Here is a 576,716-nt window from a genome sequence, read left to right as displayed (position 1 = left end):
ACTAGCATGGAAAGACTATTTGCCCGGTACTCCCAAGGACAGGCCCTGGATAACAAACTTTTGTCCCTACGACAGGGTAACCAGGACCTTCTATCCTACATCGCAACCTTTAATAGGTTAATAGTGGAAAACCGGATGGCCTGAGGTAAAACGAATCACGTTATTTTATGGAGGGCTTCGAGGAGAACTCAAGGATGTCTTGGCTCAAGTCTTGAACCCACCTCAGGACTGCGCTGAATATATAGACTTAGTGGTCCAGTTAGATCACAGACTTCAGAAAAGAAAGGCTGATCGAGCCAAGTTTCAGAATCGGGTGTTGGTCAAAACCCACTCTAACCCCAAAGCTTCAGAACCCATGCAAATCGGAGGGGTTAAAGGACGCTTAACCCAGAAGGAAAGAGAAAGGAGACGGCAAATGCAATTGTGTCTATATTGTGGAACTTGTGGGCATATTCTACAGGATTGCTCTGTAAAACCACCCAAGAAGGTGATAGGAGCTGCTGATAAAAGCCATATGGAGTCAGACTCGGGAAACGACCACGCCCGACAAGCGTAGAGGTCCGCTTGCCGAGCTTGAAGAAGGATACTCAGACCTTGCATTTCATCAGGATGAATCTACCTCTCTGCCGAAAAACCACCTCAGATGTCATCACCACAGTCGATAGAACTGAAATTGCCTCTGGGCCTGTAACTCATTCCACCGCAGAGATGACACTATTGGGTCAGGATGGGCATAGAGAGACTATTGTGTTTGATCTAATCAAAGCCCCACAGTTCCAAATAATACTGGGGATACCTTTTTTGGAAACACATAATCCTTGTATTGATTGGCGAGAGAAGAGAATAACCTTCCCGGATTGTGCACAAACTTGTTGTCAAAGAAAAATCAGAATGCAGGCCTGGCCACAGTAACCACAGCAGTCATGAAACTACCTCCAGAATACCAGGAATTCCACAATGTCTTCCAAAAGGAACAGGCAAACACCTTACCTCCTCACAGATCGTACGATTGTCAAATCGATCTCATACCCGGTGCACAAGCCCCTTGTAGCAGGATCTATGCCCTTACGGAACCTGAGAACCTTCACCTATGACAATACTTAGACCAGTACCTTGCCAATGGCTTTATTCACCCATCCAAGTCCCCGGCATCTTCAGCTTTGTTCTTCGTACCCAAAAAGGAAGGTGACCTCAGAACGTGCATAGACTACCGCGCATTGAACCAGATAACTGTTGAGAACCGACACCCGTTGCCTCTGATCCCTGAACTACTAGACCAAGTGAAGGACGCTTGTATATACACTAAATTAGATCTCCGGGGGCATACCATCTGGTACGTGTAAAAGAGGCCGACGAATGGAAGACTGCTTTCCGCACTAAGTATGTGTTATTCGAATACCAGGTGATGCCTTTCAGGTTGTGCAATGCACCAGCAGCCTTCCAATACTTCATGAACGATGTCCTTCATGAACTCATTGACGTTTGTGTTGTCGTGTATATCGATGATATTCTAGTATACTCCTCTTCAGTATCTGCCTATGTGAAGCACATCCGAGCAGTCCTTGAGAAATTGCGCCAGCACAAACTATATGCAAAACTAGAAAAATGCGTTTTTCATGCCACAGAAGTTGAATTCCTTGGGTTTATCCTGACCCCAAAGGGAGTCTGAATGGACTCACGAAAGGTGGACGCAATCCTCAAGTGGCCATCACCAAGTTCAGTTAAAGGAGTACAAAGCATGCTCGGCTTTGCCAATTTCTACCGCAGATTCATCCCAGATTTTTCACGTCATACATCTGTCATGATGCCCGCTCCCGGGGAGCTGGTTCAAGCCCTGCGTCCCCGAAAGCGGACATCCAGTCCCCAAGGAAAGACCCAGCAACCCCATATAGGGGCCCTTTGGACAGTGTCGTGGCGCCTATGGCGCCAGGCTCATAAAAGACATCAGTCCTGGCGCCCTAGGCGCCAGGCTCATTATGGGAGTGCTTGGGTGCACTTACATGATGCAGACCATGCTACAGGATCCCGGCCTCCTTGAGGCCTGAAAGGAACTACTTTACCTGTGGGACTAATTTACCATCCGGGCGTGGTCGGGGAAGGATACATACCTGATTGGAGGAAGGATACATACCTGGAACTTCTTCCAAGGCTATTTAAACCCCACCCGAACAGCCACACGTGCTTCGTGTTGTTCTGCATCTAGCAGCTGGACGCTCACCGTGTCTGCTCCTGCATCCTGACTTCTGCCACGCCTGCCAGCATCCTGGATCACCTGCAAAGGAAGAGAAGAAGAGAACAGAAGAAGGAAAAGTCCTTACCTGCTAAATTCCGCATCCCGGAGACATCTCTTTACAGGGAGCCTCCATGTTCAGCAGCGATCATCCGGATTCGCAGTCACGCCCCAGCGCCTAGGGAGAAAAAGGCAAGAACAAAAGGTGAGAGAGAGAAGGGAATAAGGAAAGCTAAATCTCCATGTTAAGACTTACCTGTTGATTCATTCCCTCTTCATTTCGGGCCCGCGCCGCATCATGGCATTTCCAGACCCCCACCCCTAAGGGGAAAAAGAGACATCAGCGTTAACGAGCAAATGAAAAGACATTACCAAAAAACGCTCATTAAAGACTTACCTGATTTCTACAAGGATTTCACCTCTCATCTCGGGTCGGTGCCTGTTCCCCGGCATTCCGTACCCCGGCCCCTATGGGGAAAAAGACACTAGCATTAGTACATTAATGCATGGACACAAGGGGAACCTCTTATCAAAAAACTTACCTGGAAGCCAAGCAAGTTTGGTTCTCACCAATCTGAAAATCCAGTGAAGTAACTGGATACCAACGCGCCCCTGCATCAGAAGCAGGATGGAGAGCTTGTCCTTTCAGACCCTAAGGTGAGACGCTACGGGGAATCACCGAAGGGTTTCGAGGAGGGTGAGAGGGGAAAGTGGGAGGTCGATTGCATTACCCCGCAGACAGTTAATCCCCTATTTTCGCCTACGGAAATACTTCTGCGAGCCAGACAAGCCACATTTGGGGGCCCGGTCCAGTCCGTCTTCCGAACCCTGCGCATCACCTTAGAAGAGGTCACAGCAGCACGAACCAGGCCTGCGCCTCCGTGGGAGTCAGGTGAGCATTACAGAACGCAAAGCCTTCCTACAAATTCCCACCCAGGCGCTATGGAAAGTTCTGAGACTGATCAGTTGGCCCAATTACTGGGGGTATTACGGGCCGAAGTACATGCCGCTCGTCAAGAGACTAATGCCCTCAGGAGGGAATTAATAATATCAAAGGAAAGAACTGATGACCTGGCCAGACAGCTTTTGCAAGGTCAAGCTGGGCAAACCCCTCTACTCGGTTCCGGAGGGAACCCCGCTCCTGTGGTTTCCAGTAACCCTGTGCAGATTAATCTACCCGGAAACATGCCGCTGGCCCCACCCGAACGCTTTGCTGGGGACCCCAAACGATTCGCTGTATTCATGAATCAGTGTCGTTTGCACTTCCTATGCAGACCTGGGGCCTTCCCTAATGATCAGACCAAGGTAGCCTTTGTATTGTCATATCTCAGCGGCTGCGCTGCCGATTGGTCAGTTCCACTGGTTACTCAAGATGACCCGATTCTCCGTGATTTTCAAGGGTTTCAAGCAAGCATGGAAAGGTTATTTGCTCGACACTCTCAGGGGCAGGCTCTGGATGACGAACTTCTATCCCTGCGACAGGGCAATCAGGACCTCCTATCCTATATTGCAACCTTTAATAGACTAATTGTGGAAACGGGATGGCTAGAGGATAAAAGAGTCACGTTGTTTTATCGAGGCCTACGCGGAGAACTTAAAGATGTCTTGGCCCAAGTTGTAAATCCGCCCCAATAATGCACAGAGTATATAGACTTAGTGGTCCAATTGGATCGCAGACTTCAAAACAGAAAAGAAGATCGGTCCAGGTTTGAGACCCGGGTGTTGGTCAAGACCCATGCTAATTCCAAGGGAGTTGATGTCTCTGAGCCTATGCAAATTGGAGGAGTTAAAGGTCCCTTAACTCAAAAGGAACGTGAAAGGAGGCGGCAGTTAAAATTATGTCTTTATTGTGGGAATTCTGGACACTTTCTACGAGATTGCCCGGCAAAACCGCCCCGAAAGGCGGTAGGAGCCGCTGATAAAAACCACGAAGACTCTGTTTCGGGAAACAACTCCGCCCGACAAGCGTAGGGGTCCGCTTGCCGAGCTCGAAAACTAACTCTCAGACCTCGCATTTCATTGTGCCAATGGTTCTCGTAGATCCAGAACAGCCTAAGCGGTTGCATGCAATAACGGCATACATCGATAGTGGGGCTATTGGAAACTATGTGGATCGTGAATTGGTCTCTAGGATTAACCTCCCTCTCCATCCTAAAACCAGCAAAGATGTAATCAAGGCTCCACAGTTTCAGGTTATTCTTGGAATCCCTTGGTTAGAGACACATAATCCTCGAATTGATTGGCGAGCTAAGAGAATAACCTTCCCGGATTGTACACAAACCTGCTACCCAGAAAACCTGAAGATTAATCTAGCATCTGTAACCTCTGCCTCCATGCAACTACCTCTGGAATACCAAGACTTTCAGGACGTCTTCCAAAAGGAACAGGCCAACACGTTACCTCCTCACAGATCATACAATTGCCAAATCGATCTGGTGCCCGGTGCACAACCCCCTTGTAGCAGGATTTATGCCCTTACCGAACCTGAGAACCTGCATTTGAGACAATATTTGGATCAATACCTAGCTAATGGTTTTATTCGCCCGTCAAAGTCCCCGGCATCCTCGGCTTTGTTCTCTGTGCCCAAAAAAGAAGGCGACCTTAGAACTTGTATCGATTACCGCGCATTGAACCAGATAATGGTTAAAAACCGTTATCCTCTGCCTTTGATCCCTGAACTCCTTGACCAGATGAAGGACGCTTGAATATACATCAAGTTAGATCTCCGGGGGGCTCATCATCTGGTACGAGTTAAAGAAGGCGACGAATGGAAAACTGCCTTCCATACTAAATACGGATTATTCGAGTACCAGGTGATGCCTTTCGGATTGTGTAACGTGCCGGCTGCCTTCCAATATTTCATGAATGATGTCCTTCGGGAACTCATCGATGTTTGTGTTGTCGTATATATCGATGACATTCTGGTGTACTCCTCTTCGGAATCTGATCACAGAAAACACGTCAGGGCAGTACTTGAAAAACTGCGCCAACACAAACTATTTGCTAAATTGGAGAAATGTGTTTTCCATACCACAGAAGTCGAGTTTCTAGGTTTCATCCTGACACCCAAAGGAGTCCGAATGGACTCAAGAAAAGTGGATGCCATCCTCAAATGGCCATCACCTAGCTCTGTTAAAGGGGTTCAAAGTATGCTCGGCTTTGCCAATGTCTATCGCAGGTTTATCCCGGAATTTTCACGCGTGGTACAACCCATTACTGCACTCTTGAGGAAAAATAAACGTTTTGAATGGTCTGAAGAAGCCGAGCAGGCCTTTCAGGATTTAAAAGCTAAGTTTACCTCCGCACCTATATTGAAACACCTGCGTCCAGATCTCCCTTATGTCATCGAGACTGACGCATCGAGCCTAGCCATGGGAGCTGTCCTGTCCCAAAGAGATCCCGAAACCAACCAACTGCATCCCGTAGCATTTTGGTCCAGAAAATTCTCGGCACCCGAGGTTAATTATGCAATCACTGACAATGAACTGTTAGCCATTAAGTCCGCTTTTAAAGCCTGGCGGCATTATCTGCTTGGCGCTCGACATACCATCACAGTGATCACTGATCACCGGAATTTACAGTATTTGAAAACCGCCAAGGCTCAGTCATCACGGCAGCTCCGATGGGCTTTGTTTTTCGCTGAATTTGATTTCATGATTACCTATCGACCTGGCTGCAAGAATGGCAAAGCAGACGCCTTATCCCGAATTGGAATGGGAGAATCTGATACAAACTCAGAACCGGTACCAATAATTCCCGAACAGAGGATTCTAGGCATGACTTCGTTACAGATGCTTGAAGACATTCAAGCCAGAGTGAAACAACTCCTGGACCCTACAACCTTACATGATTGGATACAAAAGGGATCAGACTTTACCATAGATAATGGTTTACCTTATTTCCAAGGACGCTTATTCCTGCCACATAAGGAATTACACGAACTAGTTATTTCCGGTTATCATGATACATTAATAGAGGACACCCCGGTTTTGCCAAGACAGAGGAAAAGGTGAAACGACAATTTTGGTGGCCCTCTTGGCGAAAAGATGTTAAATCTTTTGTGATGTCCTGCGGTGTTTGCGCCCAAAATAAAAGTCAAAAGAAAAGACCAGCCGGTCTCCTTCAACCTCTAGACATACCGCCAGCGCCCTGGCACACCCTATCAATGGATTTTATTACGGACCTGCCTCCTTGTTCGGGGTACAATACTATTCTGGTAATTGTGGATTTGTTTTCCAAAATGGCCCACTTTATTCCTTTGAAAGGTTTACCTTCAGCTTCTGTCCTAGCCAAAGAATTCCTCGAAAATATTGTTCGGCTACATGGATTCCCATCTATACTAATCTCTGACCGGGGAAGCCAATTCATTTCCCACTTCTGGCGCAAATGTTGTCAAATGGCGCAGATTGACGTAAGATTATCGACCAGTCACCACCCTCAGACCGATGGTCAGACCGAGAGGACAAATCAGACCCTTGCGCAGTACTTACGGTGTATGTTACAGCAATCTGAAAGCAACTGGAAAGACATTCTTTGGATAGCCGAATACGCATATAATAATTCGGTACACTCTGGAACTGGCCACAGTCCTTTTTATACTTTGTTTGGGCATCACCCTCGAACCTCAAACCTTGACTCACCTCAGAACCTCGGAATGCCTGCAGTAGAACATCTGCATTCTACAATTACCCAAGCCTTCAAAGAGGCAACTACGCATTTACAACAAGCCAAGAGAAAATACAAGGAGAATGCTGATCTACATCGGAGTGAAGCACCTCAGTATCAGATTGGGGATCAAGTGTGGTTAGCTACCAGACATTTACCACTCAAAGGGCCTCGAACTTTTAACCCAAAATATCTGGGACCTTATTCTATTACGGCAATAATTAACCCAGTGGCTGTTAAACTTGATTTACCAGCTAGTATGCAAATTCGCCCTGTTTTTCATGTGTCACTTCTGAAACCAGTGGTACCCGGAACCCGACTACTCAAACCTCCAGAACCTATTCTAATAGATGGGGAGCCCGAAGTCGAAGTGAAGAACATTTTAGACTCAAAAATGTTTAGGTCAAAACTATTCTACCTAATTGATTGGGAGGGGTACGGACCTCAGGAGAGGTCGTGGGAACCCCGCGACCATGTGCATGCACCTCGATTAGTCAGGAAATTCCAGCGACTCTTCCCAGACAAACCAAAACCCCCGGAGGGAACAACCTTGGGAGGGGCCTTGGGGGGGAGTGCTGTCATGATGCCCGCTCCCGGGGAGCCGGTTCAAGCCCTGCGTCCCCGAAAGCGGACATCCAGTCCCCAAGGAAAGACCCAGCAACCCCATATAGGGGCCCTTTGGACAGTGTCCTGGCGCCTATGGCGCCAGGCTCATAAAACACATCAGTCCTGGCGCCATAGGCGCCAGGCTCATTATGGGAGTGCTTGGGTGCCCTTACCTGATGCAGACCATGCTGCAGGATCCCGTCCTCCTTGAGGCCTGAAAGGAACTACTTTACCTGTGGGACTAATTTACCATCCGGGCATGGTCGGGGAAGGATACATACCTGATTGGAGGAAGGATACATACCTGGAACTTCTTCCAAGGCTATTTAAACCCCACCCGAACAGCCACACGTGCTTCGCGTTGTTCTGCATCTAGCAGCTGGACACTCACCGTGTCTGCTCCTGCATCCTGACTTCTGCCACGCCTGCCAGCATCCTGGATCACCTGCAAAGGAAGAGAAGAAGAGAACAGAAGAAGGAAAAGTCCTTAACTGCAAAATCCGCATCCCGGAGACATCTCGCCGACAATCCTGAAAAGGAAGACTTTTATTTAAAAGCTCATCGCGTCGATCGCTGCAGCGCCGCATTCCACTCACCTTTACAGGGCGCCTCCATGTTCAGCAGCGATCATCCAGATTCGCAGTCACGCCCCAGCGCCTAGGGAGAAAAAGGCAAGAACAAAAGGTGAGAGAGAGAAGGGAATAAGGAAAGCTAAATCTCCATGTTAAGACTTACCTGTTCATTCATTCCCTCTTCATTTCGGGTCCGCGCCGCATCATGGCATTTCCGGACCCTGGCCCCTAAGGGGAAAAAGAGACATCAGCGTTAACGAGCGAATGAAAAGACATTACCAAAAAACGCTCATTAAAGACTTACCTGATTTCTACAAGGATTTCACCTCTCATCTCGGGTCAGTGCCTGTTCCCTGGCATTCCGTACGCCGGCCCCTATGGGGAAAAAGACACTAGCATTAGTACATTAATGCATGGACACAAGGGGAACCTCTTATCAAAAAACTTACCTGGAAGCCAAGCAAGTTTGGTTCTCACCAATCCGAAAATCCAGTGAAGTAACTGGATACCAACGCGCCCCTGCATCAGAAGCAGGATGGAGAGCTTGTCCTTTCAGACCCTAAGGTGAGACGCTACGGGGAATCACAGAAGGGTTTCGAGGAGGGTGAGAGGGGAAAGTGGGGGCCGATTGCATTACCCCGCAGACAGTTAATCCCCTATTTTCGCCTACAGAAGGATACTTCTGCGAGCCAGACAAGCCAGATTTGGGGGCCCGGTCCAGTCCGTCTTCCGAACCCTGCGCATCACCTTAGAAGATGTCACAGCAGCGCGAACCAGGCCAGCGCCTCTGTGGGAGTCAGGTGAGCGTTACAGAACGCGAAGCCTTCCTACAAATTCCCACCCAGGCGCTATGGAAAGTTCTGAGACTGATCAGTTGGCCCAATAACTGGGGGAATTACGGGCCGAAGTACATGCCGCTCGTCAAGAGACTAATGCCCTCAGGAGGGAATTAATAATATCAAAGGAAAGAACTGATGACCTGGCCAAACAGCTTTTGCAAGGTCAAGCTGGGCAAACTCCTCTACCCGGTTCCAGAGGGAACCCCGCTCCTGTGGTTTCCAGTAACCCTGTGCAGATTAATCTACCCAGAAACATGCTGCTGACCCCACCCGAACGCTTTGCTGGGGACACCAAACGATTCGCCGTATTCATGAATCAGTGTCGTTTGCACTTTCTATGCAGACCTGGGGCCTTCCTTAATGATCAGACCAAGGTAGCCTTTGTATTGTCATATCTCAGCGGCTGCGCTGCCGATTGGTCAGTTCCACTGGTTACTCAAGATGACCCGATTCTCCGTGATTTTCAAGGGTTTCAAGCAAGCATGGAAAGGTTATTTGCTCGACACTCTCAGGGGCAGGCTCTGGATGACGAACTTCTATCCCTGCGACAGGGCAATCAGGACCTCCTATCCTATATTGCAACCTTTAATAGACTAATTGTGGAAACGGGATGGTCAGAGGATAAAAGAGTCATGTTGTTTTATCGAGGCCTACGCAGAGAACTTAAAGATGTCTTGGCCCAAGTTGTAAATCCGCCCCAATAATGCACAGAGTATATAGACTTAGTGGTCCAATTGGATCACAGACTTCAAAACAGAAAAGCAGATCGGTCCAGGTTTGAGACCCGGGTGTTGGTCAAGACCCATGCTAATCCCAAGGGAGTTGGTGTCTCTGAGCCTATGCAAATTGGAGGTGTTAAAGGACCCTTAACTCAAAAGGAACGTGAAAGGAGGCGGCAGTTAAAATTATGTCTTTATTGTGGGAATTCTGGACACTTTCTACGAGATTGCCCGGCAAAACCGCCCCGAAAGCGGTAGGAGCCGCTGATAAAAACCATGAAGACTCTGTTTCGGGAAACAACTCCGCCCGACAAGCGTAGGGGTCCGCTTGCCGAGCTCGAAAAAAAACTCGCAGACCTCGCATTTCATTGTGCCAATGGTTCTCGTAGATCCAGAACAGCCTAAGCGGTTGCATGCAATAACGGCATACATCGATAGTGGGGCTATTGGAAACTATGTGGATCGTGAATTGGTCTCTAGGATTAACCTCCCTCTCTGTCCTAAAACCAGCAAAGATGTCATCACCACAGTCGATGGAACTGAAATTGCCTCTGGACCGGTAACACATTCCACTACTGAGGTGACTCTTATTGGTCCCGACGACCATCGGGAGGGTGTTGTGTTTGATGTAATCAAGGCTCCACAGTTTCAGGTTATTCTTGGAATCCCTTGGTTAGAGACACATAATCCTCGAATTGATTGGCGAGCTAAGAGAATAACCTTCCCGGATTGTACACAAACCTGCTACCCAGAAAACCTGAAGATTAATCTAGCATCTGTAACCTCTGCCTCCATGCAACTACCTCTGGAATACCAAGACTTTCAGGACGTCTTCTCAAAGGAACAGGCCAACACGTTACCTCCTCACAGATCATACGATTGCCAAATCGATCTGGTGCCCGGTGCACAACCCCCTTGTAGCAGGATTTATGCCCTTACCGAACCTGAGACCGTGCATTTGAGACAATATTTGGATCAATACCTAGCTAATGGTTTTATTCGCCCGTCAAAGTCCCCGGCATCCTCGGCTTTGGTCTTCGTGCCCAAAAAAGAAGGCGACCTTAGAACTTGTATCAATTACCGCGCATTGAACCAGATAACGGTTAAAAACCGTTATCCTCTGCCTCTGATCCCTGAACTCCTTGACCAGGTGAAGGACGCTTGCATATACATCAAGTTAGATCTCCGGGGGGCTTATCATCTGGTACGAGTTAAAGAAGGCGACGAATGGAAAACTGCCTTCCGTACTAAATACGGATTAGTCGAGTACCAGGTGATGCCTTTCGGATTGTGTAACGCGCCGGCTGCCTTCCAATATTTCATGAATGATGTCCTTCGGGAACTCATCGATGTTTGTGTTGTCGTATATATCGATGACATTCTGGTGTACTCCTCTTCGGAATCTGATCACAGAAAACACGTCAGGGCAGTACTTGAAAAACTGCGCCAACACAAACTATTTGCTAAATTGGAGAAATGTGTTTTCCATACCACAGAAGTCGAGTTTCTAGGTTTCATCCTGACACCCAAAGGAGTCCGAATGGACTCAAGAAAAGTGGATGCCATCCTCAAATGGCCATCACCTAGCTCTGTTAAAGGGGTTCAAAGTATGCTCGGCTTTGCCAATTTCTATCGCAGGTTTATCCCGGAATTTTCACGCGTGGTACAGCCCATTACTGCACTCTTGAGGAAAATAAAACGTTTTGAATGGTCTGAAGAAGCCGAGCAGGCCTTTCAGGATTTAAAAGCTAAGTTTACCTCCGCGCCTATATTGAAACACCCGCGTCCAGATCTCCCTTATGTCATCGAGACTGACGCATCGAGCCTAGCCATGGGAGCTGTCCTGTCCCAAAGAGATCCCGAAACCAACCAACTGCATCCCGTAGCATTTTGGTCCAGAAAATTCTCGGCACCCGAGGTTAATTATGCAATCACTGACAATGAACTGTTAGCCATTAAGTCCGCTTTTAAAGCCTGGCGGCATTATCTGCTTGGCGCTCGACATACCATCACAGTGATCACTGATCACCGGAATTTACAGTATTTGAAAACCGCCAAGGCTCAGTCATCACGGCAGCTCCAATGGGCTTTGTTTTTCGCTGAATTTGATTTCATGATTACCTATCGACCTGGCTGCAAGAATGGCAAAGCAGACGCCTTATCCCGAATTGGAATGGGAGAATCTGATACAAACTCAGAACCGGTACCAATAATTCCCGAACAGAGGATTCTAGGCATGACTTCGTTACAGACGCTTGAAGACATTCAAGCCAGAGTGAAACAACTCCTGGACCCTACAACCTTACATGATTGGATACAAAAGGGATCAGACTTTACCATAGATAATGGTTTACCTTATTTCCAAGGACGCTTATTCCTGCCACATAAGGAATTACACGAACTAGTTATTTCCGGTTATCATGATACATTAATAGAGGACACCCCGGTTTTGCCAAGACAGAGGAAAAGGTGAAACGACAATTTTGGTGGCCCTCTTGGCGAAAAGATGATAAATCTTTTGTGATGTCCTGTGGTGTTTGCGCCCAAAATAAAAGTCAAAAGAAAAGACCAGCCGGTCTCCTTCAACCTCTAGACATACCGCCAGCACCCTGGCACACCCTATCAATGGATTTTATTACGGACCTGCCTCCTTGTTCGGGGTACAATACTATTCTGGTAATTGTGGATTTGTTTTCCAAAATGGCCCACTTTATTCCTTTGAAAGGTTTACCTTCAGCTTCTGTCCTAGCCAAAGAATTCCTCGAAAATATTGTTCGGCTACATGGATTCCCATCTATACTAATCTCTGACCGGGGAAGCCAATTCATTTCCCACTTCTGGCGCAAATGTTGTCAAATGGCGCAGATCGACGTAAGATTATCGACCAGTCACCACCCTCAGACTGATGGTCAGACCGAGAGGACAAATCAGACCCTTGAGCAGTACTTACGGTGTATGTTACAGCAATCTGAAAGCAACTGGAAAGACATTCTTTTGATAGCCGAATACGCATATAATAATTCGGTACACTCTGGAACTGGCCACAGTCCTTTTTATACTTTGTTTGGGCATCACCCTCGAACCTCAAACCTTGACTCACCTCAGAACCTCGGAATGCCTGCAGTAGAACATCTGCATTCTACAATTACCCAAGCCTTCAAAGAGGCAACTACGCATTTACAACAAGCCAAGAGAAAATACAAGGAGAATGCTGATCTACATCGGAGTGAAGCACCTCAGTATCAGATTGGGGATTAAGCGTGGTTAGCTACCAGACATTTACCACTCAAAGGGCCTCGAACCTTTAACCCAAAATATCTGGGACCTTATTCTATTACTGCAATAATTAACCCAGTGGCTGTTAAACTTGATTTACCAGCTAGTATGCAAATTCACCCTGTTTTTCATGTGTCACTTCTGAAACCAGTGGTACCCGGAACCCGACTACTCAAACCTCCAGAACCTATTCTAATAGATGGGGAGCCCGAAGTCGAAGTGAAGAACATTTTAGACTCAAAAATGTTTAGGTCAAAACTATTCTACCTAATTGATTGGGAGGGGTACGGACCTCAGGAGAGGTCGTGGGAACCCCGCGACCATGTGCATGCACCTCGATTAGTCAGGAAATTCCAGCGACTCTTCCCAGACAAACCAAAACCCCCGGAGGGAACAACCTTGGGAGGGGCCTTGGGGGGGAGTGCTGTCATGATGCCCGCTCCCGGGGAGCCGGTTCAAGCCCTGCGTCCCCGAAAGCGGACATCCAGTCACCAAGGAAAGACCCAGCAACCCCATATAAGGGCCCTTTGGACAGTGTCCTGGCGCCTATGGCGCCAGGCTCATAAAACACATCAGTCCTGGCGCCATAGGCGCCAGGCTCATTATGGGAGTGCTTGGGTGCCCTTACCTGATGCAGACCATGCTGCAGGATTCCGGCCTCCTTGAGGCCTGAAAGGAACTACTTTACCTGTGGGACTAATTTACCATCCGGTGTGGTCAGGGAAGGATACATACCTGATTGGAGGAAGGATACATACCTGGAGCTTCTTCCAAGGCTATATAAACCCCACCCGAACAGCCACACGTGCTTCACGTTGTTCTGCATCTAGCAGCTGGACGCTCACCCTGTCTGCTCCTGCATCCTGACTTCTGCCACGCCTGCCAGCATCCTGGATCACCTGCAAAGGAAGAGAAGAAGAGAACAGAAGAAGGAAAAGTCCTTACCTGCTAAATCCGCATCCCGGAGACATCTCGCCGACAATACCAAATAGGGGACCAAGTATGGTTAGCCACAAAACATATACCTCTAAAGGGAACACAGACCTTTAACCCCAGATATTTGGGACCTTATTCAATTAAGGCCATTATCAACCCGGGGGCTGTCAAGTTGGACTTACCTGCTAATATGCGAATTCATCCCGTCTTTCATGTGTCACTTTTGAAGCCAGTACAACCAGGGACAAGACTAACCAAGCCACCAGACCCCATCCTTGTAGATGGAGAACCCGAATTTGAAGTTAAGAACATCCTGGACTCCAAGCTGATAAAGTCAAACCTTTTTTATTTAATTGACTGGAAAGGTTACAGACCACAGGAAAGGTCATGGGAACCTAGTGACCATATTCATGCACCCCGTTTGGTGAAAAAATTCAACCGAAATTTCCCAGACAAACCGAAACCACAGGGAAGAATGACTTTAGGAGGGGCCTTGGGGGGGGAGTGCTGTCATGATGCCTACCCCCGGGGACCCAGACCAAGTTCAGCAACCCCGGAAGCAGGCATCAAGTTACCCAAATCAAGCCCAACAACCCCCGCTAGGGGCTATTTGGGTGCAGTCCTGGTGCCTATGGTGCCAGGTTCATATGGAGAGTCAGTCCTGGCGCCATAGGCGCCAGGCTCATAGATTAAAACTTACCTGATGCAGACCATGCTGCAAACTTACCTGATGCAGACCATGCTGCAAGAGCTCTAAGCCAAACAACTCTTGGAAGGGACTATTTTACCTAGGGACTATTTTTTTACTCGGGTGGGGCTGGGGAGGAATGCTTACCTGGGACTACTTTGGAGGCTATTTAAACCATGCCCGAAGAGCAGCACACGCTTCGCGTTATTCTGAATCCAGCAGCGTAACACTCACCGTGCCTGCAAGTCTGCATCCAGTCTTCTGCCACGCCTGCCTCGAGTTTGGAGCTCTTAGAAAAAGGGAGAAAGAAGGAGAAAAGGTTAGAACAAGAGCAATACCTTTGATCCTTACCTCAATTCCCGATCCATCGCGCCTTCGAGCTCGAAGAAAGAAGTTATTTTATGCACGTCGCCTCGCCTGCTGCAGCGCCGCGCTGAACTCACCGGCCTTCGCAGCATCTTCACATTTCAACGGATCCTCCTGCATGTTACCGCCGCACTCCGGCACCTAAGGAGAAGACAAGAACAGCAAGGTGAGGCAAGGGAATACACAGAGGAATACCCCCCATAGACTTACCTGCTTTTACCACCGGGGGTACTATTCTTCTTCACGGGTCAGTGCAGCTTCCACTGCATCCTAGCCGAACCCCGGCCCCTAAGGGGAAACAAAAGGACAGCAAGGTAAAACAAGGGACTAACAAGGGGAACCCTCCTCACCACAAAAGACTTACCTAATTTTACCGCCGGAGGCATTATTCCCCAAGACTTCATGCTTTCTCTCAGCGCCTGAATAAGGGAGAAAGCAACACTCTCCCCACAGCTGCTAGAAGCAGGTGAGTGAGCCCTGCTAGAGCCCCCTGGGCCCCAAAAATGGGCCAAAATGATCACCTTGGGCGCGCTCCGTCGAGCCAGCAGCCCCTTTGTCCCCCGGTTTCCCTTCCCTGTGTCCGCTTCCTCTTTCTCCCTCCTCCCGCCTCGCCCCCGCAACGTGATTGGTCCGTTGCTCCTCCACCACTGAAGGCCTACGGCCTGCGTTGCTCCGCGCCTCCACTCTCCCCACAGCTGTTGGAAGAAGGTGAGTGAGCCCTGCTAGAGCCCCCTGGGCCCCAAAAATGGGCCAAAATGATCACCTTGGGCACGCTCCGTCGAGCCAGCAGCCCCTTTGTCCCCCGGTTTCCCTTCCCTGTGTCCGCTTCCTCTTTCTCCCTCCTCCCGCCTCCCAGCCAGCCCCCGCAACGTGATTGGTCCGTTGCTCCTCCACCACTGAAGGCCTACGGCCTGCGCTGCTCCGCGCCTCCACTCTCCCCACAGCTGCTGGAAGCAGGTGAGTGAGCCCTGCTAGAGCACCCTGGGCCCCAAAAATGGGCCAAAATGATCACCCTGGGCGCGCTCCGTCGAGCCAGCAGCCCCTTTGTCCCCCGGTTTCCCTTCCCTGTGTCCGCTTCCTCTTTCTCCCTCCTCCCACCTCCCAGCCCGCCCCCGCAACGTGATTGGTCCGTTGCTCCTCCACCACTGAAGGCCTACGGCCTGCGCTGCTCCGCGCCTCCACTCTCCCCACAGCTGCTGGAAGCAGGTGAGTGAGCCCTGCTAGAGCCCCCTGGGCCCCAAAAATGGGCCAAAATGATCACCTTGGGCGCGCTCCGTTGAGCCAGCAGCCCCTTTGTCCCCCGGTTTCCCTTCCCTGTGTCCGCTTCCTCTTTCTCCCTCCTCCCGCCTCCCAGCCCGCCCCCGCAACGTGATTGGTCCGTTGCTCCTCCACCACTGAAGGCCTACGGCCTGCGCTGCTCCGCGCCTCCACTCTCCCCACAGCTGCTGGAAGCAGGTGAGTGAGCCCTGCTAGAGCCCCCTGGGCCCCAAAAATGGGCCAAAATGATCACCTTGGGCGTGCTCCGTCGAGCCAGCAGCCCCTTTGTCCCCTGGTTTCCCTTCCCTGTGTCCGCTTCCTCTTTCTCCCTCCTCCCGCCTCCCAGCCCGCCCCCGCAACGTGATTGGTCCGTTGCTCCTCCACCACTGAAGGCCTACGGCCTGCGCTGCTCCGCGCCTCCACTCTCCCCACAGCTGCTGGAAGCAGGTGAGTGAGCCCTGCTAGAGCCCCCTGGGCCCCAAAAATGGGCCAAAATGATCACCTTGGGCGCGCTCCGTCGAGCCAGCAGCCCCTTTGTCCCCCGGTTTCCCTTCCCTGTGTCCGCTTCCTCTTTCTCCCTCCTCCCGCCTCCCAGCCCGCCCCCGCAACGTGATTGGTCCGTTGCTCCTCCACCACTGAAGGCCTACGGCCTGCGCTGCTCCGCGCCTCCACTCTCCCCACAGCTGCTGGAAGCAGGTGAGTGAGCCCTGCTAGAGCCCCCTGGGCCCCAAAAATGGGCCAAAATGATCACCTTGGGCGCGCTCCGTCGAGCCAGCAGCCCCTTTGTCCCCCGGTTTCCCTTCCCTGTGTCCGCTTCCTCTTTCTCCCTCCTCCCGCCTCCCAGCCCGCCCCCGCAACGTGATTGGTCCGTTGCTCCTCCACCACTGAAGGCCTACGGCCTGCGCTGCTCCGCGCCTCCACTCTCCCCACAGCTGCTGGAAGCAGGTGAGTGACCCCTGCTAGAGCCCCCTGGGCCCCAAAAATGGGCCAAAATGATCATCTTGGGCGCGCTCCGTCGAGCCAGCAGCCCCTTTGTCCCCCGGGTTCCCTTCCCTGTGTCCGCTTCCTCTTTCTCCCTCCTCCCAGCCCGCCCCCGCAACGTGATTGGTCCGTTGCTCCTCCACCACTGAAGGCCTACGGCCTGCGCTGCTCCTCGCCTCCACTCTCCCCACAGCTGCTGGAAGCAGGTGAGTGAGCCCTGCTAGAGCCCCCTGGGCCCCAAAAATGGGCCAAAATGATCACCTTGGGCGCGCTCCGTCGAGCCAGCAGCCCCTTTGTCCCCCGGTTTCCCTTCCCTGTGTCCGCTTCCTCTTTCTCCCTCCTCCCGCCTCCCAGCCCGCCCCCGCAACGTGATTGGTCCGTTGCTCCTCCACCACTGAAGGCCTACGGCCTGCGCTGCTCCGCGCCTCCACTCTCCCCACAGCTGCTGGAAGCAGGTGAGTGAGCCCTGCTAGAGCCCCCTGGGCCGCAAAAATGGGCCAAAATGATCACCTTGGGCGCGCTCCGTCGAGCCAGCAGCCCCTTTGTCCCCCGGTTTCCCTTCCCGGTGTCCGCTTCCTCTTTCTCCCTCCTCCCGCCTCCCAGCCCGCCCCCGCAACGTGATTGGTCCGTTGCTCCTCCACCACTGAAGGCCTACGGCCTGCGCTGCTCCGCGCCTCCACTCTCCCCACAGCTGCTGGAAGCAGGTGAGTGAGCCCTGCTAGAGCCCCCTGGGCCCCAAAAATGGGCCAAAATGATCACCTTGGGCACGCTCCGTCGAGCCAGCAGCCCCTTTGTCCCCCAGTTTCCCTTCCCTGTGTCCGCTTCCTCTTTCTCCCTCCTCCCGCCTCTCAGCCCACCCCCTCTTCCCTATTGGTCCGACCACTGCCCATTACCGACCCTTCCGGGGCAGCCCTCTGCCCGGCAGCCCCCAGTGGCTAAGGGCCCCATGGCCAAGGGCGGCTCCAACAGAGGCGGCTCCAGGAAGTGTCAGCAGGTGTCCGCAGGGGAAGCCAATGAAGCCAGCAACTAACAGACACCACCAAAACCGTGAGTGTGGTATGGATAGGGGAGTAGAACAATCACTCCACTCCAGAATGCCCATGCCACTCTATCTTACCTCCAAATAACATAGATTGCCATAATGTTAGCATGTCCACTCCTAGACGGAATTGTGAAAGTTAGCATGTCCACTCCTAGACGGAATTGTGAAAGTTAGCATGCCCACACTTAGATAGAACTGTGAAAGTTAGCATGTCCACTCTAGAAATGTGAAAGTTAGCATGTCCACTCCTAGACGGAATTGTGAAAGTTAGCATGCCCACACTTAGATAGAACTGTGAAAGTTAGCATGCCCAAACTTAGATAGAACTATGAAAGTTAGCATGTCCACTCCTAGACGGAATTGTGAAAGTTAGCATGTCCACTCTTAGATAGAACTGTGAAAGTTAGCATGTCCACTCCTAGACGGAATTGTGAAAGTTAGCATGCCCACACTTAGATAGAACTGTGAAAGTTAGCATGCCCACTCTTAGACGGAATTGTGAAAATTAGCATGTCCACTCTAGAACTGTGAAAGTTAGCATGTCCACTCCTAGACGGAATTGTGAAAATTAGCATGTCCACTCCTAGATGGAATTATGAAAGTTAGCAAGTCCACTCCTAGACGGAATTGTGAAAATTAGCATATCCACTCTAGAACTGTGAAAGTTAGCATGTCCACTCCTAGACGGAATTGTGAAAGTTAGCATGTCCACTCTTAGATAGAACTGTGAAAGTTAGCATGTCCACTCTAGAACTGTGAAAGTTAGCATGTCCACTCCTAGACGGAATTGTGAAAGTTAGCATGTCCACTCCTAGATGGAATTATGAAAGTTAGCATGTCCAGTCCTAGACGGAATTGTGAAAGTTAGCATGTCCACTCTTAGATGGAATTGTGAAAGTTAGCATGTGAAAGTTGCATTTAGAAAGTGTGCCCTACAGCCTCTCCGTCAAGCTTAGAAATGTGCCCAATAGCCTCTCTGGTAAATTGAATTTAGATGTATGCCCAAGATCCTCTGTGAAAGATGCATTTAGAAGTGTGCCCAATAGCCACTCTGTGAAAATTGCATTTAGTAGTGTGCCCAATAGACACTCTGGAAAGCTGCATTTAGAAATGTACCCAATAGACACTCTGGAAAATTCCATTAGAAGTGTGCCCAATAACCTCGCTGTGAATTTAGTAGTGTCCCCAATAACCACTCTGTGAAAGTTGCTTTTAGAAGTGTGCCCAACAACCCCTCTGTGAAATTTAGAGGTGTACCCATTAGCCGCAATGAGAGTTACACTTAGAGGTGTGCCCAATAGCCTCTCTGATAAATTGAATTCAGAAATGTTCCTAATAGCCTCGCTGGAAAACTGAATTTGGAATTATTCCCAATAGCCTCGCTGGAAAATGGATTTTAATAGTGCGCCCAGTAGCCTCTCTGTGGAAATTTGAATTTAGATATGGGCCCAATATCCTCTGTGAAAGCTGCATTTAGAAGTGTGCCCATTAGCCACGCTGTGAAAGCTGCATTTAGAAGTGCTACCAATAGCATCTGTGAAAGTTGATTATAGAAGTGTATCCAATAGACACCCTGGAAAGTCGCAATTAGAAGTTTGCCCAATAGCCTCTCTGGAAAATTGAATTTAGAAATGTGCCCAGTAGATGCTCTGTGATAATTTGCATTTAGAAGTGTACCCAATAGCCTCCACGAGAGTTACACTTAGAAGTGTACCAAGTAGCCTCGCTGATAAACTGAATTTAGACATGTTCCCAATAGCCTCTGTATGGAAAATTGTACTTAGAAGTTCGCCCGGTAGCCTCTCTGGGAAAGTTGATTTTAGAAGTTTGCACATTGAAAGAGCATATAACCATTCTTACCACACCCCACGCTTACTCTCTCCTTTACATCACCACTCAACTAGAACACAGAGATACTATGACACCATTCGGTATAACTGTTCTCATACGAACATCCACTGCTTACTCCACATCATTCTATGTAATCACTGCTGGTCTCACAACCCCAGCCAGGCGTCTTCCTCAGGCCTAACACAGCCACATCCGTTCCGGATAAATCCTGCCAGAACGAACACATTCTCCTGATCTCTCAACCACCACAACTACCAATAAGAATCAGCTATTACATGTGTACCGCACGCTTCTCTGTGAAAAGTTGAATTTAGAAGTGTGCCCAATAGCCTCTCGGTAAAAAGTTGAATTTAGAAATGTGCCCAATAGCCTCTACATGTAACCCATCATATCTCACCAACACGCTTACTCTCTCCTTACATCACCACTCAACTAGAACACAGAGATACTATGACACCATTCGGTATAACTGTTCTCATATCAACATTCGCCGCTCACTCCACATCATTCTAAATAATCACTGCTGGTTACACACCCCCCAGCGAGGCGTTCTCCTCAGGCCTAACGCAGCCATATCCGATCTGGATAAATCCTGCCAGAACGAACACATACTCCTGACCTCTCAACCACCACACCTACCGCTAGAAAGCAGCTATTACACTGATACCGCACGAGCTGTACACATACCCGGTGCTCACACGCACCATTTGACTCTCTCTACTCTCTCTACCGATATGAACTTCGGTTCCCAAGGGCGTTCAACCTACCAGCGCCTTCAGACCATACCAATGGTATATAAGGCGCTATATAAATGCAAAATAACATAACATAACATATGGACATTATTTTATCGAACTGTGTTGGATAATACAAATCCTTACCAGAACATTACCGGTTCCCACGAGGAACTCTTCAGTAGGGTCAAGCTGCAACCTGCAAGGAATCCGACAAGAGTGAAAGTCAGGCATTTGAACTCTTATGAACTACATAATTACGGCATCTTGCCGGGAATATCGGAGTCGATATTGTCCTGGAACTCACCAATTCCATCGAGCCAGTGAAGCAACTGGTTACCTACGCGCCCCTGCGCTCAATGAATGCAGGATGGAGAGCTCATCTTTTCAAATCATCAGGTGGGACTATAAGAGGGAACATCCAAGGTGATCAGTGGGGAGAACAGCAGGGTGGGGGGATTTACGCTCAACTCCACCGGTGGTTAATTCCCTTTCTCCACTTGCAGAAGAATATTCCTACGGGCCAAGCAAACAAAGCTAGGTGGGCCAGTCCAGTCTGTCATCTCGGCCCAACGCGTCACATTGGTGGAGAACACAGCAGTCCAGTCCTGATCGACGCCTCTGTGGGAGCCAGGTGAGCGTAACAGAAGGGTCGGGGGGCTGGGTAAGGGCGGGGCTGGGCTTGTGAAGGGTAGGGGTTATGTTTATTGTTTGTAAAATTGGAAATGCCAATGAAAATAAATGTAAAAAAAAGAACAGGTTGCTGCTGCCTTTGATACCTGTTTTCTGGATCAGGCGAATACAGCTGTGATGTACACTAAGTTAGATCTGAGAGGTGCATATCATTTAATTCGAGTTAAGGAGGGAGACAAGTGGAAAACAGTGTTTTCAAACCATATTTGGCCTGTATGAATATCTTGTGATGCTTGTTGGTTTGTGTAATACACCCGCAGCCTTCCAACATTTCATGCAGGAAGTTCGGGAAAAGTATTTGGATCTTTTTGTTATTGTTTACATTGACGATATTCTCATCTATTCCGAGACAGTGGAAAAATATGTGCAGCATCTCAAGGCAGTGCCCAATTGTCTGCAGGACTACAGGTTGTTTGCTAAACTGGAGAAGTGTGTGTTCCACATGACGAGAGTGGAAATTATAGTGTTCATTTTGACCTCTTCAGTGTGGCAATGGATTACAATAAGGTGCAAGCTGTGACCAAATGGCCTTCCCCTAAATGCATAAAAGATGTGCAATCCTTTTGCGGTTTTGCAAACTTTTACAGATGATTCATTGACAACTTCTGTCAGATTATTACTCTGATCACTCGGTTGCCTCCAAAAGCCTCTCATTTCTTTTGGGATGCGGACGCCGAGAAAGCATTCAGGGATCTAAAAAGTGCATTTACTGCAGCTCCCATTTTACAACATCCGACTTGGAGAAGCTGTTTGAGCTGGAAACGGACGGACGCCTGCAACCTGGCGATTGGAGCAATTCTATCGCAAAAATATTCAGAGGGAATTTTGCATCCAGTGGCTTTCTTTTCACAGAAGCTTACCAGCTGTATGCAATACTATTTCATTTAACACAAAACAGACAGAACACATTTATTAAATTACAATTGCTAGAGCTAAAGTTACCTATGACTCACTAAATGTCCCTGTTCAAAGGAATCTAGCTATCCCTCATGTAAGTGTTTTCATCCCTAGTGAGCACTGACGTAACGCCTATCTAGGTTAGGGGATAGATAAAAGACTTACCCTACCCTCTCTCAATACTTTTGCTAATCTCTAAAAATGGATGCACACTTCTGGAAGTCAATTCTGTTTCTTTTATTCATATTGCTTCCTTCCCATGTGACTTATCAATTCCTGACGGTAATTTCTCTCTAAAAATTCAATCACTTTTGGCGATTGATGGGTTTTGGTGTCTGTTATTTACTTTTCATCTTACAGATACCAACCCTTCCTTTAAAATGATGTCATTTGGCCGAGATGATGCCTATGGAGTTGTCTAAAACGCCATAATCAAAGAACACAAGAGTAAAACACATCAAAATACATGAGAGAGTGAAAAAAAGGCTCACACTCTCTCCAGGTAAAAAATCAAGTCCTCAAAATCCAGCAAAGTTGCTGGGGGTCTCTAAGGTAAAGGGAATTAGAACATTTATGAGAATTCTCCCTAACACCCCAGCAACAAGATATGCTTATATTTGCAATAGTACAAAGACGAGAACGATGAAGTGTATCCTCTGCCAGATGACTATGAGAACATAGACCAAGCAATCCAAGAGTATATGTTTCATTCAAACTTCTGTCCTGCAATAGTGTCAACCTTTTTATTGTGGATCGTACATGCACCATCAAAGTCTATGGTAACTCAAGCGTTTCCAATGAGAGAAGGGCCTGGGTTTGACACTGATAATTCGACGCACCAGGTTCATGTCCTTTGGAACCGGATAGAATTACTGTTTTTTACTAAAGATTATCCAGATATTTGACAAAATCCAAAACAGTGGTATACCCAGACAGTGCGGGTACTTAAAACAGGTCTGCTTACATTGGGAGATATAGATCAGTTGTTTTCATGCATTCTGCCAGCAGATATATGGCGCCAATGCAGAATGCAAGACAATTTAGATCCTTGTCATAAAGTGGCAGGAGCTGACAGAGGCAGCGAATAAAAGGGGGAAGACTGGGGAACTGTCCAAAGAAATAATAGCTCTTCCAGCAATGCTAATAACACGTATCCAGCAAGTGGTTCCCCGCAAACACATGAATTGGGATAAATTGACTTCTTGCAGACATCAAGAAGGGGAGTCAGTTGAAAGATATTTTGCACGAAAGGAAGACATTTTATTTTTTTTCAAAGCTTCTTTTTATTGGTTTTATGTATACAAGCTTTCAACATGACATCATGTAGTAAGAGCGTTATTCACAGCTTGGCTAGCTGGTAACAAAGAATTAAATAACAGAAACAAGTAACAACCATAGTCCATGGCTCTGGGTTATGCTTTGCCCCATCGGATAGATCCTCATTGCCCCCGATTGCCTCTTGCTCGTCCCAGTACTTATTGGACATGGGGAGGGGGAGATGAGGTGTGATTGAAAATATGCCATTAGAGAGAGCCCAAGCAAGATGGCCAAGGGTTAATGGTGCTCCTGCCATCATTGGAATGGAGCTGCAGATGAAAAGCATCCAGATGACACAAAGCGCTACGTAAATGGGGAAATAAACTACCCGATGCAAGCTGGATCATAAGGGTGCAACAATCGCTGTAAATGGAGAAGTTCGGGACTGGCCGCCTACGGCAGTGACTCTGAGTGCGGGAGAGCAACCCGCCATAACTGTTGGCCATGAAAGGTGGGTGGAGTGATCAACACAACGCCAGTGGCACTGAATCCCTTAACCTCAAGACGACAGGAGTAGGAGTAGCGCCGGAACCCAGAGCAACACCAGTGAGAGGCAGGTGGGGGCCCCTGCCGACAAAAAGGAAAACAAGCACATTACAGCTAAAGGAGTGATGAACAAGGCGGCAACCCACTGGGGGCTGTGCCTCTTGGCCCCGCCGGGGGAGATGCCGACAGCACCCACAGTATACAGAAGGAACCCACCTCCTTCAACAACCCAGGTGGAGCAGTCCACTCTGCGGCCCGGAGCCAGCAATCTGAAACCCTGCAGTGAAGAGGGGGACCTGCCGCCGGACGGCCGCAGCCCCCATGGGACCTGCACCAATGCAAGGTGACAGTGCAGCAGTGAGAGACGGCTGGAGAGGGCGGGGATCGACAGCCCAAGTAAGTGTAGGGGTAGGGGAGTGACGGCGGACCTGGCGGGGGGCGCAATAACCCCTAAGCGCAGCCGGTGGGGAGCGGGAATATCCTGGCAAGTAAACACACTGCTGGCTCCAAAGAAGAAGCCAGCATCACGCCCCATCCCCCATAGAGCAAAGTCTGCAGACGGGGGTGAAGGACCCATAGCACCAAGGAGAGCTCGGAGCGGTCAAGCGCATCCCCCCGGAGCACCTGGTGCAATCAATGAATATAAAGCAGGGGCCCCATACCCTCACACCGACATATGGAAGGCAGGACATGAACCGTATCCCATGACACATGCAGGCAAGGCACGGCTGCCACAGAGTTCAAGTGGCATCTGTGGCCCACAGTAATCTCACCAACACAGCGGTGCAGACCGCCTGACAGGTAGTACAGGTCCATACCAAACGCAATTCACCAAGGACAGAGGGCCATAAGGGGAGATCCACCTCCGTCAGCGCACGCCACCCTTTGGGGGCCCTACACTCAACCATAGAGCCGCATCTCCATAGAGCAACACAGAGGCCCCACAGAAATGAACTGAACAACTGCTGGGAAGCACAGTGAGGTGCCCCAATGCCCAGAGAGGGGCTAAACCCCCCCGGCAAAAACTGAAATCAATTCCGAAAGACAGAGGGCCTCATTACACGGCGGTAAACCATGGTGCTATTAGCACCATGGTTGCCGCCGGTACCATACCGGTACCACCATGGAGGAAAGGGGAATTACCACCCCATTCCAAGGTTGGCGGGGCGGTAATTCCCCCTTTCTCCATGGCCCTTCCCCATTCCCATTTTTGCCCCATAGGGCATAATGGGAATGGGGAAGGAGCTAATTACGGTACCGCAAATTGCGGTACCGTAATTAGCACCAAGGTCCCTTTGCGGGTCCCAACTTTAACGGCTGGTCTACACCAGCCGTTAAGGTCGGGTCCTGCAAAGGGACCTTCGTAGTAAGGCGGCAAGGGTTAACGGTCATCGGTACCCTTACCGGTGACCGTTAACCCTTACCGCCTTCTGTGTAATGAGGCCCAGAGAGTTGCGTGTCACCCAGGAGGGAGCGCACCCTGCCGCACACAAGTCAAGACCTGACGCAGTCACCCCACAACAGCCGCTGCAGCATGTGCAGGCAGCTCCGCAAGAGGTGAAGCAAACAGGGCATATGGCCGCATCACAGAGCGTCAAGGGGACCCAGCACCCAGCAAGGCACTACACACTAGAAGAACAGCACAGAAGACCCACACCCCCGCCTGCCCTGCTCTAATGAAAACCGGGCTTGCCACCGTCCGACCTGCGGCAGATAGGAGGACAAAGGGCACTAACAACTAACCCATACGACTTAGGGGCATACCCAGACACTTCCGAACCCCCAAGAACCCCCAGCCGGAACAGTTGACACACCGAACGCAATTGTCCCAAAGCTAACAGAATCAACAACACTACCCACAGAAGTCTGAGCCACACAACGACACCTGGGCAATTGGCAGAATGTCTTTCAAACATATTGGCGAAGGAGCCGCACACCAAGGCAGACAAGACGCTCCAAAGGACACAGAGTGAGACCGAGTAGAAGGGCATGCGCCAAGGAAATCAGACCACAGATCAGGAGGACCCACCCCTTCCTGCACAACTCAGTCTGCCAAGAAGGTCCAACCGCAACAAAACAGAGATTGACGTCCAAGCACAACTCCTGGCCTTTTTGGACGAAATGTGAATAATAGGGCAGCAGTCCCAGGAGACGATTACCACTGTGCTGGACATTAAAAGAGATCTACAAGAAGTGCAGACCCGCATTGCCGCTCAATCAGAGAGAATTACGGGCAATGAGCTGAGAATTAGCACCATTGAGGACAACCAGACGACTATGTTGACAGACCTAGATGGGGTCATAAGGGAGGTGCAGCGCCTAGGGGAAAAACAATCAATGATCAAGAAAATTGCTCCCGACTCAATAACCTGCGGGTGGTCTGCCTCCCAGAGAATGCTGAGGGGTCAAATCTGGAAGCGTATATCTACAATTTCCTCTGCGACACCTTGAAGATAGAAAATGCGAGAGAGCTCACCATCCAGAGAGTGCACCGGGCGCCGATTCCAAAACCACTGCCAAATGAACGCCTGAGGATCATAACTATGCACCTCCTCACCTTCCAACACAAGATGATCTCACCCCCATGGATTCTCTCATCTTATTCTCTCTTTTTGTATTTGTCTGCGCCCTCACACCTATGGGTCTATGGTTGCGCTTTATAAATGTAATAAAGTAAAAGGTCATATTAAAAACCTATAGGGTGGTGAGCCCAATCCGAGTGGCAGAGGCAGACATTAAGATCTTTAATGACTACTCCTTGGAAGTCTCCAGGTGATGAAAGAACTTCAACCTGATATTCAAAGCACTAAAGGGAACGAATCCTCGCCACTATCTAAAATTTCCAGCAACCTGGTGCATACAGCTTGATAAACAGTGGCATGCATTTGAGGACCCGGGAGTGGCTTGGTGCTTCCTCCAGCAGCAGGACCTGGTCATCACTGACTTCGAAAAAACATCATCAGAGACCCACCGACTGGACTATTACCCCCCGACCAGCCTTGAGAAGCAACAATCGACTGGAAAATGGACCATCGGAGGCAGAAGGCCCAATGGCTGGGGGTCGACCCGCAGATAACATCGGCGGTATGGCGCCAAGCCACATTGTACTCACCAGCAGCACGCACTCCCCGTGCGTCAAAAGCCTGGAACGCTCAGACACCCTAGATCCATGCATCTATCGCAATAAACTTACCTCCATATGACAAGCGCATAGCGGAAGTCCAGACTTTAGTCAGCAGCTCCTAACCAATCGAGGTAGCCCTGCACCTCGAGGGGTGCATATGGCTGCGAAAGGCATCCTGTGTGGGGTACTGTGGGAGGGACTGGGGCCCAGTTCACACACAGACTCCCCTGGCCCCCCTGCGCAGGCACAGTTGCCAAGTGTTGAGGAATTGGTGGTCAAGTAGGCCAACCCAATGTTTCAATTATGTTTTCGTTATAAGGTTTAGTCAGGGCTCATGTTCGACCCCATTTGGGAAGTGTGCTCCACTACTAATAGTCCATACATAAGTGCCCAACCGAGTGCTCACAGCAGATACTGCAATGCTTCAACTCAAAAATAAAACACACATGGCCCATATTATTTTAGTGACACTTAACATACAGGGTTTGGGACACCCGATCAAGCGGAGGAGACTGCTTAACAAGATGTGAGACCTCCAAGGGGATATAATATTCCTCATCTGGTGGAGGAAGAATCCCGGAAACTACAACAGGGAAGGTTGAGAACCGCAATACATTCACTGCACCACAGTAAAAAAGGCGTCTCCATTCTCATTAGCAAGCGGGTCCCATTCCAGATCAAAAATACCTGCATAGACAAGGAGGGCAGGTATATACTGGCTCAGTGCCTTCTCCACCAACACCCCATCACTTTGCTCAATATGTATGCCCCCACTACTGACACTCCGTCATACTTCACCCGCACTTTTGCAGCATGCGCTAAACATGGGCAACATTACGTTAATAGTAGGAGACCTCAGTATAGCTCTCAACCCTCTCCTTGATCGTCAAGGCATAACAGTGGGAACCCCCTACACTGTAATGAAACAGACAGCCCTCCAAGCACTAATGGCAGACCTCTGACTAAAAGATATATGGCGATGCACGCACGGGCAGAACCAAAATGTAACTTTTTACTCACACCCGCACGATAACTACTCACGGCTTGATTATTGGATGACCCCTGCCAACACACTCCATCTAGTTATGGAGTGCACGATCTCCCATCCACCCTCTCTGACTATGCCCCGGTCCTACATCACCCTCCCAGACACTGTACGCAGCCCTCCCCCATGGAAACTGAACCTGCAAATCCTACCGTACCCGGAACTCATAGAACAACTAATAGATGATGCTGAAGGGTTCTGGGAACACAATCTAGTGCAAAACTACACAGCGTATGGGTGTTGGGACACTTTTAAGGCCTTCCTACGAGGCCAATGTATATCATGCTGGGCGGATAAACGCAAAGCGTGGGGTGCCGCTGAGACCCAACTAATGGCAGAACTCAAGAGTGTTGAAAAGTGCCACAAATAGACAAGGAATAAGCAGCTAATGCCAGAACTGGCCAAATTGAGGGACAAAATCAGACAAATAACCGCCGAAAGGGCCCAGAAATCATATACCAGCTGGTTGCAGGCATGCTATCTAGAGAGCGACAAGCCGATGCGGCTGATGACCTTTGCTCTGAAGCAGAGACAAGCAGCACAAGCCATCGCCTCAATCAGGGATAAGGCAGGCAACCTTCTGGTCGGTGACGACAGAATTAATGCTAGGTTCGCTGAATTCTATCAAGACCTATACACAGCATCAGATGCATGCACAGCCTTGGAAATTGAGGCCTTTCTAGACTCAATAGTGATTCCAACGATCCCACCAGACCACACGACAACACTTGAAGCCCCTATTACCGGAGCAGAAATCAGAAGAGCCATAGCAGCACTCATGGCAGGGAAAGCAACGGGCCCAAACGGTATCCCCATCAATCTATATAAAAGCTTGGGAGAAGAGTTGGTGCCCAGACTAGTGGAGGTATTTAATGAAGCAGTCTCCCGGGGCCGGCTCCCGCAGTCTATGCTTACTGCTAACAATTGTTTTTCACAAGGTTGGGAGGGATCCTGAACTCTGTGGCTCCTACAGGCCTATATCTTTAATAAATGCGGACGCCAAAATTCTGGCGAAGTGCCTGGCACAATGCATCGAAAACAGCCTCGCATTTGTTATACACAAAGATCAGATGGGGTTCATTTGCAACCGACACTCGAGCGATAACATTAGACGGCTACGGCATATGATCGCCGGAGATAGAGACCTGGAGGATATAATCTTGGCACTAGATGCAGAAAAAGCGTTCAACAAGGTGCAGTGGGAATTTATATTCCAGGTATTACCATGATACGGCTTACCTCCTCACCTTGTCCGAATGATCAAATTACTGTACACGGGCCCAACCGCCTCCGTAGTCACTAATGGCATCACATCCCCTGCTTTCGAACTACAGTCAGACACAGCGACAGGGGTGCCCACTGTCGCCCTTGCTATATGCCCTATCCATAGAGGCAATAGCGCTAAAACTCTGTGCGAATGGCAGCTGGGAGGGCATACGACAGGACGGGCAGGAACACTGTATCTCCCTCTATGCGGATGACACTCTGCTCTACATAAGCAATGGACGCATCTCTCTCCCACACATCCGAGCGATATTGCAGAAGATTGGCCAAATGGCCGGCTGCCTGATCAACTGGAGCAAATCGGAGGTCATGCCCCTGCGACAAGACATCCTCTAGGAACCTGGGGGATGGCCCCATTCGTTCTGCAATCACACCACATTAAATACCTGGGTATAAAGGTAAGCGCCTCACTAGACAACCTCTGGGACCTAAACTACCCGCAGACTATTAAAAACATCTGTCATAATCTGTGCAGATGGGACACTCTCGCCCTCTCCCTGACAGGGAGGATAAACGCATTGAAAATAAACTTGTTTCCCAAGCTTCGCTATGTTGCGATCATGATTCCAGTCAGCCCGGCACCCAAGTCAATGAAAGATCTTGATAAAGCAATCACTAAATTCATCTGGAAGGGGAGGAGGTTGCGGGTCTGCCTCCCTGTACTCCAGGTGGCCAAGTCAAATGGTGAGCTTGCAGCGCCATCCTTGAGAGCCTACTACCAGGCGGCGCAGATCTGTTGGATGAAGCGCTGGTTAGACGCTACTGATGACTCGAGCTGGAGGGCAATGGAAATAGCCCTACTGAAACCGCTAACCCCAATCGAAGTCATGGCCATACCCCCGAAGAGGCTCCCGACAAAAATCAAAAGGCATCTGATTATCGGGCCCACGATCGCTCAATGGCACAAACTGAGGGCCGCACAGGGGATACCAACCCAGAGCGCACCACTACAGTCCAGGATACGGGCAATCCTCTCTTACGGGGTACCACAAACAATACACCAGAAACAAGCAATAGGCAGACGTTAGGCTGATGGATATAAGTGAAGGGGGGACACTCTTGCGGTTCCAGGCTGCATGCAGGAAGTTGGAGCGGGAGCCGGGAGACTGGCTAACGTACCATACGATGCAAACCGCAATACATGTCCACACGACGCAAGAGTCCCGTCTCGTGGCCCCGGCCCCATACGAAAAAGAGATGGAACAGCACATGGAGTCCTTCCCACATCTCTGCACCTTCTACCAGATGGCGATCCCCAGCAACCTAGACAGGAACCATACACTGCCAATGGCCTGGTCCGAAGACCTAGGGGCCCTAATCGGCATACCAGACATACTAGACTATTACTCAGCTATACCGCTAACCTCAGTGAATCTCAAAAATAGAGAAATTCAATTCAAAATTCTGCAGTGATTATACCACAACCCTGCCAAGCTCCACAAGCTGGGGATTGCCCCAGCCAAAGAATGCTGGGGGGGCTGCGGCGAACTAGGCACACTAGGTCATATAATGTGGCACTGCCCTGATATCACATCCTACTGGAGGGAAGTTCATAAACAAGTCACAGACATTAAAGGAGCAGATGTCAACTCCACACCCGAGGATATGCTATTGGGAGCCGACTCAGAGGAATGGCACACAGACACCTTAATCGGCAAACTCATTAGTCTCATCCTTTTCACTGCAAGGAACCTCCTAATCATCCACTGGAAAGCTAATACCCCACCCTCGGCCAAAGAGAGGGCCACATTCCTATCAAAATGATGCTTATTAGAAGGAGCGGCATATATAAGGCAATCAGCAGGCAATTTGGCTAGAGCGATCAGGTTCAGGGAAATAATAGACCCATAAATATAGAGTGTTGAGGGGAATGGAGGGGATACACCCAGTCCTAAGGGATGCCCCATCATGACACCTGATGCAAGAATGGCCACACCAGTGAGCCACAGATCACAGCAGCATGCACCAATCAGAGTGACTGGCCACCAGGTAGCACATGCAAAGTTTAGGAGGGGGGGCTATTAAGTTGGGGTTAGGGGGGAGGGAATATTGGGAAAGGGGAAAGACGCTTTCAAAATGCAATTGGGCGAATATTGACTTGCCTGTACCAATTGAATATGATGAATGCAATGATTATATCTTATGTACTGTGTTAAAACGCCAATAAAAAGATGTTTAAAAAATATATATATCCCATTAAGGCTGCAGGAGAGTGGGTTGGTGTATAATTGTGAAAGAGGGAATATCATGTCTTGCCCTTGGGTATTCGCCTTTCAATCCCCTGTGACCCTCCACTCAGGTGATCCTCCCTTGCTTGTCCACCCCCAGGGTCGGGATCCAAAAGCGATGGCCTTTCCCTAGCCAACTGAATGGAAGATCCCAGGGAAGTAGGTGGGAGAATACCATCAGGGTTTTCACAGACCCTTCACCTATGCGATTTGGACTGAATTGCTTCACAGGGGAACCTTGAAAGGAAATCCATGTTTCCTTGTTCTCGGCCCTTCCGATGTTCCACTGAGAAGCAATGGGATTGCAAGTCAAAGAACCACTGCATAACCCTTGTGTTAGACTCTTTCCTTTGACTGATCCATATTAGGGGTGAGTGGTCGGTGATCAATCTAAACCTTCGGTCTAATAAGTAATATTTAGGATGTATAATGGCCCACTTGAACACTAAAGCTTCTAATTCGATCACTGAATAGTTCTTTTCCCTGGGAAACAGTTTTCGACTAACATATAGAATGGAATGTTCTAGCCCATCATGGTTCTGAGATAATACTGCACCTAAACCAGTCAAAGAAGCATCAGTCTGTAATATGAAGTCTTTAGAAAAGTCTGCTGCCTTCAGCATAGTGCTTTGACACAATGTTCGTTTGATGGCCTGATAGCATACTTTTTTTTTAACAATTTTTATTATTTTATTTTAACAACAATACAAACCAAACTTGCAGTACATTTTAACATCATTTAATTATTACTTCGTATCAATAGTATACACTGCTCCCCCCAGCCCCCTGTCCCGAGCCTATTCTTCCACACCTCCTGTTCCTGCGCCTTGCAACTGGGGTCGTTCATCTGAGTTCACTACTGAGTCTTGGTCACTCGACCAATCGTGCGCGGACCCAAATAGCATAGCCACTAAATGCTTCCAAGCTGTCAGTGTTTCTGCTTCCTCCTCCCCACCAGAGTTACTTGCTTCTTGCCATATTTCTGTAGATCTTTCCACCACACTTCTACTATCGGACCATGGCATGCCTTCTAGTTCATAGCAACCCTACGTTTCGCTAGTATATATGCCAGATCTTTGAGTTTGCTGACATGTTTCAGTTTACTTGGTCTGGGAAACCCTCCTATCAGGCATGCCCATGCCGATTCTACCATTAGCTTAACCCCTTTCGTGTTTAGCCTATCCGCTGACTCCCTCCAAAATCTTCCAATCACTGGGCACGCCCAAAACATGTGCACCATCCCAGCATTATCTTCATTACATTTAGGGCATGCTTGCCGTCCTGCATTCGCAAATTTGGCTATCCTTTGGGGCGTCAAATACGCCCTGTGGGTGATATACAGCTGTATCTGCTGCAACCTTGCATTTCTTGACACCTTCTTATGATATCTTTCGGCTCTCTCCCACATCCCGTCAGTCATAGGGGTACCCACCTCTTCCTCCCACTCGTGTCTTAATTGTACTAGTTCTTTCCCCACTTTGGACATAACCATCTTATATATTTTGGATATCTCATGTCCCCCCTCTGCTATGTCATATATCACATCAAGAGTGGCGTCCGGTTGACTTTCCAATATTACCTCTGGCCACGTTTCTTTAACCCACCTCACCACCATGTGGTACGCAATATATTGTCCCCTATGTAGCCCTGTTTCCTCCACCAATGTCTCAAATTCTATAATCCTCCCCTCTTGCCAAACATCACCCAGCGTTGCTATTCCAACTAGCTCCCAATGCTTTCTAATCGTCTTCATTAGTTGGCCGCCTTTTCCCGCAAGCGCCACAAGTGGCAGCTGCGGGGAACATGGGGAAGGATTCTCCATTACCCGACAGACCCTGTGCCATATGTCCCACCCCAGCAACATCATTTTCGGGCATTCTTTCACATTCGCTCTAGGCAGCCACATCATTTCTTGTAGGAAGAACGGTGCACATTCTGGTCTAAACGGCCTAGATTCCCAGTTTGAGTCTTCCGATAACCATTTCGCTACATATTGCAACTGACTCACCAAGTAATAAACCTCATAGTTTGGCAATTTTATCCCCCCTTTCTGATGCGTGTTTTGCAGCTTCCAGAGGGCGATTCTATTTCTCGTCCCACTCCATAGGAAATATTTGCAAATGCTATGTAATTGAACAAAGAATCGCTTTGGGATCAAATGTGGTATGTTACTAAAATAGTGCAATAATCTCGGCAGGACCACCATTTTCAACATTGCCCCTCTTCACATCATTGCCAAAGGAAGCTTTGCCCAGAACTTCATGTTACTTTCGATACTCCTAACCACCCTCTCAGTATTATGTATGTGCTCTGCCTCCACCGTGTGGTAGATATCTATCCCAAGGTACCTAAACGTGTCCACTTCCCATGGTATTTGTAATACAGGCAACTGTTCTTGTGGGATCCCTTTATATCTACCCAGCGGGAACATGCATGATTTTTTGGGATTTACTGCTATGCCAGAAAGTAACGCAAATTGTTCCATTACTTCTAGCACATATTGGTGGTTTTCCTCAGGGTATTGTAAGTACAACAATATGTCGTCTGCATACAGGGAGATTAAATGTGGTTCAGCTTTTATTGCGATACCTATCACATTATACTGTTGGCTTAGGTATATTGCTAGGGGCTCTAGTGCTAAAATATATAGCATTGGGGACCATGTGCATCCCTGCCTGGTGCCCCTACTGAGTTGCCATCTCTCTGATATTATCGCTCCCGTTTTCACCCTGGCTAGAGGCGCGCTATATAACAACTGAACCCATCTAAGGTACCTCAGCCCCATCCCATAGCTGGTCAGGGCAGCCATCAGCCAGGGCCATTTTACTGAATCGAAGGCTTTTATGGCGTCCAGTGATACGATTGCCATCTCTCCCTCTTCCTCAATCGCACACTCAATGACTCGATGAAGCCACCTGTGGTTATTCGTGATGTTTCTGCCCGGGAAATACCCGGTCTGGTGGGGATGTATGAGTTTGGTGATAACTCTTCTCATCCTGTTTGCTAAAACCGCTGTGAGTATTTTGCTATCCTGGTTTAACATTGACAATGGTCTATATGATCCACATTCCTTGGCAGGCTTATTGGGCTTCGGGAGTAGTATGATTATCGCCTCTCGTAGGGTCTCCGGGAGCCTACCCTTGTCATACACCTCATTTAGCATTTCCAGAAGCGCCACCCTATTTTTTGTAAAATTCACTCGGGAGCCCATCAGCTCCAGGGGTCTTGCTCGTGGGTAACTGCATCACTACTTCTTCCAATTCTTGTAGTGTGATCGGGGTATTTAGTTCTTCTCGTTCTTCCGTACTAATTTGTGGCAAGCCTATATCTTCTAGTGTTTCATTTATCTTCCTATGATCACTTCCTATTTTATCGCCATATAGGGTTGTATAATATTTTACAAACTCTTGATTAACCCCCTCTTGAGTGTCAGCCGTGCTCCCATCATCTCTCGTGATCGTCCTGATTGTGGGCCTAGGGGTTTCATTTTTGTAAAGCCATGCCAGAAGTCTTCCTGGTTTATCCCCTCCTGCATGCATTCTTTCTACATACTTCTTATAGTTCGATTACACAATCTATCCCAGCAGCCCACACATTTTTGCATTATCTGAGTATCTCGTCGTTCTCTTCATCGGTGGTGCCACCCTTTGCTAGCGCTTTCTCTAGTTCATCTTCAGCTTCTTGCAATTCTGTCACTATTCCTCCTTGTAACCCTTTAGACTTTGCTATAGCTATTCCCCTTATTACCACCTTAAAGGCTTCCCATAGCATCCCGGCTGACTCAACACTACCTGTATTAATCTCGAAATAGCTTACTATTTCATCTCTCAGACTTTCTCTAAATATAGTGTCCCTCAGCGCCTCAGCACGGAGTCGCCAAGTTGGTATCTTTGCTCTCGGGGGCTGATATTGCCATCCTAGTATTAGCGGCGAGTGGTCCGACAGGACCCTCGCTTTATATTCTGTAAGTGTGATCTCCGACATCAACTCCTGCGTGACAAATATATAGTCCAATCTAGTATGCAAATTCTGCGGGGCTGAAAAATGGGAGTATTGCCTTTCAGGCATATGCTGCACTCTCCATGCATCTTCGAACCCAAGGTCTGACATCATTGCCTGCAATGTTCTGGCTGCGGGGGTGGGTTTATTTATTTTATCATCTGATCTATCAATTCTTGGATTCAACATGCAATTGAAGTCTCCTCCCCAAATCACCGCCCCTCCCAGATACCTGCCCATTTTACTATACAGAGGGCCTCATCACGACTTGGGCGGTAATGGTAACGCTATTAGCGCGGGCGGTATTAGCCCTACCGCCAAACTCCCCGGCGCTAATAGCGCCGGATCACGAGTTTGGCGGTAATGTAAGTCCCCATACCCCACTGAGCCCATTCGGGAATGCCCCATTAATCTTCGCGCTAATACCGCCGGCGGATTTCCCGCCGGCGGTAATAGCGCACATTTTTGGCGGATTTCCCCCCAGCTCAGAGCTGGGGAAAAATCCGCCGAAGCCCTGATTCGGCGGACCCTTAAATCCGGCAGTAATAGCGCTACTGCCGGATTTAAGGGTTACCGCCAAAGTCGTGATGAGGCCCAGAGTCCTAAAATATGCTGCTGTGTCCTGTTTGGGGCATATGTATTAATAATACTTATTTCTCTGTTTTCTACCAGCCCTCTTATCATCACCATTCTCCCGTCCACTTCCTCCGTAGACTGTAAGAGCTGAAAAGGGACATGCGGCACCACCCATGTAATCACTCCTCTAGCATATGGCGAATATATAGCACCCACCACTGTTCCCCTCCTGTTTTTCTTTATTTTTTCTAGTTTTTCGCGCGTGAGTTGAGTCTCCTGTATTAATGCTATGTCTATCTTTTGCCTGCGCAGATACATCATAACCTTATTTCTCTTTAGGTAGCTATTGAGCCTTCTAACGTTCCACGTGATGATACTGAGATCCCCCATTATTTATCAATATGTTTCTCCCCACCACACCGGTGCGGTTTCTATCCAGGACATTTATTTCCAAGTGTAGATTCATATAGGCTCGGTCCCCAACTACATTTAACACACCCAACTCCCACCTCACCCTCCCCTCCACCCCTCCCCGAATCCCCTCCCCAGCTTGCCCCAACACATTATCTACCCCTCTACCACACCCCAACCCTCTCAACTGTTGCCCAGCTCCATCCCTGGATCTCAGGCCCCCCCGCATCTAGCCCCTAACCCGACAATTGCGTGCTCGGGGCTCAGCAGGGTGATTCTGCCCTACTGGCTTCTCTCCACACTCTATTCACCGGGGGTAGGCCATGTACCTCTTATGTCTCCTGCATTAACCTTCTCATTTGGGTGTTAATATCAATATTTAACTGTGTTTATATTCCAGTCCAAAATGTCCAACAATATTCATCCTATGCTACCAATGCCACTCTGCGAGGTTGCCCCCATTTTTTACCATCAAATGCCTCTCCCAAAGTACCCTTTTCTCGGTTACCCACAGCGTTGCTTCTTGTCACTTATCTTGTGCCTCTCGCCTCTGTTCCACATCATCATCCAGGCAACCCTGGGCGTCCAACCAATTTGTCGCTTCCTCCGGGGTGTCGAAAAAATGTGCTTTGCTCTTATGTATTATCTTGAGTCTTGCAGGATACAGGAGCATGTATTTAAGACCCGCTGTGCTTAGTCTCTTTTTCACCGCTACATATCCGTAGCGTTGTTTCTGCACTTGCATGGTGTAGTCAGGATATGCAGTTATGGTCGCCGCCGCTCTTTTAATCGTCCCTCCTTTCCTAAAGAAATCCAGGATCTTCTCCCGATTCCTATAGTTTATGATCTTTGCTATGATCGCTCAGGGCGGGGTCCCTGGCTGCGGCCTTCTCATCAGGGCTCTGTGCGCGCGTTCAATTGTGAACCCTTGGGAGAGCTTGCCTGCTCCAATATCTTGCATGATCATTCTTTCTACATAGTTCGTTGGGTCTTGGCCCTCCTCTCCTTCCGGCATGCCCACCACTCGTGTGTTGTTACGTCTCGCTCCCCCTTTGGTTTCCCCTGCTCGGTTTTCCAAGTTGGATACCTGCTGTTTCAATATATGGACCTCTTTAGCGTTACTGGGACCAGTTTCTGTGTTAGTTTTCACAGCACTTTCGAGGCAGGTCGTCCTTTCTGCGAGCGCTCTCATGTCTTGCCGTAATAAATTGACCTCAATTCCTACTGCGTCTATTTTGGCCTCCAGCGCAGCTTTCAGGTCTGCCATCGTTGACCCCCACGAGGTCTTCAATTCTGTAATGGCAGCTAAGATCACCTGGTCATCTCTCAGGGGTGTGACTTCTGCTCGCGAGCTAGTGGGGGTCTGCACTGGGGTGGTCGGGGTCCTAGAAAATATGTCTATAGTTGGCTGTTTAGCCTTCATTTTGGCCACTCTCACCAACATTATTCTGGTCTTGTAAAATTGACTGGGGGTCACAAGCAACTGGTCCTCGCCCGTGACACTGATTCAGTATTGCATTATGTGCTGTGCTGTCTAGATTCCAGCCTCTGCGCCTCTTATGTCCACCAGCACTTATGTGGCCATGGGGGTTATGTGACATGCGCACTTATTTAGTTCCAGCCACCTTCAGCATTCCCCTGCAACTGTGGCCGTGTCATTAATGTACATGCTGCGATCTGTGTGGTATTAAATCACAGGCATTATCTTTTGGCTGTCATCTTGTTTGAATTTCGGCGTCTTCTGCAGAGTCCAATACCTGCAGTCGCCGTTTCTTTCACTCGCAACTGCAGGTTTATTCTTTCAACGTGGGCACCAGCACTGCAGCGCACGCATGCTTGAATCCGCCGGGGTCAGCCGGGGCTCATGCGAAGCCTGACGTCGCTCACCAGTCCGTATTGCAGTGTACGGAGCGTGTCCCGTACTCTTTCGTTTACCCGTCTACTTATGAAGGGGTCCCCAGCCTGGCTTTATCAGCGTCGCATGCCTCATCCCTCTCACGCTGTACATTTCTTCTCATCTTGCACCGGCGCTTCGCGTGTAAGCGCTCACAATCACCAGCAGTCTGTTACAATATATCTTGATTAGTTTCCATGCCGCGCTCACCCACAAGCTCGCAGCCGGCCCCGGCGATGATACTTTGTTGCAGTCAGTCTGCTGTACGGGCGTCCCTGCTGATCCTCCAAGACTCATCATCTGGGAGCGCTGCCACAGCCGCTCATTTAATTTAAATAAGACCGCTTTTGTTGACGAACGGCGCAGCTCCACAATGTTTTCATATGACTGTTCAGGGACTCCCTTTGTTATCGCCTGGGTGCCATTTTGATTTGCTTTACATACGGTGTTCGCCAACTTCGTTAACTCACAACTTGACATTCCATTTACTGTTCTCGCCAGCTCTTCGATCTCTGCATACCTCTTGTATTCATGTGGTTCCAGCTTGAAACAGGCAGTATTTTGCAAGCACAAAGTGTGTTTTTTCCAGCGGATCAACGTCGGATCGGCAGGAAGGAGCTCACAGGGAACACGTCCTAGCCTGTGGCCATGTAGCCACGCCCCCGGCCTGATAGCATACTTCATCCTCTTCGTCCCATTTAAGTTTCTGGGGTTCTGCGTTTCATAATTTGTCGGTCAGTCTGGCAGTTTTACGGGAAATCTCTCCGATAATACCCAATTAACCCTAGGAAAGATCTTAAATCCTTTTAAATTTTGGGTGTAGGGGATTTTAAGACAGCTCAAACCTTTTCCTCTTGAGTTTGAACGCTGCCATTTATGACAAAAAACCCTAGTTATTTAAGGACAGGTTGGCCAAACTTGCATTTTCTGGGGTTGGCTGTTAATCCTGCTTTTCTTAAGGCTCTTACTACAGTGTATATATGGTACAAATAGTCTTCCCAGGTTGGACTGTGGATTACAATGTCGTCGATGTATACCCAGCAAAATTCTGAATAAGTTTGGAGAATCTTATTCATCAACCTTTGGACAGTTGCTGGGGCACCTTGTAACCTGAAGGTTAAGGCATTAAAATGATATAGAACTATCGGGGTGGCAAAGGCGGTCTTTTCTTTATTTGGTCTATGTAGTGGGGCATGCCAATAACACTTGGTTAAATGTAGGGTGGACAAATAGACGGCACTAACCAATTTATCGATAGGATTGTCAATGCGAGGCATTGGGTAGGCGTCAAAGGCTGAGATGTTATTCACCTTACGGAGGTCTGTACAGAACCTCAATTTTTTGTCGGACTGGTAGATGGTTCAATTGTGTTGGCCTGAGGCCTTTGCTCTACCTCTTTGATGACAATATTTCCACGGGCCTGAGTAATCGATATGGTTTAAGATGTACTACCTTGCCTGCAGGGGAGCGGATATGGTGGTATATTGCGTTCACCCAGCCAGGCTGTTCACAGAAAACATCTGGGAATTGTTCTAGCAACTAAAGGAGATCTTGTTGTTGAGTGTTAGTAATATCAAGGAAATTAGAGTGTTATTATTAATCTCTTCCGGTATCAAACAAGAAAACACTATGGCATTAGACTCAGAGATGTTCTCCTTCCAATCTTTCAACAAGTTAACATGGTAGATCTGTGTCTTCTGGCAATGGTCTGGTTGGGCGATCTTCTAATTACACGGTCCAGTCTTGTCTAATACCTCATATGGCCCATGCCATTTAGAAATGAGTTTGTTGTCTGAGGTAGTGAGAAGTACAAGGACCTTTTGCCCAATGGAGAATAACCTAAGGGAGATTATTTTGTTATAAAATGCCTTTTGTTGGCTTTGGGCTCTACCAAGGTGGTCTTGTACCAGGGATAGAACAGCTGTCATATGTTCTTTTAACCGAGAGGCAGTCTGAGATAGTGGTATTGGAACTTTTTCCCCTTTCCTCCTATGTTTCTCAAAGCTTGTCTAAAACATCTCTGGCTTCTCGCCTGAATAGTAATTTGAAGGGTGAGAAACCAGTGGAGACTTGAGGTGTTTTCCTTATGGCAAACAAGGCCCACAGAATCATCTGATTCCAGTTGATTCCATCCATGTCAACTAACTTCCTAAGAATGGTCTTGAGGGTCTTGTTAAACCGTTCAACTAATCCGTCAATTTGGGGATGGTAAATGGACATCCTCAAGGTGGTTATATGAAGTAGGTCTTTTACCTCCCCCATGAGATTACTCATAAAAGTGGTACCCTGGTCTGTTAGGACTTCTTTAGGGAAGCCCACCCGAGAGAAGAAAGGAAGTAAATGTTTAAGTATCTGCCGGGTGGTATTATTGCACAGGGGAAATGCCTCAGGGTATCGGGTGGCATAGTAGAGTATTACTAGCACATATTTGTTCCCTAACATAGATTTTTCAAGGGGTCCAATAATATCTAATGGTGTCACGACCCTTAACCCAGACCCCCACTGGCAAGCCCACTTACCAGGTAAGGTCAGGGTTCGGGGCTCCATTAAAGCCTTGGAGGCCTTGCATCCACTCCCAAGAATCTCTTGGAGTCAGTCCTGGCGCCTCTGGCGCCAGACTCATATTCCTTATGGAGAACATGTTTGAAGGGGGGACTACTTTTCATTAAGCCTGCAGTTAACATGGAGGCATTCGCATAGCTTGGTTCCTAAGAACTAAGCTATGCGGTATAGTGTTTTGGGTGTGGTGGCCTGGGACTATTTTACCTGGACTACTTTGTTGGGAGGCTATTTAAACCACACCCAAGCAACAGAGCACGCTTTGCGTTACTTTGCAGACTGCAACATGACGCTCACCGTGTCCTGTGATACCCGCGAGCCTCAGAGCGGCGAGCCTGCAGAGGAGACAAAAGGAACATCTTTAATAGAATCTTACCTGCAATCTCCATCCTGTCATCCGCTCTCCAGTGAACAGCTTCTTCTGGGCACCGCACACCTACCGGAACGAAGCGACCTGAAAAGGAAAAGGAGAAAAACAACATTAGAAAGGCATACTCCCGCATTGCTTAAGCCTCGAACATTATCGGAAGCTTACCTGGCTTTTCACCTCACGGCCGGCATCGCTCCGGAGTTCCACACCTGCTGGAGAAGAACCGCGACCTGTAAGGAAGAGAGGAAACACAGGTTAGCAAAGGCAAGACAAAGCAGCACAGCGCATAGCGCATTACTTACTGCATTACAGCGCACATCTTGCGCTATCATTTACCGGCGGTACTCAAACCAACCAGTACACCACGCCGAATCTCCTGCACGCCTAGGGAGAAAGAAAGGACATTATTAATCACAAAATAAAGGCAGGCAAGAACAATCAGCGCCATACAAAAACTGCTGCAATAAAACCTACCTTAAAGACACTTAAACGGGCACGCGCCAGTGAAGTAACTTGGTCGCCCACGCCCACTGAAGACTATGCACCCCTGCTAAGAAGGCAGGACGGAGAGCACGCCTAATACAGCAACAAGGTGAGGAGAGGGCTTAAGGGGCTGACGCCAAAGGGGTGTGGTGGGAGGATACTTACCTGAGTCGGCCAGTCATGAACCCAGCCCTCCTGTGTTTTAGGCTAGACCTCCTCCAAAGACACCATCTGGAAATCGGGAGAAGTTTCCAGCAACCAACCAGGGCTGAGTGGTGTCCCCGTGGATACCATATGAGTGTAACAGAACGCAAAGCCTACAATAATTAATCCACCTGGGCGCCATGGAGACATCAGAAATCGACCAATTGGCTGGCTCAATTATTAGGACAATTACACGCCGAAGTTCATTCTGCCAGACAAGAGACCAATGCTCTCCGGAGGGATTTAGTAGTAACCAAGGATCGCACTGAAGGGATCGGTAGGCAGTTCATACAATCACATGCAGGACAGGCTCCTTTGCCCGGAAACAACCCATCGGCACAAGCACCCACCTTATCATACGCACCAGTACAAATTACGCTACCCAGGGCAGTTCCCCTAGCATCAACGGAACGGTTCTCAGGCGACCCAAGGAAGTATGCTGCATTCATGAATCAGTGTCGTCTTCATTTTCTTTGTAGGCCTGGTGCATTCCTCTACGACCAAGCACGGGTAGCTTTTGTTTTGTCATACCTGAGCGGTAGCGCAGCGGACTGGTCGGTGCCGCTGGTAAGCCATGATGATCCATTGTTACATGACTTTGGGGGGTTCCAGAGGGAAATGGAGAAGCTTTTTGCTCGTCATACCCAAGAACAAGCAGTAGACAACAAACTCTTGTCACTCCGACAGGGGAATCAGGACTTATTAACGTACATTGCCACCTTCAATAGATTGGTTGCTGAAACTGGGTGGCCTGAAGACAAAAGAACAACGTTATTCCACCGAGGCCTAAGAGGCGAATTGAAGGACGTTCTAGCCCAGGTGGTTGACCCATCCAGAGACTGTACCAAATTCATTAACTTGGTTGTGCAACTAGATCACCGATTGCAGGATCAAAAGGCAGATCATCTAAGTCAGACACTAGGGCCGTGTATGCATCACGTGTGCCAGACAACACCCTAGAACCCATGCAAATCGAGCAATACGACCTCCGTTAACAAAAACAGAACGAGACAAAAGAAGGCAACAGCAACTATGTTTGTACTGCGGAAAACCAGGACACTTCCTTAAGGATTGCCCAGTGAATCCTCCAAGGAGAACAGTCGGGGCCACAGACAAGGACGAGATCAAGGAATCCGAAAACTACCAAGCTTGGTGAACGTAGAGGTTAGTTTGTCGAGTGATAAGAAAGAGCCATCGACCTCGCACTTTGCAATACCAGTGATCTTAATTAACCACCAACAACCATCTTGGATGCACGCCGTTGAGGCATACATAGACAGTGGGGCAGTTGGGAATTATATCAATCAAGAACTGGCAGCAGAGATGGGGCTTCCTTTATGTTCAAAGCCGTCCTGTGAAGCAGAAAACCTTTTGGACATCTTCGACTCCACTCTCTCCTTCTCTCCTCACATCACTGACCTTCCGAAGGAGGAACACTACCAGCAGCACCACCTCAAAGGTACTCTTCCTTTTCTCACTTTCCCCCAGCAGCTCAATGTCTCCAGAGCCCTGGTTCTCCGTAGGTTGGACTACTGTAACAGCCTCTTTCTCAATCTGCCTCCCTCTACTCTCTGCGCCCTCAGCAACTAACCCAGAACAGGACTGCAAGACCTATCCTCGGCCTCAAGCCCAGGGACTGTATCTCTCCAGCCCTGACATCTCCACTAGTTACCAGTGACTGCACAAAATGGAGAATGCACAGATTAAAAAGCACACCTAAATTTGAAATTCCAGTAAGCACTAAAATGCAGCACAAGATGGAGAATGCACAAAAAGCACACCTACATTCGAATTTAATGAGGTTAGCAGAGAGCAGAAACAGTAGATAGTTACTCAAGCAGGCATACAGAAAGCAGCAATTTAGGTGAGGCCTGGTGCAGAAATCACCACAGCTAGATTCGATTTACAGCTAACTAGTTCAAAAGGGAAACTTTTATTAAAGTACAGCAGCAGCAACAGATTGAAAATAGAAGCAGATTCATGTGGTCGTTAGGTTAGAAATGGAAACATTTGAAATACAATGATGTTAGGAGTCCAAGAATAAGTGATCATGGTGCATTTGGGGTGAAAAAGTTCGGGACACAGTAGTTGCATGAGCAAGCGGAGTGCAGGCAGGTTTGTCCAAGAACAGCGGTAAAATTAAAGTTTAATGTGGCCAATAATGGAGGTCGGTCACCTGAGTAGGCAAATACTGTGCAATGGGGGTGAGACCAGCATTGAGAGTGCATAGAAAAGGTAAAGGAAGCGGTGTGAATGATGAGGCTTTTGATAGCGTGCGGGCGTGTGTTGGTATGTCCGTTTGCATTTCCAGCACATCTCTCTCTTAATTTTATGGTGCAGACAGCTGTTCAAACATCTCTTCATCCACAGCTGCTTCATCAGCTTGTGCTTCTTCCTGACCTGACGATGAGCATCGATTGTACCAGCTGCTTTTACATATAACCTTTTCCCTTTTGGGTTGCACAGTGACCATTAAACTACTGTGACTGTCCATGAGTCCATTTCAAGAGGCATGTCCAGTTTCTGTATCACTTTTCTGTTTCTCAGCAGGTTTCAATAATAGAGGGGATTGCCCAAAAATCTAGGGTGCTATGGGCTAGATATCTGACACAAAACGAAATGGGACCCTTAGATGGAGGATGACAACATGTCCATTTATCTTTTTTTATAAATATTGACAAAGGATTGAATATGTTGGCTTCAAAATGTTTTAATATTTTTTTTACAAAGTATCACCGTCACGGTGTAAAATTATTTGAAACATAAAATACAATTTGCGCTTGTTTAAGATCCACAAAACCATTCATCCCTACATTCCATTAATTTCACTTTATCATACCATCAGTCACACAAATATTCAACAACCTAAACTCTTAGGTCACACTCTAACAATTTTATACATCAATACACAATTTAGATCCTCTTAATACAGTCTTAAGTTTGAATGACTGTCTGCGCCCTAATCAAGAAGTAAGTCGACACGTGTTTCAGGTTGTATCTTATACAGTCAGTCCACTATGTACGTCAACCATCTTCAGGACATAAACAGGAACAACAATAACGTCTCTTTAGATCTAGTAGGGTGGATCAGATTTCCTTAAAAAACAAGAATAAAAAGGTCTTTATTATATATCTCCTAAATTTCATCCTTCTAATTTATACAAGCACTATTACTGTGAAACAATATCTATATATAAAACACAACATCGTATCCACCTCCATCTTACAATAATGGTGTGGAAAACGACAAACATGGATTAATGCTGTCCGTACCTATGTAAGATTCCCCAAACAATGAAGACAAACCTACAAGGATGCCGTGCATGGTGCAATTTAGCACAGTTTTAACCTTAAAGTTTTTCTTAGTTTTAGATCTATTATAGTTGACCAGTAGATGCACTTACTTCGGAAGCTACAGCTGGAGCCTCACTCCGAGTCTCTCGGATCAGATCCTCAGCAGAGCCTTCTCCCTTTGTACACAATCTCCTTTGAAAAGACCATATGTGTCTATCTCTCTGGTTTATGGACCGTGCCTGTGGAAAAACACCAGTATCACTTTTTTAATATTTGGAAAAATAATAGGCCACATCAGGTGCCTCTCTTTTTTCCTTGCTCTCAACTTACTGCTCTGATCATCTTCGTGTAATTAAATGATGTCAACCTTAGACCTTCTTCTATTTTTGTTCACACGGGTCTCATTAAGTTAGGAACCAATCCTGGAGGTTTTCTCACTGGTAGAAGAGACAGGAAAAACATGTCATAAGTGTAAAAATACTTCTTATATCACTAAAGTGGGACAGTTCTGTATCTCACGTGGGTGCCACCACTCTATTTACATCATGTCTCATCTTTGTTTGCAGCACAGAATGTTGTCAACTCAGTTTTTCACATTTACCTCAACTCGCCGCTCTCAGCCCAGAGTTTATTTTCCTAATACTCTAAATACCATTTCTACTTCTAAATGGCTTCTCAACAATCCTTTGAAAAGGTCCTGTCCGCACAGCACAGATCCAAAGCCTCACAGCACATGCCGAAGATCAAGAATGGATTAGTGAAGAAGAAGGCATGTTCCTTAGAAAGTTGAAATCCAAGAGGGCAGCGTTCTATATCTTACCAAAGATCCATAAAAATAAAGAACACCCGCCGGAGCACCCTATTGTGGCGGCTATTGACTCTTTGCTAGCACCCCTTTCGGTTTACGTGGAATTTTTCTTAAAACCATATGTAGAACAAATGCCATCTTATGTGAAAGACTTGGGTGATATGATACGGATTATTGAACAGATAGACATCAGATCAGGTGACATTTTGGCAAACATGAATGTTGAATCCCTTTATACCTCAATCCCACAAATCGAAAGTCTGGCTGTCTTGGCAAAATTCTTAGACAGGCGGGCTGAACCTCATTCTCCACTTACAGGGTTCATTCTAGAGTGCGCGCAGCTCGCTATGACTGAAAACTTCTTTCTATATATACAAAATCTATACAAGCAAAAATGTTGGGTGAGCATGGGGGCGACCTTTGCCCCTGATGTCGCCAATTACTTTATGGCCGATTATGAAGAAAACTTTGTAACAGGATCGAATAGCCTCTTGAAACAACGAGGAGACCTGTGCCACAACCTGGTTGCATGGTACAGGTACATTGATGATATTTTCATCATATGGAGAGGAACTAGTGATTCTCTGTTAGTATTTAAAGATTGGTTGAATGCTTGTAATCATGAGATCAACTTTACATTGGAATGGAACAATATTGAAGTCAGTTTTTTGGACTTAATGATCAAAAAAGTTGAGAACACCTTGGTCACTACTCTCTACCGGAAGCCCACCGATAGAAATATTTTACTCCATTATTCAAGTTTTCATCTGACAGGGCTCCGGCAGAATCTCCCATATGGTCAGTTTTTACAGGTTCGCCGCAATTGTTCTGAGAAGAGAGAGTTTGATAAACATGCAGTATTATTAAAAGATAGACTGACCTCGAGGGGCTATCCCAGAAAACGTGTGAGAGATAATCTAAAGAGGGCATCCAATACCGATCGAGAAATTTGCCTGATCCCTCGGAATAAACAAACACACGATAGGTTAGTGTGTGTCACCACCTATAATTCGGTCAGCAATAATATAAAAATAATTATCAACCGTATTTGGGACCTAGTAAAACGACCAGATGTTTTAAGTAAAAAACCTATGTTTGCTTTTAAGAAAAGCAAAAACCTAAAACAACAATTGGTACATACCTATCAGGAAAAACAGATAGATCAAATAGTGTTTAATCAGTGGGGGTTACCCCCCATTGTACGCGATCACAAATGTGGTAGCTGTGTGTCCTGTCCTCTGACAGAGACCAGAACAGAATTCAACCACGGAAAAATCAAATGGCAACTAAAATATCATACGAATTGTAGAACAAAAATGCCATTTATATTATCATCTGTCTGTGTAATCTCCTGTATGTAGGAAAAACGACACGAAAAGTAAGGCCGCATATTGGGGAACACAGGAGCTAGATCCGCAACAAAGTAGTGGATAAACCATTAGTGGAACATTTCACACGCCTTTAACATCAAGATACTGATCTCAAATGGTTTGTTCTCCAAACCGTAAATCCATCAAGGAGGGGAGGAGATATGGCTAACATACTGCATAAGATGGAACGATGGATTTATTCTTTGGACAGTGTGAGGCAAGGTCTAAATTTATCAGTAGAATGGAATGCCCTGATTACCCATTAGGTCTTTGCCATGGGACAATATGGATTCTAGTCGTGACCAGGTACTTTATCTGAACACCTGAGGTTTAATAAAAATGTATTTCCTTCTGTGCTGTATGCCGTTGCAACTGACAGGAACACTTGAACATCTCCACAGTGGATAACATCTTTGGCCCAGATGGGGCCGAACCGGATCAGTAAGTAACTTGAAGGAATATGTAAAACATCTTTGTTCGTTAGCACCTCTTGAGCCCAGATGGGACTGAATAGGGCTAATAAGGCATTTCCACGGAAACATATGACACGAAGACTAAATAAGTCTGCATTTTGCAGTACTTATTAAAAATAACTTTTGTGGAGTCACGTGACTTGAGTGATTTTGACCTATGTTTTCATTTATTAATGGTCACTGACCCAATTTCTGGGCGAGACTTGAATAATAAAAATTATACAGCAAGAAATACAATAGCATACATGCACATAAATGTGTTTGTTGAAGCAGTACGGAATGCCGTTTAGCAATATACCGAGGCAGTCCTGTTTCTATGTCGCAGATTAGGGCGAGCAGGTCATGTGATAAATAGGCATGGTTCGCCATTGTTCCGTGTACCGGTTGCAAACAGATGAGGTGAATAGCTTTCACAGCGAGCAGGTAAGCAGAATTCTTCCGTCGCGCGGTGGTGTCATTGCGCTGACATGAAGGGCGAAATTGAGAAAGGATGAAAGGTGTGCTAAAACTGTTACAGAAATGCTATTTAGGGTATTAGGAAAATAAACTCTGGGGTGAGAGCGGCGAGTTGAGGTAAATGTGAAAAACTGAGTTGACAACATTCTGTGTTGCAAACAAAGATGAAACATGATGTAAATAGAGAGGTGGCACTCACGGGTGATACAGAACTGTCCCATTTTAGTGATATAAGAAGTATTTTTACACTTATGACACGTTTTTCCTGTCTCTTCTACCAGTGAGAAAACCTCCAGGATTGGTTCCTAACTTAATGAGACCCGTGTGAACAAAAATTGAAGAAGGTCTAAGCTTGACATCATTGAATTACACGAAGATGATCAGAGCAGTAAGTTGAAAGCAAGGAAAAAGAGAGGCACCTGATGTGGCCTATTATTTTTCCAAATATTAAAAAAGTGATACTGTTGTTTTTCCGCCGGCACGGTCCATAAACCGGAGAGGATATACACAAATGGTCTTTTCAAAGGAGATTGCGTACAAAGGGAGAAGGCTCGGCTGAGGATCTGATCTGAGAGACTCAGAGTGAGTCTCCACCTGTGGCTTCCGAAGTAAGTGCATCTACTGGTCAACTATAATAGATCTAAATCTAAGAACAACTTGAAGGTTAAAACTGTGCTAAATTGCACCATGTACGACATCCTTGTAGGTTTGTCTTCATTGTTTGGGGATTCTTACATAGGTACGGACAGGATTAATCAATTTTTGTCATTTTCCACACCACTATTGCAAGATGGAGGTGGATACGATGTTGTGTTTTATATATAGACATTGCTTCACAATAATAGTGCTTGTATAAATTAGGAGGATGACATTTAGGAGATATATAATAAAGGCCTTTTTATTCTTGTTTTTTTAGGCAATCTGATCCACCCTACTAGATCTAAAGGGACTTTATTGTTGTTCCTGTTTATGTCCTGAAGATGGTTGGTGTACATAGTGGACTGACTAAAGTCTATAAAATACAACCTGAAACACGTGTCGACCTACTGCTTGATTAGGGCGCAAGCGGTCATTCAAATTAAAGACTGTATTAAGAGGATCTAAATTGTGTATTGATGTATAAAATTGTTAGAGTGTGACCTAAAAGTTTAGCTTGTAGAATATTTGTGTGACTGATGGTATGATAAAGTGAAATGAATGGAATGTAGGGATTAATGGTTTTGTGGATCTTAAACAAGCGCAAATTGTGTTTTATGTTTCAAATAATTTTACACCGTGATTGTGATACTTTATGAAAAATATGAATACATTTTGAAGCGAACGTATTGAATCATTTGTCAATATTTATAAAAAAAGATAAATTAACATGTTGTCATCCTCCATCTAAGGGTCCCATTTCGTTTTGTGTCAGATATTTAGCCCAATCCCCTCTATTATTGAAACCTGCTGAGAAACAGAAAAGTGATACAGAAACTGGACCTGCCTCTTGAAATGGACTCATGGACAGTCACAGTAGTTTAATGGTCACTGTGCAACCCAAAAGGGAAAAGGTTATATGTAAAAGCAGCTGGTACAATCGATGCTCATCGTCAGGTCAGGAAGAAGCACAAGCTGATGAAGCAGCTGTGGATGAAGAGATGTTTGAACAGCTGTCTGCACCATAAAATGAAGAGAGAGATGTGCTGGAAATGCAAACGGACATACCAACATACACCTGCACGCTATCAAAAGCCTCATCGTTCACAGCACTTCCTTTACCTTTTCTATGCACTCTCAATGCTGGTGTCACCCCCATCGCACAGTCTTTGCCTACTCAGGAGACCGACCTCCATTATTGGCCATATTAAACTTTAATTTTGCCACTGTTCTTGGACCCTGGAAAAACCTGCCTGCACTCCGCTTGCTCATGCAACTACTGTGTCCCGGACATTTACACCCCAAATGCACCATGATCACTTATTCTTGGACTCCTAACATCATTGTATTTCAAATGTTTCCATTTCTAACCTAACGACCACATGAATCTGCTTCTATTTTCAATCTGTTGCTGCTGCTGCTGTACTTTAAAAGTTTCCCTTTTGAACTAGTCAGCTGTAAATCGAATCTAGCTGTGGTGATTTCTGCATCAGGCCTCATCTGAATTGCTGCTTTCTGTATGCCTGCTTGAGTAACTATCTACTGTTTCTGTTCTCTGCTAACCTCATTAAATTCGAATTTAGTTGTGCTTTTTGTGCATTCTCCATCTTGTGCTGCATTATAGTGCTTAATGGAATTTCAAATGTAGGTATGCTTTTTAATCTGTGCATTCTCCATTTTGTGCAGTCACTGCTAACCAGTGGAGATGTCAGGGCTGGAGAGATACAGTCCCTGGGCTTGAGGCCGAGGATAAGTCTTGCAGTCCTGTTCTGGATTAGTTGCAGAGGGCGGAGAGTAGAGGGAGGCAGATTGAGAAAGAGGCTGTTACAGTAGTCCAACCTAGGGAGAACCAGGGCTCTGGAGACATTGGCTTCTGGGGGAAAGTGAGAAAAGGAAGAGTACCTTTGAGGTGGTGCAGCTGTAATGGCGAAGGAGAGAGTGGAGTCGAAGATGACCCCAAGGTTTTTTGCTTCACAGGACGGTGAAGGAAGAGGGCCCATGGAAGGCGGCTAAAGTGAGAGAGGGAAAGCAGGAGCAGGGGTCCCAATGAAAAGGATCTCCATCTTACTGGCATTATGGCAGAGATCATTAGAAGTGCAACACTCATGAATCGCGGATAGACAATCAGGAATGTGCGACAGAGGGGAGGAGGCTGTAGGGAGTCTGAAAGAGAGCTGCGTGTCATCCGCATAACACTGAAAGTTGGAGCAAAAGGTAGAGATTAGGTGGGCCAAAGCGGCCTCATAGAGATTGAAGAGCCATAGTGAGAAGTTGGAGCCCTGGCGAACACCACATGTAGAGAGAGAGAGGTGGTGGAGAGAAAGGACCCAAGTTGGACCTGGGAGGGCCGGTCCAGGAGGAAAGAGTTTAGCCACTCCAGGGCCTGAACGGTGATGCCAGGTTCTCACAGAGTCGATTGATCAGGATGGTGTGATTGAGGAAAGGTCAAGGAGGATGAGGACATAAGGAATGCTGGAGTCAAGATTGGAGAGCAAATCTTCACGGCTGCTCAGGAGAGCAGTTCCTCTGTGTCATGATCTCTGCTTCCAAAAGGTCAGGGTTTTCCCAACTCCCTTGGAAGCAGATCCATAACCCAGGTTCCGAGTGCCAACCAGTCCCAATTGGGACCTTTTGGACCCAGTCCTGGCGCCAGTGGCACCAGGCTCATAAATATGCCCAGTCCCAGCGCTGGAAGCGCCGGGCTCATAATGCTTGGGTGGACTTACCTGCAGCAGACCATGCTGCTTACTTGCCTGCCAGTTGAGCCTCTGATCCTCTTCTGTTTGGAAATACTTTTCCTGTTGGGTGGGGCAGGAGCCACTCCCTAGATTCAGAACACTGGAACTCTTCTGGAAAGCAGGAACTCTTTTCTTACCTAGGCGTGGCTGTGGAAGGAGACACCTAAGCACTACAGGAGGCTATTTAAACCACACCCAATGGATGAATCTTGCTTTGCGTTATTCTGCATCCTCTGCAGCAGAACGCTCATCGTGTCTTCTGCATCTGATCCTGGGCCTAAGGAAAAAGGCTTACCATCCTGAATCCAGTCTTCAGCAACACCTATAAAGACAAGAAAGAACAGGTTAGCATTACGGTCTTCAGTGACAGCTCTTCACTTACCTGGTCCATCGGCTGTCACCAACGCCTCGCGCTGCATTCCGGCATCTAAAAGACAAAGGCTTACCTACTCTTCGTGCGCTCCGGAGGTCTTCACACTGCATTCCGGCATCTGAAAGACAAAAGCTTACCAACTCTTCGCACGCTCCGGAGGCCTTCGGCGCTGCATCCCGCATCTGAAAGACAAAACAAGGTGCGTTTAAAGACATTGGGGAACTTTAATACTCACGTGCCATTACTCCTTTCCACATCTAACCCAGTGGGTATTCCGGCACCCTGCAGCCGCTCCGAACTTGTACCTGCAAAATAAAAAGACAGTTAGAGCGCATCGTGAAGCAGGCAACAAGCGCTTACTTACGTGCTTCCAGGCGCTTCTATTCATCACACGGGCTCCATCTTCAACTCACTTCAGCCCGTCATCCGCCATCGCCGGAACCCTGCAAAACAAGAAACATCATTACTAAAGACTTTAAAGACATTAGAATTACTCGAAACTTACCGTTCGTGCAGTAAACGACGGAGAGCAGTCCTCTGAAGTCAAGAGGCCTGCTCCCCTTATCCAGTGAAGAAACTGGTTACAGCACCCTGCCCCGAGGCAGATGGAGAGCACGGCGTTCACTTACCTAAGGTGAGAGCGTTAACCTTTGGGGTTCTACAGGAGAAGAGAAAGGGAAGAAGAGAGAGACATTCAGTAACCCAGTTCCTTAATCCCATATTTTCTATCTGCAGACATCTTACCCTTCGAGTCAGACATACAGTGCACAGAGGTCCAGCCCAAAGAGCCAGCCGTGTGTTACACATCACCTTTGAAGATACGGTATACGCCCAGTCAAGACCGGCGCCTCTACGGGAATCAGGTGAGCGTTACAGAACGCAAAGCCTACCACAAAACTCCCGTCCAGGTGCTATGGAAACCTCGGATACCGACCAGCTAGCCCAGTTACTTGGGGAACTAAGGGCAGAAGTGCATGCAGCCCGTCAGGAAACAAACGCTCTAAGAAGGGAACTGATTATTTCCAAGGAGCGAACAGATGATCTCGCTAGACAATTGCTACAGTCACAAGCCGGACAGACCCCGTTACCCGCATCTGGGGGAAATCTTCCTTCTACATCCTCTATGAATCCAGTGCAGATCAACCTACCTGGGAATGTACCTCTGGCTCCGCCCGAACGATTTTCTGGTGACCCAAAGAGGTTTGCAGTATTTATCAATCAGTGCCGGTTGCATTTCTTATGCCGGCCAGCAGCCTTTCCAACTGATCAAACTAAAGTAGCTTTCATGCTTTCGTACCTTAGTGGCAATGTGGCAGACTGGTCGATCCCTCTAGTAAATCAAGATGATCTGGTCCTCCATGATTTTCAAGCTTTTCAGCTCAGTATGGAAAAACTGTTCGCAAGACATTCACAGGGGCAGGCCTTGGACAATGAGCTTCTTTCGTTGCGACAAGGTAATCAAGACCTTTTGGCTTATATTGCGCCTTTCAACAGACTGATAGTGGAAACTCAATGGCCTGAGGACAAAAGGATTACGCTGTTTTATAGAGGTCTACGTGGAGAGCTCAAAGATGTGTTAGCCAAGTCGTGAATCCCCCACAAGATTGTTCGGACTATATAGACTTAGTCGTTCAAATAGATCACAGACTGCAGAGCAGGAAGGCCGATCGTTCCAAGTTTGATGCTTGAGTATTTTCCAAACCGCCAACTCCTTCCAAAGGAGTAGACTCCGGGGAACCCATGCAAATAGGGGGTCTGAAAGGTCCTCTAACACAAAAGGAGCGGGAAAGGAGAAAACAGTTGCAATTATGCCTCTATTGCGGAAACTCAGGGCACTTTCTTCGAGACTGTCCGGTGAAACCTGCCAAGAAGGCAGTAGGAGCTGCAGCTACCAAAGTTACAAACTCTGAGCAGGGAAACGACCTCGCCCGACAAGAATAGAGGTCCTCTTGCCGAGCGTGAAAACCAGTTCCGTGACCTCGCATTTCGTGATACCTATGGTCCTCATTAGCCCTGATAATCCGGATCGATTACATGCAATTGAAGCTTACGTCGACAGCGGTGCCATCGGCACTTATGTGGATCATGAAATGCTTTTGAGGATGAATCTAACTCTTTGTCCCAAGGCTGTAAAGGACGTCATTACTACGGTGGATGGTACGGAGATAGCCTCCAGGCCAGTAACGCATACCACTCAAGAGGTGACGCTAGTAAGTCAAGATGGACACCATGAGAAGATCGTGTTCGATGTGATCAAGGCCCCTCACTTTCAGATTATTCTAGGAATACCTTGGTTAGAGAAACACAATCCTCTGATCGATTGGCGAGCAAGAACGGTCCAGTTTCCAGAATGTGTCTCTACTTGTCACCCTCCACCTGGTGTTGCACTGGCAGCAATTTCTTCAGAGACTCCCCAGTTACCTCCCGAATACCTAGAATACCAAGATGTTTTCCGGAAGGATCAGGCTAACTCTCTACCTCCTCATAGGTCTTATGACTGCCAGATAGACCTGATACCTGGATCTACTCCTCCTTGTAGTAGAATTTATGCCCTCACCGCGCCTGAGAACCTTCACCTTCGACAATACCTGGATCAATACCTGGCAATTGGGTTTATTCGTCCTTCCAAGTCCCCTGCTTCTTCAGCTTTGTTCTTCGTTCCAAAAAAGGAAGGAGACCTTAGAACTTGTATAGATTATCGCTCCCTGAACCAGATCACCGTTAAGAATAGATATCCGTTACCTTTGATCCCTGAACTCCTGGACCAAGTCAGAAAAGCATGCATATATACAAAGCTGGATCTTAGAGGAGCTTACCACTTGGTACGAGTAAAAGAGGGCGATGAATGGAAGACGGCCTTCCGCACCAAGTATGGGCTATTTGAATATCAGGTCATGCCCTTCGGACTTTGCAATGCCCCGGCCGCCTTTCAATATTTTATGAACGATGTCCTCAGAGAGCTCATAGATGTGTGTGTTGTTGTTTACATTGACGACATCCTCGTTTATTCTTCATCGGAATCTGGACATCGGAAACACGTGAAAATGGTCCTCGAAAGATTGCGTCAACACAAACTTTTCGCTAAGTTGGAAAAATGTGTTTTCAACATGACTGAAGTTGAATTCTTGGGATTCATATTATCACCTGGTGGAGTGCGTATGGATTCAAAGAAGGTCGATGCAGTTCTCAAATGGCCATCACCATCCTCCGTAAAAGGTGTGCAAAGCATGTTAGGCTTCGCTAACTTTTACCGCAGGTTTATCCCCGAATTCTGTCGAATAGTCCATCACTGCCTTGTTAAAGAAAAACAAACGTTTTGAATGGTCTACCGAGGCAGAACAAGCTTTCCAGGATTTGAAGACTAAATTTATCTCTGCACCAATCTTAAAACACCCTCGCCCCGAACTCCCCTACACCGTGGAAACTGATGCTTCAAGCCTTGCCATGGGGGCAGTTCTATCACAAAAGGACCCGGTAACCAATCAGTTGCATCCTGTGGCATTTTGGTCCCGCAAATTCTCGCCTCCTGAAATCAATTACACGATTACTGACAAGGAACTTCTGGCTATCAAGTCTGCCTTTAAGGCTTGGCGGCATTATCTGCTGGGGGCCCGACACACCGTTACTGTGATTACGGATCACCGAAACCTGCAATATTTGAAAACCGCAAAAGCCCAATCCTCTAGACAACTCCGTTGGGCATTATTCTTTGCCGAGTTTGACTTCATAATTACCTATCGACCTGGTACAAAGAACGGTAAAGCTGATGCCCTTTCTCGGATGGGAGTGGAAGAACACTTGATCAACCCTAAACCTGTACCAATCATTCCCGAACAAAGAATTCTGGGTGTAATCGCCACAGAATCCATAGATGAAGTTAAGGATAAAGCCAGGCAACTTGTAACTCCAGCAGACATACAGAATTGGCATCTGCAGGGAAAGGACTTTGCAGTAAAGGACAACTTATTGTATTTCCAAGAACGATTATACCTACCCAGCACAGATTTACAGAAAAAAGTAATCTCTTGTTATCACGATTCTTTAATGGGAGGACATCCCAGTATGGCCAAGACCTCAGAAAAGATCAAGCGCTACTTCTGGTGGCCGTCTTGGAAAAAAGATATCAGAGACTTTATAATGTCCTGTGGAGTATGCGCCCAAAACAAGAGTCAAAAGGAAAGACCAGCAGGCCTCTTACGCCCTATTGACATCCCACCTCGCCCTTGGCATACGCTTTCTATGGACTTCATCACCGATCTACCTCCATGCTCCGGATACAATACGATTCTAGTAATCGTGGACTTATTCTCCAAGATGGCGCATTTCATTCCGCTCAAAGGCTTGCCAACAGCAGCAACTCTGGGCTGAGAATTTCTCGAAAACATCGTCCGACTGCACGGTTTTCCTTCGGTTCTAATTTCAGATCGAGGTAGTCAATTTATTTCTCATTTTTGGCGAAGTTGCTGTCAGTCGGCTCAAATTGATGTGAGACTATCGACCAGTCACCACCCTCAGACCGACGGACAAACCGAGAGGACCAATCAAACTCTGGAACAGTATTTACGCTGCATGCTGCAACAAACTGAAAAAACTTGGAAAGACATCCTTTGGATAGCCGAATATGCCTACAATAACTCTGTCCATTCGGGAACTGGGAAAACCCCGTTTTTTCTTTTGTACGGCAGTCACCCTCGAACCTCGGAGTTGGATCCCCTCCAAGATCTTGAAACACCAGCAGTAGACTACCTGCATTCTGCAATCACCCAGGCCTTTAAGGAAGCTGTTTCTCACCTTCAAAGGGCTAAAGAACAATACAAGAAAGGAGCAGATCAACATCGGAAGGAAGCCCCTCAATATCAAGTAGGGGATCAAGTCTGGTTATAGACCAAATATCTACCTCTAAAAGGGCCACGCACATTCAACCCAAGATACCTTGGTCCCTATTCCATCACTACCATAGTAAACCCAGTAGCGGTCAAGTTGGACTTGCCCCCGCCCATGAAGATACATCCGGTCTTCCACGTCTCTCTATTAAAACCCGTGCAACCTCAAACCCGACTAACTAAATCTCCAAAACCTATCCTAGTTGATGGAGAACTCGAGTTTGAAGTCAAAAGCATTCTGGACTCCAAGATCTCCAAATCTAAACTATTTTACCTAATTGACTGGAAAGGCTACGGCCCCCAAGAGAGATCCTGGGAACCTGCTGAATATGTCCACGCTCCTCGCCTAATCAAAAGATTTCACCGAACATTTCCTGACAAGCCAAAACCCCCGGAGAAGCCCGGCTTGGGAGGGGCCTTGAGGGGGGGTACTGTCATGATCTCTGCTTCCAAAAGGTCAGGGTTTTCCCAACTCCCTTGGAAGCAGATCCATAACCCAGGTTCCGAGTGCCAACCAGTCCCAATTGGGACCTTTTGGACCCAGTCCTGGCGCCAGTGGCACCAGGCTCATAAATATGCCCAGTCCCAGCGCTGGAAGCGCCGGGCTCATAATGCTTGGGTGGACTTACCTGCAGCAGACCATGCTGCTTACTTGCCTGCCAGTTGAGCCTCTGATCCTCTTCTGTTTGGAACTACTTTTCCTGTTGGGTGGGGCAGGAGCCACTCCCTAGATTCAGAACACTGGAACTCTTCTGGAAAGCAGGAACTCTTTTCTTACCTAGGCGTGGCTGTGGAAGGAGACACCTAAGCACTACAGGAGGCTATTTAAACCACACCCAATGGATGAATCTTGCTTTGCGTTATTCTGCATCCTCTGCAGCAGAACGCTCATCGTGTCTTCTGCATCTGATCCTGGGCCTAAGGAAAAAGGCTTACCATCCTGAATCCAGTCTTCAGCAACACCTATAAAGACAAGAAAGAACAGGTTAGCATTACGGTCTTCAGTGACAGCTCTTCACTTACCTGGTCCATCGGCTGTCACCAACGCCTCGCGCTGCATTCCGGCATCTGAAAGACAAAGGCTTACCTACTCTTCGTGCGCTCCGGAGGTCTTCACACTGCATTCCGGCATCTGGAAGACAAAAGCTTACCAACTCTTCACACGCTCCGGAGGCCTTCGGCGCTGCATCCCGCATCTGAAAGACAAAACAAGGTGCGTTTAAAGACATTGGGGAACTTTAATACTCACGTGCCATTACTCCTTTCCACATCTAACCCAGTGGGTATTCCGGCACCCTGCAGCCGCTCCGAACTTGTACCTGCAAAATAAAAAGACAGTTAGAGCGCATCGTGAAGCAGGCAACAAGCGCTTACTTACATGCTTCCAGGCGCTTCTATTCATCACACGGGCTCCATCTTCAACTCACTTCAGCCCGTCATCCGCCATCGCCGGAACCCTGCAAAACAAGAAACATCATTACTAAAGACTTTAAAGACATTAGAATTACTCAAAACTTACCGTTCGTGCAGTAAACGACGGACAGCAGTCCTCTGAAGTCAAGAGGCCTGCTCCCCTTATCCAGTGAAGAAACTGGTTACAGCACCCTGCCCCGAGGCAGATGGAGAGCACGGCGCTCACTTACCTAAGGTGAGAGCGTTAACCTTTGGGGTTCTACAGGAGAAGAGAAAGGGAAGAAGAGAGAGACATTCAATAACCCAGTTCCTTAATCCCATATTTTCTATCTGCAGACATCTTACCCTTCGAGTCAGACATACAGTGCACAGAGGTCCAGCCCAAAGAGCCAGCCGTGTGTTACACATCACCTTTGAAGATACGGTATATGCCCAGTCAAGACCGGCGCCTCAACGGGAATCAGGTGAGCGTTACACTCTGCCTCTGGCTGCTCTGAAGCCAGACTGATGATCGTGGAGGGAACCAACAGTTTCAGTGTGAAGAGTAAACTGGGGGATGGCCAGTTTTTCCAGATGTTTGCCTAGGAAAGAAGTGATAGAGATTGGGCAATAGTTATCCGGACAGGTAGGATCAGCATAAATCTTTTTTAGGAGGGGGTGCACAAGGGAATGCTTGAGGAGAGAGGGGAAAGTTCCAGTGGCGAAGGAGTGATTGCAGAAATCAGTCAAGGCTGGAGCTGAAAGCACATCTGGGATTTTCTACTAATCATAAAGTGAATGCCAGTGAAAGTGTGATTGCAGCCTCGGCATGTAATGAAAAATACTTGTGGTACGGGGAGTTGTAAGGCACTGTCCATTTGGAGAGTGGGGTTGGATATAACTAAATTTGGCACATTAAGTCAACTCAAAATAGCTCTTAAAGCAAGAGATTGTCCGATGGGGAGAGAGGCAGATGTTTAAAATATACATAAGATGTCCACTTTCACCTTATATGCTGACTTACATACACATATACAACAGCATGGAGAAATCTGTGAAATAAGATCCCTAGAATGTAGGAGGCTGATGCTAATGATAAGTTTAAATTTACCCACCACTCAATAAATGAAGATGATGTGAAGGAGGTATCACAAAGTGTGCCCACAAAATGGGACTTCGATGGACATTTGGCTCATTTTCTGTTAATTTGTCATTGTTTTTCTGTTTTTCATAAGCGTGTACATGCATGGAAGCTATGTTTTATATAGTCAATTGTAATGGTAAGGTTTTTATATATATCTTGTATGAATATGTTAAAGCTGCTTTTTTATAGCAGGCTTGTTCTAATCTATGAAAATTGTATGAAATATGATACTTTTTAAACGTTGCCAACTGATAATGGAGAAATATGATTGAATAAACATTGATTGAGTAATACTGGTCATTACATGGCAGGTTTTACAGATCACTTCACTGCGACTTTGGAGGTTACCTCCTAAAATGTATTTTGGCATGCAATGGCATATAGTGCAGCATGTACCACCAGGGACCTGTAACATTGGTGAAAAAGTGGTTAGGAAAATATTTTTCTGAAGGATTTAGGCCTTCTTTTCTCTGCCCAAAAGGGTCTTCCACAAAATGTTGTGGTAATCATTGCTCAAAACTTTCAACATTTACAGACCACTGTGTGGTGGTGTACTAGGTATTTGGATTCATTCATTGGCTTGTTAATGTAAATGTATTATCACTAGCTTAATTGGATTTGAATATGGGACAAATTAATTTTGAAAAATGTGGCATGCATTTGCCTTATTTGCCCATTATCCATTTAGCAGATGGGCAGAGTATCAATTTATTTTTCCACTACGACACTATGTAACAATAAATATAGGTGACACTAAAAGTAATATTTCTGATAAATATAATTCATGTTGGCATCAAAACAAAAATCTCACTTGTACAAAAAAGCAGTGCATGCAAATTATTTAATAAAGTAAAGTTGGACATGCATGCCACCCATGTGTTCATTATGCGCTTACTAGCTGTACAAAGGAACATAATATGACAATGTTCTCCAGGACACAAACATGGGCATGTGGTTCAATTATTTTGCTCATTAATACATTTGTCAGCTGGGCAAAGTATGTGAACATGACAAAGTTTTAAAATTGACAATGCAATAATAAAAAAGGAAATTTTCTGAAAAATAATTTGCATGGTGGCAACAAACTCAAATCTTGCATTTACATAAATAAACCAACTGGAACTACAGCAGGCTCATTGGCCAACTTTCTTGCACAATCCATGACTATGTCCTGGCTATACTGCTACTGAGGTCTCATCCCATCAGCACTGCGTTCTAGGCCTGCCTACTATGGAGTAGAGCAACTGGCAAGCAACATTTTAGGGTGCCATGAGCAGCATGTTGCTCCCGAGTTACACGTTGGGGACCACTGGTCTACCACAATGGCACTATCATGGCTCAAGGTTTCAACCTACTCTTCTCCTTCGTGACTGGTGCCTGCCCTCTTTCATTAACTTCCTCCCTTCTCCTGCCTCTCCTTCCTCTCCTTTCACCTCTCCACCACCATCGATGGGAGTACCACATCCCTGTAACCCCTTGGAAAACCTTCAAAAGGAGGTAACCAGCTTCATTTAACTACTCTGAATGCTTGCTCTGCTGTTAAACACACCTCTGACATCTGTCTACTTCTTCAAGACTTTGACCTAGACATCCTCGTTCTTACCGAGACGTGGTTCAATGCCAGCTCCGTCACTGCTCTTGACACTCTCCTTCCTGAGGGCTACAATATCCTCTCCAATCCCAGACCCAATAGGCCTGGAGGTAGAGTGGCCCTGATCTTCCCTTAGTGGGTTCCTGCCTCTATCATACCTACTCAATCCTACTACTCTTTTCAGTGCCTTGTCTGAAGGATTGGGGTCTCTCCTACTCTCACTCTCACCCTTGCCACTATCTACAGACCCCCTGTCTCTATCTCTTACTTTCTGACTGGGCTGACCTCACACCCACCCTCTCAACCTCTTCTTCCAAACTCCTCCTCCTTGGTGACTTCAACATCCATCTTTATCTTGACTCCCTTGAATAATCCATCTCACAGTTCTGTGTCCTCTGTGGCTCCTTCTCTCTCTCTATTCTCCCTTCTGGCCCGACCCACTCTACCGGTCACAAGCTGGACGCCCTCATTTCTGGCGATATCCCCATCTCTAAATCGGTTACCACCCGCCCCTCTCCTGGTCTGACCACTCTCTCCTTTCCTCCTGCCTGGGGCAATTTGGCCCACTATCAGAGCCACCCCCAGCACTGCCAACCTCCTTTGCCGTCATCTGACCAATGAAGCAAGTGTCAGTCGCTGCTTTCGCCTTCATCCTCCTCCCACCCCCACTGCTGACTCGCCCTCTGACTCTGTCCTTGCTAACCCACGTCTCTCCATCTCTAACTCCTTTGACATCCTTGCCCCTGTCATGAGGATCCCCCTAAAACCTGCCTCCAAGAACAACAGCTGGTACGACTTCGAGCTAGCATCTGTGAAACGCAAGTGCAAAGTTGCTGAACGGAAGTGGCAGACCTTGGGTTTACCCTCTGACATACTGGCTTGCTGCCTGCTCCAAAGCCAATATCGCTTCTCTATCCACTCCAAGAAGCGGGCCCACATCCAAGCCTGCATCTCTGGAGCCACTAACAACAAGGCCGTACTTTTCAAAATCTGCAAGGAACTCGCCAATCCAGCTGCAGCCTCCACCTCTCTTCTTCCTTCCAGGCTCTCTGCACCGCTTTGGACTCCCACTTCACTTAAAAAACTCAGGACATCTTGTCCTCACTCTCCCCCACTCCTGCGCCTGCTCACCTGCCTCCCCTCCTTCCACCCCCTCACTCTCCTCTATCCTGTCCATAGCACCGGATGAGGTCTCTAAAGTGGCCCGCTCTATGAAGGTCTCCTCCAAACAGGTTCTCTCCTGCTCTTTCAGAACCATTAAGGACATCTCCTCTCTCGCCCCTGCTCTTGCTGATTTCTTTAACCACTCCTTCACCACTGGCTCTTTCCCGCTGACCCTCAAGCACTCCCTTGTGCACCCTCTATTAAGAAAGCAGTCTGCTGACCCCTCCTGCCCACCTAACTACTGCACTATTTCCACTACCCCCTTCCTGGGTACACTCTTGGGGAAGCTGATCCTACCCCAACTGACCACCACACTGATCTGGTTTGTTGCCTTCATGACCATCAATCTGGATTCCGAGCATCCAGGGGCACGTAAGCTGCATTCCTGAACACCCATGAAACCATGCGCGCAAATCTTGACTCCAACTCTCCCACTGTTCTTATTATCCTTGATCTCTCCTCTTCCTTCTACACGGTCAACCACTATATCCTCATAAAACGACTCTGTGACACCCTCAGCATCGCTGACCGGGCACTGGATTGGCTGACCTCCTACCTCATTAACCGGCCTTCCCAGCTGCAACTGGGCCCTTTCTCCTCCACCACCTCACTCTCTACCTGTGGCGTCCCCCAGGGCTTTATCCTTTTGCCATGACTAATATGTGGGAGTGGCGGGCCATTCGGGCCCCCCCTCACCCATTCACGTTAAAATACATCACTTGCTCGACCCACAATGGGGGACACTTCCTTCGCCCCTGTGTGTATAACCAGCCCACGTTCTGACAATGACATAGGTGGGGCTGTTGCAGAGACACTTGGCATCCATTTTTGGTCACCCTCGACTCCATCTTTGGATTAAGCCTCACTGCGATAATACAAAAACGCTTCTCTCCCCTCTGCAGCGCCACGCACAGCGCGCTCAAAGGCCCCCACCTTTTCTACCTGAGCCTGAAAGCTTTGCAGCTCCATTCTCACGCCTGAGCCGGAGGCAATTGCAACAATATAAATGTAACGCCCAGGGCTCCAGATAAGATTTTGAGGTGGGAGTATTTTACTCCCTGTTTTTAAACGTTGAGAGTAAATGTGATTTTGAGAGAGTCAAAATGACTTTTCTCCTTTGCAAGAGAGTAAAATGTATGCGACATCCAGCCAACGCATGCACAAACTGTATGGAAATCATTGCCGTATGACAGCTTTCTGCATTGTGACAGAATACACCTTTCATTATTTCTCTAAGGTCTGGTCACTTGATATCTCCTGTATATATTTAAATATTGAAGTCACAAAAACCTAGCCAATTACATAGTGAAGCAAACATGAATTGTATTGTGTGTTTTGAGGTTCGATAGCAGAATTGTCTTTTGATGTTTAATGAACGTCCTCATTTTCTGGAGCCATTACTACCTAATGGTATGCCAATGTTATGATACAACAGTGCAGAGAGGCAAGGACTCCATGCTAAATTCTATATCAAATCTAACGGTCAAAATTTGGTAGCCGAATTATTTACCCAATCCTGTGTCCATGTAGTCCCCTATAGCATGATGTCAGTTGTGATGATTTTTACCTTGTTAAGCTGCCACATTTGTAATGTTTGCCAGAGCGCTCTCGGGCAGCAGAGTTCTCTGGATGCCAATTTCATATAAACGACTAAACTCTTTTATTTTAAAATGTTTTTATTGGCATTTTGGAATTATCATTACATCTTCGTCAAACTCCCTCCCCCTCAGATTCCTTGTGCCATTTTACAACTTTAAAACATATTCAACTGGTTCTCAAAAAACAACAACAACAAACTTGAACAAAACAGTTTTTGAAAAAGCTTGAATTTTCTTCATGTTGGACGAGTGTGGCGATTACATTATCTTGGATCCCCTTGATGGCCTGTCCATGTCCTTTCGGTGGGGAGGCGGGTGGGGTAGAGCATCCGACCTATCAAGTGGCGTCTCCTACTTTACTGCAATGTGAGCTTCGCAGTCCGTGCAACCTTGCACCACTCGTCCCGCCTGTTGGTTCAGGGGGGCATGTCATCGGAGGGTAGGAACATATCTCTCACCACAGCCTTCCATGCATCAAAATTGGCATTAGTACCACCCTCGTCCCCGGCGATCCCCATCCCCCATGCTTCTGTTTCTGCGGAAGTCCATCGCTCCATTTCCCTCTTCCATCTCGTGTATTGTGGGCCTTTTTTTGACTTCCACGACATCGCTATCGCTCTCTTTGCCAGTATGCATGCCATGTCCATCACCCGTACGATTTGCTTTGATTTGCTCAACCTGGGATACATGCCCAGCAGGCATTCCTTCATCGTCCACTCATAACTACTTACTCCGCCCTTCTTGCATGTCTGTTTGATGTTGGCCCATAGGATGCCTACATTTGCACACCCCCAGAACATGTGTATCAGGCCTGCTTCATCATTAGAACACCATGGGCAGTGCGCCTCCGCAAGTCGTTTGAAGCTTGCCACCCTTTTCGGAGTCATATATGTTCTATATAGGACGTTTATTTGAATCAGCCTGAACCTGGCATTCCTGGACACTGCCTTTGGGTATTGCAGTGCCTTTCCCCAGTCATTGTCTGAGATCTCCCCTCCGGTGTCCAATTCCCATTTGGCCCTCAGTACGGCCCCGCGGGGGTTGGGCCTGTCGTTCAGCTGCGCGTATATTCTCGAGACTGGCCTCCACCCGTCACCAAGATTGTACATCTCTGTCACTAGTGGGGTCGGGGCTGGTTCCTCTGGCCAGTCAGGCCATCTCACCCTCGCCTCGTGCTTAATTTTCTGGTACCATAGAAATTGCCCCATAGCTAGGCCCTCTATCTCATGCAGTGATTCCAGCTCCCTGAACTCCCCATCCCCATACATGTCCCCCCAAGCGCATATACCTAGGCCCTCCCACTGTCTAAGCGTGTTGACATCAGCTGGTGTCATTCTCATGCCTGCCATTAATGGAACTTCCGGGGAATAGGGATTCCTCAGGTGTGTGATGGCCTTAACTCTCTCCCATACCCGTCTACCCAACACAGCCAGCATCGGGGCTCTGCCTGCCCGATCCCGAGGCGCCCAGATTATTTCCTTAAGGTACATAGGCTTGACGAGATCGCTCAGTAGGCCGGTTTCATTGGTGACCTCATCTGACAGCCATTTGGTAACGTGGCTGAGCTGGGCAGCCAGGTAGTACCTTTCGAAGTCCGGGAGCTGTATGCCCCCTGCGTCATGCGGAAGGGTAAGGATATTCAGTGCCAGCCTGTGACGTGCCTTCCCCCATATGAAGTCTTTGATCTGGGCCTCCAACTTTCGGAAAAAAGGTGGTCTGATGTAGTAACAAATGGTCTGGAAAAAGTATAGGTAACGAGGCAGTATAATCATCTTTACTATTGATGCCCTGCCCATCATTGAGAGTGGTAGCCTAGACCAGAATTTCATTGAGTTATGGAGCCCATGAGATACCGACAGAGTGTTTTGTTCGTGCGTGAGTTCAGGTGTGTGTTTGATCTTGACCCCCAAGTATTTAAACATTTCGGGCTGCCACTGCACCCCAACCTGCGGTAGGTCGTCTACTCCTACCCCCCTCAAGCCCGCCAGTGGAAACATGCATGACTTATGTATACTAAAGTGTATCCCTGAGTAGCGAGCAAAGTTACGTAGCACCTCCAAAATTGTGGGGGCATTGTATTCTGGGTCTGTCAGGTAAATCAAGACATTGTCTGCATATAATGAGATAACGTGGTGCTCCCTTCCCAACCGTATCCCAGCATCCCAGAATTGCTTCCTTATATAGATTGCGATTGGCTCCAGCCCCAAGATATAGAGCATGGGCGAAAGGGGGCAGCCCTGTCTAGTGCCTCTCTGTATGTTCCATTCCCTGGATACCCATTTGCCCGTCTTTACCCTGGCTGTTGGGTCATTGTAGAGTACCTTGACCCAGCGCACAAAACCTTCCCCGAATCCGAACTCCCTTAGCACCTCTACCAGCCACTCCCAGTAGATGGAGTCGAATGCCTTTATGGCATCTAAAGACAACACCGCCATGTGCTCCCGGCTTCCTTCTGTGTGCGCTATAATGTGCTGTAGTCTCCGCAGGTTGGCCGTTGTGTTGCGGCCAGGGACAAAACCATTCTGATCCTCGTGGACCAGATAACCTATCACCTTGGATAATTTCTTGGCCAGGATAGTGGTCAGTATCTTGCTATCGTAATTTAGCATTGCTATCGGCCGGTAAGAGTCGCATTCGTCAGTTGGTTTGTGGGGCTTGGGAATCGGGACTATTAGCGTCTCCCTCATGGTCTTGGGTAAGGTTCCCGTCTCGTAGGCTTCTTGGAATACCTCGTGTAGTAGAGGGGTCAGTGTCGTCTCGTATGCCTTGTAGAACTCCGGGGGGAGTCCGTCCGTTCCTGGGGTCTTGTATGTGGACAGGGATCTAATAGCGTCAGTGATGTCCTCAGGCGTAAGGGGCTCTTCTAATGAGTCCCGCTGTTGGTCAGTCAGCCTGGGGAGTCCTATCTCTTCCAGGGTGTCTTGTATGTCCGTCAGTGGTACTTGGGTGTCATGTGCGTAGAGTGTGGAGTAGAAGTCAGCAAAGGTGGTATTTATTGAGTGCTGGGTTGTTCTCATCACTCCCTCCTTGTCTCTTATCGCGGTCACTGGGTGTTTTGGTTGCTCGCGCCTGCACAGCCAGGCCATCAGCCTACCTGGTTTGTCCCCATTCATGTGTGCTCTAGTGGTGCGCGTTGCATGATCAAAGTTTGCCAGCCGCCCCCACACCTGGTGGCACCTCGTCCGAGCCTCCTGCAAAATCTCCTCCTCCCCTCTAGTTCCGGCATTATTAGCTTCTCCCAGCCTTATTTCCTCCTCCCTCTCCTCCAGTTCCCTCTTCAGCGTTTTCCTGACTCCCGCAGTCCCAGCAATAACTTCTCCCCTCGTTACCACTTTCAGGGCCTCCCATACTGTGCTCCAGCGGTCCACACTGCCATTGTTATTGGTAACGAACTCCTCTAGTTTTTCTCCCAGCTCCTCCTTAAATGTTGGGTCTTTCAGAGCCTCCGTGGGCATTCGCCATAGTGGGATAGGGGGTCTTGGGCCCTTCAGGGCCAAGTGCATAAGCAGGGGGGAGTGGTCCGAGATCGATCTTCCCATGTATTGTATCGATCCCACCTGAGCTAGGTGCGCTCTGTCTATAAACATATAGTCGATTCTCGTGTGGAGGTTGTGTGGGGAGGAGTAAAATGACTATCCCCTGTCTGAGGGATAGTGTTCCCTCCAGGCATCCGCAAGGTCTAACTGTTCCAACAAGTTGTTTAGCGCCCTCAGGTCCCACCCGTTCTTTCCAGTGGGGGTTCAGACCTATCTAGGTTCCCATCCCTCACACAGTTGAGATCTCCGCCCCATATGTAGAGGCAGTCTCTGTTTCTCGCCAGTTTCGCCTGCAGCCTAGCGAGGAAGGACGGAATACCATGGTTCGGGAAGTATGTGTTGACTAGGCAGATTTCCTGTTGCTCCAGCACACCCCACAGTATCAAATATCTCCCCTCCGTGTCAGCTTCAGTCCCCAACACCTGAAATGGCACCCCAGGGTTAATCCAAGTATACACTCCCCTAGCGAATTTGGAATACGGGGCCCCCTGTCCCTGACCTCCCCAGTGCTCCTGTAGCCTCGATTGGTCCTCCACCGTGAGGTGAGTCTCTTGGAGCATCGCAATGTCTACTTTCTTCCTGCGTAGGTAGGACCTAATCCTGTTCCGGCGTAAGTAGGACCCCAGCCCCCTCACATTCCAAGTTAAAATTCGAAGTTGCATTGCCATGCATAGGGCACCCCCCCCGGGGGGCTCAGTTTGGCTCTCGCCCTCTCACCTTTTCTCTTGCAACTCTGGTTCGTCGGCCACCATTCCTTGTTCCTCGTTCCGCATGAAGACTGTAGCATCAATTTTAAACTACTGCGGGAACCATCGCAGCTCAAACCGTTAACTTTGTGAACTAACAGTCCAACGGTCCAATGGGTCGGACTGTGTAACTGCAAACTGCCCCCAGCAGTTGCAATAAACGTGCAGCGCTCGGGGGCTCCCAAGCTTTCTGAGCCTCTCCAGGCTTTCCGGCGTGGGCGTTGTGCGGGACTAAGACCTGCACATGTCTCGTAGGGGTGGGCCATTAACATGTCCGCTTGTGGTTTCGGGTGCTCATGTCCGATACAGCTATCTTTATGTTGTAACCCCAGGTGCAAGCTAAAAGACTGCCTTGTGCTATAGTGTGGGGTCTGACGCCAGTATTAGTGAGTCCGGTTACTTGTTCATTTATTGCTCGTCTTCGGAGATTCCTCGTCGTCGTCCGCCAGGTTGTTGTGCCCGAGCCACATGTTTGCGGCCGCTGGGGATTCCAAAAAGACTGCTTTTCCTTTATAAAGGACCTTGAGGCGAGATGGGTAGAGCAACATGTATTTAAGATTAAGTGTCCGCAGCCTCGCCTTTACTGGAATAAAGGAGTTCCTGGCTCGTTGCACCGCAGGGGTGTAATCGGGATACATGACTATCGTGGAGCCTTGCTTTCTAATCACTCCACCTTCCCGGGAATACCTCAATATTATTTCCCTGTCCCGGAAGTTGAGGATCTTGGCTATAATCGGTCGCGGGTGCGAGCCTGGTGGCGGGTGCTTTTGAAGAGACCTGTGGGCCCGCTCCACCGAGAAACCTTGTGACAGTTTACCCGCACCAATTTCCTGCTGCAGCATCGTCTCTATGAAGTTCGTTGGGTCCGGGCCCTCCATATCTTCGGGGACACCTAGGATCCTGACATTGTTGCGCCGAGCACGCCCCTCTGCATCCTCGGAGCGCGCCTCCAGCCTCGCTACTTTCTGTTCTAGGTCGCGGACCTGCGCTTTCAGTTCTGTAGTGTTTTCTACATTTTCTTGTAGGGTAGCTTCGTTAGCGTTCACCCTCTCCGTCAGGTTGCGGGCGTCCTGGCGCATAAGCTGCATGTCTGATTTTACCTCGTCAATCCTATTTTCGATGGAGGTGTGGAGTTCTGCTATGGCCCGGAGGACCTGTGTGTTGTCGGGCACCGCTTCTGGATTCGAAGGTCCAGTGTCAGCGGTGGGGTCAGGTTGCGGCAGCTGCTTAGGCCTTACCGTCGTGTAAGAGTCCATCGTTACTGATTTGGGTTTGGCCTTGGGTGGCGACATCACTTTCCTTAGGGGGAGCGTGCGGCTTCCTCCGTCCTGCGGGCACCTGTATGGTTGCTTGTCGTGTGGTCTATCCGATTCAGCCCAGTTGTGGGCCTTGCAGTGAAGCGCCGCGACGGAGTGCCGTCTCCTATCCCCCGTCTCTCGTGTGCGGCCAGTGCTCGTGCCGCCGTGTTCCGAGCGCCCCTCTCGCTCCCAGAACCACGACCAGGGGGGGGCGACCGGGTCGGCGGGGGAGCACCGATTCAAGCGTGGGCAGGATCAAGGTCTTTGTCGATGAGCGGTAGGAGCAAGCGGAGACGGTTACCAAAGTCTCGCTGCATAGATAGCATGGCCGCGGTTCGCGCTGGAGTCCGCCATCTTGGGTGCGCCAGGGGCACTTCCCTACTTCCCCGGCCTCCGAGGTCGCGGTGTCCAATTTCCTCCGGGGTCAGATCGCAGCCGCAGGAGGGGGGTTCCCTTCGGGCAGGTGCCAGAGCACAATTGCTGCGTGGGCTGGGAGTCAGGTTCGGGCCGCTCGCCTGAAGGTGCGGGGAGCCCCAAAGGCCGCCGCCATCTTGGCGGGTAGAGTCGCCTCCTTGTTACGCTCGTGTCCGATGTTGCGGGCCCCGTTTTCCTTCGGAGGTCAGTTCGCATGTGTCGTAATAGGGCCCTCTCCCAGCGGATAGTGACTGTCTGGATGTTGTACGGTGTGGGAGCTAATTTCGCGTAGCTCACTTGAAAGCCCGGGCCGCCGTCCGGGACTCCGCCATCTTGGACGCGGAGGGGTGCCTCTTCTCTTGGCCCGTTTCTGGCACCACCAGCTCCGATTTCGATCGGGGGTTGAAGCGTTCCAGTGCCAGGGAGTTCCTCTTTCGGCAGGCGTTGTTTCCTCGACGATTGCTTAGCGTAAATAACTAAATTCAGGCGTCGCTAAGGATCGCGGACAGGAGCTTCGCTGAAATGCGACTTCACAGCATGCGTGCTGGCCACGCCACCTAAACAACTAAACTCTTGCAGCCTGTTCTCTTGGTCTCATTCCCCGCTGGGGTGTGCCTTATTTCTTTGTATTTTTGGACGTAGAAGTCGGGGAGTAGGCCTACATTTTTTGTGACCCCCGCAACGAGATTGGGACAGGTGCCCCGAGGCCCCCGTGCCATGCGGCGAGATCCAGGACGCCCCCATCAAAACCATCGCCTCCCCGGTTGAACAGTTTGTGCCCACTAAAGAGCTGGTCCAAGGGTTCCCATTTGCCAAATACCCAACTAAAAACTGCTCGCCAAGGCGGGCCGCGGCTTGGTTGGGGTGCGGACCAGATTGTGGATAAACCGTGAACAATGGCTCTCAGACCACCCAACAGAACACGTGAGTACTGGCTGCGAGACTTTTTAGGGAAGGAAAAGGGAAGAGGGGAACAAGATAATGGCTTGGGTAAAGATATAGCAGAGTGGGACAAAGTATAGGGTCTGTGTGAATGTTACTTTTTTTCTTATCTATCCTTTATATGGCCATTAGGTTTTTGTGGTAAAAAGAGGTAGAAGAGAAATAAGGAAGCCTAGCCCGAACGGAGTAGAAGGTGGCACCGCATAGCATTGTCTCGTCCAGTGGAGGGAATAAGTGAAGATAAATAAAGTGGAGAAATGTAGGAGTCTCATATATATATATTGAATAGACTCAGAGTAGTAATTTAGATTATTCTTTTTCCGTGTGAGCAGAATTCTTGGAAAAAAGGTAGCCCAAGGGGACTTAGAGGTAGGGGAGTGTGTGAGATAGCAAGAGCAAGGGGTGATGAGGTAAAACTAGCAAAAAGGGGGAAAACGAGAAGGTAGTTTATGTTACATGTTCTCTGTGTGTCTGTTACATTTTGGTCTGTCAGTAAGTGCCATTTTTATCTGTGGTTTGAGAAATATAACGGTTAGCAGGAGAAGGTGCTGACAAAACTGTGATTTTTTTACCAAAAGTGTTTTCGAATAATTGAAGGGCAATTAATGGTAACTATCGATGCAATTGAATTCCAGAGTAAGAGGTGTAAGTGAAAGGGGATTGGTTAAATTGTTTCCAGGGGGAGGTAAAGAAAGTTGTGAACGTACATTCATTTTGAAAAAAGGAAAAAAGAGGAGCTAAACACAAGCCAGAGCAATACACGCAGCACAGTGGGTAGTAACACACTGTTAGCACACATCTGTCAACATCTCCCTCTATATAGTGAGAAAATCCAAAAATATCATGATCAGTGGGTGACAGAGATAAAAGGAGACAGTGTACAGCCTATATGGCCAGAGGGGGGGTCATTTGATAAGAGGGTACTGGATCTGGTATCAACACACCTGCTGGCAAAATACTGAGGTAAGCACTTACAGAACAGAAGGGAGGTACTAGATCAGTGGCGGATGTTTGAGGAAGTAGCACCTAGTAGTGAGGTAAGTAAAAATGAAACTATAAAAAAGGAAGAAGTACAGGACGGGGGAGAAGGGTGTGCAGGGGGAGAATGTGCAGCACTGCCAAAAGAGAACGAGTGCACAAAAATGTACCCACTGATGACAAAGCCTGCGGTAGGGTATAGCGACCCCCTGTATGGTCCAGCGAGCACCACCTCCACATCCAGGTCAGCAACATCACCCACTGCCACGCCTCCCTATGAGACAGGAGGGCTGTATGGACCAACCAGTTCCCCTACAGTAGATATTGTACGATTAACAGGGAACTTAGATAGACAGCTTGCGCATGCACAGATGGAGATAACACGATTGAGAGTGTTGTGTGATCAGGGTCAAATGCTGCCGGTGGGAGGGGAAACACCACCATTGACAACGGGTGACCTTACACCTCCACCGAGGGTTGCCGGAGCAAGTGTTGCAGGGGCAAGTATTGCAGGGGGGTCTACACACTCCCTTCCACCGCCGCCGCCAATTCCAAGGGGACAAGAACAAGAGTGTCAGTCGGGAGAGTTCCTGTTTCATCTAAATGGCAAACCTGTTAGGATAATACGACCTGCAACCCTGGACAGCCAAAGAGGGGAGAGACAAGAGGAAAGGGAGTCAGAGGAGGAAGTGGAAGAAGTATGGAGTGACTTAGACGAATATGAGGAAGGAGCTGCAGCGGCAGGAATACAGCTGTCGTTCCACTTTGATTAGGTGGATGCTAGGTCACCACCCAGATGGCAAGGGAGGCTGAGAGAGTAGGAAACATGCTGGTAAGTAAAGCAAAGAAGGGAACGGTAAGTAAGAGAGGGGGAATACAAATGCCTCTGATACACAAGGGATCAGGGAGGCCCAACTACATACCATGAGCACAAATGGTTGGTGTCGGCTGTGGGGGATCAATCAGACACAGTGTGGGTAAAGGTGGGGTTTCCAGGACTGACGATGAATTGCGACCGCCATGACAGGTCAGCATTTAATAACGTCAGGGCCCCCAAGTATGGGATGCATTGCGAAGGACATTTCCAGACACTCCAGATTTGCACTTAGTGATGCAATGCACTATGAGAGAGGAGGAGGAGCCTACGCAATTCATCCTCCAGGTGCAAGACCTGTGGAGAAGTGAAACTGGTACACCATGGGACCAATCAACTGCCTTGTTCTTTTTTTAAAAACTTTTCTTTATTGGCATGATGAGAGAACAGACAATAAACACAGTGCACGAGATATGCACAGATGCAGTTACATGAATGGTTATATGGTATATGGGGAATACAAATGTAGGTAGACTTTCAGTTTTTACAGTTCAGTGAGTCACAGTAATGGTCTAGCTTACATCCTCAGGAGGGGGGGTGACAGTAGTTCTAGGTCCTCCTTGCTGTTCAGATAGCTACAAAATTCAGTCCATGCATTCTTGGGGCGAGAGGGCAGCGGGAGGGTATTGATGTAATCCTCCTCACACGTTTCAGTCCAGGTGAGGGCAGAGCCCTCAGCCACATCTCAAAAGAAGGGGGGGAGCGGCACTTCCAACATTGTAATATGCATTTTTTGGCCACCATGGTGGCCACATTCAAAAACCTGGACACTTTTCTCAATTCGGGCTTGTCCCACAGGCCGAACAGTACAGCTAATGGCTCAGGGGGGATATGGGAGGCTGTTATTTCAGAAAGAGTGGGGGTCATTACGAGGTTGGAGGTAAGGGATTACCGACACCGGTAAGGGTGCCGATGCCGGTAATCCCTTACCTCCGTATTCCGAGTTCCCTTTGCGGGTCCTTCCTTACCTCCTGCTTTTAGCAGGAGTTCAGTACGGGACCCGCAAAGGTACCTCGGAGGTAATTACGGTACCGTAATTTACGGTGCCGTAATTACCTCCTTCCCCATTCCTATTCAGCCCTATGGGGCAGAAATGGGAATGGGGAAGGGCAAAAGGTGAATGGGTAATTGCCGGTCCCTCCAACCCTGGAATGGACCGGTAATTACTCCATTCACCATGCCGGATTTGGGACGGTTTCGGAGGCAACCATGGAGCTAATTACTCCATGGTTAGCTCCAAACCCGGAATGAGGCCCAGTGTCTGTTATGGCTTTCCAGTACGGGCCTAGTGCGCCACAAGTCCAAAACATATGTATGTGATCCGCCTCTGTATATTTGCATCTGGGACAAGTGTGAGCCTGGCTGTTTGCGAATCTATCCAGTCTGTGCGGTGTGTAATATAATCGGTTCAGGAGCTTGTATTGTATACATCTATATCTGGCGTTTAAGGAAGTGGTGCGGGTGTGTATGCACATTTTCCTCCACATTACATCAGTGATGGGCAGGCCTAGCTCACCGCTCACATGTCGCATGCCGTCTGTGGCACATCCTTAGGGTTGGCAACTGCCTTGTTCTATTTCATAATAAAAAAGGGCTCCCAAAGGAGGTACAGAAGGCCTTGGATAAAATAGCTGGGATAGAAGCCAAATGCTGGCCAGAAATTGAAAGTATAATTGTACACCGTTGTAGGAGGATCAAAGAAAGGGAGAAGGAGATAGCGCAGCGAAGGCTGGCAGACAAAGCGAAGTTGGTGCAGAATAAATTAGTGAAGGTCGCAGCCATGAATGCTACAACATCAACAACCAGACAGGAGGAAGGAGAAGAAGGGGGGAAGCAGCTCAGTAAGGATGGCAGCAACATGGACGGGAAATGGGCAGGAGCAGTGAGACGGAGCGGAGCAGTACGGAGGGCCACAATGGCAGGGGAGGCCTACGAGAGGACGAGGTGGGTACAGAGGATCAAGAGGCGGATTTGGAGGAATGGGAAATAGAGGATTTGGAGGGCCTGGGCCAAGGGGAGGACCACAAGGATCCTGTTGGACTTGCTGAAGGTGGGAACATTACTCACTGGAATGCAGAATGAGACCTATGGGATATTACCAAGGGCAACCCCCCATGGGAAATGAGCAGCAATACGGTCACCCACACCCAGGCAGTCCCTATGGGTTACCTATGGGAGGGAATGGACAACAGGAACAATGCTATAACGAACCACAAATGCAGCAGAGACAGCCGCCACAACAACATGCACAGCAAAGAGGTATGCCGCAGCAAATGGCACGACAAAACACTATGGCAAACGCAAACACTAATATTTTTGCAACATCTGCAAATGGTGCACCGGCACCTTTCTGTGGTGTGGCAGTAGTGGGGGACAATGTATTCTCTGTTCCAGGAACAGAGACATATGCAGATTAGGACAGCCCACAGAAAGCACTTGCGTGTCACGTCCTATCCACCACCTTACGTGCAGAAGAGGAACCACTAGTGGGGTCGGAGATAGGCAACAAACAGTTCATCTTTATGGTGGACTCGGGAGCTGAAAAATTGTGCCTCATGGAAGGCCAGTTTCCGCTTTCGGGCAGACATTTGAAGACACACGGGTTCTCTGGGGCTATTTTAAAAGTTCCTTACACAAAAGATCTTGACATAACAGTGGGGGGAAAAACAGTGCGAGCACCCCTATTGTATCATGAAGACTCGCCAATCAATTTGTTATGAAGAGACCTTCTGAGCAAGTTGAACATGACCATATCCTTTACCGAGAGGGGAATAGTTTGCTCCACCCCAGGAGAGTGCCCCGTGCGGGCAATGTTGATGATTAGCACAATGACAAACGAAGTTGCATTGAGAGGGGTGTCCATTGATATGGACATGTTTATTTATGGCATCAGAGTACTGGCAAGGGTGGTGCCAGAGATAACAAGAAAGGAATGGAAGGTGCCTTCAAATTTTGTTTTCCGCCCAATTGTAAACACAGATGTTGTCCCAGGAACGATTTTATCTATTGATTTCGAAGGGGTACAAGTGTCAAGCAACCGTATTGCGGTGATAGGACTGGACACACATGGATGCGAATGGAGAACAGTGTTGTGCATAGAGCCAAACATAATGTTGCGCAATTTAACTGTTGAAGAGCTATTTACTGATAATGAGTGTGATGGGGAGATAATAATGGAAATTAGTGTGCCATGTGACATCATGATTCAACACAGAGAGGTACACAACCCCCCTCATGGCCAGTGTTAACATACCACCCACTATATTTGAAAAAGACATGGAGACGGTATTGTCAGAAATATGGACAACAGGCCCACATGACGTAGGGTTGTTGCAAGAGGTTACACCAATCAGGATCAAATTAAAGCCAGGTGCTTTACCACCTAGAGTAAAACAGTACCCGCTATCAAAGAAGGGATACGAGAAACAATAAATGCATTACTGGAACAAGGGATAATAGTGCCATCAAATTCACCATGTAACACAGCAATTTTCTCAATCAAAAAAGCGAAAGGAGGGGCTTGGAGGATGATCCAAGACGTACGCCCACTCAATGATGTAATACAGAAAGAGTTCCCATTAGTTCCCAATCCAGCATCAATATTGTGCAGCATACCAAAAGATGCTACGTGCTTTACAGTGGTGGACTTGAAAAACGCATTTTTCTCGGTACCACTTGACCCAAGCTCCCAATACCTGACAGCGTTTACACTGGGGGGAAACAGATACGAACATTGCAGATTACCTCAAGGGTATTGTGAGAGCCCCAGCATTTTTAACAGAATATTGCATGAAGATCTTGGCAATATTGATGTAGAACGCACAATAATACAATACGTAGACAATTTACTCGTCTGCAGTGACAGTGAGGAGAAGTGCAGGGCCGATTCAATTGCACTGCTAAATTTATTGTCCACAAAAGGATACAAGATGGACAAAGGGAAGCTGCAATATTGCTTAGCAGAGGTGCTTTACCTAGGACAGTTGATTTCAAAAGGCGGTAAGAGAATTTTACTAGACAGAGCAGCAGCAATAAGTCACATGATCATACCAAAAACAGTTAAAGACATGCAAAAATGTCTTGGCATATGCAACTATTGCCGGGCATGGATACTGGACTATGCAGCTTACACGCGCCCACTGTTACAGGCCCTAAAAGAAGCACAGAATAATAATGTCCCAATAAAATGGTAAAATTAAATGATGACACAATACCTTAAATTGCAGGACCTCATCACACACGCTCCAGTTTTAGCTAACCCAGACTATGTTCGGGAGTTTTATCTCTTTTCACACAGCAATGGCATCCTTATGACTGCAGTGCTGACTCAAAAAACATCATTAGGCCACAAGCCATTGGCCTATTACAGCAGCACACTCGACTCTGTAATGCAGGGTCGCCTTGCATGCGAACAAGCTCTTGCTGCAGCAGCCTTCGCAATAGAAAAGAGTGCCACGATTGTTATGGGATGCTCAGTAACTCTGTATGCAGAACACTCATTATTTGCAATCTTGGAGAGATCAAAATAAACATTGACAACTCAGAGAGGAACAGCGTATGAAATAATAATATCAAACCCTAATGTCCATGTCGTCAGGTGCAAATCAGCAAACCCAGCCACATTCATCACGGAACCCTGCACAGTGGAAGACATTAAAACACATGATTGCGCTACATACGAAGGTGAAGGGGATGACATTCCTAAAGCTAGAGAAAATGCACTACAGGAGGGAGAGATATATTTCGTTGATGGATCAGCATCGATAGACGGGAGAAAAACATGTAGGGGCAGCAGTTGTAAGAATGGAAGAGGAAGAATATGAAATAATTGTGCAGAAACGCCTACCCTCTTATTACTCAGCTCAGGCAGTGGAATTGACAGCACTAATTGAAGTGCTACGCACTGCTAAGGGATGTGCAGTAACAATATATTCTGACTCAGCATATGATACAACCATGGTTCACTCAGGGCTCTCACGATGGAGACATAGAGGGTTTCGCAGGGCGGATGGGTCACCAGTGCAGCATGCCACCCTGTTAAATGAATTGATTGACGCGTTAGCAGAACCGTAAGTAGTAGCTTTTGTAAAATTCCAGGCCCACACAGCAAATACAGACTTCATCTCATTGGGAAACGCAGCAGCAGACGCAGCAGCGAAAGATGCCGCATATTTCAATATGCTACCAACAACAGAATGCATTATAAAAACACCAACAACATAGATACAGGGAGAAGGATATAACAATACGCCAATTTCCCAAGGAATAGAACTTCAAAAGCATGCACCCAGTGAGGAAAAGGAGTTATGGGCTAAAAAAGGGTGCAAACAATCAGGGACTGATTTAATATGGAGGCAAGAGTTAACAGGGAAGGTAGTGATGCCAGTGGAACTACTAGAAATTGCATTTCAGTAGTTGCACTTCCCGACACATGTGACAAAACAACACATTGCTGCAGACATATAGGAACATTGGTTCATCCTGAACTTGCAGGAATTTACAATAGAATGCACTACATGTCAAACATACAGTTCAGGAATGACACTGAGAACATTAAGAGGAACACTGCCACGACCAATAGGACCATTTAGAGAGCTCCATATTGATTAGGCGGATATGGGAGAAAGGTGCAATGGAGCGAGGTGCTTAATTGTGATTGTGTGCCCATTTTCAAGGTGGGTTGAGGCTGGACCATGCCCCCACCCTGATGCCAAGTGAGGCGCAATGTTTTTGGTGCGGGAGGTCTTTTCAAGGTGGGGCATTTGTGATGTGACAAGATCAGACAATGGCACACACTTCGTGAATGACCTCTTCAAGGAAGTGACAAACGTTGCTGGGGGTCAAGCACAAACTGTGTCCCATTTATCATCCGATGGCTAACGGGATGTTGGAGAAGATCAACGGCCTACTGAAAAGCAAACTTTCCAAACTGTGCAATACATTAAAAAATAACTGGGTATATTGCTTTCCATTAGCACTGTTCCAACTCAGAACGCAACCAAGCAAGGACCACCATTTAAGCCCCCATAAAATAGTGACGGGAAGGCGCATTCATACACCACTATCTCTGATAAGAGGAGCCTTGGATGCTCACAGAGCTGCCACAGTGCTGGGGGATGAGTTCAAGGAATACCTCACTAATTTGACTTGCGCAGTGCGTAACATAGCAAGACAAATTGCACCACCATTCACAGAGAATGCTGCGACAGATACTGCCATGCCAGCACATGACAGCCCAAAGGTAACAGCCCAAAGGGCCAATTAATGCCAGGTGAAAATGTGTATGTTCAGAGTTTTGTACAGAGATGGAATTCTCCAAGGTTTCATGGCCCTTATGAAGTGATATACTGCACACCCGTGGCAGTGAAAGTGAAGGGATTGAAGTATTGGGTGCATTTCTCAGATGTGAGAAAGGCACGAGTGCAATCCCTCAAACTGACCAAGGTAACGGCAATGAAGTTGCAAGTGGGTAAAGAAAATATATGGTCAAGGTTTTAAAAGAGTAAATGGAAAAATACACAAAATGATTAAGAATTAAATAGAGCTACGTATTGATTGATTGGTATCTCCCACTGTCTCTTTCTCTCTCTCCCTCTTACTGTATTACTCTTTCTCTTGCTCTCTCTCCCTCTGCCTCTCTCCCTCTCTTACTGTCTTACTATTTCTCTTGTTCTCTCTCCCTCTACCTCTCGTCCTGTCTAAACGCAGTATGCCCACCTAAAAAATATTTTTTTTCCTCTGTGTTTAACTGTCTAAGTGAACACTAAATGGAAAAAATATTTTATGATGACAGAACAAGAATAAAAAGTTATGAGTAAAAGTGCTGTGTCTAAGAGACTAAGAGATGAAGATAAGAGAACGATGTGCACATACAGGAAAAAAAAATAGTAAAAAGAGTAACAGAGTAGGGGAGAATAATAACTGTAAAAATGAAAATGTTCGCCCCTTCAGGTGACACAAAGGCAGAGAGGACTGCACTCACTGAGGACAGCACAATTTTAGTTAATGATAGGGTAGTTGTTAGATATAATAAGTGGTATAGTTATGAGTGCGGAATAAAGTACTCTATTTTATTTTCTGTAATGTTATTTTTTATGGCGTGGTATTACACAGTGTCTTTTATTGTAGAGGACATAAAAGAAGGGGGGAGTTGGGTAAACCTGATACGAGAAGGCTCAACACTAATATGGGCCGGGGTAAAAACAATGTGGAAACACAGTCCCTCTGATAATACAAATCTCACCACACTGCATAAGAATCGTACAAATCCAATCCCTTTCCGCTGCCAATGACTGTAAATAAGACCAATCTGTATGATGGGGATTATTTTTGGGAAAATGAACCTGATCCTAATGTACAAACAACCGCAGAATCTACCTCACAACTTTAACATTGTTACTACTAATGAGCCAGAAAGTCCAGACCCACAGGCCTGGGAAGCTGCTAATGAACCCAGTAACACAGCATGGGCAGGGGTATTGCCCATACACTACCAAAAAGTAAAAATGACTAAGGAGGGAGGAAGGAGAAGACAGAAAGGGGGGGCGGGAGGGAAAAGATAAAATGTATACCATGGGCTGGGACTAGATGAAATAGAAGACCCCTGCCACCCTGACCAGTCTAATAAATGGTATTCAGACATGAGTACAACCGCAAAACAAGCAATTAACGAGAGCTGCTACGTTTGCTCTCTCATACCGCACGCATCAGGCACAACTAAAATACTTATACCTCAGGAAGTGCCCTTGCAAGACGCCCAATGTTAAATCCATCTCGTGTTATGTAGAATTCAGAGCACCTTCCAGGCACACACAGTTACAATAGAAGTGCTGCAGAATGAGAAAAAGTACACGAGCAAGTGACAAGGAGTGATCTGCATCAAAGAGACATTTATTGTCATAACAGGAACGAGATTCACAGAAAATAAGTGGCAGGATGAGACAATTGAGTGCAAAGCTGAAGGACTAAGAGGACTCACTGAAGAAAATGTCCAATGGGTCAAAGAAACGTGCACCTCTGTCTGGTCTCAACATATTGCAAAACTCACATGGGTTACTACTCTTGAAAAACCCATCAAAACACAAAAAGAGATTCCACATGAACTTTGCCTCCAGGGAGAAGGGAAAGTGCCAATGGGCACCAACAGACAATGCAACAAAACTATCATTATCCCAGACATGAAAAAAGGTACAGCTGCGCTCATGGACATGTATTGGGTGTGCGGTAAACACTTGCACTCTGGCAACTCTGCACTCCGCGCTTATGGTGATCCCAGAAAGCAACATCCAAGGGGGGAAAGGTTCGGCTGGAAAATCGGCAGCAGGAAAATCGGCTGGCATATCGGCAGCAGGGCAATCAGCTAGCACGTCGGCAGCGCCCCAACCAGCGCCTACAGAATCGTACCCATACGATATCATATCTGAAAATAACCTGAAAGACAGACTGTCCCGCAGAAAGGGGTCAAACTACATATCCACAGAATCCTCCAACCTTCTAGCTGAGATTCCTGCAAAATACAAGCTTTTCAACTCAGCAGAGACATTCTTTGCGTCCCTCCTAACGCCAGGGCTCCAGGCGCCGACCAACGCCAAATGGTTACAAATCGTCCGCTGGGAGCTGATCCAACTGGCTAACGACACTGAAGAGGGGTTCAATGTCATCAAGGTAGAACTCCGTGCCTTGCGGCTAATGACAAAGCAGAACCGGTACGTCCTGGACCTTCTCACAGTGATGGACGGCGGTGTTTGCTGAATAATCGGCAGGGCGTGCTGTACATTCGTACCTTCTGAGGACGGAGATAATGGGACCCTCTCCCACGTTATTTCAGCGGTACACAGCCTGGGGGAACAAATGCGGGAAGAAGGAGCAGTAGAACCAAGCAGCTGGTTTGGCAACATGTTCAGTTGGGCACCATCCTGGTTCAGCATCATGATGAAAATGTTTGTTCCAGTTATCGTCTTTATTTTACTATTTTTCTGTGTGTGCCAATTAGGGATCCGATGCTGGGCAAAATCTATGCCTAATTCAGCAATGATGATGGGCCGACAAGCAATGGTATCAACCATGATAGATGCCCAAATGCAAACTGGTGAGCCAAACCCCCCCCAAAATACTGCATGACGGCGTCTACCGTCAACATGGGGACAGGGAAGATAACCTGTATCATACTACAATCAAGGAGCCAAGAGAGCTGCAATGGTATAGGGAAGTGTGGGCGGACCTGGATGGGGATGGAGGAATTTATATGACCTGTACACCTGATGAATATGCCAGGACGGGGCATAGTTTGGGAAGTGTATGTAGAGCATGGATGCCAATAAAGGTTACACCTGCATGGGATGAGGCGCTGGCTGAAGAAGAATATTATTGCAATCAGAGTAAAAACAAAAAGTAATTTGTTACTTTAGATGTAATGAAAGGGGGGAATGTGTGGGAGTGGTGGGCCATTCGTGCCCCCCCTCACCCATTCAGGTTAAAGTACATCACTTGCTCGACCCACAATGGGGGACACTTCCTTCGCCCCTGTGTGTATAACCAGCCCACATGCTGACAACGACATAGGTGGGGCTGTTGCAGAGACGCTTGGCATCCATTTTTGGTCACCCGTGACTCCATCTTTGGACTAGGCCTCACTGCGATAATACAAAAAGGCTTCTCTCCCCTCTGCAGCGCCGCGCACAGCACGCTCAAAGACCCCCAACTTTTCTCCCTGAGCATGAAAGATTTACAGCTCCCTTCTCACGCCTGAGCTGGAGGCAATTGCAACAATATAAATGTAACGCCTCACCCTTCCTCTGAGATCACTGTCCTGTGCATGAACCAGCTCGAAACAGGCCTTGCAGCCCATCCATCTCCACAAACCTGCCTCTGCCCTCTTACCCCCGGTTTTGGAAATTTACTGCCAATATAACCCCACGGCCCCACTAGGTATTCTCTTGATGTACCAGACGTGTAACCTCGGTGTGATGCCCACCCGAGTGTGCCCCAACTAACAAAGGCCAACCTCTGCCACAGTATATTGCACCTTAGAACTAACAAATGTCAGCATGCCCCCCCCAGATCTTCTGATGAGCTCAGACCCGCTGCATGATCAATGGTCCCACATAGGCAAGAACCCCGATTCCTGACAAAACCCACAAGTCCCCAGTGAATAATGGTGTTATCATTAACCTAGAATTTATAGAGTATAATGATTTGCTCAAAGGAGCCTTAGTAACTGTTATTTAGTGCGTGCTCAAAACAATATGTTATGTTAGATTAGTTAGTGTCTGCTCTACTTCATCATGACCTGACCCTCACCCCGCCCGGACACAGGCACTGGACCTCGTGGCACACGCCCTCCTGCCAACTGAACAACCAATCCAGCGGGAGCAATGTCATCAAAGACATATGTAGCCGAATGTTTTACCCAATCCTGTGTCCATGTAGTCCCCTATAGCATGATGTCAGTTGTGACGATTTTTACCTTCTTAAACTGCCACATTTGTAATGTTTGCCAGAGCGCTCTCGGACAGCAGAGTTCTCTGGATGCCAATTTCCTATAAACGACTAAACTCTTGCAGGCTGTTCTCTTGGTCTCATTCCCCACTGGGGTATGCCTTATTTCTTTGTATTTTGGGACGTATATGTCGGGGAGTGGGCCTACACTCTTCAATATCTATCTTGCCCCTCTTGCTCACCTGATTTCCTCCTTCTCTCCTCATTTCCAGTGTTATGCCGATGACACATAGCGTGCCTTCAAACTCCCTTCTGCTACCTCTTCCTGCTCTCTGATCCCCGACTATCTGTCCGCCATTCAGCCATGATATGCAGCTTAAGATCTCTGTCTTAATGCCAGTAAGATGGAGATCCTTTTCATTGGGACCCCTGCGCCCTCTTTTCCTACTACACTCTGGACACCCTCTTTGGGCCTCCTACCTGCACCATCCTGTGAGGTAAAAAACCTTGGATCATCTTCGACTCCGCTCTCTCCTTCATCCCTCACATCATGGATCTTTTTTTTTTTAAACATCTTTATTTGTGGATTTTTGTGGGACATGGGTGACAGCACTAATGACACATGTAGACCTAAATGGATATTATCAATCATAGACAGCAAGACAGCATAACGAAAAAGCATGTATACACAGGATTATTGTACACTGGCTTAATATGTTAACTGGCGGCACATGAGTTAATTCCAAAGCCTAAAGAAGAGCTAGGTATTTATATAGCTTGGGCCTATGTGCACCATGATAGGCCTCTTGCGTGTAGTCTATAAAAGGCAGCCGGGTTGCCACGTAAGAGGAGTATCTCCCTTCCGCGGGAGCTGTAGTTTTAGCTGAGGCCAGCATCTCCCATAGCTTCCCCACCACATATCCAGCACTGGCCCATCTGCATTTTTCCAATTCCAAGCTAGGGTGATTTTAGCAGCTAGGAGAAGGTGATTGAGCAGCCTATCCTTACGACCCATCAAGGGATAAAGCCCATCCCCGCAATCAAAACAAAACAATCAGAGGGTCCAGAGGTATGTCAATAGCCAGCATAGTTTTAATGTGTGAAAGGATTGATTGTTTATTTTTATTTTTAATTGTATTTAGCCAAATTATTAGCTTTTTTACAAAAGTAAAACATATGCAATTAAAACATTAAAACAAAAAATCATTACATACCAATTACATTACAACTCCATATTTTCCATACTCCATATTCCATATTCATATAAATAAAGAAAGAAAGGAAGAGAAGCAGAAAAGGAAAATAAACAAGAGCCCCCCGATATACAACAGATGTGTATTGATATTGACCACACACATCCACTAAAGCATCGTAGCACATTTCACAAGGTTTAGCACCCCTGTGGTTCATTTATTATTATGACCACAGGAGACCTTTTCACCGAAAGCAGAGGACGAAAACCATTCTTGGCCATGAACAAAATGTGAAAGGAATCTAACTCTGAATTCTTTAAATGCTGAGCAATCAGTTACAATATACCTGAGAGTTTGAACCTTTCCTACACCACACTTTGGACACAGACCGTCCTCTAAACCAGAGTTATCTTTGGCAGCCTTCACCTTGCTAGTCTGAATGATGTTAAGGCGGAACCTCAGGAAGTTGGATTTATGCCTAGGATCTGGGAATTTGATCATATAGCCCGGAAGAGAACACCTGGATTTGTCAAGGAACGAGAATGGCTTAGCCAATTTCAAGTTTCAGACCTTACCAATTGTTTTAATCCAGTCTCGGTCCAAGAGTGCTCTTTTGACAAGGTTTCCCACCAAATCTTCAGGGGTTTTGTCCAGCTGCGTGAACAACAATTCATAGCCATCTCTTACATTTTCCTCAATTCAAGAGACTTTCCCTAGCTGATATGGGCTGCAAAGTATTCATAGAGTGAGCCTCTCTTGGGGGCCATGATAGAGCGAAAGAGAGAGAGTATCCTCTGCTCCAACAGGGCCATCAGAGATGACAGGCCTAGATCATATCTTATACTGGAACCCGGGAGAGACTGTGGTAAATTTAACACCCTCTTTCATATTCTCCCCTCCAGTCTCTCCCAGTTAACCTCCCATGCCTGTAAGTTCGAGTCCAGTCCATACAGCAATTTAGGGATCACGTTCCCACTATAGTATCGTATTAGGGGGACCAAAGAGAATTTGCAATATTTTGATAGAAGTATTTTCATCTGACAAGTCAGCTGGCCCGTCACTGATTCCAGGCGTGCCTTTACTTTCAAGAGGGGTTACCAAAGAGAATCAGACCCAGATATTTAATCTCCATCTTAACTGGAATGACAAGGAATGACAAGCCCATTTAAAGTCCATTTATACTTGGGGATTTTATTCCCAGCATTTGAAAAGCATATGTCACTCGTCTTTGAGGGATTCATTGTTTAATGCATAATCACTGCATAGCGCTCAAACCTCTCTATTAGAAGTTGCAGACCTATTGGGCTGTGATCTACAAGCACCCCGTCATTGGCGTATGCCAGCCAATTCAGAGGTTGGTTCCCAATCTTAGGGGCTGCAAGGGCACAAAGAATTAGCACTTTGCCCAGATCTGAGATATAAAGGTTAAATAGGCAGGGAGCCAAAATGCATTGCTGCCCAACTCCTCTGCTGGTAAAGATAAGACCGGAAAGATTACCATTGGTATCCAATCTCACCTGGATCTTTGTGGCAACATGAAGATGCCTAATAATAGCCAACACCCCTGGTGGAATGCCCCATGCATCCAATTTAGCCCACAACCTGTTTCTGTTAATTGCGTCAAAAGCCAGGGACAGGTCAATCCAAACTCCATAAAGGACCGGCCTGCCCCTGGACTAAGAGTTGCCTATCAGAGTGTGAACTAATACCCCATTTAATGAGGTAGACAGGCTTCGTCTGAACCCCATTTGTTGTTTCTTAAGTATTCTACATCCCTCCGCCCAAGCTTCAAATTACACCAAGATCAATGAAGCAAAACTTCTGATAGTTAACTGCTAGCGCCCGGTCGCCCCCCTTAAAAATTGGAATAACAATTGCTGAGCTCAAGAGGGGGGAATTTCCTCGTATTTCATGATGTTTTCAAAGAGGTTTTAGAGTATGACTACCCAGGCACGTTGGATTTCAAAATCGAATTAGAAAGGCCATTTGGCCCAGGGGCTCTCAAGGACGAAGCCCTCACTATCAAGTCTTGGATACATTCACTCAAGAAGGACAAATTCTACCTGGACGCTATTGGTCTTGACATATTTTCCTCGGGCAGAGAGCCATATACCTTCTCAAAATGAGAGCACCACACCTCCTCCGAAACCACGTTTCCCTGGAGACTCAATTGGGATTTCTCACCTTGATGCACAATCTCCCTGAAATTCCTCAAGTTATTTTCAGTCAGGGCGCTTAGCATGGACTCACCATCCCTCTGTAATCTCAAAGCCCGCTGGCCTTTAGACCAGTTTTTATAGTCATTCAGGAGAGATTTACATTTCAGAGCTATACCCTCCAGATTTCCTCAGCAATATTTTAATGCTTGAATTTCTCTTCTGAGTTATTTTTTTTCTGATGGGTCGTGTCATCAATATCATGCTGATGACAAACACCAGGCTTTATACTCATAAATTTGGGAGCGTCTAGCCCCCAAATGAGGGCGGTGTAATCAAACGGATTACTGGCCCTGAATAAATCAGCTGAGACTGTTTGATCCAGGTAAAGATTTAGGCTGAGGTTTAGGGACTCTCCACCTCTTTGGAATTTAACCGCCTTATTTCCGTTCTGATTAACTTCCAGGGGTATCTCATACCTTTCCCAGGCCAATCTAGTTCCCAGACTAAAGTTACCTGTCAGTATATTTTGATCACTTCTATCTGTCTCAACAATGTTTAATTCGTTGCAGCTATCCTACAGACACTTGGACAGGAACAGGTAGTCAATCATGAGCTATTACAACCATTAGGCCATGTTGTTCCTCTCCCCCGATACTTCCATTTACTATGTACAAATTCCAGCCAGACAAGAATTCCACCAATTTCTCACCATTCAACACCGAATACTTATTTACATTGCCATTCATCTTAACTGGGAGGCAAAATGAATTCAGCCCCCCCCCCGGTATTATTTCAGTGGGCTGGCCTTCCTTCGATGCCAGAGAAAGCAGAGATGATAGGTCATCAAAGAAATCAGACAGAGTTGGGACTACGGGGTTCCAGTAGACATTGATCACAATTACACAAAGCATCTGCCCGCTCACCCTGATTTGAGAGCGAACAGCGCAAATGCCCAGGTTTTTTACCTGAATTTCCTAAACACTCGTTAGTACTGAATTCCTAATGCCTATCAGCAAACCACCGGACGGGTGTCCACCGTTCTGATGGTTTGCTTTCTGTTCTACAATGGGGAAGCCATCAAGATTAATGGAATTCAGAAGCCAGGTCTCCTGAAACAATACCATGTCAAAACCTCCAAATATATATTGTAGCATAGTAGAATTCTTAAAGCTACTGGAACCCTGCGTATTCCAACTCAAAATCTTAGTTCGATTCTTAACTAAAGCCGCTGTCACGACCCGTGACCCAGAACCCCATTGGCATGGTCACATGCCAGGTAGGGTTAGGGCTCGGGGTTCATTTGGGGCCCCAAGGGCCTTGCATTTTCACCGGGGACTCTCCTGGAGTCAGTCCTGGCGCCTTTGGCGCCAGGCTTATATTTGGAATGGGACTTGAAGGGACTACTTTTTATGTGGAGGCCTGCAGCCAACATGGAGACACCCACACAGTCTAATCCCTAAGAACCAGACTGTGCGGTGCAGTGTTTTGGGGTGTGGTAGCCCGGTCTACTTTACCTGGACTACTTTACAGGATAGGCTATATAAACCACAGCCAAGCTAAAGAACGTGCTTTGCGTTTTTTTGCAGCCAGCAGCGTAACACTCACCGTGTTCAGAGACCAGCACCCGGCGCTCCTGGAATCGCGGACCTGCAGAGGAGACAAAAGAACATCATTAGCACTTCCAGATTACCTGCAGTCTTCCATCCTTCGATCCCAGCTGCTCGCGGTCTTCCATCCCGTTGGCAGAATCTTCAGGACATTGCGCTCGCACCGGAACGAAGCACCTGGAGAGGAGAGAGAAAGGGACAACGTTAAACAGGTTACTCACGGCAATCACAGCAGCAACCGAAATCTCCTCACCTGGCTGGGCATATCTTGGCCGGTTCCGCTCCGGAAATCACTGCACGCCCAGAAATGCCATCGTAAACTGAAAAGGAATAAAGAATACAGGTTAGCCCAAAAAGACATTAGCGCGCCGCACTTCGCGCTGAACCTACCTTTCTTCATACGCTCCGCGTCCATAAATCCCGGCAGGAGCCAAACCCAAGCAGCGCACCCAGCGAACCTCTGCATACCTAAGGGGGAAACAATCAGGGAAAGACATTAATAGCCTGAAAGAAAAGCAAAGGCCCTCAGAGACTGCTATAATCAAACTTACCTCTTTAAAGACACTTGAAGGGGTTGGTGCCAGTGAAGTTAACTTGGTCGCTTCAACCCGCAGGAACTACGCGCCCCTGCGCAGATAGCAGGACGGAGAGCACGCCGGACATAATAACAAGGTGAGGAGGGGGCCATCAGGTCTAGTCCAAGGGGCTGGTGGGAGGAAACGAAATCTGTGCCTTAGTCCAGTCCTCCTGTGTTTTCAGGCCCACCTGCCATAGAAGACATCATCCCGAATTGAGTACATCTGGGGGGAATCTGGCAACCAGGGCATACATGCGTCCCCGTGGATACCAGGTGAGCATAACAGCCGCTCCTCAGTCAGCCCAAACCGGTGAAACAATTTGGCGAGAATAGTTGGTAGAGCGGCCAATATATTGTCCTTTTTTAAGACAGGCTGACCACCTTCACCACCCCCCATCCCAGCCTTCTCCAGATTTGGTACTACAATGTTGGTCTTAATATTTAAGCGTAAAGAGTTTGTGACCACAAGTCCATGCTTCTCCCGATCAACCGCTGCTGCCCAAAGTGCTTAGACCCCCAATCACGATTTCAAACCCAGTTCCACCAAATCAGTTCTTGAATCAGAAGGAAAACATACATTGTCTGCTATCTACGTATGATCTTGACTAAGTGATGGGATTCTTTTGGTGATAGCAAATATGGAGCTCCTATTCAGAGCCTGCCTGGACTGTTTGGGTCCTTTACATTACAACCTAATTTTGGGAATCCCAAAGGGGAGAGATGCAGTTTCATTGGCTACCGAAGCAGGCCGATCACTCACAGAAGGCGCTTCTTCTGCAATTACTGATGGTAAGGCAGGATCATTTATTGTGACAGTACTTCTGCTGGAGCTCGTAAACGAAGAAAATTCTGATTGCTATATAGATGCTGCAGGTGGGATAGTACCAGGAATTAAAGGACCCCTGGTTGGGTTCCTACCCCTGCAGAAGAACAGTGCCAATTTGAGTGTCTTTTCCGGAATCTGAGAAGTAGACATATTCACAGATGGAACAGAAACAGGAAGATCATCTGTCTGTGCTGCAGAATCCACACGGATTACAACAGCCTGGGAATCTGGTGTATTAACTCCAGAATTAGGCCCCGGACCTTTCCTCAAATCTGACTTCCCTCTTCTTTTTTTTTGTCTTCAGTGAAGCGATTTGCCGGGGACAATTCAAAACATTGGTCACTTCAGCAGCCTTATCCACAACAACAAAAAGGAGACGATTCCCAGATTTTTTTTCCTTTTCTGATTCTTTGGTTTCTTCAGATTGAACCGGTTGCCTCCATTTTCCTTATTTACTTTCTGATTGGATTTTTCTTGTTGAATCTCGTCTAAGGCAGCTTCCTCATAGGGGGTTGTGTGATATATTTATTTATTTGTTCACATTTGTTAAGCGCATAGCAGCCCATAAGCATTGTGGCGCTGGTTACAGTGGTGTTTAAATCTTAGTTACAGTAGGTACGAAAAAACATACAGCAGGAAATGGCATTGGTTGCACAAAGTGAAGAAGGCATAGTAGTAAGCAAGTACAGACAGTTGTAAGCAAGTACAGGCAATGAACTATCACCTAATTGAAGAGTGTAGTTTTTAGATTTTTGCGGAAGGCATGGAGAAAGGTTTCAGATCTGAGGGCTGTGGGTAGCGTGTTCCATAGCTTGGGTGCCATATAGCTGAGGATTGATTCTCCTTAGGCGCGCTCTGTAACTTAGATCCTAATTCAACAGGATCTATTTCAGGGGGGAGTCTGAGCGAGCCTGATGAACTTGTTTATTTATTATGCGCTTATACACAATTCAGATCATGCTGGTCAACAGAGCAGGAAGTGCAAGGGGGGGTAAAAAGGGACGAAGTGCGCCCAGTCCCGTCAGGACATGGGCTAAGTGCAGAGAGATACCACTCACGTGGGTCGTAACCAAGTGCAGTAGTGCTGCTGCAAGTGCAAGGCTCAGGTGCAAGTACAGGAGACTGGTGAGAAAGGCTTGGGACCTGTAGGCTCTGGAGGTACCCAAGGCAGCAAGTAAGCGAGATTGAGCAGAAGTAGAGGATAGAGAGAGAGCGAGGAGCAAAAAGAGGTGGTTGGCAGGGAAGAGGGCGAGAGAAGGAGGAGGTGAAGAGGAAAGTCTTGAGGAGTTTCCGGAACTTAAGGAGATTTGCCTCAAGACAGAGAAAGGCAGGGAGGCTGTTTCAGAGGGAGGCACCTGCAGTGGATAAAAATCTCCCCTGAAGTCTCTGCTTGGCGAAGCGGATCACCCGCAGAGAGTTGGCTGAAGATGAGCATAGGGCTCGGGAAGGAGAGTATTTAGGAAGGGAGCGCTGTAGATAGAGTGAACCCAAGCCCCAGAAACCCTTGTAGCTAATGCAAAGGGTCTTGAACTTAATCCCTGCAGCCATGGGGATCCAGTGAAGGGATTTCACCGCCAGAGAGATGCAGACCCTGGGCTTGAGGCCAAGGATAAGTCTTGCAGTTCTGTACTGGATGAGTTGAAGAGGACAGAGGGTAGAAGAGGGCAGGTTCAGAAAGAGGCTGTTACAGTAGTTCAGCCTAGAGAGGACCAAGGCTCTGGAGACGTTGAGCCTCTAGGGGAAAGTGAGAAAAGGTAGAATACCTCTGAGAAGGTGCAGTTGGTAGTGGGACTTTTCAAAAATGCCAGTGATGTGGGAGGGGAAGGAGAGTGGACCCTTAGATTTTTTAACCTTGTTGGTAGGTGCAGTTACAGGGCCAAGGGAGGCCGGCCAGAGAGATAGCAGGAAGGCGCGTGCAGGGGTCCCAATGAGGACACAATCTCTGCCTTACTGGCATTGAGGCAGAGGTCGTTTGCAACTCACCACAACGGAATTGCAGACAGACAGTCGGGTATGAGTGAGGAGGAAGAAGAGGCTGAGGGTAGCCTGAAGGAGAGCTGCGTGTCATCCGCATAGTACTGGAAGTTGGAAGTTGAAAGTGGCTATCATACAGGCTCAGGGGGGTCATGCAGCCATTGAAAAACCAGCAGGATAGGTTAGATCCCTGGGGACACCTCACATAGAGAGAGTGATAGGGGAGAGAAAGGACCCAAGTTTCACCTGGGATGGGCGGTCAGAGACAAAAGAAGGTTAGCCACGGCAGGGTCTGATCAGTGATGCCCAGGGTATCATAGAGACGTACGAACAGGGTGTTGTGGATAACTTTATCGAAGGCGGAGCAGAAGGTCTAGTAGAATGAGGACAGAGGGAGAGTTAGAATCCAGTTTTGAGAGCAGATCTTCACGGGTTGTCAGAAGAGCAGTTACCGTGCCCCTGGATGCTCTAAAGCCAGACTGGTGGTTGTGGAAGCAACCAACAGATTCAGCGTGGAGGGTAAGCTGAGAAATAGCCAACTTATCCAGAAGTTTGCCAAGGAAAGGAGTGATAGAGATCAGGCGATAGTTTGCCGGAATAGAAGGGGCAGCAGAAGGTTTTTTGAGGAGAGGGTGCACAAGGGAGTGCTTAAGAGCAGTTGGGAAACCTCCAGTGCGAAGGAGAGGTTGCAGAGGTTGGCTAAGGCTGGGGAGAGAGAATCAATGTTGTCCTTGATGGTTTTGGAAGGACAGGGTTCCCCCTGTTTGGAGGAGGCTTTCATTGACCAGACCAATCTAGTGATCTCCTCAGGTGAGATAGGGGAGAGAGAAGAGAGAAGAAGGGGAGGGGTGAGGGTGGCCAAGGGCGGTACAAGAGATGTTGGTGTATGAGGTGGAAAGGAAGAGAGAGAGGATAGGATATCCTGTGTTTTTAAGGTGAAGTGTGCAGCCAGGTCCGAGCAAAGGGCCTGTGTGGGTGCAGTGGTGGAAGAGGCAGCGATAGGATTGGCTAGTTCCTTGCAGATTTTCAAAAGGTCAACCGTGTTATTGGATGCCACGGAAATGCAGGCTTGTATAAAGACTCTTTTCTTGGAGCGGATGCAGAGTCTGTATTGCCTTTTCAGGCGGCGGCAGGCCAGTTTGTCAGAGGGTGCGCAGAGGAATCCCATTTCCATTCGGCTGCCCTGCACTTGTGTTTTAGGGCAACCAGTTCGGAGTCGTACCAAGAGTTTCAATTTTTGGTTGGCTTCAGTCATACCCTCATGACAGCTGCAAGAATATCAAGAGTGTTGGAAACTGAGAGGTTAAAGCTAGAGAGGGCTGTGTCAGGATGGGAGTCCGCTGCAGGAGTAGAAGAAGCAGAGTAGATAGAGGCAAAGGCAGCTATTGACATTCTTTCATGGGATGGATGACCTTGTAAACGGGAGGCAGTGCCAGGCTCAGTAGATCCGCAATAGGACTCTGAATGCCCCTCTGGTCGAGCACTGGATTGAATTTGTGCACAAAGTGGAAGATCTGCACTGGAGTGTGATCTTGAGACTCAACCCTACAGGGGATAGCAATCGTGACAAGATCAAGTTACTCCAGAAGGAACAACATATGATTTTCCTAACTTGTAGTGCTGAGATTGGGCTTAATGACAAAATTGAGTTGGGTGCATGAATGCGTTATGTGATAGGTGCCTGTACTCGTCTGGCTCGATGAGTAGTGAGGTAGTGCATTCCCTCTTTACCCTGTAGTGTACTGGTGGCTATATTTGCACCGTGTTTTTCAGTGTGTCTCTGTTCATGCCTTTGTGGGGATTTTTGTGCAACACGATATGTGATAAGTCCCTTTGCCCGTTCAGCTTGACGTGCATTGAGGTTTTATACTTCACTTTCATTCTGCAAAGTACAGGTTGATTTATCCGGACCACGAATTTCAGTGGGTTTATGCTTATGCCCTCAGGGGAATTTTATGTAAGTATATCTCCATAGGCTCTGTGTCAGGAGTCTAACAGTTTTTCCTTTCGAGAGCTACTTGACTGGTTAAACAGAATTTAATATTAACTCATGTGTAATGATTGTGGTTGCTGCTGGTACTACATGTATCAACTAGACAGATGGGGCATACTATGTTTACTAGGTTACTAGGTATTATCGCTTGCGGTTATAGACAGTACGTGGGTGTTTTTTCTCCGTGCACAGGTTTCATTGTATGCATTGATGGCCCGTGACGGTGTTCATTACTTTCCCTGCATTTGCATGGGAAGGAACTCGACCAGCAAGTGATTGGTTGGCGGGTTCCGATGAGTTGTCGATATGAACGTATCAAATTCTTTTCCCGTTTAGTCTTTTTGACTTTGGGATGGTTGACGCATCGGATAAATAATGCAAAAAACTTTTTTGGGGCGCCGACTATGAGAGCATAGCCTGATTGAGCCCCTGGTCGAGAGTGCTGCGTGTGGACTCAAACTACCACAACCACTAGCGTTGCAGTACACATCTGCAACGCATCAGAACACCCCTTACACCGGCAGGCGGTTCCTGACACAGCTGCGATGCAGAGTTTTTACAACTTATATAAGCATCCCGACAGCAAGTGAAATGTAGGTCTCCTTGCTTGATTCCGGGATTTCCTCGTAGGTGCTGCCTGAGCGCCACCTATACAGAGGGGTTACTCTGAACCCCTGACTGAACATCTATTGGCTGTATATTAGGTGAGTGCTATCCCCCCCTTGACAAACGACATTGGATGGAATCCGGGTTCTGACCCTTTTTATATTCTGAATATCGATGGGTTGTTCCCCCTGCTTAATTGGGCATAGTGTATGCCAGTGTTAACGGCTCATGGTTACTTTACCAACAATTAATGAACACGTTAGCCGATTTTAAGCAATAATTAGTGTCCCTCTGGGGTACTGAGCCGTGGGAGACATTTTTCTTATATCTTAATGTCCCCTTATTTTGAACAGGTTCCTCGACCTAATGAGGTTTTGATCAGCCTCCTGATATGTTCGCCATTTGACGACGACGCGCTGCTACATGGTTGCTTCTTGAAGTTGCGGCTTGACTGTTTGCAGGCTGGATTTGGTTTATTCCACAGGTACCGTATTTTGGCTACACTTTATACTTTCAATACTATACGGCCGCGAGAGTCACCGGCACAATGCTGAATCACATCTGTTTCCATTTTCTAGTATAACTGTGAACCGTGCGGAACTGTTCGTGCTTTTAAAGATAGAAGCCGTCTCTTCATGTTTTATGCGTCTCAGCATATGCCTGATTAACCTAAATAAGGTATGGCTGTTCAACTTCATATGATCAGCTGTCTTACTTAGTGGGTACTTGTCGCAGTCTCTCGTAGATCAGACATCTTTGCTGAACTTGTTTGGTGTTCTGAATGCTGAGGGGCCGTTATGAACATGGGTAATATGCTTCAGTGCCTCATAGTTGCTGTTTAATAAACTGGCAATTGTTTTAGTGCGTAATCATCACCTCAGCTTTTTGTGATGAAGGGAGTGCTGTGGTAATTTGAGCCTTGCTACAGGTGTGACATTCGGATGGTGGTCGCTAGATGAGGCTCTCAGTAGTTGTACCATTTAGCCTACCTTTTGCTTCTTTTCTGTTCTCTTTTTTTTTATTTTTTATAATTCAGCATGTGTCTGAGCACTAGATTTCCATTGTGTGACGGGGATTTGGAGATACCCTATAAATTCAAATGTGTACTCCTCAGAATTGTAATTTAACATTCTGGTGGTATAGAGGTACTATTGATTAGCCTTCTTACCCACATCCCATTTTTTCATTGTTCACAGGTGTACAGCATCTACTTCCGGCAGGATTAGAGTTCAAGTTGATGGTGAAGGCAGCAATCCGGCTGCAGTTACCACCTTTATCTACTGTCTAACCACGACATCACATTGACAGTGTGCATCATTGGTTAGCCCTGCTAGTGACCAGGAAAATCTGCATTTTTTAAGACGGCTTTCTGGCCGTTTCTTTAGCCTTCAAAGTTGCACAAACAATTCTTTCTGTGAATTGTGGTTGTTTTTTGGATGCATGCCCCTGATGAATTTCCCTTTAATGTATGTGATGTGGTTGTACGAGGAATGAAACATGTTGGGTTGATTGGGTATGATGCAGTGTGAGTCTTTATGTATAATTGAGTTTCAAGTCTAATGTGGGTGAATTAATTTTAGCCTTTTGTGTGTTTTTGTGAATAGTGATTGTCCCTCTATTCCTAATGTGGAACCTGATTCAAGGTGGTTCCCTTCATGGTCACTGTTCCCGTGTATTTTTTTCTTGAGTGTTTTCTTGTGCAATTTTCATATTTCTATTGTATTGTGTTGTTAAATATTAATTGCCTTTTTGAAGGAGTTTTTTAACTATTGTTAATCAATTTAATAAAATATATATATTTTGATAAATCCTTTGTTCTGAATGTATATTGTGCAGTGCTAACATGGTTGGTTGTTTCCTTACTTCAAGGTGGTGATATACATTTTATCCCCCCTCTAAGTTTGGAAGTTTGATCCAGCGAGAGGTAGATGCTTCACCTTTGCCATTTCACTGTCCACCAAACCTTTTGTATGATATGTGAAGGGTTTCCTTAGTTAGGGGGCTAGTTTGGTGGAGCATTATAAATACTCCGTCCCCCACCTCTCCTTGTGTCAATTTGTCCAGGCTTACTGATGCCAGAGGAGAAGAGAGCTTCAAGTGAGAGGAGAGAGTGGTCATTCCAGGAGAGAGAGAGAGTGAGAGGGACGGATAGAGGAATGTTAGTTGAGATGAGAGCATCCAGGGTGTGGCTGTTCAATCTGCGCTCATTGTGGGATCTCTCCCAACTGACCCCATGTGAAGATGTGCGAAAGGTGGGAAGCAAGGTAATATCAATCTATGTCAGGGCCCCCCAGGTGTTCCTTACGCATCAGGACGTTTTGAGCTATCCTTGGACTACGGTGTTGCTAAATGGGAGGGGCAGGAGGTGGTAGAGAAGTCTAGGGACAATGGTCATCTTAACAGCTGTGACACACCCAAGCCACAAGGTAATTTGCTTGCCAGCGTTTCAGGTCTGATTCCACACCGCGAATAAAGAAGGAAGTTGGCCGAGTATATTGATTTGATGGAACTGGGTATATTCATCCCCAAATATTTAATGTGGTCTCGCTTCCACTTTCATCGGGCAGGAGTCCTCCCGTGTATCTATGTCCCTGGGTGCTAATGTGATCGCCAGGCCAAAGGATTTTCTGTAGTTGACTGCAAACCCAGAGGTCCTGTCAAAGCTTGCCAATTCAACCATCAGAGCCGGGATCGACTGCTGCACCTCCATCAAGGAGAGCAATACATCATCTGCGTATAAGGATATTTTGTGTTCCCGATCCTGATAAGGGATACCCCAAATATCCGGATGATCACGCACACAGGACGCCAGGGTCTTCATCGATAGGGCGAATAGGAGCGGGGATAGGGGACAGCCCGGTCTTGTTCCTCTGCAAACTTTTATTAGGGGGAGTGGCCCTGCCGTTAACTAGGATCCGGTTGTGCAGGGCCAAATATATGGACATTACCGACGGAATTTTGTACCCAGGCCCAACTCTTGGAGGTCAGCCTCAAGATAGGACCAATCCAGCCGGTCAAAAGCCTTATGGGCATCAGGAACTAGAATGCCAGCCTTAGTTTTCGCCCTGACTTCTACCTCAGCCAAGTTGAAGACCTTTCGGATGTTGTCTTGGGTGGATCTGCGAGCGATAAAACCGGTCTGGTCTGAATGGACCATAGTTGTCAACTCCATTATTAACCTTGTGCCAAGGACTGTACAATTTACCGTCCAAGTTGATGAGGTAGATTGGGCGATATGAATCAAGCAGACGGGAGTCTTTATGCCGTTTCAGGATCAATAAGGTGGGGTTTCCTGTTACGCTCACCTGGCTCCCACAGGGGTGTCGAGCGGAACTGGACAGCCACGGTCTCCACCTATGTGATGCGTAGTGCAGAGATGACTGACTGGACTGGCCCACCTAGCTTCGTCTGCTTGACCCGTAGAAGTAGTCTCCTAAAGACAGGGAAAGGGAAATAGCCACCCGTGGATTTGAGTATTAACACCTCACTGCGTCCCCACTCATCACTTCTGACATTCCCTTTCACAAAGCTCACTTATAGTTTTGTATGATGAGCTCTCCATCCTGCGAAGAATGCAGGGGCGCGTTGATGGCCAGTTACTTCACTGGCTTGAGGATATTGGAAGAGTTCTGGACAAATCTTGGCTCCAAACCTCCGGGCGAAAGGCCGCAAGTATATAGTTCTAATGAGTTCTAAATGTCCGATTAATCACTCTTGTCCAATTCCTTGTTTCTTTTGCAGCTTAGACCCAAAAGATGATTGTCTTGTGGCAGCTGAAAGCGTTCAGGTAAGAGTCTGTGTTTTGTAACACTGTCCGGTAAATGATGCCAAGGTTTAACTCTCTGCTTTCTCTTTTCTTGCAGGTGCAGCGTAGGAAGATTTGGCGTGCTGGTGGATAATACCTCCTGCGGTAAAATCAGGTAAGCATATGGTGGTTACGAGATTGTCCTTGTTTGTTCCCTTGGCTCACCTTGTTGTTTTGCCGCTGGAATGCGGCAACCAGATGATGGAGGCAGCACCGGATCGTAGAGATGCTGCGAGGAACGGTGAGTATGGCGCGGCACTGCTGCTGGCGATGCAACGCGTTTAAAATGAAGTCTGTTTCTGGTTCGAAGATGCGCTGAATCCAAAATCAGGTAAGAAATCCAGTAAAGTTCTTGTTCTAACCTTTCTTCTTCTTTCCCTTCTTTCTAGGCGCTCTGGAATCGAGGTGGGCGTGGCAGGATGCTGACTGCAGACACGGTGAGCGTTACGCTGCTGGATGCAGAATAACGCGAAGCATGTGCTGCTCTTCGGGCGTGGTTTAACTAGCCTTCAAAGTAGTCCCAGGTAAGTATTCCTCCACAGCCACACCCAAGTAACAAAATAGTCCCTAAGATAAAATAGTCCCTTCAAGCCTCACATGGGCTTGAATGCTTGGATCCCTTGCAGCATGGTCTGCATCAGGTAAGTTTTAACATATGAGCCTGGCGTCTATGGCACCAGGACTGATGTCCCATATGAGCCTGGCGCCATAGGCGCCAGGACTGTACCCAGATAGCCCCTAACAGGGGTTGCTGGGTTTGCTCCAGGTAACATGATGCCTGTTTCCGGGGTTGATGGACTTGGTCTGGATGCCCAGGGGTAGGCATCATGACATTTCAAGCATTGTGGGCATAAACGTACCGGCTTCAGGAAAAAAATTAAAAAGTCGGGTCAATTGAGGGGAAAGAATCTCACAGTAGGCCATGTAAAAATCATAGGTAAAGTTGTCTGGCCCTTTTCAGGGATTTGATGGCCGCCGAGACTTTCGCAATGGATATTGTCTGTTCTAATTGCGTGGCCATGATGGGAGCCAATGTGGGGAAGGTGACAAGCCCCAAATAGTTCCGCAGGACGTCCGTGCTCGGCGGGGAGGCTGATGTTGCCAGGGTATGGTAATTGTGCACCCAGTTTAGTTTGTCCTCTGTGATGAGGATCCCCGCTTCATCATCTAACAAGCCGTGGCCGTTGTTGTGGACCCTACGCTTATTCAGCTTGCAAACCAATATCTTGTTGGCTTTGCTTCCCCTGGTGTAGTAATATTGTTTGATCTTAAGAAGGGCCTGGGAAGTACATTCTGCTAAGTGGGCATTACATTTAGACCTGGCTACGTTTAAGAGGTGCCTATCACTAAAGGAGCCCGAGCGGTTATGTGTGGCCTCCTGTGTCTGGACCTCGTCTTCCAAGTCTCACCGCAAGCGGGTCCTGGCCTGCCTGTAAGAGGTAGTGGGACTTATGACCTTGCCTCTAACTGTCGCCTTCATGGCATCCCATACCGTGGCTAAGGACACGTCGTCCGTGAGATTGCGTTCATAGTAGGAAGTGATGTCCCGATCTCCTGGTGGACTATCGGATCCCTAAGAATCGGCCCATAGAACCTCCAGGGTCTGCGAGTTGGGGGAGACAGGCCCGTGACCGAAATAGAAGAAAATGAGAATGGTGCATGATCAGATACAGAGACCACGTGAATAGTACTCTCTGGGATAACAGGGGCCAAGGAGGTGGAGACCAATAGCATGTCAATACACGAGTAACCCAAATGAGCATGTGAGTAATGCGTATAATCTCTGGCAATCGCGTTCCTAGCCTCCAGATATCCACCAACGGCAGCTTGCGCATGAGAGCCAGCAGGTTTCTATAGTCCACCCTAGAGGCGTGGAGAGTCTTATCCAGGGGTCAAGTCCTAAACATTTAAGTGGGGGGGACTCATCAACAAACGAAATGGGATGTGACGTCACCAGAAATGAGCAAATCAAGGTGAAATATGCACATTTCATTAAATTGGCTTTGCATAACCACCCAAATTGCACAGGATAAATGGCATTTGCCTTTCATAAAATCAACACACACACAAAACTAAAAGAGGATATTTTCTTTTAATAGTGTTTTTGAAAACGTTAAAAGGTGTGCATGTTTTAAACTCCAAGAACATATACAAATATTTTGCCTGGAAATTATAGTAGCAAAATGGGACATTTCACCTTTAGTTGTTTGTTATTTTTCATCAAGTTATTTAGTGCAGTGGTGAAGTGTCCAGCCTGCAAGCCTGACAACTGTGGTTCAAGCTTAGAGGTCTGCTTTAAATCATAAATTCAAAGAAGACATTCAATGTTTCTCATTTTAGCTGGGGGGGACTGTGTCCACCGTCTGAAAGAAGTGGGTGGACTCCATCCACCCAGGTGTACCCTCGACTTGAGCCCAGATCTTATCAGTGTTGGAGTCCGGGCCACATTAAAATCCCCCCTATGACCAGTGTCCCTTCAGGGAAGACAAGCAGTTTTTTGAAGAGGCCCTGCAAGAACAGGTCTTGTCGATCATTCAGGGAGTATACAGCGATGAACGTGAAAGTGTTACTCAATAAGGTGCCCTTAACCCCCATGAATCTCCCATTAGGATCGCGCAGGGTCCCAGTTCATGTGAAGGGGTGGTTTTGTTGAAAAGTATGGCTTCCCCTCTCTGCTTCTTTCCGCTAGTCGCAAAGTGCCCAGGTGAAAAGCAGACATGTACGAGTCTCGAGTCGTCATCCTTCAAAAGGTGAGTCTTCTGTAGGAAGACCACCAAGGGAGATAGGTCACCCAGCTTTGCCATTACAGATCTGTGCTTGATAGGCGAGTTTAGGCCCTGTATGTTCCACGTGAGCATGGACAGCGTACAATCCTGTGAGTCCACAGCAGTGTCAGCCATCAGGCTCATTGGGAAAGCCCCATAACCATCTATCCTCAATGCCTGTGCCCCTAAAGGTTTTGCTGTGCGGTCTGCCCCTGTCCCAAATTTTGTCCCAACTCAAGTGCTCCCCCGCACCCCAATAAAAAACAAATCATCTCAACCAACATTACTAACTTCTGAATTTCGGCCGATAAGCGACCAAAGAACCAATATGGGGAGAGCCTGTAACAGGGGAAAGTCTGTCATCTAAATGTTAACTTTGAACAAGACTGCCTCCCCTAGCTTAGAGCAGTCATCCCAATTTCTAAGGGGGTGGCGGAATCACCCACAAACACAGACGTGGGTCAGCCAGCACAGCCCAGGGGCACCCCAGCCGCCCGCCTCCAGTCCAGGCATAGTCATCCGTGGACACTCGATTCCTTTTTCCTCCTTCGGCCTTTTCCCACCCTGGTCCAAGGGCCCACCCTGGGCCCGGCCCTGGATGACGGATCTGGTTGCACATCTGTCTGCAGGCCAGTCGCGTCCGGGGAGAGAAGATGTTCAGCCTCCTTCATTGATGAGACCGACCAGGAGCAGTTCTGATAGGTAAAGTGGAGAGCCGTGGGGAAATGGCGCACCCTTTTCTCACAGAGCCATTCTGTTAGTGGTCGGAGTGTCTTGCGCTTGAATACGGTAATGCCTGCTAGGTCTTGGTAAAGGGCCAGGGAGGTTCTACGAAAGAAGATCTCATCCACTTGCCTGACTTGGACGAGAATTCCCTCCTTCACCTTGTAAAAGTGGACTCTCGTGAGGACATCGGGTGCCTAGGACCTGGCGAAAGAAATTTGTAATGTAGGCCTCCAGGTCGCGGTCAGGTATTTCAGAGGGGACCCTCCTGATGCGAATGTTCGTACACCGAGAGAGATTCTCAGAGTCCTCATATTTGTTCCCCAAGAAGGCTACCTTGTCTTCTAGTGTTTCCATGCGTTGGGCCCATTCGCTGGTCTCATAGAACTGCTCGCATAGGGTGGTTTCAACTTCCTCCACTCTTCAATGAGTGTCCGTCAGGTACTTATCCATAGCCGAGACCTTTCCCGCCATCTCCGCCAGGATGCCCTGGATATGCTTCCGAATCTCAGTTAGCCTTTGCTGTAGGTCCGTCCTTTGTAGCCAGTTGCGGGTCATAAACACCTTCCCCCCACACCCCGTGGACCTGGCCCACTGTTGTGCTCTCCTTCTTACACCGGTCCTGAATCTGCAGCAGGGATGCAATGTCCTGGGATTTATGGGATTGTTCCGATTTAGCCATGGCACACGGACAGCTTCCAGGCTACAAGGAATGACACAGAGGGCCACCGGGTCGCCGGGTATGGGCCAGCCCGATGAAGCCAGGCGAGGACGACAAAGAAAGGAAGTTTAAATTCCACAATAATGGCCCATCTGATTGCTGGAGTTAAAGGAAAGGAACTAAGTACCATCTATATTGCCTCCATCGACATGTCATCTGCATTTGATACTGTTGTTCGTCATGTCTTATGGAACAAAATGCGTAAGTTTGGTATTCCTTAATATTTTATACATTGGATTACCAAATTTCATACCAACACATCATGTAAAATTCGTCTGACTGAGAAGGGATCTCTGACTGAATCTGTTCCTCTTTACCTTGGACTAAAGCAGGGCTGCAATTTTGCAGCTCTGCTTTTCAATCTGCATCTCTCGGACATAGACAATCTCTGGGAATCAGCTATTACGTATCCTGCAAGGCTATGCTCACTAAGAATACACTGGCTAGCTTTTGCAGACGATGACATTTTTTTTTACTTAACTCCAGCTGGTCTTCAATCTAAACTAGACATATTCTCGGAGTTCGCCTACAAACACAATCTTGTACCTAACTCCTCCAAGACCCACGTAATGATCTTCAAATCCAGCAATAAACTTAAGAAATTTAGCTGGAGTATTGGATTTATCCCTATTCATGAATTATAAGATACCGGGCCTCATCACGAGTCTGACGGTAACCGCGGCGGTAAAACCGCCTGGTTACCGCCGGACTCGTATTACCATTCCGCCTCCGTGATTCCCGGAATTACCGGGGCATTACAACCCCGGTTTTCCGGGAATCACGGAGGCGGAATGGTGTTAATCCCCATTCCCATCGAGTCTTATGGGACTCGATGGGAATGGGGATCATGGAAACACCGGCAACATCTCGTAATGCTGCCGGTGTTTCCTCGGCCGCCTGCAGGCGGGCGGTGTTAAACCCGCCAGGTCAGACCTGGCGGGAACATCACCTCCCGCCTGCAGGAGTCGGGATCAGGCGGTCCGGAAACAAAGGTGGCGGCAGGTTTACCGCCACCGTTATTTCCGGACCGCCTGAGTTATAATGAGGCCCACCATCTATTTGGGATACCACCTGAGTAACGTGACTACTATCAACTCATGGGTTGACTACTTAAATCATAAAGCCAGACCTCTTCTGAGTCAGATGAAATTAATTTTTTCTAAATTCTGCAAATTTTCAATTATACCGTTACTTGAATTTTTTACTTTAAAAGTAGAACCAATTCTCTTGTACGCATTGGATATTTGTCTTGGTAATCTGCATAAACACCTGGGCCCTCATTACGACTCCGGCGTTAACCAATGGGCGCTAATAGCGCCATGGTTAACGCTGGTAACTTACTGATTCCACCAATGCTAAATAGGGAATTACCACCCCATTCCAAGGTTGGTGGGGCGTTAATTCCCCATTTACCATTGGCACTTCGCCATTCCCATTTTTGCCCCATAGGGCTCAATGGGACTGGGAAAGGCGGTAATTACGGTACCGCAAATTGCGGTACCGTAATTACCTCGAAAGTCCCTTTGCGGGTCCCTACTTTAACGGCTGGTCGAGACCAGCCGTTAAGGTCGGGAGCCTCAAAGGGACCTTGTAATCAGGCGTTAAGGGTTTAACGGCACCAACACCTTTTACGGCGCCGTTAACCCCATAACGCCAGGGTCGTAATGAGGGCCCTGGACTCCTTACAGGGCAGCATGGTTAAAAAAGCTCTTCGTCTGTCGCCAGCAATTCCCAACTGTATTATTAGACACAAGCTGGGTCTTACTTCTCTATCAACTAAGTTAACATGGCGTGCTCTATCTAATTATTCTAAAATTCTTTTGGAATTATCTGTCCCGATAATTCACTCTATCAGTATTTTTTTGATTTCAAAAAGGGATGCTCTTCTAATTCCATTACCAATTATTATGCAACTATGGATAAAACTTTAATAAGTTTGAGTGTTGATAGTGATGACTTGTACAGGCGTCCGAACCATGTAAAACAAAAACTATTTGACAATGATTGGTGTAATACCATCGATGAAATAACTACATTGAGCTCATACATGGAATATTCTAAATTTCCTCATAAAACAGATGGTTGTAGAGACTATCTTAGGATGTTTCTTGTAACATAACTAGGATGTACTATATGCGCTTCAAATTAAACCAGTATCATACTCTTGAACAGACAAAACACTGAGGAATTAGAAATGAAAATCGGGGCATCTCTAATTGTCGGTTTTCCAAATGCACACAACAGAATGAAACCTTAAAACACCTGATTCTAGAATGTCCTCATTTTAGGGATGTAAGGACAAAGCTTTTTTAAAGATTTATTAATGTGAATTATGTTGATTGTATGATCTCACTTTGAAGTCGTTTTATGCAAGGAAATGGGAAAGCACTCATTTTTGCTTTAGTTGATTTTCTAAAAGTAATTGAAAAAGAGATTTTGTTACTTTAATGTCATATTCCTCTTTTCATTTTAAAAAATCTTTTTTAATTAATGTGTTTTTAAAGAATGTAATGTTTTGTAAAATTATTCGATTATGTAATGTTGTGAAAGTTTTGTAAAGGTTCTTTGAACCATATACAAATAAAAAATAAAAATAAAAAAACAAAGGAAGCTCCAGCCTGAGAGCCCCCAGCTGCTGAAATGGCAGCGCTACTTATGCAGACTCAGGAGGGTTTGAACTGGTACACAAGGGCAGCTCTAGGGCATGGACGGTTGGGGTCAGCCTTCACTCCCCCCCACGAAGGCAGAGGCAGGTATCAGGCTGCGGTCAGGGGCTGTCCAAGCGCTTCCCAGCAGGGTGTGTGGCACAAGACCGCTCCAGGAGTGGGGCCCCCACATTCGGCTGCAAGCCGCAGGGCCCAGGTGGATACTGGGGGGAGACCCCCTTGGCACACACACACACACACACTTCCTCCAGCAGTAAATGGGCTCAGCCCCAGCCAGGATCTACAGAAGCAGGATCAAGCAGGAGGTGCCCGCCACCACGGGGGGCCAGCTGATGATCAAGGCAACACAGATGTCTGGGGCCACAGGAGCCTGCAGCGGCCTTCTGGCACAAACCAGCAGTCACGCAATATATTGCCCACCAGGGGGAAGAAGGGGCACAGACCACAACCACTGTGTATCCCGGGCCCCGGCCTGCTAGTGGAGCCCCGTCGGCTCTGCCGTCCCTCACAAGGGGCAGCTGCAGGCTCCGGTAGGTTTGGAGTAATGGCACAAGCTGCAGCGGGGGTGCGCAGCAACTGCACCGCTCCATTGGGATGGACCAACAGCTGCCCCTCACATGCGGCAGATGGATTAGATGCAGGTCAGGCAGGAAGCCCCGCTGCGCAGACACGTTGGCTCAGCTCATCCACTGAATGCTTCCAGCCACAACTCAGTCCCCAGGCTCAGAAGGGGTTCACACATGTCTGCTGCATACCAGGAGTCAGTACTCGGTCGGCATTAGCTTCTCTGCAGGCTGTATCCCCCCGTTCATTGCAGGAGCACTCAGGTGGCCATGCTACTGCATCGTGTGCCAGGCCACACCCTCCACATCATGGATCTTACAAAGAAGTCTCACGTCCAGCTCCACCTCCTCAGAGGAATCCTTCCTTTCCTCATCTTCCCCCAGAATCTCAATGTCTCCAGAGCTCTGGTCCTCTCCAGGCTGGACTACTGCAACAGTCTCTTTCTCAAGCTCTCTCTATCCTTCTTACGCCCGCTCCAGCTAATCCAGAACAGGGCTCAAATTCTTATCCTTGCCCTCAAGCCCAGGGACGTATCTCTCCAGCCCAATAATCTCTCCACTGGCTCCCGGTGGCTGCAAGGATCAGATTTAAGACCCTCAGCATCATCCACAAGGCCTGCTGGGGTCTGGGACCATGCTATCTCCAACTCTCCCTCCCTAAATACTCCCCTGCTAGATCCCTAGGCTCCTCTAGTTCCAACTATTTTACTGGCAAGCGCTTCTCCAAGCAGAGTGGGGGGCAGGTCTCTCTCTTCGGCTGGTGCCTCCCTTTGGAACAGCCTCCCTGCCCATCTCAGACTTCAGTCTGGCCTCCTGAAGTTTCCGAAAACTGCCTTAAACTCTGCTGTTCTCTACCTCTTTGCCTTCCCTGTTAATCATCACTGCCACTGTGACTGGTGGCCTGATCCCCATGAATATCACAGGATAAAGTCCTTAATCGATACCAGCACCCTACCCGCCTCCCCACTGCACGGCCCTTGCGGGCCGGCTCTGAAGCCCATCCGAGCATCGCTTACACTAGCACTTAGCTTGAGGTTCCCCACCTTGGCCACCCTTAGCACTTCCCTCCCGGGTCCTCCACCAGCACTTGTCCACTCATCTGTTCCCCCCTCCACCCTTCCTATCTCCTGCACTTTCCCTCCCTGCACCTGCATGGCCGAATGCCACAAGGCCTAGTAGGACCATGACTGTAATCACTGTTTTGCCATTGTTATTACTTCCCCTGTTCTCTTCCCATTTAGCCATGTGGCGCTTTGAAACAAAATTCTGCTGTATAAAGTGCCTAACAAATGCTCAATAAAATAAAGTTAAAATACATAATAGAATAACAATGCTGCAATATTAAGTGTAAGTATTTTGGTTATGCTGGGTGAGGAATGTCGTAACAGAGCACCAGTCACGTGAAGTAATGTGACGAGGGAGGAAGTAACATGAGGGGAGAATAAAGAGCTGCTTCACATCCAAGGTGTGGCCAGTTATTAGGGTGGCTAACTTTCTGAGATCATTTTGCGGGACACTTGGCCCACATACGGCAGGGATGGCTTCACTTTTGACCCGCCCCCAATTGTTATTTAAACAATTGGTAAATGGGTTTTAACGCTTTAAAATCTGGCTTAATTGTAAGGCTAACTGTTCCTCCTCGGTAGGTAATGGTCATGTTTTTTAACTGCAAACATGGCCAACCCAACCCTAGGAACAAAGCATTAGCGTTGTAACGAAGCAGAGTGTCAGAGCGCTAGCAGCAAGACTGAAAGAGCAGTGGCACCAGCTCGTTGTGCAGGCCCACCAAGGACTCTGGGTCGAGACTGCTGAATGAACGGAGGAAGGACTTTTACCTGTCCAGCACTGGACTGAGTCCTCCGTATGGGGACAGCAGACATGCCAACTTTCTCTACAGGTGTGAGGGAGCTTTTGCTCCAGAAAGTGGAAGAAAGGATTTTCTTCATAAGATTGCATTGGGGTTTTAATTATTATAGGTCGGGAGTGAGTGCTAGAGTTTGTCTCCCTCTGCTGGTGACTCCCGCCAGTTGCAGGAGACTTGGCATGTCTAGGAAAGTCCTGCAGAATGGACAGTTCTTGGAGTGTGTCAACAACCAGAGGTCCTCAACGGGTGATCACAAACAAGGAACATTGCCAGGACTTTCAACCTTCCCTCCAGCCCTACATCATTCAGAATGCATTTCGGGCTCACTGATGTAAAACAGTCTTCTAGTCGAGATGGCCGTCTTCTCCAGTCACGCTGAGGGTATCTCCGGCCTCCCCCTTCATTGGAGGTCCCTTCACTTACCGGCCCTGGATCAATTGGCTTGTAGGGATGCCACTGGCCTTGTTCCTCCTTATTGTTTCCACCAACCACGCCTTCCTCCGTCACTCGGGCGGTGTGGCCTCCCTTACTCGTGGTGGTAAAGCGCTCGACCTCCCCATTTGCCCTTGGCCACAGCGGGGATACCTTGCGGTGCCTTACTTCACATTCCTGCAGAAACTCAGCAAAACTTTCCCCTTGAAAAGGAGGGCCATTGTCCAAACATATTTCTCTCGAGAACCCATGAGCAGCGAATACTTTTTCCCATCACAGGTAAGATGTGGTCAGAAGAAGTGGACTCCAACAACTCCACCTCTGGGTATCGGGACCACTGGTCGATGAGTACCAAGAAGTGGAAGTCCCTCACTGTGGATCCAAAATCTATATGTACTATGTCCCTGGGTTGGTCACTCATGGGCATGGCTTCTATTCTTGGTACCCCAGCGAACTTGGGGCATGGGCTGGTACATAACACATCCCTGTACATAGTCATCAACATAGCTCTCAATATTGGGAAACAACACTTTCAGTCTCAGTCTGGATTTCGTCTTGGCAGAGCCCTGGTATCTGTGGTGAGCCAATTCCACCACCTGGGGAATCAATGCCAGAGGAATTACCATTATCTCTCCTCTCAACAGCAGCCCTTCTCTCATGAACAACAGTTCATGTCGGACCTTCCAGAGTTGTTCGACCTCAATCTTAGCTTCCCGGATCATTTTGTTGAGCACCATTAGGACGTCCTTCCACTCACCGTTCAACATGGCCTCTTTGATCAGGCCGAAACACTTGTCTCTGTTGGAGGCATCGGTAATGTCTTGCACCGAAGAGATATCGGCGTGGCCGCATCCACCACCAGGATCACATGCTCTGTGTCAGGACCGCCCCCAGACCAAAAGGACTGGCGTCCTCCACAATTTCAGTGTTCAAACCTGGGACGAAGAAAGCCATTGCGCCCTCCTCTGTGTGGGCCCTCTTGATCCCTAAAAACGCTTCCTGCTCAAGCGGAGTCCACCTCCAGGACGACTCCTTTTTTGTGAGACTCCTCAGTGGTTCTGATAGGATTGCCAGATTTGAGATAAAACGTTCTCAGTAGGTCACCATGCCGAGAAAGCTGCGTACATCAGCTACGCTTTCCGGAGGGGTCACCTCCTGTATCTCTTGCACCTTCAAGGGATCCGGGGACATGCCCCCCTCTTGAAATACAAAACCAAAGAATTCAATGCACTTGCAGAGGAACTCGCATTTTTCTCAGTGGAGCGTGAGTCCTAGTACACTTATTCTCTCCAGAGTCCTCTTCAGCCGCACCATGTGCTATGCCTCTGACTCAGCGAACATCAGAATGTCATTGCTTATATTTAGCACCCCCTCCAGGTCAGTGAGCATCCCCGGATAATGTTTTGAAAGACCAAGGTGGCCGGCGACAGCCCAAAGCACAGCCATTTGTATCGATAAAAACCCTTGTGCGTTGTGAAAGTGGCTATGTATTGAAATTCGGGGTGGAGGACCGCTTGGTAGTAACCGGCCATCAGGTCTAACTTGGAGAACACTCTGGCCCCTTGTAGTTCTCTCACAGTGTCATCAGTTGTGGGGGTTAAATGGCGCTCTCGCTTAATGACCTGGTTTGGCAGCCGCATATCTACGCATATGCGCACCGAGTCCATTTGTTTCGGCTTTCTGGCCACTACAATGGGGGGACACCGAGGGGGTGGGACCCTTTACTTTTTCCATAATGTTAAGTCGTACCACGTTGTCCAGTTCTTTCTCAACTTGCACCCTGAGGTGGAACGAAATCCTGCAGTGCTTCAACGCCACAGGTCGGATAAACTGGTCTATGTGCTCACCAGCCAACTTTCCAACTCCATCGAAGACTCCTGTGAACCTCTTGAGCAGTGCATGGATGTCCTCAACATACACTCTGTATGCGAAATTAACAATCTCAAAAGATTCCGCCACAGCACAGCCGATTGTGTCACCACTAATGTCTGTGCTTTTATGACAGTCTCTGTAGCTCACTTTCGAGATGAACACCCCTTTCAGTGGGATTGCTTTGGTTGCCTCAAATGTGAAGATCTTGACGTTGGCAGACCCGGCAGTGACTCATGATGTCTTAGGGCCATCACATTGACTGATACCCCTGTGTCTATGAGAATGGTATGTCCGACCCACCCCCGCTTACGTTGCATTGTGGTTGCTGCCATTTCTTTATCTTCAGTGCACTCGCACTGGAAATAACAAATATTTCTCCGTCCTCTTCCTCCTCCTCAGCAATGTCCTTATCTGCACGAAACTCCTCTTGTTCTACTTGCGCCACACTCTAGGAATGCTTCTGAGCCCCAGAAATTCGGTTTCCTGGGACCTCTCGGTATCATGACAGGCGTCAGCGCCCTGCACATCCATGCAAAGTGGTCTGGTGTGCTGCACCTCCCGCAGGTCCTCCCCTTTGCTTGGCATTGCCCTGGATGCGGGGTTTCATACCCACATCTAGGGCATGGTGTTGGAGGCGCTGGCCCTCTCTCCTTCCTCGGAGGCCACCCTTTTTTGATGGGTCGCGCTGCTTGCGGGCGATCTATGATGCACACCTCATCGATCTTGAGTGTGCATATCGCTGCGCCCATCTTAGAGACCCTCAAATCAGCGAGTTCTTAAGAGCGTCCCATTTCAAGGATCCGGCCCAGAGTAAGTCCGAGCTCCCGCAGCACCTGCCATCTCATTTTACCCGACGTGGAAGTACCCTTTGGGTGCACTACAACAACCCTGACCTCCTGGCGATAGGATCCAAACCTTTGGTATAAGTCTGTACTACACAGGTTGGTAGCGTGTTGAGCAGCCAGGCTTAGCTCAAGAGGGGTCAATGTGAGCTGTAGGGGAGCCACAGAGATTCACAGTGACAAGTATTCAAATAAACTCTTACACACAAGGTTTCTTGATTACACAATTATTAATTAATTTAACAGTCAGTTAGAGTAAATCTTCTTCAGAAGGGGCAGTATAATAGTAACACACAAATACACTCCAAAATACACACTCTTAATATTACTAAATCAGTAAGTACCCTTTTGGGATGGCACACAGACTCTTCCTACACCCTCGGGTGACTTTAGTAACAAGGACACTGTGGACATTAATATACCACTGTTTGCATTTAGAAGCAGACTTAAGAGTTGGGGAAAGAAAAAGGTTAGTAGAACAGAACAAGAGGTCACACATATATTCTGAAGCAGGTAAGTACTTTTGGTAACCCCCAATGCAAAGTTAGTTAACCCCCTCCTAGAAGGAGAAAAATGCACAATGTCGGAGGGCAGAAGAGTCCTTCGGGGAGCCAGACTAGGCCAAAGTCAATTGGGCAAAAGTCTAAGTGAGCTGAAGCCCTTCTTGCTGGCAAGTACAAGTCTTGCACAATGTTTTAGAAGTCTTTGTAGAAAAGAAGACTTCAAAGCAGAGCCACAAGCTGTTTAGACTTGAGAAGTAAAGAAGCTATCAGCAACTCTAGAAAGCAACCACAACAGGTCTCATCAACAGAGAACAAGTGCAGTTACACAACAAGAGGTTAAGTTCTCTTAAAAACTGTACAGTACCTTTAGGCATAAGACAAAAAGGGCAGCAGATGACTTAGTTCCTGTGCAGCTCTGCAGATCCTGGTGCTCCTTGGCCTGAGTCGTGGGGATAAGAGGGAGGATGCCTTGGGGACTCCTGCACTGCAACGGGCGGTCACCGACCGCAACCGTCAATCTTCAAACAAGTGGCACTTCAGTGTTTCAGCTCCTCGCGTCTACCGTAAATAGCAACACTGCGGTTCCTGGCTGTTGAGATGGGCTTTCCTTGCATCTGGGGTCCAGCACTCTGTTGAGGTGGCTTAGGCTCGGTCAGTCCTGCTTCCTGGGAGTCTGGAGGATCTTCCTGGAGCTCTTGGCCAGCTTAAAAGCAACGCACACAATCTGGTGTTCCTCTCTCTGGCTCTTCGGTTCCAGTAGCAACTGCAGTGGAATTTCAACCAGCTGCGAGAGGATGTCCAGGTGGCTTACTTTGGAGTTGATTGGTGACACCAACTCAAGGGAAGAAATCGTCCTTGCAGGGGCATTTCTGTCGATACGAATTTGGAGTTTCAGCACAGCAGCAGGGCTTCACCGGGCAAACCAACAGTCCGGGAGTTGCAGCAGGCGTCTCCTTCAAGTTCTTCTTCGGGTTCCTTCATCCAGTGGCGGACTCTCCTTCCAAGCCAAAAAGCCTTGCCTTTTATGAAGGTTTCTCCCATTCATTCCACCATAGCTGTCTGTCACGCAGCAGGTTGGCTGTCCTTGCCGGACAGCTAGCCGGCCAATCACCTAAGAGTGCATTCCTGTCTCCTAGGAGACTAAGCACAGGGAGTTTTGGGCACCTCCCTCGCTTCCTGCCCCCGCCAGACACCCTAGAGCCAGAGGCGTGCTTCACTTGTGAATTCTGCCAGCGACAAAACGAACAAAGGGAACAAACCTAGTTTGGTGCGCAGAGTAAATCTCAAGAAGGACCTTTCCACAAAGAAATGGCGAAAAAAGAAGACTGGACCATTTTGACAAAAATGGCACCCTTTGGTGCTTTACTGCAGCTGCGAACGCAGCCAGTGGTAAATGCACACCACAGTAGTTAAAAGTAAACCACTGCCACCAGCCATTCATCGAGGAAAGGGTGATATAAAATTGTTAAATGAGAAGCTAGACAAAGGGGATACTAAGTAACCCCTCCAGCACCCTATTGTAAGATAGTGTGTGCTGGGTCTAGAAAGTTACAAGTGTAAGTAAAGTCAATTTCACTTCACTGCTCTTGGAAACGGTAGTTTATCCAAGAGAAGGTATTTAAACCTTTTGGAAATCTGGAAGACTTCCCTGTGTTACTGCACTGAAGGTGCCGTGTGACACCATGTAAAGGATTATGCCTATGGAGTTTGTCAGACTCCACAACCAAAAAGAAACACAGAGTCCAAAATCACATAAAAATACATGAGAGAGTGGGAAAAGGGTCTCCCTCTCTCCATCCAGGTCAAAAATTAAAGTCCTAGAGTCCAGTGAAAGAGCTGGGGGTCTCTAAGATAGAGAGGAATTAGCACATTTCTGAGAATTCTCCCTAACACTCGCCCTCCCACCCCCAGACTAAGGAACAGGAGGATTTAATCCACCCCTGGATGAATCTCCTTACTCCAGTCGGTCATACTTTCTGGAGAGACCATCAGCATGTTGGTGATTACACCCTGACCTGTGTTCTATGGTAAAAATCAAACCCCTGTAGGCTGATTGAACATATTAACAATTTAGGGTGTTCCCCCTTCCTCTGCATTAACCATCTCATGGGTTGGTGGTCTGTTTGAATCACAAAAGTAGATCCATACAAGTATGGTCTAAACTTCTTCAAAGACCACACAATGGCAAAACATTCACATTCTATGGTTGCCTGTCTTGTTTCAGGATCCTTCAGTGTTCTACTGATCAAGTAGATTGGGTGTTCCCTGCCTTTCTCATCCAGCTGACTCAGAACTGCACCTATACCTGTATTGGAAGCATCTGTTTGTACAACAAAGGATTAGTTGTAGTTAGGAGCTCTTAAGACTGGAGCTTGACAAAGGGCTTTCTTAAGTCCTTCAAATTCCTTAGTGCACTCCTTATTCCACTCAACCTTCTTGGGGAATTTGGGTGAGGAGATCACATTCAAGGGAGAAGCTATGGTCCCATAGTTCTCAATGATGTTCCTATAGTAACCTGTGAGACTGAGAAAGGCTCTCACTTGCGTTTAAGTAGTAGGGGTTGCCCAATCTTGTACAGCGTGTACCTTGCTAGGCAATGGCCTGATTTCACCTCCTCCTACCTCATGTCCAAGGTAGAGCACTTTACTCTGACCAATTTGACATTTACTTGCCTTTATGGTCAGTTTGGCCTGCTCAAAAGCCGGCAATGCATATCCTAAGTGGTCAATATGTACCTTCCAAATAGGGCTGAACAGTGCAATGTCATCCAAGTATGCCATGCAGAAGTCCTCCATCCCATTCAAAACATGATTCACCATCCTTTGGAATGTAGCAGGTGCATTCCTTAGTCCAAAAGGCACAACCATAAACTGCTAGAGGCCTCCTGGGGTTGAAAATGCAGTTTTCTCCTTGGCATGATCTGTCAGAGCTATTTGCCATTAGCCTGAGGTTAGGTCAAATGTACTGAGGAACTTGGCTGAACCAAGTTTGACCAACAGCTCATCTGTCCTAAGTAAAGGATGGGCATCAGTTGTGCTGACAGCATTAAGCGCTCTATAGTCCACACAGAATCTTAACTCCTTGGATCCTGCCTTTGGTACTAGCACAACCGGACTAGACCATGGACTGGTAGAGGGCTCTATTACCCTGAGATCAAGTATCATGTTGACCTCCTCCTTTATGTGGGTTCTCACATGGTCTGACATTCTGTAACCCCTGCTTGTGACAGGCAGACAGTCACCAGTGAGAATCCCATGCTGGCCCCAAGGGGTCAAGCCTGGTGATAGTGAAAACAGAGGGCCAACTGATTTAATAGAATGTTGCATTCCACCTGTTCCAGTGTCAGATCAGAAGAGAGATTTACTCCTTCTATCTTGCCATCTAAAGTTTGTCCACTGAGGTCAGGTAGAGGTTCACTCTCCTCCTCTTGAGCAGAGGCTAGAAGCAAAGCTCCCAGTTCTGGGCTAGAGGCATAGGCCTTTAGGTGGTTGGTGTTAAAGACCCTGGGGGCCTCCTTAGGATTGCCCAAGTCCACCAAATAATTGACCTCTCCAAGTTTTCCCACAACCTTAAAGGGTCCAATCCATTTGTCCTGTAAGGCCCTCTGCCTTGTAAGTACCGTAATTAGAACTGGCTGGTCTGAGTACACTCAACCATGTTGGCCTTCTGGTCATGCCAATGCTTCACTAGAGCCTGACCTGCTTTCAAGTTATCAGAAGCTTCTGTCATCATGTGTGTCATTCTCCTTTGGAGACCTAACACATAGTCAGTGACTCTCACTGGCTTGTGGGAAGGAGCACTCTCCAACCCCTCCTTGATTAGGGCCAATGGACCTCTAACCGGATGACTAGAGAGAAGCTCAGATGGGCTGAAGCCAACCCCTTCTTGGGGGGACTTCTCTATAAGCAAGGAGAAGGCATGGAGTAGAAGGTCCCACTTTCTTCTAAGGAGTTCTTCTAAAGCACCTATCATGCTCTTCATTGTTCTATTAAGCCACTCTACCAACCAATTGGTTTGGGGATGTAGGCTGTTGAGAACGTGTAGGTCACTCCACAGTTTTTCCACATGGCTTGCATGTAGTGGGACATAAGATTGGATCCCCCGTCTGAGACCAACCCTGGTAAAAAAATACCAAGGAGGGCCTTAGCCACTGCCTGAGCAGTAACAGTCCTCATAGGTATGGCTTCAGGATACTTGGTAGCATGGTCTACCAAAACCAATATAAATTGGTTGCCTGAAGATGTGGGAGGGTTTAAGGGACCAACAATGTTGATTCCTACCCTCTCAAAAGGGATTCCCACCGCTGGGAGAGGCACCAAAGGTGCCTCATTCTTGGCTCCACTCTTGCTAGAAGTCTGACAAGTGTGTCAGCTTCTACAGAACGTATCTACATCAGACCCGATCTTGGGCCAGTAGAAATAAAGAGAAATCCTTTCCTTGGTCGTCTTAAGGTTTAAGTGACCATCCAAAGGAATCTCATGGGTGTAAAGACTGGTGGGGGGTCTGCACTTCTGCTCTCTATATGGTAGAGGAGAGGCACAGAGAACCCCAGCCAAGATTCTCTAACACGGTAGCGATGGGCGAGCAATCAAGGCCTAGCTTCTCAGGAGGTGATGCAGGCTGGTTCTTAAGTACAGTGTATCCCCAAGCCCCCCACAAAGGAATGTCCACACACTGTATTACTGAAAACACAGTCTTTATATAATTAATATTCAAGGGTTATGTACACTTATCACAATAACGCACTTTGTGCTCAGGAAAATCAATAACGGTAAATATCTACAATTCTAAAGTGGTACCACTAATATTAGACCTCATTAAAGTGCATTCACAATACTGTAAAAAATGGCACACAGATCAATAAGAAGGAAACCAGCAATAGAGTGAGGAGAGATAAAAGATGGTTGAAACAATAGGCAGAATACTGGCCCTTGCTACTGGACACAGTTCTGTGTGGAGATCCCCCCACCTGGGCAACCTGTAAAATAAAGAGATATAACACAAGCCCAGTCCATATATTGTTCAATAGTCTTACTCTCTCCTACAATGTTTTTACCCCCCCAATGTACCTGGTGAAGTCGAGTTCTTCGAAGAGGCGTCGACAGATCCTTCTTGAATGACCCCCTTTAAAGCAGGAGTCACGGATCGTCGAGAGGCGTCGAAAAGCGTCGAGGAACTCGGTGTTCGGTGTCGGGGAATCGACGGCCCTTCTTGAATGCCTTCCCTTTCAAGCGGGAGACACGGGGCGTCGAACGTCCGACAACAAACAAGGTAGAACGGCGTCGATGAGGCGGCAGGCTTCGATCCGAGCGGTGCTCGTCGGCGTCGAGACGTCGGCGTCCTGCGAGGAAGAGGCGTGCGGGGCACCTCGGCGACACTAGTTCTGGACCGCAAAGATTGTGGATGACGGTGGCCCAGCAAGGGCGTCGAGTCGCTCGAGTCTTTGGGGTCGTGAGGTGGCGGGAAACCCACCGGCGGATTTTCCTCGGCGCGTTGGTCGTCCTCGACTTTCTCCGGCAGGACAAAAGCGGTCGACGGTGCGGACGAGGGAGTCCTTCGAGTCAAATGTTCTTAGGCAAGGAGCGGACGGCTCCGGTCGTCGGCGGCACGGCGTCAAGTGGTTCCCACGGCTGGGCAACACAACTTCGACGGGCCTCCAGCGGTTACACAGACCTGCGAACCCTGGTCGACGGCAATGGACTTCGACAGCGTCGATGTCCGGGTGCTTCACTTCGATCTCCTCGGCGGTCCCGTCTCGGGTCGGCAGCCTTTCGAGGGTCTGACTTCCAGGGCGCTTCGGCGAAGATTCAGCGGTGCTCGATGGTCCCTCGGAGCACGGGAAGAGGGCGCCTAGCCAGGTCCTCTCCCGGGTCAGTCCTCGACGATTTCGACAACCTTCAGTTTCTGTCGAAGCAAATGCCACAGCAAGTCTTCTTCTTCCAGCTGGACGTCGAGGATCAGCAAATCCAGTTACTCTTGAGTGGAGACTCAGCTTCTGAATGCTTCTGAACAATTTCCAGTGGTGAGAGGTCCCCAGATATACTATTCTGTCTCTCATCCACACTGCTGGCACACACACAGCAGCCAATCACACAGAAGGGCATTCATGCAGTCAGTCAGCCAATCAGGCACACAGTGCATTCAGGCCACACTCCTCCCTTTCAGACACTCACAACAAGGAATGTGGATTGGGACAAGTACCCAGCCATTCAACACTACACACTGCATTCAGGCCAGTTTCGGGCAGGGCTGTCTCAGTCTTTGTCTCACATGCCAGAAACCAGACAACCACAACAAGAAGTGTATATTGGTCACACACTCCATTCACCCAGGTCCCACCCACAGGAGGTACCCACAACATACAGTCAAAGGGAAGGCTCCAGTCAGTCTAGCTGGGCCTTCACAACAACACCATATATGGAACTTCCACCCAACAGCCAGTCAGGGGGAAGGGACAGAGTCAGGGCTTCCCAGGACTTTGGGAAAAACAAGACAACAGGCAATAGAAAGCAAGAGGCCACAGGGGCCATCTTGTTTTCTATCAGGAATCAACTGATCCCAATGGCAGGGCCTGGGTATCCCAAAATGGAGGACACCCAGAGCACCTGTCCAATTCAGCATGGAGCTGCCACCAGCCCATACCCTGCTCTGTGGGCCACCCACAGGTGCCCAAAAACATACACTAGGGGCACAGGGTTGTACCCCTACCCAGGGGTGCCATAAGGGTATCCCATGGGTCTGTTCACCAAACCAAAAGAGAGAGCTGCACTGCCAGGAGTCCCAAATGGACTCCTGGGCAGAAAACATAACAGAACACACGATAAAAGGCAGAAAAGGACAAGGATTCAGAGGCCCTGTCCCTCTGATGCATTTCCAGCATCACAGTCGCCCCCCCCAGACTGAGGTGGAGGGTGTCTAATCTCCCACGGGATAGACACCCTCATCCAGACGGTCAACATACCTTCTGGAAAGGCCATCCGCATTATCGTGACTCTTCCCTGGTCTGTGCTCTATGGTGAAGTCTAGCCCTTGCAGGCTAATGGACCACCTGAGCAATTTCGGATTCTCACCCTTCATCTGCATAAGCCACTTCAGGGGCTTATGATCTGTTTGGACCTTGAAGGTAGACCCCGTAAGGTAGGGCCTAAAACGCCTAAGGCTCCAAACTATGCTAAAACACTCCTTTTCAACAGTAGCCCACCTAAGTTCTCTACCCTTGAGTTGTCTACTGATGAATATGATAGGGTGTTCTCTCCCTTTGTCATCTAACTGGGACAAGACAGCTCCAATTCCGGTGTCGCAGGCATCCGTCTGGACGATAAAGGGTCGGCTGTAGTCAGGCGCACACAACACAGGTGCCCTACACAGACTTTCTTTCAAGCCATTGAAGGCCCTCTGACAGTCTTCGGTCCAATTAACCTTCCTAGGCTGTTTGGGCGAAGTTAGAGCTGTCAGGGGTGCAGCTATGGTTCCATAGTCTGCCATGAAATTGCGATAGTACCCAGTGAGGCCCAAAAAGGCTCTCACCTGGGTTTGAGTAGTGGGAGTCTCCCAGTTCTGTACGTCCTGTACTTTACTGGAGAGAGGTTGGATTTGACCCCCTCCTACCTCATGACCAAGATAGGTAACTTTCCCCTGAGCTATCTGGCACTTGGTGGCCTTGATAGTGAGGTTAGCCCTTTTCAAGGCCTGCAACACCTTATCCAGATGTGTCAAATGCTCTTCCCAGGTGGAACTGTAGACGGCAATGTCGTCTAAGTAAGCCACACAAAAGGCTTCCAGTCCACTGAGCGCATGGTTGACCAATCTCTGGAAGGTGGCAGGGGCATTCTTCAACCCAAAGGGCATGACCCTAAACTGGTAGAGTCCCTCAGGTGTGGAGAACGCCGTCTTTTCCTTGGCATGGTCCGTCAGAGCTATTTGCCAATAGCCTGAGGTAAGGTCAAAGGTGCTCACAAATTTGGCAGCACCTATGGTGTCCACGAGCTCATCAGCCCTGGGCAATGGGTGCGCGTCAGTTTTGGTGACGGCATTGACTCCTCGGTAGTCCACACAGAACCTCCAATCCTTGGTACCCGCCTGGGAACTTGCCTTGGGGACAAGGACCACTGGACTGGACCAGGGACTGGTTGAGGGTTCAATAACACCCAGATCCAACATCTTGGCGACCTCAGCCTGGATGTGGTTTTTGACGGTATCTGACATACGATAGCTCCTGGTCTTGACAGGCACACTGTCACCAGTGTCAATTTCGTGCTTACACCACGGTGTAAGGCCCGGTGTCAGTGAAAACAGAGAGGCATACTGCTGGAGCAAAGCCCTGCAGGCCCTCTGCTGCTCTGTTGTCAAATCGGGAGAGAGTTGTACTCCCTCCACTGAGCCATCCTGAGGGTTGCTATGCAGCAAATCAGGAAGGGGCTCACTCTCATCCTCTTCTTGCCCTGAAGCTAGCAAGAGACATGAGACCTCTGCTCGCCTGTGGAAAGGCTTGAGCCTGTTGACATGGAATACCTGGGCGGCTACCCCAGAGGCTCCCATGTCAACCAGATAATTGACTTCGCCCATCTTGGAGATGATCCTGAAGGGTCCAGTCCACTTGTCTGCCAAAGCTCTAGGCTTGGTAGGCTCCATCACAAGGATTTCCTGTCCCGGAGTCCAATCCACTTGCGAAGCTTTAAGGTCATGCCAGTACTTGTTCAATTCCTGGCTGGCCTTGAGATTTGCTGTTGCCTGACCCATCATTTGTGTCATCCTCCGCCTGAGGCCTAACACATAGTCCCCCACTTGCTTGGCGGGACCTGGAGGGGTGGCTTCCAAGCCTTCTCGGATCAAGGCGAGGGGCCCCCTCACGGGATGTCCAAAGAGTAACTCAAAGGGGCTGAAACCAACACCCTCTTGAGGTACCTCCCTGTAAGCAAACAGCAGGCATGGCAGGAGGAGATCCCATTTCCTCCTTAGGGGCTCTTCCAAAGCACCTAGCATGCCCTTGAGAGTTTTATTAAATCTCTCAACCAGACCATTGGTCTGGGGGTGGTAAGAGGTGGAGAACTTGTAGGTTACCCCGCACTCTTTCCACATGGTTTTCATGTAACTAGACATGAAGTTGGATCCTCTGTCAGAGACAACCTCCTTGGGGAATCCAACACGGGTGAAAATGCCCAGGAGAGCCCTGGCAACCACCTTGGCAGTAACAGTCCGAAGGGGTATTGCCTCAGGGTACCTGGTGGCATGATCTACCAAGACCAGGATGAACCGATGTCCACCTGAAGTGGGAGGGTCAAGGGGACCGACGATGTCGATGCCCACCCTCTCAAATGGTGTGCCAACCACTGGTAATGGCTGCAGTGGGGCAATGATCCTGCCTCCAGTCTTGCCAGACAACTGACAAGTGGGGCAGGTCCTGCAGTGAGACTCCACCTCTACCCCCATCCTTGGCCAGTAGAAATGGGCAGAGAGCCTCTGCTTAGTCTTCTTAGTCCCAAGATGACCAGCCAAGGGCACCTCATGCGCCAACTGCAGTAGGAAGGGCCTGTAAACCTGGGGTACCACCAACCTCTTGCGGGCACCAGGTTCAGGCTTAGTGGGCTCACTAACAAGGAGCTCACCCTCCCAATAAATCTTGAATGTCCTAGGCACTTCACCTTGTGCCTGGGACAGGGCCTGTTTCCTCAGACCCTCGAGAGAGTGGCACTCTCTCTGTCCTTTACAGAAGTCTGCCCGGGAGGGTCCCCCTTCAGCTAACAAGCATTGAAGGTCGGGGTGCTCCTCCGGGTTAAGAACCTCTCCCACAGGAGAGTCTTCTGCCTCTTCTCCCACAGGAGTTGAGTTTGGGTTTTCCACTGGACCCAGCCCGTCCGGAGCATGGATCCCAATGGGTGCTGTCGGAACAGCAGGAAGAGAAGGTGTTCCCTCCACAGAGGTGGCCTTCTTGGTCTTCCTTCTTCTTGCCTTAGGCCTCGCCTTTGGCTCGGGTACCTGACTCACAGCCAGACCCGGTGTCACCTGTGACCTAGTGACCGCAGGAGCAGTCAGGGGAAGACCATCCGAGATCAACCCCAACTCCACTAGATCATTACCTAACAGAATGTTAGCAGGGACATTGTCCTGAACCAGGACAGGAAGCTTTGCTGTCTTGTCTCCAATCATGAGTGTGACTAAGGCTACAGGTGATAATTTGGGAGGCCCACCAGCTAATCTGGTGGTTTGCAGAGGAGCACCTTCATAGTCCTCTGGCTTGAGCAGGGTCCTGTCCACCACTGTCATGCTTGCCCCAGTGTCTCTCAAACCAGTAGAAGGCTGGCCATTCAAGAGGACACTTCTCAAAAACCTACGGGTGTTCTGTGGGATAGTCGCCAGTACTTCTGCGTACTGGTCCCAGGCCCCAAGGGACACTAAGGAAATCCCTACCGGAGCACCAAAGGTGATTCCGGTAGAGGAGGGGAGGACAGTGGCCTCCACCTCAGACACGGGGTAAGGGTAGGTCAGGCTGACAGCCTGTACTCCAAGTGCCTTACCTTTACACTTGGGGTCACCCCTTTTGTGATCCAGAGCCCCACAATCCCAACAAGTGCCAGGAGTGCGGGGTACGGTACTGGAACCACTGGGAACCTGCTTTGCAGCAGGTGGACCACTACTCTTATTCCCACCCACAGAGGACTTATCCCCACTAGATTTTTGGGTCTTAGGAGAGGAAGGTTTTGGTTTACCCGACTGTGACTGCTTTTGGGACTCCTCAGCTTTCTGAGAGGCCCCCTTTTCTTTGTCCTTGTCCTTCCCACTGGAGTCCTTAGGGGACACCCGATGGGAGACCCACTTGTCAGCCAACCTAGCCAGCTTAAAGGGGTCCAAAATGTTCTGGTCAGCCACATACTGACGCAGCTCTGGTGAACAGGCTTCAGAAAAATGCTCAAAAAACAAGAGGTGGGACAACTCAACAAAAGTTTTCACCTTGTATCCATCAATCCACCCCATCATGTTCATGTGCGCAGTACTCACCCAGTCAACCCAAGACACATTCTCTCTTTTCTTAAATTCCCTGAACCTTTTAAGGTATTGGGTAGGTGTTTTGCCAAACTTGGCAATCAAAGCAGACTTCATACACTCGTACTGACCCCTTTCTTCCACACTCAGCTTCAGAATACAGTCATACCCGGTTTGAGGCACTCTGCTTAACAAACACTTAGCCCAATCTCTTTTATCTACATCATGAATTGCACAAGCCATTTCAAACGCTTCAATCCATTGGAGGATATCTGAACCCTCCACAAACACACCAACCAAATCTTTCATAAACTTGGTGGCTGGGGACCTGCCACTCTCAATTGGTCTAGCTGAAGTCTCCACTCGAGCTTTCTCTAACTGGATTCTCTGACATTCAGTGTCCTTTTCTTTGAGCGCAAGATCCCTATTCTTGAGTTCCACTTGCTGTGCCAGCTCCTCTTTCTTAAGCTCAGCTTCTATTTCCAACTTGCGATATTCAAAGGCTAACTTCATCCTTAATAACTCAAGTTCCATGGAATTGCTGGGGTTTGGAACAGAGGCAGCAGGAATGGTGGCATTCCCAGAAACAGATTCAGCGACAACCCCAGGGGCAGAGTCCTCACTGGTTGCATCCCCCCCTTCCTCAAGAGTTTCACCATCAGTCTGGTAATCCACCAGGGCAGCTATCAGCTCAGCCCTAGACTTATCCACAAAGTCTAACTCCCTGGCTTCACAAGCACTCTGGAGAGCCTCTAAGCTCATCCGAGTCAATTTACCATTTGCAATGGACTCCATTGCTTGTAATGCAGTTATTTGGAACACACCCGAACCTTAATCTAATAAAAGTGCGGATATTTTGTAAGTGGCACGGTTATACACTGAGTCTTAAAACCATAAGCATCCCACCGCTGGCCACCAGACTTTGTAAAGACTGGTGGGGGGTCTGCACTTCTGCTCTCTATATGGTAGAGGAGAGGCACAGAGAACCCCAGCCAAGATTCTCTAACACGGTAGCGATTGGCGAGCAATCAAGGCCTAGCTTCTCAGGAGGTGATGCAGGCTGGTTCTTAAGTACAGTGTATCCCCAAGCCCCCCACAAAGGAATGTCCACACACTGTATTACTGAAAACACAGTCTTTATATAATTAATATTCAAGGGTTATGTACACTTATCACAATAACGCACTTTGTGCTCAGGAAAATCAATAACGGTAAATATCTACAATTCTAAAGTGGTACCACTAATATTAGACCTCATTAAAGTGCATTCACAATACTGTAAAAAATGGCACACAGATCAATAAGAAGGAAACCAGCAATAGAGTGAGGAGAGATAAAAGATGGTTGAAACAATAGGCAGAATACTGGCCCTTGCTACTGGACACAGTTCTGTGTGGAGATCCCCCCCACCTGGGCAACCTGTAAAATAAAGAGATATAACACAAGCCCAGTCCATATATTGTTCAATAGTCTTACTCTCTCCTACAATGTTTTTACCCCCCCAATGTACCTGGTGGAGTCGAGTTCTTCGAAGAGGCGTCGACAGATCCTTCTTGAATGACCCCCTTTAAAGCAGGAGTCACGGATCGTCGAGAGGCGTCGAAAAGCGTCGAGGAACTCGGTGTTCGGTGTCGGGGAATCGACGGCCCTTCTTGAATGCCTTCCCTTTCAAGCGGGAGACACGGGGCGTCGAACGTCCGACAACAAACAAGGTAGAACGGCGTTGATGAGGCGGCAGGCTTCGATCCGAGCGGTGCTCGTCGGCGTCGAGACGTCGGCGTCCTGCGAGGAAGAGGCGTGCGGGGCACCTCGGCGACACTAGTTCTGGACCGCAAAGATTGTGGATGACGGTGGCCCAGCAAGGGCGTCGAGTCGCTTGAGTCTTTGGGGTCGTGAGGTGGCGGGAAACCCACCGGCGGATTCTCCTCGGCGCGTTGGTCGTCCTCGACTTTCTCCGGCAGGACAAAAGCGGTCGACGGTGCGGACGAGGGAGTCCTTCGAGTCAAATGTTCTTAGGCAAGGAGCGGACGGCTCCGGTCGTCGGCGGCACGGCGTCAAGTGGTTCCCACGGCTGGGCAACACAACTTCGACGGGCCTCCAGCGGTTACACAGACCTGCGAACCCTGGTCGACGGCAATGGACTTCGACAGCGTCGATGTCCGGGTGCTTCACTTCGATCTCCTCGGCGGTCCCGTCTCGGGTCGGCAGCCTTTCGAGGGTCTGACTTCCAGGGCGCTTCGGCGAAGATTCAGCGGTGCTCGATGGTCCCTCGGAGCACGGGAAGAGGGCGCCTAGCCAGGTCCTCTCTCGGGTCAGTCCTCGACGATTTCGACAACCTTCAGTTTCTGTCGAAGCAAATGCCACAGCAAGTCTTCTTCTTCCAGCTGGACGTCGAGGATCAGCAAATCCAGTTACTCTTGAGTGGAGACTCAGCTTCTGAATGCTTCTGAACAATTTCCAGTGGTGAGAGGTCCCCAGATATACTATTCTGTCTCTCATCCACACTGCTGGCACACACACAGCAGCCAATCACACAGAAGGGCATTTATGCAGTCAGTCAGCCAATCAGGCACACAGTGCATTCAGGCCACACTCCTCCCTTTCAGACACTCACAACAAGGAATGTGGATTGGGACAAGTACCCAGCCATTCAACACTACACACTGCATTCAGGCCAGTTTCGGGCAGAGCTGTCTCAGTCTTTGTCTCACATGCCAGAAACCAGACAACCACAACAAGAAGTGTATATTGGTCACACACTCCATTCACCCAGGTCCCACCCACAGGAGGTACCCACAACATACAGTCAAAGGGAAGGCTCCAGTCAGTCTAGCTGGGCCTTCACAACAACACCATATATGGAACTTCCACCCAACAGCCAGTCAGGGGGAAGGGACAGAGTCAGGGCTTCCCAGGACTTTGGGAAAAACAAGACAACAGGCAATAGAAAGCAAGAGGCCACAGGGGCCATCTTGTTTTCTATCAGGAATCAACTGATCCCAATGGCAGGGCCTGGGTATCCCAAAATGGAGGACACCCAGAGCACCTGTCCAATTCAGCATGGAGCTGCCACCAGCCCATACCCTGCTCTGTGGGCCACCCACAGGTGCCCAAAAACATACACTAGGGGCACAGGGTTGTACCCCTACCCAGGGGTGCCATAAGGGTATCCCATGGGTCTGTTCACCAAACCAAAAGAGAGAGCTGCACTGCCAGGAGTCCCAAATGGACTCCTGGGCAGAAAACATAACAGAACACACGATAAAAGGCAGAAAAGGACAAGGATTCAGAGGCCCTGTCCCTCTGATGCATTTCCAGCATCACAATGGGCTAACTGTAAAAACGGAGGTTGTACCTCCTTAAGCACTACAAGTCTTCTGTAGTCCCCTGGAGTAGACTCAATAGGTTCAATGTAGAGGAGGCTATCCTCCCATTACAACCTGTGCATCCCTGGCTCTTGCCCTTCCAGCTGGCAAGCTGCCTGTTGGTGAAGTCCTTCAATAGTAGGACACTCTCTTTGACCTCTGCTGAAGTCTGCCCTTCAGGGACCACCTTCTGCAAGCAAAGTCTGCAGCTCGAGATGGTCTTTAGGATCCAGACCTCCAACAGGGGGAAGGTCTTCTTCCAGCTCTGTGTCATCAGTAGCTGATTCATCATCTTCTGGTTGAACCACACACTCAACCTCAGCTGGTGGAGGAGTCACGGGTGCGACTGTGGACTGTCCTCGCGGGGATGTACTGGTTTAGTGCACAGGAGTGCTATTTTTCTTGTTTCACGAGACCTTGGATTTCTCCTTTGTCTCCTTTTTTCTGGAAGTAGAAGTTTGCTCTTCGAGTGGACTGGTTGTTGAAGGGTCCTCTGTAACAACCCACTAAGAGTCATTTAAAGTGAGCTCTCTGGCCTTCCTAGTCTGTTCCTGCTTACTTTAACTGGGAGGCCGGGGTGCTTGATACAACTCCAAGAGTTTTTAAGTAATTTCCCAGCAGGACTCTCCTTGGTACCTCACTTTGTACACTGACAGGTTTCTTACAGTCATATTGTTGCACTGGATGAGAGCTGGCAGTATAGGAACCTTCTGGATAGGGCCTCCAGCAAGCTTAGTGGGGCCTTTGGGTGCCTTAGCAACATCCCCAGGTTTGAAAAAGGTTTCGTCCACCACTGTAATGCTGGCCCCAGTGTGTCTAATGGCACGGATCTCCTGACCATTCAAAAGTTAACTGTCCTTGTAGTATTCTTTTATGTTATCTGGTATAGAGTTATACACATCTACATTCTGCTGTTCCCACAGACTTAGGGACACTACAGAAACACTGGCAGAGACTCTAGTGGGGTCTTCAGCCAATAGTTGAAAGTTTCCACTTGCAATATGAACGTCTCCCTGAGGGATGAAGGCTAAGGAGGCAGTCTGGACCCGTGAAGGTTTACCCTTACATCTGGGATCCCCTTTCACATGGTCAGTTGACCCACAAGCATAACATTTACCAAATGTTTTGACAAATGGGGGCTTCTGCTGACCTCCCTCTGGTTTGGCACCACAGGTTTCACTAGACTGACCTGGTTTCCCAAATGGCTTACCCTTCTTATGTTTGTGGTCCTCTTTTGGGTGGGAGGTTTTAGAATTCTCTTTGTCATCTTTCGTGTGCTGCTTCCCCTCATCCTTTTTATGAGTGGCCCTAGAATCCTTGTAAGTGGCCCTATTGGCAACCCACAAGTTAGCAGCTTTTGCTAGCTTCTTGGGATCAATTTCTTTTGAGTCAGCCAAGTGCTGTATCAGTTCAGGAGAGCAGGAATCAAAAATAAGACTCCAACAAAAATAGATTACTCATTCCTTCAAAGGAGTTCACTCTGTAACCATTAACCCAACTATCTACGTTTTTCAAACATTCACATGGGCAGGTAGCCCAATGGGTACCATCAGTCTTTTTGAGGGTCCTAAACCTCTGTAGGTACTGGGAAGGAGTTTTCCCAAATTTAGCTAACAAAGCTAGCTTTGCATTTTCATACTCCAATCTTTGAAATACCCCCACCTCCATTACATCATCAGTTGTAACCTGGGGGAGCCTAGACAAAAGCCAAGGAATCAATCGATTCCCTGTGAAGCCCTGAATCTCATAGTTATATTCAAAAGCACCCAACCAATCCAAAATATCAAGTTTCGCATCATAAATACTTACTGCTTCTTTAGGCATGTGAGGTCTCTTTGGACTGAAAGATCTTGAAGACTTTGGGATAGAAACATAAGAGACAATTTCTTCATTTCAAGAGCATGTTGCATTTCCATTTCCCTTAGTTTGATGTCCTGATGTTTGGTTTCAGCTTGGATTTGTAATCTTTTGAATTCTAACTCAAGTCTCATTTTCTCAAGAGACACACATTCTGGACTCAGTGATGGACCTTGTGGGGTCCCTGTGGATACAGGTTGAGGCAAAGGGCATGTTGAGGTAATGAGGTGCTCTCTTCCTGAGACTCCTCTGACTCTTCAACAATATTAGAGTTAGACTCTGAATTATCATCCTCATTATCATTTTCCACATTTCCTGGGTTAGGAGGTGTCACAGGCCTACTACCCAGACTTTGATGATTCAACAATCTTACAAATAGTTCATTTTTCTTTCCTTTAACGGGGAGATTCCTGACTTTACACATTTCTTTCAGTTGCTCTACTGTTAGAATGATCAGGGCTTCCTGACTGAGGTTATCCATATTTGGCATGTTACAGTTGCTTTTCTAGTGGAGCTTAGCCTTGTGAAGATTTTTAGTTGAACAAAAGCAAAGCAAATTCTTAGTGTAACAACTCTACAAGATATCCTCACCGCCTGCCACCAGTTCTAGGCAAGATTGTATGCAGTAACCTTTGGGTGCACTACAACAACCCTGACCTCCTGACAATAGAAACACAACCTTTGGTATACGTCTGTACTACACAGGTTGGTAGCGTATTGAGCAGCCAGGCTTATCTCAAGAAGGGACAATGTGAGCTGTAGGGGAGTTACACAGAGATTCACAGTGACAAGTATTCAAATAAACACTTAGACACAAGGTTTCTTGATTAAACAATTATTCATTTATTTAACAGTCAGTCAGAGTACGCCTTCTTCAGAAGGGGGCAATATAAAAGTAACACACAAATACACTCCAAAAGCCACACTCTTAATATTACGAAATCAGTAAGTACCCTTTTGGGATGGCACACAGACTCTTCCTACACCCTCAGGTGACTTTAGTAACGATGACACTGTGGACATTAATATACCACTGTTTGAATTTAGAAACAGACTTAAGAGTTGGGCAAAGAAAAAGGTTATTAGAACAGAACAAGAGATCACACAAATATTCTGAAGCAGATAAGTATGTTTGGTAACCCCAAATGCAAAGTTAGTTAACCCCTTCCTGGAACGTTAGAGGGCAGAAGAATCCTTCAGGGAGCCAGGCTAGGCCAAAGTCAATTGGGTAAAAGTCTAGGTCAGCTGAAGCACTACTTGCAGGTAAGTAAAAGTCTTGCACAATGTTTTAGATGTCTTTGTAGAAAAGAAGAATTCAAAGCAGGGACACAAGCTGTTTAGACTTGTGAAGTAAAGAAGCTATCAGCAACTCTACAGAGAAACCACAACAGGTCTCACCAACAGAGACAAAATGCAGTTATCCAACAAGAGGTACGTTCTCTTAGACTGTAGAGTACCTTTAGTTTGAAAAAAAAGGACAGCAGATGACTTCAATTCCTGTGCAGCTCTGCAGATCCTGGTGTTCCTGGGCCTCCGTCGTGGGGACAAGAGGGAGGACGTCTGGGGACTCCTGTACTGCAATGGGACGGTCACCAACCGCAACTGGCAATCTTCAAACAAGTGTCACTTCGGTGTTTCAGCTCCTAGCATCTATCGCAAATAGCAACACTGTGGATCCTGCCTGTCGAGACAGGCTTTCCTTGTATCTGGGGTCCAGCACTCGGTTTAGGTGGCTCAGGCTCGGTCAGCCCTGCTTCCAGGGAGTCCGGAGGATCTTCCTGGAGCTCTGGGCCAGCTTAAAACCAACGCACACAATCTGGTGTTCCTCTCCCTGGCTATTCGGTTCCAGCAGCAACTACAGTGGAATATCAACCAGCTCCGAGAAGATGTACAGGTGGCTTACTTTAGAGTTGATTTGTCCCACTAACTCAAGAGGAGAAGTTGTCTTTGAAGGGGCTTCTTTGTCGATACGAATTTGGAGTTTCAGTACAGCAGCAGGGCTTCACCGGGCAAACCAACGGTACAGGAGATGCAGCAGGCGTCTTCTTCAAGTTCTTCTTCAGATTCCTTCGTCCAGTGGTCGACTCTGCCTTCCAAGCCAAAAAGCCTTGCCTTTTATGCAGGTTTCTCCCATTCATTCCATTTTAGCTGTCAGTCACCCAGCAGGGTGGCTGTCCTTGCCAGACAGCCAGCCGGCCAATCACCTAAGAGTGCATTCTTGTCTCCTAGGAGACTAAGCACAGGGAGTTTCGGGCACCTCCCTCGCTTCCTGCCCCTAGTAAATCTCAAGAAGGGCCTTTACACAAAGAAATTGCGAAAAAAGAAGACTGGGCCATTTTGACATCACCCACCAGTGATAACAGCAGTTCAGAGTCAGATACTGCAGAAATAAGACCACAACAAGGCACAGACACCCAGGCAGCAAGCAGCTCAGGAACAGGTAGAAGACCACTACAACCTATGAATCAAACCATAGAAGGTTTTTTAGATCAAAGAGGAAAAGGACAAGAAGAGGGAAGAGGAAGAAGATATCAAGGAGTGCAGACCAGACAACAGACAAGTCGAAATTAGTAGTAAATTTGTCTAGAAGAACTTTATCTAGGCAAGAAGTCCAAACATTGGAAAAACGTTTGAAATTCATACCGACTCATAGCACAAATAAGTTCCAGACGAAAGTAGAAGTATATAAACTCATACGCAAGCTAAAGCTCAAAACATACTTCGCAGAAACAGCGAACGCGCCAGTGCCTGAGACTACAAGTCAATACTTAGAATTCAAACCTAAGAGTACATTTTGTGCCCCAATACATGTACCAGCAATAGATATCTTTGAAAAAATGGTGATGAAAGATCTATCGCAAGTTCAATTTAGAAAACCAAATAGGTATAACTTAAACAGAGGTGAACTCTCACAGATCAAAAATTTGTTCTCGGATGACTCTATTACTATCAGACCAGCTGATAAGGGCGGTGCTATTGTAATACAAGATACCGAAGATTACCAGAATGAATGCCTAAGACAACTAGCAGACACTAATACATATAAGGAATTACCACATAACCCTACTATGGAAATAAAAAATGAGTTATCAGTACTTTTAGATAATGCAGTGGAAAACCAGTGGATTACAGAGAAAACTAAGCCATATCTCTTTACAGCATACCCTAAGATGCCGCATCTATATATCCTTCCTAAAATTCACAAAAGGGTGGAAAAACCACCAGGAAGACCAATAGTGGCAGCAACAGAGAGTATTCTACAACCTCTGAGCACATATATAGATTATTTTTTGCAACCATTAGTACAGAGAACTCCGACTTTTGTCAAGGACACTACCCACTTTTTGCAAATACTTAATCAGATTGAACTGGATGAACAAGACATTCTGTTCACTATAGACGTGGTAAGTCTGTACACAAGCATACCACATGATCACGGCCAAGAGGCGGTTCAGACTCTCTTACTTCAAAGTGAAGAGATTGGAGCTAATAAGGAATTCCTAATGATTTTACTGGAGTTTATAGCCACACATTCATTCTTTGAGTATAACCAAAAGTACTACAAACAAATATCGGGGACAGCTATGGGGGCAACCATGGTGCCAGCCTATGCGAATTCTTTTATGTACATATTTGAAAGCAAGTACATCTTAGAAGACACCAGATGGAAACCAGACTTGAAAACTTGGGTCAGGTATATCGATGACATTTTTGGAGTATGGTCGGGAAAAAGGGAAGATCTGGACACTTTTCTGAGATACCTCAATGGCATTGATACACGTTTACAATTTACCCTAGAGGTCGGCGACCCTAATATACATTACTTAGATGTACAAACGGTAATCAATGGGAACAGGATCAACACAACACTATACACTAAACAAACAGATCGAAATAACCTTCATCGTATGAGTTTTCACCCACCCAATCTACTGCGGAATCTACCATTTGGACAAATGTTGAGAATAAAGCGGATCGTTAGTGACCCAGAAGACTGTGAGAGACAACTAGAACTACTTCACGAACGGCTGAAAGAAAGAGGTTATCCCGAGACAGATTTGCAAATAGCACGCAAAAAGACTAGAACACAGACGAGAGACCAACTTCTTACTAAAAGAACAGAACGAGAGAATCCTGAATTAGTGTTCATCAGTACATATGCCATACAAAGCAATAAAATCAAGGACATTATTCGAGATAGATGGAGCATACTTACAAGTGATGCATGAATTAAAGATCTCTTTCCACAACCGCCGATCTTTGCTTACAAAAGAAGCAAAAACCTACGCAATATGTTGGTGAATACGAGAAGCAAGGATTCAAATAGGAAACCAGACAAACATCCCGGTACCTACCCTTGCATGAGTTGCAGTAATTGCAATAACGTAATGAAGGGCAACACCATAATGCACCCAAAAACTGGAGCCAAAATCAAACTAAGGTACCATGCGACATGTTTGTCAGAAAATGTTGTTTATGCCATTAAGTGCCCATACGGGATATACCACGTGGGAGAAACAGCTCGAAAGATACGAGTCAGAATAAATGAACACAAGTCGTGTATTCGCAATCAAAACATGACCTCAGCAGTAGCAAGACATTTTATGACAAAGGGACATTCTATAGCACAACTAAGATTTGCAGTATTAGAGGTACAACCCACCAAAAAGGCTACTAAAGATATGAAGAAATGGAGGGCACAACAGGAAGCATTTTGGATTGATAAACTTGATGCTTTATCACCTGATGGAATTAATGAAGAGTTCGATCTGAGTTGTTTTTTATGATATACATGTTGGCTATGTTCATTGATGTTTTTGATGTTTTTATGATTTTTCTCTAATTGCAGCGTATGGAATGCAGAGTTACATTTTGTCACACTCTTTCTTTGCTACCTATATTTTTCATTTAGCAATCAGAGAAGTAATTCAGAAAACATTGAACATTTTGACCTTGTAATGGTCACTTCCAAGTAGTGTTTCCGCTTCATTTCTTACTATGACTAATGACATTACGAAAGCTTTCATTTCCCTTTTCTTTTTTCTTTTTTTCTTTTTTCTTTCTTTCTTCTTGTTACCACTACCTGATACATTTACATCACAACTAACACAATGTTTCGCTACATATTGAAACCAAAAGCGAAGCGTTATGGTAGATCGTAATAAGTCATAGGCTTATTGTGAGTCCTTAATATTAAGATACAATTACTGATCCTTTACGATCCTTCCTTACCACTTTCGAGCGCTTTGAGATTCATCCGACCCCCCCGTCCTGCAGTCGACATCATTTCAAGCATCTTTTTTCCGTGCGTTAATGGTAGATTCCATTTCGACCGACAAGCTCTCTCCGCAGTAAGCCTCGGGATTTGCCACACATTAGCATAATAACGATCTCTTTTTCATACTTTTTTAACAATATTTAGTGCAGTCAGCTAAAATGGAGGTCCTTGCACCACTGACGGTTTGAGGTTTCAAGTTGTTGCAGGACACATTTTTACAGGAGAATATTATACTTAATGAGAGAGTCATTATTTTCATTTCTTTTTTCCAATCGGTTTTCTGTAATCTTGATGGAAATTATCACTCCCTGAACATACATTATATGTTTCACTGGTATTCTAAAGAAGTCGGTTTCATTACAATATGGCCGCCACTTGTATTCACTATTCTCCTCCCGTTCCCACTTTGCGTAACTATAGCAACTTCAAACAACTAAGCTGCCTGCAGAGTAACACGCGTCCACGCGGTTCTCGCTCAGTCTTGTGATCGTTCCGAAGAGGAAAGGTAAGACTGAGCATTCGTGTCAAGCTCTTTTGTTCAGCCCGAATATTCTACAGGCTAACAGTTGCCATATACGTATATTTACAGAGCATTCTGATGAGTGCTACTTTTATGCACGTATACAAGACATCGCACAGGGAGATTCTCCAGTCAGTTCTTCTCATGCACCTTTTCAGTAAAAGGGAAACCAGGTCAGTTTTTCTTGCAATTCAGCTTGCAACGATCATGGGAACTTACCTTTTTAGAGTAATGATTCACTCCCGTTCACATTGCTTTTTTTCTTCTTTTTTCCCTATGGTGGTTCACAACTTGTAATTGCTGCGTTTTCCTGCATTCTATCCGTATGTATATATCTCTTGCCTTATTCACAATGTATGATTATATATGGCTGTTCTCTCTGCTCTGTGGCATACACTTATGTAATGGACAAATAATGGTGTAAACAATGCTGGAATCCATGTGACATACTAATATTATGCGTGAAATTGATATATACAATGCGGTTCAATACTGTTTGATTTCAATGCTGTTTTACATTGGTGATGTCATTATGCTGTAATCGTGTCATGATGACCCTCACTAGGCCCTGATGAAGGAAGTAGTATTCCGAAATGCATTGGCCACCCCTATAGGCACCTGCATGAACAGAGTTTATTTACCTCGCTATATTTTGAATTAAATCTAACTACATGAAAAATAATTGTAGTGTATATAATTCCTAAACTCTTGGGACATAAACCCATTACTAACTAAAGGAATCCACTATTTAGTGGGCATAGGAGTGCAGCCCACACCGCTGGCTTCACAGCCAAGGTCTTTGAACTCCATTTTGACAAAAATGGCACCCTTGGGTGCTTTACTGCAGCTGCAAACGCAGCCCGGGGTAAATGCACACCATGGTAGTTAAAAGTAAACCACTGTCACCAGCCATTCATCAAGGAAAGGGTAACATAAAATTGTTACATGAGAAGCTAGACAAAGATACTAGATAGGTTACTTAGATACTAAGTAACCCCTCCAGCAACCTATTGTAAGGTGCTGTGTGACACCATGTAATAGATAATGCCTATGGAGTTGGTCAGACTCTGCAACCAAAAAGAAACACAGAGTCCAAAATCACATTAAAATACTTGAGAGAGTGGGGGAAAAAAGGGTCTCACTCTCTCCAGGTCAAAAATTAAAGTCCTAGAGTCCAGCAAAAGAGCTGGGGGTCTCTAAGGTAGAGAGAAATTAGTACATTTCTGAGAATTCTCCCTAACAGATGTGCACCCTTGAATTAGCTGATTGCGGATCATACTTTCCTCATTGTCCCAGGTGCACGTAGATGCCAAATGTCTGAGGCGACCATAGAAGTTGTCTAGGAATTCATCATCTTTCTGGTTGCACATATTCCAAACCGTTCATAGTCGAGGTTGGCTAGCGGCATGAAATGTTCTGTTAAGCATGCTTTTGCCGCTCCATATGAGCCATCTACTGGCCTCAGGGTTTTGAAGATGTTATGTACCTCTGGGCCGGCCGCATATATGAGGGTTTACATCTTTGCTTCATCGTTGATCTCACTGGTAGCTCTGAAGGACATTTCTTGCCGCTCAATCCATAAATTCCACCTCGGTCCCAGGCTGGATGGGGCCCCTGATGTGTCCGATTTAGGCGGGAGTCTCCAGATTTTGAACTGAAAAATAATGTCAAAATAATTCTAGCCCCAGCGCATGCCTATGGGGAAATTAATATCGCCCGAATTCTCTCGTGAAATCTCCCTCCTAGGTGCCTCAGAATGTTGGCGTGTATGGGCATGGGCGCTAGGGACCCTTGTAGTCTGGGCCCATGTCCCCCTCCATCCGATCCTGCCGCTGCTAGTAGGTTTCCTGCCGCTGCTGCCTGAGCATCGCCTTGTTCATTCTCCATGTTTTACTTGTGTAACAGCAGCAGCTGCTTCCTAGCCAAGCGCACAGGCCCCCCCAGTTCGGTGAGGGCTGCAACACAGGTGTCACTGCTGTCCTTGTAGAAGTAGCCTTCCCCAGTGTCACAAAATGGCTGTCCCAGTGTCTTAGTGGAAAATGTCTATTACAGTTTCATCTAGTTGGTTCTCTGGCATTCACATAAACGAATACTCATGTGCACCTGCTGGGCGCTTCCAGACATTTCCCCAGGGGGTGCCAAACACTCTACACGAGAGCCGCAAACCCTGGGGCATGTGTGGATGAGTTGTGCCTTAACGCAATGCCACCGCTCGGCGAGCAAGAGTGCATTTCTCCCAAACATCTGCCTCACAACCTGCCGGGATGACCCCTCCTTGCCCCAAGTGCCAGGCTTCTCCTAGGCAAAACTCCTTGTTACCATTGTTAGCTGGCGCCGGCCTGGCCCTGTTAACACCCCCCCTACAGAGGGACACACACAATGTTTTTTTTAAAAATAATTTTATTAATTTATTCCAACAAACAATACAAACCAAACTTGCAGTGCATATAATAACATTTCAAATATACATTGCTTCATCATGTCAACTGCTTCTCCCCTTCCCTCCCCCCCTTTTGAGCCTACTCCCTTTCATGTTCTATTTCTGCACCTTGTAATAGGGATTCCTCTTCCATGGTTTCCGTCGAGTCTCGCATTAGCCCAAATAACTCTGCTATTAGTTGTTTCCAGGCTATGAGGGTCCCAGCCTCTTCCGCCCCCCAGACATTACTTGCTCTTGCCATACTGTAGTTTCTGCTTCAGCCCATTTCTGTAGATCTTTCCACCATACTTCTATTCGTGGTCTATGGCATGCCTCCCACTCCATAGCAATTCTCCTCTTTGCAAGTGCATACGCTAGGTCCTTTGGTTTACTCACATGCTTGAGTTTACGTGTTCGCGGAAACCCTCCTATCAAGCAAGCCCACACCGTGTGCACTACAATCTTGATGGGGACACACACAATGTTCACCATAGCTCTAAACTCACCTGCCTTGCAAGCAGCTGAATCATACATGCATTCACTTTTATGGGCTCTCAACCGACAAAAAGAAAATCAGGTGTTTTCACCCACATTGGCGACACAAAAGGTTGGGCGCTATGTGTTCACTGTTCAGCTTCCGGCGCGCACTGGCACGAACACGGGAAATGCCCCGTTTATTGATGAGCGGAGAAGTTACGTCACTCTGTCACATTACACCCTTACACTGCTTTTCCCCATAGTAAAACTCAGAATTAAAAAAATGAGCAGCCAGGGGGCGGGGCTCGATCGATGACATCTTGTGTTACTGTGTGCCTCACCAAAAGAAATCCGAGTGCGCTCTGGTCCTAAATCGGAACCGTTGTTTACCGAACGGAGCACTAACTGTGAACCGTGACAGCGGTGACAGCCTCTGGCTGTTGCTGCTGACCCATCACCACCAGAACGAAAATGCTAGGTTAAATCGCTCGGTGACAGAAGAGTCCTGCTGAGCCTGCTGAGTTTGTCCACGGTGTTTGCTGCGGGAAAGGAGGAGGACTCTCTACGTACTACTGGCTGGCCGCGGAGCAGAGTGCGAGCCGAGTGTGAGCAGTCCTGCACAGTCCTGCTGAGCCTGCTGAGTCTGTCCATGGTGTTTGCTGCGGGAAAGGAGGAGGAGTCTCTACGGCAAGAACTGACCAATTTTCCTCAGAGTCGCACTCATCGAGTCCATCGCCAGAAGAGGAAGCCAGCCGTTGCCCGAGGAGCTCGAGGCAGTGTGGGGGCACGGAGGGAGTGCTACTCGTAGCTCCCAAGTCCACGGGACTAAAAAACATGGAGAAGAAGCCAGCCTCACGAATAGGTAGACCGGCGTCCTCAAGTGCAATGTCAAGTACACCGGAAGAGTCGCAGAGAAGTCAAGCAGTCGAAAACGACAACGCGGGAGCAGTTCTAAGGCAGCTGGAGCATTCGCCAGAGCCTTCGCATCCATCGAGAGGAGGTGCAGAAGAAAGGCGAGTAAGTACTCAAGATAAAATACTGGTTTTACTGCCTAGTAACGGATTTCGATCAGACGTATCCCGCACCGTAGGACTTGGCCGACGTGGAGTTGGAAGGACAGAAAGAGCTCCAGGTGGAAGGGAGTGGAAGCGGCAAGGATTCGGTGCAGGAGGTGGGGCAACAACAGGGGTCGGTTACGGAGGGGAGGGCAAATGAGGTTGATACGCTGCACAATAAAGAAGCAGGTACCATGAACTCCAAGACAACAAAAGCTCAGATTCACGTGCCGCCGCGGTTAAACTTAGAACTTTCTGAACACGACATTATAGAAGACCCGGACGAAAACACAGAACAAGCCTCTGATTCAAACAAAACGATAGAAAAAAACTACAAGAGAAAAAGAAATCACAGTGAAACACAGCCAGAGGCGAATCGAGAGAGGAAGCAAGGGAAAGGAAAAAATAAACAATTTAAGCTAAGAACGGCAAAAAATATACAGAGAGAAAGACGACACTACTTGTGACGAAACCCCCAAAAATGGGAGTGCCTATAAAAACAACAGGGCGTCACAACCTAAAGAACTACTTCCAGCTAAGTTCTAAAAGTTCGAGTAGAAACAGAGTGGAACTCTCTGATGAGGAGATCTTGCAAGCACTTCAAGAATGCTGGCCACAAGTCAAATGTAGACGAACTGAGGATGTTCAAGTCTTCCCGCACAGGGACTCGATAGAAGGAGGAGAAGTACCCCTGGAGCCAGAGCGGACCACTAAGTCGGGAGAAGCCCCCCCGGCTCCAAATAATGGCGAAAGAGCCGCAGATTGGCAAAAAGCAGGCGAGTCCCAAGTTAATTAAAGAACCTACTGAAGAGCCGAAAGGGGCCACAGAAAGTGGGTCTAAAAGGAGAAGATCAAACATTTACAAGGCCATGCTGCAAGAAGAAATTCTGAGTATTTCCTCAGAAGATAATGAATCGAGTCGGGAAAGAAGCCCAAACACACATAGCTATCCTCAGCTCCAAAAGTCGAGCATGGATGAGGAAGTCGTAGTAGCTAAGGTGGTGAACGGCAATGAGAAACTGAGCTTAATCGAAATAACCAACGAGAGAACTTTGGGTCGGGGCACATTCGAAAGCGCCAGGAACAAGTTTCTGATGTCAACCCCGAGTGAGGCGCGCAATCGGAGAGCCTCACTGTATTGTCCGAGGGGGTACCCTGTCCATGGTCCCGCAAAAAAACTTAGGGCAGAAGGCGATTGGTGACCAGAAGCGTCCTTAGGTTTAACAGCATCGGAGACATCGGCTAAGAAAGCAGACATCTTTTCAATAATGTCATCGATCACTATAGCCCTATCGCCATTTATGAAACTCAATGAATCAATCAGTGAAAACCTCAAAGACCACACCTCAATACAGGCTATGATGAATAGGAAACTGATCTTCTTGGAGGCATTCATTATGGCAAAAGAGAAAAAAGTAACAAACTTAACATCAACTGAAAACTGTAGTACTCTAGACTTTGCTACAAAGTCAGCTGGGGCTGTTTCGACGGGAGGTAGCAAAGCCGTCAGTACCCAAACAGAAGTTACAATTGACCTGACAAAAGAATCAACGAAGGAGACAGCGAACGGAATACCACGAACAACACATCAAGTACAAACAACTTTAGACCAACTTTTCAAGCAACAGAGGATAAACAATACGGTCCACCAAGAGAGTGAAAAGGACAGGAATGACTTGAATAAGTACCCAGCTGAAGACACACCATTGGGAGGCAAAAACAAATGATCAACATTGACTATTGGCCTGAGAGACAAATGCAAGACCCAAAAACAAGACCCAAAAGAAGAGAGAACGCTGAAAAGACAACCAATAAACTGACAGACAGTGCATGAGACCAAGGCCCAGGAGGATCAACGCACGAACATTACTAAAGAAAGACCCATTATACCAAGTCGGGGTGGTTCACCTAAGACGATAGAGGACGTTCTGGAAGATGAAAACGATGAATCTGAGGCAACATCTTAGTGTGAACAACAGTCCGGCCTCAAGCGCACTGAATTCGATGCTTCCCAAAGAAAAAAGCTTATCGAGAGGAAACTGCCCAAGCAACAAAGTCGAAGACGAAAAGGACCAGGATTCTTTTACCCTCGATGATCGATGTAAGAAAGGGACAAAAAAGACAAAGCGAGATGAGGAGACCAAAACAACATCTAAGAAGGAAGAAAAAGGATACATAAGGAAGGAGCCATCAAGATTAACTTTTCGACCAGAGGAGAACTCAGGAACAAACAGAAAAGTGCATTTTGTTTCGAGAACAGAGCAATACCACAAGAAGATGAAAGTCGTCGACAAAAGGAAATGGATCTTAAAATTGGAAAAGATCCCTGGTATCGACGATGATGTAATTCTAAATTGTAGGGCAGTTTTGGAACTTCTGGGGTACGTCCCGCGCCTAAGGAGAATTAGGACAGAAGATTTTCTCATTGTAGACCCGAGTCATCGACATAACAAACCGATAGCGCACCTATACATTGCGTCTGAAGCAGTGTATGAGTTACTAAAAGAAGAAACAAGGGCCCTGTTGAAATTGGGATACGACATTACTGTGTCCACAAGAGCATCGGGCTACGAACGCAGTAAGAAAAAAAAAAGTTGGATCCTCACAACGCGGGGCAAACAAGAGAAGGATCTGAAACACCCCAAGAGTTCAGACTATCAAGGAAAAGAATCTAGGACGTTTCCTACGAGAAAGGAGGCTCAAAAAAGGGGTGGACACAGGTGGAGCAAGAAGATAAACTGCAGGGCCATAGAGAGATCTATAAAAAACACAGAAGATACAAGTAGACACAGATGGACCAGTAGGAGTTCGGTCAGAAATCAGTCTCCAACATTATACCAAGAAGGCCGAAATTCCATGAAAACAAAAGCCTCCATGAAAGACACAGAGGTAGAAAAATCAAGTGCGGCCACAGTTAAAATGACGAAGCAGGGTATTTGGTCCTGGTTACCTAAAGTCCTGTCGAGGGAGACAAAAAGATAGCAATCCCGGTCCTACGAGCCCACCCTTAAAACAAGTTTGACAACGGCAACAGTAAATTCTCATATTCGGGTGGGCTCTTGGAACACTAGGGGTCACTCTGACTTGACGAGAAAAGGGGTCATCGTGCTTGCGGACTACGACATCCTCTGCTTACAAGAAACTTGGCTCACAGAGGCCCCAATCTTGGAGGGATACGAAATAACCCTAGCGCCGGCAAAGAAAGGCAAATTGGGAAGACCGTCCTCTGGAATATTAACTGCGTGTCGCCAAGGAAGTGGCATTACTTTAGAAGTGACAATACTAAAGAACCCTTTGATCCTGATGATAAAAGTAACCTGGTCCTCTAAGAATGACCAAAAAGTAACTACTTTATCTGTCACCATCATCAACACCTATTGGAATCCGGCGGCGTTAAGCGACACAGAGTACTTGGACATGATAGAACAGGCAATTGACGTTGCTCGAACGGAGCACTTGACCCCTTACCTCTTGATTTGTGGTGACCTCAACGCCACCTGTCCAACGTCAAACAAACATCAGAACATGAATGGTCGCGCAGCGCAAAGAGGAAGAGAGTGGTTACAACTAATGTCCTCGTGGGATTTTCACAACCTAGACACAGCATATCCAGACTCAGAACGTGTCGCAACGTGGTCAAGAGACACAATCAGTGCCACGATAGATTACATTTTTGTGACTACAGCACTTGTATCTGTAACTACATCGTTCGAAGTCAAAAAGACGTCAGCAAGCGACCATAATCTGCTAACTACAACGTGGCAGACGAAACAGACCAAAACAACATATGCACAGTCACAGCTGAGTGTGAATAACCAAAGAACAAGATTGAAAATTTCGGCTGCAGCTATATGCGAGATCCAAGCAAAGTATCAATCACAGTCATATGGGGCAGCCACTGAACAAACGGATTATCTGCCCTTGTTAGAAATGTATAAACATCAGACTGGAACAAGAAGTACACAACGGAATACCAACCACGTTTATGATAAAAAATTTGGTGACAAGGAGAAAAGAAATGCATCGACTAAAACGACAAGCCAAGTTGAAGGGGACTCAAACAGCGTTTAAGAAGGCCATAGAAGCAAACCGTCAATACAAAGTGTGGTTAAAAAACCAACGACGTATACTCTACCAACAAGACGCTGAGAATATCTTAAAAGCAATGGCCCTTAACAACATTATAGAGTTTTGGCAGTTGCTAAACTCAGTGACCTCCATAGGTGAGCCAGCCTTCATATCAAACATCGGCGCATCTACGTGGTCAAACTTTTTCGAGACTTTATTCAAAGCATAAGTAACAACAATAAACGAGAGGACAAGGTTGGAACCCTCGAAGTGGGTTAACATCGGCAATATTGACGACATCACCGATGAAATAAAGAATTTGAAAAACTCACGGGCCCCAGGTCCGGATGGCATCACAAACATGGACCTCAAACTGTTCACAACAGAATGGGCAAAGCTCCTTAGCAAAATTTACCAGAGATGTGTAATGTGGAGATCTATTCCACCATCCTGGAAAACAGCAATTGTGGTCCCTATATACAAGAAGGGAAACAAAGAAGACCCGAAGAACTATAGGCTAATCGCCTTACTCGACTGCATCGGGAAGTTATTTGGGTCACTTTTACTGAAGAGATTGAACGACTGGGCTAAACAAGCAGCATGCAGGGACCACCGACAAACTGGCTTCAAAAAAGTCATGGGAACGTCAGTTAACACTTTGGCGTTAAGCGCCCTGAAAAGCAGAGTGTTAGAAGGTGGTCCTCGATTGTTCATTTGTTTCATCGATTTGACCCAGGCATTTGACAAGGTGGAACGCCCGATGTTGTGGTCAAAATTGGAGACCTGGGGTTGCCCGTCCTCGATTCTGGACCCGATTAAAGAGCTGTACACGGGAATCACGCACAATGAGAGTTAGGTTAAATCAGAAAGGTCTCCTCTCACCGGAAATACCAACAACAAGAGGAGTTAATCAGGGGTGTCCCCTGGCGCCGGCACTCTTCATTGCATTCATGGGTGACCTGCAAGAGTCAAGTCAAGGGGTACATTATTTTGCACCCAAACAGGGAAACTGCCATGTAAACAGAATGCTTTACGCGGACGACTTGATTCTCATGGACTACACTTCAGTGGGCCTGCAACGTCAACTAGCCAACTTGTCCGAATACACAAAAACCAATCACCTAGAAATCAACAAAGATAAGACAAAATTTCTCATCATGGAGAAAAATGCCAAACGCAGTGAATACATTTCTGTAAATCTCGAAAGTCAGCCGGTGGAAAAAGTTAAAGAATTCAAATACCTGGGGGTGATTTTAGACAGCTCAAGAACGGAATTGGCAATGCAGGACCACCTAAAAGCAACGACCAAAAAGTTAACAGCACAAGCAAAGGCCATCAACAAAAGTTTGGCAGTTTTTCGCTAATTCCAGTTCTGGATTTTTATAAACAAAAGGTGGTCCCCTCCCTTAAGTACGGAGCTGATGTATTAATAAATGTACAGTCAACTGTGTGGCCTAAACTGGAAGCGACTTTCTGGAGATCGACGTTAGGCCTCCCTAATTCTACTTCAGTAATGATAATAAGACAGGAACTAAGTTTATTGTCACTGGGAGGCTTAGTGAGAATTAACACTTTGATGTTATACAGCAAGTGCATAATGTCTGACGACTCAACAACACTGCACCTAATTCTCGAAGAATGCAGGAGTGGCAGAAATAAGACACTCTTGGCTTGGTTCAAACAAAACCAAGAGGTATTGGCCACCACGGAATGCGACGAAGAGACTTTAGTAAGAAATCCAACTAAAATTCAAACAAGATTAAAGGAGATTGATTGGATACAAACCCAAACAGCAGCAGCCCAAAACAAATTGACACGTCATCTGCCGTTGAACAACAGGAAGTATAACGAACTGCAACCTTACGTCAAAAAATTCCAATGTAGGCTGGCGCGCGATTTGTTAATGAAAGCAAGGTTGAATCTTCTACCAACTAACGAAATCTTGGCAATCAGAGGAGAGTCTTTGTCCAAGGACTGTCGCTTTTGCAAGGGGTCACCAGAAATAGAATCAATTCGACATCTACTCTTATCATGCCCTAGCACACGCCAAATAAGAACTGTGCACCTGAAGGGTTTATTTTCAAAGTTCGAACTCAGTGATCCAGACGCGTGTTTGGCTAAATTGATAGCAGGAGACAGAATCTCATGGCAACTAGCGGCCTTCAAGATTCTAGAATACTTGAACAAGACACTCTTACAACCGCTTCGGCTAACAGTCAGCCTGTGATCCCTTCTCCTTCTCTCATTTTTAGCATTATGAGAAGACTGGAGTAGGCAAATAGCGTGGTTTGGACAAGTACAAACAATGTACTTTTTCCTTCTTTTGTAAAAAATCTTTTAGATTAAATCAAATAAAAAAAATGAAAAAGATTGGAGCGCATAAGCACCTACAGATTGAAATGGGTCATGTTGGCAACTATGTATCCTACGTTCTTTTGGTGTCAGCCTTCACTTTTTTGCCTATTTTTTATTTGCTTCTGAATTTGATATTCAAGCTCCTTAAAGTTAGGCAAAGTACACGGAAACTCCTTTCTTTTGGCTGCATTTTCTTTAGTAGTCTCATGAGATCTAAATGTTCGTCTAGTTCCAATTTAGGGATAGACCCTTGTTGAATATTTATTGAATTTTATACTTGCAGCTAGCTGAAGATAGATAGCCCATTCCCCTTTTCTTGGGTTGGTCAGATACGGGAGCAGGAACAAACAACAAACTTTCTGTTCCATGGTAATCCTCCGTCAACATAAAACGTCGTTACCTGCGGCACCAGTAACCACCATGGAGGCAATTTGTTTGAGTGGTTTTCGTTACTTACTTACATATAAAACGACACTATTCTAACGTGGACGTCATTTGTGAACGCCCTGGCGCAAACAGCTACACTGCTGATGATACACCCGGTTTAGTCTATCTTCTATGTCCCTGGACAGGGGCTCCCTACGTTGGCCTCAGACAGTGAGTGGCTCGTACGTGAGTGCGTCAGTGCCTCGCGCACCGGCATCTTGCGGAAATCTATTCCAAGCACCAGCCAATCACGCCCCACAGTCAGATTGTAATGGGCGTGGTCTACAGCCGGCCCCCTCCGCCCCCCCACAGAGTGAGGCTTCCCCCTTCTGTGCCGGCATTCCGCCCAGGCAACCAGGGAGAACAGTAAATCCAACGCCCGCCGCGCGCTGCAGAGATCCCTGGCCTGAAGCCCGTCGGCCTTCCCGACCTTGACATCCATCAGCTTACGCAGCTTTACCCGGAGTCACCAGCGCACCATGGCAGATAACGAGAAACTGGACAACCAGCGGCTCAAGAATTTCAAGAACAAAGGCCGCGACCTAGAGGTATTGAACTACCCGGTAGTGAGGTGGGGGGGAAATGACGCCCTTCTGTTCCCCGCTCGTAGCCTTCTGATCGTGTTCTGGGCTGTAAACATGTGTGCGGATTCTGTCAAAGGCCTACTTGGGCCTCTCGGGCCTGTGAGGGTGGAGTTGGGTGCGGCGGCAGCAAAATTAAGTGGTTTGGGGAATGGGTGTGTATCGTTGAATAGGAGGGGGTTAATAAGAAGGAGGTTAAGAGTCGGGCGATTGACTATTAGCACGGGTTAGTTTTGTTGGCGGCAGTGGATGGGTAGAGAAGTAGTGTTTTGTAGATTTGCGGAAATGGCACTGGCTGTTGGATTGTTGGGAATTGTCAATGATTTGGGGCAGGATGCTAGAAGAGGGTGGCAGGGTATTTTACAGGGTGTAATGTAAAATGGGTGGTCAACAGACCTCTGTTTAGCAGATTTAAGTATTTGGGGGTGAGGGGGTAAAGAAGGCTGATAACCACGAGGAAAGGGGCAATTAAGGTGTGGGGTGAGAGTTTGCCCTGTATGTTAATTGTTAAAGGCTGTTTGGCAGGGCACTGGTAGAGAAGATTGATGGTGAGTGTTTCAACTTGGAGGAGGGCGGTAGTAGTTTGTGTGGGATACTGATCGATGTGCTTTAGCTCTGTGTTTACTGTGTAGATACCACTCTATCCGCCCCAAGTCCCTTGTATCGCCCCTGGCCGGGGGCGAAGAGAAGCGTCTGCTCAGTTTGGGGCAGCAATACCCAGACACGCCCGTCGTGGCACGTGACTTCGCTAGACACTACCCTGTGCAAAGTGACACTTCACCCCAATGCCATCTGTAATAGTCATGATGCATTGTTTCTTAAACGCGCGAACCATATTCGTTAACGAAGACCTAACAGAGTTGGAGATATTAAAACACTGTACACTTAGTTATTCAAATGGTGTTTCTTTGCGAGTTTTTGCTTTGAGCGTTTATATTTTTGCATTCTATTCTCATTGTCCGCTGCCACACCCATTGTCTTAAAATGTTTGAACGATCTTTTTTCCAATGCACTGGTACTTGCTCTTCATCAGCCCACGTTACTTATACCGAGACTTCGACTTTAAGATAGGCGTTGGTTTTGTGTTCTGTCCCGCTTGTTTACCGATTGAACGATCTGAAGCACTGGGAGAAAGGTTTTCTGTCCGTTGTCATCGGATTTGTTTTTATTGCGTTTCTCAATGGAGGAAGGGGTCCTATGTTTAATATCTCACCTCCTTCATTACGTAGTTTCAGAACTACCTCGATTAAGCAATTGAATAATTGTGACTGCCAAGACTGTGCTGAGTGGGCACTATATAAAGGTAAGTTGTTGGTAACAAAAAAGCTCCTTTTGGGGGGCATCCACCATAGTACCGATATTCAAAAAGGTCTGTATGGAGGACCCCAAAAGTTACCGCCCTATTGCCTTTTTTGGATGTAGCAGGGGAAAATCTTTGCGCCCGTGGTCCTTCGATTCTTGATGGACTGGATTGTGGTAGCAAAACACAGTGACATCTTCTGGACAGTGTTTGTCAAGTGACTGGGGACAAGCGTCAACATTTTCTTCCTTAACATACTCGGGCAAAGTACTGCTAAAGAAGTGAGAAATATACTTGGCTTTTGTGGACCTGGCACAAGGGTTCAACAGTGACTGACTCATATTATGGGCAAAATGTCCAAGTGGCACTGCCCTAAAGAAATTCAAGGCTATCTATCTATACATATATATATGAACATCCTTGCGAGAAAGATTAAACTCTGCAGGAGCCCTTTCAGGCTAGGTATTCACATTTAAGGGTTTAAAACAGGGCTGCCCTTTTGCACCTGCATTGCTTGATCTCTTCATATCGGATGTGGTAGACGAGATGCCCTGAAACATGCAAGATGTTCCACCCTCGACTAGAAAGTATGGTTAGCTGGATGCTGTTTGCATACTATTTGGTCCTGCTGGACAAACTGGATGAGTATGCCTAGAATAACGGTTTGGCAATTAATGCACTAAAATCCTTATCCTTCGATCGAGTTGGAAGGGGCCCTTCGTGTGACTTGTCCATTTCATCAACACAAACTTGGCTGATGCTCAGAGAGAGCTCTTGGAATGAAAGCCAAAGACGTGGCCAGCCAAGCCGGAATACTTTTCAGGAAATTCTGCCGTTTTCCTGTACTGCCACTACTGCAGTTTTACAAATTAAGTGGTGGCTATATTGACATACAGATCTGAATCCTCCTCCCATATTCCATATGGCCTGTTCTGGGAGGATGTCCTTGTTGTGTCAACTCCAATCAAGGTAATACATCATGAACTTGGCTTGCTGTCTTTGGGATCCATGGTATGCTGTAAATCGTTAGCACTATATATGAAGTGGCTATTGGGTGATTCTCCATCAGTGTTCCACATTTTTGAAAAACTCGCTCATACTAGCTAGAGAGGAGATCTTAGCTGAGTGGAGGAAGTCCTGTAAAAGGATTGTTGGCTAAATCGTGCGTTACTGAGGCTGGCTTGATTACTAATCCAGACATGGCTAAGACAAAACTGGAAAGGAGGCTCTATTTGTACACGGGGCGAGCCAAAAAGTTAAAACTTTTCTATCATTTGCAGAAAGGAAGTTTGGTCGTATGGCCCACTTCCCAAATACCTAAATTCCCGAATTGTCATTATAGAAGTTGGATGATTTTATTAACTTCAAAACAGATATTAGCTAGTTGGATCAGGAACTGCGCTAAGGGACTGCGTATGTAGATATTGCAACAGAAGTAAACGTTATACCACATCCTGCTATTTTGAGCAGGCGTAATGAAATAAATGGACATTTTTTTTTTTAAAGAAAGGGAACAGAGTGGTCAAACGGAAGCCCTAAAATTGGAAAAGCGGTAACCTTGATGCTGAAGAGGTCAGTAGGCTATCAAAGTATGCAAAGACTCGAGCAGTAAACAAAAGTTGCTAGTGGCATGGTCTCTTGCCTCCTCCGTTATCTGCATACACGGAGCACCAGGCCAGCAGAAGGTGCGTGCAAGGCCTTTTTACGCATGGAAATCTTGTAAATACGACAGCTTTATTATTTTCCTGTGTACATTTACAAACAAGTTTAGAGCAGAGGGTAGTGCAAAGGTCAGGTTACTTGACGGAAACCAGAAGGCTTCTTTTGATTATCTACATGGATGTAATTGCAAGCCATGGATAAAAGCACCTGGAACAGAACCTATTTCTTGGAAGCCTTCCAAAAAAAGAAACTGCACAGTGTGATAAAAGCTATAGTTTATTTCCATTCAGCTTCGGCTGTGTTGCTGCTCATGGAGCAAACAGAAGCACTGTACATATTTATTTTCCTAGCATTTTAGGATTGTAAAATTAATAGGATGGAAAACTAAGTTGCAATTGAGAATTGATATTTAGCAACACATTAATGCATTCTTTTTTTTTTTCCAATGAAAGCAAACCAGTATTGCCCAATTGTATTTTCAGAGTTCCTGCGCCGTGTGCAAAATCATGCTGATGCAGATTGTTGTTTACACTTAAAATTTAAACATGTAAGCCCAAACTACAGGCATGTCTCCTGTAACTAAGCCTTGCTTATAACAGCGCCACAATGCCAGAGTGCTGCTTTGTGCGCTTCATAAATTAAACAAATTAAGAAAAGAAAATAGTGCATAGTCCTCATTTTACGCACTATCTAGTTTGTTTCCATTCAACTTTGCAATCAATGGGGTACATTACTATACATGTTCTGGAGGTCTTTGCTCAAGGGTGAGTGATTTTCATTACACCAGTGGTTGGTTTTCTAGCCTTTCAAATCTTCTAGACTACAATTAAAGCATCAAAAACATGACTGCAGGAAGTGCAAGCGCTTTTCCAAAACAAACAAATGAAAGTTACATTTGTAATTGAAATAGAAAAGCGGCAATTCCTGTCCCTGTGATAATCCAGATGGGTATTTAACTTCATGTGTCGCTTCATACATGGTTCGCCCAACGTGAAGGGGCTGTGATTATTATACCTAAGTCGATACTAAGTTAACTGACCTCTGAATGATGTTAGCCAATAAAATAGCTCAGCTGGTTGAGCACTCATTGATGCGATATGCATGTGATCTGTAGGTTGCAGGTTTGAATCCTGGCAAGGCCAACTCAGCCTTTCATTCTTTCAAGGTTGATAAAGGAGTACCGACTTTGGTTCAGTGATAATTGCAATAAATATCTTCTATGTACAGCGCTTTGCCAAAAGTGCTATATAATGACCACGAGATTAGATACAGAATTTAGCATGGAGTCCTTGCCTCTCTGCACTGTTGTATCATAACATTAGCATACCAGTAGGTAGTAAAAGCTCCAGGAAATGAGGGCTTTCATTAAACATTAAGACAATTCTGCTATGAAACCTCAAAACACACACTATAATTCATGCTTGCTTTACTATGTAATTGGCTAGGTTTTTGTGTTTTAAACATTTAAATATACACAGAAGAGATCAAATGGCCAGATCTTTGAGAAATAAGGAAAGGTGTATTGTGTCATAATGCAGAAAGCTGCCGCATAGTAAAGATTTCGATAGTTTTTGCACACGTTGGCTGGATGTCGTATACATTTTACTCTTGAAAAGGAGAAAAGTAATTTTTACACTCTTAAAATATCCTTTACACTCAAAGTTTAAAAATAGGGAGTAAATACTCCCACCTCGCGCATCTTTTGAGTCCCGTATATGTAGTTATCTATAGCAGGTAATTGTAGCCTCCTTGGATTGTGTGAACGTAGTAGATGGGGAGATCAGAAAAGAAAAATGACTTGTCACAAAACTATCAGTACTCAAAGCATAAAATAAGCGGTATCGCATTGCAATTTGCGATATAATAATGTTTTGCTGTTTACTTTAACAATCATGTTGCACCAACTGCGATATGAATTTCCACAGCAAAAAAAGAAAAGATGGTGCCTTTTTAAAGTTCTGCCTCTGCACAACAGGCGAGGCAGAAGCACCCGGGCTGCGCTAAAAACATTGTATCAATGTTATGGCAGCCCAGCCTGTAAACTGCGTCAATGTTGAGAGAGGAGGATCTCAGCCCCCCTCTCACACTCTGGCTTAACTTTCTTGAAGTAAGGAGGCCGAGGGAGTCAGTAGGGGAGGTTTGAGTGGGGGAGCCGGGCCTTTGTTTGGGTGCTGGGTGTAAGTGTCTGGTGATATTCCCCCCCCCCCCTATTCGGGTGGGAGAAATATTATTCTCGCCACTTCGAAAGGCCTTCTACGAGCAGCAGGCTGCGTTATTATGGCGGTTGCTGGGTGTGAACAAGTGGTCGAGAATAATATTTCTCCCACCCAAACAGGTGGGAGAAATATTATCATCAGACACTTACGCCCAGCACCCGCCGTAATAACGCAGCCTTCTGCTCGTAGAAGGCCTCTTCTACGAGCAGCAGGATGCGTTATTACGGCAGGTGCTTCAAAATAGCGACTTCAGAATTAATATTTGAAACATCTTAGATTTGATTAAAAGAATGAGCCCATCATCACCCTGCTACCTTCCACTGCTCCTGCACCGTTTGTGATAATGAAAAATGCTTTGTTTTGTGGCTGGCACATGGTCGCTGCAAGAAGGTCAAAAGAGACAGACCTACCACAAACACAATTTCAAAGGATCTCGTCCCATCTGACTTTCAACCAGGCCATGTGGTGTATGCCATAATCCTGTTCAGGCTTGGTGACTGTTTCAGGAGATTTACTCAGTGCCTACAGATATGTATCTCCTTTCTTTTGTGGTAGCAGTCTTGCACGTTATACCTTCTGGTCACCTGTTGAAGCACCACCATTGTGGCTTCAAGTTTGATGCACTACACACACATCTAACAACCTCATTGCAGCCTTCTTGATGCCTGGTATCGGGGCGAGCTGCAGCACAGGGTAGATATCCAGGCCCCCTCAAGGCCACACCTTCCTTAGCGAGAAGCTTTGCTAGTTGGGAGTATCACTGGGACCAGGTGGGAGAGGTGGCAGGTTGGGTTGCAGGCATAGGGGATTTTGCACTAAATGCGTGGCAGCAACTTATGAGTTAATTAGCACCTTGAGGGGCTGCACTACAAGAGGCCAGGCCAGGATTTATTTGCTTGCCTTGGTCAATGTGTTATGCACCACAGCCATGGTTCTTGTTCTCACTCTTGCATCCTAGCTCACACCTTAGCCCTCTCAACATGCACACTCACTACTCTCACTATGTATTCTTGCTAATTCTATATCTTGGGGTATAACTAATTCTGGTGACATTCAATATTGGTACAAAATTGCTAATCATATTAGTTCATTTGCTAATCAAAAACATTTTAATTAGCAAAATCTGCTAATTCATTTTTTTAAACTAATTTATGCCTCACATACGTCTTGTTGGCGTTACAATTTGTAAGATGTTTTGGTTACCAAGGAACTTGAAGACACAAATCAAACATGGTGCTCTGTTTTGTCTGCGAACACATGGAACAATTGCTGCAAGGATCATGGCCGGTGAGTGGTGGTAAACCCCACAATTGGGTGAGGTGCAGATTTCTTTCAGTTATTGAAGTACCTAATGGACCAATTGATATTTTAGTTGTTTGCTGTGGTTAACTGTAAACAATTGGCATGTTTAATTTAGAAGGACCCTTTTCTAAAATGTTGCAATGTTCAAGGATAATTCTTAGTTTCATAGGACATGTTGTATGTATTGACTAGGCGATCTTCATCCTCCCTACCGTTGTGAACATGCTCAAATGGCTTCCGTTTTGTTATTGGAAGCTTGTTTGATGCTCTGACGTACCAACGTTTTATGGTAATAATTATGTTGTCAATGTTTTAGCTAGGATCAAAGCTTGTTCAATATGTGGATGGGTAACTCTAGTAGTCGAGTAGGGAATTCCTTGCAGTGGACTTTACGTGAGGGGCTAGCTTTAGTGTTTGTCCTTCTGTGTAAATGTTATCTAAGAAGGTAACTGATCTTGGACTTATTGATACATTTCAATGCAGTAATCAGTGAATTGAAACTCAAACTAGTGCTGTAGTTTGTTTACCTTTACATGCTATGAACAAATCATTTAAGTTGTGGTAGATGTCTGACCGTTCAAATTCTTCCATGTAAAGGTTGGCTAAGCTAGGGGCTACAGTGGAGCCAATAGCTCTTCCCTTTACTTGTTTGTATAACTTATTAATCTGAAAGTCTTCTGTCAATGATATACCTCAATGCACCAAGTAATAAAGGCCCTTGTCTCTGTCTTTCTGCAAGTACCACTTCTTCATTTTGTGGTATAGATGTATACAGTGATTTTATGTCACAAGCAATTGGATGGGACTGTTCATCAAATTCTAAGCCCTCTATTGAATTGATGACATGGGTGGTGTCTTTGATGTATATCATTTGTGAAATATGTTGAATGAGGAATAAATCTGCAAAGCGTGAAAGGGGTTCTAATACGGACGCTGAAACAATGGGTCTCCCCCAGGGGGATTGATGGCGTTCTTGTGGATTTTGGGGACTGTATAAAATACAGCTATGCGTTATGGTTTTTGTGCAAGAAAAGCTGCACATTTTTGGAGTCTACCCTCATCGATTTCTGACTGTACTCTATTTCTGATCTCATTCAAGATCTCCATGGTTGTATCGTTGGAGATGCGGAGATAACTTAGTCTGTCACTAGGCTGTTTGAGACCTATGTATTTAGTGCAGTCTTCTAAGACACTTGCTCCCCTTTTTCCGCCTGATGGATAGTTCTTAGTTATCTTGCAAGTTAGTAATCACTCTCCATTTGTTAGAGGTCAAATAAAAGAAGATTCTTCGTAGGGTGTGGCCTTCACTAGAGATTCAGGGCTTCTGGCTACTGAGAGTACCTCAAAGGTAGAAGGAATTCGAAGATCTGCTTTTTTTTAATCCTCTTCTTAGTAGTTGGAAGTAAATCAATCTTTTAAATGGACTTGTCCCTGAGTTGTCTGAATTTGGTTCTGAAAGTGAAGGAACATAAGCGGGAGCGGAGACAAAGCCCAAACATTTTTTTTAAAACATGGTGTTATATTTCAGACTGCTCGTAGGATGAAAGATTTACAACCAATGATGCCTGCTGCTTGTCATTTTCAAGCTGGGCTCCTGACCCCGTCCTTTGCATAAAAAAAGGTCTGGACTGTTGAATGGATCTTAAATGGCTTCTGCCAAGCTTTCTCGCTCTTTCTGGCCTCTAGTGTTTTGCCTTTTGAGACTCCCCACGAGAGCTTCTGGGGTTTTGGTAATTCTCTTCATTACTAAGTTGTCTGTACTGTAAGATGTATTCCTGAGTCGTACTCATTTTTTTGTTTTTAAGTTATTTGCAGCAACAGTTTCATCATTGCAGTTCCACTGATCAACATTTCAACAAACCTTTGCTACAAGTGGTAAACATTTCTCATTTCGGAGTAGTCTTGTACTGTGTCGCAAAAGACTGTTTTCTGCTACCTAAACCATTTGACAATCATTACCAATCTCCAATCCCTTATCTTGTAGAGGGTCCAAGGGAGAAAAAAAGAGAAAGGAACGCAAGGAAAAAAAACACAAAACAATACCATGTAGCCAAAATAGTACATTCTGTGTGTATTCCATGCTCTGATAGCCCTTCAATGGAGAGGAATAAATAGTTTGTTTCTAGTCCCTGGTTAAGATGTGGACCAGGCTCATAAAGATACTCACTACAGTAGAGAAAAGGAAGACATCTCGTGGGGTTTGTTAGACTGCAGGGTTGTCAAAGGTATTCACAAATGTAATAAGTGGGGCCCAGTCTGCCAGATACTTTGCCATGTTCCCCGCATTGCTGCCTCAATTTTAGACATTGCCGCCACATACCAAACCTTGGCCCACTATTCCTTAATGTTTAGTACATCTTGTGATTTCCACTGTTGCGCTTTGATTAAAATGTGCTGCTATTAGAGAGGAGTAACGTACCTTTTGAGTTCTTGGCTGCTAGTTTATAGTGCTCTTCATTCCCTAAAAGTAAAACCAATGGATCAATTTCCAGTTCAAAATATCGTTAATCTGTACAATTACCTCCTGCCAAAACATTTGCACCTGAGGACATTCCCACCACATGTAGAAAAAGGAGCCCTGAGACGCGTTGCATCTCCAACAATTAGGGGCGATTGTTGGGGTAATTTTGTGTATGCGTTCAGGAGTACATCAGAACATTAGTTTAAAACTGTTTTCTCTAAGATGGACCGCATGAGATGTCTTGGCCCATGTCCATATGTTGAACCATGTGAGATCATCCAAGTGCCTACCTATATCCGTCTCCCAGCCAGTCATATGTGTGTGTAGGTTTAAATCGTTTTATTGAGTATCTTGTATAATGTTGGTATCTTGATTTGGGTGGATCCCCACTAAACAAGTCCGCAAATATGGTTGTCTCAACTTTCCCCTGATGCTGCTACCCTCGGTTGGACAGCCCAGTGGCGTAGTTGTATATATTCAAACCTCTCCCCTTCACCTACCGCGTAGGCTTGTCCTCAAATGTGAGAGGATTGTCTTTAAATAGCTGGCCTAACACTTGAAAGCCTCCCTCTTTCCAGTGTTCAAATCTACCCTTCTCCAGCCCAGGGGGAATTCTCTATTTCCCCATAGCCCTGTCCTGGGTGAGGGATATGTACTCCTTTTTTATATTTACGCGCTGATTTGTCCCAGTATTCTAATGTGGTCCTGCTACGAGCCTGCAAAATTTAGGAGAGACCAGCATACCTCATGCAGTGGTGCCCCTATAGTTGTTTGTTCGATAGTGATTCATCCCTTGGCTTCTAGCCCACTCATTAAAGCAGCAGAGCATTTCCAAACCCAGACCCAGGAAACGCAATTTGATAAAAGTTTTGTTGCGGACATATTCAGGGATAAATTACCCAATTTATACCCCGCCTCCAATCAATACAAAGGAGAATTCAGCCCTCACTAGAAACCCCAAGTCATACGCGTGCTGTGAACCCACGTATGCTTGCTCTGCGCCCTCAGACCCACTTCACATAAGAGGTCAACTGAAACCAGATCAGCTAGTAGTGACCCCTATACAAAAAGGGCAGGAACGCTGCTAGCTTCTTCTAAAGCACCCCCTGATAAGGAAAGTGGCCACCTCAGCGGCCTTTCAGACAAGGATTGCAAACGATACCACTTAATTGGCAAGCTACAACTGCCATAAGTGGAATGCCATGGCAACATTAATGGCCTTAGCCCCAGAACCCCTGAAATCTCAGCTGTCCCTCGCAGTAGCGGAAGGCAAGGTGGTGTCCAGCTGCATCTGAAACAGCTTGGATGCCGGCGATAACGCAGGCAGGATCATTGCTGAAGGGGCAATCTTTCAACGCCATGCATGGCTTTGCCAGTCAGGATTTAAACTTGAGATGCAGGCAACATTCCAGCCTGCCGATAGAACCCAATGTCCTGTTCGGGAAAGCCGTTGAGGATGCATTAAAATCTGCCAAAGAAGAGTATGACACTCTTAAATCATTAGGCCAGGTAACTAATAAGCCACCAGGCCAAAGAGGTGGAAGCAATTTTTGTTGCTTTCGAGGACACAACTTGCGAAAGGGTTCTGTTTATGGCCAAAATGAAGGCTCGTCCTGGAGAAACAATTGAGGAAAGCCTCACAGATTTCCAAAGGGGCCAGTGTAGATCTTGTGTACTGGGGAGGTCCTCCACTTCCAGAGGTGGAGCAACACAACCTAAACAATGACCACCCGCTTCAGGTCCCCTCCCATGCCTCTCCAGCAGGGCGTATAACACACTTCATCCAAGCATGGGAGGGAATCGCCTCGGACAAGTGGGTGCTATCAACTGTAGTGGGCGGCTATTGCATGGAGTGACTTCAGCGACCCTCAAACCATAAAGGAGGAACGCATCCTTCTAGAAGAGGTCACAACGCTGCTGCTCAAGGACTCCATCAAAATCAACCCAGCGAACCAGGTAAACGAGGGTATCTATTCAACATACTTCCTTGTGCCAAAAAACGATATAACAATGCGCCCAGTATTAGACCTACTCCCTGCAAACACCAATGTCAAGCCACAAAAATTCTGCATGACTACGCCACAAGAAGTAACCCCAATGCTAAAACAGGGGGGGGGGACTACATGGCAACGTTGGATATGAAAGACGCCCATTTTCATATTTCAATGTTCCAAGCGTACAGAAGATTCTTGCGTTTCAAGCTAGCATACCAGCACTACGAATTCAAGGTCCTACACTTTGGTATAGCATCTGCTCCAAGGGTATTCACCAAGGTACTGGGGTTTTGGCAGCGCACCTGCGCAGGGAGGCAATTCCACTGTACCCCTACCTGGATGACTGGCTGATTACAGGGGAGTCTCCCTAAATTTGCAGGCAAAATAACCTCTTCCAATTGGGCTTCTCGATAAACAAGAAAAAATCAAGCATTGTACCAACAAAGTTCATAGGAGCTTTCATAAACCTGGAAGAAGGGTTAGTGTTTCCATTAAAGGAAAGTGTCGAAACATGCTAGTGCAAATACCTCTGTGTCAAGCCGGTCACCAGATAAGCGTACGCAAAGCTATGCGTTTGCATGATGGCATCTTGCAGTTACCTGGTCCCACATGCACATCTGCGCCCCATGCAGGAGTGGTTGGCAGAACAGTGGTCCCGGGCAAGCCGTCAGTAGGATGGTCTAGTGGTCGTTTCGCCAACACTAGTACAAGACCTTTGCTGGTGGACAAAGGAGAATCTGTTGAAGGGGGGGGAAAAACCTTCCGCGATCCGATGGTGCAAGCGGTAGTCAGACGTATCACTCTACGGGTGGGGGGGGCACATCACCTTCATCTCACAGCACACGGTCTGTGGACTCGCATCATGGCACAGAACCACATCAACCTGCCAGAACCTCTGGCGGTATTCAAAACTCTGCAAGCATTCGAAGCACAGTTGACAAATCAGTTGTTACAGATCCTAACCGACAGCACCACTGCAATGTTCTACATCAACAAGCAGGGGGAGCACACATTCTCCAAATCTGTCCAAGCTTGCACAGAAAATATGGAAATGGACACTCAAACAGGGAATGTCCCTATCTTCCCAACACCCTAGCAGACTCGCTGAGCAGAGATCCCCCTACCAGAGAAACACGAATGGCGACTAGACCCACATCTTCTCAAAGTGGGGTTAGCCCACGCTAGACTTGTTCGCTACAAAAGAAAACGAGCAATGCCCAGACTCCAAGGGGAATGCCCTTTGGATGAGCTGGTAAGGGAAATTTGCTTACACCCTCCTGACCCCCCTCCCAACTCCTCCGCTGTACAAGATTCACAGGTAACGGATACCGCTCATCCTAGTTGCTCCCATGTGGGCGAGACAACCATGGTATCCACATCTGTGCAAACTGGCGATTTGCGATCCCATCAAACTCCCATGGCGGGACCAATTTGCTGACCCAACACAGGAAGAACAGTACACCCTAATCTTCACTTATTGAACTTGGCAGCATGGCTCCTGAGGTCATAGTTTGGACATCTAAATCTACCAGAGGGGTGTATGGATATCCTGAAGCAGGCACGTAAACCAAACACCAGACACTGTTATTTCGACAAGTGGAAGAGATTTGTAATTTGGTGCCAGTCTAAAGAAATAAATATTGTAGAATGTACTCCATCCCACATTATCCACTTGTTGGACTCTGGGTTAGTATTGAACTCCATCTCAGAGTAAAGTATTGTGGTGGAAAGTTCCCGTCATTAAAGCATTCATGGAAAGAGTGAAGAGACTCCACCCTCCAATTTCAAAACCGCCGCCAGGCTGGCATCTGAATGTAGTACTCGCAAAGCTCATGGTGGACCTCCCTTTGAGCCTATGCATAAGTGAAGTCTGAAACACCTTACCTCTAAAACTGCATTCTTAGTGGCTATCAAATCCATAAGAAGAGTTGGTGATTCTTTGTCATCGACAAGGACAAATTGTTTTTTACGAAAACACCCTAGGTTTTCACCTAAATTTCCAAATTTCACGTAAACCAATCCATTGAGCTACCGGCCTTCTTTCAGAACCCAACAAACTCAGCTGAGAAGAAACTCCATACACTAAATGTAAGGAGGGCTGTCCTTTACTATGTAAACAAGACCAGACTGCTCAGAAAAACAGACCACCTGTTTGTCTCCTAAGCACCAGGCAGAGAAGGAGACAGCATTTCCAAAAATGCCATCTCCAGATGGATAGTGGGATGCATTCAGCTCTGTTACTCTTTATCAAGCAAGGCACTGTCTTTCACTCCCAAGAGCTCACTCCACAAAGGGTACAGGAGGTACTTTGGCCTTTATCGCAAATGTCCCACTAGACACCATTTACAAAGCAGCTACATGGAGCTCAGTAAACACTTTCACTCAGCACTTCTGCATTGACACTTCTTCCAAAGCAGATACACAGGTGGGACAAGCAGTTCTAAAACCCATATTTGCAGCTGGATCTTCTCACAACCCACCACCTTCTCCTAACACTGTTCGCTAATCTATGCGCAGCATGTGATCTAAGCAGATTCCACAAGCCTCAAAAGGGATGCATTAATCACCGTAATCGTATTTCTGATGCTTGTAACTGCTTAGATTCACATGTGCCCACCCTTCCTCCTCTTGGAAAGAAGGTGCATGGATGTTTTATCTGAGCTTTATCTAATACAAATCTGCTTTAATACACCTGTACTCGCTCTACACTTCATGCTACCTCCTGTCGGAAACAAAACAATCTGAGGTACCTCTATGCGTGAAGGACCATGTGGACGTCGCACTAGGGATAGTATTACTGGCATGCCCTGTCGACGTCCCTTTTCAAGTTTCAAAAACTACTGTAATACTCCTCAGCTTCCACTAGATTACGGCCTATGATTACTTGCGTTTACGAAGGGGATGACCTACCATTTTAGGTTTTCCATAAAACCTGCTTTCTCTTTAAACCAGAGGCTTTTCTGCAAATGGAAGGCACTTTGGAAAAACAAGTTTCAGTTGATAACTCTCTGTCTAACCATCTAGTGACCAAGATATGTGCGTTTTAACTAGTGGGCCATAAAGGAACACGTCTGCACAAATTAAATCTGTGTAATTCCTGGAGCTTCCCAGTTTAGGCGAGCTCGAACTAGCGCGCTTACCTGTTGTCTGGGGTGAAGATTCTCTGGTTGGTTCAGCACAGGGATGTTTGGAGTCATGGCAGGGAAAAGGCACCTGCTTCTGAATCTGGCAATGCAGGCGTGGTCCATGTGAACATGACTTTATTTTTTTTAATATGTTTATTTTAAACCAAGGCATGGTAACCAGTTTACAGCAAATGCAACACATAGCATGACACTTCTTTCTCCCCCCTCAATGTCCCCCCTCCGAGTACCCCCTGCCCACAGTACCAGTGAGTTTCCCAAACGATTGTGCTTTGGACTGTCCACCTTGTTTTGTGTTTTTCCTTTCGGGTGGCGTTGTTGTCCCCCAGGACTCACCGGGCGTTAGTGGGCTTAAAGGTCAGAGCGGGGAATCTCTGGTCATATTCTAGCACGGGGCCCAAATGTTCTGAACGCGGTGGAGGATTCCGGCTTTTGCCGCTGTTAACCTTTTCAGCAATCAGGATATCCCATAGTTTTCCCCACCATTGGATCATCGAGGTGCCCTCCGGGGCCTTCCAGAAGCGGGCGGTCACTATTTTCCCCTGCCAGGAGGCATTGGGATAATAGTTTAGCTTTGTTTCCTGAGCGCAGGTATGTCCCTGGGATTGGGGTCCCCAGGAGAACGTGTCCAGGGTCGAGAGGGAGTGGGGTCCGGGTGATTTTGTTCGATGACCGCCAGGCATTGTTTCCAAAACTGTTGGGCCTTCGGGCATGCCCACCACATGTGGAAGGAGCCCGGTCGGCCACATCCCCTCCAACAAAGGGGGCAAAGGGAATGGTTCATGTGATTTGAGCCTGAGCGGGGTGTAGTACCAGCGCAGTAGAATATTATACGCGCATTCTCTATTGGTGACGCAGGTAGATGCTGGTGAGTGTGTGGCCAGATGTCCACCCAGACTTGGTCATCGAATGGGCCTTCCAAGTCCACCTCCCACTGAGCCATAGCCCGGGTCCTTGCGGTCAGGAAGTCCTCTGAAAAACGTCTGTATAGAGTAGATACTCCGCCTTGGGATGGGAGGTCCTTGAGGGTTAGTTCAAGGGCTGTGAGGGGGCACGTAGCTGCTTGGGGGGTCTGCGGATGTGAGCACCAATGGCGTAGCTGAAAGTATGTGAAGTTGGAACCGCTCCTTACATTGCTCAAATGTGCAGGGGAGGGCGTCCTCATATAGTTGGTCCAAGGTTTCGAGGCCTCCCTGGATCCAGTTCTGAAAGTTTCACGGGTGCGTCCCGTTGAGAAAGTTGGGTTGTGGAAAATTGGAGATAGGGGGCCCAGTCCCCTCAGGAACCCCTTACGTTTTAATGCCCAGTTCCAGGAGGCCAGGGTATGTTTGGTTGCCAGCAGAAGACCCTCCCTGTGTTCTCTAAGGGCTGGTGGAATGTGCGGAAGAAATCTGAGGGGGAGCGGGAGCCGTGCCTGCTCAAGTTCCATCCATCTTAGGCGGTCCGAGGCTATTTGCCAGGCGCGGACGTGAGCTAGTTGTGCTGCTGCCCTATAGGCCTGCAGGTCGGGGGCCCCCCGCCCTCCCCCAAGTCTTGCGTCCCCTGTTGGTGTCTTTCGAAGAGTTCTGGCTTTTTTGCCTTTCCAGATGAACCGGAGCATCTTCTTCTGCAGATCATTTAGGTCAGATGTTGGGATTGCTACCGGGAGGGATGAACAGGCATAGAGGAATCTTGGTAAGAGGTTCATTTTGCAGGCCGTTATACGACCCATTAGGGAGATATCCTGGGATGCCCAGCGTTTCAAGTCCGCCTCGAATTCTTTGAAGAGCTTGGGGAAGTTGGTTTGAAATGTATCCCTCGGGTTTGCCAGAATCTGGACCCCTAGGTGGGGGATGGGCTTTCTTTTCCATGTAATCGGGCACATTGGGATCAGGGCCTCCCGCTCCTCCGGGGAGAGACCTATGCCCAGGGCCACCGATTTGGAGATGTTAATGGTGAAGCCAGTGACCTTGCCATAGCTAGCTATTGCAGCTAGGGCATGTTTTATTGAGGTGCAAGGTTCCAAGGTCGTGGGCAGCACATCGTCTGCGTATAGGGCGAGTTTGTTTTTTTTTTTTTTTTTTTTTTTTTTTTTGGTGCTGTAACCGAATGGAGTGAGGGGCCCCTGATATGGGTGTTCGGTCTGATCCTTTGGGCAAATGGCTCCATAATGAGCGCGCACAGCAATGGGGATAGGGGGCAGCCTTGTCTGGTCCTGCAGGTCAGGGAGATTGTGGTAGAGAAGGAACCATTAATTCTGAGGAGGGTTTTTGGTGCTTTGTAGTTGGCCAGGACCATTGTCTGGAATGTTGGGCCAAATCCAAAGGCCTCCAGCGTAAGGTGCATGAAGGACCAGTCCACCTTGTCAAAGGCTTTGGTGGCGTCAACGGCCATCAGCACCAGCCCTTGGGAGTTGCGCGTGGCTCGGTCAACCAGGTTCAAGGTTCTGCGCACGTTATTGCCTGCAGATCTATTCAAGATAAAACATGTGGTCTGTGTGGATTAGCTCAGTTAGAATGCGGGGCAGACGGTTAGCCAGGATTTTGTAATATAGATTGGCGTCGATATTTAGGAGGGCTATTGGCCTATAAGAGGCCGGGTCTCTCGGGTCTTTCCCTGGCTTAGGTAGGATTGTGGTGGATTCTTGCAATGAAGGGGTGACCGTTCCCTTTTTTCTGAAGGATTTGAAGAGTGCTACCGAGGGGAAGTTCAGATTTTGTAAAATTTCATGGAGAAGCAATCGGGGGGACCTGGGGTTTGAGGGACTTAATAGCTTCATCAGCCTCCTCACCTGTAATTGCGGCCTCCAGGCTTTCTCTAGGTGAGTCGTGCAGGTGGAGGGCCGCCTTCCGTAGGTATTCCCTTTGTTTGCTCCGGTTCCGGGAGGGTGCCGCCATTACCTGGGACAGATGTTCTGCTGCCACACATAGTATTGCGGGTTCCCCATATTGTATTATCCCCTGTGAGTCTTGGAGGCCAATGATGGTACTGGAACGTTTTGCTTTGGCTGGTTTGGCTACCAGCAGCTTGTTAGCCTTGTTCTTGGAGTAGTCGAATTGTTTGGCTTTGGCCATTATCAGGTCCCAGCGCCGAATCTCCTGCAGGAGCAGACGAATAGCCCACATTCTCCAGCATGGGGTCTGGCATGGATTATGAATATCCATGGTCGTGAATATTCCCAGTCGTCAGGCTGGGAATCCTCGGCACAGAAAAAAATCAGTATCCGTTTTGTTTCTGATCTGTCTGTCCTAGTAGTAACCAATCACTGATCTCTGGGTCATACTGCCCACAGCCAACAACTGCCCCGCCTCCGGCAGCCATCCTCAGATTTTTACCACACGTTCAAGTGTTGGAGTCCTCGTGCTGTAGCTCTCGAGCTTTTGCTGCGTTTTCGCACTTTTTCAAAGAGAATTTCTCATTTTTCAGTTAAATTGAGCCTCAAGCTCCACCATCTTTACATCCGATCAACGGGGACCCGTTTCGGAAGTTTCTACGCCCCTCAAGGGTGACGATTTCATCGAACAACGCTTTTGGAGGATTCCAGAAGTTTGAGGCCTACCCCGGACATGGCCCAGGAGAAAGGGAGCTCGAAGCCCGGGAAGCTGTTCAGGGCCTGCACTGGATGCCAGCTGCAGAACGTGTTCAAGGAAGACGAGCATTCCTTATGCCTCTACTGTCTTCACGGACAAAACGCACATGGAGGAGGACTGTGCGTTTTGCGGGAACATGTCGGAGCGGACCATGAGGGACCACCATCTTCGTCTCGCCACTGGCTGGAGGGAAAGAGCCCGTCTGGTGAGAAGAAAAAGAAATCTGAGCGGTCTTCTAGGTCCTGTGAGGGCACCCCAGCGACGGGGGATCCAACAGAAAGCTAAGCAACAAGAGTCCGTGGGCACTGGGAGCGCCAAACGGTCGGGCTCCTCGGCTGCCAGGCAGGGCGCATCCTCCCCGGTGCCATCGACCACGTGCCAACACTCTGGCTTGGGTAAGAGGAAATCCGAGAACCCGGCCAAACTTCTGGAGAGGCCCTGGTCGATCTTAAAGATTTGGGCTGAGGGGGAGCGAGGCGGGGAGCCCTCCCCCAAGGTGAAGGCCACAAGCACGCAGTCGGTGAATAAGGCCTTGATTCACCCAGCCAAGGCCTCTATCGAGGAGGTCGCAGCAACCCTGGCGCAGCCTGCGGAAGTTACACCTCTGGTAGTGGCCTCGGGGACCAGAGTCTCCCTGCCACCTCGGAGGGAGGCATCTTTCAAGCCCATCGAAAGAACCCCCACGAAGCCCCCGGCGGAGAAAGAGGGGGGGCAGTGGCCGTCGTGGATTCAGACACAACCTCTGAGGAGGGACTTGTCGAAGCCCTTGAGAGCCATGACGCGGGCATGGAGGAGGACCAGCCCGTCGAGAGGCATCCCGACGAGGGGGGACGATGGAAGTGACGGCGGCGCCGACGGGCCCCCAGACCAACCGTCGCGCCCGTCGCAGCCAGTGCCGCAGGACAACTCGGCGGCTATTTTGATGGCAATTCAATCCTTATGCTCTGAAATAAGGACTAGATTGCCTTTACCCCAACGGATGAGCCGGAGCCAGGCCCGACGGAGGAGCCAGGGGCAGGGCAGTCGGGGAAGTCCACCACCCAAGAGGAGAAGAACACATCCTCCTGCACCCTTCCAGCCCTCGAGACCTGCTCAACCTCCTCACCGTCCGCGGGGATGACACGGGCATGGACGACGAGGGCCGCGATGGCAGGGTGGACCTCCCGTCGTCTCCACCCGCCCACCCCCCGTCCCCGGGCTTCCCCGCCCGATGAGATTGGATTCTTCCATGCAATGATCTCAGGGCATCCGAGCTTTTCCAGCTCTGCCCCGAAGAAAGGGAGGGGTTCCTTTACCAACATCGAGAGACCAAGAGGAAGACGGTCCTCGCGGTACCTCTACTGGATGACGTCTGGGACGAGGGGCTCTCCCTCAAGAACCCGTCCACGATGCCAGCAAAAAGGGACCGATAAGAAAAGAAGTACCGGGTCCCCGACGCGGCCCATCTATGCCTTAGAGCACAGCTGACCCCGGATTCAGTCGTCTCGGCAGCGGCCAGGAAGAAGGCTGGTGGGGTATCTGCATCAACTTCACTACCGGACGGCGAGGGAAAGAAGCTTGATGCGATGGGACGACGAGTCATCACGTTGGCGGCGGCGCAGATTAAGGCGGCCAACGCCCTGGCTTCCATTGTTTGAGTTCCTCCTCCAAAGCTAGGCAGACCTCGCGTCTGTTGCGATGAAAGGCCACCCCTTGTGAGATTAGTTCACCCCTGATCACCCCCTTTAAGGCGTCCCAGGTATTCGCGGGGGAGGTATCTTCCACCGGGTTCTCCTATCGCTTTTGCGATCGTGTCCCTGAGCGGAATTTTGTTTAGCGTTGGGTCATATAGTGCCCATCTGGGGAGGGGCGGAGGGGATGGGGGTGGAATTGGGCTTTGGAATGTGTGCTCGTATTTCCATGGTTACTAGGGCGGGTTCTGACAGAATCTGGGGGCCGATGGCTACCTCTATGGTGTGGGTGAGCACCTGAGCAGACTGTCAGGAGGAGGTCTATCCTCGAAGGTCCGATGGACATAGGAGTAGAAGGAGTATCTTTTTCAGAGGGGTTGAGGATCCGCTATGAGTCTACCACTTTGTGTTCTAAGCAGGCGTAGGAGGCTAAGTGCTTGAGTGAATTCTCTGGGGGTAGGGGGTGTGATCTGTCCCTCGTGGGGACAGGCACTCTGTTAAAGTCTCCCCCGATTTTATAGTTTTGCCTTCTATAAAGTGAGATGGTGGCACCCACCGCGTCGTAGAAGGCAGATTGTCCGGTGTTGGGGGCGTATATTGAGACAAAGGACTATCAATCTCCCAGCAATTGACCCTTGACAGCCATGAATAGGCCTTCTGGGCATGATTTGGTCTACAGGATTTGACGGTTCAGGCCCTTTCTGAAAAGAATTGCTGTGCCGCTTTTCTTGGAGTTCCCTGAAGCAAAGAATTGTAGTGGGAACCACCTAGAGCGGAGCCGTCCCCAATCTTCGGGAAGTAAATGGGTCTCCTGTATCAGAGCTACTGCTGCTTCCTCGTCCTGGAGCTTTTTCAGGATCGATTTCCGCTTAGCGGAAGATTTCAACCCATTAACATTCAGCGTAAGGAACTTTAGGCTCTGGTGTCCCTGTGCTTGCCTCGCCCCTGCTGTTATGTTTGGAGGTATTAGGGCCGGGGAGGTGTTGATTAGCCAGCTTCCCAGAGGAATGTTAGCCCTAAATCACCTTGCTTTTGGGGTTTTAACACGTGCCCCCAACGGGGGGGGTGTAACTTTAGTTGGAGGAGGGGCCAATTTTGTAAATGTGGCCATCCCCTTGGCCAACAGGGCCAATTGTGGAAATGCAAAAGTTAAGGAGTTCCAAGGACTCGGGAGATGGAATGTACCTTGGAAGTGGGCATTGGCCGTGGGCGGGGCACGCTGCGTCGAACGTGATCATCTGCAGCTGTGTCAAGGACGGCGAGACATCTCCGCAACGGTGTTTGAAGGACAGCCCGGGGGAGGGGGGCAAACCCACCAGCAGGGACTCTATTTGCGCTCTATTTTCTCCTGCTGTTTTGTGGGACTTTGGACCATGAGGAACGTCTAGGCTTTGGAAGAGCCTCTGATTCCCGGTCCACCGACTCCTCCGATCTTGAAGTGTCCTTCGCAGGTGCGGAGGGTCGCATGATCTTGCTGGCGTCTTCAAGGTGGCGGATTCTGCGTAGCGTGCCGTTGTATGAGAATTGTAGAGCGGTTGGGAACAGCCATCTGTACCGAATCTGCTGCTCCTGCAAGAAGGGCGCTAGAGGTCGGAGGGCCCTCCTCTTCTGGAGGGTGAGTAGAGAGAGGTCTTGGTATATTTGAAGAGGTGACCCCTGAAAAAAGTTCGTCTTGGGTACAGCTGATGGCTGAGATTGCCTCCTTTGTGGTAAAGAAGTGTGCCCTTATCACATCTGGGGGGAGGTCCGAGTGCGCCCAAGACGGGGCGCAATCTGTGGGTGCGGTCCAGAAGGAGTTGTGGTTTATCTAGGTGTGGAAGCAGAGCTTGGAAGAAGTCCCCCACGTATTTATCTAGGTCTTTGTCTGGCACAGAGCATGGAACCCCACGGATTTGGAGGTTGTTACGCCGGGCTCTGTTTTCCAAATCCTCTTGCTCGAACTCAAAGATTTTGTACTTGTCCTGTAGGGATCGTATAGAGCTTTGAATTTCCACTAGCGCGACTGCCTGGTCCTGAGGGCGGTCGTCGATCTCCCCCAGCCTTTGCTCCATCTCGTTCACCTTTTGATCCATATGTTCTAGCTTTGTGGTAAGCTCCGTCATGCAGGATCCGATTTTGGATTTAATGATGGCCAGGAAGGCCAGTATGTCCCCTTTAGTAGCTAGGGAGCCCCGGTCTTCTTGAGCTTTTGGTGGGGTGGCTTTCAGGGGGTCGGGCTTCTTCCCTTTGTACGTTGTCGAGAAAATTGCTATGATGTCTGAGTTCTTGCCCGCCTTCGATTGCTTCGTCGTCATTACAGATGTGGTTCCCTAGGTGGACTCGAGGACCCTCCTAAGCGTGGGTGGAGGGTGTTGAGGTGGGCAGCGTGGATCTGCCGCTGGTTTTTGGCAGTCTCACCGGTTCCGTGGATTGCAGCCCCCTGTCTTGGAACGCAGATCCCTGTTATGCTGTAACGATGAGAGAGGGAGCAAAGTGGGCCGGGGCGCCCCAGGAGGAATGGGCCGCAGAGTAAGAAGAGCTGGGGGGGCTACCAATGACCCTCGATGTTCAGCTTGGGTGACCGGGAAAGGCCGTCCGAGACTTGATCTGGGAAGGAGGCTATGGGCCCCTTGATCTTGCTAGCTTCGCTTTGTGCGTGGAGGATGTTGCACACCCCCCCCTCTCCCCCCTACCCCCCACGGCCAATCCATGCCGGGGCGAGGGAGTCCGTGCGCTGAGGGCCCCACCGTTACGTAGAGACAGCGGGGAGGCAGGGTGGGCCGGGGTGCCCCAGGAGGGGAAGAGCTACCAAAAGAGGGGCAGGGCCGCTTCTGATGGGTCTTAGCTCCCAGCGGGGGTGTCCAGGCAGGGCCAGCCAAGCCTGGTGCTTGATGGGGAGGGTACGGTTCCTGACGGAGTAGCCCCCCCGCCCCCGCAGAGTAAATTCTCTTTGCTAGCAGCGGAGCCAGTTGCAACCCCCTCTATTTTGCAGCAGAGGGGGTTCCGTGGTGGTATTAGGGGGCACACCTGCCACACTGAGGGGTCCCTCCTGAGAGATCCGGGTTGGCCGATTCGGGAGGTCCAGTTATTCAGGCGTGTAGCCTGCTGTAAAGGCACAGTGCCCGTCTCCGATATCTGCACTGCACGCAGCTCAGAACGAGCCTCCAGGCATCCGGGGGGCACCGAGGACAGAGGGATTCCTCCCCATGAGCGCTGTCACACGCCTGTACCAGCACACGCACCCAGGAGCCCACTCGGAGCGGGGGGTGGGGCCGCTGGCAGGCACCGGAACGAATGCGGGTACCACGTCGGGACCGGAGGGCCTCAGGAGGGTGCAGCGCTGTTAAGCCCGCATGTGGGGGGAGCCCCCCCAGGCCAGGTCCGTAGCTGTGTGGTCCGGTCTGCCCCAACGCTGGTCAGACCTTCGGCGAGGTATGCATCCCCCACATGCCAGGCTCTCAAGCTCCGGCCGCCATTTTGGATGCAGGCAGCTGAAGGGCTGCTGCTTTCGGGGCTCCGGGGGCTGGCTTTCGGGACTCGCACAGCTCCGGGGTTAAAGCCGTTGTGGGAAGCAGGGGTTCGGACACCCCCAGGTGGAATTTGGGGGTCTGTCTCGCCGTCAAAGCATCAGATATTAGCGCTGCAGTGGGCCCGTCGTGGCAGGCTCTTAAAGGAGCATCTGAATCGTCGGAGCTTCAGGCCACACCCCCAACATGACTTAAAAATCGGCCCTGGTGGAACTATCAAAAGTGTAATCTTTACTCAATGTTGATTATAATTTGTCCTGCCTTGGTTTAAAATAAACCTAGTTAAAAAAAAAAGAAAAAATCGGCCCTGGTGGACAGTACTACACAAGTTGATGGTGCTACTGAGCTGCCAGGCTCATCTCAAGAGGTCAAGAGGGATAAATGTGAGCTTAGAGCTGTAGCAATGAAATTTGCAGATTAAAGTAGCTAACTTACACTCAAGGTTTCAGTTATACATTTTATTTATCAGTTTTTAAGTAAGCATTCTTTAAAAAGGGCAATATATGTAACAATCAAATATACTTTTCCAGAATCAGCATAAGCTTAGTAGACCAGAAGTACACCAAAGTACTTGACTGTTACGCTGTTGGCGGGTCTCTGCTCGACGCTTCAAGTAACGCTGAGAAAGCTGATAACACGCTCCATGCGCAAGGTGAAGGGCGCATTGTGGTGAAACTCGCCATGGACTTGGGATGTTGAAATACGCCCTACCTTTCTGACGACATCCAGGCATGCCCCTATTCCCGGGATTCCATGTTACCAGTGTGCGCGCACCAGAAGTACACCGAAGTGTTTGGCTGTTTGGCTGTTTGGCTGTTTGGCTGTTTGGCTGTTTGGCTGTTTGGCTGTTTGGCTGTTTGGCTGTTTGGCTGTTTGGCTGTTTGGCTGTTTGGCTGTTTGGCTGTTTGGCTGTTTGGCTGTTTGGCTGTTTGGCTGTTTGGCTGTTTGGCTGTTTGGCTGTTTGGCTGTTGAGGATAGCTGGAGCCTGTAATTTTGGGGGAAAGAAAACTTATCTTACAAATCAGTATAGTAAGGAGGGGGTGAGTAATAAAGGGGCTGATCTGTGCTGGTATAGCCAAGGTAAATCTGGATAGAGGGATCATGAGGGAAAAACAAAATCCCTCAGATTCTAAAGGAGCCTGGAGCGGATTTCTTTACTACAGTTACTACCAGAAGAGCAAGCCCGGCGTGTGCCGTCTCTTCCTCTGCCTTGTGCAAGGGAGGAGGAACTTTTACGGTGCGCGCAGGACTGCTCTGCAGAATTAAATGAGGATGACGCATCGCAGTCATTATTTGTTGAAGATTCAACAGGTTTTTTGCTGAAAGCTGGAACTCAATCCCCAAACATATGGCATCGATGGTCCATTTATAGACCCCCTCCCCTCAATCTTTATATCTGAAAATGTTGACAAGGTCCCCATGATCGATCCAACGAATGACCTATAAAGTGAGGGAGGGGATGATCAAACAGGTGGGGGGGAATGAGCCGCAATGTTGGGACGTTTCAACCGGGCTATTCTGACAGAACTCCGCAAACAACTGAAGTTCTCTCATTATTAAGGTGTCCGCGGAACTACCCTCTAGATTATCTGAGGCCCTTAACTATACATTAAAGGGGGCAAAACTGGTCTTGCTGCCAGTGAGTGTGGAGGGGAATTCAGCAGCCGTGGGAGGAGCTGCTCAAGAAGTTTGGCCTACCAGTGATTCATTGTGAACAATTACAATCTTTGGAATATTGATTGAATGTCATCTTTAAGAATCCCATTAATGGTACCAGACCGGTGACCACAGTAGGCCTCCATAAGGTTGTGGAGACTGTTGTGAATACAACAGAGCACATCAGTGACACTGGGAGGAGGGCCACATCCCAAACCAGGTAAACAAATGGAGTCAAATTTGCTTCAAGAACTAGGTTACCACGGAACAGTTAAAGGACAAGGGGATCTGTAATACAAACCCTTTCGTTACTACAATGGTTGTAACCGATACAGTGACTGGAAATGAACCAGAGAGGTTGTTAGTCAAAAGAATCAACGAGATAAACGAGAGACCTGATGAAATTCCATCAGAGATTCAACCAAATGAAGGAACTGTTACAGAAGGCTCTGATTGAAAACCAGCAGGTCATGATGAATGATGTATCTAAGGATTCAAAGCGGCCTAATGCAAATATTCAATTAGTACATAATTCACAGGCTGAGGCAAATGGAAACGCACAAATCCTTTAAATACGATACGGGGAGGTAAAGTGGGAAGTTGAGATGATAAATATAAAAAATGAACTAAGAAATCCAGTCTATCCTGAAGTGCCAAGTCTGATGATATGTTCATTCTAGGAAGGGGAGAATTGGCCACTAAATAGACCTTATATACTTTCGATTCTTGCTTCAATACCTGAATTAAGGTTGATAGTTTCGGCTGATTTATTATTGGTGGATTTTATCCACCAACATAGTTACGATTTTGTGAGACTAGTAACTTCCCCGTTGGTTAGATAATTGCTTATTGAAGGAATCTGAGGCATTCCAAAGTAAAGGCTTCATCTGTTTCCATTTTTATTGCCAACCACTTCAGTTAAATTAAGTGATGTGTATGTTAATAATTACATAAAGGCATCAAGGGATGAAACGGCTATCCCACTGAATGAAGAAAAACAGGACTGGAGATGGTTGGCATTAACCCTACGTGATTCAATCAACAGGTTGAAGTTGGGGAATCCCCTCTAGTCCACAAATCTACTTGGAAGCTGTTGAGTTGGAACTCCAGGGGCTGTTAACATGTATTACATGAGGAGTCTCAATGGAGATGGAGTATTTTTTTGTCTTGAGTTTATTTTGCTCCAGGAAAAATCGGCCACAGACAAGTTGGGCTGGGAGGGATACTCGGTGGAGGAGATATGTGCCCAGAAAGGCCCTATGGGGCGTCCTAAAAGAGGCTTAACCCTTGCTTCTAAAGATAACTTTTTTTTTTTAAACCGGAGGGTGGAGCAATTCACAGTCCATGTTGGCAATAACCTTTAACGTGGGGACTAAAAACGGTAGTTACCCGTTATTAATTAACATATATTGGAATGCCAATGTGTTTACCAATCGACAGTTGGAGAATGAGTTGGCTGCATTAGGGGTAGAGATTGACCAGTGGCTTTATGACCATCTTGGGGAACGAATAATAATTCCTGGGGACCTGAATGCTGACTGCTCGGTGGATAGAGCAGGAGGCGATGAGTTATGACAACAGGGATAACGCTATCTCGAAGTGGCAACCCCAAGTTGAGAGGTATCGTTTGGCTGAATTTTGGTGAATTGATCCACAAGGAACATTACACCTGGAAAGCCAGGGGCTACACTTCAATAATTGATTACATTTTTATATCTGCTAAATGAGCTAATACTAGTTCCAAGTTCGTTGTCAAAGGTCCCGGTTAGTGACCCTTGTATGTTAATTTTGGACTTCGCCAATAAGGTTGAATATGCACAAATAAGTAGTTACAACAAAGGTGTACAGATAAGCTCCAAAGGGAACAAGATTAAATGGACATTTTAAGCAAACTGGAAGGTTCACAGCTGCGATGGTTCGGGAGTATGACATGTAGTAGAGTACACGCTTGAATACATATTCAGTACAAAATTCTTCTACAAACATTAGTATTGCTATTGGGGAGAGACAAATGGCAGACACTGGTATTGTAAATAAATTAAACACGAGAGGTGCATAATCGTAAAACGACTATGCAAAAAAGAGGTGCGCAGATTACTAAAACAGGGTAGCCATGATCCTGAAATTAAGAAAAAAGATGAAAAGAATTAAACAGTCCTATAAAAACTGGCTAATCACAGGAGCAGGACAGCCCAATTAGATTGGGAAGAGATGATATAAAGCAATGAGGAGTTTCAACTCATCGAAATTTTGGCAGCTAATTAATAATCAACTAACTCAGAAAGAAGTAGCATTGAATCCTATTTCAGCGGAAGCATAGTTGGGGCACTTTTCAAACTTGTAAAGAAGGTAACATTTATCGACGGGGGTGAAAATCCTAGTTGGTCCATTGATTTGCTCTGTAGAGAAGGTGAGGGGACTAATGATTAAAGCAATGAACTCTGGGGCACCTGGACCGAAACGTCATGAAATCGAATCCTCTCTACTGGGCTAGCATTTAACGATGTATTGTTAACAAAGATCATCCCCCCCCCCCCCCCCCAATCATAGTCTCAATTGTGTTACCAATTTTCAAAAAAAGCCTCCCATATGGTACCAACAGGTTATAGCTCCATTGCCGATCAAGATTCTGATTTTTGCATCAAAGGTATTAATAGATGTTCATGACTGGATCTTTCACATTCTAGATTGTAAACAAATGTTTTTTTTAAGAAAACGGTGGAACCGATTGCGGGGGATTGATGCTAAGATGTTTACAAAGTAAAGCTATGAATAAGGGTTCAAGGTCAACCTTTGTGGCATCAATGGACCTCAGTATGGCCTTCGACTTAGTTTTTTCCATAAGTGACCTTGGGATGCCGAGACATCTATTAGAAATGGAGATAGCACTTTATAAAGACACAGGACTAGTAATATGGCTACATTCTGAGGGGCATCTTTCACCAGTAGGTGCGACCATGAATGACCTCAGACAAGGGATTAGTATTTCCAAAATTGAGTGACATCCGTATATCATGGATAGCGTTTGCTGATTTTTTTTATTAGACAACAGAAGTGGGGCTACAAAGGCTTGTAAACGAATTTGAGAGATTTATTTCCGAATTGCATCTTATCGACACAACCAAAACCATAATTATATGCATGGGTAAATTCAGTAAGCGGCATGACGTTTATACCTGGCGGTGTGAAGGGAAACAAATCCACTGTTGACGTGATTTTAAGTATCTTGGTTATTGCTTCTCGGGAACGGGATCAATTACATTAATCAAAAATCAGCTGAAGGCAAAGATGGAAATCACTCTAAGATAAATGCGTCTGATTGAAAGAAAATTTGAAAAGTTCTCGATTTAAACCTTTAAGAATTTTATATTATAAAAGTAGTCCTGAGGATAATATATAGATTGGAGTTATTCGCAAGACTTCCTTTAAAGGTTTGGAGGGTATAATATGGAAGGACATTCTTTTCTTTCTTTCGAAGTGTATCCCAATCGAGTTAATGAGATATTAACTTGGTTTTCAATCATTAAGCTCTATGGTAATAGGGAAAAGACTGTTACTATGGATAAAATGTATGTTGCACAGGGAAACTGATTTATACGAGCATGCTGGTAATGATTTATCCTGCGCATTCATGAATATACTAAAAAAAAGAGGTGGATACCACATTAATGGATTTGGGGCTGGCACGCATTACATTGTTAAACCAAATGAGGTTAAACAAATCATTTGGGGGGGGGGGGGGGGGCGCGATTGGGCCAATACAACAAATGTGGTGGCAAATTCTAAATTGTATAGTCTGGCTTCCTCAGTGTGGACATTTATTCCAGAAATGGAATGTTACTTTATCAAATATCCAAAGATACAGAATTCATTTGTGTTTTAGAATGAATGATGATCACCAATCAAATTAGGAACAATAAAACTGAGGACTGGAAATGGTGTAGATTTTGTAAATGTGAGGGAGTTGAGTAAACAGTACAACACATTTTACTTCTCTACCCGGCCTTGTTAAGTCAAAGAATTGCTTATTTTGCACAATTTGTTTGTTCAACTGCTTGTGTCGATGGAGAAATAATTTGGAATAGACTATTGCACGAAGGTACTACAACTGATTATACGTGTGACTACTTCTTGAAAAACGTATGCGGTCTCTGCTAAAATGCACACTTGTTAATAATCTGGTCATGATGATAATTTACATTGTAGAAAGTTCAATATGTCTATGATGCAGAAGATTTTTTTCCAAAATGCATTCAAGGAAAATTAAAGTTTAGCCTATTGCAGAAGTATGAAATGTGATGATTTTTTTTTTTTAGGGAACAGGTAATGAGAAGACATGTATTATGTGGTTTTATGTAAACAGAATTGTGTGTCTTTTGTAAAGGTTTATGATAAACCAACACAAATTAAAAAAAAAAGTAGATCCTCTTTAGAGATGCGTTTTACTTCATTCACAAGGACAGTAGTGATGCACCTTGCAGATTCTGAGGTTACAGAAAGGTTAAGGGAAGGAAAAAGGTTAAACGGGTTCTCTGGGTATACTTGAATCTTCCAATGAAGTCTAGACAAAACCTTTCACAGCAATAACAATCTAAACACAAGTTATCACCTCTGAGGGACAGAAGATATCAGTCACTGGACTTGAAGAGTCTACAGGGAGCCAGTACAGCCAATGTCAATTGGAGCACAGTCTACGGAACTGAGGCACTTCGTAGTTAATAAAAGTTTTGCACGAAGTAGTTTTGTAGAAAATCACTGTAGGGACACAAGCTGATAAACTAAGGTAGAGCTGAAATAAACTCTACAAAAGTAGCTACTGCAAGGCTCAACTGTGAAGAGCAAAGCTAAAGACACTGAGGTAAGTACTCCACAGTACCTCTTGTTTGAAGAGTGGTCCTGCTAGAGGCTTCTGTCCCGTTGCAGCGATGCAGATCCTGGGTTCCTGACCTCAGTCGTAGGGACAAGAGGGAGGACATCTGGAGGAGTCCTGCTGCAGCAATTTGGAGGTCGGCGGCATCTACAGGCTCTTTACGGATCACCGGCACTTTATGATTTCAGCGCGCCGTAAACGGCACCACTGCAGATCTTGCATACCGTTTGGGCTTCCTTCTCTCCTTGAGCCCTTCACTCTGGTGAAAGGTGATGTTTTTCAGGTCAAATGTAGAACACCTCTGTTGGTGAATGGAGGAGGGGGGGATCAAAAGAGAACCCAGGCAGGATTCCAATGTGGTACCATTTTTACACAGGTGAAAGTTGTCATTGATGTAGCCACATGACTAACGGGCTACTCTTTCTGGGAGAACTTAAGGGGTACCTTTGGGCTGGCCATACTTTGCAAATTATAAGGACATTTAAGGCAAGGCAGATCACATAAAACAAGGCCACTTTCTCAGGCTTTGATTAGCCTGGCCGAGTGAAAAACAAGTCATAAAGTGAACAAAAAGTAGATGGGGCCTTCCAAATTACACATCCCACCTCTGCAGTTGCTAGGCAGAAGTGAGGCAGCTTTCTGTCTGATTGGAGAGCGTCCACCTGTTTGAATGTTGCAGGCACATTCTGTGGTAGGGCTGTGGTCTTTCCAGCATGAGGTAACAGACTCTGGAGCAGTATGTTGACTAGTGAAGCCAAGTTTCCTCAATAGGACAATCGGATTGGTGCCAGGGGACTGTTGTGACGAGCACAGACTCTGCCAACCAGCACAAAGCAGTGCCTTCTCGACTAGGAAGAGCTACCAGAGGGGGTTCCTTCACTTGGATTGGTCTAACCAAGCAGTCTGAAATCCGCCTCAGTGTCATTCCTTCCTTGCTCAGCGTGCAAGAGTAATATGCAGTATTTTGGTAATGTTCTCCTGGAGCTGGACTTCTTGTTGCATGGCTGCAACCTAGCTTTGTGGGTGCAAGTTTCCTGAGCAATTCCATAAACTGAATATTTATTTGACCTGGCTGCTTCTCTTTACCACAGAAGGCAGTTTGGGCATGTCCACCTGAAGCTATACTTGCCATTGCATAGGTAGTGAAGCCTGGCCATAACGGCCCTCTTCTGGGGGTCCCCCAACCACAAAGTACTGGCAATCTGTATATTTAAAAGAACATTTGTTTTTCAGTACGTACTCTGACCTTAATTCTGTGGCAACACTGAAGACTGTCTTTTAAGCCACTTTTCACGTCACTTCTATTATGTGCCTGAGCCGTAGATGCATTTACACTGCCTTAGCTGAGTGATTACAATTACCTACCTGGTCACTGAATAGGATGGGGCTGGTCTTAAGAATTGGCAGTGCCCTATAAAGGTAGGTGAAATGAAGTAACTTCTGTACTCTTCTGAACATTTCTGAAATAAGTTTTATCACAAGTTGCATCAAGCTGTTAAGTAGGGAACTCACTGGGTCCCATCACCCAGGCTGTCTTCCTTCGACTGACACTGGGCGGAACCTCAACATACACTCGCACACTAACATTCCATATTAGCACTCCAACATTTTCTCAGCTCATGTATACACTGACGAGCACTATACAACAGTAGGCTTGTAAGTTTTGTTACATCTTTTCCCCACTTTGGGTGCTGTTAATGTGTCCCTATTTAACTATGTGGTTAGAAAGAGGGATAACCTGTTTTGAGCTAGCAAACAGAATATACATGCTATTAGTTTATCAAATGCACACTTGAGTAAAGTATTTTGTACTTTTGTATAGCTTTACTTACTAGTTTGACTGATGGTACCTTCTCTGGAGTTTAATACTTGATGCATTGCTGCTTTACCATTGAAAGTTTGGTTAGACCAATTTTGGTTCACAAAGCTGGCTTCTCAGAACCCCCTTCCCAGGGTAGGTTCAGAAAAACACTGAAGATTCACCACCTCATAATCTGATATTCAGGGTGGACTCTAAATATAGTTGGTCTGCACATGGCTTTAGGAATGTGTGTAAGAAAATGGATATAGCTTGTCGGCATGCCACCCTCCGTTACCTACCCATCCCCTCATAAGTACGTCCTATATCCAGTACACATGTTCTTGTGTGTATGCTACTGTTCACAATCCGCTATTAAAATATTCATATGGCCTCAAATGTAGTTGTATGCTTTACTCATTGATGAATCTTTGAAGTGCGTTAAAAATCCAGTATTACGTGGAAGGCAGTAACTCGTTCAGGACTCAAAATAAGAATGAAAAAAGAACAAACTTAATGGCAGTTTCCTTATTCATTAATTCATAGGAAGCAGATTACCAACAGGTATGTTGTATTGGCTGTATTTCTGCAGTGAATAACAAATGTTTAGTTTAGGTTTTTCTTAAGTGGTGTAATTGTTTCTTTGGTATAGAGGGGCCACTTCAAATTTAGATTTCTGGGTTACGCTATAACTCCGACAGGGAGCCATGGCTTACATTAAGATAGGGATGCGGCGTGACTTGGATAGTGCACACCAAAGTTTTGGTTCACGAAGGTGATGCTTGGGGCGAGGTCACTTTGTGTGTTCCCTTCTTCAAAAACGCATTCCAGACTTTCTCAAGGAGTTACTATTGCTTAATGAAGAAAGCCCCTCTGCCAATAATGTGCATGCCCTGCCCAGAGGCTCCTACTATACTATTGTGCCTATTTTATTAAAACCTTAATTTGCAAAGAACTACTTTAACCACCCGAAGCGGTATGCCAGGTGGCTGCCGAAAAACTGCTTTGTTTGTGGTACCCGAGGGTAAGGAAGTAGTATTTTTGCTGACCCTAATACACAAACCAATAACGGCTAGATACCTGATATTTTATATTAATAATAAAGGGAAATGTACAAAAACGTCGAACTGAGACGGCCGAAAATGCCGACTTTTTTCTTTTTAACCCCTTCCTTGCACCATATATATGTGGGTGGGAGGGGTTAAGTGTATAATAATATCGGGCGGGGGGGGGGGGGGTTGCGGGGTCTCCCCTGCATATATGTGGTGTAAAGGGTTAAAGTCTGCATTTTCGGCCGTCGCAGTGATCACATAGATCCCAAATAAAGTTGTCTTAGGATGTTCACCTTCTGGATTTGTCATGTACACCAGGGGTCTCCACCCCTTGTCTCGCCAGATGGCTATGATTAAAACTTCAATTGGCTCTAGCCAGCTACTGATGAGGCATCATGAGATTCCTAGTCCAAACAAAGTGACTGCTGCAAGCCACAGCCGTACAAATAAAAGCAAAGTACTTTCAGGGCAAGTGATTTCCTCATTGTAACCTTTTGTCGATCGAAGACGTTGGCTGGGATCACAGACGCCTCTTAAAGGTTTCATGTACTGATGTATTTGGGCAAATCCTTTCTGACGGAGTGGACTTGTGCATGTGCTAGTAGTACTTCCGTAATACCTGACATAAGCCGCTGAAACCACAATGATAGTGATTTGTACTTTTTTACATTGGGCATACAGTGCCCAAGTCGTGTAAAATGGAAATCTGATCGCAACACCTGACGACAAATGATTTCTATAAAAGTCAGAACAATGTGCGCTTTAAAAAAAATGCATTTTGGTTGTGTTAAACTAAAATTGTAATCCACTTTCTCATTTCAGAGTATGAGAAGGCAACGGAATGAAGTAGTTGTGGAGCTGAGAAAGGTATGTTTGGTTGAATCATTGGAGTAGTAAACATGTAATGTAGTGGTTACTCATTAAACTTTAAACCGTTCATTCGGATTTTTTTTATGTCGTTCAAAAATGCAAGTGTATATATGTGTATGTGTATGTGTATATGTGTGTGTATGTATATATATGTATATATATATATATATCGCAGACTGGATCACATAGCTGTTCATTAAACCAGTTTTCCATGCCACAGCCCACATTGTCACATTGTGCCGTTATTTGGGGGGTGGGTGGGGGGCTGGAATCTGTTTGTTTCATTGATTGAGCTCGATGCTTTACTTGCCCTATGAAGGTGTTTCATAAGCGACTAAGCATGACCCACTTTTTTAAAATGAACTTCCCTGTATCAAACTATTTTAGCCACTTCACTGATGGGCTTTGGCGATAAAGCAGGCGCATTAATAGTTGTTGGACCTCCCTGCCCCCAAAAGGAAGCACTTTTCTTGTGTTTATTTATTTTTTGTCTGCCATTCTGTGGGAACTTTTTATATCTCCAATACTTTTTCCTTGGAGTCCTCTTTTTCTCCAAGTGTCAATGGCATCTGTAATTTACTTTTGCAGCACACAGCACCTTTTGTGCAGCGTTGCTGGGAGCCCTTTGGGCTTTCCTTTCTTGTGTGAACTCGTGTCCCAACGGTAGAGGGGTACGTTTTATCCTTTCTACATTTTAACTTGTATGATCAGCACACGCCACCTTTAGTGGAGTGCTGAGGGGTTACTATGTATCCTTTTTCTGACTGCTCCAGTAACGTTTCTGTTAGTGACAAGCACACCTGAATGGCTGGTGGCAGTGGATGTGTTCTGCCAGCTTTTTGTGTGATGTTGGTTGATGGAGGTCCCAGTGACAGAGGTTCACGTTGCATGCACCACATTGGTGTCTGGGGGGGGGGGACGGCGATGTTGATGCAAATTTGCGCTATAACATGTATTTAGAGAATGGGAGATGTTACTTTTAGTGTTACTTTGTGCTTAAGTTGATACATTTTAGATCTGCACGTATGTACAGCAAGATGAATGTCAAAACTGCCAATGAAATATTAACATGATATAGGTACGGTGTGCCATGTAAGCGCCTGGAAGTTGAGCAACGCGGAGCTCCACATGCAAGGAGATTTGCAATGAAGAAACGACTAAAGTGGATACAGTAGATTTAAACATGCATGCACTGACCTACATACATGGGAGGGGGTGGGGGGGGGTCTTAAGGGACATATGGTTGGGGCACCATTTACAAATCTGTATGGTGCATGATCTTTCATAGTTTGAGCAGGCCCTGCAACCAGGGTTTGCCCTGTGAACTCTGTGTGACTGGGAAAACTGGCCCTCAGGAGGGGAAAAGGGGGAGGGGGGGCGGCAAGTGAGGGGAGCCCCCAAAGCAGCCTTCCAAGGCTTATGGTTCAGCCAATGGACCTCTCCACGAATGACTATCAAGCGTCCGTCCGTACAGTCATCAATGCTGGCGGCGCTCGGCCTAGCACTCCATTGTTCCTGCCACAGCTGAGGGGCATAACCATGGACATCCTGTCAACTCACCACACCCTAGTGACGGAGATCCAGCAGAGGTTACCAGCAGCACCTGTTGTATCGCAGGCCCCTGACCAACCTCTGTAAGAGGAAGCGTCACCCAGTGCTGCCTGCCGCTTCAACCTCCTCCACCATGTCTAGACCGACTCCACCAGCGGACCCAGATATGGACATGGCCACGGGAACCAACGAGGACTTTGTCACGTCGGACAATGAATCACTACACCTGGACAGCCCTCAGTCTCCACCGAGGTGGGATCGTTCCACTCGATATCCAGGGCCTCCGAGCTGTTCCACCTGGAGCCTGTGGAAACCAGGAAGCAGGGGTTCCTATATCGGCGAAGAGTCCAAAAGGCAGACTATCAATGAGATACCATTCTGGGCGACATTTGGGAGGAAGGTCTAACCCTCAGAAGAACCCATGCACTGCTCCAACCAAACAAGGCAGGTTGAAGAAATACTGAGTGCTGGACTCTGCACCCTGGTGCTTGTCTCCGGTGTCAGCTGCCCGCGAGGAAACGTTCTGCAAACCTGGCTTCTGCACCATCAGCAGGAGTGGTTGAAGGCCACAAACATTCGCCAGGACGTTCATGCGAAGGTGCTGAAGATGCCATTCGATGGTGAAAATCTGCTCGGGAAGGCGGTCGACTAATCCCTTCGTCATAGACTGATCCGGAGCCGGCATTTTCCCTTGGCACTCTACAGCAGCATTGCTCTTTGTCTTTTCGATCAAGGGGGAACATTGAGCAGATCATCCAAAGGATATTCCGCACCCTACAGGCAACTTCCCTGATCCTCCACGCGGGATGCCTACAGAGGTCCCTCCCAGGCATGCGGTTGCAGAGGTCACCGTCGCCCACAGGGCAAACCTGAGTTCCAACACAGATGCCGTTGTATTCCGCTGGTTCCCCGTCAGGAGCAGCACACAGCCACATCCCCCTTCCCCCCCCCTGCAGCTCCTTGAAATGGGAATTGGAGCTAGTTCCCCAACGGCTCAGTCCATTCCAGATACTTACTGGTCAGACAGAAAATTGGGGGGGGGGGTTGGAGGCCCATCCTGGATCTGCGCCATCTAAACAAGTACCTTAAGTCGCAAAAAAATCAGGATGGTCCCGTTGCAGCACGCGTTCGGCCAACTGGAGGAAGAGAATTTCTTGACGTTGTTGGACCTAGAGGATGCGTGCTTCCGTGTGTCCATCCGCAGAAAACGTCAAAAGTTCCTACGGTTCGTGGTACAAGGCCAGCACTACCAGTTCAAGGCCCTACCATTTAGCTTGAAATGGGCCCCAAGAGTAACAAAATGCCTAGCCCTGGTGGCGGCCCATCTGTGCCTGCAGTGCATACACGTATACCTGTACTTTGTCAATTGGCTGATAAATGCCCGCTTCTGGGAGCTGACTGGCGAGTACACGTAGACCAGAGGTCTTCAAACTGTGGGGCGCTGCCGCATCCCAGGGGGGGCGCCAGAGCCCAGCATGAAATGTAAAACAAAATAAAAAAAATGTTTTTTTTTTTTGTTTTTTTTTTGGTTTTTTTTGATTGGAGGAAACGGGAAGGGGCAGCTCACATAGTCAGCATAAAACAGTCTTAGGCACCAATGAAAAAATGGCCAGCAGTTGCAAATGGATATTCAGTGTTTAGTCACAGACTGTTTGAATAGTACCCAAGGGGTTGTTTTTTGTTCGAATGTAAACAAATGGTGTTATTTAAAGAATACTTATTCTGCAACAATGGTCAAAACTACTAGCTGCATAGTGAAGTAACTCCTCAAACTGGGCCACATTGGCCAAAAAAGTGGCCCATTTTTATTGGCCTACACTAGCATTTTGCATTTTTGGTATAGGCCAGTCCAAGCCTGCCGGCTCATCCATAATGGGTGAGGGGGTATCCAACCACTGGCCAACTCGCCCATTATGGAGGAGCCAGCCCAGTGAAACACTGAGCACTCCCTCAGCTGCTTTTTCCAGCTGAGTGCTCCTGGGCTGGCTAAACTGTCAAAGGGAAACTCTGTTTGCCTTTGACAGTTCATTTTCCCCAGCCGCACATGATCACTGAGCCATGCAACGCTGGGGGTATTTTGCTTCACCAGCCTTGCATAGCTCATTGGAAATGGTGGCTGGGGCACTGCATGTATGTGCAAGGGCGTGCTCCTACGCCTCATCGCACATAAGGTCAGAGCAACCTGGAGCAGGGCATTCAACCACGCGAGGTATGTTTATGGCGATTTATTTTTTATTTAAATTTGTATGGATGTGTGTATGCTTGTGTTATGGGACTGGTGGGAGCAGGAAGGGCGTCAGCACTGGGATAGTGGCAGGAATAGGGTGGGGAGAGCCCAGGGTCTGTACTGGGAGTAGGGTGCGGTGATGGCACGCAAAAGTTCATAGCAATTTCTACTTACTGTCCATCTGGCACTTTTGGGGGGGGGGGGCGGCCTGCCCAAACTTTGCTTAGGGGGGGCCCAGGCCACAAACGTTTGAAGACCACTCACGTAGACTGTCTGGCTACTGATGGAGCTGCAGTTCTCCGTAAATTATCCGAAGTCCCGCTTTATGCCATCACAGAACGTGCTTTTCCTTGGCACCAGACTCCGCACAGTGTGACTTGCCTGGCTTGGCCCTCGGAGGAGAGGCTAGCAGCCACTCAAAGGAAGGTACAACGTCTGTCATTGGTGAAGGCCACGGTGCGAGCCATCGAGTCATTGCTGGAAATTTCGTCCTACATCTAACTCGTCTGTTGTTGGGGAGAATTCTCAAAATGTGCCAATGCCCTCTATCTTGGAGACTCCCAGCTCTTTTTGCCGGACTTCAGGACTTTTAATTTCTAACCTGGAGAGACCTTTTTCCCACTCGCATGTATTTTCTTCTGTGATTTATACTGTTTCTTTGGACTTTGGAGTCTGACAACTCCATAGACCTCATCTTTACATTGTGACACAAGGCACCTTCAGTGTAGCGGCACAGGGAAGTCTCTTACATTTCCCAAGGCTTAACTACTTTCTCTTGGTTTACCTATAGTTACCAAGAGCAGTGCAGTGAAGTGAAATTGACTTTACTTACATTTTGTAACTTTCTATACCCAGAATGCACTAACTTACAATAGGGTGCTGAAGGGGTTACTTAGTATCCCCTTTGTCTAGTTTCTCATGTAATATTTGTGTTACCCTTTCCACAATTAATGGCTGGTGGCAGTGGTTTACTTTTTACTACCATTGTGTGTTTTTACCGCGGGCTTCAATTGCAGCCTTGGTAAAGCACCCATAGGTGCCCATTTGGTCAAAATGAACCCAGTCGTCCTTTTCACCATTTCTTGCTGGAAAGGTCCTTCTTGAGATTTACTCTGCGCGCCAAGCCAGGTTTGGTCCCTTTGTTGGCTTTGTCTTTGGCGGGTTTCACGGCTGAAGCCCACCTCTGACGCCAGTGTGTCTGGCAGGGGCAGGAAGTGAGGGAGGTGCCCGAGACTCCCTGTGCTCCATCTCCTAAGTGACAGGAATGCACTCTTACGTGATTGGCCTGCTGGCTGTCCTTGGAGGCTTGGCTTGGAGGACAGCCACCCTGCTGTGTGATTGACAGCTAGACTGGAATGAATGGGAGAAACCTGCATAAAAGGTGAGGCTTTTGGCATGGAAGGCAGTCGACCACTGGAACGAAGGAATCTGAAGAACTTGGAAGAGACACCTGTTGCAACTCCTGGACCGTTGGTTTGCCCGGTGAAGCCCAGCTACTGTGCTGAAGCTCCAAATTTTTTTTTGAGTAGAGAAGCCTTGCAAGGACGACTTCTCCCCTTGAGTTGGTGGGACCAATCGACTCAAAAGTGAACTTGTTTGGACATCCTCTTGGAGCTGGCTGTACTTCTGCTGCTGCTGCTGCTGTTGGAACCGAAGTGCCAGGGAGAGGAACACCAAACCGAGTGAATCGCTTTTAAGACGGACCCGTGCTGAAAGAAGATCCCAGGACTCCCTTGAAGCAGGATTGACGAAGCCTGAGCCACCTCAACAAAGTTCTGCACCCCAGATGCAAGGAAAGTCCAGAGTGGTATCGGTGAGACCGCAGTGGTGCGATTTGCTATAGACATGAGGAGCTGTAACTGCAAAGTGCAGCTGAATTGAAGTTTGCCCATTGCTACCGCTGACCTTCAAGTTGTGCAGGAGTCCCCAGACGTCCTCCCTCTTGTCCCCACGACTGAGGCCCTTGGAACAGAAGGATCTGCAGAGCTACTCAGGAACAGAAGCCAGCTGCAACCATTTCTTCTAACCAAAGGTACTGTACAGTTTAAGAGGACTTGCCCCTGGTGGTGTAGCTCTTATTTGTCCTCAGTTGAGACTTGTCTTGGTTAACCTTGCAGAGCTGTGTGCAGCTTTACCCCTCCCAAGCCTACCAGCTTGTGGCCCTTCAAGTGTAATGTCTACAAAGTTTTCTAAAAATGTTTCTTACTTGCAAAGATATTCCGCTCACCTAGACTTTGTTCAACTAACATTGGCTGTCCTGGCTCCCTGAGAGACTCTTCTACCGCCGACTTTGTGCTTTTGCCTTTCCTCCAGGAGAGGGTTAATTTATTTTGCATCGGGGGAGGTTTAAAAGTACTTACCAGTTTATGTATGATTTGTTAACCTTTGTTTTAGTCTCTATCTAACCTATGCACCAAACTCTGTATTGCTCTAAATGTACCATAATCAATGTCCAGCGTCCTAGCTGTTTAAGTCACCTGAGGGTGTAGGAAGTGTCTGTGTGCCATCCCCAATAGGTATCATCTAATTAGAGAAACTAAGTGGTTTGAAGTGTATTGTTTTGCTCCTTTCTGAAGAAGGCTTATGACTGTTAAATTAATAATTGTTTAATCAAGAAACCTTGAGTGTAAGAGTTTATTTGAATAATTGTCATTCTCTGTGTAAAAGTACTGCTCACAATGACCCCTCTTGAGATGAGCCTGGCTGCTCGCCCACACCAACAACCTGTATAGTACAGACTTGTACCAAAGGTTGGGTTACCGATTGCCGGGAGAACAAGTCTCTGTAATCCCCCAAAGGGCACTGCATACAATATTGCCTAACATCCGTCTTTGCAGGTTTCAGATGCGACCCTCCCGCAACCCCGGCCCCCAACCTACAGAAATTCTTGGATGCACGTTGGATACAAATGTCTGAGTTTTGCGGACAAGATCCCTCAACGAGGAGGTCTGACGGGCGATGGAATGGTTGGGGGGGGGGGAGGAGGGGTACGCTCACACATCGCCCAGGGGGGGTGGGATTTCAAACCCTGCCATACCAGGAGAGGGTCACCACAGACGCACCACTGGAAGGTTGCGCGGGTGGTGAGAGGGAGGGCCAAAAGACCTCTACATCGAACACCTTCGTGTTAGGTCCACCGATCTATAAGAGTACCACTGCTCTTAACATGACAACAATTAATTAATTTCCCATGCCTCATCAAGGACGGAAACCTCAGACTTCCCTCCAGACTACCTACTTACAGCCAGCCCTCACTCAAAAATAATTACAATAAACTCGCTCAAACTACTCAGAAAAATGTTCCGATTAAGAACTCGGCTGTAAATAAAATCTGATAACCAAAACAAGATCCTCAAAAAGGGTAACCTCGGTGCCACTTTCTCCAACGGTTCTAAACCAATGATCAAGGGATCACTAATAAATACTCGGTCTATGATAGCCCACGCCACTGGTACAGCTGACATCATCCTAACTGAATTTTTTTACTTCTTAGCAGTAACAGAATCCTGGCTGCATGCTGTTGCTGGCACTTCTCTCCCACTCGCGGTACCAGACAGTTGCTCTATCGGTGGAGCAGACAAACAACTCCGGAGGAGGGGGTATTGCCATTATCTCTAAAACCAGTGTAGACCTGAGACTAGCCACTACATCAGCATTGTCCACTGCTCTCAGCCAAGTGGCCAATATCTCACATGTACTATCGCGATTCACATGATTTACAGACCCCCCCTCCCCCCGGGGCCATAGGCTCATTTTAGGGAGACATGACTGCTATCTGACTATTATTACCTCCTCGCAAATGGTAATACTAGGTTATTTCAACTTGGGTTTTAATGACCCCAAGGACCACCAAGCATTAGCACTACCTAACATCTTTACTGAACATGGATTCATGCAAAAAATGACCCAACCTATGCATGAGAAAGGGAGGACCCTTGACTGGGTTGCAGACCTAAACTGTAATATCTGTTACCGACCTCCTACCCCAAACATGGACTGATCACCACCTTTGCTTTGCCGTGCCTAACTAGAAACAAAACATTACTGCAGATGCGATCATGTCACATGTGATCCCTACCCTTAACTCTCTGCAGAACATCACCAACCCTAATGTACTTGTGAATATTTACAATTCCATAATGACTAAAGCAGTAGACCATCACCCCCCTGATAAATGCGCAACAGTAAAGAGCCCACTTGAACTCTTGGTTCACCCCTCAGTTAAAAGCCTTACGATCTGAAAAAAAAGAACTTTAAACTTAACACATTCCATCCTTGGAGAACAAAATCAACCTGGCCAACCTTACCACCAAATACAAAGCAGAGATCTGTACCAAACGTAGCACATATAATAACGGAATAAGCCAAGCTAATTCCAGTACTAAAGAGCTCTTCATCTTCAGAGCAATGAAGACACCTAACCGCCCAACCCCCTCCACCCGACTCGAGCCTAAAAGACGACTCCTACATCCCGTCCCCTTTCCTCCGTGCTTTTGGGACATTCCGTCCAGCGGGATGGGACCAGAGCACTTCTGTAAAAAAAAAAAAAAAGAAAATCAAATTGAAAAATGCGTCCTTCTCTTTTTACGCAGTGCACTGCATGTGGCCATAACCCCGCCCTCCTGAGGTCCGCCCTGCGCATCGCCCTTCAGTCCTTTTTCTTTGCATGGTCGGGGGTGGCCGCACTTGCATCACAAAGAAATTTTTCTTCTTTCCGTTGTCCTGCTCTCCTGCTCCGGATCTGCAGTCGTGTAGTCCTCAGTCCATGCCGGATCATTTGGGATTTGTATCTTTTTCCTCTTGCGAACTTCGTTTCGCTAGGGCGGATCTCCATTCTCTGTGTTTGGGACCGGATCACCGGTGGGTTCTTGTGTTTCTAATGCAACTCCCTTTCCGTCCGGGCACTTCAGCGTCGTCTTCGTCAGTGGGAGGAAGTCTTCCAGCATGTTACTCTACCACGTTTTAAACTCTTCATTGACGGAAAGAGACGCCTTACTTTTCAGGGCAGCCCGGCCAGGGGACACCTTCCTGGGCTTTTCCAGGACTGGGAGGGGCTTTAAGAGCTCTGCTGCCAGGGTTTCCCCTGAGGTGCCTCGCAGGCCTAATAGGTGTATCAGGGTTTTCTCAGAGGGTTCCCACGAGGGGCCTGCCGACGCCGGGTTATGATCTGAGGTTCACGTTCACCAATCAGGTGCTATTAGTCAGTACAGTCATGAGGCATTGGGTACCAGCGTTCGCGCTGAGGTTTCCTTGTTTGGAGCTTCCCATACAGACACCGGGGTGTGCCCTGAGGCCTCTGAAGCTTTTATGTACCGAACCACGGTTCAAGGCCCCTCTTGGGGAGCTGTTCAGACCGGACTCTGTTCTGAGGTTCCTCTTTGTGAGGCTAAGGTGTGTACCAACAGAACTGAGAGACCTGTCAAGGTCTTGTCTGTGAGGTGGATTCCTCAACATTCCCGTGCTCGCGGTGATACTGGTTCTGTTGAGGGGGCAAAAGGAGAGGTCTCTGACTAACTCCTCTGTTACAGGCTTTGCAGAGGTTCCGCTCTTGGAGGCTAATTCAAGGGGCAGGATGTCCAGTAAACATCTATGGCCCCATAGTACCGGCTCTGCCGAGGATCCTTGTGTCAAGGCTAAAGTTTCGATCAAGTCCCCTGACCAGTCTGGAGATGCCAGACTCAACACACATGTGACGCAGTTCTCCTCAGATGTTACCAAAATGGTGGGCCTTCCCACGTGGTCTCTGGCGGCCATTTTGGATTCTTCCCATACACCCACCCTATTATCGACGCTGGGTGCTAGGAACCTTCTTTTTGGTGAACAACCGTTTCCACTAGTCAGTGCAAACCCGTTCCTGCCATTCTTATGATTGGTGCGCTTGGATGCCACTACTGCATACAGTCTCGCTTCCTGGCAGGATCTTCGTCAGAGGATGGTTTTTTCGGGAAGTTTCAGAGACTTATGCAATCTGACCCCATGAGTGAGTCCTTTAAGGGCCTTTCTTGTAGTTCTGTCACGAGGGTTTCCAGGAGGTGCCCCAAGAGCCTAACGGGCATGCCGGAGATTCCGCCGATGGTTCCGACGGACCTGCCAGTACCGGACATTGTTCAGAGGTTCACAGTGCTAAAGTTGAGCCCAGTTCGGCTGGGTGCTGGGATACCAGGGTTCACCCTAGGGGCTCTGTTTCTGGAGCTTTCCCCGCTGTAACCAGGTTGAAACCTGAGGTTCCTCTTGTGGAGGCTGAAGTCTATATCGACAGATTTGAGAGACCTTCCCAGAGGGTCTTGTCGGTGAGGTATTGTCCTCAACTGTCCCACGCTTAGGGTCATGGTGGTACAGGTTCTGTTTGGTGAAACTTTGTGATGCTGCCACATGGGCTTCTATCCACTCCTTTGTTAAACATTACTCCCTAGATACAATCCATGGTCAAGATATGGCCTTTGGTAAGGTGGTTCTTTATTCTGCCATCTGATTGGGTACTCTAAATTCTTTTTCCCGCCTCCATTTTCTGGTACTGCTTTCGGAGTCTGTCAAAGATGTGGAATATGTTGGAGGACACAGTCCATTTGAAGAACAAGTTACTTATCAACTTGTAACGTTCTTTCGATTGGATGTTCCTCCAACGTATTCCACATTGTCCTCCCAGCCTGCCCCTCTGAAGAATTTCCTATGCGATTCCGCAAGGCTATGTGCAGCTATGCAGGCATTGAATATTTGCAGGTCACACGTTATGGAGGGGAAAAAAATAAACTGGCTACGGGTGCCGTGCGTCCTATTTATAACATCCGGTGACGTCCCCCTCGACGGAGGCCTTTGAGGGACATCAACCAGACACCATCGACGCAGGACGCCCTCTGCCGAAAGTTTCCAAAGTACACCACTGTGGACATTACATGTCAAAGATGTGGAATACGTGGGAGGAACATCCAATAGAAAGAAAGTTACCAGTTGGTAAGTAACTTGTTCTTCTCCAGCATGGATTCGCATGTAAAGCCTCCCTCTGGCCCTTCTGCTGCTCTTCTTGGTCAAACTGCCACTTTACGTTCTTACCAAATCTGAAGGTGGCTGCCAGAGGCTGGGCTTGGGGAGAGGACTGTTATTGGATGGGGCCAGTATGACCCAGAGGACAGTGATTGGTTTAGAGGAGAAATGCAGTTTTGTAAGTGAAAGTGAAACCGTTTTTCTTTATACTGAGGATTCCCAGCCTGAAGACGGAATATTCACAAGTATGTGAATCCATGCGAGACCCATGCTGGAGAACAATACTCTGCTCTTAAAAAAAAATAAAAAAATAAGATTCATCCTGCCGCAGCCCTTCCAGACCATAGTGACCCTTCTGACCTCCTACATAGATTTGTGGGGGTTTGGGGGGATGCTGGGGATGCTCTCCTGACAGGGCTTCCTGCTGTTCACTTGGCTCGCCTAAAAACAGTCCACAACGCTGCAGCACTTCTTATTACAGGAGCACGGAAATTCTACTGATTACCCACATCCGACCCGAATTACATGAGCCTCCACCCCAAGCGAGGATTCTGTTCAAGACTGGATGCATCTACAATGCAGCCACGAGTAGCACACCAGAATACCTGGCGACTAAGCTCCACATATCTGGTGGCACACACTCCTTGTGCAGCAAATTGACTGGTTTGAGTTGCAAATCATCCGCGAAGTGATGACCTGCAAATAATCCTTCTCTTGTTTTGCACCCACTCTCTGGAACTCTATCCTGGTGTTAGCTCGGAATGCCCCCACAATTCTCAATTTTGCAAATCTCTCAAAACATAGCTCTTTCAACACCCCTGACCAAGGAGGAATTCCAATGGACTTGCATACAGATGCAGACCTCACAGTACTGCGCAAATGTTAAGATGCCAGCCCAAATGCCGGCTAACCACACTCTGTACAGCGGTCTGCTGCTCTTGATCTAGGTGCACGCTTTAAACCAAAATATGCATGTAGATTAAATTACATAAAATCTGCAGTGTGCAGAAGATTGGTGACAAGGATGAATATGCTCCTTTAAATGATTGAGGAAAGTGCTACAAGTCTGCGCTTGACAAATGTATATAATATAAGCGCTCTGGAGTCTTATTTTTTTATTTTATATTTTTTTTACATTTTCTGACACGAATATTTAAACTCCCCCTCCCCCGCCCCCCCCCCCCCCCCATTTTAGGAATGTGAACATTAGGTTTTATCAGGATGTGCTAGTTTTAGATTGAATTGTAACAACATAAATGTTAGTCTATATACAAATTCATGACAGAGTCTCTCTTGAGACGGGCTCATCTATTGAGTCCAGTCCTTCACCTCACTATTTGCACAACTTATTTTTCAACATGTTTTTACCTATGAGCCTTGTTCAGTTTGAAAATGTTTGTATGTTTGCAGCGTCTTGTTTCCATCTGTGTTTACTGTTGGGGAGAATTTTAATTTTTGTGCTCCATTCCTCCCACCTTAGAGACTCTCAGCTCTTTAACTGGACATTAGGACTTATTACTTTTAAACCCGGGAGTGAGTTAGCCCTTTTTCTCACTCATGTGTTTTGACCAGATTTGGATTATGTTTCTTTTTGTTTTTGAAGTCTGCCATACTCCATAGGCATCTACTTTTTGTATGGTGCACACTGCACCTTCAGTGCAGTGTCGAAGAGAAATTCTTCAGATTTCTCATAAGGTTGAAATACCTTTTTCACTTTACTATTGAAATTGACTTTACATAAAATGGTGTGTGCTGGACCTACAAAGAGAAAAAGGGTAGAGTGCTGGGCGGGTTACTTAGCAGCCCCTGTTAGGACAGTTTTTCTGAAGTCCAACTAAGGGCTTAGTAAAACAGTTCAACTGAGGCAGTACAAGACTCCACTCTTGGTATAAGGCTGTACCACCGGAGTTCATGATAGCGTAGACCGAGCAGCCAGGCTTATCTGAGGAGGGAGAGAGGGCTGTAGAATCGGTACAAGTGAAATTGTAATACAAATGATCCAAAGAAACACGTAAACACTTTGTATTGTAAAACTAAAGGATTTATTTAAATACAGGTAGGCCCAGATAAATCTAGGGCTAAGTAAGCACTAAAACATTATATGAAATCACAGTATAAATACACAACAACATACTTGAAAGTACACAGACCCAAGTATAGACCTTATTTGAAATACCTAACGGTAGTTTTAGGGAAGTCCAAAACTTTTCATACACATTCAGTATAGGTCAAGCCTATTCTTGAGAAGTAAAAACCAATGTTTACTTTTTACAATTGCATTCAGTAATGCAAGGGCAGTAGACCCTTCCAGTTGTATAATTAGTCTCAGTACAAATCACTTAATCCGTCAACTGGACAATATACTTTTGGTGAATAGTGGAACACTTATTCCAGGTGCAGTAAAAACCTATAACTACTTTTGTGATAAGTTATTCTAGGTAAGTAAAACCTAAAGATGTAATATATAATTAAAGGGGCTTTTGAAATCGGGGAACCCACAGATTGAGGTAAGCAGTAACTCTTGTAATTTATTTTGAATGGCACACAGCTAGCACAAGGTAAGTAAAACCCACATACTTTATTAACCTCACAATGAAGGGGAAAGTAAAACCCAATGTCACACTTTACTAGGTAGGCAACAACCTAATGTAGACTTATTCTGGACAGGCTAGCAGCAAGTCGGGGGAAGCAAGACCCAGTTGGGGGACACTCCTACAATTCTCCTCAAAGGACTAATCTGGTGATACCCACACTTTACTTTTGGGAAGAGGCACAACCTAATCACAGGAGAGTAAAATACCTTCACATCTACTTTCTATCAGACTGGCAAAACAGTTGCTAAGGAAGAAAAGATGTGAACCATACTGTTAAGAATACTGCATCACACATCCAGGATCAGTAAGAATTTTTGTAACTGTTCACTCTTAGAATTAGTTACCAACCAACTCTTTACATACAAGTAAGTAACTTTTAAACATGTATTTTCTTTTCTAGGCAGAAGTCCCAATACCTTCAAAGTCTTTCCCTTATTCTTGGAGCTTGTGTTCAGTGGCAGGGGGGGGGGGGGTCACTAGGACTAGTGACCAACAGGCAGTGTCAGACTAGGTTCTTTAGTAGCAAAAGTCCTCAGCAAGACTGGGCAAACGGGTGAGTACTTTACTTCAGAGTTAGAAGAGGGTCCAGGGGCTTCGCAGAAGACGCCCTAGCAGGATACTTGCAGTGGGACTGGGTGCACTGGATGAGAGGCCTCCCCATCGCAGAAAACAACCCACAGCTACACAGAAATCCTAACAGGATCAAGGTAAGTACATACCAACGCCAACACAGTACCTCAGCAAAGAAGATTTTGCAGCAGGAGAACTTCAGGTTCTGCAGCCAAATACCCGGTCAGTGGATTCCTTGTCAAGGACCTCCTCTTTGTCGTACCCTCTCCAGACCTTTGGATTCTCCATATGGTCTCGGTGCTCTCCCCTTTCTCTTCCTTGCTCATTGGTGGAACCTGATGGGAAGTACTCTTGGCATATTTCCCATCCTATAGGGGCATCAATAATTTCTACCAGAATGGCACTCATGGTACAGGGCTCGGAGCCCAACTGCCTCTTTCTTTGTAGGCATCTTCAGTCATATCAGTTTCTCCCTTCTCCTTGATATGATATGGCATTTGTAACGCGCCTATACACAAGTGTTTCAAGGCGCAACGAGGCAGGGAGGGGGAACAAGGGGAAGACGGACAACGATCCTACTAGGCCAGGTGTCATTTACATCGCGCAGCGGGAAGGGGAAAAAGTGCAAGGGGAGAGAGGGGGGGGGGGGTGCAGTACAATGTAAGTAGAATAAAATAAATAAATAGGGCCAGCTGGTGGCAAGTGCAGGCAAGTGCTGGGAAGGGGGGGCTGTAGGGATACAGAGACAGTCCCGCAGTGCAGGGGTTGCCAGGGAGACACGGCAAGTGGAGAGTGGCTGGGCCCAGGACCGAGGTCGGTGAGAGTGGCCCAGTTGCAGTTTCAGTGCAGTTTCAGTGAAGAATTAAGCAGGGGAGAGTGGGAGCAGAAGCAAAGAGGAAGGTTTTGAGGTGCTTCCGGAACCAGAGATGGTTCTCCTCAAGTTTCAGGGAGGCAGGAAGGCTGTTCCAGAGGGAGGCCCCTGCTGCGGAGAGAGATCTACCCCCAGCTCGTTGCTTCGAGGAGCGGCTGACCCTGAGGGAGTTGGAGACGGATGAGCGAAGGGCTCGGGAAGGAAGATATTTAGGAAGAGAGAGTTGAAGGTATTTAGGCCCCAGGCCCCAGAAGGCCTTGTGGACAATGCAGAGGGTTTTGAACTTAATCCTCGCAGCCACTGGGAGCCAGTGTAGAGATTTCAGTCCTGGAGAGATACGGTCCCTGGGCTTGAGGCCAAGGACAAGTCTCGCAGTTCTGTTCTGGATGAGTTGCAGAGGGCGGAGAGTGGAGGCAGGCAGATTAAGATAGAGGCTGTTACAGTAGTCCAGCTTCGAGAGAACAAGGGCTCGGGAGACAGTGAGCTTCTGGGGGAAGGAGAGGAAGGGAAGAATACCTCTGAGGAGGTGCAGCTGGTAGTGTGACTTCTTAGAGACGTCCGATATATGAGGAGAGTGTGGAGTCGAATATGACCCCGAGGTTTTTTGCCTTGCAGGAAGAGGGCCAAGAGAGGCTGGCCAGAGAGCTGCAGGGAAGGAGGGAGTGGGTGAGCCGATGAGTAGAATCTCAGTCTTACTGGCATTAAGGCAGAGATCATTGGCGGCACACCATTCCTGGATAGCAGACAGTCGGAGATGAGGGAAGGAGAGGAGGAGGCCGAGGGTAGCCTGAAAATGAGCTGGGTATCGTCCACATAGCGCTGAAAGTTAGGGCAGAGAGCGGCGATGCGGTGGGCAAGGAGTGCCAGATACTGGTTGAACAGCCAGGGAGAGAGAGTAGATCCCTGGGGGACACCACAGGTGGAGAAAAAGATGTCAGAGGAAGGACCCCAGTTGGACCTGGGAGGATCGATTGAAAAGGAAAGAGGTCAGCCAAGCCAGAGCCTGACCAGTGATACCCAGGTTGACACGGAGATGGTTGAGCAGGATGGCATGGTTGACAGTGTCAAAGGCAGAAGAGGGATGGAGCAGAATGAGAACACACGGAGTGTTGGAGTCGAGGTTCAAGAGCAGGTCCTCACGGATGTTCAGGAGAGCAGTTTCCGTGCTTCTGGCAGCTCTGAAGCCAGATTGATGGTCATGAAGACTACCAACAGATTCAGCATGGAGGTTAAGCTGGGAGATGGCCAGTTTCTCCAGGAGCTTGCTCAGGAAGGGAGTGGTGGAGATTGGGCGATAGTTAGCCAGGCAGGAGGGGTCGGAAGAGTGTTTTCTAAGAAGATGGTGCACAAGGGAGTGCTTTGGGGGGGATGGGAAGACTCCAGAGGCGAAGGAGTGGTTGCAAAAGTCAGCCAGGGCAGGAGCCAGGGAGTCGATGTGGTCCTTGATAGTTTTGGAGGAACAGGGGTGAACCTGTTTAGACGAGACTTTCATAGATCAGACTTGTCTGGAAACCTCGTCAGCAGAAAAAAGGGGAAAGGCAGAGAAGGAGGAAGGAGGGGTGGCTGCAGAAGGGCCAGAGGAAGAGCCGGGAAGAGAGGGAGGTGATAGAGTGGGGACAGGATGTCCTGAGTTTTAGAGATGAAGTGAGAGGCCAGTGCAGTGCAGAGGGCCTGGGAGGGGACCGGAGAGGTAGAGACTGCAGCAGGGTTGGCAAGCTCCTTGCAGATTTTAAAGAGTTCGGCCGAGTTGTTAGATGCCGCAGAGATGCGGGCTTGGATAAGGGCTCTCTTCTTGGTGAGAACGGAGAGACTATTGCCTTTGGAGCAGGCGGCAGGCCTGCTTGTCAGTTGATGAACATGAAGTACGCCACTTCCTCTCTGCCACCCTGCACTTGCGTTTTAGGGTGACGAGACCCGGGTCATAACAGGAGTTAGATTTGGCTTTGGGCTTCAGGCGGATTCTCATGACTGGGGCAAGGATATCAAGAGTATCAGATATAGCAGAGTGGAGCATGGAGAGGGCTGTCAGGGTGGGAGTCAGCCGAGGGGGGAGGGGCGGGGGGGGCAAGAAGGTGGCAGCGGAAGCCTCAACTGACACGCGCTTCATGGGTCGGATGACTGAGAAGGTGGGTGGCAGTGATGAGGGTGGCTTTGCCTGTGGGGTAGGGAGGGTGAGGTGGGAGGATAGGAGAAAGTGGTCGCTCCAGGAGAGAGGAAGGTCAGAAGAGATCAGAGCATCAAGAGTGTGCCCTGCAGAATGAGTAGGCCCAGACGGGAGAATAGAGAGTGACAGAGAGTCACAGAGGTCACGAAAGAGTCCAGAGGGGGGGGGGGGAGCAGGCATCCAGGTGGATGTTGAAGTCACCAAGAAAGAGGAGTTGAGTGGTTGAGGACAGGAGTGAGGAGGAGAGGTCAGCCCACTCAGAGAGGAAGGCAGAAATTTGACCAGGTGGCCGATAGATAGTAGCCACGGTAAGGGAATGGTTAGGAGAGAGAGAGAGAGCGAGTCGGCAGACAAGACATTCAAAAGAAGAGTAGGTCTGCGTAGGAGTGACAGTGGCAGGCATCCACTCTGGGAAGATGAGGGCTACACCCAGCCCCCCTGCACAATTGGGCCTGGGCACGGGGACGATCTTGTAACCGTCAGGTAGGAGTGTGTCAAAGCTGGTGACGGAGCTGGCCGAGAACCATGGCTCAGTGAGACCGAGGACGTCAAGGTCCAGTGCCTCAAGAAGGCGACAGATATCAGAGGAATGTTTGATGGCAGAGCGAGAGTTAAGAGTGGCAATGTGGAGAAGGTTTCCATCCTTGAAGGACTTCCGGGGAGGGTTACAGATCAGAGGTACGCCCTGCGGAGGTGTAGAAGGAGGTGAAGGAGCACGAGAGGGGGCAGGGAGGGAGGGTAGAGGCAAGGTAGCTGAGGACAGAGGAGGGGGGACCGCAGGAGAGGAAAGGAAGTTGATGAGGCGTGGGAAGCGTCTATCAAAGAGGTGAAGGTTGGCCTGAGGGCCTTGGACTAAGACTGTCCCATTAGCGTAGACATTAATGATGGCCTTAGAGGAGTGGAAGGGGGCCAAGAGGACATCCCAACGGGTGCCACCATTAATGGGAGAAGAGGAGAAAGGAGAGAGCACAGACCATATGAAGGGTCCATAGGTCAGGCGAAGGCACGAAAAAGTCGTTGTCAGTGAGAGTTTCCTTGGAGCAGGCACTAGTGTAGGTGTCAGCGATAGGGAGGCCTGGGTTGGAGTCCCATCCCATTCGCCCCTTTGCCACCACTGATAACTAAAACAAATTCTTGTACCGCTCCTCAAAAGACCTTCAAAGGGGGAAAGCAGCTCCCCTCAACTCTCACTCTGCCACTACATCTGCCACCTCCTTGAAGACCTCCCTGCTCTCATGGAGACTTAGTTCACGGCCAGCTCTTCACTTTTTTTTTTTAAACTGCATTTGAGTTTTGACGTCTTTCCAAAATTGTTGAGTGCCGGGCTGTCCCGATTTATTTGACACACTCCTCCCGGGGGGGCTATAAGATACACTCCAAGCCCAGGCCTAACTGGTCTGTGGGCCTGAGGGGCCCTGATCTTCCCTAAATGGGTCCCATCATACCCACTCAGTCCTACTCTTCCTTCGAATCCCTCGTTGTTATGCAGAATTTGTATGCAGTACCCTTTGGGGCTACTACGCACAACTGACTAAAGGTGTCAGCAAAACCAACCTTTGGTGTAAGTCTTTACTACAGTTTTTAGTAGTGGAGCTGAGCAGTCAGGCTTATCTCAAGAGGGAATGTGAGCTGTAATGATGTTACACGGAGGTCTACAATCACCAGTATTCAAATAAACTCTTGCACTCAAGGTTTCTTGGTAAAACACATTTATTTCAGTCAGTTATAAAACATTCACTTGAAGGAGGCAATCTATATCGCACACAAATATACTTCAATACTTTGTTCTGAGGCATGTAAACTACTTTGAAGGAGGAGCAAAATCTCATTCAGAGAATTTGAAGTAGGAGCTAAAGGGCATAGGTTAAAGAGGCTTGCAAGTATTCTAAGACAACTGTTCTGCAGATTTCGCTGTTCCTCGGTCTTTCATGGGGACAAGAGGGAGGGCGATGGGGGACTCCGGCACTGCACGTGGACTGGTCCAAAAGCTGGCAAATGGCACTTCGATTCCGGTAGCTGTAGACGAGCACACAAACTGGTATCCCTCTCCCTGGTTATTCGGTTTCCTGCAGCACTCTGAGAATACAACCAGCTCAGAGAATGGTATCAAGGTGGCTTACAAGTTGATTGGTCCCACCAACTCAAAGGGAGAAGTCGCCCTTGCAGGGCTTCTCTATCGAGATGAACATGGCGATTCGGACCTGCAGCAGGGTTTCACCGGGCAAACCAACGGTCTCATCCAAACAGGTGCTCCCTTGCTCCTCCAGCGCTCTCAAGGACAACATTGCAGAATCAGCCATGGTTTGAGCAAGGGAGGCAGGCAATTGCTTATTTGCCACTGGCTCCTTTCCACTACTCCTCAAGCACTCCCTTGTGCACCCTCCTCAAAAAGCCTTCTGCCTACTGCTCCCAGCTAACTACCGCCATATAAAAATAAAATGGAAAAATATATCTATCTCCATTACCCCCCTTTCCTGGGCAAACTGGGAAGCTGGCAATCTCCCAGCTTATCCACCACACTGAATCTGTTGGTTGTCTCTGGCCAGTGTCTGGCTTCAGAGCAGCCAGAGGCACGGAAACTGCACTCCTGAACCTGTGAAGACCTGCGCTCAAATGTCGATTTCAACTCTCCTTCCGTTCTCATCCTTCTTGACCTCTCCTCTGTCTTTGCTATGGTTAATCATCCCCTTATAAATTGGCTCTGATATGTTGGGTAAGTATGCAGTACCTTGTGGGGGACTGCACCAGCCTTGTCCTCTTGGCAATAGTGAACCCAATCTTTTGGTATAAGCATGTACTACACAAGTTGGTAGCGTAACTGAGCAGCCAGGCTTATCGCAAAAGGGGTTCATGTGAGCTGTAAGGTTGTAGCAGAGTTTCACAGTGGTAGTTATTCAAATAAACTCTTAGACTCAAGATTTCTTAATTAAACAATAATTCATTTATTATACAGTCAGTTATACAAGCCGCCTTCAGAAGGGAGCAAAACATGTAACACTTAAAATATACTTCAAAACACTGTTTCTCTAAATCGGAGGATAACCATTGGGGTGGCACACAGACACTTCCTACACCCCCAGGTGACTAGCTAGGACACTGGACATTGATTGATCACTTTTAGAACAATACTGAGTTTGGTGTAAAAGAATAGGTTTGGGAATGAAACAGTTTAACAATTCATTCATGAACTGGTAAGTACTTTTATAAACCTCCCAATGCAAAGCAAATGAACCCTTTACTGGGGGAAGGACAAAGGCACAAAGTTGGAGGTAAGAAGTCTTTCAGGGAGTCCAGACACTCAATGTTAGTTGAACAAAGACTAGAGGAGCTGGAGATCTTCTTGCAGTTAAGTAAAAGTATTGCACAATGTTTTTAGAATAGTTTGTAGACATAAAAGATCCCTGAAGGGCTGCAAGCTGTTTAGGCTTGTGTGGGGCAAAGCTGCAAGCAACTCTGCGAAAGGGCAACCAAGACATGTCTAGACTGAGGGCTGGTACGGCTACACGACCAGAGGTAAGCAAACTCTTAAGTCACAGTTTGAAGAACTTGGTTCCAGCTGCCTTCTGTTCCAGTTGTAGGTCTGCAGATCCAGTGTTCCTGGACTTCAGTCGTGGGGACAAGAGGGAGGGACTACTGGGGATGACTCCACTTTGAATTGAAGGTCAGCGGCAGCAATGGGCAAACTTCAGATCAGCAGCACTTCGTGGTTTCAGCTCCTCACGTCTCTCGGAATAGCACCACCGCGGTTCTCTGCTGTCGAGTTGGACTTTCCTCGAATCTGGAGTCAAGCACTCTGAGGTGGCTCAGGCGTGGCCGGTCCCACTTCCTGGGAGTCTGGACCATCTTCCTGGAGCTCGTGTCCAACTTAAAAACTAGACACTCTATTCTGGTATTCCTCTCCCTGGCACTCTGTTCCGGCAGCAGCAATGGAAGTACAGCCAGCTCCGAGAGGATGTCCAGACGAGTTCCTTTGGGGTTGATTGGTCCCACCAACCCAAGGGGAGAAATTGTTCTTGCAGGGCTTCTCTAGTCGAGGCGATTCTGCTGCTTTAGCACAGCAGGGGGGTCTTCACTGGGCAAACTAACGGTCCAGGAGTTGCAGCAGGCGTCTCTTCCAAGTTCTTCTTTGGATTCCTATGTTCCAGTGATCAACTCTGCCTTCCAAGCAATAGAACTCACCTTATGATGCAGGTTGCAGCCTGGCTGTCACTCACACGGCAGGGTGACTGTCCTCCAAGGACAGCCAGTCTGCCAATCACCTAAGAGTGCATTCCTTTCACCTAGGAGATTAAGCACAGGAGGTTTCGGGCACCTCCCTCACTTCCTGCCCCTGCCATACACTCTGGAGCCAGAGGCAGGCTTTAGCAGCGAAACCTGCCAAAGACCAAACAAAAGGGACCAAACCTGGTTTGGCGTGCAGAATAAATCTCAAGGACCTTTCCAACAAGAAATGGCGAAAAAAGACCAGGGCCAGCTTGACAAGTGGGCACCCAAGGGTGTTTTACTGAGGCTGCAATTGCAGCACGCTTTAAAAACACACAGTGGTAGTAAAGTAGACCACTGCCACTAGCCATTAATTGTAGAAAGGGTAACATTAAAATGTTACATGAAAAACTGGACCAAGTGGATACTAAGTAACCGCTCCAGCACCCTATTGTAAAATGGTGTGTGCTGGGTCTAGAAAGTTACAAATGTAAGTAAAGTCAATTTCGCTTCAGTGCTCTTGGAAACGGTAGTTTTACCAAGAGAAGGTATTTAAACCTTTGGGAAATCTGGAAAACTTCCCTGTGCCACTGCACTAAAGGTGCTGTGACACACAATGTAAAAAGATGATGCCTATGGAGTTTGTCAGACTCCAAAACTAAAAGAAACTGTGTTCAGATCAAAGGAAAATACATGAGTGGGGAAAAAGGTCTCGCTCTTACCAGGATAAAAATGAAGTCCAGCAAAAGTGCTGGGGGTCTCTAAGGTAGAAGAGAATTGGCACATTTCTGAGAATTCTCAACAGTATTTTTGGCATCACTGATCTGCCACTGGACTGGTTGACCGCCTTCCTCTGACTGACCATCCCATGTTCAGCTAGGTCCTTTTCTGTTCTCCATCACTCTCCACCTGCAGTGTCCCTTAGGGCTCTATCCTCTTGCTGTGGTTCTTCAACATCTACATCTAATTTGATCTTCTCTCCTCACTGCCAGTGTTATGCGGGCGACATGCAGCTCTCCTTCAAGCTTCCCTCCACTGCCTCCTCTTCTCCCTGACTGTCTGACTGCTATTCAGGCATGGTGCACTGTGAACTATCTGTCTTAATGCCAGTATAAGAACCTTCTCATTGGAACCCCAGCTCCTGCATTCCCTCCTAATCTCTGGCTGGCCTCTCACCCACTTTTGTGGCAAAAAACCTAGGTGTCTTCAACTCTTCTCTCCCCTTCTCTCCTCACATCATGGACCTTGCCAAGAAGGGCCACTTTCAGCTGCACCTCCTGAGGCATTCACTTTCCTCACCTTCTGCCAGAAACTCATATCTCCAGAGGTCTGGCCTTCTCTAGGCTGGACTACTGCAACAGCCTCTTCCTCATTCTGCCCAATTCCTCCCTTTACACCCTTCAACCAATCCGGAATTGCACTGCAAGATTTATCCTTTGCCTCAAGCCCAGGGACCGCATCTCTCCAGCCCTCGCATCTTGCCAAATATCTCTCTGCTAGATCCCTTTGTTCTTCTTGCTCCAATTCTCTGCAGATCAGACAGGGGAGGGGGGGCGGTAGATCTTTCCGCAGGTACTTGCCTCTGGAATGGCCTCCCTGCCCCTTTGACATGAGCCGGATCTCCTGAAATTCCATAAGCTTCTCAAAACTCTCCTTTTCTCTTCTTCCTTCCCCCTCCCCTGCTAATGTCCTCCTCTGCCGCTATTTACTGGGTACCAGGCCCTCCTCGCCCAGTCTACCCTAGCACTTGGTTTCATCTGACCCACCCTGCAACTTGCACTTGCCCTACTGGGATCCGTTCCCTTGCACCATCCTGGCTGAGCCTGCACCCCTATTGAGCCCTTACAGCCCTTCCTCGCATTTAGCGTGTGGACCTTCAATGCCCTGCACTCTGCATTTCCCCAGGCACTTTCCACCTGGCTTCCCATTAGCACTTGCCTAGCCCAGGGTCCTTCTTGCCCCCGCACCCCCACTCTCCCCGCCCGCCGCCCCAGCACTTTACTCTTCCACTCTGACCTGTACTTCCTTTCCCTCCTTAGCTTTAGCGCATTCCGCTCTGACAGGCACAACCCCCCACACCCTTGCACGAGCCGAAGGTCACAAGGCATAGTGGGACAATTTTGTTTTTCTCCATGTGTCGCCCCCTCCCTTCCTGTCATTGCACCTGATGCACCTTTTGTTGTATGGTGCATTATGAATATCCAATTAATTAATAAATAAATCAAGTTCCTATGTGTTTTTGGGCCACTAAGATATTTCGTTTTTTTCCAACTAGAACAAGAGAGATGAGCATCTTCTGAAAAGGCGAAATGTACCACATGAAGATGTGGGTGAAGATTCTGATATTGATGGTGATTTGAAAATGGTAATTTTTTTTAAAATTAACTAATGGAATTGAAAACAGATCCATGCACATACAACTAATTTTCATACTTGCATTTTTTTCCCTAGCAAAATTCATCTCTTGAAGCGATAGTGCAGGTAAAAAATAAGTCTTGCGTTTGTAATTGGATTGTCAAACTCCTCTCTCAACTGAATATTGAATCTGTGTTTTATCATTTTTTATTTTTTTAATGTAGAATGCTTCAAGTGATAATCAAGGTATCCAGCTAAGTGCTGTGCAGGCTGCCAGGTAAATGTTTTTGTGCAAAAACCCATGGTTTACAATGGTCTTTACTAAGCCTCTGCTTCGTTATAGTATGCTCTGTTTTTAAAGTTTATTTTGGAATATGAAGAGTTCCTTAAAGTAAATACTTGGAGTATGTGATTCTCATAGCTTATTTATCAAGATAGTCTAAAATATCATTGTTTATTTTTAGGGAAAAGTTTACTTTTTGCAACCCCATCTCAATTTTGGAATCCTGTCTCATTTTGTGGGCACTGGTCAGTGCCAATAGATTCCAGACCAGGCAGTTTGTCTCCTTGTTACGGCAGACTTCCACAGTGGTCCTGATGACTCATTTATATGCGACCTTGTTTTTGTAGTCTGAGATTTCTAACGATGTCTCACGCCCTCCTAAACTTTAAGATCATTGGGCCCAATAACTAACAAACCCCTTGTCCAAAGAGCAAGGGTCAATACCAGACACTCCTCTTGCGGGCAAGGTTATTCGTGATCTATGGGATATAATCAAGGGCAATCCTCTTCCTGGGGCACAACACTGGGTCTGACTACCAACCAACCTTTCAAAGAGGTTAGAAAAGAATAAGAAGCAAGGGTAGAGCTTCTGCCACCAGGGGATCCCCTGCCCCTAAACAATGATGGCCAGATACAGGTTCCCGCCATGCAACTCCAGTCAGGTCGCATTTGCCCGTTCACCCATGCATGGGAGTCGGATCACATCCGCAGAGGCAGGGGGTTATTGCATAGAATTTCTCCTCCCAAAAACCCCAAGCCACCCTCCAAAACACTGCAAGATATCACCACAAGAGAAGCTAATTCTTATAGAAGACGTCAATTCCCTGTTGCAGAACGGTGCTATCAAATTAGTCGGAGGAGACCAGTTATAAACAAGGGTGTCTATTCAACCATACCTCCTTGTGTCAAAGAAAGACTTGCCAATGTGCCATGTACTATGTATGCAACACGTCAAGCCTCAAGTTTCAGTTAAAATTTCAAGAAGTAATCACACTATTAAAACGAGGGATTTCATGACAACAGTGGATATGAAAGATGCATATTTTCATATTTCAATGTTGCCAGTGCACAGAAAACACCTGTGCTTCAAAATTGTAAACGAGCACTATCAATGCAAGATTTTATGTTTTCACTGTTTTGGAGTCTGACAAACTCCATAGGCATCTGCTTTTTGTATAGTGACACACAGCACCCTTAGTGCAATGTCACTAAGCAATCCCTTGGATTTCTCTAAAGGTTTAGATATATTTTCTTGGGTAAACTACTGTTCCAAAGAATAGTAAAGTGAAATGGATCTTGCTTACCTTTTTTACTTGGGTCCAGCACACCCCATTTTATGTGGAGTGCTGAGGTGTTACCCATTAGCCCCTTATCCTACTTTCTCATGTAAAGGTTTTTGTTACATTTACTACTTTAAATGGCTAGTGGCATTGGTTTACTTTTTTACTACCAGTGTGCATTTTCACTACAGGGTGGACCCTCGGCCGCAGTACAGCACCCATGGGTGACCGTTTCCTCAAAATAGCGCCTGTCTTTATTTTTTTCGCCATTTTCTGTTTTTAAGGTCTATCTTGGCTTTTTGTCTATAAGTTGAGACAGGTTTGAGTCCTTTGTGTATTTTGCCTTTGTCGGTCTACAGCCCTGAAGGCCGCCCCTGGCTCCAGTGTTTCTGGAAGGACAGGGATTGTGGGAGGGTCCTGAAACTCTCCTGTCCTTTGTCTCTAGGTGTGCCTGTACGAAGCCAGTCCTGATTGGCCAACTGCCTGTCCGGGAAGGACAGCCACCCTGCTGGGTGATTCTAGGGCTGTGAATGAGAAGGAGCTTAAAAGGCGAGGTGCTTGGGAGTACAGGCAGTCGACCACTGGAAAAAAAACAGCCAAAGAAGAAATGGTGAAGAGAAGCCTGCTGCAAGCTCTTGGACATCGAAGCGCCTGGTGAAGCCTTGCTGCTGTGCTGACCTCCTTTTTTCAAATTGAATTGTCCTTGGGACCAACTAGCCTCGAGACAAACTCCACTTTGCCGCAACCTCTGACTTGCTGTGCCTCTCCAGTGCTGCAGAAGCTAAATTCCAGGGGTTGAGTGCACATTATCGAGTGCACAAGGTTTCTTGTTTAAACAATTATTAATTTAAGTCAGTTTGAATAAGCCTTCTTCAGAAGGGGTAATATAATAGTAACACACATACACTACAAAATACACACTCTTAATATTTCTAAATCAGTAAGTACACTTTTGGTACACTTTGTAAGCACACACACTTACTACACCCTCGGGTGACTTAAGTAACTAGGACACTGTGGACATTAACATATCACTGTTGGCATTTAAAATCAGACTTAACCTTTTTCTTTGACAAATTCTTATTAGGACAACATGAGATCTCACAAATATTCTGAAAGCAGGTTAGCACTTTTGAAAACCCCCATTGCAAAGTTGGTTAACCCCTTCCTAGAAGGATGATCAAGCACAATGTCAGAGGGAAGAAGTCATTCAGGGAGCCAGGCTAGGCCAAAGTCAATTGGCCAAAGGTCTAGGTGAGCTGAAGCATTTCTCAGAGGTAGGTAAGTCTTGCACAATGTTTTAGAAGTCTTTGTAGAAAAGAAGTCAAAGTAGGGCCACAAGCTGTTTAGGCTTGTGAAGTAATGAAGCTGTTAGCAACTCTACAGAGCAACCAAGACAGGTCTCAGCGGAGAACAAGTGAGGTTACACGACAGGAGCAAGTTTTTAGGCTGGTACAGTAACTTTGGTTAGAAGAAAGGGGCTTTGGCTGGCTTCTGTTCCTGTGTAGCTCTGCAGATCCTGGGTTCCTTGGTCTCAGTCATGGTGTAAGAGGGAGGACATCTGGAGGACTCCTGCTCTGCAACGGGACGGTCGGCAACAGAATAGGACGAACTTCTATTCAGTGGCACTTCGCGGTTTCAGCTCCTCGCGTGTAAGCAAATGGCACCATCCGCTGACTCATGGCTGTTGAGATGGGCTTTCCTTGCATCTGGGGTCCAGTACTCTGAGGTGGCTCAGGCTCAGTCAGTCCTGCTTCCTGGGAGTCCGGAGGATCTTCCTGGAACTCTTGGCAAACTTAAAAGCAACCCACACGATCTGGTGTTCTCTCCCTGGCTATTCGGTTCCAGCAGCAACTGCAGTGGAATTTCAACCAGCTCTGAGAGGATGTCCAGGTGGGTTACTTTGGAGTTGATCGGTCCCACCAACTCCAGGGGAGAAGTTGTCCTTACAGGTCTTCTCTAGTCAAAACGAATTTGGAGTTTCAGCACAGCAGCAGGGCTTCACCGGGCAAACCAACGGTCCAGGAGTTGCAGCAGGCGTCTTAAAGTTCTTTCGATTCCTTCGTCCAGTGGTCGACTCTGCATTCCAAACCAAAAAGCCTCTCCTTTTTTATGCAGCTTTTTCTCATTCATTCCAGCTTAGCTGTCAGACACCCTGGAGCCAGAGGCGGGCTTCGCTCGTGAATCTGGCCAAAGGCAAAGCAAGCAAAAGGACCAAACCTGGTTTGGTGTGCAGAGTAAATCTCAAGAAGGACCTTTCCACAAAGAAATGGCGACAAAGTCCGGACAAAATGGGCACACAAGGATGCCTTACTGCAGCTGTGAAGGCAGCCCGCGGAAAAAACACCACAGTAGTTAAAAGTAAACCACTGCCACCAGCCATTCATCGAGGCAAGGGAAGCATAAAACTATTACATGAGAAGCTAGACGAAGGGGATACTAAGTAACCCCTTCAGCACACTTTTGTAAAATGGTGTGTGCTGGGTCTAGAAAGTTACAATGTAAGTAAAGTCAATTTCACTTCACTTCTCTTGGAAACAGTAGTTTAGCCTTTAAACCTTTATTTAAACCTTGGAAATCTGAAAGACTTCCCTGTTGCTGCACTGAAGGTGCTGTGACACAATGTAAAAGATGATGCAAATGGAGTTTGTCAGGCTCCACAACCAAAAGAAACACGAGTTCAAATCACATTAAAAACACATGAGTGGGGGGGGGGGGAGAAGGGTCTCACTCTCTACAGGTTAAAAATTAAGTCCTCAAAATCCAGCAAAATTGCTGGGAGTCTCTAAGGTAGAGGGGGATTTGGCACATTTCTGAGAATTCTCCCTAACAGGCCTGACGATTCTGCAGTTTTATAAAGTGCAATTAAGGGGTGAAGACCAAGGAGGACAGGCAGACCATCTTCAGGCAAGGTGCATTCGGATTGTGCAAGTGCACAGACTATTAGAGGGAGGTAAGGGCCAAGTGCACCCAGTCGGTGGAGACTGGGGTAAGTGCAGAGAGACCAACTCTCTTGGGTCATTTCTCAAGTGCATTGAGGGTGGGGCGAATTCAGAGCCCAGAGTCAAGTGTGAGAGGACTGGCAGGGGTGCCCGGGACCTGTGACTGAGGTACACCAGGCGGCCAGTCAACAAGCTGTAAGGAAAAGGAGAGAGAGGGGTAAAGAGCGGGGAGCTAGGTTAGCAGGGTGGAGGGAGGAGAAGAGGGAGGAGAAGAGGGGAAGTCTTGAGGAGGTTCCGCAACTTAAGATCAGGCTCAAGACAGAGGGTGGCAGGGAGGGCTATTCCAGAGGGAGGCACCTGCTGAGGATAAGTATTTTCCTCCAAATCTCTGCTTGGAGAACCAGCTCACTCACAGAAGGTTGGAGGTAGGTGAGCGGATGGTTTGTGAGGGACAGTATGTAGGTAGGCAACATTTCAGATGGGTAGGTCCCAGGCCCCAGAAAGCCTTGTGGACAATGCAGAGGGTCTTGATCGCTTCAGCCACGGGGAGCAAGTGAAGGGATTTCAGCGCCGGAGAGATGCGGTGCCTGGGCTTGAGTCCAAGGACAAGTCTTGTGGTTCTGTTCTGGATGAGTTTCAGAAGGCGCATGGCAGAAGCAGGCTGGTTGAGGAAGATGCTGTTGCAGTAATCTAGCCTAGAGAGCACCAGATCTCTGGACACAGTGAGCTTCTGGGGAAAAGTGAAAACAAGTAGAGTACCTCTGAGGAGGTGTAGGTGATAGTTCAACTTTTTAGGGATGTCTGAAATGTGAGAGGGGAGAGTGGAGTCGAAGATGACCCAAAGGTTTTCAGCCTCTCAGCTGGTTGCAGGCGCATGGCCGAGGGAGGCCGGCCAGAATGAAAGTGGGAAGGCAGGAGCAGAGGTTCCGATGCGAACAATCTGTCTTGCCTGCATTGAGGCAAAGGTAATTTGCAGCACGCCATAACTGAGTATTGGACAGACAATCCAATATGAGTGAGGCTGAGGGTACCCTGAAAGATAATATATAATGGTTGTGTTGAGCTATCCCTTGATAGTGCGCCGAAAAATAATGGAATGGCAAGTAGTGATGATTAATCAATTCCTTTTTATTTTTGTGATGTTAGAGCCTTTGTGGATGACACGTGTTTCGGCAGAGCTGCCTTTATCGAATCCAGGCTATATAGATACAGCTCGTACATACGGAGGACTTCTTTGTATCAGGAGGGATTTATCCCTGTGAACTTCAGCACCTTTATGCATTATGCAGTGACTTATGAGCTATCTATATAGCCTGGATTCGATAAAGGCAGCTCTGCCGAAACACGTGTCATCCACAAAGGCTCTAACATCACAAAAATAAAAAGGAATTGATTAATCACTACTTGCCATTCCATTATTTTTCGGCGCACTATCAAGGGATAGCTCAACACAACCATTATATATTGTCACAAACGGAGTGGAGGGACTCTAAGTCTCCGTAGTAGCTAAACCTGGTGCGACGCAAGATCTTTAACATCACCTTAACTCTCATGGACAAACCCTTTTAATTTAACGGGGTGCGTAGGTACTGCAGCAGGTGTCATCACAAACAGTCCCTCACCAAGAATGCAATACCCTGAAAGATAGTTGCGCGTCATCTGCGTAGCACTGAAAGTTGAAGGTGAAGGTGGCAATTCGGACGTGCAAAGGCAGCCAAATAGATGTTGAAGAACCAGGGGGGGATAGGTTAGATCCCTGGGGAACGCTGCAGGTTGAGCAAGTGATAGACAAGTGAAGACTCCAGAGTTCCACCTGGGATGGCCGGTTGGAGAGAAAGGAGGTTAACCATGCCAGAGCCTGACCTGTGATTCCCAGGGTGTCCCAGAGACGTGCCACCAGGATGTTGTGGTTAACTCTGTCTAAGGCAGAGGAGAGGTCGAGGAGAATGAGGACAGAGGGAGTGTTAGCTTCAAGGTTTGCGAGCAGGTCTTCACAGGTGTGCCCCTGGATGCTCTAAAGCCACACTGACTGTCTTGAAAGCACATAATAGATTCAGTGTGGAGGGTCAACTGGGAGATGGCCATCTTCTCTGGGAGTTTGCCCAGGAAAGGAGTGATGGAGATAGGGTGATAGTTTGCCAGAATCGAGGGGTCGGAGGCAGAGGGTTTCTTGGGAAGCAGGTGCACAAGGGAGTGCTTAAGGGCAGTTGGGAAAACTCCAATGGAAAAGGAGAGATTGCAGAGATCAAGCAAGGCTGGGGTGAGGGAGTCGATGTCCTTAATGGTTTTGGAGGGGCAGGGATCCACCAGTTTGGATGAAGCCTTCATAGACCAGACCTGTCTGTCATAGAATCCGGCAAAAATCTCCAGGAGCCTCCTAAGGATCCCCCAGCCCCTATACCCCTGAAGCAGGAAATCCTGATAAAGAAGACCCTCCCGAAGCAGGAAATCCTGACCCAGAGTCCCCTCACCAGAGTCCAGGACCTAGGGAGCAAGAAAGTCCAACCATGTCATTCCCCATCAGTGCTGTTTGAAAGGAATTGAAACCACGAAGAGCTGCAGAATTTAAGAAAATCCGTAGCTGACGAATTACTCTCCCAAGTGCTGCCACAGGAGTTTGCTAGGCTTCCCTTTTATCCCCACGACTGAGGCCCAGGAACAGGGGTCTGCTTAACTGTAGCAAGGTGGAATCGAGCTGGAACACTTTCTTCAAACCAAAGGTACTGTAGGGGCTTGGGGAACTTAACTTTATTGCCATAAGTCGTGCTTTCTCACTTGAGAAGTGCACTGATTTAACTTTTGGAGTTGATCTTGACTCCCCTTGCACAGGCTTAACTGCTTGTGGTCCTCCAATGATTGGTTTTCTTGAACTATCTAACTTTGTGAAAGACTTTATCCAAGAAGTGCATCTTCTTGGTCCAATTACCTTTGCTGTCCTGACTCCTTTAAAGGCACCTTTCGGAATCTATTGGCTTTGGCCTTGCTTGTCCCCTCAGGGGTTGTAATTTGTTGGACACTTTACTGCTGGGAAAGGCTTACCTATATTTCAATAGAGGATTCCAACTGTCTTCACATTATAAGAAAGTATGCTCTAACCTTTCTATTAGCCCTAACCCTTTTTTCCTGAAACCAAGAGTCTAAAAACATATATTGGTAAAATAGTATCCTTGTTATTGAAGTCACTTCAGGGAGTGGGAGAAATGTATTGGCATGACCAAAAGGTATTCACCAACTTTATTGACTTTGTAAAGTGATTGCAACGTTTGCTTGACTGTTACAATTACCTCTATTTTTAAGAATGCTCAACTAAGACTGATGTGTAAATAAATATATATTTATAACTGAAACCTTAGTTTAAGTGTTACTTGGCTACTTGTATTGACTGATTTCATCTGTACAGCTCACATTTACCCCTCTTGAGATGGGCTTGGATGTTCAGTCGCACTAACAACTTGTGTAGTACGGACCTATACCAAAAGGTGGGTTACCTAATACCAAGCAGATGAGTAGTAGTCTCACCCAGTGTGACTGCACCAATTCTTCCCTACGAGTTGATGTTCAGGGGGTTGCAAGTTCGACCTGATCTCCGGTTGGACTTTTGCAAGGACTCTGATTGAAGAATGCAGCAAAACTCGATGCAGGACCCCGCTCAGGACTGGACTTGGGTCATTAAAGCGATTTCGGACGGTGGTCACTACACCACGGCAACGCAAAGGGACTCTACTGTTGCAGTCAGACTTTCCCTCCTATCTCTGGTCGCCTTGGTGCTAAGATGCCGACATTTTGCAGAGGTTGGTCCCATAAGGCCAGCTGAGAATCCCCCAAGTTCCAGGTCGAAACCCAGAACTGTGACGCCAGTAGCATGGTAGCCGAAATTCAGAGCTGGTTAGCCACAGGATGATCCCGGGACACTTCTGAAGAGTCTTCGTGGCAGGGTACCGAGCAGACGTAGTGAATGGATGGTCCCTCCACTCAAAGGGTCGCAGCTCCTTCGCAGGACTGTTGAGATCTTCAGCAAAACAGTGCTTCTCCAGGACAGCAGCAGAAGTTGGTTGCCAAGCCTGCCTCCAGGTCTCCGGTTCTTCGCAAGTCTCTCAGCTGGATAGGATTCCTGGCTCATTCAGGTTTCTCCAGGATCTCTGAAGACTGGGTTCAGGGGCCCTTTTATCCTAAAAGCCAAGTGAGAGCAGACACTCCCAATAGTAGGACTAGTCCCCACACACACACACCCCCAGCAGTGGTCCAATCGGGACCACTGGCAGGTACATTCATGCATACCACTCAGACACACAAACTAATTTGGATTGAGACCAGACAGTCCCAGCCCACATCCTGCCAGCAAACGCCCACAGCCCTCAACGCTTCTGCTTTCCCGGGCACTGCAAGATTTTCCTGGCCTCTCAGGCCAGGAAGAAGGCTAAAGAACAAGATGACAAAAAATAAGTGAAAAATCTCTCATGTTCGACCAGTAGCCAGTTAGTAGCCAAACGCGCTAAGGCTAAAATGAAAAGTCCCAAACAGTGGGAACAAGTCACTGCTGCCACCAGCTTATCCTTTGGTTACACCTAGAGTAACCAAAAACCCCCAGTTTTAGTCTAGGGCAAAACAAAAATGCACCATATTGTACTGCATTGTAAGCTGCTTTGTACAATGATAAAGTTACCACAAGTGATATAAAAGTAACCAAAATTAGTAACACAGTAACACAACTAAGGGAAACAATGTTTCCCAGTACAGACAGCCTGAAGGACACGTCCTTCAGGCTGTAACATATGAGCAAAACATATAACATATGAGCAAAAGCCAGTGTAGTGAAGTTTAAGGCTACAGGTCCGATTAAAATAAATAAATAAAATAAAAGGAAAAAGTTTGGGGGTTCCATAAAGATCGAAGGAAAGGTGCAATAAAGATGCATCATTTCTAATCATCTCCTCTCCCAGTGAGACCCCCAGCACTTTTTATGAGACTTCTGGACATTTTCTCCTGAATTGGATAGCCGCCCACTCCTTTCTGTAAGCTGCAGGGAGTTTGCAGAGGAATGAATGGGAATTCTGCATAAAAGATGAGGTTTCGGAAGCAGAAGGTAAGTAGACCACTGGAACAGAAGATACAAAGCTGAAGATGACAGACACGATGCCGGCAGACCGTCCAATAACCGTGAAGCCACCACTGCTGTCCTCTCCCAGTTTTCTGATCGACCAAGGAGTTCTGAAGAGGACTGCTAAGCCAGCACATTTTGCTGGTCTTCTGGACCTTTTTCTGAAATCCTTAATGAGTGGAGCCCTTTTCCTCTTTCGAACTTATGGGCTCTGTCTTTTAGTAAGGCATCTGTATTTTTCTATTGCAGCACACTGTGGGCAGTATTGCTGGGGACCTTTTAGGGTCCTCCTTTGAGATTCTTTACTTTATCCTTTGTCCTTTTAGTGTAAGGACAGTTCTGTGCTTAGTATCTCTCTCAAAACCATGCAGTCTGAGATGGGCACACATCACCTTATGTGGAGTGCCAAAGGGATACCTAGTAACCCCATTCTGTGCTCCTGTGACTTTTTAGTCACATAGGCAATCTCCTAGTTATGGCTGGTGGTAGTGGATGTGTCCTACCCAACTTTTGTGTGATTTTTCTACCGCAGGCTATGTCCATAGCCTCAGTAGTGCACAATAGGGGCACCCAAGTACCAAGTACCTTTTTTCGCCATTACTAGCGTGGTGGTTCTTTGTTAGCCTTTCTTCTACCGTTCTGGGAGGGGGAGGCCGGTTTGGCAAGAACTCTTGGGTGTCCCTGCCTATGCTCCAGTGTTTGGGCAGGAAGGAAGTGGGGGGGGGGGGGGGGAGGTTTCCACCCCCCTGTCCTTTGTAGAACCAGCTCCCACTGCGGGTCTGGCTGTGCTGATTGGACAGCCAAACATCCCTTTCTATAAATTGCTGAGAGATTGCAGAGGGGTGTGCTGGAACTGTATAAAAGGTGAGGCACCTGGAGTAAAAAGCAAGTCGACCAGTGGAAGCTGAAGTAACCGAAGAATACAACCAGACATGCCTGCAGACCTTTTGCAACACTGTGAAACGACCACTGCTGTCCTGGCCCTCTATCGCACAGAAAACTTCCTCTGAAGAGGACTCCTCCTTCCCTTAGACTGGTGGGAACAACCAGTCCCAAGATTAACTTTGTTTTGAGCCATCTCCCGAGGTCCTGTGAGTTTCCAGAGATGCGGCACCCCAATGCCGGGAGACCTGCTGCCCATTTCGAGTCCATCGTGGAGAGGCCGAATCCGTCGAAATCTTAGAGATCTGATCCAACTCGCACAGGCAGGCAAATTGGGTCATTTGTTGGTGCTGCAGAAAAGGCTCAAACCAGTGTCACGAGAAGTTGCTGAAAGCTGTGCCAGACACCCCACCCCCCCCCCCGTCCAACTCTCGAAACTGCTGCTGAGTTATCCCGTTCATTGGCCTGCCTTTAGTCATTAGACTAAGGAATCAAAGGTTGGGTCCAGCGCTGCTGCATCAAGGAGAATCCAGCCACAAACTTTTCTTCTAAGATACTGTGGGGAGAAAGGTATTGCTTACCTCAAGCGTTGAGTGCACCCAGAGGTGTCCAGGGTACCGCCCCTCTTATCACTGACTCGAGCTGTTTGTGTCCCTTTAGCGAGTCCTTAACATGGTCTTCAACGTTTGTTTAGCCTTCTTGCATCTTCCTTTCTAGAGACTAGAAAGTATCCACCAGAACTTTTGACTTCTGCTGCTTTTCAAGACTTTAAGTCTCTAGGAACTGCCTTTTAGCTAGGGTTGTGTTTTGGACTTTAAAAGACTTGCTCTGCAGGGAAATGCCCCTAGAACCTCGGCTCGGATAACACTAACAGACTGTTTTCCTTCCCAAAAATCACTTCTGTGTATGCAGACTAAATAGAATGACCATATTTGTTAGGAAGAATTCTCATAAATGTGCTAATTCCCTTCACCTTAGGGACCCCCAGGAACTTTGCTGGATTTTGAGGACTTTATTTTTTTACCTGGAAAGAGTGTGGGCCTTTTTTCCCACTCGTGTGTTTTGATGTGTATTTTACTCTTGTGGTCTTTTGATTATGGAGTTTTAGATAATTCCATAGGCATCATCTTTTCATGTGTGTTACACAGCACATTCAGTGCAGTGACACAGGGATGTCTTTTTAGACTTTCCAAAGATTTAAATACCTTCTCTGGGATAAACTGTTTCCCAGAGAATGTAAGGTTAAATTGACTTAACTAGTCTTTATAAATTCCTAGACTCAGCACCCCCTATCTTCCTATAGAGTGCTGGAGAGGGATCTAGTATCTCTTGTCTAGAAACTCATGTAGCAGTCGTATGCTAGCCTTTCCTATCGAAATGGCTGGTGGCAGTGGTTTTACAACTACCATGATTTTTCCCGACTGCAAACACGGGAGCCATGTTTTTCAAGATGGCACCTTTAAGCTCCTTAGTTTAAACGGGTCCCGGTCTTCTTTCGACATTTCTTTTTGGAAAGGTCCTAGTGGTTCTCTCTATGCGCCAAACCAGGTTTGTTCCCTTCATTCATATGCTTTTGGCGGGCTTCAGTAGGCGACCCGAATGCACTCTGGCGTGATTGGCTGACTGTCTGGCAAGGACAGCCACCCTGCTGGGTGAGTGGCAGCTAGGCTGGAATGAAAGGGAGAAAACTGTTTAAAAGGCGAGTCTCGTGGACTGGAAAGCAGTCGACCACTGAAACGCAAGAACCGAAGACGAGCTCGAAGAGGACGGCTACTACAACTCCTGGACCGTTCGTTTGCCCAGTGAAGCCCTGCTGCAGGTCTGAATTGATAAGTGGAAGAGGTTCTCCGTCTGGTGCGGTGCACAAAAGATGGACCCTCTAAGGATCACGGCTCCTCAGCTGGTGCCGTATTTGCTGTCGCTGGCCAAAGCAGGACTGGTGCATGCTTCCATCAAGATTCATCTGCCGGCTAGCTCCCGCTACACCAGAACTCTGGGGCGGTCGTTGCTGTGGTTGCACCGCCTGGTGAAGGAGATTTTTCCATTCGTTCCCACCGGTGAAGGCTCCGGCCCCGGCGTGGGATCTCGATGTGGTGCTGACTAGGCTTATGGGTCCACTGTTGAGCCTATGCATTCAGCGCCACTGAAATTCTTATCGTAGAAGGCGGCGTTTCTTGGTGCCTCACCTCTGCACAATGAGTGGGAGAGATCCAGGCCCTTTCTTGTAAACCACCTTATTTGACATTCTACGAGACAAGGGTGGTGCTACGGATGCATCCCTCCTTCATGCCCAAGGGGCCGTTCGACTTTCATCTCAAGCCCTTGGTGTTACCGGTTTTCTTCCCGTCACCTTCGTTGCCGGCTGAGAGGGCTTTGCACTCGCTGGATCTGGCTAGAGCGCTGAAGTTCTACGTGGACCACACAGTTGTCGGAAGACGTCACAGCTGTTTGTGAACTTTGGACCTGTGAACCAAGCGAAGGCCCTCTCCAAGGCTTCCATTTCCAGGTGGCTCTCCGGCTGCATCACCCATTGTCACTGGTTGACCGACCGTTGCCTGACTCTCGGAGCCCAATTGACCAGAGTGATTGCTGCTTTCCTGTCTGCCCCTGCTGGACATCTGCAGGGCTGCTACGTGGAGGTCGACGCACACCTTCACAAAGTTCTACTCCGTCGACAGGGATTCCAGAGGAGTGCAGAGTTGGCCAAGCAGTGCTGCGCAACCTGTTTGCTTGAAGATGAGCCTGGTGAGTTAAGAGATGCTTAATGTTGAGATGTTGAAATGCTTAATGTTGAGCCTTGCCTCCTCCCGTGGTTGTGCATGTGTGTACTGCTATGTATTAAAGAGCATGTGAATCCAAGGCAGACCCCATGTTGGAGAAGGAAAGTTACTTACCTGTAACGGTTCTCCAGCATGGGTCTGGCATGGATTCACATGCGCACCCTCCCGCCGACCCCTCTGCGGCTCTTCTTTCGGTCCTACTGCCACTTTACATGCTACCAAATCTGAAGATGGCTGACCCAGAGACCAGTGATTGGTTGTTGGGAGAAAGACAGTTCAGAAGTGAAACTGATTTTTTTTTCTTTTTCATGGATTCCCAGCCTTACGTGTAATATTCATGAGCATGTGAAGCCATGCTGGAAAACAGTTACAGTTAAGTAAGTTGTTCCTTATTAATCCAATCATTGAAATTATAGTGATACTCTAGATTTAAGCCATTGAACACTGTTTTGCGCCATTTCAAAGAATTGTTTCCATAAACTATGTATTTCATTATTTACCAAATGTGAATGCACTGGATCTAAAGGTGATCCCACTGATCTATTTTATCATCCGCCTGGAACCGAAAACCTACAACAAAAGAGAACTTGCAGGATCCACCTTCTCTCACCAAGGCCCGAAAACCTGGAACAACCTTCTAACACAAGAAACCACCTACTATTCATGAAATTACTCAAAACCTGGCTCTTCACGTGGTTACTAGAAAGACCAGCCACAGGGGCACGCACACAACTGTAACAACTATGAACGTAGAGAGTGACCCAGATCCACACCAAGACACCAATGGGGAAAACCCCTCAGGAAAATATCCCACAACATACTAAACGACTAACCGGGAGACGGCTGCAATACAATCAAAGACCGTATACATAGCAAGACAAAGACGGACACTAGGTCGAATCATCAAGAGGACCATGACTTTAAACCATAGCTATTCCCAACAGACCTTAAGGACAAGAGACGGCGGGAAATGAAGCTCTACAACATGAGCCCCCTACCCAGTGGGTGAGAAACTGAATGTTTCACCATTACACACTGTCCACCTACCACACAGCGGGGAGCACAATGCCCCATCACACACAAACTACAACTAACGTCCCCAAGGATGTTCACCCAACAGAAACCAATGAACCAACGGAAAGACAGTCTTGACAAGAGGAAATGCACGACTGAATACACAGGCTCACCAAGACGGAAACACCAGAAACCACTCCCAACCCTGAACCATTCAAACCTCAACTGACCATGGTCACGCCAGATAACAAGAGAATAGATATTACCAACCCAGTCCCACACCGGAAGAAAGGTTCAGACACACCTATCTATCCAAACAATACTCACTATGATACAGCGGGGTCAGCACAGCACCAACCAAGCGATTCGGCCCATGAGGAACCAGCGTCAACCCAACCCACAGGGATACAACTCTTAAACTCTTAACGGAATCAAAGTACCTGAATCGGGACACAGACCCCCCACTAACCCAACCCTCAACCTTCTGCATACTTAAACCACACAAATCCACACAACCATCTCTCCCAGCAATATGCATGCACTTTACCACACTGCATCAACAACACATATAAGCGACGGACCTTTACTGTTGCCTTGCCTATTATATCTTCCAACAAGTACTTTAGCAGTGTTGCAGGTATAGACAGTCAAGTATAGACAGTCAAGACAATATCACTGTCTCAGCAACTTCCTCCCAAAATGCTCTTGCTGGGGGACAGTTCATATGGATAGTTTGCCATGGTGGAATTGCATTTGGGGCAACATGCTGGCAGAGCTGGATTAAATTTAGAAGCTCTGTGTGATGTAATATGTAAGTGATTATTAAATTGTATTAATCGGAAGTTGGCATTGATCGAGATGGCTTTAGTGTGCTGACAGGATTTGGAAAACTGAGCATCCTCTATGGTGATTCCCAGGTTTCGCTCCCATTTTAGTTTCATATAATTCCTAGAGGGGGTATATGACTGTGCTGCCCTGTAAAGGCTAGATATAGTGCCAATAAACCCGTCCTGTGACCTGTAGCCGTAATGAATTGGTGTGATTCTGGGGCATCTGGAAATGTAGGCCACAATTTCTTACATGCTGCTTTTAGCCGGTAATACTGTAGAGTAATGGTAAGACCGGCGCCCAGTCTATCATGTACCAACTGTAATGTAGCAAACTTTCCCCCAGGGTAAAGGTCTCCCAGCCTCATCTCTTTATCGGGGTCCCATCTTTTTTGAAATGCAGTGTCAAACGTGGGTTGTAACCCGGGATAGTGCCACAAGGAAAAACGGCCAAAAAGTGATCTCACAACCTACTCTAGTGAATAGGGACGACCAGGCTCGGACAGTAGAGGCCACCGGATCTATATCTGTAACATTCCCTTTGACAGTAGTGAACGGCATTGCCTGAATATTGGAAGGGGTCGCAGCAAACTTCTTGGCACGCACATGGGCATGCGGTTCGGCTTTGGAGGCCCAGTTGCGCGCAAAGTGTGCCTGAGCCGCATGATAATACAGCAGATAGTCAGGGCTGTCAATCTGCCAGTTTCGTATCTCGCACATCTTCGGCCAACTGAGCCTGACCGCCCCCCCCCCCAAAACACACACACAAGCTGCAGAAAGTTTCTGCAATTTTTGAAAAAATTACCTCCCTGACCAGACGGGGACACCACAAAACAAGTAAAGAAGTTTAGGGACCACCACCATTTTAAGACTGTAGAGTCGTAGAGCGACTCGGCCATATATAGATATTGGTGAAGCCCCTCAACTTTTTAGTTTATGTTCCAAGGTATGCAAATATGCTTCATGGTAATTTGTAGCAGTGTTTGTCTGTAGACATTATTATACCTAGATAGCGCGCAGTGGTGGGGGACCACTTAAACCCAGTTAATGCGGAGGACTGCTCGGTGGCTGGAGTCAGCGGAATAACCTCAGACTTTGCTTGGTTTATTTTATAGCCCGAGTATGTGGAAAAAGGGGAAATCGAATTCATAATAGGGGGTAGGTGTGTCTCAGGGTACTGCGCATAAATCATTGTATCGTCAGCGTATAAGGAGAGGGGCTGTGGGGAACCTCTAATACGGATACCCCTCCATGTGTGTTCATGTCTGATCTTGGCCGTCATATCTTCAATAGTGAGTGCAAAAATAAAAGGGGAGAGAGGACAACCTTGACGGGTGCCTCTTTCCAGTGTGAATGGGGATGATCTAGTATTGTTAGTTCTGACCCTTGCAGTCGGCTGCCTATACAGCACTCGAATATACCCCAAGAATGCTGGACCAAATCCCATTTTGGCAAGAATCAAAAACGTATAGTTCCACGAGACCGAGTCAAATGCCTTCTCGGCGTCAAGGGTGATGGCAGCAGCTTTGGCTTTAGGATCTAACTGTGATGTGATAGCAAAGAACCTCCGCAAATGAATCAATTTATTCATGTATGGGGTCAGGCGGTTGGCTATAGTTTTTGCGTAGATTTTCGTATCTGTATTAATATGGGATAACGGGTGATAGGATGAGGGATCTTGGGACTTGTGGGGTTTAAGTAACACAGAGATCACTGCTTCCCTCATTGTGGTTGGGAGCTTACCCCTCTCTAGTGTCTTCCCAGACTGCAAGTAACCTGGGGGCCAGTTCGCCCTTGAATGTCTTGTAGAAGTCGACTGGAATCCCATCCGATCCGGAGCTCTCCCAGCTCGCAATTCCGCAATAGCCTGTTTGATTTCCTCAATTGTTAGTGGAAGGTATAGCTTTAACCTGTCGTCTTCATCTAGACCCGGTAGTGGGATAGAATCAATACATCTCTTGAGGTCCCCCAACTCAGCTGAGTCTGCATTGGCGTACAGTGAGGTGTAAAACTGCTTGAACACTTTAATGGCTACAGGAGCTGTTTGAACTGAGCCATTAGAACCCACTATGCTGGTAATTTGTCTGGCCCCATCTGTTTTAATTAGATTTGCCATGAATCTGCTGGATGTATTCCCTTCTCCATATCTCCTTGCCCAGATAGGTTGTGAAATGAAAGGCAATTCTGTCAGCTAGTCCAATTTAGCTTGAATATTGAGGAGGCGGTCTCTCCCCAAATTAGCGGGCTGCAGGACCTCAAGATTGCAGAGTTCTCTCTCAACTTGGGTGAGTTACTTTCTAATATCCCTTAGGACACCATAGGATATCCCCATCATCTGGCCTCGCAGCCACACTTTGAACGCCTCCCTGACGGATTGCAAGGATCTTACTGACCCTTCGTTACGGAGGAAGAATTCTTCGATTTCAATTTGGAGAGGTTCCACCACTGAGTCATCTCAACATATTGGGGGGCATACGCCAGGTTATGATAGAGTGAGTCTCATTTCTTGGGATCAGACACAAGAGGACCGGAGAATGGTCTGACAATGTTCTGGGAAGGATTTCACACTGCTCCACTTCAGCAATCAACCCCGGTGAGCACAGCCAATAATCAATCCACGAACTAGAGCCATGAGCACCGGAGTAAAACGTAAACTCTCCCTCTAGTGGGTGCGCTTCACGCCAAGCGTCTACCAGCGGTAAAGTGGCCATCGCCTGCCTCGGAGTCGGTGCTGCTTTAGTTTGATACTTGTGTTGGTCCGCGGAGCGATCAAGGATTAGATTCAGGTCCCCTCCCCACAGCACGACAGTGGTACCCACAGGGGATGGGAGCTCCACTATCCGCAGATAAAATGCCGGAGTATCTACATTAGGGCCATAAGTATTGACGATAATAACCGCCTGATTATTCAGTTGCCCCCATAGAATCGCGTACCGCCCTTCATCTATGACAGACTTAGTCAACTGAACAATAGTGAGTACTCCCACGCCATCGTAGAGTAGTTTGTGGCCACTTTCAGAGGACCCCAGTTTCGTGCAAATGTGTCAATCTTTGTGACGTGAGTTTCTTGCAGGAGGAGAATGTCCACCTTATGTCGATTTGCATAAGCTAATACCTTTCTAGCCTTAATCTGGTGGGCTAGTCCCCTGATGTTCCAGGTGAGCGATTTAATTCCTTGTCCCCTTGTTGCCACCTGGGTCGGCGTCTGTGATCCTCAATGGATTAGGCTCACTTGGAGGTAGCCCTGTCTATTGATATTTCTAATGTGCATATTCATATTGCTGTGACAATGTTCTTGATGTGAACACCCCGCACAATGTCATATTCCGGATCAACCATTCTATGTCACTGTGCCACAAGTACCACATCTTGTGGGCAACAGGCCCAAAAGTTTCTCCCCCGCCCCCCACCCTCGCTATCCCCCCAACTGGAGAGTGTACGCCCCAAACTGAACTTCAACATTTGAAACAAGCAAATGGGTTAGCACTAGTTGGTGGGTTTATCTTCGTCACCCTACCGACCCGACCAGACTGATGGTCACCGCGCCATTATCGTCTGAACTTGGTGGCAAAATTTCCATTATTTGAGCTGGACTGTGCGTTCTTGTCTCTGTTTGCGGAATGTTGAGTTCTATATACTTCATATCATCTTCCGGTGATTCAAAGAATTGGGACTTTCCTTGATATTGAAAACGTAGTTTGGCAGGAAAGAGCATTGCATATGGGATGGAACAGGCTCTGGAACAGTGGCCGCTTGCACACTGTTAGAAAAATCTGGGTTTCTGATGCTTGTTAATCTGCTTAGAATCACATGCTTTGGATATGGTCAGACATCTAGTGGTAACCGCAGAGTATTGCATCTTGTCTTTCGGGGGACCGAAAGGGGACGTCGGCATAGGCGTGTCTGAAACACTATCCCTATCATGACGTGTGTAGTACCCAAAATCCCTCACGCGCCGAGGTCCCTCAGATTGTTTTTTTTCCGCCCAGATAACTGGTCGCCCTATAGCGAAGCTCTTCATGAGACATTGTTTATCTTACAGAATTGTCGGTTTTATTCCCCGTTCAGTCACTTCGCCCATCAAGAAGATCTTCGACTAAGACTACGGGGGAATCGTCTACAGCTGTGGGTTCCGGCGCTTAAGATCCGGTGTTCGGACGTCCACATGGTCGGGCCTTCTGGCCGGCCTACACAGTAGGGAGAGTGGGCTCAGGGTTTGCCATACTGTTATGTCTTTCCTCTTTTCCACTGCTTTCCTTTTTGGTCTGGTCACCCTTCCCTTCTGCTATAGAAAGGACTCCATTTAGATTCTGCCCTGTGTGTAGGGTCAGATATCCGTGGAAAGACTAGCACATGTCATGTAACGCTTGTCTCCCCCTAGAGCACGACGAAAAGCGGTGTTGGGCGTGTAAACACCTTAAACCCTTAAGGAGCGCCGGTTGAAGCGATGGGCCGCGTACGGAATTTCACGCGTGGAGCCTCCCTCCCCTGCCGCGACACCAGCCGAAAGTGACGGGAGTACATCGGATGACCAAACGACCAACGCGGACATTCTAGACCTTGAGGCAGACTATTCTAGGGCTACCACGCCTGTCCCTGACCCTTCCAGGCTCGACTGCGGTCTTGCTACAGGGACCACACCCGGTGACGGGGACGTACAATCGCACCGCACAAAGCACACAACCCAAGCGCCCTCCTCGACGACTTCGTCGAAGAAGGCGAAAGCGCCAACGGGTCCGCTGGAAACTTCGGCGGCGCCCACGGATCGGTCTGATCCAAAGCCTTCCCCGCATCCGCAGCAGCGCATGACGACTGGGCATAAGAAACATAACAAGGGCGCTACTCCCCAAACTACACGCTCCGAAGTTTCAGAACAAGAAACTTCGACGGTTTCCAAGGCCCGTACAGGCCCGAAAACTACGAGTAGGCCTCTACCCGAGAAGCCATCCGCTGGCCCTGGAGTCGCGGAAGACCTTTTCACTGCCGACACATCGGAGGTGTTGTCTCCCGAAGATTCTGTGACTATCCGTAAGAGCATCAATAGGATTGCTACGGCGGTGGGCCTAGTACCGGTTCCTCCCACAGTTATGGGCCAATCCGCCGAAAAGTTGTCCACTGATTGGGAAGACGATCCCGAAGACTCTTAGTAAGAAAGCCAGGTACACCTCTCAAGCACCCCGAGATCCTCAACGCCTTAGGACGGAGAACATGGTTCCTACTCAGCTAGGTCCATGTGGGTCATCCAAGTGGACCACGGAGCCATTCGAGGGGTGTATGGATCGGCTGGAGCAGTTTTTCAGGGCTTCTGATCAACCTCTGCCGAAAAAAGCTCGGGTAGACCCTAACCCTCATACGCAAGATGTCCAACACCTAGATGTCCAACACCAAGTTGACTATCGCGTATAGAGACATCTATACAGAAGAAGAAGAGTCTTCTTTTCTGGACAACAATGGGGAAGATCAGGGAGCGACGGACAACTGGGAGGACACCCAGCAGGACGATCACAACTTTGATATCGTTTGCCTTGACTCTCCCCCATCCACCTCGATTCGACAAGCTTCCCCGGTGGATGATCAAATGGCTTTCAACATGTTGAAAAAACCAGCGGAATTCTTTAAAATTGCCACGCTTGAAGCTTGCCCGAACACAATTTCGCGGAGGACATAATTAATGAAAAGCCTCCGGCAAGGCACTCTATCCCTTCCTTGAGCTTTGTAAAGAGATGGCTGGCCTCTTCCTTACTCGCACCCGCTCAGACAAGGGCTGTGAACCCAAGGGTCAAAACTTTTCCGACCCTCCCCCACCGACCCGCTGTATATCAAAGGACACGCAATCCCAGACTCGCTGGTGGTGACCAACACTCGCAAGAGAGCAGGGGGTTCCTCTAGCCACGGGAGAGTCACCCCCGGACAAGGAGTCCAAAAGGTTGTATGCCTTGGGCAAACGGGTTACGTCGGCGACGGCCTACACTGTCCGGATTACCAATAACACGACGTTACTAGTAAGCTACGTCGACGCCCAATGGAACCTACTACAGGAAGGCCTTCAAGAGGTTCCAGAACCAACCAGAGCCAAGCTTCTAGCCTTTGTCTCGGAGGGCAAACTTGCCAATCAGAATGTGGTAAAGAATACCCTGGACACCGCAGAGACAGCAGGTAGGTCTCTCGCACAGGCTACTCGCCTAAAGAGGCACGCGTGGCTGCACACGTCGGGCTTCAGGCCTGAGACCCAGGCATCCATTATCAACAAACCCATCGACGAGGCCAACCTCTTCGGGAAGGCGGTAGACGATGCGTTGGAGACAGCCAAGAAGGAGCACGAGACTATTAAGTTGCTGCACCAAATTTTCCAGAAACCCTCTTCAGAGGGGCATTCATTCTCTGCGGTCCTTTCGAGGACAAGCCTGTGCCACTCAAAACAATTTCGGTACGGGCAACTTCAACTCCAATCAAGTCAACTGGCTGCAAGCCCCATTTACTACCCCCAGAGGGGTCAGAAGCGCATAAAGAATAGAGGCAGAGGCTCCAATTCCAGAGGAGCGTCAACTTCGGGTCAGAAATGACCACCTAGTCTAGGTTCCCTCCCATGGCTCCCCGGTCGGGGAGCGATTAACATCTTTCCTCAAGGCATGGGAGGGGATAACTTCAGACCAGTGGGTCTTAAAGACGGTCGCCCACGGTTACTGCGTGGAATTCGCCCGACCTCCACAGTTCAGACCGCCGAAACATCGACGCCTTTCACTGGAACATCTGCAGATCCTGATCCAAGAGGTGGAAGCGCTGCTGGGAAAGGACGCCATAGAAGCCGTCCCGATTCTCAGGTAAATGAGGGGATCTATTCAGTGTACTTCCTTGTACCCAAAAAGGATCTCACCATGTGTCCTGTTCTAGACCTGCGCCCAGCGAACAAGTTCATAAAGCCCCAGAAGTTTTGCATGGTAACACAGCAAGAGGTGATCCCATTGCTAAAACAGGGGGACTTCATGACAACATTGGATATGAAAGATGCATACTTTCTTATTTCAATGCTGCCAGCGCAAAGAAAATTCCTAAGGTTCGTGATTCAATGACAAACACTACCAGTTCAAGGTACTCCCCTTCGGCATAGCCTCGGCGCCAAGGGTGTATACCAAGGTCCTGGCAGCGGCACACCTGCGCAGACTTTCAGTTCCAGTTTACCCTTACCTCGACGATGGGCTCACCACGGGGGACTTGTTCGTTTGTTTTTCGAACACCCAAAGAACAGTAGACCACCTGTTCAGCCTGGGATTTTCTATCAACGAAAAGAAATCCAGCTTAGTCCCCAGCCAAGTAAAACAGTTCCTGAGGATTCTAATTCATATGGAAGACTGTCTAGTCTTCCCTTCCAGCGAGAGGGTTCAGAACATGCTCTCTCAGGTTCCTCAGTATGTAGCCAGTCGGGAGGTGACGGTACGCAAAGCTATGCGTTTGCTAGGAATGATGGCGTCATGCATATATTTGGTTCCCCACGCGCGGCTGCGCATGCGTCCAATGCAAGAGTGGCTCAACAGCCAGTGGTGTCAGGCCAGCGGACAATGGGAAGATCTGTTGGTTGTCTCGCCAGCCCTCGTTCTCTCTCTGCAGTGGTGGTCGAGGGAGAACCTCTTGAAGGGGAAAACCTTCACCACTCCTGCAGACGCATCTCTCACGGGGTAGGGGGGGGAGAGGGCAGGCTCACTTGCTTCAACAGACAGCGCACGGAGTGTGGTCCCCTCAGGTAGCGTCCAACCATATAAACCTACTGGAGCTACTAGCAGTGTTCAAAGCATTGAAAGCCTTTCAGGTGCAACTGCAAGGGAAGACAGTGCTGGTCTTTAACCGCCAGCACAACAGCAATGTATTACCTGAAAAAACAGGGGGGCACTCGCTCTCCAGGGCTATCCAAACTGTCCCAGAACATTTGGATATGCGCTCTCAAACACAAGATGTTCCTGATATCCCAAAATGTTCCAGGGGAACTCAGACTTCTGGCAGACGTACTCCGCAGAGATTTTCCTCTGCCAGAAGAGTACGAATGGCAACTGCACGAAGACATTGTATCCAACGTCTTCGCAGAATAGGGGTTTCCAGAGATCGACCTGTTCGCTACTCGGGAGAATGCCCAATGCCAAGATTACGCCTCCAGGTACCCCCGGAACCGATCCAAGGGGAACGGTCTCTGGATAACTTGGTCGGGGAAATTTGTCTACGCCCCCCCTCCCCCCATCCCCCCGACTCCCCTTCTGAACAAGATAGTAGACAAGATGCACCAGGAACCAGTCACCATGATTCTGGTGGCCCCATGTGGGCTGGCCAACCTTGGTTCGCGCACCTGATGGAAATGTCCCTCTCCACACCAGTCAAGCTGCCCTCCTCGTACAATATGTTGTCTCAGGACAAGGGGGAGACTCTGCACCCATGCCCACAAACTCTGAACTTAGCAGCCTGGCTCCTGAGGTCTTAGTTTGGACATCTGCAACTCCCTCAAAGATGCATGGACATACTGAGGGAGGCAAGAAAGTCTAACGCACGTTATTGCTTTGCCAGCAAATGGAAGCATTTTGTCATCTGGTGCAGTTCCAAAGGCATCAATCCCACCGATATCTCGCCTTCACACATTGTGTTATATCTAACCCATTTGTTGGACTCTGGGTTAGTCTTCAATTCCTTAAAGGTTCACTGAGCAGCGTTGTCAGCCTACACCACGTCACAGCAGAAGGTGTTGTGGTGGAAAATACCTGTGATTAAAGCATTTATGGAAGGGGTTAAAATAATGTATCCCCCCATCACTCACCCAGCCCCTCGGTGGGACCTAAATGTGGTTTTAACTAGGCTCATGGGACCCCCTTTTGAGCCTATGCATAAAGCTAGTCTGAAAGACCGGACTTACAAGACAGCCTTTCTGGTAGCTATCACTTCTATCCGAAGAATTAGCGAACTACAGGCCCTCTCGGTTTAGGGCCCCTTTGTTACAGTCCACAAAGATAAGGTAGTTCTGCGCCCACATCCCAGATTTGCTCCGAAATTTATTTCGAAGTTCCATGTGAACCAGTCAATCGAAGAACCCACGTTCTTCCAGAGACCTACTAACATGGCCGAAAGAAGCCTTCACACACTAGATGTGCGCAGGGCAGTCATGTTCTACATGGATGAAACTAAATCACTGAGGAAAACTAAACAATTCTTTGTTTCAGTGGCAGCTGGTAGAGAAGGGGAACCTGTCTCTAAATCAGCAATATCAAGGTGGATTGTCAAATGCATCACACTGTTACACTCTTGCAAAGAGAGAACTGCCCTTCAAGCCTAGAGCACATTCTACTTGAGGCACTGGGGCATCATAGCATTCATTGCAAATGTTCCCCTAGAGTCCATTTGCAAAGCGGCAACCTGGAGTTCTGTACACACCTTTACAAAACACCATTGCCTAGACACTCATTCTAGGTCTGATTCTCAGGTGGGACAAGCAGTACTAAGACATCTTTTTTCTACTGTTCCGTCTCACAACCCACCTCCAACTCCGGGTACTGCTCGCTAGTCTATGCACAGCAAGTGATTCTAAGCAGATTAACAAGCATCAGAAGACATGCATTACTTACCGTAAAATCTGCTTAGATTCACATGCGTCCTCCCTGCCTCCCCGCTCGGGGTGGAAGGAACATAGACTTCTTACTACTTTCTCTCCATGTACTCACTTACTATAGCCTTGGGCTCCCTCATGGCAGAAAAAATTCAATCGGAGGGACCTTGGCGCGTGAGGGATTTTGGGTACTACACACGTCACGATAGGGATATTGTTTCAGACACGCCTATGCTGACGTCCCCTTTCTGTCCCCCGAAAGACAAGATGCAATACTCCGCGGTTACCACTGGATGTTGGACCATATGCACAGCATGTGAATCTAAGCAGATACAATCATCAGAAATGCTTTTACGGTAAGTAATGCATGTCATATATGTATCTTGCCTGAATCGTACAGCAGTGTGCCCCTCTCCCTGGAGAGGCAGAGGATCGAGTCCCTGTCGCGATAATTGAGGAACCAAGCAATAACTGTGCACGGTGGGGCCCGAGGCTTAGGAGGAGCAGTCAGAGATCGATGAGCCCTTTCAATTAAGAAGTGTTGCGAGAATTGGGCCACCGGAAAGACAGTGCGAATCACCTCCTCAAGGTACACTTCCATTGAGGTGCTAATCTGCTTCTCAGCCAGCCCGACAACCCTCACATTATTGCAGCGCGACCTCAATTCGAGGTCATCGCATTTCATTTGCACCCGAGAGAGGCTCTTCTTGAGGGAGTCAATCTCCTTGCTATGGTGTGCTGTCACATCTTCCAGCATACCAACTCGGGTTTCCGCCTCAGCCATTCGATCGCTCATTATATGTAGGTCTGCCTTGATTAACGTTCACATAAAAGGATTAGGCAGCACACAACTTTGTTAAGGCTACTAGCAGCTAACAGAGAACCCAAGACAGGGTCCAGTTAATAAAACCAAACCCAAAAAGTTTTTACTGTGCGGTGGACTCAAGTCTATTCGTTTAAAAAAAAATAAATAAATAAGGAATAAAACAAGGCTGTGGCTGAAGACCTAAGGATAGAGCGAAACAAAGGTACTAGCCCTGCCTACTGTGCACTCTCAACTAGGTTGCGTTGTTACAACGCCTGTCTAATAGTGACAGAATAAGAATGAAATTAGCAACTTCTATGGTGTGTAATACATTCAACCTTGTGAGTTGGTTGAATGTATTACACACCATAGAAGTTGCTAATTTCATTCTTATTCTGTCACTATTAGATAGGCGTAACACTGCAACCTAGTTGAGACTGCACAGTAGGCAGGGATAGTACCTTTGTTTCGCTCTTATTATTCCTTATTATTTTTTTACGAATAGACTTGAGTCCACCCCACTGTAAAAACTTTTTGGGTTTGGTTTTATTAACTGGACCCTGTCTTGGGTTCTCTGTTAGCTGCTAGTAGCCTTAACACAGTTGTGTGTTGCCTAGTCCTTTTGTGTGAACATTATCTACTAAGGTCAATACCCTGTCAATTTGTAGAATTTGCCCCATTGTTTGGTTACTGCCTTGATTAACGCCATTGTGGATCCCATATCATCCAACTTGGAGTTCACTGTTGCAAAGCCGGCTTGGAGGGCTGCCATATACAGGTCAGGCGAACCCTCCTCCGGGCCCGGGGGTACAGGTTGACTGTTTCCTCATTTCTGCCCTCTTGTGATGTGTTTGTGAAGGCATCCATTGGGCCTTTCCTGTTAGTTTTATTGCCTCTGGTCATGTCCTCCGCAATGGTATTGAGGTTAGGGTCAGGCTGCCAGCAACCCACTAACAAGTCTGTGACAGTGTAAAAGGAAGGCTGATGTTGCCAGGCGGTTATTCCAGGATACGAACACTGTCTGCGCTATCCAATTTCTGCGCTTCACTTTGCTCAGTGCGGCTGTCCGCAATGGTGACCACTGGTGGGCGATCCACCCACCTGATTAATGCCCAGTGTACTTTAATGTGAGTGCAGTTGGACCACCCCTCAAGTCCTTTCTATACAGAAATTCCACATACCTGGTCAGCAGCTTATGACAGGTGTCGGGGGGGGGGGGGGGGGGGGAAACAGACGGAGCACCCACCCACCCACCGCTCGCTCACAGCGCACACTGTGACCACCGGTGCGGGATATCCAACACAACTGCATTCAGATAACCAGAGGGCGGTTCGACCCTCAGGTGCAAGCCTCTCAACCCCCTGCACATCCAGGAGATGAGCTCCGAATTCACTTATAGAGGGATGCTCCAAGCCCGGGCTCTCTGATGTGTTCCACCATAACCAGCCAGCTTGTGGGGGATGGGGGCGGTGGGGTAGGGGATCGGGGCCACCCAGCGTGAGGCCCGCAGCAAGGTCACCGGTCCTCCTCCGCCCCGGGACCAGGCGAGGAGTGGGCAACCCACCGCAAAACCAAGCCGCAGGGCCTCAGCAGCGCCGCCGATATCTCCAGGAGGAGCCCGTCACACCACCATGGAGCCCCCGCTCCGTCCCACCTGCGGGCGCCGATGTGACGTCAGAGGCTGGCCGTCCCCCGCTCCCACCCGGCAGTCCTTCACTCGGGGGCGGGAGCCACCGATTGCCCCCGACATTCCAGTGGCGGGGGGTTGGCAATCTTAGACCAGGCCCAGGCTTCCCCCGTCCAACTGGCAACCCGCGGCCGATGACCGAGTCCACAGCAGGTTCCCCGTAGTACAAGATACGATAGTTTGAAGCCACGCAGCCAGGCCCCGGAGGGGAAAGAAACACAATATGGCCGCGGTTCAATCACAAGGAGCCCACAGCTTTTTTTTTTTTTGTTTTTCCGACGATGAATCTCCTCAGAAGTCAAGATCCAGGCAGCCCAAGATGGATCAACGGGGGCACCAGGAGGTTAGCCACACAGCCCGATCCAAATGTAGTGTTCGGTCAGCTAAATTCACAGGATTTCAGGACTGATCTTTCTGGTAACGGTGCAGCTTCTCAATCAGGCGGCCAGGTCAGTCGGCAGCCAACAGCGCCCCATATATCCATCCTTCCTGTTACCGGATCCGCCAGAGTGCCTGGGGACCAATTCAGTTGGCGGCGGTGCCCTATATAAGTACCTTTTACATAACATTTACCTAATGTGAATGCACTTGTTCTCAGGTGATCCCACTGATCTCTTTATTTATTTACCTAATGTAAATGCAGTGGATCTAAAGGCGATCCCACTGATCTATTTCATTTTTTACCAACTTGGAATGCACTTTGTTGGGGAGAATTCTCAGAAATGTGCTAATTCCCTTCACCTTTCTGGATTTTGAGGACTTTTTTTTTAACCTGGAAAGAGTGGGAACATTTTTCCCCCACTCTTTTTACATTTCTGTTCTCTGATTTTATCTTTTCATGTGTCTCAGCACCCTCAGTGCAGTGACACGGACGTCTTTTAGACTTCCCAATGATTTAAATGCCTTCTCTGGGATAAACTTTTTCCCAGAGTATGTAAAGTTTAAATTGACTTTACTAGTCTTTTCCAAATTAACAGACCCAGCACACCCCATCTTACAATGGAGTACTGGAGGGGTTACATGGCATCCTGTGTCTAAATTCTCATGTAGCAGTCAAATGCTACCCTTTCCTATTGAAAAGGCTGGTGGTAGTGGTATTACAAAGAACTACCATGATTTTTCCTGACCGCAAACACCGGTAGCTAAAAATCACGGGAGCCATGTTTTTCAAGATGGCGCCTTAAGCCCCTTTGTTTAAACGGGTCCTGGTCGTCTTTTTTTTCACCATTTCTTTTTGGAAAGGTCCTAGTGTGTCTCTGCGCGCCAAACCAGGTTTGGTCCCTTTGTTCGTGTTCTTTTCGGGCTTCAGGACTGAAGTCCGCCCTTGGCGTCTGAGTGTCTGGGATGGGCAGGAAGTGAGGGAGTTGCCCGAACTCCCTTTGCTTGGTCTCCAAGGAGACCCAAATGCACTCTGGCATGATTGGCTGACTGTCTGGCAAGGACAGCCACCCTGCTGGGTGAGTGACAGCTAGGCTGGAATGAAAGGGAGAAAACTGTTTCAAAGGCGAGTCTTTTGAACTGGAAGGCATAGTCGACCACTGGAACAAATGAACCGAAGACGTGCTGGTAGAGGACGGCTGCTGCAACCACTGGACCATTGGTTTGCCCGGTGAAGCCCTGCTGCAGGTCCGAGTTGCCAAACTCCATTCGACAGAGAAGCTCCTTCAAGGACGGCTTCTTCCTTTTTGAGTTGGTGAGACCAATCAACTCATAAGACACCTGGATACCATTCTCAGGGCTGGTTAGGTTTAACCAGGGAGAGGGACACCAGTTTGTGTTCTTGAAGCTACTGGAACTGAAGTGATTCCGTTTTGTTTGCTTTCTTCAACGATCCTGTGCAGTGCAGGAGTCCCCCACGTCCTCCCTCTTGTCCCCAGGACTGAGGCGCAGGAACGGCGAGATCTGCAGGAACTGCCAGGAACCACAAATTCAGCAACATTTGATTTCTTCATACAAAGGTACTGTGCCAACCCGATTGAGAGAACACCACTCACGGGGAACGTTTCCCAACTTGCAGGCCTAATCAGCTTGTGACCCCACAAATGATTCTTTTTTGCCTAAACTACTTCTGATAACTTTTGCAAAGACTTTACCGTTTGATACCAGAAGTGCTCTTTCTTATCCAGAACACTAGCCCATTGACTTTGGCCTGGCCTTTTGACTTGAATTGAACTATTCTGGTGAACTGATAACTATTTGCACTGCCTAGAAAGTATATATAAATCTTTGACTTACTTTTGTCCTTGTTGCTCATTGCGAAGTAACTTAACTGCCATTTGGCTCCTTTTTCAGAGGAGCTCAAACTGTCTCAAAACTTAGTTTTGTATTGGTCTATAATACGTTGTCTTCTTCTAGTGAAATGTTTTATAAATGATTGTGTAAATAAATTAATCGGTGTTTTACCAAGAAACCTTGAGTATAAATGTCTAATTGAACCACTGTGATTGAAAGTCCTTTGTGTAACTACTTGTTCTGTTCACATTCACTCTTGAGATAAGCCTGGCTGCTCAGTCCGCTACCAACAAATTGTGTGGTACAGACTTATACCAAAGGCTGGTCTTGTTTACACCTCTAGTCCCAATTGTGTTGTGGTCCCAGAGGGTACTGCATGCAATTGTGCCTAACACACTTGTTCGCAGTTGATCCCACTGATCTATTTCACGATTTACAAAATCTGAATGCACTGGATTTAAAGGCGATCCCACTGATCTTTCATTATTTACCAACTGTGAATGCACCTGTTCTCCGGTGATCCCACAGATCTATTTCATTATTTACCTAATGTGAATGTACTTGTTCTCGGATGCTCCCACAGGACCTGATTCAATATTACTGTATTTAAAGTGTAATTATTTTTCTGATGTTTGTTAATCTGCTTAGAATCACATGCTGTGCATAGTCCGACATCCGGAGTATTGCATTTTGTTTTTCGTAGTCGAAAAGGGGACGTCGACAAGGCGTCTGTCACACTATCTATAGTGACGTGTAGTGTACCCACAACCCCTCACGCCTCGAGGTCCCTCAGATTGTTTTTTCCGCCCAGTTATTGGTCGCATTTATGCAGAGCTCCTCGAGAGACATTGCAAAATCATTTCATCGACCCTTCGTCATTTATTATTATTAACTATAACATCTAGATCCCTCCCTCGACGTAGCTGCCAAGCTGTTCTCCGCCGAGCAAGATTTTCGACGGAGGAGATCCTTTGGCGCTGCCAAACACGTGGCCGGGCCTCGCCGGCCTAACACAGTAGGGAGAGTGGGGTTGTTGGTCATTTCTATAACACTCTGAGAATGCCTTTCTCTTTCCCCTCCCTCTCTTTCGAGGTCATAATCGCATTTCATGCCCTCAGCTATGGAGAGGACGCCCTTTAGGTTTTACCCGCCTTGCAAGGGCAAGTTTACCTGGAAGGACAAGCACAAACGGTGTAACCGTTGCTTGCCCCTCAATCACAAAGAGGGTGGCTGTGCGGCCTGTAAATTACTTAAACCCAAAACCTTAAAGGACCGCAGGGTCAAAAGGTGGGCAGCCTATGCGATGTCTAGGTCTGACTCCTTGCCAGCTGCCGCCGCCAAATGTGACGAGGACAGTGATTACACGGCCTCCGCAACAGAGGTTGTAGACCTCTCGAGCGCTCCCGCTCCTCGTCCGTCCCCGGCCCCGACAAGCCTGGCTCACGCCCCGCTTATGGGGATGAACACCACGGCGATAAGGACGAACACAGGAAAACACATAAGCAAATACCCCACGGCACGCATTCGTCGAAGACGAAGGCAGCCATAGCGTCAACGGAGGCGTCGGGCCCACCGGCGTCTTCCGCTGACCGGAAGGGTCTCAAGCCCTCCCCGCCACCGCTTCCGCGACCGGCGACTGGACTTTCTGTAAATAAGGGCGCTAACCCCAAATCCTCAGGCGCCTCGCAAGAGCGCGTACATTGCCGGTAAAGACTCTGCACCGCCTAGCACGACGACTGCGAGCGATCCCTCTCCGGAGAAGCTGATCGCCGAAAGCCTCGCGCGTATAAGACGGCCAGAGACGGACGACACGTCAAACCGCTCACAAGGCCAAAGAAACGCTGAGGACGCTGGAGGGTAGGCTGGGGCAGCTCCCACTGTCGACAGAAGACCCTAGCCAGCTAGAGGGTTTCTCAGAAGGCGAAGGGACTCTTATCTTCGACGCTATGGGACAGAACTAAGCAACTACAGGGAGAGGGAACTCCCTTTTCACTCCCAGACCGCTCTGACCTACCTTACTGGACTGCAGAGAGGTTCCAGTCATGTATGGACAAGCTAGACCGGTTCATGGCCATCCCAGAAAATAGGACACCCAAGAGGCCAAGGGAGGTACTCTAGGAGGGGCCATGGGCTAAATACTCCAAGCCCTTTAACCCCCTACAGGAAGACATGAACTCTTACGACCTCACTGAAGAAGACACTCACTTCCAGGAAGAGGATGAGTTTGTGAATAATGAAGACCAACAAGAGGGAGGTTTTCATGATGACACTAACATAGGTGAGGAGAGCTACGAGGAGGACCCAGGTGAAGGTGGCTTACAGCCCTGGCAGTCACCGTCAGGGTCTATAGACCCTGACATAGACATTTCTTCTCCTCAGACCACACCGGTCAGGAACCCATCTCCAGTAGACGATCAGCCCATCTTCAATGCGCTACTGAGGAAGGCAGCAGCGCATTTTGAAGTTGAAACTGGGGAGGTCACCCCAGATACTGATTTTGTCGAAAGAATTATTAAAGAAAAACCTCCCACTAGTCAAACTATTCCTATCCTCCTTTATCGAATCCAGGCTATATAGATAGCTCATAAGTCACTGCATAATGCATAAAGGTGCTGAAGTTCACAGGGATGAATCCCTCCTGATACAAAGAAGTCCTCCGTATGTACGAGTGACACTCGTACATACGGAGGACTTCTTTGTATCGGGAGGGATTCATCCCTGTGAACTTCAGCACCTTTATGCATTATGCAGTGACTTATGAGCTATCTATATAGCCTGGATTTGATAAAGGCAGCTCTGCCGAAACACGTGTCATCCACAAAGGCTCTAACATCACAAAAATAAATAGGAATTGATTAATCATCACTACTTGCCATTCCATTATTTTTCGGCGCACTATCAAGGGATAGCTCAACACAACCATTATATATTGTCACAAACGGAGTGGAGGGACTCTAAGTCTCCGTAGTAGCTAAACCTGGTGCGACGCAAGATCTTTAACATCACCTCAACTCTCATGGACAAACCCTTTTAATTTAACGGGGCGCGTAGGTACTGCAGCAGGTGTCATCACAAACAGTCCCTCACCAAGAATGCTATTCCTATCCTCGCCTCGGTTAAGAGACGATTCACCCCATCACTGTCCACCCCCGCGCTGGTAAGAGGGGTCAATCCAAGAATCGAGAAATTGTTCTCACCTTCTGTCAGACCCATTATATATCGGGGGTCACTCAGTCCCGGACTCCTTAGTGGTGACTAACACAAGGAAGAGGGCTGGGGGTTCCACTGTCAACCAGCGAGGCACCCCCAGATAAAGAAGAGAAAAGGCTTTATGCCTTGGGCAAAAGAATTTCCGCCTCGGCAGCGTTTTCAATTAGGATTGCCAATAATACATTGTTGGCAAGCTATGCTGATGCTCAATGGGGAAAGCTTAAGCAGGACATCGAAGAAGCCCCTGAACCTGTAAGAACTTGCTTATTGGCTACAGTTACAGAATGAGCTCTGGTCAACCAGAGCATCATTAAGAACACTCTTGATGCAGCAGAAACTGCTGGCCGTTCTTTGGTGCAGGGATTTCTGCTGAAGCGTCACGTCTGGCTTCGCAATTCTGGTTTCAAGGCAGAAACGCAGGCGTCCCTCATTAATAAGCCAATAGAAGAGTCAAATCTCTTTGGAAGGGCAGTGGACGATGCACTGGAAAATGCGACGAAAGAATTCGACACCATAAAGACCTTAGACCAAATCTCAAAGCCTTCAAACAGGCGGGGATTTGGGAACAAACACTTTTTTCGTGGCCAACGCCAGCAGCAGCAGCAACAGCATTACACTGCGGGCAGCTCGCCCTCTAATCAGGGTACCAGTAACCAGTATAACCAAAGAGGACACCGCCGTGGCAAGGGCAGAGGCCGGGGCTCCAGCCCCAGAGGCACCCCGGCAAGTAACACCAAATGACCCGAAGGTTCGGGTCCCCTCCCATGCGTCTCCGGTTGGGGGCCGGATAACATCGTTCCTTTCAGCATGGGAGGGAATAACATCAGACCGGTGGGTATTGTCTACCGTAGCCGACGGGTACTGTATAGAGTTCAATCGGTCCCCCACCTACAGACCTCCAAGGGGACGACGCCTCTCACCAGAACACCTCGTCATCCTCCTGCAAGAAGTAGAACAGCTGCTACAGAAAGGAGCAATAGAGGTTGTGCTTCTATCTCAGGTAATGGAAGGTATTTATTCAGTGTACTTCCTTGTACCCAAAAAGGACCTAACCATGCGCCCTGTACTAGATCTGCGCCTAGCGAACACATTTGTAAAACCACAAAAATTTTGTATGGTAACATTACAGGAAGTAATTCCCCTGCTATCTCAGGGGGACTACATGACAACACTAGACATGAAAGATGGAAAATTTCATATTTTGATGTTGCCAGCGCACAGACTACCTCAGGTTCACGATAGAGGGATAAACACTACCAGTTCAGAGTGCTACCCTTCGGCATAGCGTCTGCACCGAGGGTATTCACGAAGGTACTGGCAGTGGCAGCGGCCCACCTGCGCAGGTTGTCCATACCGGTATACCCTTACCCCGCCGATTGGCTCATAACAGGGGAGTCCTACAAGACATGCTTCTCAAACACCCAGAAGACAGTAGACCTTTTGTTCCAACTGGGCTTCTCCATCAACGAGAAGAAGTCCAGCTTAGACCCCAGCCAAATCAAACAATTCCTAGGGGCTCTAATTCGAACAAAGGACGGCCTTGTCTTCCCCTCCAACGAGAGGGTCCAAAATATGCTGTTTCAGATCCCTCAATATGTGGCCGGTCGAGATGTGACAGTAGGCAAAGCAATGCGCTTGCTAGGAATGATGGCGTCATGTATTTTATTTGGTACCTCACGCGCGCCTGTGCATGCGCCCAATGCAAGAGTGGCTCAACAGCCAGTGGTGTCAGGCCAGCGGACAATGGGACGATCTAGTGGTGGTCTTGCAGGCCTTGGTTCTCTCGCTACGGTGGTGGTCGAAGGAAAACTTGGTAATAGGGAAACCATTCGCCACCCCCGCAGTGGAAGCCACTCTAACCACAGACGCATCCCTCACAGGATGGGGGGCTCACCTATCCCATCAGACTGCTTGCGGAGTCTGGACTCAGAGCGTAGCTTCCAAGCACATAAACTTATTAGAGCTACTTGCAGTGTTCAAGGCACTAAAAGCCTTCCAGACACACCTACAAGGGAAGACAGTGTTGGTCCTCACGGACAGCACCACAGCCATGTACTACCTCAACAAGCAAGGGGGCACTCACTCTCCAGGACTGTCCAAGCTGTCCCAGAACATCTGGAAGTGGGCTCTCAGACACATGTTCCTATTGTCACAACATGTACCAGGGGAACTCAATCTGCTAGCAGACGAACTCAGCAGAGACTTCCCTCTGCCCTCAGAGTACGAATGTGGGTTACACGAAGACATCATCTTCAACCAATGGGGCTTCCCAGAAATTGACCTGTTCACAACTCTTCCCCCCCCCCCCCCCGACTCCTCTGCGGAACAAGATAGTGCACAAGATGCACCAGGAACCAGTCATCATGATACTGATAGCCCCGATGTGGGCCCGCCAACCATGGTTTGCGCACCTGATGGAGATGTCCCTGTCCCCACCAGTGAACTGCCCTGCCCGTACAACTTGCTGTCACTGGACAAGGGCAAGACACTACACCCATGCCCACAGAACATGAACTTAGCAGCCTGGCTCCTGAGGTTTTAGAATTTGGCCATTTACAACTCCCTCAGATGCATGGACAGTCTCAAAGAAGCTAGAAAACCCAACACTCGCCACTGCTATTCTAGCAAGTGGAAGAGATTTGTCATCTGGTGTAGAGGTAAGAGCATCAACCCAGTCCACTGCTCTCCCACACAAATTGTCCTTTACCTGACCCATTTACTGGACTCAGGTCTAGTGTTCAATTCTATTAAAGTCCATTTAGTGGCACATCTCAATTTAAGGTGTCATGGTGGAAAGTCCCAGTTATCAAAGCCTTCATGGAGGGGGTAAAGAGAATACACCCTCCGATAGCAAACCCAGCTCCTGGCTGGGACCTTAATGTGGTACTTACCAGGCTCGTGGGCTCACCCTTTGAACCCATGCACAAGGCAACTCTTAAGGACCTCCGCCTTAAGACTGCTTTCCTAATAGCTATCCCCTCCATTAGGAGAGTAAGTGAACTACATGCTCTTTCCATTCTAGACCCCTTCGTAACAGTTGACAAAGATAAGGTGGTTCTACGCACACCCAAGGTTTGCACCGAAATTCATATCGAAATTCCATGTCAACCAGTCAATAGAACTACCAACGTTCTTTCAAAACCCTTCCAATTTGGGAGAAAAGAGCCTGCATACACTAGATGTGCGCAGAGCTGTCATGTTTTATATGGAAAGAACTAGGCCTCTGTGAAAGACTAATCAGTTCTTTGTCTCGGTGGCAGCAGGAAGAGAAGGGGATGCAGTCTCAAAGTCCACTATATCTAGATGGATTGTTCAATGCATCACTCTCTCTTGCTAAGAGAGAACTACCCTTCAAGCCAAGAGCGCACTCTACTCTAGGCACTGGGACATCCATAGCATTCATTGCAAACGTTCCCCTTGAGTCCATTTGCAAAGAAGCAACCTGGAGTTCTGTACACACCTTTACAAAACACTACTGTCCAGATGCTCACTCTATATCTGATTCCCAGGTGGGACAAGCAGTATTAAGACATCTTTTCTCTACTGTTCCTTCTCACAACCCACCTCCAGCTCCGGGTACTGCTCGCTAGTCTATGCACAGCATTTGATTCTAAGCAGATTAACAAACATCAGAAGACAATGCATTACTCACCGTAAAAGCATTTCTGATGGTTGTATCTGCTTAGATTCACATGCGCCCACCCTTCCTACCCGCTCGGATGGAAGGAACATGGACCTCTTTCTACATCTCTCTTTTCTGTACTCGCTCACGTATAGAAGGCTCCCTCAGGGCAGAAAAAAAATAGAGGGACCTTGGCGCGTGAGGGGTTGTGGGTACACTGCACGTCACTATAGGGATAGTGTTAGACACGCCTTGTCGACGTCCCCTTTTCGACTACGAAAAACCAAATGCAATACTCCGCAGTGACCACTGGATGTCGGACTATGCACAGCATGTGAATCTAAGCAGATACCGTAAAAGCATTTCTGATGGTTGTAAGTAATGCATTGTCATACCGAAGGGGGAAGAAAGTAGGAAGTTTAAGTATTGCTGCTTTCAAGTTCTAGCAGAGAGTGCCTCTGCTAAGAGCGCAGTGATGTAATATAACTCGAGTGTAGTGAAGATTGGTTTGACGATTTCAGGTACATGAACACAAGCGGTTCACGCTTGTTATAAGAAATAAGGCTGTCTGTTTATTTAATCGGGGACACCAGTTTAGCTGTCAGACATCTGGGCTGATCAAATCCAGGCCCTCATGATGGTGCACCCCAACCCCCTTGGTTTGCAATGTTTTATGCACATGTGTGCAGTAAGGTGTTAGACTCCTATGCTCAGGTCTCCTACAGGTTGCTGCTCAATCATCCCTTTGACTAAAGACTAAAGGGGCGAAACGCCTTACACATAGAAAAGAGAAGTGTTTAAAAGTTACTTTCTTGTAAAAGAGTTGGTTGGTAACTGTGAGTGAAAAGTTGCAAAAATTCTTCCTGATCTTGGATGTGTAATGCGCTATTCTCAAAAGTATGATTAACCTCTTTCTTTCGTTAGAAACCGTTTTTTCTTTCTAAAAGAAAGATGTGAAGGTATATTACTCATTATTCATCTGCGATTAGGTTGTGCCTCTTCACAAAAGTAATGGGTTGGTTTCACCAGATATTCCTGTTAGGATAATTGTATGAGTGTCCCCCAACTTAGTCTTCCTTCCCCTGACTTGCTGCTAGCCTGACCAGAATAAGTCTGCATTAGGTTGTTGCTTACATAGAATAATTTAGTCATTCAATGAAGCGTAACATGGGGTTTTGCTTTCCCTGTGCTGTTGTAGACAGTCTTTCTTGCTAACTGTCCATCATAAGTCATACATAAGGTAATTGTGTAGCTGGGAAAGATCTAACGTGGACTCCATTGTGAGATTAAAATAAAGTATATGGGGTTTACTTGAGTTAGCTGTGTGCCATCCCAAAAATAAGTTCCAAGAGTTACTGCTTATCTCAATCTGTTTCACTAATCTCAAAAGCACCTTTAATTGAATAGTACATCCTTAGGTTTTTCTCACCTAGTATAACTGTGCTATCACAAAAGTAGTTATAGGTTTTTACTGTACCTGGAATAAGTGTTCCACTATTCAAAAAACGTATACTGTCCATTGACTGATTTTGTGATTTGTTACTGAGTCATTGTACAACTGGTAGGGTCGAGAGATATAAGGGCGACCCTCTTTTTTTTGTAAGGGGGCTTGACTCAAGAGGGTGGGAGATACTGTAAGTGAGAAAAAGAGTCAAAGCTACCCTAACCAAAGGCGTGACATAGGGTGAACAATGTTAAACAATGTTAAATGTATTGTCATTTAAAACAATACTTGAAATATATACTGTTTGTCACTCTGCCTACTAACTCACAAAAACGCAGATAAAAATATGCTCAATAATGCATATATTCAGCGCCACAGCGCAGCTTGTAAATTTGTTTTGTTCTGTTAATGTAAAATAAAAAAAAACCTTTTGTTGCCATTCCCGCATCCTTGGGGTTTTTTGTCTATTGAGCTAGCAGTTACCTAGCTCCTCTGCAAACCTGGTGACCCTATGTCACGCCTTTGGTTAGGGTAGCTTTGACTCTTTTTCTCACTTACAACTGGTAGGGTCTACTGCCATGGCATTACTGAATGTAATTGTGAAAGTAAGCATTGGTTTTTACTGCCAAGAACAGGCGTGACCTATACTGAATGTGTATGCAAAGGTTTTGACTTCCCTAGAACTACTGTTAGGTGTTCCAAATAAGGTTTATACTTTGGTCTGTGTACCTTCAAGTATAGTGTTGTGTTTTTATAATTGTGATTTCATATAATGTGATAGTACGTATTCACCCATAGATTTATCTGGGCCTACCTGTATTTAAATAAAACCTTTATTTTTACATACTTGGTGTTTCTTTGGACCATTTGTATTACAATTTCATGTGTACTGATTCTTCAGCCTTCTCTCCCTCCTAAAATGAGCCTGGCTGCTCTTTTTTCTTTGTCGGGTTAAAATGGTTTACAGCATAGGAAACCTTTAGCTCCAATATCCCCATAAAACAGTTAAAAAGAGAAACCTTCTTTTAAGTGTCAATCTTTTGTGAATCCTTCAGTCCCAAACTCTGTTGAACTTTGTCATTTATGTTAATTCGTAATTGTCTATTTCTCTGAAGATAGTCCACAAGAGCTTAATCAAGGCAAGAGGGAAGTGCGTTCCGCGAAACCTTCCACTAGTCATCCACTGATCTGGTGACATGTTTTGGTCGCCTCTCCTAGTAAGATGGCTCTCTCGTTTCTCAACGCCAGGCAGACAAGAGTTAAATGTTTTAATGTTTCTCTAGTGTCCTTAATCCGAAAGTCTGCTTGAGACATCCATTCCATGTCCTTGCCTCCTTTCTAATGGCTGCTCTGTCTAAGCTACCATGAACTCTGGTGGTATAGCCTTATACTAAGAGTGGAGTTTTATACTCTCTCTGTTGTATGATTTTACTAAGCCCTCAGATGGACTTCAGAAATACTGTCCTAACAGGGACCTGTATGCCAAAGGATAGTTTTATGAAGTCTTGCCTCAAGTGGACTTTAAGAAAACTCCACCAACAGGATCTGTACCATTCAACAGCCAGTAGTTGTCCAATTGGGTCACTTACTGCTGTCGCATCTGTGCAAGTGGCAGACTTTCTGGCACCAGTGATGAGGGCTTGGGACTAGACGTCCTACTCCCCTACCTGGGCCACACACAGGCTCACCCACAAAAGTAGCAGCTTTTCCAGGCAAGTGCATAACCTTATAAGGAGTTTCCTGACCTGAGAGGGCAAGAATAAGGCCAAACTACATTATGGCCGTAGATTGTTTGTTTTATTTCTATAGCGCACCTTAACCTGGAGGTATCTGGGCGCATTTGGCAGTTACAAGTGTTACAGGTATGCAAAGGTCATGGAATACAGAATTACAAAGTCATACAATCACAGTAATAATGTCAATTAATTACAATCAATGTACAGTCCTAGGATCAAAATTGAGGTCCAGGGATAAAATAGTATACAGTAGGAGAACTAGATGGTGGAGTGTTTTTTTTTTTTTTTTTTTTTAAATGTTAGTACTTTTCGGTTAGCCATTTGATCAAGCGGAAATCTTGTGGCACGACCATTTTAGGGCACTAGCCATGTTTAGTAGCCATACTGTTAACGTGAATGTTCACACAAAATACAAAAATTGAAAAAAAAGTTGCTGCCGCCAGCTTGCATTTAGGCACACATATAAAAGTTAACAAAATCCCATGTGTAAAAAGATTTGCGGATACAAACGTATCCACATTGCATTGTAATATGCTTTGTGCAATATAAGAATACAAGATTTCCAAAAGGGAAACAGTTTCCCAGTTTTGATAGTCCGAAGGACTGATCCGTTTCTCAATAAGAATGAGAAAAGGGAAGTGAAGCAGACTTCAAAAAGTCAGGGCAGTATCAGAAATGGAGCAAAAAGAATGGGGCTCCATAGAAAACTATAGAGGGAAAGCTTCAAAAAGAAAATATTTCCAAACATGTAACTTGGCATAGCTGCTTGCTAAATAGACGTTTGCTTGGACCTGTGCAAGTTTACTTTGTATTTTGTGATATGGGAAGGCAACAAAACAGACCATAATATGATGGGCCGCCTTTTTTTTTTTTTTTTTAATGTATGTACTTCATGCTTAAACAGAAAATGGGTTAATTTGTAAAGATTTAGAAGTGCTTCTATTGTTACTAACAATATGTTTTGTCAAACAGAAAGCTTTTGTCCAGTGATCGAAATCCTCCAATTGACGACTTGATCAAATCTGGTATACTGCCTATTCTAGTGCACTGTCTGGAAAGGGATGACAAGTAAGTCTTCTTATGATTTCCAGTTCACTCTTCATTGCTCAGTTGCATATACCCAGTTTTCCCTCCTTAACAGTCCCAACTTTTCCTATGGGTATTTTGTCTTGGGAAATCGGTTATTGTGATCACTCATGCAGCAGAAAGTGATTCCCAAACCTTATCCATTTAAAAGATAGCTACTCTAGTGACCTTAGTAGTTTAACAAGCTATGTTGTACTATGTTGTAGGGTTGTAAAGGTTTTTCCAGTAAAAACAAATTGTATCTTGATACTTGTGATAATGGAATTCCTGCAACTTAGCATGCTTACCCTCACTACTACTGTAGCTGCCCTCAAACCTGCTTTGGAAAGTCATATGTTAAGGCTACATGTCTATCGAACCTTGGCTACTGCAGGTCACGGTCATTGTGTACTGTGAGCAGTACCTTTTAGCCAAATGTTTTTAAATATGCTGTACCATACTCCAATAAAGATTTTTTTTTTTTTATATATTTTAGTCCTTCTTTGCAGTTTGAAGCTGCATGGGCCTTGACCAACATTGCATCTGGAACATCTGAACAAACGCAAGCTGTAGTTCAGTCTAGTGAGTATAGACGTTGTGTTATACTTTTTTTTTTTTCTGTTCAGGAATGGGTAGATTTGACACCCCACCATTGATTTTAATGGCATCCCTAGCATATATCGGTTTTGCAATCATAGCTGACTTGCAACTCGAGTGAAGCTAAAAAAAAGCTTTACTAATCTGCTTAACACATTTTGGGAGCACATGTCTGTCCCAGAGTCTGCCAGTGCAATGACTGTTTTGCTCGTTTTATTTATACATTTATAAAGCACTCAAACCCACAGTCATCAAGGCGTTAGTTGTCCTGTGTGACAGGGACCCTTTCTGTCTAGTAACAGTCATACTATTTTGATACCATTTACTTAAAATGTTCACTTGAATGTTTTTAGATATTTCATTTGGCCATATTGCTTTTTTGACATTCTTCCTGCTGTCTGAGGCCGAGAGCCTCCAAATCTGGGCATGCATGTTCATAGTTTCCTGCTCGGGACTTCAGGTCAGTCCTGTGTGATTGGAACTGTATGACTGGTGAAACTGGTGTTCTGGTTGGAAGGGGTCTCAATCCACATTTCTCCTAGTAAATGCCTCTTGCTGTGCAGATGAGGGGTGGTAGACTGTCCATGATTGGACTTCTGCTGCCATTTTGAAAAGTGATTAGGAGGCCACCCTAGTTACAGTGAACAAGGGAAATTCTGGTAGTTCAGCCAAATCTATCATGGACAGTGGTCCTGGCTTTGTCTCAGACCTCACCTGAGTGTGGTCCACAATGAGTCCACAAAGTGAAGCAGTCGAGGATTGCACTTGGACTGGTAATATAAAAATACTATATTATTGGCCAATGAGCACACTTTGAAGAGTAAAGCTCCAGGCAGTGATGGACTTCCACCTGAATTTTATAGGACACACGATAGTGGTGTACTCCCGGGGAGCATGCAGGAAACCCTAGTGGTCCTGATACTTAAACCTGGGAAACCTGCAGACAAATCCTAATCGTATCGGCCCCTAGCAGTGATAAATTATGACCTGAAAATATTGACAACGATATTGGCAGGGCGGCTCCGCAAAGTGATTGCGGGCCTGATACATAGCGATCAGACAGGTTTTATCCCAGGCCAAAGCACTGCCCTGAATTTGCATAGACAGCAGCACATTATTGCACAGACCTACGAATGCCCTGAAAGGTACGTGGTGGTATTGCTTGATGCGATTTAAAGCTTTTGATTCACTCTATTGGGAATGGCTATTTGTAACATTGCAGGGGTTTGGGTTCGGAGAGCAGTTTATTTGATGTGTGAGGATCCTATTCACACCACAGACTGCCAGGTTTAAATCTGGGAGGCGGTTGTCAGCGGCATGGGACATTCAGAGAGGAACGCAGCAGTGTTGCCCGCTGTCGCCCATGTTATGTTCTGGCGCCGCTCGCGGTCTACCTACGCCAGGATTTCTTGGAGGCGCAGAATTCAGGTTGGTGGCACTAGGCACTTGATCTGATTATAAGCGTACAATATTTTGCTGCATATAGGCGAACCGCAACACAACCTACCAATAGTCATGGAAGTATTGGATAATTTTGCTAAGGTGTCGGGATATCCTTTCAATAGAAAAGTCATGCATTTTTCCATTGGTGGGACTCCGCGAGGCCTTGCTGGATATGTTATAACATGCCATACATAGAAGGAATTGTGAGCATTAAACCGTGTTACATCTAGATAGGATTGTGAATGAATAAATGTCTGTCTGTGCCACACTTAGCTGGAATCACGATTGTCAGAACGTGTCGCACCTATATGGAATTATGAACATAAGCCTGCATCGCATCTAGATAGGATTGTAAATGCGCTAGCCGCGCATATCGATAGGTTCCTGTTAGGCAAAGTTTGTATGCAGTACCCTCTGGGAACACTACAAACAACTATGACTACAGGTATAGGCAACCCAACCTTTGGTATAAGCTTGTACTACACAGTTCTGGTAGCGTGTTGAGCAGCCAGGCTTATCTCAAGAGGGGAAATGTGAGCTGTAGTGGAGTTGCACAAAGATTCACAGTAACAGGTCTTCAAGTAAACTCTTACAAGCAAGGTTTCTTGCATAAGCAATCATTAATTTATCAGTCAGTTATAAAGCCTTCTTCAGAAGGGAGCAATAGAATAGTAACACACAAATACACTGTACACTCGGAGTTTCTGAATCAGAAAAGACCCTTTTGGGATCGCCCACAGACCCAACCTACGCCCACAGGTGACTACAGTGACAAGGATGCTGGGGACATTAATAACTTACTGTTGGCATTCAGAATACTCTTTAAAAGTTTGTAAAAGGCAAAGGCTATTAGAACACAAGAGACCACAAATATCAAGCAGTGCAGATGCTTTTAGAGTTCACTATGAGTCATTCAATTCAAAAGGCTAAGCCAAAGTCAAAGGGCAAAAGTCTTGGATACGATAAAGTGCTTCTGGTAAGTAATGGAAAAGTCTTTGCACAAGTTCTTAGGAGTCTTTGATGAAAATAATCAAATGTAGGGCCACACGCTGATTAGACTTGTGAGTTGTGGAAATTGCAAGCACTTCTACAGTAAGAGGTAAGTTCTGTTAGACTTGTTTGCAGTACATTGGTAAAGAAGAAAAGATGCAGCTGTTGACTTCTGTTCCTGTGCAGCTATGCAAATCTCATTGTTCCTGGGCCTCAAGTCGTGGGGACAAGAGGGAGGACGTCAGGGGACTCCTGCACTGTCCAAACAGGCAAACTTTACTTTTCACGTTTCAGCTCCTTGCGGTACAACAAAAGGCAATAAGCGCGGCTCCTGGCTGTCGCGGTGGAATTTCCTCATATCTGCGGTCCCGTACTCGACTAAGGTGGGGGGGTTGGGGTGGGGGGGGGGGGTTCAGGCTTGGTCAGTCCTACTTCGTGGGAGTCTGGAGGATCTTCCAAAAGCTTTAGGCCAGCTTACAAGCAAGACACAATCTGGTGTCCCTCTCCCTGCCTCCAAGGTTTCCTGCAGCATTTGTGAGGAAATTGAACCAGGTCCAAGATGGGTGTCCAGGTGGATTACTTGGGAATTGATTGGTCCCACCAACTCAAAGGGAGAAGTTGTCCTGGCAGTGCTTCTCTGTCCATGCGAACTTGGCGATTCAGACCTGCATCAGGGCTTCACCTAGCAAACCAATGGTCCAGGAGTTGCAGCAGCCGTCCTCTTCAAGCTCTTCTTCGGTTCCTTCGTCCAGTGGTCGACTCTGCCTTCCAAGCCAAAAGACTCACCTTTTATTGATTTCTGTCCCATTCATTCCAGCCTAGCTGCCACTCACCTAGCAGGGTGGCTGTCCTTGCCGGGCACAGAGTGCATTTGGGTCTCTTAGGAGAGTAAGGACAGGGAGTTTTGGGCACCTCCCTCACTTCCTGCCTACCCCAGACACTCTGGAGCCAGAGGCGGGTTTCACTCCTGACGCCCGCCAAAGGCAAATGAACAGAGAGACCAAACCTGGTTTGGTGGGCAGAGAAACTCTAGAAGGACCTTTCCACAAAGACATGGCGAAAAAAGAAAGACCGGGCACCATTTTAACAAGGGTGGCTGGATGACATTTTGAAAAAGATGGCTCCCGCGGTTAACTTCGCGGTAAATGCAAACCTTGGTAGTTCAAAACCAAACCACTGCCACCAGCCATTTCAATGAGGAAAGGGTAACATAAAAAATGTTACATGAGCGTTCGGCAGAATTGCATGCAGTACTCTGTGGGACCACTACACACAATTAGGACTACATGTGTTAGCCAAACCAACCTTTGGTATAAGTCAGTACCACACAGTTTTTGGTAGTGAGCTAAGCAGCCAGGCTTATCTCAAGAGTGAATGTGAGCAGTACAAGTTGTTACACAGAGGACTTTCAATCACAGTGGTTCAAGTAGACACTTATACTCAAGGTATCTTGGTAAAACGCATAATAATTTATTATATAATCATTTAGAAAACATTTCACTAGCAGAAGACAACTTAATATTCTATACCAATACACTTCAATACAAAACTCTTGAGACAGTTTGAGCTCCCCTGAAATAGGAGCCAAATGGCAGTTCAGTTACTTAGAAGTGAGCAAAAAGGCATAGGGTAAGTAGAATAGATCACATATACTTTTTAGACAGTGCAAATAGTTTCAGTTCACCAGAGGAGTTCAATTCAAGTCATTCGGCCAGGCCAAAGTCAATGGTCTAGTGTTCTGGATTGGAAAGGGCAGTTCTGGTATCAAACGGTAAAGTATTTGCAAAAGTTCTCAGAAGTAGTTTAGGCGAAAAAGGATCATATGTCGGGTCACAAGCTGATTAGGCTTGCAAGTTAGGAAAGTTTCACAAACTTTCACCATGAGAGTGGCTTTCTCTCAATCGGGTTGGCACAGTACCTTAGTATGAAGAACAAAATGCAGCTGACTACGTTGGTTCCTGGCAGGTCCTGCAGATCTCACTGTGCTGAGCCTCAGTCGTGGGGACAAGAGGGAGGACATCGGGACTCCTGCAGTGCACGGGATCGTTCAAAAGGCAAACAAGATGGAGTCACTTCAGTTCCAGGAGCTGCAGGTTAAAGCACACAACCTGGTATCCCCCTCTGTGGTTAATCCTAACCAACCGTGAGAATGGTATCCAGGTGGCTTACGAGTAGAACCAAAAGCAAACTGCAAAAATGGTTCTCTAAAGAACTAACCCAATTAAAAGGAGCCAAAAGAAAACTGGAAAACTCATGGAAAAAAAACCCACAGCAGAAAACAGGGAAAAATGGAAAATCACTGAAACATGCTACAAGAAAGAAATAATGGAGGCCAAAAAACAGTACTTAATCATGGCAGCAGAAAATGTGTCAAACTTTTTAACATCTTGAAGTCCCTAGACAAACCCCTTGCCATCTCGCCACCTTTCTCACCCTCACAACAGGAATGCGACAACACCCAGAAAGCTTTTTGAGAAGCTAGAAAAGGCTAGACACAAAATCCCAACTAAGCAAACCTAAAACAATAAAAATGCCGACAGAAGAGCCTCTTGAACATAGAAACTTTTAATTTCTCGTACATCACCACAGAAGAGATGAAAAAAACACTTGCCTCGATGAAACCAACATCCTGCACAGAAAACATTCTACCACCCAAAATAGTTCTGGAACATCAGATAATTTCGCCCCTACACTGGCAAAAATTGTTAACACCTCCTTTAGGGACCAGCTAGTCACTCAGTCCATAAAGTCACAGTAACTCCCCTAATAAAAAAAGGGCCTGGATCCAAGAGACCCAAGCAACCTTAGACCAATAACGAACTGCAACTTCCTGCTTAAAATCATGGACCTGGTAGCCACCGCCCAATTACAGGCACACACTGAGGCTCTGGCTCACTTCACCCACAAAAATCTGGGTTTAGACCATCACACAGCACAGAATCAGCTATGCTGGACTTGCAGACAAAGATGCTCAGCATCATGGACAGGGGAAAAACGGTACGTCTTATCCTGTTAGATCTCAGCGCAGCCTTTGACCTACTGGATCACAACCTGCTCGAAGTAGCACTAGGCAAAACTGCAAATTGCTCACAGGTGGCAAAGACATGGATAATGTCGTTCCTAAAGAACAGGACCTCTCGAGTCCATTGGGGAGCCAAATTCTCCATGGAAAGTGAGATTCTCTGCGGGGTCCCTCGGGCAGCCAGCATGTCATCGCTGCTTTTCAACCTCTACATTAGATTTCTATGCTACATTTTAGATCATGTAAGGTGCAGGGAAAGGTGACCAACCTGCCCCTGAAGGCCCAGGTGGTCTAGATGAAGTCATCCTCTACGCTCGAGCTGGTGGCAGCTGCCCTCTCGAAGGCAAAAGGTGGCTGACCCGATACAGGGGACCCAGGCAGTGCCCAGAGAGGCCCTACCCTCGAGGCGGGAGGCCTCGCCCAAGCCGGTGGACAAAAACGCCAGAGAAGAGGGTGCCTTCCCTAAGCTGGATACCGAACCCTCAGAATGCAAAAAAAAGGGGGGGGGGGAGGAGGTGGAGGCCTCGACCGTGCTCCCGGTCAGGTAGTTCTTTCTCGGATGCAGATGACCCGGTGTCTGTTCACAAGGTCCCGGTGGACGTGGGGAACGGCGGCGGAAATAGAGGGAGACGGCGGGAATGCCGCCAATGACATAGGTGCTGGGCCCAGCAAGCCTACCCACATCACCCCCCGACCCCCCCCCCCCTCCCCCATACACCTCCCAGGCAAGTGTCGCTGGACATCCTCTCAACTCTCCACACCCTGGTGTTGGAAATCCAGAAGAGGATGCAGACAGCACCTCCTGCATTGGTGGCACCGGGCCTGCCACCGGCAAAGAGAAAGCACCACCCTAAGCCGCCTCATAAACTGCCACACAGACCCCCACTGCCCCTAGGGAGACGGGGACGGGCACAATTAAATTGACTTTACTAGTCTTTTTAAATTCCTAGTCCCAGCACACCCTATCTTACAATGGAGTGCTGGGGGAGTGGGGGGGGGGGGGGTTACTTAGTATCCCTCTGTCTAGATACTCTTGTAGCAGTCAAATGCTACCCGTTCCTCTGAGAATGGCTGCTGGCAGTGGTTTTACAAAGAATACCATGATTTTTCCCGACCGCGAACAGGTGGTACAGCCTTATACTAAGAGTGGTGTTTTGAACTGCCTCAGAAGGGAGCAATAGAATAATAACACACAAATACACTTCAATACTGTACACTCTAGTTTCTGATTCAAAAAAGACCCTTTTCAGATCGCCCACAGACACAACCTACACCCACAAGTGACCTCAGTAACGAGGGTGCGGGGGACATTAATATCTTACTGTTGGCATTCAGAATACTCTTAAAAGTTAGTAAAAGGCAAAGGTTATTAGAACAAGAGACCACAAATATTCGGTTCCATGTAATGTCGCCACAAAAATCTCGCCATGCAAAAATATCACCGAAAAATTGTCGTTTTTTGTGGTGACATTATTGCATGGAACATGCGGGGGACACCCCTGCAACCCCTAAACTTTTAAAAAAAAATGTTTTCTTTCCGCCGATATTTACGGCGACCATATATATGGCGATATTATTACCTGATACCAAATATTCCTAAGCTGGTAAGTGTTTTTTGTAAAGAAGAAAAGATGCAGCTGATGACTTCTGTTCCTGTGCAGCTCTGCAGAGCTCACTGTTCCTGGGCCTCAGTCGTAGAGACAAGAGGGAGGAAGTCGGGGGACTCAATGCACTTGGACTCAATGCACTGGGACTGTCAACCTGCAACCGGCCTACTTCACTTTCATTGGCGGTTTTGCTATTCAGCAACCGCAAATAGCAACAACGTGGTTCCTGTCTGTCAAGGTGGACTATCCTTGATACTGGGGTCCCACACTGCGCTTGGGCGGGCTCAGACTTGACCAGTTGGTCCCACCAACTCAAGGGGAGAAGCCGTCCTTGCAGGGGCTTCCTTGTCGATGCAAACTTGGCATTTCGGCACTAAAGCAGACCTTCACTGGGCAAACCAACGGTCCAGGAGTTGCAGCAGGCGTCCTCTTCAAGCTCTTTTTCGGTTCCTTTGTCCAGTGGTCGACACTGCCTTCCAAGCCAAAAGACTATCCTTTTATTCAGTTCTCTGCCTTTCATTTCAGCCTAGCTGTCACTCACCCAGCAGGGTGGCTGTCCTTGCCGGACTGTCAGCCAATCACCACAGAGTGCTTTTGGGTCTCCTATGCGACTAAACCCCGGATAGTTTCGTCCACCTCCCTCACTTCCTGCCTCCCCCGGACACTCTGGAGCCAGAAGCGGTCTTCAGTCCTGAATCCCGCCAAATGTGTACAAACAAAGGGACCAAACCTGGTTTGGCGCGCAGACACAAACTCTAGAAGGACCTTTCCAAAAAGGACCGGGACCTGCTTGAAAAACATGGCTCCTCCGTTTTTAGCTACCGGTGTTCGCGGTTGGGAAAAATCATGGTAGTTCGTTGTAAAACCACTGCTACCAGCCATTTTGATATGAAAGGATAGCATTTGACTGCTACATGAGTTTCTAGACACAAGGGATACTAGGTAACCCCTCCAGCACTCCATAAGAAGATAGTGTGTGCTGGGTCTAGGAATTTAAAGACTAGCAGAAAAGTCAAATTAGCCTTATGTTCTCTGGGAAACAGTGGTTTATCCCAGAGAAGGTATTTAAACCTTTGGGATGTCTAAAAAGACATCACTGTGTCACTGCACTGAGGATGCTGTGTAACACACATGAAAAGATTATGCAAATGGAGTTATCTAAAACTCCACAATCGAAGAACACAAGAGTAACGTGCACATCAAATTACATAAGAGTGAGGAAAAAAGGCTCACTTTTTCCAGGTAAAAAAAATTAAGTCCTCAATCCAGCAAAGTTGCTGGGGGTCTCTAAGGTGACAGGAATTTGCACATTTATGAGAATTCTCCCTAACATCCTTTGTCTCCCTCCTTGCCTGAATGGGGACAAATCCCAGTGGGAGGCTGGCTGTCCTGATAGGACAACCAGACCGCCCCTTGTTGTAAAAATTATAAGTTACTCACTGTAGCGACTAACATACTCCTAGTCCATAGTCCCTTTCCTCAATACTGTATGGGTGTACCTCGCTAGGGACGGGAGACTGAACTTTTTTCACCAGAAAATCTCTTCTGCCGCTTTAAATTTAGAGGCGCGCAGCCCTGGGAGCATGAGCCCGCCTGACTCCACCCACCGGCGCCACTGCTCAATCCCCACTGGTGTGGCGACAAGATTACCATTGCCTTATCACACCAGTTTTATTTGGGGGGGGGGGATGGTGGGACGTATGGAGGAAAGCAGACTCTGAGTACATTTAGTCACTACGGTGAGCAACTTAATTACTCCTGCGTCCCGTCCCCTTTCCTCCATACTATATGTGCGATTACAACTGAATTAGTCCCAGGGTGGAGAGGCACCCCTCCTTAAAAAAACAAGTTCCTTAATACTGTCGGCTCAAATGCCACGTCTGACCTGGAGCGTGCATCCAAACAATGTGGGGCGTGAAGGGCAAGCCTTTGGTTAACTGCTGCGAGCATGGTTTCCGCATTACACTGACGAAGGTGCAATGAGTCATTGGAATGGACCTTCTTTCCATAAGCAGCCAACATATCTCCTCCTTGCCTAGCAGGGCCAAGGACAAGGTGGCAGTGGAATACTGCAGCTTCCGAGTATATAGAGGCTGTGGCAATCACAGGAGTGTGGTTGAGGGTGTGCCAACAGTCCATTTGCATGTACTTGGCGTTGAGGTGCCTGTTAGTGTGCTGCGCTGAATGAGGTTTAATCCATCCCTTTTTTGCCCTACGTGACAATGTCCTCCTGCATCGGAATCCCTGTTGTAGCCGCGGGGTGTAGAGCGAGGACCTCGGCCTGGACACCGGCCTCTGGTCGTTATACCTCAGGTTGTGGAAGCCCCAAGGACTCGGCCAGACCAGTGAGCCGTTCATGGATTGCCTTGGCCGAAGAGTCGGGGTGGTCCTCCTCAGTGTCCGTCAGAGTGTCCTGCTGGTTCGGAGCGGGCGGAGGAGTACTTGGTGCCGACGGCTGATGTGTGCTACCAGCAACCAATGTCTCCAACTGCATCTTTTCTTCCTACTAGGTTACTCTGCCAACCCGATTGAGAGAACTTGCCTCTCGTGGTGAAAGTTTGTGAAACTGTCCCAACTTGCAGGCCTAATCAGCTTGTGACCAACATGATTCCTTTTCGTACAAACTACTTCTGAAAACTTTGGCAAAGACTTTACCGTTTACTACAAGAACTGCTCTTTCCTATCCAAGACACTAGCCCATTGACTTTGGCCTAGGCCTATTGAACTAAACCGAGTCCTCTAGTGAACTGAAACTATTTGCACTGCCTAAGAAAGTATTTGTGATCTATTCTAATAACTTGTGCGTTTTTACTCCTATTTAAAGTGACTGAAATGCCATTTTTCTCATATTTCAGAGATCCTAATTTGCTCACTCCTTGGTTTGGTATTAATGTGTGTGTATAATAAGTTGCCTCCTTTTAGTGAATGTTTTCTAAATGACTATGTAATTAACAAGTGTTTTACCAATAAACCTTGAGTGCAAGTGTCTACTTGAACCACTGTGATTGTAAGATCTCTAACTGCTCACATTACCTCTTGAGAAAAGCATGGCTTCTCAGCTCGCTACCAAAAATTATTCCGAAGGTTGTTTTTTGCTTACACCTGTAGTCCTAATTGTATGTGGTGGTCCAAGAGGGTACTGCATGTAATTCTGCCTAACAAAGGGCTTTGGAGTTTTGGACTCCTCCCTCGCTTCCTGCCTTCAGACTGACTGGAGCCTGGGCGGGGGAGTCCAGGGGACTCCCGTGTACTCCCGCTGAAGATTAAAGTCACACAAAGGAATTTCCTGCCCTGGATGGTGGAGGGAGGGTCAGAGGGGGGGGGGGGGGAGGAAGGAAGGACCAGAATCACTAAAAGGGCAAAAAAAAAGACTGGGTCCATTTTTGGTAAAATGAACACCCTTGGGTGCCTTTACCGCAGATGTGCAAACAGCCCGCGGTAAAGGTGCACCAAATTAGTAATGGGCATCACTGCCACCAGCCATTAAAGGTAAGCAAAAGGTTCTGGGGTTGACCCGGATCAGGAAGATTTATCATTACTATGAAAATCTTATCTAACAGCTGTGGTATAAGATGGCACCTCTGCTGGAATTTGTACCTGACAAGCTGGTCGAGGCGCTTGAGATCCTCCAGGAGAGCGAGGTGGCATCAGACCATGCCATCACTGTGACCCTGGACATGGCGTTCCAACAGATGCGGGACTTGGTGTGCTTTGTTTTGGCTGGTTGAAGGCCACCAACTTCCGTCAGGAGGTCCAGACGGGGGTGCTGGACATGCCCTCCCATGACTTATGCACTGTTCCAGCCTATCCCATCCTTTCATGCCTCCAGTGGCAAATCGGGTAGTTCAATGAAGGGGTTCAGTGGAGGGTTCTCCTCGTACCGTTAACCCTCCGGGTCCAAGACCCAGGAGCCCTGCAGGGACCGCTCCAAGGTTTTCGGTGGTGGTGGTGGTCGTCGCTCCCAAGGAGACACTCGGGCCCGAAGAAAGATTGAACAGGCCAGGACGTCGGGCCCCCACCCATGCATCCCCTGGTGGGTGGCAGGCTGGCAGCCTTTGTCAGCGAGTGGGGAAAAGATCTCCACCGGCCGATGGATGCTGGATGCTTTCGCTCATGGACACACTAAAGTTTCAGCAGAAGTGTCCGCAGATACCACCGATGGCCCGGCAGGAGCAGCACATCCCTCGGCTCCTGCAGGAAGTACGGGCCATGCTAAAAAGGGGTTGCTAGAGCTGGTCCCAAAGCGACTCCGGGGTTCTGTAGTCTACTCCGGATACTTGATAAGAAGACTGGGGGCTAGAGGCCCATTCTAGACCTCCGGTGCTTCAACAAGTACCTCAAGTACCAAAAATTCAGGAAGGTCCTGTTGCAGCACATGCTCGACCAACTGGAGGAAGGAGGCTGCTTGTTACTGATTCTGGAGGACGCATACTTCTACGTCCCCGTTCATGAGAAGCATCGGAAGTTCCTGCACTTCGTGGTACAGGAAAGGCACTACTAGTTCAAGGCCCTTTGCTTCAGATTGAAGTCGGTGTTAGGCAACATTGTATGCAGTACCCTTTGGGCACACTGCAACAACCCTGACCTCCTGGCAATAGGAACCCAACCTTTGGTATAAGTCTGTACTACACATGTTGGTAGCATGATTGAGCAGCCAGGCTTATTTTAAGAGGGATCAATGTGAGCTGTAGGGGAGTTACACAGATTCAGTGAAAAGCATTAAAATAAACTTACACACAAGGTTTCTTGATTTACAAAAATATATATATATATATATATATATATATATATATATATATATATATATATATATATATATATATATATATATATATATATATATATATATATATATATATATATATATATATATAATTTCTGATGTTTGTTAATCTGCTTAGAATCACATGCTGTGCATAGGTCCGACATCCAGTGGTCACTGCGGAGTATTGCATTTTGTTTTTCGTAGTCGAAAAGGGACGTCAACAAGGCGTGTCTGAAATACTATCCCTAGAGTGACGTGCGTTGTACCCACAATCACTCACGCGCCAAGGTCCATCAGATTGTTTTTTTCCGCCCAGCTACTGGTCGCCTTTACGCGGAGCTCCTCGAGAGACATTGCAGATTTCATCTCCTCGACCTTTGGTCGTTTTCCTATTTAATATACAACACATCGATCCCTCTCTCGACGCAGTTGTGAAGCTGTCTCCGCCGAGCAAGATCTTCGACGGAGGGGACGAGCGGAGGAGATCCTTCGGCGTTGCCGAACACGTGGCCTGGCCTCGCAGGCCAAATACAGTAGGGAGAGTGGGGTCGTGGTACATCTCTGGTTCTTTTCTGAGAATGCCTTTCCTTTTCCCCTTCCTTTCCCTTGGGGTCGTTATCACGATTTATTGCCTCGGCTATGGAGAGGACACCCTTTAGGTTTTGCCAGCGTTGCAAGGGCAAGTTTACTTGGAAGGAAAAGCGTTCACGGTGTAACCGCTGCTTGCCCCTCGATCACAAAGAGGAGGGTTGCACGGCTTGTCGGCTTCTTAAGCCAAAGACTCTAAAAGACCGTAGGGTCAAGAGGTGGGCGGCCTACGCTATGTCAAAGGCCGATTCTTCACCAGCCGCTGCTACCACCGACAGCGACGAGGAACGTGATAACACGACCTCCGCTACGGAAGTCGTAGACCCCTCTAAAGAGCGCTTGCGCTCTTCGTCGTCTGTCCCTGGCCCCGACGGGCTCGGCTCACGCCCTGCTTATGGGGATGAACACCCCGACGACACTGACGCACACGATACCACACATAAGCACACAGCCCATGGCTCTTCTTCGTCGAAGACGAAGAAAGCATCAGTGCCCAAGGAGACGCAGGTTCCACCGGCGGCCTCCTCGGACCGTTCAGGTTCGAAGCCCCTCTCGCAACCGCGACCAGCGACTGGGCTTTCGGCAAATAAGGGCGCCGCCCCCAAACCATCGGCCGGCGCGCACCAGCAGAGAGTGCACGCCGCCGTAGAACGATCGACACCCGTAATGTCGAAACCACAGCCCTCCGCTGACAAACGAGTCACAGAGAGCTTGGCGAGGATCGTTGTAGCCGACGCCCAGAAGCGTACGCCGAAAGACACGTCGAGCGCTACGCAAAGGTCGAAAGACACGCCGAAAAAGCCCGAAGAAAGACAGGGACTACCCCCTTCAGTCGGGGGGGACCCCCAGCACACCGGAAGGCTTTTCGGAAGGCGACGGGACACTTTCCTCGACACTTTCCTCGACGTTATGGGAGAGGTTGAGCAGTTTTCAGCTAGATGACACTAATTTTCCCCCGCTAGACCGCTCAGGGGTACCCCATGAAACCATGGAAAGGCTCCATCTCTGCATGGAGAGGTTTATGAAGACCCAGAACCCTCCCAAGAGAACAAGAGAAGGGCCTCAGGAGGACCCCAGGGCCAAATATCCGAGACTATTCAATCCCCAGCAGGACACAGCCTCAGATTCCCATGTGTATGACCTCACTGGTGAGGAACAATACTTGGAGGAGGAGGATGAATTTGTGGACGATGAAGAGGGACAGAACCAGGAGGAAGGTCTGGAAGACAGCCCAGACATGGTAGGAGAAGGCTTCGGAGAAAATCCAGAAGGACCTTCTCATCCCTGGCAATCCATCAGTATATTCGGACACTGATGTCCTGAACCTAAATCCTCCTGACAATTCACCTGTTAGAAACACGTCTCCCATTGACGATCAGCCCACATTCAATGCCCTGTTGCGCAGAGCAGCAGCACATTTCGAACTGGACACTGGGGGAGATCTCTCCTGAAATGGACTTTGTGGAAAGAGTAATTAAGGAGAAACCCCCGGTCAGCCAGACCATTCCCCTCGCTTCAGTGAAGAGAAGAATCATCCCTTTGCTATCCACACCCGCACTAATCAGAGGAGTTAATCCAAGAATTGAAAAACTTTTCACTCCTTCACCCTCAGACCCACTGTACATCAGGGGACATTCCATTCCGGATTCCCTTGTAGTAACTAATACAAGGAAGAGGGCAGGGGTGCCGCTGTCCACCAGCGAGGCACCACCTGACAAGGAGGGCAAGAGGTTATATGCCCTTGCAAAGAGAGTCACATCCTCGGCTGCCTTTTCGGCAAGAATTGCGAACAACAATTCTTTGCTAGCTAGCTATGTGGACGCGCAGTGGGCCAAACTGCGCAAAGACGCAGAAGAAGCGCCGGAACCACTACGTACCCGCCTGCTATCAACTATTGGCGAAGGAACCCAGGTCAACCAGAGTATTGTAAAGAACTCTCTGGATGCTGCAGAGACAGCGGGACGTTCCCTGGTTCAGGGAATACTCCTAAAACGCCATGTATGGCTGCGCAACTCGGGGTTCAAACCGGAGACACAGGCGTCTTTAATAAATAAACCTGTTGAAGACTCAAACCTCTTCGGGAAAGTGGTGGATGAGGCTCTGGAGATGGCTAAAAAAGAGTTCGATACTATCAGAACTCTTGACCAGATCTCTAAGCCCACTACCAGACGTGGCTATGGCAACAAACGCTTTTTTCGTGGCCAACGCCAACAGCAGAATCAGCAGCAACAGTACACTGCCACCAATTACCAGACCAATAGTGGGCAGTACAGCCAAAGAGGCCAGCGCTGTGGCAAAGGGAGAGGTCGGGGGTCCACCCCCAGAGGCTCCCAAGCCCCCAACAACACCAAGTGACGCGAAGATTCGCGTCCCCTCCCATGCAACACCGGTCGGGGGCCGGATAACATCCTTTCTTCCAGCATGGGAGGGAATAACGTCAGACCGCTGGGTACTTTCCACCGTAGCCCACGGATACTGCATCGAATTCAACGGTTCCCCAACATACAGACCCCCGAGGGGACGACGCATGACACCAGAACACCTTGCCATCCTTCTCCAAGAAGTAGAACTGCTGGAAAAAGGAGCCATAGAGGTCGTGCCTCTATCTCAGGTAATGGAAGGTATTTATTCAGTGTACTTCCTTGTACCCAAAAAGGATCTAACCATGCGCCCTGTATTAGATCTGCGCCCAGCGAACAAGTTTATCAAACCCCAGAAGTTTCGTATGGTGACCTTACAGGAAGTGATCCCACTGCTATCACAGGGAGATTACATGACAACATTGGACATGAAAGATGCATACTTTCATATTTTAATGTTGCCAGCGCACAGAAGATACCTCAGGTTCATGATAGAGGGCAAACACTACCAGTTCAGAGTGCTACCCTTCGGCATAGCATCAGCACCAAGGGTATTCACGAAGGTACTGGCAGTGGCAGCGGCCCACCTGCGCAGGTTGTCCATCCCAGTTTACCCTTACCTCGACGACTGGCTCATAGCAGGGGACTCTTACGAAACATGCTTCTCCAATAGCCAAGACTGTAGACCTTTTGTTCCAGTTGGGCTTCTCCATCAACGAAAAGAAGTCCAGCCTAGACCCCAGCCAAATTAAACAATTCCTAGGGGCTCTAATTCAAACAAAGGACAGCCTCGTCTTCCCCTCCAACGAGAGGGTCCAAAACATGCTGTTTCAGATCCCTCAATATGTGACCGGTCGAGAGGTGACGGTACGCAAAGCAATGCGCTTGCTAGGCATGATGGCGTTGTGTATTTATTTGGTACCTCACGTGCGCCTGCGCCCTATGCAAGAGTGGCTCAACAGCCAGTGGTGTCAGGCCAGCGGACTACGGGACGATCTAGTGGTGGTCTCGCAGGCCTTGGTTCTCTCGCTACCGTGGTGGACAAAGGAAAACCTGGAAAGAGGGAAACCCTTTGCCACACCCGCGGCGGAAGCCACTCTAACCACAGACGCATCCCTCACAGGATGGGGGGCTCACCTATCCCATCAGACTGCTCACGGACTGTGGACTCCGAACGTAGCTTTCAAACACATAAATCTACTGGAGCTACTAGCTGTGTTCAAGGCGCTAAAAGCCTTCCAGGAACACCTACAAGGCAAGACTGTGTTGGTCCTTACAGACAGCACCACAGCCATGTACTACATCAACAAGCAGGGGGGCACCCACTCTCCAGGACTGTCCAAACTGGCCCAAAATATATGCAAGCGGGCTCTCAAACAAAACATGTTCCTACTGTCACAACATGTACCAGGGGAACTCATTTTGCTGGCAGACAAACTCAGCAGAGATTTCCACCTGCCCGAAGAGTACGAATGGCGACTGCACGAAGACATCGTCTTCGACGTCTTCACACAATGGGGATTCCCAGAAATAGACCTGTTCGCAACCCTGGAGAACTCACAATGCCAAAGTTACGCCTCCAGGTACCCCCAGAACCAATCCAAGGGGAACGGTCTGTCGATGCAATGGTCAGGGAAATTTGTTTACGCTTTTCCCCCCGACTCCCCTTCTCAACAAGGTGGTGCACAAGATGCACCAGGAACAAGTGACCATGATACTGGTGGCCCCAATGTGGGCCCGACAGCCATGGTTCGCTCACTTGATGGAGATGTCTCTATCTCCCCCAGTGAAACTCCCCTGCCCGTCCAACATGCTGTCACAAGACAAGGGCAGGACTCTGCATCCATGCCCCAGGAACATGAACTTAGCAGCTTGGCTCCTGAGATCATAGAATTCGGACATCTGCAGCTCCCGCAGAGATGCATAGACATCCTCTGGGAAGCCAGAAAACCTAACACTCGCCACTGCTATTCTAGCAAGTAGAAGAGATTTGTCATCTGGTGCAGAGGAAAAAGCATCAACCCGATTGACTGCTCTCCCACACATATTGTTCTAAACCTGACCCACTTATTGGATTCAGGTCTAGTGTTCAATTCCATTAAAGTCCACCTAGCGGCACTTTCTGCATACACCACTTCCCAACTCAGTGTCGTGGTGGAAGATCCCTGTTATAAAGGCCTTCATGGAGGGAGTAAAGAGAATACACCCCCCGATAGCTGACCCAGCTCCCGGATGGGACCTTAACGTGGTACTTACCAGACTCATGGGCTCACCATTCGAACCCATGCACAAAGCCTCTCTTAAACACCTCTCTCTTAAGACTGCTTTTCTAATAGCTATCACCTCCATCAGGAGAGTAGGTGAACTACAGGCTCTTTCTGTTCTAGACCCCTTCGTTACAGTTCACAGAGATAAGGTGGTTCTACGCACGCACCCAAGGTTTGCTCCGAAATTCATCTCGAAATTCCACGTAAACCAGTCTATAGAACTGCCAACGTTCTTTCAAAATCCTTCCAACTTGGGAGAAAAAAACTCTGCACACACTAGATGTGCGCAGAGCGGTTATGTTCTACATGGAAAGAACCAGACCACTGAGGAAGACTAATCAGTTCTTCGTCTCAGTGGCAGCAGGAAGAGAAGGGGATGCAGTTTCAAAGTCCACTATTTCTAGATGGATTGTTCAATGCATCACTCTCTGCTATACTCTTGCTAAGAGAGAACTGCCCTTTAAGCCAAAAGCACACTCTACTCGAGGCACGGGGGCGTCCATAGCATTCATTGCAAATGTTCCCCTTGAGTCCATCTGCAAAGCGGCTACCTGGAGTTCTGTGCACACCTTTACAAAACACTACTGTCTAGATGCACACTCGAGATCTGACTCCCAGGTGGGACAGGCAGTATTAAGACATCTTTTCTCTACTGTTCCTTCTCATAACCCACCGCCAACTCCGGATACTGCTCGCTAGTCTATGCACAGCATGTGATTCTAAGCAGATTAACAAACATCAGAAGACAATGCATTACTTACCGTAAAAGCATTTCTGATGGTTGTATCTGCTTAGATTCACATGCGCCCACCCTTCCTCTCCGCTCGGATGGAAGGAACATAGACTTCCTTTTATATCTCTTTTCTGTACTCACTCACGTCTAGAAGGCTCCCTCAGGGCAGAAAAATACAAACAGAGGGACTTCGACGCGTGAGGGATTGTGGGTACAACGCACGTCACTATAGGGATAGTATTTCAGACACGCCTTGTCTACGTCCCTTTTCGACTACGAAAAACAAAATGCAATACTCCGCAGTGACCACTGGATGTCGGACCTATGCACAGCATGTGAATCTAAGAAGATACAACCATCAGAAATGCTTTTCCGGTAAGTAATGCATTGTCATTATATATATATATATGGTTGTATCTTCTTAGATTCACATGCTGTGCATAGGCCGACATCTAGTGGAAGCTGCGGAGTATTACAGTTTGTTTTTTGAAAGAAAATGGTCGTCGACACAGGGCGTGCCAGTAATACTATCCCTAGTGACGTCCACTGTACCCATGATCCCTCACGCGTGTAGGACCCTCAGATTGTTTTTTCCGCCATACTGGTCGGAAGCATTTCGCTGAGTTCCCTGGCCTTAGCCATACTTTTGCAAAATATTGTTATATTTTCCCCATTCTCCACCCCAAAGTCGAGTCACCAAACTTCCACACTCTACGCCGGCCCGGAGAAGAAATAGACCGTTGAGAACTGCACAACGGATTTGGGCCTAGGAGGGCCTCTGGCCACGGCCCTGCAAGTAGGTAGAGTGGGGGGGTGGACATACTCTACACTCTTTTGGTATATAGGTACATTCTTATATATTCCTACACTTATCGGCCCGCTGCCACAAGGTTCGTATGGAGGGTCACCCTTTCCAATTCTGCCCCAAATGCAACGGCAAGTACCCTTGGGTTGACAGACGCACCACGTGCAATCTCTGCTTGCCGAGGGACCACCCCGAGGCGAACTGCAGAGCGTGTAGTAGGTTTAAACCGAAAACACTTAAGGACTCTTCGATCAAGCGTTGGGCCCACCACGCCAGGAGTCCGGAGGCCATTGCAGCGGAGGGCGCCTTCAGCGATGGCAGCAACGCCGTACTTTCAGACGGCGAGGGCAACGTGGTGTCAAGAGACAGCCGAGCGCAAGTCCCCGACCTCAGGTCCTCCGGCAGGGCGGCTATGGGGAAGACCCCCGGCGACACAAGCGCTACCCACAGCACTACCACAAAACACATGAAGTCCAACCGAGACTCAACGCGCACGTCGAGTTCTCTGAAAGGGGCACATAGAGAATGGTCCGAATCGGTGTCCTCTGGGCGTTCTTGATCTAGATCGCCGCATGACTCCAGGCAATCGTCCACTGTTGCCAAGTGTGCCTCGCTCCCCAAGGTAACGGAAGTTCGATCGTCGGAAGACGAAGCCGACTTCCATCCCCAGACCGCACTCCAGGAGTCTGCGCCCGCAGACCGCATAACGGCGGCTCCCGAGTCCCTGCCTCCACGTTCTAAAGATGGGGGCACTACCCCCGAACCTCGACGCCAGGCGTCGGAAGGCTTCGGAGGGGCGAAAAGGCAGGGAAAACACTCTTCCGCCCACGGGGAGGGGGGAAAAACAACAAAGGAAGCAGTCTCAGCCTCCTTACACACCTAAAAATTTCCACTCCACATAAACAGACAGACAAGTCCCAGTCTTCTGTTATCCCAAAGACCCCTGCTAAAACCTGTAAGTCTAGTCAGGATAAGGCGGAGAAAGTCCCAGAAAGGATCATTCCCAGTTCTAGAGAATGGTCTAGTGATGACCTAGACAGGGTTATGTCAAGGATGTCGTCATTGGCAGATTTTTACGCAAAAAACCCTGAACACTTTCTCTCCTATACTCCCGACGGGGTCAGCACCCTCAGGCTCTAAGGATCCAATACCTCCAAGTAAGAAGTCCCGGTTTGAAGCCCCAACACTGTCTTCGGACCCTTTCTATATACAGCCCTACTCTCAATATCAAGGGGATACATCCTTTTGTGAGGATCCAGATTTGGGCATGTTGGAAGAGCAAACTGGTACGGGCTACTATGGGGATGTAGAGGAAGACCCTGAGACCTACAGAGTAGATTCCCCGGTAGAGAAAGAACCCCCGATTACCGACTCCCCTGTCGACAATCAAACCTCTCCTGAATGAAGTTCTGTCCCGAGCGGCAGAACACTTCCACATTAACACCCAGGGTGCTCAGGAAGAGAGGGACTTTGCTGAGGAGTTAGTAGGAGAAAGGAGACCTGTTGTGCAGGCCGTCCCTATCTTTAAGTCTATTCAAAGAATAATAGACCCATCACTTGTAAATCCCAACCTCACCAGGGCAGTGAACCCAAGGATTGAGAAACTTTTCAGGGCAGCCCAATCGGACCCACTAATACATAAGGGGGAATCTGAAGCCGGACTCTCTGATAGTTACAAACACCCGTAAACAGGTGGGAACACCCTTGTCATCGTCCGAAGCTCCTCCCGACAAGGAGAGCAAGAAACTAGATGGGTTGGGCAGGAAGGTAACCTCCACTTCTGCCTAAACTGCCACCAGTGGGAAGAAATCGCGGCACTCATAGACTCTGCCCCAGAACCCTTAAAGAGCCAATTGGCACAAGTTTCTGCGGAGGGAAGAGCCGTGTCTGGTTGCATTTTAAAAGCAACCTTTGATGCCACGGATAACGCCGGCAGATTGATAGCAGAAGGGACTCTTATTAAGAGACACGCTTGGTTACGGCAGTCTGGATTCAAGGCTGAAACCCAAGCATCATTGTTAGATAAACCGGTGGAGCCGGATCTGTTTGGTAAGGCGGTCGAGGACGCGCTGAAAAAGGCCAAGGATGAGTATATGAGGCTCAAATCCCTAGGCCAACTAACCAATAAACCCCCTAATCAAAGAGGGAATGGCAATTTTCGTCGCCCACGTGGACAACATTCCCAGAGAGGATCCAACTATTCCCAGGGGCAGGGTACACCATGGAACAATAACAACCAGCAGTCTACCCAGGGTTATGGCAGGGGTAATAAAAGAGGACGTGGTAAGGGTAGAGGCAGCCCCAGAAGAGGCGGCGGCAGCACGCCTCCACCAAAACAGTGACGCTCCATTCAGGGTCCCTTCTCACGTAACCCCAGTAGGGGGACGCATTTCCAACTTCACCCAAGATTGGGAAGGGATCACATCAGACAGATGGGTGCTGTCCACAGTATCCGCAGGGTACTGCATAGAACTGTTAGAGCTTCCCCGAAACCATCCTCCACGACAAAAAATACATTTGGACCACCAGAAGATCCTCCTCGAGGAGATCATCAATCTGCTAGCAAAGGACGCGATGGAACTCGTCCCGGGACACCAGGTAAACAAGGGTATTTATTCAACTTACTTCCTTGTGCCAAAGAAAGATTTGACAATGCGCCCAGTATTGGACATACGGCCTGCAAACAAGTATGTCAAGCCCCAAAAATTTTGCATGACTACTCTCCAAGAGGTAATCCCCCCCCCCTCCTAAAAAAAAAAAAGGGGGATTACATGGCAACATTGGACATGAATGATGCCTATTTTCATATTTCCATGTTCCCAGCGCACAGAAAGTACTTGCACTTCAAGTTGGACAGTCGGCACTACCAGTTCAAGGTACTGCCCTTCGGCATAGCTTCAGCTCCAAGGTACTGGCGGTGGTGGCAGCACACCTACGCAGGGAGGCAATACCGGTGTACCCTTACCTGGACGACTGGCTCATCTATGGGGAGACCCCAGTAATTTGCAGAACAAACATTCAAAGGAAGATCAACCTCTTCGAATTGGGTTTCTCAATAACTGACAAGAAGTGAAATCTGGTGCCAAGCACCTCCAACCAATTCCTAGGAGCTATCCTAGACACTCAAGAGGGGTTGACCTTTCCATCCGAGGAAAGAATTCAGAATATACTACAACTTCTGCATTATCAGGCCGGTCGGCAGATAACGGTACGCAAAGCAATGCGTTTGCTGGGCATGATGGCGTCATATATTTACCTGGTCCCCCACGCGCGCCTGCGCATGCGTCCCATGCAGGAATGGTTGGCGAAACAGTGGTCTCAGGCAAGTGGCTAGTGGGATCATCTAGTGGTCGTTTCGCCAACACTTGTACAAAGCCTTCACTGGTGGACAAGAGAAACTGTCCAAGGGGAAATCCTTTTACGATCCCGAGATACAGGCGGTAGTCACAACCGATGCATGCCTGACAGGGTGGGGGAGCTCACTATCTCTACCACACAGCTCAGGGTCTCTGGACTCACTCAGTGGCCAGGAATCATATGAACCGACTAGAGCTTCTGGCGGTATTCAAAGCACTTCAAGCGTTCGAGCCCTACCTGCAGGATCTGTCAGTGCAGATCCAGATGGACGGCACTACAGCCATGTTTTACCTGAACAAGCAAGGGGGGACTCGTTCGACAAATCTGTCCAAGCTTTCCCAGAAAATTTGGATATGGGCACTCAGACGGAACATCTTCCTGTCATCTCAACATGTTCCAGGGGACCTCAATTCTCTGGCGGATGCTTTGAGCAGAGACTCCCTTCCAGAGGAACACTAATAGTGTCTACACGGAGAAATCGTAGAAGATCTCTTCTCTCAGTGTGGTTCCCCCACTATAGACCTATTCGCCACAAGTGAAAACAGACCATGCCCAGGATTTGCATCCAGGTTCCCCCAACCAGACTCCCAGGGGAACGCCCTGTGGATGAACTAGTCAGGGATGTTTGCGTACGCTTTTCCACCAACTCCCCTCATCAGGAAGGTGGTCAACAAGATGAACACAGAATTGATGACGCTCGTCCATTTCCTCCCATGTGTGCCAGACAACCGTGGTTCCCACACCTACGCAGACTAGCAGTGTGCGAACCCATCAGGCTCCCAGGCTGGTACAACTTACTGTCCCAGCACCAAGGGCACAAAGTGCATCCTCAACCCAACTCATTGAACCTGGCAGCATGGCTCCTGAGGTCATAGAGTTTGGACATCTCAATCTACCACAGAGCTGTATGGACATCCTAAAAGAATCTAGGAAGCCAAACACGAGGCACTGCTACTTTGACAAATGGAAAAGAATTGTTATCTGGTGCCGGTTGATTGCACTCCTTCAACTATTGTCACATACATGCTCCACCTGCTGGATGCAGGACTGGTCTTTAACTCACTAAAGGTACACCTGGCAGCTGTCAGCATTAGGGATGTAACGGTATAACGTTAAAGATACCGTGAACCACTTAATTGAACAATAATAACCGTCACATTGTTTATACCGTTAAGTGTGCTTTTCAATCTGATTTGGAAAGGCTGCAGTAAGCAAGTGCTGCGCAGTCTTGGTCTTGCACTGTTGGATGTGCTGTCTGCCAATGCCATTCCATAAGCCACACGTGCCTAACACAAAATCAATATGTTAGCAATAGGAAGAATAAATACAGTGCTATGAAGGAAAAGGGTTTACTTTGGGGTGGCGGCTTTGGGGTTTATATATTTGTAATGGATAATGTTCTCTAAACATATGGCAATGGGGGATTTCCGTGGTTCTTTCATTGAATTTACATATAAGTCACACTGCGAAATTCACTCATCTGTCGGTATTCCCTGCTGCCATACCAAAGGGTAACATGTCCGTGATTACTGAACGCCTTTTGGCCCGCAAGTAAACTAAAGGCTGTAACGTAAAGAGAGAGTCCGTGTGTGTATGTATGCGCAAAAGCGTATACTACCATCAGCCTCCATTGATCTGTGGCATGCAGGTTATCAAGATGGCAGCATGTTCATCTTCACCAGTAGCCAGTGGGGGGGGCAAAAAGCCTAAATGACCACTTAAGAAAAGCTATTCAGTTTGCTTTGCCAGTTGAAGCAGGCCCCCCGACCCACTCTCCACACGTGCGTTTGTGTTTGGTGGAAGCAAGGCATTTCAGTGGAAGGTATGTTGAAAAGCCCAATTCTGGCCCTGGGTGCCTGGTTTTGTTTGTGATGATAAATCTGTCAATTTATGACCTTTTAGAAAATATTTGTTAAGATTAGTTACCTCCACCTGCTATACCGCGATAACCACGATTTCTGATGTTTGTTAATCTGCTTAGAATCACCTGCTGTGCATAGGTCCGACATCCAGTGGTCACTGCGGAGTATTGCATTTTGTTTTTCGTAGTCGAAAAAGGAGACGTCGACAAGGCGTGTCTGTAACACTATCCCTATAGCGACGTGCGTTGTACCCACAATCCCTCACGCGTCGAGGTCCCTCAGATTGTTTTTTTCCGCCCAGCTTATGGTCGCCTTACGCGGAGCTCCTAGAGAGACATTGCAAATACTTACTACGGACCTCGGTCCTTAATTATACTTATTATATTGTTAAAGATCCCTCCCCTCGACGTTAGCTGTGAAGCTGTTTCTCCGCCGAGCAAGTTTTCGATGGAGGGGAAGAGACAGAGGAGATTAGGGAGAGTGGGGGTTCGAACTTTTATCTTCTCTTTGAGAATGTCTTTCTTTCTCCCCTATCGTTCCCTTGGGGTTGTTATCACCAGTTATTATTGCCTCAGCTATGGAGAGGACACCTTTTAAGTTTTGCCCACGCTGTAGGGGCAAATACACTTGGAAGGACAAACACAAGCTCTGTAATTGTTGCTTGCCCCTCGATCATAAGGAGGACAGCTGCGTGGCCTGTAAGCTCTTGAAACCAAGAACTCTTAAAGAACGAAAAGTTAAGAGGTGGGCGGACTACGCTATGTCGAAGTCAGTTTCCTCACCCGCCGCCGCTGTTACAGAAAGTGACGAGGTGGGTGATAACTCGACGTCCGTTACGGAAGTCATTAACCCCCATAAGGAGCGCTCATCTAAGGGCACTTCTGAACTACCGGAGGGCTTTTCAGAGGGCGACGGAAACCTTTCTTCGACGTTGTGGGAGCGTTCTAAGCGTTTTGAAGGTGAAGACACTGATTTTCCCCCCTCTAGACTATTCAGGGGTCCCCCATGAGACCCTTGAAAGACTCCATTCTTGTATGGAGAAAATGGAAAGGTTTTTGGGAAGCCAAAACCCACCCACACCCAAAAGACCAAGAGAATGGCCCCAGGATGACCCTAGGGTCAAGATTCCTAGGCTGTTTCCCCCTTCTACAGACGTATATGACCTCACTGAAGAGGAGCAATACCTCCAGGAAGATGAGTGTTTGGGTGGAGAGGAAGAACATGAGGAAGAGGGGTTTGAAGAAGATCCTTACACTAGTGCAGGAGCTTTTGAAGAAGATACAGCTACCTCGCAGCTCTGGCAATCCCCATCAGTGCAGCCTTGGCAATCCCCATCAGTGCACTCGGACCCTGATGTCTTTCACCCTTCTCCTCCCAAGGATTCACCTACTGGAAACACCTCTCCCATAGATGACCAACCTTCACTTAATGCACTATTGCGCAAGGCAGCAGCGCATTTTGAAATAGACACAGGGGAGACTCTTCCTGACATAGACTTTGTAGAGAAAGTTATTATTGAAAAAGCCCTTGTTAGTCAGTCTATTCCGCTCCTGGCTTCTATAAAGAGAAGAATAACTCCTTCCCTTTCCAATCCTGCCTTAGTCAGAGGGGTCAACCCTCGGATAGAAAAGCTCTTCAGCCCTTCGTCCTCTGACCCTTTGTACATCAGAGGACATTCTATTCCGGACTCCCTCGTAGTTACTAATACAAGAAAAAGAGCGGGGGTACCACTATCCACTAGTGAGGCACCACCTGACAAAGAGGGCAAGAAGCTCTATGCACTTGGGAAGAGAATCAAGACCTCTGCCGCCTTCTCAACTAGGATTGCAAATAACAATTCCCTACTAGCTAGCTACGCAGATGCACAGTGGAGCAAGCTGCACAGCGAAGCAGAGGACGCACCAGAACGCCTGCGTTCACGCCTGTTAGCTATAATCTCAGAGGGAACTCTTGTAAACCAGGGCATCGTAAAGAACTCCTTAGATGCCGCAGAGACGGCTGGCCGTTCCCTGGTTCAGGGAATACTTCTCAAACGCCATGTCTGGCTGCGCAATTCGGGATTTAAGCCGGAAACCCAGGCTTCCCTGATAAATAAGCCCATAGAACAAACACATCTGTTTGGGAAAGCAGTTGATGAGGCCCTAGAACATGCGAAGAAAGAGTTTGATACCATCAAGACTCTTGACCAAATTTCTAGGCCCCCTAGCAGACACAGCTATGGCAATAGACGCTCCTTTCGTGGCCAACGCCAGCAGCAAAACCAACAGCAATTTTACTCTGCTACCAACTGGCCCTCTAACCAGGGTAACAACACCCAGTTCAGTCAAAGAGGCCAACGCCGTGGCAAAGGAAGAGGTCGCGGCTCCAGCCCCAAAGGTTCCACGCCCAATACCAACAAATGACCCGAAGATTCGGGTCCCCTCCCATGCATCACCGGTCGGGGGCCGGCTAACATCGTTCCTTTCAGCATGGGAGGGAATATCGTCAGACCGCTGGGTATTATCCACCATAGCCCACGGATACTGCATCGAATTCAACGGTTCCCCGAAGTACAGACCCCCACGGAACCGACGCATGACACCGGAACACCTCACCATTCTTCTTCAAGAAGTAGAAGAGCTACTGAAAAAAGAGGCGATAGAGGCTGTCCCCCTATCTCAGGTAACAGAAGGTATTTATTCAGTGTACTTCCTTGTACCCAAAAAGGACTTAACCATGCGCCCTGTATTAGATCTGCGCCCAGCGAACAAGTTTGTCAAACCCCAAAAGTTTCGCATGGTGACCTTGCAGGAAGTAATCCCACTGTTATCACAAGGGGATTACATGACAACACTAGACATGAAAGATGCATACTTTCATATTTTAATGTTGCCAGCGCACAGAAAATACCTCAGGTTCAAGATAGAGAACAAACACTACCAGTTCAGAGTACTACCCTTCGGGGTAGCATCTGCACCAAGGGTATTCACGAAAGTACTGGCAGTGGCAGCGGCCCACCTGCGCAGGTTATCCATCCCGGTATACCCTTACCTCGACGACTGGCTCATAACAGGGGATTCTTACGAAACATGCTTCTCCAATACCCAAAAGACCGTAGACCTTTTGTCCCAACTGGGCTTCTCCATCAACGAAAAGAAGTCCAGCTTAGACCCCAGCCAAATCAAACAATTCCTAGGGGCTCTAATTCGAACAAAGGACGGCCTCGTCTTCCCCTCCAACGAGAGGGTCCAAAACATGCTGTTTCAGATCCCCCATTATGTGGCAGGTCGAGAGGTGACGGTACGCAAAGCAATGCGCTTGCTAGGGATGATGGCGTCATGTATTTATTTGGTACCTCGCGCGCCTGCGCATGCGCCCAATGCAAGAGTGGCTCTACAGCCAGTGGTGTCAGGCCAGTGGACAATGGGACGATCTAGTCGTGGTCTCGCAGGCCTTGGTTCTCTCACTACGGTGGTGGACAAAAGAAAACCTGTTATTAGGGAAAACTTTTGCCACACCCGCAGTGGAAGCCACTCTAACCACAGACGCATCCCTTACAGGATGGGGGGGGGGGCTCACCTATCCCATCAGATTGCTCACGGAGCGTGGACTCCGAGCTTAACATCCAAGCATATAAACTTGCTGGAACTACTAGCGGTGTTCAAAGCACTGAAAGCCTTTCAGGAACACCTACAAGGAAAGACAGTGATGGTCCTCACAGACAGCACCAAAGCCATGTACTACCTCAACAAGCAAGGAGGCACTCACTCTCCAGGACTGTCCAAGCTGTCCCAGAATATATGGAAGTGGACTCTCAAACACATGTTCCTACTATCACAACATGTACCAGGGGAACTCAATCTGCTAGCAGACAAACTCAGCAGAGTCTTCCCCCTGCCCGAAGAGTACGAATGGCAATTGCACGAAGACATCGTCTTAGACGTCTTCACGCAATGGGGGTTCCCGGAAATAGACCTGTTCGCAACTCTGGAGAACTCACAATGCCAAAGTTACGCCTCCAGGTACCCCCAGAACCAGTCCAAGGGGAACGGTCTGTCGATTCAATGGTCAGGGAAATTTGTTTACGCCTTTCCCCCCCGACTCCCCTTCTCAACAAAGTGATGCACAAGACGCACCAGGAGCAGGTTACCATGATACTAGTGGCCCCAATGTGGGCCCGGCAGCCATGGTTCGCTCACTTGATGGAGATGTCCCTATCCCACCCAGTGAAACTTCCCTGCCCGTACAACATGCTGTCACAGGACAAGGGCAGGACACTGCATCCATGCCCTCAGACCATGAACTTAGCAGCCTGGCTCCTGAGATCATAGAATTTGGACATTTACAACTCCCGCAGAGATGTATGGACATCCTCAGGGAAGCCAGAAAACTTAATCCTCGCCACTGCTATTCTAGCAAGTGGAAAAGATTTGTCATCTGGTGTAGAGGTAAGAGCATCAAACCGGTTTACTGCTCTCCCACTAACATTGTTCTGTACTTGACCCATTTACTGGATTCAGGTCTAGTGTTCAATTCCATTAAAGTCCACCTAGCGGCACTTTCTGCATACACCACTTCCCAACTCAGTGTCGTGGTGGAAGATACCAGTTATCAAGGCCTTCATGGAGGGGGTAAAGAGAATACACCCTCCGATAGCTAACCCAGCTCCCGGATGGGACTTAAATGTGGTACTTTCTAGACTCATGGGCCCTCCTTTCGAACCCATGCACAAGGCAACTCTTAAAGACCTCACTCTTAAGACTGCTTTCCTAATAGCCATCACCTCCATTAGGAGAGTAAGTGAACTACAGGCTCTTTCTGTACTAGACCCCTTTGTAACAGTTCACAAGGATAAGGTGGTTCTACGCACACACCCAAGGTTTGCACCAAAATTCATCACGAAATTTCATGTAAACCAGTCAATAGAACTACCAACGTTCTTTCAAAACCCTTCCAGCTTGGGAGAATAAAGTCTGCAAACACTAGATGTACGCAGAGCTGTCATGTTCTACATGGAAAGAACCAGACCACTGAGAAAGACTAATCAGTTCCTTGTCTCTGTGGCAGCAGGAAGAGAAGGAGATGCAGTTTCAAAGTCCACTATATCTAGATGGATTGTTCAATGCATCACTCTCTGTTACACTCTTGCTAAGCGAGAACTACCCTTCAAGCCAAGAGCACATTCCACTCGAGGCACTGGGGCTTCCATAGCGTTCATTGCAAATGTTCCCCTTGAGTCCATCTGCAAAGCGGCTACCTGGAGTTCTGTGCACACCTTTACAAAACACTGTCTAGATGCACACTCTAGATCTGACTCCCAGGTGGGACAGGCAGTATTAAGACATCTTTTCTCTACTGTTCCTTCTCATAACCCACCGCCAACTCCGGGTACTGCTCGCTAGTCTATGCACAGCATGTGATTCTAAGCAGATTAACAAACATCAGAAGACAATGCATTACTTACCGTAAAAGCATTTCTGATGGTTGTATCTGCTTAGATTCACATGCGCCCACCCTTCCTCCCCGCTCGGATGGAAGGAACATAGACATTCTTTTCTATATTTCTCTCTTTTCTGTACTCCCTCACGTCTAGAAGGCTCCCTCAGGGCAGAAAAATACAAACAGCGGGACCTCGACGCGTGAGGGATTGTGGGTACAACGTACGTCACTATAGGGATAGTGTTACAGACACGCCTTGTCGACGTCCCCCTTTTTCGACTACGAAAAACAAAATGCAATACTCCGCAGTGACCACTGGATGTCGGACCTATGCACAGCATGTGAATCTAAGCAGATACAACCATCAGAAATGCTTTTACGGTAAGTAATGCATTGTCTTACCGTCATTTGGCAATAGGGTTATCGTACCGTCATAAAACTAATACCGTGACACCCCTAGTCGGCATATACCACCTCCCCATAACAAGGTGTCGTGGTGGAAAGTACCAGTAGTTAAAGCCTTCATGGAAGGAGTAAAGAGACTTCACCCTCCTGTTTCAAACCCACCACCAGGATGGGACCTTAATGTGGTGCTATCTAAGCTCATGGGCCCCCCTTTCAAGCCCATGCATAAAAGCAGTCTCAAACACCTGACTTATAAAACGGCCTTCTTAGTAGCTATTACATCCATAAGAAGGGTCAGTGAAATTCAGGCTCTGTCAGTGCAAGATCCTTTCTTTACAGTTCATGAAGATAAACTGGTTTTATGCACACACCCTAGGTTCTCACCAGTTTATTTCTAAATTCCACATGAACCAGTCCATCGAGCTTCCGGCTTTCTTCCAAGACCCACAGAGCTCGGCTGAGGTGAAACTACACACCCTAGATGTGCGTAGGGCGGTCCTCCTATGTAAACAAGACCAGACTGCTAACGAAAACAGACCAACTGTTTGCAAGACCAGACCGCTAAGGAAAACAGACCAACTGTTTGTCTCCGTAGCTACAGGCAGAGAGGGGGATCGCATCTCTAAAGGTGCCATCTCGAAGTGGATTATTAACTGTGTCCAGTTGTTAGTCCCTTTCTGAAAAAACTCTGCCTTTCACGCCAAGAGCCCACTCTACAAGAGGCGTTAGGGCCACTCTGGCTTTCATTGCAAATGTCCCCCTTGACACCATTTGCAAAGATGCTACTTGGAGCTCCATTCACACTTTTACTCAGCACTACTGCATTGACACCCATTCCAAGACCGATACCCAAGTAGGACAAGCGGTTCTAAGACATTTATTTGCTCATGACCCTTCTCACATCCCACCTCCTTCAGGTACTGCTCGCTAATCTATGCACAGCATGTGATCTAAGCAGATTCCACAAGCCTCAGAAGGGATACATTACTCACCGTAATCGTATTTCTGATGCTTGTATCTGCTTAGATTCACACGCGACCAACTCTTCCTCCTCTCTGAGAGAAGGCGCATGGATGCTTGTAGTCTTGCCTTTCTTTCTATCTGCTTGGATTATCTGTACTCGCGCTTCTCCTCATGCTACCTCATGTCAGAAAAAATACAATCTGAGGGTCCTACACGCTTGAGGGATCATGGGTACAGTGGACGTCACACTAGGGATAGCATTACTGGCACGCCCTGTCTCGACACCCATTTTCGAGTTTCGAAAAACAAACTAATACTCCGCAGCTTCCACTAGATGTCGGCCTATGCACAGCATGTGAATCTAAGCAGATACACGCATCAGAAATAAGATTACGGTGAGTAATGTATCCTATATGTATGTTTCAGTAAGCCTTCAGAAGGGGCAGTATAATGGTAACGCACAAATACACTCCAGAATACAACCGCTTAATAGTTCTAAATGTTATGTTACTTGGCATTTATATAGCGCCTTATCTATCATTAATAGGATCTCAAAGCACTGGTAGGCTGAACGCCCTCGGGAACCGCAGTTAAAGTCAGTAGAGTGTCCTAAAGTGCGTGGGTGCACTGGATATATGCGGCTGGTGTGGAAGTTGCATGATAACCGCTTCTTAGCGGTAGATGTGGTGGTGAGGAAGTCGGTTGGATGTTTTCAGTCTGGAGGGAGGACACCCAGACTGAGTTCTGGCTGCATTAGGCCTGAGGAGATGCCTAAGCTAGCGGTATGTTCTCAGCTAGCTGTGTTTAATTAGGATGATGAGTTTGTGGGGTCATGTTAGTATGATATGGCATTTATAACGCGCCTATACACAAGTGTTTCAAGGTGCGACAAGGCAAGGGAGGGGAACAAGGGAGGACGTACAACGATCCTAATAGGCCAGGTGTCATTCAGATCGTGCAAGTGCATGGGAAGGGGGCCGGGACAAGAGCCGTACATTGGGGGGGGGGGGGGGGGGGGGAGATGACGGGTAGTAGCGGCCAACCAGTGGAAAGTGCATACATCAGGTGTTAAGGGCTGGTGGGTGGGTGGGAGGGGAACTGTAGGGATACAGAAACAGTACCCAAGTGCAGGGGTTGTCAGGTGGGCAGTGCAGGTGTGTGATGCTGGCAGGGGAGGGACCTGGGCCCAAGATCAAAGGGTGTCCAGGTGGTCAGTGCAGTTCCGTTACAGCCAGGGGGTCAGCAGAGGAGAGAAGGAGAAATGGCAGAAGCAAAGAGGTTTTTAGGTGCTTCCGGAAGCAGAGATGGTGCTCAAGTTTAAGGAAGGTAGGGAGGCTGTTCCAGAGGGAGGCACCAGCCGAAGAAAGATTTACCACCAACTCGTTGCTTGGAGAAGCGACTGACCCTGGGGGAGTTGGAGGCGGATGAGCAAAGAGCTTGAGGGAAGATATTTAGCAAGAGAGTTGAAGGTATTCGGGCCCCAGGCCCCAGAAGGCCTTGTGGACGATGCACAGGGTTTTGAACTCAATCCTCGCAGTCACTGGGAGCCAGTGCAGAGATTGCAGTTCTGGAGAGAAACGATCCCTGGGCTTGAGGCCAAGGACCAGTCTTGCAGTCCTGTTCTGGATAAGTTGCAGAGGGCAGAGAGTAGAAGCAGGCAGATTTAGAAAGAGGCTATGCTAAAGTCAAGCCCAGAAAGAACCAGAGCTCTGGAGACGGTGAGCATCTTGGGGAAGGAGAGGAAAGGAAGAATACCTCTGAGGAGGTGCAGTTGGTAGTGTCTTCTTAGACGTCCGATGTGAGGAGAGTAGTGTGTGGAGTCAAACATGACCCTGAGGATTTTAGCCTTGCAGGTGGGAGTAGGAAGAGGGCCAACAGAGGCCGGCCAGAGAGCTGCGGGGAAGGTGGGAGCGGGTGTGCCGATGAGCATCTGTCTTACTGGCATTAAGGCAGAGGTCATTGGCGGCACACCATTCCTGGATAGCAGACAGGCAGTCGGAGATGATGGAAGGAGAGGAGGCAGCCGAGGGTAGCCTGAAAGTGAGCTGGGTGTCATCCGCATAGCATTGTAAGTTTGGGCAGAGAACAGCGATGAGGTGGGCAAGGAGTGCCAGTTATTGGTTGAACAGCCAGGGAGAGAGGTTAGACCTCTGGGGGACACCACAGGTAGAGAAAAAGATAGCAGAGAGGAGGGAAGTATGAGAACAGCTATTCCGAATGTGTCATAGTATAGCTGTGTTTTAGTTGATTGATGGTGTATAGGAGAGAGTAAGCGTAGTAGTGTGATATGGTGGTTATCAGTAAAGCGCGTGCGACCAAGCACTCCATCTGTATCATCTATTCTATCAGTTTTATTTACTCTATCCGTTCCATTCATTCTATTTGTTCCATCCACTTCACCCGTTATCTATCCACTAGTCCCTTCCATCCATCCATCCATCCACCCACTCCATCCGTTCCATACTTCCCGTCCGTTCCATCCTGCTTTCGTCCGTTAGTTTTTTATTTACACTAACCATTTTAGTTTTTCTATTTGTTCGATCAGGTTCCTATGCTCGATTGTTATCTTTGTTCAACAACCTTGGTTTTCTGTTTATTATGGTTGTTTATTCCATTTGTCTTAAGCGTCGATCCTTTAAGGGAAGAGCCACGTTTTCAGTAATTTACGGAAAGACAGGAGGTCTTCGGTGTGTCGAATGTGTGGTGGAAGCGAGTGCCACAGAGTGGGGGCCAAGTCTGAGAATGATGATCCTCCTAACCTGACTGAGTTGGTGTTTGGTATCACTAGGTATATCAGTAAGTACCCTTTTGGGGATGGAACAGACACTTCCTACACTCTCAGTTGACTTTAGTAACTAGGACACTGTGGGCAATAATAAATCCCTGTTGGCATTTAGAATCCGTCTTGTCAAAGAACAAGGTTATTAGAACAGAACGAGATGTCACAAATGTATTGAAAGCAGGCAAGTACTTTTGTACACCCCCAATGCAAAGTTAATTAACCCCTTCCTGGGAGGAAGATGAAACGCAATGTCAGTTGGGCAAAAGTCTAGGTGAGATGAAGCACTGCTCCTAAGTAGGTAAAGGTCTTGCACAATATTTTTAGAAGTCTTTGTAGAAAGGAAGAAATCAAAGTAGGGTCACAAGCTGTTTAGGCTTGTTGAGTAGAGAAGCTGTTAGCAACTCCACCGAGCAGCCAAGACGTGTTTCAACCGAGAACAAGTAAGGTTACAACCAGAGGGAAGTTCTCTTAGACTGTACAGAACCTTTGGTTAGAAGAAAAGGGCTTTGGCTGGCTTCTGTTCCTGTACAGCTCTGCAGATCCTTTGTTCCTGGGCCTCAGTCATGGGGACAAAAGGCAGGGCGTCTGGAGGGCTCCTGCAACGGGACGATCGGCAACAGAAAAGGACCGACGTCTATTCAGTGGCACTTCACGGTTTCAGCTCCTCGCGTCTCAGCAAATAGCACTGCTGTGGACTCTTGGCTGTTGAGATGGGCTTTCCTTGCATCTGGGGTCCAGCACTCTGTTGAGGTGGGTCAGGCTCGGTCAGTCCTGCTTCCTGGGAGTCAGAGGATCTTTCTGGAGCTCTTGGCCAACTTAAAAGCAACACACACGATCTGGTGGTCCTCTCCCTGGCTCTTCGGTTCCAGCAGCAACTGCAGTTGAAGTTGCACCAGCTCCGAGAGGATGTCCAGGTGGCTTACTTTAAAGTTAATTGGTCCCACCAACTCAAGGGGAGAAGTCCTTACAGGGATTCTCTTGTCTAAATGAATTTGGAGTTTCAGCACAGCAACAGGGCTTCTACTGGCAAACCAACGGTCCAGTAGTTGCAGCAGGCGTCTTCAAGTTCTTCTTCGGATTCCTTCGTCCAGTGGTCGACTGTCTTCCAAGCCAATAAGCCTCTCCTTTTATGCAGGTTTCTCCCATTCGTTCCAGCCTAGCTGTCACAGAGCAGGGTGGCTGTCCTTGCTCGAGAGCCAGCCGGCCATTCACTTATGAGTGCATTCCTGTCTCCTGGAAACTAAACACAGGGTGTTTCAGGCACCTCCCTCGCTTCCTGCCCCTGCCAGACACCCTGGAGGCAGAGGCAGGCTTCACTCGTGAATCCCGCCAAAGGCAAAGCGAAGAAAGGGACCAAACCTGGTTTGGCGCACAGAGTAAATCTCAAAAAGTAACTTTCCACAAAGAAATGGTGAAAAAAGATCAGGGCCATTCTGATAAAAATGGCACGCTTGGGTGCTTTACTACAGCTGCGAACGCAGCCAGTGGTAAATGCACACCACAGTAGTTAAAAGTAAACCACTGCCACCAGCCATTCATCGAGGAAAGGGTAACATACAAATGTTACATGAGAAGCTGGACAAAGGGGATACCCAGTAACCCCTCCAGCACCCTATTTGTAAGGTAGTGTGTGCTGGCTCTAGAAAGTTACAATTGTAAGTAAAGTCAATTTCACCTCACTGCTCTTGGAAACCATAGTTTATCGATAGAAGATATTTAAACCTTGGGAGAAATCTGAAAGACTTCCCTGTGTCACTGCACTGAAGGTGCTGTGTGTGACAATGTAAAGGATGATGCCTATGGAGTTTGTCAAAGTCGAAAGAAACACAGAATTTTAAGTTCAAAGTTCAGCTAAAGAGCTGGGGGTCTCTAAGATGAAGAGAATTCTCACAAATGTGCTAATGCCTCGAACAGTCTGCACCCAGGGTGTTCACGAAGTGCCTGGTGCCAGTGGTGGCAAATATGCGTCTACAAGGGATACATGTGTACCCGTACCTTGACTGACTCATCCTTACAAAGTCCAGGGAAGTAGCCGTAGAACACAGAGGACCGTCGGGCTGCTGACGGATCTGGAGTTCTCCATCAACTATCCAAAATCCTGCTCGATACCATCACAGAATGCGCTATTCCTGGGGCCAGGCTCAACATGGTCGCCTGCCTGGCGGCCTCCTCGGAAGTGAGGCTAGCGGCCATGCTGGGCAAGGTGCAACGGCTGTTGGCACTGAAGACTGCCACGGTGCGGACCATCAAGCCGCTGCTCGGCATGTCGTTGTGCATTTACTTGATCCGACTGCAGGTTGCGGATGCGACCCCTTCAGTAATTCTTGGACGCTCAGTGGCTCATGGTGGGAGGTTTTGGGGGAGGGGGGCACATTTTCCTGCCCATGGGAAGGCCTGTTCTGTACACATCCCCCATTGCCTGTCCTGCTGTGAGTCATCAATGAACTCAAACAGTGCCAGTGCAGGATGATCCTCGTCGAACCAGCGTGTCTGAGGCAGATTTGGTACCCAGATCTTGAGTCTGTCAACATCGCCCCCTAGTCATGCTGCCAGTGGTTGTGGATCTGCTCGCCAGAGAATGTGGCGCAATACTACATCATGACCCAGGATTGCTGAACCTGAATGCCTGGCTCCTGCAGCCTTCCAGTTTGGAGAGTACTAGCTACCGGCGGACTTGCCAGAGACTCTTCAGTGCTACCGGCACAAGTGTAAACGTTTCGCAGTGTGGTGCCGGACGCAGATCAATCCCCCGAGGGTCTCGGCTCTGCAGATCCTTCCGTACTTGTCGTTAAGCCAAGGCGGGGCTGGCGCACGCCTCTATCAAAGTGCATCTGGTGGCTCTCTCCCGCTACACCAGGTCTCCAGGACAGTCTTCTCTTCGGTCCCACCGTCTAGTCAAGGAGTTCCTCAAAGGACTGTTGCAATCGTTTCTGCCGGTGAAGGCCCCTTCCCCAGCGTGGGAACTCACTGTGGTGTTGACGAGGCTCATGGGGGCTCCCTTCGAGCCTATGCATCAGGCCCCTCAAGTTCCTTTCATGGAAGACTGCTTTTCTCGTGGCCATCACCTCTGCCAGGTGGTAATGTGAGATCCAGACCTTTGCTGCAAACAGCCTTATCTGGTAAAGAAAGCTCTGCCTTAGGGAAACTCCACAGACGAGAAGAACCAGTTCATTCATAGCGACCCTACGGAATTTACCCTTGTTGTTCAGACCAAAGTCAATCTACACCATTCTCTTCATTGACCTGACTAAAACCTACACCTTTTGCTATTACATCCAACATTCGTCCTGAAGAACCGCAGCTACCGTGCGGCGGGGAAACACGTATTGATGAGGAACTGAATCTCTACACACCTCTAAGTTGAGGAACGTGCTCTCCATATTGAGGAACTGAATCTTTACATACCTCTAAGTTGAGGAACATGCTCTCTGCACTACTAGTTCTGAAGGATATATCTCAATTGAAAAATTACTTGCATTCGCAAACGGAGCCTCGCATCATCAACGGAAAAAACTTACCTATACAGATTAGGACCCTATAATTCAAAAGGAGTTCTCAAACCCTCAAGACCTAGTGAATTAACTACAGACTTTAACCTAACAAGAGGAATTGAATCTTTTTCATACTACCAGTCCTCAAGGACACATTTCAACTGAAATTCAATCTATAAGGATTAGACTAGTGAATTCAACTAAGGACAACTTACAAGGATCAAAATCTAGCAAGAACTAAAGACTCTTACATCCACAAGGATCATATCTTAGTGAAAATAACTAATGATTATATTTTGATTTACATGCTGTAAATTTTGATATTTTTCAAACCCCCCCCCTTTTTTTTTTTTTTTTAGAAAACCTTTTTCTTTTGAACCTATATATGCAAATTTTTGCTTAAACGTAAATTTCAAAATAAATTCAACCAGACTTTCGAAACACAATGTTTGTGTAATCATTTTTTTGGCGAAGCGCAACAGGAGGACTTATTTTCTTCAAACAGCCTTATCTGACTTTTCACGACACACGGGTGGTGCTGCGGACGCACCCCTCCATGCCAAACCAGCCTTTGGTGTTGCCTGTTTTTTCCAAAACCTTTGTAGCTGCCTAAAAGCACTTTGCACTCGCTGGATGTGTTTTGCGTGCCCTGCAGGTCTGTGGCACGCTAAAAGACATCTCAACTATTTGTGAACTTTGGTCCTGTGAACCATGGGAAGGCCTTGTCCGAGGCTTCCATCTCCAGGTGGCTCTCCGGCTGCATTACACACTGTCACGAATTGGCAAACTGACTGCTGCCCGGCAATCTGAGAACCCATTCCAACAGAGCGATCGCTGCAATGACGTTACTGTCTTGTGTGCCCCTGATGGACATTTGCAGGGCTGCTACATTGCGGTCCAAGCACACCTTCACAAGATTCTACTGCGTCGACAGGGATTCCAGAGAGTCCAGGGTCGGCCAAGCAGTGCTACGCTACCCATTAGTTTGAAGGTGAGCCTTGCCACCTCCCATGGTTGTGTAATGTTGTTTCTGATGTTTGTTAATCTGCTTAGAATCACATGCTGTGCATAGTCCGACATCCAGTGGTCCCTGCGGAGTACTGCATTTTGTTTTTCGTAGTCGAAAAGGGGATATCGACATAGGCGTGTCTGTAATACTATCCCTATAGAGGCGTGTAGTGTACCCAAAATCCCTCACGCGTCGAGGTCCCTCAGATTGTTTTTTCCGCCCAGAAACTGGTTGCCTTAATACAGAGCTCATAAGAGACATTGCAATACCATTATTCGACCCTTGGTTGTTTCTTGTTAGTTATCGCTAAATCCCAACCCCTCCGGCCCTCCTTCGACGGCCTAGCTGTTTCCCCCGCCGAGTCGAGATCTTCGGCGGTGGTTTCGACAGAGGCGACCCAATCGGCGCTGCCGATCACGTGGCCCGGCCTTGCCGGCCTTTACAGTAGGGAGAGTGGGGGTTGTGGGACACTTCTGTTTCCTTTCTAGAATGCCTTTCTCGCCCCCTTTCCTTCGGGGTCGTTATCACCTTTCCCTGTATCCTCAGCTATGGAGAGGACTCCCTTTAGATTTTGCCCGCGTTTCTACGTGAATTTGCTGTTGCAAGATGAGCATAAGCGGTGTAACCGCTGCTTACCCCTCGACCACAAAAAGGACGGCTGTGCGGCCTGTAAACTACTTCGCCCAAAGACTTTAAAGGACCACAGGTTCAAGAGGTGGGCAGCCTACGCTATGTCAAAGGCTGATTCCTCACCTCCTGCTGCCGAATGTGATGGGGGTGGGGGGCAGTGATAACGCTACCTACATATCGGAGGTGGTCGACCTCTTTAAGGAGCGTTTTGCTCCTCCGTGTCTGTCCCCGGCCCGACAGGTTCAGCAAACGCCCTACTTAAGGGGATGTACACTCCGGCGACACCGACGCACATGGATAACATAAAACTAAACACACAACCCACGGCCCTCCTTTGACTAAGTCGAAGAAAGCCCTAGTGCCAACGGAGACGCTGGATCGACCGACAGCCTCCCCCGACCGTAAGGGTCGCAAGCCCTCCCCGCAACCGCAGGTGCGGCTAGCGACTGGGCCGTCCACAAATAAGGGTGCGATCACCTACGCCAGACGCCACGCCTTGTAAGAGCAGCCGTCGACGAAAACATCCCACAAACGCTGAAGACCACGCAAGACGAGCCCTCGACAGAGTTTAGTTGTCGAGAGCTTGGCTTGAATGGTCTCATCTGACGCTCAGACAGAGATGGCGAGGGAGTTGCCGAGTCCCGCTCACAATGCCAGGGAGACGCTGAAACACACGGAAGGTACGCCAGAACCTCCACCACCGCCAAAAGAAAGACCTAGCCCACGAGACGGGTTCTCGGATGGCGAGGGGAGTATATCCTCCACGCTTTGGGAGAGATCTCGACGGCTACAGGCGGAAGAGCACCCCTTCCCGCCGCCAGACCCCTCGGGGTTACCCCAGTGGACTTTGGAAAGATTTCAATCTTGTATGGACAAACTGGATAGGTTCATGTCCACCCTTGAACACGTTATACCCAAAAGGCCAAGGGAGATAATTCATGAAGATCCCCGGGCCAAATATCCAAGACTCTTTGACCCACTTCAGGAGGATATTAATGCATATGACCTCACTGAAGAGGACACTCACTTTCAAGAGGATGAAGAATTCATAAATAATGAGGATCTACAAGACCCTGCAGCAGGTTTTGAAGAATTCCCAGACATGGGTGGTAAGGGCTTTGAAGAAGACCCGGACATAGAAGGCTCACAGCCTTGGCAGTCTCCAGGGGCATCAACAGACCCAGATGTCCTGGAGCTGTCCTCGCCTCAGACCACACCAGTCAGAAACCGTCACCTGTGGGTTGACCAGCCCACTTTCAATGCTCTGCTACGTAAGGCAGCAGCACGTTTTGAAATTGATACAGGGGAAGTTACTCCAGATATAGACTTTGTGGAGAAAATAATTAAGGAGAAACCTCCTAATCGGGCCATTCCCCTTCTTGTCTCAGTCAGAAGACGACTCGCACCATCTTTATCAATTTACTAGCGAAGCACCTCCAGACAAGTAGGGAAAGAAACTTTATGCCTTGGGGGAAAAAGAATTACTTCCTCAGCAGCTTTCGCCACCAGAATTGCCAATAACGATACCTTGCTGGCAAGCTACGCTGATGCCCAATGGGGAAAGTTAAGTGAAGGCCTCGAAGTCCCTGAGCCCTTACAAACCCGGTTATTAGCCACTGTAACAGAGGGTACTCTGGTAAACCAGTGCATCATTAAAAACACGCTAGATGCTGCAGAGACAAGCATCGTGTCTGGCTCAGGAACTCTGGTTTTAAGCCAGAAACCCAGGCGCCCCTGATCAAACAAGAGAGGACTCAAACCTGTTTGGTAAGGCGGTGGACGATGCTCTGGAGACAGCTAGAAAGGAATTTGATACCCTTAAGACCCTGGACCACATCACAAGACCGAACAAGCGAGGTTACGGCAACAGACGACTTTTTCGTGGCCAACGTCAAAACCAACAGCAACAAAAGTACTCCTCAGCAGGCAATTGGTCCTCCACCCAAGGAACCAATGCACAATATGCTCAGGACGACGTTGTGGAAAGGGAAGAGGTCGGGCCCCACTCCCAGAGGCTCCCCGGCAACCAACACCAAATGACCCAAAAGTTTGGGTTCCCTCCCATGCATCTCCGGTCGGGGGCCGGTTAACATCATATCTACCAGAATGGGAGGGAATAACCACAGACCGCTGGGTACTGTCAACCATAGCTCGCGGTTACTGCATCGAATTCAGCCGGTCCCCGACATTCAGACCCCCAAGGGGAAGACTCTTATCACTGGAGCACCTTGCCATCCTTCAAGAAGTCAGACTGCTACTGGAAAAAGGAGCAATAGAGGTTGTGCCTCTATCACAGGTAAAGGAGGATATTTATTCAGTGTACTTCCTTGTACCAAAAAAAAATAATAATAATTTAACCATGCGCCCTGTACTAGATCTTCCTTCGCCCAGCGAACAAATTTGTCAAACCTCAAAAATTTCGCATGGTGACTTTACAGGAAGTAATTACCCTGCTATCTCAGGGGGATTACATGGCAACACTGGACATGAAAGATGCATACTTCCATATTTCAATGTTGCCAGCGCACAGAAAATACCTCATTTATGATAGAGGACAAGCACTACCAGTTCAAAGTGCTACCCTTCGGCATAGCGTCAGCACTGAGGGTATTCACGAAAGTACTGGCAGTGGCAGCAGCCCACCTGCGCAGGTTGTCCATTCCAGTATACCCTTACCTCGACGATTGGCTCATAACAGGGGATTCTTACGAGACATGCTTTTCAAATACCCAAAAGACTGTAGACCTTTTGTTCCACCTGGGCTTCTCCATCAACGAGAAGAAGTCCAGCCTAGACCCCAGTCAAGTCAAGCAATTCCTAGGGGCTCTAATTCGAACAAAGGACGGCCTCGTCTTCCCCTGTGAGAGGGTCCAAAATATGCTGTTTCAGATCCCTCAATATGTAGCCGGTCGATGGGTGACGGTACGCAAGGCCATGCAGTTGCTAGGAATGATGGCGTCATGTATTTATTTGGTACCTCACGTGCGACTGCGTCCAATGCAAGAGTGGCTCAACAGCCAGTGGTGTCAGGCCAGCGGACAATGGGACCATTTAGTGGTGGTCTCGCAGGCCCTGGTTCTCTCGCTACGGTGGTGGTCGAAGGAAAACCTTGTAATAGGGAGACCATTCGCCACCCCCACAGTGGAAGCCACTCTAACCACAGACGCATCTCCCACAGGATGGGGTGCTCACCTTTCCCATCAGACTGCACAGTTTGGACCCAAAATGTGGCTTCCAAACACATAAACTTGCTGGAACTACTGGCAGTCTTCAAAGCACCAAAGGATTTCCAGACACACCTTCAAGGGAAGACAGTGCTGGTCCTAACAGACAGCACCACGGCCATGTACTACCTGAACAAGTAGGGGGGCACTCCCTCTCCAGGACTGTCCAAGCTGTCTCAGAACATATGGAAGTGAGCTCTCAAACACATGTTCCCATTATCCCAACATGTACCAGGGGAACTCGATCTTCTGGCAGACAAACTCAGCCGAGACTTCCCTCTGCCCGCAAAGTACGAATGGCGATTACAAGAAGACATTGTTTCCAACGTTTTCGCAACATGGGGCTTCCCAGAAATGGATCTGTTCGAAACACCCAATGCCAAGATTACGCCTCCAGGTACCCCAGAACCGCTCCAAGGCAAACAGTCTCTGGATTTCATGGTCAGGGAAATTTGTTTACGCCCTCCCCCCGGACTCCCCTTCTCAACGAGATAGTGCACAAGATGCACCAGGAACCAGTTACCATGATACTGGTGGCTCCCATGTGGGCCTGCCAACCCTGGTTCGCTCACCTGATGGCGATGTCTCTTTCCCCACCGGTGAAACTACCCTGCCCGTACAACATGCTGTCACAGGACAGGGGCAGAACGCTGCACCCATGCCCACAGACCCTGAACTTAGCAGCCTGGCTCCTGAGGTCATAAAATTTGGACATTTGCAGCTCCCACAGAGATGCATGGACATCCTTAGAGAGGCAAGGAAACCGAACACGCATTACTGCTACTCTAGCGAGTGGAAACGGTTCGTCATCTGGTGTAGGGCGAACAGCGTCAACCCAGTTGACTGCTCTCCCACACAAATTGTTCTATACCTGACTCACTTGTTAGACTCAGGATTAGTCTTCAATTCTATTAAAGTTCAACTAGCTGCACTCTACGCTTACACTACGTCTCAACACAAGGTGTCATGGTGGAAAGTTCCAGTTATAAAAGCCTTCATGGAGGGAGTGAAAAGGATCCACCCCCCTATATCTAACCCAGCTCCCGGATGGGACCTAAATGCTGTACTAACCAGGCTAATGGGCTCCCCCTTCGAACCCATGCACAAAGCAACCCTTAAGAATCTCACTCTTAAAACTGCTTTCTTAATCGCCATCTCCTCCATTAGGAGAGTGAGTGAACTACAAGCGCTCTCCAAACTAGATCCCTTTGTAACAGTTGAAAGATAAGGTGGTTCTATGCACACACCCTAGGTTTGCACCAAAATTATTTTCCAAATTCCATGTCAACCAATCTATAGAGCTACCAACGTTCTTTCAAAACCCATCAAACTTGGGAGAAAAAAAAGCCTACACACACACTCGATGTGCGCAGGGCGGTCATGTTTTATATGGAAAGAACTAGACCACTGAGAGAGACTCGGTTCTTTGTCTCGGTGGCGGCAGGAAGAGAAGGTGATGTTCCTAAATCCACTATATCTAGATGGATTGTCCAATGCATCACTCGGTTTCTCTCTTGCTAAGAGAGAACTACCCTTCAAGCCAAGAGCACATTCTACTCGAGGCACTGGGGCATCCATAGCATTCATTGCAAATGTACCCCTCGAGTCTATTTGCAAAGCGGCAACCTGAGTTCTGTACACGCCTTTACAAAACACTATTGCCTACATACTCATTCTAGATCTGATTCCCAGGTGGGACAAGCAGTACTAAGATATCTTTTCTCTACTGTTCCTTCTCACAACCCACCTCCAACTCCGGGTACTGCTCGCTAGTCTATGCACAGCATGTGATTCTAAGCAGATTAACAAACATCAGAAGACATGCATTACTTACAATCCTCAGAAATGCTTTTACGGTATCTGCTTAGATTCACATGGGCCCACCCTTCCTCCCCGTGCGGATGGAAGGAACATAGACGTCTTATTACCTTCTCTTTTCTGTACTCGGAAGGCTCCCTCAGGGCAGAAAAAATAGAGGGACCTCGACGCGTGATGGATTTTGGGTACACTACACATCACTATAGGGATAGTATTACAGACACGCCTATGTCGACGTCCCCTTTTCGAATACGAAAAACAAAATGCAATACTCCGCAGTGACCACTGGATGTCGGACTATGCACAGCATGTGAAGCTAGGCAGATACAATCATCAGAAATGCTTTTACGGTAAATAATTGTCATTGCTTTTTCTTTAGTCATGACCGTGTGAATCCATGCCAGACCCCATGCTGGAGAAGGAACAAGTTACCTGTAACTATTGTTATGATATTGCATTTGTAAAGTACCTATTTTTCAAAGCGCAATGAGGCAAGGAAGGGGGAAACAGAGTGAGGACAGAACAATCTTACTAGCCCAAGTGACCTTGAGATCGCAAGTGCAGCGGAGGGGGGGCAGTGCCAGGCGAAAGGGGAGGTGGCAGTGCTGTGCATGGGAGAAAAACAATAACAAGTGTGGCCAGCAGGTGGCAGGTGCAATGGTAAGTGCAGACAGCAGGTAACCAAAAGTGCAGGTAGGGGACTGTAGGGTTGCAGTGCAGGTGTGCCACTGGGTGGGCAGGGACCAGGAGGGTAGCCAGGTGACCAGTGCAGGATCTGACAGGAAATCAGTAGGGGAGAGGATCAGAGGAGGCAGAAGAAAAGAGTAAGGTCTTGAGGTGCTTCGTGAACTGGAAATGGCTCTCAAGTTTCAAGGAGGCTGTCCCAGAGGGAGGCCCCATCTGAAGAGATGGATCTACCACCAACTTGTTGAGAAGCCACTGACCCTGAGGGAGTAGGAGGAGCGAAGTGCTAGAGTAGGAAGGCATTTATGAAGAGAGTTGGAGGTATTGAGGACCCAGGCCCCAGAAGGCCTTGTGAACAATGCAGAGTGTCTTGATCTTAATCCTTGCAGCCACTAGGAGCCAGTGCAGAGCTTTCAGTGCTGGAGAGGTACGATCCCTGGGCTTGAGGCCAAGGACAAGTCTCAGTCATGTTCTGGATGAGTTAGAGGGCGCAGTGTAGAAGTAGGCAGATTTAGAAAGATGCTGTTGCAGTAGTCCAGCCTAGTGAGAACCAGAGCTCTAGAGACAGTGAGCTTCTGGGGGAAGGAGAGGAAAGGAAGAATAGTTCTGAGGAGATGCAGAGATGAGGTGGGAGCAGGAAGAGGGCCAAGGGAGGCCGGCCAGAGAGTGACGAGAAAGGAGGATGCAGGTGTGCTGATGAAAATCTCCTGTCTTACTGGCATTAAGGCAGAGATTGTTGGCAGCACACCACTCCTGGATAGCGGACAGTTGGAGATGAGAGAAGAGGTGACGGAGAGGAGCCTAAAAATGAGCTGTGTCATCCGCATAGCACTGAAAGTTGGAGCAGAGAGCGTCAATGCAGTGGGCGAGAGGTGCCAGGTATTAGTTGAACAGCCAGGGAGAGAAGTTAGACTCCTAGAGAACCCCACAGGCAGAGAGCGAGATAGATGAGATGAAGGACCCAAGTTGGACCTGGGAGGGTCGCTAAGAGGAACGCGTTATCGTGGAGACGATTGAGCAGGATCGCATGGTTGACCGTGTCAAACGCAGAAGAGAGATGGAGTAAGATGAGGGCAGAAGGGAGATTAGAATCCAGGTTAGAGAGCGGGTCTTCAAAGATGTTCAGGAGAGCAATGTCCGTGCTTCTGGCTGCTCTGAAGCCATGAAAGTAGGTGAATGAGGCTAGAGAGATCACTTATGTTCAATAAACCATTTTATATTTATATTGACTTATTTTTATTTCTTCACAAAACCATTTCAGTACCATTTGCTCATAAAATACCTTAATTCACAACAGTTCAACATCTACACATTCTGCACACTAAATGATCACTTTTTATACAAAACAGGTGATTGTACCTGCACATAAAACCAGCACCTCAGTGTGCATTTGTATTACACCTAAAGCAATAGTTTGTGTGTTATTAATAGAATATCAGTATAGCTTATTCACAGGATCTAAATATGTTTCAGTTGTGTTCTCGTGGCCTATTTCTAATTGGCCCAGTATGCTTCGACCTTATTCAGGATGAAGATGGACCTACGTTGTGGTGTACCCTAATGACAATAGGTGAAAGATGTCTTCTGGAGCCAAATCTACAAAATCAAACAAACAGTAACAAACCATTACTCTCTCAACTCTCATTTAATAACAACACTGATTATTTGTGTGTACACCAACAATAATACTAATTGGCACTCGCCTTCAGTGATGGGGCTAGTGTCAATGGAGGAACTTATCCTTCAGGCTTCTAGTGTGATCAGTAAAAGGAGCCTGAAAAAGGGGTGAGAACCCATGCTCACCTAAAGTGCTAATCTCCCTAGTTCTTAATGAGGGTAATCAGCAAATTGCCATAGTTCAATGGCGCACATTATGCACAATGCACTTATTCATACGATATAGTGTAGTCGCCCAACAGAACCTGGTTCCTTCATTTTCAGATTCTATGTGGTCTCCCAGGGTTAGTGTTAAAGAGCATTCTCATAAATGTTCGAATTCCCTCTACCGTAGAGACCCCAGTTCTTTTGCTGAACTTTGGGACTCTGAACCTTTTAAATCCTGTTTGTTTTCTGTGTTTGTTTCTTTTGGTTATGGAGTTTTAAGATAACTCCATCGGCATCTTCATGTGCGTTACACAGCACCCTCAGTGCAGTGACACAGGGATGTCTTTTTAGAGTTCCCAAAGGTTTAAATACCTTCTCTGGGATAAACTGTTTCCCATAGAATGTAAGGTTAAATTGACTTTACTATTTTTAAATTCCTAGACCCAGCACACATTACCTTCCCATAGAGTGCTGGAGGGGTTACCTAGTATCCCCTGTGTCTAGAAACTTGTGTAGCGGTCAAATGCTACCCTTTTTTCTATCAAAATGGCTTGTGGCAGTGGTTTTACAACAAACTACCATGATTTTTCCTGAACGCAAACACGGGTAGCTAAAAATCACAGGAGCCGTGTTTTTCAAGATGGCACCTTAAGCCCCCCTTTTTTTTTAAAAAAAAAAAACAGGTCCCAGTCTTCTTTTTTCAGCGTTTATTTGGAAAGATCCTTTGGCAGGCTTCAGGACTGAAGACCGCCTCTCGTGCCTGAGTGTCTGGGGTGGGCAGGAAGTGAGGGAGGTGCCCGAACTCCCTGTGCTTGGTCTCCTAGGAATGCACTCTGGCGTGATTGGCTGGCTGACTGTCCGGCAAGGACAGCCACCCTGCTGGGTGAGTGACGGCTCCACTGAAATGAAAGGGAGAGAACTGTTTAAAAGGCGAGTTTCTTGGACTGGAAAGCAGAGTCGACCACTGGAACAAAAGAACCGAAGAAGAGCTTGAAGAGGCTGGCTGCTGCAACTCCTGGACCATTGGTTTGCCAGTGAAGCCCTGCTGCAGGTCCGAATTGCCAAGTTCATCTCGACAGAAGCCTCTTCAAGAATGACTTTTCACTTTGTTGGTGGGACCAATCAACTCGTAAGCCACCTGGATACTATTTTCAAGGCTGGTTAGGATTAACCAGGGAGAGGGATACCAGTTTGTGCGCTTGAATCTACAGCTACTGGAACTGAAGAGACTCCATTAACTGTGGTACAGGCTTACACCAAAGGTTGGTTTGGCTTACACCAAAGGTTGGTTTGGCTTACACATGTATTCCTTATGGTGTGTGGTCCCAGAGGGTACTGCATGCAATTTTGCCTAACAGTTGGTCATCGCGCAGTTGATCCATGCCAGATGGAAACCAATTGGAGGAGGCCTGGGGGGGACCAGCTGCAGCAATTTACTGACCACATAATATTTAGTCCTCACAAATGCAGAAGCGTGATGCCATGGACTCAACAGTGTTCCGATTGTGTACTGGTCGGTGCCTCGTCGGGACACTGTGGCATATGTCAGACGTCTAGAGTATTGATATCCAGTAGGTTCTAAACAAACACAGTAAGAAGCTAGTTGGAGCCTACCACGGCAATATTGCAAATCCAGTCCCCAATATAGTGGTAATCATGCAAATCCAAGTGCCTCAATACGAATGGAAACGTCTCCGTACTCACAGTAGCCATCAGTGTCATGCTATTGCAACATGGTATTGGAGATCACCTGCCTAATTATATGTGTAACCAAGCTTGATTACAGCAACAGCTATTGTATGAGCATTATAGGTGCAAAGCTCGTGGATGGGTGCATTAGCTGTATATTTCAACACTATATACAGAACGCCGCCATTGAACCACCAGTTCCGTACTGTGTGGCTCAGTACAGCTAAAAAACACATCCATTCCTCTTCGCTACCAACAAGCAAAAATGTCTTGCAATGGGGGAGTGCATCTATCCGCACTATTAGTCTCGCTAAGCCGTCTGTCTATCTAAACACATGCAGACCTCCTTTCCTCATCACTGCCAATGAGCAGAACTTTCTCGCGGTACGGTCGTGCTTATATTAGCACTGTTCGTCTTACTGGGACTGTAAACTCCTGCATACGGCCACTGTTGGTGAACACTCAGTCCCCCATGCAGTAATTGGGACTATCCAGTAGCCCAATGACGCATCGCTTACCTACATTTTACACATGAGCTCAAATGTAGCTTCTGCACAGTATGGGGGCGAACTGCACAACACCCTCGATTCAGGCACACAAAAAACTGGGCGTGACACCATTCTGTCTAAAAAGCCTCACTGAGGCTAGAAAGAGGACTGATTTTTCACGGCAGATACTTAGTCAACTTGCACTCCGCATCTAAAACCTCGATTGGGTGTCTCTTGCTGTGGCGAATCTTAGTGGGAAAGAATAGATTAAAAAAATTGTAATTTTATTTTTTTTTTTTTTTTTTTTTTTTTTTTGAAAGGTGAGAACTAGATTGAAAAAAATGCACCCAGTATACATACAATGTATAGTCGGTTAAATTCTCCTCCCAGCACAAGTGGGCTGGAGACATGAGTGTATATGGATCTGCAAACATCCATCCTATAGTGGGTAAATGCTCCTGCACAATTGATGGTGCAAATGACACCATTGACGGTCCCTGGTGCATGGTGAACCCAAAAGGGAAATGATGGTACACATCACTCCTTAGTGGATGAAACTAAGTGGCTGGTTAAATACTAGCCTCAGCACTAATAGTTCATGACACTATCAATTTGTTCCATTCTATTGAGATATTCAAGCCCTGTTTCACACTGTCCAGGGAATAAATCATCTCTGTTCAGCCCGATGTAACATGCTTGACATATCACTTCCTCTCATTGGAGTTCTGATGGTTTGTTAAACAAACCATCTGATGTTGCGGTCCGTATGTCCCAACCTGTGGTCCACAACGGGTTTCTCTGAAGCCAGACTGATGGTCATGGAGACAACCAACATATTCAGTGTGAAGATTAATCCTGGAGATGGCCCGCTTTTCCGGGAGTTTACCCAGGAAAGGAGTGATGGCGATCGGGCGATAGTTAGCCAGTCGATAAGAGTGTGCACAAGAGTGCTTCAGGGGGAAGGGAAGAATACAGTGGTGAAGGAGTGGTAGCAGACGTCAGCCAGGGCAGGAGCGAGGGGGTCTCATTGATGGTTCTGGAAGAACAGGGAAGAACCTGTTTTGACAATACTTTCATATATCAGACTTGTCTAGAAACCTTGTCAGGGGAGAACGGAGGAAAGGCGGAGAAAGAGGGAGTAGAGGTGGCCACAGGGGGGCCGGAGGTAGAGGCGAGGACGAGAAGGTGGCCAGGATGTACTGTGTTTTAGAGATGAAATGAGAAGCCAGGGCTGTGCAGAGGTCCTGGGAGGGGACAGGAAAGGTAGACTGCAGCAGGATTGGCCAGTTCCTTGCAGATTTTAGAGTTTGGTGGAGTTGTTAGATGCTGCAGACACGCAGGCTTGGATGTGGGCCCTCTTCTTAGTGCAGACAGAGAGATGGTATTGCCTTTGGAGCAGGTCAGTTTCAGAGGATGTGCAAGAAGCTAGCCATTGCCTCTCAGCCACCCTGCACTTGCGTTTATGGGTGACGAGGTCGGAGTCAAACCAGGAGTTGCACTTTGAGGAGGAGGAGCCCTCCTCTGACTTTTCATGGTCGTACTGCCACTTTACGCGCTACCAAATCTGAAGAATGCTGCCAGAGGAGGGGCTTGGAGAGAGGGCAGTCATTGGCTAGGGGCAGTATGACTCACAGCTCAGTGAAACTGGTAATTCTTTTACTGAGGATTCCTGGCCTGACGGGGAATATTCATGAGCATGTGAATCCATGCTGGAGAACAATAGTTACAGGTAAGTAACTTGTTCCTTATTTAACATCAATTTTTAAATAATTGTTCTTTAAAAAAAAAAGCAAGATATCTAATATACTAAAATAATAATTTAGCTTATATAGCGCTACGAACCCTCAGGTATCTGAGCGCTAATTATTACCCACAGGGTGTGGTGCTCATTTATCGACCTCAGAAGGATGAATGGCTGAGTTTGGCCCTGCCGCGATTTGAACCTGCATCAGCAGGCTCTGCACAGATGTCGAAGCGAGCACTCTACTCGCTGTGCTATCGGACCGGCTTTAAAATACTTTTCCAGAATCAGCATAAGTTTAGTGGATAATCTTTAGAGATGCTTTTTACACACTTCCTACACCCAGAGCTGACTTCATTCACGACAGTAATGGATGGCATTTATATATCACTAGTTAAACTTTTGCAGATTCTGTGGTTGCACAGAGGAAAGGTTAAATTAAAGAAAAAGGTTAAACAGGTTCTCGGGGGCATGCGAGTATACTTGAATCTTCTAATGTAGTCTAGACAAGCCTTTCCCAGCGATATGTCTAAAACAAGTTACCACCTATGAGGGACTGAAATATAAAAAACAGTAGGGTGGCTTTCCTGAAAGGACAGCCAATGAGGACTGGCTGCATTCAGGCATTCCTAGAGACATAGGACAAGGGAGTTTTGGGACCCTGACTAAATCCTGTCCTTCCAGACGCACTGGAGCCAGAGTAACACCCCAGAAAGACCTCACAAACTGAAAATGTCAAAAAAAATAAGTCTGGCCATTTTGACAAAATGGTCACCCATGGGTGCTGTACTGCAGCTGAGGGTTCAGTCTGCGGTAGGAAACAATGGTAGGAAAAATTAAACCACTTCCACCAGCCATTTAACATAGTGCCTTCCTTGTTGCTGCTCTTTTTCCACACTTAGCAAGCCCAGCCCACCTGGTGCCTTCCTGGTTGCTGCTTTTTCCCTACTTAAGGGGCCCTCCAGCCTCTTTTCCTTTGCAGATGGGGAGCAGGTGCAAGTGGATCTAGGTCACCTTGCCTAAGCACCACCCACCTTCTTAGCCCTGCCTCTTCCTTCCTGCTCTTAACTCTTTGATCAAGGGCCTCTCTTGCCCTGGCGTCCGAAGGGCAGACAAATAAAAGGGCAATTCCTGTTTGGACCTATTAAGACCAGTAGGATCCAGGGCCCGAACCCCTGCACAGATGGCAGGTAAGCGCACACCAACATGTTTACTCCCTCTGTCCCCGCAGGCCATTCCCACCCCTCTGGTCCTCCTGTGATGTTCCCTTGTGCCCCCCTTCTCGCACACAGGCGTTGCCTGTTTTGCTTGATTCTTCTACCCTGCTCCCCCTTCCTCCCCTCCAGCCTACTTCTGCAGGAAACTGTCCCGATACATTGTGGTTTCACCATCACCGTCTTGTGGCCAATGCTGGATTTGACTTTTATGGACTTCATTGATTCACAGTGCGTCACCCTTTCTCGTGGAGGCCCTGAATCATGCTGTTCCCATCTTCATCTTGTATCCAGGCTTGCAACATTGTGTTACTACCAACTTCTGCAATTGTTTTTGCTCTCCGCTCTTGCTTCTCAACTCTTCTTGAATGATTACTCTGTTCTCTTCCCCCTCTCCCTTTCTCCTCCACTTTCTTCTATGCACTTTATCAGAATTGTCCCTGGACCTAGTATGATAACAACTTCGTCTGTCTCCTCCTCCCCTTAATAGTCCCTCCCCAACCCCCGGTAAAGAAATGCACTGGAGGGGGGGCGTCTGTACTCCTATCTATATGACACAGGAAAGGCACAGAGGACCCCAGCCAAGATTCTCTATTGTTGGTAACAGTGGACGAGCAATCAAGGCCTTGCTTCTCAGGAGGTGATATTATTTAAAACAGTCTTTATATAAATAAGTTTCAATGTTCTATACACTATCACGATAATACACTTTGCGCTCCGACAATTTCAAAATGGTAAATGGTACAGTTCTGGGTGGTACCACTCTTACTGATTCCATTAAAATGCAACTATGGCTGACAGACCCAAATAGCATACAAATCAACACAGTAAAATATCGACCCTAGATTTAGAAGGAAGATAAATTGGTTAGACAATTGGCAGAATACTGGGCCCCTTTCACTAGACACAGTTGAGCGCATGAGGATTCCCCCTACCTGGGCAACCTGTAAATAGATAATCGTACAAGCCCAGTCCGTGTATTGTTTATTAGTCTTCTATAGTTCTTCAACCCAAATGTACCTTGTGTTGTAGAGTTCTTCGTCGGGGAATCGATGGACCCTTCTGAGTGCGCTCATTTTCAAGCGGGAGCCACGGGTCATTGAACTTCTGAGATGTAGAAAGGGCGAACGTTGTCGTTGAGGCAGCAGCTTCGGTCTTTGCGGTGCTCATAGACGAGTGATTGAAAAGGTCCTGCAACAGGGGGGAGGCGTGCGGTGCACCTCAACGACTATGGTTTGTTGCCGCAAAGAGTTGGTGACGAACTTTGGACCAGCAAGGGCGTCGAGTCGTCGTCGTCGGCGAACGGGACATGACCTCAGCTGGCTTCAGTAGCTTCCTCAGCATCTGAGGTCTTCAGATGGCTGGAAACCCACCGGCGGCTTCTCCTCGGTTGGCGATCTTGACTTTCTCCAGCAGGACGAAAGCGGTAGACGAGGATGAGCAAGGGATCCCTTGGATTAAATGTTCTCGGGCAAACGGGAGCTTGGCGGTTGGCTGGCCGGTGCTTCTCTTCGTTCTCCTCGGTGGTCCCCTTCTCTGGTCGGCAGCCTTTCGTAGGTCTACCAGGGAGCTTTGGCAAAGATCAGCTGGTGCACGATGGTCCCTCATAGCTTGGGAAGAGGTCTCCTTATCAGGTCCTCTCTTGGATCAGTTCTTTAAGACACAGCAGCTTTCAGATTACATGGAAGGGACCGGCAGTTCACCTTCTTCTGGCTCTGCTTCTAGAGTAAACATCAAGTATCAACTTCAACTTGTGAACAATTTCTAGCAGTGAGAGGCCCCAGATAAACTGTTGATCTCCCATTCACTCTACTGGGTCACTCAGACAACCAATCACTCAGAAGGGCATTCACTCAGTCAGCCAATCAGGCACAAAGTGCATTCAGGCCATTCTTCTCCATCCAGACACTCGCACCACAGAATGTGGATTCGGACAAGTACTCTGCCATTCAGCACTCATACCAGTTTCGTGCAGGGCCGTCTCGGTCATTGTGTCAAACACCAGATACTAGACACCCATAACACAGAATGCGTATTCGTCACACACTCCATTCACCCAGGTCACACTCCACGGGTGTACCCAAAACATACTGTCGTTGGGAAGGCTTCAGCCAGTCTGGTCGGCACTTCCCCACACTACCATATATGGAACTTCCACCCAACAGCCAGTCAGGGGGAAGGGACAGAGTCAGGGCTTCACGGGACTTGGGGATAATCATGGTAACGGGACTTGGGGATAATCATGGTAACAGGCGATGGACGACAAGAGGCCACAGGGGGTCATCTTGTCTCCATCAGGAATCCACTGATTCCAATGACAGGGCCTAGGCATCCCAAAATGGAGGATGCGCAGGGCACATGTCCATTCAGCACGGAACTGCCAACAGCCCATACCCTGCTCTGTGGGCCACACACAGGTGCCCGAAAACATACACTAGGAGTACAGGATCATACTCCCACCCATGGGTGCCATAAGGGTATCCCAAGGTTCTGTTAACCAAACCAAATACAGGAAGAGCCGTACCGCCAGGAGTCCCACATGAACAACTAGACGAGGCTAGGCCCAGTGTGCCACGCAACATGACGCAGCCACTTGGAAGACAGCTCGACAAGATGGCTGCCGTGCCCGACATAGGGGACACCCAACCGATGCCGCACCAAGGAAGGGAAGCAGGTGGAGGAACGAGTCAAGGTGGGACTGGGGTCAACCAGGTACGTGGCCTACAACCTATCCTTCATTTTCGCAGGGCAGGCTCCTGCTGCGTCCGTATGGGCAGGGCATGCAACGGCTCCAGCAGCTGCCCGCTATGCTGTCAATATCGCCTACCACCCCTCAGGCCTGTCGGAACAGGTTCTTTGAAGGGTTCCTTGAGCTCATGAAATCTCCTCAGGTGCGGGGAGGTCATCCTCCGACGCCATTAGGGACGTGCTCCACCATTGGCTCTGGTGCTGCAGGCCCCAGTACAGATGCCCCTGGCCCCTGTGCAACTTCCGCTGCCTGCTCTGGCCCCCCAATCAATAGTGCAGGTGATTCTGTACCAGCCTCCAGCTCCAGTCCCCACACCTCAGCCTACGGCTCCCAGCACTCCTCCACCTGTGCCGGACCACCAGGTGGATCCAGATGGGGAGAAGGACCCAGACAGTCGTCATCCAAGGCCTTCCACAACCCTCTTGCTGGGCTCGCACAGTACTTGGGCCTTCTGAAACCTGAGGTTGAGCAACCAGCAGAGGGTCGGGGCAGGGGGGGGGGGAATCCTCGCCGAAATACTTGCGCCAAGTCCTGCAGTGAGAACGGGGATCCTGATGCAGAAGGACGTTATTGCCTTGGCCAAAAAGGGCTGGCTCAAGCCCCACTCGGTCCAGCCAGTCAATCAATGCCTGGACGCCATGTACAGGCAGATGGAGGGGGATACACTCTTGCTATCGGCCCATCCTCGGCCACACTCCTCAGTGATTGCTTTGGCATCACCATACTCCAAGCCTCAGTCGTGTCCTCGGCCTCCTAGTCTGCGGCGCTGCTAGGCAAAGAGGAGAAGATCTTGGAGGCATATGGGAAGAAGCTGTATTCAAACGCATCCTTGCATCTTCGTCAAGCCAAGCGGATGCCATGCTGGCAGCCATTAACCAGAGGCTGTGGCGGGAAATTGCAGATTTCCTCCCAGAACTTCGGTGCAGAGCCAATCATGTTTTAAGGCGGGAATGGCAAAGGACAAGATGGTGGCACAAGACATCATGGAGTCCACTGTGGCCCATGTTGACACTGACATAAGAACACCCTGGCTCCGTGCTACTAAATTCAACCCAGATGTCCAGGAACACATCTTAGACCTGCCGTTCGAGGGGTGTGACCTCTTCCACTCCAGTACGGATGAGGGGCTGGATAAAAAGGGGAAACGGCCCACAAACGGCCAAGTCTTTATCCATCCTTACAAAGACCACGCCTGAAACGTACACCCAGTCACAGTAGCGCTCAGACAAGGGGCGTACATACGGAGGGTTCTGCGGCTTACAAGAGCGGAGGTCTGGACAGCCTGCGGCTTACAAGAGCGGAGGTCTGGACAGCCGGACTGTGCGCCGACCCAAGCAACAAAAAGGTGGTGGCGGGGCTTGAGTAAGGGCTTTTTCCAGTCCCCCCTACTCCACAACAGCCTCAGAGGGGGGGAGGGGATGCTTGACATGCCCCTCAGGGTCCACGTGTCTCCAGTGGGCGGGGGGGGGGAGGGACAGGCATGCTCTCCATGCACATTTCTGGCACCAGAATTTCATACCCCTGAATCGTTTCTGTAGTATTCACAGGGTACTGCCTACCCATCCCAGCCTCCCCTCCCTCTTCCCCTCCACTCCCACAGATTGGGACAGCAACTCTTCTGGCGGAGATCCGGTCGCTAGGCAATAGCCAGGCAGTGGAGGAAGTCCCAGCCTCCCAAAAAGGCTTGGGCTTTTACTCCAAGATTTTCGCCATCTGGAAAAAGAACCCGGCAGGCTTGAGAGTTGTGCTGGACCTTTCCACCCTCAACCTCTCCCTACCTCTACAAAAATTCAAGATGGTTACGCCAGCTTTAATTTCGGAAACATTGTGCAAGGGAGACTGGATGTGCTCCCTGGATCTGAAGGAAGCGTACTTACACGTCCCGATTTGGCAGCCTCCTCGTTCTTTTCTACGATTCAGGATCATGGGCTACCATTTCCAATACAAGGTGCTCCCTTTCGGCCTCAACTCGAACCCCATGGTCTTTAGCAGACTGAACACTGTGGCGGCCCTCCTTAGGGCCCAGGGCCTCCACATCTACCCTTACATCGGTGACTTGTCCGGAAGCGGTGCACCACACGTCCCACGCTCTCATGAACCCACTGCAGGATCTGGGGTTTTCGCTCACCCTCAAGAAGCCGCAGCTGCAGCCTACGCGGAGACTAACCTTCTTTGTCCTCATCAGACAAGACAAGATCACGGCCATCAAGAGGGCCACTACTCACTTCCTCAGCAGAGAGATGACATCGGCCTGGTGGTACCAACACCTATTGGGTCTCATGGCGGCAGTCCTATTGGCAGTCCCCCACACGAGACTCCGGATACAGCTGCATTTCGCAGCATCATGGAACCAGCAACGAGGCTCTAAGCCGGAGATGTTATGTTACTTGGCATTTATATAGCGCCTTATGTATCATTGGTATCCTCTCAAAGCGCTGGTAGGTTGAGCACCCTTGTGAACCGTAGTTCAAGTCGGTAGAGAGGGAGAGGGTCATAAGGTGCGTGTGTGCACCAGATATGTGTGCAGCCAGAATGGTCAACGTTCCTCCATCTCTTCACCTGGACCTCACATGTTGGACCAGGGACTAAAACCTGAGGGCGGGCAAGCCTTTCAGGCAACCTACCCCTCAGGTCACCATCACCACACTCCTCTCTCGAGGGATGGAGGGGTGGGGGGGCACCCTGGACAACCACTGTGTCCATGGCACCTGGACACGTCAGGAGCAGGAGTGCCACATCAGTTGGCTGGAACTGGAGGCCATCTGGCTAGCGCTCAGAGCCTTCCTTCCGACCATCGGGGGGCAAGGTTGTCCTCTTTCAGACAGACAACTCGACCAGCATGTACTATGTCAACAAGCATGGAGGTATTGGATCCCCGCCACTGTGCAGACTGACGGTCAGCATGTGGAAATGGGCACTGGAAAACATCTACCTCACGGCTGTCCACCTTCTGGGGGAATCCAACCTAAGGTTGGGCACTGAAAATTGCGCGTGGCAACTAAACTACCTCGTGCTGCAGGAGATCTTCAACAGATGGGGACCTAGGTGGACCTCTTTGCCATTTGGGACAAGAAGTGCCAACAGTTTGCCTCTTGGCAGGGACAAGGCCACGGCTCCCTGGGCGTCTCATTTCAGATTCAGTGGAAAGGTGTGAATGCATACGCCTTCCCGCCCACTCCGCTGATAGTGATATGCATGATCACGGAATCTCGCCACCTCAGCGTCATCCTAATAGCCCCATGGTGGCCAGCCAGACCATGGTTCTCGGAGCTGCTCAGCCTCTTGGAGAGACAACCTTTTCACCTTCTGATGGGCCCACATCGGCAGGGTCATCCACCCCGCGCCACAAACTAGCCCTCACAGCGCTGTCCCTGAGCAGGTCACGCTAGGGAACCTCAGCCTCTCACAGGCTAATCTAGAGATCACACAGGACGCAAGGCTACCAGGGCCTAGTATATGAGCAAGTGGACCAGGTTCTGCCACTCTTAAGAATAAAACCCTCCTCCGACGACGTGCTCGCCTTCTCGGTGCACCTCGCCCACTCGGACGTGCAGGGCGACACTTGCTGCACTTACCTGTCAGCCATCGGGGCCTACAGAAACTCAGCGAAAGAGGTGTTCTTCTCTTCCAACCCGATTGTCAAGAAGCATTTGACAGGACTCGCCAGACTCTACCCGCCCTTCAAGAGGCTACACCCTGTATGGGACCTCAACATAGTCTTGGGTGCCCTGGCACACAAATCATCCGAGCCAATGGCGTACGTGGACATCAGGCTGGTCACCATCAAGACGGCCTTACTGGTCGGCCTCACCCCGGCTCGCAGAGTCTGTGAAATCCCGGTGCTGGTCGTCTCGGAACCATATACTACGTTTCACAAGAATAAAGTAGTCCTGCGAACACACCCAGCATTCCTGCCTAAGGTGCCGTCTACTTTCCATCTAAACGAGGAAATAGTGCTGGCTACATTTTTTGCTGAACCTAAGGATGAAGCACAGAGTTCTGCACTGCCTCGACGTCGGGCCTGCCCTGAAATCCTACTTGGACAGGACCATGGGCTTCTGCAAGTCGAACGCTGTATTTGTCACCTTTGTAGGTTCAAGACCAGGGTATCTGGCATCCAAGGCCTCCATAGGCCGGTGGATGGTCTCGGCCATGAGGGACAGCATAAGCCACTTCCGGCCAACATGCACGCCCACACGGTCAGAGCAAAGGCAACGGCCATCACATTCCAACGACATGTCCCCTGGCAAGTCATAAGCAGGGCAGCCATCTGGGTGCCGGCTCTAGATCAGATGCGGCTTTCGGACAGGCATTTCTTAGAAACCTGTTTGCTTAAGGAGGGTCTCCTCTCCACCCTGGGACTAGACCCGGTTGTAATGTAATCGCCCATGCAGTAAGGAGGAAAGGGGACGGGACGTAAGCAATTATAAGTTACTCACCGTAGTGACTAACGTACTCTTAGTCCCCTTTCCTCCATACGTCCCACCATCTCCCCCCCCCCCTAATAAAACTGGTGTCATCAGGAAATGTTAATATATTGTCGATGGGGACTGAGGTGTGGCACCAGAGGGCAGAGTCAGGGCATTGCATGCTCCCAGGGCCGCACCCCTCTAAATTTAAAGGGAAGGTGTTTTTTTTTCTGGTGAAAAAGGTTCCGTCTCCTGTCCCTAGGAAAGGACGCCTATGCAGTATGGAGGAAAGTGGATTAAGAGTACTTTAGTCACTATGGTGAGTAACTTCTAATGTAGTTTACCCTAGTGGTCATGCACTGACAGTTGGTTGTAGAATTCACTTAATAGACCAACCCGGTTACAAGTGTACATCTTGTAACATTACATTTCAGTACACCGTTCAGAGCTAGTAAAACCACTACTACTTTCTGAAGAGACCTCAAACTAGTCGAATGACAAGTGTGAACACTCACTATTTTAGAATGCACTAAGCAATTCAGGGAAAGCAAAACCCAATTACAGTTTAAGAAATACACAAAGTATTTCAAGTTGTAATTGACCTATTGGTGCAGAACTATCCGCTACCAAATAGCTAGTTGTACCCAGTTTACTTTTCAGAAGTGTAGAATACAGTTTAAGGTAAGTAATTTAGGAAACTATTTTAGAAAAGCACTAAAGCAATTCAGGGAAAGCACAAATGTTACAAGTTTAGAAGAACAGCATTCAAGTTAAGTACAGACCCATATATTTAAGAGGGCTTTGAGTTGCTTGTAGCCCAAGTATTAACTTTGACTGCGTTTTAGGTGTATAAAGCCGATCAGGAAAAGCAGAACCCAGTGGTACACTTCAAGAAGAAAAGTTATTCAAGGTAGGTAAACCTGTTCGTAAGCTTTTACACATTCAGTTAAGAATATCTAGGTCTGTGCAATCACCTCCCCACTCATAAGAGCGGAAACATGCTTGACCTTATTTTTGCTGAGGCAGGACTGGATTCAAGCTTCACTCCGGTTCTGGTCACCTGGACAAGAGGGAGGACGGACATCTGGTGGACCCCTGCACAGCAGTTCGGAGGTCCGCGGCAGCTACGGGCTCATTTCAAATCAGGGTACTTAGCGGTTTCAGTGCTTAGTCAATAGCACCACTGCGGTTCTTGGACACAGGTTGGGCTTCCTTCACGCCTAGAGTCCAGCACTCTGGTGAGGTGGCTCGAGCGTGGGTCGTCCTGCTTCGGGAGGGTCCTTTGCATCTTCCTGGAGCTTTGGCCAGCTTACAGAAGTACTAGACTACAGAGCACTCGGTTCTAGCAGCAAAGAAGTACGGCCAGTTGGGGAAGGTCTTCCAGCCAAGTTCGTCTCGGAGTTGGTTGGTCCGACATACCAAATGAAGAAGTCGTCCCTTCTGGAGCTTCTCTAGTCAATTTGGAAAAGCAGTTTCAGCAGAGCAGCAGAGCTTCACCGGCAGTTCATCGGTCCAGGAAGGCGCAGCAAGCTTCTCTTCACAATGCCTTCGGTTGTTTCTTCCAGTTGGCGACTGTCTTCAGTCCAAGAAGCCTTGCCTTTTAAGCGGATTCTCCCATTCATGCACAGCCTACCTATCCCTTGCAAGTATAGCCAGCCAATCAGGACTGGGTGCATTCAAGTAACAGAGGTGACAAAGGACAGAGGAGGTTCTGGCTCCTCCCAGACTTCCTGCCCTTCCAGACACACTGGAGCCAGAGGTGGGTTTCAGCACAAAGGCAATATTGAAGGGCTCAAACCTGGTTTGGCACGCAAAGTAAAACCCAACTAAGACCTCCCAAGCAAGAAATGGCAAAAGGCGACTGGGGCCATTTTGACACAATGGTCACCCACAGGTGCTATACTGCCGCTGAGGATTCAGCCTGCTGTAGAAAGAAAAGCACAATGGTAAAAACTGCCACCAGCCATTTATTCATGAGTAATGTAAACAATGTTACATGAGTAAATGGGGTGGGGGGGTAGAGGAGGGTTAAGGGCTACTAAGTAACTCCCGCCCCCCAGCACTCCACATAAGATGGTGTGAGCTGGACCTACAAAGAGAAAAGTTAAGTAAAGTCAATTTCACTTTACTATTTTGAAAATTGTTCACCCAAGAAAAGGTATTCAAACTGTTGGACAAAGTTTGAATGCAGTACCCTCTGGGAACACTACAAACATTGATTACAGGTATAGGCAACCCAACCTAAACAATAATTTATCAGTCAGTTTTAAAGCCGCCTTCAGAAGGGAGCAATAGAACAGTAACAAACAAATATACTTCAATACTGTACACTTTGAGTTTCTGAATCAGACAATACCCCTTTGGGATGGCCCACAGAAGCAAACCTACACCCACAGGTGACTTCAGGAACCAGGGTGCTGGGGACATGAATACCTCACTTTTGGCATTCAGAATACTCTTTAAAAGTTGGTAAAAGGCAAAGGTTATTAGAAAACAAGATACCACAAATAGTCCAAAGCAGTGCAGATAATATTAGAGTTCACTAGAAGTCGTTCAATTCAATAGGCTAAGCCAATGTCAATGGGCAAAAGTCTTAGATGGGGGAAAAAGCACTTCTGGTAAGTAATGGAAGTGTCTTCACACAAGTTATTAGCAGTCTTTGATGGAAAAAAATCAAATGTAGGGCTACAAGCTGATTAGACATGTGAGTTGTGGAAGTTACAAGCACTTCTACTGTAAGGTAAGTTCTCTTAGACTTAGTACCTTGGTGAAGAAGAAAAGATGCAGCTGATGACTTCTGTTCCTGTGCAGCTCTGCAGATCGCACTGTTCCTGGGCCTCAGTCGTGGGGACAAGAGGGAGGACGTCTGGGGGACTCCTGCACTGGCACCATCAAAACTGTTTAGCGTTTCAGCTCCTTGCGGTACAGCAAATGGCAAGAAGTGCGGTTCCTTGCTGTCCAGGTGGACTGTCCACACTTCTGGGGTCCCACACTCTGCTGAGGGGGCTCAGGCTTGGTCAGTCCTGCTTTGTGGGAGTCCGGAGGATCTTCCAAAAGCTTTAGGCCAGCTTAAAAGTAACGCACACAATCTGGTGTCCGTCTCCCTTGCTATTCGGTTCCTGCAGCAACTCTGAGGAAATTAAACCAGCTCCGAGATGGGTGTCCAGGTGGCTTACTATGGAGTTGATTGGCCCCTCCACCTCAAGGGTAGAAGTCATCCTTGCAGGGGCTTCTCTGTCAATGCGAACTTGGCAAGTAGTCACTGCAGTAGGGCTTCACCGGGCAAACCAACGGTCCCGGAGTTGCAGCAGGCGTCCTCTTCAAGCTCTTCTTTGGTTCCTTCGTCCAGTGGTCGACTCTGCCTTCCAAGCCAAAAGACTTGCCTTTCATTCAGTTCTCTCCCATTCATTCCAGCCTAGCTGTCACTCACCCAGCAGGGTGGCTGTCCTTGCCAGCCAGCCATTCACCACAGAGTGCATTTGGGTCTCCTAGGAGACTAAGCACAGGGTGTTTCGGGCACCTCCCTCACTTCCTGCCTACCCCAGACACGTGTTTCACTCCTGAAGCCCGCTAAAGGCGAATGAACAAAGACGAAACCTGGTTTGGCGTGCAGAGAAACTCTAGAAGGACCTTTCCACAAAGACATGGCGAAAAAACCGGGGGACCATTTTGTTCAACTATGGCTCTGCACCATTTTGAAAAAGATCGCTCCCGCGGTTAACGTTACCGGGTCCGTGAAGGGTCGCGGTAAATGCAAACCTTGGTAGTTCAAAACAAAACCACTACCACCAGCCATTTCATTGAGGAAAAGGTAACATAAAAAATGTTACATGAGCATTTAGACATGGGGGGATACTAAGTAACCCCTCCAGCACTCTCTTGTTAGAAATGGTGTGCTGGGTCTAGCAAGTACAATGCTAAGTCACTTTCACTTTACTGCTCTGGGAAACGGAAGTTTATCCCAGGGAAGGTATTTAAACCTTGGGAAATCTAAAAGACTTTCCTCTGCCACTGCACTGAGGGTGCTGTGACACAATTGTAAAAGATTATGCCTATGGAGTTTAACTCCATAACCCCAAAGAAACACAACGGTAAAATTCACACAAAAATACACGAGTGGAGGGAAAAAAGTCACTCCCTCTCCAGGTAAAAAAAAAAAATCAAGTCCTCCAAATCCAGCAAAGTTGCTGGGGGTCTCTAAGGTGGAGTGAATTGGCACATTTTTGATGATGCGCCCAACACAAACCTTATGAAAAATCTTCAGTATTTCTGTTTAACACTGCACTGAAGGTGCTGTGTCACCATACAAAATGCCTATGTAGTTTGTCAGACTCCAAAAACAAAGGAAACGGATAATCCAAATCAAAATACATGAGTCAGAAAAAGGGCTCACTCACAGCAGGGTTAAAATTAAAAAGTCCTAAAGTCCAGTAAAAGAGCTGGGGGTGTCTAAGGTTAAAGGGAATTGGCACATAAATGAGAATTCTCCCCAACATCAGTTACCATTTGCTATGGTTAACCCAAAGTGACTTAGATGTTCTGTATGATTTTTGTGTTATGACTGTATTTTTCAGTGTACAAATATTATTTTGTGGGGACTATTGGGACCAACTGTACTTCACTACCAGCCTTCTGCCATTTAGTTAAGCCTGACATAGCTACCACTTTTGGTAGGAAATGCTCTTGCTTTTAAGTTAGTTTTACATCCACACTAAACAAAAAACAACCAACTCCCTTCCTGACCCTATGGGAGTCGAACTCAAGATTCTTGACCTGGTGTTGTAAGGCCTGAAGTTCGTGCTAATGCACTGGATCCCATGTTTGTTGCTTTAAAAAGTGAAACTGAGTTAAAAACAGTAGCAGTGGATGAGCCAGACCGAGACCGATCAGGCAAACTTTGTTTATTGTGACCCTGTTTCATTTCCACTACGTGTTACTTAATTTTCTGCTTTGTTTTTTATAGATGCTGTACCGCTCTTTTTGAGATTATTGCATTCAAACCATCAAAATGTTTGCGAGCAAGCTGTTTGGGCACTAGGCAACATCATAGGTTTGTATTTTGATAAGATGCATCCACTGTACATGCAATATGTTAATTCATGATCACTACTTGGTAATGTTTGCTCTTGCTTGGGAACGTTATATTGATCAAAAGCAGCAAGTTGAAATGCCTATTGAGAAGTTTGTTTTTAATGATTAAAAGATGGCTCAGTGGGTTTTCTTTGTTCAGAAATAAATTCTTTTTGGTGTTTTGTAAGGTGCAAACTTGCAGTAGTAACACTTCTATTGCCAGGAGATATAAACATAAACTGAGACTGGAAGGGGCATTGCATTAAAAAAAGTGAAACCACAAATGTAAAAAAATGGTGCTATGGTATCACTGATTATTATGGGAATGTAGTGTCACACAACAAGGTAGCATTTTGCCAAATTCTTTGCTACTTAAGTAAAACTATTTTAGTTGTGCAAATATTGGTCCTTGCTAAACATGCGAGACCAAATGTGCACTGGCAAGATATTTTTTGGAGTCTAAAAGCGCACTGGTTTCACCTTAACACAAATGACTTAAGCCTGGTGGGTGCATTCTACTTGCGGGTTGCTGCTGTTCATACAGTGATTCAGATTGTTAAAACTCTTCTGTTGTGAGTTCGAGCCGAAGGTTTAGTGTTTAGGACATAACACTGCAAGGGAACTGCTCTCTTTTCTTTGAACATTGGTGTTGGAGATTTATCCAGTTTTATTCTTAATCTCCTTTCCTAGTGAGACCCCCGGCACTTTTAGCTGAACTGCTGGACCTTTTTCTCTTTCCTGAATGAGGCAATCCTAATCCCCCTCATTCATTCTTATTTACTCTTTTGACTTTTGGGAACTCTTCTTTTGTTTCACCTTCTTTTATGGAATCTTGCTTTCCTCCTTATCTCAAAGTAATCTGTTACACTTTTACAGCACACAGCACCCTACTACTGTTAGGGATCGAGGGATACTTTGTATCCTTCCTAAAACTTTAGCCAATAAGAGATTGAATCACACCACCTTTTCTGGAGTGCTAAAGGTTACCTATTATTCCCCCTTATCTCTGCTCCTGTGACTTTTTGGTCACAGTGACCACCCTATAGTTATGGCTGGTGGCAGTGGACATTTTCTACCAAATTTGGTGCTATTTTGTACTGCAGACTATTTACAGTCTCTGTGGTGCACAATAGGGTCACCTATGTTCTAACATGGCAGATCTTTTATATTTCTGTTGTGGTTGTTCTATTGCAGTTCAGTCAACCGACTGGTCTGGCCCTACCGTCCACACTGCCCCCTCGTAACCGATACCTCCCCACCGACCACTCAACCCTCGGAGTCCATCCGGCCACAAGCATCGGGGGGAGGGGGGGATGGGACTGCCATGTTCCATCTGGTCACCTTCAATGCCCGCTCTGTGGCCAAAAACCGACACTGCATCTATGACCGCCTATCCTCTGACAATCCTGATCTCCTCTTAGTCACTAAAACATGGTTCTCAGGCTATCAATCCAGTCCAGCACAAGGCTTTCCCACCGGACTACTCGCTCATCTCCCACAACAGATTTTCCAGAGGTGGCCGAGAAGCCATCCTCCACAATCCTCCCACCTCCATCTCGCTCACCGCAACCCAGCCATGCACAGCTAACTGTGAATCCCTTGTCAGTCTCTCTGCTGCACCCACTCTTTCCTACTCCTCTACAGGCCACCAGGATACGACAGACATTTTGCCAAGTCTTTACGACTCACTAGCTACCACTCTGGATAACCACCGAGCACTACTGGGGGACTTTTGTGCCCAACAACTCCATGACCCAAGCCCTGGTCGAAATGGCAAGCAACCTTTCCCGGCATACCACAAGTCCCATCCACCCTGGAGGACACACCATTGATGCATCTCCAACCTAGTCTGTGTACAGACCCAAACCCCTGATCTCAACAGACCACTCAGTCATACCTTCTCCTCAGGGGCTGCTGAACCCCACAGTCCTTCCAGGGTGTCTCACTCAACCCGATTTTAAAAACAGCCTAGCCCACAACACCCCCTATGGGAAGTTATGTTATGTTATTTTGCACTTATATAGCGCCTTATATACCATTGGTATAGTCTGAAGGCGCTGCTAGGTTGAACGCCCTTGGGAACCGAAGTTCAAGTCAGTAGAGAGTGGGGAGGGTCAAAAGGCGCGTGTGCGCACCGGGTATGTGTGCAGCTGGTGCGTTATTTGTGAAATAGCTGCTTCTTAGCGGTAGGTGTGGTGGTTGATATCAGGGGTATGTGTTCATTCTGGCAGGATTTATCCAGACCGACTGTGGCTGCGTTAGGCCTGAGGAGAACGCCTGGCTGGGGGGGGGGGTGTAACCAGCGGTGTTTACTTAGTGATGGGGAGTGAGCGAGAAGTGTTGGTATGAGAACAGTTATACCGAATGGTGTCATGGTATCTCTGTGTTCTATTTGAGGCGTGATGTAGAGGAGAGAGTAAGCGTGGGGTGTGATATGGAGGGTTTACATGCTCTTCCAAACGTTCCCTCCATTCCAGACCATACTGGAACCAGCCACACTTCTAAATACACATAGGCTGTTTGGTACACTTCTAAATGCAACTTTTCCCAGAGAGGCTATTGGGCACAACTTCTAAATGCAGCTTTTCTCAGAGAATCATTATTTCTATCTAGATGCGATGCAGGCTAAGGTTGAGAGTTCCATCGAAGTGCGGCATATGCTGACAACCACATTTCTGTTTAGATTTGGTGCAGGCTAATCTTTGTGGTTCTCTCAGGGTGTGGTACTGGTTAACATTATACTGCAGGCCATTGAAAGGTAAATTAGAGTGGCAGGAGCTTTCTGGAGTAGAGTAATTGCTCTACTCCCCACCCATGCCAGCACTTAGTTTTGTCGGTTTCTGGTGGCTTCATTGGCTTCCCCTGCTGACACCTGCAGACACACTCTGGAGCCGCCATAGTGGGAGCCGCCCTTGGCCTTGGGGCCCTTAGCCGCAGGGGCTGCCGGGCAGAGGGCTGGTTATGAGATGAGGGGCAGCCAATCACTGCCTGTGGGCGGGATGGGAGGCGGGTTGGAGGGGGAGAGACCAGGAAATGGTGGCTGGGGCTCGTAGGGAATGCAGACACTTTCAAGTGTGTTTGGCCCATAAATGGGCGCCGCGCATCGCTGCTCCACTCACCTGCCTCCGTAATGGGGAAATGGAGCTGGTGTGAGCATGGGAAGTGCATAAAATAACAAACTGTTCAGATTCCCAGCTTTGACTCTGGCGGATATTTGCATTAGGGTGAGAAAGAATTGCATGTTATACATTCCTAAATTAACAATCTTCTCTTCAGATTTACCCACTTGACCTGAATTCCCTTAGCTACTGCCAAGAGGTAGCTTTGCGAAGACTTTTTGGGTATTTCAAGCTTCTTTTTTTCAAACCAATCTTCTGAGAACGCACCTTTTCAGTTCACTGGAAGAGGACCACACTCTTCGGGTTTTCCTGCTAGTTACTCCTTGCTCTTCTTCCCAATATGCTGTAATTACACAAATTGTGATCCCTGATTTCTGGGTTGATAGTAATGTCTCAAGCACAATCCTTCCAGTAAAACTGATTAGGAAAACCTACATTTCAAACACAGAAACAAAGTCTTTGTTAATATGCAGTTTATTTAATGCTGCACGAGTGCAGAAATGAGAATGCTCACTAGTAGGGGTGTCACGGTATTAGTTTTATGATGCTATGATAACCTTCTTGCCAAATGACTTTATAACACGATCGACTACAGAGTGTACCTGACCGGGGGCAGGATGGTGGATCCGTTAGCCATGTGTTAACACGGTATAGCAGGTGGAGTTAACCAATCTTAACAAATATTTTCTAAAAGGTCATAAATTGTCAGATTTATCATCAAAAAGAAAACCAGGCACTCCAGGGCCAGAATTGGGCTTTTCAACCTACTTTCCACTGAAATGCCACCCCTTGCTTCCACCAAACACAAACACACGTGTGGAGAGGAGGAGGAGGAGGAGGAGGGGGGGGGGGGAGGGGGGAGAGCCCTGCTGTGACTGGCAAAGCAAACAATAGCTTTTCTTAAGTGGTCATTTAGGCTTTTAGCTCCCCCATGGGCTACTGGTGAAGATGAACATGTTGCCACCATCTTTATAACCTGCATGCCACATATCAATGGAGGCTGATGGTAGTATAAGCTTGTACACACACACACGCTCTTTATGTTACAGCCTTTAGTCTACTTGCAGGCCAAAAGGTGTTCAGTAATCACGGACATGTTACCCTTTGGTATGGCAGCAGGGAATACCCACAGATGAGTGAATTTTGCAGTGTGACTTATTATATGTAAGTTCAATGAAAGAACCAGGGCAATCACCCATTGTCATATGTTTAGCAAACATTATCCATTATAAATATATAAACCCCAAAGATGCCAACCCAAAGTAAACCCTTTTCCTTCTTGGCACTGTATTTATTCTTCCTATTGCTAACATATTGATTTTGTGTCAGGCACATGTGGTTTATGGAATGGCATTAAAAACTGCTCCATCTGAAACTACTTGGCAGATGGCACATCCAACAGTGCAAGACCAAGACTGCTGTCAGGATGCCTACCCCCGGAGCACCAGGCCAGGCCCAGCACCCCCGGGAGCAGGCATCATGCCCCCAGGTAAAAGCCCAGCGGCCCCTTATAGTGGCTCTTTGGACTCTGTCCTGGCGTCTTTGGCGCCAGGCTCATGTTGGACATCAGTCCTGGCGCCATAGACGCCAGGCTCATAAAGGAAAGTGTTTGGTGCACTTACCTGATGCAGACCATGCTGCATACTCACCTGATGCAGACCATGCTGCATGAAGACCCAAGCCAAATGAGGCTTAGGAGGGACTATTTTACTGAAGGGACTATTTTGTTACTTGGGTGGGGCTGTGGAAGAATACTTACCTAGGACTTCTTCCAAGGCTATTTAAGCCACGCCCGGACAGCCACACGTGCTTCGCGTTGATCTTCATCCCAGCAGCTGAACGCTCACCGTGTCTGCTCCTGCACCTGGACTCCAGCCACGCCTGCCTCGAACCAGGAACACCTGTAAGGAAAGAAGAGAAGAGAAAGGTGAAAACCAAGAACTTATTCAAACTTCTTACCTGCATCGGGATTCTTCAGGCCAGCATTCTTGAAGAAAGACTTCCAATTAAAAGCATTGCGTTGCTCGCTGCAGCGCCGCGCTTCACTCACCTGTTTTCGAGACATCTCCCGGCTCCATCGCGGCTGTCAGCACCAGTCGCCACATGTCTGCACCTAGGGGAGAGAAGAAAAGACAAAAGGTGAGCAGAGGGAACACAGGAGGAAAGCCGAATTTTCAGCCATAATAATTACCGGCTTTTCTTGGTGAACCATTCCACATTTCGGGTCGGCGCCGCTTCGTTGGCAGGTACCGCACACCGGCCCCTATGGGGAAAGGACAAAAGACATTACTGGGGAATTATAAAGACATTTAGAGGGGTCGCCCTCATCACTAACGCACCTGATTTTACCATCGGCAATTTAACCCCTCAACGCATCGCCTTCGTTCTGCACCTGAAAATAAAGGACAGATCACAGGTTAGGAAGACAAACAGGCTCACACTTGAACTTTTGAATCTTCATACTTACGGCGTATCGCTCAGAAAAGTCAAGTGGATTTTGCCAGCGCCATTCTGAAAACCATTGAAGTAACTGGACGAACGCGCGCCCCTGCACCAGAAGCAGGATGGAGAGTTCATCCTTCCAAACCATAAGGTAAGCTTAAACCGGGGGTTTTGGAGGAAGTCGGAGAAGAACGAAGTGGGAAAGTGGGGAGCAAGCACACTATTCTGCAGACAGTTAATCCCCTTTCTCATCTGCAGAAGGATATTCCTACAGGCCAGACAAGCAAGATTTGGGGGTCCTGTTCAATCGGTGGTCCGAGTTCTGCGCATCACGCTTGAAGAGGCCACAGCAACCCAGACTAGACCAGCGCCTCCGTGGGAGCCAGGTGAGCGTTACAACTGCGCAGCACTTGCTTACTGCAGCCTTTCCAAATCAGATTGAAAAGCACACTTAACGGTATACCGATATAAACAATGTGACGGTTATTCTTGTTCAATTGAGTGGTTCACGGTATCTTTTAACGTTATACCATTACATCCCTACTCACTAGAGGGCGTCCAAACTCCTGCTGCAGTGAAAGCACTGTCACTGTGCTAGTGGCTCCGTCGGAAATCTTAACACAGAGCTGCTTTCAGCTTCGTCTGGCCTCCACAGGTCTCCAGGGAGATCCTGAAAATATCACTTTACATGCAGTATGTCAACCTCCGCCTTTTCGTCTTAGGGGACAGCAATGGCGGGGAGGTTCCTTTCGGTACTACTCTTCCTTTAGTAGATCAAGAGGAGCTGCCAGTCAAAGGGGCCACCGTAGGAGTACCAGAGGTGGAAAGCAAGGTACTCGAGGTGCCAAAGCCGCGCAGGCAGTTGCCTCTTTGCCCTCAAGCACTGCCACAGCAGCGTGCGCTCAGTCATGAGGCCATGTCCCATGGTTCGCCGGTTGGAGGCAGACTGACGCAGCATCTTGGAGAATGGCGTGCCATTACTTCAGATGTGTGGGTTCTGGAGATCATAACCAACGGCCACTGTCCCCCCTTTTGGCAGAGGCCTCACGACAATCCACCGTGGAAGCTCTCTTTGAAGCATCCGGATCCGCTCCTTGCGCAGGAAATCCTATCCCTGCTGGAGAAAGGCGCCATAGAACTGGTGCCTGTAGCAGAGAGGTACAAGGTATGGTATTCTCCTTATTTTTTGATCCTGGAAAAAAAACGCGGGATTGAGACCCATCATGGACTTGCGTGGGCTGAACAAGCTCCTCAGGAAGGACAAGTTCAAGATGGTAACACTTTCTCAAGTCCTCCAGGCCCTTCAACTGCAAGATTGGTTGGTGTCTCTGGACCTCAAGGATGCTTACTTTCATGTGCCGATTCATCCAAAGCACAGGAAGTACCAGAGGTTCGCGGTTGGCGACTCGCATTTTCAGTTTCGGGCCCTGCCGTTCGGATTGACACCAAGCTGGTGGTGACGGCGCATCTCAGGATGGGGGGGGGATTCAAGTCTATCCCTACCTGGACGATTGGTTGATCAGGGCACGTTCTCACGAGCACGTCCTGGATCATCTGTCCGTCACCTGCCACTCCCGCCACAAGCTGGTCTTCTCTCTCAATTTAAAGAAGCCCCATTTGACACCTACCCAGGGGCTCCAGTACATCAGAGCAGTGCTCGACACATCCCTGGGGCTGTTCGCCTCCCCAGGTGAGGGTTCATCACATTCTGCAGATGGTGGACAAGTTTCAACGTTCCCAGAGTCTCTTGGCGTTAGAGTTCTTGAGGTTGCTCGGCCTCATGGCATCCTGCATTTTCCTGGTGCCAGAGGCCAGGCTGCGGCTGAGATCTCTGCAATGGGCTCTCAAGATGCAGTGGTCACAGTTCTCCGGCAGGATGTCGGATCCCGTTCAGATTCCGCCCTCGGTCGCACAGGATCTTCTGTGGTGGGCCGTCAAAGGCAATCTGATGAAGGGTGCTCCATTTTGGCAACTGTGGCCGGAGGTGACTTTCGTGACAGACGCTTCCCTCACGGGTTGGGGAGCTTATGCCAACGAGTTGACGGCCAGCGGCCGTTGGTCTCCATCGGAGTCCAGACTCCACATCAATCTGTTAGAGCTGCGGGCTGTCAGGTTAGCCCTGAAGGCTTTTCTGCCATCTGTGCGGGGGATGAATGTCCTGATTATGACGGACAATACAGTGGTCATGCACTACCTCAACAAAAGGGGGGGGATTGCGCAGGGTCACTCCGTTGAGCCGGGAGGCGATGCAGCTCTGATTCTGGGCCATTCAGCAGGAAATTTCGATCTCGGCAATTCATCTGGCCAGAGACGAAAAAGTGGCGGACGCTCTAAGCAGGCAGGGCACGGTCTCATGAGTGGGAGTTGGCTCAGGAAGTTTTGTTGGAGATCTTCGCCCTTTGGGGAACCCCGCAAGTGGATCTCTTTGCCACCAGTGTTAACCGGAAGTGCGAAAGGTTCTGCTCGCGGAAATTTCCTCCAAGAGGAGCCTTAGGGGACGTGTTCGTAAGTGGAGTGGTCCTTCCCACTGCTATATGCGTTTCCTCCAGTCCCTGTAATTCCGCAGGTGTTGCAGAGGTTACGGAGGTTCGGTTCCCGGATGATCCTCATTGCTCTGGCATGGGGCAGGAGAGCGTGGTACCCGGACCTTCTCGACATGTCCATCTGCCCTCCACGCCGTCTTCCCTACCGAGACAATCTGCTCTCAAGGGAGTGCTCTCAAGGGACGGGGGTCGGGTTCTCCATCCAGAGGTCAAGTCCCGCAGCCTTCACGCTTGGTATCTGAAAGGTTGAGTTATAAGGATTGGGACCTCCCCGAAGACGTGATGCTTTCAGCCAGGAGGCCAGCAACGAAAACTCTTTACTGTTGCCGTTGGAGAAAGTTCTGCGACTGGTGCAGGGTACAGAATGTGGATCCTTTCCAATGTTCCATTCTTTTGGTTTGGTCTTTTTTTGCTTTCCTTAGCCCACAAGGGCCTGCAAGTAGGTACCATTAAGGGTTACCTGGCGGCACCATCTATATTCAAGCGCTTTTCTGAGGCATGTTCTTATTTTAAGATCCCTTTTTAATCTCCAGTTTCTAAAAGGGCTAACTAATGTGTTTCCTCCGTCGCCTTTCCAGGTGCTGGGATGGGATTTTAACTTGGTTTTAAAGTTCCTAATGGGAGCTCCGTTTGAGCCGTTACATTCTTGGCCGTTGCAGCTTTTGTCATTTAAAACTGTATTTTTAGTTGCGGTTACTTCAGCACGCAGAGTGAGTGAGTTGCAGGCACTTTCTGCCAAACCACCCTTCACTATGTTCCATAAGGACAGTGTTGTCCTTAGGGTGCAGCCTTCTTTTCTTCCGAAGGTTGTCGGAATTCCTTCTGAGCCAGAAGGTAATTCTTCCGGCGTTCCATCCTCCTCCACATCCTGGTAAGGAAGAGGAGAGGATTCATAGGTTGGATCCTAGGAGAGCTTTGAGTTTCTATCTCTCACGGATGTCCCGGGTCAGAGTGGACGATCAGCTCTTTATTGGTTATGCTGGAAGGCGCTTAGTTCAGGCTATTTCCAAACAGACCTTATCCAGATGTATCATTTTGACGATATGAGTGTTACCGTTTGCCGGGAAAGGACCCTCCAGTAGGCTTACGGGCTCATTCTACTAGGGGTATGGCTGCCTCCACTGCCCTACAGAGGGGTGTTCCGATTCGCAATATTTGCGAAGCAGCCACATGGGCCTCTGTCCATACTTTTGTGAAACATTATTCATTGGACTCTATCCATGGGCAGGATTTGGCCTTTGGTAAGGCAGTCCTCTATTCTGCAATGTGATTGGGCATTCTAAATTGATGCAATTGTCAATTCTTTTCCCACCTCCATACGTTAGTACTGCTTTGGGAGTCTGTCAAAGATGTGGAATACGTCAGAGGACACAATCCCTTTGAAGAACACGTTACTTCTCTTACCTGGTAACGTTCTTTCGATGGGATGTTCCTCTGACGTATTCCACATCGTACCCTCCCTGCCTGCCCCTCTACAGAATTTCTTATGCGATTGCAGCTTACGTTTCCGCAAGGCTTTCTGTAGTCATACTGGTAGGAGATTGGTGCCACACGTTCTGGGGGGAATAAAACTACAACTGAGGCTACGGGCGTCGTGTGTCCTAGGTATAACATCCAGTGACGTCTACCATCGACAGAGGCCCCCGAGGGACAGCATATCGACACAGGACGCCTACGCCGAGTTTTCCGAAGCAGCACAGCTGTGGTCATTACTGTCAAAAGATGTGGAATACGTCGGAGGAACATCCCATTGAAAGAACGTTACCAGGTAAGATAAGTAACTTGTTCTTCTGTGCTAATTCCCTTCAGCCTTGGAGACCCCCAGCTCTTGCTGGACTTTAGGACTGTTCATTTTTATCCTTTTCCCACACTAGAGTATTTTTCTCTGATTTGGAATCTGTTTTCTTTGTTTTTGGAGTCTGAACTCCATAGACATCTAATTTTGTATGGCGACACACTGCACCTTCAATTCTCTTTAAATTTCTCTTAAGGTTTAAATACCTTCTCTAGGGTGAACTACTGTTCCCAAGAGTAGTAAAGTGAAACTGACTTGACTTACCTTTTCTCTCTGTAAACCCAGCACAGACCATCTTGTGTGGGGTGCTGGGGGGGGCTACATAGTGGCCCCTTTTGTCTACTTATTCATGTAACATATTTGATGTAACCTTCACGACTTTAAATGGCTGCTGGCAGTGGTTTATTTTTCCTACCATTGTGCGTTTTTACCGTAGGCATAATCCTCAGCTGCAGTATAGCACCCATGGTGCCCCTTTTGTCAAAATGGCCCGGTCTTCTTTTTTTTCTCTCTTGCTCGAGTCCTGTCTTGGGTTTTACTCTGCACGCCAAACCAGGTTGAACTCTTTTGTTTATTTTGCCTTTGGCAGGCTTCAGTGCTGAAACCCACCTCTGGCTCCAGTGTGTCTGGCAGGGCAGGAAGCGAGGAAGGTGCCCGAAACTCCCTGTCCTTAGTCTCCTTGGTAACCTGAATGCACCCAGTGCTGATTGGCTGGCTGTCATCGCAGAACAGCCACCCTGCTGTGAGTGACAGCTAGGCTGTGCATGAATGGGAGAAACCTGCATAAAAGGCATGGTTTCTAGGACTGCAGGCAGTGTCAACCACTGGACGAAACATTCGACTAAGGAATCTGGAAGAGAAGCTTGCTGCACCCTCCTGGAGCATTGACCTGCCCTGTGAAGCCCTGCTGCAGTGCTGAAGCTCCAATTTTGAATCGGCAAGAGAAGCCACATGACTGAATACTTCCATTTTAGTTAGTTGGACCAGCGAACCCCTAGACTAACTTTGCTGGAGGACCTTCCCCAACTGGCTGTACTTCTTTGCGGCTGCAACCAAGTGCCAGGGGTCTAGAAATCTGTAGTAGAGTGCATCGTCTTTAAGCCGAACCAGAACTCCAGGAAGATCCCGAGGACCCTCCCGAAGCAGGACAACCCAAGCCAGTCGCCGGACCAGAGTGCTGGACTCCATAAGGCAGGGAAGCCCATCAAGTGTCCAAGATCTGCAGTGGTGCTATTTGCCGGTAGCTGAAACCGCAAACTGCTGCTGAATTGAAAACACCCTGTGGCCGCAGACGAACTTCAAACTGCAGTGCAGGAGTCCTCCAGCCATCCTCCCTCTTGTCCCCACGACTGAGACCCAGGATATGCAAGACTGCAACCAGAACAGAAGTGTTAGGCAGGATTGTATGCAGTACACTTTGGGACACTGCGCCAGCCTTGTCCTCTTGGCAATAGTTGACCCCACCTTTTGGTATAAGCATGTACTACACAAGATGGTAGCGTAACTGAGCAGCTAGGCTTATCTCAAGAGGGCCAATGTGAGCTGTAAGGTTGTAAGTTTCACAGCAACAGTTATTCAAAAGAACTCTTAGACTTAAGGTTTCGTGATTAAACAATTATTTTATTATACTGTCGATTATATAAGCCTTCTTCAGAAGGGAGCAAAACATGTAACACTTATAATATACTTCAAAACTCTTTCTCTAAAGCAGATGATACCCATTGGGGATGGCACACTCTCTTCCTACACCCTTAGGTGACTTAAATAGCTAGGACACTGTGGACATTAATTTATTACTGGCACATTTAGAGCAAAACTAAGTTTGGTGTAAAAGAAAATGTTTGGGAATGCAAAGTAAATTAACCCTTTCCTGGGGGAAAGGCACAGGCATAAAGTCGGAGATAAGCAGAGTCTCTCAGGGAGCCAGGACAGCCAATGTTAGTTGAACAAAGTCTAGGGGAGCTGGAGAGATTCTTGCAGGTAAGTAAGTCTTGCACAATGTTTTAGAAAAAATTGTATAAATAAAAGATCACTGAAGGGCCTCGAGATATTTAGGCTTGTGATGGGCAAAGCTGCAAGCAACTCTGCAAAAGTGCAACCAAGACAAGGCTCAACTGAGAGCTAGTAAGGCTACACGACAAGAGGTAAGTAACATCTTAATTTACAGTACCTTTGGTTTGAAGAAGTTGATTCCAGCTGCCTTCTGTTCCAGTTATAGGTCTGCAGGTCTGGTGTTCCCGCACCTCAGTCGTGGGGACAAGAGAGGACGTCTGGGGACTACTGCGTTACGAATTCAAGGTCGGCGGTTGGCTACCATACTGGACTTTCTTCACATCTGAGGTCCAGCACTCTGTTGAGGTGGCTCAGGCTTGGGCCGTCCTGCTTCCTGGGAGTCCAGAGGATCTTCCTGGAGCTCGGGTTCGGCTTATAAACGAGCACTCGATTCTGGTGTTCCTCTCCCTGGTAATCGGTGCCTGCAGCAGCAATGGAAGTACAGCCAGCTCCAAGAGGATGTCCAGATGAGTTTTCTTTGGGGTTGATTGGTCCCACCAACCCAAGGGGAGAAGTAGTCCTTGCAGGACTTCTCTAGTCAAGGCGATTTTGGAGCTTCAGCACAGCAGCAGGGCTTCACCAGGCAAACCAACGGTCCAGGAGTTGCAGCAGCAGTCTCTTCCAAGTTCTTCAGATTCCTTCGTTCCAGTGGTCGACTCTGCCTTCCAAGCCAAAAGCCTCACCTTTTATGCAGGTTTCTCTCATTCACTTGCAGCCTAGCTGTCACGCTCACAGCAGGGTGGCTGTCCTCTGAGGACAGCCAGATAGTGAATCCCCTTTGTGTGCATTCCTGTAACCAAGGTAATTAAGCACCAGGAGTTTCGTGCACCTCCCGCACTCCTGCCTCTGCCAGACACACTGGAGCCAGAGGCAGGCTTCCGCAGTGAACCCTACCAAAGACAAAAAGAGCAAAGGGACCAAACTTGGTTTGGCGCACAGACTAAATTTCAAGAAGGACCTTTGCAACAAGAAATCACAAAAAAAGACTGTGGCCATTTTGACAAAATGGGCACCCATTGGTGCTTTAATGAGGCTGCAATTGCAGCCCACGGTAATGACACACAATGGTAGTAAAAAGTAAACCACTGCCACCAACCATTTCTTTTAGAAAGGGTAACCTCTAGTTAAATGAGAAACTAGAGAAAGGGGATACTAAGTAACCCCTCCAGCACCCGATTGTAACAATGGAAGTATAGTCCATTTCACTGCTCTTGAAAACAGTAGTTTAACCAAGAGAAGGTATTTAAAGCTTTGGGCAATCTGGAAGACTTCCCTGTGTCACCTGCACTGAAGGTCCTGTGCGACGCACTGTAAAAAGATGTCTATGGGGTTTCAGACTCCAAAACTAAAAAACTGTGCTCAGATCAAAGAAAAATACATGAGTGGGGGAAAAAGGTCTCACTCTCAGGATAAAAATTAAAAAGTCGAGCAAAGGTACTGAGCGCCTCTAAGGTAGATTGGAATTGGCACGTTTCTGAGAATTCTCCCTAACAAGAAGCCAGCTGGATCCTCTTCTTCAAACATAAGCTACCGTCTTGACTAAGGGGTACTTACATCTTTTGTCTGTAGCTTGCATTATCTCACTGGAGACTTGCAGTAGCTGCTTTTTGCAGAGTTGATCTCAGCTGTCTTTCACAAGCCTAACAACTCGTGACGCAACAGTGATATCCTTACAAACGCTAGAAACTTTGCAAGACTTTGATATCTGAAGAAGTGCCTCAGCTCCATAGACATTGTTCAAATTGACTTTGCCTGTCCTGGCTCCCTGCAGACTCTTCTGACCCATTGATTTTGATTCTGATTCTAAATGTCCCTCAAAGGTGGTGCAGAAGTTAAGTTGTATTTCTGGGGAAGATCTAATTTAGACTTCATTGGGAGATTGAAAAGTACTTGCATGCTCTGAGAACCTGTTAACCTTTTTCCTTCCATAAACATTTCCCTTTCCACAACCTCAGAATTTTACCAAATACAAAGTGATATATAAATGCTGTCCTAGTAAATGAAGTCACCTCGGAGTATAGGAAGTGTGTATGAAGCATCTCTCACAAATATCTACTTGTTTATATTGATTCTGAGAGTGTTATGAAGTGTTTTTGTTGCATATTGCCCTTTTTTAAAGAAGGCTTACTTAAAACTGACCATTAAAAAATAAATATTTTACTAGAAAACCTTGAGTAAGTATTTGTATAATTGTATTTGTGGATTGCAATGCTACAGTTCGCCTCTTGAGGTGTCTAGCTGCTCAGTCACTCCACTAACTTGTGTAGTACAGACCTATACCAATAGTTGGGTTAGCTAATACCAGAATGACAAGGCTAGTGTAGCCTTCCACAGGGTTGCTGCATACAAATTTGCCTAACTACTAGTGTGCATCTTTACCGCAGGCTGAGCCCTCAGCTGCAGTACAGTACCCATGCGTGGCCATTTTCCCCAAAATGGCCCCATCCTTTTTTGCCCATTTTGTTTTTCTTCTGGGCTTTTATCCTGTTGATGCAGGTTTGAATCCTTTGTGTTTTGCCTTTGGAGGGCTTCAGCCCTAAACCTGCCCAGGCTCCAGTGTGTCTGGAAAGGCAGGAAGTGAGGGAGGATCCCGAAACCTACCTGTGCTTTGTCTCTGGGTGTGCCTGAGTGAAACCCGTCCTGTGTGATTGACAGCATAGGCTGTGAATGAATGGGAAATAGCATAAACAGTGAGCTGTTTGGGGACTAGTGGCAGGGTTGACTGTAAAGACTGGAGGGGGGGGGGTTATCTGTACTCCTGCCCTCTATATGACAAAATAAAAGCACAGAGCACCCCATCCAAGATTCTCTATAGGTTAGCAATGGACGAGCAATCCAGGCTTAAGCTCTCAGGAGGTGATGCGGCTGGTTCTTAAGTACAGTTTAGTCCCCAAGCTGGGAAGAGGGTGCTTAGCCAAGTCCTCTCGGATCAGTGCTCAATGGCATGGCAGCTTTCAGAGTGTGTCGAAGCGAAACGGCAGTTGACCTTCTTCGTGCTCTGCTTTTGAGATTAAGCATCAGTTTTGACTTCAGCTGCTGAACGATTTCTAGCAGCGAGAGGTGCCCAGATATACTGTTCTGTCTCTCATTCAATCTGCTGGGTCACACTCAGGCAACCAATCACTCAGTAGGGCATTCATTCATGCAAGCAGGCAGCCAGCCAATCAGGCTCAGTGCATTCAGGCCATTCTCCTCCCTCCAGACACTTGCAACAAGAAATGTGTATTGGGACAAGTACCCAGCCATTCAGCACTCCACACTACATTCATACCAGTTACGGGCAGGACTGTCTCATTCATTGTGTTACATACCAGAAACCAGACACCCATAACATGAGTGCATATTGGTCACACACTCCATTCACCCGGGTCCCACCCCAAGAGTGTACCCACAACGTGCTCTAGCCAGTCTGGCCTGGACGTCCCCACAATGCCATATATGGAACTTCCCACCGAACAGCCAGTCTGGGCTTCCCAGGACTTTGAGAAAAACAAGGTAACGGGCAATGGAAAGCTAGAGGTCACAGGGGCCATCTTGTCTCCTACCAGGTATCAACTGATTCCAATGGCAGAGACTGGGTATCCCAAAATGGAGGATACTCAGAGCACCTGTCAAATTCATCATTGAGTTGCTACCAGCCCATACCCTGCTTTGTGGGCACCACACAGGTGCCCAAAAACACACACTAGGGACACAGGGGGGTGGTTTTGTGACCATTGACGAATGCATCATCTTGCGAAGTCTGAATCCGTCGGAATCTACATGGGCATCAGACTAGAAATCTTGATCCACCGTCTCCTCGCCAGAGTCCAGGACCGAGGGAGCAAGCTTCTTCCAATCAGATATTGGTTCTTCATTGATGCTGAGGAAAAGGCACCAAAACATTTAAGTGCCGCTGAAACAAAGAAGATCCGCAGCTCAGTCTCTCCTGAGTACTGCCACAGGAGCCCGCCAGGCGTCCTTCCTTTCGTCACCACGACCAAGTTCCAGGAACAACGGTCTGCCAAGCTGTAGCAAAAAGGAATCCAGCTGGAACATTGTTCTTCCAATCACAGGTACTGTGGGGGTTGGGGTGTTCACTTTTTAGCCATATGTTGTGCTTCCTTTCTTCCAAAGTGCTTTTGTTCCTCTTGAGAGTTGATACCAACGCTCCTGCACTGGCCTGAACAGCTTGTGCTCTCTACAAAGTAGCTCACTTGAGTTACTGTGATTTCTGCTGAACTTGACTTCACCTAATAAGTGCATCAGAACTATTGACTTTGTCCATTAACTTTGGCTGTTCTGGCTCCCTAAAGGCACCCTTCTAACCCTACTGGCTTTGGCAGCATTTATTCCCTCATAGGTCATAATTGTGGACACTATTATTGCTGTGATAAATGTTACTGTCTCCCTTTGGGAGATTGTAATTGTTTTACACTGTGGAAAGTATGTTCTGGTTCTAACCTTTCCTTCCTGTTAAGCAAATTGTATGTAGTAACCATGTGGGAGACTATGCCAGCCTTGTCCTCTTGGCAATAGGGAACCCAACCTTTGGTATATGCCTGTACTGAGCAGCCAGGCTTATCTCAAGAGGGTATACTGTGAGCTGTAGAGATGCAACATAGGTATTCAATGACCAAGTAATCAAATAACACTTATACTCAAGGTTTCTTATTAAAATTATTAATTTAATTCCGTTTTTAAGTAAGCTTTTATTTTTTTTAGAAAGGGCAAGGTGCAACAATTAATTACACTTCAGAAATACAGATCTTCAGTTGAGTAGATACCCTTTTGGGATGACACAGACACTTCTTACACCCTCGGGTGACTTTAATAGCTAGGACACTCTACATTGATATATTAAAACCAATACTGGAGGTATGGAAAAAGGAAAAAAAGGTTGGAAGGAAACAAAGGTTTACAAGTTCTCCTGAACAGGTAAGCACTTTCACAATCCCCCAATGAAATATAGGTTCACCCTTTCCCAGCAATACAAGTAACCAATGTCTGACTTTTCGAGGGACCGAAACAGTCAAAGGGTCAGAAGAGTCTGCAGGGAGCCAGGACAGCCAATGTCAATTGAGCAAAGTCTAGAGGAGCTGAGGCACTTCCTGAAGATTAGCATAAACGTCTTGCACAATGTTCAGGCTTTGTAGAAACGAGTCACTGTTGGGACACAACCTGTAAGACTTGTGTAAAGCGGTGCTGCATGCAACTCTGCAGAAACTGCAACTACTGGAAGTCTCCTGCGAGAACAAACCAGCTACACAACCAAAAAGGTAAGCACTCCTTTAGTTAACCTAGTACCTTTGGTTAGGATAAGAGATTTTAGCTGGCTACTTTTCATTTTGCAGTCTTGCAGATCTGTTGTCCCTGGGCCTCAGTCGTGGGGACAAGAGGGAGAACTCCTGCGGTTCGAAGGTCGGCGGCAGCAAAGAGCTCTTTCCGATTCAGTGGCACTTTGCTGTTTCAGCTACCGGTCAATACCACCACCGTGGATCTCAGACACTTGATGGGTTTGCCTCACTTCTGGAGTGCAGCACTCTGGTGAGGTGCCTCAGGCAGTCGTGCTTCGGGAGTGTCCATGGCATCTTCCTGGAGCAATGATCCGCTGAAAAACGATGCACCGAGTTTCTGACCCCTGGCCCTCAGTTCCAGCAGCAGCAAGTAAGTACAGCCAGCAGGGAGAGGGATTTCAGGCAAGTTTGTCTTGGGGTGTATTGGTACCGCCAACGCATGGTGAGAAGCCGTCCTTTATGGGCTTCTGTCGATTTGAAATTTGGAGCTTCAGCACTGCAGCAGGTCTTCACCGGGCAAAGCAACGGTCCAGAAGGGTGCAGCAAGCTTCTCTTAAAGTTTCTTCTTCGGTTCCTTCGTCCAGTGGTCGACTCTGCCTTCATCCCAAACCTTGCCTTTATTCATTCGCAGCCTAGCTGTTGCTCACAGCAGGGTGGCTGTCCTCCAAGGCCAGCTAGCCAATCACCTTTGGGTGCATTCCTGTAACCAAGGAGGCTAAGCACAGGGAGTTTCGGGAACCTCCCTCGCTTCCTGCCCTGCCAGACACGCTGGAGCCAGAGGCGGACTTCAGCAGTGAACCCCACCAAAGACAAGACTGGACCAAACCTGGTTTGGCACGCAGAGTAAAACTCAAGAAGGACCTTGCATGCAAGAAATGGTGAAAAAAGACCGGGCCATTTTGACAAAATGGGCAGCCATGGGTGCAACACTGCAGCTGGGGATTCAGCCTGCGGTAAAAATGCACAATGGTAGGAAAAATCAATCACTGCCACCAGCCTTTAATTGTAGTAAGTCTAACATAAAAAAATTACATGAGAAAGTAGACAAAGAGGATACCAAGTAACCCCACCGGCACGCCACATAAGATGCTGTGTGCTGGGTCTACAAAGAGAAAAAGGTAAGTCAATTTTACTTTACTACTCTTGGATAAACTGTTTCCGAGGGAAGGTATTTAAACGTTAAGAGAAATCCAAAGGACTTCTCTGACACTGCACTAAAGGTGCTTTGTCACAATACAAAAGGTGATGCCTACAGAGTTTGTCAGACTCCCAAGTCCGAGTTTAAATCAAAAATGAGAGAGAGAGATCTGGATCGAGAGATCTAGAGAGATCTGGATAGAGATAGATCTAGCGAGAGATAGATCTAGCGAGATTTCTCTGGGATTAAAAATAAAGTCCTAAAGTCAAGCAAAAGAGCTGGGTTTCTCTAAGGTTGAAGGAATTAACGCAGAAATGAGAATTCTCCCTAACACTGAATGTTACTAGTAGATAACACTTTTTAAAGAGTGCTTATTTAAACCTTGCGTATATTATAAATATTTATATATAACTTTGAAAGTGTTAATTGGCTACTTGTACTTACTGATTTCAATTGTACCGCTCACATTACCCCTCAAGATAAGCATGGCTGCTCAGTGACACTACCAACTTGTGTAGTACAGGCCTGTGAACAGAGGATAGAACAAGGGCAACATGCAGGTCTTGGAAGCAAGGCCACACGGAGCAACAGAGGTTTGAATCCCAGATCCACGTTTAGAAACCGAACTTGGGTATTAAGCACGTTATAGAAAACCAATAAATAAACGGTGGGTTGCCTAATGACAAGCAGAGAAGTCTTGTGTAGTCCTTGCCAGTTGGACTTCATTAATTCTTACCGAACAATGGTGAAGACAATCTTGGGCCTAACTTAAGGGGAAGAAACATAAACGTGACCTGCGACTAGGGCCAAGACAATGGAAGCCAGTTGAGAATGTTGGGTTCTCGGCCTTTATTCTGGCTGGAACCAATCACTGTGCAGTCACTTCTTCCACATTGTCCCGGGGGTTAACTGCCCCACCCTGAAAACTAGTTAAGACCAAAACCAAAAAGATACTTTATTTAAAGTTTCAGAAATAGAAAGGCCCAGAAAACCCCCCTTCAGCCCTCAGGATAGTCAACCTCTGACACCCCTGGACCTGACGCATCCAAGGCCTGCCCTTGCACCCGAATGATCACAAATGCTGGAACACGGTCAAGGTACTACCTGAAGCCCTGCTATGTGCACTCCTGGCCTCAGTTAGACCCCTTACCTATTGAAACCTTGACTCCTGGCTTAAAGAATCACTACATACCCCACCCCGCTGCCACCTGCAAAGGGTCAACCCCCAAATGGTTCACGCCCCTCCTGAAGGCTTTCAAAACCCAAAATCACTCCCTCAAGTGCAGTTGGTGAGCATCCAAAACCCCTCACAGCAAATCTGTGTTCGCCCACCCTGACCGTAACTACAATTCTGAGATCCGAAAGACTGAAAAAGCCTACTACAATAAAAGAATCCCGAACTGCCACAGCAGCAAAGAGCTCCACAGGATCATATCAGAATTTGTGGAGCCCTCCTGCACCATTGCTCTGTCCACGCAAACTCTCTGCGACTCCTTCTCCCAACACTTGCACAGGATGGCCACCTACAATGCCAACTATCCAAACTCATGATGCCCGCTCCCAGGGAGCCGGTTCAAGTCCTGCGTCCCCGATAGCGGACATCTAGTCCCCAAGGAAGAACCCAGCAACCCCATATAGGGGCCCTTTGGACAGTGTCCTGGCGCCTATGGCGCCAGGCTCATAAAAGACTATGGCGCCAGGCTCATTATGGAAGTGCTTGGGTGCACTTACCTGATGCAGACCATGCTGCAGGATCCCGGCCTCCTTGAGGCCTGAAAGGAACTACTTTACCTGTGGGACTAATTTACCATCCGGGCGTGGTCGGGGAAGGATACATACCTGGAACTTCTTCCAAGGCTATTTAAACCCCAGCCACACATGCTTTGCGTTGTTCTGCATCTAGCAGCTGGACGCTCACCGTGTCTACTCCTGCATCCTGACTTCTGCCATGCCTGCCAGCATCCTGGATCACCTGCAAAGGAAGAGAAGAAGAGAACAGAAGAAGGAAAAGTCCTTACCTGCTAAAACCGCATCCCGGAGACATCTCGCCGACAATCCTGAAAAGGAAGACTTTAATTTAAAAGCTCATCGCGTCGATCGCTGCAGCGCCACATTCCACTCACCTTTTACAGGGCGCATCCATGTTCAGCAGCGATCATCCGGATTCGCAGTCACGCCCCAGCGCCTAGCGAGAAAAACACCAGAACAAAAGGTGAGAGAGAGAAGGGAATAAGGAAAGCTAAATCTCCATGTTAAGACTTACCTGTTGATTCATTCCCTCTTCATTTCTGGTCCGCGCCGCATCCTGGCATTTCCGGACCCCGGCCCCTAAGGGGAAAAAGAGACATCAGCGTTAATGAGCGAATGAAAAGACATTACCAAAAAACGCTCATTAAAGACTTACCTGATTTCTACAAGGATTTCACCTCTCCTCGGGTCAGTGCCTGTTCCCCGGCATTCCGTACCCCAGTCCCTATGGGGAAAAAGACACTAGCATTAGTACATTAATGCATGGACACAAGGGGAACCTCTTATCAAAAAACTTACCTGGAAGCCAAGCAAGTTTGGTTCTCACCAATCCGAAAATCCAGTGAAGTAACTGGATACCAAAGCGCCCCTGCATCAGAAGCGGGATGGAGAGCTCGTCCTTTCAGACCCTAAGGTGAGACGCTACGAGGAATCGCAGAAGGGTTTCGAGGAGGGTGAGAGGGGAAAGTGGGAGGCCGATTGCATTACCCCGCAGACAGTTAATCCCCTATTTTCGCCTACAGAAGGATGCTTCTGCGAGCCAGACAAGCCAGATTTGGGGGCCCGGTCCAGTCTGTCTTCCGAACCCTGCGCATCACCTTAGAAGAGGTCACAGCAGCACGAACCAGGCCAGCGCCTCCGTGGGAGTCAGGTTAGCATTACAGAACACAAAGCCTTCCTACAAATTCCCACCCAGGCGCTATGGAAAGTTCTGAGACTGATCAGTTGGCCCAATTACTGCCGGGAATTACGGGCCTAAGTACATGCCGCTCGTCAAGAGACTAATGCCCGCAGGAGGGAATTAATAATATCAAAGGAAAGAACTGATGACCTGGCCAGACAGCTTTTGCAAGGTCAAGCTGGGCAAACTCCTCTACCCGGTTCCGGAGGGAACCCCGCTCCTGTGGTTTCCAGTAACCCTGTGCAGATTAATCTACCTGGAAACATGCCGCTGGCCCCACCCGAACGCTTTGCTAGGGACCCCAAACGATTCGCCGTATTCATGAATCGGTGTCGTTTGCACTTCCTATGCAAACCTGGGGCCTTCCCTAATGATCAGACCAAGGTAGCCTTTGTATTGTCATCTCAGCGGCTGCGCTGCCGATTGGTCAGTTCCACTGGTTACTCAAGATGACCCGATTCTCCGTGATTTTCAAAGGTTTCAAGCAAGCATGGAAAGGTTATTTGCGCGACACTCTCGGGGGCAGGCTCTGGATGACGAACTTCTATCCCTGCGACAGGGCAATCAGGACCTCCTATCCTATATTGCAACCTTTAATAGACTGATTGTGGAAACGGGATGGCCAGAGGATAAAAGAGTCATTGTTTTATCGAGGCCTACGCGGGGAACTTAAAGATGTCTTGGCCCAAGTTGTAAATCCGCCCCAAGAATGCATAGAGTATATAGACTTAGTGGTCCAATTGGATCACAGACTTCAAAACAGAAAAGCAGATCGGTCCAGGTTTGAGACCCGGGTGTTGGTCAAGACCCATGCTAATCCCAAGGGAGTTGATGTCTCTGAGCCTATGCAAATTGGAGGGGTTAAAGGACCCTTAACTCAAAAGGAATGTGAAAGGAGGCGGCAGTTAAAATTATGCCTTTATTGTGGGAATTCTGGACACTTTCTACGAGATTTCCCAGCAAAACCGCCCCGAAAGGCGGTAGGAGCCGCTGATAAAAACCATGAAGACTCTGTTTCGGGAAACCACTCCTCCCGACAAGCGTAGGGGTCCGCTTGCCGAGCTTGAAAACTAACTCTCAGACCTCGCATTTCATTGTGCCAATGGTTCTCGTAGATCCAGAACAGCCTAAGCGGTTGCATGCAATAAAGGCATACATCGATAGTGGGGCTATTGGAAACTATGTGGATCATGAATTGGTCTCTAGGATTAACCTCCCTCTCCGTCCTAAAACCAGCAAAGATGTCATCACCACAGTCGATGGAACGAAAATTGCCTCTGGACCGGTAACACATTCCACTACTGAGGTGACTCTTATTGGTCCCGACGGCCATCGAGAGGGTGTTGTTTGATGTAATCAAGGCTCCACAGTTTCAGGTTATTCTTGGAATCCCTTGGTTAGAGACACATAATCCTCGAATTGATTGGCGAGCTAAGAGAATAACCTTCCCGGATTGTACACAAACCTGCTGCCCAGAAAACCTGAAGATTAATCTAGCATCTGGAACCTCTGCCTCCATGCAAATACCTCCGGAATACCAAGACTTTCAGGACGTCTTCCAAAAGGAACAGGCCAACACGTTACCTCCTCACAGATCGTACGATTGCCAAATCGATCTGGTGCCCGGTGCACAACCCCCTTGTAGCAGGATTTATGCCCTTACCGAACCCGAGAATCTGCATTTGAGACAATATTTGGATCAATACCTACCTAATGGTTTTATTCACCCGTCAAAGTCCCCGGCATCCTCGGCTTTGTTCTTCGTGCATAAAAAAAAAGAAGGCGACCTTAGAACTTGTATCGATTACCGCGCATTGAACCAGATAACGGTTAAAAACAGTTATCCTCTGCCTCTGATCCCTGAACTCCTTGACCAAGTGAAGGACGCTTGCATATACACCAAGTTAGATCTCCGGGGGGCTTATCTGGTACGAGTTAAAGAAGGCGATGAATGGAAAACTACCTTCGGTACTAAATAAGATTATTCGAGTACCAGGTGATGCCTTTCGGATTGTGTAACGCGCCGGCTGCCTTCCAATACTTCATGAATGATGTCCTTCGGGAACTCATCGATGTTTGTGTAGTCGTATATATCAATGACGTTCTGGTGTACTCCTCTTCGGAATCTGATCACAGAAAACACGTCGGGGCAGTACTTGAAAAACTGCGCCAACACAAACCATTTGCTAAATTGGAGAAATGTGTTTTCCATACCACAGAAGTCGAGTTTCTAGGTTTCATCCTGACACCCAAAGGAGTCCGAATGGACTCAAGAAAAGTGGATGCCATCCTCAAATGGCCATCACTTAGCTCTTTAAAAGGGGTTCAAAGCATGCTCGGCTTTGCCAATTTCTATCACAGGTTTATCCCGGAATTTTCACGTGTGGTACAAACCATTACTGCACTCTTGAGGAAAAATAAACGTTTTGAATGGTCGGAAGAAGCCGAGCAGGCCTTTCAGGATTTAAAAGCTAAGTTTACCTCCGCACCTATATTGAAACACCCGCGTCCAGATCTCCCTTATGTCGTCGAGACTGACGCATCCAGCCTAGCCATGGGAGCTGTCCTGTCCCAAAGAGATCCCGAAACCAACCAACTGCATGCCGTAGCATTTTGGTCCAGAAAATTCTCGGCACCCGAGGTTAATTATGCAATCACGGACAAAGAACTGTTAGCCATTAAGTCCGCTTAAAAACCTGGCGGCATTATCTGCTTGGCGCTCGACATACCATCACAGTGATCACTGATCACCGGAATTTACAGTATTTGAAAACCGCCAAGGCTCAGTCATCACGGCAGCTCCGATGGGCTTTGTTTTTCGCTGAATTTGATTTCGTGATTACCTATCGACCTGGCTGCAAGAATGGCAAAGCAGACGCCTTATCCCGAATTGGAATGGGAGAATCCGATACACACTCAGAACCAGTACCAATAATTCCCGAACAGAGGATTCTAGGCATGACTTTGTTACAAACGCTTGAAGACATTCAAGCCAGAGTGAAACGACTCCTGGACCCTAGAACCTTACAGGATTGGATACAAAAGGGATCAGACTTTACCATAGATAATGGTTTACCTTATTTCCAAGGACGCTTATTCCTGCCACATAAGGAATTACACAAACTAGTTATTTCCGGTTATCATGATGCATTAATAGAGGGACACCCCGGTATTGCCAAGACAGAGGAAAAGGTGAAACGACAATTTTGGTGGCCCTCTTGGCGAAAAGATGTTAAATCCTTTGTGATGTCCTGTGGTGTTTGCGCCCAAAATAAAAGTCAAAAGAAAACACCAGCCGGTCTCCTTCAACCTCTAGACATACCGCCAGCACCCTGGCACACCCTATCAATGGATTTTATTACGGACCTGCCTCCTTGTTCGGGGTACAATACTATTCTGGTAATTGTGGATTTGTTTTCCAAAATGGCCCACTTTATTCCTTTGAAAGGTTTACCTTCAGCTTCTGTTCTAGCCAAAGAATTCCTCAAATATTGTTCAGCTACATGGATTCCCATCTATACTAATCTCTGACCGGGGAAGCCAATTCATTTCCCACTTCTGGTGCAAATGTTGTCAAATGGCGCAGATCGACGTAAGATTATCGACCAGTCACCACCCTCAGACCGATGGTCAGACCGAGAGCACAAATCAGACCCTTGAGCAATACTTACGGTGCATGTTGCAGCAATCTGAAAGCAACTGGAAAGACATTCTTTGGATAGGCGAATACACATATAATAATTCGGTACACTCTGGAACTGGCCACAGTCCTTTTTATACTTTGTTTGGGCATCACCCTCGAACCTCAAACCTTGACTCACCTCAGAACCTTGGAATGCCTGCAGTAGAACATCTGCATTCTACAATTACCCAAGCCTTCAAAGAGGCAACTACGCATTTACAACAAGCCAAGAGAAAATACAAGGAGAATGCTGATCTACATTGGAGTGAAGCACCTCCGTATCAGATTGGGGATCAAGTGTGGTTAGCTACCAGACATTTACCACTCAAAGGGCCTCGAACTTTTAACCCAAAATATCTGGGACCTTATTCTATTACGGCAATAATTAACCCAGTGGCTGTTAAACTTGATTTACCAGCTAGTATGCGAATTCACCCTGTTTTTCATGTGTCACTTCTGAAACCAGTGGTACCCGGAACCCGACTACTCAAACCTCCAGAACCTATTCTAATAGATGGGGAGCCCGAATTCGAAGTGAAGAACATTTCAGACTCAAATGTTTAGGTCAAAACTGTTCTACCTAATTGATTGGAAGGGGTACGGTCCTCAGGAGAGGTCGTGGGAACCCAGCGACCATGTGCATGCACCTCGATTAGTCGGGAAATTCCACCGACTCTTCCCAGACAATCCAAAACCCGTGGAGGGAACAACCTTGGGAGGGGCCTTGGGGGGGGGGGGGGAGAGTGTTGTCATGATGCCCGCTCCCGGGGAGCCGGTTCAAGCCCTGCGTCCCCGAAAGCGGACATCTAGTCCCCAAGGAAGGACCCAGCAACCCCATATAGGGGCCCTTTGGACAGTGTCCTGGCGCCTATGGCGCCAGGCTCATTATGGAAGTGCTTGGGTGCACTTACCTGATGCAGACCATGCTGCAGGATCCCAGCTTCCTTGAGGCCTGAAAGGCACTACTTTACCTGTGGGACTAATTTACCATCCGGGCGTGGTCGGGGAAGGATACATACCTGGAACTTCTTCCAAGGCTATTTAAACCCCACCCTAACAGCCACACGTGCTTCGCGTTGTTCTGCATCTAGCAGCTGGACGCTCACCGTGTCTGCTCCTGCATCCTGACTTCTGCCACGCCTGCCAGCATCCTGGATCACCTGCAAAGGAAGAGAACAGAAGAAGGAAAAGTCCTTACCTGTTAAATCCGCGTCCGGAGACATCTCGCCGACAATCCTGAAAAGGAAGACTTTAATTTAAAAGCTCATCGCGTGCATCGCTGCAGCGCTGCATTCCACTCACCTTTACAGGGCGCCTCCATGTTCAGCAGCGATCATCCGGATTCGCAGTCACGCCCCAGCGCCTAGGGAGAAAAAGACCAGAACAAAAGGTGAGCGAGAGAAGGGAATAAGGAAAGCTAAATCTCCATGTTAAGACTTACCTGTTGATTTATTCCCTTTTCTTTTCGGGTCCGCGCCGCATCCTGGCATTTCCGGACCCCGGCCCCTAAGGGGAAAAAGACATCAGCATTAATCAGCGAATGAAAAGACATTACCAAAAAACGCTCATTAAAGACTTACCTGATTTCTACAAGGATTTCACCTCTCATCTCGGGTCAGTGCCTGTTCCCCAGCATTCTGTACCCCGGCCCCTATGGGGAAAAAGACACTAGCATTAGTACATTAATGCATGGACACAAGGGGAACCTCTTATCAAAAAACTTACCTGGAAGCCAAGCAAGTTTGGTTCTCACCAATCTGAAAATCCAGTGAAGTAACTGGATACCAATGCGCCCCTGCATCAGAAGCGGGATGGAGAGCTCGTCCTTTCAGACCCTAAGGTGAGACGCTACGAGGAATCACAGAAGGGTTTCGAGGAGGTTGAGAGGGGAAAGTGGGAGGCTGATTGCATTACCCCGCAGACAGTTAATCCCCTATTTTCGCCTACAGAAGGATACTTCTGCGAGCCAGACAAGCCAGATTTGGGGGCCCGGTCCAGTCCGTCTTCCGAACCCTGCGCATCACCTTAGAAGAGGTCACAGCAGCGCAAACTCGGCCAGCGCCTCCGTGGGAGTAAGGTGAGCGTTACACAAACTCGCACACTACCCAACACCAGAATTCTCAGAAATGTGCCAATTCCTTTCTACCTTGGAGACCACCAGCACTTTTGCTTGACTTTAGGACTTTTAATTTCTATCCTGGAGAGAGCAAGACCTTTTTCCCCACTCATGTTTCTTTAATTTGAACGCTGTTTCTTTTGGTTGTGGAATCTTGACATACTCCATAGGCATCATCTTTTACGTTGTGTTGCACAGCACCTTCAGTGCAGTGACAGGGAACTTTCAGATTTCCCAAAGGCTTAAATAGCTTCTCTTGGATAAACTACTGTTTCCAAGAGCAGTAAAGTGAAATTGACTTTACTTGCATTGTAACTTTCCTCTCTGAATGGCTGGTGGCGGTGTTTTAACTACTGTGGTGTGCATTTACAGCGGGCTGCGTTCGCAGCTGTAGTGAAGCACCCAAAGATTTTTTTTGTCAAAATGGCACCGGTCTTTTTTTTTTTTTTTTGTTTGGTTTGTTTTTGCCATTTCTTTAAGGAAAGGTCCTTCTGATTTACTCTGCGTGCCAAACCAGGTTTGGTCCATTTGTTTGCTTTGCCTATGGCGCGATTCACAAGTGAAGCCAACCTCCTGGCTCCAGGGTGTTTGGGGTGGGCAGGAAATGAGGCAGGTGCCCGAAACTCCCTGTGCTTAGTCTACTAGGAGACCAAACTGCGCTCTGTGATTGGCCGGCTGATTGTCCAGTAAGGGCAGCCACCCTGCTGGGTGACTGACAGCTAGGCTGGAATGAATGGGAGAGAACTGAATAAAAGGCGAGGCTTTTGGCTTGGAAGGCAGAGTCGACCACTGGACGAAGGAACCAAAGAACTTGAAGAGGATGCCAGCTGCAACATCTGGACCGTTGGTTTGCCTGGTGAAGCCCTGCTGCTCTGCTGAACTTCAAAGTCGTATCGACCAGAGAAGCCCCTGCTAAGACGACTTCTCCCCTTGAGTTGGTGGGACCAATTAACTCCAAAGTAAGCCACCTGGACATTCTCTCGCAGCTGGTTGCATTTCCACAGAGTTGCTGCTTGAAACTGAAACGACAGGGAGAGAAACACCAGATTGTGTGCGTTGCTTTTAAGTTGGCTAAGAGCTCGAGGAAGATCCTCCGTACTCTCAGGAAGCAGGACCGACTGAGCCTTAGCCCCCTTAAAGGACCCCAGAAGCAAGGAAAGTCCATCTCGACAGCGAGAATCCGCGGTGTTGCTATTTGCGGTAGTCGTGAGGAGCTGAAACACAGAAGTGCCACTTGTTTGAAGATTGCCAGTTGCGAGCAGTGACTTTCCCATTGCAGTGCAGGAGTCCCCAGAAGTCCTCCCTCTTGTCCCCACGACTGAGGCCCAAGAACAGTGACCTCTGCAGAGCAGCACATGAACAGGAGTCATCTGCTGCACTTTTTCTTCAATGCAAAGGTACTGTAAAGTCTGAGAACTTAGCTAGCATTGTAGAGTTGCTTTTATCTTCTACTACTCACAAGCCTAAACAGGTTGTGGCCCTACATTGATTCTTATTTTCTTCAGACTTCTAAAACATTGTGCAAAGACCTTTCTTACTTGGTGCTTAAACCCATACAAGACTTTTGCCCATTGACTTTGGCTTAAACGTTATGCTGAAGGACCGTGATTAGGGGATCCAAAAGTATTTGCCAGTTTAAGAATATTTGTAGTCTCTTGTTTGTTTTAATAATCACTTATTTTAACCAATTTCTAAGCATATTTTAAATGCAACAGTGAGATATTAATGTCCCCAGCACCATAGCTATTGAAGTCACCTGAGGGTGGAAGTTGTGACTGTGGGCCATCCCAAAAAGGTCCTTGCTGATTTAGAAACTGAGTCGTTTTGGAGTTTATTTGTGTTGCTTTTATATTGTTCCCTTCTGAAGAAGGCTTATTCTAACTGACAAATTAATAATTGTTTAATCAAGAAACCCTGTGTGCAAGTGTTTATTTGAATACTTGTCACTGTGAATCTCTAACTCCCCTACAGCTCACATTGTGACCCCTCTTGAGATAAGCCTGGCTGCTCAACACACTAACAAACTGTGTACTACAGACTTGTACCAAAGGTTGGGTTCCTATTGCAAGGAGGTCAGGGTTGTTGTAGTGCACCGCTTCAAGTGCCCGCCTATTGCTCATGCTACAGACTACACTATTGCTCATCTAGCGCTGTCCGCCCAAATACCACACTTGTGCATTTATCTGTCGCCAACCATATTGAATGTATTACCTACCCAAAAATATCAGCCAACTACAGAGAAGGTTGTTTCCCACCACTAGAGAACTCACCCTCTATTCACTAGCCTTGTGCCGTTGCCAACTATCCATATCCTCCCAACTACAACCTTGCATAATATTGGGACAGCCATGAGGATGCCATCTTATGTCTTCTGGCATCTCACATCTCGCCTAAGCCGCCTTCACTTCCACACTTATCACAACATAATCATTGACATGAATCCCAGCCGCAACCATACCAGCAAAAATCAACGCACCATCTCAAGCACCCCAACACTCAGACAGCAAAGCCCCGACACGGTTCCTACCACCTTGCCTTCCAGATGACACCAGCTCCGATTCCAAACCCACTTACGCACACCTCCCCACAACCCTGCTCCCACTTGCATCACCTAAGCCATTTGCTCTCAGACCTACAACCCACCAACCATGGCCAGAAACCTTAGACTTGGATCCAGGACCCAACGAACACCCACTTCCATCAAAGCACAACTCAAATCCAAACCTTTCACACCCGCCACACGAACCTCAGCATCTCCCGACACTTAACCACATTCCCAATGACTTCCCTATACCTCTCCACAATAAAATGTCAGACGACCTGTCCAACCACGACCAGAAACCTCAGACTAGGATCCAGGTCCCAACAAACACCTATTTCCATCATAGCGCAACTCAAACCTAAACCTACTATTCCTGCCACACGAACTACAGCACCTCCCCACTGCTCCCACACTCCCCCTCCCAATGACCCCTCTCCACAACAAAGTCACAGACCATCACCCAAACAATCACAGGTGCGCTCATCAACGCAAGATCTCTAACCGCTCATGCTCTCGACATAGCTGACATAATCACCTCTAAGGAACTGGATTTCATCGCTTTCACCGAGACCTGGCTCCATGCAGCCTCGGAGTCTGCCCTTGCTCTAGCCATCCCAGATGGATATTCTAAATACCGTCTGCACAGACACACAACCAAAGGAGGAGGCGTTGCTTTCATAGCTAAGATCTCCCTCAATATCAGACACCTACTCAACCAAACACTCCATCAGGCGAACTGCTTTCCATCAAACAATCCACAACCAGTACTAAGGCTGTTCGCACTCACCAATGTTCAGCAACTGGCGTTATCCGCCACTATGATGTTTCTAAATTGTCTTGTGGAATTGCAAAAGCAATAATAAAGCAAAAAGCTATAAGCACCGATACGACGACTCTGATCTGACCATGAACCAATACCTAAGCGCAACTGCTATATTCTTGGACTATTGAATTCCCCCCAGCGCCTTCCATTATCCGCAGGTTGGTCATCCCACCTAATATACAGACTGGCCACATCTCTTCCTTCAATGACAACATCGCTCTCCTGATATCTAACGCCAAACCCAATTCACAGATACTTATTCTAGGCGATTTCAATCTGTTATAATGACACTAAAGACGACAAAGCTAACGTGGTCGCCAACACCAGCTCAGAGCTAGGATTCACACACCACATCTCACAACCAACCCACAACAAAGGGACAACCCTTGATGGGTTAGCGGACCTAAACTGCGATACCACGATTCTATCCAACACGCCTTGTGCCTGGACCAACCACCACCTCATCACTTTCACCATCAACAAAGACAAACCAGCCCCAAACCTTAAACTAAAGCTCCACCCTCACTCACAAGAAATAGCAAAAATATCAGTGGAGTAACTAATCCCACTGCTCCAACCCATCATTGGCTTTACACCCACCAACGCTAACACCACAGACCTAGTCGACCTTTACAACACAACCATTCGCAAAGCAATCAACACTGTCGCTCCACTTAAACTACGCTAAGCCAAACCACCCACACACCTCAATTATTGGTTCACCCCTGAACTAAAAATCCTTTGCAAAAACAAGAGACATGCCGAATCAGTATGGAAACTCTCCCTCAATCAATTAACATCAAAGAGGTGGAAGAGATAATATCCACCCTGAAACCTTACAAATGCCAAGGTGATATTTGTCCAACCACAGTAATCCAAGACGCTGCTAAACACTTGGCTCCATTTATCACCACACGCATAAACGCATCCTTCACATCAAGCATAATACCCAACAACCTTAAAGACTCCTGGGTCTTACCCCCGCTCAAGAAACTCACACTGGACCCTAACATCCCCACCAACTACAGACCCATCACAACAGTGCTCTTCCTTCTAAAAATCCTAGACCGAGCAGCCTGCCTGCAGATCCAGAACCACCTAGAGAAAAAAAAATTAGGTATTCAAGCACTTAAAATCAGCAGCCAACTTTTCTGACAAAGCGAACGCCTGGATTCAGTCATTCTAGAATAACAGATTCATGAAGGTCTTCACACCCACTGCCGAACCAGCCTCCATTGCTTGCGGCGTCCCACAGGGCTCCTGCGTTTCGCCCACACTATAAAATGTGTTTACCAAACACTATTCCATATACTGGATCAACTGTGTCATCTACACGAATTAAGCAGATGACACTCGAATACATCCCACTAACAGGTGACTATTCCACCGACAACGTCATCAACGACATTTACTCCTTTTAAGAATGGATGGCCATACAGACTTTGCCTCAATGCCAAGACTGAGCTCCTTCTCCTAGGCTCCCAATCCAGACTTAACAATCCCTACAAAACATTGGCCATTGACGGCAACATCTCAGTATCTAACCATGTTAAAACCCTAGGGATCTATCTTGACTCCTCTCACCTTGACTAGACAAATCAATGCTATTGCTTCCTCTACCGCCTTCACCTGCAAGCTTATCGCCTGCAGACCATACTTATCTGCTTCTAATTGCACAACTTTAGCAAGAGCATTCGTACGCTCAAAAATCGACTATTGTAATGCACTTTACCTGGGCACAAGCCAAAAGAACATTGACAAGTTAGAAGTAGTTCAAAATAATGCTTTGAGAGCAGCCCTGAACATCCCAAAATCCGAACACATCTCAGACCTAAGACGAGCCACCCAATGGCTATCTTGACCCCAAAGAATTGAATACAAAACACTCCGTCACCCACAAGTGCCTGTCCAACCAAGCACCCAGATACTTCGCAGACAATTTCACTCACAACACCTCATCACGGCCCACTAGGTCAGTTCAAACCAATTGCTTAAAAATACCCAGATTCAAGCTCCAAAGAGCAGGCGGTACTAGCTTCCCAGTGCTTGCCACGAAACTTTGGAATTCCTTACCACTGGCTCTTCGAACCAAACCTTCTTTCCACCGATACAAACAAAATGGTAATACCTGGCTACTTGCCAAAGAAGCCTAAACTGTCCACAACAGCTTGTATTATATTGTATATTCTGTATCTTATAACTATGTAAATATTACAAACATTTCTGTCAATTGCCTGTAACCATGCCAAGCACGACAACTGTGTACATGTCTTAAAATGTCTGTGCCAAGTGCCCAGATGCCCCAGGGCCAGGCCACGCTATATAAATAATAAACTAAACTAATCTTGCCTAACCGCTTACTACCTTTTAAAAATGAACTACTTGTTTTGAAGAGACGTCCTCCGGAACTCTCTCATCCTGTCTACAGCTGGCACCTAGACCACCAGGATCCCTCGTCTGCCTCTGAGTGTACTCCTGCATTAGACTGGGGAACGACTGCATATGAAAAGCATTCTGCCTTAAAGTAGAACTAGTGTTTAAAAGTTACTTGTGAAAGAGTTGGTTGGTAACTGTCCCTCACAGTGAGCAGCTACAAAACTTCTAACTTGAATGTGTTCTGTCATTCTGAAAAGTGTATGGAAGTTTATTTTACTCGCCTCTGAATTGGTTGTGCCTCTTCCCAAAAGTAATGCTGTTCGCTTCACTTAACTGTTTCTTTCAGAATATTAGTGAATGTAAGTTTCTGAGGCTTGTGGAATCTGCTTAGATCACATGCTGTGCATAGGCCAACATCTAGTGGAAACTGCAGAGTATCAGTTGTTGTTTTCTAAATTCGAAAAGGGCTGTCGACAGGGCATGCCAGTAATACTATCCCTAGTGTGATGTTCACTGTACCCATGATCGCTCGCACATTGAGGTCCCTCAAATTGTGTTTTTCCATCATTCTAGATAGGCTGGTATAGCGGAGTTCCTCTTTCTGCGTAAAGCCATTAACTTATTTCAATTATCGATGGTTCATTCTTTCTATCCTTTACTTCGCCGACCATCGAAACATCACGCCAGTAAAGACAAACTGCCTGTCGAAAGACTACCACGATGCACTGTTTCGGCCTTGGAAGGCCGCCCCGGGCCTCGGCCCAGACAGTAGGAAAGAGGGGGGGTGGTCATTTTAGGATACACTACTTTCGCCCAGCTGCCACAGTTTTATGGACAAGACCCCAGTTAAATTCTGCCCCAAGTGCAACCGTAAATTCCCGTGGGTTGACAAGCATTTTGTCTGTAACTTGTCTCCCAAGAGACCACGTCGAAACATCTTGTCAAGCGTGTAGGTTCTTCAAGCCGAAGACTTTAAAGGACCACTCCACAAAACGCGGGCCCACTACGACAGGAAACTCAGGCCATGGAGGTAGACGGCGCTTTCAGTGATGGCAGCAACGCAGCTGTTTCGGACAGAGAGGGTGACTGGGTAGCTCCGGCTACCCAAGCGCAGGCCCCCGATCCCAGAGGACAGGCCGGCGGCCATGTTGTGGGGGACTACACCCGGCGGCGGAAGCACATCAAAATCACACACCACTAAACACAACCCCAAGTTGAGACTCGACACCTGGGTCGAGTGTTCGACAACGCACGGCACCCAGGGAAAGGTCAGTTGAGTAAAAAAAATAAAAACAGGAAAGAGGGCCCAAAATTGGAGTCCTCCCGTCCCCTGCACACTCTAGAGATATGCTACAAAAGCGTCATTGCTTAGAGTAAATGTTTGGTATTCTGTTGTGGTGTCTATAAAGCAAAGCAATCAATTGTAGTATCACTTAATGATAACAAAGATGTTATTGTAACAGTGAAGGGAGAGAGATCTCCCATTTCTCCAGCATGGGGTCTGGCATGGATTCACATGCTCATAAATATTCCCCGTCGTCAGGCTGGGAATCCTCAGTAAAGAAAAAATCAGTATCCGTTTCGTTTCTGATCTGTCTTTCTTAGTAGTAACCAATCACTGGTCTCTGGGTCATACTCCCCCCAGCCAATGACTGCCCTCTCCCTAATCCCCTCCTCTGGCGGCCATCCTCAGATTTGGTAGCACGTAAAGTGGCAGTATGACCAAGTGAAGAGCCGGAGAGGGGTAGGAGGCAGGGTTCGCATGTGAATCCATGCCAGACCCATGCTGGAGAACAACAGTTACAGGTAAGTAACGGTTTCTTCTCCAGCTTGGGGTCTGGCATGGATTCACATGCTCATGAATACAAGAATACATAGCAGTACACACGCACAACCACGGGAGGTGGCAAAGGCTCAACATTAAGCATTTCTTACCTCCTCACCAGGATCACCTTAAGCGAACAGGTTGCGCAGCACTGCTTGGCCGACTCTGGACTCCTCCCTGGAATCCCGGTCGACGCGGTAGAATCTCGTGAAGGTGTGCGTCGACCTCCACGTAGCAGCCCTGCAGATGGCCAGCAAGGGCACACCAGACAAGAACGCTGTGGTGGCAGCGATCGCTGTGGTCAAATGGGCTCTCGGACGGCCGGGCAACGGTCGGTTTGCCAACCGATAACAGTGCATGATGCAGCCGGAGAGCCATCTAGAAATGGAAGCCTTAGGGAGAGCCTTCCCTTGGTTCACAGGTCCAACGTTCACAAACAGCTGTGATGTCTTCCGAAAACTCTTCGTTCGGTCCACGTAGAACTTCAGTGCTCTAGCTACATCCAGCGAGTGCAAAGTCCTCTTGGCCGGCGACGAAGGCGACGGGAAGAAAACAGGTAACACCAAGGGCTCGTTGAGGTGGAAGTCCGACGGCACCTTGGGCATGAAGGAGGGGTGCGTCCTCAGCACTACCCTCGTATCGTGAAAGGTCAGGTATGGAGGCTTGCAGGGTAGGACCTGAATCTCTCCCATGCGCCGTGTGGAGTTGATGGCCACAAGGAACGCTGTCTTCCATGACAAACTTCAACGGGGCCGAATGCAACGGCTCGAATGGCGGACCCATGAGCCTGGTCAGCACCACGTTGAGCTTCCACGGCGGGGCTGGCGCCTTCATGGATTTCGTTGCTTGATCTGAGAGGTCTTGTTGGCTTGTAGATTGTTCATTTCTTTTGCAGGAATTCAGCTCCTTGTCTGCTGATTGCCCTCTGTGTTATGCACATTGTTTTGAAGGTGATGCGATGTTTGACTGGGAGCCAATGCAGTGTTTTTAGGGCTGGAGTGATGTGGTCTTTTCTGGATAGTTTGAGGAGTCAGGCTGCTGCATTTTGGATCCGTTGTAGTTTCTTCAGGAGGTATTCTGCTATCCCGAGATAGAGGCTGTTTGCATAGTCGATTCTTGACATGAGGGTGATGATTGTGATGGTTTTGTGGATGAAGGAGAGGAAAGGTAAGATTCTTCTTGCTGCGTGAAGGAGGAAGAAGCATTGCTTGATTATTGCATTTTTTTGTGGTTCTAAGGTTAGGGTGGTCGTCAGGACTCCCAGATTTTCTTTACTACCTTAGATGGAATTGGTGCACTTCCCATTGCCATTGGCCATGGAATATAGCTGTTCTCTTGATTTTTGGATATAATTATGATTTCTGTCTTTCCGGGGTTGATTTTCAAGTTGTTGGCAATTCATCCGTTTAAAGACTGCTTTTAGACACTTGATTAGGGTTCAGTGATCGGCTTGATTTCTCTTCGATTTTGTAGATAATTTGAGTGTCATCCGTGAAGGTGTAGCATGTAATTTTGTATTTTTTGAACTTTCTGATTAGTGCAGTTTGATGTTGAAGTATAGTGGTGATGGTGACGACCCTTGTGGTACTCCAGTCGTTGACCCGTGGTGTGGATTTGAAGGGTTTTAACGAAACTGTTTATGTTCTGTCTGCTAGGAAAGATTTAATCCAGAGTAGTGCTGTGTCTGTTATGCCTATGCCTTCTAGTCTTTTGGTTAGGGTCTTATAGCTAACTGTGTCAAAGGCTGCGGAGAGGTAGAGTAGAATCAGGGCTGAGGTTGTGTCGGAGTCCGCATTTGTTTTCAAGTCGTCCCAGATGGATAGTAGTGCTGTTTGTTTTCCTCTTGCAGGTCTGAAGACGATTTGTGCTTGGTCCAACAGGTGGTGTTTTTCTACGTGTTCTTGGGTTAATTTGTACCCGTAGGTTTCCAGGAGTTTTGCTGGGTAGGCAATGTTTGAAATCGGCCTTTATTTGGATAGGTCTTCTACGTCGCCACTTAAGTTTTTTAAGAGTGGTTTGATGTATGCTGATTTGAATGTTTTTGGTACGGTTCCTGTTGCTAGTGAGATTTAGGTTTCTGAAATATTCCGATGGTGTGAGGATTGATTTGTTGATGTAAGGCGGCCATATCCATGGGTGAACCTGATTTCTTGCTGTTTCACCAGCAAGACGAAAGCCTTTGCTGATATTTCGGGATAGTTTTGTAGTTTGTTTTGTGATTCTGTTTAGGTTTGGTTGGTTGGATGTTATGGTTGGGTCTGTTTTGTAGGATTTGTTGGATGTCATTGATTTTGTTCTTGAAGTGGTCTGCCAGGTCGTTGCAAAGTTTCTCTTAGGGGTTTGGGGTGTTGTCGCAGCCTTGTGTTGCTCTTTTCTTTAATGATGTTGAACATTTCTTTTTGTGAGTTTGTCGCATTGGTGATTGTCGTCATGCCTTCCCTTTGCCTTTTTGTATTTCCTTCTTGAATGCCCAGATTTTGTTTCTGGAACAATTTTGTAAAATTATTTATTTTCCTCTGGGTTGTATTCTTTCCTCAATTTTCTTATCCTTTTCCATGGTGCTTAGTAGTGGGGTGAACCATTTTGCCATTGCTCTTGGTTTTTCTGGGGCAATCTTTTCAATTGCATCAGCGATCCATTTGTGTAGCAGCTCCGCTTTCCCGTCTAGGTCAGCCAGCTCTGATTCTGTAATTGAGGGTTTGGTTGTCTCCAGGTGTTGGAACATGTTGCTTGTTTTGACTGTACTGTTTCTTTTTGTGGTGGTTGGGGGTTTGGGTGCAGAGTGGAGTAGGTAGTCTGATGAAAGGGATGATGAGATTGTCGCTCCACTTTATTTGTATCTGTGGTGCTGTGGTGATGTGTTTTCTGGGTGAAGATTGCGTCGTGGGTGTGTCCTGCCGAGTGTGTTGCTCCTTTGACCAGCTATCATAGTTTCATGGTTGTAAGTTGTCCGGTCAGTGAGTTTTGGGAGTTGGCATGACTCGTTTCAAACCAGATGTTGAAATCCCCCAGGTTAATTAGATGTTTGTGCTTGATGGCTAAGTTGGTGATGGCTTCTATGAAGTTATCAACAAAGGTTGCATCATATGATGGTGGTCTGTACACCAGGATGAATGTGACATTGGTTTTTGGGTTTGCTCATGGGTGCGTGACCATGGTTTCACAGTTGATGTTGAGACGGAAGTCTGTTTTTTATTTTTAGGTGTTCTTTGACTGCTATCGTGAGACCACCTCCCTTTATGTTATTGTTTATTTGGAGGCATTTTAAGTTGGCTGGGAGACAACTTTGGAGTGATTTTTGTAGTTGTCGTCCAGCCATGTTTCTGTGATGAATAGGATGTCCATGCATGCCGTTGTCATCGAGCAGGTCAAATATCTCTGTTGAATGTTTTGGCATGGATCTTGCGTGCAATAGATTGCAGTGGAGTTTAGAGGTGTGGTTTGGCCTTTATTGTTGGGGTCGTCTTCTGATCGGTGTCAGGGTTTCCTTTAACGTCAATCACTAGTTGAGGTGTTGGTACAGGTACGTCTGTGTCAAAGTTCTCTTAGGTTCAGTATTGGGTTTTTTTTATTTGTATTTTTTTGCCTCAGGTGGTTCCACAAATTGTGGGTGTCGAGTGAGTTATTCATGACTGGTGATGTAGGGTGTTATTGCGTCTGTTTTCTGGCGTTGTCTGATCATCTGCGCGGTTGTTTGGTTGTTTGCTGTTGCTGATTCTCGCGTTGGGTTGATTTGTTCTGGTGACTGATTGTTTGCGAGGTATGGAGTTAGGTACAGGGATTTTTCTCTTCTCTTCGCGTTGGTTCGAGTGTCGTTCCTGCAAGTCGGAGTGTTTTCTGCAGTTGCGCGTCTTTGTTGCTGTTCCGGTTTGTTTTGCTCTTTTTCTTCCACTCTATTCAGGCTGCTTGCGTGGCATTTTGGGGTTGAGAGCTGTTTTGGTCTGTTTGCTTTGGTCTGGCTGTCTTGTGGTGTGGTACTTGGTGACGGGAGTTGTCCACTATAGGTTTGGTACTTTGTTGATGATCAGCAGCTGGTATTACCAAATTGTTTAGTCAGTGTTTGAGTAAGGTACGGGGAAGATAGTATTGTATGTTTGGTTTAACGTGGCTGTCCTTAGAGTTTTCCTGAAAAAGGTTCACTGCGGTGAGCCGACTATGTGGGTTAGGGAGGGTATCTAGTTAATACGCAAGTGAACTAATGGTGTCAATGCTAACAGCTACATTTTTTGAGATAAGATTACAATCCTAAACAGAGGTAACGAATTACAATTCTAAATACAGGAGTGTAGTTCTAAACACAGCTAGATTTGGGAGTCCTGTATAGTGGGAGAGAGGCCTATGCCTAAGAGGTGAAAGAGTACAATTCTAAACACAGGTGACCAAGTACAGTTCTGACTTGGGAGAGTCCTATGCCTGACTGTTCAAATGGGTGCTATACTAGACATCACTATGCTTAGTAGTGTGGAGTTAAGGAAGGCTGAAGAGGTTTTATTTATTACTAGGGTGTTTTAGGATGGATTTGGTAAGTGGGCTAGGCTTTCAGGGTAGAGTTATAACTTTATTCCCCACCTAGGCCACTCTTAACTTACTGGTCCTTGGTTTTTGCTGATTGACGGCTGGCCACTGGCTTCCCCTGCGGACACCTGCTGACACTTCCTGGAGCCGCCTTTGTTTGGCCACCCTTTGCCTTGGGGCCTTTAACCACAGGGGCTGCCTATGACGATGAGAAGGATCCAATCACTGCCCGTGGACATGTTGAGAGGGACGGGAGAAACCAGGAAATAGAGGTGGGGGATACATGGAGTGGGGCTGGATACAAACACTTTTTTGGTGTTTTTGGGCAAAAGTGGGGTCGTGCACAGAAGCTGCACTCACCTTCAATTCAGGCGAAAGTCTTTCATATTTCCCAAGGTTTAAATACCTTATCTGGGATCAACTACTGTTTCTCAGAGACAGTAAAATTAAATTGACTTCTAGTCTTTTTAAATTCTTAGATTAAACCTTGGGAAAACCCAACAGGTTTCCCTGTGCTACTGCACTGAGGGTGCTGTGTGACACAAATGAAAAGATGATGCCTATGGAGTTGTCTGAAACTCCATAATCAAATAACATGATAGAGTGGGGGGGCACATTTTTGAGAATTCCCCCTAACACCCTACATCTGATTCTTGTTCTCAAAGACTCCTACGAACTTGTGCAAAGACTTTTCCATTTACTTACCTGAAGTACTGCATCCTATACAAAGACTTTGGCCTATTGATTTTGGCTTAGCCTATTGAATTGAATGACTCTTCTAAGAGCCATATGAAATTATATGCCCTGCTTATGACTATTTATATTATGTTCTAATAACTTTCGCTTTTTACTTGAGTATTCTGTATGCCAACAGTAAGGTATTAATGTCCCCAGCACCCTTGTTACTGAAGGGTGTAGGTTGTCTGTGGGCCATCCCAAAAAGGCCTTGTCTGATCCAGAAACTCAGATTGTACAGTACTGAAGTGTATTTGTGTGTTACTATTCTATTGCTCCCTTCTGAAGAATGCTTTATAACTGATAAATTGTTTATGCAAGAAACCTTGACTACAAGAGTTTATTTGAATACCTGTAACTGTGAATCTTTGTAACTCCAATACAGCTCACATTTCCTCTCTTGAGATCAGCCTAGTTGCTCAACACACTAACAAAACTGTGTAGTACAATCTTATACCAAAGGTTGGGTTGCCTATACCTGTAGTCATAGTTGTTTGTAGTGTTCCCAGAGGGTATTGCATTCAAACTTTGCCTAACAAAAAGCAACTGTAATTGTATAATGCTCCAAAAGGTCTTGCTTGCCTAGCATATTTGTGTTTTATCCTGAATGTGGTTATAGGTTTCTACTTTTTCTTGAATTGGTGTTCCACTATTCAGAAAAGTATACTTGCAGGTTGGTTTACTAAGTGATTTCTTAACCGAGTGTCACTGCACAACTGCCAGGGTCTACTACCCTTGTTTTAGTGAAAGTAATCATAAAGTAACTTATGGTTTTACTCCCCATGAATAGGTGTGCTGTATACTAAATGTTTGATAAGGTCTGATTTGCCTAGGAATGCAGTTTGTTTTCTGAACAAGGTCCATGCTTTGGTCTGTGTACTTTAAGGCATTGTCTGGTGATTTTATGTTGGGTTTATAATTATATGACCAAGAACTTAACCAACCGCCCACCAACCCCCAGATTTATCTTCGCCTAACTTCTATTAAAATAAACCTTTAGGGATTCCAAGATGGCCGCTGTGATTTGAAGACATGCGGTGGAGTGCTCCGTGAGACCCGATTTAGAAAGAGCATCCGTTCACTGAAATATGCACCCGATTGGGTTTGCAAAAGAACAAGGGACCCCCGGGCTTCTAAGATCAATGGCGAGCTCCGGCAGAGAATATGCCCAGAATAAAACTGTGAAAACGTTCCGGACTGGGCGTGGCGCGAGGGACCCAGTAGCAGGTTAGGCATTCGCACATTTAGGCCGGACTCGCCCACCAGGTGAGGGTCGTTACGCTGGCATAGAGCACCCCAGAAAGGGACTTGGAGGCAGCGGGCCGGTGAAACCAAAGTAGAGGTCGCGCTTAGGAATGGCGTGGGCGACAGATCTCAAGAGTGGCAGTCTACGAGAGGACATTGCCGAATAACACTCCCCAGTAATTTCAGCCGGACTACCGATCAGAGGTTCATCCTTGACTTGTGATTTGGGCGTCGCCAGCCCCAGCAGTGAGTGACTTTAGAGCATTTTCCAAAATCATACGGTGAAATTAGGGCAAATCAAAGGGGGCCCATTTGAAAGTTGTAATTGAAGCTTGGTAATAAGACACACACCAGTGGAAATCTGGATTGAGCATTACTGAACTTTACAAGCGGCTAAATGCTATTCAGTACTCTGGGGCCCGGTGCAAAGGGGAAAAGTTCTCCGGTCTGAAGAAATGAAGCCCTAGCTGGCTTCAAGTGGATATCGCTGACGCAACCTAAGATTACACTGCTCCTTGCAGGTGTGCAGAAGCTCGGCAAATTGAACATTGTACAGAAGGCTCAATTCCAATAACCTCATATGCCGAGGGGGGAAAAAACCTACCCTAGTGGTTCCCTCTACGGCCTCAGACTAGATGAAACGCGTTACAAAAATTGTGTGCACTGGGCAAGGCAACTTCTACATCAGGAAACATATCGATGCTTACCTCGGAAGAGGAGCCAGTAGTCCAGGTTCAGGGATCTAAAGAAGATTTCAGTGACTTCAAGAGTTTAGGATACATTCTCTGCCTCTTCAACAGGTCTCCACCTTGTAAGGGGTGTCCCTAATTATGCTCACACCAGAATCGATACACCTCTATAGGGAAATGAGGCAAAAGGAGATCTTGTAAGGATAACAAGTTTAGTCTTACAAAAAGAGGATGGTAGCAAAGGACTCTGCTGCCTAAACGGTCTTCTCCTGTCCCTCTCCCCGTTCCTCCCCGCCAAAGTGGCCTCAAGCAGGGGTTTACATAGGTCTGACTTGCCATGCTAATGTCACTTCTAGCTGGATCCGTCCCCCTTCCATAATAGGGATGCTCCAAAGCCGCCTTTATTTGTTGTCGGCGGTTTTGTCAGGTGCTATTTATGCAAAAACACAATGCAGCTCTGCAGACTTACAAACCTTGAGGCATAGCCCAAGGAAAAACAAAACCTTCCTATGTACAAACAATTTTTATTCATTCTATCCATATTTCACTCTTCCTGCTGATGTTATCTGGCTCCTGTAGTTTCCTCCACACTTAATACTTATAATTTATCCCATTCTGCGTTTTGCCACACAAAACATGAGTCCTATTTTTAACGCGCATGGACCCTTGGACATTCGACACCTGGTGAGTCAGTTTTCTCTGGCCATAGTGCGAACACTAAGCCTGTGGCCGATTTTATAGGCCACATTTCGTCTGCGAAGGAGGTGGTGAGTTTGATACATCTACAGCACTAGTTAAGCTTTTAAAATGCCGAACATTACAAATCTATCCAACTAATAGTTAATTGTGCCTTATATTTAGACAATAACTACCTTTTTCAGTGCTTGTCTGTGTATATGATTGTTTGCATGAGAGAGCCTTCCCAGTGCCCAATTTCCCCCCGTACATTATAGCGCCTTAAATGGGTCTTGCCCAACTGTAAAGCACTTGAGGGCTTAGGACCTCAGACAATCTCTCTGACTTTGGCAAGGACATTGTGTCCCTCGGGGAATGAGAAAGTGTTTGGGAGAAATCTCATTTCTCTACTAATTTCCTTCAACCTTGCCCAGCTCTTTTGCTGGATTTAAGGACTTTTTCATTTTAACCCTGGAGTGAGTGAGACCTTTTTCTCACTCTCGTGTTTTGACCTGATTTGGATTATGTATTTCCACTGTTTTTGGAGTCTGACAAACTCCATAGGCATCTTCTTTTTGTATAGTGACACACAGCACCTTTAGTGCAGTATCACAGAAATCCTTTACATTTCTCAAGGTTTAAATACCTTTTCTTGTGTGAGCTACTGATCCCAGGAATAGTAAGGTGAAATTGACTTTACTTACCTTTTTCTCTTTGTGGGCCCAGCACACACCATCTTATGTGGAGTGCTGGAGGGGTTACTTAGTAGCCCCTTCTCCTACCTACTCATGTACAAAAAAATGTTACGCTCCCTACTTCAAATGGCTGGTACCAGTGGTTTAATTTTACTACCATTGTGCTTTTCTACCTCAGGTTGAATCCTCAGCTGCAGTATAGCACCCATGGGTGACCGTTTTGTAAAAATGGCCCCAGTCTTTTTTTCACCATATTCTGTTTGTGAGGACTTTCTTGGGTTTTACTCTGCATGCTGAGCCAGGTTTGAGCCCTTTGTTCTGCCTTTGGCGGGCTTCAGCCCTGAAGCCCGCCTCTGGCTCCAGTGTGTCTGGAAAGGCAGGATGTGAGGGAGGTTCCTGATACTGTCCTGTCCTTTGTCTCTAGGAATGTCTGTATGCAACCAGTCCTGATTGGCTGGCTGTCTGTCCCATTAGGACAGCCACCCTGCTGTGTGATTGTCAGCCTAGGCTGTGCATGAATGGGAGACGCCTGCTTAAAAGGCAATGGTTTTGGGGACTAGAGGCCGAGTCGACCACTAGGAGAAACACCCGATGAAAAAAAAACATGAATGAAGCTTGCTGCATCCTCCTGGACCTCTTGAATTGCCCAGTAAAGCCCTGCTGCTGTGCTGAAACTCCTTTTTCTGATCGACAAGAGAAGCTCCCGAAGGGACAACTTCTTCCTCCAATGGGTTAGTGGGACCAAGTAACCCAGAGACGGACTCCACTGGACCATGCAAATACTACCCTAGTAATTGAAGTCGCCTCAGTGTAAAAAGTGTATTTTGCATATCCAAAGATTATTCACCAGCTTTATTGATTCTGTAAAGTATTTTCAAAAGCTAGCTTGAATTGTTACAACGAATTGCCTTTTTAAAGAATGCTTATTTAAAACTGATTAAGAATTGTAGCTGAAACCTTGGGTGTAAGTGTTACTTGGCTACTTGTATTTACAGATTTCAGTTGTACAGCTATACAGCTCACATTTATCGCTCTTGAGATGGGCCTGGCTGCTCAGTCGCACTACCCACTTCTGTAGTACAGACCTATACCAAAAGGTGGGTTACCTAGTACCAAGTAGGTAAGTTTTGTGTGTAGTCTCAGTGTGACTGCACCAATTCTTACCTAACAAATGGGCAATTCCATTTAACTTTACTTCTTCCACAGAGCCACTTCGTAGCCATCCGTGGAATTTTACCAATTGAGCATACAGAGCATGGCAATGGAGTTATACAAATGAACTGGTTTCTTGCATTTTCATCCACATGAGATCAATACCGTTGCCTTTTTAGGTGTGTTCAATTTTATTTATAATGTTATCAGCCAAAGACTAGCTGTTCCCAAGAACGCAACAACCACATTCTAATTTCACCCTCTTTTGGGATAAATGTGTGGTGTTGGATGTCATTCTATTCAGAGCATTGGGGCATGTTTACCAAGCACCTCCATTATAGTTGGGTCTATGCAAGGAAACAAACTGAACTTTCAAGCGTTTGAGGCCTATTAACTGAAATGGCCTTGTACCTTACTTGCCGTACACCGGCACGTTTTGGGAAATGTGCCATCATTTTATAGGTTTATTCCACTGGTCCCTAAGTGAAGGTGAATTCTGTAAGCTTTTGAAGAATTCAAACAATAGCTGTGTAATAGAAATTGCTGATTAGCAATAATAGTAAAATACTCGTTTGTAGACCTTATGTCGGTGCTATGTGTTGGTGCATTGTTGCTGGAACAATGTCAGTAAACCACGTTTACTCCTGTACTGAAGCTGATTTGGGAATTCTTAACCCCCTCCTCACAGGTGACGGTCCGCAGTGCAGAGATTATGTAATCAGCCTTGGAGTAGTGAAGCCTCTACTGTCTTTCATCAACCCATCTATTCCCATAACCTTTCTAAGAAATGTTACGTGGGTGATGGTTAACTTATGTCGCCACAAGGACCCCCCACCACCTATGGAAACAATTCAGGAGGCGAGTATGCTTATTTTGTTGTCTAAATGCAAAATCATGTTTCGAAGGGATTGTGTCCTCCGACGTATTCCTTATCTTAGATAGAAATCCTTCAGCTTTGCTGGCCTCGGAAAATTTTTTCGCCAGAGGGCGCTGCGCGTCGATGATCGCCAAGTCGATGACCCTCGACGGCCTCCGTGCCGACGTCGACGTCATCCTGCCTATAAAGGCCGCGCGCAGCGTCCGTTGCTCAGTTCCGTTTTTCCGCGCTTCGTTGTGCCTCGGAACACCGTTGCTCAGTTCTCGTCAAAGATAACGTATATAATAACTACTATTTACCTCGATATCGATGGCATCCTCCTCCGACCCGACGACCCCTCGGTCCGGTTTCAAAAAGTGCCGAGACTGCGGGAAGAAAATGTCGTTGACGGACCCTCACAGGGTCTGTTTGTGGTGTCTGGGAATCACGCACCAGAGTTCGGAGTGTGAGGAATGCCTTTCCATGACGGCGAAAGCCTTGAAGGAGCGTAGGGGGAAGCTCGAGAGAGGTAGGTCAACTTTAACTTCCTCGAAAGCTTCTTCGGTAGAGTCGAGACGTTCGTCTCCTCACCATAAAAAACACTCTCGATCTAGATCACGAAGTGGCTCCCACCACTCGTCGACATCGAGACACTCGAAGAAGAGACGTAGGAGATCCCCTTCGTCATCTTCGTCGAGTTCTCCTGAGAGAGTTCATTGCCCCACAAAACGCAGCTCGCAAGCTGAGTGGGAGGAATTCAGGAAAAAGATGCTAAGCGTCTTCGAGAAAGCGGCCTCGTCCCCCTCGAAGACAGCTGAGGGTGATACCCCGGGTAAAAAACCCAAAAAATCTAAACGCCGCGAGTCGCAGTACCCGGCGGAAAAGTCAACCCGAAAGCGCCTCGAGCCATCGGGAGATAAAGCATCATCGACGCCATCGTCGAAAACTCCTTCGAAACAGAGGTCGGCGCCATCGACGCCGTTGTCGAAGGATTCATCGGCGCATCAGTCGATCGAGTCGACGCCGACGTCGACGCCGATATCGACGCCGGTGAAGGAAAGAACCACGGCTACTCCACAGCCAACGGTTAGACAAAAGACCTCCGACTCGACGCCGAGAACGTCGACGTCGTTCTCGAGCAAGACTCCGATCCTTTCGAGTTCTTCGAGGCCTAGTACACATTTCTCGACGCTTTTCACGGCGCCTTCGAGTACTTTCACGTCGGTGTCGACGACATCGACGTTTTCAAGGCCTGTGATGATGGCTCCTTCTGCATTGGAAATGGGGTTTATACCATTCAAAAAACCAATGTATCCCCCTTTAACCTCGATTTTTGAGGAAAGGGAGGATTCAGACCAAGATATTGATTTACAGAGGACCACATCACCAGAGCCAGAGACTTTCGCCTCTGAGGAAGGAAGATTAAAAAATCTTCAGGATGCACTTCAGGAAGCTAGTGGCTTGGACACTTCTCCTGAGGCAGAATTTATCAAACCAGACCCAGGAGAACATGCGGAGACTCCATATAGAGCTCTGATGTCTAGAATCATAGAATTTATGGGTTGGTCTGCACCTTCTCCTGCCTTTCAGCAGGATGACCTCACTGACATACTGGACAAGGGCCCACAGGAGGATCCTGTGGTTCCATTTCACTCTGCTCTACAGAGAAGGATTTTGACAAACTGGGAAACGCCAGAAATTATCCCGGCAGTAAATAAAAAACTGTCAACAAAATACAGGGTGGCTAGTTCTGACCCTGAATATTTGTCAAAACACCCTACTCCTGAGAGCTTGGTTGTACAGGCTGCAACCTCATCAGGCAGCACATCTGCATACCCCACTGCTCCGCAGGATAGGGATGACAAAAAATATGATGCCATGGCTAAGAAGGTTTTTTCTGCCTGTAGCATGGCGTTAAAGTCTATTAACGCGACCTGTACGCTCGCTAGGTTCAGCCACACCCTTTGGGAGTGCGCTTCATCAGCGGCTGACTGCCTCCAAGAAGGAGAGGAAAGGGACGCATTTTTAAACATCATCAGGGATGGTAAAGATGCGATGTGCGAGACCCTACAAACTGGCCTAGATTCTGCTGACAGTATCAGCAGGGCCATGGCGGCAAGTACCACAATCCGCAGGCATGCGTGGTTGAGGAAGTCTGGTTTTGCCTCTGACGTGCAGACCAGGCTTTTGAATATGCCCTTTGACGGTTCTACCCTCTTTGGAAAGAAGGCGGATGACAGTTTGGAGAAACTGCAAACGTCCAAGGCAGCAGCCAAGTCATTGGGAGCTGCTATCCGTCAGAATACCTTTCGTCCTTCGGGATCATCGTGGAGAGGACGGTCCTTTCGTTACTATTCCTCATATGGAAGGGGCAGGGGACGACCGGCTCAAAGAGGCCAAGGAAGATTTACCCGTGGTGGACGGGGTAGGGGAAAGAAAGCCGCACCCGCAGGAGCAGGAGCCACTTTACCTTCGGCAACTGCATCAGCCGCTTCAAAACCACTCTGAGGTCTCCCCTCACAGAACACCAGTAGGGGGCAGGTTAACTCACCATCTGACGGAATGGCAGGCTATTACGTCAGATGCTTGGGCTCTGGAGACAGTAGCCCAAGGTTACTGCCTGCCCTTCCTACATATCCCTCAGAGTCATCCACCGGGGAACAACCCTTTGAAGCTTCCAGATCCGCTCCTCTTGCAGGAGGTTTTAGACCTGCTAGAGAAAGGTGCCATAGAACTGGTACCTGTAGCGGAAAGGAACAAGGGTTGGTACTCCCCCTACTTCATAATACCGAAGAAGGACGGAGGACTGAGACCCATCTTAGACTTACGGGAATTGAACAAATTCCTCCGAAAGGACAAGTTCAAGATGGTGACTCTCTCTCAGATCCTTCAGGCCCTCCAGCTTCAGGACTGGTTGGTATCTCTAGACCTCCAGGACGCTTATTTCCATGTGCCGATCCATCCCAGGCACAGGAGATACCTGAGGTTCGCAATTGGCAGCTCTCATTATCAATTTCGAGTTCTGCCATTTGGGCTAACCTCCGCCCCGAGGGTCTTTACCAAGCTAATGTCGGTTGTGGCTGCAAGTCTAAGGAGGGAAGGGATTCATGTCTACCCTTACCTAGACGATTGGTTGATCAGAGCTGTATCTTCGGAACAGGCTCAGAGACAACTAGATTATGTTTGCCACTTCCTTCACAAGCTGGGCTTCTCCCTCAATTTAAAGAAGTCACAGATGATACCATCACAGAGACTCCAATTCATTGGAGCAGTCCTGGACACTTCCCTGGGAAAAGCCTTGCCACCAGAGGTGAGGGCTCGAGATATTCTGCAGATGGTCATCAGATTTCAGAATGCCCAATATCTCCCAGCCTACGACTTTCTGAGGTTGCTAGGCCTCATGGCATCCTGCATATTCCTCGTGCCGGAGGCTCGCCTGAGAATGAGATCCCTCCAGTGGGCACTGAGAACTCAGTGGTCACAGTTCTCAGGAAGGATGACAGATCTCCTTCGGATCCCGGTCAAAGTAGCCCGAGACCTTCAGTGGTGGGCCTGTCGGGAGAACATCCTGAAAGGAGAAATGTTTTGGCAACCATGGCCGGAGATAACAGTAGTCACGGATGCCTCACTCACGGGGTGGGGAGCTCACGCCAACGACTTGACCATCAGCGGTCGTTGGTCTCCATCGGAGTCCAGACTACATATCAACCTGTTGGAGCTGAGAGCCATCAGACTAGCGCTGAAGGCTTTTCTGCCGTCTGTACGGGGAAGAAACGTCCTAATAATGACGGACAATACAGTGGCCATGCACTACCTCAACAAAAGAGGAGGCGTAGGCTCACTACCACTGTGCAGAGAGGCGATGCAGCTCTGGTTTTGGGCAATTCAGGAAGGAATCTCTCTATCGGCAATTCACCTAGCCGGAGAGAAGAACTTGACAGCGGACGCTCTGAGCAGGCAGAGCACAGTCTCTCACGAGTGGGAGATAGCTCAGGAAGTCCTTCAAGAGATCTTCGCCCTTTGGGGAACCCCTCAAGTGGATCTGTTCGCCACCAGTATCAACAGGAAGTGCGACAGATTTTGCTCAAGGGAATTTCCCCCGAGAGGAGCTCTAGGAGATGCGTTCGTAGTGGACTGGGAGTTCCCACTTCTGTACGCGTTCCCTCCGGTCCCTGTCATTCCTCAAATGATCAGGAGGTTGAGAAGGTTTCGGAAGACCATGATCCTAATTGCCCCGGATTGGGCCAGGAGAACGTGGTACCCGGACCTTCTAGACATGTCCATCTGCCCTCCAATTCGACTGCCATACAGAGAGGATCTTCTCTCGCAGAAGGAAGGTCAGGTTCTCCATCCAGCCATCAAGACCCTCAACCTTCACGCTTGGTGTCTGAAAGGTTGAGGTACAAGGATTGGGACCTTCCGGATGATGTTATGGAGGTGTTGCTTTCGGCCAGAAGGCCGGCAACTAAAACTCTATACCGCTGCCGTTGGAACAAATTTTGCAGCTGGTGCAGAGAAAAGAATATTGAACCCTTTTCTTGTGGTACACCTATGGTGTTGTCATTCTTACTTTACCTGGCTAATTCAGGCCTACAGGTTGGCACAATTAAGGGCTATCTCGCAGCGCTATCAATCTTTAAGCGCACTGCAGAGGAGCCTTCATACTTCAAAATTCCATTGGTAATACAATACCTAAAAGGATTAACTAATGTTTATCCCCCGAAACCTTTTCAAGTTCCCTTATGGGATTTAAACCTAATTTTAAACTTCCTAAAGGGTGCCCCTTTTGAACCACTACACTCTTGTTCATTGAAGCTTCTCACCCTCAAAACTGTTTTGCTAATAGCATTGACATCTGCTAGAAGGGTTAGCGAGTTGCAAGCCTTATCGTGTAAACCTCCACATACAATCTTTTACAAGGACAAAGTTGTTCTTCAGGTGAAGCCTAACTTCCTCCCGAAGGTAGTCTCGGAGTTTCACATCACTCAGAAGATTATATTACCTTCTTTCTACCCTCCTCCTCATCCGGGGAAGGAGGAAGAGAGACTGCACAGGCTGGACCCTAAGCGAGCCTTGAGCTTCTATATCAGCAGATTGGCTAAGATCAGACAAGCAGACCAACTCTTTGTAGGTTATGCAGGACATAAGTTGGGCCTTCCAATAACAAAACAAACCATCTCCAGATGGATTATTTTAGCCATTCTGGAGTGCTACAAATTGGCAGGAAAGGAGCCTCCTCAAAATCTAAGGGCTCATTCTACCAGGGGTATCGCAACATCCTCAGCCCTTCAAAGAGGGGTGCCAATTCGAGATATATGTGCGGCTGCCACATGGTCGTCCGCACATACATTTACCAAATTCTATAGCCTGGATTCCTCCTCTAGTCAAGAAACTAGATTCGGCAAGGCTGTGTTACACTCTGTCCATTCTGGAAGGGTAACATAACTTTTATTACTCCCGCCTCCAGTCACAATACCACTGCTATGGGAGTCTATCTAAGATAAGGAATACGTCGGAGGACACAATCCCTTCGAAGAACTAGTTACTCTTACCTTGTAACGTTCTTTCGATGGGATGTTCCTCCGACGTATTCCTTATCGACCCTCCCATCCATCCCCGCAGTATGACTTCCTGTGGGTTTGCAGCCTATGCTCCTTCAAGGTGATTAGTCTAATCCAAAAACATTACTGGGGACTACAAAACGGAACTGAGCAACGGACGCTGCGCGCGGCCTTTATAGGCAGGATGACGTCGACGTCGGCACGGAGGCCGTCGAGGGTCATCGACTTGGCGATCATCGACGCGCAGCGCCCTCTGGCGAAAAAATTTTCCGAGGCCAGCAAAGCTGAAGGATTTCTATCTAAGATAAGGAATACGTCGGAGGAACATCCCATCGAAAGAACGTTACAAGGTAAGAGTAACTAGTTCTTTGATTGTATGTTAAATAATCTTTCTTCTTTTTCAGATTCTTCCTGCTCTGTGTGTTCTAATACATCATACAGATGTGAATGTGAGTAAGCATACATTGCTATTGCTGTAATTCACCATGTGCGTGTTTATTGGTCATTATTCATGTTAACTTTGGCCTCTCTGTAAATAGTGTACCCCCGTGTGGATTAAAGGGTAAACTATTGTTTATTCTACAAGAGTTTAAGTTAACCGGCCAGGAAGCTGCTAAACCATCATTGTTTTTGTCATACATCTTGACTCCCTTCACCATTTGGGATCTAGAAATTGGACACTTTCCTCCTATCTCCTTAGTACATTATGTTGTCTGTAATCCAACTCCCATTTGGGCTCAATTTTGTACGTCTAGAAATTCATGGCACTTCATTAAAGGATTGATAGAGCTCATAGTAAGAAGGGACTTTTCCCTTCTGAGGCTAGTTTAGCCCAAGTTGTCCCATCCTCTAGCTTATCCTGGTACAACAATCCCAGTCAGTTGAATGGAATTTCCCATAAACATTTTCTTACATAGCCTGATATCTTGGGTTCCTTGACTCGCCTGAATGGCTTGTCTTCTGCTGGATCGTCTATAGATCGGCGTTTCCTTTTCTGGAAGTGACGTGTAATGCAAAATGTGGAAGTAAGAATGGTATTTGTAAAGGTTTGCTAGTCGGAGTGGCAAGGGATGTGCGGGGAAGGTCATGCACTGCTACTCCAGTTCTGTTTGAAAATGACACTTGGATCACTTTGTGGCATGATAAAACTAAGATCAGTGGGTAAGACATGGCAGAGTACTTTTGTCCAGCAAAAAAGACTACCTACTTAATGGGAACATTTTTTTTTTTTTTTTTTATCAGATCTTGGTGGATACAGTGTGGGCCCTTTCCTACTTAACCGATGCTGGCAATGAACAAATTCAGATGGTAATAGACTCTGGAATTGTAACTAATTTGGTGCCTCTCCTCAGCAACTTGGAAGTCAAAGTGCAAGTAAGTGTTCACTATGGCCTTGCTTACTAAATTCTTGAAAATGTTTTAGAGTATGCCTTCTTAATTGGAACTACTACTGAGTTACCTTAACATATATTCTTTGAAATGCTTGTAAACGATGAAGCTCTTTTGAAAAAATTGGGTACTGCACAGCTGTCTTTATTTATACCAAGTTATTTTGGGGGTAATTCTAAGGGTTTGGTGTAGAGCAACCGCAGCGCTGCTTCTGCCTTTGGGTATCTCGCACTAAGCAGTCTAATTACATCTCAGATAAATATTTACAGGCTTTCGAAACAATGGAAAAAGTACTTTCACATGTCACTCGCAGACCTGCTGTTCCACAATCAAATTGTGGCTCGCCTGTTGGAGAAGAGTATCTCCTCTGGTCCATCAGATTTTAGAAGGGTTTCCTGGCTAGTGGGAAGAGAGATTGTAAGAGAGGTGGCTTTCAAAGATGCCAGTTAAGGTGAATTCTCAGATGTGCTAATTCCACTTTTGCTGGACTCTGGGGCTTATTTTTAACCTGGAGAGAGTGAAACCCTTTTCCACTCATGTATTTTAATCTGATTTAAACTGTTTGTTTGCAGTCTGACAAACGCCATAGGCGTCATCTCTACATTGTCACACAGCACCATTCTAGACTAGGCACACACAATCTTACTATAGGGTGCTGGAGGGGTTACTTAGTAGCCCCTTTGTCTAGTTTCTCAAGTACAATTTTTCTTACCCTTTCTACAATTAATGGCTGGTGGCAATGGTTTACTTCTTACTACTATTGTGTTTTTACCGCGGGCTGGATGCAGCCTTTGTAAACCACCCATGGGTGCCCTTTTTGTCAGAATGGCCCCGTGTTAGGCAAAGTTTGTATGCAGTATCCTCTGGTAACACTACACACACCTATGACTACAGGTGTGCGCAAACCAACCTTTGGTATAAGTCTGTACTACAGTTTTGTTGAGCAGCCAGGCTCATCTCAAGAGGGAAATGTGAGCAGTAATGTTGCACAGAGGTCTACAATCACAGGTGTTCAAATAAACTTACACTCAAGGTTTCTTGGATGAATACTTATTAATTTATTTACCGTCAATTATAAATCCTTCATTAGAAGGAGGCAATCATATAGTAACACACAAATCTACTTCAATACTATACATGGCCCACATACACAACCTACACCCACATGTAACTTTAGTAACAAGGGTGCTAGGGACATTAATATCTTACTGTTGGTATTCAGAAGTATTTTCAGGAGGAGTAAAAGGCAAAGGTTATCAGAACATAAAAGGTTACAATTATTCTTAGACAGTGCAAATATTTTAGTTCACCAGAAGAGTCAATTCAATAGGCTAGGCCAAAGTCAATGGGCTAAAGTCTTGGATAGGATAAAGCAGGTCTGGTAAGTAACGGGAAAGTCTCTGCACAAGTTCTTGGAAGTAGTTTGTAAAAAGAAGAATCGTATGTTGGGGTCACAAGCTGATGAGGTCTGTGAGTTGCAAAAGTTTCAAGCACTTTCACAGTGAGAGGTAAGTGTTCAGTCTTGTTTTACAGTACCTTTCAATGAAGAAAAAGATGCCGCTAATGGCTTCTGTTCCTGGCAATTCCTGCTGTTCCTGGGCCTCAGTCGTGGGGACAAGGACGATGTCGGGGGACTCCTGCACTGGGACAGTCAAAAGCTTGCAACTGGCAAACTTCAGTTTCAGTGGCTGTTTAGCGTTTTAGCTACCACACTGGTAACGCTGGTCCTGGCTATCCAGGTGGACTGTTCTTGCTTCCCCGACACTCCGCTGAGGGAGGGTCAGGTCGGTCTGACGTCGTCTGAGTCCGGAGGATCTGCCAAATGCTTTAGGCAAGCTTACAAGTAATGCACACAATCTGGTGTCCCTCTTCCTGGCTCTACGGCTTCCTGCAGCACTCTGAGGAAATGCAACTAGCTCTGAGATGGGTGTCCAGGTGGCTTACTTGGGAGTTGATTGTTACTACCAACTCAAAGGGAGAAGTCGTCCTTGCAGGGCTTCTCTGTCGATGTGAACTTGGTGATTCGGACTTGCAGCAGAGCTTCCAACAGGCAGACCAACGGTCCAGGAGTTGTAGCAGCCGTCCTCTTCAAGCTCTTCTTCGGTTCCTTCGTTCCAGTGGTCGACTCTGCCTTCTGTTAGGTAGAGTTTGAATGCAGTACCCTTTGGGACCACTACATGCAACTATGACTACAGGTGTAGGCAAAACCAACCTTTGGTATAAGTCTGTACTACAGTTTTTGGCAGCAGAGCTGATTAGCCAGGCTTATCTCAAGGTGGAATGTGAGCTGTAATGTTACACAGAGGTCTACAATCGCAGGTGTTCAAATAAACTCTTACATTCAAGGTTTCTTGGTTAAACACTAAAACATTCACTAGAAGGAGACAGTTTAATGTCATACACAAATATACTTCAGTACTATACTCTGAAGTTTCTGAGACATTCAGATTACTTTGAAGGAGGAGCAAAATGGCATTCAGAATACTTTGAAGGAGGAGCAAAAAGGAATAGGTTCAGAACATGAAAGGATTACAATTTCTTAGAGAATGCAGATACTTAGTTCACCAGAAGAGTCAATTCAATGGGTTAGGCCAAAGTCATTGGGCTAAAGTCTTGAATAGGTAAAAACGGTTCTGGTAAGTGAACGGTAAAGTCTCTGAAGTTCTCAGTAGTAGTTAGTAAGCAGAAGAATTATATATTGGGTCACAAGCTGAACAGGCCTGTTAGTTATGAAGGTTTCAAGCACTTTCACCGCAAGAGGTAAGTACTCTGTCTCGTTTCACAGTTCCTTACAACTGAAGAATAAGATGCCGTTGAAGACGTCTGTTCCTGGCAGTTCCTGCAGATCTCGCTGTTCCTTGAGCCTCAGTCGTGGGTACAAGAGGGTCAAAAAGCTGGCACTGGCAAATCTTCCATTCCGGTAGACTTAATAAAGCACACAAATTGGTCTCTCTCCCTGGTTATTTGATTTCCTGCAGCACTCTGAGGAAAATACAACCAGCTCTGAGAATGGTATCCAGGTGGCTTAGTGTCTAGTTGATTGGTCCCCCCCCAACTCAAAGGGAGTAGTCGTCGTCCTTGCAAGGCTTCTCTGTCGAGATGAACTTGGCGATTCGGACCTTCACCGGTCCAACCAACGGTACAGGAGTTGCAACAGCCGTCCTCTTAAAGGTCGTCTTCGGTTCTTGCGTTCCAGTGGTCGACTCTGCCTTCCAAGCCAAGAGACTCGCCTTTTACATTAATTCCAGCCTAGCTGTCACTCACCCAGCAAGGTGGCTGTCTTTGCCGGACATCAGCAAGCCAATCATACCCGAGTGCATAGGAGACTAAGCACAGGGAGTTTCGGCACCTCCCTCACTTCCTGCCCACCCCAGTACGCGGGCGCCAGTCCTAAAGCCCGCCAATGGCGATGGAACAAAGTGACCAAACCTGGTTTGGCACGCAGAGAAACTCTAGAAGGACCTTTCCAAAAAGAAATGGTGACCTGTTTAAACAAAGGGGGCTCATACCCGTCTTGAAAAACATGACTCCCACGATTTAACGCTACTGGTGTTCGTGGTCGGAAAAAATCATGGTAGTTTTTTGTTGAACTACTGCCAAAAGCCATTTTGAAAGGAAACGGTAGCATTTGACTGCTAAATGAGTATCTAGACACAGGGGATACTGAGTAACCCCTCCAGCACTCTAGTGTAAGATAGGGTGTGCTGGGTCTAGGAATTTAAAGAGACTAGTAAAGTCAATTTCACTTTACTTACTCTGGGAAACAGTAGTTTATCCCAGAGAAGGTATTTCAACGTTGGAAAAGCCTATAAGACTTTCCTGTGTCACTGCACTGAGGGTGCTGTGTGACACACATGAAAAGTTGATGCCTATGGAGTTGTCTAAAACTCTAACCAAAGAAAATGCACAAAGAAAACCCATTGAAATTAAAAGTTGAAAGTCCCAAAGTTTAGCAAAATAGCTGGAGGGCTCTATGGTTGGAGGAATTCTCCCTAACACCTTCCAAGCCAAGAGACTTGCCTTTTATTCAGTTCGCTCCCATTCGTTCCAGCCTAGCTGCCACTCACCCAGCAGGGTGGCTGTCCTTGCCAGACAGACAGCCAGCCAATCATCAGAATGCATTTGGGTCTCATAGGAGACTAAGCACAGGGAGTTTTGGGCACCTCCCACAATTCCTGCCTACCCCAGACACTCTGGAGCCAGAGGCAGGTTTCACTCCTGAAGCCCGCCAAAGGTGAATGAAGAAAGAGACCAAACCTGGTTTGGCGCGCAGAGAAACTCTAGAAGGAACTTTCCACAAAGACATGGCAAAAAAAGACCAGGAACTATTTTAGCAACGATGATTGTGCACCATATTGCAAAACATGGCTTGCGCGATTTAACGTTACTGGAGCTACAAATAGTTCGAGGCTGGGAAAAATCATGGTTGTTCGTTGTAAAACCACTGCCACCAGCCATTCTGAGAGGAAAGGGTAGCATTTGAAAGCTACCAGAGTATATAGACATGGGGTACTAAGTAACCCCTCCAGCACTCTGTAAGATGGGGTGCGCTGGGTCTAGGAATTTAAGACTTGTAAAGTAAACTTCACTTACTCTGGGAAACAGTTGTTTATTCCAGAGAAGCTAATTAAACCTTGAGAAAGCCTAAAAGGCTTCCCTGTGTCACTGCACTCAGGGTACTGTGACACAATTGGAAAGATGCCTATGGAGTTGGTTAGCCTCAATAACCAAAGAAAACGCATATCAAAATGCATGAGTGGGAAAAAGGGTTGCACTTTTCGCCTGGTTAAAAAATCAAGTCCTCAAAATCCAGCAAAGTTGCTGGGGGTTTCTAAGGTGAAGGGAATAAGCACATTTTTCAGAATTCTCCCTAGCATCCCCCTCCCCGCCCCCACCGGTCTTCTTTTTTCACCATTTCTTGCTGTAAAGGTCCTTCTTGAGATTTACTGTGCGCCAAACCAGGTTTGGTCCCTTTGTTCGTTTTGTCTTTGGTAGGATTCATGCGTGAAGCCCGCCTCTGGCTCTAGAGTGTCTGACAGGAAGTGAGAAAGGTACCCAAACTCCCTGTGCTTAATCCCCTTGGTTCCAGGAATGCACCCATAGGGGATTGGCCAGCTGGCTGTCTGGTAAAGACAGCCACCCTGCTGTGTGATTGACAGCCAGGCTGGAATGAATGGGAGGAACCTGCAAAGGAAAGTCTTGGAAGGCAGAGTCAACAACCACTAGACTAAGGAATTCGAAGAAGAACTTGAAAGAGATGGCTGCTGCAACTCCTGGTCTTTTGGTTTGCCCGGTGAAGCCCTGCTGCTGTGCTGAAGTTCCGAATTCCTTTTGACTAGGGAAACCCTGCAATGACTACTTCTCACCTTGAGTTGGTGGGACCAATCAACTCCAAAGTGAACTCGTCTGGACATCCTCTCGGAGCTGGCTGTACTTCCTTGCTACTGCAGGAACCCAAGTGCCAGGGAGAGGAACACCAGATTGGAGTGCATCACTTGTAAAACTGACCTGTGCTGAAGGAAGATCCCCAGGACTCCCATGAAGCAGGACTGACCAAGCCTGAGCCACCTCAGAGTGCTGGACCTCAGATGCGAGGAAAGTACAGAGTTGTATCCGTAAGACCGCAGTGGTGCTATTTACGGAGACGCAAGGAGCTGAACCCGCGAGATGCTGCTGAATAGAAGTTTGGCCTTTTCTGTTGCCGACCGTTCGGTTGTGTTGCAGGAGTCCCCCAGAAGTCCTCCCTCTTCTCCCCACGACTGAGGCATAGGAAGAGGATCTGCAGAGCCACATAGGAACAGAAGCCAGCTGGAACCATTACTTCTAAACAAAGGTACTATACAGTCTAAGAACTTACCTCTTTTCTTGTAACCTTACTTGTTCTCAGTTGAGACTTGGCTTGGATACTTCTGTAGAGTTGCTTACATCTTCTACTTCTTAACGGCTTGTGGCCGTTCTCCTTTTTCTATATCTACTTCTGAAACTTTATGCACCTACAAGAAGTGCTTCAGCTCACCTAGACTTTTGCCCAATTGACATTGGCTGGCCTGGCTCCCTGAATAACTCTTCTTTCCTCTGACATTGTTTTACCTCTCCTTCCAGGAAGGGGTTAACTTTGCATTAGGGGATCAACAGTACTTAACTGCTTAAGAATAATTGTGTGATCTTATTTTTTTTTCTAATAACCCTTTTCTTTGACTCGCTGTTAAGTATTGCTCTAAATGCAACAGTGATATATTAATGTCCAGTGTCCTAGCTATTTAAGTCACCTGAGTGTGTTGGAAGTGTCTGTGTGCCATTCCAAATGGGTATTTGCTGATTTAGAGAAACTAGTGTGTATTTTGGAGTGTATTTGTGTGTTACTGTTATATTGCCCCTTCTGAAGAAGCCTTATTCAAACGGACTGTTAAATAAATTAATATTTTTTTTAAATCAAGAAACCTTTAGTGAAAGTGTTTATTTGGATCATTGTCACTGTGCATCTCTAACTCCCTTACTGCTCACGTTAACCCCTCTTGAGATGCCTGGCTGCTCAGCCACACTACCAACCTGTGTAGTACATACTTTTACCAAAGGGTGGGTCCCTATTGCCAGGAGGTCAAGGTTGTTGTGGTGCACCCAAAGGGTACTGCTACAATTCTTGCCTAACACTGGTGGCAGGCAGTGAGGATCTATTGTAGAGTTGTTGCACTAAGTATTTGCTTTGCTTTTGTTCTACTAAAACCTTCACAGAGCTAATCGCCACTATAATAACAATTGTAACATGACCACTATGGATAACTTCAGTCAGGAAGCCCTCATCATTATAACAGTAGAACTGAAGGAAACGTGTAAAATGAGGAATTTCCTTGTTAAAGGAAAAAAAATGAATTGATTGCAAGATTGTTGAATCATCAAAGTATGGGTAGTAGGCCTGTCGCACCTACTAAACCAGGAAATGTGGAACTTGATGAGGATGATAATTCAGAGTCTAACGCTAATGTTGTAAAAGAGTTGGAGGAGGGAGAGGAGTCCCCGGAAGGGAGCCACTCTTCGCCTCAGCAGGAACTTTTGACTCAACCTGTATCCACTGGAACCCCACAAGGTTCGTCACTGAGTCCAGAATGTGTTTTATGAGAAAATGAGACTTGAATTGGAATTTTAAGATACAAGCCCAAGCTGAAGCCAAACATCAGGACCTCAAACTCGGGGAGTTAGAAATGCAGCATGCTCTTGAAATTAAGACATTGTCTCTTGAAAATGTTTCTATCCCAGAGTCCCCTAGGTCTTCCAGTCCAAAGAGGCCCCACCTGCCCAAAGAAGCAGTGAGTATGTATGATGTGAAACTTGATATTTTGGATTGGTGGGGTGCTTTTGAATACAATCATGGGATTCAGGGTCTCACAGGGAATCGGTTTATTCCTTGGCTTTTGTCTAGGGTGCCCAAGTTGCAACTGATGCTGTAATGGAGGTGGGGAGTGGGGAGTGTGGGGGTTGGGTGGCACTTGAAAGATTGGAGTATGAAAATGTGAAGCTAGATTTGGAAAAACTCCTTCCAGTACCTTAAGAGGTTTAAGACACTCAGAGACTGATGGTACCCCTTGGGCTACCTGGGTGTGCGAATGTTTGAAAAACATAGATGGTTGGGTTAAGGGTTACAGAGTTGAACTCCTTTGACGGAATGAAATATCTGTTGTTGGAATCTTTTTGATGCCTGCTCCTGAGCTGAGACAGCACTTGACTGACTCAAAAGATTGATCCCAAGAAGCTAGCAAAGGCTGTTGACTTGTGGGTTGCCAACAGGGCTACTCACAAGGATTCTGGGGCCACTCATAAAATGGATGAAGGGAAACAGCACAAGAAAGATGACAAACAGAACTCTAAATCCTCCCATCCAAAAGAGGGCCACAAACATAAGAAGGGTAAGCCATTTGGGAAACCAGTTCAGTCTAGTGAAACCTCTGGTGCTAAACCAGAGGAAGGTCAGGAGAACCTCCCCTGACCCCCATTTGTCAAACATTTGGAAAATGTTATGCTTGTGGGTCAACTGACCATGTGAAGGGGGGTCCCAGATGCAAGGGTACACCTTCAGGGGTCCACACTGCCTCCTTAGCCTTCATTCCTGAGGGAGAAGTTCATATGGCAAGTGGTAACTCATCTATTGGCTACAAACACCATTGGAGTTTCAGCCAGTGTTTCTTTAGTGTCTCTGGGTCTGTGGGAACAGCAGAATGTAGATGTGTATACCTATTCCAGATAACACCAAAGAATATTACAAGGACAGTGTACTTGTGGACGGTCAGGAAACCCCTGCTATTAGACACTGGGGCCATCATTTCAGTGGTGGATGAAACCTTTTTCAAACCTGAGGATGTTGCTAAGGCCCCACTAAGCTTGCTGGAGGCCCTATCCAGATGGTTCCAATACTAGCGGCTCTCATCCAGTGCAACAATATGACTGTAGAATACCCGTCAGTGTACAAAATGAGGTGCCTGGGAGAGTCCTGTTGGGGCATGACTTAAATCCTCTAGGAGTTGTATCGAGCACCCCCAGGCCTCCCAGTAAAAGGAAGCATGAGCATACTAGGAATGCCAGAGAGCTCACTTTAAATGACTCTCAATGGGAACTTACAGAAATGCCTATAAACTCCCAGTCCACATAACTTTCTGATTCCAGGAAGCAAGAGACAAAGGGGAAACCCAAGGTCTCAGGGAAAAAGAAAAGTATCATCCCTGTGCTTAAAACGGGGACATTGCTGAGAGGATAGTCCAAAGTCACCCGTGACCCCACCATCAGCTGAGGCTGAGTGGGAGGACCAACCAGGGGGATAGTGAACCATCTACTGGTGAAACAGAACTGGGAGAAGACCTTCCCCCTGTTGGAGATATGCATCCTAAAGACCATCCTGAGCTGCAGACTTTACTTGCAGAAGGTGGCTCCTGTAGGGCAGAGTTCAACATAGGTCAAAGAGTGTCCTACTCTTGAAGGACCTGCCAACAGGCAGCTTCCCAGTTGGAAGGGCAAGATCCAAGGAAGCACAGGCTGTACTGTGTGGATGGCCTCCTTTACAGGCAGCCTATTGAGTCTACCCCAGGGGACTACAGAAGACTTGTAGTGCCTCAGGAGGTGAGACCCCCAGTTTCTACAAATGGCCCATAAGATTCCTTTGGCTGGTCAGTTTTAAGAAGACCAAGGAAAGGATTTTTCTGTATTTCTACTGGACCAAGGTGGTGTCTGGTGTAGATAAATACTCTAGAAGCTGTCTCACTTGTCAGACCTCTAGCAAGAGTGGGCCCAAGAATGTGGCACCTTTTGGTGCCCCTCCCAGTGGTGGGAGTCCCTTTTGAGACGGTAGAGATTGACATTGTTGGTCCCTAGACCCTCCCACATCTTCAGGCAACCGATTTATATTGGTTGTAATAGACCATGCTACCAGGTATCCTGAAGCCATACCAATGAGGACTGTTCCTGCTCGGGCAGTGGCTAAGGCCCTCCTTGGTATCTTTACCAGGGTTAGTTTTCCTAAGGAGTTTCTCAGACAGGGGGACCAATTGTATGTCCCACTACATGCTGGCAATGTGGGAAAACTTTGACCTAAATGTTCTCAACTGCGTACCATCCCCAGACCAATGGGTTGGTGGAGTGGTTTAATAGAACTATGAAGAGCATGATGGGTGCCTTCTCTTTGCTTATAGAGGAGTTCCGCAGGAAGGGGTTGGTTTTAGCCCCTTTGAGCTCCTCTATGGTCATCCGGTTAGCAGTCCATTGGCCCCAATGAAGGAGTGGTTGGAGAGTGCGTTAGGTCTCCAAAAGAGAATGAGACAAATGACCGAAGCATCCGATAACTTGAAAGCGGGTCAAGCTCTGGTCAAGCATTGACATGACCAGAAGGCCAACATGGTTGAGTTTACTCAAGACCAGCTAGTTCTAGTTATGGTACCTACAAGTCAGAGGGCCTTACAGGGCAAATGGATTGGACCCTTAAAGGTTGTGGGCAAACTTGGAGAGGTGAATTATTTGGTGGACTTGGGCAATCCCAAGGAGACCCGCAAGGGTCTTTCACACCAACCACCTGTTAGGCAAAGTTTGAATGCAGTACCCTTTGGGAACACTACAAACTAGGACTACAGGTGTAGGCAACCCAACCTTTGGTATAGCTTTTACTACAGTTTTGGTAGCATGTTGAGCAGCCAGGCTTATCTCAAGAGAGGAAATGTGAGCTGTAGTAGTTAAACAAAGATTCACATTTACAGGTATTCAAATAAACGTACACCCAAGGTTTCTTGCATAAACAATAGTTTATCAGTCCGTTATAAAGCCTTCTTCAGAAGGGAGCAATGAAATAGTAACTCAAATATACTTCAATACTGTTCACTTTGAATTTCTGAATCAAACGAGGCCCTTTTGGGATGGCCCATAGACACAACCTACACCCAAAGGTGACTTCAGTAACTAGGGTGCTGGGGACATTAATTCCTTACCGTTGGTATTCAGAATACTCTTTAAATGTGGGTAAAAGGTAAAAGATTATTAGAACACAAGAGACCACAAATATTCTTAAGTAGTGCAGATACTTTTAGAGTTCACTAGAAGTTATTCAACAGGCTAAGCCAAAGTCAATGGGCAAAAGTCTTAGCTAGGGTAAAGCACTTCTGGTTAGTAATGGAAAAGTCTTTGCACAAGGTCTTGGGAGTCTTTGATAAAAAAAGAATCAAATGTAGGGCCACAAGCTGATTAGACTTGTGAGTTCTGGAAGTTACAAGCACTTCTACAGTAAGAGGTAAGTTCTTAGACCTATTTTACAGTACCTTAGCGAAGAAGCTGTACTGAACATCCGTGAAGATCTGCTCTCTAACCTTGACTCTAACATTCCCTCTGTCCTTATCCTACTTGATCTCTCCTCTGCCTTCGACACGGTCAACCGCACCACCCTGCTCAATCTTCTCCATGACAACTTGGGTTTCACTGATCAGGCTCTGGCCTGGCTGACCTCTGATCGACCCTCCCAGGTAAAAATTGGGTCCTTACTTTCATCGATCTCCCTTTCTACCTGTGGTGTTCCCCAGGGGTCTAACCTCTCACCCTGGCTTTTTAACAAGTACCTGGCAGCTCTCGCCTACTGCATTTCCATTTTCTGCTCAAACTTCCAGTGCTATGCTGATGACACTCGACTCATTTTCAGGCTGCCCTCGGCCACCTCCTCCGTAATTTCTGATTGTCTAATTGCCATTCAAAATTGGTGTACTTCCAAAAATCTGTCTAAATGCCAACAAGACTGAGATCCTCCTCATCAGTACACCTTCACCAACCTTTCTCCTTACGCTCTGGCCGGCCTCCCTTGGCCCGCCTCCCCCCACCTGCGAGGCCAAGAACCTCAGGGCCATCTTTGACTCCACACTTTCCTTCTCCGCCTTGGCCCTCCTTACCCCACCTGCGAGGCCAAGAACCTCAGGGCCATCTTTGACTCCACACTTCCTTCTCCGCACACATTTCTGACCTCTCTAAAAAGTGAAACGTCTTACTCCCTCATCAGAGGTACTCTGCCTATCCTCTCCTTCCCTCTGAAGCTCACCGTCTTTCAAGCTGTGGTTCTCTCCAGGTTGGACTACTGTAACAGCCTCTTTCTAAATCTACCTGCCTCCACTCTTCGCCCCCACAACTAATCCAGAACAGGACTGTGAGACTTGCCCTTGGCCACAAGCCCTGGGATTGTATCTCTCCAGCTGTGAAATCCCTTCATTGGCTCTCCGCGGATGCAAGGATTCAATTTAAAACGCTCTGCATTGTCCACGGCTTTCTGGTGCCTGGGTCCAAAATACCTTCAACTATCCCTCTGCAAATACATCTCCCTCTCGAGCCCTTCGCTCCTCTAACTCCCTCAGGGCCAGTCGTTTTTCAAAGAAACGAGCTGGGGGCAGATCTGTCTTCGGCTGGGGCCTCCCTTTGGAACAGTCTACCGGCCACCTTGAAACTTGAGGAGAACCATCTCCGGTTCCGGAAGCACCTCAAGACCTTCCTATTCACTTCCGCCGTTTGCCCCTCTTCTCCCCTGCTGAGCTGTTTTTCTCTCTTGGCACTGTGCACCTGGACACCCTCTGTCCTTCGGGCCCAGGTACCTGCTCACCCTGCCTCCAGGCCTCCCATTGCACTGGGTTCTGTATCTGTACCACTCTTCCTCTGCACTTATCAGATATACCCTATCTGACTAATCTTGCACTTGCCACTTGCTGGCTGCACTACCACTTTTTTATTGCCTGTATTTATTCATTTATTTAACTTCTTTTTTTTCTCCTCTGTTCTGCACTTTCCACTTCTCCCCCTTCCACACACTTCCCCCTTTTCCCTTCTTCATGCACTTGTGCGTTCTTAATTTCCCTGGGCCTAGTAAGGTCGTTTTTATTTTTTGTTCTCCCTTGTTCCCCTCCCTTTGTTTGGTCGCGCTCTGAAACACTTGGGTACGAGTGCGATGTAAATGAAATATATCATAAAGAAACAATGCAGCTGATTTCTGTTTCTGAGCAGCTCTGCAGATCTCACTGTTCATGTGCCTCAGTCGTGGGGACAAGATGGAGGACGTCAGGGGACTCCTGCACTGTCAAAACTGGCAACCGGCAAACTTTACTTTCAGTGGCTGTGTCGCGTTTCAGCTCCTTGTGGTACAGCAAATGGCTATGAGCGCGGTTCCTGGCTGTCAAGGTGGACTGTCCTCGCATCTGGAATCCCGCACTCTGCTGAGGGGGCTCAGTCAGTCCTGCTTCGTGGGAGTCTGGAGGATCTTCCAAAAGCTTTAGGCCAATTTAAAAGTAACGCACACAATGTTGTTTCCCTCTCCCTGGCTATGCGGTTACTGCAGCAACTGAGGAAATTCTCCGAGATGGGTGTCCAGTTGGCTTACTTTGGAGTTGAATGGTTCTACCAACTCAAAGGGAGTAGTAGTCCTTGCAGGGGCTTCTCCGTCAATGGTCCAGGAGTTGCAGCAGTCGTCCTCTTCAAGCTCTTCTTCGGTTCCTTTGTCTAGTGGTCGACTCTCTCCAAGCCAAGAGGCACTCCTTTTATTCAGTTCTATCCCATTAATTCCAGCCTGCTGTCACTCACCCAGCAGGGTGGCTGTCCTTGCCGGACAGTCATCCAGCCAATCACTAGAGAGTGCATTTGGGTATCCTAGGAGACTAAGCACAGAGAGTTTCGTGCACCTCCCTCACTCCCTGCCTACCCCAGACACTATGGAGCCAGAGGCGGGTTTCCCTCCTGAAGCACGCCAAAGGCGAATGAACAAAGAGGCCAAACCTGGTTTGGCGCGCAGAGAAACTCTAGAAGGACCTTTCCACAAAGACATGGCAAAAAAAAGACCAGGCACTATTTTAACAAGGATGGCTAGACGCCATTTTGAAAAAGATGGCTCCTGCGGTTAACGTTATAGGGTCCGCGATCGGTCACAGTAAATGCAAACCTTGGTAGTTATAAACGAAATCACTACCACCAGCCAGTCAATTGAGGAAAGAGTAACATAAAAGATGTTCTCCAGCATGGGGTCTGGCATGGATTCACATGCTCATGAATATTCCCCGTCGCCAGGCCGGGAATCCTCGGTAAAGAAAAAAATCAGTATCATTTTTATTTATTTTTATTGCGATTTTGCGAAAAAAGTCAAATACTGCAAGAGTACCGGTAAAGATCAAATAACCAACAATCAACAGTATATGGAGAAAAATTCCCTCGCCCCCCCCTCCCGATTCTCAGAAGCATCCACAAAGTCCTGTCCCCCCCATAAAGAAGGGTTGACAGCTAAAAGAGGTGGCGCCCCAGACTCCCGCTCGAGAGTGGGCGATGCCTTTGGCGACCATTAGACTGTTCCTGGGTCAGTGTCTTCTTGAGGTAGCACAATGCCAAGTAACTGAATGCTTTTAGGGAGCCAAACTCTATGTGCATTTTCTTTCAGGTAGTTCAACAATGGGGTCCAGTCGGACAAAAATTTCCTGTGGTGGCCCTGCAGGGGGTATGAGAGCCATTCCATGGCTACAATCGACCACAATTTTGTAACCCATTCATGTTCACGAGGAGGATCAAAGGATCGCCATTTACTTGCTATCGTCAATGCTGCAGCCATCATCATAGTGACGTACACTATGCGTCCCGCTTTCGTGGAGATAACAAAGTGTTTGACTTAGACCCAACATAGAAAGGCCCTTATTACCTCTCAGCTTAAGTCCCACTACCCGTTCTATAGCCCGATGGATAACATCCCAGAAATTGGCCAGCCACGAACAGTCCCATCATATGTGGGCGCAGGTGCCCCGTTCTCCACAGTTCCTCCAACATAGTGGGGGATGAACGTCTACCTATTTTATTGAGTTGGACAGGGGTAAGATGCCACTGGTGGACCAACTTCATCCACATCTCTCGGGTCTGGATGGACTGTCAGTTTTGGAATTTGTTTCCAAAGTTCCCGCCATTCCTCCTCACATATTGATACACCCGTGGCTTTCATCAGTTTCGTTTCTGATCTTTCTCAGTAGTAACCAATCACTGGGTCATACTGCCCCCAGCCAATGACTGCCCTCTTCCTAAGCCCCGCCTCCGGCAGCCATCTGCAGATTTTTACCGCACGCTCAAGTGTTGGGAGTCCTCGTGTTTAGCGCTCAAACTTTTGCTGCGTTTTCGCGCTTTTTCAAAGAGAACTTCTCATTTTTCGGTCAAATGGAGCCTCAAGCTCCACCGTCTTTACATCCGATTAACGGGTATCCGTGTTGGATTTTTTTCTATGTCCCTCAAGGGTGAAGATTTCGTCGAGTTGCGCTTCTTGGGGGATTCCAGACGTTTCTGCAGCCTACCCGAACATGGCCCTTGGGAAAGGAAGCTCGACAGCCGGAAAGCTGTTCAGGGTTTGCCCTGAATGCCAGCTACAGAATGTGTTCAAGGAGGACGAGCATTCAATATGTCTCTACTGCCTTCATGACGACAAAACGCACGTGGAGAAGGACTGTGCGTTTTGCAGGAACATGTCGGAACGGACCATCAGGGACCGACACCTTCGTCTCTCCAAATGGCTGGAAGGAAGGAGTCCGTCAGGTGAGAAGAAGTAGTAGTAGTCCGAGCGTGGCGCCCCGGCGATGGGGGCCCAACAGAAGGCAAGGCACCGAGTCAGCGGGCACTGGGAGTGCCGAACGGTCGGGCTCTTTTGCTGCCAGGCAGGGCGCGCCTTCCCCGGCACCATCAACCACGAGCCAACGCTCTGGTTCGGGGAAGAGGAAATCCGAGAACCCGGGTAAGCTTCTGGAGAGGCCCCGCTCGATCTCGAAGGATTCGGCCGAGGGGGAGCGAGGCGGTGACCCAACCCCCCCCTTCCAGCCTCCCGTCCCCCACCCCCCCCCCCCCACCCCAGGTGAAGGCCTCAAGCACGCCTAAGGCGGTGAAGGCCATGATTCACCCGGCCAAGGCCTCTATCGAGGGAGTCGCGGCAGCCCTGGCGCAGCCTGTGGAGGCTACACCAATGGAGGCGACCTCGGGGCCCAGAGTCTCCCTGCCTCCGCGGAGGGAAGCCTTTTTCAGACCCATCGAAAAGACCCCTGTGAAGACCCCGGCGGAAAAAGAGGGGGGGGGCGGTGGCCATTGCAGACACGGACACAGCATCCGAGGAGGAGCTGGTAGAAGTCTTAGAGGGCCTCGACGCGGGCGTCGAAGAGGCCCGTCCCCACGGGAGGGATCCCAACAAGGGTGACAAGAGTGACGGTGGCACCGGCGAGGGTCCTAGTCACCCGTCGCGCCTGTTGCTTCCGGAGCCGCAGGATAACTCGGCGGCCATTTTGTTGGCAATACAATCCTTATGTTCGCAGATAAGGACGAGATTGCCCTTACCATCGACGGAGGATCCAGAACCAGGCTCGACGGAGGAACCAGAGCCGGGCCCGTCGGGAAGCCCCCGAACAAGAGAAGACCGAGCCATCCAGCCCCACCTTCTCAGCCCTCGCGGCCTGCTCAGCCTTTTCCCCCGTCCCTAGGGATGACCCGGGAACGGACACAGCCACGACGGGTACCGACGACGGGACAGAGCTCCCATCGCCAGCCCGGGTCTCCCCGTCCAACTAGATCGGATCTTTCCATGCAATGATCGCCAGGGCGTCCAAGCTTTTTCAGCTCTGCCTCGAAGAGAAGAAGGAAGGTTTCTTTTACCAACGGCGCGAGGCCAAGAGGAAGGCAGTCCTCGCCGTGCCTCTGCTGGATGACATCTGGGACGAGGGTCTGACCCTTCTCAAGAACCAGTCTACGACGCCTGCCAAGATGGATCGGTACGAGAAGAAGTACCGGGTCCCTGACGCGGCCCCTTTGTGCCTTAGGGCACAACCGACCCCTGACTCGGCCGTCTCAGCGGCGGCCAAGAGGAAAGCGGGGGGTGCATCGGCCTCAACGTCGACTTCCCCGCCTGACAGAGAAGGGAAGAAGCTGGACGCAATGGGACGAGTTATTTCGTCGGCGGCAACAACAATTAAGGCGGCCAACGCCCTCGTGATCGTGGCCCGCTACGACAGGGAGTTATGGTACAAGATCGCCCCCCCCTGTTGGACTTCCTACCGGATGACGAGGGCCAAGGCCCTGGAGATCTTGCAAGAAGGCGAAGTGGCGTTGGACCATGCCATTATGGTGGCAACGGACATTGCCGACACCGGTTTCCGCCAGCTAGGCAACGGTGTTTGCCTTAGACGACGGGGTTGGCTCAAGGCGACGGATTTCCGCCAGGATGTACAAGCCAGGGTGTTGGACATGCCGTTCGACGGGAACAACCTGTTTGAGAAAACAGTGAATGAGTCCCTCCAAGCCATCAAGGCGGACACGGAGACAGCTCTAGGGCCCTAGGCGTTCTCCGGCAATGAAGGCTGTCCTTTCGGAGCACCTGAGGCAAGCAGGGTGCCTCCAAGGGATTCGGCAGTGGCTCCTCTACGTACCGCCAAGCGGGCCGCTCCTCGTCACAGGAAGCCTATAGAGGACGAGGCAAGTCGGATGGGCCCAGCCATCGTCGCCAAGGTGGCAAGGCGGTCCTCCAAGCAAGACTGAACAGACAGCGGTGTTGGGGGCCCCCACCGAAGCACCCCATTGGGAGGCCCGCTGGCAAAGTTCGTCAGCGTGTGGGAGTCCATCTCCACCGACAGTTGGGTGCTGAACGCCCTGGCCCAGGGGCACGCCCTCGAATTTCTAAGACAGTGCCCCGCATTCCACCCGTGGACAGGAAGGAAAATCGCGTCCCTCAACTGCTATTGGAGGTAAGGGTGTTGCTCAAAAAAGGTGCCGTCGAGCTCGTCCCGAAGAGGCTCGGGGCTCTGGAGTATACTCAAGGTACTTCCTAGTGAAAAAGAAGACCGGAGGATGACGCCCCATCCTGGACCTGCGACGACTGAACAAGCACATCAAGGTACAGAAGTTCCGGATGGTCACCCTCCAACACGTGCTGGGACAGCTGGAGGAGGGCGATTTCCTGTTGGATTTGGAGGATGCGTACTTCCACATCCCCATTCTGAAAGGACACCGAAAGTTCTTCAGGTTCGTGGTCCAAGGACGGCACTACCCGTTCAAGGCCCTCCCGTTTGGATTGAAGTCGGCACCAAGGGTGTTCACCAAGTGGCTCACACCAGTGGCGGCGCGGCTGCGCCTGTAGGGGATCCACGTCTACCCCTACCTGGACGACTGGCTCATCGGAGCAAGGACAAGGGAGCCCGCCGTGGGTCACACAGCAAAGACCGTCCAGCTGCTCACGGACCTGGGATTCTCCAACTTTCCCAAATCCCACCTGGTCCCGTTGCAAGTCGCACTGTTTCTGGGAGCCAAGCTCGACACAGTGGCGCTTCTGGCCTTGCCGTCGGAGGAAAGGACGAAGGCCATCCTGGGCAAGGTGCAGCGTCTGCTGGCCACGGACGTGGCCAGGGTGAGGTCCATCAAGTCCCTCCTCGGGATGATGTCCTTCTGCATATATCTTGTGCGCCTGTGCAGGCTTCGGATGCTCCCGCTGGATCCAAGCGATGGGCAGCTTCGAAGAATGGATCCCGCTCGACGAGACCTTCCGACGAGTGATCCGGTGGTGGGACACCCGTGCTCATCTGACGGCAGACAGACTTTCAGACCCCATCCCACCAGATAACGGTGATGACGGATGCCTCCCTGGAAGGGTGGGGAGCACACACTGGAGAACTTCACGCGAGCCTTTGGCTCCTGGAGGAGAAGACTCTCCACATCAACATCCTGGAGCTCCATGCAGTGTTCTTGGCCCTCAGGTCTTTTCTCCCGTATCTCAAGGGCAATTTGGTGAGAATCTTCACCGACAACACCACCACGATGTTCTACATCCGGAAGCAGGGAGGAACCAGACCCCCCCCCCCCCCCCAGCCCTCTCCAAGGAAGCCCAGGATCTGTGGCATTGGGCCGTCGGCCAAGGGATGTTTCTGGTGCATTTTCATCTGGCAGGGATAAAGGACACCATCGCCGACTCACTCAGCACGGAGCTGCGCTCGTGCCACGAGTGGGAACTACATCCGGATCAAGTGGATCGATTCTTCCGACGATGGGGGGGGGGGGGGAGGGAGGGACCGCAGATCGACCTGTTCGCGACGGTGACGAACTCCAAGTGCCAGAGGTTCGCCAGCAGGTTTCCCCAGCCGAGGAGCATGGGCGATGCTTTCTCGTTCCCCTGGGACGGCCTGTTCCTATATGCGTTCCTGCCGTTGCTGCTCCGACTCAACCAGCTCAAGAGGTTCCGGTGCAGGATGATCCTAGTCGCACCGGTGTGGCCGAGGCAGATCTGGTTCCCGGACCTTCTGGACTTGTCAGCGTCCCCACCAGTCAAGCTGCTGACGGACACGGATCTTCTCTCCACAGAAGGAGGCGCCATACTTCATCACGACCCGGAGTCGCTGAACTTGCAGGCCTGGCTCCTGCAGCACTAGATTTTGGAGGGTACGATATCCCGGCTGACTGCAGAGAGGTCCTTGCAAAAGCCAGGGCGTCCTCAACTCTCAAGTGCTATGGACATAAGTGGAAGAGGTTCTCTGGCTGGTGCCGTGCACAGAAGATTAACCCTCTACGAATTACGGCCCCCTCAAGTGCTGCCGTACCTACTGTCGCTGGCCAAGACTGGACTGGCTCACGCCTCCAAGATGCATCTGGCTGTGATCTCCCGATACACCAGAACCATAGGATGGGCGTCCTTGTGGTCCCATCGCCTGGTGAAGGAATTTATGAAGGGACTGTTCCCATCGTTTCCACTGGTGAAGGCCCCTGCCCCCCGGCGTGGGAACTCAACGTGGTGCTGACCAGGCTCATGGGGCCGCCATTCGAGCCCCTGCATTCGGCACCGTTGAAATTCCTGTCGTGGAAGACTGCGTTTCTTGTGGCCATCACCTCCGCACAGCGAGTGGGAGAGATCCAGGCCCTATTCTGCAATCCTCCATACTTGACTTTTCACAAGACGAGGGTGGTGCTGAGGACGCACCCCTCTTTTATGCCCAAGGTGCCGTCGGAATTCCACCTCAACGAGCCCTTGGTGTTACCTGTTTTCTTCCCGTCTCCTTCGTCACCGGCCGAGAGGACTTTGCACTCGCTGGATGTGGCTAGAGCGCTGAAGTTCTACGTGGACCGCACAAAGAGTTTTCGGAAGACATCACAGCTGTTTGTGAACTTTGGACCTGTGAACCAAGGGAAGGCTCTCTCGAAGGCTTCCATTTCCAGATGGCTCTCCGGCTGCATCACGCACTGTCATCGGTTGGCAAACTGACCGTTGCCTGGCCGTCCGCGAGCCCATTCGACCAGAGCTATCTCTGCTACCACAGCGTTCTTGTCTGGTGTGCCCCTGCTGGACATCTGCAGGGCTGCTATGTGGAAGTCGATGCGCACCTTCACGAGATTCTACTGCGTCGACCGGGATTCCAGGGAGGAGTCCAGGGTCGGCCAAGCGGTGCTGCGCAACTTGTTCACCAAAGGTGAGCGTGGTGAGGAGGTAAGAACTGCTTAATGTTGAGTTTTGATGTAATGCTTAATGTTGAGCCTTTTTTTCCACCTCCCGTTGGTTGTGCATGTGTACTGCTATGTATTCTTATATTCATGAGCATGTGAATCCATGCCAGACCCCATGCTGGAGAAGGAACAAGTTACTTACCTGTAACTGTTGTTCTCCTGCATGGGTCTGGCATGTATTCACATGCGAACCCTCCCTCCTACCCCTCTACGGCTCTTCACTTGGTCATACTGCCACTTTGCATGCTACCAAATCTGAAGATTGCTGCCGGAGGTGGGGCTTAGGGAGAGGGCAGTCATTGGCTGGGGGCAGTATGACCCAGAGACCAGTGATTGGTTACTACTGAGAAAGACAGATCAGAAACTAAACTGATACTGATTTTCTTCTTTACCGAGGATTCCCGGCCTGACGACGGGGAATATTCATGAGCATGTGAATCCATGCCAGACCCATGCTGGAGAACAAAAGTTACAGGTAAGTATCTTGTTCCTTACATGAGCATGCAGACATGGGGGATACAAAGTAACCCCTCCAGCACTCTATGGTAAGATAGGGTGTGCTGGGTCTAGCAAGTACAATGCTAAGTAGTCCATTTCACTCTACTGTTCTGGGAAACCGTAGTTTATTCCAGAGAAGGTATTAAACCTTGGGAAATCCAAGATTTCCCTGTGCCACTGCACGGAAGGTGCTGGGTGGCACAATTTTAAAAGATGCCTATGGAGTTGGTTAGGCTCCATAACCAAAATGACAGAGGTAATATTCACCCAAAAATACATGTGTGTGGGAACATGGTCACACTCTCTCCAAGTTAAAAAGAAATCAAGTCCTCAAAATCCAGCAAAGTTGCTGGGAGTCTCTAAGGTGGAGGGAATTGGCACATATTTGAGAATGGCCTCTTCGAAGAAAAATAAGGATTCTGCGGAGTATAGGGAAATGTCCTGACATTCATTGAAGAAATCTAGGTCGGGGGAGTCGGTCAAGAAAATTTTCTTCGAAGAGGCGTCGGCGATCTCCTTTGTCTTCTGATTCAAGGGTTATCTCTTGTCCATCAAAACATGATACCCCTAGAAAATTATGCAAATTTTCGAGAACACGGCCCAGACCCCCTCGAAGAAATCACGTAAATACCGTGCCCCGGCTCATTCTAAAGATGGAAGAAGGTCAGAGACTAGACTCTCTAAATCCGGTGAAAAATCATTGAGGGTGTTTGGGAGGACAGGTCTATAGGACCACCCTCCCCGGCATACCCCACCTACGTGAGGCTCGTGGCTCGTCGGCGGCCCACCATGTGCCTGTGCTCGGGAGGCAGGATGGCTGCAGATCGACACACAGGGCCAATCGACTTGTGCTGTAACATACCATAGACACCATTTCGAAAGCATCAAGACTCCATTTTAGATTTAAACGACCAAAGCCCAACTGAAACGGCCTGCCTGAGAGAGCTGCAGCTTGGCCCCCCGCTCAATGCACGCAGGGAGCCATGCACTCCCCCTGCGCCTCCACCCCATGGCAGATCCGCTAAAGGCCCCTTTGTCACGAGCAACCAGACACAAACGAGTATTGGAGCAAACACGATCATTTACCTTCCGCAGTACATCACTGTCCCCGAAGTGACCTGACTCGTGGTTTGAGTCTGGAAAATAACCAGAACCATCCCAATTGAACAGGCCTCGACCCGGCATCTACCCCCTAACATTTAAAACCCCTGCCCACATCCCCCAGATGAAGTGTAAACTACATACCAAAGCCCAACGATTCACAGGGTTGTTTGTAAATTATAACACGGGTGTTGGAAAGGGATGAAGCTTGTAACGTTAATAAAGCAAGAATAACCTCAGCCTGCTGCAAGATACCACGTTTCTTTGAAGGCTTAATGAAAGGGTGCGATAGAGCCCACTTAATGCTAACTAATAATTGCTGCTAATGTACGAAGGAAAGCGAAAAAGCATTATTACGAATACTTGTGTGAAACGTGTTTTAAGTTGTTACAAATAAGAATGTAAATGTACAATGGTATATGAACATAGTGCTTCTATGCTCCCGAGTACACGATCCAACCTAATGCTGCATCACGTTTTTATTCATTTATTGCCTTATGAATTACCAATATGCGTTCAACGAATGTTCTGTAATGCATGTGCCACTGCCACACCCTCATTGCCATGTATGAAGAAGTAAACAAATTTACAGATGATAGAAATATGTAATCATCCTAATGCTGCTAACTTTACTGTTACCTCGTATGACATATTGTGCAGCCCAGGCACAGAGAATCGCTTAGAGCCACCAGGCCTTCTCCCCCCTCTCGCCAAGGCCCGCCAGGGCTTACTGTTGCTCACGCAGCACAGCCTCACCTCCCCTCACTCCGGTGGACCCGCTTCAAGTATTCACCTCCCCCGTGTCCGAGGCCGCCATAGTCAGCCAAAAGAATTATTTACAACCTGGTCCTAAACCCCACCGCCGTGAGGGGCCAGAGAGGTTCCCTCACTGATCCAGTAGTACTCCAGTTCACCCCAAGTTAATGGGCCTTAGAGATGGGATCAAATCACAGTGGTTCAAGTAGACACTTAACTCAAGGTTTCTTGGTAAAGCACTTGTTAATTTATTACAGTCATTAAGAAAACCTTCACTAGGAGACAACTTAATATTATACACACACACACTTTAATACCAAACCAATAAGTTTCTGAGTAAATTAGGCTCCCCTGAAATAGGAGCAAAGTAGCATTTCAGTCACTTTAAATAGGAGGACAAAAGCACAAGATTATAATATAGATCACAAATACTTTCTTAGGCAGTGCAAATAGTTTCAGTTCACTAGAGGACTCGATTCAGTTCAATAGGCCAAAGTCAATGGGCTAGTGTCTTGGATAGGAAAGTGCAGTTCTTGTTGTAAACGGTAAAGTCTTTGCCAAAGTTCTCAGAAGTAGTGTGTATGAAAAAGAATCATATGTTGGGTCATAAGCTGATTAGGCCTGAAAGTTGGGAAAGTTTCACAAGCTTTCACCACGAGAGCTAAATTCTCTCAATCGGGTTGGCGCAGTACCTTTTAATATGAAGAAAAGATGCAGCTGAAGACGTTGGTTCCTGGCAGTTCCTGCAGATCTCTTTTCCTGAGCCTCAGTAGTGGGGACAAGAGGGAGGACGTCAAGGGACTCTTGCACTGGGACCGGTCAAACAAGCTGGCAAAATGGAAGGTCTTCAGTTCGAGGAGCTGTTGTCAAGCACACAAGCCTGGGTACTTGCCACTGGTTAATCTTAACCAGCTCCGAGAAAGTTATCCATTTGGCTTGCAAGTTCATTGGTCCCACCAACTCAAAGGAAGAAGTCATACCTGAAGGGGCTTCTGTCGAGATTAACTTGGCAATTCGGACCTGCAGCAGGCCTTCACTGGGCAATGCAACGGTCCAGTAGTTGCAGCAACCGTCCTCTTCCAGCTCGTCTTTGGTTCTTTCGTTCCAGTGATAGACTCTGCCTTCCAAGCCAAGAGACTCGCCTTTTAAACAGTTTTCTACCTTTCATTCTAGTCTAGCTGCCACCCACCCAGCAGGGGGGCTGCCCTTGCCAGACAGCCAGTCAATCATACCAGAGTGCATTTGGGTCTCTAGGAGACTAAGCACAGGGAGTTTCGGGCACATCCCTCACTTCCTGCCCACACCAGACACTCTGGCACCAGAGGCGGTCTTCAGTCCTGAAGCCCGCAAAAGAAGTACGAACAAAGGGACCAAACCTGGTTTGGCATGGAGAGACAAACTCTAGAAGGACCTTTCCCAAAAGAAATGTGGGAGGTGTGGGGTGGGGGTCTGGGGGGGAAGACGGACGGGTTTAAGCAAAGGGGCTTAAGGCGCCATCTTAAACATGGCTCCCGCGATTTTTAGCTACCAGTATTCGCGGTCGGGAAAAGTCATGGTTGTTCGTTGTAAAACCACTGCCACCAGCCATTTCGATAGGAAAGGGTTGTTTTTGACTGCTCCATAAGTTTCTAGGCACAGTGGATACTAGGTAACCCCTCCAGCACTCCATTGTAAAATGGTGTGTGCTGGTTCTAGGAATTTGGAAAGACTAGTAAAGTCAATTTCACTTTACACACTCTGGGAAACAATACTTTATCCCAGAGAAGGTATCTAAACCTTTTGCAAGTCTAAGACATCCCTGTGTCACTGCACTGAGGGTGCTGTGTAACACACTTGAAAAGATGATGCCCATGGAGTTATCTAAAACTCCATAATCAAAGAACACAAGTGAAAAACGCACATCAAACTATACAAGTGGGGGGGGAAAAAGGCTCGCGCTCTTTCCAGGTAAAAAAATAGTCCTCAAAATCCAGAAAAGTTGCTGGGGGTCTCGAAGGTGAAGGGAATTAGCACATTTATGAGAATTCTCCCTAACAGTAAGCCACTGCAAATCTCAACCGAGAAAAGCACAGATCAAAGACACCGATGTAAGTACCCCAAGTCTACACAGTACCTCTGGTTTGAAGAAGTGGTCCGGCTGGATTCCTTCCTGGTGCAGCGATGCAGGCCCAGTTCTGAGCATCAGTCGTGGGGACAAGGCGAAAGACGTCTGCAGGACTCCTGCAGCAGCACTTTTGAGGTTGTTGGCAGCTACGGGTTCATTTCGGTTCATCTGCACTTCGTAGTTTCAGGTCTCTGTGAACAGCACTGTGGCAGTTCTAGGATACTGGTTGGGCTTCTTTCACTCCTTGGGTCGTCCTGCTTCTGGATGGTCCTTAAAAGACTCCTGGAGCTTCTGGCAGGATTTCAGACATTGCACTTGACTATGGATTTCTCGACCCCTGACACTGTTCTTGCAGCAGCGAAGAAGTACAGCCAGTCGGGGAAAATGGTCTACTGGAGTTTGTCTTGGGGTTAGTTGGTCCCACTAACACAAGGGAAGAAGTAGCCCCTTCTGGAGCTTCTCTATTGAATTGAAAAAGGAGTTTCAGCACAGCGGCTAAGCTTCACAAGGCAATTCAAAGTTCCAGGAGGATACACCAAGCTTTGTTCACGGTTTCTTTGGATGTTTCTCCCAGTGGTCCGCTCTGCCTGGAGTCTAGTCCCAAAACCCTCTCCTTTTAAGCAGGGTTCGCCCATTCATGCACAGCCTAGGATGTCCATCACTCATTAGAGTGGCTGTCCTGAAAGGACAGCCAGCCAATCAAGACTGGTTGCATTCAGACATTCCTAGAGACAAAGGACAGTGGAATTTCAGGAACCTCCCTCACATCCTGCTTTTCCAGACGCACTGGAGCCAGAGGCGGGCTTCAAAGCTGAAGCGCACCAAAGGCATGACTAACAAAGGGCTCAAACCTGGCTCAACGCACACAGTAAAACCTGAAAGACCTCACAACCAGAAAATGGCAAAGAAAAGGCTGGGGCCATTCAGCCTGCGGTAGAAAAGCACAATGATAGGAACATACAACCACTGCCACCAGCCATTTGAAGTTGTTAAGGTAACATAATAAATGCTACATTATTAAGTAGAAAAAGGGGCTACGAAGTATCCCCTGAGCACTCCACATAAGATGGTGCTGTATGTGAAGTTAAGTAAAGTCAATTTCACTTTACTATTCTTGGGAACAGTAGTACACCCAATAGAAGGTATTTAAACCTTAAGAGAAATCTAAAGGATTTCTGTGACACTGCACTGAAGGTGCTGTGTCACCATATAAAAAGTAGATGCCGATGGAGTTTCAGACTTCAAAAACAAAATACAGAATCCAAATCAGATCCAAAATACATTAGTGAGAAAGTTCCCACTCACTCAGGATAAAAATGAACAGTCCTAAAGTACAGCAAAAGAGCTGGGGTACTCTAAGATTGAAGAGTATTGGCACAGAAATTAGAATTCTCCCGAATAGTACAGGGGTCCTCTTATCCTAAAGGCCAGGGAAGAGCAGCTGCCCTAACTAGCCAATGACAAATAGTCGTGTGCACACACATAGGTGCGCACACACCACCCCCTTCCAGTGGTCCATTCAGGACCACTGGCGGAAACATTCATGCCACACCAAAACCAGTTTGTATTGGGACCACAGTCCCAGCCCACATCTTGCCAGCAAACACACAGCCCTCCAGTAGCCCACCAAAAGCTTCTGCTTTCCTGCGCACTGAAAGTCCTAAGGATTTTCCTGGCCGTTCAGGCCAGGAAGAATGCTAAGGAACAAGATGGCAAAAGGACAGGCAAAATACCATGCGTCACATCCATGTTTGGACACTAGCCACAGTTAATAGCCAAACGCGGTAAGGCTAAAACGTTTCCCCAAAAGTGGGGAAAAAGTTACTGCTGCCACCAGCTGATCCTTTTAGCACACCTAGAGTAACCAAAAATGTGTTAGTCTAGGGCAAAACAAAAATGTACCCTATATTACTGCAGTGTAAGATGCTGGTCACTATTATAAGTTACCACAAGTGATATAAAAGTAACCAAAAGTAGGAACACTACTCAGGGAAACAAGGTTTCCCAGTACTGACAGCCCGAAGGACATGTCGGTTTCCCCATGGCATATTAGCAAAAACTAGTTTAGTGAAGCTTAAGGCTTCACTGCAAAGTACAGGTCGCATTAAAAAACGAAAACAAACATTTTGGTTGTTTCATAAAGATGGAAGGAAAGGTACAGTAAATAGACATTGTTCCTAACTCAGTTAATACTGCTTTTTAAAGATTGCTTTAAATATCCTTGTGTATAAATAATGTATTATATAACTTTGTGTAAGTGTTCAATTGGACACTTGTATTTACTGATTTCATTGTACAGGTCTACAGATAACATTACCCCTCTTAAAATGAGCCTGGCTGCTCAGTCACACTACCAACTTGTGTAGTACAACCCTATATTAAAAGGTGGGCTACCTAATACCAAGATATGTCTTGTGTAGACCCACACCAGTTGGACTGCTCTTATTCTTACCCACACAGCTACTACCTTTTTAGAGTTGTCTTCTCATTTAGTGCATTTTTTCTGCTATTAAGTTAGATGGTTGCACAGTTGGGGACCAATCTGCCTCTACTGTGAAAGTCAACTGTTTGTGGAGGGATTTCAAAAGTGTACCATTTTTATTTAAATTTAATGCGACTGCAACATTGAAATGCACAGGTTTGTTAACCCTATGAAGTAAATTTTTTTTTTTTTTTTTAGACTGCTGCACTACGAGCCGTAGGGAACATTGTGACTGGTACAGATGAACAGACGCAAGTTGTTCTGAATTGCGATGCTCTTCTTCACTTCCCGGCTCTTTTGACGCACCCGAAAGAGAAAATTAACAAGGTTTGGAAACCATTTACTTACTGTGTTTTTCAAAACAAAAATGATTTATTGCGTGTGACCCATTAACCGCTTGTTGGGGAGAATTCTCAGAAGTGCTAATTCCCTTCACCTTAGAGACCCCCAGCAACTTTGCTGGATTTTGAGGACTTTTTTTGACCTGGAGGAAGTGAGACCCCCTTTTCATGTATTTTAATGTGATTTGAGCTTTGTTTCTTTTGGCTGTGGAGACAAACTCCATAGGCATCATCTTTTACATTGTGTCGCACTGCACCGTCAGTGCAGTGGCACAGGGAAGTCTTTCAGATTAAAGGTTTAAATACCTTCTCTGGGATAAACTGTTTCCCAGATCAGTGAAGTGAAATTAACTTTACTTACACTTGTAACTTTCTAGACCCAGCACACACTATCTTACAATAGGGTGCTGGATGGGTTACCTAGTATCCCCTTTGTCTAGCTTCTCATGTAACAATTCTGTTATCCTTTGAATGACTGGTGGCAGTGGTTTCGTTTTAACTACCGTGGTATGCATTTACCACAGGCTGCGTTCGCAGCTGCAATAAAGAACCTAAGGGTGCCATTTTTGTCAAAATGGCCCTGGTCGTCTTTTTTTTCACCATTTCTTTGTGGAAAGGTCTTTCTTGAGATTTACTCTGCGCGCCAAACCAGGTTTGGTCCCATTGTTTGCTTTGCCTTTGGCTGGTTTCACGAGTGAAGCCCGCTGCTGGCTCCAGAGTGTCAGGGTGTCTGGGGTGGGCAGGAAGTGAGGGATGTGCCCGAAACTACATGTTTAGGGGACCCAAATGCACTCTGTAGTGATTGGCTGACTGTCCGGCAAGGACAGCCACCCTGCTAGGTGACTGACAGCTAGGCTGAAATGAATGGGAGAGAACTGAATAAAAGGCGAGGCTTTTGGCTTGGAAGGCAGTCGACCACTGGACGAAGGAACCGAAGAATAACTTGAAGAGGATGCTTGATTTGCCCAGTGAAGCCCTGCTGCTGTGCTGAAACTAAAAATTTGTATCGACAGAGAAGCCCCTGCAAGGATGACTTCTCCCCTTGAGTTGGTGGGACCAGTCAACTCAAAAGTAAGCCATCTGGACATCCTTCTCAGAGCTGGTTGAATTTGCAGAGTTGCTGCTGGAAACCGTATAGCCATGGAGAGGAACACCAGATTGTGTGCGTTATTTTTAAACTGGCCTAGAGCTCCAGGAAGATCCTCCGGAATCCCAGGAAGCAGGAATGACCAAGCCTGAGCCCTCTGAACAGAGTACAGGGCCCCAGAAGCAAGGAAAGCCCATCTCGACAGTCAGGAACTGCAGTGTTATTTGTGATAGACACAAGGAGCTGAAACACTGAACAGCCACTGATTTGAAGATTGCTGGTTGCAAGCGGTGACCGTCCCAGTGCAGGAGTACCCAGAAGTCCTCCCTCTTGTCCCCACGACTGAGGCCCATGAACAGTGAGATCTGCAGAGCTGCTCAGGAACAGAAGTCATCTGCTGCACTTTTTTCTTCAATACAAAGGTACTGTAAAAAGTCTGAGTGAACTTACCTCTTGCTGTAGAGTTGCTTGCATCTTCTACCGCTCAGGTCTAATGTCTCATGGCCCTACATTTTGATTCTTTTCTTCAAAGACTTCTAAAACATTGTGCAAAGACTTTTCTACTTATCTACCAGAGGTGCTTCATCCTATGTAGGACTTTTGCCCATTGACTTTGGCCTAGCCTGTTATACTGAATGACTGCTTAGGGGATCCAAACGTATTTGCCTGCTTAAGAATATTTGTGGTCTCTTGTTTGTTCTAATAACCTTTTCCTTTCACCAACTTCTAACAGTGTTCTAAATGCAAACCGTAAGATATTAATGCCCCCAGAACCCTAGCTATTGAAGTCACCTGAGGATGTAGGTTGTGTCTGTGGGCTATCCCAAAAGGGTCTTTACTGATTTAGAAACTGAGTGTATAGTATTGAAGTATATTTGTGTTACTTATTGTTCGGGAGAATTCTCAGAAATGTGCTAATTCCCTTCACCTTAGAGACCCCCAGCAACTTTGCTTGATTTTGAGGACTTTATTTTTTTTTTTTCCTGGAAATAGTGTGAGCCTTTGTTCCCACTCTTTCATGTTTTAGATAACTTCATAGGCATAATCTTTCCATGTGTTACACAGCACCCTCAGTGCAATGACGCAGGGATGTCTTTTAGACTTCCCAAAGGTTTAGAAGCCTTCTCTGGGATGAACTACTGTTTCCCAGAGAATGTAAAGTGAAATCGACTTTACTAGTCTTTTCAAATTCATAGACCCAGCACACACCATCTTACAATGGAGTGCTGGAGGGGTTACCTAGTATCCTGTGTCTAAACACACATGTAGCAGTCAAATGCTAGCCTTTCATATCGAAATGGCTGGTGGTAGTGGTTTTACAACGAACTACCATGATTTTTTCCCGACCGCAAACGACGATAGCGTTCAGTCGCGGGAGCCATGTTTTTCAAGATGGCCTCTGAGCCCCCTCTGTAAAAACAGGTCCCGGTCTTTTTTCAGTGTTTTTTTTTGGAAAGGTCCTTCTAGAGTTTCAGTGTGCCAAACTAGATTTGGTCCATTTGTTTCTACGCCTTTGGCTGGCTTCAGGACTGAAGACCGCCTCTGGCACCCAAGTGTCTGGGGTGGCCAGGAAGTGAGGGAGGTGCCCGAAACTCCCTGTGCTTAGTCTTCTAGGAGACCCAAATGCACTCTGGCGTGATTGGCCGGCTGACTGTCCGGCAAGGACAGCCACCCTGCTGGGTGAGTGGTAGCTACGCTAGAATGAAAGGGAGAAAACGGTTTAAAAGGCGAGTCTCTTGGCTTGGAAGGCAGTCGCCCACTGGAACGAAAGAACCAAAGACTAACAGGAATAGGACGGCTGCTGCAACTACTGGACCATTGGTTTGCCCGGTGGAGCCATGCTGCTGGTCCGAATCGCCACGTTCACCTCGACAGAGAAGCCCTTCAAGGACGACTTCTTCCTTTGAGTTGGTAGGACCAATCAACTCATAAACCACCTGGATACCATTCTCTGGACTGGTTAGGATTAACCAGGGAGAAGAACACCAGCTTATGTGCTTGAAGACAGCTACCTGAATCGAAGAATTGCCAGTTTGCCAGTTTTGTGACCAGTCCCCATGCAGTGCAGGAGTCCCCTGACGTCCTCCCTCTTGTCCCCACAACTGAGGCTCAAGAACAGCGAGATCTGCAGGAACAAGTCTTCAGCTGCATCTTTTTCTTCAAATAATGTACTGTGAAAACCTGACCGACAGAACATACCTCACTGTGAAAGTTGGTGAAACTTTGGCAACTTGCAGGCTCAGTCAGCTTGTGACCCAACATATGAACCTTTCTTCCGTTAACTACCTCTGAGAACCGTGGCAAAGACTTTTCCGTTTAAATAACAGAACAGTTTTTACCTATACAAGACGCTAGTCCATTGACTTTGCCCTGCCTGTTGCATTGAATAAACTCCTCTGGTGAACTCAATTTGCACTGTTTTAAATTAACTGTAATATTTGTTTTAATTTATGCCTTTTTGCTCCCACTTCAAACGATCTGAATGCCATTTTGCTCCTCCTTCAAAGTAACTTAAATGTTTCAGATCCGGTTAGTGTGAAGTATTGTTGTATATCTTTGTGTGATACTGATTGCCTCCTTTTAGTGAATGTTTTCTAAATGACTGTGTAATAAATTGGTGTTTTACCAAGAAACCTTGAGTATGTGTATCTGAATACTTGTAATTGTAGACCTCTGTGTAACATCCCAAGCTCACATTCCCCCTTGAGATGAGCCTGGATGCTCGGCTTGCTACCAAAAACTGTGTGGTACAGACTTATACCAAAGGTTGGTTTTGCTTACACATGTAGTCCTAGTTGTGTGTAGTGGTCCCAAAGGGTACTGCATACAAACTTTGCCTAACGCCTTTGCTTTTTCCACAAACTCAGTATTGCACTTAAGTGTCAAAAGGGATAAATCAATATCCAGTGTCCTAACAAGTCAACTCAGGGTGTAGGAAGTGTCTGTGTGTCATCCCCAAAGGGTATATATGCTTAAATTAAATGTGAGGAAGTGTATTTGAAGTGAATTTTATTATTGCATCTTGCCTGTTCGAAAGGAATCTCATTTTAAAACTGTTCAATAATTATTTTACTAGACAACCTTGAGTATGTGTTAATTGGATACTTGTTGCTGTGAATCTGTTACAGCTCACAATTTACCCCTCTTGAGCAGTCATGCTGCTCAGTCACTCTACCAACTTGTGTAGTACAGACATATACCAATAGTTTGGTATCTATTTCCAAGAGGACAAGGCTGGTGTAGTCTCCCACAGGGTTACTACATACAGTCTTGCCTAACATGGACATGTTCTACAAACTGTTGTGTATTTTTTGGTACCACAGGCTATGTGGTTGTTCTCAGCTTTCTAACATCCTGGGAAGAGGGGAGGGGGGTGTGTGTGTGTGTGTGTGTGTGTGTGTGTGTGTGTGTGTGTGTGTGTGTGTCCCGTCCTTTGGCGGGAACCCTTCGCTATCACTGCCTAGGCTCCAGAGTGCCTAGGTGGAGGAGTTTTAACTCCCTCCCTGTCCCATTTCTCCCTCCCCCCCCCCCCCCAACGGTCCTTTGCCAGAGTAAACAAGGGGGGGTGGTAACCCTAGCACTTCGAGCCACACTTAGGTCGATGATATGCCCATTGTTGGTGGCGAAAGCAACTGCAACACTTATTTAAAATGTGTGAGTGTAATAGTGACACTCAGTGAATGAAAGAGGACAAGGTGCAAATGGGGAACATATAACAGAAGCACCTCAAAACACAACCACTAAATCATAAAATAGATTTTGTTTTTCTTAATGGTAAAACCAATCTAAAAATTCCACTTAAAGTGGTGAACAATGATCACAATAAATGAAAATAATTGCAGCAATTTGATATATTGTATTCAGAACTGAAAGTTTAGTGGGGTTAGTACGTGAAGCATAGTACTACATGGGCACTACATTTGCAACATCAGGTGTTTGGGAGTAGAGCGCTGTTTAATTTGACCAGCTCTATCAAAAAAGAAAACCTATTGGATGTCTTAGGTTTCTATTTGTGAAAGTCAACATATGTTTCGGCTAAAAGCATCCTAAAAAATCAGGCAATGCACAAAACAGTTGTCTGTTGATGCAGGTGTAGCCGTCTTCAGGACACGAGAAAACAAAGCAATATAACAACTTGGTACTATTGAATACTTTTTGATAGCTGTACTTATTTGACAACAAGCCCACTGTGAAATAAACAAAGATATATAAATGAATCAAACGTGGTTGAAAAAAATACATGTAAAGAAACAGTTTTTAAAAAAGGATTTGAGCGTGTTGCAGAGCAGAATCCTCCATAATAGTGCACATCATCATTATCAACACTAGTAGTGGCCGAGAGCTATGCATTTAATGTTACTTTTTCATGCATGAGAGTGAAAGGCATGTTTCCTTTGAAACCTTCCAACTGGCAATTCGGAGCAATTCATCAAGGGAAGCCAGACAATCAAAAAGTCCATGTATGTCTACAAGGGATAGTTTTTACATCACTTAATGTGGTACACTCACCTATATGTTAGATGGAGTAGAGGGTCTAACGTTCTGCTTGGCATACTTTGGCCAAGTAGAAGTTAGCTGTTGATCTCAGTAGACAAGAAGGGATCTGTGAATTTATAGTTGGTTACGTCTGTTATCAATTTTCGATTTGGTATTTACCTAAGACGGTAAGTGTCGGAAAAGGTTGAGGTGCTTGGTACACTCACCTCTATTTGATGCTGTAAGGATTTCTGTTAGTAAAAATGGTTGACCATTGGTGCATCAATGAATGGTACTTCGTCCAGAGTCTGATGCGTCTTTAAGATTAGCATTATCGGGAGATACCGCTAGATAACAATGGTGACATAAAAGAACTGAGTTTTCAGAACCGGTATTCACGTGGTTTTAATGTGCGAAAAGCAAAGTGCTAATTACCTTTTTAATTTCTGTCTAGGTAAAAGCACTTGGTCATAGCTTTTTTATAGAGAAAACCATTTGTTGGTGGAAGCTTTCTCCTCGCTAAAGTTTTACTCAGTTAAGGCGGAACCTACGATTAGGAGATACAATAGAAGCTGCTATTTTGGAATGCCAATTGTAGCAGAAGTAGTCATACAAGTGCTTACCCGATTTGTTGCTTGGAAAGAAACCGTGCAGTCGATGTCTCTGATCGGCAGGGACTGCAAGTGCGTGTCACGAAAGGGGGCGTGGTGTTCCGCGTATTCCGGACCGGAAGAGGCGTCAAGCGCGTCCGCTGTCGTAATTGGCTGTGTGGGCGAATACCTGCTCTTTTTATAGGAACGCTACGTCTGACGTTGTAAACCCGGGGGCGGGTCTTCGCTTGTGTTCGTATGTGGAAAACAAGAAACGGAACATTGTAAAGTGCTCCCAAAACCTGTGAGTTACGTGTAAGGCAGTAAAACTGCTGCCTTGATCCTTCTCTTTCTGGAATTGCGACCAAACTACAAAAGTTACTCACATGTTTGTAAATGTAAAGTGGTGACGGGGTGTGGTGCATAATGCCGCCCAGCGCCACCAGAAAAAATGACCGCCAGCGGCTGTTTAAAAATGCCGGTCTGGCGCACAAACTTCTATGTATGGGATGATCTGTGTGAGAGTTCAGATTCTACACTGAATGGGTTGATGAGTAGTTATTAATTCACACTGCCAATTGTAAAGATTGTGCCCTTGTATTAAAGGTTACTGGTGTAAGCGTCTAGAGTGATATTAGAATGATGTTCAAACACCAGTTATTTTTTATGGTAGTGGATAACAGGGCACTTTAAAAGAAAAGGGACCACTCCACTGTGGTATAAAGACCCCGTTTTACAGTGTCTAGATTAAAAATCCATTTTTCTTCCTGTTTAGTAAGGAGCAAATCTCTATTACCTCCTCTAGGGGTGCTGGGATCGTTTGAATGATGAACCAAGTCAAATCATTGTGGGAATGTTTGAGCTGAGTGAAATAGGCCACCATTGGTTATTTTCGATCTTGTTTTTGATACACGAACGATGTTTGCATATTCTGTTTTACTGGACGCTTCGTTTTCCCAATATATAATAAATTGCAAGGGCATTTTATACCGTAGATAGCCCATGCGGTATTACAATTGGAGAAACTTGAGAGTCCATTTCGTTTCGTATAATTGAAGAATTATTTCATTTTTCGTTAGAGAACAAACCGAACAAGAGCCACATTTGAAGTGGCCAATCACCGGTGGTAAGGTCCACAGTGGTGTTTGAGAGTTTACTGGCTTCTGTATAGTGGGATAAGTGTGTACAAGTTTGTCTCTCAGATTTGATTGTTTCTTGAACGCGAAGCGAGGTGTGGCAGGATCAAAATCGGGGGTTCTGATTATGTGCCTGTTTTTATTATTGTTGTCCTCAAAAGATGGCTAATAGGTGAAAAGGTGGATACACAAGTAATTATTTCCAACGTACTTCTACTGGTTGGTACTAAACAGCTTTGTCTGTTAGTGTGCTTTGCTCTTCTGTATGCACGCTGGATAGTTCTGGGGGGGTACCCACGGTTTGAAAGACGCGTTTTTAGAATCTTTCCATGGTGTTCAAAATCAGAAGTGGTGTAGTTCCTTCTAATTCTGAGGAAATTGTCCTATCGGCAAGTTTTCCTTCAGACTAGCTGGGTGAAAACTGTTGAACCTTAACCAAGTGTTTTTATCAGTATCTTGTCTATATAAAGAGGTTTCTAGATTACCATTTGGGAATTTTTTAATGACTAGGTCTAGAAAAGGAACTGAGTTTGAATTGTCTCTCCCTGTAAATTGAATATGTGGGTTTTGTCTGTTTAGCCATCTTGTAAACAAGTTTAGATCACTCTTTGACCCTCTCCAAACCTGATAGAACAGCCAATTGTGCCCTTCTATAAAATGCTAAGAGATTGCAGAAGAGTGTGTGCTGGAAGTGTTTAAAAATGATGCTTCTGTAGTGAAAGGCAAATCGACTACAAGAAGCTGAAGTAACCAAAGAAGACTACCAGAGAAATCTGCAGACCCTTTGCAACACCATGAAGCGACCACTGCTCTCCTGACCCAGTTTTCTGTGCGTCTGAGGACTCCTTCCCTTTTGGCTGGTGGGAACAACCAGTCCCAAGATTTACTTTGAAACGACCATCTCCTGAGGTCCTAGGAGTTTCCAGAGCTGAGGAACCCCAATACCAGGAGACCTGCTACCCATTTTCAGTGCATAGTAATGGAAAGGCAGAATCTGTCCACATTTTTGCTGAACCCGGTAGGACACACCAGCGATCCGATTCTATTCACCCAGACCCCCCTCATCAGTGTTTGGGACTGCAGGAAGTGAAGATTGCCTGGGGGCGATGCGTGTCCTTTGTTGTGCTGCAGAAAAGGCGCCAAAACCGCAAAGTCAACCAAGAAGTTGCTGAAAGTCGTGCTACAGGTCCTGCTTCGAAATTGCTGCTAAGAGATCCTGTCCATTGTCCTACCTTCAGTCATCAGACCAAGGAATCTGAAGATCGGGTCAAGAGCTGCAACATTGAGGAGCATCCAGCACAAACCTTTTCTTCTAACCTAAGGTGGTGTGGGGAAAAATGTATTGTTTACCTGATTCCAAGAAGTCGCTCCAGTGCATTAGAGGTGTCCAGGAACATTGAACTCTAACAACTCGGCCGAACTCTTTAAAATCTGCAAGGAGCTTGCCAACCCTGCTGCTGTCTCTACCTCTCCTGCCCCCTCCCAGGCCCACTGCACTGGCCTCTCACTTTATCTCTAAAACTCAGGACATCCTGTCATCACTCTCCTCCTATCACCTCCCTCCATCCCGTCCCGCCTCTTCCTCTGGCCCTCCCGCAGCCACCCCTCCTCCCTCCTTCTCTGCGTTGCCCCTTTTTTCTGCTGATGAGGTTTCCAGACAAGTCCGATCTATGAAAGTCTCGTCTAAACAGGTTCACCCCTGTTCCTCCAAAACTATCAAGGACCACATCGACTCCCTGGCTCCGGCCCTGGCTGACTTTTGCAACCACTCCTTCGCCTCTGGAGTCTTCCCATCCCCCCTTAAGCACTCCCTTGTGCACCCTCTTCTTAAGAACCCCTCTTCTGACCCCTCCTGCCCGGCTAACTATCGCCCAATCTCCATCACTCCCTTCCTGGGCAAGCTCCTGGAAAAACTGGCCATCTCCCAGCTTAACCTCCATGCTGAATCTGTTGGAAGTCTTCATGACCATCAATCTGGCTTCGGAGCTGCCAGAAGCACGGAAACTGCTCTCCTGAACATCCGTGAGGACCTGCTCTTGAATCTCGACTCCAAAACTCTGCGTGTTCTCATCCTGCTCGATCTCTCCTCTGCCTTTGACACTGTCAACCATGCCATCCTGCTCAACCGTCTGTGATAATCTGGGTATCACTGGTCAGGCTCTGGCGTGGCTGACCTCTTTCCTCTCCAATCGACCCTCCCAGGTCCAACTGGGGTCCTTCCTCTGACATATTTTTCTCAACCTGTGGTGTCCCCCAGGGATCTAATCTTTCCCCCTGGCTGTTCAACCAGTATCTGGCACTCCTGGGACACCGCATCGCCGCTCTATGCCCGAACTTTCGCTGCTATGCGGACAATACCCATCTCATTTTCAGGCTAGCATCGGCCTCCTCCTCTCCTTCCCTCATCTCTGACTGTCTGTCTGCTATCCAGGAATGGTGTGCCGCCAATGACCTCTGCCTTAATGCCAGTAAGATTGAGATTCTACTCATCGGCACACCCACACCCTCCTTCCCTGCAGCTCTCTGGCCGGCCTCTTGGCCCTCTTCCTGTTCCTACCTGCAAGGCAAAAAACCTCGGGGTTATCTTTGACTCCACACTCTCCTTCTCTCCGCGTAGATCCGACGTCTAAGAAGTCACACTACCAGCTGCACCTCCTCAGAGGTATTCTTCCCTTCCTCTCCTTCCCCCAGAAGCTCACTGTCTCCCGAGCCCTGGTTCTCTCGAAGCTGAACTACTGTAACAGCCTCTATCTTAATCTGCCTGGCTCCACTATCCGCCCTCTGCAACTCATCCAGAACAGAACTGCGAGACTTGTCCTTGGCCTCAAGCCCCGGGACCGTATCTCTCCAGGACTGAAATCTCTACACTGGCTCCCAGTGGCTGCGAGGATAAAGTTCAAAACCCTCTGCATTGTCCACAAGGCCTTCTGGGGCCTGGGGCCTAAATACCTTCAACTCTCTTCCTAAATATCTTCCTTCCCGATCCCTTCGCTCATCCGTCTCCAACTCCCTCAGTGTCAGCCGCTTCTCGAAGCACCGTGCTGGGGGTAGATCTCTCTCCGCGGCAGGGGCCTCCCTCTGGACCAGCCTTCCTGCCTCCCTGAAACTTGAGGAGAACCATCTCCGGTTCAGGAAGCACCTCAAAACCTTCCTCTTTGCTTCTGCTTTCTCTCTCCCTCTACCCTGCTAATTCTTCGCTGAAACTGCACTGAATCTGCAACTGGGCCACTCTCCCCGACCCTGGGCCCAGCCACTCTCCACTTGCACTGCCTCCCTGGCAACCCCTGCACTGCGGGACTGTCTCTGTATCCCTCCAGCCCTCCCTTCCCAGCACTTACCTGCACTTACCTTGCACTTGCCACCAGCTGGCCCTCCATATTTATTTATTATTTATTTTATTCTACTTACCTTGTACTGCACTTCCCCCCTCCCCCCCCCTTGCACTTCTTCCCTTCCCCCTACCCCTGCTCTTGCGCGATCTGAATGACACCTGGCCTAGTAGGATCGTTGTCTGTGTTCCCCCTCCCTGCCTCGTCGCGCCTTGAAACACTTGTGTGTAGGCGCGTTACAAATGCCATATCATATCAGGGCAATCACCTCTTACCTCCGACTCGAACCGCTGCTTGTGTCTCTTCCTCGAGTCCTTTTTAAGGTCTACCTTGTTAATTAATATGCTGCTTCAATAAAACTAAAGACTGGAAGAAATCGGCACTAATTTGCTGCTTGTCAAGACTTCAAGCCCTCTCTGAACTGCCTTTAGCTAGGTTTGCGTTTTGGGGGAAAAGGGACTTACTATGCAGAGATACCCTCTTTAGAACTTTAAACGAAGCTCATGTTACACTAACCATTTTCCTCCCTTTAAGTGACTTTACTATGCGTTTGCAGAGTAAATGCTTTACTGTATAAACAGTTGAAAACTGCGAGTGTATAATGACCGATAATTCGATAACATTGTCTTTTCCCTTTCTGAAGTTGCTCCAAATGTAACAGCAAACAAACACAAAAGTGAAAGTGTCCTTTGAAGTGCCTTATCAAGTATTCCTAGGTGTTCTAGTATAAACGTCTAAAGTATTTAAAGTGATCCTTGTGTAAATATAATATGCTTTTATATAACTTAGACAGGCAGAGCAAATGAGCACTTACAGCTCTAACTAGATTCAGTGTACTTGTCTTCAGCTCGATTTTCTTCCTCTTAAGATAAGCCTGACTGCTCTGCCACTCTACTAAGATCCCGAGTTAGTACATACTGATACTAAGCGTTGGGGATCTACAAACCACTGGGCTAGCTTACTAAAGTCTTACTGCCAGTAGGACTTTTGGAATACACCCCTAACACCTACTTGGATTTAAATAAACTATTCATTTTTGCAATACATACAGCCTTCTTCCTTCCTGCTCTGTCCATGCTACCAACATTCTCAGGTGGTACAGCCTTTTACCAAGAGTGGAGCTTATGTACTGTCTCAGATGTATGGTTTTATGAAGCCCTTAGTTGGACTTAAGAAAAACTGTCCTGACATGTCCTTCTTTACATTGTTGTGAAAGTTCGAATGTTCACCGTTGTAACTATTGGATTAGTTCTTTTCTGTCCTGGATTTTGTTCAAGTGCATTACCACCTGTTAGGCAAAGTTTGTATGCAGTACCTTGTGGGAACACAACAACAACTCTGACTACAGGTATAGGTAACCCATCCTTTGGTATAAGCTTGTACTACAGTTTTGGTAGCGTGTTCTGCACCCAGGCTTATCTCAAAAGGGGAAATGTGAGCTGTAGTGGAGTTACACAAAGATTCACAGTTACAGGTATTCAAATAAACGCTTAAACTCAAGGTTTCATGCATAAACAATGTATTAGTCAGTTATAAAGCCGCCTTCAGAAGGGAGCAATAGGTTAGTAGCACACAAATATACTTCACTACTGTACACACTGAGTTTGTGATCAGACCAGGCCCTTTTGGGATGGCCCACAGACACAACCTACACTCAAAGTTGACTTCAGTAACAAGGGTGCTGGGGACATTAATACCTTACTGTTGGCATACAGAACACTATAAAAAATAAGTAAAAGGCAAAAGTTATTAGAGCACAAGAAATACAAATGGTCATAAGCGGGGCATATACTTTCAGATGGCTCTTGCAAGAGTCATTCAATTCAATAGGTTAAGGCAAAGTCAATAGGACAAAGTCTTTGTATAGGATGCAGCACTTCAGGTAAGTTAATGGAAAAGTCTTTGCACAAGTTCGTAGGAGTCTTCGAGAACAAGAAGAATCAAATGTGTGGCCACAAGCTGATTAGACTTGTGAGTTGCAGAAGTTACAAGCACTTCCACAGTGAGAGGTAAGCTCGCTTAGGCTAGTTTTACAGTACCTTAGTTAAAAAGAAAGATGCAGCTGAAGACTCTGCAGATCTCGCAGATCCTGGGCCTCAGTTGTGGGGACAAGAGGGAGGACGTCGGGTGACTCCTGTACTGGCACTATCAAAGCTGGCAACCGACAAACTTCACTTTCAGTGGCTGTTTCGCGTTTCAGCTCCTTGCGGTACAGCAAATGGCAATAAGTGCGGTTCCTGGATGTCAATGTCGACTTTCCTCACATCTGAGGTCCTGCACTCAACTGATGTGGGGCGAGGGGGGGATGGAAGGACGGGCTTGGTTTGTCCTGCTTCTTGGGAGTCCGGAGGATCTTCCAAAAGCTTTCGGCCAGCTTGCAAGCAACGCCCACAATCTGGTGTCCCTCGCCATGGCTCTACGGTTAACTGCAGCACTCTGAGGAAATGCAACCAGCTCCGAGATGGGTGTTTAGGTGCCTTACTTGGGAGTTGATTGATCCCACCAACTCAAAGGGAGAAGTCCTTGCAGGGCTGCTCTGTCAATGCAAACCTGGCGATTCGGACCTGCAGCAAGGCTTCACCGGGTAAACAAACGGTCCAGGAATTGCAGCAGCTGTCCTCTTTAAGCTCTTCAGTTCCTTCGTCCAGTGGTCGACTCATTCCAAGCCAATAGACTCGCCTTTTATTCAGTTCTTTCCCATTCATTCCAGCCTAGCTGCCACTCGCCCAGCAGGGTGGCTATCCTTGCTAGACAGTCAGCCAGCCTATCACCACAGATTGCATTTGGGTCTCTTAGGAGACTAAGCACTGGGAGTTTTGGGCACCACCCTCACTTCCTACCTACCCCAGACACTCTGGAGCCAGAAGCCGGTTTCACTCCTGAAGCCCACCAAAGGCAAATGAACAAAGAGACCAGGCCTGGTTTGGCGTGCAGAGAAAGTCTAGAAGGACCTTGCCACTAAGACATGGCGAAAAACTAAGACCGGGGACCATTTTTAGCAATGATGGCTGGACGCCATTTTGAAAAAGATGGCTCCCGCAGATAACGTTACCAGGTCCGTGAACGGTTGCAGTAAATGCAAACCTTCGTAGTTCAAAACGCAACCACTGTCACCAGCCAGTTAATTGAGGAAAGGGGAACATAATGTTTACATGAGCATTTAGACATAGGATACTAAGTAACCCCTCCAGCACTCTATTGTAAGATGGTGTGTGCTGGCACTAGCAAGTACAATTCAAGTATAGTCAATTTCACTTTACTGCTCTGGGAAACAGTTTATCCCAGAGAAGGTATTTAAACCTTGAGAGGGTGCTGTGACACAATTGTAAAAAATGCCTGGTTCCAAGATGGCCGCCGTGTAAACAGGAGGCGCTCCTCAAGTCTCTGTCCGAACCGCAGCATCTAAAGGTGAAAAAAGCAGCTGTGGAGGGCTCCGACGTTGCGAATTGATGTCGGAGTCCGAGCCGGTAAGGACAAACTCTATGCAACACTGAAGTTCCCGACCACAAAAGTTATAATGACCCTGATCGGACGCGGAGACCACTGTGTGGCCGTGAACAGTCGGGGGAAAGCCCAGTAAGCCGGGCTGCAAGAAAAGTAGACCTTCCCTCTGGCAGCGGGGCTCTGAAAGCGGCGGCCCCAGAAGGTGTGGAGATCGGCCGAGTTAACACGCCAGGAGGCGTACGGCTGAGATGGGTGGCCACGCTGAGGATACGCAGGAGAGCAGGCGCGACCGGACCCTGCGCCCACCGGTACGGAAAGACGAAGGAACCAGGTACATGGCCTCCCTGGGGGTGGGACAGCCCCATAGAGCAGCGCATCATCAAATCTCCCAAAATAAGGGAGACCAAGTGTAACCAAGGGCAATCTCCACCAAAGGATCAGTGAGGTTCAGAGATCTGAACTGTGGTGGAAATCTGTAGAGCGGGGCACCTGCCATTGAAGGCAGAGTTGGAGTGGTGGATCACTGCAGCCCCTGCCCCACCCCTACACCTGTAAGGCATCCAAACGGTCAGAAGGTTCCCCATGCTTTTCATGGGGGTGGAGGGCATCCCTATAGTGCACGCATTCAGACCTCATCTGAGGCCAACCACTCACGCGATACACCTCCATAAAGCAGGGTACTGCTGGAAGACTTCAACATCCTGGAATTACAGGAAGAAACAGCAAAATTGAAGCACCTCTGGTTCAGCAATTGGGTTTGACAATACTTGGTCACCTGGAAATAACCCAATACTAAACTTGAACTGGGGGTGTTGCAGAATACCCCTCCCACTCACAGCATCACAAGACAGTGGAAATCTCGCTGGTGAGATCTGAACGGGAAAAGTCTTAGAGAAATAACACACTGAAGCAGAGGGCCCCACCTCCACCACAACGGATCCAGACATTCCCAATTCCGGCTGGCAAGGGAATTGAGGGAGAGCCGGGTCAATCCCAATGTAATCAGGAAATCGGTTAATCACCGAAGTGAGATCCAAAACGTAGGCTGACTGTTCAGTCCGGAAGACTCTGATGCCAGGCGCAAGATCTAGAGGTGCTCCAAGGAAGGCTAAAGGGAGACAGGCTGGTGCTGAATTCCAGAGAGAAAGCAGGAACTATCGCTGGTGGCGCAACAGGATAATGCAGAACACGAAACTCTAGAGCAGCCAGTAGACATGGCCTCGGACAAGGAGGAATTACTGACATGTCTGAAGGGAATGGAGGCGAATTATTAATACATTTCAGACCCAATTCGGCCAAATGAAGGAAGAGCTCTTGGCCTTACAAGACATTCAGAAAGAAGTTACTGACCTTGGGGAGAGAGTGGACACGGTAGAAAATGGTGTCTACGGTGTGGCAGAGGATACCAAACCGAGCAGTATCCTGTTAGAACTGGCCAGAGCGACAACCAATCTGGAAATACAGGCTGAGGACTTAGGAAATAGAGCCCGAAGATCAAATATTAGGGTCAAAGGATTAGCAGAGACAGTACTGGACGTGGATCTTCGATCCACGCTACAACAGTGCTTCAGCAGTCTCATTAAAGATACCCCACCGTAAGAGATCCGCTTTGATAGAGTACACCGAATTGGCACGAGGAGAAATGAACCTGGAAACAGACCCAGGGATGTGCTGGTTGCCTGCAGCTCCTACGCCCATAATGAAGAAATTCTGAAAAGCATCAGATGGCAAACAGAGCTAACAATCAATGGAAGCCGGTGCAACTCTATCAAGATCTGGCCCTCTCGATGCTGCATAAGAGGAGACGGAGACCAGTGACAAGAGCTGATGGCAAAACACTTGATATCAATGGGCCTTTGGTTTGATATACGGGTGGGGTGGAAAGATTAATCGGATCACTACATGTGAGGAGGGAATGTCAATGCTACACATGGAGGAAGACCCAGGTCAGACCGAGATGGCAATACGTCAATCTCCACCACCGCCAGCCCCCACCCCCCGAAAGCCCAAAGCAACCAATGGGAGTGGATGAGGGAGAGATCTGCGAAAAAAAGACCTGGGAGGATCCCTGATGGCTCCCCGCCCAAACATGGACTGCACCAGATGGATGAGCCGAATCTCAATCTCAATCTTCCGGGATCGACAGACGACAGAAAGAAATTAAGCTGCACAAAACACTTCTACTAGCAAGGACGGAGAACGAAGGAGAGGCATCTTGGATCCTTATACTGAGCATTTTAATGTTCAGGCGAAGGAGAGTGGTTGAAGGGAGAAGGGCCCAAAGTCCTGATCATAAATCGGGGAGAATCTGGATGGATTCTGGCCAAGTAGGGGGACAAGGGAAAGGGGGAGGGCAAGGGAGGTGGGAGGTGGGAGGGGGGAGGGACATGGGAGAGAACGGGGAAGAGTTAACTGCGGAAGGGAAGGAATTATATTATGGTTTCGAGTTTGAACTGGGACGATTGAAAACGGCGACCCATTAAGCATAGTCACACAAGGGTCTAGGGCTATTGGGAAGGGTCATCAGATTCCACAGGTCATGATAAATGGAAGACGCAGTGATAGTGTCCCTAAATGTGCAGGGATTAAATTCTCCAGCGAAACGCCAGGCATTCTTGGGGAGGCTGGTGGAGCTTGGGGTTACAAGAGACGCACCTTCTCCTGAAAGACGAAAAGCGAATGGCCCATAGACTATTCCCACAGCAATATTTTGCTTCAGGAAGAAAGAAATCAAAGGGAGTGGCAATCTTACTGAGTAGAGAACTGAGATAACGGAAAGACCAAATGCTCACAGATCCAGAGGGAAGGTTCATAGCTCTTAAGGGGTGGATCAAGGGACAGAAATATACATTTATCGCATTATAGCTACCCAATGACAATCAAGACAAGTACATTCAGGGGGTGTTGGATAAGTTTGGTGGATGGTGTGAGGGGCAAACAATAATAGGGTGAGACTTTAACTGTTATGGACCCGTCATTATATAAAACACTACCGGCAACAATGGCAGACAGGAGAAATAGGCAGTCACTGGACAAACTCTTTCGAGACTTGGGGGTGATCGAGACCTGGAGGTTCTTCCACGAAAGGGATAAGGAGTACACACATTTCTCAGCAGTCCATCGGGGGTATTCTAGGACTGACATGATCCTAGTGTCTGTTACACTGATTCCACAAGTGCTGAAAGTGGATATAGGGGTCCAATATCTGACTGATCACGCACCAGTAATAATGCACATAGAACAGGGGGTGGGAGGGGTTAAAAACAATACAGTAAAACGGTGGACACGTAATGAGCTCATTTTGAAAGACCTAGCCCTTAGAGCACATATAGCAGATATAATCCTCAATTACTTTAAAGAAAATTATAAGGGAGGAATGGATTTTGGAACGTTTTGAGAAACGGGAAAGGTGGTCATACGGGAGACGCAGAGTCCCAGCACAAATGTAGACAGACACAAGTCACTCCGAGCCCTTAAAAGAAATTGGAGCACAATTGGAAGCCCACACAGCGAGTAGCGCACTCTCTCCTACGCACCAAGCAGTCCTATGTCCATAGGGGGGGTTATAAAGGAAAAGCATTCCTAGTGGCCAAGCTAAAAAACAAAGATCTCGCAATTATGAGACACAATTAAGGAGTGCCCAGGGGGAATTGTGTGTGGAAGAAAGAGGCTGGAAATAATGAAAATATCACACATTTATTAAAGCAAGAGGAACTAAATCCCCCCAAGCCCACGAAAGGTATCTGTCCGACACAATCCTACCCCAAATCACAGTAGAAGAAAATGAGGCACCGGAATCGGAGATTACCGCACAGGAAGTCAGCGATGCGATAACAGGTCTACCGGCCAATAAAACTCCTGGACCTGATGGCCCTGTCGGGGTGGGGGAGGCTTCTATAAAACTTTACGTGCACTGCTACTGGCGCCATTAGTAAAGCTCTTTAATTTAATTAGGGGAAAAGGTATAGTCACACCAGATATGGGTAGATCCCTAACGCTACCAATACCGAAACCAGGGAGGGCCCCCTTACAATGTGCTAACTATCGACCAATAGAACTGTTGAATTTGGATGCTAAATTTTATGCCAAAATTGTGGCAACTAGATTGGGGAAGGTCCTCCCTCGAATTATACATCCTGATCAAACAGGGTTTATAACCGGCAGAAGCACCCAAGACAATGTGAGGGGGTGGGGGGGCTGTAAACATCATTGACCTAGGCACACGAACAGGCCAGCGCTTCTCTTTGGCAGCTTTAGATGCTAGAAGAGCGTTTGACAGTCTGGATTGGAGGTATCTGAGATTGGTGTTAGAAAAGTTCGGATGTGGGCCTCATTTTATCAGCATGGTCTTGGCAAACTTCCGAATCCCATCGACGAATCTCTTGGTCAACGGACAAAGTTCTGAGCAGATCAAGATAGAAAGGGACACTTGACAGGGCTTCCCCTATCCCTGCTAATTTTTGCTATGGCAATGGAACCCTTTACAGCACAAATACAACAGGATAGTAATATCATGGGGGTGAAATGCGGGGACATCAAACACAAAATTGCGTTATACGCGGATGTTCTGATGCTTGTTAATCTGCTTAGAATCGCATGCTGTGCATATGGTCCGACATCTGTTAGGGAGAATTCTCTCTTTAGGCTGAATATCCTAACCTAGTGAGTCCCCCAGCAGCTTTGCTGGATTTCTGGAGTTTTTTTTTCTTCTGCCAAGAGTGAGACTCTTTTTCTCCCACTCTTGGACATGATTTATGGTGTTCCTTTGACTGTTTGTTTTATGGGCTATGGGGTCCTTTTACTCCATAGGGCCTCATGTGTTTTTACTATGTGTTACACAGCACCCTTCGTGCAGTGACACAGGGGTGTCATAGTGACACCCCACCATAGACTCCATACCCTGGGACTGACTACTGTCTCCCAGGGCATGTAAAGTCACTATTGGCTTTACTGGTCCCAAATTATTAACGGAAACCAGTACAAACCATCCTATTGTGGACGTACTGGTCGGGGCAATTCGATTGCATTGGGGTCTGTTAGTCGAGGGGGCACGTCTCCGTCCCCCCTGATTGAGTTTTGGCTGGTGGCAGTGGATACTACTTTTAATATTCAACCGCGAATATATCCCTATGGAATTTTCCCATTGTTCGAGGCTACCAACTTTAATTATTTAATTCCCATAGCCTCGAACATACCGCCGGTTTATTTAATATTAATTCGCCGGTTGGTATTTTTTGCCAGCACTCTATTCTAAAATGGCGTTTGTGTTCTCTTCTGTGACTCCAACCCAAGTTGAGCCCTTTGTTCCACTTTTTGGCGGGCTTCTCCACAGAAGCCTCCAAAAGTGGTGCCACTCTGTCTGGGTACCACAGGGGGTGTGGGAGGGGGTTTAGGCATCCTGGACTGAGTTACCTTGGTAACTCAAGTTGCACTCTTGTGCGATTGGCCCACTTAGCATGTTTGATTGACAGCTAGGCTGAGTGAATGGGGGTGTGCTGCATAAAAGCAGGGCTTTGGGGACTGGAACTTCAGAAGTCGCCACAGGACCTGAGAATCCGACGAGGGAGAAGCTGATCCGACCTACCACGACGATGCCACCGGTGGAGCCCTGCGGAACTGACTGACCACTTCCTGACGACAGAGAAGATCTCCCGGCTGCAGAGGCTTCTTCCCCCGACTGGTGGGCACAACCAGTTTACCTTAGTTTCCTCGCATCCCAGGACGTCTTGTGGTCGAATTGCCCGTGCCAAGCACCCCGGCAACCGGATAGCCACTTAACACTGGATCGCGAATAAAAGGACCGCTCCTTTTACCTGAGAACTCCGCGGCTGGTTTCTTCCCTGGCAGTGCAACAGACTCCTGTTTTCCTCCCCGACGAGATCCTCGCTTCCCCCGGTCGAAGCACCGACTTGCATCCGCTGCCAGGAACAACTGCCCCTGCTGGAGTATTCTCACCACTTTAAGGTACCGTGTCCGCCAGGCCTCCCTTTCTAAAGATTGCTACAAGGTAATAATCCCTTAACCTTCTGGTCTGGGCTAGCCGCCTTGACCATCTAACTGGTCCCTTTCTTTGGTCCAACTCTTTCTGAACCTTTTCAAGACTTCTGTGCACTTCAACCGTGTGACCTTGGACACATTTCGTTCTGATCCTCTTAAAGTGGATCCGGCCTTCTGACCTCTAACTTCACGGTTTTACTTGCCTCCCTCTCTTGTTTTGTTCTTATGAAAGTGTTTGGATCTGTTTCAAATTATACTCTGCTTTTCTCTCCCTTTTAAAACGAATGATTAGCGTGCCATCTACTTTAAGCGCTCACCGCTGTCTGAAAATAAGTGGGGCTTTACTTAAGAATTGTCTAATATTCTTTTAAGGGAGTGTATATCTTTTAGTGACCATGTTTTTGAACTGCTTAACATTAGTGCCTGTGTGTTTTACTAGATGTGGTTTTAAATAAATAATTATATCTTTTACACCAAGCTCTGGTCAGTGTTTACTTGTTCTACTATGTTCTTTTGACCTATTGTGAATACTCTGTATACTGCCTAACTCTTCTTGAGGGAAGTCTGACTGCTCAGCCACAGCTACCAAGTGAATCTGTGTGGTACAGACTGCTACCAAGTGGGTTTACTGCCAAACGCCTGTAGTCTTAAATCTTTTGCAGTGGTCCCAGGGGGAACTGCACAGGTTTCTGCCTAACATCCAGTGGTAACCGCGTAGTATTGCATCTTGTCTTTCGGGGACTGAAAGGGGACGTCGGCATAGGCGTGTCTGTAACACTATCCCTATCGTGATGTGTAGTACCCAAAATCCCTCACGCGCAGAGGTCCCTCTGATTGTTTTTTCCGCCCAGATAACTGGTCGCCCTATAGTGGCGCTCTTACTAGAGACATTGTTTATCTTTACCGAATTGTCGGTTTATTCCCCGTTAAGTCACTTCGCCAATAACTACATTTTCGATGAAGACTACGTGGGAATTGCCTTCGGCTGTGGATTTCTGCGCCTAAGATCCGGTGGCCAGATTGTCCATGTGGTCGGGCCCGCTGGCCGACTTATACAGTAGGGAGAGTGCGGTCGGGGTGGCCATATTGTTTAGTATGTCTTTCCTCCTTTCCCCTTTCGGTCTGGTCATTCTTCCCTTTTGCTATGGAAAGAACTCCTTTTTAGATTCTGCCTTAAGTGTAGGGTCAGATATCCTTGGAAGGACGAACACCGGACGTGTAACTCCTGTCTCCCCCCTAGAGCACGACGAGAAGCGGTGTGCGGCGTGCAAACTCCTTCGTCATAAGACCCTTAAGGAGCGCCGTGTAAAGTGGTTGGCCGCAAACGGTATGTCACGCGTGGAGCCCTCCCCCACCGCCACACCAGCCAAAAGTGACGGGGGTACTTCGGATGACCAAACGTCCAACGCGGATGTTATAGACCTTGAGGCGGACACTTCTAGAGCTGCCACGCCTGTCCCCGACCCTTCCAGGCTCGACTCTGGTCTTGCTACAGGGACCACACCTGGGGACAGGGGCATACAAGCGCATCACACTAAGCACACAACCCCTACGCCAATTTGGACGCCTTCGTTGAAAAAGGCGAAAGCGGCAACGGGGCCGCCGAAGTCTTCGCTGGTTCCCCTGTATCGGTCTGATCCAAAGCCTTCCCAGCATCCGCAGCAGCGTGTTGCGACTGGGCAATCTACACCAACCATTGGCCCTACTCCAAAACCTACACGCGTCAAACGTCTGGAACCTGACGTTTTGACTATTGCCAAGGCCTCGGTAGGCCCGAAAACTATGGCTAGGCCTCTACCCGGAAACCAGACTGCTAAGCCTCCTGGTGGCACAAACGGTATTTCTAATGCCGACAAATCAGAGCTTTTGTCTCACGACAATTCGGTTACTAACCAACAAAGCATCGGAAGAATCGCAGCGGTGGTGGGCCTTATTCCGTTTCCGCCTAAGGTTATGGCTCAATCTGCAGAAAAGTTTTCGTCGGATGGGATTCCCGATTCCGATGAGGCGTACGTAGATGGTCAAGAGCCTCTCCCCGACACCCTTAGAGGTTCCCGTCGACACCACAGCACAGAGGTCACTTCTCACGTAAGCCCGTTTGGGTCCTCTAAGGACTGGAATGGAGGAACAGGGGGGAGATTGTAGCGCTAGAACGGTCACTCCCACTTTCCTGGGGTAAAAAAAATCCCGAGAATATCTGGGAGTCCGTTTAACCCGGAAATATAATGACCTATATGAGGTAAATATAAAATCGTTATGGAAGCAATTGCAGGAGTACCTCCGTAGATGGGACAATCAGGAAATGTCTTGTTTTCCCCAAATAACGACAGTAAAGATGACCCTCCTCCCCCGTATGCTCTGTCATTAGCTCCCTCTCAGTTAGGATCCCCCACGATTTGCTAAAGTCCTGCAAGCTGCCATCTGTCTTTGTGTGGAAAGGTGAAAGGCCTAGAGGACAACAAACTCATGACGCGTTCCCCACTCCTCGGTGGCCTAGGATTGCCAGACATAGAGATACATCCGGGCGGCACATTTTGCACCTATGCTTTACTGAGCAGCTCATAATCCCAACCTGGGCTGGGTTCAAATCGAGCAGGAGGTTAACGCGATTCCACTAAAAACACTACACTCTCCCAAGACACGAACAACATGTAAGGGATAAACTGCTAGAAGCCACTAGGGTGGCGCTTAATAGCTCGGACGATGAATTAAGGAGGAACATTCCGCGCGAACTGGGCCCCCACTAGCGTAAAATTCCGAATTCACTCCGGGACTCCATCCTAAATTCTGGGAAGGCTGCGGGACAGATGACTCTCTGACCCGGTCTGATGTTTTCCGAGATGGAGAACCACTCTTCTTTTGAGGAATGTAAACAAAAATTCCATATTGGAGAAAATCAGAGATATAGATATACCCTATTAAGGCATTGGATATCACATCTAACTGTTAGAAAGGCTGCTAACAGACCCCTCCTAGGTCTCTAATTAGCTTTACAGGAAGGCTCAATGGGAAAGGGGATCTCAAGACTTTATAAACTACTGGATAGGGCCCTGCCGGAAGATGCATTGCAATACAAAATGGGCTGGGAGAAGGACCTTGGGGACAGTATCTCGGTGGAGGAATGGGGGGAAAGATATGGGAAGGAGCCCATAAAAGCTCTAGATGTACGGCAATCAAAGAATCTGCCTACAAGATCTGTTTCCGGTGGTATATGCCTCCCTCCAGACTGCACAAGATAAACGTTAGATACTCCCCGCTCTGTTGGAGGAAGTGTGGGGGGAGTAGGAGACTTCTTCCACATGTGGTGGTCCTGCCCTAAGGCACAGATATTCTGTAAAGGGGTCCTGGGACATATTAAGGCAATGACGGGGATTGTAATGCCACATGACCCGAAAATCATTTTGCTGGGATTCGTAGCTGACAATACATATCCGGCAAAGGGACACAAGGCCGTACTAATTGCGCACCTGCCCTCGGCTGCTAGGTTGACTTTAGCCCAGGGAGGGAAAACGGAGCAGGGTCCAATAATCACGTGGTGGTGGATCAAAATATGGGGGATATTGGCGATGGAGAAGATCTGCGCATTACAAGCAGGCAGATATCTTTTACCAATTCTCAGAAGGGTTCCCAAATTGCCAGAAACGTGATAAGGAACCTCAGTACTTCAGACCCTGGATACTTAGAAATGCTGACTCCTACTAGAAAACGAATAAATATGGCCTAGTTGGATTAAGATACCCGGCAGTTTTCAACAGCATCCAAACTCTGAACCGAATAAGTTGGGGGGGGGGGGTGTTGGGTTGGGGAGTTGAAATGTTAAAACCAGCAGTCTCCCTCTAAAAGGGGTGTTCATTTAAGTTGTAAGATCATTTATTTTATTTGTTTATTTATTTGCATTTATAAAGCGCACAGGTGGCCCGGGGGTATCGTGGCACTGTTATAGAAGGCTTTACTTATGATACGTGCATGACATAGTTAGAACAAATTGCACCAATACTTTAAGGTGTTCAGTTGTAGGCAGAGGCATAAAATGTACAGTTACTTAAGATGCAATTTGAAACCGCGTATCATTGTTTATGGATATGTTGACATGTCTGTTCTTGGTATGATTCTGTGGAATAAATAAACTATGATTAAAAAAAAAAAATGCCTATGGAGTTTCAGACTCCATAACCAAAAGAAACTGAGGTAAAAATCACATAAAAATACAAAAATCCAAAGTTCAGCAAAAGAGCTGGGGGTCTCTAAGGAGGAGGGAATTAGCACAATTTTGAGTACCCTCCCCAACAAGGACAGAGGGAATGTTGGTCACGGTTGGAGAGCAGGTCTTCACGGATGTTCAGGGGGGCAGTTTCCAGCTCTGAATCCAGACTGGTAGTCATGGAGAGAGCCAACAGTCAGAAAGGTTACTCTGAGAGATGGCTAGCTTTTCCAAGAGCTTCCCCAAAAAGGGAGTAATGGATATTGGGTGCTAGTTAGCCGGGCAAGAGGGGTCAGCTGCGGGTTTCTTGAGGAGAGTATGCACAAGGGAGTGCTTCAGGGGGTAAGGGAAAGGTCCACAGGCAAGCGTGGTTGCAGAAATTGGCAAGGGCCAGAGCGAGGGTGTCGATGTGGTCCTTAATGGTTTTAGAGAAACAGGGGTGGACCTTTTTTGATGAGGTGTTCATAGATCAGACTTGTCTAGCAACCTCATCCAGTGTGACAAAAAAATACATCTGCAATCTTTCTTGTGACAAATCCATTGTGTGATGGATTTCTGTACTTCACCATCCTGCTCCTCCTTTTAGTATATCCGTTGCTGCTTTCCTAAGTCTAACCTCTGGGAGAGACTGGCTTATATAGAGAAGCGCCTACCATCTTGGTGTGAATTAACTGTGAAGCCCCTTTCCCAAGTTAAAAAAAGCTCAACAAAGAAAATATATTGCTTGTGCATAATGAAACAACCTAATTTTTAGAATATGTAATGTTTTATTGTTGGGAATTATTTTGTAAATCGGCAGCAATCGAAGTACAGGAAAGGCTTGCACTCAATTAAGCAAATGCTTAAAGCAGTTGCAGAGTTCAGCATCTGCAATAGTCTACAATTGGCATGCCTGCAAGACATTTGCATGTTGCTAAAGCGAGCACAAAGTGAATATATGTTGTGGATCACTTTTTCTTTATTGTAATCATGCCAATCGTTCGTTCTGCAGGAGGCGGTATGGTTTCTCTCAAATATTACAGCAGGAAATCAGCAGCAAGTTCAAGCAGTTATTGAAGCCAACCTTGTTCCAATGATCATACACTTACTAGACAAGGTAAGAATCATAATAAATGCAGAAAGTACTTAATACTTGCATAGTTTGTAATGTTTTTTGAAAGTAACTGATGCTGGATGAGGTCTGCCCAATCCAACCTTTTTAAGTGACTGCGTTTTTTTTTTTTTTTTTTTTTTTTTTTTTTTTTTAAAACCAACAATGTGTGGTCTTGGACTGAAAAGAGAAATGCTCAGATGGCTTTTTACATTATTTGATTTTTTTTGTGTACGTCTCGGGCTGGCAACCCCTCCGAACTGGAACCTAATCAGTTAAGAAGATTGTCCAGTTTTTCCAAAAATAGCCTCCTTGAATATGAGCTGTTAATGGCACGTTGAGCGCAGAATTACTTTTTTAGGGATTATCTGGACAACTATTTACTTTTCCTTTTGCCGGCTTTCCTAGTGTTTGCTTTGCTTTTGTTGCCAAAGGGACTTCTACTGAAACCCCTCAGCCACTTTAATCTTTTTCTTGTTGTGCTGCCCTAGTAGCCCATGTGGATACCAGGTCAGTGCTACTTAAGCACCCCATTTTGGTCATTCTCGCCCTACAAGTTCTGTGTAGTAAACTGATGGCTGCTTTAATTACATATTGCATTCACCAGGGTTGCAGTTCTTTTTACCACATTAGTTCCTCAATGCACCATCATGATGGCCGTTGTGCTAATGTATTTTTGAGCCCCACTTCCAGCTGTTTTGTTTTGGGGAGCCCTTTATGTGGGTAACTAGGCAGGCCTCAAATGTCTGATGTGGTCTCCCTCTGAGCCCAGCTCTCTTAAGATTGATAAATATAATCTGACCTAGTGGACAGATTTTAGGAAGCTGTCGGGTAAGATTTTTATCTTCCTGGCTGTTAGGCAAGATTGTATGCAGTACCCTTTGGCTGCACTACAGCAACCCTGACCACCTGGCAATAGGAACCCAACCTTTGGTAGAAGTCTGTACTGCACAGGTTGGTAGGGTGTTGAGCAGCCAGGCTCATCTCAAGTGGGGTCAATGTGAGCTGTAGGGGAGTTACAGATTCAGTGACACGTATTCAAAAACTCTTACACACAAGGTTTCTTGATTAAACAATTAATGTATTGAAGAGTCAGAGTAAGCCTTCTTCAGAAGGGGGCAATATAATTGTAACACACAAATACACTGCAAAATACACTCCTTAATATTTCTTAATCAGGAAGTACCCTTTTGGGATGGCCCACACACTACCTACACCCTCAGGTGACTTCAATAGTTGGGGTGCTGGGGACATTCATATATCACTGTTGCATTTAGAAAACTCTACAGAGGAGTGTCAAAGAGGTTTCAGAGTAAGGCACGTATTTGCACAATTATTAAGCAGGTAAGTACTTTCAATATAACCCAAACCCCCCACCCCCCCAAAATGCAAAGTCAGTGAATCGTCTGGAAGGAAGACACAACACATAAGCAGAGTAGAGAAGTCATTCAGGGAGCAAGGCTAGCCATTGTCAAGTTAGCAAAAGTCAAGGTGAACTGAAGCTCTTCTGGCAGGTAAGTAAAAGTCTTGCACAGTGTTTTATAAGTCTTTGTAGAAAAGAAGAAATCAAAGTAGGGCCGCAAGCTCATTAGGCTTGTGAAGTAAAGCAGCTGACACCAACTCTATAGAGTAACCAAGACAAGTCTCCGAGGACAAGTGAGGTTACTTTACACAAGGTAAGTTCTCTTAGACTGTACAGTACCTTTAGGTTGAAGAAAAGTGCAGCAGATGGCTTCTGTTCCTGTGCAGATCTGGTGTTCCTGGCCCTCAGTCGTGGGGACAAGATGGAGGATGTCTGGGGACTCCTGCACTGCAATGGGACGGTCAACAAGGGCAACCAGCAATCTTCAAACAAGTGGCACTTTGGTGTTTAATCTCCTCGTATCTACCACATTATAGCGTTCCTGGCTCTCTAGGTGGGCTTTCCTTGCATCTGGGGTCCAGCACTCTGAGGTCGCTCAGGCTCGGTCAGTCCTGCTTCCTGGGAGTCTCGAGGATCTTCCCGGAGCTCTTAGCCAGCTTAAAAGCAACACACACTATCTTGTGTTCCTCTCCCTGGCTATTCGGTTCCAACAGCAACTGCAGTGGAATTTCAACCAGCTCCGAGAGGATGTCCAGGTGGCTTACTTTGGAGTTGATTGGTCCCACCAACACAAGGGGAGAAGTCGTCCTTGCAAGGCTTCTTTAGTTGAAATGAGTTTGGAGTTTCAGCACAGCAGCAGGGCTTCACCGGGCAAACCAATGGTCCAGGAGTTGCAGCAGGCGTCCTCTTCAAGTTCTGCTTCAGATTCCTTTGTCCAGTGGTCACTTGTCTTCCAAGCCAAAAAGCCTCTCCTTTTATGCAGGTTTTTCCCATTCATTCCGGCCTAGCTGTCAGTGATCCAGCAGGGTGGCTGTCCTTGCCGGACAGCCGGCCAATCAGCTAGGAGTGCAGTCCTGTCTCCTAGGAGACTAAGCACATGGAGTTTCGGGCACCTCCCTCGCTTCCTGCCCCCCGCCAGACACCCTGGATCCAGAGGCAGGTTTCACTCATGAATCCCACCAAAAGCAAAACTAACAAGTGACCAAACCTGGTTTGGCAGCAGATTCATCTCAAGAAGGACCTTTCTACAAAGAAATGGTGAAAAAAGAAGACTTGGCCATTTTGACAAAAATGGCACCCTTGGGTGCTTTACTGGAGCTACAAATTCAGCCCGTGGTAAATTCATCCCACGGTAGTTAAAAGTAAACCACTGCTACCAGCCATTCATTGAGGAAAGGGTAACATAAAATTGTTACTTGAGAAGATAGAAAAAGGGGATACTAAGTAACTCTTCCAACACCCTATTGTAAGATGGTGTGCTGGGTCTAGAAAGTCACAAGTGTAAGTAAAGTCAATTTCACTTCTCTTGGAAACAGTAGTTTATCCAAGAGAAGGTATTTAAACCTTGGGAAATCTGAAAGACTTCCCTGTGCCACTGCACTGAAGGTGCTGTGACACAATGTAAAAAGATGCCTCGAGTTTGTCAGACTCCACAACCAAAAGAAACATTGTTCAAAATCACATTAAAATACATGAGTGGGGGGGGGCAGGATCTCACTCTTTCCAGGTAAAAAACCAAAGTCCCAGAGTCCAGCAAAACAGCTGGGGGTCTCTAAGGTAGAGCGGAATTGGCAAATTTCGGAGAATTCTCCCCAACACTGGCCTATCTCAACCCAGGAATTTTTGCTGCACTTTGATTATTTTTCCCTTATTCCTAGGTGAGAAGGGGTAATATCTTTACTCTCACCTAGTCTTTTACTCCTTAGGTGACTATTAGGAAATATTTCTCTTTACAGGATCTTTCATTTCTTGGACCACAACTTTCAATCTGATCTGCCTTCAGCGTCCCTACACTGGCTTTATGCTCATTTATAATGGGGAAACAGACATGTCCTTCAGGCTGCCCATACATGTGTTCCTTTGTTTCCACTTTTAGTGACTTGTTATCACTGGTAACTTTATCATTATACAATTATTCTTACAATGCAGTCCAATGCGGTAGACTTTGTTTTGCCCCAGACTAACACTCGGAGGATTTTTCGTTACTCTTAAGGGTGCTAAATGGAGAAGCTGGTGGCAGCAGTTACTTTTGGCTATTTAAAAGTATTTCGTTTTAGGCTTACAGCGTTTGGCTACGGACTGTGGCTAGTGATCAAATGTTGGGTAAGATTTTCATATTTGTGATGAATCTTCCTGACTTGTGTGAACTCCAGAACTTTGTGCTTGGTGTTGGCGATTCATTTCTCTTGTCCCTAGGTGAAGGGAATCTGTCCCCCCCTCCCCCCTCCCTCCCCTTTGTTAGGCAAAGTTTTAATGCAGTACCCTCTGGGAATACTACAAAGAACTAGGACTACAGGTATAGGTAACCCAACCTTTGGTGTAAGCTTGTACTACAGTTTTGGTAGCGTGTTGTGCAGCCAGGCTTAACCTCAAAAGGGCAAATGTGAGCTGTAGTGAAGTTGCACAAAGATTCAGTTACAGGTATTCAAATAAACTTACATTCTTTATGCAAGAAACCTTGAGTGTATTAGTCGGTTATAAAGCCGCCTTCAGAAGGGAGCAATAGACCACACGAATATACTTCACTACTGTACACTCTGAGTTTCTGGATCAGACAAGGCCCTTCTGGGATGCCCCACAGACACAACCTACACCCACATGTGACTTCAGTAATAAGGGTGCTGGGGACATTAATACTTTACTATTGCAATACAGAACACTCTTTGTAAAAGGCAAGTTATTAGAACACAAGAAATACACAATCATAAACAGGGCAAATACTTTCCAATGACTCTTGGAAGAGTCATTCAATTCAATAGGGTAAGCCAAAGTCAATAGGCCAAAGTCTTTGTATAGGATGCAGCACTTCAGGTAAGCAAATGGAAAAGTCTTTGCACAAGTTCTTAGTCTTTGAGAACAAGAAGAATCAAATGTAGGGCCACACGCTGATTACACCTGTGAGTTGCAGAAGTTACAAGCACTTCCACAGTAAGAGGTGTGTTCTCTTAGGCTAGTTTTACAGTACCTTAGTAAAGAAGAAAGATGCAGCTGAAGACCTCTTTTCTTGTACAGCTCTACAGATCTTGCTGTTCCTGGGCCTCAGTCGTGGGGACAAGAGGGAGGACATCGGGGGACTTCTGCACTGTACTGGCACCGTCAAAGCTGGCAACCGGCAAACTTTACTTTCAGTGGCTGTTTCGCGTTTCAGCTCCTTGCGTTACAGCAAATAGCAATAAGCGCGGTTCCTGGCTGTCAAGGTGGACGTTCGTCACATCTGAGGTCCCGGACTCAACTGATGGTGGTCAGGTTTGGTTGGTCCTGCTTCGTGGGAGTCTGGAGGATCTTCCAAAAGCTTTCGGCCAGCTTACAAGCAACACACACAATCTGGTGTCCCTCTCCCTGGCTCTAAGGTTTCCTGCAGCACTCTGAGGAAATGCAACCAGCTCCAAGATAAGTGTCCAGGTGGCTTACTTTGGAGTTGATTGGTCCCACCAACTCAAAGGGAGAAGTGGTCCTTGCAGGGCTTCTGTCGATGCAAACTTGGCGATTCGGACCTGCAGCACGGCTTCACCGGGCACACTAATGGTCCAGGAGTTACAGCATCTGTCCTCTTCAAGCTCTTTTCGGTTCCTTCGTCCAGTGGTCGACTCTGCCTTCCAAGTCAAGAGACTCGCCTTTTATTCAGTCCTCTCGCATTCATTCCAGCCTAACTGCCGCTCACCCAGCAGGGTAGCTGTCCCTGCCGGACAGTCAGCCAGCCGATCATCATAGTGTGTTTGGGTCTCCTAGGAGAATAAGCGCGGAGTTTCGGGCACCTCCCTCACTGGATTTTCAAAGCGGGATTTTCATGCCCCTTTACATTTCATATAGTGAGCCAGCACACCCCACCTTATGTGGAGTGCTGGGGGATGCAATGTATCCTTACCTGTAGCGTTTTTGGTACAAGTGAATGTTTACTTGGTACTCTTGCATCCCTTCCCTTTTCCTCCATACTGAATGGGCGTCCTTCCTATGGACAGGAGACAGAACCTTTTTCATCAGAAAAACCTTCTTCCCCTTTAAATTTAGAGGCACGCAGGGGTGTGGCCTTGAGAGCATGCCACCCACCGGCGCCACCCCTCATCCCCTTTTCCACATCGACGGGAACAGGCAGATTTCACCAGCGCTCCTGGGTTTGGCTCTGCCATATAATACCACACGCTCTTCCCCAGACTCTTCTATCTTTGTCTTTTATCTGTCATATAGGTGCTTTGTCCCCCGGCGTTGTGCTCCTCCCCGGCGCATGTGGACTTTGGGTGGCTTCAGCGGGTGTCCAGCCTGCGAGGGGCTCTTCTGCGCTGCCCTTTCCCCACGCACTTTGCCTCCGCTGCCTTGGCCCCGACTGTTAGGCAAAGGTTGTATGAGGTACTCTTTAGGACGACTACACACAACTGGACTACAGATGTAAGCAAAACCAACCTTTGGTATAAGTCTGTACCATACAGTTTTTGCTAACGAGCCATCTCAAGAGGGAATGTGACCTTGTAATGTTACACGGAGGTCTACAATCGCGAGTATTCAGATGGACCCTTAAACTCAAGGCTTCTTGGTAAAACACTTCTTAATTTATTAGTCATTTAGAAAACTTTCACTAAAAGGAGGCCATCAATAGCAAACAATCATATTCTACAATACTTTACACTAACTGGTTCTGAAACATTTAAACTACTTTGAATGAGGAGCAAAATGGCATTCAGAGCGTTTGAAGTAGGAGCAAAAAGGCATAAATTAATAAAACGAAAGGCAATGGTCTAGTCTTGTATAGGTAAAAACAGTTCTGGTATTAAAACGGAAAAGTCTTTGCCATGGTTCTTAAAAGTAGTTCACGGAAGAAAGTTCATATGTCGTGTCACAGGCTGACTAGGCCTGCAAGTTGCCAAAGTTTCACGCACTTTCCCAGTGAGAGGTAAGTTCTCTCGGTCGGATTTTCACAGTACCTTATTTGAAGAAAAAGATGCAGCTGAAGACTTCTGTTCCTGCAGATCTCGCTGTTCACGAGCCTGTTGTGGGGACAAGAGAGGACGTCTGGGAACTCCTGCACTGCATGGGGACTGGTCACAAAGCTGACAAACGGGCAATTCTTCAATTCTGGTAGCTGTCTTCAATCGCACAAGCGGGTCTCCTTCTCCCTGGTTAATCCTAACCAGCTCCGAGAATGGTATCCAGTTGGCTTACGAGTTGATTGCTCCTACAAACTCAAAGGAAGAAGTTGTTGTGGTGATTCGGTCCTGCAGCAGAGCTCGACCGGGCAAACCAACAGTCCAGTAGTTGCAGCAGCCGCCCTCTTCCAGCATCGTCTTTGGTTCTTTCGTTCCAGTGGTCGACTCTGCCTTCCAATCCAAAAGACTCACCTTTTATTCAGTTCGCTCCCTTTCATTCTAGCCTAGCTGCTGCTCACCAGCAAGGTGGCTGTCCTTGCCGGACAGTCAGCCAGCCAATCACATCAGAGTGCATTTGGGTCTCCTCAGAGAATAAGCACAGGGAGTTTCGGGCACCTCCCTCACTTCCTGGCCAACCCAGACACTCTGGCGTCAGATGCGGTCTTCAATCTTGGAGCCTACCAAAGGCATTGAAGCAAAGGGACCAAACCTGGTTTGGTACGCAGAGACAAACTCGAAGGACCTTGCCAAACAGAAATGGCGAAAAGACGACCGGGACCTGTTAAGGGGGGGGGCTTAGGCGCCATCTTGAAAAACATGGCTCCCGCGATATTTAGCTTCCGGTGTTCACGGTCGGGAAAAATCATGGTAGTTTGTTGTAAAACCACTGCCACCAGCCATTTCGAGAGGAAAGGGTAGCAGGGGACTGCTACATGCGTTTCTAGACATAGGGGATACTAGGTAACCCCGCCAGCACGCTATAGGAAGATGGTGTGCTGGGTCTAGGAATTTAAAAAGACTAGTAAAGTCAATTTCACTTTACTTTCTCTGGGAAACAGTAGTTTATCCCAGAGAAGGTATTCAAACCTTGGGACAGCCTAAAAAGACTTCCCTTTGTCACTGCGCTGAGGGTGCTGTGTGATGCACATGAAAAGGTGCCTGTGGGGTTATCTAAAAACTCCATAACCAAAAGAAATAAACACATAAAACAAACAGAATTAAAAAGTTCAAAGTCCCAAAGTTTAGCAAAAGAGCTGGAGGGCTGTAACGTAGAGGGGAATCCTCCCTAACACTGACCACGGCTGGGAAGGTTGTACCACGTGCGACGCATTGACTCCATGTGCACTCAAGAACAGGCTAGCTAGGTGGAGGGAGCTCTTCGAAAGATTGCCTCCGGAGGACCTGAAGAACTTCGTTAAGCAGAGATCGAGGCCCAAGGGAGGGCCACTATTTTTTTATTGCATCTCGTAAGGGCGACTCCTTTCCGAGGAATCGCCCGAGCGGGAGGAACCCATCGTTTTGTGGTACCAGCACACACAGAGGCTAGTCCAGCTACCGGCCACATGGCAGAGGAATTGATGGATCCTTCCGGATTCAGTGCTGGGTTCTTTTACTGAGTACTCCTGCGGGGCTATGCCCTAGCACCGGCCCAATGTCTGAGGGGGCGCCTTCATACAGCCGGCAACTCATCCGAGGGCAGTGTATACCTTCCCGATCCAGACCTGAGGTGCCAGGTAGGTCTCTTGCTCCACCAGCAAGTGGATTGGTAGAGGCCGGGCCCAGTGTGGCATGCAGCTTGACAAAATGGCAGCTGGGCAAGGCACATTCGTCCGATGCCACTCGTAGGAACAGACCAGGCGGGAGAATGAGTGTCAAGGTGGGACTGGTGTCAACCAGGTACGTGGCCTACAGCCTATCAAAAGTGGTGCAGGGTAGGTTTCCCCTGCTACGTAGGCAGTGCGCCCTGGCCTCAGCAGCCTCTAGCCACTCTGTCAATATCTCCTGCCACCTCCAGCCTTCGAAGACCGGTTCTTCTAAAGGTTTCTGGCTCTGATGCGAACCCCCCCCCCCCAAATGGGGGGCGATCCTATGGGATGCAGTCAGGGACTTGCTCTATCCAGTCACCCAACCCGCGCCCATAGTCATTCCCCCTATGGCTCCGGTTCCACAGACACTGACGCAGCAACCGTACTACTGGCTGCCGTGCCAGTGCAGGCGGTTCCACAACAACCTCCAGCTCCGGGCCCCACACCGCAGCCCACGGAGCCAAGCACTCCTCCACCCGCTCCGGACAAGCTGGACATCCTGGTGGACACAGACGAGGAGGACCCTGACAAGCTGTCAGCAAAGTCCTTCCACAACAGGCTCGCAGGTTTGACACAATATTTGGGCCTTGCTCAACTTGAGGTACAGCAGCCCGAGGAGGGTCTTGGCAGAAGTCTGCACCCTATGACCCCCTGCCAAGACTGGTATCCCAGTGCAGAAAGACGTGGCCTTGGCCAAAAGGGGATGGCTTAAGCCACACTCAGCCCATTCTTTCAAACGCCTCAATGCGAAGTACAGACCGATGGAGGGGGGGGGGGGGGGTCCACTCTTGCTATTGGCTGCACACTCAACTGCACTCTTCAGTGATCGCTGACTTTACTCTAAGCCTCAGTAGTTCTCGGCCACCTCATCCTGGACGCTGCTAGGCAAGGATAAGATCTTGGAGGCGTACGGGAAGGTGTACTCGGACACCTCCTTGCACCTGCGTCAATCCAACGCAGATGCCATGCTGGCTGCACTAACCCAAGGCTTTGGTGGGAAATGGCATACTTTCTTCCAGAACCAATGGTGCAAAGCCAGGTATGCTTTAAGGCAGGTCTAGGAGAAGCCAAGCTGGTTGCGCAGGACATGGAGTCCACTGTGGCCCATATCTACACCTCTGGCCGGGCCATCTGCATAGCCACGAACATGAGGAGGATAGCCTGGCTTCGGGCTACTAAATGTAACCCTGATGTCCAGAAACGTATATTGGACCTTCCGTTCAAGGGTAGTGATCTCTTCTACTCTACCACCGACAAGGAATTAGATAACGGCTCGCAGACAGCTAATTCCTTATCTATCCTGACGAAGGCCACGCCCAAGGCGTACAGCCAGCCGCATCAACGCTCAGACAAGGGGCGTTCGTTCGGCTGGTTCCGGGGCTTCCAGAAGAAGGGGTCGAGACAACCTGACCACTCTGCCATTCAGCACCGGCGCAAGCAGCAAAAATTGGTGTTGGGGGCCAAAGGCTTCCTACAGTCCACCTCCTCAGCACCAGCCTCGGAGGGGGAAAAGGACATGACGGGTCCCTCCGTGTTCACGTATTGCCAGTGAGGGGGCAGGCTTGCCTTTCACATGCAATTTTGGCACCAGAACTCTGTGGACCCCTGGATCCTCTGTGGTAGCCTCGGGGCACCGCCTGCCGTCCCTTCTCCCATCCCTCCCCACCACCAGATTGGCACAGCAATTATGTTGGCGGCGATCTGGTCGCTCGTTGAGAGCCAGGGGCAGTGGAAGAAGTCCCAGCCTCCCAGAGAGCCTTAGGCCTCTATTCCAGGATTTTCACCATACAAAAGAACCAGGCTGGCCTGAGTTGTGTTGGACCTATCCACCCTCAACCTCTGTTAAGGAGAATTCTCAGAAATGTGCTAATTCCCTCCACCTTACAGACCCCCAGCAACTTTGCTGGATTTTGAGGACTTGATTTTTTTTTTAACCTGGAGAGTGTGACCCTTTTTACAACTCTTATGTATTTTTGTGTGAATTTTACCTTGGTTTCTTTTGGTTATGGAGTCTAACAAACTCCATAGGCATCATCTTTTACAGTTGTCACACAGCACCCTCAGTGCAGTGGCACAGAGAAATCTTTTAGATTTGCCAAGGCTTAGATACCTTCTCTGGGATAAACCTTTGCCCAGAACAGTAAAGTAAAATTGGCTTTACTTAGTGTGTGCTGGGTCTAGCAAGTACAATGCGATCTTCCAATCGAGCGCTTGAGGGTTTACTTAGTATCCCCTGTGTCTAAATGCTCATGTAACTTTTTTTTGTTACCCTTTCCTCAATTGACTGGCAGATGGCAGTGGTTTCTTTGTGAACTACCGGTCGTTGTTTTTCACCATGTCTATGTGGAAAGGTCCTCCTAGAGTTTTTCTCTGTGTGCCAAACCAGGTTTGATCTTTGTTTATTTCGCCTTTGGCGGGATTCACGAGTGAAGCCCGTGTCGGGGGTAGGCGGGAAGTGAGGGAGATGCCCGAAACTCCCTGTGCTTAGTATCCTAGGAGACCCAAATGCACTCTGTAGTGATTGGCCGGCTGACTGTGCGGCAAGGACAGCCACCCTGCTGGGTGAGTGACAGCTAGGCTGCAATGAAAGGGAGAGAACTGTGTAAAAGCAGAGTCTTTAAGTTTGGAAGGCAGAGTCGGCCACTGGATGAAGGAACCGAAGAACTTGAAGAGGGCGACTGCTGCTGCAACTCCTGGACCATTGGTTTGCCCGGTGAAGACCTGCTGCCGTGCCGAAACGCCAAGTTTGCATTGACAGAGAAGCCCCTGCAAGGACGACTTCTCCCTTTGAGTTGGTGGGACCAATCAACTCCAAAGTAAGCCACCTGGACACCATCTTGGAGCTGGTTGAATTTCCTCTGTTGCTGCAGGAAACAGAAACCAGGGAGAGGGACACCAGATTGTGTGCGTTGCTTGTAAGCTGGCTTAAAGCATTTGGAAGATCCTCCTGTCTCCCACGATGTCTGACCAACGGAGCCTGACCCTCCTCAGCTGAGTGCAGGACCTCAGAAGCAAAGACAATCCACCTAGACAGCCAGGACCAGCGTTTTTACCAGTGCGGTAGCTGAAACGCGAAACAGCCACTAAAATCGAAGTTTGCCAGTTGCATGCTTTTGACGTCCCAGTGCAGGAGTCCCCAGACGTCCTCCCTCTTGTCCCCACGACTGATGCCCAGGAACAGCGAGATCTGCAGGAACTGCCAGGAACAGAAGTCATCAGCTGCCTTTTTCATTTGTAAGGTACTATAAAACGAGACTGAGAAATGACGTCTCACTGCGAAAGTGCTTGAAACTTTTGTAACTCACAGGCCTAATCGGCTTGTGACCCAACACATGATTCTTTTTTTTACAAACTACTCCCAAGAACTGGTGCAGAGACATTTCCATTTAATTACCAGAACTGCTTTATCCTAGCCAAGACTACAGGGTATACACGCATTTCACCGCGGTATTTTTCATTGCGTGTTTTTAATTTTTTTTTGGGGGGGGGGGGGGTTAAAAAATTATATATGGATGTGGGTGTAAGGGAATAAAAAAAGGGGGGGATGGGGGGGTAACCCCCCCCCCCCCCAAAAAAGGCAATGAAAAAAACCCACGATTAAAAAATACCGTGGAGCAATAACGTAGAACCGACTCTAGCCCATTGACTTTGGCCTAGCCTATTGAATTGTATTGACTCCTCTGGTGAACTCAGTATGAATAACTGTAACCTTCTTTTTTTTCTGATGCTTGTTAATCTGCTTAGAATCACATGCTGTGCATATGGTCCGACATCCAGTGGTAACCGCAGAGTATTGCATCTTGTCTTTCGGGGGACCGAAAGGGGACGTCAGCATAGGCGTGTCTGAAACGCTATCCCTATCGTGACGTGTAGTACCCAAAATCCCTCACGCGCTGAGGTCCCTCAGATTGTTTTTTTTCTGCCCAGATAACTGGTCGCCCTACAGCGGAGCTCTTCATGAGACATTGTTTATCTTACCGAATTGCCGGTTTAATCCCTGTTAAGTCACTTCGTCTATCAAGAACGTCTTCGATGAAGACTACGGGGGAATCGTCTACGGCTGTGGGTTCCGGCGCCTAAGATCCGGCGTTCGGACCTCTACGTGGTCGGGCCTTCTGGCCGGCCTACACAGTAGGGAGAGTGGGCTTGGGGTTTGCCATACTGCTGTCTTTCCTCTTTTCCATTTCTTTCCTTTTTGGTCTGGTCACCCTTCCCTTCTGCTATGGAAAGGATTCCATTTAGATTCTGTCCTGTGTGTAGGGTCAGATATCCGTGGAAAGACGAGCACACGTCATGTACGCTTGTCTCCCCCTAGAGCACTAAAGCAGTGTTTGGCATGTAAACTCCTAAACGCTTAAGGAGCGCCGGTTGAAGCGGTGGGCCGCGTACATAATGTCACGCGTGGAGCCTCCCTCACCTGCCGCGACACCAGCCGAAAGTGACGGGGGTACATCGGATGACCAAACGTCCTACGCGGACGTTATAGACCTTGAGGTGGACTATTCTAGAGCTGCCATGCCCGTCCCCGACCCTTCGAGGCTCGACTCCGGCCCTGCTACAGGGACCACACCCGGTGACAGGGGCGTACAATCTCACCGCACAAAGCACACAACCCAAGCGTCCTCCTCAACAACTTTGTCGAAGAAGGCAAAAGAGCCATCGGATCGATCTGACGTCCCCGCATTCGCAGCAGCACATGACTGGGCTTAACAATCATAACAAGGGCACTACTCCCCAAACTACACACGCCAAAGTTTCTGAACAAGAAACTTCGGGTTCCAAGGCCCGTGCAGGCCCGAAAACTACGAGGAAGATTCGGTGACTATCAGTAAGAGCATCAATAGGATTGCTACGGCGGTGGGCCTAGTACCGGTTCCGCCCACAGTATTGGGCCAATCCGCCGAAAGGTTTTCCACGGATTTGGAAGACCAGCCCGAAGGCTCTTAGGAAGAAAGCCAGGTACCCCTCTCAAGCATCCTGAGGGGATCCTCAACGCCTTAGGGCGGAGGACCCGGTTCCTACTCAGCTGGGTCCATTTGGGTCATCCAAGTGGACCACGGAGCAATTTGAGGAGTGTATGGATCGGCTGGAGCAGTTTTTCAGGGCTTCTGATCAACCTTAGCCGAAAAAAGCTCGGGTAGACCCTAACCCTCAAACACAAGTTGCCCAACTCCTAGATGTCCAACACTATGTTGACTATCAAGAAGATGTCCAGAAATACACGTATAGAGACATCTATACAGAAGAAGAGGCTTCTTTTCTGGACAATTATGGGGAAGATCAAGGCGCAACGGACAACTGGGAGGACACCCAGCAGGATGATCACAATTCTGATATCGTTTGCCTCGAGACTTCCCCCATCCACCCTGGTTCAACAAGCTCCCGCGGTGGATGATCAAATGGCTTTCAACAACATGTTGAAAAAAGCAGCGGAATTCTTTAAAATTGCCACGCTTGAAGCCCTGCCCGAACAAGATTTCGCGGAGGACATTATTAATGACAAGCCTCCGGCAAGCCAGTCTATCCCTCTCTTGAGCTCTGTAAAGAGACGGCTGGCCCCTTCCTTACTCACACCCGCTCAGACTAGGGCTGTGAACCCAAGGGTCAAAACTTTTCTGGCCCTCACCCACCGACTCCTTTTATATCAAAGGACACGCTATCGCAGACTCGCTGGTGGTGACCAGCACTCGCAAGAGAGCAGGGGTTCCCCTTGCCACGGGAGTCACCCCCGGACTGGCAAACTACGTTGACGCCCAATTGAACCTACTCCAGGAAGGCCTTCAGGAGGTTCCGGACCAAACCAGAGCCAAGCTTCTCGCCATTGTCTCGAAGGGCAAACTTGCCAATCAGAATGTTGTAAAGAATACCCTGGACTCCGCAGAGACAGCAGGCAGGTCTCTCGCACAGGGTACTCGCCTAAAGAGACACGCATGGCTGTGCACGTCGGGCTTCAGGCCTGAGACCCAGGCATCCATCACCAACAAACCCATTGAAGAGGCCAACCTCTTCGGGAAGGCGGTAGGACTATGTGTTGGAGACAGCCAAGAAGGAGCACAAGACTATTAAGTCGCTGCACCAGATTTCCCAAAAACCCTCTTCAGAGGGGCAGTAATTCTCGGCGGCCCTTTGGAGGACAAGCCCGCGCCGCTCAAAATTTCGGCACGAGCAACTTCAACTCAAGTCAACCTGCTGCAATCCCCACTTACTACCCCCAGGGGGGTCAGAAGCGCGGAAAGAATAGAGGCAGAGGCTCCAATTCCAGAGGAGCGTCAACTTCGGGTCAGAAATGACCACCAAGTTCGGGTCCCCTCCCATGTCTCCCCGGTCGGGGAGCGATTAACATCTTTCCTCAAGGCATGGGAGGGGATAACTTCAGACCAGTGTGTCTTAAAGACGGTCGCCCACGGTTGCTGTGTGGAATTCGCCCGACCTCCACAGTTCAGACCGCCGAAACATCGACTCCTTTCACTGGAACATCTGCAGATCCTGATCCAAGAGGTGGAAGCACTGCTGGGAAAGGACGCCATAGAAGCCGTCCCGATTCTTCAGGTAAACGAGGGGATCTATTCAGTGTACTTCCTTGTACCCAAAAAGGATCTCGCCATGCGTCCTGTTCTAGACCTGCGCCCAGCGAACAAGTTCATAAAGCCCCAGAAGTTTCGCATGGTAACACTGCAAGAGGTGATCCCATTGCTAAAACAGGGACTTCATGACAACATTGGATATGAAAGATGCATACTTTCATATTTCAATGCTGCCAGCGCACAGAAAATTCCTAAGGTTTGTGATTCAGGACAAACACTAGCAGTTCAAAGTACTCCCCTTCGGCATAGCCTCGGCGCAAAGGGTGTTTACCAAGGTCCTGGCAGTGGCAGCGGCACACCTGCGCAGACTTTCAGTTCCAGTTTACCCTTACCTCGACGATTGGCTCATCACGGGGGACTCGTTCGTTTGTTTTTCGAAAACCCAAAAGACAGTAGACCTACTGTTCAGCCTGGGATTTTCTATCAACAAAAAGAAATCCAGCTTAGTCCCCAGCCAAGTAAAACAGTTCCTAGGGGCTCTTATTCGTACGGAAGACTGTCTAGTCTTCCCTTCCAGAGAGAGGGTTCAGAACATGCTCTCTCAGGTTCCTCAGTATGTAGCCAGTTGAGGTGACGGTACGCAAAGCTATGCGTTTGCTAGGGATGATGGCGTCCTGCATATACTTGGTTCCCCACGCGTGGCTGCGCATGCGTCGCATGCAAGAGTGGCTCAACAGTCAGTGGTGTCAGGCCCGCGAAATTCCCCCCCCCCCCCCACCTCAACCACCTGCTTCAACAGACAGCGCACAGAGTGAGGTCCCCTCAGGTAGCGTCCAACCATATAAACCTACTAGAGCTACTAGCAGTGTTCAAAGCATTGAAAGCCTTTCAGGAGCAACTGCAAGGGAAGACATTGCTGGTCCTAACCGACAGCACAACAGCAGTGTATTACCTGAACAAACAGGGGGGCACTCACTCTCCAGGGCTATCCAAGCTGTCCCAAAACATCTGGATATGGGCTCTCAAACACATGATGTTCCTGATATACCAACATGTTCCAGGGAAACTCAATCTTCTGGCAGACGTACTCGGCAGAGATTTTCCTCTGCCAGAAGAGTACGAATGGCGACTGCATGAAGACATTGTATCCAACGTCTTCGCAGAATGGGGGTTCCAGAAATCGACTTGTTCGCTACTCAGGAGAACGCCCAATGCCAAGATTACGCCTCCAGGTACCCCCAGAACCGATCCAGGGGGGGAACGGTCTCTGGATAACTTGGTCGGGGAAATTTGTCTACGCGAACCCTCCACCCAGCATCCCTCTCCCCCCCCTCCCCCCACACTCCCCTTCTGAACAAGATAGTGCACAAGATGCACCAGGAACCAGTCTCCATGATTCTGGTGGCTCCCATGTGGGCCCGCCAACCTTGGTTCGCGCACTTGATGGCAATGTCCCTCTCCCCACCAGTCAAGCTGCCCTGCCCGTACAACATGTTGTCTCGGGACAGGGGGGGAGACTCTGCACCCATGCCCACAAACTCTGAATTTAGCAGCCTGGCTACTGAGGTCATAGAGTTTGGACATCTGCAACTCCCTCAAAGATGCAAGGACATACTGAGGGAGGCAAGAAAGCCTAACAAACATTATTGCTATGCCGGTAAATGGAAATGTTTTTGTCATCTGGTGCAGTTCCAAAGGCGTCAATCCCACCGTTTGCTCACCTTCACACATTGTGTTATATCTAATCCATCTGTTGGACTCTGGGTTAGTCTTCAATTCCTTAAAGGTTCTCCTAGCAGCGTTGTCAGCCTACACCACGTCACAGCAGAAGGTGTTGTGGTGGAAAATACCTGTGATTAAAGACTTTATGGAAGGGGTTAAGAAAATGTATACCCCCATCACTCACCCAGCCCCTGGGTGGGATCTAAATGTGGTTTTAACTAGGCTCATGGGACCCCCTTTTGAGCCTATGCATAAAGCTAGTCTGAAAGACCGGACTTACAAGACAGCCTTTCTAGTAGCTATCACATCTATCAGAAGAGTTGGGGAACTACAGGCCCCCTCGGTCTTGGACCCCTTTGTTACAGTCCACAAAGATAAGGTAGTTCTGCGCACTCATCCGAGATTTGCGCCGAAATTTATTTTGAAGTTCCATGTGAACCAGTCAATCGAACTACCCATGTTCTTCCAGAGTCCTACTAACCTAGCCGAAAGAAGCCTTCACACACTAGATGTGCGCAGGGCAGTCATGTTCTACATGGATAGAACTAAACCACTGAGGAAAACTAAACAATTCCTTGTTTCAGTGGCAGCTGGTAGAGAAGGGGACCCTTCTCTAAATCAGGAATATCAAGGTGGATTGTCAAATGCATCACACTGTTTCCCTCTTGCAAAGAGAGAACTGCCCTTCAAACCTAGAGCACATTCTACTCAGGGCACTGGGGCATCCATAGCATTCATTGCAAATGTTCCCCTAGAGTCTATTTGCAAAGCGGCGACCTGAAGTTCTGTACACACCTTTACAAAACACTATTGCCTAGACACTCATTCTAGGTCTGATTCTCAGGTGGGACAAGCAGTACTAAGACATATTTTTTCTGCTGTTCCTTCTCACAACCCACCTCCAACTCCGGGTACTGTTCGCTAGTCTATGCACAGCATGTGATTCTAAGCAGATTAACAAGTATCAGAAATGCATTACTTACCGTAAAAGCATTTCTGATTGTATCTGCTTAGATTCACATGCGCCCTCCCTGCCTTCCCGCTCGGGGTGGAAGGAACATAGACTTCTTACTACTTTCTCTCCATGTACTCACTATAGCCTTGGGCTCCCTCATGGCAGAAAAAATGCAATCGGGGCGACCTCTGCGCGCGAGGGATTTTGGGCACTACACACGTCACGGTAGGGATAGTGTTTCAGACACGCCTATGCTGACGTCCCCTTTCGGTCCCCCGAAAGACAAGATGCAATACTCAGCGGTTACCACTGGATGTCGGACCATATGCACAGCATGTGAATCTAAGCAGATACAATCATCAGAAATGCTTTTACGGTAAGTAATGCGTGTCATGTTGTATAACCTTTGCCTTTTACTTCTCTTGAAAAGTATTCTGAATGCCAACAGTAAGATATTAATGTCCCCAGCACCCTTGTTACTAAAGTTATCTGTGGTTGTAGGTTGTCTGTGGGCCATCCCAAAAGGGTCTTATCAGATTCAGAAACTTTTAATGTACAGTACTGAAGTGTATTTGTGTGATTATGATTGCCTCCTTCTTGTGAATGTTTTATAACTGACTGATTAATAAGTATTCATCCAAGAAACCTTGAGTAAGTTTATTTGAACACCTGTGATTGTAGACCTCTGTGTAACATAATTACTGCTCACATTCCCCCTCTTGAGATAATCCTGGCTGTTAAACATGCTACCAAAACTGTGTAGTACAGACTTCTACTAAAGGTTGGTTTGCTTACTCCTGTAGTCAGTTGTTTGTAGTGTTCCCAGAGGGTACCGCATTCAAACTTTGCCTAACGGACAACCTTGGTTTACACATCTGCTCGAACTGGCAATGTGCAATCCGATTAAGCTCCCATGCCCCTACAGCATGACACTACAAAAAGTAAAATTGTCACTAGACATGTACTGAATCTTCACGTTTGTTATTTGTGGATAAATTGGAAACAATACTTTCTGAAAGGATCAATTTGCAAAAATTTTATTTTTTCAAAACATTTATTAATTTAGTATTTAATTTTGTCTTTTTTCTTTTGTAAACATCATTCACACACTAATACAAAAGTCCAAAAATAGCAGTCCATATTTAACATTACATACAAAGCCTAAGAACTAAATGGGTAGACCTAAAAATTCAATTTAGTGTATTTTGATTGTCTATAAAACACCACATGTACTGTGATTTCATGTAAACCCATTCATCACAAACACTTCCAAACTCATTAAAAAAAGACTTTCATACATGTGCAAAAAAAGCAATGATAACCATTTGGTTAAAAACAACAATTAGGCCAAACTTTTGGACCTTCGATGTTAGAAGTTATTCGTCCTCTACGATGCATCAATTAACTAGTGTACTGTTGGCATATATTGTAATCATTCAAATATATTCAATTGGCACATGTTTGTATATTGCAAGGAAAAAACATTCTTTTTCTTGAAAGGATTTTAAACTGTTGTCGTGTCGACTCTGGTTTCGGGCTAGGCTTGAGGAAACTCTCCTGCCAAAGCCCTCATCAGGACGACCCATTTCAAATTTTGGATCACATCAGTGTTGGTAGACGTGAATTTTTTTTTTTCTATTAAGTTTTGTTGTTTTCTTCTCTTTGTATTCCTAGAATCTTTTGAATAGGCAGTACTGTGTTGAAGCTCTATCTTCAGTGGGTGATGTCGCTTGTCTGTCTCAATGGCCCGGGGGAGCGTCCTTATTTACAAGAGGCTAATGGTTCCTTGTTGGTAATTTCACATCAGGTTTTCTGGGCGGTTAATCGCACGCCACTCGAGACCCGAGAGAGCTACACCAGTCCAAAGTCCATACCAACGAAAACCAAAGGAGGGGTTGTTCCATATGCCTTGGTTTATTACATCCATTGCTGTATGTGCTTACTCAGTTCCTCTGAAGGCTGCTCCCCATGGACACTGCCATGCACGGTAGCCGAATGTGACACAACACAAGGGGACATCCCGCCACCCACGCCCACTCGAAGTTGGCAGCTTGGCTCCAGAAGTCAGAGTTTGGCCACTTACACCTTCGACAAAGGTGTATGGATATCCTCAAGGAGGGATGAAAACCCAACACAGGCACTATTACTTTAATAAGTGGAAAAGATTTGTGATATGGTGCACATCACAATCACTAAACCCATTACAATGTTCTCCAGCTAACATTCTACACTACATGATTAACTTACTGGACTCCGGCCTGTATTCAGTTCCTTAAAGGTACATCTGATGGCACTATCGGCTTGCACCACTTCACAGAACAAGGTGTCCTGGTGGAAAGTCCCTCATCAAGGCATTAATGGGAGGGGTAAAGAGGATATACTCCCCCAATTTTCAACCCTCCTCCGGATTGGGATCTCAATGTTGTGCTCTCCAAGCTCATTGGGCCACCCTTCAAGCCTATGCACAATGTCGGAATGAAGCATCTTACCTATAAAACTGCATTCCTGGTAGCTATAACCTCCATAAGACGAGTTGGTGAGCTACAGACTATCGGTACAAGACCCCATTTTTAATCATACACAAGGACAAGATTGCACTCTGAATACATCCTAGGTTTTCACCTAAGTTAATTTCAAAGTTCCATGTAAACCAGTCCATAGTACTCCCCACTTTCTTTCAGAATCCTTCAAACCCAGCAGAAAGAATCCTCCATACACTTAATGTACAGAGGGCGGTCTTGTACTATGTGAACAAAACCCCTAAGGAAAACAGACCAACTATGTTTCCATAGTGCCTGGTGGAGAAGGCGATCATATCTCAAAAGGTGCCATCTCCAGATGGACAGTAAGATGCATACAACTCTGCTATTCCCTATCCAAAATGTTGTGCCTTTTACACCAATGGCACATTCTACCAGAGGCACAGGTGCTACCTTGGCTTTCATTGCAAACGTCCCTCTAGACGCCATATGCAAAGCTGCTACATTGAGTTCCATCCATGGAACTCAAAGAAACGAGCTGGGGTAGATCTGTCTTGGGCTGGGGCCTCCCTCTGGAACAGCCTCCCTGCCACTCTAAAACTTGAGAACCATCTCCGGTTCCGGAAGCACCTCAAAACCTTCCTCTTTGCTTCTGCCTTCTCCTCTCCTCTGATTCTGCTCTCCCTCGGCACCATGCACCTGGCCGCCCTCTGCCCTCTGGGCCCAGGTACCTGCTCCTCTTACCACACTCACGCATTGCCTCCGGGCCACCACCTGCACTGGGGTCTGTATCTGTACCCATACAGCCCTCCCCTTTTCTTCCTGCACTTTGAGACCTACATGGCATGCTGCCATAAACCCTGCACTTGCCACGTGCTGGCTGCACTCCCATTGTTTGTTGCCTTTTTATTTATTTTATTATTTTTGTTTTTTCTTCTCGCTCCGCACTCTCCTTTTGTACCCCCTTCTCCAGCATGGGGTCTGGCATGGATTCACATGCTCATGAATATTCCCCGTCGTCAGGCTGGGAATCCTCGGTAAAGAAAAAACCAGTATCAGTTTCGTTTCTGATCTGTCTTTCGTAGTAATAACCAATCACTGGTCTCTGCGTCATACTGACCACAGCCAATGACTGCCCTCTACCTAAGCACCGCCTCTGGCAGCCATCTTCAGATTTTTACCGCACGTTCATGTGTTGGGATCCTCGTGCTATTGCTCTCGAGCGTTAGTGCTATTTTTTCGCGCTTTTTCACAAAAACTTCGATTCTTTCGGTCAAAAGAGCCTCAAGCTCCACCGATCCTACATCCGATCAACGGGGACCCGTGTCGGATTCATCTGTGCCCCTCAAGGGTGAAGATTTCGTCGAGCTACGCTTCGGAGGACTCCAGAAGCTTCTCAGGCCCGGTCTCGGAGATGGCCCAGGAGAAGGGAAGCTCGACGCCCGGAAAGCTGTTCAGGGCCTGCCCTGGATGCCAGCTGCAGAACGTCTTCAAGGAGGACGAACACTCTTTCTGCCTTTACTGCCTTCATGGGGACAAGACGCACGTGGAGAAGGACTGTGCGTTTTGCGGCAACATGTCGGAACGGACCATGAAGGACCGCCATCAACGTCTCGCCAGCTGGCTGGAGGGTAAGAGCCCGTCTGGCGAGAAGAAGAAGAAATCTGAGCGGTCTTCTAAGACCTTTGAGGGCGCCCCGGCGACGGGGGCCCAACATAAGGCCAAGCACCGCGAGTCCGCTGGCACCGGGAGCGCCGAACGGTCGGGCTCTACGGGCGCCAGGCAGGGCGCACCCTCCCCGGCACCATCAACCACGAGCCAACGCTCTGGGTCGGGTAAGAGGAAGGCCGAGCACCCGGCGAAGCTCCTGGAGAGACCCCGGTCGAGCTCTAAGGCAGAGGAGGAGCGTGGCAGTGCCCCCTCCCTCAAGGATAAGGCGGTGAGCGCACCTAAGGTGGTGAAGGCCTTGATCCATTCGACCAAGCCCTCTATCGAAACGGTCGCGGCGGCCCTGGCCCAGCCTGTGGAGGCTGCACCAGTGGTGGCGGCCTCGGGGCCCAGAATCTCCCTGCCTCCTCGGAGGGAGTCTTCTTTCGTGCCCATCGATAGGACCCCCGTGAAACCCTCCGTGGGGAAGAAGGGGGGGCAGGGCGTCGGCGTAGATTCGGCCTCAACCTCAGAAGAGGAACTGATCGAGGTCTTAAGCCACGGCCTAGGCGTGGAACAAGACCAGCCCGTCGGAATGGGCCCCGACGCAGGTGACGACGACGACATCGTCGAGGATACCGACGGGGCCCCTGCTCGCCCGTCGGATTCCCCTCTGCCAGCGCCGCAAGACAACTCAGCGGCCATTTTGTTGGCTATACAGTCCTTATGCTCCGAGATAAGGACGAGACTACCGTTACCGACGGAGGAACCTCTCCCGTCGGGGGATCCAGAACCGGGACCTTCTGGTGTTCCCCCTACCAAGAAAAGGATGATTCATCCACCGCCTCCTTTTCAACCGTCGCGCCCCGTCCAGCCCTCCTCCCCGTCCACCCGAGGGGATGATACGGGGACTGACACGGCAGCGACGGGTACGGACGACGAGGCATACGACGAGGATTTTCCGTCGTCGCCTCCCACCAGGGCTTCTCCGCCCGACGAGATTGGATCGTTCCACTCAATGATCGCCAGGGCATCCGAGCTTTTCCAACTCTGCCCTGAGGAGAAGAAAAAGGAAGGCTTCCTTTACCAACGGCGCGAGACCAAGAGGAAGACGGTCCTCGCAGTGCCTCTGTTGGACGACATTTGGGATGAGGGCCTTTCCCTCCTCAAGAACCCTTCCACGACGCCAGCGAAAAGAGACCGGTACGAGAAAAAGTACCGGGTCCCGGACTCAGCCCCCCTATGCCTCCGGGCGCAGCCTACCCCGGACTCCGTCGTCTCCGCGGCAGCCAGGAAGAAAGCGGGGGGGGGTGCGGCCTCCACGTCGACTTCCCCGCCGGACGGCGAGGGAAAGAAATTGGATGCCATGGGGCGCAGAGTCATCTCGTCGGCGGCGACGACGATTAAAGCGGCCAACGCCTTGGCTATCGTGGCCCGCTACGACAGGGAACTCTGGTACAAGATAGCTCCCCTGCTGGATTTTCTGCCGGACGACAAGAGGGCGGAGGCCCTTGAGATCCTGCAGGAAGGTGAGGTGGCCTCGGACCACGCCATCACCGTGGCGACGGACATCGCCGACACTGGGTTCCGCCAGATGGGCAACGGCGTTTGCCTTCGACGTCGCGGATGGCTCAAGGCTACGGACTTTCGGCAGGACGTCCAGACCAGGGTCCTGGACATGCCCTTCGACGGGAACAACCTGTTTGGGAAGACAGTGGACGATTCCCTTCAGGCCATCAAGGCGGATACTGAGACGGCCCGGGCCCTTGGAGTACTGCAGCAACGGCAGACGCCCTTTCGGAGCGGCGGAGGCAAGGGCGCCTCCAAAGGTTCCGGCGGCGGTTTCGCTTCCTACCGTCAAGCGGCCCGCTCGTCGTCGCAAGAGGCCTACAGAGGACGAGGCAAGTCTGGCGGACCCCGCCGTCGTCGCCAAGGAGGCCAAGGCGGCAAGGCCGCGTCCAAGCAGGATTGAACCGGCCGTGGGGTCGGGCCCCCACCGAAGCACCCCGGTGGGAGGCCGGCTGGCGGGCTTCGTCAGCGTGTGGGAGTCCATCTCCACCGACCGTTGGGTGCTGGACGCCCTGGCCCGGGGCCACGCGCTCGAGTTTCAAAGAAGGTGCCCGCGCGTCCCCCCCGTGGCCAGGAAAGAACTTCACGTCCCTCAACTTCTCCTGGAGGTAAAGGCGATGCTCAGAAAGGGCGCCATCGAACTCGTCCCAAAGAGGCTTCGGGGCTCCGGAGTCTACTCGCGTTACTTCCTCGTGAAGAAGAAGACGGGAGGATGGCGCCCCATCCTGGACCTGCGACGCCTGAACAAGTTCATCAAGGCGCAGAAGTTCCGGATGGTCACCCTCCAGCACGTCCTGGGTCAGCTGGAGGAAGGAGACTTCCTATCGTCGTTGGATTTGGAGGATGCCTACTTCCACATTCCCATCCTAAAGGGGCACCGAAAATTCCTCAGATTCGTGGTCCAAGGGCGTCATTACCAGTTCAAAGCCCTTCCCTTCGGACTGCGGTCGGCACCCAGGGTTTTCACCAAGTGCCTCGCACCGGTGGCGGCGCAGCTGCGCCGCGAGGGGATTCACGTCTACCCCTACCTGGACGACTGGCTCATCCGCGCCAAGACGAGGGAGCTCGCCGTGGTCCACACGGCAAGGACCGTCCAACTCCTCACGGACCTGGGATTCTCCGTGAACTACGCCAAATCCCACCTGGTGCCCGCGCAAGTCGCACTGTTTCTGGGAGCGAGGCTCGACACAGTGTCCCTTCTGGCCTCCCCGTCGGAGGAGAGGACCAGGACCATCCTGGGCAAGGTGCAACGGATGTTGGTGGCCGACGCGGCCAAGGTGAGGTCCATCAAGTCCCTCCTCGGGATGATGTCTTCCTGCATCTACCTCATTCCCATGTGCAGGCTCCGGATGCGCCCGTTGCAAGAGTTCCTGGATGCGCGCTGGATCCAGACGACGGGCAGCTTCGAGGAAAGGATCAAGCTCGACGAGAGTTTCCGACGAGCGATACGGTGGTGGGGCACCCGCGCGCATCTGACGGCGGGCATGGACTTCCAGACCCCAGCCCACCAGGTGACTGTGACTACGGATGCCTCCCTAGAAGGGTGGGGAGCGCACACCGAAAACCTGCACGCAAGGGGACTCTGGCTCCCGACGGAGAAGTCCCTGCATATCAACGTCCTGGAGCTCCGTGCAGTGTTTTGGGCCCTCAGGTCCTTCCTTCCGTCCCTCAAGGGCAAGGTGGTGAGGATCTTCACCGACAACACCACCACCATGTTTTACATCAGGAAACAGGGCGGAACCAGGTCCCCAGCGCTGTCCAAGGAGGCGCAGGACCTGTGGCATTGGGCCGTCGCCCAAGGGATTCTTCTGGTGCCGTTTCATCTGGCAAGGATAAAAAACACCATCGCCGACTCACTCAGCAGGGAGCTGCGCTCGTGCCACGAGTGGGAACTACGGCAGGATCTGGTGGATCGCCTCTTCCGACGGTGGGGCACACCCCAGATCGACCTGTTCGCGACGGCGACGAACACCAAGTGCCGGAGGTTCGCCAGCAGGTTTCCCCAGACGAGGAGCATGGGCGATGCTTTCTCGTTCCCCTGGGAGGGCCTGTTCCTCTACGCGTTCCCTCCCTTGCCTCTGCTAATCCGGCTCGTCAACCAGCTCAAGAGGTCACGGTGCAGGATGATCCTCGTCGCACCTGCGTGGCCGAGGCAGATATGGTTCCCGGACCTTCTGGACTTGTCGGCGTCCCCGCCAATCAAGCTGCCGGCGGACGCGGATCTACTCTCCAGGGAAGGAGGCGCCATCCTCCACCACGACCCGAAGTCGCTGAACTTGCAGGCCTGGCTCCTGCAGCGCTAGAGTTTGGAGGATACGACATACCGGCCGATTGCAGAGAGGTTCTTGCAAAGGCCAGGGCGTCCTCGACTCTTAAATGCTACGGACACAAATGGAAGAGGTTTTCTGTCTGGTGCCACGCACAGAAGATTAACCCTCTACGGATTACGGCTCCCCAAGTGCTGCCGTACCTGCTGACGCTGGCCAAAGCTGGTCTGGCACACGCGTCCATCAAGATTCATCTTGCTGCGATCTCCCGATACACCAGAACCACGGGCCGGACGTCCTTGTGGTCTCATCGTCTGGTGAAAGAGTTCATGAAGGGACTGTTCAGATCGTTCCCGCCGGTGAAGGCTCCGGCCCCGGCGTGGGAGCTCAACGTGGTGCTGACCAAACTTATGGGACCTCCGTTCGAGCCTCTGCACTCTGCCCCGTTGAAGTTTCTATCGTGGAAAACAGCTTTTCTCGTGGCCATCACCTCCGCACGACGAGTGGGAGAGATCCAGGCCCTTTCCTGCAAGGCCCCGTACTTGACTTTCCACGACACGAGGGTAGTGCTCAGGACGCACCCCTCCTTCATGCCCAAGGTACCGTCGGACTTTCATCTCAACGAACCCTTGGTGTTACCTGTGTTCTTCCCGTCGCCTTCGTCGCCGGCTGAGAGGACTTTGCACTCGCTGGATGTAGCTAGAGCGCTGAAGTTCTACGTGGACCGCACGAAAGGTTTTCGGAAGACGTCACAACTCTTTGTGAACTTTGGACCTGTCAATCAGGGGAAGGCTCTCTCGAAGGCTTCCATCTCCAGATGGCTCTCCGGCTGTATCATGTACTGTCACCGGTTGGCAAACCGACCGCTGCCTGGCCGTCCGAGAGCCCATTCCACCAGAGCGATCGCAGCTACCACGGCGTTCCTATCTGGTGTGCCCCTGCTGGACATATGCAGGGCTGCTACGTGGAGGTCGACGCACACCTTCACGAAATTCTACTGCGTCGACCGGGATTCCAGGGAGGAGTCCAGGGTCGGCCAAGCAGTGCTGCGCAACCTGTTCGCCTGAGGTGAGCCTGGTGAGGAGGTAAGATGCTTAATGTTGAGTTGATGTGATGCTTAATGTTGAGCCTTTGCCACCTCCCGTGGTTGTGCATGTGTGTACTGCTATGTATTCTTTATTCATGAGCATGTGAATCCATGCCAGACCCCATGCTGGAGAAGGAACAAGTTACTTACCTGTAACTGTTGTTCTCCAGCATGGGTCTGGCATGGATTCACATGCGAACCCTCCCGCCTACCCCTCTGCGGCTCTTCACTTGGTCATACTGCCACTTCACGTGCTTCCAAATCTGAAGATGGCTGCCAGAGGCGGTGCTTAGGTAGAGGGCAGTCATTGGCTGTGGTCAGTATGACGCAGAGACCAGTGATTGGTTATTACTACGAAAGACAGATCAGAAACGAAACTGATACTGGTTTTTTCTTTACCGAGGATTCCCAGCCTGACGACGGGGAATATTCATGAGCATGTGAATCCATGCCAGACCCATGCTGGAGAACAACAGTTACAGGTAAGTAACTTGTTCCTTTCATGCACTTCTCCCCGTTCACTCTCTACCCTGCACTTGCACATTCTCAATGTCACTTGGCCTAGTAAGATCGTTGTGAAATAAAATATCAATATCCATACGTTCACACAACACTACTGCATTGACCCGTTATAAAGCAGATTCACATGTGGGAAAAGCGATCCTAAAACATCTTTTCTGCTGTACCTTCTAACTTCCCACCTCCTTCTCCAGCTACTGCTCGCTAATCTATGCAGAGCATGTGATCCAAGCAGATCCACAATCTCCAGAAGGGATACTTTACTCACTGTAATCGTATTTCTGGTCCTTGTATCTGCTTAGATTCACATGTGCCCACCCTTCCTCCCCTACTTGATTAGAAGGCACATGGATGTTTTCTGGGTTTCTCTGTTTCACAACATCTGTACTTGCACTATACTTAATGCAACCTCATATCGGAAACAATCTGAGGGACCTTCGCGTGAAGCACCAGGAGTACAGTACACGTCACACTAGGGGTAGTATTACTAATCCCGCCCTGTCGATGTACGTTTTTTGAGTTTTGAAAACAAATCTTGTAGTAAACCGCGGCTTCCACTAGATGTCAGACTATGCAGAGCATGTGAATCTAGGCAGATACAAGCACCAGAAATATGATTACAGTGAGTAATGTATCCCATATAAATGCCATTTTGCGAAGAATCTTGATTTTTGCCTTACACCATTGTATCAACTTTTAAATATGAACTCTGAAAACTTTCTTTTGTATTTCAGGGGGATTTTGGCACGCAAAAGGAAGCTGCATGGGCTATAAGCAACTTGACCATCAGTGGAAGAAAAGATCAAGTGAGTAATTTCATATATCAGCACTTAGATAGAATTAAAGAAGATTAGAAAATGCAGCAATCGAATATGTACAAATGATTTGAAATTAATTGAATCTCTTCACTGTCATGTTCTTTGTTATTAGCATCCTTGTTTTGAGATCTCAATTTTAGCAGGGCCTCTGTGCCCAAATTGCACCGTGTGATATTAGATTGCATTGATGGGCACCTCTCCCACTATACAGGCCTCTCAAATTTCACTGACCAACTAACTCTTAAGTGAGACAGAACCCACCAGTGAATTAATGTGGAGTGACGCTCTAATGAGGGGCTCACTCATCACAAGGCGAAAGTCTGAGCTGTGCCCTCCAAGCCACTCTTCAATTAGTAGATACCCTTCCCACACCCACATAGCTAGCTCACCGCAGTAAACCATGCTCAGTGAGACGGACACTAAAGAGAGCCACTGATAACACCCAACTATATAACCTTTAACGACCTCTCCTACCCCCCTCTCAAGACAGTGACTGAACGAGTCGGCAACTTCAGCCGGAATACCACCTACAGACTGAGCCCAAACTAGTAGCGGACAGCCTCCACACCCACTACTGCACCACAAGACAACCAGACCAAAGCAGGACCAACTGGACATCACCAAATAAAGACTAAACAATGCTCAATCTTATAATGCCGCACAAACAACCCATTCCAAGGAAAAGACAAAGAAAGAACGACAACTATAGAATGCACCCGCACAGACAGGAACACAAATCGAACCAACACTGAGAGAAGAGACAAATCGCTCTACCTAACTCCATACCTCGCTGACAACTGGCCACCACAGCAATCCAACCCAACGCTAGAAGCAGCAACATCAAACAAACTAACACAAGCAAATAGAAGGATTAAAAACAACAAACACACAACCAATGCGATAATACCCTACATCACCAAAGCAAGAGGAACTTCCAATCGACAACCACAACTCCTGGAAGACGAACCTGATGGAAATAAAAACAAAAAAACAAGACAGAACCTAGAAGAACTCTTCGAAGATGCTGACACCCCGAAACCCACAGCCCAAAAAGATCGACCAGGAAGGAAACCTCAACACCATTCAGAAGACGACCTCAACAAGAAAGTCGAAACCAAACCACACCTCCAAACTTCACTGCAATCTAATAAACACAAGATCCATGTCAAAACACTCAACGGCATTGACATCCTGTTAATCACAAATATGGCTGGACAACCACTACAAAATCACACTCCAAAGCTGCCTTCCAACCAACTTCAAATGCCTGCAAACAGGAAAAACAAAAGAGGAGGCATCGCAATAGCATTCAAAGAACACCTGAAAATAAAAACGGAGGAACCACTCGACATCCTCAACTGTGAAACCATGGTAATACACTTAACAGCGAGCCCAAAAAACCAACATCCCATTCATCCTGGTGTACAGACCGCCGACATATGATGCAACCTTCGTCGACAACTTAATAGAAGCCATCACCAACTTAGCAATCAACCTAATCATCCTGGGGGACTTCAACATCTGGTTTGAAGACAGTCACGCCAACTCCCAAAACTCAATGATTGAACAACTCGCCACCATGAAACTACGACAACTAGGCAAAGGGGCAACACACTCGACAGGGCACACCCTCGATGCAATTTTCGCCAAAGAAAAACTCATCACCACGGCACCACCAATACAAATATTGTGGAGCGAGCATCTCATCATCCCATTCGTGATCACTTTGCCTACTCAAGTCTGCATCCAACCCCCGAAACTCACAACCACCACAAAAAGAAACTGGAAACGCGTCAAAGAAAGCAACCTATTCAAACAACTGGAATTAACCAAACCTTCAACTACAGAACTAGAGCTAGCTGACCTAGACACCAAAGCGGAGATGCTACACAAATGGATTGCAGATACAACAGAGAAGATCGCCCCAGAAAAACCATTCACCCCATAAAAAAACAATGGCAAAATGGTTGACCCCATTATTGCATGCCATAAAAAAGGAAAACGAAAAGATGGAACTGGAATAGAGGAAAGAATACAACCCAGACAAAAAACACTGTTCCACAAACAAATCCGCACATACAAGAAGGAAATTCAAAAGGCGAAGTGAAGACATTACGATGACAAACACCAATGCCACCAACACACAAGAAATGTTCAGCATCATTAAAGCAATTAGAAACCCAGTAGGCTGCAATAACACCCCAACCCCCTCAGAGAAACAATGCAACGACCTGGCAGACCACTTCAAGAAAAAAATCAATGACATCGGACCAACCATACAAAAGAGACCAACCACAACATACAACCTAACAAACTTAACACGGAACCACAACACAAACTCCAAAATGTTCCTGAAATATCAGCAGAGGCATTTGCAATGCTGGTAAAACGAAGCAAAAAAGCTGGATCACCCATGGACCCCTGTCCCCCGGACCATGTACAAATCAATCCTTGTGCAAGGAACGCCAGCAGAACACTACAGAAACCTTCTAAACCGATCACTAGCAACAGGGAATATACAGAGGATCTTCAAATCGGCATATATCAAGCCACTCCTGAAACACAAGTGGCGACGTAGAAGACCTCTCCAACTACAGGCTGATCTCCAACATTCCCTACCCTGCAAATCTCCTAGAAACCTATGTATATAAACTAACCCAAGAACACGTAGAAAAACACCACCTGCTAGACCAAGCTCAAGTTTGTTTCAGACCAGCAAGAGGAATGGAAACGGCACTACTAGGCATCTGGGACGACCTCAAAACTAACTCACAATACCTCAACCCTTATTCTGCTCGACCTCTCCGCATCCTTTGACACAGTTAGCCACGACACCCTAACCAAAAGACTAGAAGACATAGGCATAACAGACACAGCACTACTCTGAACCAAATCATTCCTAGCAGACAGAACAGAAACCGTATGGATTAAACCATTCAAATCCACTCCATGAGTTAACGACTGTGGAGTGCCAGAAGGATCCTCACTATCTCCACTATATTTCAACATCTACCAGACTCCGGTCATCAGAATCTTCAAAAAATACAACATTACATGCTAAAACTACGCAGATGATACTCCATTCTACAAAATCAGAGACCGATGCCGATCATTCAAACCTAATCAACTATCTAAAAGAAGCCTTCAACTGGATGAATGCCAACAACCTGAAAATCAACGCAGGAAAGACAGAAATCATGATCATATCCAAAGACCAAGAGAACGAAACCACCATCCCGTGGCCTACGGAAATGGGAAACACACCAACACCATCTAAGGTAGTAAACAATCTGGGAGTCCTAATCGACAACACCCTAACCTTAGAACCACAAATAAATGCAACAGTGAAGAAATGCTTTTTCCTCCTCCACACGGCAAGAATTCTACCATTCCTCTCCTTCACGCAAAAAACACCCATCGCCCTCATGTCAATCGACTATGCAAACGGCCTCTACCTCAGAATACCTCCTGAAGAAACTACAATGGATTCCAAATGCAGCCGCAAGACTACTCCTCAAACTATCCAGAAGAGACCACATCACTCCTGCCCTAAAAACACTACACTGGCTCCCAGTAAACATCGCATCACCTTCAAAACAATGTGCACAGGGCAATCGGAAGACAAGGAGCAGAATTCCTACAAAAAAAATTCTACAAACCAACAAGACCCTTCCGATCAAGCAACGAAGTCTGCCTGGAACTTAAACCATATCTTAAGAAATAACTTGGAGGCACCTCCTTCTACCACTTAGCTGCCAAAACCTGGAACAACATCCCAAAAAAAAGAAACACAGAAGATCACCTTAAATTCAGGAAATCACTAAAAACATGGCTCTTCAACACCACAGACTCAAACTGAAAACCAAAACCGAGAAAAAGGATGACTAAACTGGAAAGGACACAGACAGCCCCAGATCGGACAGGGAAGTTCACATGGCACCTGGACGGGTGACTGGAACACAGGCGACACGCGTGGAGACAGTCGACTACCCCTGCCAACCCCACTCAACATATTCACCCGCCCCTTAGTTACCACCAGTAGTTACCACCAGCAGTGGCCCCCACCTCTTCAGATGTCGCTATATCGGAGGTTAGCTGAGGGAAAGCACTTGAAACGGCATGCCTACCTGGTTTATGCAATCTTCATTTTTGCAAAGAACGGCACCTAAATTGCACGGGCAATATTGCTGTGCAACCAACGAATCGCTGATCCATTTGCCCAACTATTGGAAAAAGTGCCTGCAGCCAAACACCAGAAGCCATTGGCACAGACCAGGCCCTGACCCGCTCCAAGATGGCCGCCCCCACATTGCCGACCTGAGCCCTCTTGCCTGTCCCTCCTCCACTGAGGCTACTGCCATCGATTGGCTAAGAGGCTATATTTATTGGCCAATTGCAAGCCGGCGAGGCGTATGCCGGCCCACCAAACGAAGGACCACGAAAATAAGGACATTAACCTGTCCCATACCTTTCCAGACGCCAGCTCCACGGAACTCTCGTCAGTTGGACCTTTCTATGTATCAAAATAGCACAAACCTTATCGTGCAGTGAGTTTGTTGCCTCGATTCACGGCAGCTCCTGTATTGTTAACACGCTTGTACTTACTGCCGCCATATTTTAGCATTATGCCCTGCCCTGCATCGTCTTGCACTCCTAGGCTAATGCCCTCCTTCCTCTCTGACATAGTATTGATGTCCTCTGGCCACCGCTGAACTGCAATGCCCGCCGACCGATTGCCTTTAGATGTTGTACGTCTCTAACACTACCACCCATGCTTGCGCTAGCCGAATGCACTTGCAGTGCTTCACCTCAAGGATACGGAATGCTAGATCAGCCTACACTTTAGCATCCGCCCTGAAACCAGTACCAGACACTTGCCTCGCTTATCGTGCACGGCACATGAGGAGACTGCCAGCTATTACAGGAGACTGCAGGCAACAGTATTGTGCCCCATGGCTGCACCTCTACTTATGCTCACTGCCTGCTTAATTGTGCCTTGAATGTCATCTAGCCTAACACGACCTGCTTCAGCAGTGTTCTGTATCTAACCTGCACCACCTAATATATTAGCTTTAACCCCCACCACCACTGTTGCCCTATGCTGTACCTAACTTGCTACCACTGCCCTACCCTCCACCAGCCTTTTTTTGTACCGGATACATCTCACAACTGCCCGCCACTGGACTCATCTAGGTGAAACTAGACGAACCCCCACTGTCAAAATTACTTTGCCTGTTTGCACATGGCCGTTTAACCTCTCCTGTGACTACTGGTCTATTGTACCTAGGTGAACCCCCACTACTGTTTGCACATTGCTTTTTAGCCTGTACTGTGATTATTGAATCTAGGTGAACCCCCACTACTGTTTGCACATTGCTTTTTAGCCTGTACTGTGATTATTGAATCTAGGTGAACCCCATTACTGTTTGCACATTGCTTTTTAGCCTGTACTGTGATTATTGAACTCAGGCGAACCCCTACTTCGAGGGGATTGGGTCCTCCGACATATTCCATATCTATGACATGTAATCACCACAGCTGTGCTGCTTCGGAAACTTTTTTCGGCGTCTGCGTCCTGCGTCGATGACGTCGATGCGCCGTCGTCGAGGACCTCCTCCGACGTCATCCGATGTGATAAGTAGGACGCACGACGCCCGTAGCCTCAGTTCCGTTTTTTCCGCGAACGTGTTGCTTCGTGATTCTCGGTTCACGCCTCGACTCTTTAGAGTTCTGTTCTTCTCGGTTCTTCGAACCTGTTCGTTTTGTGAAAATCCTTTGTGTGAAGATGTCTTCTACTTCGTCTTCGGCCCCGCGTCCGGGTTTCAAGAAGTGCGGGGAGTGTGGGTCCAAGATGTCGGTGACGGACTCGCACGACGCCTGCCTCTGGTGCCTCGGGGAGGCCCACGACACGGATGACTGTATCGACTGCCAGTCGCTCACGTCCAAAGCCTTACGCAAACGTAAGAAGTTGTTGTCGGTAGGTCGGGTGTCCAAGCCCAGGAAGTCGAAGTCTGCGGGACTTTCGACGGATGATTCGAGGGGTGACTCTCCGCGTCATCGTCGGAAGTCTCGTGGGTCTCCTTCTAGGAGTCAGTCTCTCCACTCCTCAGCCTCTTTGAGGCATTCTCGGAAGCGCCGACACCGGTCGTCTTACAGGTCCTCTTCGGAGGACTCTGCCCGGCACGTCGCTTACCCCACCAGCCGTGCGACGCCGGAGGAATGGGCTTCCTTTGGGAAGAAAATGCTGGCGATTCTTGAGTCGCAGGGTACTGTGCCGTCCGCGCCCCCGAGTGGGGTCGGTCGTGAGAGGTCGAGAGACGCCGCTCGCAAGAGTGGTCGGCACGAGTCACGGGAGAGGTCCCGTTCGGACAAGGAGACTCGTTCTCGACGTACCCGTTCCAGGTCCCGGTCCTCGACGCGTTCGAGATCGCATGCACCTGTGAGGTCTTCGAGGAAGACATCGACGTCTGAGGCGTCGTGGGTGTCGACAGGCTTTCTCGAGGCTCCGAGGAAGTCATCGAAGCCGTCGACGCTCAGGTCGTCGAGGGACACGCTCGGGGCTCCGGCTTCGAGGGCTGTGTCGACGCCGCCGTTGCTGGAGGCGCTGCATCTGACGTCGACGCCGGTTCTCTCGACGCCATCAACGCCTTTCGTGTCGGAGGTACCCCGTGGCACGGGAGAACCCCCTAGGAAGGCTCTGGTTAAGAGCAAGCACTCGAGGGTGCCTTCTTTTCGCCACCTGGACTATATTTCAGAGGCGGATGAGGATTCTGATGGCCTGATTCCTAGTCAGGTTCCAGATGACATTGTCTCAGGCCATAGTCAATTTGACGATTTGAGACAGTCACTGCATGATGCCAGTGGACTGGACACCTCTCCGGAGGTGGAGTTATGTAGGCCTGAGCCTGGCTCTCATGCCGATTCCTCGTACCGGCGCCTTATGGCTAGGGTTTCTGTGTACTTTGGATGGTCTGCTCCCCCAGGGGAGTTTGTGCAGGATGATCTGATGGACATCCTTGATGTTGGTCCCCCAACTGATCCGGTACTGCCGTTCCATATGGCTTTACAGAGAAGGGTGGCGGCGGCTTGGACTGCTCCGGAGAGTCTCCCAGCGGTGGGCAGATCCTTGTCGCGAAAATACCGTCCAGCCAGTAGCGACCCCTGCTACTTGACCAGGCACCCTACTCCGGAGAGTTTGGTGGTGCAGGCAGCCACGGCCCCGGCAAAGCAGGCGTCGTACCCTACCATCCCTCCTGATAGGGACGACAAACGTTTTGATGGCTGGGCGAAGAAAGTGTTTTCTTCTGGTGGTATGGCGCTTCAGGCGGCCAACTCCATTTGTGCCTTGTCTCGTTTCACACACACTCTGTGGAACTGTGTTGCGTTAGCGGCTGGACATATTCCCGAAGGGGACGAACGGGATGGTTTCCTTGCTATGGTCCAGGATGGTAGGGATGCCATGTGAGTCCGTTCAGTCGGGTTTGGACTTAGCTGAATGCGTCAGTAGGTCCATGGCGGCGAGCACCGTGATACGCAGGTTTGCGTGGTTGCGGAAGTCGGGCTTTGCTCCTGATGTGCAGTCTCGGCTCCTCAACATGCCCTTTGACGGTGAACACCTTTTTGACAGCAAGGCTGACGAGAGCCTTGAGAGGTTGCAGACCTCGAAAGCTGCAGCGAAGTCGTTGGGCGCTGCAGTTCGCCAACCTCCGCCTTTTCGTCCTAGGGGACAGCAGTGGAGGGGCGTTTCCTTTTGCTATTACTCGTCCTTCAGTAAAGCGAGAGGAGCTGGCAGTCAGAGGCCAACGCAGGGGTACCAGAGTTGGACGACAGGGTACCTGTGGTGCCAAGGCCGCTCGGGCAGTTGCCTCTTTGCCCTCAGGTAACGCTGCGGCCGCTCCCGCTCCCACTCAGTCATGAGGCCATGTCCCATGGTTCGCCGGTTGGGGGAAGGCTGGCTCAGCATCTTGTAGAGTGGCAAGACATTACTTCAGATATGTGGGTTCTGGAGATCATAACCCACGGCTACTGTCTTCCCTTTCGGCACAGGCCTCGCGACAATCCTCCGGGGAACCTCTCTTTGCAGAGTCCGGATCCGCTCCTTGCGCAGGAAATTCAAGCCCTGCTGGAGAAAGGCGCCATAGAACTGGTGCCTGTAGCGGAGAGGAACATGGGATGGTATTCCCCTTATTTTTTGATTTCGAAGAAAGACGGGGGATTGAGACCCATCATGGACTAGCGCGGTTTGAACAAACTCCTCAGGAAGGACAAGTTCAAGATGGTTACTCTCTCTCAAGTCCTCCAGGCCCTTCAGCTTCAGGACTGGTTGGTGTCACTCGACCTCAAGGATGCTTACTTCCATGTGCCGATCCATCCCAAGCACAATAGGTACCTGAGGTTTGCGGTTGGCGACTCGCACTTTCAGTTTCGGGTCCTGCCGTTCGGATTGACCTCCGCCCCGAGGGTTTTCACCAAGCTCATGGTGGTGGTGGCAGCGCATCTCTGGCAAGGGGGGGGATTCATGTCTACCCCTGCCTCGACGATTGGTTGATCAGGGGGAGCTCTCCCGAGCAAGTCCTGGATCATCTGTCCGTCACCTGCCACTCCCTTCACAGGCTGGGCTTCTCCCTCAATTTAAAGAAGTCCCATTTGACGCCAACACAGCGGCTCCAGTACATCGGAGCAGTGCTCGACACTTCCCTGGGGCAGTGTTTTCTTCCCCAGGTGAGTGCTCTTCACATTCAGCAGATGGTGCACAAGTTTCAGCATGCCCAGACGCTCCCAGCGTTCGAGTTCTTTAGGCTGCTCGGCCTTATGGCATCCTGCATTTTTCTGGTGCCAGAGGCTCGCCTGCGGATGACATCTTTGCAGTGGGCGCTCAAGACGCAATGGTCGCAGTCCTCCGGCAGGATGTCGGACCCGGTTCAGGTGCCGCCCTCGGTCGCCCGGGACCTTCTGTGGTGGGCCGTCGGAGGCAACTTGATGAAGGGGGCTCCTTTTTGGCTTCCCTGGCCGGAGGTGACGATCGTGACTGATGCATCCCTCACAGGTTGGGGAGCTCATGCCAACGGGCTGACAGTTAGCGGTCGTTGGTCTCCGTCGGAGTCCAGACTCCATATCAATCTGTTGGAGCTGAGGGCCGTCAGGCTAGCCCTGAAGGCTTTTCTGCCGACTGTGCGAGGAAAGAGTGTCCTGATACTGATGGACAACACAGTGGCCATGCGCTACCTCAACAAAAAGGAGGGGGGGGGGGGCAGGGTCACTTCCTCTGTGCAGGGAGGCGATGCAGCTCGAGTTCTGGGCCATCCAGCAGGAAGTTTCGATCTCGGCAGTTCATCTGGCCGGAGACTAAAACGTGACGGCGGATGCTCTGAGCAGGCAGAGCACGATCTCTCACGAGTGGGAGTTGGCTCAGGAGATTCTCCTGGAGATCTTCGCCCTTTGGGGGACCCCTCAAGTGGATCTATTCGCCTCCAGTGTCAACCGGAAGTGCGAAAGGTTTTGCTCGTGGGAATTTCCTCCAAAAGGAGCCTTGGGGGACGCGTTCGTGGTGGAGTGGTTGTTCCCGCTGCTGTACGAGTTTCCGCCAGTCCCCGTCATCCCGCAAGTGCTGGGGAGGTTATGGAAGTTCGGTTCCCGGATGATCCTCATTGCTCCGGCGTGGGCTCGGAGGACGTGGTACCCGGACCTTCTCGACTTGTCCATCTGCCCTCCGCGTCGTCTTCCCTACCGAGACGATCTGCTCTCACGGGAGGGAGGTCAGGTTCTCCATCCAGAGGTCAGATCCCTCAACCTTCACGCTTGGCTTCTGAAAGGTTGAGGTATATGGATTGGGACCTCCCTGAAGACGTGATGGAGGTGTTGCTTTCGGCCCGAAGGCCAGCAACAAAGTCTCTGTACCGTTGCCGTTGGCGTAAGTTCTGCGACTGGTGCCGAGTTCAGAATGTGGATCCTTTTGCATGTGACATCCCCATGGTTCTGTCCTTTTTACTTTCTTTGGCCCACAGGGGCTTGCAAGTGGGTACCATTAAAGGTTACCTGGCGGCGCTGTCCATCTTTAAGCGCTCGTCTGAGGAGTGTTCTTACTTTAAAATCCCTTTAATTTCACAGTTTCTGAAGGGGCTCACTAATGTGTTCCCTCCGTCACCTTTCCTGGTGCCCGGTTGGGATTTAAACCTTGTTCTTAAGTTTCTTATGGGTGCTCCGTTTGAGCCTTTACATTCTTGCCCTTTGAGGCTTTTAACTCTGAAAACTGTGTTTTTAGTTGCGGTTACTTCCGCTCGCTGAGTGAGTGAGTTACAGGCACTTTCAGTTAAGCCACCCTTCACTGTATTTCACAAGGACAGGGTTGTCCTTAGAGTTCGTCCTTCTTTTCTTCCGAAGGTAGTGACGGAATTTCATTTGGTCCAGAAGGTTGTTCTTCCGGCATTCTATCCTCCTCCGCATCCTGGTAAGGAAGAGGAGAGGCTCCATAGGCTTGATCCTAGGAGAGCTTTAAGATTGTTTCACGCATGTCCCGGGTCAGAGTGGACGATCAACTCTTTATTGGTTACGCGGGAAAGCGTTTAGGGCAAGCTGTGACGAAACAGACTTTGTCTCGCTGGATTATTTTGGCCATCTCGGAGTGCTACCGCTTGGCGGGTAAGGACCCACCGGCTGGCTTGCGGGCCCATTCTACCAGGGGTATGGCTGCATCTACTGCCCTGCAGAGGGGTGTTCCTATTCGCAACATCTGTGATGCAGCCACCTGGGCTTCAGTACATACATTTGTACGTCACTATTCCCTTGATTCCATCCGAGCACAGGATCTGGCCTTTGGCAAGGCGGTCCTTTGCTCTGCTATTTGATTGGCTATTCTAAATTTTGATTCTAAATTCTTTCCCTCCTCCTTGCTCTGGTACTGCTTTGGGAGTCTGTCATAGATATGGAATACGTCGGAGGACCCAATCCCTTCGAAGAACAAGTTACTTTCTTACCTGGTAACGTTCTTTCGATGGGATGGTCCGACGACATATTCCATATCGCTCCCGCCCTGCCTTCCCCGCTGCAGAATTTCTTTTGCGATTGCAGCTTACGTTCCGCAAGGCTTTGTGTCTGACTGGCAATTGACTAATGTCACACGTTCTGGGGGAAAAAACTACAACTACAACTGAGGCTACGGGCGTCGTGCGTCCTACTTATCACATCGGATGACGTCGGAGGAGGTCTTCGACGACGGCGCATCGACGTCATCGACGCAGGACGCAGACGCCGAAAAAAGTTTCCGAAGCAGCACAGCTGTGGTGATTACATGTCATAGATATGGAATACGTCGTCGGACCATCCCATCGAAAGAACGTTACCAGGTAAGAAAGTAACTTGTTCTTCTGTACTGGCACCAACTTGCTTGCACAGCCCTACTGTCATTAGTGAACCAGGCGACCCTCATTACTGTCTGCACAGTGACCAGTGACTACTGAATCTAGGCGAACCCCCAGTACTGTTCGCACATTGCTTTTAGCCCATACTGTGATTCTTGTACCTAGATGAACCCTCACTATTGAAGTCGGTCACCTGCACACAGCATTGTCTTTGGCCCACACTGACATTTGTTTCTAAGTGAATCCCATTGTTGACGAAAGCGCTAGCGGAGCTATCTACACTTGCAACTACCCTGTCTACCATGAGTCGAAACTTGAACACCCAGACTTGCCTACTCATAATTTGTCTCCACACAATCATGGCATCTGTTACCTATAGTACCAGCCCACCAACAGACAGAAACACAAGACTTGGGGCAAGACTACCCTGCATGTAGGAACCTAAAAGAAATAGTGTAAACAAGACCACTGGACTTCTCTCTACCCATGACTACCTGGCCAAGCAAACGCAGACAACCAAAACAGACACTCCTAAACTTGCGCCTACCCTCTCTTACTTAAAGTATCCAAACCAGAACAAACATACAATCAAACCTTCACCCAATCTTTATCCTAAGAGTGCTCTGAAGGTAACTGGATCACTCATTAACGCTAGATCCATGGTAGCCCACGCCACCGAAATTGCAGACATTCTAAATAACGACAGTCTGGACCTTCTTGCCATAAGACTTGGCTCCATGAAGCAGCAGGACCAACCCTGATGTTGGCTGTAGCAGACAGTTACCAAATCCTCAGAGCAGACAGACCTAAGGCCAAAGGCGGTGGACTAGCCATCTCTAAAACTTCCCTGCCCATTAGGCTATCCACCTCACCCACCTGCACATCTTGTGAAATACTCTCAGCTAAATTGGCGCTATCAATAACCGCACGCTGTCTATCTACTTGATTTATAGACCCCCGCAGGACCGCTAGGAACTTTTGAAGATGACCTTACTAGTCTCATAGCGAATAACACCCAAAACCACTCCCAAACATTGCTGCTGGGTGGCTTCAACATCAGCTTCAATGACCCAGACAACAAACATGCCCATTCTATAACGGCCTTACTTAATGACCATGGCCTTACCCAAAAAGTCCTTTCCCCCAACACACATCAAAGGCAGAACCCTCAACTGGGCTTCCAAACTTAACTGCAACATTGTCATTACCATTATCATCCCACAACCTTGGACGGACCACTATCTAAAACTTACTTAACTGCCACACTTGATCTCCTCAGCCCTAAATCCATCAATATGTTACCCGTGCTCACCACTAGAAGTAAAAAAGATATTACTGCAGAAAAACTCATCCCTCTCCTCCTTCCCGCTATTAATGGTGTGGAGAATAACACCGACCCAGACATTCTAGTGGACACCTTCAAGAAACCTATGACTACTGACCTAGATACTGTTGCCCCAACTAAACTATGCAATATAAATGCCTGGTTCACACCGCAACTCGATGATCTAAGAAAGCAAAAAAGAAAACTTCAAGCTATCTGGCGTAATTCGCCCACCGACAACAATAAAGCTAAATTAGCTCAACTATCCAAACTCTATGAAAGAAATTATCAAAACAAAAAAAAAATCTATTTGACAGAATCACTTAAGCCAAATCAAACACTAAGGAACTTTTCTCCATCCTCAGGGAAATGGAATCCCCCTCCAACCATCGGACACTGTCCATAAGGAAAAGATATGGTGTACTAACATACAAAGCGCTCTATCCAATAAAATCTCGACCCTCCAACTTTATAGCCAAGGAAAAGGACTCTGCCCCTTTCAGATCAACAAACTTCAATACCTACTAGGCCTAATACTACCCCGCCTTTCTGCTTCAAAGCCATCTCAATTATTGATACTGAAAAGGTCATTCTCTCGCTGAAACCCTCGAACTGCAAGGGCGACAGTTGCCCAGCGCAAATAATAAAGGACGCGGCTAGGGACCTAGCCCCATTTATCTCGAAGCTCATAAACTCTTCCTTTAAATCAAACACAGTACCGACTAACCTGAAAGAATCCTGGGTCCTCCCCTTACTTAAAAAACAAACTCTCGATCCATCTATCCCAACAAATTAGACCCATCACCACCGTGCCCTTCCTACTTAAAATTGACAGAGTAGCCTACCTTCAAATTCAAGATTTGGAAGCCAACCATCTGCTAGGCTCTCGACAATCCGGTTTCCACCCCCTCCATGGCACTGAAACAGGCCTGCTAGACCTCAAGACAAAAATTGACGAGTTAAAGGATAGCGGTAAAACAGCTTCGCTACTCTTACTGGACTTGTCAGCAGCCTTTGAATTGGTGGATCATGCAGTTTTATGCAACCACCTTAGGCTCGCTGCCAACTTCACAGGGGAAGCTACAGCCTGGGTCCAATCCTGTCTAGCCAACTAGACTGCGTTTTCTCTACTTACACCTGTGCCGATCCCATCCAAATAACATGTGGAGTCCCACAGGGCTCCTGTGTCTCACCCACCATGTACAACATATTCACCAAGCCACTGTTTGACAAGTTGGATAGACTGGGCGTCACCTACACTAATTACGCAGATGACCCCCAGATCCTCATACCCCTTTCGGGCAACTATGAAGCAGACCTTGGTGAATTATCCATCTATCCTCATTCAGGCATGGATGGCGACCCACGGCATCTGCCTGAACGACGATAAAACTGAGATCTTGCTCCTAGGATCTGACTCTAAGCTAAAAAAGCTCACCCCTAACTACGCATCTTTTAATATTGATATCATCATTAAGGTAATGCCGGAGGTTAAAACTTTAGGATTCTATCTGGACTCCGTTCTCACCCTTACGAGGCAAGTCAATTCCCTTTCCTCTACAACAGCATACACCTGTAAATTAATCAGAGCCCCTAGACCATTCCTCTCCAGGGCCAGCTGTCTCACCCTAGCCAATGCTCTTATGTCTAGACTAGACTATTGCAACGCCTTGTACTTGGGAGCCAACAAGGCGGTCACTGACAAACTCCAAAGACTGCAAAATAATGCCTTAAGACCAGCATTGAACATCCCACATAGAGTGCATATCTCTAAATACCGGACAGAGGCCCATTGGCTAAAAATAAAGGACAGATTCTTCCTTAAAGCCATCTCCATCACGTCCAAATGCCTAAACAATCTAGCACCTCCTTACCTCTTTGAAAAAATTACCAGAAGATCTACAACCCGACCGACGAGAACTGCTAACACATTTATGCTTGAAATCCCAAGATTTAAACTGACCACGGCAGGTGGAACCAGCTTCCCTGTCAAAGCTGCGCAATCATGGAACACTCTACCAATTGACCTCAGACGCCCACTACCGTACGGCAGGTTTAAATGTTAAGCCTGATCCACACTATGCTTAAGATCAGTTTCTCTAACTATGTTCTTTTCTCCCACTGGCTATTGTCTGTACTGTACTTTTTCTGTATTCTACTCTGTACTGACTTGCACTGTAACTAAGCTTAGAGACTTCTTGTACTGCTGCACCCAGCTGCCCAAGGGCTTGGTGCGCATTATCAAATAAATACCAGGTGTTGTGGAATTGTCGAGATAGTGGCAATCGCCACACTACCCGAGTTGTTGACCTTGGCAGGTGCACTGGCCACAGGAGTATGAAGGGAGGACAGGTGGGGCTATGAGAGCCTGATGGAGGTGGGGGGGCCAGATGAGAAAGGGACCTTGAATGGCAGACTAGCCCAGATCAGGACAGAGGCGCATCAGTCAAGGCTACGCAAGCCCAGCGCCTCAATTCAGGATAGAGATGCCAACTAACCAACTCCACTAACAATTTCACCCTCTGCATACATCTCTCATACTCCAAACCAAAAACCTACAGCACAACAAACTGCACAAACTTCACTACATTGCAACAACAAAACAAAAAACACACTCGCACAACAGTACACAACGACTACTGGTCAAACACCCCAGGCCCAGCCAACAGACCCACCGGGCTGAGGCCGCCAACAGCACATCACTGCTCTCTTGCACTTTTCCTGCTTCCTCCCACTAACTCAACCTCCCCTCCTCTTTCAGAGCCGCCAGAGTGCTAGGGAACCACTCTGGTGGTGATTGTGCACGGTACAAATGTCCTTTTAACATAACAAAGGTAGCCTCCTAAAATCCAAATATACCGCTTTCCTCCCAACCCCCCTCCTAATCAGAAAAGTTTGTAGAAATAAGATTCACTTGAAGGGCCACAAGCTGGGAGGCTTGTGGGGGGCAAAGCTGCAAGCAACTCCGCAATGGCAACCAAGACAAAGTCTCAACGGACAACAAGTTAGGCTACACAACAAGAGGAAAGTCCTCTTAACTTTACAGTACCTTTTGGTTATAAATGGTTCCAACTGGCTTCTGTTCCTGTGTAGCTCTGAAGATCCTGTTCCTGGGCCCCAGTCGTTGGGACAAGAGGAAGGACGTCTGGGGACTGGTGTACTACAATTTGAAGGTCGGCAGCAGCAATGGGCAAACTTCAATTCAGCTGCACTTAGTGTTTTCAACTCCTCGCGTCTATAGCAAATAGCACCACTGTGGTCTCTCGGATACCACTCTGGACTTTCCTCGCATATGGGATCCAGCACTCTGAGGTGGCTCAGGCTTAGTCAGTCCTGCTTCAAGGAAGTCCGTAGGTTCTTCCTGAAGCTCAGATCTGACGTAAAATCGATGCACTCAGTTCGGTGTTCCTCTCCATGTCACTTCGGTTCCTGCAGCAGCAATGGAAGTGCATCCAGCTCAGAGAAGATGTCCAGACGAGTTCACTTTGAGGTTGATTGTTCCCACCAACCAAAGGGGAGAAGTCGTCCGTGGCAGGGCTTCTCTAGTCGAAACGAATTCGGAGCTTCACCACAGAAGCAGGGCTTCACTGGGCAAACCAACGGTCCAGGAGTTGCAGCAGGCGTCTCTTCCAAGTTCTTCTTCGGATTCCTTTGTCCAGTGGTCGACTCTGCCTTCCAAGCCAAAAGCCTCACCTTTTATGCAGGTTTCTCCCGTTCACTCGCAGCCTAGCTGTCACTCACACAGCGGGGTAGCTGTCCTCAAAGGACAGCCAGCAAATCACCTTTTGGGTGCATTCCTGTAACCAAGGGGATTAAGCACATGGCGCTTCGGGCGCCTCCCTCGCTTCCTGCCCCTGCCAGACACGCTGGAGCCAGAGGCAGGCTTCACCAGTGAATCCTGCCAAAGACAAACGAACAAAGGGACCAAACCTGGTTTGGTGCATGGAGTGAATCTCAAGAAAGACCTTTACACCAAGAAATGGCGCAAAAAGACTGAGGGCCATTTTCACAAAATAAGCACTTGTGGGTGTCGTGCTGCAATTGCAGCATGCTGTAAAAACACAATGGTAGGAAAAAGTTAACCACAGCCATTAATTGTAGAAAGGGTAAAATAAAAATGCTACATGAGAAACTAGACAAAGGGGATACTAAGTAACCCCTCCAGAACCCTATTGTAAGATAGTGTGTGCTGGGTCTAAAAAGTCTGAATGTGAGTAAAGTCAATTTCACTTCACTGCTCTTGGAAACAGTAATTAATCCAAGAGAAGGTCTTTAAACCTTTGGGAAATCTTAAAGACTTCCTTGTGCCAATGCATTGAAAGTGCTGTCACAATGTAAAGATGATGTCTATGGAGTTTGTCAGACTCCAAAAGTCTAAAGAAACCAAGTCCAAATCACAGAAAAATACATGAGTGGAAAAAGGCCTCTCTCTCCAGGTTAAAAATTAAGTCCTAAAGTCCAGTAAAAAAAGCTGAGGGTCTCTAAGGTAGGGAGAATTCTCAGAAATGTGCTAATTGTCCCCTCTAACACTCCTGGTCCTATTGCTGAGGGGCCAGAAGGCTCTGTTACCGGGAAATCTGAGGGGTCAGACTGTTGGGCAAGATTGTATGTAGTAACCCTGTGGGAGACTACACCAGCCTTGTCCTCTTGGCAATAGTTAACCCAACCTCTCTTGAGAGTTGAGGGTTGGGGGGGGGGGGCACTCTGGACGACCACTACGTCATGGCACCTGTACCCGTCAGGAGCCAGAGTACCACATCAATTGGCTGGAATTGCCAGCCATCTGGCTGGCGTGCTGGGCCTTTCTCCCGGTCATCGAGAGCAAGGTCGTCCTCATTCAGACTGACCACTCAACCAGCATGTTCTATATCAACAAGCAGGGAGGTACCAGACCCCCCCCCTCCTCCCTTACCCCCAACCCCACTGTACAGCTGGCAGTCGGCATGTGGGAATGGGCCGTGGATAACAATCTTCCTCATGGTGGTCCACCTGCCGGGGAATCAAACCTGGAGGCAGACGGGCTCAGATGACTGGGAGCAGACCACTAAGAGTGGCAGTTGAACGACCTAGTGCTGCAGGAGATCTTTCACAAATGGGGCCACCCCCGGTGGACCTCTTTGCCTCCTGGGGCAACAAGAAACTGCCAGCTGTTTGCCTCCTGGCGGGGTCGGGCCCCAAGCGATGGGCAAAGTAGCCCTCACAGCATGGTTCCTTAACAGGTCACGCTAGGACATCTCAGCCTCTCTAAAGCAAATGTAGAGATCATACAGGGCGCCAGGAGCAAATCAACCAGGGCCCAGTATAAGAGCAAGTGGACCAGATTCTGCCACTGGGCAGACTCTAAGGGAATTAACCATTTGGCATGTTTCCCGGACGACATGCTCTCCTTTTCAGCGCATCTCGCCCATTCAGGCGTGCAGGTGGACACTTGCAGCACTTACCTGGCAGCCATTGGGGCTTACACACTCCCCTCGGCTCGCAGAATCGGCGAAATTCAGGTGCTGGTTGCCTCAGAGCCATATACTACGTTTCACAGGGACATGATAGCCCTGCGGACGCACCCAACGTCCTTACTAAGGTGCCTTCCGTAATTCGATCTGAACAAGGAAACTGTGCTGCCTGCGTTTTTTGCTGAGCCCAAATACGAGGCGCAGAGTTCTGCACTGCCTGGACGTCAGGCGTGCACTGAAATTCTACTTGGACAGGACAAAGAGCTTCTGCAACTCGGACGCTCTCTTAATCACTTTTGGAGGTTCAAGACCAGGGTATTGGGCATCCAAGGCCTCCATGGCCCATAGAACGTGAGTGTTTAGCGATTGTGTGGTCTCTGAAGAAGTTTAGACCATGCTTGTATGGATCTACTTTTGTGATTCAAAAAGACCACCAGCCCTTGAGATGGCTAATGCAGATGAAGGGCGGGGGGGTGGGGGGGGGTTCCTAAATTGTTAGGTTTGATTTCATCATTAAACACAGGTCAGGGTGTAATCACCAAATTCTGATGGTCTCTCCAGAAATTATGATCAACGGCAGTAAGGAGATTCATTTAGGGGTGGATTAAATCCTCCTATCCCTTAGTCTGGGGTGGGGGGAACAAGTGTTAGGGATAATTCTCAGAAATGTGTTAGTTCCCTCTTCCCTCCCACTTAGAGACCCCCCAACAACTTTGCTGGATTTTGAGGACTTGATTTTTTTAACCTGGAGATAGTCACCCTTTTTTCCAACTTTCTCATGTATTTTAATGTGATTTTGTACACTGTATCTTTTGGTTGTGGAGTCTGACAAACTCCATAGGCATCACCTTTTGCATTCACACAGCACATTCATGCAGTGACACAGGAAAGTTGAGTTTCCAAATGTTTAAATACCTTCTCTTGGTTAAACTACTGTTTCCAAGAGCAGCAAAGTGAAATTGACTTTACTTACATTCGTAACTTCCTAGACCCAGCACACACTATCTTACAATCGGGTGCTTCAGGGGGTTACCTAATATTCCCCTTTGTCTAGCTTCTCATGTAACATTTTTGTTAGCCTTTTCACACTGAATGGCAGGTAGCAGTGGTTTTGTTTTAACTACCAAGGTGTGCATTTACTGCGGGCTGCGTTCGCAACTGCAGTAAAGCACACAAGGGTGCCATTTTTGTCAAAATGTATCCAGTCTTTTTCCGCTGTTTCTTTATGGAAAGGTCCTTGAGATTTACTCTGCGCACCAAACCAGGTCTGGTCCAATTGTTTGCTTTGCCTTTTGGCAGGATTCACAAGTGCAGCTCGCCTCTGGCTCCAGGGTGTCTGGGGTAGGCAGTAAGTGAGGGAGGTGCCCGAAACACCCTGTGTTTAGTCTCTTAGGAGACCCAAATGCACTCTGCGATGATTGGCCGGCTGACTGTCTGGAAAGGACAGCCACTCTGTTGGGTGACTGACAGGCTGGAATGAATGGGAGAGAACTGAATAAAAGGCGAGTCTTTTGGCCTGGAAGGCAGAGTCGACCACTGGACGAAGGAACCGAAGAACTTGAAGAGGACGCATGCTGCAACTCCTGGACCGTTGGTTTGCCCGGTGAAGCCCAGCTGCAGTTCCGAAACGCCAAGTTCGCATCGACCGATAAGCCCCTGCAAGGAAGAGTTCTCCCCTTGTGTTGGTGGGACCAATCAACTCCAAAGTAAGCCACCTGGACATCAATCATGGAGCTGGTTGAATTTCCAGAGTTGCTCCTGGAAACCGTATAGCCAGGGAGAGGAACACCGGATTGCGTGCGTTTTTTAGGCCAAGAGCTCCAGGAAGATCCTCCGGACTCACAGGAAGCGGGACTGACCGAGCCTGAGCCCCCTCAATAAAGTGCCGGACCCCAGAAGCAAGGAAAGTCCATCTCGACAGCCGGGAACCGCAATGTTGCTACTTGCGATACACAAGGAGATGAAACACTGAACAGCCACTGAAAGTGAAGTTTGTCAGTTGCGAGTTTTGACCGTCCCAGTGCATTGCAGGGGTCCCCCGACGGCCTCCCTCTTGTCCCCACGACTGAGGCCCAGGATCACGAGTCATCTGCTGCATCTTTTCTTCACCTTTTTAAAGGTACTGTACAAAGCCTGAAATAAGAGCAAAAGGATCCAGACAAGCTATCCTCGGCTAGGGCCTTCCACGAACGTCTTGCAGGGCTGGCAGAGTACCTGGCCTTACCCCAACCTGCGGTTGAGCATCCAGCAGAGGGAGTTCTGGCTGAAGTCCTCGTGCAACGCCCCTCTGCCAAAACGGGGATTCCACTGCAAACCGATGTAGTCTCCCTGGCCAAGAATGGTTGGCTCAAGGCCCACTCGGTCCAGCTGGTCAATCGACGACTGGATGCCAAGTACAGGCAGATGAAGAGGGATACACTCTTGCTATCTGGAACGGTTTACTTTTAAAAGTGTAGGAAGAAGTTGAAGCTTACACTTCAGTGCACTGCACTGAACATTCCCTTAAATAACAGGTGTTTCTTTGGGGGTTTGGATTGTGTATGGGAGGGGGCACAGCAATGGGGTTTGTGGAGAGCGGGGCAGACTGTCAGGGAACATAGCTCCTATACTTCTTTTCGTACACTTTGACCACTGTCTGCAAGAGGTACCCTCAGTTTGCCTCCTGGCAGGGGCAGGGCCCCAGCTCCTTGGGCGATGCATTTCGGCTTCAATGGAACGGTATGAATGCTTACGCCTTCCCGCCCACTCCGCTGATTCAGAGTGATTTGCAAGATCAGGCGTGTCAACTCAACATCATTCTAATAGCTCCGTGGTGGCCGGCCAGGCCATGGTTTTCGGAGTTGCTCAGCCTCTGTGAGGTGCCTCAGATTCACCTCCCGACAGGCGGAGCACATCTTCTCCAGCATGGGGTCTGGCATGGATTCATGTGCTCATGAATATTCCCCGTCGTCAGGCCGGTAATCCTCGGTATAGAAAAAATCAGTATCAGTTTCGTTTCTGATCTGTCTTTCTTAGTAGTAACCAATCACTGGTCTCTGGGTCATACTGCCCCCAGCCAATGACTGCCCTCTCACTAAGCCCCGCCTCTGGCAGCCATCCTCAGATTTTTACCGCACGTTCAGGTGTTGGGAGTCCTTGTGCTGTAGCTCTCGAGCTTTTGCTGAGTTGTCGTGCTTTTTCAGAGGATTTTTCTCATTTTCCGGTTAAATGGAGCCTCAAGCTCCACCGTTTCCACATCCGATCAACGGGGACCCGTTTCGGAGTTTTCTACGCTCCTCAAGGGTGAAGATTTCCTAGAGTTACGCTTTTGGAGGATTCCAGAAGTTCCGAAGCCTATCCCGGACATGGCCCAGGAGAAAGGAAGCTCGACACCCGGGAAGTTGTTCAGGACCTGCCCTGGATGCCAGCTTCAGAATGTGTTCAAGGAGGACGAGCATTCGTTATGCCTCTACTGTCTCCATGAGGACAAGACGCACATGGAAGAAGGACTGTGCGTTTTGTGGGAACATGTCGGAGCGGACCATGAAGGATCGCCTCCGTCTCGCCAACTGGCTGGAAGGGAAGAGCCCGTCAGGCGAGAAGAAAAAGAAGTCCGAGCGGTCTTCCAAGTCCTGTGAGGGCGCCCCGGCAACGGGGGCCCAACAAAAGGCCAAGCACCGCGAGTCCGCGGGCTCCTTGGCTGCCAGGCAGGGCACATCCTCCCCGGCGCCATCAACCACAAGCCAACGCTCTGGCTTGGGTAAGAGGAAGTACGAGAACACTCCAAAGCTTCTGGAGAGGCCACGGTCGATTTTGAAGATTCCGGCAGAGGGGGAGCGAGGCTCGGACCCTCCCCCCCCCCAAGGTGAAGGCCCCAGTCGTACAGAAGGGGACGATGACCTTAATTCACCCTGCTAAGACCTCGATTGAGGATGTCGCAGCGGCCCTGGCTCAGCCTGTGAAGGCTACGCCAGTGGAGGTGACCTCAGGATCCAGAGTCTCCCTGCCACCGCAGAGGGAGTAGTCTTTCAGGCCCATTGAGAAGACCCCCACGAAGTCCCCGTTGGAAAAGGAGGGGGAGGGGCAGGTGGCCATCGTGGATACGGACACGACCTCTGAAGAAGAGCTCATCGAAGTGGTGGAGGAGGCCCAGCCCATCGGGAGGGATCCCGACGAGGGTGACGACGAGAGCGACGGTGTCGCCGACGAGGTTCCTCAAGAACCCTCGCGCCCGTTGTTTCCGGTGCCGCAGGACACTTTGGCGGCCATTTTGTCAGCGATTCAGTCCTTCTGCTCGGAGATGAGGACAAGGTTGCCCCCCCCTCCCCCACACCACCCCAACGGAGGTACCTGAGCCTGACCCGACGGGGGAACCGGAGCCGGGACCTTCGGAAAGCCCACTGCATAAGAGGAGGAAGCATCCTCCGCCACCTCTGCGGCCTGCTCTGCCTTCCCCCCGGTCTATCCACGGGGATGATACAGGCACGGACATGGCTACGACAGGTACAGATGACGATGGGGGCGACGACGGGACGTGTCCCCCGTCGCCCCCTGCTCGGGCGTTCCCCCCCCCCCCCCACCCCCAACGAGATTGGATCCTTCCATGCCATGATTTCCAGGCCATCCGAGCTCTTCCAGCTCTGCCCAGAGGAGAAGGAGGAAGGGTTCCTTTATCGACGGCGTGAGGCTAAAAGGAAGACGGTCCTCGCCGTACCACTTCTTGATGACATCTGGGATGAGGGGCTTGCCCTCCTCAAGAACCCTGCCATGGCGCCTGCAAAGAGGGACCGGTACGAGAAGTAACGGGTCCCCGACGCTGCCCCCTTGTGCCTTCGGGCGCAACCTACCCCGGATTCGGTAGTCGCGGCGGCGAAGAAGAAAGTTGGGGGGGCATTGGCCTTGACATCGACTTCCCCGCCTGACGGCGAGGGCTAGAAGCTGGACACGATGGGATGACGGGTCATCTCGGCCGCCTTGATAGTCGTTGCTGCGGATAACGCTGTGGCTATCGTAGCCCGCTATGACGGAGTTGTGGTTCAAAATCGCCCCTCTATTGGACTTACTTCCAGACGCCAAAAGGGCTGAGGCATTTGAAATCTTACAGGAAGGTTAGATTGCTTCGGACCACGGCATCACGGTGGCAACGTACATCGCCGACACCGGTTTCTGTCAGTTGGGCAACTGCGTTTGCCTGAGACGACGAGGATGGCTCAAGGCGACGGATTTCCGCCAGACCGTACAAACCCAAGATTTTGGACATGCCCTTTGATGGGAACAACCTGTTTGGGAAGGCGGTTGATGAGTCCCTTCAAGCTATCAAGACAGACACGGAGACTGCCCGGGCACTGGGAGTGCTCCAACGACGACGGCCGTCCTTTTGGAGCTCCGGAGGCAGACAAGGTGCCTCCAAGGGATCCGGCAGTGGCTCCTCGACGTACCGCCAAGCGGCAAGATCTTCGTCTCAGGAGGCCTACAGGGGACGCGGCAAGTCAGGTGGTGCCGGTCGTCGGGGAGGTCAAGGAGGCAAGGCGGCCTCCAAACAAGATTGACCAGACCGTGGGGTCGGGCTCCCACCGAAGCACCCCGGTGGGAGGCCAGCTGGCGAGGTTCATCAGCGTGTGGGAGTCCATCTCCACCGACCGTTGGGTTCTGGACGCCCTGGCCCAAGGGCACGCCCTTGTGTTCCAAAAGAAGTGCCATCGCGTTCCATACATGTCCAGGAAGGAAAATCACGTCCCTCAACTACTGTTGGAAGTAAGGGCGATGCTCAAGAGTGCCATCGAGCTCGGAGCAAAGAGGCTTCGGGGCTCCGGAGTTTACTCAAGGTACTTCCTCGTAAAGAAGACGGGTGGATGGCGTCCCATCCTGGACCTGCGACGACTGAACAAGTACATCAAGGCACAGAAGTTCCGGATGGTCACCCTCCAGCACATGCTGGGACAGCTGGAGGAGGGCGATTTCCTGTCGTTGTTGGACTTGGAGGATGCGTACTTCCACATCCCCATTCTAAAAAGACACCGAAAGTTCCTCAGGTTCGTGGTCCAAGGGTGGCACTAACAGTTCAAGGCCCTCCCGTTCGGATTGAAGTCGGCACCCGGGGTTTTCATCAAGTGCCTTGCACCAGTGGCGGCGCGCCTGCAGGGGATCCATGTCTACCCCTACCTGGACGACTTGCTCATCCGGGCAAGGACAAGGGAGCTCGCCATGGAACACACTGCGAAGACCGTCCAGCTGCTCACGGACCTAGGGTTCTCCATCTTTCCAAAATCCCACCTGGTCCCGTTGCAAGTCGCCCTGTTTCTGGGAGCCAAGCTCGACACAGTGGCGCGGCTGGCCTCGCTGTCAGAGGAAAGGACCAGGACCATCCTGGGCAAGGTGCAGCATCTGCTGGCCACGGACATGGCAAGGGTAAGATCTATCAAGTCCCTCCTCGGGATGATGTCGTCCTGCATTTATCTGGTGCGCCTTTGCAGGCTTCGGATGTGCCCCTTGCAAGAGTTCCTCGACGCCCGCTGTGTCCAGTCGACGGGCAGCTTCGAGGACAGGATCCCTCTCAACGAGACGTTCCGTCAGGCGATCCGGTGGTGGGGTACCCGCTCATCTGTCGGCAGGCACGGACTTTCAGACCCCAGCTCACCAGGTGACGATGACGACGGAGATCTTCACGTGAGAGGCCTTTGGCTTCCGGAGGAGAAGTCACTCCACATCAACATCTTGGAGCTCCGGCAGTGTTCTGGGCCCTCAGGTGTTTTCTTCCGTCACTCAAGGGCAAGGTGGTGAGGATCTTCACCAACAACACCACCACGATGTTCTACATCCGGAAGCAGGGTGGAACCAGATCCCCTGCCCTATCCAAGGAAGCCCAGGATCTGTGGCATTGGGCCATCGCCCAAGGGATGTTTCTGGTGCCTTTTCATCTGGCAGGAATAAAAAAACATCATCGCCGACTCACTCAGCAGAGAGCTGTGCTCGTGCCACGAGTGGGAACTACGCCAGGATAAAGTGGATTGACTCTTCCGATGATGGGGCAAACCCCCAGATTGATCTCTTCGCTGGCGACGAACTCCAAGTGCCGGAGGTTCGCCAGCAGGTTCCCCCAGCCGAGGAGCATGGGCAATGCTTTCTCGTTCCCCTGGGCGGCCTATTTCTTTATGCGTTCCCTCCGCTGCCGTTGCTGCTCCAGCTCAAGAGGTCCCGGTGCAGGATGATCCTCGTTGCACCGGCGTGGCCGAGACAGATCTGGTTCCCAGACCTTCTGGACTTGTCAGCGTCCACACCAGTCAAGCTGCCGACGGACACGGATCTTCTCTCCAGAGAAGGAGGCGCCATTCTTCATCACAACCCAGAGTCGCTGAACTTGCAGGCCTGGCTCCTGCAGCACTAGAGTTTGGAGGGTACGACATCCCAGCCGACTGCAGAGGTTCTTGCCAAGGCCAGGGCGTCCTCCTCTCGCTACGGACATAAATGGAAGAGGTTCTCTGTCTGGTGCCGTGCCCAGAAGATTAACCCTCTGCGGATTACGACCCCTCAAGTATTGCCGTACCTACTGTCATTGGCCAAGGCTGGGCTAGCTAACTCTTCCATCAAGATACATCTGGCCGCCATCTCACGATACACCAGAACTACGGGACAGGCGTCCTTGTGGTCTCATCGGCTGGTGAAGGAATTTATGAAAGGATTGTTCCGATCATTCCCGCCGGTGAAGGCCCCTGCCCTGGCGTGGGAGCTCAGCGTGGTGCTGGCCAGGCTCATGGTGGGCCCCATTTGAGCCTATGCATTCGGCACTGTTTAAGTTTCTGTCGTGGAAGACAGCATTTCTCGTGGCCATCACCTCCGCGCGACGAGTGGGAGAGATCCAGGCCCGATCTTGCAAGCCACCATACTTGACTTTTCACAACAAGAGGGTGGTGCTGAGGACGCACCCCTCATTCAAGGTGCCGTCTGACTTCCACCTCAACAAACCCTTGGTGTTGCCAGTTTTCTTCCCGTCGCCTTTGTCACCGGCTGAGAGGACTCTGCACTCGCTGGACACAGCTAGAGCGCTGAAGTTCTATGTGGACCGCGCGAAGAGTTTTCGGAAGACATCACAGCTGTTTGTAAACTTTGGACCTATGAATCAAGGGAAGGCGCTCTCGAATGCTTACATTTCCAGGTGGCTCTCCGGCTGCATCATGCACTGTCACCGGTTGGCAAACCGACCGCTGCCTGGCCGTCAGAGCCCACTCGACCAGAGCGATCGCTGCTACAACGGCGTTCCTATCTGGTGTGCCCCTGCTCGACATCTGCAGGCCTGCGACGTGGAGGTCGACACACACCTTCACGAGATTCTACTGCGTCGATCGGGACTCCAGGGAGGAGTCCAGGGTCGGCCAAGCAGTGCTGCGCAGCCTGTTCGCTTAAGGTGAGCCTGGTGAGGAGGTAAGAGATGCTTAATGTTGAGTTTTTTTGTATTGCTTAATGTTGAGCCTGTTGCCACCTCCCTTGGTTGTTCATGTGTATACTTCTGTGTATTCTTATATTCATGAGCATGTGAATCCATGCCAGACCCCATGCTGGATAAGGAACGAGTTACTTACCTGTAACTGTTCTCCAGCATGGGTCTGGCATGGATTCACATGCGAATCCTCCCGCCTTCCCCTCTGCAGCACTTCACTTGGTCATACTGCTACTTTACGTGCTACCAAATCTGAGGATGGCTGCCAGAGGCGGGGCTTAGTGAGAGGGCAGTCATTGGCTGGGGGCAGTATGACCCAGAGACCAGTGATTGGTTACTACTAAGAAAGACCGATGATACTGATTTTTTCTATACCGAGGATTCCCAGCCTGACTGGGAATATTCATGAGCATGTGAATCCATGCCAGACCCATGCTGGAGAACAGTTACAGGTAAGTAACTTGTTCCTTCTGGCGCAACAGGGGTGCAGGGTCATCGACCCTGCCCCACAGAAACTAGCCCTCACAGCGTGGAACCTGAACAGGTAACACTGCAGCACCTCTGCCTCTCGCAGGCTAATTTGGCAATCATAGAGGGCGCAAGGAGCAAGGCTACCAGGGCCCAGTATAAAAGTAAATGGACCAGATTCTGCCACTGGACAGACTCCAAGGAAATCGATCCCTGGCATGTTCTTTGGTTGACATGCTCTTTCTCGGCGCACCTCGCCCACTATGTGCTGGTGGACACCTACCGTACATACTTCGCAGCCATGGGGGCCTATAGGAACTCTGAGGAGGTGGGGGATCTTTTCCTCCAATCCTATCGTCAAACATTTGACAGGGCTCTCAGGCTCTACCCACCCATCAAGAGACCGCACCCTGTATGGGACCTCAACATAGTCTTGGACGCTCTGGCGCACAAACCGTTTGAGCCAATGGCGTCCACAGACATCTGGCAGGTCACCATCAAGATGGCCTGGCTAGTCGGCCTCGGCTTGTAGAGTCGGCGAAATACAAGCGCTGGTCGCCTCGGAACCATATACTAACTTTCACAGGGACAAAGTAGTCCTGCGGACACACCTGGCATGTCTGCCCAAGGTGCAGTCTGCTTTCCACTTGAATGAGGAAATAGTCCTTCCTACGTTCTTTCCCGATCCCAAGAACGAAGCACAGAGGGTGCTGCACTGACTGGATGTCGGGCATGCCCTGAAATTTTACTTGGACAGGACCAAGGGCTTCCGCAAATCTGACGCCCGGTTAGCCTGGTCTTGAGCCTCCAAAAGTGACAATCTGGCCTCCAAGGCCTCCATATCTCTCTGGATGGTCTCGGCCATCAAGGAAGCGTATGAGGGCCAGCGCAAGCCGCTTCAGTCAACATGCACGCCCACGCATTGTAGGGCCAAGGCAATGGCCATCGCATTCCACCGCCATGTCCCGTGGCAAGTCATAAGCAGGGCGGCCACTGTGGCCACTTCCTCAGCTTTCTGCAAGCATTACTGTTTGGATGCCGGCTCTAGATCTGCTATGGCTTTCGGACAGGCGGTTCTCGGGACCTATTTGCTTAAGGAGGGTCTCCTCTCCACCCTGGGGCTCACCGTAGCGACTCCTTTCCTCCATGCGTCCCACCAACCTCCTCCCCCATCCCCCCTAATACTGGTGTCATTAGGCAATGTTAAATCTATTATCGACGCATCAATGGGGACTGAGGTGTGGCGGCGGAGTCAGTGCAGCGCATGCTCCCTGGGGCGCACCACTGTGTGCCTCTACATTTTAAAGGGGAGGGTTTTTTCTGGTGAAAAATGTTCCGGCTACTGTCCCTTGGACGGGACGGCCATGCAGTATGGAGGAAAGGGGACGAAGAGTACATTAGTCATTACGGTGAGTAAGGGGACTCCTGCACTGCAATGGGATGGTTAGCAGAAGAAAAGGACAAACTTCAATTCAGCGGCACTTCACGGTTTCAGCTTCTTGCGTCTCAGCAAATGGCACCACTGCAGTCTCTCGGATACCGCTCTGGACTTTCCTCGCATCTGGGGTCCAGCACTCTGTTGTGGCTCAGGCTTAGTCAGTCCTGCTTACTGGGAATCCGGAGGATCTTCCACAAGCTCAGGTTTGACTTAAGTGATGCAGTATTCCTCTCCCTGACATTTAGTTTCCAGCAGCAGTGGAAGTACAGCCAGCTCTGAGATGATGTCCAAACGAGTTCACTTTGGAGTTTATTGGTCCCACCAACTAAAGGAGAGATGTCCTCGCAGGGCTTCTCTAGTCGAAACGGATTAAGTGCTTCAGCACAGCAGCGGGTCTTCACCGGGCAAACCAGCGGTCCAGGAGTTGCAGCAGGCGTCTCTTCCAAGTTTTTCTTCGGATTCCTTCATCTAGTGAACGACTCTGCCTTCCAAGCCAAAAAACCTCACCTTTTTTATGCAGATTTCTCCCATTCATTCCAGCCTAGTTGTCAGTCACACAGCAGGGTGGCTGTCCTTGCCGGACAGCCAGCCGGCCAGGCAGCCGGCTAATCACCTTTTGGGTGCATTCCTGTAACCAAGGGGATTAAGCACAGGGAGTTTTGGGTACCTCCCTCACTTCCTGCCCCCGCCTGACATACTGGAGCCAGAGGCAGGCTTCACTCGTGAATCCCACCAAAGACAAAATAAAGGGACCAGGCCTGGTTTGGCATGCATAGTAAATCTCAAGGACCTTTCCAGCAAGAAATGGCAAAAAGTCGACAAAATGGGCACCCAGGGAGCCTTACTGCAGCTGCGAACGCAGTCCGCGGTAAAAACACACAACGGTAGCTAAAAGTAAGCCACTGGCACCAACAATTGTAGAAAGGGTAACATAAAATAGTTACATGAGAAACTAGACAAAGGGGATACTAAGTAACCCCTCCGGCACCCTATTGTAAGATGGTGTGCTGGTTCTAGAAAGTTACAAAATGCAGGCCACGATTACAGTATTGCTAAAGGCTGGCAAACCTCCCTCGCATTGTGGATCGTATCGCCCGCTTTCCCTTATTAACTGCGACGCCAAAATATACGCAAAAGCCCTGGCTCTCAGGCTGGCTCCCATTCTTCCGACCATCATTCATCCTGACCAAGCGGGCTTTGTCCCGGGGAGGTCTACCTCCCTGAACTTAAGGCGCATATTTAATATAATTGACAGGATTAGCCCAGAGACCCAGGCCGTGGCGGCTACACTGGACATGCAGAAGGCCTTTGACTCGGTCTCCTGGCGGTTCCTTTGGCGGGTTCTCGAGAGCTGTAAATTTGGTCCCTCCTTTCTCTCTTGGGTTAAGCTACTTTATTCGTCCCCTGTGGCTAGGGTCCGTACAGGTGACCATTGCTCTCCTACCTTTGGGATTGCCAGGGGGACGAGGCAGGGTTGCCCATTCTCTCCCTTGGTTTTTGCAATTGCCATAGAGCCCCTTGCGGACATGCTTCGCCATCGCCACGCCCACAGAGGCCTCCGCACTGGCGGGAGAGCGGACATAGTTTCCCTATACGCGGATGACGCGTTGTTGTTCATCCGATCTCCATCCCTCAATTTGCCTCCGGTGCTGGAGGATATCATTTATTTTGGCCGGGTCTCAGGCCTCAGGGTGAACTGCTCGAAATCCACCCTTTTCCCACTCACGGAATACACTTCTCCCCCCCTGATACCTTGGGATTCACATGGGCTCAATCCACATTCACGTACCTGGGGATAGCAGTAACGCGCCAACAGCCACTAACCCTCGAAGAGAACTTCCGGAAATACCTTACACTTCTGTCCGCCAAGGTCCTAGCCTGGGACAAGCTCCCGATTTCTCTCGCGGGCAGAATGGGCCTATTGAAAATGGTGGTGTTACCTCAGTTGCTTTACAAGTTTGCCAATGTTCCCTTGTGGCCAGGTACAGACTTTTTTCGCGACCTGACTCGTACAATTAACTCTTTCCTTCGGCTTAAGTATGAGACCCTGTCCACCCCCATGGCCAGGGGGGGCTTTGGCGCCCCTGACTTTTACAAATACTGGCTAGTATCCCAGATCCATTATGTCTCCCATTGGTTTAGTACAGCTGACCCCCCCCCCCCCCCATGTCCGACTCGAGAAACTTGCGACCTGTGATCGCGATATCCGTTCTCTGGTTGTGCAACCCGCTCCCCAGGTGCTGGACTCGCAGAGTCTGATCGCCTGTACATCCCTTGCATTAGCCAAAACATGGAAGCTGCTTGGAGTGGCCCGTGCCTTCCACGGCAACCTTCCCCTCTGGAACTTCCTCCCGGGGGTCCCCCAGGTTACACCACTTACTGTTCGCCGCTGGGCCGAGGCGGGCTATGAGCTACTGCGAGACGTGTTTGACCAGGGCATATTCATCGAGTGGGCTGATCTTCCCCTACCCTTGAGGAGTGACCGGAGTGTCTGGCTCCAGTATGCGTCTCTCCGTAAGACCCTTAAGCGTAGTTATCCAACATTCCCTGCGCTACCACCGGACGACCCGGCCATTGAGGAACTCACTTCCCCCTCACCCATGAGAGGCAAAATCTCTAGGTTATACTCCATGCTGCAGACCAGATCCTCTCCAGAATTTTCTAAACTTAGGGGGGCTTGGGAGAGGGACTTGGGGGTGGAAATGTCGGACGACCGTTGGGCACATATCTGCGACCGCACTCACCGGGTGTCCTTTAATTCCCGTTTTAAGCTCATTCAGTTAAAAGTGCTGCATAGGTTCCACTATACCCCGGTCAGATTACATCGCATGTCCAGTGAGCACCCGTCTAGCTGCCCTCGATGCGGGCAAGATGACGCGGACTACATCCATATGATCTGGTCCTGCCCCCACCTCTCACGGTTCTGGGGAGCGGTTTGCTCAACGGTATCTGCTATGCTCGATTACCCCATGGATCCTTCTCCAGCACTGTGTCTCTTCAACGACCTCCCCGGTCTCCCTCGTGATTCCAAAAAACTGACTGGCCTCTGCATGCTCTTAGCGGTTCGGTCCATCCTTCTCTGCTGGCTTCGCCCCTTTCCCCCCACACATGCCCAATGGTTAAAGGCGGTTACTTGGGCCTCTGACACCGAGGAAATGTGGTCCCGCATGCAACCTACCCACTCCAGGCCCAGGGACATCTGGCTTAGATTCCGCTCCTACTTGTCCGACCTTGACATGACCCCGGTTACTTCTCCTCCACCTGCTTTTTCTCACTAGTCTGGGTACACCCCCCACATTACTTGATCAGCCTCCCCTCCTCGCATCCCGTTTGTAACTCTGTTTTGTAATCATTTAATGTACAATCTCCGCATGACTGTATCATGATGCGTATTGTCAATCTGTACCTGCTGGGCGCTGTTCGCCTGTTGTTTTGCTGCCATGCTGCCTAATAAAAAGAGTTTTTAAAAAAAAAGAAAGTTACAAAATGTAAGTAAAGTCAATTTCACTGCACTGCTCTTGGAAACAGTAGTTTATCCAAGAGAATGTATTTATTTTTTTAATTCTCTTTATTGGAATTTAATACATCAACATTTAACAAGAACACAATTTCCCCTCCTATCCCTCCCCAGTACATTTCAGTTGGAGACTTTTTTTTCTGTTGCATTGGGTCTTTACATGGCAGACTGAGTTGTGTCTAGTTGCAGTCGTGGTTTACATTCTCATAGCAATATACAAGCAAAGATTTGCTGTCTGTAGTTAGGAGTTACCTTGGGGTCTGGCTTTGTCTAGTTTCCGGGATGGCTTGGTTTAGCATGTTACCAGCTGGTCATGGTCAGTTTGTCAGCTGAAGCAGGTATCTGTGTAGCAATGAGTGCCATTCTGCATTTTAGAATTGTTGGGGCTCACCGTGTGATGATAAAGGTTTGTCCTCATTCTGATTCTCTAATCAGATCGGGTATATGCGTCCCACATTTGTCTGCCCCCACCCTCCCATCGACTGCTTCCCACCCCATACCATTGCCACTCTACGTTTGGCCAAGATCAAAAGAAGACCCACCAGTTTCCTCAAGCTCTTGGGTATCAGGGCCAGCACTGGTTCGGGTTCCATCGCCTGTCCTGTGTTAACTTTAATCACTTCAAAAATGTGTTCCCAAAATAGCCTGATCTCGCTGCACGCCCATGCCGCATGAAGAAACCCTGCTGCGTCGTTCCTGCATCTAATACATTTTCCTGAGGTCTGTGGGAAGAAGTTTTTCGTTTGAGTTGGGGTGTAATAGTATTGATGCAAATATTTGAAATTGATCAGTTTAGATCTTGTGCACATAGCCCCTTTCCTGATCATCTCGCAACAGTATGCCCACACTGCCTCTGATATTTATCTTCCCTCAGACCTCCTGTGGTGAAGTTGGAGCCACTGGTCTATTAGTTGGAGCTGTAGAATACAGTTCGGACATTACTCGACGCCCCAGGTTTCCCCTGTACCATTTTGTTCAGTGTGTTCACGGTCTGGGGTTGTTTGGCGAAATACTTGAATACCTGATGCAGTTACACGTAGCCTGTAGTATAAGAACACGTCTAGTGCTGACAGTTCGCCTTTCTCTTTCAGTAGTTCTATTGTTATGAATGTCCCGTTAGGGGAACGGTTGTCCAAAGTTTGCCACCCCTGAATCTCTTAATCAGGGATACAAATTTCGGTTCACTGGACAGGGGGACATCTGTTATGTATAACCAGAAGCCCGGGAGACTAAAGTATGTCCCCCTTGATTTTTCATTCCAGGTGGGACCATGCCCTGCATGTCAGGTCTACCATGTTTGTAGCTGTGTGTTCGGCTTGGAGCGTTGAGGAATTTTGATCCCAGCATCGCAGGGGCTGCATTTGCTCGCTCAACCTCAACATGCCTCCGGTCACCCCTCGCTCCATACCAATATAGAAGAAAAACAGCTTGCGCTACGCTGTAGTACATTTCAAATTCTGGTAGTGCTAGGCCCCCTCTGGCACAGGCACTGTGAGCTTGTCCCAGGACACTCTGGCTTGTTTGCCTGCCCAGATGAATTGTGTCACAGCTGATCTGAACTCTCAGAAGTATCCCTTGGGTTCAGTTGTGGGTGTGTTAGGGAGAATTCTCAATATGCTAGTTCCTCTCTACTTTAGAGCCCTCCAGCTCTTTTGCTAAACTTTGGGGCTTTGAACTTTTTCATTCTGTTTGTTCTGTGTTTATTTCTTTTGGTTATGGAGTTTTAAACAACTCCATAGGCCTCATCTTTTTTGTGTCACACAGCAACACCAGTAGCTAAAAATCGCGGTAATCATGTTTTTGAAGATGGCGCCTTAAGCCTCTTTGTTTAAACAGGTCCTGGTCTTCTTTTCTCTCCATTTCTTTTTGGAAAGGTCCTTCTAATGTTTGTCTCTGTGCACCAAACCAAGTTTGGTCCCTTTTGTTTCTATGCCTTTGGTGAGCTTCAGGACTAGAGACCGCCTCTGGAGTCCGAGTGTCTGGGGTGGGCAGGAAGTGAGGAAGATGCCGACACTCCCTGTGCTTAGTCTCCTGGGAGACCCAAATGCACTCTGGCATGATTGACTGTCCCGCAAGGAGTGAGTGACAGCTAGGCTGGAATGAAAGGGAGAAAACTGTTTAAAGGCAAGTCTCTTCGACTGGAAAGCAGTCGACCACTGGAGCGAAAGAACCGAAGACTTGCTGGAAGAGGACAGCTGCTGCAACTCCTGGACCGTTGGTTTGTCAGGTGAAGCCATGCTGCAGGTCCGCATTGCCAAGTTTACCTCGCCAGAGAAGCCCCTTCAAGGATGACTTCTTCCTTTTGAGTTGGGGCCAATCAACTTGTAAGCCACCTGGATGCCATTCTCTGAGCTGGTTGGGATTAACCAGGGAGAAGGACACCACCTTGTGTGCTTGATGAACAGCTACCTGAACTGAAGTGACTCCATTTTGTCAGCGTTTTTTCCGATGATCCTGTGCAGTGCAGGAGTCCCCCGGCATCCTCCCTCTTGTCCCACGACTGAGGCTCAGGAACAGTGAGATCTGCTGGAACTGCCAGGAACCAACATTTTCAGCTGCATCTTTTGCTTTATACTAAGGTACTGTGCCAACCCGATTGAGAGCACGCCACTTTCGCGGTGAAAGTTCAGAACTTTCCCAGTTTACAGGCCTAATCAGCTTGTGACCCAACATATGATCCTTTTTCGTACAAACTGCTTTTGAGAACTTTGGCAAAGACGTTACCGTTTACTTCAAGAACTGCTCTTTCCTATCCAAGACACTAGTCCATTGACTTTAGCCTATGCCTATTGAACTGAATAGAGTCCTCTAGTGAACTAAAACTATTTGCACTGCTTAAAGTATGTGATCTATTCTGTTAACGTATACCTTTTTACTCCCATTTTAAAGTAACAAATGCCATTTTGCTCGTATTTCAGGGGAGCCTAATTTGTGCAGAAACCTATTGGTTCAGTACTGAAGTGTTTGTGTATAAGTTGACTCCTTCTAGTGAATGTTTTCTAAATGATTGTGTAATCAATTAATAAGTGTTTTACCAAGAAACCTTGAGTAGAAGTGTCTACTTGAACCACTGTGTAAGACCTCTGTAACTTCTTTTGCTGCTCAAATTCCCTCTGGAGATAAGCCTGGCTGCTCAGTTCGCTACCAAAAACTGTGTAGTACACCTGTAGACGTAATTTTATGTGGTGGTCCCAGAGGGTACTGCATGCAATTCTGCCTAACAGCTGTAGATTCAAGAACACAAACTGCTGTCCCTCTCCCTGGTTAATCCTAACCAGCTTTGAGAATGGTATCCAGGTGTCTTATGAGTTGATTGGTCCCACCAACTCAAAGGAAGAAGCCGTCCTTGAACGAGCGTCTCTGTCGAATGGAGTTTGGCAATTTGGACCTACAGCAGAGCTTCACCGGGCAAACCAACGGGCCAGGAGTTGTTGCAGCCATCCTCTTCCAGCTAGTCTTCGGTTTTCGTTCCAGTGGTCGACTCTGCCTTCCAAGCCAAGAGACTCTCCTTTTATTCTGTTCTCTCCCATTCATTCCAGCATATGTAACTCACCCAGGAGGGTGGCTGTCCTTGCCAGACAGTCAGCCAATCGTACCAGAGTGCATTTGGGTCTCCTAGGAGACTAAGCACAGGGAGTTTCGGGCACCTCCCTCACTTCCTGCCCACCCCAGACACTCGGGCGCAAAGGCGGTCTTCAGTCTTGAAACCCGCCAAAGGCGAATGAACAAATGAACCAAACCTGGTTTGGCGCGCAGAGCACAACTCTAGAAGGACCTTTTAACAAAACAATGGAAAACCGGGACCTGTTTAAACAAAGGGGGCTCAGATGCCATCTTGAAAAACATGGCTCTAGTAATTTAACGCTACCGTTGTTCATCATGGTAGTTCATTGTAAAACCACTGCCAGCAGCCATTTCGAGAGGAAAGGGTAGCATTTGACTGCTACAGGAGTATCTAGACACAGGGGATACTAAGTAACCCCTCCAGCACTTTAGTGTAAGATAGGGTGTCCTGGTTCTTGGAATTTAAAACTAGTAAAGTCAATTTCACTTTACTTACTCTGGGAAACAGTAGTTTATCCCAGAGAAGGTATTTAAACATTGGGAAAGCCTGTAAAGGTTTCCCTTTGCCACTGCACTGGGGTGCTGTGTGACACACATGAAAATGATGCCTATGGAGTTGTCTAAAAACTCAATCAAAGAAGACACGGGTAAAACACATTTCAAAACACATGAGTGGGGAAATATGAACACTCTCTCTCCAGGTAAAAAAAATCAAGTCCTCAAAATCCACCAAAGTTGCTGGCAGTCTCTAAGGTGAAGGGAATTGGCAAATGTTTGAGAATTCTCCCTAACAGGCAGCTTCCCTGCTGGAAGGGCAAGCGCCAGGGAAGGACAGGTTGTACTGGGAGGATTGCCTCTTCTACAGTGAACCTACTGAGTCTATCCCAACGGAACTACAGAAGACCTGTAGTGCCTCAGGAGTTAAGACACCGGTGTCTAAAGTTGGCCCATGAGATTCTTTTGGCTGGTCACCTAACCTTTAAGAAGACCAAGGAAAGGATTTCTCTGCATTTCTACTGGCCTAAATTGGGGTCTGATGTAGATACATTCTGTAGAAGCTGTCACCTTTGTCAGACATCTGGCAAGAGTGGAGCCAAGAATGTGGCACCTTTTGGTGCCTCTCCCAGTGGTGGGAGTTCCTTTTGAGAGGGTAGGAATTGACATTGTTGGTCCCTTAGACCATGCTACCAGGTATCCTGAAGCTATACCTATGCGGACTCACTGCCCAGGCAGTAGCTAAGGCCCTACTTGGTATTTTTACCAGGGTTGGTTTTCCTAGGGAAGTCATCTCTGACAGGGAATCAGACTTTGTCCCAATACATGCAGGCCATGTGGAAAAAACTGTAGTGACTTAAAAGTTCTCAACTGTCTACTATCCCCATAGCAATGGGTTTGTAGCGAGGTTTAACCAAACTATGATGGGTGCTTTAGAGAAACCCATTAGAAGAAAGTGGGACTTTCTACTGCCAGGCCTTCTCGTTGCTTATAGAAGTCCCTCGGGAGGGAGTTGGATTTAGTAACTTTGAGCTCCTCTATGGTCATCCAGTTAGGGTCCCTTGGCCCTAATTAAGGAGGATTTGGAGAGTACTCCTTCCCCCAAGCCAGTGAGAGTCAATGATTGTTAGGTCTCCGAAGGAGAATGACGCACATGATGACAGAAGTTTCTGATAACCAGAGCCTGACCTGCTTTCAAGTTAAGTATTGGCATGACCAGTGACCAAAATGGTTGAGTTTACTCTAGACCAGCTAGTTATAGTTATGGTACCTACAAGGCAGAGGCCTTACAGTACAAGTGGATCGGACCCTTCAAGGTTGTGGGAAAACTTGAGAGGTCAATTATTTGGTGGACTTGGGCAATCCTAAGGAGGCCCCCAGGGTATTACACTCCAACTGTCTATCCCAGAACTGGGGCCAGCATGAGATTCTCACTGGTGACTGTTTACCTGTTCAAAGCAGAGGTTACAGAATGTCAGAGCATGTAAGAACCCACATAAAGGAAGAGGTCAACAAGATGCTTTATCTCAGGGTAATAGAGCCATCTATAAGTCCATGGTCTAGTCGAGTTGTACTAGTGCCAAAGGCAGCATCCAAGGACTTGAGATTTTGTGGACTATAGAGCCCTTAATGCAGTCACAAAGACCGATGCCCATCCTTTACCTAGGACAGATGAGCTGGTGGACAAACTTGGTTCAGCCAAGTACCTCAGTACATTTGACCTCACCTCAGCCTATTGGCAAATGGCTCTGACAGAACATGCCAAGGGGAAAACTCCATTTTCGACCCCAGCAGGCCTCTACCAGTTTAAGGTTATGCCTTTTTGGATTAAAAAAAATGCACCTGCTACATTCCAAAGGAGGGTGAATCAAGTTCTGAATGGGATGGGTGACTTCTGCATGGCATACTTGGATGACATTGCAGTGTTCAGCCCTACTTGGAAAGAACATGTTGATCACTTAGGATATGTATTGCAGGCTCTTGAGCAGGCCCATCTGACCATAAAGGCAAGTAAATGTCAAATTGGTCAGAGCAAAGTGGTCTACCTTGGATATGAGGTAGGAGGAGCTGAAATAAGGCCATTTACTAGCAAAGTACAAGCTGTAAAAGAATGGGCCACCCCTACTACTCAAACCCAAGTGAGGGCCTTTCCAGGACTCACTGGTTATTATAGGAACTTCATTGAGAACTATGGGACCATATCTTCTCCCTTGATTGTGATCTCCTCACCCAAATTCCCCAAAAAGGTCAGATGGAATGAGGAGTGCACTAAGCCATTTTGAAGGACGTAAAGCCCTTTGTCAAGCCCCAGTCTTAAGAGCTTCTGACTACAGCCAAACCTTTGTTGTGCAGACAGATGCTTCCAATACAGGTATAGGTGCAGTTCTGAGTCTGCTGGATAAGAAAGGCAGGGAACACCCTATCTGCTTCATCAGTAGGAAACTGAAGGAACCGGAGGCAAGGTGGGCAACCATAGAACATGAGTGTTTTGCCATTGTGTGGTCTCTGAAGAAGTTTAGACCATACTTGTATGGATCTACTTTTGTGATTCAGACAAACCACCAACCCTTGATGGTTAATGCAGATGAAGGGTGGGAATCCTAAACTGTCAAGATGGTCAATCAGCCTAAAGGGGTTTGATTATACCATTGAACACCGGTTTGTTTATTTATTTCAAATGTGCACCAAACCCAAGGGTAACTGGGCGCAGCAGTAAGAAAATGCAAAGCTTACATAGTTACAAGTATGGTCGCAATAAGATGTGTGTGTGTGTGTGTGTGTGTGTGTGTGTGTGTGTGTGTGTGTATATATATATATATATATATATATTTCTGATGTTTGTTAATCTGCTTAGAATCACATGCTGTGCATAGGTCCGACATCCAGTGGTCACTGCGGAGTATTGCATTTTGTTTTTCGTAGTCGAAAAAGGGGACGTCGACAAGGCGTGTCTATAACACTATCCCTATAGTGCCGTGCGTTGTACCCACAATCCCTCACACGTCGAGGTCCCTCAGACAATATAATGGAGGGATAGTCTAAGGCAACCTAGGTGAGGATAATGTAGCGGCACACGCTAGTGTTCAGTAGAATTTGAGCATGTTAATGTAATTCTAAATGGTATGTACGGTTGATCTGCTCTAAGCCGGTGTGGCAAGGAGTTCCAGAGTTTAGATGCTTTGTTGCTCGTTCTCGTGGGTTTCATAGACATTCTTCTGTGTAGTCGGTCTACAAGGTAGCTAGGGGCAGCATTGTTTAGTGCTTTGTTGGTAAGGGAGACCATTTTTAGAAGTATTTTGAGTAGAGAGTCTGGTTGCAGAGATGTTTTCTTTTATTCACACCTTTGTAAAGAGCAGTACAGTAATCTAGCCTAGAGAGTATTAGTGCCCTGGCCAGGATCATACAGCTGTCATTTGAGAGGAATGATTTACTTGCCCTGAGCTTACAGGTGTACGCGGTGGTGGCCAAAGATTTCACTTGTTTGTCAAAGAACATGGTAGAGTCAAGGTAAAAGCCAGGGGTTTTTACCTCCTTAGCTACCCTAATGAGGTTTCCATCGATGGTGAATGAAGAATATTCATGGTCTAATTTCTTAAGGTTAAGGTGGGTCCCCAGGATAATGAGCTCCATCTTATCATTCCGGCATAAACCGTGGGTGGCCATCCATGCCTGGATGATAATACTCTATTCACCAATGCTAAGTCTTTGTTATGATCCCCCTAAAGTGGGAGGAGAATCTGAGGTATCATCTGCATAGTTAGTGTAGGTGAAACCCAGATGGTCCGGATCATCGAACAGGCTTGGTGAATATATTGTATAATGTAGGGGAGACACAGGAGCCCTGGGGTACACCCACACGTGATAGGGACAGGGTCCGCAGCTGCCAATGGGGAGAAGACCCTCATCGTTCTATCGCTCAGGAATGATTCTATCCATCTGATGGCCTCTGTCGAAAAAGTGAGCTGCTGAGTCCAAGTGACTACAAAGGACCTTATGATCCACTAGGTCGAATGCAGCTGAGCGATCTAGCAGTAGGAAGAGGGCTGTTTTACCTTATCTCTTAACTCATCAACCTATGTTTTTAAGTCACTGAGGGCAGTTTCTGTCCCATGTAATGGACTGAAGCCAGATTGTCTTGCTTCCAGGAGTTTATGCAGTTCTAGATATTTTTGGACCTGGGTGTATGCGACCTTGTCAAGTATTTTGAGTAAGAATGGTACTGTCGTGATGGGACGGTAGTTAGTAGAAATAAGTGGGTCTAACGTTTGCTTCTTTAGAAGTGGGAGTACCCATGATTGTTTCAAGTTAGAAGGAATAGTACCAGACGAGGAGGAGGCATTGATCAGTTTAGAAATGAAAGGTGCAAGATCTCTAGCAGCATCTTTTATATTCTGAGCTGGGCAAAGATCACCTTTACAATTGGACGGCTTGAGAGATAGGATGACTTTCTGTACCTCTACTATGGGGGTTTTAGTGAAGTGGAATCTGGCAGTCTGGTCAGTGGGTATTTCGCTAGAAGGGGGAGCTTATCTGATTGTGGTGGTAAATTCAAGGTATTTCTTTTTTTTGGGGGGCAATTTTATTTTGAAGAGTGGTTATTTTATTGGATAGTGCATGTTGAATATCTGAGCACCATGTCTTACTTTTAATGCAGATGTCAGGTGTAGGAATCGGGGACTCTACGTCTTTTAATATGGTGAATAATTCCTTCATACTAGAGTATGCTTTGGCAATACGTTCGTTCATTTTGCCAGGCAGATTTAATTTTTGTATTGCGAAGAAATTTTAGTTAGCTTAGATTTATTGTCATTGGAGGGGAATAATCTCCAAGTGGTTTCACATTTCTTTTTAGGAGACGTAGGTCCTTTTACTGGGGGGGGGGGGGGTAAACCACTTATTTAGATGAGATTTAGGTTTACTGGGTCTAGGTTTGAGTGGAGCGATTATAATTTATTTTTTGGTCTAGTGTGGTAAGCATAATTTTGTTGTATTCGTGGACCAATGTACCAGGGTCTAGATTATCAGCCAGTGAGTTTAAGGTAGGGAGAATGGCAGGGATTACTTTGTCCACTGTGATTCTTTTTGTCCCTTGTTGGGCAAGGAGGGGCAGTAGGTAGGGCCACCGGGGTTGGTCTAATAGTTGATAATGTGAAAAACACAAGGGAATGGTCTGTCCACGGTTGTGGTGTGATGGAGGCGATGGTGGCAATGCAATTATAATCAACTACCCAGTCTAAGGTTCTCCCTTTATTTTGGGTAGGTTTGTTGATTCTTTTGTGACAAGCCTAATTCTCAGAGGATATTGGCTATTTTGAAGGCTTGTTTATCCACTAGATTGTTCGATCCTAGGTTGAAGTCACCTAGTAGTAGTAATTGGGTGGTTGTTAGATAGTAGGCTGTAAATATCCTCCTGAAATGTCCCAAGTGGACCATGCGGTCTGTAGATTAAGTGGCTAGTATGTGACTGGGAATTAGAGGGAGTTTAGCAGTGAGGACTTCACAAGATTGTGTAATGTGTGGGGGGCTAGTCTCAAAGAGAGGCTAGATCTAGAAATGATAGCGATACCGCCGCCTCGAGTTTCATCTCGGTCTTGTCTAAATATCGTATATATCCGTCTGGGATAGCCAGCATAAGCAAAGGACCTGCTGCGTCATGTAGCCAGGATTCCGTTATAGCAAGGAAGTCCAAATTACTTTCCAGTATTAAGTCAGAGATGTCCGTTGCATGGGCTACCCGAGATCTGGCGTTTGAGTGCTCCTTTAAGGAGAGGTGCCTCAATAGTGGCTGTGGCATGGATAAGAGTGAGTAGATTGGGCTTAGCTATCTTAAGCTTGTGTACAGATTGCCGATTAGCGTCCTCGTAAAGCAGAGGCGAGGAAGTGGCCCAGTTGGACATATTAAACTTCTCACCAGTGGGGCGGTTTGATTTCTCATTTATCGGGGGTAGTGATCTTTTAAGTGGTTCGTGCAGTTTGGTGAGTCTGGCACAGAGTTTGAGGTTTCTGTCATTTGTCATGCACGGGTAAGTTGCATTTGATCCTGCGCCTGTTGCAATGAGGTAGTTAGGTTGGACAATTGTAAGGTTGTTGATTGCCATTTTAGTCAGGATAGGTGTGACTTGAGCAACCTCAGAAGGTGGGATCAGCCAGTCGCAGTCCTCCGAGGTCCGGGTGTAATCGCCAAAATGCTGATGGTCTCTCCAGAATGTATGACTGGAGTAAGGAGATTCATCCAGGGGTGGATTAAATCCTCCTGTCCCTTAGTCTGGGGAGGACGAGTGTTGGGGAGAATTCTCAAATGTGCTAATTCCCTTCACCTTGGAGAACCCCAGCAAGTTTGCTGGATTTTGAGGACTTGATTATTTTACCTGGAGAGTGACTTTTTTTCTCCACTCTCTCGTATTTTTATGTTTTACCAACTTTATTTAATACATTTATATGAAACGATACAACTGAGCAACATCAGAAATGTCAGAGTGAGAATAAGTGAAAGAACGCATCGCATACAGTAGTTCATTATAATATAAATTACACACGAAGTGAACAGCCTTTCAGAGAAAAAAACAAAAAAATCAAAAATCCTCCCCACCCTCCTACCCCATAACAAGACAGAACACAAAACAAGACCAACAGCAGCACAAAACAAACACCCCTACCCACCCCCCCAATCTCAAAATCCATTAACGGAAAAACCAAATCCTACACCTTATCCAAAAAGATCATGAAATGACCCCCACCTTTCCTCATATTCAATTTCCCTATGATGTCGAATTGCCTGAGTCTTCTCATACCAAGAAAGTGTCCGCATATCCGACACCCAATTCTCGCAATGCGGCTTCTTCCTAGATTTCCACACCTTCATTATTTGTTTTATGGCCATCAACAATGCCCTATCAATCCAATCCGAATAGTCCCACAACTCCACATTCCAACCGTCAGTTGAAAGGAAAATCACTGGTAGAAAGGTACTAGGCAAGAACATACCAGCTACCATATCAATACTATCTAAAACCTCTCGCCAGAAGTCTACCACTCTACTACACTCCCAGAGCACATGCAGATAAGTCCCTTTCAAGCTTCCACACCCCCAGCATAAGTCCACATCAGTCAAACCTCTCCCTTTCATCCTCCCCGGCGTCCAATAAATACGACCCAAAAGACGTTGAATATACCTCGGATTCAAATCAACCTTGGCCTTCACCGAAGCCCTCCAGCTATTATCCCACAAATTCTCTGACAGGTCAGTTCCCAATTCACACACCCACTTCAGGCGCAACTGGTCCCATGAATTCCTCATACAATCCTGCGGAGGCATCAACTTAACATGAAGAAACCGTCTGAGGAGATATAGCGAAGATCTCAAAAATATGAGGACTACCACCTAAAGGTTCACTCAACATTTATATCCTTTCTACTAGTAACCGCTCTAAAAATCCATACCTACCCGCCTCCCTGTTATGCAACCCATAACAATTGACCAATTCTCCAAACGGAACCATCCTTCCCCCCCCTCTCCATACATCCCCTATCTTCAGAACACCCCTATTAACCCAACCCCTCCAATTAAGCATCTTATTAATGGTTAGACCCGGATTCAACCAAATAGAAGTCGAAGCATACAAGTACAAAGATTGTCCACACCCCAGAATCCAAGCAACCAAAGCTGACCTTGAAACCACTAGAGCTTCCAATTTAGCACTAGAATTCGGCAGTCTCTCATAAGAATATAAACAATCCAAAGAAAAAGGAGACAACAGTTCCCTTTCTATTAAAAGCCAATATGGGTCTGGTGCCCGCCTCTGCTTAAAATAATAAAGCTTTCTTTAATAAAATGCCCTTAAAATAATTCTCCAATATCGGATAACCATATCCCCCATCTTTAACTCTACGCACCAAAATATATCTTGGAATTTTCGGCTTGTTACCCTTCCCCCATAGGAATTCCATGAAAATCCTATCCATGCTCCAGAGCATTCGTTTAGTAAACTTAAGGGGGAGTGATTGAATAAAATGTAGCAACATCATCATCTTGATAGCATTGATTCTTGCCCAAACACTGTTAACCTTTCCCATTTCTGCACATCTTTCAGCAAAATGTCTTTCAATTTTTCTACATTGTATTCCACCATTCTCTTAACATCGCGCATTAAGTAGACTCCTAAATATTTTACCGAAACATCAGCCCATTGGCCATTCCAATCCAACAGCCTCCTATTCAACGGATTCATCGAAGTAGAAAAACTACCGTTTTACTCCAATTTACCTTATAGCCAGACAATTCTCCCACCTCCTGCAACATATTTCTCAATAAAGGTCCGCCCACCTCTGGGTTCCTCAAGACCACCGTCAAATCGTCAGCATATGCTAGGACTTTCACCTCATCATTCCTCAGCTTCCAGCCACAGATGGTCCGCTCCTGCCTAAGATATACTAACAGCGGCTCCAGAACCAAATTAAACAAAAGGGGTGAAAGAGGACACCCTTGCCTAGTTCCCTTATACAACCGGAAAGCCTGAGACAAAACACCATTTATCCAAATTGTAGCCGAAATATTATGTTGCAGCGCACCTATAGCATTCAAGAACTGCGGGCCAAAGCCCATTCGAAGCAGTGTAAAATTCAGGAACGACCAATTCACACAAACGCTTTTTCAGCGTCAAAGAAAATAAGTCTTCCTCCTTAGCACGGGACAACCCCATTACATTCAGCAATGTCCTAATATTATCGCCATATCTATCAACCATGATCCCCATTTGTTGAACTGCCTATTAATTCACCCATGAATCTTTGCAACCTAGTTGCCATAACCTTTGCAAATATTGTTACATCCACGTTAAGCAAAGAAATAGGACGATAATTAGCACATCTTGACAAAGCTTTACCCCGTTTTGGAATGAGGGTAATGATCGCCTCTTGCATCGTTGGACATAATACTCCATCCGAAAAACATATTAAATAAAACACACAATCTAGGCACTAAAACTGAACTAAACGCTCTATAAAACTCAACGGGCAACCCATGCGAACCTGGAGATTTGCCCATATTAAGGTGATTAATAGCATCCACAATCTCCGTTTCCGCAATCCGAGCATCAAGCGCCTCTACCCTACTCGGTTAAAAAAGGAAGGTCTATTCTGTCAAAAAACTCCACTAGCTTACCATCCTCAGCTTGCGATGCATCCGCATAAAGAGAAGCATAATAGGCTCTAAAGCATTCACAAATATCAATACTTCTAACCTTCACATCCCCAACTGCATCCTCCATCTTCTGCACAAACGACCTAGCTGACAAACTTTTCAATTTCCTAGCAAGCAATCACCCGCCCTTATCTCCCTCCTCCCAATATTTCTGCCTCATGAAATATAGACCTTTCTCAGCTTGTTCCGCCACCATTTTTATTAATTTATTCCTAGCACCCTCCATCTTCAGTCTATCCTCCCCTTTACCAGATAGAGCATACTCCCGCTGTAGTGCCTTGAGTTCCAATTCCAGCCCTCTAATACTCATTCCCCCTCCCTCCTTACTCTTGCTGTCCTGTTGATCAATTCCCCTCTTATAGTTGCCTTAAATGCGTCCCACACTATCATACAGTCCGCTGAACCCACATTGTCTTAAAAAAAATGAACGATGAAAACATTAATAGCCTCACAGACTTTCTCCTCTTGTAGTGTGAAAGTCTTAAGTCTCCATTTAACACTGGTAGGACGATGTAGAGATCGATCCATGTTCAACTTTACCAGCGCATGATCAGAAAGACACCTCTCCCCAACTTCCACCGTCTTAAGAACATCAATCATTCTATCAGAAATCAACAAATAATCCAGTCTAGAAGAAGTATGATGAGCCGCAGAATAAAATGAAAAACCCTTCTCTGTGGGGTGAAGTGATCTCCAACTATCCACCAAATCAAAAGTATCAAAAACACGAAAGGCATTACTCAGCCCCTAGCCTGTGACCTGCATGTTGATGATTTATCCAAGGCAGCATCCAAAACACAATTGAAATCTCCTCTGATAACCATATACTCGCCATTCATCCTTTTCAAAGAATCCGCCAATTCCTTAAAAAAATGTATTCCATTTGAGCATGGACTGTACACCGATCCTAAGGTCATCATTCTTCCTTCATGCTTAACATCCACTAAAATATACCGTCCACCATCATCCATAAGTACATTTTCAACCAACATTCCCAAATTCTTCCGAAGCAGCAATCCTACTCCCCTTGAACTTCCAGAATAACAATTTAACAGAACCTTCATAGACTTTGATGCCCCAAAAAAATTAATTGGATTGTCTATCAGGTGCGTTTCTTGTAAGAAAATAACATCCGCCCGCTCACGTCGTAACCGAACCATCCCATTCCTTTTTTTTTTTTTTTGACAATTCAGCCCTTTGACATTCCAAGTCACAAAATTCAAAGATCCCATCAGGACCTATCAAGTACAAACACTAGGCTATTTGCACGAACCATCCAGGACATAAGCTCGAAAACCAGGAATCGCATAGCAATTCAAAAATCCTTAAAAACCATAGACTCAGCAAAAGTTGGTGTGGAACCTTAAAGCCCCCCCTCCACCTCCCCCCACCCCCACAGACATACATCACAATAAACAGACATACAACAATCAACACAAATAAGACATTTAAATTGCAAATAATCCATCAACCGGATTAAACGATAATTCCCAAGAGCACAAAACCTCTCCACTGAACTGCAACCCTAGGATCCCATGCCCAATTTATAAGCAACACATCAGTTCAACCCTTCTGTTCCGAATTGTCACAAATCCCTCCCAACACCTAATCCCCAAAAACAATTTAAAAACCTACATATTCAATCATAACCCCCAGTATCTCCTCCCAAACCCCCAGTCCAGACTTTGTCCCAAACCCAACCCAGAGGTAGCCAGCCACCCCTCCGTTAATTAGCCAAGCAACCACCTTGGCTGAATCCCTACCCAATCGTATCATCACCATTTTCTTCCAACCAACCCGTGAAACTCATTCAGTTAGGACAACCCCCAGATCCCCCAATTCCCATCCCAATCCACATAAACAAACATACAGAATTTCAGACCTCAATAGAATCACTACAACCATACCATCTAAGCGAATATCGGCACTATGCTCATTCCCTAAGAAGTTGTGAAACCCCAAGGGAGCAAAACAAAAGTTCAAAACCCCATAAATCCAGAACTAATTCCCCCATACTGAATGTAACACATGGCTGCATCTACAAAATAACCAAACATATGCATACACAATCCTCAGTGTACCTACAATAGAACCATTTGAAGAAAATTGATGTGCAAAAAAGAGATTGCAAAAGAACTTTCTACATAAAGCATCCCAGTAGACCACATAAGAAAACATCAGCGAATGATGGTCTAAAGCTCAGTAGACAGATTGTCTTAAACATGTCATTCCCGTGTATTACAACCAATCACACATCTACCAAGCACTCACAATCACTTCCAGCCATTCAAGTAACACAAAAAAATCCACACTCACAATCAATATACAAACAATAAGAGGCCAAAATCAAACATTCATAACCCTAATGCCCCAAATGAATCCACATGCATACATATATCCAATCATTGGTTCCAGCAAATCCAGTATTCACTCAATATAGAAGAACCCATTTGGTAAAGGATATCCGGTCGGATACATAAACATCAGTTTAAAACCTTACATCACAGCATTAACATATTTAAATATTCCCCCAACCCCTGACAGCACTGACAAATCACCGGAATACCAGGGCCAAGACTAGCCATAAACCAGCAGGTAGCAAGAGAGGCAGAACACATCAGAAGAAAGAATAAATAGATAAATAATGTATTCCGCCCACACCTGCTGTAAAAAAGTTGTGGTCCTCTGCTTATGCAAAAAATGCAGAGTTCATGAACAGATGAAACCACTGCAGTAACCAAAAAAAACATGGAAGACAACAAGGTCAAAAGGTTTAGTCAGTCATCAGACCGACCCAGCGCCACCTTGACAGCTTATAAGCCGACTTCAGAACACCATAACATGTTTTGATCCATAAATCAGGACTGCCTTTGCGGAGTCAGATAAATTAAAAGCCATCTGTTTTTCCAAGAGAGGCGCGACACTCTGAGAGCAGAAGCCTTCCATGCCAGAGCCATAAACAATGCCTTGCTCCTGCAGGAACAGTCCCTATCAAGGAAAACGCTGTTAACTATCTGCTTGTCACAACCCAACCTTGTACAGAAGAACACACTTTCAAAGCCTATTCCGTGCTGATTTCGGAAAACTCTGTGTAAGCCTCTATTCTCTTTCATTCATTTTAATACTGCAGCGCTGACAGACGGTAACCAAGACGAGGAAAGGATTTTTTGCAACTCGAAACCAATCCCAAATTTAATATCCAATTACGTGATTGCAGCGCCGTGCATTTTTTTCAGTTGCAACTTCTCTCTTCCTCTCTCCCTCTTTGTTTACACATCAGTAAACGGATCACTTGACCCTCCTCGAATCCCGTTACATTTATGTTGCTACGCGTTTTATATTTGCCATTATTTTGCTTCACGTAATTGACTGTTATGGTTTGTGGAAGCCAAGCTTATGCCACATTCCTTCACTAATAAGGAGAGGCTCCGCGCTCGCTCCATGACTAATGTGCTACTATATCTTTGAAACCGGGGTCGCCCGCCTTCACAGAATCTCGATTGCTCGTGTCAGTGGAACACGCAGAAAACATGCCGTCCTCGAGGTCTCTCCTGGAACGTTGTTAAAGATACGTGGGCAGCAAGATGGCTCAATCCAAATGCAACACAGAGAATGCATACTCGGGAGCGGAGAGTGACAGAAGCCACCTGCGTTAGTGCAAGCTATGAAACTGTAGCAGCATGTTCGTACGGGAAATCACACACGCCTCATAAAACACAGTACAGGAAGCATTGTTATGTGTCAGAGAGGTATCACCAAAATAAATACGCTGAGCACACAGCATACACAGTGCAGACATTGGCAATGAAGCGTGCCAGTATAATTACCAGCTAGTGTTTCCCAGCTGCCTCTGTTCTCCGTAAAGTTTCCTGCACGTTAATAACCGAAGCAAAGCTGATCTATGACTCTTCCTGGATCCTGCTCAGCCATTCACGGCACGACGTCCATTTGCTCCAAAGTCATGTGATACAGACGAGCGCAACAGAGTCCTTTACTTGAAATCCCTCGCAGCTTCTCACAGCTCTGTAGCATTGTATAACCTGACGTGAACATTATAATATAACGAAAAAATAGGAACAAACTCCGCTCATAGTAAAAACACATTTTACATTCAAAAATATATATTGTAAAATGTAAAATATAAATATCAAAACAGGCAATAAAACAAAAACCGATGATAAAGCCACTGAACAAAAACACCAGTTCCTCACCAGACAGTCCTCTTTTTTTTTCTTCGTTGAAACGGTCCTCTGGGACCTAGATGCAGTGTCCCTGGGTGCAGTCCCTGCACCAGATAGAAAGGTTTCTGCAAACTTATGATCTGAGAAAGAGTGAGTCTGGCCATCAACAATCGCCCTCAAAATTGCCGGATACACCATGTAATACTGCAATTTCCTGATCCTGCATTTTTCTTTTGCCACATTAAACAGCCTTCTCCTGTTCAAAACATCTCTGCTCAGATCTCCAAAGATCATAATTTTGTTACCACCCCACTGTAGATCCCCCCCAACTCACAAGATTTTTTCAAAATTAGTTCTCTCATGGGGAATCTCAGGAATTTCACTATAAAATGCCTTGGTTTTTGACCCAATGATGGGTTCTGACCCAGTGCCCTATGGGCACTTTCTATTTCCAAGGGGGTGTTTGGATCCAATTTCATGACTGAAACCAACGCCTTCTCCAAGAAGCTCATTGGATTTCCATGTTCCACATTTTCCGGAAAACCAGCCAGCCTGATGTTTCCCATAGAAAAATGTTCTTGTTCCGACACCTTAAGCATTAGTTTTCCATTTTGTATTTCCAGGTCCCTGATTTTATCAGAGCTTCACTGTTTTTTCATCAGTAACTGTAAGATGATCCTCAATCTCAGAAACCTTTGTAGACAGATCAGAATATATCTCTTCAGTGTTGATCATCTTTGCCGTAATCTCAGCAATATCAAGAGTCACTTTGGTAAGGAGATCCAGAATCTTATCCCTTGAATCAGTATCTTCCCTTCCCTTTTGTCGTTTTGCCGGTTGGGAGGTCTCTTCAGTCTTCTGATCAGCCATTATGAAAGAAGGTACATTCAGGGCACAGGAGCGCACAGCCACTATGCTGCCATCTCCTGAGCTAGCAGTTCTAGAATCGTATTTTTATGTTTTACCTTTGTGTTTCCTTTGGTTATGGAGTCTAACAATTCTATAGGCATCTTTTTCATTTGTGTCACACTGCACCCTCGGTGCAGTGACACAGGGAAGCCTTTCAGGCTTTCCCAAGGTTCAACTACCTTCTCTGGGATAAACTACTATTTCTAATAGTAAGTAAAGTTAAATTGACTTTACTAGTCTTTTAAATTCCTAGACCCAGCACACCGATCTTACAATAGAGTGCTGGAGGGGTTACTTAGTATCCCCTGTGTCTAGGTACTCATGTAGCATTCAAATGCTACCCTTTCCTCTCAGAATGGATTTTGGCAGTGGTTTTACCATGATTTTTCCCGACCGCAAAATATTCGTAGCTCTGGTAACATTAAATTGCGGGAGCCATGTTTTTCAAGATGGCACTGAAGCCTCCTTTGTTAAAACGGGTCCGGTCTTGCCATTTCTTTTTGGAAAGGTCCTTGAGTTTTTCTCTGCGCGCCAACCCAGGTTTGGTCTTTGTTCATTCGCCTTTGGCTGGCTTCTGGAGTGAAACCCGTCTCTGGCTCCAGAGTGTCTGTGGTAGGCAGGAAGTGTTGGAGGTGCTCTAAACTCCCTGTACTTTGTCTCCTAGGAGACCAAAATCCACTCTGTGATTGGCTAGCTGACTGTCCGGCAAGGACAGCCTCCCTGCTGGGTGAGTGGCAACTAGGCTAGAATGAATGGGAGAGAACTGAATAAAAGCAGTCTTTTGTCTTGGAAGGCAGAGTAGACCACTGGACGAAGGAACCGAAGAGCTTGAAGAGGACAGCTGTTGCAACTCCTGGACCATTGGTTTGCCCGGTGAAGCCCTGCTGCAAGTCCGAATCGCCAAGTTCGCATCGACGAGAAGCCCTGCAAGGATGAGTTGGTGAGACCAATCAACTCCCAAGTAAGCCACCTGGACACCCATCTCGGAGCTGGTTGTTTCGTCAGAGTGCTACAGGAAACCGTAGAGCCAGGGAGAGGGACCCCAGATTGTGTGCGTTGCTTGTAAGCTGGCCAAAAGCTTTTGGAAGACACTCCGACCGACCAAGCCTGTTATCAAAAACTCATACGAGCTTGTGCAAAGACTTTTCCATTTACACTTCATCCTATACAAAGACTTTGGCCTGTTGACTTTGGCTTAGCCTTTTGAATTGAATGACTCTTCCAAGAGCTATCTGAAAGTATTTGCCATGTTTATAATTATTTGTATTTCTTGTGTTCTAATAACGTTTGTCTTTTACTTTTTAAAGAGTGCACAGTATTGAAGTATATTTATCTTTTACTAGTCTATTGCTCCCTTCTGAAGAAGGCTTTATAACTGACTAATACATTGTTTATGCAAGAAACCTTGAGTGTAAGTTTATTTGAATACCTGTAACTGAATATTTGTGTAACTCAACTACAGATCACATTTCCCCTTTTGAAAAGCCTGGCTGCTCCACACGCTACCATAACTTTGTAGTACAAGCGTATACCAAATCTTGGGTTGCCAATACCTGTAGTCGGTTTCCAAAAAAAGATCAACCTTTGGCCTAGCCCCACATGGGCGACCAATTTGTCAAACTGCAACTCTACCTCAGGGGGGTGTGGACTCTGCCCCCCCCCCCCTACAAATGTATCTCAGGGCGATTGTGCACTGTTACTGCCAAATTGCTATGCTATGGACACACAAACATAAGACACAAAACACATGAATCAATTCAATTTTATTCATGCAAAGCAAGGCATGATAAACCGTACTAGCAAAGCATACTGGCTTCTATGCAAGCAATCTATCAATTATCCAGCAATCTATCACTGGATCTATAATGCTAACACTGCATGCCTAATAACAAATGCAGTGTTAGCATTGCAATTGCTAATGGCAAAATACATATGGCAAGTGTCAGCATTCAGCATTCCTCTCCAATCCACATCACTCTCCCTCTTGGACAATCCCTGTCTGATCTCCCCTTCTATCAAACAAAAAGCTCTGTGTGAGTGTATGTCCTAATTCTCCATTTGCATGTCTCATCAATCAATTAGGCCTCATACTCGGTCAGCAATACTCCCCTTTGCATGTGCAAGCTTCCCAATCTCGAATGTGTCCCATATCTCCTCTCCCGCTCCCTTGCAGCCAGCCAGTCAGGGCCTCTCTCCTTGGCCTCTCAGTGGTCGGGTCTCCGGCCCAAGCTCCTTTGCCGAACAATCTCATCTGTTCTTATCAGCTCTCCCTGAATACTTCACCAAACTACATGTCAGCCAAAGTCATCCGAGTCTCAAAGTCTCTCTGCCAAACCGCCTCCAAGCTGCATCCAAAACACTTCCCCAAACGTTTCTTTCTCTTATAGAAGTACTGCTCATTTCAAGCTCCCAGTTAGTGTCAAATCACATGACTCTTTCTCCATGGTTACATGTCAAAACTCTCCTGTCAAACCAGCATTTCTAAATTCGGACAGTGCCTGAAGGTCTGTGTTTGCATCTTGTTCTATCTCTATGTCCAGTGTGTTCTTATTCACAGTGACATTGTACATCGTATCTTGTCTGTATTCTATGGCCTTCTCCTGTCTGTGTTACGAAACACCATCCTATGCTCCCATTTCTCCATTCATTGACAGCTCTCAGCTTACTGAAATCCCTCTCTCGTCTGCATCTGTGCAGAGCACCTCACTCCCTGCGAATGCTTCCACCATTCTGTCTGCGAGCAAGCCAGGGCCTGATAAGCTTCCTTCTACTTCGCTTCTACTCGGGCAAAGGCGACCTAATCTGTCTGTCGACATTCCATGTACCAGTGTAACTCAAAACAATGTCAGCGCAACCTAGTGGAGCTGCTCTTCTGTGTCAGAATGGCTTCAGAGCCACAGGCCTCATGCATTCTCTAGTGCTTAACGCATTCACTCAAACCAAGCGCTATACCATGGCTCTATGCATACTTCTAAGTGCACACATGTGTGTGTCTAATTGCATACATAACATGTCTGAACATGTCTCTACAAGGCACTTGATATAACGGGGCCTCTTTCTCTAGCAAACCAAATGGCTGAATAATATGGATAACGAATATCACTACTCAGAATGAATGATGGATAAATGAATCCCTAAATGAGTAATGAATTACTAATGATGACGTACCCAGTCTCTTCATATAATATCTGGTTTTACAGTAGTCATAGTTGTTTGTAGTGTTCCCAGAGGGTACTGCATTCAAACTTTGCCTAACAAACTCCCTTAACATTTGGGCATGCACTTCCATGGTGTCCTGCCCGTGCTTTGTCCGAGTGAAACAAGGCTTTGGAAATCTAGTACCAACCGACCCTGGGGAAGTGGCTGGCCATGATTGGCCAGCCCTTACCTGATCTGCTATTGAAAAACACTAATCTGATTTTTGAAGTGATGCAATCTGATGCTGCGGAAATGGAAGGTACTGAAAGTACAGAGTGCATATACCACACAGCTAGTATTAAAGGTGTTCCCCCTGTGTCGTAAGAAATTTGTCTGGCTCTCAATGACAAGTGATTTAGACAATGGTCTTGAATTAGCAGTGCTTCTTTTAAGGATCTGAACCTGATGATTTTCTGCTAAGCATGTTGCCATGGTTTTATATCGTGTAGCCTGTTTATTTTAATGGTGTAATTTTTCTTTGTCTTTCTAGGTTGCCTATCTTATCCAGCAAAATGTTATTCCACCTTTTTGCAACTTGTTAACTGTAAAAGATTCTCAAGTCATACAAGTAGTGTTGGACGGGCTAAGCAACATTTTAAAAATGGCTGATGATGAAGCTGAAACCATATCCAACCTTATAGAGGAATGTGGAGGTAAATTTAATTTGTTTACATATTAAGATATATCGTGGGTTATTTATTACGCGCTTAATACCCAGAGGGTTATAAGCAAGGACCAAACCTTTGTTGCTCTGTCGTCTTGCTTCCAAGGCGAGCACGTTGCCGCTGAGCTATCCTCCCGAGACTGTAAGACCAGTTGTGGTTTAACAACTGTCAACCTATCACTCACCCTTTTCATAAAATGACAATGTTTTGCCGTTTTAAATTCTCTAATGGCAGTAAGACTGGCATCTGCATTGTAGTCTTACCCATGCAGATAATGAAGCCTCCCAAAAGGCTTACAAAGTTAGCAGGATGTGCAGTCCAAATGTGTCCTATACTGCCAGGTATCATTAAATATAATGGCATGACTGTAAACCTCACTGTGTTCACTCTAAAGTGCTTGGTAGAGAATGATATGGCATTTATAACGCGCCTATACACGTTTTTCAAGGCAATTGAGGGGTAACGGAGGGAAGACGCACAACACTCTTACTTGGCCTGGTGGCATTGAGATCGCGCAAGTGGAGGAGAGGGGAAGATGGAGGGGGGGGTAGGGGGGAGTACAGTATGTAGGATCAACAGTAAAAAATAAATAGAATAAAAACAATAGGTAAAGTGTGGACAGCTTGTGGCAAGTGCAGGGGTGAGTGCAGACATCAAGTGTCAGGAGCTGGAGGGGACTGTAGTGTATACAGAATCAGCCCCGAAGTGCAGGGGTTGCCTGGGAGGCAGTGCAGGTGTGCATCTGGCGGGGGGGGGGGAACCTTGGCCCGAGATCAGAGGGTAACCAGGTAACCAGTACAGTTTCAGTCAGGAGTTTAGCAGGGGAGAGGAGGAGAGAAAGCAGAAGCAAAGAGGAAGGTTTTGAGGTGCTTCCGGAGATGATTCTCCTAAAGTTTCAGGGAGGCCCCAATCAAAAGAAATCTACCCCCAACTCGTTGCTTGGAGAAGCTACTGATCCTGAGTGAGTTGGAGGCGGATGAGCAAAGAGCTCGAGAAGGAAGATATTTAGGAAGAGAGTTGAAGGTATTGAGGCCCCAGGCGGCTTTGTGGACAATGCAGAAGGTTTTGAACTTTATCATTGCAGACACTGGGAACCAGTGCAGAGATTTCAGTCCTGGAGAGATACGATCCTTGGGCTTGAGGCCAAGGACAAGTCTTGCAGTCCTGTTCTGGATGAGTTGCAGAAGGTGGAGAGTAGAAGCAGGCAGATTTAGAAATAGGGTGGACTACTGCAACAGCCTCGAGAACCAGAGCTCTGGAGACACTGAGCTGCTGGGGGAAGTAGAGGAAAGGAAGAATACCTCTGAGGAGGTGCAGCTGGTAGTGTGACTTGGAGATGTAAGGAGAGAAGGAGTGTGTAGAGTCGAAGATGACCCGAGGTTTTTAGCCTCACAGGTTGGAGAAGGAAGTGGGCCAAGAGGCTGGCCAGAGTGCGACCGGAAAGGAGGTGGTGGGTGTGCCGATGAGGAGAATCGGTCTTACTGGCATTAAGGCAGAGATCATTGGTGGCACACCACTTTGGTAGCATGTTGAGCAGCCAGGCTTCTCTCAAGAGGGTTCAGAGTGAGCTGTAGGGGGAGGTACACAGATTTACAGTGACAAGTATTCAAAAAGACACTTACACACAGGGTTTCTTGAATAAACACTTATTAATTTATCAGTCAGTTAGAATAAGCCTTCAGAAGGGAGCAATATAACAATAACACTCAAATATACTTCATAAAATACACACTCTTAATGTTTCTAAATAAGTAGATGCCCTTTTGGGATGGCCCAGACACAACCTACACCCTCAAGTGACGTCAATTGCTACGGTGCTGGGGACATCAATATATCCCTGTTGCTTTTAGAATCATGTAGGAATAAGTCAAAGGAAAGGTTATTGGAACATACAAGAGACCACAAATATTCTTAAGCACGCAAATACTTTCAGACTCCTCAAATAAGTCATTCAGTGAAAAATGCGAAGCCAAAGTCAATAGGCAAAAGTCTATATGAGCTGTAGCACTTCTTTGCAGGCAAGTAGAATGTCTTGGCACAATGTTTTAGAAGTCTTTGAAGAAAGACAAATCAAATGAGCCACAAGCTGTTAGACTTGTGAAAGGTAGATGTTGGGGAGAATTCTCGGAAATGTGCTAATTCCAACTTTGCTGGATTTTGAGGACTTGACTTTTTAACCTGGAAAGAGAGAGCCTTTTTTCCCACTCATGTGTTTTGATGTGTTTTACATTTGTGTTCTCTGATTATGGCGTTTTAGATAACTCCATAGGCATCATCCTTTCATGTGTTACATAGCCCCCTCAGTGCACTGACACAGGGATGTCTTTTAGACTTCCCAAATGTTTAAATATCTTCTCTGGGGATAAACTGATGTTTCCCAGAGAATGTAAAGTGAAATTGATTTTACTAGTCTTTTCAATTCACCCAGCACACATCATCTTACAATTAAGTGCTGGAGGGGTTACATAGTGTCCCCTGTGTCTAAACACTCATGTAGCAGTCAAATGCTACCCTTTCCTATTAAAAAGGCTGATGGCAGTGGTTTTACAACGAAGTACCATGATTTATCCAGACCGCGAACACCAATAGCTAAAAATCACGGGAGCCAAGTTTTTCAAGAGGGCGCCTTAAGCCCCTTTGTTTAAACGTGTCCCAGTCTTCTTTTGTCACCATTTCTTTTTTGGAAAGGTGTTTCTAGTGTTTCTCTGCGTGCCAAACCAGGTTTGGTCCCTTTGTTCGTGTGCCTTTGGCGGGCTTCAGGACTGAGATTCTGGGGGTGGGCTGGAAGTGAGGGAGGTGCCGAAAGCCCCTGTGCTTAGTCTCCTAGGAGACCCAAATGCACTCAGGCGTGATTGGCTGGCTGTCTGGCAAGGACAGCCACCCTGCTGGGTGAGTGGCAGCTAGGCTGGAATGAGAGGGAGAAAACTGGTTAAAAGGCAAGTCTTGTGGATTGGATGGCAGTCGACCACTGGAACGAAAGAACTGAAGTCGAGCTAGAAGAGGACGGCTGCTGCAACCACTGGACTGTTGGTTTGCCCGGTGAAGCCCTGCTGCAGGTCAGAGTTGCCAAACTCCATTCGACAGGGAAGCTCCTTCAGGGACGGCTTCTTCCTTTTGAGTTGGTGGGAACAATCAACTCATAAGACACCTGGATACCATTCTATGGGCTGGTTAGGTTTAACCTGGGAGAGGGACACCAATTTGTTCTTGAATCTACAGCTTCTGGAACTGAAGTGACTCCATTTTGTTTGCTTTCTTCAACCATCCCGTGCAGTGCAGGAGTCCCCCGACATCCTCCCTCTTCTTCCAGCGAGATCTGCAGGAACCACGACTTCAGCAACATTTGTTTTCTTCATACAAACGTACTGTGCCATCCGGATTGAGAGAATGCCACTCTTGCGGAGAAAGTTCGGGAAACTTTCCCAACTTGCAGGCATAATCAGCTTGTGACCCCACAAATGATTCTTTTTTGCCTAAACTACTACTGAGAACTTTTGCAAAGACTTTACCATTTGATAACAGAACTGCTCTTGCCTATCTAGAACACTAGCACATGGACCTTGGCCTGGCCTATTGACTTGAATTGAACTATTCTAGGGAACTGAAACTATTTGCACTGCCTAGAAAGTATATATAATCTATTCTACTTACTTTTGTCCTTTTTGCTCACTGCTAAGTAACTGAACTGCCATTTGGCTCCTTTTTCAGGGGATCTCGAACGGTCTGAAACTTAGTTTTGTATTAAGTTTATTGGCCTATAATAAATTGTCTTCTAGTTATGTTTTACAAATGATTGTGTAAATAAATTAATCAGTGTTTTACCAAGAAACCTTGAGTATAAGTGTCTACTTGAACCACTGTGATTGAAAGTCCTCTGTGTAACTACATGTACTGCTCACATTCACTCTTGAGATAATCCTGGCTGCTCAGCTCGCTACCAACAAACTGTGTGGTACAGACTTATACCAAAAGTTGGTCTTGCTTACACCTGTAGTCCTAATTATGTGTGGTGGTCCCAGAGAGTACTGCATGCAATTCTGCCTAACAGTAGAGGATGCAAGCAACTCTACAACAAGAGGTACGTTCTCTTACTCTACAGTACCTTTGTATTGAAGAAAAAGTGCAGCAGATGACTTCTGTTCCTGTGCAGCTCTGCAGATCTCACTGTTCCCGGGCCTCAGTCATGGGTACAAGAGGGAGGACGTCTGGGGACTCCTGCACTGCAATGGGACGGTCACCGCTCGCAACCGGCAATCTTTTCTACAAGTGGCACTTCAGTGTTTCAGCTCCTTGCGACTACCGCAAATAGCACTGTGGTTGGCTGTCGAGATGGACTTTGCTTGCTTCTGGGGTCCTGCACTCTGTTGAGGGGGGCTCAGGCTCGGGCAGTCCTGCTTCCTGGGAGTCTGGAGGATCTTCCTGGAGCTCTTGACCAACTTAAAAGCAGCGCACACAATCTGTTTATCTTCCTGGCGTTTCGGTTTCCAGCAGCAACTCTGTGTAAATGCAACCAACTCCAAGAGAATGTCCAGTTGGCTTACTTTGAAGTTGATTCGTCCCACCAACTCAAGGGGAGAAGTCCTTGTAGGGGCTTCTGTCAATGCAAATTTGGAGTTTCAGCACAGCAGCAGGGCTTCACCAGGCAAACCAGCGGTCCAGGAGTTGCAGCAGGCATCCTCTTAAAGTTCTTTGGTTCCTTCGTCCAGTGGTCGACTCTGCCTTCCAAGCCAAAAGCCTCGCCTTTTATTCAGTTCTCTTCCATTCATTCCAGCTTAGCTGTCTCTCACCCAGCAGGGTGGCTGTCCTTGCCGGACAGTCAGCCGGCTAATCACCACAGAGTGCATTTGGGTCTCGTAGGAGACAAAGCACTGAGTTTCAGGCACCTCCCTACCTTCCTGCCCCCACCAGAAACCGTGGAGCCAGAGGCGGGCTTCATTTGTGCATCCTGCCAAAGGCAAAGCCAACAACGGGATCAAACCGGGTTTGGAGCGCCGAGTAAATCTCAAGAAGGACCTTTCCAAGAAGACTGGTACGATTTTGACAAAAAATGGCACCTTTGGGTGCTTTACTGCAGCTGCGAACGCAGCCTGTGGTAAATGCATCCCACGGTAGTTAAAAGTAAACCACCGCCACCAGCCATTCATCGAGGAAAGGGTAAGATAAAATTGTTATATAAGAAGCTAGACAAAGGGGATACTACGTAGCCCCTCCAGCACCCTATTTTAAGATTAGTGTGTGTGCTGGGTGTAGAAAGTTACAAATGTAAGTATAGTCCATTTCACTGTACTGCTCTTGGAAAGAAACGGTAGTTTATCCAAGAGAAGGTATTTAAACCTTTGGGAAATCTGAAAGACTTCCCTGTGCCACTGCACTGAAGGTGCTGTGTGACACAATGTAAAAGATGATGCCTATGGAGTTTGTCAGACTCCTCAACCAAAAGAAACGTGTTCAAAATGACATAGAAATACATGGGTGGGGGAAAAGGGCTCTCTCTCAAAGTCATTAGTATTATATTTCTATGAATTCTCCATAGCTGCAAGTTATCACTGCCACCAGCCATTTAAGGTAAGCTTGTCCCTTTAACAGAATTGTTAGTTTTAGTGTGAAAGGGGATAACTTGCATCTCTCCAGCACTCCACAAAAGGTGGGGTGTGCTGGCTTCACAGAAGCACTACAACCGTAACCTCCTGGCAATAGGAACCCAACCTTTGGTATAAGTCTGTACTACGCAGGTTGGTAGCGTGATTGAGCAGCCAGGCCTATCTCAAGAGGGGTCAATGTGAGCTGTAGGAGAGTTAGAGATTCAGAGTGACAAAGTATTCAAATACACTCTTACACACAAGGTTTCTTGATTAAACAATTATTAATTTAACAGCCAGTTTGAACAAGCCTTCTTCAGAATAGGGCAATATAATAGTACACAAATGCACTTCAAAATACTCTTAATACTTCCAAATCAGTAGGTACCCTTTTGTGAGGACACTGTGGAAATTAATTTCTGATGCTTGTTAATCTGCTTAGAATCACATGCTGTGCATATGGTCCGACATCCAGTGGTAACCACAGAGAAAAGCGGTGTGCGGCCTGCAAACTCCGGCCTAAAACCCTTAAGGAGCGCCGTGTAAAGCAGTGGGCCGCGTACAGTATGTCATGGGTGGAACCCCCTCCGCCCTCTGCCACACCCGCTGAGAGTGATGGGGGTACTTCCGATCCTCAAACATCCGTTGCAGATGTTGTAGGCCTTGAGGTGGACGCTTCTAGGTCCGCCACGCCCGTCCCCGACCCTTTAAGGCCGGACTCTGGTCTCGCTACAGGGACAACACTAGACGACAGGGGCGTACAAGCGCATCGCACTAAGCACAAAACCCCTATAATGATTTCGACATCTTTGTCGAAAAAGGTGAACGCGCCAACAGGGCCGCCGAAAACTGTGCCGGTTTCCTCGGATCGTTCTGATCCAAAGCCTTCCCCGCATCCGCAGCAGTGTCTTGTGACTGGGCAGTCCAAATCGAACCAGGGTGCTACTTCAAAAACTGCAAACGTTGAAGCGCTGAAGTCCGACGCTTTGGTCTCAAAGGCCGCGGTAGGCCCGAAAACTACAGCTAGGCCTCTACCCGAAAAACTGACCGCCAGGCCTTCTAGCGTTGCGGAAGGTAGTTTACCTGCTGGTAAACTATCGGAGCCTTTGTCTCATGCCGATTCGGCGACTATCGAAGACTGCATCGAAAGAATTACAGCGGCGGTGGGTCTTACCCCGGTTCCTCCCAAAGTTATGGAACAAGTCGCAGAAAGTTTCAGATGCAGATTGGGATCCCGATTCTTACGCTTACGAAGATAGCCAGGAGCCTCTCTCTGACCCCCTAAAGGACTCTCTTCGACGCCGTAGGGCAGAAAACTTAGTTTCTCCACCCGCAGGCCCGTTTGGCTCCTCTAAATGGACTACAGAGAAGTTCGAAGGGTGTATGGATCGGCTGGGGTGGATTATTGGGTTTCTCCAGCATGGGGTCTGGCATGGATTCACATGCTCATGAATATTCCCCGTCGTCAGGCTGGGAATCCTCGGTAAAGAAAAAACCAGTATCAGTTTCGTTTCTGATCTGTCTTTCGTAGTAATAACCAATCACTGGTCTCTGCGTCATACTGACCACAGCCAATGACTGCCCTCTACCTAAGCACCGCCTCTGGCAGCCATCTTCAGATTTTTACCGCACGTTCATGTGTTGGGATCCTCGTGCTATTGCTCTCGAGCGTTAGTGCTATTGCCCTCGAGCGTTAGTGCTATTTTGTCACGTTTTTTCTCAAAAACTTCGTTTTTTTCGGTCAAAACAGCCTCAAGCTCCACCGACTCTCCATCCGATCAACGGGGACCCGTTTCGGATTCGTCTGCGCCCCTCAAGGGTGAAGATTTCGTCGAGCTATGCTTTTGGAGGACTCCAGAAGTTTCTCAGGCCCGGTCATGGCCCAGGAGAAGGGGAGCTCGACGCCCGGAAAGCTGTTCAGGGTCTGCCCTGGATGCCAGCTGCAGAACGTCTTCAAGGAGGACGAACACTCTTTTTGTCTTTACTGCCTACATGAGGACAAGACGCACGTGGAGAAGGACTGTGCGTTTTGCGGCAACATGTCGGAGCGGACCATGAAGGACCGCCATCAACGTCTCGCCAACTGGCTAGAAGGGAAGAGCCCGTCCGGCGAGAAGAAGAGGAAGAAATCCGAGCGGTCTTCTAAGACCTTTGAGGACGCCCCGGCGACGGGGGTCCAACATAAGGCCAAGCACCGCGAGTCCGCTGGCACCGGGAGCGCCGAACGGTCGGGCTCTACGGGCGCCAGGCAGGGCGCACCCTCCCCGGCACCATCAACCACGAGCCAACGCTCTGGGTCGGGTAAGAGGAAGGCCGAGCACCCGGCGAAGCTCCTGGAGAGGCCCCGGTCGAGCTCGAAGGCGGAGGGGGAGCGAGGCAGTGTGTCCCCCCTCAAGGATAAGGCGGTGAGCGCACCTAAGGTGGTGAAGGCCTTAATCCATCCGGCCAAGTCCTCTATCGAAACTGTCGCGGCGGCCCTGGCTCAGCCTGTGGAGGCTACACCAGTGGTGGCGACCTCGGGGCTCAGTCTCCCTGCCACCTCGGAGGGAGTCCTCTTTTGTGCCCATCGATAGGACCCCCATGAAATCCCCCATGGGGAAGAAAAAGGGGGGGCAGGGCGTCGTCATAGATTCGGCCTCACCCTCGGAGGAGGAGCTGGTCGAGGTCTTAAGCCACGGCCTCGTGGAAGACCGGCCCGTCGGGATGGATCCCGACGCAGGGGACGACGACATGATCGCCCGTCGGATTCCCCTCTGCCAGCGCCGCGAGACAACCCGGCGGCCATTTTGTTGGCTATACAGTCCTTATGCTCAGAGATAAGGACGAGACTACCGTTGCCGACGGAACCTCTCCCGTCGGGGGACCCAGAACCGGGACCGTCTGGTGTTCCCCCTACCAAGAAAAGAAGGATCCACCCTCCACCTCCTTTTCAGCCGTCGCGCCCCTTCCAGCCCTCCTCCCCGTCCACCCGAGGGGATGATACGGGGACTGACACGGCAGCGACGGGAACGGACAACGAGGTATACGACGAGGATGTACCGTCGTCGCCTCCCACCAGGGCTTCTCCGCCCGACGAGATTGGATCGTTCCACTCAATGATCGCCAGGGCATCCGAGCTTTTCCAACTCTGCCCTGAGGAGAAGAAGGAAGGTTTCCTTTATCAGCGGCGCGATGCCAAGAGGAAGACGGTCCTCGCGGTGCCTCTATTGGACGACATTTGGGATGAGGGCCTCACCCTCCTCAAGAACCCTTCCACGACGCCAGCTAGAAGAGACCGGTACGAGAAAAAGTACCGGGTCCCGGACACGGCCCCCCTGTGCCTCCGGGCGCAGCCTACCCCGGACTCCGTCGTCTCCGCGGCGGCCAGGAAAAAAGCGGGGGGGGGTGCGGCCTCCACATCGACTTCCCCACCGGACAGCGAGGGAAAGAAATTGGACGCTATGGGACGCAGAGTCATCTCGTCTGCAGCGACGACGATTAAAGCTGCCAACGCCTTGGCTATCGTGGCCCGATACGACAGGGAGCTCTGGTACAAACTGGCTCCCCTGCTGGACTTCTTGCCGGACGACAAGAGGGCAGAGGCCCTGGAGATCCTGCAGGAAGGTGAGGTGGCTTCGGACCACGCCATTACCGTTGCGACGGACATCGCCGACACTGGGTTCCGCCAGTTGGGCAACGGCGTTTGCCTTAGGCGGCGTGGATGGCTCAAGGCTACGGACTTCCGTCAAGACCTTCAGACCAGAGTCCTGGACATGCCCTTCGATGGGAACAACCTGTTTGGGAAAACAGTGGACGATTCCCTTCAGGCCATTAAAGCGGACACCGAGACGGCCCGGGCCCTTGGAGTTCTGCAACAACGACGGACGCCCTTTCGGAGCAGCGGAGGCAAGGGCGCCTCCAAAGGTTCCGGCGGCGGTTTCTCCTCCTACCGTCAAGCCGCCCGCTCGTCGTCTCAGGAGGCCTACAGAGGACGAGGCAAGTCTGGCGGACCCCGCCGTCGTCGCCAAGGACAAGGCGCTAAAGCCTCGTAGAACCGGCCGGGGGGTCGGGCCCCCACCGAAGCACCCCGGTGGGAGGCCGGCTGGCGAGCTTCGTCAGCGTGTGGGAGTCCATCTCCACCGACCGTTGGGTGCTGGACGCCTTGGCCCGGGGCCACGCGCTCGAGTTTCAAAGAAAGTGTCCGCGCGTCCCCCCCGTGGCCAGGAAAGAACTTCCCGTCCCTCAACTTCTCCTGGAGGTGAAGGTGATGCTCCAGAAGGGCGCCATCGAACTCGTCCCAAAGAGGCTTCGGGGCTCCGGAGTCTACTCGAGATACTTCCTCGTGAAGAAGACTGGGGGATGGCGCCCCATCCTGGACCTGCGACGTCTGAACAAGTTCATCAAGGCGCAAAAGTTCCGGATGGTCACCCTCCAGCACGTCCTGGGTCAGCTGGAGGAAGGAGACTTCCTGTCGTCGTTGGATTTGGAGGATGCCTACTTCCATATTCCCATCTTGAAGGGGCACCGAAAATTCCTCAGGTTTGTGGTCCAAGGGCGTCATTACCAGTTCAAAGCCCTCCCCTTCGGTCTACGGTCGGCACCCAGGGTGTTCACCAAGTGCCTCGCACCGGTGGCGGCTCAGCTGCGCCGCGAAGGGATCCACGTCTACCCCTACCTGGACGACTGGCTCATCCGAGCCAAGACAAGGGAGCTCGCCGTGGTTCACACGGCAAGGACCGTCCAACTTCTCACGGACCTGGGATTCTCCGTGAACTACCCCAAATCCCACCTGGTACCCGCGCAAGACTCTGTTTCTGGGAGCGAGGCTCAACACAGTGTCCCTTCTGGCCTCCCCGTCGGAGGAGAGGACCAGGACCATCCTGGGCAAGGTGCAGCGGATGTTGGTGGCCGACGCGGCCATGGTGAGGTCCATCCGGTCCCTCCTCGGAATGATGTCTTCCTTCATCTACCTCATTCCCATGTGCAGGCTCCGGATGCGCCCGTTGCAGGAGTTCCTGGACGCGCGCTGGATCCAAACGACGGGCAGCTTCGAGGAAAGGATCACACTCAACGAGTTTCCGACGAGCGATCCGGTGCTGGGGCACCCGCGCGCATCTGACGGCGGGCATGGACTTCCAGACCCCAGCCCACCAGGAGACAGTGACCACGGATGCCTCCCTGGAAGGGTGGGGAGCGCACACCGGAAATCTGCACGCAAGAGGCCTTTGGCTCCCGACGGAGAAATCCTTACATATCAACGTCTTGGAGCTCATTGCAGTGTTTTGGGCCCTCAGGTCCTTCCTTCCGTCCCTCAAGGGCAAGGTGGTGAGGATCTTCACCGACAACACCACCACCATGTTTTACATCAGAAAACAGGGCGGAACCAGGTCCCCAGCACTGTCCAAGGAGGCGCAGGACCTGTGGCATTGGGCAAACGCCCAAGGGATGTTTCTGGTGCCGTTTCATCTGGCAGGGATAAAAAACACCATCGCCGACTCACTCAGCAGGGAGCTGCGCTCGTGCCACGAGTGGGAACTACGGCAGGATCTAGTGGATCGCCTCTTCCGACGGTGGGGCACACCCCAGATCGACCTGTTCGCGACGGCGACGAACTCCAAGTGCCGGAGGTCCGCCAGCAGGTTTCCCCAGGCGAGGAGCATGGGCGATGCTTTCTCGTTCCCCTGGGAGGGCCTGTTCCTCTACGCGTTCCCTCCTTTGCCACTGCTAATCCAGCTCGTCAACCAGCTCAAGAGGTCACGGTGCAGGATGATCCTCGTCGCACCTGCGTGGCCGAGGCAGATATGGTTCCCGGACCTTCTGGACTTGTCAGCGTCCCCGCCAATCAAGCTGCCGGTGGACGCGGATCTGCTCTCCAGGGAAGGAGGCGCCATCCTCCACCAGGACCCGAAATCGCTGAACTTGCAGGCCTGGCTCCTGCAGCGCTAGAGTTTGGAGGATACGACATACCGGCCGACTGCAGAGAGGTTCTTGCAAAGGCCAGGGCGTCCTCGACTCTTAAATGCTACGGACACAAATGGAAGAGGTTCTCTGTCTGGTGCCACGCACAGAAGATTAACCCTCCTACGGATTACGGCTCCCCAAGTACTGCCGTACCTGCTGACGCTGGCCAAAGCTGGACTGGCACACGCGTCCATCAAGATTCATCTTGCTGCGATCTCCCGATACACCAGAACCACGGGGCGGACGTCCTTGTGGTCTCGTCTGGTGAAAGAGTTCATGAAGGGACTGTTCAGATCGTTCCCGCCGGTGAAGGCTCCGGCCCCGGCGTGGGAGCTCAACGTGGTGCTGACCAAGCTCATGGGACCTCCGTTCGAGCCTCTGCACTCTGCCCCATTTGAAGTTTCTGTCGTGGAAAACAGCGTTTCTTGTGGCCATCACCTCCGCACGACGGGTGGGAGAGATCCAGGCCCTTTCCTGCAAGGCCCCGTACTTGACTTTTCACGACACGAGGGTAGTGCTCAGGACGCACCCCTCCTTCATGCCCAAGGTACCGTCGGACTTCCACCTCAACGAACCCTTGGTGTTGCCTGTATTCTTCCCGTCGCCTTCATCGCCGGCTGAGAGAACTTTGCACTCGCTGGATGTGGCTAGAGCGCTGAAGTTCTACGTGGACCGCACAAAGTGTTTTCGGAAGACGTCACAACTCTTTGTGAACTTTGGACCTGTCAATCAGGGGAAGGCTCTCTCGAAGGCTTCCATTTCCAGATGGCTCTCCGGCTGTATCATGTACTGTCATCGGTTGGCAAACCGACCGCTGCCTGGCCGTCCGAGAGCCCATTCCACCAGAGCGATCGCAGCTACCACGGCGTTCCTTTCTGGTGTGCCCCTGCTGGACATATGCAGGGCTGCTACGTGGAGGTCGAAGCACACCTTCACGAAGTTCTACTGCGTCGATCGGGATTCCAGGGAGGAGTCCAGGGTCGGCCAAGCAGTGCTGCGCAACCTGTTCGCCTGAGGTGAGCCTGGTGAGGAGGTAAGATGCTTAATGTTGAGTTTGATGCAATGCTTAATGTTGAGCCTTTGCCACCTCCCGTGGTTGTGCATGTGCGTACTGCTATGTATTCTTTATTCATGAGCATGTGAATCCATGCCAGACCCCATGCTGGAGAAGGAACAAGTTACTTACCTGTAACTGTTGTTCTCCAGCATGGGTCTGGCATGTATTCACATGCGAACCCTCCCGCCTACCCCTCTGCGGCTCTTCACTTGGTCATACTGCCACTTCACGTGCTTCCAAATCTGAAGATGGCTGCCAGAGGCGGTGCTTAGGTAGAGGGCAGTCATTGGCTGTGGTCAGTATGACGCAGAGACCAGTGATTGGTTATTACTACGAAAGACAGATCAGAAACGAAACTGATACTGGTTTTTTCTTTACCGAGGATTCCCAGCCTGACGACGGGGAATATTCATGAGCATGTGAATCCATGCCAGACCCATGCTGGAGAACAACAGTTACAGGTAAGTAACTTGTTCCTTTCTGACCATCCGCCGCCGAAAAGTGCTCGAATGGACCCCAATCTCCAGATTGAAGACCAGTCTCATGCCTTCCAGCAGGAAGACGTTGTCCACATGGACACATATAGGGACATTTATAATGAAGAAGAGGAAGCTTCATTTCTTCAAAGTTATGAGGAAGAACAGGATACTACGGACAACTGAGAGGAAACCCAGCAGGAAGCTCTAGACCCATGGACACAGCAAAATCAGGACTGATGTTTTATGCCTGGATTCTCCTCCGTCCACCCTGGCTCGCTAGGCCTCTCCTGCGGATGACCAAATGGAGCATCTGAATACTTTAAAATTTCCTCTCAGGGGGCGGTGCCTGAGCAGGATTTTGTGGAGGATATCCTTAAGGAGAAACCTCCATCTAGCCAGGCCATACCCCTCAACTCTGAAGAGAAGGGTGACTCCCTCATTGGTATCACCAGCTCAAACCCGGACAGTGAACCCAAGAGTCAAAAATTATTTCGGCCCTCCCCTTCCGACACTACATCAGAGGGCACGCCATCCCAGATTCATTAGCAGTGACTACCACTTGGGAAAAGGGCAAGGGTACCCCTTGCCACGGGGGAGTCACCGCCGGAGAAGGAATCTAAGTGACTGTATGCCCTTGACAAACGTGTCACGCCAGCAGCCGCATACACTACGTGGATTGCTGATACTACACTATTGGCAAGCTATGCTGACGCCCAATGGAACTTGCTCCAGGAAGGCCTCAAAGAGGTTCCTGAACCCACAAAATCAAAGCTTCTCTCCATTGTAATGGAGGGAAGACAAGTTACCAGCATGTGATCAAGAACACTCTTTACACTAAACTGCATTTAGAAGTTGTGACCAATAGCCTCTCTGAGAAAGCTGCATTCAGAAGTGTGCCCATTTGCATTTAGAAGCTGTGACCAACAGCCTCTCTGAGTAAGCTGCATTTAGAAGTGTGCCCAATAGCCTGTCTGTGGAAAGATGCATTTAGAAGTGTGCCCAATAGCCTCTCTCTAGATCGCATAGAATTGCGTGACGTACATAATATGCTTTGAAATGCAGAGAACATTTGAAAGAACATTTCTGATGTTTGTTAATCTGCTTAGAATCACATGCTGTGCATAGGTCCGACATCCAGTGGTCACTGCGGAGTATTGCATTTTGTTTTTCGTAGTCGAAAAGGGACGTCGACAAGGCGTGTCTGAAATACTATCCCTATAGTGACGTGCGTTGTACCCACAATCCCTCACGTGTCGAGGTCCCTCAGATTGTTTTTTTCCACCCAGCTACTGGTCGCCTTTACGCGGAGCTCCTCGAGAGACATTGCAGATTCCATCTCCTCGACCTTTGGTCGGTTTTCCTGTTTAATATATAACATATCGATCCCTCCCTCGACGCAGTTGGAAGCTGTCTCCGCCGAGCAAGATCTTCGACGGAGGGGACGAGCGGAGGAGATCCTTCGGCGTTGCCGAACACGTGGCCTGGCCTCGCAGGCCAAATACAGTAGGGAGAGTGGGGTTGTGGGGCATATCTGGTTCTTTTCTGAGAATGCCTTTCCTTTTCACCTTCCGTTCCCTTGGGGTCGTTATCACGATTTATTGCCTCGGCTATGGAGAGGACACCCTTTAGGTTTTGCCCACTTTGCAAGGGCAAGTTTACTTGGAAGGACAAGCATTCACGGTGTAACCACTGCTTGCCCCTCGATCACAAAGAGGAGGGTTGCACGGCTTGTCGGCTTCTGAAGCCAAAGACTCTAAAAGACCGTAAGGTCAAGAGGTGGGCGGCCTACGCTATGTCGAAGGCAGATTCTTCACCCGCCGCTGCTACCACCGACAGTGACGAGGAACGTGATAACACTACCTCCGCTACGGAAGTCGTACACCCCTCTAAAGAGCTCTCGCGCTCTTCGTCATCTGTCCCCGGCCCCGACGGGCTCGGCTCACGCCCTGCTTATGGGGATGAACACCCCGGCGACACTGACGCACATGATACCACACATAAGCACACAACCCATAGCTCTTCATCGAAGACGAAGAAAACATCAGCGCCCAAGGAGACGCAGGTTCCACCGGCGGCCTCCTCGGACCGTTCAGGTTCGAAGCCCCTCTAGCAGCCGCGACCAGCGACTGGGCTTTTGGCAAATAAGGGCGCCGCCCCCAAACCATCAGCCGGCGCGCACCAGCAGAGAGCGCACACCGCCGTAGAACGATCGACACCCGTAACGTCGAAACCACAGCCCTCCGCTGACAAACGAGTCGCAGAGAGCTTGTCGAGGATCGTTGTAGCCGACGCCCAGAAGCGTACGCCGAAAGACACGTCGAGCGCTACGCAGAGGTCGAAAGACACGCCGAAAAAGCCCGAAGAAAGACAGGGACTACCCCCTTCAGTCGGGGGGGACCCCCAGCACACCGGAAGGCTTTTCGGAAGGCGACGGGACACTTTCCTCGACGTTATGGGAGAGGTCGAGACGTTTTCAGCTAGATGACACTAATTTTCCCCCGCTAGACCGCTCAGGGGTACCCCATGAAACCATGGAAAGGCTCCATCTCTGCATGGAGAGGTTTATGGAGACCCAGAACCCTCCCACTCCCAAGAGAACAAAAGAAGGGCCTCAGGGCCAAATATCCGAGACTAGTCGATCCCCAGCAGGACACAGCCTCAGACTTCCATAATGCGTATGACCTCACTGGTGAGGAACAATACTTAGAGGAGGAGGATGAATTTGTGGATGATGAAGAGGGACAGAACCAGGAGGAAGGTCTGGAAGACAGCCCAGACATGGTAGGAGAAGGCTTCGGAGAAAATCCATAAGAAGGACCTTCTCATCCCTGGCAATCCCCATCAGTATATTCGGACACTGATGTCCTGAACCTAAATCCTCCTGACAATTCACCTGTTAGAAACATTGACGATCAGCCCACATTCAATGCCCTGTTGCGCAGAGCAGCAGCACATTTCGAACTGGACACTGGGGAGATCTCTCCTGAAATAGACTTTGTGGAAAGAGTACTTAAGGAGAAACCCCCAGTCAGCCAGACCATTCCCCTCCTCGCTTCAGTGAAGAGAAGAATCATCCCTTCGCTATCCACACCCGCACTAATCAGAGGAGTTAATCAAAGGATTGAAAAACTTTTCACTCCTTCACCCTCAGACCCGCTGCACATCAGGGGACATTCCATTCCGGATTCCCTTGTAGTAACTAATACAAGGAAGAGGGCAGGGGTGCCGCTGTCCACCAGCGAGGCACCACCTGACAAGGAGGGCAAGAGGTTATATGCCCTTGCAAAGAGAGTCACATCCTCGGCTGCCTTTTCGGCAAGAATTGCAAACAACAATTCTTTGCTAGCTAGCTACGCGGACGCGCAGTGGGCCAAACTGCGCAAAGACGACGAAGAAGCGCCGGAACCACTACGTACACGCCTGCTATCAACTATTGGCGAAGGAACCCGGGTCAACCAGAGTATTGTAAAGAACTCTCTGGATGCTGCTGAGACAGCGGGACGTTCCCTGGTTCAGGGAATACTCCTAAAACGCCATGTATGGCTGTGCAACTCAGGGTTCAAACCGGAGACACAGGCGTTTTTAATAAATAAACCTGTTGAAGACTAAACCTCTTCGGGAAAGCGGCGGATGAGGCTCTGGAGATGGCTAAAAAAGAGTTCGATACTATCAGAACTCTTGACCAGATCTCTAAGACCACTACCAGACGCGGCTATGGCAACAAACGCTTTTTTCGTGGCCAACGCCAACAGCCGAATCAGCAGCAACAGTACCCTGTTACCAGACCAATAGTGGGCAGTACAGCCAAAGAGGCCAGCGCCGGGGCAAAGGGAGAGGTCGGGGGTCCACCCCCAGAGGCTCCCAAGCCCCCAACCACACCAAGTGACGCGAAGATTCGCGTCCTCTCCCATGCAACACCGGTCGGGGGCCGGATAACATCCTTTCTTCCAGCATGGGTGGGAATAACATCAGACCGCTGGGTACTTTCCACCGTAGCCCACGGATACTGCATCAAATTCAACAGTTCCCCAACATACAGACCCCCGAGGGGACGACGCATGACATCGGAACACCTTGCCATCCTTCTCCAAGAAGTACAACTACTGCTGGAAAAAGGAGCCATAGAGGTCGTGCCTCTATCTCAGGTAACGGAAGGTATTTATTCAGTGTACTTCCTTGTACCCAAAAAGGATCTAACCATGCGCCCTGTATTAGATCTGCGCCCAGCGAACAAGTTTATCAAACCCCAGAAGTTTCGTATGGTGACCTTACAGGAAGTGATCCCACTGCTATCACAGGGAGATTACATGACAACATTGGACATGAAAGATGCATACTTTCATATTTTAATGTTGCCAGCGCACAGAAGATACCTCAGGTTCATGATAGAGGGCAAACACTACCAGTTCAGAGTGCTACCCTTCGGCATAGCATCAGCACCAAGGGTATTCACGAAGGTACTGGCAGCGGCCCACCTGCGCGGGTTGTCCATCCCAGTTTACCCTTACCTCGACGACTGGCTCATAGCAGGGGATTCTTACGAAACATGCTTCTCCAATACCCAAAAGACTGTAGACCTTTTGTTCCAGTTGGGCTTCTCCATCAACGAAAAGAAGTCCAGCCTAGACCCCAGCCAAGTCAAACAATTCCTAGGGGCTCTAATTCAAACAAAGGACGGCCTCGTCTTCCCCTCCAACGAGAGGGTCCAAAACATGCTGTTTCAGATCCCTCAATATGTGACCGGTCGAGAGGTGACGGTACGCAAAGCAATGTGCTTGCTAGGCATGATGGCGTTGTGTATTTATTTGGTACCTCACACGCGCCGGCGCATGCGCCCTATGCAAGAGTGGCTCAACAGCCAGTGGTGTCAGGCCAGCGGACTATGGGACGATCTAGTGGTGGTCTCGCAGGCCTTGGTTCTCTCGCTACGGTGGTGGACAAAGGAAAACCTGGAAAGAGGGAAACCTTTTGCCACACCCGCGGCGAAAGCCACTCTAACCACAGACGCATCCCTCACAGGATGCGGGGCTCACCTATCCCATCAGACTGCTCACGGAGTGTGGACTCCGAACGTAGCATCCAAACACATAAATCTACTAGAGCTACTAGCTGTGTTCAAGGCGCTAAAAGCCTTCCAGGAACACCTACAAGGCAAGACTGTGTTGGTCCTTACAGACAGCACCACAGCCATGTACTACATCAACAAGCAGGGGGGCACCCACTCTCCAGGACTGTCCAAACTGGCCCAAAATATATGGAAGTGGCCTCTCAAACAAAACATGTACCCACTGTCACAACATGTACCAGGGGAACTCAATCTGCTGGCAGACAAACTCAGCAGAGATTTCCCCCTGCCCCAAGAGTACGAATGGCGACTGCACGAAGACATAGTCTTCGACGTCTTCACACAATGGGGATTCCCAGAAATAGACCTATTCGCAACCCTGGAGAACTCACAATGCCTAAGTTACGCCTCCAGGTACTCCCAGAACCAATCCAAGGGGAACGGTCTGTCGATGCAATGGTCAGGGAAATTTGTTTACGCTTTTCCCCCGACTCCCTTTCTCAACAAGGTGGTGCACAAGATGCAACAGGAACAAGTGACCATGATACTGGTGGCCCCAATGTGGGCCCGACAGCCATGGTTCGCTCACTTCATGGAGATATCTCTATCTCCCCCAGTGAAACTCCCCTGCCCGTACAACATGCTGTCACAAGACGAGGGCAGGACTCTGCATCCATGCCCCCAGAACATGAACTTAGCAGCTTGGCTCCTGAGATCATAGAATTCGGACATCTACAGCTCCCGCAGAGATGCATGGACATCCTCAGGGAAGCCAGAAAACCTAACACTCGCCACTGCTATTCTAGCAAGTGGAGGAGATTTGTCATCTGGTGCAGAGGAAAAAGCATCAACCCAATTGACTGCTCTCCCACACATATTGTTCTATACCTGACCCACTTATTAGATTCAGGTCTAGTGTTCAATTCCATTAAAGTCCACCGAGCGGCACTTTCTGCATACACCACTTCCCAACGCAAGATGTCGTGGTGGAAGATCCCTGTTATAAGGCCTTCATGGAGGGAGTGAAGAGAATACACCCCCCCCCCCGATAGCTGACCCAGCTCCCGGATGGGACCTTAACGTGGTACTTACCAGACTCATGGGCTCGCCATTCGAACCCATGCACAAAGCATCTCTTAAAGACCTCACTCTAAAGACTGCTTTTTTAATAGCTATCACCTCCATCAGGAGAGTAAGTGAACTACAGGCTTTCTGTTCTAGACCCCTTCGTTACAGTTCAGAGATAAGGTGGTTCTACGCACGCACCCAAGGTTTGCTCCGAAATTCATCTCGAAATTCCACGTAAACCAAACTATAGAACTGCCAACGTTCTTTCAAAATCCTTCCAACTTGAAAGAAAAAACTCTGCACACACTAGATGTGCGCAGAGCGGTTATGTTCTACATGGAAAGAACCAGACCACTGAGGAAGACTAATCAGTTCTTCGTCTCGGTGGCAGCAGGAAGAGAAGGGGATGCAGTTTCAAAGTCCACTATTTCTAGATGGATTGTTCAATGCATCACTCTCTGCTATACTCTTGCTAAGAGAGAACTGCCCTTTAAGCCAAGAGCACACTCTACTCTAGGCACGCGGGCGTCCATAGCATTCATTGCAAATGTTCCATTTGCAAAGCGGCTACCTGGAGTTCTGTGCACACCTTTACAAAACACTACTGTCTCTAGATGCACACTCGAGATCTGACTCCCAGGTGGGACATGCAGTATTAAGACATCTTTTCTCTACTGTTCCTTCTCATAACCCACCGCCAACTCCGGGTACTGCTCGCTAGTCTATGCACAGCATGTGATTCTAAGCAGATTAACCAACATCAGAAGACAATGCATTACTTACCGTAAAAGCATTTCTGATAGTTGTATCTGCTTAGATTCACATGCGCCCACCCTTCCTCCCCGCTCGGATGGAAGGAACATAGACTTCCTTTTATATCTCTTTTCTGTACTCACTCACGTCTAGAAGGCTCCCTCAGGGCAGAAAAATACAAACAGAGGGACCTCGACGTGTGAGGGATTGTGGGTACAACGCACGGCACTATAGGGATAGTATTTCAGACACGCCTTGTCGACGTCCCTTTTCGACTACGAAAAACAAAATGCAATACTCCACAGTGACCACTGGATGTCAGACCTACGCACAGCATGTGAATCTAAGCAGATACAACCATCAGAAATGCTTTTACGGTAAGTAATGCATTGTCATATCATACCACACCCCATGCTTACTCTCTTCTTTACACCACCACTCAACTAGAACACAGAGATACTATGACACCATTCGGTATAACTGTTCTCATATCAACATATCCCGCTCACTCCCCATCACTCTAAGTAAACACTACTGGTTTCACACCCCCCAGCCAGGCGTTCTCCTCGGCTTAACGCAGCCACACTCGACCTGGATAAATCCTGCCAGTGCGAAAACATACTCCTGATCTCTCAACCACAACACCTACCGCTAAGAAGCAGCTACCACACTAATTCCGCACCAGCTGCACACATACCTGGTGCGCACACGCACCTTTGGACTCTCGCTACGCTCTCTACTGACCCAAACTTCGGTTCCCAAGGGCGTTCAACCTACAGCGCCTTCAGACCATACCAATGGTATATAAGGTGCTATATAAATGCACAATAACAATAATATAACACTGCGGTAACTGCAGGCTGGACTCTGGCCCAAGGGACCTTGCTGAAAAGACACGCTTGGCTGCGTACGTCTAGTTTTAAACCGGAAATTCAAGCCTCCCTCATCAACAAGCCCATTGAGGACTCCAACCTCTTCGGGAAGGCGGTGGATGAAGCTTTGGAAACAGCCAAGAAGGAGCATGAGACTCTGAAGTCTCTACAACAGATCGCACAGAAGCCTTCCACCCAGAGGGGTAATAACACTTGGCGGTCCTTTCAAGGGCAATCCCGTGCTGGCCAAAACAACTACGGCATGGGAAACTTCACCTTGGGACAGACTTCTGGAAACACTGCATACTACCCATCAAGGGGTCAGAAACACGGCAGAGGCCCCAATCCCAGAGGAGCCACAGCCTCTGGTCAGAAATGACCACCAAATCAAGGTCCCCTCCCAGGTCACCCCGGTCGGGGGGCGATTAACATCTTTCCTCATGGCATGGGAGGGAATAACTTCAGACCAGTGGGTCATAGACAGTCGCCCACGGTTACTGCATGGAATTCGCCTGACCTCCACAATTCAGACCGCCGAGCTCACGGCGCCTTTCACCGGACCATCTGGAGATCCTGAACCAAAAGGTGGAAGCGCTGCTGGGAAAGGACGCCATAGAAGCCGTCCCTATTCTTCAGGTAAACAAGGGTATTTATTCAGTGTACTTCCTTGTATCCAAAAAGGATCTCACCATGCGCCCTGTTCTAGATCTGCACCCAGTGAACAAGTTTATAAAATCCCAGAAGTTTTGCATGGTAACACTGTAAGAGGTGAGTCTATTGCTGAAACAAGGGGATTACATGGCATTATATGTACACGAAAGATACATACTTTCATATTTCAATTTTGCCGGCGCACAGAAAATACCGGAGGTTCATGATCCAGGACAGGAATTACCAGTTCAAGGTACTCCCCTTCGGCATCGCCTCGGCGCCAAGGGTGTTTACCAAAGTCCTGGCAGTGGCGGGGGCACACCTGCGCAGACTATCAGTCCCAGTTTACCATTACCTCGACGACTGGCTCATTACGGGGGACTCTTTCGTTTGTTTTCGAACACTCAAAAAACAGTACATCTCCTGTTCAGTCTGGGTTTCTCAATCAATCAAAAGAAATCCAGTTTAGTCCCCAGTCAAAACAATTTCTGGGAGCTCTAATTCAGACAAAGGACAGTCTTGTCTTCCCCTCCAAAGAGAGGGTTCAGAACATGCTTTTTCCGATCCCTCAATATGTAGCCAGTTGGGAGGTGACTATGTGCAAAGCCATGTGCTTGCTAGGAATGATGGCGTCATGCATATACTTCGTCCCCCACGCGTGGCTGCACATGCGTCCCATGCAAGAGTGACTCAACAGCCAGTGGTGTTAGGCCAGCGGACAGCGCGAAGATCTGGTAGTTGTCTCGGCAGCCCTCTTTCTCTACAGTGGTGGTCAAGAGAACCTCTTGAAGGGGAAGACCTTCACCACCCCTGCAGTGGAAGCCACTCTCACGACAGACTCATCTCACAGGGTGGGGGGAGGGGGGCTCACCTACTTCAGCAGACAGCGCATGGAGTGTGGTCCCCTCAAGTAGCGTCCACCATATAAACTTACTGGAGCTATTAGCAGTGTTCAAAGCACTGAAGGCCTTTCAGATGCAACGGGAAGACAGTGCTGATCCTAACGGACCGCACTACAGCAATGTATTACCTGAACAAACGGGACCACTCACTCGTCAGCGCTATCCGATCTGTCCCAAGACATTTGGATATGGGCTCTCAAACACAAGATGTTTTTTGTTGTCCCAACATGTTCCAGGGGAACTCAATCTTCTGGCAGACCTACTCGGCAGAGATTTTCCTCTGCCAGAAGAATACAAATGGTGGCTACACAAAGACATTATATCCAATGTCTTTGCAGAATGGGGCTTCCCAGAGATCGACTTGTTCGCTACTCAGGAGAAAGCCCAATGCCAAGACTACGCCTCCAGGTACCCTCAGAACCGATCCAAGGGGAACGGTCTCTGGATAACATGGTCGGGGAACTACAGGCTCTTTCTGTTCTAGAGCCCTTTGTTACAGTCCACAAAGATAAGGTAGTTCCAGATTTGTGCCTAAATTCATCTCAAAGTTCCATGTCAACCAATCAAAGTACCCACTTTCTTCCAGTACCCTACTAACATGGCTGAAAGAAGCCTACGCACACTGGATGTGCGCAGGGCAGTCATGTTTTACCTGGAAAGAACTAAACCACTGAGGAAGTCTAAACGGGTCTTCGTTTCAGTGGCAGCTGGTAGAGAAGGGGATCCTGTCTCTAAATCGGCTATCTCAAGGTGGATTGTCAAATGCATCACACTGTTACTCTTGCTAAGAGAGAACTGCCCTTCAAGCTTAGAGCATATTCTACTAGAGGCACTCATAGCTTTCATTGCAAATGTTCCTCTCGAGTCCATTTGTAAAGCGGCAACCTGGAGTTCTGTACACACCTTTACAAAACACTATTGCCTAGACACTCATTCTAGGTCTGATTGTCAGGTGGGACAAGCAATACTAAGACCTCTTTTCTCTACTGTTCCTTCTCACAACCCACCTCCAACTCCGGGTACTGCTCGCTAGTCTATGCACAGTATGATTCTAAGGAGATTAACAAGCATCAGAAGACCTGCATTACTCACCGTAATAGCATTTCTGATGATTGTATCTGCTTAGATTCACATGCGCCCTCCCTACCTCCCTGCTCGGGGTGGAAGGAACATCGACGTCTTACTACTTTCTCTCTTTATGTACTCACTTACTATAGCCTTGGACTCACTCATGGCAGAAAAAATACAATCGGAGGGACCTCGGCGCATGAGGGATTTTTGGTACACTACACGTCACGGATAGTGTTACGGACACCCATATGCCGACAACCCCTTTCGGTCCCCGAAAGACAAGATGCAATACTCTGCGGTTACCACTGGATGTCGGACCATATGCACAGCATGTGAATCTAAGCAGATACAATCATCAGAAATGCTATTACGTTAAGTAATGCATGTCATATTACTGTTGGCGTTTAGAATCAGACTTAATAGTTTGTCAAAGAGGTTATTAGGACAAAACAAGAGGTCTTACAAATGCAAGGTTAGTTAACGTCTTCCTGAAAGGAAGACCAAACACAATGTCGGAGGGAAGAAGGGTCATTCAGGGAGCCAGGCTAGTCCAAAGTCCATTGGGCAAAAGTCTAGGTGAGTTGAAGCACTTCTCAGGGGTAGGTAAGTCTTGCACAATGTTTTAGAAGTCTTTGTAGAAAAGAAGAAATTGAAGCAGGGCCACAAGCTGTTTAGGCTTGTGAGGTAAAGGAGCCGTTAGCAACTCTGCAGAGCAACCAAGACAGGTCTCGGCAGAGAACAAGTGAGGTTAGACGACAAGAGGTAAGTTCTCTTAGACTGTACAGTACAATTGGTTAGAAGAGGGCTTTGGCTGGCTTCTGTTACTGTGCAGAGCCAGTGTTACTGGGCCTCAGTTGTGGGGACAAAAGGGGGATTCCTGGAGGACTCCTGCACTGCAACGGGACGGTCGGCTACAGAAAAGGACCAACTTCTATTCAGTGGCACTTTGCGGTTTGAGATGGGCTTTCATTGCATCTGGGGCCCAGCACTCTGAGGTGGCTCAGGCTCGGTCAGTCCTGCTTCCTGGGAGTCCAGAGGATCTTCCTGGAGCTCTTGGCTAACTTAAAGCAACACACACAATCTGGTGGTCCTCTCCCTGGCTATTCGGTTCCAGCAGAATCTGCAGTGGAATTTCAACCAGCTCCGAGAGGCTGTCCAGGTGGCTTACTTTGGAGTTGATTGGTCCTATCAACTCAAGGGAGAAGTTGTCCTTACATGGCTTCTCTAGTTTAAATGAATTTGGCGTTTCAGCACAGCAGCAGGGCTTCACCAGCTAACCGTACAGGAGTTGCAGCAGGCATCTTCAAGTTCTTCGGATTCCTTCGTCCGGTGGTTGATTCTGCCTTCCAAGCCAAAAAGCTTTTTTTAAAAAAAGAAATGTATGTAGGTTTCTCCCATTCATTCCAGCCTAGCTGTCAGACACACAGCAGGGTGGCTGTCCTTGCCAGCAAGCCAGCCAATCTCCTAAGAGTACATTCCTCTCTCCTAGGAGACTAAGCACAGGGAGCTTCGGGCACCTCCTTAGTTGCCTGCCAGACGCCATGGAGCCAGCGGCAGGCTTCACTTGTGAATCCTGCCAAAGTGAACAAAGGGACTAAACTTGGTTTGGTGCGCAGTGTAAATCTCAAGAATGACCTTTACACAAAGAAATGGTCAAAAAGACGACAGGGGCCATTTTGACAAAAATGGCACCTTTGGATGCTTTACTGCAGCTGCGAATGCAGCCCGCGTAAATGCACAACACGGCAGTTAAAAGTAAACCACTGTCATCATTCATCGCGGAAACAGTAACATAATGTTCTCCAGCATGGGGTCTGGCGTGGATTCACATGCTCATGAATATTCCCGGTCAGGCTGGGAATCCTCGGTAAAGAAAAAAATCAGTATCCGTTTCGTTTCTGATCTGTCTTTCTTAGTAGTAACCAATCACTGGTCTCTGGGTCATACTGCCCCCAGCCAATGACTGCCCTCTCCCTAAGCCCCTCCCCTGGCAGCCATCCTCAGATTTTTACCGCACGTTCAAGTGTTGGGAGTCCTCGTGCTTTAGCTCTCGAGCTTTTACTGCGTTTTGCGATTTTTCAAAGAGTTTAATCTAATTTTTTTTCGGTCAATCGAGCCTCGAGCTCCACCGTTTCTACTTCCGATCAACGGGGACCCGTTTCGGAATTTTCTACACCCCTCGAGGGCAAAGTTTTCGTCGAGCTATGCTTCTTGGAGGATTCCAGAAGATTTGAGGCCTACCTCGCGGACATGGCCCAGGACAAGGGAAGCTCGACACCGGGATCCAAGCTGTTCAGGAACGGCCCTGGATGCGGATTACAGAATGTTTTGAAGGACGACGAGCATTCGAGATGCCTCTACTACCTTCATGAAGACAAAACGCACGTGGAGAAGGACTGTGTTTTGCAAGAATGTGTCGGAATGGACCATGAAGAATCGGCGTATCTGCCTCGCCAACTGGCTGGAAGGAAAGAGCCCAGCAGGTGAGAAGAGGTCCGAGCAGTCTTCTAAGTCCTTTGAGGGCGCTCCGGCAACGGGGGCCCAACAGAAGGCAAAGCATAGTGAGTCCGCGGGCACCGGGAGTGCCAAAGGGTCAGGCTCCTCTGCTGCCAGGCAGGGCGCGCTTTCACCGATGCCATCAACCACGAGCCTGAGAACCCGGGTAAGCTTCTGGAGAAGCCCCGGTCGATCTCTAAGACAGCCGAGGGGGAGCGAGGCGGTGACCCTCCCCCCCCCCCCTCACTTCCCAAGCTGAAGGCCTCAAGCGCACCCAAGGTGATGAAGGCCTTGATTCACCCGGCAAAGGCCTCTATCGAGGGAGTCGCGCCGGCCCTGGCAATGCCTGTGGAGGCTACGCCAGTGGAGGCGACCTCAGGGGACCAGAGTTTCCCTGCCACCACGGAGGGAATCCTCTTCAGCTCATCGATAAGACCCCCGTGGAGACCCCGGTGGAAAGAGGGGGGCGGTGGCCATTATGGACACGGATACAGCCTCTGAGGAGCTGGTTGAAGTCATGAAAGGCCTCAACAAGGGACTTACTCTCCTGAAGAACCCGTCCACGACGCCTGCCAAGAGGGATCAGTATGAGAAGTGGTACCGGGTCCCCGATTCCACCCCTTTGTGCCTTGGGGCACAGCCGACCCTGGATTTGGTCGTCTATGCGGCGGGGGCATCATCTTCAACTTCAACCTCCCCACCTGATGACGGCGAGGGAAAGAAGCTAGACGCCATGGGACGACGAGTCATCTCGTCTGCGGCGACGACAAATAAGGCGGCCAACACCCTAGCGATTGTGGCCCGCTATGACAGGGAGCTGTGGTACAAGATCGCTCCCCTGCTAGACTTCCTACTGGACAAGAGGTCGGAGGCCCTGGAGATCCTACAGGAAGGTGAGGTGGCGTCGGACCACGCCATAACGGTGGCCACGGATATCGCTGACACCGGATTCCGCCAGTTAGGCAACGCTGTTTGCCTTCGACGACGGGGATGGCTCAAGGCAACTGATTTCCGCCAGGGTGTGCAAACCAGAGTATTGGACATGCCCTTCAACGGGAACAACCTGTTTGGAAAAACAGTGGATGAGTCACTTCAGGCCATCAAGACCGACACGGAGATGGCTCGGGCCTTGGGAGTGTTGAAGCAACAACGGCCACCCTTTCGAAACGCCAAAGGCAGACAAAGTGCCTCCAAGGGATCCGGCGGCGGCTCCTTGAGGTACCGCCAGGCGGCCCGCTCCTTGTCGCAGGAGGCCTACAGAGAACGCGGCAAGTCAGGAGGATCTCGTCGGTGGCAAGGCAGCCTCCAAGCAGGACTGAACCGGCCGTAGCGTCGGGCCCCCACCAGAGCACCCCGGTGGGAGGCCGGCTAGCGAAGTTAGTCAGCGTGTGGGAGTCCATCTCCACCGACCGTTGGGTGCTGGGTGCCCTGGCCCACGGGCACACTCTCGAATTTCAAAGAAAGTGCCCCCGCAGGAAGGAAAATCACACCCATCAACTGCTGTTAGAAGTAAGGGTGATGCTCAAGAAGGTTGCCATCAAGCTCGTCCCGAAGAGGCTCTGGGGCTCCGGAGTTATACTCAAGGTACTTCTTCGTCAGAAAGAAGACAGGCGGTTGGCGCCCCATTCTGGACCTGCAGCGGCTAAACGAATACATCAAAGCACAAGTTCTGGATGGTCACCCTCCAGCATGTGCTGGGACAGCTGGAGGAGGGCGACTTCCTATCATCGCTGGACTTGGAGGATGCTTACTTCCACATCCCCATTCTAAAAGGACACCAAAAGTTTCTCAGATTCGTAGTCCAAGGGCGGCACTACCAATTTAAGGCCCTGTCATTCGGGCTGAAGTCGGCACCCAGGGTGTTTACCAAGTGCCTCGCACCAGTGGCGGCACGGCTGCGCCTGCGGGGGTTCCACGTCTACCCCTACCTGGAATATTGGCTCATCCCTGCAAGGACAAGAAAACTCGCTGTCGAACACACAGTGGAGACCGTCCAACTTCTCACGGATCTGGGCTTCTCCATCAACTACTCGAAATCCCACCTGGTCCCGTTGCAGGTCGCACTGTTTCTGGGTGCCAAGCTCGATACAGTGGCGCGATTGGCCTTGCCGTCAGAGGAGAGGACGAAGGCCGTCATTGGCGAGGTGCAGCGCCTGCTGGCCACGGGCGTGGCAGGGTGAGATCCATGAAGTCCCTGCTCGGAATTATGTCCTCATGATTCTACCTGGTGTACCTGTGCAGGCTACGGATGTGTCCTCTACAAGAGTTCCTCGACGCCCATTGGATACAAGCGACTGGCAGCTTCAAAGACGGGATCCCGCTCAACAAGGTTTTCCGCCAAGCGATTCGACGGTGGGGCACCCGCATGCATCTCGCGGCGGGCAAGGACTTGCGCACACCGGAGATCTGCACGCGAGAGGCCTTTGGCTCCCGGAGGAGAGGTCACTCCACATCAACATCCTGGATCTCCGAACAGTGTTCTGGGCCCTCAGGTCATTTCTCCCGTCCGTCAAGGGCAAGGTGGTAAGGATCTTCACCGACAACACCACCACGATGTTCTACATCCGGAAGCATAGAGGCACCAGATCCCCAGCCCTGTCCAAGGAGGCCCAGGATCTGTGGCACTGGGCCATCTCCCAGGGGATGTTTCTGGTGCCCTTCCATCTAGCAGGAACAAAGAACGTCATCACCGACTCACTCAGCAGGGAGCTGCGCTCGTGCCACGAGTTGGAGCTGCATCAGGATCAAGTGAATCGACTTTTCCAGCGATGGGGGGGAACCCCAGATCGACCTGTTTGTGACGAACTTCAAGTGCCAGAGGTTCGCCAGCAGGTTTCCCCAGCCGAGGAGCATGGGCGATGCTTTCTCGTTCCCCTGGGACGGCCTGTTCCTGTATGCATTCCCTCCGTTGCCGTTCCGACTCGTCAACCAACTCAAGAGGTCCGGTGCAAGATGATCCTTGTCGCACCGGCGTGGCCGAGACAGATCTGGTTCCCGGACCTTCTGGACTTGTCAGCGTCCCCCACAGTCAGACTGTCGACGGACGCATATCTCCTCTCCAGAGAAGGAGGCGTCATCCTCAATCACGACCCGGAATCGTTGAACTTGCATGCCTGGCTCCTGCAGCATTAGAGTTTGGAGGATACGATATCCCGGCTTACTGCAAGGAGGTGCTTGCCAGAGGCCAGGGCGTTCTCAACTCTAAAGTGCTACGGACACAAGTGGAAGAGGTTCTGTCTGGTGCCGTGCACAGAAGGTTAACCCTCTTCCAATTGCGGCCCCTCAAGTGCTGCCGTACCTGCTATCGATGGCCAAGGCGGGACTAGCTCGCGCTTCCATCAAGATCCATCTTGCAGCGATTTCCTGTTACACCAGAACTTCGGGACGGTCATCCCTGTGGTCTCATCGCCTGGTGAAGGAATTTATGAAGGGACTCTTCCGATTGTTCCCGCCGGTGAAGGCTCCGGCCCCGGCGTGGGAGCTCAACGTGGTGCTCACCAGGCTCATGGGGCCACCATTCGAGCCTCTGCATTCGGCACCGTTGAAATTTCTGTCGTGGAAAACAGAGTTCCTTGTGGCCATCACCTCTGCACGACGAGTGGGAGAGATCCAGGCCCTAACCTGCAAGCCTCCATACTTGACTTTCCATGAGACTAGGGTGGTGCTGAGGACGCACCCCTCCTTCATGCCCAAGGTGCTGTCGGACTTCCGCCTTAACAAGCCCTTGGTGTTGCCAGTTTTCTTCCCGACGCCTTTGTCGCTGGCCGAGAGGACTTTGCATTTGCTGGATGTAGCTAGAGCGCTGAAGTTCTATGTGGACCGCACGCAGAGTTTTCGGAAGAGATCACAGCTTTTTGTGAACTTGGGACCTGTGAATCAAGGGAAGGCCCTCTCGAAGGCTTCCATTTCCAGATGGCTCTCCGGCTGCATCATGCACTCTCATCGGTTGGCAAACTGACCGTTGCCCGGCCGTCCGAGAGCCCATTTGACCAGAGCGATTGCTGCTACCACAGAGTTCTTTTCTGGTGTGCCCCTGCTGGACATCTGCAGGGCTGCTACATGGAGGTCGACGCACACCTTCACGAGATTCTACTGCGTCGACCAGGATTCCAGGGAGGAGTCCAGAGTCGGCCAAGCAGTGCTGCGCAACTTGTCTCGCCTGAAAGTGGGCCTGGTGAGGAGGTAAGAGTTGCTTAATGTTGAGTTTATGTAATGCTTAATGTTGAGCCCTGCCACCTACCGTGGTTGTGCATGTGTGTACTGCTGTGTATTCTTATATTCATATTAACAAGGGGGTCGTCCTTATAGAGGCACAGATCCACCCTACTGATGAGGTCCAACCAGACCTAAACACGTGTCTGGGGTTTCTGTTGGTGCTCTTGTTCAGAGGAGAATTGCTTAGCATTTCGGTGCTGGACTGCCCCAGGGCAGGACAAAGACTGATATGTTTTGGATATTTCTTCTCTGTGAAAGATAGTGAGCTAAAGACTCTGGGTAAGTCTCTCGTAACCGGGGCTAATGTCTGGCAGAGGGACTCCCAGGACCCCCCTTGTTAATTTTCTTATATTCATGAGCATGTGAATCCATGCCAGACCCCATGCTGGATAAGGATCAAGTTACTTACCTGTAACTTTTGTTCTCCAGCATTTGTCTGGCATGGATTCACATGCAAACCCTCCCTCCTACCCCTCTGCGGCTCTTCGCTTGGTCATACTGCCACTTTACGTGCTACCAAATCTTAGGATGGCTGCCAGGGGAGGGGCTTAGGGAGAGGGCAGTCATTGGCTGGGGGCATTATGACCCAGAGACCAGTGATTGGTTACTACTAAGAAAGACAGATCAGAAACAAAACTGATACTGATTATTTTCTTTACGGAGGATTCCCAGCCTGACAGGGAATATTCATGAGCATGTGAATCCATGCCAGACCCATGCTGGAGAACAACAGTTACAGGTAAGTAACTTGTTCCTTACATGAGAAGCTAGACAAAGGGGAAACTAACCCCTCCATCACCCTATTGTAAGATATTGTGTGCTGGGTCAAAGTTACAATGCATGTTAATGTTAAAGGATATTTGTACTGCGCACTATCGCCACCGGAGTGGTCCCCTGGCGGCTCTGAAAGAGGGAGAGGAGGGGGGCGAGTTAGTGGGAATAAGCTGGAAATGTGCAAGAGAGCAGTGATGTGCTTTTGGCAGCCTCAGCCCGGCGGGTCAGTTGGCTGGGCTTGGCGTGTTTTACGGTCAGTAGTTGGTGTGTGCTGTTGTGCAAGTCTGTGTGCGGTTTGTTTGTTGTTGCAGTGAAGTTTGTGCGGATTGCTGCGTTTTAGGCTTGTGGTTGTTTGGTTAGTTTGAGAGGTGTATGCCGAGGGATGAAATTGTTAGTGGATTGGTTAGTTGGCCTTGCTCTCCCTGCCATTATGTCTAGGTGTGATGCTTGCCATCGTTCACCATTCCATCGGAGTGTGGCGCTTGTCAATTTCAATATTCCGTCTAGGTGTGAGGAAGGCTAGTGATTATGATTCCATTCAGGTGTTGCACTATTCATCATTCAGTTTCATCTAAGTGTGGCGCATGCTAACATTCACATTTCTATCTAGATGAAACGCAAGCTGGAGTCAAGGATTCCATCTAAGTGTGTACATGCTAACATTATTACACCTGTCTAGAGGTGACGCAGGCTAATCTTGACCGTTCTCTATGGATTTATGCTGGTGGTCACATCTCTCGAAGTATGCATGGTGTAAATCTATAGCAGTCTACTTTATGGAGAGGTAAGGTAGAGTGGTGATGGCTTTCTGGAGTAGAGTAATTGCGCTACATTCCACCCATGCCACACTTGCAGTTTTGTTGGTGTCTGTTGGCTGCTGGCTTCCTCTGCGGACACCTGCAGATACGTCTTGGAGCTGCCAATGCATGAGCCGCCTCTTGCCTCCGGGTCCTTAGCCGCAAGGAGGAGGGATAGGGAGGCGGGACAAAGGCAGGGGAAGCTCCGGCACTGCTGGGGAGCCCGCGAGGCTCACAAATCAATCAGCGCACCGCCATGATGGTTCCAGGAGGGGGGGGGCAGGGGGTTGCAGCACACATGCTCACCTGTTGCCAAGATAGGAAATGTAATTAAAGTCGATTTCACTTTACTGCTCTTGGAAACAGTAGAAACAGGGTTCAAATCACATTTAAAAATACGAGTGGGGGAAAAAAGGGTCTTGCTCGCTCCAGGTTAAAAATGTTAGTCCTCAAAATCCAGAAAAGTTGCTGGGAGTCTCTAAGGTAGAGGGGAATTGGCACATTTCTGAGAATTCTCCCCAACACCTTCTCTTGGATTAACTGCTGGTTCCAAGAGCAGTAAAGTGAAATTGACTTTACTTTTTGTAACCTTGTAGACCCAGCCCACACTGTCTTACATGGAGTGCTGGAGGGGTTACTTAGTTTCCCCTTTATCTACTTTCTCAGGTAACATTTTATGTTCTCCAGCATGGGGTCTGGCATGGATACACATGCTCATGAGTATTGCCCATTGTCGGGCTGGGAAGCCAAAAAATCTCAACCAATCGCCGAGCTCTGGGTCATACTGCCCCAACCAATGACTGCCCTCTACCTAAGCCCCTCCCCTGGCAGCCATCTTCAGAGTTTTACCGCACGTTCAAGTGTTGGGAGTCTCCTTGTGTTTTTCTCTGAGCCTTACTACATTTTCATGCTTTTTTTCGATAAAAGTTCTATTTTTGTCAATAGAGCCTGTGTGCATCTTTGACCGGCAAGCAGGGATCAGTTTGTCAGCGTATTTCAACGCCCCTCAAGGGCAAGGATAGTCTACATTTCATATAAGATTCCAGAGGGCCACCGAGCCTACAACGCACGCAGGACCATGTCGGCGGATAAGGAGGGAAGCTCTCTCATTAAGCTCTGCTCCAGCTGCGGATTGAGGAACGTGTTTGTAGAGAACGCCCACCTCCAGTGCCTCGACTGTCTCCATCCAGACCACAGGAAAGCAGGTTGTGAAATCTTCCTTGGGTTCTCCAAGCAGACATTCAAGGATCATCACAGTAGGTTGGTGGTGTTGCTCAATGCGAAGGACTCTAACCTGTGCGGCAAGCAGGGGCATGCCTCACCTGGAACCGGCTGGTCCGAAGAGCGGGCTTCTCCAAGTCCTTTGATGGTGCTCCGTCTGTGGGGGCCCAAGACAAGGCCAAGCATTTCAAGTCTGTTACAGTCAGGGGTCGCCGTGCAAGTGGTGTCCCACGACGACCAGGGCGCGCTCATCTTCACCATCTGCCTACATCGCCAGTCTTCACTCCAGCTCCTCCTCGAAGAGGAAGTCTGCTAACCCAGGGAAGCTGCGGAGAAGACCAAGGCACAGGTGAAGTCCTCCTCGACGCTGGAGGTGGTGGTGGCCGCTTTCTCGCAGGCAAAAGGGTCTGACCCAGTCCAGGGGGCCCCGATCGTGGCCAGAGTATCAATTCCCCCGAGGCAGGAGGCCTCGGCCAAGCCAGTTAAGATTCCAGAGAAGAGGATGGCCATTCCTAAGCCTGAGGCTGGCCCCTCATGATGCATAGGGGGGGGAAGAGGTGGGTCAGTGCTCTAGAGTGTGGATATTTCTTCCTCAGATGAGGTGGATCTGGTGTCCGTTGACACGGTCTTCGATGGCAGCGGGAACGCCGAAGTGTACAATGGCGGCTGAAACGCTGATTTGGGCACTGTTCAGCAGGTCTAAACCCCCCCCCCCCCCCCCCCCCCCCAACCTACACCTCTGATGGATGGATCTGACATCCTCTCGCAATTCCTGCAGGAGTGCCGACCCAACAGTCTTTGAGTTATAGCTATAGAGCTGGCAAACCCAAGGGAAAAGGGGAAGTGGAGAAAATAAAACGCAGGTTCTCTTCTAGCCCTGGACTTCAGTGTCTGACCCCCTCGCAACAGGATGGCTCAGATTTCCTAAAAAGTAATTACAAGCAGGTTACCATTGATCTGCTACTTTTCCTGTTCTCTAAAGCTGTTACTTGCCCAATGCCTGCCCTGCATACCTTCTGGCTATGCTGAACTACTGATAGGCTCTGTAATGTAGATGGTTGAGGTTTTGCTTGGTCACTAAACCTTCTTAAATATCGGCTCGACGTTTTCTTCACCAAAATCTCTAAATCCTTTTAAATTCTTAGTTTCTTTTTGCCTTAGTCTAAGAATTGTTATCCTAGATGCTGACTGCTTTACTGCCTTCCTTACAAATACTCCAAATTTACAACTCACAGAATAGTCTTTTGGAATTTAGATCGTCCCTTCACAACTTAAATACTGAGGGCCTAATTCACAGAACGTTTAGAGCGGAGCAAAGTAACTTTGCACTGCAAAAATACACTTTGCACCGGGCCTAATTCACAGAAGAGCAAAGTCACTTTGCACTGCAAAAGTACTTTGCACCTCGCTAAATAGGCCCAATTCACAAAATAAGGTCCATTCAGCACGGTGCAGAGAGTACTTTTACAGTGCCAAGTCACATTGCTCTGTGCTAAATGTTCTGCAAATTAGGCCCCGAGTCTTTACTTTTTCTCGAACAAAGTAGTCTCAATTGCCCCAAAAGTCACCCTGTGCTTTCCAGCGCGAGTTCGCTTACTAAATAGTCTTTTATATTTACTTGACTGCTGACTGAAATCAAAAAGTTCCTTTGTGCCGCGGCGGCGTTCGTGTCTCCTGAAACTGACTTGCATAGATCGTGTTCCGAGCCAAAAACTGTTCCGCGCATACGCGCACCTCAACCGCGTGTCGTTTATTCTAATGGCCCGATGGTAACTCATCGCGCTTCTACGACTTACACCTCGCAAACTATTTACAGGTTAGTATGTATGCAAGTTATGTAGTTTAACACAATTAATAAGGAACTAGCAACGACTTGTTCCTGCTCGCTTGTGTTAAGAGCACGCAGCAACATGCTGCCTCTGCTTTAACTCCTTGCCTGCAATCAAAACTGGTATAATAAATAACCAAATTCAAACTGTCCTTGACTTGCATTACTTTTTCACTTGCTAGCGCTTTACTGTAATAATGCTCAGTAACTCAGAATACAGAAAGTTAGATTCACTTAGCTTGCTTCTTTTGCTGTGATTTACTGCTACGCCTCTTGGGATCTTCAACGGGTTCTCAAATCTTCAGTGGGATTTAGTTCTCACCTTCACTCGCCTCATCGATTAATTCCTTTGCTGATGGATTTTTCCTTAAAACTTCAGGAGCTATAAAGACTATGCCCTGCTTTGGTGATATCTTGAATGAAAGGCAGTTTAGAATTCTAAAAGGAATTCTAAACTAACTTGCACCCAGCCACAGCCAATCAATGCATGCTGCTGCAGAGAACCTCCATCTTGCACTTAGGAAACGAAGACCTCCTGAAAAATACATTAAGGAATCTACACTGTAAATGGTGCTTATTTCACAAACACTTTTCCCAAAGGAGTGGTCTAATTCTTAAACAATCCACCCCTTTAAATAGAATGTCTCAACCATGAATAATACGGGAACCTGACAACACTCCACACCCTGGTGTCAGAAATCTGGTTTGCTATATCAACGGCGGGAAGCCAAGTTAGACGATTCTGGCGGTGACTCCCCTGGGCGACATTTGGGACAAAGGCCTGGCGCTGATGAGAAACCCGGCCTCCGCCCTGTCAAAGAGGGATAGGCTGGAGAAAAGGTACTGGGTGCTGGAGTCTGCACCAAAGTGCCTATGTTCGCAGCCTTCCCCGGACTGTGTTCTTGGCGGCAGGGAGGAAGAATTCGTCTAATCCCTCCTTCAGCTTCTGTTCCCCTGGATAGCAAAGGGAAGAAGTTGGATGCCATGGGTAGGGTCACAGCTTGGACACGTGTTCCAATACTAACACAGACAAGATTATGTCAGTAAAAAACATAAATTGTATGTCTGTAGAATTATCTGTATCACTACTGAGAAGTGTATTAGATTTGTGCTAGGAAATAGGCACTTCTTTGGACACTGATTGTTTTAATCATTATACCCCATACCTTTTTATATTTGTATTTATGGTGATTTTAAAACCATTTGTGTACCAATAAAAGGAAGAGGTACTAACTGGTCACACTAAACTGCTTATCATGCAGGCTGGGATTACTCTACCCCCTTTTGTTCTACAAAAAAGGGGGTGCAAGGGTTTCCAGGAGATCCTGAGTGGTGGCTACTTGAGTAGCTTCAGGAAATCTAGATGGGAGAAGGAGCAGAAGAGGGTGTGTGCAGAGAGATCCGGGTGGGGGTGGGGGGGGGATTAGGACATGGAGGGCAAGGGATGAGGGTGTTAATTTGGTGCAGATCGGGGAGTTTCTTTCGATGGCGATGTTGTGAAAGTGTTCTGACCGGGCTATTGCTTTTAGTTCAGAAAGGTTTACGCTGTCAGCACCAGCGCATTCTTGTATCATAAGTGTGGCTTAGAACCACAAGTGCAAGAGCCACACACTTGTGTTTTCTTCATATATTTTACATGTTTTGTAAAAATTGATTTGTTAATGTTTGGTTTTCTTTTAGGATTGGAAAAGATTGAACAACTGCAAAATCATGAAAATGAAGACATCTACAAATTGGCTTATGAAATCATTGACCAGTTCTTTTCATCAGATGATGTAAGTACATACTTTTATTGGCATGCCTAATGACTGATTTAGTTTGGGCTTGTGTATAGCACTTCTCAGTAGGAATGAAAGGCTAGAGTTGAAGCCCCAGATCACCACCCTTATTTCTAATGTATTCCTTTTACCCACAGATTCCTCATCTGTGAGTCCATAGCGGTTTTCAGAAATAGTTTTTGCTTCCAGGGGGCGCAGATCCCAATCTATATGCACCGGATGTGGCATTAATGCCACTATATATAGTTTGTGCACCCTATGACCACGGTTCCTTTTTTCTGTGCACTGTTTGGGAACACTGCTACATGTATCTTTCTCTGAGTCATGGCTAATCTCGCAACAGCCGTAGTGTTGATGGATTTTCTGAATCTGCCCAATGCCCCTATTCTAAGGGACCACACTTTTCTGGTTACCGTGAAAGGCTGTCTAGCCAAATTATCTGGGCGATGTGACTGGGCAGCAAAGCTTGGAGCTACGAGGAAATGGTGCAGGATTTAGTTAAGCATGGGCAGAGCACTCTTAATACCAAGCGAGGCAGAATGTATTCAAATAAAATAATGTATTTAGACGCAAGCCAAACTCTTAATTAACCATGGGTAAGTATCACATTAAACATGCACTATTATTTACACACTTACCTTTGGGGTGCTCTGGCTACAGAGCCCGAACAGCCCTACAGACAAGGGGTATCGGCCACTTTTGTACGCCCAAAAAATAAAAATGTGGAGTACGTACTTCCAACAGAAAATGGGAAAGACGTACAATATTGAGCCCCTGCATTCACCCTCACAGCTCCATGCATTTGTTTGAACGAGTAGTACACGCAGTACCACAGGAATAAACTACTATTTTAACTGCCTCATCCGACCCATGAAGCGTGTGTCAGTTGAGGCTTTCGCTGCCACCTTCTCGCCCCCTCTTTCCCCTTCGGCTGACTCCCACCCTGACACAGCCCTCTCCACTCTTTACTCTGCTATATCTGATACTCTTGATATCCTTGCCCCTGTCATGAGAATCCGCCTGAAGCCCAAAGCCAAATGTAACTCCTGGTTTGACTCGGATCTCGTCACCCTCAAACCCAAGTGCAGGGTGGCAGAGAGGAAATGGCGTGCTTCAGGTTCATCCTCTGACAGTGGCCTGCTCCAAAGGCATTACCGGCTCTCCGTTCTCACCAAAAAGAGAGCCCTTATCCAAGCCCGCATCACTGCGGCATCTAACAATTCGGCTGAACTCTTTAAAATCTGCAAGGAGCTGGCCAACCCTGCTGCAGACTCTACCTCTCCTGTCCCCTCCCAGGCCCTCTGTACGGCACTGGCCTCTCACTTCATGTCAAAAACTCAGGACATCCTGTCCTCACTCTCCTCCCATCAACTCCCCCCCTCTATTCCCTGCCCGTCCTCTGGCCCTTCTGCATCCACCCCTCCTCTCTCCTTCTCTGCCTTTCCCCTTTTTTCTGTTGATTAGGTTTCGAGACAAGTCCGATCTATGAAAGTCTCGTCAACACAGGTCCACCCCTGCTCCTCCAAAACTATTAAGGACCACATCGACTCCTTGGCTCCTGCCCTTGCTGACTTCTGCAATCACTCCTTCGCCTCTGGAGTCTTCCCATCCCCTCTCAAGCACTCCCTTGTGCACCCCCTTCTTAAGAAACCCTCCTCCGACCCATCCTGCCCAGCTAACTATCGCCCTATCTCTATCACTCCTTTCCTGGGCAAGCTCCTGGAGAAACTTGCCATCTCCCAGCTTAATCTCCATGCTGAATCTGTTGGTAGCCTCCATGACCACCAGTCTGGCTTCAGAGCTGCCAGAAGCACAGAAACTGCTCTCCTGAACATCCGCGGGGACCTGCTCTCGAACCTTGACTCTAACATTATTTGTGTTCTCATTTTGCTTGATCTCTCTTCTGCCTTTGATACTGTCAACCATACCATCCTGCTCAACCGTCTCCGTGATAACCTGGGTATCACTGGTCAGGCTCTGGCTTGGCTGACCTCTTTCCTCTCAAATTGACCCTCCCAGGTCCAACTGGGGTCTTTCCTGTCTGACATCTTTTTCTCTACCTGTGGTGTCCCCCAGGGGTCTAACCTCTCTCCCTGGCTGTACAACCAGTACCTGGCACTTCTCGCCCACCGCATTGCTGCTCTCTGCCCATACTTTCAGTGCTATGCTGATAATACCCAGCTCATTTTCAGGCTACCCTCGGCCTCCTCTTCTCCTTCCCTCATCTCTGACTGTCTTTCTGCTATCCAGGAATGGTGTGCCGCCAACGACCTCTGCCTTAATGCCAGTAAGACCAAGATTCTACTCATCGGCACACCCACTCCCTCCTTCCCTGCAGCTCTCTGCCGGCCTCTCTTGGCCCTCTTCCTGCTCCTACCTGCAAGGCTAAAAACCTCGGGGTCATCTTTGACTCCACTCTCTCCTTCTCGCCTCACATTTCTGACGTTTCTAAGAAGTCACACTACCTGCTGCACCTCCTCAGAGGTATCCTTCCTTTCCTCTCCTTCCCCCAGAAGCTCACTGTCTCCAGAGCCCTGGTTCTCTCGAAGCTGGACTACTGTAACAACCTCTACCTAAATCTGCCTGCCTCTACAACTCATCCAGAACAGGGCTGCGAGACTTGTCCTTGGCCTCAAGCCCCGGGACCGTATCTCTCCAGGACTGAAATCGCTACACTGACTCCCTGTGGCTGCGAGGATTAAGTTCAAAACCCTCTGCATTGTCCACAAGGCCTTCTGGGGCCAAAATACCTTCAACTCTCCCTTCCAAAATATCTTCCTTCTTGTGCACTTCGCTCATCCGCCTCCAAATCCCTCAGGGTCAGCCGCTTCTCTAAGCAACGAGTTGGTGGGAGATCTCTCTGCTGCAGAGGCCTCCCTCTGGAACAGCCTTCCTGCCTCCCTAAAACTTCAGGAGAACCATCTCCGGTTCCGGAAGCTCCTCAAAACCCTCTTCTTTGCTTCTGCTTTCTCTCCCTCTCTCCCCTGCTAAATCACTGAAATTGTACTAAATCAGCAACTGGGCTACTCACCAATCTCGGTCCTTGGCCCAGCCACTCTCCCCTGCACTGCCTTCCCGGCAACCCCTGCACTGCGGGACTGTCTCTGTATCCCTACAGCCCCTCTTCCCAGCACTTGTCTGCACTTATCTTGCACTTGCCACTAACTGGCCCTTATTTATCTTGTCCGTTACTAACCGTGTACTGCACTTTCCCCTCTCCCTTTCCTCCTTGCACTTTTTCCCGTCCCCTTAACCTTGCACTTGCGCAATCTGAATGACACCTGGCCTAGTAGGAACGTTGTCTGTCTCCCTTGTCCCTCCCTGCCTCGTCGCGCCTTGAAACACTTGTGTATAGGCGCGTTACAAATGCCATCATATATCATATCATAACTGCCTGAATGGAAGAAGTAAACCTGTATCTTTTTATGTGCATGAATAACTAGGTGCAAATAAATAAATATTACATAAACCTTTCCGTTTTTCAGTTGAAACAATTTTACTTGCTTGTAAAATACTCTCATTGGGGAATTGAACTTATATTTTTACACTCTAAAAAAATACTCCCACTTCCAAGTCCTATCTAGAGTACTGCCTACATTTTGATCAGTGTGGCAAACCAGAAGAACTCTTAAGTTGTGCCATGTTAAAGATGTTTTATTTAAATAAAAAGAAAATACCTATCAAATACTACTGCTTTGAGGGAAGTTTTGGGAAAGATTTCTCTTTACTGCACCCTTCCCTCCATTTTTAGGGACCCCAAACTGTTTGCTTTTATTTTTTAATCTGACCTGACATTTTTTACAGTGCAGTGAAGCCTTCAGCTTCACTACACTGGCTTTTGCTCTTTTGCCATGGGGAAACTTGACATGTCCTTCAGGCTTTGAGTACTGGGATACATTGTTTCACTTAGTCTTGTTACTGTGTTACTACTTTTGGTAACTTATCATTGTACAATAATACTTACAATGGAGTACACCTTTTGTTTTGCCCTCGAACACCACTTGGAGGATTTCTGGTTACTTTAGCTTTGCCTAAGGGACAAGCTTGTGATAGGCGTGATGGTTTGCTATTTTTTAGTGTACTTTGTTTTAGCCTTACCGCGTTTGGCTACCTACTGTATCTAGTGTCCAAACATGGCCATGCCACAAGGATTTTTGTTTGTACCATGGCCATCTTGTCACTAACCCTTATTCCTGGCTGTTAGGCAAGATTGTATGTAGTAACTCTGTTGGAGACTACACCAGTCTTGTCCTCTTGGTAATCGGTAAGCCAACCTTTGGTGTAGGCCTGTACTACACAAGTTGGTAGTGACTGAGCAGCCAAGCTTATCTCAAGAGGGGTCAGTGTGAGCTGTAGGGTTGCAACGTAGAGGTTCAGTGACATGTATTCAAATAACACTTATTCGAAGGGATTGTGTCCTCCGACGTATTCCTAATCTTTGATAATTCGTCTCCAGCTTGCAGGCCTCGGAATTTTTTTCTCTGTAGAGGGCGCTGCGCGTCGACGTCCGCCGAGTCGATGTCCCTCGACAGCCACCGTATCGGCGCCGACGTCACCATGCCCATAAATAGCCACGCGCGGCGTCCGTTGCTCAGTTCCGCTTCAAAAAATGTTGAGACTGCGGAAAGACCATGTCGATAACGGATCCTCACAGGATCTGCTTGTGGTGCTTGGGAGTCGAACACCATTGTTCGGAGTGTGAGGACTGCATGTCCATGACGGCGAAAGCCTTTAAGGGAGCGCAAGGGGAAGCTCGAGAGAGGTAAGTCAGTCAAAACCTCCTCGAAAGTTTCTTCGGCCGAGGCATTCGTCTCCTTGCCGTCGAAAGCATTCCCATTCTAGGTCTCGAAGTAGCTCCCACCATTCCTCGAGATCTAGACACTCAAAGAAGAGATGTCAAAGATCCCCTTCCTCGTCATCTTCTGTTTCCCCAGAAAGGGTCTCCTGCCCCGCAAAACACAGCTCTCAGGCTGAGTGGGAGGAATTCAGGAAGAAAATGCTAAGCGTCTTCAAGAAACCAGCCTCGACCCCCTCAAAGACAGCTGAGGGTGATACCCTGGGTGAAAAACCCAAAAAATCAAAACTGCGAGTCGTTGCACCCGCCGAAAGAGTTCACCCGAGAGCGCCACCGGCCATCGGGTAAGAAGGCACCATCTTCGCCGTCGTCGAAGATCCCTTCGACGCATGGATCAGCGCCATTGACACAATTGTCGAAGGGTTCTTCGCATCGGTCGATTGAATCAACGCTATCTTCTACGCCGATAAAAGAGAAAACCACGGCTACTTCACAGCCAACGGTTATACCAAGAGCCTCCGGCACGACGCCGAGAACGTCGTCGACATCCTCGAGTAGGATCCCGATCCTTTAGAGTTCTTCAAGGCCTCTTTTTCTCGGCGCCTTCGAAGCATTTCACATCGGCGTCGACGGCATCGACGTTTTCTCACCCAATAATGACAAGTTTGGCTCCTTCTGCCTTAGAAATGGGTTTCTGACCATTTCCGAGGTCAGAGTAACCCAGATTATCTTCAATCTATGAAGAAGGGGAGGACTCTGACCAGGAAAGACCCTTCGGCTGCAGAGGACCACACCACCTGTTTCAGAGGATTTTATCTCTGAGGAAAGAAGGTTAAAAGACCTACAGTAATCATTACATGAGGCAAGTGGGCTGGACATTTCCCCAGGAGTGGAATTTGTCAAACCAGACCCAGGGGAACATGCCGAAACCCCCTATAGAACCCTGATGACAAGGATTATTGAATTCATGGGTTGGTCTGCGCCTTCACCTGTTTTTCAACAGGATGACCTTACAGACATACTAGACAAAGGTCCACAGGAGGATCCTGTGGTCCCCTTCCATGCAGCCTTACAAAGGAAGATTTCATCAAATTGGGAAACTCCTGAGGTTATCCCTGCAGTCAATAAAAGATTGTCAGCCAAGTATAGGGTAGCTGCAGCGGACCATAAATATTTATCAAAACACCCGACTCCAGAGAGCCTGGTGGTTCAAGCGGCAACTTCATCAAGCAGCAGATCCGCTTACCCTACTGTCACACAGGGTAGAGATGACAAAAGGTACGATTCAATGGCAAAAAGTCTTTTCTGCTTGTAGTATGGCGTTGAAGTCCATCAACGCCACTTGTACGCTCGCCAGGTTCAGTCGCACACTGTGGGAGTGTGCTTCATCAGCGGCTAACTGCATACCGGAAGGAGAGGAAAGGGAAGCCTTCCTTAACATCAAAGATGGCAAAGATGCCATGTGCGAATCTCTTCAAACTGGCATCGATTCCGCTAACAGTATCAGCAGGGCCATGGCGGCAAGTACTACAATCCGCAGGCATGCGTGGTTGCGAGTCTGGCTTTGCTCCAGATGTACAGGCCAGACTTTTGAATATTCCCTTTGACGGTTCTTCGTTATTCAGCAAAAAGGCTGATGACAGTCTGGAAGAAGTTGCACACATCTAAAGTAGCAGCAAAATCTTTAGGAGCTGCAATCCGCCAAACTCCTTTTCGCCCCTCAGGAACCTCTGGGAGAGGAAACGTCCTTTTGCTATTATTCTGCATTCGGGAAAGGCAGAGGACAGCCGGCTCAGAGGCCAAAGGAGATCCACCCGAGGTGGACGGGTCTAAAGTACTAAAGCCGCAGCAGCAGCAGGTGCCTCTTTACCCTCGGCATCTGCATCAGCCGCCCCAAACCACTCTGAGGTCTTTCCACACAAAACACCTGTAGGGGGCAGGTTAACTCACCATCTGACAGAATGGCAGGCTATTACGTCAGATGCTTGGGCATTGGAGACAGTTGCCCAGGGTTACTGCCTACCCTTTCTACACATCCCACAGAGTCATCCACCGGGGCACAGCTCTCTAAAAGTTCCAGATCCGCTCCTCTTGCAGGAAATTGTAGACCTGCTAGAGAAAGGTGCCATAGAACCTGTAGCGGAGAGGAACAAGGGCTGGTACTCCCCCTCCCTCCCCCCTACTTTCTCATACCAAAGAAGGACGGAGGACTGAGACCCATCTTGGACTTACGAGAATTGAGCAAGTTCCTCAGGAAGGACAAGTTCAAGATGGTAACTCTCTCTCAGATCCTTTTGGCCCTCCAGATCCAGGACTGGCTGGTATCTCTGGACCTCCAGGATGCTTATTTCCATGTGCCAATCCATCTCAAACACAGGAGATACCTGAGGTTCGCAATTGGCGGCTCTCATTATCAATTTCGAGTTCTGCCATTTGGGCTGACCTACGCCCGAGGGTCTTCACCAAGCTAATGTCTGTAGTGGCTGCAAGTCTAAGGAGGGAAGGGAGCCACGTCTACCCCTACCTGGACGATTGGCTGATCAGAGCTGTATCTTCGGAACAAGCTCAGATCCAGCTAGATTATGTCTGCCACTTCCTTCACAAACTGGGCTTCTCCCTCAATTTAAAGAAGTCACAGATGATACCATCACAGAGACTCCAGTTCATAGGAGCGGTCCTGGACACTTCCCTGGGAAAAGCCTCGACACCAGAGGTGAGGGCTCTAGATATTCTGCAGATGGTCAACAAGTCTCAAAATGCCCAACATCTCCCAGCCTTTGACTTTTTGAGGTTGATAGGCCTCATGGCATCCTGCATCTTCCTTGTGCCAGAGGCTCGCTTAAGAATGAGATCTCTCCAGTGGGCACTAAGGACACAGTGGTCACAATACTCAGGCAGAATGACAGATCTCCTCCGGATTCCGGACAAGGTAGCCCACGACCTTCAATGGTGGGCCTAGCCAGAGAACATCTTGAAGGGAGAACTGTTTTGGCAACCATGGCCGGAGATGACTGTAGTCAGACGCCTCCCTCACGGGGTGGGGAGCCCATGCCAACGACTTGACCATCAGCGGTCGTTGGTCTCCATCGGAGTCCGGAGTCCAGACTACACATGAACCTATTGAGAGCGATCAGACTAGGGCTGAAAGCTTTCCTGCCATCAGTACAGGGGAGAAATGTCCTGATAATGACGGACAACACGGTGGCCATGCACTACCTCAACAAAAGAGGAGGCGTAGGGTAACTGCCACTGTGCAGAGAGGCAATGCAGCTCTGGTTTTGGGCAATTCAGGAAGGAATCTCTATCGGAAGTCCACCTAGCGGGAGAGAAGAACTTGACAGCGAACGCTCTGAGCAGGCAGAGCATGGTCTCCCACGAGTGGAAGCTAGCTCAGGAAGTCCTTCAAGAGATCTTCGCCCTTTGGGGAACCCCTCAGGTGGATCTGTTCGCCACCAACAGGAAGTGGGATCTGTTCTGTTCAAGGGAATTTCCCCCGAGAGGAGCTCTAGGGGACGCGTTCGTCGTGGACTGGGAGTTCCCACTCCTTTATGCGTTTCCACCAGTCCCTGTTATTCCTCAAATGATCAGGAGGTTGAGAAGATTCCGGAAAACCATGATCCTAATTGCCCCGGACTGGGCCAGGAGAACGTGGTACCCGGACCTTCTAGATATGTCCATCTGTCCTCCAATCCGTCTTCCCCTCAAAGAGAATCTTCTCTCACAGAAGGGAGGTCAGGTTCTCCATCCAGACATCAGAACCCTCAACCTTCACGCTTGGCTTCTGAAAGGGTGGGGTACAAGGATTTGGACCTCCCTGATGACGTCGTGGAGGTGTTCCTTTCGGCCGGAAAGCCAGCAACAAAGTCTTTATACCGCTGCCGTTGGAACAAATTGTGCAGCTGGTGTAGAGAAGAGAATATCGACCCTTTTTCATGTGGTACACCAACGGTGTTATCGTTTCTACTCTACTTGGCAAACTCATGCCTTCAAGTTGGCACTGTAAAAGGCTTTCTCGCAGCGCTATCAATTTACACGCGCACTGCGGAGGAACCATCGTATTTCAAACTACCCCTAGTAATACAATTTCTCAAGGGATTAACTAATGTTTATCCTCCAAGACCATTCCAAGTTCCCTTATGGGACTTAAATTTTAGTCTTAAATTTCCTAATGGGTACTCCCTTCGAACCACTCCATTCTTGTTCGCTGAGATTTCTCACTCTTAAAACTGTCCTATTGGTAGCACTAACATCTGCTAGGAGGGTGAGCGAATTACAAGCTCTTTCTTGTAAACCCCCCCCCCCCCCCCATACAATTTTCCATGAGGACAAAGTTGTCCTACAGGTGAAGCCTAATTTCCTCCCAAAGGTGGTTTCTGAATTTCACATCACTCGGAAAATTACCTTACCTTGGTTCTACCCTCCTCCCCATCTGGGGAAAGAGGAAGAAAGGCTACATAGGTTGGACCCAAGGCGAGCTCTAAGCTTTTACATCAGCAGACTGGCTAGGATTAGGCAAGCAGACCAACTGCTTTTAGGATACTCGGGTCACAAGTTGGGACTACCCATAACAAAAGAGACCATTTCCAGGTGGATTATTTTGGCCATTCCTGCAATGTTACAAACTGTCAGGGAAAGAGCCACCCCAAAATCTTAGGGCTCATTCAACCAGGGGTATTGCAACCTCTTCGGCCCTCCAAAGAGGGGTACCGGTCCGAGACACATGTGCGGCTGCCACATGGTCGTCCGCACATACATTCACAAGATGTTACAACCTGGATTCCTCCACTAGTCAAGAGACCAGATTTGGCAAAGCCGTATTACATTCGGGTCATTCCTAAAAGGGATACATGACATTATTACTCCCACCTCCAATTACATGCCACTGCTATGGGAGTCTATCAAAGATAAGGAATACGTCGGAGGACACAATCCCTTCGAAGAACAAGTTACTTCTTACCTTGTAACGTTCTTTCGATGGGATGTTCCTCCGACGTATTCCTTATCGCCCCTCCCATCCATCCCCGCAGTAATACTTCCCTTGTGGTTGCAGCTTACGCTCCTTCAAAGTCAATAGCCAATTCAGGCATGACTTATGTTATGCTACAAAACGGAACTGAGCAACGGACGCCGCGCGTGGCTATTTATGGGCATGGTGACGTCCGTGCTGATACGGTGCCTGTCGAGGGACATCGACTCGGCGGATGTCGACGCACAGCGCCCTCTACAGAGAAAACATTTCCGAGGCCAGCAAGCTGGAGACGAATTATCAAAGATGAGGAATACGTCGGAACATCCCATCGAAAGAACATTACAAGGTAAGGAGTAACTTGTTCTACTCCAGGTTTTTAAATTGAGCCTTCTTTACAAGGGAGCAATATGCAACACTTAAATACTTTACAAATACTGGTAATGCCCTTTTGGGATGGCACAGACTTTTCCTACAGCCTGAGGTGACTTCAATTATTAGGACAATGTGGACATTAATATATCACTTGTACATTTAAAGCAATACTGCGCTTTGGGGCGAAAGAAAAAGGTTTCGCGAATGAAACAAAGGTTAACAAGCTTCTCAAACAGATAAGTACTATTCAATCCCCCAATGCAATACTATTAACCCTTTCCCAGCTATACAAGTCAAGTATGTATGATTTTGGAGGGACCGATCAACCCAGTCAGAGTAAGAGTCTTCAGGGAGCCAGGACAACCAATGTCAATTGAGCGAAGTTGAGGGGAGCTGAGGCACTTCTTGAAGATTAGCACAAGTCTTGCACAATGTTAAAGAGTTTTGTTAAAGGCCACAAGCTGGGAGGCTTGTAAAGGGCAATGCTTCAAGCAACTCTGCAAAAGGCAGCAAATGCAAGTCTCAACTGAGTGCTGCAGAGTACTGCAGTTTTTGCAGTCGGTGTGAATCTCTATCCTGTGTTCCTGACTCTTTCCTCCCTGTTTGCCTGTCATGTGGGAGGACCCACGTCATAAACCTTGCAGGGCCGCGGAGTACTGCAGTCTTGGCAGCTCTTGGCAGCTCTTGGCAGCTCTTGGCAGCTCTTGGCAGTGACGAGGAGCCAGATGTCGGTGGAGGAAGACTGACTTTATTTGCGGAGTGGGCAACAACGCTGTGAGGAGGTTAAAGTCTCAGACCTGAGCCGGGAAGCCGCCCCCTCACTTTTAAAAGGGAAAGACTTGCGGATACTTCCCAGTATCACAGACGCTGAGACGTGAGGTAAGAAAATCCTCCCTATGTCCTGCTTTCAATCACCCCGTCGCCAGCCATCCTACTCCCTCCCCCTATTCTCACCTGAACACGCCTGACTCTTCCCAATCTTCCCGGTGCTAAAGACATCAGAGTCTTCATACCCCGTTCAGCCCCGGGTGTGCGGAGGAGCCGCAGCACCAGAGTTAAGCTGCGAGGTCCAATGTGGGAGAGTTTGCTTCGAAGGGTAGAGAGGGGGGCAGGGCACGGTTGCTTTCTCCATCGAGAGCAACACAGCAATTAAGACGTCTCGATTGACCAAAGTACAAAGACAATTTCCCCATTGTACATAAAGAAAGGAAAAAGTGGGGAATTAACAGGAAACGACCTGGATATTTCAAAAAATGTTTGCTACGAGATCAAAAATGACCCGAAGCCCGAACAACATTCCCCCTCAACATATAAACAGCATCGAAGTGGCAGACCCGGTCTCACTTCCAGGATTAACATTTCACCTGCAGAAACAAGATCCTAATGCAGCTTTAAAAATAAAATCGAGATGCACCCAGTTACAGCAAGAGAAGACCTAGTTGGTCCTCAACACGGCAACTAATTTTGAAGATTCATATATTGAAGCAGGTGGCTCAATATCTTCAGAAGGTTCTCCAGAACCAACTAAAGACATGAATGCACCATAAATAGACCTAGCGGCAACTCTGAACAAACAATTACATGAAGCGCAGGGCTCAAAGACATAGCAAAAAGCCCACATTTTGGACAGAAAGAGACTGGGGGAGAGCCGTCCAAAAAGCCTGGGAAGAGATCAATGAGTCGAAGCAGAACAAAGAATCAACAAAAAAAAGGCCTGGGCGGGCTCCCAAAACACTACAGAAACGGAGCACAAACCAGCAGCACCAAGTTAACAAAACTCAAACTGGAATGAAAACAGTTTTTAAAAATTATACCATCGTCTTGTCATTTGCCTGGCTCCCTAGAATTTTATTTCAGAAAAGGTGCTAAAATAACTCCTGCCCTAACACACGAACGCTCGGCGCATCAGAGACAACCGAGGATAAGGGCGAAAGAGCAAATTCTAACCATTGTCCATCATTGCAGAAGGATGACAATTCCACAACACCTGAATATACTTCAACGCCAAAAAGGTTGAACTTTGGGAAACCCTCAACTATTAAATCATTTCCACAAGTAAAAATCTTTGAACCTGAAAGATTTGTTCTTCCACGGTCACCAAGTACAGTTTTAAACAAACATTAGCATATTGTGGAGCCAACATCCGCCATAGTGCCCAAAAAACATCGCCCCAATCTACGGCCTGTTCATCGACTGAAACAATGGCTATTGTTGGGTCGAACCAGACTCCTTCAACGAATCCCCAAGACCCAAATTTGGGCTAGTTGACGGGAGATTCATTAAACGAACCGACATCTATTAAGAAGGTGAATGGGTCGGAGCTTCAGGGTTTAAATAAGATCTCGTCTCCACACTTAACTCAATCTCCAATCCTCCCACTATTTACGCCTCCGAGGAATAAAAGACTTGGTGAGATTCCACAAACCCATGGCAAGGAAAAAGCCAGACTTGTTTGCCATCACGTCAGCGGTCACAATAACATTGGCCCCTTTTAATAAATTGTATGAAGCCCTTGATAGTCTAAATTCCACCATGACTGCCTTAATGCGCATTAAATGAACATACTTGGAAGGCTAAATAATGGCAAAGGAGTTAAAAGACCAGATTAAAAACTCAAGTTGAGAGAGTAAGGCACCACAACCTCAGCCACACCAATGATTAATCAGGGAACTAACACTTCCAAGTGGGCAAGCATTAAAGAAAACTCAGTGATGTAATCAGTTTGAACCCAAAAAAATTCCAAAGAAACTAGACCCTAAGCCAGCACTCTTGCCATGTACACCACGTTATGGAAGTCTGGAAAGCAAACAATCAAGCGAAGTTCCCAAACCTAAAATGTAATGGGGACGGAGTGGATGGAACGGGCGGAGTGGATGGAACGGGCGGAGTGGATGGAACGGGCGGAGTGGAAGGAACACACGGAGCAGATCGAATGAATAGGAAGGATGGAACGGATAGAACACATTAAACGGATGAGAAGGATGAAATGGGTCTACAGAATGGACGGAGTAGATCATGTGCATGAAGGGTCACGTGGATGGAAAATGGCTAGACTAGTAGATTAAATGGATGTAACAAACAAAATGGATGAACAGATGAAGTGTAATGAACGGACAGAGTAAATAAAAGGGATTGAATCAATGGTACAGATGGAGTGCTCGATCTCAAGCACTTTACTGATGACTACCATATCAAACTACCACTTATTCTCTCCTATACAACACCACTCAATTAGAACACAGCGATACTATGACACCTTCGGTATAGCTGTTCCCATACTAACACCCGCCACATACTCCTCATCCTAATTAAACACTGCTAGCTTAAGCGTCTCCTCAGGGCTAACACAGCCAGAAATCAGTCTGGGTGTCCACCCTCCAGAATGAACACATACAACTAACCTCCCCACCACCACACCTACCGCTAAGAAGCATCTATCATGCAACTACCACACCGGCTGCACACACATCCGGTGCACCCATGCAGCTTATGACTCTCTACTGACTTGAACTACGGTGCCGAGGGCGTTCAACCTACCAGCGCTTTGGGATCATACCAATGATGTAGAAGGCGCTATATAACATAACGGGGAAAAGCGCAACGGTTGCATGGTCTTAGAAACAAATGAATCACTGCAAACGATAGAAGAGCTACCGTCATCCGGAACAGGGACGTCAAGTCTAAAGGGTTTGAGAAAATCTGAAGGAAAGCATGACGCTAAACGTCAGCAAAAGACTGGTCCTCAGGAAAAATTCAAATTACCCTGCTCCTCCAATAACCAACAAAGCTAACTGGATCAAAAACACAATGCCAAGGGCCAAAAAAACAAGGCAACTAGCCCCTAGCTTTAAGCAAAGAACCATCTTAAGAGGTATTCGTAAGTTGACGTCACTAGCATCACCCTCCCCTAAAGGTACAGCGGAAAGAGACCAGTCATCGTCCATCAGAGAGGAGGAGAAGGAAGCTTCAATAGACCTATTGGACATCAGTCAATACACGATTGAAGAATCTGAAAGTGAGCTTGTTGGGGAGAATGCTTCCCTTCACCTTAGAGACCCCCAGCAACTTTGCTGGATTTTGAGGACTTTATTTTTTTGCCTGGGAAGAGTGAGAGCCCTTTTTCCCACTCATGTATTTCGATGTGAGTTTTACATTTTTGTTCTTTGATTATGGAGTTTTAGATAACTCCATAGGCATCATCTGTTCATGTGTTACACAGCACCTTCAGTGCAGTGACACAGGGATGTCTTTTTAGACTTCTCAAATGTTTAAATACCTTCAAATGGATTGTGTCCACCCACGTATTCCTCATCTTAGATATCCTTACCTTAAGCTTTGCTGCTTCGGAAATATTTTTCTCTCTCCACCAGAGGGCGCTCCACTCGAGGCTGCTGCGTCGATGTCCCTCGGCGGCATCCGTCAAGCGCTGATTGTCATCCGCTGTATAAATGCCTCGAGCGTGCCCATTGGCCTCCATTCTGTTTCTTTCCATTAGCTTCACTTCAGATTGAATAAAACATTGCTTCAGTTTGTAAGAAAATGTCTTCATCTAATCCTTCCACACTGAAGTGTGGATTCAAGAATGCCAGAAATGTGGGAGAAAGATGTCGCTGACTGATTCCCCCCCCCCCATCAGAATTGCCTCTGGTGCCTCGGTCCTGACCACCGTATAGATGAGTGCGGTTTCTGTCAGTCGATGACCCACAAGGCCTTAAAGGAATGGAGAGGTAAACTGGCGGTGGGGGAGGAATCCTGCATTTTCTTCGAGAGGGAGAAAAGACTAGGCTGAGTCTACATCAAAACGTCACAAAAAATCTAGGTCGGAGTAGATCCAGGAACCCCTCAAAGGCAAAGAAAAGACAACGCCGGTCTCCCTCTTCCTCGACGTCATCTGAGGAAATCATAACATGTCCGTCAAAACATGATTCCCCAAGAAATTGGGAAGCGTTTAGAGCATCTACGCTAAAGATTTTTGAGAATGCGGCCCAGACCCCCTCAAAGTCTAGCGAAGACCATGCCCCTGCTCCTAAAATAAAAAGTGACCGGGGAAGATCTAAGATGAGAAAATCCGACCAAAAATCGAGGGTGTCGTCCAGGGAATCTTCCCTGATGCCTCAACGCGTATCGGTGCAGAAATCTGAGGTGGAACTCAAGAAAATGGCGTCACACTCATACGCCATCAAAGTCCTCGTCTAAAATGTCCTCAAAAGCCTCTAACGAAGGCGGTCGAGCACAAGGTGTCGACAACCCAACCCAAAAAGGTTACGTCGAGTGCACAGTTGACAGTGTGGAAGGCTCCTTCGACAGGGGGTTGACAATTCCTTCGGTGTAAAAGATTACCTCAACGATATCAAAGGTGATCACATCAACGCCATTGACGCTTTTGTCGACATCTTTGTTCACTCCAATTACAAAATAGACACCTGTGTTCAAGTCTATGCCACCTGAAAAGGTATTTCATCCAGACATGATTGCTTTTGAACCATGTCCTCCATATATGAAGGAGATTCATCAGCAGAAGATTTTTCACTTGCTGGTGTGAAATTTGCTACAAAACTGAGGAGTTAATTGACCCTCAATTTAAGATGCAAGACTTACGAGTGCTTGCAGTCAGCAAGTGATCTTGATAAATCTCCAGAATATGAATTTGAAAAGCTTGACCCGGCTGAGCATGCTGATGCGGGATATAGAAAATTGATGAACAGGGTAACTGAATTCATGGGGATGGAGTAGAAATTCACCTATCGGGAGGATATTGACATCCTTTCAGGAGGACCTCAACGGGACCCCATACTTCCTTTTCATGTAGCCTTACAAAGGAGGGTTAACACTGCATGGGAAAACCCTGAATCTATTCCAGCAGTAAATAAAGTGTCAAAATATAGACCCTGTTCGTCAGATCCCGAATACTTGAGTAAACGCCTATCACCTGAAAGTCTTGTACTTCTAGTAGCTACTTCTACTAGAAATGCTGCATACCCTACAATGCCCCATATAGGGATGATAAAAAGATTGGTGCATGGTCCCAAAAGATTTTTACGTCGGGGAGCATGGCTTTAAAATCCACAAATTTAACTTGTACCCTTGCAAGATTTACATATACCCTGTGGGACTGTATGTCAGCGGCAGCTGAACACATCCCTGAAGGTGAGGAACGTGAAGGGTTCCTGTCCATAGTAAGGGATGGAACGGAGGCTTTGGGGGAATGCCTTCAATCAGGCTTGGACACAGCTGACGGTATCAGTAGGTCCATGGCGTCTAGTACAGTACTAGGCAGATTTGCGGGGCTAAGGAAGTCAGGTTTTGCACTGGATGTGCAATCCAGGCTTCTCAAAATGCCATTTGACGGCTCGAGGTTGTTTGGCAGCAAGGCGGATAAAACTTTGGAGAAGCTGCACACCTCCAAAGTGGCGGCAAAATCACTCAGTGCCGCTATAAGACAACCTCAACAACGCCATTCCAAAGGATCATCTTCCTGGAGGGGTCATCCGTTTCCATTTCATTCCTCATTTAGAAAAGGAAGGGGACAGGCCAGTCAAAGAAGACAAAGGAAATACTCCTACGTTCCGTCCCCTTTCCTCCATACTTAGGGGACATCTCTTCGTCCTGTGGGACGGGACCGGAGCAGTTTGTAAAAAGCATCCCAAAAAATGTTTTAAAAAATAGGTCCTTCCTCTCTTTCTGCGCAGGGCCCGGCACGCGGCCGTAACCCCGCCCACCTTGGCTCCGCCCTGCGCATCGCCCATCAGTCCTTTTCTCCACTCGTTCGGGACTGGACGCACTTGCATCCTTGGAAGATTTTCTTCCCTTTTTCCTCTCTGGCTGTCGTTCAAACTAGACTTTCCAGATTGTTCATCGTGTCACCGTCGTTTCGCGAGGGCAGATCCCCATCCTCTTTATTTAGAGTGCTTGGGTCCGGATCACCGTTGGGACTCTGTTTTTACTGCGACTCCCTTTCAGTCCAGGCACTTCAACGTCGATTGGAGCGGTGGGAGGTGGTGTTCCGACGAACACCTCCTTCACATTTTCAGGCGTTCATCGACGAGAAGAAAAAAATGCCCGGTAAGTTCTTTACTTTTCAGAGCACCCCGGCCGGGGGATACCTTTCCGGGTTCCTCTCGGGCCGGGAGGAGCGTTGATCGGTCTGTCACCGGGGTTCGCCCAGAGGTGCCTGTTGGGCCTAATAATTGTACCAGAGCTTTCTCTGAGGGTCTCCGTAAGGGGTCTTTGGATACTGGAGCTTGCTCTGAGGCCCCTCCTGTGGGGGCTGTTTGTAGACCCAGATCTACTGAATCGTGGGATACCAGAGCTTGCTCTGAGGCCCATCTGTCGGCTTCCCTCAAAAATAAGACTGGGGGGTGCCCCGAAGCCTTGGCGGGGCTTGCTGTCTCCGAACAGATGTTCAAGGCCTGCGCGGAGAAGGCTGTTACCGGACGTGGGTCTGAGGTCCTTCTTTCAGCAGAGGCTAAAGTTACCAACATTTCTGAGAGGCCTGACGAGACCTTATCGGTGAAAGCGGTTTCCCACCGTTCCCGCTCTTGTGGTGATACCAGATATGTTGAGGGGGCAAAGAAGGAAAGTTCTTTAACCGGCAGTGCTGAGGTCCTTCTTGGGAAGGCTAATTTGGCAGTTGGTATGTCGCAGAAACATTCCAGGCCTCATAGTACTGGCTCTGCCGAGGTTCCTTATGTCAAGGCTGCCCCTGATCCATCGACGGGGACCCCTGCCGCACTTCCTCATGTGCCGCAGCTCCCTCAGGTGCCGCAGCTCCCTCAGGTGATGACAAAATGGCACCCGTTCAAGCCACGACCGCGGCAGCCATTTTGGGTGCTACCCCTACAACTACACCATCGGCCTCAGGTGTAGGGCTTGGTTCCTTGGGTGAACATAGTCCCTTGTGCGCATCCTTATCGGCCAGTTTACGATTGGAACTCAGATGTCTCTTCCGCACAATGTTTTGTTGCCTGCGGGGTCGGCACCTTTGATTTATGTGGATACGTCGGTGAAGGGGCCTGTGTGGCACTCTTCCCCGTTGCGTCCCTGGATTTGTCCACCTCATGAGAGGCCTCCTCAGGTTCCAAAATTTCAAAGGGCTTTTTAGGGAGATATGTCCGCCCGCGCCTCCGGCTCTACCTGTTCCTCCGGTGGTTGCGGCGGCGCCTCCCTTGCCTGCTGTGCCTCCGCCGACTCTTCTGCCTTTGCCTCCATTGTCCCCTGTGGACAAGGCAGCGCCGACACGGCTCAGCAGGATCCTGACCTGTCGGGTGACGCGCAGGGCCATCAGGACAACGAGGACCTGCCCCGCTCTATTAGAGCTTTTCATGACCGGGTACTGGACATGATGTGCTTCTTAGATGTTCCGGTGCCCGAGGCACCCGCTCCGCGGGAGGGCGTGCTTTCTGGGGCTTTCACCCTGTCTCCTTTGGAGCGTACCGGCCTGTTCTTGCAGAAGGATGTTCTGGCTGAGGTCCGCAGGGTCTGGGAAAAGCCACACTCTGGACTTTTTGTCAAAAAAATTGACGCGAGATACAGGCTGCATTCTTCGGAAGAGGTGGCCCTGTCGTCTTGTCCGCCCCCTCCTCCACAGTGGTGGCCGCGGCCACTTTGCAAACCAGGCCTGCAGCATCCTCTTCCACGACGGCTACTCAGGTTCTGGGAAAGGACAAGCTCCTTGACTCCCTTGGGAGGAAAATCGATGCCAACTCGGCCTTGCAGCTCGGGCAGGCCAACGCCGAACTGGTGTTAGCGGGAGCTAATATGCGGATGTGGAAAGGTCTGTCAGAGTTTGAGTAGTTTATCCCGGTCGAGAAGCTGGAAGACTTTAAAGAGGCTTTATCTGACGCTAGGGTCTTGGCCCAGGATCTCCTGGAGGCTGCGGCTTATCACGTAGACACCTCGGCTCGGGGCCTTATGCTGGGGGTTGATACCTCACGGCAGGTGTGGTTGCATGCAACTAAATTCTCAGTGCAGGACAAGGTGTTGGACCTTCCGTTTGATGGGAAGGAGCTCTTTCATTCTACAACAGATGTAGAGCTCACCAAGACGAAGGATAGCACTCAGACAGCTAAGTCCTTGTCGGTTCTTGTTAAGACTCCTTTCAGAGACCGTTGTCGCAAAGTCGACCTTCCTCTGGCTTTAGGGGCTTCCTTGACTGAAAATCTCGCAGAGTGGATACCCCTGCGGGGAACAACCGCCGTAGGCAACAGACGTGGTTTTTCTCCCGCTCCTCAGCCGCCTCCTAAAGTTCAGGTGGCAACACCACTGAAAAATCTACTAAATGAGGGTTCTCCGTGCTCGCACGAGACCCCGGTGGAAGGACGCATTGCGTCCCATTGGGAAGCGTGGCAGACCATCCCATAAGACAGATGGGTCTTGTCAGTCGCTCGAGCGTGCTTCCACTTACCACTACCTCCTACTCCACCCGTCAACCCTCCTTTTCAGCTATTGGGTTCGCCCTCTCTCAAAGCCGAGGTTCTGAAACTTCTGGACCTCAGAGCTGTGGAACCTGTTCCTCTCGGAACAAGGGGAGGGCTTCTACTCCCGGCTGTTTACGGTGCCCAAACCCAACCAGGTTGGCCTGTGCACCATCCTAGACCTTTCCCAGTTCAATCTTTTCCTACCCCAAGAGAAATTCAACATCATGCCCAGCCAGATTCGGTCCTTGCAGATGGCCGATTGGCTCAGTGTGGTGGATCTTCAGGATGCGTACATGCATATTCTGATTAGGAACCCACACAGGAGATATCTCCGTTTCTCTCTGGGACAGGAACACTTCTAGTTTTGAGTGCTTCCTTTTGGCCTCAGCTCGGCACCGCGTGTCTTCACGAAGATGTCGGTGATTGCGGCCTATCTTCGTCTCCAGGGTATCCATTTGTATCCATATTTGGACGACTGGCTTTTATGCAGCCCTTGTCCGCTGGAAGCAGCGGGCAATCTCCAGTCCCTCCTTCAGCTCCTGTTCCATCTTGGGCTGTCGGTGAACTAGCGGAAATCTTCCGTGACGGTCTCGCAGGATCTGATTTTCCTGGGTTTTCGCTGGAACACGATCAACTGCAGAGTGTACCTGACCGGGGACAGAATGGCAGATCTGTTAGCCACGTGTCAGATGCTTGCGCAGTCGGAGAGCATGTTTGCCTGGTGGCTCGAGGCTTCTGGGCCTCATGGCCTCGTGTGTGCCGGCTCTTCCTCGTCTCAAGATGAGACGGACCCAGATGGCTCTTCAGAGTTCTTGGTGTCAGGCTGTGGACCCGGATTCCAAGCTGATAATGATTCCGGCTTCCATGAGAGTGGACCTGGAATGGTGGTCATCTCTCAGCAACCTGTTGGTGGGTGCAGGGTGTCTGCTCCTATGTTGACGATCACGACGGACTCCTCCCCCCTGAAGTGGGGTGTGACTTTAGATCTTTTCCAGGTCTCGGACCTCTGGTCGCCTCAGGACAAGCTCCTTCACATAAATCATCTGGAGCTTCTGGCGATCTTCCTAGCGCTCAGGGCGTTCAGACCGATCATTGCCAACAAGGTGGTCCGCATACGCACGGACAATGTGGTGTCGATGTATTACATCAACAAGCAAGGGGGAACAAAGTCCTCCCCACCCCCTCTCGTGGACCTGTCCATCCAGATTTGGGAGTGGGCCATGCTTCATTGTGTCTGGCTGCTTGCAGTGCACATCCCAGGCCAGCTGAATGTTGCTGCGGATGCCCTCAGCCGGCGGACAGTGGCCAGCTACGAGTGGGAGTTGAAGGCAGAGGTCCTCTCATGGATCTTCTTGCATTGGGGCACACCAGAGGTGGATCTCTTCGCTACGGCGGTGAACAAGAAGCTTCCTTGGTATACCTCCAGAGGGGAGCTGGGAGCCTCCTTTCTGGGGGATGTCTCAAGATTCCATGGCACAACATGAGAGCTTATGCCTTCCCGCCTCTAGTCCATCGAGCAATTTGGAAGCTGACGAACTCGGTGAACTATTCCCTTCTACTCATAGCCCACCTGGTGACCGGCCAGGTTTTGGTTCTCAGAACTTCAACAGCTGTCGGTGTATCCACCAATCAGGTTACCAGTGACCCCCGATCTTCTTCATCAAGGGGAACAGCAGATGTGGCACCCCTCCCCACAATCGCTCAGCTTGGCGGCATGGTGCCCGAGTTCGGGTCTTTAGAGCATCTTAACTTGTCTTTGGATAACATGCGTATTATCCAGGCAGCCAGGAAACCCTCGACCAGATCCCAAAACATGAGTAAATGGCTCAGGTTCTGTCATTGGTGTTTGGGAAAGCAGATGGACCCAAGGGTGGCTACGATTGACGCTGTGCTGTCCTTCGTATCCTTCCTAGCAGAGTCGGGTGGTCACGTTCTGTCATGCAGAACTTACCTTTCAGCGGTCTCCGCTTATCTATCTACAGAACAATGTTCCTACTCTGTGTAATCCAGTGGTTGAGGCATTTTGCAGGCTTAACACGCCTCCACCCTCCAGTTCATAGTCCGCACCTGTTGTGGGATCTGACGGCCCTTTGCCATAAGCCTTTTGAACCCATGGCCACGGTGGACCTCAAGTACCTATCCTGGAAAGTGTCCTTTCTGGTCGCCGTTACCTCAGCAAGGCGGGTGAGTGAGCTCCAGGCCTTGTCGGTGGAGCATCCCTTCTTGGTCTTTCACAAGGATAAGGTAGTCCTACGGACAAATCCTGCCTTCCTACCGAAGGTGGTAACTGAATTCCATCTGAATCGGTCAATCTCCCTGCCGGTCTTTTTTCCGAACCCTACCTCAGAGGCAGAAAGGATTCTGCATTGTCTTGATGCCAGAAGGGCTCTTAAGTTCTATCTTGACAGGACTTCCGAGTTAAGGAGTTCTCAACTTTTTGATTTTCGGTAACCCTCAGGGTAAGCAGGTGTCTAAGGCGACTATTTCTCGGTGGATCGCCGCCTGCATTAGAGTCCTTCACCGTCCAAGGGCTGAAACCTCCTGAGGGTATTCATGCACACCTGGTGCGGGGCAAGGCAGCCGCGGTTGCTTTTCAGAAATGTCCCCTGGGAGTCCATCGCTAGGGCAGCTACTAGGGCCTCCCCATCTGCTTTTTGTAAACATTGTCTTGACATGAGTTTGAGAGCTGATGCTCAGTTTGGTCAGGCTGTGCTGAAGAACCTTTTTCAATAAGGGGTATTCCCATCCACCCGTAGTTCTTGTTAGGAGTGCTTGGGATTCTCCCATAAGTATGGAGGAAAGGTGACGGGACGTAGGAGTATAACCAGGTTACTCACCATAGTGACCACCGTACTCCTAGTCCATAGTCCCCTTTCCTCCATATGCCCGCCCGCCGTCCCCTCTAAGGTTCCACTCTTATTGCTAATAGGTCTCTGACCTGGCGATAGAAAAAAAACTGATGGGTGATGCGTGGGGCAGAGCCAAGGTGGGCGGGATTATGGCTGCGTGCCGGGCCCCACGCAGAAAGAGGAAGGACACATTTTTGAAAAAAGAAATTGGGATGCTTTTTACAAAGTGTTCCGGTCCCGTCCCACAGGACGGAGAGATGTCCCGTAAGTATGGAGGAAAGGGGGCTATGGACTAGGAGTAAGGTGGTCACTACGGTGAGTAACCTGGTTATTTCCTCTGGGGTGTGGAAAAGGTACTACATCTGCCCCCAGCAACGGCATCTGTCCCTTCAGCCGCTGCTGCAAAACCACTCTGAGGTTTTGACCCACAAGACCCTGGTGGGAGGCAGGATCTCACAGCATCTGGAAGAATGGCGGGGCATTACTTCAGATGCTTGGGCACTGGAAACAGTATCCCAAGATTACTGCCTTCCTTTTCAAAAGAAACCTCAATCACCCGCCGGGATACAACTCTATCAAACATCCAGACCCGCTCCTGTTGCAGGAAGTCTTAACCCTGCTAGAGAAAGGTGCAATAGAACATGTACCTGTAGCAGAGAGCAACAAAGGTTGGTATTCCCCATATTTCCTAATACCAAAGGAGGATGGAGGATTGAGACCCATCTTGGACTTGAGAAGCTTGAATAAGTTCCTCACGAAGGACAAGTTCAAGATGTCCCACTTGCTCAGATCTTTCAGGCTCTCCAACTCCAAGACTGGTTGGTATCATTGGACCTTCAGGATGCTTGCTTTCATGTGCCAATCCATCTCGAGCACAGAAAGTACCTGAGGTTTGCGATTGGCAATTCTCACTATGAGGTTCGAGTTCTGCCTTTCGGGTTGACCTCAGCCCCGAGAGTTTTCACCAAGTTGATGGCGGTGGTGGCAGCAAGTCTCAGGAGAGGGGAATTGACCCCTTCCTGGACGATTGGATGATCAGGGCACGTTCTCCAGAATAAGCCCATGAACATCTGCCCAAGACCTGCCACTTCCTTCACAAACTAGGCTTTTCTCTGAATTTAAAAAAGTGAAACATGATACGATCACACAAACTCCAGTTTATCAGAGCAGTCCTGGATACTTGTTCGGGCAAAGCCTCGCTTCCCGGAGAAAATTCCAGAATGCCCACTATCTACCGGCCTTCAATTTTTCTCAGGTTGCTCGGTTTTAGGGCATCCTGCATTTTTCTGATGCCAGAAGCCAGATTGAGGATGAGATCCCTTCAATGGGCCCTCAGGACTCAATGGTCCCAATTTTCTGGGGAAATGTCAGATCATTTGCAAGTTCCAATCAGAGCAGCACAGGATCTGCAATGGTGGGCTTGCAGGGAACATATCCTCAGGGGAGAATCTCTTTGGCAACTATGGCCAGAGATAACAGTAGTGACGGATGCCTCACTCGCAGGGTGGGGAGCTCGCACCGAGTTGACTATCAGCGACCGTTGGTCTCAGAGTCCAAACTCCACATCAACCTATTGGACCTGAGGGCAGTCAGACTAGCGCTAAAGGCCTTCCTGCCCTCTGTATGGGGAAAGAATGTCCTGATAATGCGGACAACACAGTGGCCATGTACTACTTCAACAAGAGAGTAGGGTCACTACCACAGTGCAGAGACGCTATGCGTCTGGTTCTGGGCAATGCAAGAAGGGATCTTTGTCGGCAGTTCATCTAGCCGGAGAGCAAAACACAGCAGCAGATGCTCTGAGCAGGCAGAGCAGTCTCTCCGAATGGGAACTAGCTCAGGAACTCCTTCAAGAGATCTTCGCCCTTTGGGGAACCGAGCAAGTGGATCTGTCTGTGACCAGTGTCAACAGGAAGTGCTAACTGTACTGCTCAAGGGAATTTCCTCCGAGGAGCTCTAGGGGACGAGTTTGTAGTGGACTGGGAATTTCCACTTATGTATGTGTTTCCTCCAGTCCGTGATCCCTCAAGTAATCAGGAAAACCATGATCCTAATTGCCCCGGATTGGGCCAGGAAAACGTGGTACCCGGACCTTCTGGACGTGTCCATCTGCCCTCCAATACGTCTTCCAAAAAGAGTATCTTCTCTCACAAAAGGAAGGTCACATTCTCCATCCAGAGATCTCAACCTTCACGCATAGCTTCTGAGAGGCCGAGATACAAGGATTGGGACCTTCTGGATGATGTCATGGAGATCTTGCTTTCGGCCAAGAGGCCAGCAACTAAATCTCTGTACCGGTGTCGTTGGAACAAGTTCAGTAACTGGTGCAGAGATAGGAACGTGGACCCTTTTCAGTGTAATATTCCCACAATATTGTCTTTTCTGTTTTACTTGGCTAATCTGGGGCATTTAGCAGCGCTGTTTATTTTCTTTTGCTCCTCGGAGGAAGAATCTTACTTCAAGATAACTTTTGATAACTCCATTTTTAAAAGGTCTAAATGTTTCATCCAATACCTTTTCAGGTCCCTGTGTGGGACTTAAACCTAGTACTAAAGTTCCTCACATGCATTCCATTTGAGCCTTTACATTCTTGTCCATTAAGGCTCCTTACTTTAAAAACTATACTTCGAGGGGATTGGGTCCTCCGACGTATTCCATATCTATGACATGTAATCACCACAGCTGTGCTGCTTCGGAAACTTTTTTCTGCGTCCTACGTCGATGCGCCGTCGTCGAGGAGCTCCTCCGACGTCATCCGATGTGATAAGTAGGACGCACGACGCCTGTAGCCTCAGTTCCGTTTTTTCCGCGAACGTGTTGCTTCGTGAATCTCGGTTAACGCCTCGACTCTTTGGAGTTCGGTTCTTCGAACCTGTTCGTTTTTGTGAGAAAATCCTTTGTGTGGAGAGGTCTTCTTCTTCGACCCCGCGTCCGGGCTTCAAGAAGTGCGGGGAGTGTGGGTCCAAGATGTCGGTGACGGACTTGCACGACGCCTGCCTCGGGGAGGCCCACGACACGGATGACTGTATCGACTGCCATTCGCTCACGTCCAAAGCCTTACGGGAACGTAAGAAGAAGTTGTCGGTACGTCGGGTGTCCAAGCCCCAGAAGTCGAAGTCTGCGGGGCTTTCAACGGATGATTCGAGAGGAGACTCTCCGTGTCATCGTCAGAAGTCTTGTGAGTCGGTCTCGCCACTCCTCGGCCTCTTCGAGGCATTCGCGGAAGCGCCGACACCAGTCGTCTTCCAGATCCTCTTCGGAGGACTCTGCCCGGCACGTCGCTTACCCTACCAGCCGTGCGACGCCGGAGGAATGGGCTTCCTTTGGGAAGAAAATGCTGGCGATTCTCGAGTCGCAGGGTACTAAGCCGTCCGCGCCCCCGAGTGGGGTCGGTCGTGAGCGGTCGAGACACCGCTTGCAAGAGTGGTCAGCACGAGTCACGGAAGAGGTCCCGTTCGGACAAGGGGACTCGTTCTCGACGTACCCGTTCCAGGTCCCGGTCCTCGACGCGTTCAAGACTGTGTGCACCTGTGATGTCGTTCAGGTCGTCGAAGGACACGCTCGGAGCTCCGGCTTCGAGGACTGTCGATGCCATCAATGCTGGTGGCGCTGCATCTGAAGTCGACGCCGATTTACTCGACGCCGATGCCTGTTCTCTCGATGCCGGCGCCGATTCACTCGACGCCTTTCGAGGCCGGGGTGTCGGAGGTACCCCGTGGCACGGGGGAACCACCAAGGAAGGCTCTGTTTAAGAGCAAGCACTCTCGGGTGCCTTCTTTTCGCCACCTGGAATATATTTCGGAGGCGGATGAGGATTCTGATGGCCTGGTTCCTAGTCAGGTTCCAGATGAAATTGTCTCGGGCCATAGTCAGTTTAACGATTTGAGGCAGTCACTGCATGATGCCAGTGGACTGGACACCTCTCCGGAGGTGGAGTTTTGTAGGCCTGAGCCTGGCTCTCAAGCCGATTCCTCATACCGGCGCCTTATGGCTAGGGTTTCCGAGTACTTGGGATGGTCTGCTCCCCCAGGGGAGTTTGTGCAGGATGATCTCACGGACATCCTTGATATTGGTCCCCCAACTGACCCGGTACTGCCGTTCCATATGGCTTTACAGAGAAGGGTGGCGGCGGCTTGGACTGCTCCGGAGAGTCTCCCGGCGGTGGGCAGGTCCTTGTCGCGAAAATACAGTCCAGCCAGTAGCGACCCCTGCTACTTGACCAGGCACCCCACTCCGGAGAGTTTGGTGGTGCAGGCGGCCACGGCCCCGGCAAAGCAGGCGTCGTACCCTACCATCCCTCCTGATAGGGACGACAAACGTTTTGATGGCTGGGCGAAGGTGTTTTCTTCTGGTGGTATGGCGCTTCAGGCGGCCAACTCCATTTGTGCCTTGTCTCGTTTCACACACACTCTGTGGAATGTGTTGCGTTAGCGGCTGAACATATTCCCGAAGGGGACGAACGGGATGGTTTCCTTGCTATGGTCCAGGATGGTAAGGATACCATGTGAGTCCGTTCAGTCGGGTTTGGACATGGCTGAATGCATCAGCAGGTCCATGGCGGCGAGCACTGGATACGCAGGCTTGCGTGGTTGCGGAAGTCGGGGTTTGCTCCTGATGTGCAGTCCCGGCTCCTCAACATGCCCTTTGACGGTGAACACCTTTTTGGCAGCAAGGCTGATGAGAGCCTTGAGAGGTTGCAGACCTCAAAAGCTGCAGCGAAGTCGTTGGGCGCTGCAGTTCGCCAACCTCCGCCTTTTTGTCCTAGGGGACAGCAATGGAGGGGTGGTTCCTTTTGCTATTACTCGTCCTTCAGTAAAGCGAGAGGAGCTGGCAGTCAGAGGCCAACGCAGGGGTACCAGAGGTGGACGACAGGGTACCCGTGGTGCCAAGGCCGCTCGGGCAGTTGCCTCTTTGCCCTCTGGTAACGCCGCAGCTGCTACCACTCAGTCATGAGGCCATGTCCCATGGTTCGCCGGTTGGGGGAAGGCTGGCGCAGCATCTTGTAGAGTGGCGTGCCATTACTTCAGATGTGTGGGTTCTGGAGATCATAACCCACGGCTACTGTCTTCCCTTTCGGCACAGGCCTCGCGACAATCCACCAGGGAACCTCTTTTCAGAGTCCGGATCCGCTCCTTGCGCAGGAAATTCAAGCCCTGCTGGAGAAAGGCGCCATAGAACTGGTGCCTGTAGCGGAGAGGAACAAGGGATGGTATTCCCCTTATTTTTTGATTTCGAAGAAAGACGGGGGATTGAGACCCATCATGGACTTGCGCGGCTTGAACAAACTCCTCAGGAAGGACAAGTTCAAGATGGTTACTCTCTCAAGTCCTCCAGGCCCTTCAGCTTCAGGACTGGTTGGTGTCTCTCTGAGGTTCGCGGTTGGCGACTCGCACTTTCAGTTTCGGGTCCTGCCATTCGGAATGACCTCCGCCCCGAGGGTTTTCACCAAGCTCATGGTGGTGGTGGCAGCGCATCTCAGGGAAGGGGGGATTCACGTCTACCCCTACCTGGACGATTGGTTGATCAGGGGGAGCTCTCCCGAGCAAGTCCTGGATCATCTGTCCGTCACCTGCCACTCCCTTCACAGGCTGGGCTTCTCCCTCAATTTAAAGAAGTCCCATTTGACACCAACACAGCGGCTCCAGTACATCGGAGCAGTGCTCGACACTTCTCTGGGGCAGTGTTTTCCTCCCCATGTGAGGGCTCTTACATTCAGCAGATGGTGCACGCTCCCAGTTTCAGCATGCCCAGACGCTCCCAGCGTTCGAGTTCTTGAGGTTGCTTGGCCTCATGGCATCCTGCATTCTTCTGGTGCCAGAAGCTCGCCTGCGGATGAGTTCTTTGCAGCAGGCACTCAAGATGCAATGGTCGCAGTCCTCCGGCAGGATGTCGGACCCAGTTCAGGTGCCGCCCGGGACCTTCTGTGGTGGGCCGTCGAAGGCAACTTGATGAAGGGGGTCTCCATTTTGGCTTCCCTGGCCGGAGGTGACGATCGTGACGGATGCATCCCTCACGGGATGGGGAGCTCATGCCAACGGGCTGACAGTCAGCGGTCGTTGGTCTCTGTCGGAGTCCAGACTCCATATCAATCTGTTGGAGCTGAGGGCCGTCAGGCTAGCCCTGAAGGCTTTTCTGCCGACTGTGCGAGGAAAGAATGTCCTGATCCTGATGGAGAACACAGTGGCCATGCACTACCTCAACAAAAAGGGGGGGCAGGGTCACTTCCTCTGTGCAGGGAGGCGATGCAGCTCGAGTTCTGGGCCATCCAGCAGGAAGTGTCGATCTCGGCAGTTCATCAGGCCGGAGACAAACGTGACGGCGGACGCTCTGAGCAGGCAGAGCACGATTTCTCACGAGTGGGAGTTGGCTCAGGAGATTCTTCTGGAGATCTTCGCCCTTTGGGGGACCCCTCAAGTGGATCTCTTCGCCTCCAGTGTCAACCGGAAGTGCGAGAGGTTCTGCTCGCGGGAATTTCCTCCAAAAGGAGCCTTAGGCGACGCGTTCGTGGTGGAGTGGTCATTCCCGCTGCTGTACGCGTTTCCTCCAGTCCCCGTCATCCCGCAAGTGCTGCGGAGGTTACGGAAGTTCGGTTCCCGGATGATTCTCATTGCTCCAGCGTGGGCTCGGAGGACGTGGTACCCGGACCTTCTCGACTTGTCCATCTGCCCTCCACATCGTCTTCCTTACCGAGACGATCTGCTCTCATGGGAGTGGGGTCAGGTTCTCCATCCAGAGGTCCGATCCCTCAACCTTCACGCTTGGCTTCTGAAAGGTTGAGGTATAAGGATTGGGACCTCCCTGAAGACGTGATTGAGGTGTTCCTCTCGGCCCGAAGGCCAGCAACAAAGTCTCTGTACCGTTGGCGTAAGTTCTGCGACTGGTGCAGAGTTCAGAATTTGGATCCTTTTGCATGTGACATCCCCATGGTTCTGTCCTTTTTACTTTCTTTGGCCCACAGGGGCTTGCAAGTGGGTACCATTAAAGGTTACCTGGCGGCGCTGTCCATCTTTAAGCGCTCGTCTGAAGAGTGTTCCTACTTTAAAATCCCTTCAATTTCACAGTTTCTGAAAGGGCTCACTAATGTGTTCCCTCCGTCACCTTTCCTGGTGCCCCGTTGGGATTTAAATCTTGTTCTTAAGTTTCTTATGGGTGCTCCGTTTGAGCCTTTACATTCTTGCCCTTTGAGGCTGTTAACTCTGAAAACTGTGTTTTTAGTTGCGGTTACTTCCGCTCGCTGAGTGAGTGAGTTACAGGCACTTTCAGTTAAGCCACCCTTCACTGTATTTCACAAGGACAGGGTTGTCCTTAGAGTGCGTCCTTCTTTTCTTCCGAAGGTCGTGATGGAATTTCATTTGGCCCAGAAGGTTGTTCTTCCGGCATTCTATCCTCCTCTGCATCCTGGTAAGGAAGAGGAGAGGCTCCATAGGCTTGATCCTAGGAGACCTTTAAGCTTTTATGTTTCACGCATGTCCCGGGTCAGAGTGGACGATCAACTCTTTATTGGTTACGCTGGAAAGCGTTTCGGACAAGCTGTGACGAAACAGACTTTGTCTCGCTGGATTATTTTGGCCATCTCGGAGTGTTACCGCTTGGCGGGTAAGGACCCACCGGCTGGCTTGCGGGCTCATTCTTCCAGGGGTATGGCTGCATCATGCAGAAGGGTGTTCCTATTCGCAACATCTGTGATGCAGCCACCTGGGCTTCAGTACATACATTTGTACGTCACTATTCCCTCGATTCCATCCGAGGACACGATCTGGCCTTTGGCAAGGCGGTCCTTTGCTTTGCTATTTGGTTGGCAATTCTAAATTTTGATTCTAAATTCTTTCCCTCCTCCTTGCTCTGGTACTGCTTTGGGAGTCTGTCATAGATATGGAATACGTCGGAGGACCCAATCCCCTCGAAGAACAAGTTACTTTCTTACCTGGTAACGTGCTTTCGATGGGATGGTCCGACGACGTATTCCATATTGCTCCCTCCCTGCCTTCCCCGCAGCAGAATTTCTTTTGCGATTGCAGCTTACGTTCCGCAAGGCTTTGTGTCTGACTGGCAGTTGACTAATGTCACACGTTCTGGGGGAAAAAACTACAACTGAGGCTGCGGGCGTCGTGCGTCCTACTTATCACATCGGATGATGTCGGAGGAGGTCCTCGACAACGGCGCATCGACGCAGACGCCGAAAAAAGTTTCCGAAGCAGCACAGCTGTGGTGATTACATGTCATAGATATGGAATATGTCGTCGGACCATCCCATCGAAAGAATGTTACCAGGTAAGAAAGTAACTTGTTCTTCTTGTGGCAATTACATCAGCCCGCAGGATAATGGAGTGAGGAGGCCCGCTAGAAAGTGCCTGCAACTCAATCTTAGGGTAAAACTTTTTTTTTTTTTTTTTTTTTTGCCAAAAATTGTCTGATTTTCACCTCTCTCAAAAAAATAACACTGCCTTCTTTTTACCCTCCTCAAACGAGTAAGGAAGAGGAAAGGCTACATAGATTAGACCATAGAAGGGCTCTCGGCCTCTATATTTCAAGATTGGCAAGATTACGTCAGTGTGACAAACTTTTGTGTGATACACTGGCCGCAAATTGGGATTGGCATTGAATAAACAAACATTATTTAGATGGATAATTTTGGCTATAACAATGTTCTAGATTGGCTGGGAAAGATCCTCCAGATGGGCTGAGGGCTCAGCCACATGGTCATCCATGCACACTTTTATAACAGTGATTTTCGGGGTTTGTTCAGGGTACAACTTCTGTTGGCGACCACAAGAAAACACCATTGGAAAATGTCACGTCGGTGTGGTAATTTGTATGGAGGAATCGGTACCCCCTCTTCCTTGGTTACAGAAACGGTGGACCACACATTGAGGGCCTTTATCAAAACAAAAAGATCTGGGCAATTAGATCATATCCATATTCACAATGATTTCAAAACAAGTCACGGGGTAATCTCTTCTTAGACGGCAAACAGTGTTCCTCGCATCGGCACTGCTAGAGAAAGATAGTAGTGCCGACGCAAGGAACACCCTTGAGAGGCCGAAACGCGTGTTATCAATGGGCACAAAAAATTAACTGAATTTGTTTTGCTTGAATGACTTACAAAGATGCATTATTTTGAACCCAATTGGATCTAGTGTGGCGCAGTCAATGTATGGTCCACCGTTTTTTTCACTTTTATAACACATTATGCTCTAGATTCGACGACTTCACAAGGTCTTTTTGCTAAATCAGTACTTCATTCTGTACATGGCTAATATTTCTGTTCTCCCACCTCCGATACAAAACTGCTTTGGGAGTCTAAGAAGAGGAATAAGTGGGAGGACACAATCCATTCGAAGAACATGTTACTTACCAATGTAACGTTCTTTCGATTGGATGTTCTTCCCACGTATTCCTCATCGACCCTCCCAGCCTACCCCACAGTATAGTTTACGTGGTTTACACTCAAAATTCCTTTAAGACTTGGGTCAAAAGAGGCACGCCATTAACTACAATCCATTGGCTACAGTATATGAAAAAAACAGAACTGAGGCCAACAGGCGCCCTCGAGGCACTCATACAGCAGATGACGCCGGCGCTTGACGGATGCCACCGAGGGACATCGACGCCGCAGCCTCGAGTGGAGCGCCCTCTGGTGGAGAGATTTTTTTTCCGAAGCAGCAAAACGGAAGGTAAGGATATATCTAAGATGAGGAATACGTGGGAGGAACAGTTGATAGGTAACTTGTTTTTCTCTGGGATAAACTATTTCCCAGAGAATGTAAAGTGAAATTGACTTTACTAGTCTTTCCAAATTCATAGACCCAGCCCACACCATCTTACAATGGAGTGCAGGAGGGGTTACATAGTATCCCCTGTGTCTAAATACTCATGTAGCAGTCAAATGCTACCCTTTACTATTGAAAAGGCTGGTGGCAGTGGTTTTACAAGAAGCTACCATGATTTTTCCTGACAGATGGTGCCTTAAACCCCTTTGTTTAAACAGGTCCCGGTCTTTTTTTTTCGCCATTTCTTTTTTGGAAAGGTCCTTCTATTGTTTGTCTCTGCGTGCCAAACCAGGTTTGGTCCCTTTGTTCGTGTGCCTTTGGCGGGCTTCAGGACTGAGGACCGCCTCTGGCGTCAGTGTCTGGGGTGATTGGCTGGCTGACGGCCGGCAAGGACAGCCACCCTGCTGGGTGAGTGACAGCTGGGCTGGAATGAAAGGGAGAAAACTGTTTAAAAGGCAAGTCTCCAGGACTGGAAGGGAGAGTCGACCACTGGAACGAAAGAACTGAAGATGAGCTGGAAGAGGACATCTGCTGCCACTCCTGGACCGTTGGTTTGCCTTGTGAAGCCCGGCTGCAGGTCCGAATTGCCAAGTTCCCCTGGACAGAAGCCCCTGCAAGGACGACTTCTTCCTTTGAGTTGGTGGGACCAAGCAACTCGTCAGCCACCTGGGTATCATTCTTGGAGCTGGTTGTATTTCTCTAGAGTGCTGCAGGAAACCGAATAACCATAGAGGGGGACACCAGTTTGTGTGCTTGTCTACAGCTACTGGAATTGAAGATTTGCCAGTGCCAGCTTTTCGACCAGTGCAGTGCAGGAGTTCCCCGACATCTTCCCTCTTGTCCTCACGACTGAGGCTCAGGAACAGTGAGATCTGCAGGAACAGACTTCTTCAGCTGCATCTTTTTCTTCATTGTAAGGTACTGTGAAAACCTGATCAAGACAACTTGCCTCTCTCTGCGAAAGTGCTTGAAACTTTTGCAACTTGGAGGCCTAATCAGCTTGTCACCCAGCTTATGATTCTATCTTTTATGAACTACTTCCGAGAACCGTGGCAGACAAATTGTTATCCTATACAAGACTCTAGCCCATTGACTTTGGCCTACCTATTGCATTGAATCGACTCCTCTGGTGAACTTAAACTATTTGCACGGTTTAAGAATACTTGTATCCTTCGTTTTATTAACCTATGCCTTTTTGCTCCTACTTCAAAGTAGTTTTAAATGTCTCGGAGCCTGATAGTGTAAAGCATTGAAGTATGTTTGTGTATTATATATTGCCTACTTCTAGTGAATGTTTTATAACTGACTGTGAAATAAATACGTGTTTTACCAAGAAACCTTGAGTATGAGTTTATTTAAATACTTGTGATTGTAGACATCTGTGTAATATCCTTACTGGCTGCTCAGCTCTGTTACCAAAAACTGTGTAGTATAGACCTATACCAAAGGTTCGTTTTGCTTACACCTATAGTCCTAGTTGTGTGTAGTGGTCCCAAAGGCGACTGCATACAAACTCTGCCTAACAACAACGCATGGTCGCAGCAACACGTGGGGTGGCTAAAATGCAGGACTTGAGTCTAGTTGGTCTCACCACGCTCTGGGTTGGGGTTGTTTTCAGGGTCCCCAGGTCGATTGGAAGGAAGGGCTACAGCAGGATCTGGTTACAAAGCAGGCTCTCTGGTCGCTGGAAATCATTCCACCTGTGTTTCCTTCATCTTCCTCTTCGGTTCCAGTGGTCGACTTTTCTTCAGCTTCCCTGTTTGCAGGATTGATCAGGAATTACAACACAATTTCTGCATTCTCTCCATACATTTTACAAGAAGGGGTGGGCTGGTTGTCTAATCAGGACAGCCAGCCCCTACTGGGATTTGTACCCATTCAAGCAAGGCGTAAGACAAAGGGTGGGGGAGTTTTGGACTCCTTGCTCACTTCCTGCTCACTTCCTGCTCTCTCAGACTGGAGCCTGGGCAGAGAGTCCAGGGGGCTCTTGCTGAAGACAAAACATCAGACAAAGGAATTTCCCGCCCTGGATGTCAGGGGAAGGAACAAGAAACACTAAAATGGTGAAAAAAAGAACGGGGGCCATTTAGGTAAAAATTGACACCCTTGGGTCCCTTTACTGCAGCTGTGAAAACAGCCCGCGGTAAAGGTGCACCAAAATAATACAAGGTATCACTGCCACCAACCATTGAAGGTAAGCTTGTCACTGTAACAGAATTGTTTTAATGTAAAAGGGGATACATTGTATCTCCCCAGCACTCCACATAAATTGGGGTGTGCTGGCTTCACAGAATAAAATGTAAAATGGATCCAAAGAACCTTTCTACCCTTGGGAACTGTAGTTCTCTCAAGGTTAGAAAAAGTAAGTTAAGAGTGGAGCCCCTAGGGCAACCCAGCAACAACAGACACTTATTGGCAATCAGTTGTTAAAGAGGATAACTTTAAAAAAGACACTATGGAGAGTCTCAAAAATGACACCCATAAAATTATGGGAGTGTGGAAAAAGGTTCTCACTCACTGAGGTATTATGGAAAAATGTCCCACTAATAAAGCAAAAAGGAAGATTGACCAGTTCTGTGCAAATCTTACCCAACAAGTACCTTGGCAGCAAACGGCACTCTGAGAGCACTCATGAGATGTCTTAGAAAAACATACCCAACTGCGGTAATTGCAAAAGTGCGTGAGTAAAAAGTCCAAAACACTGTAGGAAAATACCCGCTCCACCAGCTTATCCTAGACACAACTATGTAGCTTTGTTTTGTAACTTTTAGCTTGCAAATACAAAGTGTCCTAACCGCACTTTACTTTAGTGTAATTTGTATGCAATGTTAAAAATTAAAGAAATCCATAGATAGGGTCTTATGGGCTGATGAGGTCCTCCATAAAAATGAGCACAAAGCAAAATAAGTAAAGCAGAATGCTGACCTCCAAAAACTCAGCTCGGGGGTCAGAGCAAAGCAAAAATAAAGGGTGTCTTGTAGACGTCTGAGCAGCAAAAAGGAAATCTTTCTTAACAGCTGTCATTAGACTCCTCCAATAGATGTTCACGCTTTTCACCTAGCTTCAAACTCTGCAATATTGAAATATCAAACTGATTACACATAAGGAATTAACCTTTTATAAGCTGTGTGATCGTCATGAAGGAATTGGCCTTCAAAGACTTGCTCCCAATATGGATGCCCCTGAAGAAATGCTTAATTTCAAGGCTACACTATTGTCCAGCCTTCAACACTTTGCGTTGGCTTTTATGCCAGGAGGATAGATTGGTTTGAAATGTTTCCGTGGATGCAATGTGTAAAGGTTTATACTTGTTGGCTATGGTCTTTAAAAGTATTCTTTCACGTGAAAAATGAAATATTTACTTTTTTGAGGCACAAGTAGAATGTGGAACAGCCTGTATGTTGTTGCTGTAGTCTTTCGCCCCTTTAACTGTTGTGACATGTCTTGTCAGCAGCAGTGTGTTGTGCCATTGACCTATGTTGCATCGCCCAAGTTGTCTCGCTCAAAGTACTGTTTTATGGACACTTTGTTTACCGTTGCAATTAGCTTCTTGTATTTGCCATTTTTGTCAACTTATTTGAATGGTCCCAATGTTCGACACTAATTTGGTTGTTTAAAATCCCAAAACTGGGTCTAACGAGGTGTTTTTTTATTTTAAATAGATTGATGAAGATCCCAGCCTTGTCCCTGAGGCAATACAAGGTGGAACATTTGGGTTCAATTCATCTGCCAATGTACCAGCTGAAGGGTTCCAATTTTAGGAAGATTTTTTGGAAGTTGGGGTACAGTGCAGCACTGAAATGGTTTGATCCATCAAGCTTGGCTCATGGGATCCGCTGCTGCTGCATTAAATCGGGAAAGAATTGTGCAGTTTTCATTTGGATTCGAGAAGCCCAAATGATGTCAAGATGGCGAGTGGGTGCGAGTGAGAATGAGTGGCAAATGTAACGCAAACCTACACAATGAATGCTTATATAGGTTGTGAAAAGGAAAGGGGCTACAGGTCAAGGATCATCAGTACCTGCGAAGGAACGTTGACGTAGAGAGATTGTGGGGGAAAATGCAGTTCTTTCATCAAGCCTTGTAAGCATAAGAGAATAGGATACCCATAGAAGTCCAAGGAGAATGAGGCCAGGGCTTGCTACGAAGCACCGTGTGAATGCAAGACATTGAATGAATGTCTGGGCTCGATGCTGTAGAGCCAGGCTCATCTTTCAAATGTGGGGCTTTTCAGCCATGAAGCTGACACCCAGATCCAGAGTGGCGTGTGTACGAGAGACGAGAGTATGGGTGTGGCGTTGTATGTGAACGCATGCAAGCTTGATTCGCCTTCAGGGGGCCGAAAACCTAGAAAATCATCAAAATGAGTTTATAAGTGTTACTTTACACTGGACATAAAAACGAAGACCGGTTTAGCAGCAGACATTGGTTAACTCTGCATCTTGTGTGCGTTCTCCCTTTCTTCTTTCAGTTATTTTTTTTAATTTCTTATTTACATGTATGGCTTATATTTTTAGTTGCTTGTACATCCAAGAAATTCCAGAGGGCTTCCCTGTGCATTTGCACCAGATATACATTTGATGATAGGAAAGATATTAAATATCATCAAAACTAATTTGGCAATGACTGCATGAAAAAAAATCCTGAAGACTGTAGAAGAAAAGCAGTTACCGTATGGAGTAATGAAGAGTGTGAAATGCTTATAAAGCAATCCTTTTCATGTTCAAAGATGATCTAAAAATCTTTGCATGTGGTAATCTACAGCATAGTTCATTTTTAGATGAATTTTGAGTCTGTACAAATGTTTCAGTTGTGGTAGAATTCTGTGCTGTGTTTCAATGTTACTTGTTTTCGAACTTTGTTTTCTATGAAAATGATATGGAAACTTCTCAAAAGAAATTTGGTGCATATGTACTGCTGAATAAAGACAAGATGTGAATAGATGTACAAATCAATAACTGGTTTGACACCTTGAATATTCCTAATCTGTTCAATTGTTTTAGAATCTTTTTATCTTACAGTAGACTTAGGCAGCCATAAACAATCTATTTTGAGCCACTTTAGGGAGAAAACTTTGTATTTTTTAAAACTTGCATTTGGAACGTGCAAGTGTTTTTTAATTGGAAGATTGCCTCAGTTTTGAGGCGCTACACACTAAATTGAAGGCCACATTAATTTGTCCTAACAAAAGAAACCTCTTTTTATAAGGTGGCTCATTGTAGGAACTGCTGTGCCTTCCCCTTTGAGCACAAGTGTTGCATGAAACAGTTTGCTGTTTTAAGACTTGCAAAGTTAGCCACCATTAGCATCTATCTCTACTTTGTGTTTTAAAAGTTGGAATTGTCATTCTGAAACACTGTAGAATGGATGAAGATTTTGTGATCATTACTCTTTGTTGGACTAGAGTATTTTTGCAACATTTCTTGTCATCTGAAACATGGATAAAATTAAACACAGCAGAAAACTAGCTTGGTTACTATTTTGGTGGAATACAGGCTAGTCTTTCTTGGGGGGAAATAAAGATTTAAACATGTTTTGTCTTGTTTTTTTTTCTACATAAACTTTTGAACATCTGCATTTGATACTGCTGTTGGTGAATCAATTTTGTGTTTAGTGTGGATCGAGAATCTAACTTTGCTTAACTGCAAATGATGTGGCCTTCACACAGACCTACGTATTATGGTAGATTTGCATATCCTTGCGGCAACTGCTAATATTACACAATCGCTCTGCTTTGGTTTTCACAGCAGCTGTTATGCAATTACACCACAGCTAAGAGGTTACATTTTCTTTTGCAAATAGGCGAGCTGTACATTCTGCAGTCTAATAGTTGGATTTGGACTTACTAATAAATTGTGGGACTCAACTCGATCTCTATTAAGTTTGCTTAGGAATTGTACAGAAGCCTACAAGGCCAGTTTTTGATTAGATGAGCTGCAGTCTTGTGTGTCAGGCAATATACTGTGCAACAAAAGGTTATGATTTTGAAAGGTCCCATCATGGCTGAAACAAGCGCCAAAGAGGGATGTTGTCCTCGAGTTGGGACGCAAGTAGTTGGGAGAGGAAATGGTCAATTGTGTACTTCCATTGGATAATTATTTTGGTTTGCCTTTTTGGCATCAGATTATATTTTGATGCCTATTGGTCTTCTGATTTAGTGTGAGGCTTACAGAAGTATTGATAAAGACACTCAAAAGCTGAAAATAAAGGCTGTATTGTAACATCATAGCATCCAACTGACTTTTGACTAACTTGCGTATACAGATGCTAAGACTAGAGTGTTTGTTTGAATAGGATTTGATCAACCGTACCTCAAAAATAAAGGTTGCTGAGAAGCATTTGCATCTGTAATCGTTGGAAAACCTGGTGCACCAAGTTAAGCACACTATAACCCATTGACACCATAGAGGATGTCCCAGCTCTGTGAATGCAGGCATGTATTTGGGAAGTAAAATCCTTATGAATGCCGTAGACTAGCCTTCAAAAGATCCAGCTACACTTTGTGATCACACCTTTATTTTAAGTGGCAACCTTGATTTCTCTTTTGAAGCATTACTTTAGCTTTAGTAAAATTTAAGAAAGCTAAACGAAGGAAAATTAAATCGCACACACCACAGGAGTTGTTGCTTTCTTCAATAGGACAGACCAAGTGAGACAAGATGCAGTCAGTTGGTGGGGAGAGTACATGCTCACTGCAGAGGCCTAGTATGGCAACAGGGTAGCTGGGGATGTCTTAACAAGTAGAAGCCTGGATAACCATGTAGATGAGCCAGAGTACTGACAAGGTACCCAACTGACCTGTTGGTTGGGGGCTTGATGAAGTCACCTGGTATGAGTTACCTGGGGTAGTGGGAGGTGGAGGCCCGCAAACCACATGAAGTGCTACCCAGAATTTGGAGGACAGGGGTCACCTCTTCAAAGTCCGCCCCCCCGCCGCCGCCGCCCTCTATTCCCGGCCAGGCCACCATGCATTAGGCCTGAACTGTATGCCAGACACTGTTTTATCCACATGCCTAAATCTGATAAGGAACCTTATAGGATCAAGGAGCCCCAGTTAAATGCATGATGTCTGCTGGCACGCCGGAGAAGAGGATGCCGTCAAAGCCTGGCTCCGACCCCCTCAGAGTGGAAAGGGGAGTGGGGGGGGGGGGGGGGGGGGGGGGGGGGCCAAGGAAGTCCTAGGCTGTGTCCCAGGCCATGGAAGTTTTGTCCACGGACAACGATTACCTGGAGTCCTTACACGCGGTCTACAAGGTTGTGAAGGACGACGGCGCAGGGCCTAGTGTTCTGATCACACCAGCTCAGCCAAGGGATGTATCTCTGGACATCCTGTCGACAATCCACACTTTGGTGTTTGAGATCCAGAAGAGGATGCCGCAGGGCCAGGTTCCTATGGCCCCCTAGGCCCCCTACCGACCTCGGGCAAAGAAAAGGAAGCATCATCAGACTTCCCTGTTTCAGCATCCGCGCCAAGCGCCCCCCTCAATGGGCATGGATACGGCCACAGCTATGTCTGATGACGACATTGCAGCACGCGGCCAAGGGCGTCCTCCCCAGATGAGGTGGGGTTGTTCCATTCTTTGGTTGACGAAGCCTCCAAGCTTTTTCAGCTTGTGCCAGAGGAAACCAAGGAGGGTTTCCTGTACCAGGGACGTGAGGCCAAAAGGAAGACCATCATGGCGGTGCCCCTTCTGGACAAAGTGTGGGAGGAGGGCCTGGCCCTCTTGAAGAACCCTTGCATGGCTCTGGCCAAATGGGATAGGCCGGAGAAGTACTGGGTGCCGGAATCTGCACCCAAGTGCCTGAGGTCGCAACCATTGCCAGATTGAGTGGTTTCGGCAGCCGCGAGGAAACTTTCGGCTGACCAGTCCTCGTCTTCAGTGCCTCCGAACAGCGAAGTGAAGAAAATGGACACCATGATGTACGATGGAACTGTGGTACAAGCTGGGCCTGATTCTGGAATTCCTCCTCCCTGACAAGAGGATGGAGGTGATTTCCCCCCTCTTCCAGGAGTGAGAGGATCCGTCGGATCATGCCATCACAGTGGCGTTGGACATTGCTGACGCATGGTTCCAGCAGATTGGAGGGGGGGGGGATGCAGTGTCTGCCTTTGTTATCAGGGCAGTTGAAAGCCACAAATTTCCACAAGGAGGTCCAGGCGAGGGTGCTGTACATGTCTTTCGACAGAGATAACCTTTTCATGAAGTTCATAGACTACAGGCCTTCGAGGCAGATATAGAGACGATCCGTTCCCTGGGCACGCTCCAGCAGCACCACTCTTCCTTAAGATGAGCATGTAGTCGAAAGATTTTTCCTCGTCGTACCACCTACCTTCAAGATCCACAACTCAGGAAGCCTATAGAGGCCGTTCCCAGGCCTACGATGGAGGAGGCCTGTACCGGCCAGGATGTCGGGCCCAGACCCGTGCGAGGGCGACTGACTGGATTTGTCAGTGAGTTGGAAAAGATCACCACCGACGGATGGGTGCTGGACGCTCTTGCCCAAAAACATGCCCTTCAGTTTCAACACCAGTGTCGGTGGATCCTTCTGGTGGCCCGGCAGGAGCAACACATCCCTCAGCTCTTTGATGAGGTACGGACCAGGGTACGAAAAGGGGTGATGGAGCTGGTTCCCCGACGGCTCTGGAGTCTGCCGGACCTGCAATGTCTGAACCAGTACCTCAAGCCTCAAATTCAGGATGGTCCTGTTACAGCATGTGCTCCGTCAACTAGAAAAGGTAGACTTCCTGACGTTGCTGGACCTGGAGGATGCCTAATTCCACGTCCCCATTCACAAGAATCACCGAAAGTTTCTGCACTTCGTAATGCAAGGATGGTTCTACCAGTTCAAGGCCCTTCCTTTGGTCTTGCAGTTGCCCCATCTGCGTGTACGGTGGATAAATGTGTACCCGTACCTCAACGACTTGCTCACCTGGGCCACCTTGCAAGAGTTGGCCATCGGACACACAAACGACTGCCAAGCTGCTGACGGATCTCGGATTCGCCAACAATTATCCGAAGTCCTGCTTGATGCCATCACAGAATGCGCTGTTCCTAAGGGCCAGACTCGACACCGTCTCCTGCCTAGCGTCGACCTCGGAGAAAGAGCAGCAGCCATTCAGGGAACACTGCAACGCCTGTTTTCAATGGAGACTTCCACAGTACGAACCATCATGTTGCTACTCGGCATGTTGTTGTCTTGCATCTACCTTATCCAGCTCTGCAGATTATGGATGCAACCTCTTCAGGAGTTCCGGAGCGCTTGTTGGATACAGGTGTCTGGATGCTTTGTGGACAAGATCTCGCTCGATGAGGCATTCTGTCTGGTGATACGGTGGTGGGGTGTTTGCTCCGTCACCTGGGGCACAGGGTTTCAGAACCCCCATACCTGGAAACTGTCACCACGGATACCTCCCTGGAGTGCTGGGGAGGCTACACAGGACGTATGCACGCCAGAGGCCTCTGGCTGCTGGAGAAGGTTCTCAATATAAGTATCCTGGAACTATTGCCAGTGTTCTGAGCCCTCGTAAGTCCTTCCTTCTGTCTCTGAAGGGCAAGGTGGTGAGGACCTTCACGGACAACACCACCACATTCTCCAGCATGGGGTCTGGCATGGATTCACATGCTCATTCCCAGTCAGGCTAGGAATCCTCGGTAGAAGAGAAGTTTCACTTTTGTTGGAAACTGTCTTTCTCCTATAAACCAATCACTGAGCTCTAGGTTATACTGCCCCAGCCAATGACTGCCTCTCCCTAAGCCCCTCCTCTGGCAGCCATCTTCAGATTTTTACTGCACATCCAAGTGTTGGGGGTCCACGTGTTTAGTTCTTGGAGCTTTGTTTTTTATGCTTTTTGGCTAGGAAAAGCCTATTTTTCTTCAATCGAGCCTGTGTGCTCCATTTCTTCATCCTATTAACGGGGATCGGTTTTTCGGGATCTTTCATCTCCCTCAAGGCGTGGAATCCTCAAGTGTTTCTTCTTGGAAGTTTCCAGAAGGCCATTGGTCCTCCACCGCACACTGGATCATGTCGCAGGAGAAGGATGGGGCACCCCACCCTTTCAAGCTCTGCACCAGCTGCCGCTTACGGAATGTTTTCATGGAGGAGCATCCCCAGTGCCTTTGTCTTCACCTGAAGCAGGCACCTCCCAGAGATCTCTCTCATGACATCCTCTCGAGCCTCCGCACACTGGTGACAGACACCAGAAGAGGATGCCGACTGTACCACCCGCGACTTCCCTGTTGATACGGGGGGGGCCACCACTGCCGAAGAAAAGCAGGAGTTACCCTACGCTCCCGCTGGCGCTGCCCCCCCCCCACTCTCTAGGCATACAGGGACAGACACGGCGACGACAGACAGTCAACGGTATCTCTCTGCCTCCAAGGGCTTCTCCACCGGATGAAGTGGGTTTCTTCCACTCCATGATTGCCCGCGCATTGGAACTCTTCCAGCTCATGTTGGTAGAGATGGAGGGCTTCCTGTATCGGCGCTGTGAAGCGAAAAGGAAGACTATTGTGTTGGTGCCACTCCTGGACGACGTCTGGGATGAGGGTTTGGTGCTGCTGAAGAACCCTGCCTCAGCCCTGGCGAAAAGAGACCGGCTAGGAAAGAAATACTGGGTGCCGGAGTCTGCACCCAAATGTCTGTGGTCACAGCCATCACCCGACTCTGTGGCTGCTCAGAAGTCATCGCCCAACCCGTCCTCTGCTCACCCTGACCGCGAGGGGAAGAAGTTGGACTCTGTGGGTAGAAAGATCTCAGCGACGACTGTCAAGGCGGCGAACGCTTTAGCCATCCTGGCCAGGTACGACGGAGTTATGGGACGAGATGGCCCAGATACTGTATTTCCTCCCCGAAGACAAACTGGTTGAGGCGATGGGGATCCTTGTAAAGATTGGAGGGGGGTGGCTGTACTCATGCTCTCTATATGGCAGAGGAGAGGCACAGAGGACCCCAGCCAAGATTCTCTATAGGGTAGCGCTGGTCGAGCAATGAAGGTCTAGCTTCTCAGGAGGTGATGCAGGCTGGTTCTGACGTACAGTGTAGTCCCCAAGCCCCCCCACCCCCCACAAAGGAATGTCCACACACTGTATTGGTTAAAAAGTCTTTATATAATTAATGTTCAAGGTTGTGTACACTATCGCAATAACTCACTTTGTGCTCAGAAAATCCACAATGGCAAATATATTCAGTTCTAAAGTGGTACCACAATTATCAGATCTCATTAAAGTACATCAACTATACTCTGGTCAAATGTCACACAGATCAAGGAATAAAAGCAACCAACAATAGATCTAGGAGGAAAGCAGTTGGTTAGAACAATGGGCAGAATATTGACCCCTACCAACTAGGCACAATTCCGTGTGGAGATTCCCACCCACCCCCAACCTGGGCAACATGTCAAAGATCTATCACAGGCCCAGTCCATATATTGTTCTATAAGTCTTATTTCCTTCTATAAGGTTTCTACTCCCCTTCCCCCCCCCAAATGTATCTGGTAGAGCAGAGTTCTTCGATGAGGTATCGATGGATCCTTCTTGAGTGACTCCCTTTAAAGCCCAAGCCACGGATCGTCAAGAGGTGGTGAAGGTGAACTTGGCATCAACAGCGTCAATGAAAAGTTCGATGGTGCCGAGACCATGGCTTTGATCCAGGCAGTGCTCGTCGGCGTGGTCCTGCGAGGATGAGGTGTGCGTGGCACCTCTGTGTTTGATCGTTCAAGGCCACAAAGGGTTTCTGAAGAACTGTGGCCCGACGAGGGCGTTCAGTCATCGAAGTGTGGCCCACAGAGCGGGGTATGTGGTGGTGGTAGCTCCATGCTGAATTTGACAGGTGCTCTGAGTATCCTCCATTTTGGGATATCCAGGCCCTGCCATTGGAATCAGTTGATTCCTGATAGAAAACAAGATGGCCCCAGTGCATTCGGGCCCTACTCCTCCCTCTGAGACACTCTCAAAAAGGAATTTGTATTGGGACAAGTACTCGGCCATTCAACACTACACACTGGATTCATACCAGTTTTGGGCAGGGCTGTCTCGGTCATTGTATCGTACACCAGAAACCAGACCTCCACAACAAGAAGTGCATATTGGTCACACACTCCATTCACCCAGGTCCCACCCACAGCATACAGGCACTGGGAAGGCTCCAGCCAGTCTGGCCTGGACTTCACAACACCATATATGGAACTTCCACCCAGCAGCCAGTCAGGGGGTAAGGGACTGAGTCTGGGCTTCCTAGGACTTTGGCAAAACAAGGTAACGGGCAATAGAAAGCAGGAGGCCCGGGGGGGGGGGGGGGTGGGGGGAGCATCTTGTTTTTTTATCATGAATCAACTGATTCCAATGGCAGGGCCTGGATATCCCAAAATGGAGGATACTCGGAGCACCTGTCAAATTCAGCATGGAGCTACCACCACCACATACCCCGCTCTGTGGGCCACACAGGTGCCCCAAAACACACTAGGTGCACAGGGTTGCACCCCCCCCCACCCATGGGTGCCATAAGGGTATCCATACACCAAACCAAAAACAGGAAGAGCTGCACTGCCAGGAGTCCATATGGACTCCTGGCCAGAAAACAATACAGAACACAAATGAAAAAGGACAAGGACACGGAGGACCTGTCCCTCCAATGCATTTCCAGCATCACAATCCTTCAGGAGGGTGAGATGGCGCCGGACCACGCTATCACCGTGGCCCTGGATATTGCGTACAGGGGTTTCCGCCAGATGGGGAAACAGGGTTTGCCTCCTTTGTTGTGGCTGGCTGAAGGCCACCAACCTAGACAAGAGGTTCAGGCGAGATTCCTGGACATGCCGTTCAGAGACAATCTCTTCACTAAGGCCGTTGATAAAGCTCTTCAGGCCACAAGACGTACAGAGACGGCCTGTGCCCTGGGCATGCTGCAACAGCTATCCTTTCGTTCCTCAGGAGGGAAGTCTGGCAGATCATTGAAGGGTTTCGGCAGAGGATTGTCCTCTTACCGCCAACCCTCCCGTTCCATAACCCAGGAAGACTACAGGGGTCGTTCCAAGACCTTTGTAGGTAGCTGTCGTTAAGGTGACGTGCTGAACCAGCCAAGATGTCTGGCCTGCACCCTGGTGGGAGGCCAGCTGGTGAACTTTGTCAGCGCGTGGGAAAACACATCCACCGATTGATGGGTGCTGGACGCTCTTGCTCACGGACATACTTTGGAGTTTCAGCGAAGTGTCCCTGGATACCACTGGTGGCCCAGCAGGAACAACTCATCTCTCAGCTGTGGCTGGAGGTTCGGGCCATGTTAAAAAAAAAAATGAAAAGGTAGGGGGGGGGGGGGGCGATAGAGCTGGTTCTGATACGACTCTGGGGCTCCGTAGTTTACTCCAGATACTTCTTGATAAAAAGACAAGGGGCTGAAGGGCCATTCTCAATCTATGATGACGCATATCAAGTCCCAAAAATTCTGGATGGTCACGTTGCAGCACATGTTCGGTCAACTGGAGGAGGGAGACTTCCTGTCGTCGCTGGATCTAGAGGATGTGTACTTCCACGTCCCATTCACGAAAAACATAGCCAGTTTCTGCGCTTTGTCATTCAGGGGAAATGCTACCTGTTCAAGGCTTTCCCCTTTGGACTGAAGTCGGCGCCCAGAGTCTTAACAAAGAGCCTGGCTCCGGTGGCAGCCCATCTGCCACTGCCGGCAATACCTTTGTCCATAATCTCGATGACTGGCTAACCTGGGCCAGGTCAAGGGTCATCACTGTCGATCACACAGAAAGGACTGTCTGGTTGCTGATGAATTTGGGGTTCTCTGTGAGCGTTCCAAAGACCTGCTTAGTTCCATCCCGGGCGCGCTGTTCGTGGAGCCCAGACTCAACACGGTACCCTGCCTGACGGCCCCCTCGGAAGAGGGGATGGCTGCCATTTTGGGCAATGTGCAATGGCTGTTGGCACTGAAGATCGCCACGGTGAGGACCATCAAGTTGCTGCTCGGCATGATGTCGTCCATCTACCTGATCTAGCTCTGCAGGTTGCGGATGCAGCCCCTCTAGGAATTCTTGGATGCCCATTGGATCTAGGTGTCCAGAAACCTCAAGGTGAGGATCGTGCCAGACGAGGGGTTTTGTTGAGTGATAAGGTGGTGGGGCGTGTGCTCCAACATCGCCGTGGGCACAGACTGCCAGAGCCTTACTTACCAGGAGACTGTCACAACAGATGCTTCCCTGGAGGGCTGGGAAGCCCACACTGGATGTCTCCACACCAGAGGCCTGTGGCTGCCAGAGGAGGAAGAGCTCCACAACAACGTCCTGGAGCTGTGGGCAGTGTTTTGGGCCCGAAAATAATTTCTTCAATCTCTCAAGTGCATGATGGTGAGGGTTTTCATGGACAATATTTTACATCTGGAAGAGGGGGGGCACCAGGTCCCCAGCATTCTACAGAGAGGCGCCGGAGCTGTGGCACTGGGCCATTGCACAAGGGATGTTTCTCGTTCCTTTTCACCTTGCGGGAGTTAAGACCACTGTCACCGACTCACTAGGGAGCTGCGCTCTTGCCACAAGTGGGAGCTTCGGCAGGATCAAGTGGACAACCTCTGCCACAGGTGGGGCAAACCCCAGATCAATCTATTTGTGATGAGCACTAAGTGCCAGAGGTGAGCCTGCAGGTTCCCCCGGCCAGGGAGAATGGGGGGAAGCATTCTCCTTCCCTTGGGAAGGTCTGTTCCTTTACACGCTCCCTCTACTACTACGAGTCATCAGGCAACTCAGACGGTGTCGGTGCAGGATGATCCTTGTTGCACCGGCGTGGCCGAGGCAAATCTGGTAACTGGACCTTCTTGGCAAATCAACGTTGCCTCCAGTCAAGCTACCAGTGGTCGCAGATCTGCTCGCCAGGGAAGGAGGTGCAATTCTGCACCAGGATCACTGAAACTGAACGTCTGATTCTGGCAGCATTAGTTTGGCAGCTCATAACCACCACCGTACTGCAGGGAGGTCAGGGCCCAGGGCGTCATTGTCTCTTGCGTGCTATGGACACAAGTGGAAGTGTGTTGCGACTTTGTGCCAGTTGCAGAAGATTAACCCTCTTCGGGTCATGGGCCCCCCCAGTCCTTCTGTATTTGTTGTTGGCTAATACGGGGCTAGTGAACTCCTCCATCAAAGTGCATCTGGCGGCTATCTCCTGCTACACCAGATCTCAGGGATGGTCTTCTCTTTGGTCACACCGTCCAGCCAAGGAGTTCATTAAAGGACTGTTCCGATTGTTCCCACCAGTGAAGGCGCCTGCCCCGGCATGCAACTCAACGTGGTGCTGACTTGGCTCATGGGGGCCCCTTTGACCCTATGCATCAAGCTCCTCTCAAGTTCTTTTTTGTAAAACAGCTTTTCTCATGGCCATCACCTCTGCCAGGAGAGTGGGCGAGATCCAGGCTCTGTCCTGCAAGCAGCCTTCTTTGACTTTCCACGAGGCCAGGTTGGTGCTACGGACCCATCCCTCCTTCATGCCAAGGTTCAGTCGGAATTTCATCTCAATGATCCCTTGGTGTTGCCTGTGTGTTTTTATTTTTATTTTTTTTCTGACGCCTTTGTCACTGACTGAAAGGACTTTACACTCGC

At 48.2% G+C, this 576,716-nt stretch overlaps 1 protein-coding gene and 1 long non-coding RNA gene across 2 annotated transcripts; both read left to right on the top strand.

The window, feature by feature from the left end:
• The first annotated feature begins 94,397 nt into the window (after nt 1-94,397).
• LOC138491770 (uncharacterized) lies at nt 94,398-96,162 on the top strand. Its single transcript, XR_011276082.1, has 4 exons — nt 94,398-94,510; nt 94,766-94,896; nt 94,991-95,090; nt 95,609-96,162. It is a non-coding gene; the product is annotated as an uncharacterized lncRNA (long non-coding RNA).
• Nucleotides 96,163-144,123: 47,961 nt separating this feature from the next.
• On the top strand, nt 144,124-566,660 carry KPNA4 (karyopherin subunit alpha 4). The gene is made up of 17 exons (XM_069618469.1): nt 144,124-144,516; nt 177,571-177,615; nt 201,055-201,144; nt 201,231-201,260; nt 201,359-201,411; nt 241,526-241,621; nt 242,115-242,200; nt 305,516-305,602; nt 350,675-350,844; nt 356,808-356,852; nt 357,646-357,777; nt 384,906-385,034; nt 410,300-410,404; nt 438,149-438,220; nt 492,236-492,398; nt 528,859-528,953; nt 564,790-566,660. Exons 1-17 carry the CDS (start codon nt 144,448-144,450, stop codon nt 564,886-564,888), a joined length of 1,566 nt encoding a protein of 521 aa, XP_069474570.1. The 5' UTR covers nt 144,124-144,447; the 3' UTR covers nt 564,889-566,660.
• The last annotated feature ends 10,056 nt before the right edge of the window (nt 566,661-576,716 follow it).

The sequence above is a fragment of the Ambystoma mexicanum genome, chromosome 10 (assembly GCF_040938575.1).
Source record: "Ambystoma mexicanum isolate Mex_15411 chromosome 10, UKY_AmexF1_1, whole genome shotgun sequence".
Classification (NCBI taxonomy): Eukaryota; Metazoa; Chordata; class Amphibia; order Caudata; family Ambystomatidae; genus Ambystoma; species Ambystoma mexicanum.
This window is presented reverse-complemented; position numbering and strand designations above follow the sequence as displayed.

Excerpts from the sequence above, each read along its gene's own strand:
- KPNA4 (XM_069618469.1), top strand. The coding sequence starts at position 144,448 with ATGGCAGATAACGAGAAACTGGACAACCAGCGGCTCAAGAATTTCAAG. Across the intron at positions 144,517-177,570 it reads ACAAAGGCCGCGACCTAGAG|AGTATGAGAAGGCAACGGAA; the intron begins GTATTGAACTAC and ends TTCTCATTTCAG. Across the intron at positions 201,412-241,525 it reads AGTGCTGTGCAGGCTGCCAG|AAAGCTTTTGTCCAGTGATC; the intron begins GTAAATGTTTTT and ends TTTGTCAAACAG.